This window comes from Ranitomeya imitator, chromosome 2, assembly GCF_032444005.1.
Source record: "Ranitomeya imitator isolate aRanImi1 chromosome 2, aRanImi1.pri, whole genome shotgun sequence".
Taxonomy (NCBI): Eukaryota; Metazoa; Chordata; class Amphibia; order Anura; family Dendrobatidae; genus Ranitomeya; species Ranitomeya imitator.
Window position 1 is genome coordinate 366,923,950 of NC_091283.1, and position 470,151 is coordinate 367,394,100.

The following is a 470,151-nucleotide window of genomic DNA, read 5'->3' on the forward strand; positions in this document are numbered from 1 at the left end:
ACATGGCGGATTATGCCTTGCGTATCCTCAAAAGGGACACACGCATTACAAAAATGATGAACGATGACGATTACTGGTTGGCCTGCCTCCTTGATCCTCGCTATAAAGGCAAATTGCAAAATATTATGCCACATGAGAACTTGGAACTAATATTAGCAACAAAACAATCAACTCTTGTTGACCGTTTGCTTCTGGCATTCCCTGCACACAGCGCCCGTGATCGTTCTCACACGAGCTCCAGGGGCCAGCAGACCAGAGGTGTTAGAGGGGCAGAAATCAGAAGTGGCGTTGGCCAGAGGGGTTTTCTGACCAGGTTGTGGAGTGATTTTTCTATGACCGCAGACAGGACAGGTACTGCAGCATCAATTCAAAGTGACAGGAGACAACATTTGTCCAGTATGATTACAAACTATTTTTCATCCCTTATCGACGTTCTCCCTCAACCGTCATTCCCATTTGATTACTGGGCATCCAAATTAGACACCTGGCCAGAATTGGCAGAATATGCATTGCAGGAGCTTGCTTGCCCGGCAGCTAGTGTCCTATCAGAAAGAGTATTCAGTGCTGCAGGTTCAATACTAACAGAAAAAAGGACTCGTCTGGCTACCCAAAATGTAGATGATCTAACCTTCATTAAAATGAACCACAACTGGATTTCAAAATCTTTTGCCCCACCCTGCCCGGCTGACACCTAGCTTTCCTATGAAAAGGTCTTGCCTGTGGACTATTCTGAATGACTTTTCCAATCTCGTAATTTTCTTCACCTGATTGTCCAGCATACGACATGTTTCCACCTCACGAAATGGCCAAACTCCCCACACGGGGCCGTGCTATCGCCACTTTGCGCTTGGACCCTTGAGAGTGCTGTTTGTCTGAAGAGGTGGGTGTGGCCGCTTTTGGTCGACGGCACTGCCACTGGGTCCCTCATAGTACAATAAAGTGTCTCTGGCGGTGGTGGTGCGCACCCAACGTCAGACACACCGTTGTAATATGAGGGGCCCTGTGCCTGTACCGCTGGCCACAAGACAGTTCCCCCCCCCAGCTCAAACAGTGCTCTACCACTAGCAAAATTATCTCTCACAGCTTCACCAATGTGTAGTCTAGGCGCTGACATCCTTCAATGCCTGGCACTGACAATACCATTGTTTTGACATTTTTGTTATGTTAGGCCTTCGAAGCCTGTCTGCGGTCCCTTCTTTCTACAACTACTACACTGACCAGGCCACTGCTGGCCGTGTTACCCTGGAACCAATTTAAAAGTGCCTACAGTCAGCCCAATTTTGTTATGTTAGGCCTTCGAAGACTGTCTGCCGTCACTCCTTCCACTAGACTTCCACTGACCATACACTGCTGCCCATGTACCCCTGGAACCAATTTAAAAGTGCCTACAGCCAGCCCAATTTTGTTATGTTAGGCCTTCGAAGCCTGTCTGCGGTCACTCCTTCCACTAGACTTCCACTGACCAGACCACTGCTGCCCGTGTACCCCTGCAACCAATTTAAAAGTGCCTACAGCCAGCCCAAGTTTGTTATGTTAGGCCTTTGAAGCCTGTCTGCGGTCACTCCTTCCACTAGACTTCCACTGACCAGACCACTGCTGCCCGTGTACCCCTGGAACCAATTTAAAAGTGCCTACAGCCTGCCCAAGTTTGTTATGTTAGGCCTTGGAAGCCTGTCTGCGGTCACTCCTTCCACTAGACTTCCACTGACCAGACCACTGCTGCCCGTGTACCCCTGGAACCAATTTAAAAGTGCCTACAGCCAGCCCAAGTTTGTTATGTTAGGCCTTGGAAGCCTGTCTGCGGTCACTCCTTCCACTAGACTTCCACTGACCAGACCACTGCTGCCCGTGTACCCCTGGAACCAATTTAAAAGTGCCTACAGCCAGCCCAAGTTTGTTATGTTAGGCCTTCGAAGCCTGTCTGCGGTCACTCCTTCCACTAGACTTCCACAGACCAGACCACTGCTGCCCGTGTACCCCTGGAACCAATTTAAAAGTGCCTACAGCCAGCCCAAGTTTGTTATGTTAGGCCTTCGAAGCCTGTCTGCGGTCACTCCTTCCACTAGACTTCCACAGACCAGACCACTGCTGCCCGTGTACCCCTGGAACCAATTTAAAAGTGCCTACAGCCAGCCCAAGTTTGTTATGTTAGGCCTTGGAAGCCTGTCTGCGGTCACTCCTTCCACTAGACTTCCACTGACCAGACCACTGCTGCCCGTGTACCCCTGGAACCAATTTAAAAGTGCCTACAGCCAGCCCAAGTTTGTTATGTTAGGCCTTGGAAGCCTGTCTGCGGTCACTCCTTCCACTAGACTTCCACTGACCAGACCACTGCTGCCCGTGTACCCCTGGAACCAATTTAAAAGTGCCTACAGCCAGCCCAAGTTTGTTATGTTAGGCCTTCGAAGCCTGTCTGCGGTCACTCCTTCCACTAGACTTCCACAGACCAGACCACTGCTGCCCGTGTACCCCTGGAACCAATTTAAAAGTGCCTACAGCCAGCCCAAGTTTGTTATGTTAGGCCTTGGAAGCCTGTCTGCGGTCACTCCTTCCACTAGACTTCCACTGACCAGACCACTGCTGCCCGTGTACCCCTGGAACCAATTTAAAAGTGCCTACAGCCAGCCCAAGTTTGTTATGTTAGGCCTTCGAAGCCTGTCTGCGGTCACTCCTTCCACTAGACTTCCACAGACCAGACCACTGCTGCCCGTGTACCCCTGGAACCAATTTAAAAGTGCCTACAGCCAGCCCAAGTTTGTTATGTTAGGCCTTCGAAGCCTGTCTGCGGTCACTCCTTCCACTAGACTTCCACAGACCAGACCACTGCTGCCCGTGTACCCCTGGAACCAATTTAAAAGTGCCTACAGCCAGCCCAAGTTTGTTATGTTAGGCCTTGGAAGCCTGTCTGCGGTCACTCCTTCCACTAGACTTCCACTGACCAGACCACTGCTGCCCGTGTACCCCTGGAACCAATTTAAAAGTGCCTACAGCCAGCCCAAGTTTGTTATGTTAGGCCTTGGAAGCCTGTCTGCGGTCACTCCTTCCACTAGACTTCCACTGACCAGACCACTGCTGCCCGTGTACCCCTGGAACCAATTTAAAAGTGCCTACAGCCAGCCCAAGTTTGTTATGTTAGGCCTTCGAAGCCTGTCTGCGGTCACTCCTTCCACTAGACTTCCACAGACCAGACCACTGCTGCCCGTGTACCCCTGGAACCAATTTAAAAGTGCCTACAGCCAGCCCAAGTTTGTTATGTTAGGCCTTGGAAGCCTGTCTGCGGTCACTCCTTCCACTAGACTTCCACTGACCAGACCACTGCTTCCCGTGTACCCCTGGAACCAATTTAAAAGTGCCTACAGCCAGCCCAAGTTTGTTATGTTAGGCCTTCGAAGCCTGTCTGCGGTCACTCCTTCCACTAGACTTCCACAGACCAGACCACTGCTGCCCGTGTACCCCTGGAACCAATTTAAAAGTGCCTACAGCCAGCCCAAGTTTGTTATGTTAGGCCTTGGAAGCCTGTCTGCGGTCACTCCTTCCACTAGACTTCCACTGACCAGACCACTGCTGCCCGTGTACCCCTGGAACCAATTTAAAAGTGCCTACAGCCAGCCCAAGTTTGTTATGTTAGGCCTTGGAAGCCTGTCTGCGGTCACTCCTTCCACTAGACTTCCACTGACCATACACTGCTGCCCATGTACCCCTGGAACAAATTTAAAAGTGCGTCCCGTTCTTTCAACTACAACTACACTGACCAGGCCACTGATGGCCGTGTTCCCCTGGAACCAATTTTAACTTGCCTACAGCCAGCCCTATGTTATTATGTTAGGCCTTCGAAGCCTGTCTGCGTCCCGTTCTTTCAACTACAACTACACTGACCAGGCCACTGATGGCCGTGTTCCCCTGGAACCAATTTTAACTTGCCTACAGCCAGCCCAATGTTAGGCCTTTGATGCCTGTCTGCCGTCACTCCTTCCACTAGGCCTCCACTGACCTGTCTATTGCTGCCCGTGTACCCCTTGAACCAACATCATTAAATATAAAAAAAATTAATTTGATTATAAAAAATAAGATCGTGTTGAGATCTCAAATGCAGACATTTTAACAATCAAAACAAACACACAACAAATATCTGGAACTGTACTACAAAGGTCCAACAGCTACAATTTCTTTCTCCTGCAAGAAGTTAACTGAAAGTTTTTTGGAGTTGTTAACACAGATATGGCATCCACCGAGTGTTGTCCTGTCGCGTCTCCTTTAAATTATTTCCAATAAGATGTTAAACTATTAATTTAATAAAATCAATAATTAAAAAAATAATTGAGTAAGTCAAAAGCACATTGCAAATAAACATTAATTACAAATCAAGAAGCATGGCGCGTCCGAGGGTGAGTAGATACCGAATAAGAATATAATCACCCTCGGACGCGCAATGCTTATTTAAAACAGCCTTCCTTCCTAAGAATCAGCCCTTCCGTGGTGTAGAGAGAGGTTGTGTTACACTCCAAGGTGTTCCCCAGGTTGCCTTTCCTGAGCTTCGATCTTCCGGCTCTCGTTTAGTAGCTGTTGGAAACTACGCTGCATTAGGCCTACTAATTGTGTATGGGTGAAACAGTGGCGCATCTGCGGTCCCTCCTTCCACTAGGCCTCCACTGACCTGTCTACTGCGGCCCGTGTACCCCTTGAACCAACCTAATAAAATATTTAAAAAATTAAATTGATTATAAAAAATAAGATCGTGTTGAGATCTCAAATGCAGACATTTTAACAATCAAAACAAACACACAACAAATATCTGGAACTGTACTACAAAGGTCCAACAGCTACAATTTCTTTCTCCTGCAAGAAGTTAACTGAAAGTTTTTTGGAGTTGTTAACACAGATATGGCATCCACCGAGTGTTGTCCTGTCGCGTCTCCTTTAAATTATTTCCAATAAGATGTTAAACTATTAATTTAATAAAATCAATAATTAAAAAAATAATTGAGTAAGTCAAAAGCACATTGCAAATAAACATTAATTACAAATCAAGAAGCATGGCGCGTCCGAGGGTGAGTAGATACCGAATAAGAATATAATCACCCTCGGACGCGCAATGCTTATTTACAACAGCCTTCCTTCCTAAGAATCAGCCCTTTCGTGGTGTAGAGAGAGGTTGTGTTACACTCCAAGGTGTTCCCCGGGTTGCCTTTCATGAGCTTCGATCTTCCGGCTCTCGTTTAGTAGTTGGTGGAAACTACGCTGCATTAGGCCTACAAATTTGGTATGGGGTGTAGAGACAGGTTGTGTTACACTCCAAGGTTTTCACCAGGTTGCCTTTCCTGAGCTTCGATCTTCATGCTCTCGTTTAGTAGTTGTAGAAAAGTACGCTGCATTAGGCCTACAAAATGGGTATGGGGTGGAGAGAGATGGTGTGTTACACTCCAAGGTGTTCCCCAGGTTGCCTTTCCTGAGCTTCGATCTTCATGCTCTCGTTTAGTAGGTGTCGGAAAGTAGGCTGCATTAGGCCTAAAAAATGGGGAATGGGGTGGAGAGAGATGGTGTGTTACACTCCAAGGTGTTCCCCAGGTTTCCTTGCCATTGCTTCGGCCTTCCGACTCTCGTTTAGTAGTTGTAGAAAAGTACACTGCATTAGGCCTAAAAAATGGGTATGGGGTGGAGAGAGATGGTGTGTTACACTCCAAGGTGTTCCCCAGGTTGCCTTTCCTGAGCTTCGATCTTCATGCTCTCGTTTAGTAGGTGTCGGAAAGTAGGCTGCATTAGGCCTACAAATTGGGTATGGGGTGGAGAGAGATGGTGTGTTACACTCCAAGGTGTTCCCCAGGTTGCCTTGCCATTGCTTCGGTCTTCCGACTCTCGTTTAGTAGTTGTAGAAAACTACACAGCATTAGGCCTACAAAATGGGTATGGGGTGGAGAGAGATGGTGTGTTACACTCCAAGGTGTTCTCCAGGTTTCCTCGCCATTGCTTCGATCTTCCGACTCTCGTTTAGTAGTTGTAGAAAACTACACAGCATTAGGCCTACAAAATGGGTATCGGGTGGAGAGAGATGGTGTGTTACACTCCAAGGTGTTCCCCAGGTTGCCTTGCCATTGCTTCGGTCTTCCGACTCTCGTTTAGTAGTTGTAGAAAACTACACAGCATTAGGCCTACAAAATGGGTATGGGGTGGAGAGAGATGGTGTGTTCCACTCCAAGGTGTTCTCCAGGTTGCCTTTCCTGAGCTTCTATCTTCAGGCTCTCGTTAAATTGTGGCTAAATGGAACAACTGCATTTGGCGTACTAGTTGGTTTGGGGCCTACTAACAGTGTCTGCCGCTCCTTGCTGTTCTCCTGGTTTCCTGTCCTGAAATTCCGTTTTCAGGCGCTCGTTAAGTAGTTGTTAATGTTAGACTGCATTTGGCCTACTAGTTGGGTTGGGGCCTACTATCGGTGTCTGCCACTCCTTGCTGTTCTCCTCCACTGAACAAAGCTGTGCCGCCTGTTTACTACGGTTGCCAATTTTGAACTGCATTTCGACTACTTACTGATTTGGGCCTACTCTCTGTGTCAGCCTCTCATTCCAGTTGTCCTCCACTGCAATGCCCCCTGGTTATTCCTGTGTTACCAATTTTGAACTGCATTTAGCCAACTTTATTCTTTGGGCCTATATCTGTGTTTCCTCCTCATCCTGCCCATTGCCCAGCCAGTGATAGATGAGTCTGCTGGTACATTGACCCATAACGCAACATTCCCCGTGCACGCTACACAACAACATTGTGACCCTGCTGAAAGTCAGGTTGCTCTTCCCGCATACCATACCACCTTACACGGGGACAAAGAGGAAGGTGCAGATGAAAGTGCAGGTTCCTTCATCAGGTGGGGGGAGGAATACTAGTTGGCGACGTCACTGGCACAGGGCCTCTCATAGTACGCAAAAGTGTTGCTGCCGGTGGGAGGCGCCCCCGCCGTGCAAACACACCGCTGTACTTTGAGGGGCCCTGTGCCAGTGCCAATGCCAACGAGTGGGCCCCCCCTGCTTGCTCAGGATCACAGCACTTGCAAAGTTGAAATACTTACCTCTCCCTGCTCCACTGCCGTGACGTGGTCCAGATTTCCTGGGCCCACTAATTACTTGAACCAGCCCTACCCACCACAACTTTAGCCAAATGACCCCCAATTTCAAATGCCTTCCAATTATTGTAAGGTAAATTACGCTTGACAAGCTTCATTAAGAAGAATGGATGGTTTTTACATTAAAATGGGCACTCTAGGTGTTTTCCTGGCCCCCACTCACTGCCGACTATGCTGCCCCATTGACTTGCATTGGGTTTCGTGTTTCGGTCGATCCCGACTTTACGTCATAATCGGCCGATTTCACTCGACCCGACTTTGGACATAGTCGGGTTTCGCAAAACCCGGCTCGACTCTAAAAAGGTCAAGGTCGCTCAACTCTAGTCATTATCATCAATTACCGGATCTACTACATGGCAGCACTATATTTCTGAATGTCCTTTTATTAACTTTAAGACGTTCGAATATTTAGAAGAAGCAGCAAATTTCCAAAATTCATTTTTTTTGGTGACCAGTTTGTTTCAAAAATGTATTTGGGAGGCCCAAATATTAGCCTGTATTGAATGCTGGTCTCCAATGTAAAAGCTAGTCAGTCTCGGGTGCACAGAGGAGCAGACAGGGTTCCCAGTGGTAACTTGATTGATTGTCGACAACTGCATGAGCAGCCTGGAAAATAAGTGTTATGGTGGTAACTACATCGAGGGGTGAGAACAAGCACCAGGTCCCTGGTGTAACACAGTGCTTTATTTCTCCGGTCAATCACTGTCCCCCGAATTACTCCTGACAGTGGGTTCACGTTCTTTGCTATGCTCCTATAGCAACCCTTATCTGTCCCCTCCCCAGCAAGGCAGGTGTGTAGAATAACAAAAACAATGGGAGACGGACAACAATAAATGAAAATAACAATAATACAAAATACACTCACCAAATAACACAGTGGAACACAGGGAATAACAAAAACAATGGGAGACGAACAACAATAATTGAAAATAACAATAATACAAAATACACTCACCAAATAACACAGTGGAACACAGGGAAGTTAAAAGGAGAAACCAAATAGGAGAGGATGAGGATGTGCACACAAACAAAACTCCAAGCACCAATCTCCTGAACAAATCTCCAACCACAAACTACACCTCCAACTCCAAACCAGGCAGTAAGAGCTAACATTGGAAATTCTTAAGTGCCAGAGGTGAGCATATATAGCAGAGGGGATTGGCGAACACTGAACAGCTGAGACAATCCAGGTAGGAAAGCTCCAGGAGCTTCAACTGAACAGATTAACCCACTGGCAGCAAGGAAAAATCCTGCTCTGTTTAATAAGATGACGTATTTCTAACCAGTGCAGACGTTCATGAAACTGGACACCATCATCTTCTGGCCCCTGTCTGTCGTGGTATCCCTGTGGTAATAATCTTCATCATCCCCCTTCCTTTTGCAACCACACAGAAAGGGAGGAGTGACATCAGACTCATGTGAGCTGCTCCTGCTTACACGTTAGGCAGTTGTAATGCAAGATAGCAGAACAATTGGTATTGATGGCAGATGTGATCAGTTGCTTACCCTAGTGCTTAAAAGTACTAAAAATATAACAATTTGACAAATTTTCTGCCATGAAAAGGAAAATGGTTTACATTTTCAATAGCTATTATATAATTTTTAATCATGTATTCCCTTTAACCCCTTAGTGACAGAGCCAATTTGGTACTTAATGACCGACCCAATTTTTGCAATTCTGACCACTGTCACTTTATGAGGTTATAACTCTGGAACGCTTCAACGGATCCCGCTGATTCTGAGACTGTTTTTTCGTGACATATTGTCCTTCATGTTAGTGGTAACATTTCTTCAATATTACTTGTGATTATTTATGAAAAAACGGAAATATGGCAAAAAAATTTAAAATTTTGCAATTTTCAAACTTTGTATTTTTATGCCCTTAAATCAGAGAGATATGTCACGAAACATAGTTAATAAATAACATTTCCCACATGTCTACTTTACATCAGCACAATTTTGGAAACAAAATTTTTTTTTGTTAGGGAGTTATAAGGGTTAAAAGTTGACCAGCAATTTCTCATTTTTACAACACCATTTTTTTTTAGGGACCACATCACATTTGAAGTCATTTTGAGGGGTCTATATGATAGAAAATAACGAAGTGTGACACCATTCTAAAAACTACACCCCTCAAGGTTCTCAAAATCAGATTCAAGAAGTTTATTAACCCTTTACGTGCTTCACAGGAACTGAAACAATGTGGAAGGAAAAAATGAACATTTAACTTTTTTTTTGCAAACATTTTAATTCAGAACCTTTTATTTTTATTTTCACATGTGTAAAACAGAAATGTAACCATAAATTTTGTTATGCAATTTCTCCTGAATACGCCAATACCCCATATGTGGGGGTAAACCACTTTTTGGGCGCACAGCAGAACTTGGAAGTGAAGGAGCGCCGTTTTACTTTTTCAATGTAAAATTGGCTGGAATTGAGATCAGACGCCATGTCGCGTTTGGAGAGCCCCTGATGTGCCTAAACAGTAGAAACCCCCCACAAGTGACCCCATTTTGGAAACTAGACCCCCGATGGAACTTATCTAGATGTGTGGTGAGAACTTTGAATGCCCAAGTGCTTCACAGAAGTTTATAATGCAGAGTTGTGAAAATAAAAATAAAAAATTTTTCCACAAAAAATATTTTTTAGCCCCCAAGTTTTTATTTTCACAAGGGTAACAGGAGAAATTGGACCGCAATAGTTGTAGTCCAATTTGTCCTGAGTATGCTGGTACCCCAAATGTGGGGGTAAACCACTGTTTGGGCGCACGGCAGAGCTCGGAAGGAAGGAGCGCCGTTTTGGAATGCAGACTTTGATAGAATGGTCTGCGGGCATTATGTTGTGTTTGCAGAGCCCCTGATGTACCTAAACAGTAGAAACCCTCCATAAGTGACCCCATTTTGGAAACTAGACCCCCCAAGGAACTAATCTAGATGTGTGGTGAGAACTTTGAATGCCCAAGTGCTTCACAGAAGTTAGAATGTAGAGTCGTGAAAATAAAAAATATTTTTTTCCACAAAAAAGATATTGTAGCCTCCAAGTTTTTATTTTCACAAGGGTAACAGGAGAAATTGGACCGCAATAGTTGTTGTCCAATTTATCCCGAGTACACTGATGTGCCATATGTGGGGATAAACCACTGTTTGGGCGCACGGCAGAGCTCGGAAGGGAAGGAGCGCCGTTTTGGAATGCAGACTTTGATAGAATGGTCTGTGGGCGTTATGTTGCGATTGCAGAGCCCCTGATGTACCTAAACAGTAGTAACCCCCCACAAGTGACCCCATTTTGGAAACTAGACCCCCCAAGGAACTTATCTAGATGTGTGGTGAGAACTTTGAATGCCCAAGTGCTTCACAGAAGTTTAGAATGCAGAGACTTGAAAATAAAAAATATTTTTTTTTTCTACAAAAAAGATATTGTAGCTCCCAAGTTTTTATTTTCACAAGGGTAACAGGACAAATTAGACGACTAAAGTTGTTGTGCAATTTCTCCTGAGTACGTCGATACCCAATATGTGGGGGTAAACCACTGTTTGGGCGCACCGCAGAGCTTGGAAGAGAAAGAGTGCCGTTTAACTTTTTCAATGTAGAATTGGCTGGAATTGAGATCGGACGCCATGTCGCGTTTGGAGAGCCCCTGATGTGCCTAAACAGTAGAAATTCCCCACAAGTGACCCCATTTTGGAAACTAGACCCCCCATGGAACTTATCTAGATGTGCGGTGAGAACTTTGCATTATAAACTTCTGTGAAGCACTTGGGCATTCAGAGTCGTGAAAATAAAAAATATTATTTTTTTCCACAAAAAAGATTTTTTAGCCCCCAAGTTTTTATTTTCACAAGGGTAACAAGAGAAATTGGACCCCAAACGTTGTTGTCCAATTTGTCCTGAGTATGCTGGTACCCCATATGTGGGGGTAAACCACTGTTTGGGCGCACGGCAGAGCTCAGAAGGCAGGGAGCACCATTTGACTTTTTGAGCGAAAAATTGGCTGTCGTGTTTGGAGACCCCCTGATGTACCTAAACAGTGGAAACCCCCCAATTCTAGCTCCAACCCTAACCCCAACACACCCCTAACCCTAATCCCAACCTGATCCATAATCCTAATCACTAACCCTAACCATAATCACAACCCTTACCCCAAAACAACCCTAATGTCAACCCTAACCATAACCCTAATCAAAACCCTAAATCCAACACACCCCTAATCCTAATCTCAACCCTAACCTCAAACCTAACCCTAATCCCAATACACCCCTAATCACAACCCTAACCTTAACCCTAATCCCAAACCTAACCCTAATTCCAAGCGTAACCCTAATGCCAACCCTAACCCTAATCCCAGCTCTAACCCTAACTTTAGCCCCAACCCTAGCCCTAACATTAGCCCTAACCCTAGCCCTAAGGCTACTTTCAGACTTGCGTCGTTTGGCATTCCGTCGCAATCCGTCGTTTTGGACAAGAAACGGATCCTGCAAATGTGCCTGCAGGATGCGTTTTTTGCCCATAGACTTGTATTGCCGACGGATCGTGACGGATGGCCACACGTCGCGTCCGTCGTGCACTGGATCAGTTGTGTTTTGGCGGACCGTCGGCACAAAAAAACGTTCAATGTACGTCGCATCCACCATTTCTGACCGCACATGCGTGGCCGTAACTCCGCCCCCTCCTCCCCAGGACATAGATTGGGCAGCGGATGCATTGAAAAACTACAGCTGCTGCCCACGTTGTGCACAATTTTCACAACGTGCGTCGGTATGTCGGGCCGACGCATTGCGACGGCCCCGTACCGACTTAAGTGTGAAAGAAGCCTAACCCTAAATTTAGCCCCAACCCTAACCCTAAATTTAGCCCCAACCCTAAATTTAGCCCCAACCCTAGCCCTAACCCTAGCCCTAATCCTAACCCTAATTTTAGTCCCAACTGCTGTTCTCCTGCCGGCCAGCAGATGGAGACAGATGGCGGGCGCACTGCGCATGCGCCCGCCATTTTCTTTTGCCGGCGGCCAGGAGGAGCAGCTAGAGGATCCAGGGACACAGGTGAGTATGATAGGGTCCCGGAATCCCCCTATTTCTCTGTCCTCTGATGTGCGATCACATCAGAGGACAGAGAATTACACTTTACTTTTTTTTTTTATTTTATTTTTTTTCGGTCGCCGGTAAACAGTTAATTACCGGCGATCGCAAAACAGGGATCGGTAAAACCGACCCCGATCATGCTCTTTGGGGTCTCGGCTACCCCCGGCAGCCGAGACCCCAAAGATTCTCGCGGGGCCGGCCGGCGGGAGCACTGCGCATGCGCCCGCCATTTTGAAGATGGCGGCGCCCATCGGGAGCCACGAGGAGCACCGGGGGAGACAGGTAAGTATTGGGGGGCTACCTGGGACCCCTTTTCTCTGTCCTCCGATGTGCGATCACATCGGAGGACAGAGAAATTAAAAAGAGATCGCTTTTTTTGTTTTGTTTTTGCGATCGCCGGTAAACGGTTAATTACCGGCGATCGCAAATGCGGGGTGGGTAAAAAAAACCCGAATCATGTTCTCTGGGGTCTCGGCTACCCCCGGCAGCCGAGACTCCGGAGAAAATCCGACTCTGGGGGGGCGCTATTTACTTTTTCCACAGCGCCGTTAATTAATGGCGCTCTGGTTTAAGTACCCTTAGCGGCCGCCGTTAAAAGGCGTATCGGCGGTCGCTAAAGGGTTAAACAACAGAATATAACTCCAAAGTAAATCATATTTCTATGGGACCATAACGTTTGTGCAGCAATATATGGGGCCATAACGTTTGTGCAGCACTGTATGGGGCCATAACGTTTGTGCAGCAATATATGGGGCCATAACGTTTGCGCGGCACTGTATGGGGCCATAACGTTTGTGCAGCACTGTATGTGGCCATAACGTTTGTGCAGCACTGTATGGGGCCATAACGTTTGTGCAGCACTATATGGGGCCATAACATTTGTGCAGCACTGTATGGGGCCATAACGTTTGTGCAGCACTGTATGGGCCAATAACGTTTGTGCAGCACTGTATGGGGCCATAAGGTTTGTGCAGCACTGTATGGGGCCATAACGTTTGTGCAGCACTGTATAGGGCCATAACGTTTGTGCAGCACCATATGGGGCAAGTGTCTATATGGGGCCATAACATTTATGCAGCAATATATAGGGCAAGTGTCTCTATGGGGCCATGACATTTGTGCAGCACTATATGGGGCCATAACGTTTGTGCCGCACTATATGGGGCAAGTGTCTGTATGGGGCCATAACGTTTGTGTAGCACTATATGGGGCAAGTGTCTGTATGGGGCCATGAATAACGTTTGTGCAGCACTATATGGGGCAAATATCTTTATGGAGCATCTTATGGGGCCATAATCAACATTTGTGCAGCATTATATTGGGCAAATGTGTCTATGGAGCATCTTATGGAGCCATTATTAACCTTTATGCAGGATTATATGGGGCATATTTTAATATGGAGCATCTTATGGGGCCATCATAAACTTTATGGAGCATTATATGGGGCTCCTGATTCAATATGGATATTCAAAAACACTTAACCTACTGATGTCTCAATTAATTTTACTTTTATTGGTATCTATTTTTACTTTTGACATTTACCGATAGCTGCTGCATTTCCCACCCTAGGCTTATACTCGAGTCATTAAGTTTTCCCAGTTTTTTGTGGCAAAATTAGGGGGGTCGGCTTATACTCGGGTCTGCTTATACTCGAGTATATACGGTGTGTGTATATATATATATATATATATATATATATATACATACATACACACATACATACATACATACACATTTCTGTTCAAAAGTTTAGGGTCAGCCAGACAATTTTGTGTTTTCCATGAAAACACAAACTTTTATCAAATGAGTTGCCAAATTAATTGAAAATCTAGTCAAGACATTGACAAGGTTCGAAAAGAAGATTTTTATTTGAAATAATAATTTTCTCCTTCAAACTTTGCTCAGCAAAGAATGCTCCCTTTGCAGCAATTCCAGCATTGCAGACCTTTGGCATTCTAGCAGTTAATTTGCTGATGTAATCTGGAGAAAGTTCACCCCATGCTTCCAGAAGACCCTCCCACAAGTTGGTTTGGCTTGATGGGCACTTTTTGCGTACCATACGTTCAAGCTACTTCCACAACAGCTCAATGGAGTTGAGATTTGGTGACTGCGCTGGCCACTCCATTACAGATAGAATACCAGCTGCTTGCTTCTTCCCTAAATACTTCTTGCATAATTTGGAGGTGTGCTTTGGGTCATTGTCCTGTTGTAGGATGAGATTGGCTCCGATCAAGCGCTGTCCACAGGGTATGGCATGGAGTTGCAAAATGGAGCGATAGCTTTCCTTATTCAAAATCCCTTTTACCTTGTACAAATCTCCCACTTTACAGGCAGTCCCACACGTCCAGATAATTCCGGTACCGGAAAAAATCGGTACCGGAATTATCCGTGTCCGTGTGCCCTTGCGTTTCTGTGGCACATCAGTGTGGCACACGTGCGGCTCACGTGTGCCGCCCGTGTGCCCACTGGGTACCACACGGAGCGTGCAGGAGACAGCGCTAAAGTTTAGCGCTGTCCCGTGATTCATATCCTCTGTGCAGCAGCGTTTGCTGCAGAGAAGATATGAATAAGCCATTTTTTTGTGGTTTTTCGTGTATAAAGTAAAGGTCCATGTCCCCACCCCCTGTGCGCCCCCCCCCCGCTGTTCTGAAAATACTCACCCAGCTTCCTCGTTGGCTGCCGCTGCTTCCTCTCCTGGCCGCACCTTCTACTGTATGCGGTCACGTGGGGCCGCTCATTTACAGTAATGAATATGCGGCTCCACACCTATGGGAGGTGGAGCCGCATATTCATGACTGTAATCGGCGGCCCCACGTGACCGCATACAGTAGAAGGTGCGGCCAGGAGAGGAAGCAGCGACAGCCAACGAGGGAGCTGGGTATTTTCAGAACAGCGGGGGAGCGCACAGGGGGTGGGAGGGCGGTGGGCACATAGATCTTTATTTTAAACACGATTATTCATATTTTCTCTACAGCAAACGCTGCTGCAGGGAAGATATGAATCGCGGCTTCAGCACCAGTGGGGGGACAGCGCTTAATGTAGCGCTGTCTCCTGCATGGCAAACAGACTGCACACGGACAACGTCCGTGTGCGGTACGTGTTTTACACGGACCCATTGACTTTAATGGGTCCGTGTAATCCGTGCGCTCCCACGAACACTGACATGTCTCCGTGTTTGGCACACGGAGACACGGTCCGCAAAAAATCAATGACATCTGCACAGATGCATTGATTTTTATGTGTCTACGTGTGTCAGTGGCTCCGGTACGTGAGGAAACTGTCACCTCACGTGTGAAACCGGCCTACCAGCACAAAAGCAACCTCAGACCATCACATTACCTCCACCATGCTTGACAGATGGTGTCAGACACTCTTCCAGCATCTTTTCAGTTGTTCTGCGTCTCACAAATGTTCTTCTGTCTGATCCAAACACCTCAAACTTGGATTCGTCTGGCCATAACACTTTTTTCCAATCTTCCTCTGTCCAATGTCTGTGTTCTTTTGCCCATATTAATCTTTTCCTTTTATTAGCCAGTTTCAGATATGACTTTTTCTTTGCCACTCTGCCCTGAAGGCCAGCATCCCGGACTCACCTCTTCACTGTAGACGTTGACACTGGCGTTTTGTATGTACTATTTGATGAAGCTGCCAGTTGAGAACCTGTGAGGCATCGATTTTTTCAAACTACAGACTCTAATGTACTTGTCTTGTTGCTCAGTTGTGCAGTGGGCCTCCCACTTCTCTTTCTACTCTGGCTAGAGCCTGTTTGTGCGCTCCTCTGAAGTGAGTAGTACACACCGTTGTAGAAAATCCTTCAGTTTCTTGCCAATTTCTCGCATGGAATAGCCTTCATTTCTAAGAACAAGAATAGACTGTCGAGGTTCACATGAAAGTTATTTTTTTCTGGCCATTTTGAGAGTTTAATGGAACCAACAAATATAATGCCTGAGATTATCAACTAGCTCAAAGGAAGGTCAGGTTTATAGCTTCTCTAATCAGCCAAACTGCTTTCAGCTGTGCTAACATAATTGCACAAATTATGTGCAAATACGGGCCAAATATCTGTTGTGAATTCTGCTCTTGGGCTCCCTCCGGTGGTTATGAGTGGAAGTGCTGCTGTCTTTGGATCGCAGCATTTATCAGGTGTGTCCACTTGTTGCAATTTGGACTGGGCTATTTAGTCTTGCTTGATTCTTTAGTCAGTGCCAGTTGTCCATTGTTTTTGAAGGATTCACATCCCTACCTGGTCTCTCCTGTTTTGCTGTTCATTTCAGCAAAGATAAGTTTTGGCTTTGTTTTGCTGTCCACATGCTGTGGACCTTATAGTTAGTGCACTTTCATGTTTTGTCTTGTCCAGCTTGGTCTGTGTAAGGATTTTTTCAGCCAAGCTGTATCTCTGGAGATGCAGATATACACTGTTATGATGCGGTGGTCTAGGAGCAACATGGAACGAGCTCTGAAGGAAGTGGTAACTGTACTGACCGCAGTCCCTAAGCTCAACACAACACTAGAAGTAGCCGTGGAATGCTCCTAACTCTCCCTAGGCATCTCGTCACAGCCTAAGAGCTAACTACCCCTAAAGACAGAAGCAGGAAAACTATCTTGCCTCAGAGAAAATCCCCAAAGGATAGATTAGCCCCCCACAAATAATGACTGTGAGTGGAGAGGAAAAAGACATACACAGAATGAAACCAGGATGAGCACAGGAGGCCAGTCTAGCTTGATAGATAGGACAGGATGGAATACTGTGCGGTCAGTATAAAACACTACAAAAATCCACGCAGAGTTTACAAAAAAATCTCCACACCTGACTAAAGGTGTGGAGGGTAAATCTGCTTCCCAGAGCTTCCAGCAAGACAGAATTAATTCATACTGATAACGCTGGACAAACATAGAAAGCACTGAACGGATAAGTCCACAATCTGTGAACAGAAAAGCGCAAGCAAAAACTTAGCTTTGATGAACTGGTCAGGATAACAGGGAAATCCAAAGAGATGTGAATCCAACCAGGAACCATTTACAAGTGGCACTGGCTGAAGGAACAGCCAGGCCTAAATAGCCCAGCAGAAGAGACGATAAGTGGAGGCAGCTGATGACAGCTAACTCCAAGGAGCAGCCATATCACTTGAAACCACAAGAGGGAGCCCAAGAGAACTCACAAAAGTGCCACTTACAACCACCGGAGGGAGCCCAAGAGCGGAATTCACAACAATACCCTCCATGTCTTTAGTCAGATGTGGAGATTTTGTATTTTCTGTGGTGGATATTTTCTAGTGTTTTAATACTGACCGCATAGTACTCTGTCCTATTCTTTCTTTTTAGCTGAATGGCCTCCTTTGCTAAATCCTGATTTCAGTCTGCGTATGTCATTTCCCTCTCCTCTCACAGTCAATATTTGTGGGGGCTGTCTATCCTTTGGGGATTTTCTCTGAGGCAAGATAGTTTTCCCGTTTCGATCTTTAGGGGAAGTTAGTCCTTAGGCTGTGTCGAGGTGTCTAGGGAGTGTTAGGTACATCCCACGGCTACTTCTAGTTGCGGTGCTAAGTTCAGGGTCTGCGGTCAGTACAGGTTCCACCTTCTCCAGAGTACATCTCATACTGCTCCTAGGCCACCAGTTCATAACAAATATCCATATGGAGCATCTTATGGGGCCATAATCAGCATTTGTGCAGCATTATATGGGGCATATTTTAATGTGGAGCATCTTATGGGGCCCATCATAAACTGTATGGAGCATTATATGGGGCGTATTTTGTATGGAGCATCTTATGGGGCCCATCATGATCTGTATGGAGCATTATATGGGGCTCCTGATTCAACATGGATATTCAAAAACACTTAGGGTATGTACACACGATGCAGATTTAGTGCAGTTCTGCAGCGTTTTTTTCTGCAGCAGAAACGCTGCAGAACTGCACTGTGATTTACAGTACAATATAAATCAATGTGAAAAAAAAGCTGTGCAGATGGTGCAGAAAAATCTGCGCAGAAAGGCTGCAGATTTCAAAGAAGTGCATGTCACTTCTTTTGTGCAGTTCTGCAGCGTTTCTGCACCCCTCCATTAATAGAAATCTGCAGTGGTAAAATCTGCACAAAAACTGCACAAAATCCGCATCAATTCCGCACAAAAAAACGCATAAAAAACGCACCTGTGAATTCTGCCAGGAGATGCAGATTTAGTGCAGCAAATTCTGCACCACATTTCCTACGTGTGCACATAGCCTTAACCTACTGATGTCTCAATTAATTTTACTTTTATTGGTATCTATTTTCATTTTTGACATTAACCGGTAGCTGCTGCATTTTCCACCCTAGGCTTATACTCGAATCAATAAGTTTTCCCAGTTTTTTGTTGCAAAATTAGGGGGGTCGGCTTATACTCGAGCATATACGATAGATAGATAGATAGATATATATATACAGTTAGGGCCAGAAATATTTGGACAGTGACACAAGTTTTCTTATTTTAGCTGTTTACAAAAACATGTTCAGAAATAAAATTATATATGTAATATGGGCTGAAAGTGCACACTCCCAGCTGCAATATGATAGTTTCCACATCCAAATCGGAGAAAGGGTTTAGGAATCATAGCTCTGTAATGCATAGCGTCCTCTTTTTCAAGGGACCAAAAGTAATTGGACAATGGACTCTAAGGGCTGCAATTAACTCTGAAGGCGTCTCCCTCGTTAACCTGTAATCAATGAAGTAGTTAAAAGGTCAGGGGTGGATTCCAGGTGTGTGGTTTTGCATTTGGAAGCTGTTGCTGTGAGCAGACAACATGCCGTCAAAGGAACTCTCAATTGAGGTGAAGCAGAACATCCTGAGGCTGAAAAAAAAGAAAAAATCCATCAGAGAGATAGCAGACATGCTTGGAGTAGCAAAATCAACAGTTGGGTACATTCTGAGAAAAAAGGAATTGACTGGTGAGCTTGGGAACTCAAAAAGGCCTGGGCGTCCACGGATGACAACAGTGGTGGATGATCGCCGCATACTTAATTTGGTGAAGAAGAACCCGTTCACAACATCAACTGAAGTCCAGAACACTCTCAGTGAAGTAGGTGTATCTGTCTCTAAGTCAACAGTAAAGAGAAAACTCCATGACAGTAAATACAAAGGGTTCACATCTAGATGCAAACCATTCATCAATACCAAAAATAGACAGGCCAGAGTTAAATTTGCAGAAAAACACCTCAAGAAGCCAGCTCAGTTCTGGAAAAGTATTCTATGGACAGATGAGACAAAGATCAACCTGTACCAGAATGATGGGAAGAAAAAAGTTTGGAGAAGAAAGGGAACGGCACATGATCCAAGGCACACCACATCCTCTGTAAAACATGGTGGAGGCAACGTGATGGCATGGGCATGCATGGCTTTCAATGGCACTGGGTCACTTGTGTTTATTGATGACATAAGAGCAGACAAGAGTAGCCGGATGAATTCTGAAGTATACCGGGATATACTTTCAGCCCAGATTCAGCCAAATGCTGCAAAGTTGATTGGACGGCGCTTCATAGTACAGATGGACAATGACCCCAAGCATACAGCCAAGGCTACCCAGGAGTTCATGAGTGCCAAAAAGTGGAACATTCTGCAATGGCCAAGTCAATCTCCAGATCTAAACCCAATTGAGCATGCATTTCACTTGCTCAAAGCCAGACTTAAGACGGAAAGACCCACAAACAAGCAAGACCTGAAGGCTGCGGCTGTAAAGGCCTGGCAAAGCATTAAGAAGGAGGAAACCCAGCGTTTGGTGATGTCCATGGGTTCCAGACTTAAGGCAGTGATTGCCTCCAAAGGATTTGCAACAAAATATTGAAAATAAAAATATTTTGTTTGGGTTATGTTTATTTGTCCAATTACTTTTGATCTCCTAAAATGTGGAGTGTTTGTAAAGAAATGTGTACAATTCCTACATTTTCTATCAGATATTTTTGTTCAACCCTTCAAATTAAACGTTACAATCTGCACTTGAATTCTGTTGTAGAGGTTTCATTTCAAATCCAATGTGGTGGCATGCAGAGCCCAACTCGCGAAAATTGTGTCACTGTCCAAATATTTCTGGCCCTAACTGTATATTACAGACCAAAAGTTTGGACACACCTCATTAAAGATTTTTCTGTATTTTCATGACTATGGAAATTGTACATTCACACTGAAGGCATCAAAACTATGAATTAACACATGTGGAATTAGATACTTAACAAAAAAGTGTGAAACAACTGAAAATATGTCTTATATTCCAGGTTCTTCAAAGTAGCCACCTTTTGCTTTGATGACTGCTTTGCACACTCTTGGCATTCTCTTGATGAGCTTCAAGAGGTAGTCACCGGGAATGGTTTTCACTTCACAGGTGTGCCCTGTTAGGTTTAATAAGTGGGATTTCTTGCCTTTTAAATGGGGTTTGGACATTTGGTCTGTACTGTATATATATATATATATATATATATATATATATATATATACTAGATTGTGGCCCGATTCTAACGCATCGGGTATTCTAGAACATGCATGTCCCCGTAGTATATGGACAATGATGATTCCAGAATTCGCGGCAGACTGTGCCCATCGCTGATTGGTCAAGGCAACCTTTATGACATCATCGTCGCCATGGCAACCATTATGACATCTACGTCGATACTGTGCCCGTTGCTGATTGGTCGAGGCCTTGCGGCCTCGACCAATCAGACGCGGGATGTCTACGTCCTTTATGACATCATCGTCGCTGTGCCCGTCGCTGATTGGTCGAGGCCTGGCGGCCTCGACCAGTCAGAGACGCAGGATTTCTACGTCGATACTGTGCCCATCGCTGAATCAGAGACGCGGGATTTCCAGGACAGACAGACGGAAAAACCCTTTGACAATTATATATATATATATATATATATATATATATATATATATATATATATAATATATATATACACATATATACAGTCACGGCCAAAAGTATTAACACCCCTGCAATTCTGTCTGATAATACTCAGTTTCTTCCTGAAAATGATTGCAATCACTAATTCTTTGGTATTATTATCTTCATTTAATTTGTCTTAAATGAAAAAACACAAAAGAGAATGAAGCAAAAAGCAAAACTTTGATCATTTCACACAAAACTCCAAAAATGGGCCAGACAAAAGTATTGGCACCCTCAGCCTAATACTTGGTTGCACAACCTTTAGCCAAAATAACTGCGACCAACCGCTTCTGGTAACCATCAATGAGTTTTTTTTACAATGCTCTGCTGGAATTTTAGACCATTCTTCTTTGGCAAACTGCTCCAGGTCCCTGATATTTGAAGGGTGCCTTCTCCAAACTGCCATTTTTAGATCTCTCCACAGGTGTTTTATGGGATTCAGGTCTGAACCTATTGCTGGCCACCTTGGAAGTCTCCAGTGCTTTCTCTCAAACCATTTTCTAGTGCTTTTTGAAGTGTGTTTTGGGTCATTGTCCTGCTGGAAGACCCATGACCTCTGAAGGAGACCCAGCTTTCTCACACTGGGCCCTACATTATGCTGCAAAATTTGTTGATAGTCTTCAGACTTCATAATGCCATGCACACGGTCAAGCAGTCCTGTGCCAGAGGCAGCAAAGCAACCCCAAAACATCTGGGAACCTCCGCCATGTTTGACTGTAGGGACCGTGTTCTTTTCTTTGAATGCCTCTTTTTTTCTCCTGTAAACTCTATGTTGATGCCTTTGCCCAAAAAGCTCTACTTTTGTCTCATCTGACCAGAGAACATTCTTCCAAAACGTTTTAGGCTTTTTCAGGTTAGTTTTGGCAAACTCCAGCCTGGCTTTTTTATGTCTCGGGGTAAGAAGTGGGGTCTTTCTGGGTCTCCTACCATACAGTCCCTTTTCATTCAGACGCCAACGGATAGTACGGGTTGACACTGTTGTACCCTCGGACTGCAGGGCAGCTTGAACTTGTTTGGATGTTAGTCGAGGTTCTTTATCCAACATCCGCACAATCTTGCGTTGAAATCTCTTGTCAATTTTTCTTTTCCATCCAAATCTAGGGAGGTTAGCCACAGTGCCCTGGGCTTTAAACTTCTTGATGACACTGCGCACGGTAGACACAGGAACATTCAGGTCTTTGGAGATGGACTTGTAGCCTTGAGAGTGCTCATGCTTCCTCACAATTTGGTTTCTCAGGTCCTCAGACAGTTCTTTGGTCTTCTTTCTTTTCTCCATGCTCAATGTGGTACACACAAGGACACAGGACAGAGGTTGAGTCAACTTTAATCCATGTCAACTGGCTGCAAGTGTGATTTAGTTATTGCCAACACCTGTTAGGTGCCCCAGGTAAGTTACAGGTGCTGTTAATTACACAAATTAGGGAAGCATCACATGATTTTTCGAACGGTGCCAATACTTTTGTTCACCCCTTTTTTATGTTTTGTGTGGAATCTAAAAAACTATCTAAAAAACTAATTAAAGCTGCCAAAAAGGAAACAGAGAAGCACATTGCTAAGGAGAGTAAAACTAATCCCAAACGGTTCTTCAACTATATCAATAGTAAAAGAATAAAAACTGAAAATGTAGGCCCCTTAAAAAATAGTGAGGAAAGAATGGTTGTAGATGACGAGGAAAAAGCTAACATATTAAACACCTTCTTCTCCATGGTATTCACGGTGGAAAATGAAATGCTAGGTGAAATCCCAAGAAACAATGAAAACCCTATATTAAGGGTCACCAATCTAACCCAAGAAGAGGTGCGAAACCGGCTAAATAAGATTAAAATAGATAAATCTCCGGGTCCGGATGGCATACACCCACGAGTACTAAGAGAACTAAGTAATGTAATAGATAAACCATTATTTCTTATTTTTAGTGACTCTATAGCGACAGGGTCTGTTCCGCAGGACTGGCGCATAGCAAATGTGGTGCCAATATTCAAAAAGGGCTCTAAAAGTGAACCTGGAAATTATAGGCCAGTAAGTCTAACCTCTATTGTTGGTAAAATATTTGAAGGGTTTCTGAGGGATGTTATTCTGGATTATCTCAATGAGAATAACTGTTTAACTCCATATCAGCATGGGTTTATGAGAAATCGCTCCTGTCAAACCAATCTAATCAGTTTTTATGAAGAGGTAAGCTATAGACTGGACCACGGTGAGTCATTGGACGTGGTATATCTCGATTTTTCCAAAGCGTTTGATACCGTGCCGCACAAGAGGTTGGTACACAAAATGAGAATGCTTGGTCTGGGGGAAAATGTGTGTAAATGGGTTAGTAACTGGCTTAGTGATAGAAAGCAGAGGGTGGTTATAAATGGTATAGTCTCTAACTGGGTCGCTGTGACCAGTGGGGTACCGCAGGGGTCAGTATTGGGACCTGTTCTCTTCAACATATTCATTAATGATCTGGTAGAAGGTTTACACAGTAAAATATCGATATTTGCAGATGATACAAAACTACGTAAAGCAGTTAATACAAGAGAAGATAGTATTCTGCTACAGATGGATCTGGATAAGTTGGAAACTTGGGCTGAAAGGTGGCAGATGAGGTTTAACAATGATAAATGTAAGGTTATACACATGGGAAGAGGGAATCAATATCACCATTACACACTGAACGGGAAACCACTGGGTAAATCTGACAGGGAGAAGGACTTGGGGATCCTAGTTAATGATAAACTTACCTGGAGCAGCCAGTGCCAGGCAGCAGCTGCCAAGGCAAACAGGATCATGGGGTGCATTAAAAGAGGTCTGGATACACATGATGAGAGCATTATACTGCCTCTGTACAAATCCCTAGTTAGACCGCACATGGAGTACTGTGTCCAGTTTTGGGCACCGGTGCTCAGGAAGGATATAATGGAACTAGAGAGAGTACAAAGGAGGGCAACAAAATTAATAAAGGGGATGGGAGAACTACAATACCCAGATAGATTAGCGAAATTAGGATTATTTAGTCTAGAAAAAAGACGACTGAGGGGCGATCTAATAACCATGTATAAGTATATAAGGGGACAATACAAATATCTCGCTGAGGATCTGTTTATACCAAGGAAGGTTACGGGCACAAGGGGGCATTCTTTGCGTCTGGAGGAGAGAAGGTTTTTCCACCAACATAGAAGAGGATTCTTTACTGTTAGGGCAGTGAGAATCTGGAATTGCTTGCCTGAGGAGGTGGTGATGGCGAACTCAGTCGAGGGGTTCAAGAGAGGCCTGGATGTCTTCCTGGAGCAGAACAATATTGTATCATACAATTATTAGGTTCTGTAGAAGGACGTAGATCTGGGTATTTATTATGATGGAATATAGGCTGAACTGGATGGACAAATGTCTTTTTTCGGCCTTACTAACTATGTTACTATGTTACTATATCCAATTTGGCTTTAGGACAATTCTTTTTGTATTTTTTTCATTTAATACAAATTAAATGAAGATAATAATACCAAAGAATTTGTGATTGCAATCATTTTCAGGAAGAAACTGAGTATTATCTGAAAGAATTGCAGGGGTGTTAATACTTCTGGCCATGACTGTATATATATAATAAATAATAATAATAATCTTTATTTTTATATAGCGCTAACATATTCCGCAGCGCTTTACAATTTTGCACACATTATTTTCACTGTCCCCGAAGGGGCTCACAATCTAGAATCCCTATCAGTATGTCTTTGGATATATATATATATATATATATATATATATAGATTGTGAGCCCCATCGGGGACAGTGATGATAATATGTGCAAACTGTAAAGCGCTGCGGAATATGTTAGCGCTATATAAAAATAAAGATTATTATTATTTTATATATATATATATATATCAAAAGAAACGATCAGCACCTCCTAATGTAAACACGTGCAACTGCATAATATACACAAAAGAACACAGCAGCACATGTGCATGAATCTAGGCCACCTGAACCCACAGAAAAACATTAAAACATTCAACATTAATTACATTTCTGAAAATTGTCAAAAAAAAATTACTTACAGTAATAAATGAAAACTGAAGGTTCGTAGTGAGCAAATTGGCCAATTCATGTAAGTCCATCAACCATGGCAAGGTGACCTCCCTCCGATGGGTCCCTGCTCTACAGAATAAGCCTCTTCTGGGCCACCAGCCTACAATTTTGGACAAACATTTCACTACCGGGCTAAGCCTACAATTTATGGGCAAAGTAGAGCTGATAACTGCACCTGCAATGCCAATGGGAGGGGTGCAAGATCAGACTGGAGGCAGCCAGCATCCAGTAATTATATAACCAAAAAAATAAAAAAAAATAAGCACCACCTAATGTGAACACGTGCAAGCTGTGAAAATTGCATAATATAGACAAAAAAGAACACAGCAGCACATGTGCATGAATCTAGGCCATGTGAAAACACAGAAAAACATTAAAAACATTCAATTTAGATTTAATTTCTCAAAATTTATTTGCCAGCTGATTTTCCCATGCTCAAGAGTTTGTCTGAGTTCAAACTATAGGATTAGTAATGGATAGGTGTCTTATCGACAATTCTCCATTACTAAGCCAAAAGTGACATCGTCCCCTTATTACCCCATATGCCACCACTACAGGGCAGTGGGAAGAGAGTGGCTAAGTGCCAGAATTGCTGCATCTTATAGATGCTCCTTTTCTGCGGTGGGTGGAGGCAGATGTTTTTAGCTGGGGGGAGCAATAACCATGGTCCATTTCTAGGCTATCAGTATCTGCCCTCAGTCACTGGCTTTCCCTCTTTGGCACAGAAAATTGCGCGGGAGCCCACGCCAGTTTTTTTCCGTGAAAACATTCTTTTATTAAATACATACAGGTCCCAAATTTTACACACACATAGCACTAACAGTATTAGACACTGACATATATAAATCTAATTGTTCTGCTATGGTTTACTGTATGTAAACCATGTCTCCTATCCTGTCAGCTTCCGCAATAATTTTGTAGAAGCCGAGACATGAATTATCGGCTATTCTGCTATCTCTCTATAAAATATATATATATATATATATATATATATATATATATATAATGACACACGTGTCACTGACATATACATATATACACATCCTATGTGTATATATACACTTGATACTTGGTTGCACACCCTTTGGCACTGATGACAGCCTCCAAATGTTTTTTGTAGTCATCTATGGACTTCTTGCACTTGTCAGCTGGTATTTTCTCTCACTCATCCTTTGCAGTTTGTTCAAGCTCTTGAATTTTAGTTATTTTTCCCAATAACAGATTTCAGTCCACCTCAAAGATTTTCAATGGGATTGAGGTCAAGTCTCATTGCTGGTCATTTTAAAACAGTCCATTTTTTCTTTTTCAACCATTTCTATGCAATTTTCAATGTGTAATTTGGGTCATTGTCTTGCTTGATGACCCATGATCTTCAACTCAAACCAAGTTTTCTTACACTTGGTAGGACATTTCACCCTAAAATCTTTTGATAATTCTCTGGTTTCATGATTCCTGTGATATGGTCAAGGTCTCCAGTACCAGATGCAGCAAAGAAGCATCACAGCATTTTGGATCCTCCATCATGCTTAACTGTTGGTAGGGTGTTCTTTTCCTTATAAGCTTCATTGCATCATCTGCAAACAAACTGTTGATTTGCATTGCCAAAAAGCTATTTTTGCTTAATCTCTCCACAGAACACTTTCCTGGAAAAATTGTGGTTTGTCAAGGTACTCTTTGGCAAAGATCAGTCATTCCTTTTTATGTCTTTTCTTCAGCAATGGTTCTTCCTTGGGCTTTGCCCATAAAGCTCTGCTTGGTTTAGTATGCAGTATGTCCAAAGACATACTGAAAGGGAATTTAGATTGTGAGCCCCATCGGGGACAGTGATGATAAGGTGTGCAAAAAAAATGTAAAGCGCTGCGGAATATGTTAGCGCTATATAAAAATAAAATAAAAGATATGATACTTGTTGAAACCATGACCCCAGACTGTTCCAGTTTGGCCTTCGAATATTTGAGGTGGTTTTTTTCCCATCATTCTTCGAAGACATCTCTTGTCAATTTTCCTCTTGCCCCCCATGTCCAGGGAGATTCCATGCTTGGCAAACTTCCTAATAAAATTGCTCACTGTTGAAACTAGGATACCAAGGTCTTTGGAGATGGCCTTATACTCTTTTGGAAGTCTTGTTTGCTAATAATATCAGTTCTGATGTCCTCAGACAGGTCTTTTGTCTTCAACATTGTGACAAGAAACAGAGCCTACCATGTGGATTTTTAAAACACTGAAGTCATCATTCATTGGCTAATTTATGTCACATGGTCACCGACAATTAATCACAGGTGATTCTCATTTGTGATTTACCACAGGCGAGTCAAAATGTCTTTCCATACTAACTTAGTTTAATCAGATTTTATTGGTTATACATAACAAAACTTAGCATAAAATTTTTTTTTTTTAAATTTCATTTGGGCAACCCAGGGCCTTATTGCATACAATAACCAGAGAATTATAATACTGCTCTTGTACATCCAAGTTGATCACAGATGCATTTAAGAATTTATACACTATACTATTTTCTCCGTATTGTTAAAGATATATCAAGTAGAGAGAAAAAAAGAAAAAGACAAACAAATGAGAAACCACAACATTGGTGAATATTGCTGGCTAAGAAGGATATATAAATTCTATTAGATTTAAAAGTAGGAAGAGGGAGGAAAAAAGAGATCATACAAGAGATAAGACAAACAAAGGGAGGACAGGATGGAGATGAGTAAGGAGGGGTGGAAATTTTTAGTCCATATTTTCCCTATTCGGAAGGATAAATCGCTTCCATACTAATTTAATGTAAAGGGTGACAATACCAGTGTCACATCAAGCTTTAGGTTTTTCTATTTTTCCCTCCCATTGTTTTTTGTTTTAATTATTGTATATTATTTGCTCTTTTAGGTTTAAATACGAGTGCTCTATACAAAAAAACTTTCACTTGATTCATTTTTTCAGGAGATATTTCACATTATTTACTGAAAGAGGACCTGTCAGCAGAATTTTGCTAAGTAAACTACAGGCATTGTCAGGGTGGCGCTGTTACAGTGACTAACATGATACATAGGGTGAAGAAACCCATGTGGTGGTTCTTGTGTAATCAGTGTTAGTTTTCAGTTAATGATATGCTCGTTGTTCAGGGTGGGACTGTAGGATAAGTCTCTTCTTCCTGCTCTAAGCCAGAGAAACCAAGTAAAGACCTGCCCACAGGCCCAAAGCACAAACATGTTCCTGCTCACAGAGACAGAGAGACTGTGCTTCAGAGCGGCGTGTGGGCAGGTCTTTCCTTGGTTTCAATGCCTTAGAGCAGGAAAATGAGACTTCCTACTGTCCCTCCCCGAACAACAAGCATATCATTAACTGAAAACTTCTAACGTTGATTACACAAGAAACACAAAGAGGATTTCTTCACGCTAGGTATCATTTTAGTCAGTGTAACAGCACCAACCTAACAATGCCTTTAGTTTACTTAGCAGAATCCTGCTGACAGGTTCACTTTAAACCTCATGGGCGCCAATAACAATGAGCATGACTGTATCTGTAAAACATTTCACACATTCTGAACATGAATATGGCTTCTCTGTGTGAGTTCTTTGGTATATAACAAGACTTGATTTTGCTTCAAAACATTTCCCACATTCTGGACATGAAAATGATTTATTGTCTGTGTGAGCTCTCTGATGTGTAGCAAAATGTGATTAAGTTGCAAAACATTTCCCACATTCTAAACAGGATTATGGTTTCTTCTCTGTGTGAGTTTTCTGGTGTTTAACAAGATATGAATTCTGTGCAAAATATTTCCCGCATGCCGTACAGAAACATGGTTTTTACCCTGTGTGAATTCTCTTGTGTATAACAAGACTTGATTTTTCTGCAAAACATTTTCCACATTCTGGGCATGAAAAAGGCTTCTCCCCTGTGTGAATTTTCTGGTGTTTAACAAGATGTGATTTCATTGCAAAACATTTCCCACATTCTAAACATGAATATGGTTTTTCCCCGGTGTGAATTCTAAGGTGTGGCACAAGATCAGATTTCTTTATAAAACATTTCCCACACTCTCCACATGAAAAAGGTTTCTCCCCTGTGTGAGTTCTCTGGTGTCTAACAAAATATGATTGATCTGCAAAACATTTACCACATTCTAAACATGAAAATGGCTTCTCCCCTGTGTGAATTCTTTGATGTTTAGCGAGATGTGATTTACTTACAAAACATTTCCCACATTCTGAACATGAAGCAAGCTTTTCCTTTATATGAAGTTTCTCATGTATATTAAGATGTGATTTCTGGTTAAAATATTTCCCACACTCTAAACATGAATATGGCTTCTCCCCTGTGTGAGTTCTCCGATGTATAGCAAGATATGATTTGTCTGCAAAACATTTCCCACATTCTAAACAAGAAAAAGGCTTCTCCCCTGTGTGAGTTCTTTGATGTTTAACGAGACGTGTTTTATCTACAAAACATTTCCCACATTCTGAACATGAAGCAAGCTTATCCTTTGAATGAATTTTCTTATGTGTATTAAGATTTGATTTATGGTTAAAATATTTCCCACACTCTGAACAAGAAAATCTTTTTTTCTCTACATGATTTTTTTGCTGCTTAACAACATTCATCATTTTCAGATAAAAATATTTTCCACATTCTGAAGATGGAAATGGTTTCCTTACTGCCAGATCAATTTGATTTTTAATGACCTTTTTGTGACTTTTATTTTTCCTAGTAGTCTGTGATGGATCAGAGAATATATCTTTGCTGTGAAGAGATGATGGTATATCTGGAATAATGGCATTAATTTCACTTGTATCTTGTATGATATCAAGGTCATCTGATTTTAAAACTGAGTATGTCAGATGTCCGTCTGGTCTTCTGGTAAAATCATCTGCTAAAAAATAAAATCTATTATTTTTGAATAAAATATTCTTAAAATATATATTTTTACATATGTATATAACATGTTGATTGAATTTGTGACATAACTAGCAATTTCTATTATTCACTAAGAATAATACAGTTCACAATGTAAAAGTAGACCTCAGTTTAGAGCAAGAACCAGTAGAGAATGATGTTCGACTCTTTGGTTATGCTCCATCCCAAATATTAGAATAAGCCACAAAAAATGCAAAATAGCTCAAAAATGATATCAATCAAAGCTTCTATTCATCTCACTATAAACAAACTCCTACTTAGGTTTATCATCTTAACTCTTTCGTGCCCGGTCCTCTTTTTTGCCTTCATCACCGAGCCAATTTTTACAATTCTGAACACTGTCACTTTATGAGGTCATAACTCTGGAACGCTTCAACCGATCTCAGTGATTCTGAGAATGTTTTCTCGGGACATATTGTACTTCATGTTAGAGGTAACATTTTTCGATATGACTTGCGTTTATTTGTGAAAAAAATGGAAATTTGGTGAAAATGTTGCAATTTTAAAACTTTTAATATTTATGCCCTTAAATCAGAGAGTCATATCATAAAAAGTAGTTAATAAATAACATTTCCCTCATGCCTACTTTACATCAGCACAATTTTGGAACCAAATTTTTTTTAATTAGGACGTTATAAGGGTTAAAAGTTGACCAGCGATTTTTCATTTTTTTCAACAAATTTTACAAAACCACTTTTTGTTTAGTGACCACCTCACATTTGAATTGACTTTGAGGGGTCTATATGAAAGAAAATAACCCAAAATGACACCATTCTAAAAACTGCATCCCTGAAGGTGCTCAAAACCACATGCAAGAAGCTTATTAACCCTTCAAGGTGCTTTACAGGAATAAATGGAATGTTGAAGGAAAAAATAAACTATTACTTTTCTTTTACAAAAATTTTCCTTTAGACCTAATTTTTCTTAGTTTCGCAAGGGTAACAGGAGAAATTGGACTATACATTTTGTTTTGCAATTACTTCTGAGCATGCCGATACCCCATATGTGGGAGAAATCTACTGTTTGGGTGCACAGCAGGGCTCGGAAGGGAAGGAGCGTCATTTGACTTTTTGAATGTAAGATATGCTGGAATAATTAGCGGTTGCCATGTCACATTTGGAGAGCCCCTGATGTGCCTAAACAGTGGAAACGCCCAAAAAGTGACACCATTCTGCAAACTAGACTTCTTAGTGAACTAAATATTGAGCCGTCAAAATAAAACATTTTTTACCACAAAAATGCTATTTTAGCCCACACTTTTTTACTTTCACAAGGGTAGCAAGAAAAAATGGACCCCAAAGTTTGTTGTGCAATTGCTCCTGAGTATGCCAATACCCAGTATGTGGTGGAAAACTACTCTCTGGGAGCATGGCAGGGCATGAAATGGAAGACGCGCCATAATTCAGGGCAGGTTTTGCTGCATTGGTTTGAGGGAGCCATGCCACATTGGCAGAGCCCCTGAGGTGCTAGAACAGCAGAAACCCTCGTTTGTGACCCCATTTTACAAACTACACCTCAATGAGTTTATCTAGGGGTGCAGTGATCATATTGACATCACAAGTGTGTCACAGAATTTGATACCACTTGTAAGGTGTCGAGTTCCCGCCGCTGCACAGGAGGAATCTCGAACCATGTCCGCTGCGGTCTCCCATTCTCCTCCAGCCGCAGTGGAACCTGCTGAGCAGACGTCGATCCCAGCGTCTGGCTCAAGCTGATACTGTGCTCTTGGGTACTGCTGCCTTTCCAGGCTCTGCCTTTGTAGCCAGCACCGATCAGGCGCTTCAGGGACCAAGTCCTGCTTTTCCCACACTGAGCATGCCCACAAGACGACCTCCCATTGGAGGTTGGGGGTCACGTGCTCAGGTCCTGTTGCGGCTCCTATTGGACCATCAGGAAGGTCCCGGAGTGCTACTACTATAAAAGGTTTGCATGGCCGCTCGGCCATGCGCTAGTGTAAACTGTTTAACTTTTGTGTGTGGATGAATGCCTGTCTATGGATGAAAGCTCCGAATCATTCCCATCCCTAGTGTTGTTGCCTGCTCGCGAATGGTAGAGCTACCTAGCGCCTGGCAGTGCTATCCTGCACATTAGCACAAGATACTGTTTCTGGTTAGCGACCGCCAGAGCGGCACCGTGCGCAGATAGTGCGCTTTCTTGGCCTTTGTTTGGGTGGTTAGTGGTGTCCGCCAGAGCGGCGCTGCACGCACTCCTGTGCGGATAATATTTAGTTTAAGTTAATTCCCTGGCACCACAGTAGTGGTGTTGAGCACAAGTGATCTAGAGGAACTCTTACCAAGAGTCTTGGGACAGAGTTCTGTGTCGCCTTGCTTGCGCTTTTTGTGCGGTATTACGGCCCTGTGACACAGCAGGGTTCGCTTCCTTCATACCGGATGAAGCTAACCCATGTGTGTACTCACATTATACCGCCATATAGTCCATCATTACCAAACAGCAGGTGTCTTAGCTGTACGGTGGACCCCGGACTGCGAACGCACCATATATCATTTCTAATTATTATTTGGTGCGTTCCGCCAGTCCTAACACCATTGGGCAGTGAAGAAAAAAATAATTACATTTTTACCACAACAAAATTGTTTTAGACCCAGATTTTACATTTTCACACTGGGAAATGGGTAAAAGTGGTGCCAAAATGTGTTACACAATTTCTTCTGAACTTGGCAATACCCCATATGTGGCGGTACAGTACTGCTTAGCCACACAGCAAGGCTCTAAAGGGACAGAGCGCTATTTGACTCTTGGAGAACAAATTATTATAGAATAGTTTCCAGACTATATAAAGAGCCCCTAAATGCCATAAAAGCAGAATCCCCCCTCAAGTGACCCCAGTTTGGAAATTATACCCCTTAGGAATTTATCTACAGGTGTAGTGATGATTTTGACTCCATGTGTGTTTTCCAGAAACAGGCAGCAGTGGATGTTGCGGAGGGAAAAATGCAAACTGCCATTGTAGTGACCAGTACACTGTAGTGACCAATACATTATGCCCAGCCCGTGCTTCTGGATACATGCACCCATAAATTAGTCAGGCTCTCATCACTATAGAATTTCCAAATATGTACCGTATTTTTCGCTTTGTAAGATGCTCCGGATTATAAGACGCACCCCAAATTTTGAGGAGAAAAATAGGAAAAAACTTGTTTTTAATAAATTGGTGGGGCGTCTTATAATCCATGCGTCTTATTACTTACCAGGGGTTGTGGCTGCGGTGGATCAGGGTCCCAGAGTCGTTGCTGGAGGCAGGAGTGGAGCATTGCTGCAGGCTGGGATGAGGGGGTCTGCAGGGGGGCTTCTGTGCTGCAGGGGGCTCCTGTGCTGCAGGTTGGGATGATGGAGTCAGCAGGGGGGCTTCGGTGCTGCAGAAGGCTCCTGTGCTGCAGGCTGGGATGAGGGGGTCTGCAGGGGGCTCCTGTGCTGCAGGCTGGGATGAAGGGTTCTGCAGGGGGGCTCCGGTGCCGCAGGGCTGTCTCCGATGCTGCGGGGGGCTCTGGCGACATTTTGTGAAAGATCAGAGGCCCCCGGCACTTCTTCCATGCGTTCCTGTATGACTGACTCCGGGAAAATGGCCGCTGGAATCTCAGGAGATGAGATCTTCCATTCGTTCCTGTATGACTGACTCCGGGAAAATGGCCACCGGAATCTCGAGAGATGAGATCTCAGCGCTGAAATCTCATCTCCCGAGATTCCGGCGGCCATTTTCCCGGAGTCAGTCATACAGGAACGCATGGAAGAAGTGCCGGGGGGCTCTGGCGACATTTTGTGAAAGACCAGAGCCCCCCGGCACTGGAGCCTCCAGCATCACCCTGGGCAGCAGCGGTGGCGGGCGGCGGCGGGCCGCAGCGGCGGCGGACACCCCCTCATCCCAGCCTGTAAGTGGTATATCCGCTTTGTAAGACGCACCCCCATTTCCCCCCCAAATTTGGGGGAAATAAAGTGCGTCTTACAAAGCGGAAAATACGGTATATTATATATGTGGTTTAGGTACACTGTGGGGCTCAGAAGGGAGGGGGGCATTTGAATTTCGGAGCACAAAATTTATTTTAGGGGGTGAGAAGCCATAACGCTTTTCCAAAGCCTTTGTACTACCAGTAATGTGGAAGCCCCCTATATTTCCGTTAACAGATGACGGACCAGAGTGAGGACTTGCTTTTTTTTGTGGATTTAGTGGAAGCTTTTATTGGGAACATTTTACATAACGTTTGGGATCACATTTATCCACGGCTCTACGCTGGGCACTTACTTTGGGGTTTCTATCTAAATCTCTGAGTGACGTGACAGATAAAACCCCAATCCATTCACTATAATGAGGGAGCAGAGTTTCTCTGGACTCCGTCTGGCCTCTGTTCAGTGGTGTCCTTCAGCTGTGCACAAAACTGGCTGACTGCGCTTTTATGTATGACTAAAAAGATGGACACCACCGGATCACAGGTCTTATGGCGTTCACAGTGCCTCCATCTGCCTCATTATGGGGAATCTTCCGCCGAGGGTTCCGTCTGAATCACGTATTTCAGAGATTTACACGGAAAACCGGTACAAGCACTCAGCACAGAGCGCGATCTTTGGGAGGCAGAATGAAAAAAAATCAACAGCATGTGAAGAATTGGTTTTATTTATTTTTTACACCGATTGTCATGCAGTATAAGTGATTAGGCGACTTTATTCTTCCGGTCGGTGCGATTACCGCGATACCAGATTTATATCGGATTTTTATGTTTAGCTGCTGTAACACACTAAAAGACGCTTTTTATTGCAAAAAGCATCACCATATTTTGAGAGCTATACACTTTTCATATTTTGGCCGACAGAGTCATATGATGGCTTGTTTTTTGCAGGACAAGATGACGTTTTCAGAGGTTCCATTTTTATTTTGATATGACTTTTTGATCGTGTATTATCCTACTTTTTGTTTGGCGGCAGGATGAAAAAGCAAGAGTTTTTGCTCTTTTTTTTATCTTAATTTTTTTATATATGTATTTATTGGTTTAATATTTTTTCTTTTTTTAATTTATTTTGTGATTTTTTTTAAAAATAGTTTTAAAACTTTTTTTTTTTTAAACTTTTGTTTACTTAGTCCCTGTATGGGAAATCAATTTTTACTTGTCTGATCACAGGTCTCTTACAATGCAATACACGTGTACTGCATTGCAAGAGACCTGTAAGTTTTCCACGTTTTACACAGGCAGATCGCTTGTTAGACTCAGCTGCAGGCTGAGCCTTAGAAGCCACCGTAGCTGGAAGTCATCACGTGACTTCCAGCTGCTATGGCAACGCGGAATCCCCCGTGATGATGTGATCAGATCTCATCACGGGGGGCGTCAGAGAGGTGAGTATAGCAGGGGGCTCCCTATGCGCGCTATCTTCTAAATGCTGCGATCACGGCATTTAGAAGATAGCAAAGGGTTAACATCATTGGGACCTGATCTAATCAGGTCCTGATGATGTCACCTGACAGAGCAACGGTTCTGCACAAGAATCGCAGCGCTTGCATTACCCTGAGGCCTGATCGCTGCTAGACCACCCACCATTCATAAACGTGGGCGCTACACAAAGCCCTGCAAGCGCTGACATGTATGTACAGTCGGCGATTATGAAGCGGTTAATAATATGGCTTCCTTAAACCAATCAAGCACAAGCTGTGCTCATAAAGCAGAAAATTCCTCCTGACAGTTTCTAGAGGAGAACATTTTTAATGTGTACTTCCTCATTAGCAGAGAGGCGCTATAACAAAGGTGAAGATACCGAGGCAGATGGGATGTCTCCACTCAACCAGAAACATTACATGGCTGAAATGGAAATGCAATATTGATAATAATCTGATATCAACACCATCCAAGGATATATCTGTGTGATACATCAAGGGACATAATCACTTCTGTGGGATCAAGGACCATTATTTTCAGCCTTGAGAAACCACCCAAATACGATATCAATTTGATTTGTGGATATATCATAGTCGTATATGCGGAAAGTATGCTTGGAAAACATGGCTCTTAAGTTTTCCCACAAGAATTTTCTTATAGGATAATATAACAAATTTAGAATTGGATCTTTGCTCACATGTTCCATGCATGAAAATAGCCAACTCTCACCTGACCAGGACGAGAGGTGAAGAATTAGACCCTTTGTAATATCTCCTCCAAAAGACCTCAGTAGTACCCAAGCGAGAAGTGATCTGTAAATCTGACCTACTTTCTGCTGTGATTTCCCTTGCAAAGAATCTAATGTTTTCCATCAAAACGGTAAGTGGTGGCATTAAGAAGTTTGGCGTGGATGAGTGAACTGGTTATTGGGTGAGCTCAGTTCATTGTAAGCCTATTGCGGTAGGGGAGTGGACAAGTGAGTGTGAAACGGCGTCGTCCTTTACAATTACATCTGAGCCATGTGTGCAGTGAGTGGGTGGTGTTTATGACACTGTAGTAAGAACAGCCCATTTTATTTACAGTGTTTGTTTCTCCAGAAGCACAAGCTGGGCAATATGTATTGGACACTATAATGAAATATGTTCAATTTTCAATGTGCAACAGTCACTGCATCTAATTTTTGGAAAACACCTATGGAGTCAAAATAATCACTACTCCTATAGGTAAATACCCTGAGAGCTAGAATTTCCAAAACAGGAACACTTTATGGGTTTTCTACTGTTCTGTTTTCCTGCCGTTCTGACACCTTAGGTGATCTGCAATTAGTATCTGCAAATTATTCCAGCAATATCTGTGTCCCAATCGCTAAATGTCACTCCTTTTCTTTTGAGCCCTGTCATGTGCCCAAACAGTAGTGTACAACCAAATGTAGGGTACATTGGCGCTTTGTATTCCGCGAAGCACCTACAGGGTTAAAACACTTCCTAAATATGATAATTGATATTATGGGGAGTGCATTTTTCTTTTAAATATACAGTATCGGTCAAAAAGTTATACACACAAAATATGGGTTGAACCTTAGGTTTCTTAACCCCTTTACCCCCGAGGGTGGTTTGCATGTTAATGACTGGGCCAATTTTCACAATTCTGACCACTGTCCCTTTATGTGGTAGTAACTCTAGAACGCGTCCATGGATCCTGGTGATTCTGAGTCTGTTTTCTCGTGACATATTGTACTTCATATTAGAGGTAAAATTTCTTTGATATGCCTTGCGTTTATTTGTGAAAAAAATTGAAATTTGGAAAACATTTTTGAAAAGTTTGCAATTTTCCAACTTTAAATTTTCATGCCCTTAAATCACAGAGATATGTCACACAAAATACTTAATAAGTAACATTTCTCACATGTCTACTTTACATCAGCACAATTTTGGAACCAAAATTTTTTTGTTAGGAAGTTATAAGGGTTAAAAGTTAAACAGCGATTTCTCATTTTTACACCATGTTTTTAGGGACCACATCACATTTGAAGTCACTTTGAGGGGGTCTACATGAGAGAAAATACCCAAGTGTGACACCATTCTAAAAACTGCACCCCTCAAGGTGCTCAAAACCACATTTTAAAAAGTTTATTTACCCTTCAGGTGCTTCACAGGAATTTTTTGAATGTTTAAAAAACAAAAGTATGCCGCTACCCTATATGTGGGAGTAAACCACTGTTTGGGCGCATGGCAGAGCTCAGAAGTGAAGGAGTGCCATTTTACTTTTCAATGAAAAATTGGCTGGAATTGAGATCGGACACCATGTCGCGTTTGGAGAGTCCCTGATGTGCCTAAACAGTAAAAACCCTCCCTACCAATGACACCATTTTGGAAACTAGACCCCCTAAGAAATTATCTAGATGTGCGGTGAACACTTTGAACCCCCAAGTGCTTCACAGAAGTTTATAACGTAGAGCCGTAAGAATAAAATAAAAAATTTCACAAAATGCATCTTTTCACCCCAAAATTTTTATTTTCCCAAGGGTAACAGGAGAAATTGGACATCAAAAGTTGTTGTGCAATTTGTCCTGAGTATGCTAGTATGTTTTGCAGGTGCCATGACCCACTGGGAGAGCCCATGAGGTGCCAAAATAGCAGAACCCCCCATAACTGACCCCATTTTATGAACTACACCTCTCCATGAATTCATCTAGTGCTGCAGTGATCATATTGACACCATGGGTGTGTCACTGAATTTTATACCATTGGGCAGTGAGGACAAAATAACTACATTTTTACCACCAAAGTTTAGTTTTAGCCATAGATTTTACATTTTCACACAAGAAGTAGGTAAAAATGGCAACAAAATTTGTCCCACAATTTCTACTGAACGTAGCAATACCCCATATGTGGCTGTACAGTGTTACTTAGCCATGCAGAGAGACGCGGGAAGAACCCAACTGAGCATCTCTGGAGAGACCTGAAAATGGCTGTCCACCAACATTCACATCCAACCAGACGGAACTGGTGAGGATCTGCAAATCCAGGTGTGAATTACTTGTTGCATCATTACCAAGAAGACGCATGGCTGTACTAGCTCAAAAGGGTGCTTCTACTCAATACTGAGCAAGGGGTCTGAATACTTATGACCATGTGATATTTAAGTTTTTCTTTTTTAATACATTTGCAAAAATTACTACATTTCTTTGTTTTTTTTTCAGTCAAGATGGGGTGCAGAGTGTTCATTAAAAAGAACAAAATGAACTTTTTGGAATTTTCCAATTGGCTGCAATGAAACAAAGAGTGAAAAATTTAAAGGGTTCTGAATACTTTCCATACCCACCGTATAATGCTGCATACAGATTGGGCCCCATATAATGCTCCATACAAATGGGCCCCATATAATGCTCCATACATAAAAAATAAATACTTACCACTCTTCTTTCCCCATTGGCTGCAGATCTGGTCTCCTTATCTCCAGGATCTTGAGCCTATTCTGGCTCTCTGCACTGCTCAGTGCAGAAGACGTGCTGTAGTGATCACGCTGAGAAGTAATAATCAGGAGACATGCAAGAGACGGGACCTGCGGCCAGCAGGTGATTAGGAGAGCTATCTATTTCAAACAGGTTAAAGTACGTGGGCCCCATAGCATTCTGGTTTACCCAACGGCTAGTGGGCTCCCTGCTTTCTCAGGGCCCCAGTACTTGCCCGTGTGTGCAGGGTATTGATGCCGGGCCTGCGTAGGAGCCAATATTGTCTGTCAGTTGAGTTTCATGACTACATCTTAGCCATTTTGACATAGTCCAAAGCGAAAATGTCAAACTGCAATCAAACATCATACCTAGCTATCCTTTAGAAAGAGAAGATGTAGTGTGAGTTCTACACAAATAAGTAAAGAAAGTTTTGGGTAGAGGAGCAAGTAGTGGTCTAGTGGCAGAATTGTGACCACACAACTGTAATATGGCCGTGTAAGGAGGTAGAGCAGACCGCGGGTACCTGCAGGGTCCGGAACTACAAAGGCTGCATACTGTGATCCCGGGGGGGAAGCCTTAGTGTGGGCGGACCTTCCCCTGCTGTCTGGGGGGAAGCCTGAGCAAGGAGGACCTTCCTGGGAAAGGAGAAGGGCAGAGAGCCAGAAAAGGGCACGCAGGTGCAGAGGCATAAAATTAGTAGTGCGCGAAACGGAGTAGTCTGGTGCCGGCAGAGAGGAGTGTGGGGAGCAGCGCAGTGAGGAGTGTGCAGATCGACACGCAGAGCAGTGAGCAGCGCACTCTGCTTCCCCCATCCGAGTGTACACCGGTGTGGCAAAGGGCCATATAGAAGGAGCCCCGTAGCATGCAGAGCGGAGCCATGCAGAGCCGAGCCATATACCCCCAGACGAGCCGTGCAGACCGAGCGGAGCTGAGCCAGCTGTGCAGAGAGATAAGTGCCTGCCCTGAGAGCACCAGCAGCGTACAAGCCAGTGCCTGTCGTCGCCCGCTGCCAACTGCGGGCACCAGGGAGAGAGAGACGAGCGGTGAGAGTCCGGTCTCCGTGTCGTGAGTACTACACATGTACCCCATAAGAGTGACCGGGGACAGTACAGACCTTCGCACCCTGACTGGGCCATTAAACACCTACCGAGCCACGCTGGGCTTATACAAGACCATGACCGGTATTACCGTGGATGTCAGGAGAGTAGTACAGGAGATACGACTGGCTTAGACAGTAACGTGGCCCATAATCTTGGAGGCATCTATAGTATATGGACTAGGGGCAGTGGAAGGTACCGGAGACCGACCACTGTCATCAGAAGACGGGGAATTGTTGTTTGCTGAACTCCATTAATAAAGGACACTGCGCTCGCCGTTGCCGGCGCTATAGATTACACAGCAGGAGCTGCAGTGTTTGGACTTCCTGTAACCCGTGTTCCCATATTGTCGGTATTTGTACTGTTGTACTTCAGTTTTGCCACTTACACCATTTAACTCTTTACCTCCCTGCGTGGAGTGTTTCCCCTGTAAATAAACCTGTTAACGCTTGCTCTGCTTCCCGTCCGTCACTGCATACCGCATTCCTGCTTGACATCTTACAGCCGGACTATATCACCGATAAAACAGCCACATCAAGTGACTGAGAAGAATCTCTGACTTCTCTACATTTAGTGGTTACTACTCACCTGGGTAGTCATTTGTAGGAATCTCCTCTTCACGTCGTTCATCGCCCCTCACATATGTCTCTGTAGTATTAATATGGGTCAGATCTTCACCCTGAAACAAATATTGTACAAGTCACAGACAGATGGAGAAGTCACATCTATGATCAGCTCTAATCCTGCCATCTTCACCGTTCTTATTACACAAGTATAAAACATATAATACTGGTGGATAAAACAAGGCTGAGCACAAGACCTTCACAGCCGTCTACACATCATAGGGGAGATCTCATGACACCTTCTCTCCATCTACCTGATGATCCTCAGGAACATTGGGATTTTCTTGTTTACAGTCCTGTGGGAGAAGAGGACGGGGACATCTCTCTGGTGTTGTCCTCTTACTGGATAGTACTGGAGGAAACACATATAGGGACTGAATTCATTCTTTACATACAGATCATTATAGGCCGTGTGTATTTAGTCTTGTCTATTACCTGGTGATGTGAGGGGCCAGGGAACCTCCATCATGGTGTCCTTGTACAGATCTTTGTGTGCGTCTAAATACTCCCACTCCTCCATGGAGAAATAGACGGCGACATCCTGACACCGTATAGGAACCTGAAACATACAATGATACCATCATCACCCCGAACCCTTCATAGCATTACTGTATAATGTCCCAGCATTCCCAGCAGTGTCACCTCTCCAGTCAGCAGCTCAGTCATCTTGTAGGCGAGTTCTAGGATCTCCTGGTCTTCGATGTCCTCATATATCAAGGGGTAACGAGGAGGCCTTGTGATTGGTCTCTGGGGTCTTCCCCATCCCTCAGACACAGGGGTCTGACAGCGCTCACTAGAGGTCTTCTTCACTAATGTGTATTCCTGGTTATGGAGAGACACATTACTAAATCTCTCCAGTTCTGTCCATCTGTTATTCCCATAGATAAGAATGATGTAATGTGATGTCATCAGAATCTCTCACCTCTCCAGTAAGCCGGAAGAGGATCTCTATGGTGAGGTGTAATATCTTCTCCACCATCTTGTCCCTGTCCCTATTCATCCTTGATGGGTCAATGAGGAAAATTCTCTTATTTAGAAAATCTCCACCGAGAGGATCTGATATTGTAGGGACCTGAAAGAGAAGATGATGACGATGTAATATAATAAAGGATCCTGTGTACATACAACTACTGGAGATAAGAAGGGAAAATATGAGGAGATAGAACTATTGGGATGATCTCTTAAGGTGAGTTCTTAGTGATTGCTTGCATACATAGAAGACATTGGACACAGGGTCAGATGTGCACTCCTCTCTGGGCAAGAGCTGCCACAGAACTGAACTTTATTAGTATAAACAAAAGAGCATGGTACAATGTTAGGCCCCTTAAAAAATAGTGAGGAAAGAATGGTTGTAGATGACGAGGAAAAAGCTAACATATTAAACACCTTCTTCTCCACGGTATTCACGGTGGAAAATGAAATGCTAGGTGAAATCCCAAGAAACAATGAAAACCCTATATTAAGGGTCACCAATCTAACCCAAGAAGAGGTGCGAAACCGGCTAAATAAGATTAAAATAGATAAATCTCCGGGTCCGCATGGCATACACCCACGAGTACCAAGAGAACTAAGTAATGTAATAGATAAACCATTATTTCTTATTTTTAGGGACTCTATAGCGATGGGGTCTGTTCCGCAGGACTGGCGCATAGCAAATGTGGTGCCAATATTCAAAAAGGGCTCTAAAATTGAACCTGGAAATTATAGGCCAGTAAGTCTAACCTCTATTGTTGGTAAAATATTTGAAGGGTTTCTGAAGGATGTTATTCTGGATTATCTCAATGAGAATAACTGTTTAACTCCATATCAGCATGGGTTTATGAGAAATCGCTCCTGTCAAACCAATCTAATCAGTTTTTATGAAGAGGTAAGCTATAGGCTGGACCATGGTGAGTCATTGGACGTGGTATATCTCGATTTTTCCAAAGCGTTTGATACCGTGCCGCACAAGAGGTTAGTACACAAAATGAGAATGCTTGGTTTGGGGGAAAATGTGTGTAAATGGGTTAGTAACTGGCTTAGTGATAGAAAGCAGAGGGTGGTTATAAATGGTATAGTCTCTAACTGGGTCGCTGTGACCAGTGGGGTACCGCAGGGTTCGGTATTGGGACCTGTTCTCTTCAAAATATTCATTAATGATCTGGTAGAAGGTTTACACAGTAAAATATCGATATTTGCAGATGATACAAAACTATGTAAAGCAGTTAATACAAGAGAAGATAGTATTCTGCTACAGATGGATCTGGATAAGTTGGAAACTTGGGCTGAAAGGTGGCAGATGAGGTTTAACAATGATAAATGTAAGGTTATACACATGGGAAGAAGGAATCAATATCACCATTACACACTGAACGGGAAACCACTGGGTAAATCTGACAGGGAGAAGGACTTGGGGATCCTAGTTAATGATAAACTTACCTGGAGCAGCCAGTGCCAGGCAGCAGCTGCCAAGGCAAACAGGATCATGGGGTGCATTAAAAGAGGTCTGGATACACATGATGAGAGCATTATACTGCCTCTGTACAAATCCCTAGTTAGACCGCACATGGAGTACTGTGTCCAGTTTTGGGCACCGGTGCTCAGGAAGGATATAATGGAACTAGAGAGAGTACAAAGGAGGGCAACAAAATTAATAAAGGGGATGGGAGAACTACAATACCCAGATAGATTAGCGAAATTGGGATTATTTAGTCTAGAAAAAAGACGACTGAGGGGCGATCTAATAACCATGTATAAGTATATAAGGGGACAATACAAATATCTCGCTGAGGATCTGTTTATACCAAGGAAGGTGACGGGCACAAGGGGGCATTCTTTGCGTCTGGAGGAGAGAAGGTTTTTCCACCAACATAGAAGAGGATTCTTTACTGTTAGGGCAGTGAGAATCTGAAATTGCTTGCCTGAGGAGGTAGTGATGGCGAACTCAGTCGAGGGGTTCAAGAGAGGCCTGGATGTCTTCCTGGAGCAGAACAATATTGTATCATACAATTATTAGGTTCTGTAGAAGGACGTAGATCTGGGGATTTATTATGATGGAATATAGGCTGAACTGGATGGACAAATGTCTTTTTTCGGCCTTACTATGTTACTATGGTACAATCTCTGCTTCCTGTCAATTGCTGCCTATCATCCTGCAACATTCCCTTTAATGGTACAATCTCTGCTTCCTGTCAACTGCTGCCCATCACCCTGTAACAATTCCTTTAATTTGCCTGCTGAATGTTTGCTAAATTCATTTGTTGTATTGTATTACATACTTACTGCTGCACATCCATGCTGGGGTCACAGGAGATATCGTGTGCAAGGTGTTACAGCATATGGTTGCAGCCAGGCTCAGTGCCTTTGATTATGTAACCTCCCCCTGGGTGTTGGCCAATTACTGATTTATCCCCCATCAGGTCCCACAAACCCTCTCACCTGATCCTTTTCTCAGCCCTATAAATTTAGCAGCATCTTAAGGGGTGCACGCGTGTGGAGTCAGGCACGCACATCCCTGCAGCAAAGCATCACGCAGCTAAGCATAGAGACGCTGCAGTTATTTCAACTGCAGTTAGTCATGGCAGGAGTCAGAACCCCACTCTATGTATCTCTTTTGGGTATGTCTGCTGAGTTAGCACTTCTTAATACTTGGACCTAGCTTTTCTATTAACCCATCTTACTCCATCATGTTTACATATGCCCTTACAGTGTTTGCTCCACTAATGCTCTCTCTCCTTCACTATCCACAAACCCTAGCACACTCTAACCAAATAATCATCTCCACTGCACACCCCACCTGTCCTCCTCTACTGACCTGCTCCTCAACCTCAAATCTGTCCTAATAAAACCTAAAACAAGTTGCCCACTCTTCTTCTCCCAACTGCTCTACCTTTCTCTGCTTCTCCTCACTGCTGGCGACATATCTCCCAACCCTGGACCCCCACAGCTCATACCTCCCTTGACTACCCCCTCCTATTGCTCCATATCTAATATGAACTACCGCAATCTTTCCAATATAAAACCTGTGCCCCTGACGCCCACCCCCCCTGCTCCCTCTCTCTGAAGCACTCTGGAATTCCTGCTCAATCTGCAATAAGCTTCATGTGATTCATGACCTTTTTCTCTCTCGCAATCTTGCCTTCCTTGGCCTCACAGAAACATGGCTAACACCCTCTGACACAACCACCCCGCTGCGCTGTTACGGCCACTTCCACTTCACTCACACCCCTTGTCCCGGCAACAGACATGGTGGAGGAGTGGGTCTTCTCCTTTCTGCTAACTGCACCTTTAACCCAATCCCACCTCTACCCTCCCTTATCCTCCCCTCTTTTGAAGTCCACTCTGTCTGCATCTACTCTCTCTCCAACCTCCAAGTGGCCATCGCCTTTATTGACCAATTCTCCACCTGGCTTCTTCACTTTCTCTCTGCTGACATTCCCACCATCATCATGGGTGACTTCAAAATCCCCACTGATACTCCTCAGTCAACAGCCTCCAAACTTCTGTCCCTTACTTCATCTTTTGGACTTAATCAGTGGTCCTCCGCAGCCACGGACACACACTGACATACTCTAGACCTGGTCTTAATCTGTCTCTGCTCTCTATCTAACTTCACCACCTCCACTCTCTCTCTATCCGACCACCATCTGCTCACTTTCTTATCCCTGTCCTCCTCACCGGTCACCCATGTCCAGCAACATGCGCACCACCGCAGAAACCTTGCACACCTAGACTCCCACACGCTCTCGGACTCTATCCTACCCCTGGCATCCATATCCTCACTCCATGACACAGATAGTGCCACTGCTTTCTACAATGCTACTCTCAAATCAGCTATTCACACGGTCGCCCCGCTCGTTCACGGCAGGGTGTGACGTATCAATAGACAACCCTGGCACAATAACACCACTAAAAAGCTCCGGCAACTGTCCAGGGTTGCAGAGTGGCATTGGAAGAAAACACATTCGCAAGACGGCTTTACTGCATTCAAACAGGCAACACTCAATTTTAAATCTGCTCTCACCTCTGCTAAACAGGCCTACTTCACAACCCTCGTATCCTCTCTATCCTACAACCCCAAAGTTATTCAAAACCTTTAACTCCCTCCTCTGCCCCCTCACCTCTGCTGAGGACTTTGCCACACACTTTAAAAATAAGATCGACCAAACAAGGCAAGTCTTCATTGTTCAACCACCACAACCCCTTTGTATACCAGACCAATGCCCAAACCCCATAACCTCCCTCTCCAAGATCACTGAAGGGGGGCTTAATTGTCTCCTCTCCGAATCGCACCTCACCACCTGTGCGCTTGACCCCATCCCATCCCATCTCCTCCCCAACCTTACCACCAAACTTATCCCATCCCTAACCCCCCTCTTCAACCTATCACTAGCTTCTGGCACCTTCTCTTCTGCTTTCAAACATACCACAATCACACCTATCCTTAAAAAGCCAACCCTCAATCCAACAGCTATGTCCAGCTATCGCCCAATATCGCTGCTCCCATTCGCTTCCAAACTCCTGGAGCAGCACGTCCATGCTGAACTTTCCTCCCAACTCTCATCTAACTTGCTCTTTGACAATCTACAATCTGGTTTCCGCCCCCATCACTCAACTGAGACAGCCCTGACCAAAATCACTAATGACCTACTTACAGCCAAAGCTAACTGACAATATTCTGTACACCTCCTTCTAGACCTGTCCTCTGCTTTTGACACAGTTGACCACTGCCTCCTACTACAGATCCTCTCCTCCTTTTGTATCAAAGACCTCACCTTATCCTGGATCTCCTCATACCTTTCCAACCGCACATTCAGCGTCTCCCACTCCCACACTACCTCCTCATCCCACCCTCTCTATTGGAGTCCCCCAAGGCTCTGTTTTAGAACCCCTACTCTTCTCAATTTACACACTTGGCCTGGGACAACTCATAAAGTCCCATGGATTCCAGTACCACCTTTATGTTGATGACACTCAGATCTACCTTTCTAGCTCAGACCTCACCTCTATGCTGCCCAGAATCCTCCTTCTCCTCTCGTTTCCTCAAACTCAATGTGGAGAAATCTGAACTCATCATCTTTCCTCCATCTCATAGATCTTCCATACCTGACCTACCTATCACAATTAACGACATCATGCTTTCCCCCGTACCGGAAGTCCGCTGCCTCGGAGTAAACCTTGACTCTGCCCTGTCCTTCAAACCGCACATCCAAGCTCTTTCCACCTCCTGTCACTTCCAGCTCAAAAATATCTCCAGAATCCATCCTTTCCTCAACCGTCAATCTACTAAAATGCTAGTGCATGCCCTCATCATCTCCTGCCTTGACTACTGCAACATCCTTTTCTGTGGCCTCCCTGCTAACACCCTGGCACCTCTCTAGTCCATCCTTAACTCTGCTGCCCGACGAATTCATCCCTCTCCTCGCTACTCCTCCACTTCCCCCCTCTGCAAATCTCTTCACTGACTCCCATTCCCTCAGCGTATCCAGTTCAAATTACTTTTACTGACCTACAAAGCCATGCATAACCTGTCTCCTCCATATATCTCTGAACAAATCACTCGATATCTTCCCTCACGTAATCTCCGGTCCTCCCAAGACCTCCTTCTCTCCTCCACACTTATCCGCTCCTCTCCCAACCGCCTCCAAGACTTCTTCCGAATATCCCCCATCCTCTGGAATTCTTTGCCCCAACACATCTGTCTACCAACCACATTCGGATCCTTCAGACGAGACCTGAAAACCACCGGCGCCGCTATAATGAGGCAAGTTGAGCACTTCGCCTCAAGCGGCATCCAGTCCCTCAAAACAGGGGGCGGCAGCGCGGCACCACCCCCTGCAGTCAGATGTGCCGCAGGGGGTGCTCTCCTGCGGGGTGGGGGGTGCTGTCCTGCAGGGGGGGCAAGGCAGTTCTGAACGGCCAGGTTGTTATAATATAGATGGTATGCCTCTATCACGTGATCTGCCGTCCGATCAGCTGTTTCCGGGTCACAGGTCACTTCCTTTTCCCATCATGGCCGCCTCCATGTGCGTCGTGTTCTCCTTTTGTGCGGAGCCGGAGGGCAGTGGGGATCCGCTACATCAACAGTGGCAAGGTACCGGGGACCGGAGGGGGGAGCCAGGGGGACCGGGGGGCTCCTACGATGCACACGCTCCATACGTCACCACCTGGCTACCCCACACTGGCGCAGGACATATACGTGTGGTCTGTATATATATATATATATATATATATATAATGAGAAGCACCGCCACCAGTTTACTGGGAATCGGGCATAGCCTGTACTTGGTGTTATCAGGAGCCCTCCTGCGGATATCGGGTGCTCTCATAGAAAAAAAACAATGTATCCATCCATGTGAAAGAAAAAATGTGGCAGCATTCACCAATCCTTGAGGTAATGTGGTTCCTTTATTCAATCATGATAAAAAAGCTTTTCACGGCTCGGGGGTGTGCATGATGGACAAGAGTGTGCAGGTGCCGACGACGGCCATTTCGCTCTGAGTGTAGCGCTTTTCCGGGTCAATGCTGTACATTGAATAAAGGAACCACATTACCTCAAGGATTAGTGAGTGCTGCCGCATGTTTTCTTTCACATGGATATACTGTAATTCTATATATATATATATATATATATATATGTATATATATATATATATATATATACAGGTCCTTCTCAAAAAATTAGCATATAGTGTTAAATTTCATTATTTACCATAATGTAATGATTACAATTAAACTTTCATATATTATAGATTCATTATCCACCAACTGAAATTTGTCAGGTCTTTTATTGTTTTAATACTGATGATTTTGGCATACAACTCCTGATAACCCAAAAAACCTGTCTCAATAAATTAGCATATTTCACCCATCCAATCAAATAAAAGTGTTTTTTAATATCAAACAAAAAAACCAACAAATAATAATGTTCAGTTATGCACTCAATACTTGGTCGGGAATCCTTTGGCAGAAATGACTGCTTCAATGCGGCGTGGCATGGAGGCAATCAGCCTGTGACACTGCTGAGATGTTATGGAGGCCCAGGATGCTTCAATAGCGGCCTTAAGCTCATCCAGAGTGTTGGGTCTTGCGTCTCTCAACTTTCTCTTCACAATATCCCACAGATTCTCTATGGGGTTCAGGTCAGGAGAGTTGGCAGGCCAATTGAGCACAGTAATACCATGGTCAGTAAACCAGTGGTTTTGGCACTGTGAGCAGGTGCCAGGTCGTGCTGAAAAATGAAATCTTCATCTCCATAAAGCATTTCAGCCGATGGAAGCATGAAGTGCTCCAAAATCTCCTGATAGCTAGCTGCATTGACCCTGCCCTTGATGAAACACAGTGGACCAACACCAGCAGCTGACATGGCACCCCACACCATCACTGACTGTGGGTACTTGGCACTGGACTTCAGGCATTTTGGCATTTCCTTCTCCCCAGTCTTCCTCCAGACTCTGGCACCTTGATTTCCGAATGACATGCAAAATTTGCTTTCATCAGAAAAAAGTACTTGAGACCACTTAGCAACAGTCCAGTGCTGCTTCTCTGTAGCCCAGGTCAGGCGCCTCTGCTGCTGTTTATGGTTCAAAAGTGGCTTTACCTGGGGAATGCGGCACCTGTAGCCCATTTCCTGCACACGCCTGTGCACGGTGGCTCTGGATGTTTCCACACCAGACTCAGTCCACTGCTTCCTCAGGTTCCCCAAGGTCTGGAATCGGTCCTTCTCCACAATCTTCCTCAGGGTCCGGTCTCCTCTTCTCGTTGTACAGCGTTTTCTGCCACATTGTTTCCTTCCAAAAGACTTACCATTGAGGTGCCTTGATACAGCACTCTGGGAACAGCCTATTTGTTGAGAAATTTCTTTCTGGGTCTTACCCTCTTGCTTGAGGGTGTCAATGATGGCCTTCTTGACATCTGTCAGGTCGCTAGTCTTACCCATGATGGGGGTTTTGAGTAATGAACCAGGCAGGGAGTTTATAAAAGCCTCAGGTATCTTTTGCATGTGTTTAGAGTTAATTAGTTGATTCAGAAGATTAGGGTAATAGGTCGTTTAGAGAACCTTTTCTTGATATGCTAATTTATTGAGACAGGTTTTTTGGGTTATCAGGAGTTGTATGCCAAAATCATCAGTATTAAAACAATAAAAGACCTGACAAATTTCAGTTGGTGGATAATGAATCTATAATATATGAAAGTTTAATTGTAATCATTACATTATGGTAAATAATGAAATTTAACACTATATGCTAATTTTTTGAGAAGGACCTGTGTATATATATACACAGGTCCTTCTCAGCAGGGTTGTGTCAGTCGGTGCTAGGTCTATTCCTCATATGGTCTTCAGTGGATCCACCTCACATTCCAAGGATTCCAGGGCTCCTTCAAGGATGTAGACGCCATCTTGCCACACCACATATACTACTAGCTTATGGAAGGTTAATCATTGATTTCATTAGCCATTCTCTCCTTCACAGAACATGGAAATGTTGTATGACTTTGTCTGAACATATCCTATGTCCCAACATCCCATTACAGTCATAGATAACTGATGTCAGACATAGTGACCTAACCGCTGAGACATTACATAAGAGACTCAAAGGTGCACAGGAACAATACAGCACTGAAGGGGTTACTGCCCCCCTGCCCAGTAATGGGGAATCTCCAGCACCTACCTCCACCTGCAGAGCCGCACACCACATATATGGTAGAGGCGAAATCCAAGTCGGCTAAGGGACCTCTGCTGACGTCGTGCCCATGTGACCGGAAGGGGCGGCGCTTCTTCCTCCATAGAGCAGACAGAGCAGACATGAGGAAGCTGTGGATGTCATGGCGGGATTTCGTGCAGGATTTGGATTTTGAGTGTTTTGTGCAGGATTTGCCTCTTCCTCCATAGAGCAGAGCAGACAGGAGGGAGCTGTGGATGTTATGGCGGGATTTTGTACAAGATTTGGAGTGTTTTGGGTCGTTCTCCATAGTCACAGATCAGGTAAGTGGGAGTCTGCCTGGGGAGAAAAAGGTGATGTTGCTTGCATGGGGCTGCATGTGCATGCTGGACGGGGGTCTGCCTGGGGAGAAAGGGGTGATGCTTGCATGGGGCTGCATGTGCATGCTGAACGGGGGTCTGCCTGAAGAGAAGGGGGTGATGCTTGCGTGGGGCTGCATGTGCACGCTGGAGGGGGGGATCTGCCTGGGGAGAAGGGGTGGCGATGCTTGCATGGGGCTGCATGTGAATGCTGGAGGGGGCTTGCATGGGGCTGAATTTGCATGCTGGAGGGGGTCTGTCTAAGGAGGAGGGGGTGATGTTTGCATGGGGCTGCATGTGCATGCTGGACGGGGGGTCTGCCTGGGGAGAAAGGGGTGATGTTGCATGGGGCTGCATGTGCGTGGGACTGCATGTGCATGCTGGACGGGGGTCTGCCTGGGGAGAAGGGGGTGATGCTTGCGTGGGGCTGCATGTGCGTGGGACTGCATGTGTATGCTGGACGGGGGTCTGCCTGGGGAGAAGGGGGTAATGTTGCTTGCATGGTGCTGCATGTGTATAGTGGAGGGGGGGGTCTGCCTGGAGAGAAGGGGGTGATACTTGCATGGGGCTGCATGTGCACGCTGGAGGGGGGTCTGCCTGGGGAGAAGGGGTGGTGATGCTTGCATGGGGCTGCATGTGTATAGTGGAGGGGGGCTCTGCCTGGAGAGAAGGGGGTGATACTTGCATGGGGCTGCATGTGCACGCTGGAGCGGGGTCTGCCTGGGGAGAAGGGGTCGTGATGCTTGCATGGGGCTGCATGTGCATGCTGGAGGGGGCTTGCATGGGGCTGCATGCACATGCTGGAGGGGGCTTGCATGGGGCTGCATGTGCATGCTGGAGGGGGTCTGTCTGGGGAGGAGGGGGTGATGTTTGCATGGGGCTGCTGGAAGGGGGGGGTCTGCCAGGGGAGATGGTGCTTGCATGGGACTGCGTGCTGGGGGCGCTACCTAGGGAAGGTGGTGACATTGCTTGCGTGGGACTGCGTGCTGGGGGTCTGGGGAGAAGGGGGTAATGTTGCTTGCATGGTGCTGCATGTGTATAGTGGAGGGGGGGGTCTGCCTGGAGAGAAGGGGGTGATACTTGCATGGGGCTGCATGTGCACGCTGGAGGGGGGTCTGCCTGGGGAGAAGGGGTGGTGATGCTTGCATGGGGCTGCATGTGTATAGTGGAGGGGGGCTCTGCCTGGAGAGAAGGGGGTGATACTTGCATGGGGCTGCATGTGCACGCTGGAGCGGGGTCTGCCTGGGGAGAAGGGGTCGTGATGCTTGCATGGGGCTGCATGTGCATGCTGGAGGGGGCTTGCATGGGGCTGCATGCACATGCTGGAGGGGGCTTGCATGGGGCTGCATGTGCATGCTGGAGGGGGTCTGTCTGGGGAGGAGGGGGTGATGTTTGCATGGGGCTGCTGGAAGGGGGGGGTCTGCCAGGGGAGATGGTGCTTGCGTGGGACTGCGTGCTGGGGGCGCTACCTAGGGAAGGTGGTGACATTGCTTGCGTGGGACTGCATGCTGGGGGTCTGCCTGGGGAAGGGGGTGATGCTTGCGTGGGACTGCATGCTGGGGGTCTGCCTGGGGAAGGGGGTGATGCTTGCGTGAGACTGCGTGCTGGGGGTCTCTGGGGAAGAGAGGCTGTGTGCTGGAGTCTCTGTTGGGAAGGGGGTCATGTTGCATGCGTGGGGGATCTGTTTGCAGGGGGGTCTACCTGCAGAGTGGGGCTGATGTTATTTGCATGGGTCTGCATGGTGTGGGGGGCTGTTGTCACGTACTGTGCAGGTCAGTGTGTGATGTCACTTGCGGTGGGGTGTGTGTAGGGAAGAATAGTGTGAGCGGGCGAACAGGGGAGGGGATGAATGATGATGGAGATCTGAGGGATTGATATTACTTAACATGAGAATCTCTGCCTGATGGTGAGTCGGTCCTGTTGTGTGTTTTGTTTTTTACATAAAACTTTCTTATTAATATTATTGGGCGCACATGACGTCAGGTTGATGACTGACCTATGACCTCTGGGAGCAAAACTGCGTGATAATGTCTCCAGATCCCGGGCTTTATTCTCTCCTCGCACGCTATTCTGTTCAGTATTAGCCTGGTGGCCACTGGTGTCAGCCACTACTTGAGTTTTCTACATGATTTTTTCTGTTTTATTCTAGGTATTGTGGCTTTTCCCCATCCTGTGTCCCTCAGAGCAGTGACCTCCCTGCAGATGTCATTTCATCACTGGACTTCTCTTCACCAAGTGGAATGCTTGTGCCTCACAATCCATGTGAGGACCCAAAGTGATGACACTGTGGGTGTCTGATAATGTCGGGTCCCTCCGCCTCCCCGGCCCCGTCGGGTCCCTCCGCCTCCCCGGCCCCGTCGGGTCCCTCCGCCTCCCCGGCCCCGTCGGGTCCCTCCGCCTCCCCGGCCCCGTCGGGTCCCTCCGCCTCCCCGGCCCCGTCGGGTCCCTCCGCCTCCCCGGCCCCGTCGGGTCCCTCCGCCTCCCCGGCCCCGTCGGGTCCCTCCGCCTCCCCGGCCCCGTCGGGTCCCTCCGCCTCCCCGGCCCCGTCGGGTCCCTCCGCCTCCCCGGCCCCGTCGGGTCCCTCCGCCTCCCCGGCCCCGTCGGGTCCCTCCGCCTCCCCGGCCCCGTCGGGTCCCTCCGCCTCCCCGGCCCCGTCGGGTCCCTCCGCCTCCCCGGCCCCGTCGGGTCCCTCCGCCTCCCCGGCCCCGTCGGGTCCCTCCGCCTCCCCGGCCCCGTCGGGTCCCTCCGCCTCCCCGGCCCCGTCGGGTCCCTCCGCCTCCCCGGCCCCGTCGGGTCCCTCCGCCTCCCCGGCCCCGTCGGGTCCCTCCGCCTCCCCGGCCCCGTCGGGTCCCTCCGCCTCCCCGGCCCCGTCGGGTCCCTCCGCCTCCCCGGCCCCGTCGGGTCCCTCCGCCTCCCCGGCCCCGTCGGGTCCCTCCGCCTCCCCGGCCCCGTCGGGTCCCTCCGCCTCCCCGGCCCCGTCGGGTCCCTCCGCCTCCCCGGCCCCGTCGGGTCCCTCCGCCTCCCCGGCCCCGTCGGGTCCCTCCGCCTCCCCGGCCCCGTCGGGTCCCTCCGCCTCCCCGGCCCCGTCGGGTCCCTCCGCCTCCCCGGCCCCGTCGGGTCCCTCCGCCTCCCCGGCCTCCGTCGGGTCCCTCGGCCTCCCCGGCCACGTCGGGTCCCAATTTTTACAGCTAAAGCACAGGGGCTTTTGGTACAAAATGTGTTTTGCTTTTTTGTCATTAATCTGTCTTTAATGTTTAATTTATTGTTTTGATTTCTTAATCTCTTTATTATTCATTTGTATGTATGCATATATTTATATATCTCTTCTTTATTTCTAACTATTTGACTTGTAATAAACTTGTTTGACAGCTATGAGTTGAGTTTTCATTTCTATAATTCTTAAGCGCTGGGTGGTATTAGTGGAGGGTAACGCAGTTGGATCTGTATCAGGCTGAGTTACACATTGCAGGTTATTGGGGAAACGATCTGTAGGGACGTCCTCACCAGTAGACCAGACCCGCACTTCCATGTAGCCCATACAGCCGGACTAGCTGTATGGTTTTTTTTTTTTGTTTTTTTTTAAGTCCATAATTGTTTTTTCTTTAAAATACATAAGCTGGTTTTCTATGAGGGTTTCACTGCTGCTGGTACTGATGGGACTGGCTGTGACATTTTCCAGAGGAATAATGTATCTCTGGAATGTTAGGCAATATTCACATTTTAATTTTTTTGTACTAATGGTTTACAAAATTCTGACGACCTGTGACACAGCTGGAATGAATATGTCGAATGTATTTGTCTTGCTCTATCAATTAAGGAATGTTTCCCTTAGACCTCCTGGAGACTTCACAACCCTGGATCAGACCTAAATCACAGGACAATAAAACCTCACCCTCCTCATCTATGAACTGCTGCAATATTTCTGGCCACAACTGTTTCCCCCTCCCATATTGATAGTTCTGCATCACTTGTCTTATTTATGGCCAGTTCTGTATAATATGTCACTCTTCACATTTTATCTCGCTTTTGTTAGCATAAAAATCTGATGAGGGCAATCCTGTAAATGTCGGCTGCCCTCGGAGCAATGTTCTTCTATCAGGCCGGGCAGATCTGTATTCAGCTGCAATGTGACTGAGATCAGATGGGTGTGAGCAGAAAACATAGGATGCCGTACGGCCCATCAGTGCGACATTTATAAAGATACAATTCTGTAATATGGAAAACTGGAAATGGTCCTGTAAGATTAATAAAAACTGGGCTAATACACCAATGAGAAGTGGGAACAAATCGTGGATCCGTTCTGGATGAGAGTGGGAGCGCTTTCTGTATCCACTGCTGTAAGCCTCCTCCTATACTAAGCCTGATAGAGACCGGAGGAGACTCCCAAGACGCTGGCTGCAATCATTGTTACACTTCTCCTTTAAAAGGGTATCAACCACTAATGATTCTCAAATTTAAAAAAAATTTTTTTTTTTTTAATAGAAAAATTTAGACAATTACTATATACTGTTTATTTACCACCCTTGTGCAGCATGCTGTAATAACCTGATGCATGCTGCCAGTAATGAAGCATGGTTCAGAGTGCCCTAATTCAGCCTCTTCTCTACTGGGAATTATTGTTGGGGGAGTGACATGAGGAGAGCATCAAATGAAGGTTGTGGTGGAGGTGACATAGTTGATCTGGCCCGTTACGTGTCTACATGAAACACGTTCCTCTGGTGCATGCAGTCCACGGGATGTTGTGCACCATATCCTAGGCATGAGCACCGCTGGATGGATTGTGAGGCAAGAACATGTGCAGACGGTGTTTGGATGGCTGAGAGCGCCTCTAGTTCCTTCCAATGGGTCCACTGCTGAAAGCGCAGTTTTCACCTGAGGACCGTGGGCATCTTTCTACCACCTCACCCCCTTGCAAATCGGCCAAGCAGTATCAGCCCAAAGTCATGAAGCAGTCTCTTCTGATTTTTTTTTTTTTTTAACATTTTCTTAACCTGAGCACCACCTGCATCTGAGTTCTAAGTACGAGCTGCAGTAGAGTAGACACCTTAAAAAACATGACAGATGTGAGCTTTCCTCCTGCTCCCTCTTCTGCTGCGGTCTTGACCTCTTCATCCAGCTCACGAACAACAGCCTACCCGCAAAGACAGGATGTGACAGCACCACCACCAGCAGTGTCACCAAGCATCTCCACCCTGTCCCATGGAAGTGTTCATCTCTCCATCACCCAAACCCCATAAAGAGGAAATACCCCACTACCCGCCCACAGGCCCTGGTCCTGAATAACAGCATTTACCAATTCCTGGCCTTTGAAACACTGCCATTCCAGCTGATGGAGAAAAACCATTTAAAAAAAAGATGGTGGTGGCTGTTGTGAAGTACGTGGCTCTCATCCACCACTAATGTTTCAAGTTGGCCATCCCTGCCCAGCACACACATGTTGCAACCAAAATCAGGTGTGCACTGTGCAACGCCATCAGTGGCACGGTCCAGATAACTACCGATACGTGGACCAGTAAGTATTGGCAGGGACGTTACATCTCCCTATCTGCACACTGGGTAAATGTGGCAGCTGGGACAGAGGAGGAAGGCGTCCAAGCGCATGTCCTACATCTATTGTTGGACATTGCTCTGCCCATGTGGCTTACTCCATCACCTAGCAGTAAGACTAGCACCTGCAACTTCAACACAGCCAGGGGGGAAAGACAGTAGGCTGTTCTCAAACTCATCATTTTGGGGGACAAGTTCTATACTGCGCAAGAGCTGTGGACAAGGAATAAACGAGACTGATGAGTGGTTGGTGCCGCTGGACCTAAATCCAGACCTGGTGGTGTGCAATAACGGGCGGAATCTGGTAACAGCTCTAGGCCTAGCTGGTTTGACCACATCCCTTGCCTGGCACACGTGTCAAGTTTGGTGGTGCAAATCTTTCTTAAAAATTACCATATGTGAGAGGTCGTCTGTGCACGATTATGGCGTTCACACCCTGCAGCTGCTCGACGGTCTGCGCTGCAGCTTCACTTCTACCTTCTCGATCAGCGCCTCATATGTGACATCAACAAGGTGGAACTCAAAAGGTGAATACGCTGTAGAGGCTGTGCGAGCAGAAGCAATACTGGAGTTTCAGCTGCAGCACGCACGGGCGAGTAGCTCTGTGGAACAACACTTCACCATGTCGTGAACACAACAGGGTGGCACTCAAAGTAGCTCACGGGCATCACTGGAGCATGGCAGGGAGGACATAGACCATACACCTCCCACAGAGGACAGTTTGTCTTTGCCTCTGGGCAGCCTGGCATGAATTATTATTATTTATATAGCATAATTAATTCCATGGTGCTGTACATGAGAAAGGGGTTACATACAGGGTTATAGATATCATTTACAGTGAACAAATTTACAATGACAGACGGGTACAGAGGGGAGAGGACCCTGTCCTTGCGGATTTATGTTCTATGGGATAATGGGGAAGAGACAGAAGGTCGGGGGTGCAGCAGCTCTGGTGGTGGGGAGGCGGCAGAATGGTTATTGCAGGCTGTAGGCTTTCCTGAAGAGATGGGTTTTCAGGTTCTGTCTGAAGGATCCGAGGGTGGTGGCACTGGTGGCTAATCAGACGTGTTGAGGTGTTGAATTCCAGAGGATGGGGGATATTGGGGAGAAATCTTGGAGACGGTTGTGTGAGGAATGAATAAGTGTGGAGGAGAGTAGGAGGTCTTGGGAGGATCGAAGATTACGTGAGGGAAGATATTGGGAGAATAGTTCAGAGATATAGGGAGGGGACAGGTTGTGGATGGCTTTGTAGGTGAGTGTTAGTAGTTTGAATTGGATTCGTTGGGGAATTGGGAGCCAGTGGAGGGATTTGCAGAGGGGAGGAGAGAGGTGGATTAGCCGGGCAGCAGAGTTGAGGACAGACTGGAGTGGTGCAAGAGAGTTAGCAGGGAGGCCACAGAGGAGGGTGTTGCAGTAGTCGAGGCGAGAGATGATGAGGGCATGCACAAGCGTTTTAGTAGATTGAGGGCAGAGGAAGGGACGGATTCTGGCAATATGTTTGAGTTGGAGGCGACAGGAGGTGGCAAGAGTTTGAACATGCGGTTTGATGGACAGGGCAGAGTCGAGAGTTAGGCCGGCGTCACACTAGCGAGTTTTACGGATGTATGAGAGGTGTAGAAAATACGGATTGCACACGGTACAATGATTCTCTATGGCCCAGCTCCTATCTGCCGTATTTTATAGATCCGTATTATACGGTCTTTTACGGCCGTAGAAAATCGCAGCATGCTGCGTTTGTCAGCGTATTGCGCAAAAAAAAAAACGCCAATGAAAGTCTATGGGGGCGAGAAAAATACGGATTACACACGGACCAACAGTGTGACTTGCGAGAAATACGCAGCGGTGTTCTATAGAAAAGCCGGCAATTCAGTGCGGTGTACAGTTAAATCTCACTGACAGGTTAGAATAGAATAGCTAAAATAAATGTCTATACATAGTATAGGGATATATATATATATATATATGTCAGTGAGACACACACACACATATATATATATATATTAATATTCCATGCAGCGCTAGATAGCAGAAAAGCCGGTAATTCAATTGCCGGATTTTCCTATCTCCTTCCCCAACCCGACATGATATGAGACATGGTTACATACAGTAAACCATCTCATATCTCTTCTTTTATTACATATTCCTCTTTAGTAATGTAAGAAGTGTCTTGGTGTAAAATTTGGGGGCTCTATCTATTAAATTAAAGGGTAAAATCGCGGAAAACATTGTCGTGGGCTCCCACGCAATTTTCTCCGCCAGAGTGGGAAAGCCAGTGACTGAGGGCAGATATTAATAGCCTGGAGAGGGACCATGGTTATTGCCACTCCCCCCCCCCCCTTCAAGCTTAAAACATCTGCCCCCAGCCACCCCAGAAAAGGCACATCTGGAAGATGCGCCTATTCTGGCATGTAGCCTCTCTCTTCCCACTCCCGTGTAGCGGTGGGATATGGAGTAATGAAGGGTTAATGTCACCTTGCTATTGTAAGGTGACATTAAGCCAGATTAATAATGGAGAGGCTTCAATTATGACACCTATCCATTATTAATCCAATTGTATGAAATGGTTAATAAAACACACACATTATTGCAAAGAATTTTAATGAAATAAAGACACAGGTTGTTTTAGTATTTTATTATACTCTTAATCCACCTGAAGACACTTGTCACCTGAAACAAAGTTAAACAAAACAAACAACAATATTCCATACCTTCCGTCGTTCAGTTTTGTCCCACGCTTTAAATCCATCTGAAGGGGTTAAATCATTTTACACCCAGTAGCTCTGCTAATGCAGCTGTGCTCGTGGCTGTAAAAACCCGGGGAATTAATGGAATGTAGGGGAATGACCTGTAGTTACCTCAAGTCGCGGTGATGCGCCCTCTGCTGGATGTCCTCATATGAACTCGAGCCTGGGAACTTTTCAGAATATTTTCCCATCCGCGAGGCAGCGGATTTCAGGTGTGGGAGAGAGCGTGATGCCGCTTACCATAATAGATAGATCAGGTAGGGGGGATACGCGAGATGGAGGAAAGATGATGAGTTCGGTATTGTCTACATTGAGTTTTAGGAAGCGAGAGGTGAAGAAGGAGGATATGGTTGATAGACGCTTCTGCTGGTTGTCCTCATATGATCTCGAGCATGGGAACTTTTCAGAATATTTTCCCAGCCTCGAGGTCTTATGAGGACAACCAGCAGAGGGCGCATCACCGCGAATGGAGAAACTACAGGTCATTGACCTACTTTCCATTCATTCGCTGGGGTTTTACAGGCAGGAGCACAGCTGCATTATAGCAGAGCTCCTGCCTGTAAAATATTTTAACCCCTTCAGATGGATTTACATCGTGGGACGTGACAGATCATCAGAAGGTATGAGATATTGTTTTTTTTATTTTTCCTTTGTTACAGAGCGAGGGTCTTCAGGTGGATTACCAGGATAATAAAATATTCCAACAACCTGTGTTTGTATTTCATTAAAAGACTTTGTAATAATGTGTGTGTGTGTGTGTTTTTTTTAACCATTTCATACAATTGGATTAATAATGGATAGGTGTCATAATTGAAGCCTCTCCATTATTAATCTGGCTTAATGTCACCTTACAATAGCAAGGTGACATTAACCCTTCATTACCCCATATCCCACTGCTACACGGGAGTGGGAAGAGAGTGGCCAAGTGCCAGAATAGGCGCATCTTCCAGATGTGCCTTTTCTGGGGGCAGATGTTTTTAGCCAGGGGGGCCAATACCCATGGACCCTCTCCAGGCTATTAATATCTGCCCTCAGTCACTGGCTTTACTACTCTGGCGGAGAAAATTGCACGGGAGCCCACGCCAATTTTTTCCGCCATTTAACCCTTTAATTTAATAGCTAGAGCGCCCAAATTTTGCACATACACACTACTAGCATTAGTAGTGTGGAATATGCAAAAAAATGGGGATATGCGATGGTTTACTGTATGTAAACCATGTCTCATATCATGTCGGGTTTAGGAAGGAGATAGCTTTAAAGCCGGTAATTCAATTGCCGGCTTTTGCTATCTCGCGCTGGATGAAATATTAATATATATACATATATGTGTCTACTGACATATATATATATATATACATATACTAGCTATTGAACCCGTTCTACGCCCGGGTGGCGAGCATTTATATTGGTATATGGTCTCCATCCTGGTATGTGCTGCTCCATCCTGCGCCCCCATCCTGTCATGTGCTGCTCCCATCCTGCGTCTCCATCCTGTCATGTGCTGCTCCATCCTGCGTCCCCATCCTGTCATGCGCTGCTCCATCCTGCGCCCCCATTCTGACATGGGCTGCTCCCATCCTGCCACACTCAGCTCTGCTACATCTGCCACACTCAGCTCTGCTACATCTGCCACATTCTACTCTGCTACGTTTGCCACACTCTGCTCTGCTACATCTGCCACACCCTGCCTGCTACATCTGCCACACTCTGCTCTGACCCGCTCGGCCCGCTGCCTCTGACCCGCTCGGCCCCGCTGCCTCTGACCCGCTCGGCCCTGCTGCCTCTGACCCGCTCGGCGCCGAGTGCTGGGGGGCCTGAGCAGGCGGGGACACCGGCGCGCTGTGGGGGTCAGGTGCCGGTATCGCCGCCAGCTCAGGCCCCCCAGCACTTACTATATTCACCTGTCCTCCGTTCCACCGCTGCGTGCCGCCATCTTCCCGGTCCTCTGGCTGTGACTGTTCAGTCAGAGGGTGGCACCGGCGCGCATTAAGCGCGTCATCGCGCCCTCTGAACTGAAGGTCACAGGCCGAGGACCAGGAAGATGGCGGCGTGCAGCGGTGGAACGGGACAGGTGAATATAGCCGATAATCACCCTCCTGGCGGTCCCTGACTCTCCGGTGGAGATCGCGGGGTGCGTTCAGTGTTAACGCATACCGCGATCTCCCGGGAGCGTCACTCTGTGAGGCCCAGACTGCGCCGGCGCTTGCGCAGTCTATAAAGGCTTCGGACAGAGTGACGCTCCCAGCGTTATATTATAGATATCTATATATATAATTGCCTAAGGGTTTTTCCGTCTGTCTGTCTGTCCTAGAAATCCCGCGTCTCTGATTGGTCAAGGCCGCCAGGCCTCGACCAATCATCAACGGGCACAGCGACGATGATGTCATAATGGTTGCCATGGCGACGATGATGTCATGAAGGTTGCCTCGACCAATCAGCGACGGGCACAGTCTGCCGCGAATTCTGGAATCAACATTGTCCATATACTACGGGGGCATGCATATTCTAGAATACCCGATGCGTTAGAATCGGGCCACAATCTAGTATATATATACAGTGGGGCAAAAAAGTATTTAGTCAGTCAGCAATAGTGCAAGTTCCACCACTTAAAAAGATGAGAGGCGTCTGTAATTTACATCATAAGTAGACCTCAACTATGGGAGACAAACTGGGGAAAAAAAATCCAGAAAATCACATTGTCTGTTTTTTTTATCATTTTTTTTGCATATTATGGTGGAAAATAAGTATTTGGTCAGAAACAAACAATCAAGATTTCTGGCTCTCACAGACCTGTAACTTCTTCTTTAAGAGTCTCTTCTTTCCTCCACTCATTACCTGTACTAATGGCACCTGTTTAAACTTGTTATCAGTATAAAAAAACACCTGTGCACACCCTCAAACAGTCTGACTCCAAACTCCACTATGGTGAAGACCAAAGAGCTGTCAAAGGACACCAGAAACAAAATTGTAGCCCTGCACCAGGCTGGGAAGACTGAATCTGCAATAGCCAACCAGCTTGGAGTGAAGAAATCAACAGTGGGAGCAATAATTATAAAATGGAAGACATACAAGACCACTGATAATCTCCTTCGATCTGGGGCTCCACGCAAAATCCCACCCCGTGGGGTCAGAATGATCACAAGAACGGTGAGCAAAAATCCCAGAACTACGCGGGGGGACCTAGTGAATGAACTGCAGAGAGCTGGGACCAATGTAACAAGGCCTACCATAAGTAACACACTACGCCACTATGGACTCAGATCCTGCAGTGCCAGACGTGTCCCACTGCTTAAGCCAGTACATGTCCGGGCCCGTCTGAAGTTTGCTAGAGAGCATTTGGATAATCCAGAGGAGTTTTGGGAGAATGTCCTATGGTCTGATGAAACCAAACTGGAACTGTTTAGTAGAAACACAACTTGTTGTGTTTGGAGGAAAAAGAATACTGAGTTGCATCCATCAAACACCATACCTACTGTAAAGCATGGTGGTGGAAACATCATGCTTTGGGGCTGTTTCTCTGCAAAGGGGCCAGGACGACTGATCCGGGTACATGAAAGAATGAATGGGGCCATGTATCGTGAGATTTTGAGTGCAAACCTCCTTCCATCAGCAAGGGCATTGAAGATGAAACGTGGCTGGGTCTTTCAACATGACAATGATCCAAAGCACACCGCCAGGGCAACGAAGGAGTGGCTTCGTAAGAAGCATTTCAAGGTCCTGGAGTGGCCTAGCCAGTCACCAGATCTCAACCCTATAGAAAACCTTTGGAGGGAGTTGTAAGTCCGTGTTGCCAAGCGAAAAGCCAAAAACATCACTGCTCTAGAGGAGATCTGCATGGAGGAATGGGCCAACATACCAACAACAGTGTGTGGCAACCTTGTGAAGACTTACAGAAAACGTTTGACCTCTGTCATTGCCAACAAAGGATATATTACAAAGTATTGAGATGAAATTTTGTTTCTGACCAAATACTTATTTTCCACCATAATATGCAAATAAAATGTTAAAAAAACAGACAATGTGATTTTCTGGATTTTTTTTTCTCAGTTTGTCTCCCATAGTTGAGGTCTACCTATGATGTAAATTACAGACGCCTCTCATCTTTTTAAGTGGTGAAACTTGCACTATTGCTGACTGACTAAATACTTTTTTGCCCCACTGTATATATATATATATATATATATATATATATATATATATAGACAGTATATATGTTGTTACGATTTTTTGAGCACATAGATCCATTGTATGTCCATATGTCGGTTTTGCAAGCCTGCGAGAAAATCTTGCAGTACGGATGCCATACGGATTACATACGGAGGATGCCATGCGCAAAATACGCTGACACATCCTGCCTACGGAGGAGATACGGACCACTATTTTGGGGACTTTTCTGCGTATTACGGCCGTAAATTACGGACCGTATTGTCTTACGCCGAGTGTGACGCCGGCCTAAGGGTGGCATGGAAGCCACCACCTGTGAAGTCACTGGAGATTACAGTTTGCGGTTATCACAGAACCCTCTGAGCTGTCAACTGTCACTTGAGGTGAACTCAAGGAGCACAGTGACCGGCAATACGCATAACCTGGCGGAAACATTGTAGTAGGTTGGATTGCCGGACTGCCCCATGCGTGACACAGGGGCACTACAGTACGGAAGTCTGACAGTGAACCAGTGGAATCATTACAGTGCATCAGATGGTGAATCACTGTTGGACTGCGTTGCCCACTAGAATTTGTTACATACAGCAAGCTAAATCTAAGTGGGCAGAAGGACCTGGTGTTTTAGCTTACTAAGGCTAGGGTCACATTGCGTTAGGGCAGTCCGTTTAGCGCATAGCGCTATGGACTGCGCTAACGCAACGTCCCAAAAGGGATCGCATTAGCCGATCCCGCTAGCGCAGATCCCCGATCTGCGCTAGCGAGGAACGGACCGCGAACGCTGCAAGCAGTGTTCGCGGTCCGTCACTCAAATCGCTAGCGCACGCCCAATATACAATACAACATAACGCAATGTGACCCTAGCCTAAGTCTGGTATTAAACCACTTCAAGGGACCTGGTCCTTTATCCCACTTGGATTTAGCTTTCTCACAGTGAGCAGGCTAAATTCAAGTTGGCAGAAGGACCTGGTCTTTTAGCCTGCTAGATCTAGTAGATCATCTTTCGTCGCAATGCGTCGGGCCGACGTACCGACGGACGTTGTGAAAGTTTTGCACGACGTGGGCAGCGGATGCAGTTTTTTGACGCATCCGCTGACCATTCTGCAGTCTGGGGAGGAGGGGGCGGAGTTTCGGCCTCGCATGCGCGGTCGAAAATGGCGGACGCGACGTACAAAAACACGTTACATTGAACATTTTTTTGTGACGACGGTCCGCCAAAACACGACGGATCCGTAGCATGACGGACGCGACGTGTGGTAAAAAAACGCATCCTGCGAGCACATTTGCAGGATCCGTTTTTGCCCAAAATGACGGATTGCGACGGATTGCAAGAAAAGGAAGTGTGAAAGAGGCCTTAGCCAAATGGGATTTAGCTTTCTCACAGAGAGCAGGCTAAATCCAAGTTGGCAGAAGGATCTGGTCCTTTAGCTTGCTAGGTCTAGTATTAAAACACTCACAGGGACCTGGTCCTTTAGCCAACTGGGATTTAGTTTTCTCACAGAGACCAGGATAAATCCAAGTTGAAAGAAGGACCTGGTCCTTTAACCTACTAGATCTAGTATTAAAACACTCACAGGGACCTGGTCCTTTAGCCGACCGGGATTTAGCTTTCTCACAGAGAGCAGGCTAAATTCAAGCTGGCAGAAGGACCTGGTCCTTTAGCCTGCTAGATCTATTATTAAAACACTCACAGGGACCTGGTCCTTTAGCCGACCGGGATTTAGCTTTCTCACAGAGGGCAGGCTAAATCCAAGTTGGCAGAAGGACCTGGTCCATTTGGTCAATAATTATAGTATTAACCCCTTCACAACGCATGATGCAGTTACATCATATATCATAGAAATATGAGAAAAAAATATATTGCTTTTGCTCAATTAAAAAAATACACAAATTTGGAATTTAAGTGTTCAGAAAGGTCTGACCAATCAAAATGTAAAATAATCTGATCAGTAAACGGCATAACGAGAAAAAAACTCGAAACACCATAATGACTTTTTTTGGGTCGCCGCAACATTGCAATAAAATGAAATAAGAGGTGATCAAAACATGGTATCCGCGCCAAAATGGCATCAATAAGAACGTCCCGCCAAAATAAAAAAAAATTCCCATGTGCGATGTGGATGGAAAAATAAATAAGTTATGGGAAGGAAATTTTTTTTCTAATAAAAGGAAATTCACCCGAGGGTTAAAACACTCCTAGGTGCATGCATGTAAAAAAAATTGTGGTTGTGTGATCTACAAAAATGATCACCAGTAAATAAAACGGGACGCAGATGAGATTGGCGCAGAATATTGTACACACTGGGATTAAGGGGAAAATTCTTGCGTATAATTGTCGCATATAAATAAATGTGTGATCAGATGCCATATTTAGTCTGCGGCTCAATATTACTGCAAAAAAAATCACATGACAGGATTCATATATATCTATATACAATAAGGGTCCTTCTGTCTACTGGGATTTAGCATTCTTATATAGAGCAGGCTAAAACCAAGTCACTAAAGGACCTGGTCCCTCTGCCGACTTGGAAATAGCCGACTCTATGTGAGAAAGCTAAATCCCAGTGCACAGAGGGACCTGGTCCTTTAGCCGACCGTGATTTAGCTTTCTCACAGAGAGCCGGCTAAATCCAAGTCGGCAGAAGGACCTGGTCCATTTGGCCAATAGTTATACAATTGACCCCTTCACAACGCATGATGTAGTTACGTCATATATCATAAAAATATATAAAAAAATATCACTTTTGCTCCATTTAAAAAAAAAAAAAAAATTGGAAATTGGGACTTGTCGTGTTCAGAAAGGTCTGACCAATCAAAATGTAAAATAATCTGATCAGTAAACGGCATAACGAGAAAAAAACTCGAAACACCATAATGACTTTTTTTTGGTCGCCGCAACATTGCAATAAAATGAAATAAGAGGTGATCAAAACATGGTATCCGCGCCAAAATGGCATCAATAAGAACGTCCCGCCAAAATAAAAAAAAATCCCAAAGGCGATGTGGATGGAAAAATAAGTTATGGGCAGGAAAAAAAAAATATTAAAAAAATGAAAATCGCCGGAGAGTTAAATCACTCCTGTGGTTGTGTGATCTACAAATTACGTCATATATCATAAAAATATAAGAAAAAAAAATATCGCTTTTGCTCCATTAAAAAAAAAAAATTGGGAATTGATGTGTTCAGAAAGGTCTGACCAATGAAAATATAAAATAATCTGATTGGTAAACGGCATAACGAGAAGTAAACTCGAAACGCCATAATTACGTTTTTTTTGTCGCTGCAACATTGCAATAAAATGAAATAAGAGGTGATCAAAACATGGTATCCGCGCCAAAATGGTATCAATAATAACGTCCCGCCAAAATAAAAAAAAAAATCCCAAAGGCGATGTGGATGGAAAAATAAGTTATGGGAAGGAAAAAAAATGTTAAAAAACGGAAAATCGCCCGAGGGTTAAAACACTCCTAGGTGCATGCATGGAAAAAAATCTGTGGTTGTGTAATCTACAAAAATGATCACGAGAAAATAAAACGGGACGCGGATGAGATTGGCGCAGAATATTGTACACACTGGGATTAAGGGGAAAATTCTTGCGTATAATCGTCACATATAAATAAATGTGTGATCACGATCAGATGTCATATTTAGTCTGCGGCTCAAAAAAATGACATGACAGGATCCATATATATCTATATACAATAAGGGTCCTTCTGTCTACTTGGATTCAGCATTCTTACAGTGGGGCAAAAAAGTATTTAGTCAGTCAGCAATAGTGCAAGTTCCACCACTTAAAAAGATGAGAGGCGTCTGTAATTTACATCATAGGTAGACCTCAACTATGGGAGACAAACTGAGAAAAAAAAATCCAGAAAATCACATTGTCTGTTTTTTTAACGTTTTATTTGCATATTATGGTGGAAAATAAGTATTTGGTCAGAAACAAAATTTCATCTCAATACTTTGTAATATATCTTTTGTTGGCAATGACAGAGGTCAAACGTTATCTGTAAGTCTTCACAAGGTTGCCACACACTGTGTTGGTATGTTGGCCCATTCCTCCATGCAGATCTCCTCTAGAGCAGTGATGTTTTTGGCTTTTCGCTTGGCAACACGGACTTTCAACTCCCTCCAAAGGTTTTCTATAGGGTTGAGATCTGGAGACTGGCTAGGCCACTCCAGGACCTTGAAATGCTTCTTACAAAGCCACTCCTTCGTTGCCCTGGCGGTGTGCTTTGGATCATTGTCATGTTGAAAGACACAGCCACTTTTCATCTTCAATGCCCTTGCTGATGGAAGGAGGTTTGCACTCAAAATCTCACGATACATGGCCCCATTCATTCTTTCATGTACCCGGATCAGTCATCCTGGCCCCTTTGCAGAGAAACAGCCCCAAAGCATGATGTTTCCACCACCATGCTTTACAGTAGGTATGGTGTTTGATGGATGCAACTCAGTATTCTTTTTCCTCCAAACACGACAAGTTGTGTTTCTACCAAACAGTTCCAGTTTGGTTTCATCAGACCATAGGACATTCTCCCAAAACTCCTCCGGATCATCCAAATGCTCTCTAGCAAACTTCAGACGGGCCCGGACATGTACTGGCTTAAGCAGTGGGACATGTCTGGCACTGCAGGATCTGAGACCATGGTGGCGTAGTGTGTTACTTATGGTAGGCCTTGTTACATTGGTCCCAGCTCTCTGCAGTTCATTCACTAGGTCCCCCCGCGTGGTTCTGGGATTTTTGCTCACCGTTCTTGTGATCATTCTGACCCCACGGGGTGGGATTTTGCGTGGAGCCCCAGATTGAGGGAGATTATCAGTGGTCTTGTATGTCTTCCATTTTCTAATTATTGCTCCCACTGTTGATTTCTTCACTCCAAGCTGGTTGGCTATTGCAGATTCAGTCTTCCCAGCCTGGTGCAGGGCTACAATTTTGTTTCTGGTGTCCTTTGACAGCTCTTTGGTCTTCACCATAGTGGAGTTTGGAGTCAGACTGTTTGAGGGTGTGCACAGGTGTCTTTTTATACTGATAACAAGTTTAAACAGGTGCCATTACTACAGGTAATGAGTGGAGGAAAGAGGAGACTCTTAAAGAAGAAGTTACAGGTCTGTGAGAGCCAGAAATCTTGATTGTTTGTTTCTGACCAAATACTTATTTTCCACCATAATATGCAAATAAAATGTTAAAAAAACAGACAATGTGATTTTCTGGATTTTTTTTTCTCAGTTTGTCTCCCATAGTTGAGGTCTACCTATGATGTAAATTACAGACGCCTCTCATCTTTTTAAGTGGTGGAACTTGCACTATTGTTGACTGACTAAATACTTTTTTGCCCCACTGTATATAGAGCAGGATAAATCCAAGTCGGCTAAAGGACCTGGTCCCTCTGCTGACAAGGAAATAGCCGACTCTATGTGAGAAAGCGAAATCCCAGTGCACAGAAGGACCTGGTCCCTTAGCCGACTGGGATTTAGCTTTCTCTATACTGAGCCGGCTAAATCCAAGTCGGCAGAGGGACCAGGTCCTTTAGCCGACTTGGATTTAGCCACAAACCCCACATATATGGCTGCTCTGTGCGCACAGGACCTGTGATGAGGTCACAGGAGGGGAGGAGTCAGGGGTCACATAATCAGGGGCCTCAGTGTATGCAGGACTCTGCTGTGCTGGTTGTCATGGTGCTGGATGAGGGGAAGTTTATGTGTGGGGATGTAGGGGAGCCATGTATATGAGGTGTACGGAGCGGAGCTTTGTGTGTACCAGGTGTAGGGAGCAGAGCCACGTGTACGAGCTGCACAGAGTAGAGCCGCATGTGTACGAGGTGTACAGACCAGAGCTGTGTGTGTACGAGGTGTACAGACCAGAGCTGTGTGTGTACGAGGTGTATGGAGGAGCCACGAGCGTACGAGATGTGCGGAGCCATGTGTGTACGAGGTGTGCGGAGCAGAGCCGTGCTTGTACGAGGTTTATGGAGCAGAGCCGTGTGTGTACGAGGTGTACGGAGTGGAGTCGTGTGTACAGAGCAGAGCCATGTGTGCATGAGGTGTACGAAGCGGAGCTGTGTGTACAAGGTGTACTAGGCAGAGTCATGTTTGTACGCAGCAGAGCTGTGTGTGTATGAGGTGTACGAAGTGGAGCTGTGTGTACAAGGTGTACTAGGCAGAGTCATGTTTGTGCGCAGCAGAGCTGTGTGTGTATGAGGTGTACGAAGTGGAGCTGTGTGTACAAGGTGTACTAGGCAGAGTCATGTGTGTACGCAGCAGAGCTGTGTGTGTATGAGGTGTACGGAACAGAGCCCCGTGTACGGTAGTGTACAGAGCAGAGCAATATGTGTTGTAGGGATTTACTCGCTGTTAGGCAGCTGGCAGCATTCACACAGACGCTCCATGTGTGTGCCATGACAGTGACTCAGCCATGACACATGCAGCTGCGGAGCCAATCAGACGGAGCGCTCCATGTATCCGGGTTCCCTCTGCAGCTTAATCGGTCAGCGCTGTAGCTTGCCGAATAAGCAGGGACCCTATCAAATTCGCTCAACTCTAGCAATGTGTGATTTTCTCTGATTTGAATACAGACTACACAACTGAGGTCATTATCATCAATTACCCGACCTCTACTACATGGCAGTAGAGTTGAGCGACCTTGACCTTTTTAGAGTCGAGCCGGGTTTCGCGAAACCCGACTATCTCAAAAGTCGGGTCGAGTGAAATCGGCCGATTATGACGTAAAGTCGGGATCGACCGAAACACGAAACCCAATGCAAGTCAATGGGGCAGCATAGTCGGCAGTGAGTGGGGGCCAGGAAAACACCTAGAGTGCCCATTTTAATGTCAAAACCATCCATTCTTCTTAATGAAGCTTGTCAAGCGTAATTTACCTTATAATAATTGGAAGGCATTTGAAATTGGGGGTCATTTGGCTAAAGTTGTGGTGGGTAGGGCTGGTTCAAGTAATTAGTGGGCCCAGGAAATCTGGACCACGTCACGGCAGTGGAGCAGGGAGAGGTAAGTATTTTAACTTTGCAAGTGCTGTGAACCTGAGCAAGCAGGGGGGGCCCACTCGTTGGCATTGGCACTGGCACAGGGCCCCTCAAAGTACAGCGGTGTGTTTGCACGGCGGGGGCGCCTCCCACCGGCAGCAACACTTTTGCGTACTATGAGAGGCCCTGTGCCAGTGACGTCGCCAACTAGTATTCCTCCCCCCACCTGATGAAGGAACCTGCACTTTCATCTGCACCTTCCTCTTTGTCCCCGTGTAAGGTGGTATGGTATGCGGGAAGAGCAACCTGACTTTCAGCAGGGTCACAATGTTGTTGTGTAGCGTGCACGGGGAATGTTGCGTTATGGGTCAATGTACCAGCAGACTCATCTATCACTGGCTGGGCAATGGGCAGGATGAGGAGGAAACACAGATATAGGCCCAAATAATAAAGTGGGCTAAATGCAGTTCAAAATTGGTAACACAGGAATAACCAGGGGGCATTGCAGTGGAGGACAACTGGAATGAGAGGCTGACACAGAGAGTAGGCCCAAATCAGTAAGTAGTCGAAATGCAGTTCAAAATTGGCAACCGTAGTAAACAGGCGGCACAGCTTTGTTCAGTGGAGGAGAACAGCAAGGAGTGGCAGACACCGATAATAGGCCCCAACCCAACTAGTAGGCCAAATGCAGTCTAACATTAACAACTACTTAACGAGCGCCTGAAAACGGAATTTCAGGACAGGAAACCAGGAGAACAGCAAGGAGCGGCAGACACTGTTAGTAGGCCCCAAACCAACTAGTACGCCAAATGCAGTTGTTCCATTTAACCACAATTTAACGAGAGCCTGAAGATAGAAGCTCAGGAAAGGCAACCTGGAGAACACCTTGGAGTGGAACACACCATCTCTCTCCACCCCATACCCATTTTGTAGGCCTAATGCTGTGTAGTTTTCTACAACTACTAAACGAGAGTCGGAAGACCGAAGCAATGGCAAGGCAACCTGGGGAACACCTTGGAGTGTAACACACCATCTCTCTCCACCCGATACACATTTTGTAGGCCTAATGCAGTGTAGTTTTCTACAACTACTAAACGAGAGTCGGAAGATCGAAGCAATGGCGAGGAAACCTGGAGAACACCTTGGAGTGTAACACACCATCTCTCTCCACCCCATACCCATTTTGTAGGCCTAATGCTGTGTAGTTTTCTACAACTACTAAACGAGAGTCGGAAGACCGAAGCAATGGTAAGGCAACCTGGGGAACACCTTGGAGTGTAACACACCATCTCTCTCCACCCGATACCCATTTTGTAGGCCTAATGCAGTGTAGTTTTCTACAACTACTAAACGAGAGTCGGAAGACCGAAGCAATGGCAAGGCAACCTGGGGAACACCTTGGAGTGTAACACACCATCTCTCTCCACCCGATACCCATTTTGTAGGCCTAATGCAGTGTAGTTTTCTACAACTACTAAACGAGAGTCGGAAGATCGAAGCAATGGCGAGGAAACCTGGAGAACACCTTGGAGTGTAACACACCATCTCTCTCCACCCCATACCCATTTTGCAGGCCTAATGCTGTGTAGTTTTCTACAACTACTAAACGAGAGTCGGAAGACCGAAGCAATGGCAAGGCAACCTGGGGAACACCTTGGAGTGTAACACACCATCTCTCTCCACCCCATACCCATTTTGTAGGCCTAATGCAGTGTAGTTTTCTACAACTACTAAACGAGAGTCGGAAGACCGAAGCAATGGCAAGGCAACCTGGGGAACACCTTGGAGTGTAACACACCATCTCTCTCCACCCGATACCCATTTTGTAGGCCTAATGCAGTGTAGTTTTCTACAACTACTAAACGAGAGTCGGAAGACCGAAGCAATGGCAAGGCAACCTGGGGAACACCTTGGAGTGTAACACACCATCTCTCTCCACCCGATACCCATTTTGTAGGCCTAATGCAGTGTAGTTTTCTACAACTACTAAACGAGAGTCGGAAGATCGAAGCAATGGCGAGGAAACCTGGAGAACACCTTGGAGTGTAACACACCATCTCTCTCCACCCCATACCCATTTTGTAGGCCTAATGCTGTGTAGTTTTCTACAACTACTAAACGAGAGTCGGAAGACCGAAGCAATGGCAAGGCAACCTGGGGAACACCTTGGAGTGTAACACACCATCTCTCTCCACCCGATACCCATTTTGTAGGCCTAATGCAGTGTAGTTTTCTACAACTACTAAACGAGAGTCGGAAGATTGAAGCAATGGCGAGGAAACCTGGAGAACACCTTGGAGTGTAACACACCATCTCTCTCCACCCCATACCCATTTTGTAGGCCTAATGCTGTGTAGTTTTCTACAACTACTAAACGAGAGTCGGAAGACCGAAGCAATGGCAAGGCAACCTGGGGAACACCTTGGAGTGTAACACACCATCTCTCTCCACCCCATACCCATTTTGTAGGCCTAATGCTGTGTAGTTTTCTACAACTACTAAACGAGAGTCGGAAGACCGAAGCAATGGCAAGGCAACCTGGGGAACACTTTGGAGTGTAACACACCATCTCTCTCCACCCGATACCCATTTTGTAGGCCTAATGCAGTGTAGTTTTCTACAACTACTAAACGAGAGTCGGAAGATCGAAGCAATGGCGAGGAAACCTGGAGAACACCTTGGAGTGTAACACACCATCTCTCTCCACCCCATACCCATTTTGTAGGCCTAATGCTGTGTAGTTTTCTACAACTACTAAACGAGAGTCGGAAGACCGAAGCAATGGCAAGGCAACCTGGGGAACACCTTGGAGTGTAACACACCATCTCTCTCCACCCGATACCCATTTTGTAGGCCTAATGCAGTGTAGTTTTCTACAACTACTAAACGAGAGTCGGAAGACCGAAGCAATGGCAAGGCAACCTGGGGAACACCTTGGAGTGTAACACACCATCTCTCTCCACCCGATACCCATTTTGTAGGCCTAATGCAGTGTAGTTTTCTACAACTACTAAACGAGAGTCGGAAGATCGAAGCAATGGTGAGGAAACCTGGAGAACACCTTGGAGTGTAACACACCATCTCTCTCCACCCCATACCCATTTTGTAGGCCTAATGCAGCCTACTTTCCGACAACTACTAAACGAGAGCATGAAGATCGAAGCTCAGGAAAGGCAACCTGGGGAACACCTTGGAGTGTAACACACCCTCTCTCTACACCACGGAAGGGCTGATTCTTAGGAAGGAAGGCTGTCGGAAAGAAGCAGGGTGCGTCCGAGGGTGATTATATTCTTATTAGGTATATACTCACCCTCGGACGCGCCCTGCTTCTTTATTTGTAATGAATGTTTATTTGCAATGTGGTTTTGACTTACTCTATTTTTTTGGTAAATAATGATTTTATTATTTTCATTGTTTTGCATCTTCTTGGCAATAATATAAAGAAGACGCGACAGGACAACACTTGGTGGATGCCATATCTGTGTTTTAAATTGAAAAAAACTTTCAGTTAACTACTTGCAGGAGAAAGTTATTGTAGCTGGTGGCCATTTTTAGTACTGTACCAGATTTTTGTTGTATGTGTTTGTTTTTAATGTTAAAATGTCTGCATTTGATATCTCTCCAGTATTTTCTTTTTTATAAGCAAAATACTTATTTTTATATTTTCTGATGTTGGTTCAAGGGGTACACGGGCAGCAGTAGACAGGTCAGTGGAGGCCTAATGGAAGGAGGGACCGCAGACAGGCTTCGAAGCCCTAACATAATAAATTGGGCTGGCTGTAGGCAATTTAAAATTGGTTCCAGGGGAACCCGGGCAGCAGTAGACAGGTCAGTGGAGGCCTAGTGGAAGGAGGGACCGCAGACAGGCTTCGAAGCCCTAACATAATAAATTGGGCTGGCTGTAGGCAATTTAAAATTGGTTCCAGGGGAACACGGGCAGCAGTAGACAGGTCAGTGGAGGCCTAGTGGAAGGAGGGACCGCAGACAGGCTTCGAAGCCCTAACATAATAAATTGGGCTGGCTGTAGGCAATTTAAAATTGGTTCCAGGGGAACCCGGGCAGCAGTAGACAGGTCAGTGGAGGCCTAGTGGAAGGAGTGACCGCAGACAGGCTTCGAAGACCTAACATAAGAAAAATGTCAATACAATGGTATTGACAGTGCCAGGCATTGAAGGATGTCAGCGCATAGACTAAACATTGGTGGAGCTGAGAGAGAAAATTTTGCAAGTGGTAGAGCACTGTTTGACCTGGGGGGGGGGACTGTCTTGTGGCCGGCGGTACAGGCCCATGGCCCCTCATATTACAACGGTGTGTCTGACGCTGGGTGCGCACCACCACCGCCAGACACTTTATTGTACTATGAGGGACCTAGTGGCAGTGCCGTCGACCAAAAGCGGGCACACCCACCTCTTCAGACAAACAGTACTCTCACGGGTGCTGGCGCCAAGTGGCGATACCACGGCCCCGTGTGGGGACTTTGGCCATTTAGGGAGGTGTTAACATGTCGGATGCTGGACAATCAGGTGCTGCAAATTACGAGATTGGAAAAGTCGTTCAGAATAGTCCACAGGCAAGACCTTTACATAGGAAAGCTAGGTGTCAGCCGGGCAAGGTGGGGCAAAAGATTTCGAAATCCAGTTGTGGTTCATTTTAATGAAGGTTAGATCATCTACATTTTGGGTAGCCAGACGAGTCCTTTTTTCTGTTAGTATTGAACCTGCAGCACTGAATACTCTTTCTGATAGGACACTAGCTGCCGGGCAAGCAAGCTCCTGCAATGCATATTCTGCCAATTCTGGCCAGGTGTCTAATTTTGATGCCCAGTAATCAAATGGGAATGACGGTTGAGGGAGAACGTCGATAAGGGATGAAAAATAGTTAGTAACCATACTGGACAAATGTTGTCTCCTGTCACTTTGAATTGATGCTGCAGTACCTGTCCTGTCTGCGGTCATAGCAAAATCACTCCACAACCTGGTCAGAAAACCCCTCTGGCCAACGACACTTCTGATTTCTGCCCCTCTAACACCTCTGGTCTGCTGGCCCCTGCAGCTCGTGTTAGAACGATCACGGGCGCTGTGTGCAGGGAATGCCAGAAGCAAACGGTCAACAAGAGTTGATTGTTTGGTTGCTAATATTAGTTCCAAGTTCTCATGTGGCATTATATTTTGCAATTTGCCTTTATAGCGAGGATCAAGGAGGCAGGCCAACCAGTAATCGTCATCGTTCATCATTTTTGTTATGCGTGTGTCCCTTTTGAGGATACGTAAGGCATAATCCGCCATGTGGGCCAAAGTTCCAGTTCTCAAATCTGTGGTTGTGCTTGGTTGAGGGGCAGTTTCAGGCAAATCCACGTCACTTGTGTCCCTCCAAAAACCAGAACCCGGCCTTGCCGCGCCAACAATTTCCACTGGCCCCGGAATAGCTTCCTCATTAAAAATATAATCATCCCCATCATCCTCCTCGTCCTCCGCCTCCTCTTCGCCCGCTACCTCGTCCTGTACACTGCCCTGGCCAGACAATGGCTGACTGTCATCAAGGCTTTCCTCTTCCTCAGCTGCAGACGCCTGATCCTTTATGTGCGTCAAACTTTGCATCAGCAGACGCATTAGGGGGATGCTCATGCTTATTATGGCGTTGTCTGCACTAACCAGCCGTGTGCATTCCTCAAAACACTGAAGGACTTGACACATGTCTTGAATCTTCGACCACTGCACACCTGACAACTCCATGTCTGCCATCCTACTGCCTGCCCGTGTATGTGTATCCTCCCACAAAAACATAACAGCCCGCCTCTGTTCACACAGTCTCTGAAGCATGTGCAGTGTTGAGTTCCACCTTGTTGCAACGTCTATGATTAGGCGATGCTGGGGAAGGTTCAAAGAACGCTGATAGGTCTGCATACGGCTGATATGTGAGCAAAGTCCACGCACTTTGAGGAGCAGGTCGGATAACCCCGGATAACTTTTCAGGAAGCACTGCACCACCAGGTTTAAGGTGTGAGCCAGGCAAGGAATGTGTTTCAGTTGGGAAATGGAGATGGCAGCCATGAAATTCCTTCCGTTATCACTCACTACCTTGCCTGCCTCAAGATCTACAGTGCCCAGCCACGACTGCGTTTCTTTCTGCAAGAACTCGGACAGAACTTCAGCGGTGTGTCTGTTGTCGCCCAAACACTTCATAGCCAATACAGCCTGCTGACGTTTGCCAGTAGCTGCCCCATAATGGGAGACCTGGTGTGCAACAGTGGCAGCTGCGGATGGAGTGGTTGTGCGACTGCGGTCTGTGGACGAGGTCTCGCTTCTGCAGGAGGATGAGGAGGAGGAGGAGGGGGTGCGAATGGCTACAGCCAACTGTTTCCTAGACCGTGGGCTAGGCAGAACTGTCCCAAACTTGCTGTCCCCTGTGGACCCTGCATCCACCACATTTACCCAGTGTGCCGTGATGGACACGTAACGTCCCTGGCCATGCCTACTGGTCCATGCATCTGTTGTCAGGTGTACCTTTGTGCTCACAGATTGCCTGAGTGCATGGACGATGCGCTCTTTAACATGCTGGTGGAGGGCTGGGATGGCTTTTCTGGAAAAAAAGTGTCGACTGGGTAGCTCGTAGCGTGGTACAGCGTAGTCCATCAGGGCTTTGAAAGCTTCGCTTTCAACTAACCGGTAGGGCATCATCTCTAACGAGATTAGTCTAGCTATGTGGGCGTTCAAACCCTGTGTACGCGGATGCGAGGCTAAGTACTTCCTTTTTCTAACCATAGTCTCATGTAGGGTGAGCTGGACTGGAGAGCTGGAGATCGTGGAACTAGCGGGGGTGCCGGTGGACATGGCAGACTGAGAGACGGTGGGAGATGGTATTGTTGCCGCCGGTGCCCTAGATGCAGTGTTTCCTACTACGAAACTGGTGATTCCCTGACCCTGACTTCTTTGGCCTGGCAAAGAAACCTGCACAGATACTGCAGGTGGTGCAGAAAATGGTGGCCCTACACTGCCAGAAGGGATGTTGCGTTGATGACTAGCTTCATTGGCCGAGGGTGCTACAACCTTAAGGGACGTTTGGTAGTTAGTCCAAGCTTGCAAATGCATGGTGGTTAAATGTCTATGCATGCAACTTGTATTGAGACTTTTCAGATTCTGCCCTCTGCTTAAGGTAGTTGAACATTTTTGACAGATGACTTTGCGCTGATCAATTGGATGTTGTTTAAAAAAATGCCAGACTGCACTCTTTCTAGCATCGGATACCTTTTCAGGCATTGCAGACTGAGCTTTAACCGGATGGCCACGCTGTCCTCCAACAGGTTTTGACTTTGCCACGCGTTTTGGGCAAGATACGGGCCCGGCAGATGGAACCTGTTGCGATGTTGATGCCTGCTGCGGCCCCTCCTCCTCAGCTTCAGAACTGCTGCCGCCTGCACCCTGTTCCCCCAATGGCTGCCAATCGGGGTCAAGAACTGGGTCATCTATTACCTCTTCTTGTAGCTCGTGTGCAACTTCGTCTGTGTCACCTTGTCGGTCGGTGGTATAGCGTTCGTGATGGGGCAACATAGTCTCATCAGGGTCTGATTCTTGATCAGCACCCTGCGAGGGCAATGTTGTGGTCTGAGTCAAAGGACCAGCATAGTAGTCTGGCTGTGGCTGTGCATCAGTGCACTCCATGTCAGATTCAACTTGTAATGGGCATGGACTGTTAACTGCTTCACTTTCTAAGCCAGGGACGGTATGTGTAAAGAGCTCCATGGAGTAACCCGTTGTGTCGCCTGCTGCATTCTTCTCTGTTGTTGTTTTTGCTGAAGAGGACAAGGAAGCGACTTGTCCCTGACCGTGAACATCCACTAACGACGCGCTGCTTTTACTTTTACCAGTTTCACGAGAGGAGGCAAAAGAGCTAGAGGCTGAGTCAGCAAGATAAGCCAAAACTTGCTCTTGCTGCTCCGGCTTTAAAAGCGGTTTTCCTACTCCCAGAAAAGGGAGCGTTCGAGGCCTTGTGTAGCCAGACGACGAACCTGGCTCCACAGCTCCAGACTTAGGTGCAATATTTTTTTTCCCACGACCACCTGATGCTCCACCACTACCACTACCCTCATTACCAGCTGACAATGAACGCCCCCGGCCACGACCTCTTCCACCAGACTTCCTCATTGTTTTAAAAACGTTACCAAGCTAACGGTATTTGTTGCAGTCACACAACTTACACGGTGAGCTATAACTTCAGTATGATTTAGCTACCCCTTTACAGGTGGGTGAGACCACAACGAAAATCAGGCACAATGTTACACACTCTGTTGTTGGTGGCAACAAATCAGAGAGATGCCACACACGCAGGACTGTCACTGAAGCGCAAATGTAAATATTAATCTCCCACTGATTTGTGGTTTTTTTTTAAAAAAGGAGACTTTAGAAAAAAAAAAAAAAAATGATTTTTTAAGGAAGAATTTATAAACCAAATAAAATGAAATGATTTTTTCAGGGAGAATTTAGAAAACAAATAAAACATAAAATAGCCTTTCTAGGGCCCAGTGAGTGAGAGAGGACGCACACAGGAGTCAGGAGTGGCACACAAGCCCAGAGGCCAATATTTATCTCCCACTGATTGATTAAGTGATTTTTTCAGGTAGATTTTGGAACCCAAATCAAGCAAAAAAATTAATAGGCTTTCTATGGCCCACAATTGGAGAGCGAGAGATGGCACACCCAGGAGTCAAGACTGGCACACAAGCAGAAAGGGCAATATTAATCTCCCACTGATTTGTTTTTTTTTGTTTTTTTTCAGGGAGACTTTAGAAAAAAAAATACAAAAAAAATGATTTTTTTTCAGGAATAATTTAGAAACCAAATAAAATAAAATGATTTTTTCAGGGAGAATTTAGAAAACAAATAAAACAAAAAATAGGCTTTCTAGGGCCCACTGAGTGAGAGAGGACGCACACAGGAGTCAGGAGTGGCACACAAGCCCAGAGGCCAATATTTATCTCCCACTGATTGATTTATTGATTTTTTCAGGTAGAATTTAGAACCCAAATCAACCAAAAAAATAAATAGGCTTTCTATGGCCCACTATTTGTGAGAGAGATGGCACGCTCAGGACTGGCACACAAGCCCAGAGGCCAATATTAATCTCCCACTTTTTTTTTTTTTTCCAGGGAAAATTTATAAACCCAATAAAAAAAATAATAAATAGGCTTTCTATGGCCCACTATCTGAGAGAGAGAGAGATGGCACGCTTAGGACAGCCACACAAGCCCAAAGGCCAATATTAATCTCCCACTGATTGATTTATTGATTTTTTCAGGTAGATTTTGGAACCCAAATCAAGCAAAAAAATAAATAGGCTTTCTATGGCCCACTGAGAGATGGCACACACAGGAGTAAGGAGTGGCACACAAGCCCTGAGGCCAATATTTTTCTCCCACTGATTGATGTAGTGATTTTTTCAGGTAGATTTTAGAACCCAAACCAAGTAAAAAAATAAATAGGCTTTCTATGGCCCACTGAGTGAGAGATGACACAGACAGGGATGGCACTCTAGCAGAAATGCCAATCTTAATCTCCCACAAAAAAAAAAAAGGAACTGTCCTTCAATTACTATCTCCCTGCAGTAATCTCAGCCAGGTATGGCAGGCAGCAATAAGGAGTGGACTGATGCACAAATTAAATAAAAAGTGTGGACAAACAAACAAGATAGCTGTGCAGAAAGGAAGGAACAAGAGGATTTGTGCTTTGAAAAAAGCAGTTGGTTTGCACAGCGGCGTACACACAGCAATGCAGCTATCAGGGAGCCTTCTAGGGCAGCCCAATGAGCTACAGCGCTGAGGGGAAAAAAAAAAAAAATGTAGCTTCCACTGTCCCTGCACACCGAAGGTGGTGTTGGGCAGTGGAAATCGCTACAGCACAAGCGGTTTGGTGGTTAATGGACCCTGCCTAACGCTATCCCTGCTTCAGACGAAGCGGCAGCAACCTCTCCCTAGGCTCAGATCAGCAGCAGTAACATGGCGGTCGGCGGGAACGCCCCTTTATAGCCCCTGTGACGCCGCGGACAGCAAGCCAATCACTGCAATGCCCTTCTCTAAGATGGTGGGGACCAGGACCTATGTCATCACGCTGCCCACACTCTGCGTTTACCTTCATTGGCTGAGAAATGGTGCTTTTCGCGTCATTGAAACGCGACTTTGGCGCGAAAGTCGCGTACCGCATGGCCGACCCCGCACAGGGGTCGGATCGGGTTTCATGAAACCCGACTTTGTCAAAAGTCGGCGACTTTTGAAAATGTTCGACCCGTTTCGCTCAACCCTACATGGCAGCACTATATTTCTGAATGTCCTTTTATTAATTTTAAGACATTAGGATATTTATAAGAAGCATCAAATTTCCAAAATTCATTTTTTTTGGTGACCAGTTTGCTTCAAAAATGTATTTGGGAGGCCCAAATATTAGCCTGTATTGAATGCTGGTCTCCAATGTAAAAGCGAGTTAGTCTCGTGTGCACTGAGGAGCAGACAGGGTTCCCAGTGGTAACTTGATTGATTGTCGACAACTGCATGGGCAGCCTGGCAAATAAGTGTTATGGTGGTAACTACATCGAGGGGTAAGAACAAGCACCAGGTCCCTGTTGTAACACAGTGCTTTGGTACTGTGCACACTGACCAGGTTCCTAGAACTAAGGGTTCTCCAGTCTATCCGTGTCCCCCGGACTACTCCTGACGGTGGAGATGGCTGGTTCACATGCTTTGCGAAGCTCCTATATCAATCCTTATCTGTCACCTCCCCATCCAGGGAGGTGGAAAGACAAAGTGTGTAGAATAACACAAACAAGGGGAGACGGACAAGGATAAATGAAAATGGTTATTAGATCTACCGGTAATTCCGGTTTCCAGGAGTCCATCCTGACAGCACCCTGGAAGACGTCCCCTCCTTGCAGGGACAGGAAAAACACACGAGAGGTTAAAAGCTCCCACTCCGCCCCCTTTCCTTCAGTGTTTTGACAAGTACCACCCACGGATAGATGCAAATAGAATTTTTTATTAACCACATCATATTATAGCATATGAAAATAGTATACATGGGGGGGAAAGTAACGGTGCTGTCAGGATGGACTCCTGGAAACCGAATTACCGGTAGGTCTAATAACCATTTTCCAGGATGTCCCCCTGACAGCACCCTGGAGAATACCAGATAAAACTCCTTTAGGGTGGGACAACTGCTTGGAGAACTTTTCTCCCAAATGACGTTTGCTGGGTTGCTAACACATCAAGTTTGTAATGTTTACAGAATGTGTTCACTCTGGCCCAAGTTGCGGCCTTACATATTTGCTCTAAAGACGCGCCCGCTCATTCAGCCCATGATGCTGAGATAGCCCTAGTAGAATGAGCTTTTATTCCTGCTGGACAATCTACCCCTTCTGATGAATAGGCTTTAGAAATTACCGTTGTGATCCATCTAGCTATAGAAGCTTTTTTACCATTATTTTTTCCCCCTAACAGGATAAATAGGTTAGGGTCCCTTCTCCAGGAATTAGTGGCCTCTAAATAGTCTAACACTGCTTTCCTGACATCAAGGGAGTGTAATGATTGGTCTTTTGCATTCGAGGGGTTTTCGGAGAAAGAAGGTAAAATTATTTCCTGGTTTCGGTTTTGTATTGAAGCTATTTTAGGGATAAACGATGGGTCTAATTTTAAAATTATGTGATCATCGCAAACCTAAAGATAGGGATCCCTAATAGATAGAGCCTGAAATTCTTCCACTCTTTTAGCTGTCGTAATTGCTACTAGAAATGCTGTTTTCCATGTACGAACTGAGATAGGCATGTTTTCCTCTAGGGCAACTACCCGGATATTAACTGGGAAACAGAAACCTGTGAAACCCATAAAGGCAACAGGTTTCTGCTAATAACCAAGAAAAATTATCTTTCACAATTGGTGCAGAATCCAACCAGAGGAGCAGCACTTTTAGACCTAATACTATCTAATAGACCTGACAGAATAACAAATCTGCAGGTGGTCGGGCATCTAGGAAATAGCGACCACAATATTGTACAGTTTCACCTGTCTTTCACTAGGGGGACTTGTCAGGGAGTCACAAAAACACTGAACTTTAGGAAGGCAAAGTTTGACCAGCTTAGAGATGCCCTTAATCTGGTAGACTGGGACAATATCCTCAGAACTAATAATACAGATAATAAATGGGAAATGTTTAAGAACATCCTAAATAGGCAGTGTAAGCGGTTTATACCTTGTGGGAATAAAAGGACTAGAAATAGGAAAAACCCAATGTGGCTAAACAAAGAAGTAAGACAGGCAATTAACAGTAAAAAGAAAGCATTTGCACTACTAAAGCAGGATGGCACCATTGAAGCTCTAAAAAACTATAGGGAGAAAAATACTTTATCTAAAAAACTAATTAAAGCTGCCAAAAAGGAAACAGAGAAGCACATTGCTAAGGAGAGTAAAACTAATCCCAAACTGTTCTTCAACTATATCAATAGTAAAAGAATAAAAACTGAAAATGTAGGCCCCTTAAAAAATAGTGAGGAAAGAATGGTTGTAGATGACGAGGAAAAAGCTAACATATTAAACACCTTCTTCTCCACGGTATTCACGGTGGAAAATGAAATGCTAGGTGAAATCCCAAGAAACAATGAAAACCCTATATTAAGGGTCACCAATCTAACCCAAGAAGAGGTGCGAAACCGGCTAAATAAGATTAAAATAGATAAATCTCCGGGTCCGGATGGCATACACCCACGAGTACTAAGAGAACTAAGTAATGTAATAGATAAACCATTATTTCTTATTTTTAGGGACTCTATAGCGACAGGGTCTGTTCCGCAGGATTGGCGCATAGCAAATGTGGTGCCAATATTCAAAAAGGGCTCTAAAAGTGAACCTGGAAATTATAGGCCAGTAAGTCTAACCTCTATTGTTGGTAAAATATTTGAAGGGTTTCTGAGGGATGTTATTCTGGATTATCTCAATGAGAATAACTGTTTAACTCCATATCAGCATGGGTTTATGAGAAATCGCTCCTGTCAAACCAATCTAATCAGTTTTTATGAAGAGGTAAGCTATAGGCTGGACCACGGTGAGTCATTGGACGTGGTATATCTCGATTTTTCCAAAGCGTTTGATACCGTGCCGCACAAGAGGTTGGTACACAAAATGAGAATGCTTGGTCTAGGGGAAATTGTGTGTAAATGGGTTAGTAACTGGCTTAGTGATAGAAAGCAGAGGGTGGTTATAAATGGTATAGTCTCTAACTGGGTCGCTGTGACCAGTGGGGTACCGCAGGGGTCAGTATTGGGACCTGTTCTCTTCAACATATTCATTAATGATCTGGTAGAAGGTTTACACAGTAAAATATCGATATTTGCAGATGATACAAAACTATGTAAAGCAGTTAATACAAGAGAAGATAGTATTCTGCTACAGATGGATCTGGATAAGTTGGAAACTTGGGCTGAAAGGTGGCAGATGAGGTTTAACAATGATAAATGTAAGGTTATACACATGGGAAGAAGGAATCAATGTCACCATTACACACTGAATGGGAAACCACTGGGTAAATCTGACAGGGAGAAGGACTTGGGGATCCTAGTTAATGATAAACTTACCTGGAGCAGCCAGTGCCAGGCAGCAGCTGCCAAGGCAAACAGGATCATGGGGTGCATTAAAAGAGGTCTGGATACACATGATGAGAGCATTATACTGCCTCTGTACAAATCCCTAGTTAGACCGCACATGGAGTACTGTGTCCAGTTTTGGGCACCGGTGCTTAGGAAGGATATAATGGAACTAGAGAGAGTACAAAGGAGGGCAACAAAATTAATAAGGGGGATGGGAGAACTACAATACCCAGATAGATTAGCGAAATTAGGATTATTTAGTCTAGAAAAAAGACGACTGAGGGGCGATCTAATAACCATGTATAAGTATATAAGGGGACAATACAAATATCTCGCTGAGGATCTGTTTATACCAAGGAAGGTGACGGGCACAAGGGGGCATTCTTTGCGTCTGGAGGAGAGAAGGTTTTTCCACCAACATAGAAGAGGATTCTTTACTGTTAGGGCAGTGAGAATCTGGAATTGCTTGCCTGAGGAGGTGGTGATGGCGAACTCAGTCGAGGGGTTCAAGAGAGGCCTGGATGTCTTCCTGGAGCAGAACAATATTGTATCATACAATTAGGTTCTGTAGAAGGACGTAGATCTGGGGATTTATTATGATGGAATATAGGCTGAACTGGATGGACAAATGTCTTTTTTCGGCCTTACTAACTATGTTACTATGTAAAAGGACTCTTTACATAGAGTCCTGAGGACTAAATTTAAGTCCCAAGAGGGAACTAACTGCCTAAAGGTGGGACACAATCTCTGGATGGCTTTAAAAAACCTAATTATCCATGGGTGTGAAGCTAAAGGATAATCTGAGAAAGTGCTGAGGGCCGAAATCTGCACCTTAAGGGTACTAGGCCTAAAGGCCCCGTCACACATAGCGACGCTGCAGCGATACCGACAACGATCCGGATCGCTGCAGCGTCGCTGTTTAATCGCTGGAGAGCTGTCACACAGACAGCTCTCCAGCGACCAACGATCCCGAGGTCCCCGGTAACCAGGGTAAACATCGGGTAACTAAGCGCAGGGCCGCGCTTAGTAACCCGATGTTTATCCTGGTTACCATCGTTAAAGTAAAAAATAACAAACGCTACATACTTACCTACCGCTGTCTGTCCTCGGCGCTCTGCTTCTCTGGTCTGGCTGTGAGCACAGCGGCTGGAAAGCAGAGCGGTGACGTCACCGCTCTGCTTTCCGGCTGCCCGGCGCTCACAGCCAGACCAGAGAAGCAGAGCGCCGGGGACAGACAGCGGTAGGTAAGTATGTAGCGTTTGTTATTTTTTACTTTAAAGATGGTAACCAGGGTAAACATCGGGTTACTAAGCGCGGCCCTGCGCTTAGTTACCCGATGTTTACCCTGGTTACCAGCGAAGACATCGCTGAATCGGCGTCACACACGCCGATTCAGCGATGTCAGCGGGACCTCAACGATCAAAAAATGGCCCAGGCCATTCCGACACGACCAGCGATCTCACAGCAGGGGCCTGATCACTGGTACGTGTCACACATAGCGAGATCGCTACTGAGATCGCTGTTGCGTCACAAAACTTGTGACTCAGCAGCGATCTCGCTAGCGATCTCGCTATGTGTGACGGGGCCTTAAGACCCATGTTGAATCCAGATTGCATAAAATCCAGAACTCTGGGAATGTCCGGGGTCTCTGGCAACACGGTAGACCCGCCACCTTGCATACGGAATTTCTTCCAGATCTTGTAGTAGATTGCCGAAGTTACCGGTTTCCTACTCGCTTGGATAGTTGAAATGACTTCATCTGATAAACCCCGAGCTTTCAAAATGTCCCTTTCAGGATCCAATACCATATGCAAATTAGAGGGTGCACTCCAGCTATATATCAGTATAAGACAAGGGTGCAGAGCCTAGTCCAATAACTACTATGACCAAGAAAAAGACAGAAAGAATGGACTAAAATAGGCTCGCACAACCCCAAAATATAGAAAGATAATAATGAACACGTTTATTAAACACCACAACATGAATATAAAAACACTTAAAATCACAACCCTGCCACTTCCCCTGACGAAGCCGCTGCGGCGGCGATACGCGTGGGGTCCTGTTCTCACACCCCCTCCTTTTTTGACACTTGCCGGCTACGTGAGATATGCGAGCTATTTACAGCTTAGCAGCTTTTTACTCCCAGCTTTATCACCTCAGACGCAGCTGAGTATTTCCGGCGTGATGCCGTTTGTTTTTCTCTTATGGGAGTTTTGTTCCTTTATTTAGGTCTCCTTTCCACACGTACAGCGGGTATTCTCTGGACCTGTGGACTATTTATGCAGGTCTAGTTGGGGTCATTCATTTACCAGCAGGAAATGCAGGGACCTAACATAATTATATGTATGCATTCTATTGGTCTCTGGCGGTGACCCTCATGATCATCAGCTCGCTGTACTGTATATAATTATATGCCCGGTTATGAGTGTTATTTCATATATATATATATCTTCTATGGACATTCTATTGTTATGGGGGTGTTTTGTACACATTTGTTGTGATTTTAAGTGTTTTTATATTCATGTTGTGGTGTTTAATAAACGTGTTCATTATTATCTTTCTATATTTTGGGGTTGTGCGAGTCTATTTTAGTCCATTCTTTCTGTCTTTTTCCTTTCAGGATCCATGCTGAAAGGTGTAACCTTTCCGGGTTTTGGTGGAAGACAGGACCCTGAAAAATGATGTCCTTCCATAGAGGGAGTTTGATTGGGTTCTCTGTTGTCATGGACCCCAGCAATGGAAACCAGCTTCTTTTTGGCCAGAATGGCACAATCATCAGAACTGTTGCTTGGTCTTCCTGAATTTTCCTGATCACCACCGGAATGAGTGCCAATGGGGGAAACGCATAGGAGAGTGGTTCGTCCCAAGTCTGGCTTAAGGCATAGACTGCTTCTGGCATGTCTGAAGGGTTGAGAGAATAGAATCTGGGCACCTTTGAATTTTTTCTTGTGGCAAATAAATCTATCTTGGGAGTTCCCCAACGGTGGCATAATAGTTGGAAAACTTCTTGGTTTAGTTCCCACTCTGTCGGACAGACCTTTCTCCTGCTTAGGTAGTCGGCCAGGATATTCTGGGACCCTTCTAGATGCACTGCTGTAATTGAAAGAACTGTGTTCTCTGCCCAGGCAAATATCTTTTGCGCTAGATCTTGAATTGCTTTGTGCTTGGGACCTCCCTGGTGTCTCAGGAATGACACTGCTATCATGTTGTCAGTTAGAGTCTTCACATGCTTGTTCTTTAGCCGAGAATGGTTTCGTCTTAGGGTCTCCCAAACTGCGAAAAGTTCTCTGACATTTGAAGACTTGTGGCTTATGTCCTTGGGCCACCTGCCTGAAAAAAACGTCCTTCCAGGTGTGCTCCCCATTCCCACTGACTGGCGTCTGTGGTGATTACCACACAAGGAGTCAGAATCCATGGAACACCTGTGCTTAGGTTGCTGGGTTGTGTCCACCACCGCAATGATCTTCTCACTGTTGATAGTTGAATTTGTCTGTCTAGAGACATCTGGCAACGATCCCTGACCGAGAGGATCTGTCTTTGTAACGGTCTTGAGTGGGCCTGGGCCCACCTGACAGGTGATACAGGCTGCGATCAGCTTTGTGAATATTCTTGGGGCTGAGGCCAAACCGAACGGGATGCATTGAAACTGGAGGTAGCAGGTCTGATCCGATAAACTTACCGAGAACCTCAGAAGTTCCTGAGAGGTTGGATGGATTGGAACCTAATAATACGCACTCTTCAGATCAAGAGTGCACATTACTGAATTTTTGTCTATGAGATAGTTGGTTGATTTTATGGATTCCATCTTGAACCTTTTGTATTTAACCCATGCGTTTAATGGTTTTAGGTTTATTATGGTGCGACTTTCCCCTGATGGTTTCGGGATTGAGAATAGGGAAGAGTAGTGACCCCTGCCTATTTCTGATTCGGGAACCCAAGCTATGACCTGGGAGCTAAAAAGTTCCTGAAGGTCTGAGAACATTGGAGAATCAGCTGCCACAGTTGTCGGTGAGATATACCTTTGGGGCGCGGAAGATATAAGCTCTATTTTGTAGCCCTTGGATATTATATTTAGGAAAAATTTGTTTTGTGTGATCTGACTCCAGTTGCTCAGAAAAAACCTCCTATACCTATAGCGTCATTGCCTTCTAGGTCTAGAGCTTGATCCGAAAAGGGAATTTCTTCCACTTCTGTTCTGGGAATAGGAAGCTTTATAGGTCCCTCTGTTGGATCTCCACTGTTCTCTACAATCAGGTTGTTTACGAGGTGGCGGCCTTCTCCGAAAAGGCTGAATTTTCTTAGGTTTATCCTCTGGAAATCCCTTTTTATTATCTGACGCGAACTCCAAGATGTCATCTAATGCCTGTCCAAATACCCTGGATTCTGCAAAGGGAATGGCACACAATTTATTTTTAGAGGCATTATCTCCCGACCAGGATTTAAGCCATATAGCTCTATGGGTTGCATTAGATAAAGAACTATTTCTAGCCGCAAATCTCACAGATTCGGCTGAAGTATCCGCCATGAAGGCTGTAGCAGATTTTATAATGGGAAGGGAAGAAATTATTTCAGCCCATGGGGTTTTATTAACTAAATGTTCTTCTAGTTGCCCCATCCATATGAACATGGACCTTGCTACCGAAGTTACCGCAATATTAGCCCGTATCAGGGCTGCTGACGTTTCCCAAGCACGACACAGGAAAATTTCCGCCTTGCGGTCCATGGCATCCCTGAGGTTTGATGAATCTTCAAAAGGAATAGAAGTCTTTTTTGTAACTTTAGCCACAGGTACGTCGACTTTAGGGATTTCTTCCCATGTCTTGATATCATCTGGGTCAAATGGTAGACGGCCCTTAAATTCCCGGGACATCACTAGTCTACGCTCTGCTTCTTTCCATTCTTGCAATATCATTAGCCGGATATGTTCGCTTACAGGGAATACCGTATGTTTCTGAGATGTTAGACCTCCAAACATCAGAACCTGTCTGGATTTTGGACGCGGCTCTTCCTTCATAATAATAATAATCTTTATTTTTATATAGCACTATGATATTCCGCAGCGCTTTACAGTTTGCACACATTATCATCGCTGTCCCCAATGGGGCTCACAATCTAAATTCCCTATCAGTATGTCTTTCGAATGTGGAAGGAAACCAGAGAACCTGGAGGAAACCCACACAAACACAGATAGAACATACAAACTCTTTGCAGATGTCCAGGGTGGGGCTTGAACCCAGGACTCCAGCACTGCAAGACTGCAGTGCTATCCACTGAGCCACCGTGCTTCATCTGCATAGTATTTCTCACCGCCTGCAAAAGGTCTTCCGTGTCTTCCACTGGGAAGAAATATTTCCTTCCTTGATCCTGTTCTTCTAATGGAAGTTCTCCTTCTTCCTGGTCTGAACTCTTGGAATCTGATTCTTCATTTGACGATATATCAATGTCTTTCTGCTCTGGGTCCCATCTAGGTCTCTTGGGGCTCGGACCTGGACTGGGATGGTGCTGTTGTGATATGGTAGCCAAGGAGGCTTGTACTTCCTCCTGGATTAAACTCCTCATCTCCGACAGTAACGTTGGTTGTTCTTCTCTTACAACCATGGAAATACAGGAGCTGCAGAGTGCTTTTTTGAATGCCTCTGGAAGCTTTACATGGCACATGGAGCAACGGCTAGATTTCACCGAGGCCTTGCCTGGCTTTTTTGCCATTGGGAGGAGTGTTTGTGGGATATCCTTATCCTAATAATACAAGGATAGGGACTGGGCTTAGTGTCTACATGTGAGTTCAGGTGTATTTGTGCTATGCGCACTTACCCTGGCATCCTCGCTTCTGACTTCAATATCCTCCTTTGTCTCAGGCATTCTGACACCTGTACAAGACTCCCTTTGCACCAAAACAGCGACAACGATTGTTTGACCGCGAGTCCTGCACATGTGGACTCCAGGCAGCCTGAACGCAAACTAAATCAAATTGCCGCCTGCTGCCCTCCATGCTGTGAACGCCGGCCGGGATACACCGCTGACGTCACCGGAAATGACATTGGCTATTTTCCCCCACTTACTTCCGCATTCCACGATGTGGAATGCACGCTGTGTCTCGTCACAGGAAGTGACGCTCGGCTCTGTTACCGCCGACTCCTCTGTGCTCCTGTATGGACTGGAGCTGGATCCCGGAGCCTCTTCTCCTCCGATATGGTGCAGAGCCGAGAGCCTCCCACCGGGAGGAAGCGGCTCTACCCAGGAGCCCGTCCGCTCGACTGGTCTCTGGGGCAGAGGGACTCCCCACCGGGAAGTTTCTGCCCTGGGCCGTTAGACAGGAGGAAGGATATTGGACCAGCCGCCTGAGCCCTCCGGTAAGCCTTCGCATGCTGAGCTGATATCTCGTGTGTCCCTCCATGCAGGGACAGGAAAAACACTGAAGGAAAGGGGGCAGAGTGGGACCCTTTAACCTCTCGAGTGTTTTTCCTGTCCCTGCAAGGAGGAGGGGACATCCTTCAGGGTGCTGTCAGGGGGACGTCCTGCAAAATAATAATACAAAATACACTCATCAAATAACACAGTGGAGCATAGGGAAGTTAAAGTAAGGAGAAAACAAATAGGAGAGGATGAGGATGTGCACACAAACAAAACTCCAAGCAACAATCTCCTGAACAAATCTCCAACCACAAACTACACCTCCAACTCCAAACCAGGCAGTAAGAGCTAACATTGGAAATTCTTAAGTGCCAGAGGCGAGCATACAGTATATAGCAGAGGGGATTGGTGAACACTGAACAGCTGAGACAATCCAGGTAGGAAAGCTACAGGAGTTGCAACTGAACAGATTAACTCACTGCCAGCAAGGAAAAAACCTGCTCTGATTAATAAGATGACGTACTTCTAACTAGTGCAGAAGTTCGTGAAACTGGACACCATGATCTTTTCTGGTCCCTCTCTGTTGCGGTATCCATGTGGTAGTAATAAGGGCTGTGGAGTCGTGGATTTGGAGTTTGAGCACATTTTGGTGGAGTTGAAGTCGGTATAAAATGGATAGACTCCGACTCCTAAAATATATAATAAATTGGGTACAGTAGTTCAATGCAGTTTGTGAGGAATATTTTTATCATAAGAATTTGGGAAAGTTATGAAATGTCCTATAAATGTTTGTCCTATTCCTGATCTAAAGGTACCTTCACACAGAGCAACTTTCCAACGATCACGACCAGCGATACGACCTGGCCGTGATCGTTGGTAAGTCGTTGTGTGGTCGCTGGAGAGCTGTCACACAGACAGCTCTCCAGCGACCAACGATGCCGAAGTCCCCGGGTAACCAGGGTAAACATCGGGTTACTAAGCGCAGGGCCGCGCTTAGTAACCCGATGTTTACCCTGGTTACCATTGTAAATGTAAAAAAAAAAAAAAAACAGTACATACTCACATTCCAGTGTCTGTCACGTCCCCGCCGTCAGCTTCCCTGCACTCACTGTGTCAGTGCCGGCCGTAAAGCACAGCACAGCGGTGACGGCCGGCGCTCACAGTCAGTGCGAGAAGCTGACGGCGGGGGACCTGACAGACACCGGAATGTGAGTATGTACTGGTTTTTTTTTACTTTTAACCAGGGTAAACATCGGGTTACTAAGCGCGGCCCTGCGCTTAGTAACCCGATGTTTACCCTGGTTACAAGTGAACACATCGCTGGATCGGCGTCACACACGCCGATCCACCGATGACAGCAGGTGATCCAGCGATGAAATAAAGTTCTGGCCTTCTAGCTCCGACCAGCGATGTCACAGCAGGATCCTGATCGCTGCTGCGTGTCAAACACAACGAGATCGCTATCCATGATGCTGCAACTTCACGGATCGCTATCGTTCTCGTTCAAAAGTTGCTCAGTGTGAGTGTACCTTAAGGTCTAGACTTTTAGCTGAGATGAATCTGGGCTGCACTTTATGTACATGATAAGTAGTGAAGCTCCTCCTCTACAGATAAGAGGAAAAAATAAACCCCTAGGGAAGGAATTCCTGCCTTCATCTCAGAACTTCTGGAGTGAACAGGAAAGCAGGATTAATGCAAGTACTTCTTAAAGCATATCTAAACTTTCAATAAACTGCATAAATCAATAGTATTTGTTGTCTATGTATTCTTGATGTTTTAGTATGCTTTTCCTCTTAGCTCATGTTTGGAGTAATTAGCTGCTCTGAAGACATATATACAGTATACATAGAATATAAGGGGAAAAACTCAAATTCAGAAATACAGTAACAGGATCGATGAGGACATATATATTTGTTTGTGTCCTGAAATATGATTCAGCACAAACATGCTCCCTCCCTCCTCCCCTCTTCATAGACTGTGAAGAAATATGTCAAGCATTTAGTGAGTTGTACCCGGAGACAAGCCTGACATTGAAAGTTCAGCATAAAGTTGTCTAACATATTTTACAAACTTTATACTTATCTGTCCTATTGATCTATGCAAAGATTGTTTTGCACTGTATGATTGCACTGTATAATGGCTCCTTCAACTTACTATATCCTGTATAATGGCTCCAGCAGCCCGATATATACTGTATAATGGCCCCCACACCGCCTTGTACACTATATTATGGCCCTCATAGCTCCCTATATACTGTTTGATGGCCCCAGAGCCCCTTGTACACTACATTATGGCACCTACCCCCTATAGTATGATGGATCCACTGACCCTTATATGTAGCATAATGACCCCTATAGCCCCACACCACTTATATATCATATAGTCTCATCAGTACGATTCTGACGATACCAAACTTGTACAATTTTTAAAAAAATATTTTTGATGTGAAATTAAAAATTGGAAATTTTTAAGATATAAAACATATGTATACAATTTTTATTATTATTGTATTACCATTTCCTAAGACCCTTAACGTTTTTATTTTTCAGTCGATGGATTCCATATTTTTGGTGGAGCAAAATGACATTTTGATCACTCCTTACTGTATTTCCAAAACCCTTTTATTTACATTCACAATATTTACCTTTCAGGTTAGTTGAGGCACCACTCCAGCAATTTTTTTTCTTTGAGCGCTGGAGTGGTGCTACTCAGGGCCGGCTCCATGTTTTTGAGGGCCCCGGGCGAAAGAGTCTCAGTGGGCCCCCCCTTTAACACATACCCCGATTTATGATGCACAGATACGGCAGAGAAATATAGGTATAGTACAATGCCAGATTTCACTTCTTACATGAGTGACAGCTATTGTAAATTCTGCAGTGTATATATACAGGACAGGAGGAGTGGTACTGTGCAGTGTATATATACAGGAGGAAAGGTGCTGTGCAGTATATATACAGGAGAGGTGCTGTGCAGTGTATACATACAGGAGGAAAGGTGCTGTGCAGTGTATATATAGGACAGGAGGAAAGGTGCAGTGTATATATACAGGAGAGGTGCTGTGCAGTGTATATATACAGGAGGAAAGGTGCTGTGCAGTGTGTATATATATAGGATGAGCGGTACTGTGCAGTGTATATGCACAGGGGGAGAGGTGCTGTGCAGTGAATATATACAGGAGAGGTGCTGTGCAGTGTCTTGAGCAGGGCATTGTTGTATCAGAAAATCTTTTCTGTTTTGAGTTTTTCTATGAAACAAAGACTTTTCTACATAAACAACGTTGTTTGGTTTTGCAGCCCCAACAGATCTGTGCTACAAAGTAACAGGCGGCTCGGGCATTAATGAGGGACCTGATGCTGAATCCTTTCCACAAACCCTAATGACCCAATTAGTGCCCCACCATTAGAAGCTCATTAAACGCCTCCCTGTCCCGAGCAGTCATGTACAGTATGGGGGGATCCTGCAGCCCACCCCCTGACTGCTCCATACCATACACTGCCCTCTGTCGCGCTCACTATTATCCTGTGCATTTCTCCATCATCGTTACCCCATGTTACACTTGTCACCCCCCACTTCAGAGTAGCAGGGCAGCCAATGTCACCCCCTCCCGGACCCTAATGGCAGCAGGAAATGTCTGCTCCTCTATTGGGCTGGAACCTGATTTAATCAAGGAATAATGTGGATTTGTTGCCGGTGGCTGCAGGGGAAGGGTTAAGTGATGCCATGTCATTGGTGGGAGCAGTGGCAGCTGCTGGGACCTGGACAGAAACAACCAATGTTGCTGTGACTGCACAGTGTGATGTGGAGGAGAGAAGCTGAGACTCCGGAGCAGAAATCACCCACATGCCAGCACTGGGCAGAGTCCCTCCAGTCACCAGCCTGGGGCCACGGGGCCACGGGGCCCCAACGTACAGCCCACAGCTCAGTTTTATCCATGGCAGCAGCTCCCCTTCCTCCTGGTATCTGGTTAACCCCATTTATGCCGGTCGGATTGTTATCTTTAAGGTTCAGCAATAACCTTCATACAGATGGGAAGGGGTTAAGCTTCTTCCTACCCCACTGGTGCAGGTTTGGTGCAACATGCATGTATTCTGGGGTTCTGGGTGAGCTGGGCGGCTGCAGGTTGCAGGCTGCACCCCACCCGCTGCTCCTCCAGACATCACCCACATTTTTAGGCAGCGGAGACAGACAGCAGCAGACTGAGCCACAAGTCCAACTGCAACCACTGCTGGATACCTTTGCACTCACTCAGGCACTGGTAGGAGCTCCTCCAGAATCCGCCAGATAAACATCAGCACTGCAGCCAGCCAGGGGGAGAGCAGAGCAGGGAAGTGCTCTCTCCGCCCACAAACAATGTCACACTGGCTGCCTTCTCTTAACACCTATGTGCCTGCCTGGCTGCACTGACTACTGAGTGAGAAGATGCTTGTGTCAGAGCTGGCACATAGGGGTTAAGAGAACGCAGCCAGCAGTGACTTTGTGGGCGGAGAGAGCATGTTCTCCTGCTCTGCTCTCCCAGCTGTATCTATGACAGCATGAGTGGGCCCCTGCTATGATTAGGTAATTGAGAACCACAATGGACCTTGAAGTTCAGAGCACACAAAGTGACCTGACAATAACCAAAAGACATAGGACGAGCTCTGAGACGTGGGAACTCTGCTGACCGCAATCCCTAATCCTATCCAACCACACTAGAGGTAGCCGTGGATTGCGCCTAACGCTCCCTATGCAACTCGGCACAGCCTGAGAAACTAGCTAGGCCTAAGATAGAAAAATAAGCCTACCTTGCCTCAGAGAAATACCCCAAAGGAAAAGGCAGCCCCCCACATATAATGACTGTGAGTAGAGATGAAAATACAAACGCAGAGATGAAATAGATTTAGCAAAGTGAGGCCCAACTTACTGAACAGACCGAAGATAGGAAAGATAACTTTGCGGTCAACACAAAACCCTACAAACAACCACGCAGAGGGGCAAAAAGACCCTCCGCACCGACTAACGGTACGGAGGTGCTCCCTCTGCGTCCCAGAGCTTCCAGCAAGCAAGAAAAACCAATATAGCAAGCTGGACAGAAAAAATAGCAAACAAAAATAACACAAGCAAAACTTAGCTTATGCAGAGCAGACAGGCCACAGGAACGATCCAGGAGGAAGCAAGACCAATACTAGAACATTGACTGGAGGCCAGGAGCAAAGCACTAGGTGGAGTTAAATAGAGCAGCACCTAACGACTTCACCACATCACCTGAGGAAGGAAACTCAGAAGCCGCAGTACCACTTGTGACCACAGGAGGGAGCTCTGCCACAGAATTCACAACAGGCCCCCCTCTCTCCCCAGGGCCCGGGCATTTGCCCAGGTGCGCCGGGTGCTGACGCCAGCTCTGGTGCTACTAATGCAAGTTCCCTGCCTCTAGTCTTATACTTACCAGCCGCCATCTTCAGCTCTTCCCGATGCAGCTCCTATCCACTATCTTGTGACTGTGACTTCTGACTGGCCAGAAGTCTGAGGTGACCGTCACAAGGGCTCAATGTAAGTCTACGGGAGTCTCGTTCTGGCTTTGTTCTGCCTCTCGTAGGCTTACAATAAGTAGTGACCTCCGGATCGGCCATCAAACACTGCAGCGATCCGGCAGCTCACAAACTGCTGGAGACCGACCGGAGAGGCACTGGAAACAGATGATAGCAGCAGCTGGTAAGTATTAGGCCACGGTAACACGTTCAGTATTTGGTCAGTATTTTACCTCAGTATAATAGAAACACGTCACCACTTTTGTATTTATCACCCACTCCTGGTTTTGACTTTTATGGAAATGACGTTATCGCAGATGTGGATTTTTATCCATTTTTAATATCTTTACTTTAAATAGGAAAATTAAATAAGGATTTTAATTTCTATTTTTTTTAACTTTTTACTGTATTTATTAGCCCCCTTAGGTGACCTGAACCTGCGTTTACCAACCCTCGTGCTATGTACTGTAATACCTCAGTACTGCCCGATAGAGCAGAAGTCTTCCTTGAGGCCCAGACACAGCTGAGTTTCAACAGAGCTGTGTGATGGCAGTCTTCAACCGACTCCACGCTGTCATAGCAAATCATTAGAGCCCTGCGAGCACGTCGCAGGGTGGCTGATGGGCGCACAATGTTAAAGGGGGTTGTCCAGTCTTTTTGCTAATACTCTGCAGTCACTTTATGTGACTGCGACTTCTGAATCATTTTATCACATGCATCACGTGTGAGGATTCCCCGATGTTGACGATAAGAGTGGGTGGTCATGTGACCACAAATATGTGATTTCCACACTTCCGGCTATATTCAGACTAGACATGCGTGCCCTCGCTCAATACATGTCTAGATGGAATGTGGCCGGAAGTATAGAAATCACTTACTTATGGTCACATGATCGCCCACTCTTACCGTCAACAGTGGAGAATCTTCACAGCATGTGTGATCGCTGTGAGGTTTCAGAAGTCTATAGACACAGCGTGACTGCAGACCTTTACCATAAGCCCAAACAACATCTACAACTGGACTGAGCCTGCACTATAGTGATGCACTATAATGTGGGCTCAGCTTGTGAGCCCGCTCCGTGCACCCGCTCCCGACTTGCACCGTACATGTATGACAAATGACAGGAAGGGGTTAAAATGATCATGATGCTTGATAACAGATGTGAGTGGGCTCTGCTATTGGGTGGAATAAATTAGGGTTTTTATTGGTAACATTTTGGGGTACATAATATTTTTCGATCGCTTCCAGTATAAGAATGGGATAATAGTCTTGTGTTCTACGCTGAGCACTTACCTTGGAGTTTCTGTGTAAATCCCACCAAAATCCGATTCAGACAAAACCCCCAAGGGAACCATCCACCATGAGGCAGATGGAGACACTTCGTACTCCGTTTGGCTTCTGCTCAGGTGGTATCCATCTTTTTAGGCATGCATAGATCTGTAGTTATCCACACTTGTGCACTGAAAAGACGCCAAAAATAACGGGACACCACTGGAACAGAGACCAGGCGGAGTACAAAGTGACCAAAATCAATGGTATGACCTCAAAACAATCCACTACCAGGGAAAGAGGCATACATAGATAACCACTTACAAAGAAGCATTTGTTTTAAACATTTTTACAATGTTTTAATTAATTTTAAAATCATCAAAATTTATAATCACAAACCTAATAAGACAACACAAAGATGCCTCGTGTGAGGGAATGCACGTTAGATGAACCCTGCGTTATAGAAATAATGTTAAGATATTAAATTTGCACGGATCAAATTGGGAGATTCCTCTATTAAAACTTAGATTGCGTATAAAATATGTATGACCCCAGACTTGTTATGCTATACACTACCAGGCGTTCTAAGGGCAACCGTATAGAAAAGAGTGCATCAGTTTATCGTAAGTATATGCTTAGCAGCCAAAAAAAAGCGCAAGTGCATCAGTCTATAGTAAGCATATGCTTAGTAGCCAAAAAAGCGCAAGTGCATAAGTTTATATGAAGTATATGCCTAGCGGCCGAAAAAGTAGAGTAAATATATACTTAGCAGTTTATAGTAAATATATATATATATATACATATATATATATATATATATATATATATATATATATATATAGATTATAATGGATTTAGGAACAGGGGGAGGTGGAGAAGGATGTTATTATCGATTATTATGTCTAAGGCTATATTCACACTTAGCGGTTTTTACCGCGGAACCGCCGCGATTTTGATGCTGCGGGTCCGCAGCAGTTTCCATAGCGTTTACAGTAACATGTAAACCCTATGGAAACCGCAAACCGCTGTGCACATGCTGCGGGAAAAACCGCGCGGGAACGCAGCGGTTTACAACCCGCAGCATGTCACTTCTTTGTGCAGAATCGCTGCGATTCTGCACCCATAGGAATACATTGAACCGCTTACTTCCCGCATGGGGCTGTGCCCACGTTGCGGGAAGTAAGCGGATAATGTGCGGGTGGTACCCGGGGTGGAGGAGAGGAGACTCTCCTCCAGGCCCTGGGAACCATATTTGGGGTTAAAAAATAAAAAATCTGGTTATACTCACCCTCTGATGTCCGGAGCTCCTGGGCGCTGCACGCGGCCGTCCGGTCAGAGTTGCTGTGCGACCAGGACCTGCGGTGACGTCGCGGTCACATGACCGTGACGTCACGAAGGGTCCTTCTCCCACAGCATCTTAGGAACCGGACCGCCGGGTGCAGCGCCCAGGAGATCCGGACATCAGAGGGTGAGTATAACCAATTTTTATTATTTTTAACATTACTATTGATGCTGCATATTGCTGCATATGCAGCATCAATAGTATAGGCGGAAACCCGCAGCGGAAAACGCGGAACAAACCGCGATAAATCTGCAGGGAGAACCGCAGTTGTTTTGCCATGCAGATTTATCAAATCCGCTGCGGGAGAACCCGCAGGGACCCGACGCAAGGTGTGAACATAGCCTAACAGAGTTCCCTTAGTATAAAGTGTACTCACTTATCATGTATAGCACAGTCCCTTAGTAGTGCAAGCTCTTATTATGCATAGCACCACCCCTCAGTATATAGTGTACTCACTTTTTATGTATTACAGTCCCTTAGTATATAGTTTACTCACTTATCTACACTCCCTGACAAAAGTTATATCGCTTATCCATGTTATGTAAATAAAAGCTTATAACCTGACGTTAAATTCATCCATTGATTGTATAAATTATCCTTTTGAAAGCTGAAACCCTCCGAAATGTGGTTTAGGTTAAGAAAATAAATTGGCATCAGTGCAAAAATATTGTTCAGTTAATGGACACAGAATGGTCAGTATTTGGCAAGACAAAAGCTTTGTCGCCTGGTCATATAATGCACCCAATCCTAGTTTACATCCTCACCCATGCTCAGTAAATGATCGGTTAATTAGTGTGTGTGTGTGTGTATAAAAAGAAACCCAGCACCCCAGACCTACACATGAACTGCAACTTGAGCTTTGACAACATGACAAAAATCCACCCTGTGACCAAAACCTGGATTATCAAGAGGCTGAAGACCAGATCCACTGCAGAGGTGGCTGGCACCTTTAATGTGTCTCAGCGTCAAGTTCAAAGAATTAAAAAAAATTTAAAGAGACTGGAGATGTGTTTGACAAGCTGTTGTGAATTCTGTTGTTAAGCTCCCTCCTGTGGTCATGAATGGTACTTCGGCTGGTTCTGTCCATGGGCTTCCTCTGGTGGTTGTGAGTGGGGCTGCGGCTTCTGAGGTTCCTTCCACAGGTGACGAGGTTAATTCGTTAGCTGGCTGCTCTATTTAACTCCACCTAGATCATTGCTCCATGCCACCTGTCGATGTTCCAGTATTGGTCTAGTTCGCTCCTGGATCGTTCTTGTGACCTGTCTTCCCAGCAGAAGCTAAGTTCCTGCTTGTTTTTCTCTGTTTGCTATATTTTCTGTCCAGCTTGCTATTTTGATTTTTGTCTTGCTTGCTGGAAGCTCTGGGACGCAGAGGGAGCGCCTCCGCACCGTGAGTCGGTGTGGAGGGTCTTTTTGCGCCCTCTGCGTGGTCTTTTTGTAGTTTTTTGTGCTGACCGCAAAGTTGCCTTTCCTATCCTCTGTCTGTTCAGGAAGTCGGGCCTCACTTTGCTAAATCTATTTCATCTCTGTGTTTGTAATTTTCATCTTAACTCACAGTCATTATATGTGGGGGGCTGCCTGTTCCTTTGGGGAATTTCTCTGAGGCAAGGTAGGCTTTATTTTTCTATCTTTAGGGCTAGCTAGTTCCTTAGGCTGTGACGAGTTGCATAGGGAGCGTTAGGAGCAATCCACGGCTATTTCTAGTGTGTGTGATCGGATTAGGGATTGCGGTCAGCAGAGTTCCCACGTCTCAGAGCTTGTCCTGTATTATTAGTAACTATCAGGTCATTCCGTGTGCTCTTAACCACCAGGTCCATTATTGTCCTCACCACCAGGTCATAACAGCAAGCCCAGTACCGGCAACCCCACAAGACAACTGCTCAGGAGGAACGTTTGTTGGTTAGAAAATCCAAAGCGAGCCCCTGTTCCACTGCAGCAGAGCTACAACTGGTCTGGCCACCTCAAGTCCCTGTGTCAACTAGAACAGTTTGTATGATTCTGTCTCGAAATGTCCTCAATGGTCGCATCAGTGCCCAGAAGCCAGCACTAAACAAAAGGCAAATAAAAAACCATGTGGCATTTGCAAAGTCCCACAGCCTGCTAAAAAGATGGAGGCTGGAAAAGTGGCAGAAGGTGGATTTCTCTGATGAATCTTCAGTAGAATTACACCACAGCCACCGCAAATACTGCAGGAGACCTACTGGAGCCTGTATGGATCCAAAATACACCCAGAAAACAGTTAAATTTGGAGGTGGAAAGATCATGGTCTGGGGTTACATTCAGTATGGGGGTGTGCAAAACGTTTGCAAGGTGGAAGGCAATATCAATAGCCTAAAATATCAAGAAGTATTAGCTACCTCTTATGTTCCAAATCATAAAAGGGGTCAAATTCTGCAGCAGGATGGTGCTCTATCTCATACATCCATCTCTACAGCAAAGTTCCTCCAGACAAAAAAGATCAAGGTGCTCAAGGACTGGCCAGCCCAGTCACCAGACATGAACATCATTGAGCATGTTTGGGGTAGGATGAAAGAGGAAGCTTGGAAGACAAAACCAAAGAATCTAGATGAACTCTGGGAGGCATGTAAGACTGCATTCTTTGTTATTCCTGATGACTTCATTAATAAATAAATGTATGAATCATTGTTGAACCGCATGGATGCAGTCCTTCAAGCTCATGGAAGTCAAATAAAATATTAAACATGACTCTAATAGCACCACAACCTCATTCACCAATGTTATGCAACATATATTTGTATTTTAATTTAATTATTTGTTTGAATATAACATTACATTCTGTGGGCGACAAAACTTTTGTCTTGCCAAAATCTGACCATTCTGTGTCCATTAACTGATCAATATTTCTGCATTGATGCCAATTTATGTTCTTAACCTAAACCACATTTTGGAGGGTTACTAAATACTCTCATGCTGGAAACTAGCTACAAAGTGTTGACCTGCTGGTATCTGACCCCAGCTAGACTGGCTAAGGCAGTGGCCAACTACTCCCCAAATTGCTTTAGAGCAGTGTTCCCCAACTCCAGTCCTCAAGAGCCACCAACAGGTCGTGTTTTTAGGATTTCCTTAGTATTGCACAGGTGATAATTGCATCACCTGGACAGGCAAGAATTCAATCACCTGTGCAAAACTAAGGAAATCCTGAAAACATGACCTGTTGGTGGCTCTTGAGGACCGGAGTTGGAGAACACTGCTTTAGAGGATGCAACTCCAGTGGAGACATGTTCCACATATGGTGGCTATGCCCGATTGTTAGAAGACTTTGGATTAGACTTTACTATTTAGTTTCCTCCATCACAAATATAAATCTTTAACCCCTTCATGACCCAGCCTATTTTGACCTTAAAGACCTTGCCGTTTTTTGCAATTCTGACCGGTGTCCCTTTATGAGGTAATAACTCAGGAACGCTTCAACGGATCCTAGCGGTTCTGAGATTGTTTTTTCGTGACATATTGGGCTTCATGTTAGTGGTAAATTTAGGTCAATAAATTCTGCGTTTATTTGTGATAAAAACGGAAATTTGGCGAAAATTTTGAAAATTTCGCAATTTTCACATTTTGAATTTTTATTCTGTTAAACCAGAGAGATATGTGACACAAAATAGTTAATAAATAACATTTCCCACATGTTTACTTTACATCAGCACAATTTTGGAAACAAAATTTTTTTTTGTTAGGAAGTTATAAGGGTTAAAATTTGACCAGCGATTTGTCATTTTTACAACGAAATATACAAAACCATTTTTTTTAGGGACCACCTCACATTTGAAGTCAGTTTGAGGTATCTATATGGCTGAAAATACCCAAAAGTGACACCATTCTAAAAACTGCACCCCTCAAGGTACTCAAAACCACATTCAAGAAGTTTATTAACCCTTCAGGTGCTTCACAGCAGCAGAAGCAACATGGAAGGAAAAAATGAACATTTAACTTTTTAGTCACAAAAATTATCTTTTAGCAACAATTTTTTTATTTTCCCAATGGTAAAAGGAGAAACTGAACCACGAAAGTTGTTGTCCAATTTGTCCTGAGTACGCTGATACCTCATATGTGGGGGTAAACCACTGTTTGGGCGCACGGCAGGGCTTGGAAGGGAAGGAGCGCCATTTGACTTTTTGAATCAAAAATTGGCTCCACTCTTTAGCGGACACCATGTTACGTTTGGAGAGCCCCCGTGTGCCTAAAAATTGGAGCTCCCCCACAAGTGACCCCATTTTGGAAACTAGACGCCCCAAGGAACTTATCTAGATGCATAGTGAGCACTTTGAACCCCCAGGTGCTTCACAAATTGATCCGTAAAAATGAAAAAGTACTTTTTTTTCACAAAAAAATTCTTTTAGCCTCAATTTTTTCATTTTCACATGGGCAACAGGATAAAATGGATCCTAAAATGTGTTGGGCAATTTCTCCTGAGTACACCAATACCTCACATGTGGGGGTAAACCACTGTTTGGGCACATGGTAAGGCTCGGAAGGGAAGGAGCGCCATTTGACTTTTTGAATGAAAAATTAGCTCCAATTGTTAGCGGACACCATGTCGCGTTTGGAGAGCCCCTGTGTGCCTAAACATTGGAGCTCCCCCACAAGTGACCCCATTTTGGAAACTAGACCCCCCAAGGAACTTATCTAGATGCATATTGAGCACTTTAAACCCCCAGGTGCTTCACAGAAGTTTATAACGCAGAGCCATGAAAATAAAAAATAATTTTTCTTTCCTCAAAAATGATTTTTTAGCCTGGAATTTCCTATTTTGCCAAGGATAATGGGAGAAATTGGACCCCAAATATTGTTGTCCAGTTTGTCCTGAGTACGCTGATACCCCATATGTGGGGGTAAACCACTGTTTGGGCGCACGGCAGGGCTCGGAAGGGATGGCACGCCATTTGGCTTTTTAAATGGAAAATTAGCTCCAATCATTAGCGGACACCATGTCACGTTTGGAGAGCCCCTGTGTGCTTAAACATTGGAGATCCCCCAGAAATGACACCATTTTGGAAACTAGACCCCCAAAGGAACTAATCTAGATGTGTGGTGAGGACTTTGAACCCCCAAGTGCTTCACAGAAGTTTATAACGCAGAGCCATGAAAATAAAAAAAAAAATTATTTTCTCAAAAATGATCTTTTAGCCTGCAATTTTTTATTTTCCCAAGGGTAACAGGAGAAATTTGACCCCAAAAGTTGTTGTCCAGTTTCTCCTGAGTACGCTGATACCCCATATGTGGGGGTAAACCACTGTTTGGGCACATGCCGGGGCTCGGAAGTGAAGTAGTGACGTTTTGAAATGCAGACTTTGATGGAATGCTCTGTGGGCGTCACGTTGCGTTTGCAGAGCCCCTGATGTGGCTTAACAGTAGAAACCCCCCACAAGTGACCCCATTTTGGAAACTAGACCCCCAAAGGAACTTATCTGGATGTGTGGTGAGCACTTTGAACCCCCAAGTGCTTCATAGAAGTTTATAATGCAGAGCCGTGAAAATAATAAATACGCTTTCTTTCCTCAAAAATAATTATTTAGCCCAGAATTTTTTATTTTCCCAAGGGTTACAGAAGAAATTGGACCCCAAAAGTTGTTGTCCAGTTTCTCCTGAGTACGCTGATACCCCATATGTGGGGGTAAACTACTGTTTGGGCACATGCCGGGGCTTGGAATTGAAGTAGTGACGTTTTGAAATGCAGACTTTGATGGAATGCTCTGCGGGCGTCACGTTGCGTTTGCAGAGCCCCTGATGTGCCTAAACAGTAGAAACCCCCCACAAGTGACCCCATTTTGGAAACTAGACCCCGAAAGGAACTTATCTAGATGTGTGGTGAGCACTTTGAACCCCCAAGTGCTTCATAGAAGTTTATAATGCAGAGCCGTGAAAATAATAAATACGTTTTCTTTCCTCAAAAATAATTATTTAGCCCAGAATTTTTTATTTTCCTAAGGGTTACAGGAGAAATTGGACCCCAAAAGTTGTTGTCCAGTTTCTCCTGAGTACGCTGATACCCCATGAGTGGGGGTAAACCACTGTTTGGGCACACGTCGGGGCTCAGAAGGGAAATAGTGACTTTTGAAATGCAGACTTTGATGGAATGGTCTGCGGGTGTCACGTTGCGTTTGCAGAGCCCCTGGTGTGCCTGAACAGTAGAAACCCCCACAAGTGACCCCATTTTTGAAACTAGACCCCCCAAGGAACTTATCTAGATATGTGGTGAGCACTTTGAACCCCCAAGTGCTTCACAGACGTTTACAACGCAGAGCCGTGAAAATAAAAAATAATTTTTCTTTCCTCAAAAATTATGTTTTAGCAAGCATTTTTTTAGATTCACAAGGGTAACAGGAGAAATTGGACCCCAGTAATTGTTGCGCAGTTTGTCCTGAGTACACTGATACCCCATATATGTGGGGGTAAACCACTGTTTGGGCACACGTCAGGGCTCGGAAGTGAGGGAGCACCATTTGACTTTTTGAATACGAGATTGGCTGGAATCAATGGTGGCGCCATGTTGCGTTTGGAGACCCCTGATGTGCCTAAACAGTGGTAACCCCTCAATTCTACCTCCAACACTAACCCCAACACACCCCTAACTCTAATCCCAACTGTAGCCATAACCCTAATCACAACCCTAACCGCAACACACCCCTAACCACAACCCTAACCCCAACACACCCCTAACCCTAACCACAACCCTATTTCCAACCCTAACCCTAAGGCTATGTGCCCACGTTGCGGATTCGTGTGAGATATTTCCGCACCATTTTTGAAAAATCCACGGGTAAAAGGCACTGCGTTTTACCTGCGGATTTTCCACGGATTTCCAGTGTTTTTTGTGCGGATTTCACCTGCGGATTCCTATTGAGGAACAGGTGTAAAACGCTGCGGAATCCGCACAAAGAATTGACATGCTGCGGAAAATACAATGCAGCGTTTCCGCGCGGTATTTTCCGCACCATGGGCACAGCGGATTTGGTTTTTCATATGTTTACATGGTACTGTAAACCTGATGGAACACTGCTGCGGATCCGCAGCCAAATCCGCACCGTGTGCACATGGCCTAATTCTAAAGGTATGTGCACACGCTGCGGAAAACGCTGCGGATCCGCAGCAGTTTCCCATGAGTTTACAGTTCAATGTAAACCTACGGGAAACAAAAATCGCTGTACACATGCTGCGGAAAAACTGCACGGAAACGCAGCGGTTTACATTCCGCAGCATGTCACTTCTTTGTGCGGATTCCGCAGCGGTTTTACAACTGCTCCAATAGAAAATCGCAGTTGTAAAACCGCAGTGAAATGCGCAGAAAAAAACGCGGTAAATCCGCCATAAATCCGCAGCGGTTTAGCACTGCGGATTTATCAAATCCGCAGCGGAAAAATCCGCAGAGGAACAGAATACGTGTGCACATACCGAAACCCTAACCCTAGCCCTAACCCTACCCCTACCCCTAACCCTACCCCTAGCCCTAACCCTAACCCTAGCCCTAACCCTACCCCTACCCCTAACCCTATTCTAACATTAGTGGAAAAAAAAAATTTCTTTATTTTTTTATTGTCCCTACCTGTGGGGGTGACAAAGGGGGGGGGGGTCATTTATTATTTTTTTTATTTTGATCACTGAGATATAATCTATCTCAGTGATCAAAATGCACTTTGGAACGAATCTGCCGGCCGGCAGATTCGGCGGGCGCACTGCGCATGCGCCCGCCATTTTGGAAGATGGCGGCGCCCAGGGAGAAGACGGACGGGACCCCGGCTGGATCGGTAAGTATGATGAGGTGGGGGGGACCACGGGTGGGGGGGATAGGAGCACGGGGGGGGGGAATCGGAGCGCGGGAGGGGTGGAACGGAGAACGGGGGGCGTGGAACGGAGCACGGGGGGGCTGGAACGGAGCACGGGGGGGTGGAACGGAGCACCGGGGGGGGGGGGTGGATCGGAGTGCAGGGGGGGTGATCGGAGCACGGGGGGGTGATTGGAGCACAGGGGGAGCGAACAAGAGCACGGGGGGGGGAGCGGAGCACTGGACGGAGGGGAGCCGGAGCAGTGTACCGGCCAGATCGGGGGGCTGGGGGGGCGATCGGTGGGGTGGGGGCACATTAGTATTTCCAGCCATGGCCGATGATATTTCAGCATCGGCCATGGCTGGATTGTAATATTTCACCCGTTATAATAGGTGAAATATTACAAATCGCTCTGATTGGCAGTTTCACTTTCAACAGCCAATCAGAGCGATCGTAGCCACGAGGGGGTGAAGCCACCCCCCCTGGGCTAAACTACCACTCCCCCTGTCCCTGCAGATCGGGTGAAATGGGAGTTAACCCTTTCACCCGGCCTGCAGGGACGCGATCTTTCCATGACGCCACATAGGCGTCATGGGTCGGAATGGCACCGACTTTCATGACGCCTACGTGGCGTCATGGGTCGGGAAGGGGTTAAAAAAATCCCTGGGAGGCCTTACTCAATAAACGCATTCCTAACATTCCCAAACACACTCAAGCTGTTATCTCATTCATATTCTTAGCAACCAAAGAAACCATAGCTTCGGCATGGAAAAAGACAAACCTAGATTTTTCCGCAGTTAAATCACGCCTCTCTTGGTATATGATTAACGAGAAACTATCGGCCAATCTTACAGACAAAGTTGGTAAATTTGAGAAAATATGGCTCCCCTGGGCGGAATATACCAATCACACTCCCTTCGCCACACCCACACTTTACCTAACTAACCCTGAAGCATCTGATTCAGAATGACTCTTCATAGTAACTGAATGCAGCATGCTTTCACCCTCGGGCTCTTTGTGTCGTTAATTCAAATGATTGCATGTTATCTGTTTACATGCATTATTTTATAATTACCGTATATTTACAGCTCTGTATTGATGTTTTCTTTATTATCACTCCATATGTAAATTTACATAACCAGCAGACGGGCACCAAGCTGTGCCTGCCCGATAAATCAGATGCCACCCTGCGCAGATCACAGTCTCCTCGTGTCTCATCCTCCTGAACTCTGCGCTCCTGTGACTACTGCCCTGTCATGTCCTGAGCCGCCACTAGAGGCCGCTGTGATTACTGAGACAGACAGACGATGCTGAAGTTGGTTTCTTATTCGTTCAGTTTCTTATTCGGGCTGAAGTTGGTTTCTTATCCAGCAGTTTCTTATTCGGCTATTTTTTATTTTCTGTTTTTTTCAGGTTTTGGTATAAAAATAAACCATTCTGAGTATATAATAATATGCGGTCATGTGTCCTTTTGTGAATACACTTAAAAACAGTTACAAAATTTAGAAGGCTGGCACAAAAATGGGCATCAAAGTGGGCACTGAGGTATGGTATTGAAGGGGTTAAATGCCTTTGTGCCACTGATTTAACACCTGATTTACATATCTACTGATGCCCCACATGAAATGCATGTCACTCCAGCCTGGCACAAATGGGTTCTGGGCATCAAAACTGGCATCAAAGTGGGCAGAGAACCAATTTTCACACATGCGAATAAGTAACAGCTATTTTTAAGGGGTTAAATGCCTTTGTGCCACTAATCTAACACCTGATTTACATACCTACTGATGCCCCACATGAAATCCATGTCACTCCAGCCTGGCACAAATGGTTTCTGGGCATCAGAACTGGCATCAAAGTGGGCAAATCACCCATTTTCACAGATTTGAATAAGTAACAGCTATTTTTAAGGGGTTAAATGCCTTTGTGCCACTGATATAACACCTGATTTACATACCTACTGATGCCCCACATGAAATCCATGTCACTCCAGCCTGGCACAAATGGGTTCTGGGCATCAGAACTGGCATCAAAGTGGGCAAATTGCACATTTTCACAGATTTGAATAAGTAACAGCTATTTTTAAGGGGTTAAATGCCTTTGTGCACTGATCTAACACCTGATTTACATACCTACTGATGCCCCACATGAAATCCATATCACTCCAGCCTGGCACAAATGGGTTCTGGGCATCAGAACTGGCATCAAAGTGGGCAAATCACCCATTTTCACAGATTTGAATAAGTAACAGCTATTTTTAAGGGGTTAAATGCCTTTGTGCCACTAATCTAACACCTGATTAACATACCTAATGATGCCCTACATGAAATGCATGTCAATACAGCCTGGCACAAATGGGTTCTGGGCATCAAAACTGGCATCAAAGTACTCAAATCACCCATTTTCACAGATTTGAAAAAGTAACAGCTATTTTTAAGGGGTTAAATAGCTTTGTGCCACTAATCTAACACCTGATTTACATACCTACTGATGCCCCACATGAAATCCATGTCACTGCAGCCTGGCACAAATGGGTTCTGGGCATCAGAACTGGCATCAAATTGGGCAAATCGTACATTTTCACAGATTTGAATAAGTAACAGCTATTTTTAAGGGGTTAAATGCCTTTGTGCCACTGATCTAACACCTGATTTACATACCTACTGATGCCCCACATGAAATCCATGTCACTCCAGCCTGGCACAAATGGGTTCTGGGCATCAGAACTGGCATCAAAGTGGGCAAATCGTACATTTTCACAGATTTGAATAAGTAACAGCAATTTTTAAGGGGTTAAATGCCTTTGTGCCACTAATCTAACACCTGATTTACATACCTATTGATGCCCCACATCAAAGTCAAATCACTTCAGCCTGGCACAAATGGGTTCTGGGCATCAAAACTGGCATCAAAGTACTCAAATCACCAATTTTCATAGATTTGAATAAGTAACAGCTATTTTTGAGGGGTTAAATGCCTTTGTGCCACTGATATAACACCTGATTTACATACCTACTGATGCCCCACATGAAATCCATGTCACTGCAGCCTGGCACAAATGGGTTCTGGGCATCAAAACTGGCATCAAAGGGGGCAAATCGTACATTTTCACAGATTTGAATAAGTAACAGCTATTTTAAGGGCTTAAATAGCTTTGTGCCACTGATCTAACACCTGATTTACATACCTACTGATGCCCCACATGAAATCCATGTCACTCCAGCCTGGCACAAATGGGTTCTGGGCATCAGAACTGGCATCAAAGTGGGCAAATCACCCATTTTCACAGATTTGAATAAGTAACAGCTATTTTTAAGGGGTTAAATAGCTTTGTGCCACTGATCTAACACCTGATTTACATACCTATTGATGCCCCACATCAAAGTCAAATCACTTCAGCCTGGCACAAATGGGTTCTGGGCATCAAAACTGGCATCAAAGTACTCAAATCACCAATTTTCATAGATTTGAATAAGTAACAGCTATTTTTGAGGGGTTAAATGCCTTTGTGCCACTGATATAACACCTGATTTACATACCTACTGATGCCCCACATGAAATCCATGTCACTGCAGCCTGGCACAAATGGGTTCTGGGCATCAAAACTGGCATCAAAGGGGGCAAATCGTACATTTTCACAGATTTGAATAAGTAACAGCTATTTTAAGGGCTTAAATAGCTTTGTGCCACTGATCTAACACCTGATTTACATACCTACTGATGCCCCACATGAAATCCATGTCACTCCAGCCTGGCACAAATGGGTTCTGGGCATCAGAACTGGCATCAAAGTGGGCAAATCACCCATTTTCACAGATTTGAATAAGTAACAGCTATTTTTAAGGGGTTAAATAGCTTTGTGCCACTGATCTAACACCTGATTTACATACCTACTGATGCCCCACATGAAATCCATGTCACTCCAGCCTGGCACAAATGGGTTCTGGGCATCAGAACTGGCATCAAAGTGGGCAAATCGCCTATTTTCACAGATTTGAATAAGTAACAGCTATTTTTAAGGGGTTAAATGCCTTTGTGCCACTGATCTAACACCTGATTTACATACCTATTGATGCCCCACATGAAATCCATGTCACTGGAGCCTGGCACAAATGGGTTCTGGGCATCAGAACTGGCATCAAAGGGGGCAAATCGCCCATTTTCACAGATTTGAATAAGTAACAGCTATTTTTAAGGGGTTAAATGCCTTTGTGCCACTAATTTAACACCTGATTTACATACCTACTGATGCCCCTCATTAAATGCATGTCAATCCAGCCTGGCACAAATGGGGTTTGGGCATGAAAACTGGCATCAAAGTACTCAAATCACCCATTTTCATAGATTTCAATAAGTAACAGCTATTTTTGAATGGTTAAATGCCTTTGTGCCACTGATCTAACACCTGATTTACATACCTATTGATGCCCCACATGAAATCCATGTCACTCGAGCCTGGCACAAATGGGTTCTGGGCATCAGAACTGGCATCAAAGTGGGCAAATCGCACATTTTCACAGATTTGAATAAGTAACTGATGTTTTTAAGGGGTTAAATGCTTTTGGGCCACTGACAAGACACATAAAATACACAGATATTGATGTCCTGCATCAAACCCAGGTCCTTTCAGCCTGGCAGAAATGGGTTCTGGGCACCAGAACTGGCATCAAAGTGGGCAAACAGCCCATTTTCACAGATTTGAATAAGTAACTGATGTTTTTAAGGGGTTAAATGCCTTTGGGCCACTGATATGACACTTACAATACACATAAAGTGATGCCCTGCATCAAACCCAGGTCCAATCAGCCTGGCCCAAATGGGTTCTGGGCACCAGACCTGGCATCAAACTGGGCAAACAGCCCATTTTCACAGATTTGAATAAGTAACTGATGTTTTTAAGAGGTTAAATGCCTTTGGGCCACTGATACAACACGTAAAATTCACAGACAGTGATACCCTGCATCAAACCCAGGTCCCTTCAGCCTGGCCCAAATGGGTTCTGGGCACCAGAACTGCCATCAAAGTGGGCAAACAGCCCATTGTCACAGATTTGAATAAGTAACTGATGTTTTTATGGGGTTAAATGCCTTTGGGCCACTGATATGACACTTACAATACACAGAAAGTGATGCCCTGCATCAAACCCAGGTCCCTTTAGCCTGGCCCAAATGGGTTCTGGGCACCAGAACTGGCATCAAAGTGGGCAAACAGCCAATTTTCACAGATTTGAATAAGTAACTGATGTTTTTAAGGGGTTAAATGCCTTTGGGCCACTGATACGACACTTAAAATACACAGATAGTGATGCCCTGCATCAAACCCAGGTCCTTTCAGCCTGGCCCAAATGAGTTCTGGGCACCAGAACTGTCATCAAAGTGGGCAAACAGCCCATTTTCACAGATTTGAATAAGTAACTGATATTTTTAAGGGGGTTAAATGCCTTTGAGCCACTGATACCACAGTGCATATGTCAGGAAACAGGAAGAAGTCCTGATTACTTCAATTACACATACAGCGCTCTGAGCTGCAATTTCCTCTGCCTGCCCACACAAGGCTGGAATTCTAAGCCACTCTTTCTCCCTCCCCCCGCTATACAGCCGTAATGTACGACGAGCCTGCCAGCGTCATTGAAGAATTTATATGGCCCTGTGCTGCTGTCACGATGATGCCAAAAAATGTCTTATTGTGAGTGTAGTTTCAGAAGGACATGGCTAACTACACACACACACTCACAATGCAGCTGCGACCCCTTTCTCTTCCCCCCACCCCTCAGCTTCACTCCTACCCGAAACAAAGCCTATGATAGAGACTGGGCAACCTGATACTAATGGTGGGCAGGGTGTGGCTTTAAACTGCAGGTGACCAATCCGGCAAAGCCACCCGTTGTCCCTCCCCTCTCACTCAGGAATGCCTTTGTCTGAGACCTTGGAATAAGGTAAAGAACTGTCCGATCAGTGCATATCATTAACCAGCCCTTTAGTGATGTCACAAGCTCAGAAGTATAAGTCACTATACTCTTAGACCAGCGTTCAGTCTTGGTCGGGAAGCGATCTAACACAGCTTGGCAAAGCTGTTCCATGCATCTGGATGTATTTATCCTCCTAAGGCTCCTTTCACACTAGCGTAGTTTTGGAGAAAAAAACGCATTCTGCAAAGTTGTCTGCAGGATGCGTTTTTTCCCCATAAACTAACATTACCGACGTATTGCCACACGTCGCAACCGTCGTGCGACGGTTGTGCCGTGTTGTGGCGGATCGCCGGCACAAAAAAACGTTCAAAGTAACTTTTTTTGTGCGTTGTGTCTGCCATTTTCGGCCGCGCATTCGTGGCCGAAGCCACGCCCCTCCTCGCAGCAACTCACAATGGGGCAGCGGATGCGTGGAAAAAATGCATCCGCTGCCCCCGTTGTGCGGCGCTTCCACAGCATGCGTCGGTACCTGGGCCCGATGCTCTGCGACGGGCCGAGCCCGACGCTAATGTGAAAGTAGCCTAAGCCACAGGCCAGCCAAGATGATACCATGACATAACCTGTAAGTTCTCTTTTCAACGTTAATCCTTTTTTATTTTGTAATCTGTAATGTACCGTATTTTCCGGTGTATAAGACGAATTTTTAACCCCTGCAAAGCATCTCAAAAGTCGGGGGTCATCTTATATGCCGGGTACGGGATGTGCAGGGAGCGGTCCTGTATGGTTCCCAGGATCTAAAGGAGAGTAGACTCTCCTTCAGGCCCTGGGATCCATATTCATGTAAAAAAAAAGAATAAAAATAAAAAATATGGGATATACTTACCCTCTGACGGCCCGCGGCTCTCAGCGGCGCAAGAGGCTGCCTCCGTTCCTAAGGATGCATTGAACGAAGGACCTTTGATGACGTCGCGGTCGCGTGACCGGTCGGGTGACCGTGACGTCACCGAAGGTCCTTCGATCAATGCATCCTTAGGATTGGAGGCCGGCCCTTGCACCGATGAGAGCCGCGGGCCGTCGATGGGTAAGTGTATCCCATATTTTTTATTTTTATTCTTTTTTTTTAACATGAATATGGATCCCAGGGCCTGAAGGAGAGTCTCCTCTCCTTTAGATCCTGGGAACCATACAGGACCGATCCCTGCACATGCCGGACCCGGCATAGAAGACGACCCCCGACTTTTGAGATGCTTTGCAGGGGTTAAAAAGTCGTCTTATACGCCGGAAAATACGGTACATTACAGATTACAAAATAAAAAAAGATTAACGTTGAAAAGAGAACTTACAGGTTATGTCATGGTATCATCTTGGCTGGCACTGTGGCTTAGGCTACTTTCACATTAGCGTCGGGCTCGGCCCGTCGCAGAGCGTCGGGCCCAGGTACCGACGCATGCTGTGGAAGCGCCGCACAACGGGGGCAGCGGATGCATTTTTTCCACGCATCCGCTGCCCCATTGTGAGTTGCGGCGAGGAGGGGCGTGGCTTTGGCCACGAATGCGCGGCCGAAAATGGCGGACACAACGCACAAAAAAAGTTACTTTGAACGTTTTTTTGTGCCGGCGATCCGCCACAACACGGCACAACCGTCGCACGACGGTTGCGACGTGTGGCAATACGTCGGTAATGTTAGTTTATGGGGAAAAAACGCATCCTGCAGACAACTTTGCAGAATGCGTTTTTTCTCCAAAACGACGCTAGTGTGAAAGGAGCCTTAGGAGGATAAATACATCCAGATGCATGGAACAGCTTTGCCAAGCTGTGTTAGATCGCTTCCCGACCAAGACTGATGGCTGGTCTAAGAGTATAGTGACTTATACTTCTGAGCTTGTGACATCACTAAAGGGCTGGTTAATGATATGCACTGATCGGACAGTTCTTTACCTTATTCCAAGGTCTCAGACAAAGGCATTCCTGAGTGAGAGGGGAGGGACAACGGGTGGCTTTGCCGGATTGGTCACCTGCAGTTTAAAGCCACACCCTGCCCACCATTAGTATCAGGTTGCCCAGTCTCTATCATAGGCTTTGTTTCGGGTAGGAGTGAAGCTGAGGGGTGGGGGGAAGAGAAAGGGGTCGCAGCTGCATTGTGAGTGTGTGTGTGTAGTTAGCCATGTCCTTCTGAAACTACACTCACAATAAGACATTTTTTGGCATCATCGTGACAGCAGCACAGGGCCATATAAATTCTTCAATGACGCTGGCAGGCTCATCGTACATTACGGCTGTATAGCGGGGGGAGGGAGAAAGAGTGGCTTAGAATTCCAGCCTTGTGTGGGCAGGCAGAGGAAATTGCAGCTCAGAGCGCTGTATGTGTAATTGAAGTAATCAGGACTTCTTCCTGTTTCCTGACATATGCACTGTGGTATCAGTGGCTCAAAGGCATTTAACCCCCTTAAAAATATCAGTTACTTATTCAAATCTGTGAAAATGGGCTGTTTGCCCACTTTGATGACAGTTCTGGTGCCCAGAACTCATTTGGGCCAGGCTGAAAGGACCTGGGTTTGATGCAGGGCATCACTATCTGTGTATTTTAAGTGTCGTATCAGTGGCCCAAAGGCATTTAACCCCTTAAAAACATCAGTTACTTATTCAAATCTGTGAAAATTGGCTGTTTGCCCACTTTGATGCCAGTTCTGGTGCCCAGAACCCATTTGGGCCAGGCTAAAGGGATCTGGGTTTGATGCAGGGCATCACTTTCTGTTTATTGTAAGTGTCATATCAGTGGCCCAAAGGCATTTAACCCCTTAAAAACATCAGTTACTTATTCAAATCTGTGGAAATGGGCTGTTTGCCCACTTTGATGCCAGTTCTGGTGCCCAGAACCCATTTGGGCCAGGCTGAAGGGACCTGGGTTTGATGCAGGGCATCACTGTCTATGTATTTTAAGTGTCGTATCAGTGGCCCAAAGGCATTTAACCCCTTAAAAACATCAGTTACTTATTCAAATCTGTGAAAATGGGCTGTTTGCCCACTTTGATGCCAGGTCTGGTGCCCAGAACCCATTTGGGCCAGGCTGATTGGACCTGGGTTTGATGCAGGGCATCACTTTATGTGTATTGTAAGTGTCATATCAGTGGCCCAAAGGCATTTAACCCCTTAAAAACATCAGTTACTTATTCAAATCTGTGAAAATGAGCTGTTTGCCCACTTTGATGACAGTTCTGGTGCCCAGAACCCATTTGGGCCAGGCTGATTGGACCTGGGTTTGATGCAGGGCATCACTTTATGTGTATTGTAAGTGTCATATCAGTGGCCCAAAGGCATTTAACCCCTTAAAAACATCAGTTACTTATTCAAATCTGTGAAAATGGGCTGTTTGCCCACTTTGATGCCAGTTCTGGTGCCCAGAACCCATTTCTGCCAGGTTGAAAGGACCTGGGTTTGATGCAGGACATCAATATCTGTTTATTTTATGTGTCTTATCAGTGGCCCAAAAGCATTTAACCCCTTAAAAACATCAGTTACTTATTCAAATCTGTGAAAATGTGCGATTTGCCCACTTTGATGCCAGTTCTGATGCCCAGAACCCATTTGTGCCAGGCTCGAGTGACATGGATTTCATGTGGGGCATCAATAGGTATGTAAATCAGGTGTTATATCAGTGGCACAAAGGCATTTAACCATTCAAAAATAGCTGTTACTTATTCAAATCTATGAAAATGGGCGATTTGCCCCCTTTGATGCCAGTTTTGATGCCCAGAACCCATTTGTGCCAGGCTGGAGTGACATGGATTTCATGTGGGGCATCAGTAGGTATGTAAATCAGGTGTTAAATCAGTGGCACAAAGGCATTTAACCCCTTAAAAATAGCTGTTACTTATTCAAATCTGTGAAAATGGGCGATTTGCCCCCTTTGATGCCAGTTTTGATGCCCAGAACCCATTTGTGCCAGGCTGGAGTGACATGGATTTCATGTGGGGCATCAGTAGGTATGTAAATCAGGTGTTAGATCAGTGGCACAAAGCTATTTAACCCCTTAAAAATAGCTGTTACTTATTCAAATCTGTGAAAATGGGTGATTTGCCCACTTTGATGCCAGTTCTGATGCCCAGAACCCATTTGTGCCAGGCTGGAGTGACATGGATTTCATGTGGGGCATCAGTAGGTATGTAAATCAGGTGTTATATCAGTGGCACAAAGGCATTTAACCCCTCAAAAATAGCTGTTACTTATTCAAATCTATGAAAATTGGTGATTTGAGTACTTTGATGCCAGTTTTGATGCCCAGAACCCATTTGTGCCAGGCTGAAGTGATTTGACTTTGATGTGGGGCATCACTAGGTATGTAAATCAGGTGTTAGATTAGTGGCACAAAGGCATTTAACCCCTTAAAAATAGCTGTTACTTATTCAAATCTGTGAAAATGTACGATTTGCCCACTTTGATGCCAGTTCTGATGCCCAGAACCCATTTGTGCCAGGCTCCAGTGACATGGATTTCATGTGGGGCATCAGTAGGTATGTAAATCAGGTGTTAGATCAGTGGCACAAAGCTATTTAACCCCTTAAAAATAGCTGTTACTTATTCAAATCTGTGAAAATGGGTGATTTGCCCACTTTGATGCCAGTTCTGATGCCCAGAACCCATTTGTGCCAGGCTGGAGTGACATGGATTTCATGTGGGGCATCAGTAGGTATGTAAATCAGGTGTTATATCAGTGGCACAAAGGCATTTAACCCCTCAAAAATAGCTGTTACTTATTCAAATCTATGAAAATTGGCGATTTGCCCACTTTGATGCCAGTTTTGATGTCCAGAACCCATTTGTGCCAGGCTGCAGTGACATGCATTTCATGTGGGGCATCAGTAGGTATGTAAATCAGGTGTTAGATTAGTGGCACAAAGCTATTTAACCCCTTAAAAATAGCTGTTACTTTTTCAAATCTGTGAAAATGGGTGATTTGAGTACTTTGATGCCAGTTTTGATGCCCAGAACCCATTTGTGCCAGGCTGGAGTGACATGCATTTCATGTGGGGCATCAGTAGATATGTAAATCAGGTGTTAGATCAGTGGCACAAAGGCATTTAACCCCTTCAATACCATACCTCAGTGCCCACTTTGATGCCCATTTTTGTGCCAGCCTTCTAAATTTTGTATCTGTGTTTAAGTGTATTCACAAAAGGACACATGACCGCATATTATTATATACTCAGAATGGTTTATTTTTATACCAAAACCTGAAAAAAACAGAAAATAAAAAATAGCCGAATAAGAAACTGCTGAATAAGAAACCAACTTCAGCCCGAATAAGAAACTGAACGAATAAGAAACCAACTTCAGCATCGTGACAGACAGGAGGATGCAATGTATGCAGTCTCCTCCTATCTGCAGCTCTTTTCCCACAGCAAAGGAAAGCAGCGGTCAATGCACACGCAGAGTTACAGGCAGGAGCGACGCACCTGCCTCCACCTGCAGAGCCCCACGCCACATATATGGCTGTTCTGTGCGCACAGGACCTGTGATGAGGTCACAGGAGGGGAGGAGTCAGGGGTCACATGATCAGGGGCCTCAGTGTATGCAGGACTCTGCTGTGCTGGTTGTCATGGTGCTGGATGAGGGGAAGATTATGTGTGTGGTCAGGAGGGGTTTACAGTGTGGATGTAGCAGAGCCGCATGTGTACAAGGTGTACGGAGCGGAGCCGTGTGTACGAGGTGTACGGAGCAGAGCCGTGTGTGTACGAGATGTACAGAGTTTGGCAGCGTGTGTACAAGCTGTACGGAGCGGAGCCCGCATCAAGCCGGGACATGTCAGCTGTTTTGAACAGCTGACATGTGCCCGCAATAGTGACGGGTGACATCGCGATTCACCCGCTGCTATTAACCAGTTAAATGCCGCTGTCAAACACTGACAGTGGCATTTAACCAGCGCTTCCAGCCACGCAGCTGAAAACGCTCGCATCGCCGACCCCCGTCACATGATCGGGGCTCAGCGATGCGTCAGACCTCTATGGTTACTGATGCCAGCCTGCTGTGAGTGCCAGCCTGTAATTAAGCTACAGTCATGGCCAAAAGTATTGACACCCCTGCAATTTTGTCAGATAATACCCAGTTTCTTCCTGAAAATGATTGCAATCACAAATTCTTTGGTATTATTATCTTCATTTAATTTGTCTTAAATGAAAAAACACAAAAGAGAATGAAGCAAAAAGCAAAACTTTGATCATTTCACACACAACTCCAAAAATGGACCAGACAAAAGTATTGGCACCCTCAGCCTAATACTTGGTTGCACAACCTTTAGCCAAAATAACTGCGACCAACCGCTTCCGGTAACCGTCAATGAGTTTCTTACAATGCTCTGCTGGAATTTTAGACCATTCTTCTTTGGCAAACTGCTCCAGGTCCCTGATATTTGAAGGGTGCCTTCTCCAAACTGCCATTTTTAGATCTCTCCACAGGTGTTCTATGGGATTCAGGTCTGGACTCATTGCTGGCCACCTTAGAAGTCTCCAGTGCTTTCTCTCAAACCATTTTCTAGTGCTTTTTGAAGTGTTTTTTGGGTCATTGTCCTGCTGGAAGACCCATGACCTCTGAGGGAGAGCCAGCTTTCTCACACTGGGCCCTACATATGCTGCAAAATTTGTTGGTAGTCTTCAGACTTCATAATGCACACGGTCAAGCAGTCCAGTGCCAGAGGCAGCAAAGCAACCCCAAATCATCAGGGAACCTCCACCATGTTTGACTGTAGGGACTGTGTTCTTTTCTTTGAATGTCTCTTTTTTCTCCTGTAAACTCTATGTTGATGTCTTTGCCCAAAAAGCTCTACTTTTGTCTCATCTGACCAGAGAACATTCCTCCAAAACGTTTTAGGCTTTTTCAGGTAAGTTTTGGCAAACTCCAGCCTGGCTTTTTATGTCTCGGGGTAAGAAGTGGGGTCTTCCTGGGCCTCCTACCATACAGTCCCTTTTCATTCAGATGCCAACGGATAGTACGGGTTGACACTGTTGTACCCTTGGACTGCAGGGCAGCTTGAACTTGTTTGGATGTTAGTCGAGGTTCTTTATCCAACATCCACACAATCTTGCGTTGAAATCTGTCAATTTTTCTTTTCCGTCCACATCTAGGGGGGTTAGCCACAGTGCCATGGGCTTTAAACTTCTTGATGACACTGCGCACGGTAGACACAGGAACATTCAGGTCTTTGGAGATGAACTTGTAGCCTTGAGATTGCTCATGCTTCCTCACAATTTGGTTTCTCAAGTCAGACAGTTCTTTGGTCTTCTTTTTCTCCATGCTCAATGTGGTGCACACAAGGACACAGGACAGCGGTTGAGTCAACTTTAATCCATGTCAACTGGCTGCAAGTGTGATTTAGTTATTGCCAACACCTGTTAGGTGCCACAGGTAAGTTACAGGTGCTGTTAATTTCACAAATTAGAGAAGCATCACATGATTTTTCGAACAGTGCCAATACTTTTGTCCACCCCCTTTTTTATGTTTGGTGTGGAATTATATCCAATTTGGCTTTAGGACAATTCTTTTTGTGTTTTTTTCATTTAAGACAAATTAAATGAAGATAATAATACCAAATAATTTGTGTTTGCAATCATTTTGAGGAAGAAACTGAGTATTATCTGACAGAATTGCAGGGGTGTCAATACTTTTGGCCATGACTGTACATAGCCGATCAGGCTATACCCGCTTCTAGCCTCCCATGGAGGCTATTGAAGCATGGCAAAAGTAAAAAAAAATGTTTTAAAAAATATGAAAAAAAAAATAAAAAAAAATAAAAGTTTAAATTGCCCCCCCTTTCGCCCCATCCAAAATAAAACAATAAAAAATAAATCAAACCTACACATATTTGGTATCACCGCATTCAAAATTGCCCGATCTGTCAATAAAAAAAAGAATTAACTTGATCGCTAAACAGCATAGCGAGAAAAAAATTTGAAACGCTAGAATTACTTTTTTGGGTTGCCACGGCATTGCATTAAAATGCAATAACGGCCGATCAAAAGAACGTTTCTGCACAAAAGTGGTATCATTAAAAACGGCAGCTTGGCGCGCAAAAAATAAGCCCTCACCCAACCCGAGATCCCGAAAAATGGAGACGCTACTGGTATCGGAAAATGGCGCAATTTTTTTTCCAGCAAAGTTTGGAATTTTCTTTTCACCACTTGGATAAAAAATAACCTAGACATGTTTGGTGTCTATGAACTTGTAATGTCCTGGAGAATCATAATGGCAGGTTAGTTTTAGCATTTAGTGAACCTAGCAAAAAAGCCAAACAAAAAACAAGTGTGGGATTGCACTTTTTTTTGTAATTTCACCACACTTGGAATTTTTTTCCCGTTTTCTACTACAATACATGGTAAAACCAATCGTTCAAAAGTACAACTCGTCCCGCAAAAAACAAGCCCTCACATGGCCATATTGACGGAAAAATAAAAAAAAAGTTATGACTCTGGGAAAAAGGGGAGCGAAAAATGAAAACGCAAAAACGAAAAAGGGCTGCGGCGTGAAGGGGTTAAACTGAGCCACAATTGAAACCCTCTTCATATTTTCTCAGCTTAAATTCCCAAAACTACCCTACATTTCTGCTGCTGTACAATGGTACACGAGACTGTCAAGAGACTTATATAGGTCAGTCCTTAACCCCTTTACCCCCAAGGGTGGTTTGCACGTCAAAGACCGGGCCAATTTTTACAATTCTGACCACTGTCCCTTTATGAGGTTATAACTCTGGTACGCTTCAACGGATCCTGGTGATTCTGACATTGTTTTCTCGTGACATATTGTACTTCATGATAGTGGTAAAATTTCTTTGATAATACCTGTGTTTATTTGAAAAAAAACAGAAATTTGGCAAAAATTTTGAAAATTTCGCAATTTTCCAACTTTGAATTTTTATGCAATTAAATCACAGAGATACGTCACACAAAATACTTAATAAGTAACATTTCCCACATGTCTACTTTACATCAGCACAATTTTGTAACCAAAATTTTTTTTTGTTAGGGAGTTATAAGGGTTAAAAGTTGACCAGCAATTTCTCATTTTTACAACACCATTTTTTTTTTAGGGACCACATCTCATTTGAAGTCATTTTGAGGGGTCTATATGATAGAAAATACCAAAGTGTGACACCATTCTAAAAACTGCACCCCTCAAGGTGCTCAAAACCACATTCAAGAAGTTTATTAACCCTTCAGGTGTTTCACAGGAATTTTTGGAATGTTTAAATAAAAATGAACATTTAACTTTTTTTCACAAAAAATTTACTTCAGCTCCAATTTGTTTTATTTTACGAAGGGTAACAGGAGAAAATGGACCCCAAAAGTTGTTGTACAATTTGTCCTGAGTACGCCGATACCCCATATTTGGGGGTAAACCACTGTTTGGGGGCATGACAGAGCTCGGAAGCGAAGGAGGGCAATTTGACTTTTCAATGCAAAATTGACAGGAATTGAGATGGGACGCCATGTTGCGTTTGGAGAGCCACTGATGTGCCTAAATATTGAAACCCCCCACAAGTGACACCATTTTGGAAAGTAGACCCCCTAAGGAACTTATCTAGAGGTGTGGTGAGCACTTTGACTCACCAAGTGCTTCACAGAAGTTTATACTGCAGAACCGTAAAAATAAAAAATCATATTTTTTCACAAAAATTATCTTTTCGCCCCAATTTTTTATTTTCCAAAGGGTAAGAGAAGAAATTGGACCCCAAAATTTGTTGTACAATTTCTCCTGAGTACGCTGATACCCCATATGTGGTGGTAAACCACTGTTTGGGCGCATGGGAGAGCTCGGAAGGGAAGGAGCGCCGTTTGACTTTTCAATGCAAAATTGACAGAAATTGAGATGGGACGCCATGTTGCGTTTGGAGAGCCACTGATGTGCCTAAACATTGAAACTCCCCACAAGTGACACCATTTTGGAAAGTAGACCCCCTAAGGAACTTATCTGGATGTGTGGTGAGCACTTTGACCCACCAAGGGCTTCACAGAAGTTTATAATGCATAGCCATAAAAATAAAACAAAATTTTATTTCCACAAAAATTATATTTTAGCCCCCAGTTTTGTATTTTTCCAAGGGTAACAGGAGAAATTGGACCCTAAATGTTGTCCAATTTGTCCTGAGTATGCTGATACCCGATATGTGGGGGGGAACCACCGTTTGAGTGCATGGGAGGGCTCGGAAGGGAAGGAGCATCATTTGGAATGCAGACTTAGATGGATTTGTCTGCAGGTGTCACATTGCGTTTGCAGAGCCCCTAATGTACCTAAACAGTAGAAACCCCCCACAAGTGACCCCATATTGGAAACTAGACCCCTCAAGGAACTTATCTAGATGTGTTGTGAGAACTTTGAACCCCCAAGTGTTTCAGTACAGTTTATAACGCAGAGCCGTGAAAATAAAAAATCCTTTTTTTCCCACAAAAATTATTTTTTAGCCCCCAGTTTTGTATTTTCCCAAGGGTAACAGGAGAAATTGGACCCCAAAATTTGTTGTCCAATTTGTCCTGAGTACGCTGATACCCCATATGTTGGGGTAAACCCCTGTTTGGGCACACGGGAGAGCTCGGAAGGGAAGGAGCACTGTTTTACTTTTTCAACGCAGAATTGGCTGGAATTGAGATCGGACGCCATGTCGTGTTTGGAGAGCCCCTGATGTGCCTAAACAGTGGAAACCCCCCCAATTATAACTGAAACTCTAATCCAAACACACCCCTAACCCTAATCCCAATGGTAACCCTAACAACACCTCTAACCCAGACACACCCCTAACCCTAATCCCAACCGTAAATGTAATCCAAACCCTAACCCTAACTTTAACCCCAACCCTAACCCTAACTTTAGCCCCAACCCTAACTGTAGCCATAAACCTAACCCTAGTCCTAACCCTAGCCCTAACCCTAGCCTTAACCCTAGCCCTAACCCTAGCCCTAACCCTAGCCCTAATGGGAAAATGGAAATAAATACATTTTTTTTATTTTTCCCTAACTAAAGGGGTGATGAAGGGGGTTTGATTTTCTTTTATAGCGGGTTTTTTAGCGGATTTTTATGATTGGCAGCCGTCACACACTGAAAGACGCTTTTTATTGCAAAAAATATTTTTTGCGTTACCACATTTTGAGAGCTATAATTTTTCCATATTTGAGTCCACAGAGTCATGTGAGGTCTTGTTTTTTGCGGGACGAGTTGACGTTTTTATTGGTAACATTTTCGGGCACGTGACATTTTTTGATCGCTTTTTATTCCGATTTTTGTGAGGCAGAATGACAGAAAACCAGCTATTCATGAATTTCTTTTGGGGGAGGCGTTTATACCTTTCTGCGTTTGGTAAAATGGATAAAGCAGTTTTATTCTTCGGGTCAGTACGATTACAGTGATACCTCATTTATATTATTTTTTTTTGTTTTGGCGCTTTTATACGATAAAAACTATTTTATAGAAAAAATAATTATTTTGGCATCGCTTTATTCTGAGGACTATAACTTTTTTTGGTGATCATGCTGTACGGCGGCTTGTTTTTTGCGGGACAAAATGACGTTTTCAGCGGTACCATGGTTATTTATATCTGTCTTTTTGATCGCGTGTTATTCCACTTTTTGTTCGGCGGTATGATAATAAAGCGCTGTTTTTTGCCTTGTTTTTTTCTTACGGTGTTTACTGAAGGGGTTAACTAGTGGGCCAGTTTTATAGGTTGGGTCGTTACGGACGCGGCGATACTAAATATGTGTACTTTTATTGTTTTATTTTTATTTAGATAAAGAAAGGTATTTATGGGAATAATATATATATTTTTTTTCATTATTTATGATTTTTTTTTTTTTACACATTTGGAAATTTTTTTTTAACTTTTATACTTTGTCCCGGGGGGGATATCACAGATCGGTGATCTGACAGTTTGCACAGCACTCTGTCAGATCACCGATCTGACTTAGAGCAGTGCAGGCTTCACATTGCCTGCTCTGAGCAGGCTCTGTGAAGCCACCTCCCTCCCTGCAGGACCCGGATGCCGTGGCCATCTTGGATCTGGGGCCTGCAGCGAAGAAGGAGGGAGGGCGCTGCTGCGGGGGTCTCAGGGAAGCCCGCAGGGTGCCCCCTCCCTGCGGATGCTTCCCTATACCGCCGGCACACCGTGATCATGTTTGATCGTGGTGTGCCGGGGGTTAATGTGACACCGCGATCGGCCACGCTCCCCCCGTGAGCCGATCGCTATGACATACTATCCCGTCGAGGGTCAGATAGGCCCAGGGCACCTCGACGGGATAGTACGTCTAAGGTCAGAGAGGGGTTAATTTAATGGTCTAATAATATATGACATGCAGAGCCCTTTGCCCAGGAGCACAGAGCCCCTGCCCGAGCACAGAGCACCGCACCAGCCTGGGATGGGATTTCCTAGAGGCCACCGCACTAGCCTGGACCAAAGTACGACCCCTGTGACCACTCCTCCACCTGTGCCAATCCCTTCACTGGTAAGCTGAATTCGGACTGTAAGGCCGGAGTCACACACAGCGAGATACGGCCGAGTCTCGCAGGTTAAAACCAAGCTCTGGCGCCAGCACTTGGGAGCGGAGCGTGCGGCTCCATGTATTGCTGTGCGGCCGCACGCTCCACTCCGGAGTGCTGGTGCCAGAGCTTGGTTTTAACCTGCGAGACTCAGCCGTATCTCGCTGTGTGTGATCCCGGCCTAAGACGGACCCCCATTTGACACATTATTTTTTTTTCCCTATTTTCCTTCTGAAAATTTGGGGTGCGTCTTATGGTCCAGTGCGTCTTATAGTCCTAAAAAATACGGTATATTTTATTGTGTTTGTTTTCTAGCGTTGTTTGAAAAAGACCTAAACTGGTCGAAACGTCACAACATATTCGCTATATTTTTCACCTCACTTTGTGTTTTTCCATGGTGTTTTTTCTGCAATTACTAAATTTTCAACAAATAAATTGGAGTGCGGCTGATTTAACTTTTATCTAGTGCATTCGGTTCAGCCAGCACCACATCCTTACTTGTAGCTGTGTGCACATCCTTCTCCAATAATTGTCTCTGGAACAGATGGGAGACATGCAGCTACAGGGACTAGAATACTTTATTCGAGCATGCCAAAGACACACGAGCATGGAGAATAATACCTCATCTGACCACGTTCGCTCATCACTATTCCTGATCTAAGGATCTCAGCTTCTGGTTGAGATGAATCTGTCCTGCACTTTATCTACATGCTCAGTAGTGAGGCAGTGCTGTGGAATCGGAGTCAGGGAAATTGAGGAGTCTGAGTCAGAGGTTTGTCTTACGGACTCCACAGCTCTGACTCAGTCCGTGTCAGGCTGCCGTCACACTAGCAGTATTTGGTCAGTATTTGTAAGCCAAAACCAGGAGTGGGTGATAAATGCAGAAGTGGTGACGTGTTTCTATTATACTTTTCTTCTGATTGTTCCACTCCGGGTTTTGGCTTACAAATACTGATGTACAATACTGACCAAATACTGCTAGTGTGACGGCAGCCTTATAAAACGGTCATCTGAGCAGCCTATTGAATCACATTGGTTAGTGTGTGGTCTGATTTTTACATGTTTGTATTATGCCCTCATCTGATCAAACCCTTTCATTGACTCTTCATCACATTTCCAGCACTATTTGCCCCTCACTACAGGCACAATTACCCCGTGCCGCCTTTTCTAGACATTTTGATGTGTGGAATGTAACATGTGATTTTCTCTGCTTGGAAGACACATAGACCACACAATTGAGATGATTATCACCAGTGACCAGTCATAGACCTTTTGGCGGCACCAGATTTTAAAATGTCCTTTTCTATTTTTTAAGACGTTATATTGATCCTAAGTTTAGCAGTAAATTTGTAAAATTTCTATGTGGCGGCCATTATACAGTGTGGAGGGCTATGTGGGGGCCATTACACAGTGTGGAGAATTATGTGGGGGCCATTATACAGTACAGTGTGGGGACCATTATGCAGTGTGGAGGGCTATGTGGGGGCATTATACAGTGTGGAGGGCTATGTGGGGACCATTATACAGTGTGGAGGACTATGTGGGGACCATTATACAGTGTGGAGGATTATGTTAGGGCCTTTATACGGTGTGGAGGGCTATGTGGGGGCCGTTATACAGTATGAAGGGTTATGTGGGGACAATTATATAGTGTGGAGCACTATGTGGGGACCATTATACAATGTAGAGGTTTGTGTCAGGTGCATCATACTGTGTGTGGGGAGGCCACAGTTGAGGAATCATACTTTGCCGTGTGGGTACTGTAGGGTCATAATACTGTGCGGTGCGTATAGAGCTTACTATGTAAGAATTCACTGTGTGGGTATCATGCTGAATTTGGGGGGCTCTCTAGATGGCATAGTTTATGGGACAAGGAAAGGGGTTTCTATATATATGTGAGACAAATTACTCTGTAAGGATGCAAAGTTATGAGACATGCTCTTCTGTGCCCCACCAATTTTTTTTTCCTTTTTTGAAGGGGGAAAGCCCAATTAGAACTTTTTCTATGGGGCCCCATGATTTCTATGTACTCCCATGGTGCCAGAATACCCTTTTAACACTTCAGATATTTCATTGGTGTGGAGATCTGCTTGTACCTAAGTTTATCATGGTAATCACCCAATATGTCAGCCGCCACCGAAAGGATGTGATTACTTTCAGGAAGCTTTTTCAGTATTACCCTATAATTTCTGATCAACTGTTCTTTGCCCACCTCACCTCTGCTATGTTCTGTCTGACTCTATATGTTGCTTGTCCACAAAGCTGGTCCAATAAGTGTACTGCCACTCTGTTATGTGCTCTTTGGCTGGCTGAATTGCTTCATAAACACCAATTATGTCATCGAGACCCAATATTGAACTCCTTAATGCGCCATGAGATATTATTGTGTCATGTAACATGTTTGGGTGTTTGGAGCAGATTTAGGAGTGGTATTTAAAATTATTGGTACATACCGGACATTTATTTGGGGGCCTTTTGGACAAAACTGGCATCTAGAAGATGTTGGTTACATCAGACGATTGCAGGTTTCTCGTGATATAACAATGTCCACGAATATCGCTGGAGTGATTTCCATCTTAGAGAATTTCTGGTTACTACATCCTAACCAAGTGCTAAAAGCTGATACAAGTAAAACAGGCAAAAAACAGAACTGAGCTATTCAATATAAAGAACCACGATCAAACTTTCATTTAGTATTGTTGAAAGCTCAGATGGTCTTAAACTAAGTTATTAGAACCCAGTCCCCTCAACTACAGTTGGTAAAATAAGTATTTAAGACACTGTCTATTATGCAAGTGTTAACACCTACAAAGAAAGAGGTCTGTAATTTTTATCATAGGTACACATCAACTGTGGGAGACAGAATGAAAAACAACAGAAAATCACATTGTATGATTTTTACATAATTTATTTGGATTTTATTGCATCATATAAGTATGTGATACAATAGGAAAACAGAACTTAATATTTGGCACAGAAACCTTTGTTTAGAATTAGAGGTCAGACATTTCCTGTAGTTCTTGACCAAGGTTGTGCAAAGGATTTTAGTTCACTTCACCATACAGATCTTCTCCAGATCTTTCAGGTTTCGGGGCAGTCGCTGAGCAACTTTGAGCTTCTGCTCCTTCCAAAGATTTTCTATTGGGTTGAGGTATGGAGACTGGCTAGGCCACTCCAGGACCTTGGAAATTGAAATACTTCTTACAGTCACTCCTTAGTTGCCCTGGCTGTGTGTTTTGGGTTGCGGTCATGCTGGAAGACCCAGCCACGACCCATCTTCAATGCTTTTACTGAGGGAGGGGGGTTGTTGGCCATAATCTCGTGATACATGACCCCTTCCATCCTCCCTTCAATACGGTGCAATTGGATCGCCCCCCCCTCCTCCCCGTGCAGGGCAATGGGGTACTCGGAACCGGGCCCTTCGGTTCTCGTCAGGGATGTCACGGTGGCTGACTCGGTCTGTGGCCCTAGGGGAACGTCCGTTGTAAATTGGGGAAAGGTCTTTCAAGGGATAGTGTTCGTGACGCCACCTGTTGTATTCGGTCAGGGTGACTGACGCTGCTTAGGGGTCCGCTGGGATGATGTTATGGCAGCTAGATGGGATACCTTCCCACAGGTGAAGTGTATCCCCAGGGCTTGCCAGAGTGTAGATGATGGTGTGAGGCGCAGTGAATAACGAGGACACAAGGTTGCAGTCTTTTTAACTTTACTGAAGGCTTCAGCGTCCACAGTCCAGAGCAAAGACCACAGGACAGGCAGAGTCCGGCCGGTCTGAAGGCAATTCCAGAGTCCCCCTTATCCAGGTGGAAATCAGTAGCCTTCCTCTAGCGCCTGAGTGTTGTAGTTCCTCCCTGCTGACCTCTCGGTGAGGTCCTCACAACTATTGTAGATGTAATGTCTCTTTCTCTCTGTCCCCCGGATGGATAGGACAAACCCATATAACTGATGACCTGAGGCTTTTTACAGGGACCCTACGACGCCCCAGCCCCCACAAGTTGCCATCGTGCCTCCTGGGTATAAGGTCGGGCAGCCAACGTGGAATCAACTGTCCTGCCAGTCTCTGAAGTATAGCATAGAGATGCTTACTCCCTCGGTGTTCTGGCTACTGGCTTCTGCGCTTCAGAAGGAAGAGGCCTGCTCCTGGCTGGTCTCCCTTTGATATTCCTCTCCTTTGCTATGACTTCATTTCTCACTCACTACAAGACAATTCCCTTCAGATGTCTCTTTCTTTGGATGCTGCCGCACGTGAGGCAGGCGCAGCTCCGTGAACCCTCATTCTCCGCAGACCTCAGTCTGCATCTGGCTCCCTCTCACTCCAGCCAGCTTCAGCTTCAGTCTGCATCTCCCTTGTTCTGCCTAACTTTCTGTCCAGACCCCCAGTTTTACCTAACTGTGAGGAGTGCCCTAATAGATAGAAGCATGGCTCCCCCTGGTGGCCTGGAGTGTGAAGTGTGTTGTGTGGTTAGTGATACCTGGTAAGGTGATCTCCTTTATTGCCTTCAGACGTAACATCACTCCCAGTGGTGGAAGAACGACATTACTGCAACGACCAGGACTCTGGGGCGCTGCACAATCGTCCTGTCCCCTTTGCAGAAATGCACCCCCATAGTATGAGGTTTCCCCCACCATGCTTCATGGTTTAGACAGTGCTCTTGGAGTTGTACTCTTCCTTTAAACACAGCGAATGGAATTGATACCAAAAAGTTCTATTTTGGTCTCATCTGACCTCGTCATCATCCCCCATGCCTCTTATGAATAATCCAGATGGTCATTGGTGAACTTGAAACGGGCCTGGGCATGTGATGGCAAGAGCAGGGGGATCTTCTGTGTAATGCCGAATTTTATTCCATGACGGCGTAGTGTAGTGTGGTGCTAACGGTAGTATTTGAGACCGTGGTCCCAGCTCTCTTCAGGTCATTGACCAGGTCCTCCCGTGTACTTCTGGGCTTATTCCTGACCTTTCTCAGAAAGATCTTGCCCCGCAAGGCAATATCTTGCATGGATCTCCAGCCCGAGAAATTAACAGTCATCTTGTGTTTCTTCCATTTTCTAACAATTGTGGCAAACAGTTGTTGCCTTCTCAGCAAGCTGCTTGCCTTTTGTCCTATAGCCCATCCCAGCCTTTTGCAGGTCTATAATTTTGTCCCCGGTGTCCTAAAACAGCTCTTCAGTCTTGGCCATGCTGAAGAGGTTGGAGTGTGATTGTGTGTATGGACAGGTGTCTTTTATACAGATATCGAGTTCAAACAGGTGCAATTAATACAGGTAATGAGTGCAGAGTAGGAGGCTTCTTAAAGAAAAACTAACAAGTCTGTGAGAGCCAGAATTCTTGCTGGTTCGTAGGTGATCCAATACTTATTTCATGCAATAAAATGCAATTTAATTATTTAAACATCATACAATCTGATTTTGTTTTTGTTTTTTGTTTTGTTTTTTTTATATTCTGTATCTAAAAGTTGAAATGTACCTACGATAAAAATTACAGACCTCTCCATTCTCTGTAGGAGTAGTGGGAAAACTTGTAAAATTGGCAGCGTATCAAATATGTCATGCCGCTGCAGCCGCCGCCTCTCCCCACTACAGCTCGCCGGGTGCGCGCGTGCGTCGTATTCAGCTCTGCGCGTGCGCACATCTGATTTCTCTGTTGGCACTCTTTCCTGTCCTCTCTGTCATCCTGGAGGACTGTAACCCGGAAGTAGCTCCCACGCTGCTATATAAACTGCTTCATGCTGCTTCTCTGTGCCTGATGTTCATTTGTGTTTACAAGTGCTTCTGGTCGCCTGTGGTCTCTGTGCGTTCCTAGCTCTCTGATCTTGGGTCTCCTCCTCTCTCTGCAGTGCCTGCCTGTTTCCTGTGTTCCTGCAGTGTTCCTTCAGTTCCTTTTCCTCTGCGGTACCTGCCCGGCTCCTATATCCTTTCCTTGCTCCTGTCAGCCTCAGTGTCTCCATATTGTCCTGCCAGTCTCCGTATCTCCGTAGCGCTCCCATCTTCTCCCTTGTCTCAGTAGTTCCTTTCTGTTCCCTCTGTCCCTTTTTGCCTACAGTGTACCCGTCTATCTCAGTCGATCCTCCAGCTTCCGTGGCGATAGTCCCTCACGGGCCTGCCCCTAACTCTCCCTGTATAGGGGGCGGTCCACCTGGTCAGCTCGTCCGAGAGGGGTTCCTCGTCACGGTCCAGTGGGTCCACTCTCCCTTTTCCCTGTTTGAATCGACACGCTCAAATAGGACTGCACTCAGGTGACATCCGAGTGCAGCCAGATTCTTACAGCATCACAAAATATTTCTTTTCCCCACTAGATAAAGGGTAAATTGTAGTCTGTCACAACTATACATTATCCTTTGGTAATATATGACCCCTCTGTTTTTCAACAAGGTCGGCACGTATTCAGAGGCCAAAGATCTGATTTGCTTAGTGCTGGATTATAAATACTTTTTTGGAGTATTGATCTAAAAATGGTGGAAGACACCAATATTTTTTTATGAGGGCATGAAGAATAGACACACATGGTAAAACTGCTGTAAGACATTTATTGTTTCTTGCGCCTAAATTGATAACATTTAGATGGATTCAGACGAACCCTCCTACAAAATGCAATTAACAAAGTCATTACTACAGAACTAAGAGAGTGATTTCTTCTAAAAGAAACACAAGAACTAAAAATGAGAGAATCAGGGCTCTGTGGCTGGATACATCGGACCTGGCATCCAGAGTGTAGGAACGAGATGAGATACAAAAGAGGGAGAATTTGAAATTCTGAATATCTTTGTCTATTTTATGGCTTTACGGCTGGGAGTTTGGTAATTTATGAATTAGCAGGTTTCGATAAAATCATTGACTCGTCAAGTTCTTATATTGTGACTGAAAATTTGTGAAACAAAGACTTGGGATAAAACCCATTTCCGAAAAAACACACATTTTTTAATATGATTTGGTGGAATATGAATTGCAGTAAGTACAAGGAATACTAGATTTCATTCCAGTATGGGGGAACAGTACTTTTTAAAGCAATTTTGTGGAGAGAAATCTGTCAGATTATGTTGGGGGATATGTATCACATTTTATGGTTAAGCTTCAAAGGGAAAATGTTTGAGTGTCAGTTTATTGAGACAATTGAGTAGGTATTTAAAATTAAAGTCTCCATAGACCCAATATGTGTTTTGCTGTATACACCATGTTCCAAATTATTATGCAAATGAAATTTTTCTCGGATTTTCCTAAATGTTCGGTGCAAATGACAGTCAGTCTAATAAAAGTCATCACCCGTTAGATTATACATCGAATATTATTGAAGAAACCTCCCAATGATAACAATATAATCTCCAAAATGAATAAAAACTCAAAATGCACTGTTCCAAATTATTAGGCACAGTAGAATTTCTAAACATTTGATATGTTTTAAAGAACTGAAAATGCTCATTTGTGGAATTTGCAGCATTAGGAGGTCACATTCACTGAACAAAAAGGCTATTTAATTCCAAAACATCCTAACATTCCATGTTAAATATTAACATAGGACCCCTTTGATATCACCTTCACAATTCTTGAATCCATTGAACGTGTGAGTTTTTGGAGAGTTTCTACTTGTATTTCTTTGCATGAAGTCAGAATAGCCTCCCAGAGCTGCTGTTTTGATGTGAACTGCCTCCCACCCTCATAGATCTTTTGCTTGATGATACTCCAAAGGTTCTCTATAGGGTTGAGGTCAGGGGAAGATGGTGGCCACACCATGAGTTTATCTCCTTTTATGCCCATAGTAGCCAATGACTCAGAGGTATTCTTTGCATCATGAGATGATGCATTGTCATGCGTGAAGATGATTTTGCTCCTGAAGGCACGTTTCTGCTTTTCATACCATAGAAGAAAGTTGTCAGTCAGAAACTCTATATACTTTGCAGAGGTCATTTTCACACCTTCAGGAACCTTAAAGGGCCCTACCAGCGGTTTCCCCATGATTCCGGCCCAAAACATGACTCCAACTCCTTGCTGACGTCGCAGCTTTGTTGAGACATGGTGGCCATCCACTACTCCATCCATCTGGACCATCCACGGTTGCTCGACACTCATCAGTAAACTGTTACGGAACTGCAAAACAGAACTAGGATAGAAGGGGGAAAACTGACCCTGCACTGAGACTAGGCTGATACCCTACGATGGAGTGGGCGACCCATTCCTTGCAAATAGACCCACCAACTATCCTAGGTTAATCTCAGCAAAGACCTATAGATAGGGGGAAGGAGGTCCCTGAAAGATCTAAGGACTGGGTATAAAAAACAGGTCACCTCCTAATAGAAAACAGAGACGGCTGCAGAATCCAACTGAAAACAGAAACTAAAGATAGCAGAACCAGAGATCCCAGAACTGCACAATATCAAACACAGAAAGCTATCAAAGCACCTAGCCAGAACTCTAGCAGATTAAAACTCTTGTCCAGCAAGGAATGGGAGGCAGGTGTTGGGTAAGGCGGGTGCCTGACCTAAGGCAACCCAGCACCAGGGAAAAAGATCAGCAGCCAGAAAACCACAACAAGATGGCGGATGGTCAATAACAAAACAGATTCTAACAGTACTTCCCCTTTTACGAGGATCCTCTGGATCCTCTTGGCCGAGCCTTATTCGGAAATCTCCTGTGAAAAGCCTTAATCAGTCTTGAGGCTGAGACGTCCTCAGCTTTCACCCAGGAACTATCCTCGGTACTGAAACCCTTCCAGGACACGAGATAGTGCAACCTTCCTTCCTCTGTGCCACCTGGAATCTAAAATGTCCTCAAGTTCATATGAGGACAACCAGCAGAGGGCGCCTCTTATGAACTCGAGCCTGGGAGCTTTCTAGGAAAGTTCCCACGATCTAGGAACAACCAGCAGAGGGCGCCTCACCGCAAATGCAGGTAAATATAGGTCATTGACCTACTTTACCTTCATTCCCCGGGGTTTTGCAGCCACGAACAACGTTGCATTAGCAAAGCTCGTGGCTGCAAAATATTTTAACCCCTTCAGATGGATTTACATCGTTGGACTTTACAGATCTGCGGAAGGTAAGGGTATTGTTGGTTTATTATGTTATTTTTGTTACAGAACGAGGGTCTTCAGTGATTGGATTGGGCGTTGAATAAAATATTACAACAACCTTTGTTTTTATTTCATTAAAAGAATTTTTAATAATGTGTTTGTGTATTTTTTTAACCCTTTACTAGTATTGGATTAATAATGGATAGGTGTCATAATTGACGCCTCTCCATTATTAATTTGGCTTAATGTTACCTTACAATAGCAAGGTGACATTAACCCTTCATTACCCCATATCCCATCGCTACACGGGAATGGGAAGAGAGTGGCCAAGTTCCAGAATAGGCGCATCTTCCAGATGTGCCTTTTCTGGGGTGGCTGGGGGCAGGTGTTTTTAGCCAGGGGGGGGGCCAATAACCATGGACCCTCTCCAGGCTATTAATATCTGCCCTCAGTCACTGGCTTTACTACTCTGGCGGAGAAAATTGCGCAGGAGCCCACGCCAATTTTTTCCGCCATTTAACCCTTTAATTTAGTAGATAGAACGGCCAAATTTTGCATATACACACTACTAACATTAGTAGTGTGGAATATGCAAAAAAAATGGTGATATGAGATGGTTTACTGTATGTAAACCAGGTCTCATATCATGTCGGGTTTAGGAAGGAGATAGCAAAAGTCGGTAATTGAATTACCGGCTTTAAAGCTATCTAGCGGTGGAAGAAATATTAATATATATATATATATATATATATATGTGTGTGTCTCACTGACATATATATATATAAATATATATATATATATATATATACAGTACCTATTCTATGTGTACACATTTATTCTACCTATTCTTCTGTAAGCTGTCAGTGTGATTTTACTGTACACAGCAATGAATTACCGACTTTTCTCTCTAACACCGCTGCGTATTTCTCGCAAGTCACACTGCTGGTCCGTGTGTGATCCGTATTTTTCAGGCTTCCATAGACTTTCTTTGGCGTATTTCTTGCGCAGTACGGTGACAAACGCAGCATGCTGTGATTTTCTACGGCCGTAGAAAGCCGTATAATACGGATCAGTAAAATACGGCAGATAGGAGCAGGGGCATAGAGAATAATTGTGCCGTTTGTTTTGCGAGTTTTACGGACGTATTTTCTGCGCTCATACGTCTGTAAAACTCGCAAGTGTGACGGCGGCCTTAGAGTCTACAACCTTCAAGTAAGCGACAGCGGCAATAGCTTCAGTGGAGGCATCAGCGAATACATGAATCTCCTTCCTTTGACTTGTAGTTAGGGATGCCGGAGTGTAACAACGTGGTATGTGGATCTTATCCAAGGCGCAAAGAGATTCTCTCCATGACTTCCACTTTAGTTGTTTGTCTGCAGGGAGTGCTATATCCCAGTCCTTAATGTACTCTGAGAGTTGTCTCAGCAGGAGCTTGCCTTGTATAGTCAGGGGTGCAACAAACCCAAGTGGATCATATAGACTGTTCACCACAGACAGAACCCCACGCTTAGTAAATGGTTTTTCTGCACCACTAACCTGAAAGCTGAAGGAGTCATTTAGCAAGTTCCACCTCAGGCCTAGACTTCTCTGTACTGGTGGATTGTCTGAGCCTAGGTTCAAGTCCCTAAATTCTGTGGCATGATCATTAGGGTGAAAGGCCTTCATGACAACAGCACTATTGGAGGCAATTTTATGCAATCTTAAATGAGCTTTAGAAAGCATACCTTGTGTCCGTTGGAGCAGATCTATGGCTTCCTCCACTGTAGGAAGGGATTTAAGACCGTCGTCCAGGTAGAAGTCCTTTTCAACGAACTGTTGGGCATCCTTCCCGAACTCCGCAGCACCATCGGAGGCGGTCCTACGTAGGCCGTATGTAGCGACTGCAGGAGAAGGACTGTTTCTGAAAACGTGCACCTTCATGCGGTATTCGATCATTTCCTTGTTGGCGTCGTTGTCTCGGTGCCATAGAAAACGGAGATAATTTCTGTGATCTTGTTGCACGATGAAACAATGGAATATTTGTTCGATGTCGGCGGTAATGGCGACCGGTTCCTTTCTGAATCTCATGAGCATTCCCACCAGGTTGTTAGTCAGGTTCGGACCAGTGAGGAGAACGTCATTCAGAGATACGCCATCATGTTTGGCGCTTGAATCGAACACCACTCTGATTTGTTTCGGCTTTCTTGGATGATACACTCCAAAGGAAGGGAGATACCAGCATTCTTCATCAGCTTGCAATGGTGGAGCTGGCTCTGCATGATCATTGCGAAATATCTTGTCCATAAAGGCTATGAAATGTTCCTTCATTTCAGGCTTGTTCCTTAATGTTCTCTGCAGTGAGATGAATCTAGATAAGGCCTGCTCTCTGTTGTTAGGAAGCCTGGTCCTTGAAGCCTTGAAGGGTAAGGGAGCAACCCAGCGGTCCGATTCATTTTTGAAGAATCCACTGTCCATAATTTTAAGAAACTCCTTGTCTTCTATGGATAAGGTGACTTTGTTGTCATCTTTTGTTGTGTGAAACACTGTTCTCCCTAAGTCATCACCGTAGGGAGTGGGAATGATGTCAGGCTCCTGGATGCAAACAGAGAACCTCTCTTTCACTTCGTAGTGATGAAGGCATGGCTTAAAGTGAGTTGCGTGACCATTTTGGAGCACATACGTTTTACAGGCGTTGACTTCGGATGCCTTGTGACTCCTATCCAGACATACATCGCCCACGATTACCCAGCCTAGGTCGAGTCTTTGGGCGTATGGAGCATCATCTGGGCCGTTGCATTGTTGGCGTACCTTGTGGACCTTCAGAATGTCCCTTCCGAGTAGGATTAGAATATCAGCATTCATGTCCAGAGGAGGAATTTCATTAGTCAGGTGCCTCAAGTGGCGATGATGAAGTGCGGCTTCCGGAGTGGGAATCTCCTCCCTGTTATCAGGTATCTGGTCACATTCAATTAGGGTTGGCAAGGGTATATGCACGTTTCCCTTGATTGAAGAGACTATGTACCCAGAGGCTCTCCTGCCAGAAGTCTCAATACGACCAGAGCAGGTGTTGAGGGTGTATAGAGTCGTTTGTCCCTTTATGTTGAAGATCTCAAAGAATTTGGGCCTTGCTAGAGATCGGTTACTTTGCTCATCTATTATGGCATACATTTTGGAGGCCTTGTCGGGTTGTCCTTCTGGATAGACCTTAATCAGACATACCTTGGCACAGCATTTAGGATCAGTCCCTTCTCCACATACCTCAGTACATGAGTAGGAAACAGCGGTTGCAGTTGGGTCGGGGACCTGTGGCTCCCCGCCATGCTTTTGAGCAGGATTAGATGCTGCAGAAGGTTGTGAGTTGTGTGGAGCTGGCGTGGGATGCATGGCTGTGACGTGTTTATCACTGCTGCTTTCAGTGCACTTAATGGCGGCCTTACAGTCCTTAGCGAGGTGGTCTGAGGAGGTGCAACACTTATAACATATCCCAAGCTCCTTGAGGGTATCTTTACGCTCCTGCAAATTCCTTGCTCTGAATCCACGGCATTCTTTAAGTGGGTGAGGCCTTTTGTGGATAGGGCACATACGGTTACTGTCCATGACTTTAGGAGCAACATTATTTGTCTTAGTGAAGGCAGGTGTAGTAAGTGGAACGTCAGTCTTTCTCACAGATACGGTGTTCCTTGAATCTCTACGTTTGGCAATGTTATCATACCTTGTAGATGATGATGATGCTGGTGGAGTAGGCTCAGTGAAGTCAAAGCTGGGATCATTCTTCTTCCGAGCTTGGTCACTGATGAACCTGGAAAAATATGAAAAGGGGGGAAAGGACACACCATGCTGCTTTTTATACCGTGAGCCGTGGTCTGCCCATTTATCCTGCATGCCGTGTGGCAACTTGGACACTATTGGATTAACGCCATGAGCAGTATCTAGGTAGCTCAGTCCTGAGAGACGTGGGTCTAATTTTGCCAATTCTATTTCCTTTAGCAGGTCGCTCAGATCTTGAAGTTTTCTATTGTCCTTGTTAGTTATCTTTGGGAAGTTTTGCAGTCTTTTAAATAAGGCACATTCTATAGCTTCTGAGCTGCCATAGGTTTGTTCCAGTCTCTCCCAGGCTGCAATAAGACCTGTATCTGAATAGTCCACATGAACTGCCCTTATTGTCTTTATGCGCTCTGCTGATTCAGGGCCTAACCAGTTAACAAGCAAATCCAGTTGTTCCTTGCCGGTGAGATTAAGGTCTTGGATCACTGCTTGAAAGGTGGATTTCCAGGCTCTATAATTCTCAGCACGATCATCAAACTTTGAGAGACTAATGTTTATTAACTCCCGGCGAATCATGTATCTGGCAAAGTCAGACATGTCCGATCATTGTTGCAGGATGAACTTGTGGTATCCGTAGGGAATGTAAGTTCTCTGGCTTATATGACTGCGACAAATCAGGACGAAATGATGCGGCATAAGGGTTAAACTGCGGTTTAGTCTCTATAGGGTCCGCTGGCTGTGGCCTAAATTGTGAGTTAGTGCTGGAAGTTACCTTGTTGGCAGTAGGTGGCGACATTTCTTGACTTGCGGGCGCATCCATGTTAGAAACTGGAGGTGGTGCTGGTGCAGATGTTAGATGTCTTAGCACGTAGTCAGAGGTGCGATCAGCTGAGTCCTCCATTTCTTCTGGAATAAGACAGTCCGAGTTGTCTTCTTGTCCCAATGCTTGTTCAAGGACCTTCAGTTTAGCAAGGGCTGTTGCTTCTTCCCTTTCTGCTTGGAGTATTTTTAATTTCCTTTGAGCTTCCATCTCATTTCTTTGAGCTTCCACTTTGTTTCTTTGAGCTTCCACTTCCACTTCAGCCTCCCTTTTAGCAAAGGAGCTTTTTACTCTAGCTTCCTCTGCAGCTGCACGGATCTCCAGTAGCTTGTCGGACAATGTTGACTTCCTGGAGTGAGATGATCTGGAAGACTGAGCTGTGATTTTGGTCGATGTTGTGCGATGTGACCTAACCTCTTGGAGGTGAGCGATGCGGAGTTCTGCTTTATCCTGGGCATCTCGTACTAATGAGGTCTTTTCTTGGAGAAGAGTTTCCCTTTCAGTTACTTCTGCTGGGGCATCTTCCATGTCACAGTTACTCAGGAATGTGATGTACTTTGCAGTCTCTGGTAGCGATCATAGGCGGCAGATAAACTCTTCAATGTGGCGGTTAAACCTGTAGCGTCACTGTGATAACGTGGAAGAGCTGCTAAATAGTGATCAACTCTGCCCCATAAATGTTCTAGGTTATCATGGAACTCGTCTCTAGTAGTCTCATAGTTCTCTCTGGCCTTTTGTGTCGGCTTGGTTACACGTTTGGGTCGTACGTCCTGCTCTGCAGTAAGTGTGGACCCTGCTCCTGCAGCATCTATGGTGTCGGGAACCTGATGTGCTTCACTTGCAGATGGGTCCATGGTGCCCTTTGTGGACATGTTTTAGCTAAGATGGCGGACGGTTAAGACTTGCTAGCAGACAATGCATATGCACGCAGACACTGTAGACTTAGGTCTCTTGTTACTATTCTGCCACCGATATAACGTGGATGAGATGTGTCTGAGGGATGTGATCACAAATCGCTATATAAACAATGGCGGACAGCGTTACTCACTAACTGTGCTCCTAGTCTCTATCAGCCGCGCGTGGTGATCGAGAAGGATGATGCAGTGATACATTCAACAGGTTTTATTTACAGTACCTTGGTGAGAGTGAGGACTGTAGGTTAGAGCTGTTACAGAATCACCAGATAGAGATAATAGAAGCTTCAGGTTAGAGGTAACAAGAGAATCCTTTCTCCAGCTCTGCAGCACATGTGTATTCCAAGATGGCACGGAGTACAAAACAGGAAAAGAAGGAAAAAGATAGGAGGAGCTAAAGACAGAATGGTGTTGTGGGAAATACCCTGACAAATATTACAGTGAATACAGCAACGGCCAGTAGATGGCAGCAAAGCACAACAAATACAACAAATGATAGAACCAGGCATATTAGCACTACATAAATGTCCATATATGACTGAACGTCTATCAGAATAAACTGAGCAGCACAAAGATATATGAAAAACTGAATTAATTCTCCAGGACGAGGGGATGTCCGCTGCCGAGTTGACAACCTGAACCACTCTGAAGGGTCCAACAAACAGGCACCAGTTTTTAAGAAGGGATCTTCAAACGCATATTCCTAGAGGACAACCAGACCATGTCCCAAACTGCAAACAACGCCTCCCTTCTTTTCTTGTCAAAATATTTCTTTGACCTCCCATTTGCCTCCTTCAGATTATGGTGTACATTGGTTCAAACCCTGTCCAAATTTCCAGAAAAACTCTCCTCCTCAGGCACCGCTGCCCCATTCTTTGAAAATGGAACGAAAGATGGATGCCTTTCTGTACAGCAAAAAAAAGGAGAACACCCAGCCAAGGAAGACGTATGATTATTAAGAGCAACCTCAGCTAGTGGTAGATATTCCGACCACATCTCCTGATTGTCTGCTACAAAATATCTCAAAAACTGCTCGACGTCCTGGTTCATCCTTTCGGTCTGTCTAATGGACTCTGGATGATAATCTGATGAAAATGACAAATGAACCTTTAATCTGTCACAAAAAGCACGCCAAAAGCGAGCCACAAACTGTGGTCCTCTAGCGGAAACAATATCCGTGGGAACCCAATGGAGCCTGACAATCTCTTTCACAAACGCCTTAGCTAGAGTCTTGGCGCAGCGTAATTTATTGAACGGGACCAGATGACATCTTACTAAACCGGTCAACAACAACCAACCCAGATGACAGAAAAACCCTGAGAGACCAGCAGATTGGTGATAAAATCCATAGCAAGATTTGACCATGGCAAACTAGGAACCTCCAAACGGCACAGCAACTCTGCAGCCGGGGCATGTGAGGCCTTCGACCTAGCGCACACAGTAAACTGATGCACCCACTTGATGATTTCTCTTTGCCACCCTGGCCACCAGAAACTTCGACCGATCGACTTTCTAGTTTCCGAAATCCCTGGATGAGCAGCCAACCGAGACTCATGACATTCAGCAAAGCTCTCCGCAAGGTTCTAGGCACAAATACTTTACCATACGGAGTGTTAGTTGGTCTAGCATTCTGGGCCTCTAGGATGCTACTCTCCAACTCAGAACCCAATGCTGCCACCACCACCCCTTTCTGTAAAATACAATCCTCCTTCTCAGTATTAACTGCTGGAAGGAAACTACGAGACAAAGCATCCGCTTTAACATTCTTTATCCCAGGTATATATGTTACGGAGAAATGAAACCGGGCAAAAAACAGTGCCCACCTAGCTTGACAGGCATTCAAATGTTTAACAGCATCCAGATATTTCAGATTGTTATGATCAGTAAAAACCTGTAGCGGATGTCTAGCCCCCTCCAAAAAATGTCGCCAATGCTCAAACGCGAGTTAAATGGCCAGCAACTCTCTGTTCCCAACATCATAGTCTCCGAAAAATTTTTAGAAAAGAAAACACAGGGATGCACCCCATCCTCTCCCTCCTGGGACATAACTGCCCCCACCCCTACTGAAGAGGCATCAACCTCTACCAGAAATGGTTGGGTCTCATCTGTCTGGATCAAAACAGGAGCAGAGCAGCTAAATCTCTCCTTGAGATGCTCAAAAGCCTTAACAGCCTCAGAGGACCATTGAACAGTATTAGAACCCTTCTTGGTGAGATCAGTTATAGGTTTAGCGATCGCAGAAAAATTCTTTATGAATTTTCTGCAATAATTAGCAAACCCTAAAAATCTCTGAAACGACTTCAAACATTCAGGCCTAGGCCACTCCAATACTGCCTGAACCTTCACCGGGTCCATCTCAAACCCATCACTGGAGACAAGGTACCCCAAAAAACTAATTTTCCGTACTGCAAACACACACTTCTCCAATTTAGCATAGAGTTTTCGCTCAAAATCTGTAGAACTTCGAGGACTCTCTGCCAATGCGACTCCAGATCGTATGAGATCAAAATATCATCCAAATAAACAATAACACTCCTACTGATCAACGACCTCAGAATGTCATTAATGAAATTAAAAAAAAAAAACGCAAGCACATTAGTAAGGCCAAAAGGCATCACCAGACACTCAAAATGACCTTTTGGGGTATTAAAGGCTGTCTTCCATTCATCGCCCTCCTTCACCCACAGAAAATTATATGCCCCACGAAGGTCAATCTTAGAGAACCACTTCGCTCCGGGTAGTTGGTTAAACAAATCCGGAATCAGCGGCAACGAGTAAGGATTGCGCACAGCGATCTTATTAATCTCCTGAAAATCCAGACACGGCCTAAGGCCCCAATCCTTCTTTTTGACAAAAAATAATCCTACAGCCACAGGGCACTTAGAGGGTCTTATATGACCTACAGCTAAACCAGTCTGTAGGTATTTCTTTAAGGCCTCCCTCTTGGGAATCGTCAGATTAAATAAACGACTCTTAGGAAGTGTGGCACCTGGGACGAACTTAATAGCGCAGTTGTAATCTCTATGAGGTGGTAGAGCTTGCGACTCAACCTCCGTAAATACCCTCCAGAAATCCTGAATGGCTTCAGGTAGCTCCTTCTTCACAACAGCAGCAATGTGAACATTACAACAATTACCATAACACCCCTGACCCCAGGACCTTATAGTACTAGACGACCAGTCCAGCAAAGGATTGTGCATTTTTAACCCAGGATGACTGGGCAAGGTAATTTAGCAAGAACAAACAAGTCTATTCACTCCTGATGTTCCATATTCACAGTAAGTGGGAACCCGGTAACCTTTCGAGAAATACACCAATGTTCCAGAGGAGTGTTATCACGTACAACAAGAATAGGAGATGGCAATGGTTTAGAATCAAACTTATATTTGTCTAGGAATTGTTGATCAAATTAAGTGCAGAACCACAATCCACCATTACCTGAAAATCAGTGGAATGACCATGATATGTGGTATTACCAGAAAAAAAAAACTCCTGCGGATCATAAAAACGCAATACAAACTGGAGTGTTACTCCTACTGACCTTTTTCTCTTTCCTTATGCGAACCTCACATTGCTTAATAAAATGGTCAGCCTTACCACAATACAAGCATAGCCCTTCAGAAAACCTCTTCTCCCTCTCCTTGGAACGAGAGGACATCGCCCCATGTTGCATCGGTTCCCCGCTGTCGACGGGGCTATCCTGAGAGGCTGGGTTCAGCATTATATGAACCTTCTCTTCATTCTGTCTGCCTCTCAATCTTCTATCCACACGGATAGCTAACTGCACAGCAGTTTCCAAAGTATCAGATGCAGGATATGCAATGAGCAAATCTTTAACTCCATCACTCAAACCAGCTAAAAACTGACTCTTGAGCGCTGGGTCATTCCACCTGACCGTTGTGGACCATCGTCTGAACTGGGTGCAATACTGCCTCAGCTGATGTGACCCGATCAGGATCATCATATAACAACCCCGATGCAGAAAAAAAAATGCTTCTACTGATGTCAAACAAGGATCATCAGGATGTAATGAAAATGCCCAGATTTGGGGTTCATTTCGCAGTAAAGACATAATAATCCCCACACACTGTAATTCACTCCCTGAGGATCTGGGTCTAAGCCGAAAATATAGTAAACATGCATTTTTAAATGTAAAAAATTCCTGCCGTTTACCAGAAAAAAACTCAGGTAATCCTACCTTAGGTTCTTCAGAGCATACTCCAGCGTAATTACTCACCCGCTGTTGCAGATCGGCTACTTCAAAAGTTAACCTTTGCAAGCGTTGAGCAAGTTCTTGGATGCTGCACAAATTGAAGGAATCCGGGAGAGAATTTATTTTCTTTTTTTTTGTATGGCTGGACAAACTGTTACGGAACTGCAACACAGAACTAGGATAGAAGGGGGAAAACTGACCCTGCACTGAGACTAGGCTGATACCCTACGATGGAGTGGGCAACCCATTCCTTGCAAATAGACCCAACGACGATCCTAGGTTAATCTCAGCGAAGACCTATAGATAGGGGGAAGCAGGTCCCTGAAAGATCTAAGGACTGGGTATAAAAAAACAGGTCACCTCCTAATAGAAAACATAGAGACGGCTGCAGAAACCAAATGAAAACAGAAACTAAAGATAGCAGAACCAGAGATCCCAGAACTGCACAATATCAAACACAGAAAGCTATCAAAGCACCTAGCCAGAACTCTAGCAGATTAACACTGTTGTCCAGCAAGGAATGGGAGACAGGTGCTGGGTAATAAAGGGTGATACAATCACCTGACCTAAGGCAACCCAGCATCACGGGAAAAAAGACCAGCAGCCAGAAAACAACAAGATGGTGGATGGTCAAAAACAAAACAGATTCTAACACAAACAAGACATTTTGAAAATTAGTCTTCATGTATATCTGGGTCCACTGCAACCGTTTCTGCTTGTGAACACTGTCTAAGGGTGGCCGAATAGTAGGTTTATGTACCACAGCAAGCCTTTGAAGGATTCTACACCTTGAGGTTCGAGGGACTCCAGAGGCACCAGCAGCTTCAAATAACTGTTTGCTGCTTTGTAATGGTATTTTGGCAGCTGCTCTCTTAATCCAATGAATTTGTCTGGCAGAAACCTTCCTCATTATGCCTTTATCTGCATGAACTCTGTCTATGCTCTGTTTCAGTCACAAATCTCTTCACAGTACGATTATCACTCTTAAGTTTTCGTGAAATATCTAATGTTTTCATACCTTGTCCAAGGCATTGCACTATTTATGGCTTTTCAGCAGCAGAGAGATCCTTTTTATTTCCCATAGTGCTTGAAATCTGTGGCCTGCTTAATAATGTGGAACATCATTTTTAAATAGTTTTCCTTTAATTAGAATCACCTGGAAATCTAATTATCACATGTGTTTAAGATTGATTTCAGTGATCCATTGAGCCCTGAGACAATACCATCCATGAGTTTATTTGAAAACAAAACAATTAAATCTTTATGACACTTAAATCCAATTTATATAATAATTTGGAACATGCTGTAGAGAAGAAAATCTGTTCCAGTGGTGGTGAAAATACTACTATATTTATCATAGAAATTTGCAATCTGAACATGTTTGTAAGTCCCAGCCTACAGTGAAAAGGCAAAGTTCTGGTGGTGGAAAGAAGACAACCAGACAGCGAGCAACAAGCAGTGGGATGGTCTGAATATTAGTTCGCTTTTAACTATAGTCATCTCACCTGATCGCTGCCTGCCCTTCGGTTCTCTTCTTTCCACTGACGTTTGCCACATCTCCAGTATCTTCACTATAGGTCAGGACTTCCAGCTGAATCCATGCTTTGGAGGCCAATATGCGTTATAAGGTTACCGACCATGTCTTGACATCACAACCTTACAACTCGCAGTGACCTCTGAGGCTTGGACATGGCCTAAAGTCGTGGAAAATAGTGAAAAGGCTGTATATGCAGAACGCATTGGCAGAAAAAGGACCGGATGACAGTCAGTGGAGTGGTTAGAGAGGTGAGTGATTGAGTGAGTATTTGTTGTTTTTATTTACATCTTCTATAACTATGAGTCATACGTAAGTTGGATGTTCGTAACTTGAATACTGCCTGTATTTGGTTTCTTTCAGAGTGAAGTTTTTTTATTATTGTCAATAAAATTTGATTTTGAAATAAAACATTCCTTAATATCTAGATGTGGTAATGTCTTTCCCTCTATGTGAGATATTTGATGGTTAAGAAAACATAACTGCTGGGTAAAAACTTTCCCACATTCCGAACATAAATATGTTTTTTCCCCTGAGTGGCTACTCTGATGTCCAACAAGACTTGACTTCTGTGCAAAACATTTTCCACATTCTGAACATGAATATGGCTTTTCCCCTGTGTGAATTCTCTGATGTCCAACAAGACTTGATTTCTGTGTAAAACATTTCCCACATTCTGAACATGAATATGGCTTTTCCCCCGAGTGGCTACTCTGATGTACAACAAGACTTGATTTCTGTGTAAAACATTTCCCACATTCTGAACATGAATATGGCTTTTCTCCTGTGTGGCTACTCTGATGTCCAACAAGACTTGATTTCTGTGTAAAACATTTCCCACATTCTGAACATGAATATGGCTTTTCACCCGTGTGAATTCTCTGATGGAGAACTAAATATGATTTCTGTTTAAAAAATTTCCCACATTCTGAACATGAATATGGCTTTTCTCCAGTGTGAATTTTCTGATGTGTAAGAAGATGTGATTTCTCTTTAAAACATTTCCCACATTCTGAACATGAAAAAGGCTTCTCCCCCGAGTGAGTTCTCTGGTGTCTAGCAAGATGTGATTTCTGGTTAAAATATTTACCACATTCTGAACATGAAAATTGCATATTCCCTGTGTGAATTCTCTGGTGTACAACTAAATATGATTTCTGGTTAAAACATTTACCACATTCTAAACATAAATATGGCTTCTCTCCTGTGTGAATTCTCTGGTGTGTAAGAAGATGTGATTTCTCTGAGAAACATTTCCCACATTCCAAACATGAATATGACTTCTCTCCTGTGTGAATTCTCTGATGTCTAATGAGCTTTGATTTATCAGAAAAACATTTCCCACATTCTGAACACGAAAATGGCTTCTCCCCTGTGTGAGTTCTCTGGTGTCTAGCAAGACGCGATTTCTGGCTAAAATATTTACCACATTCTGAGCAAGAATATAGCTTCCTTGTGTGAATTATCTGATGTGCCATAAGATATGATTCATCTCCAAAACATTCCCCACATTCTGAACATGAATATGACTTTTCACCGGTGTGAATTCGCTTATGTTTAATGAGATCTGATTTATGGTTAAAGAATTTCCCAAACTCTGAACACGAAAATATTTTGTCCTCTGTGTGACTTATTGGATGTGTAATAAAAGATGTTTTATGGGAAAAACATTTTGTATATTCTGTACATGAACATGGCATGTTTGTAGTAAGAGCATTTGGATTTTCAAATCCAATTTTTTTACTTTCATCTTTCTTAATAGTCTGCAATAAATCAAAAGATAGGACATGTTTAAAAGGATCAAATGATAAACCTTCAGTTGTATCTTGTATGAGATCAATGCCATCTAATTTAGTAATTGAAGATATCAGTTGTTCCTGTGATCTCCACATACAGTCATCTGCCAAGAGTAAAAACAAGTATTACTTTTTAATAAAATAACTTTTTCATTATATTTTTACAACATTGGTATATTAAATGCACGTTATGTAGCAAAAACACTTTCTCATCTCGAAAAAATAAACCACCGCACAGGTCTATCATCGGTCCATAGAAAATGGCTATGGAAAAGCGACATGTCTTCCATAAATCAGTCGTTAAAAATCCACACTCCAAAAGCCAAATGATCTCTTCTCAAAACTTCGCTTCCGAATGTAGCTGCTTTCTTATAAAATTAAAGATAAGTAAGGATTTGAAACTTGTTATCTTGTGTGTACTACCTGTGATTAGTTGTATTCCACACCGCTAATATTTCTATTGGTCATTTAGTATTACTGATGATTGGTTTATAAATTCTGCATCGGCTGCTTTCTTATGATTATGCTGAACGTTTTAATATGCTTCTCGAAACTATAAAAACTAAAACACATCCCAAATAAATCAGGGTAAGTTTGTATCACACATTGTGTGTCTCACATCTTCTTCTCTAGTGAGTTGCATCTATTTAGAAATCATCTGGCAGATAGGGAGAATTTGTAACTTCACTGCAATTACTGTATTTTTAGAACTATTAGGCTAGTTTCACACTAGCGTTTAGCCGGGCTGCAGAGGGATGCGGACTTCCTCAGTGAAGCCCCGCACACTGCCGCACCTCTTCATTCAGCTCCGCCTACGGCTGCATGTGGCGTGCGCACCCTATCTTTAACATTGGGTACGCAGGCCATGCCGCTGTATGCAGATGCCGCCGCGTGCGTCGTTTTGACGGTGCAGCATCTGCACGAAATTGCAACTTGTTGCGTTCGGCACAGGTCATCTCACCATCAAAATGACGCATGCGGCGGCATCCGCATACAGCGGCATGGCCTGCGTACCCAATGTTAAAGATTTGGTGCGCACACTGCATGCAGCCATAGGTGGAGCTGAATGAAGAGGCGCACCAGTGTGAAACTAGCCTTAGACACACATTCCCACCCCCAAAATTGGGGGAAAATGGGGGTGCGTCTTATAGTCAGAATATACCATACTTTAAATTAGGGTGGTGGCAGCAGGAGTCGGGTGATTCTTCTTGTGGTACAACGCTGCAGGGTGATGATCTCACTCCCTTCCCAGTGCGACATGCTTGGCGGTGCGGGGGGCTCTGGCGACATTTGGAAAACCCGGAGCACACGCACTTCCATTGCCTCGATGCTGTGGCCTCCGGGAAAATGGCAGCCAGAGGTGGCACATGCACAGATTGAGACCTCAGCAATGAGATCTCCTCTCCTGAGATCTCAATCTGCGCATGCCCCACCTCCGGGAAAATGGCTGCCGTATGCGCCTCCTCCGGCGGCCATTTCCCAAAGGCCACAGCATCGAGGCAATGGAAATGCGCAGGCTCCGGGCTTTCACAAAATTTCACCAGAGCCCCCAGCACCACCAAGCACTGCCGAACCTGCCGCATTGGGATGGGATTTCATGGAGACCACTGCATCGCAGGAATTGATGTGCCGGGGCTCCGGGCTTTCACAAAATGTTGGCGAAGCCCCTGCACCACAGATCACCGATGAACCTGCTGCAACAGTCAGGGTCATATCTGTTGTGAATTCTGTGGTCGAGCTCCCTCCTGTGGTCACAAGTGGTACTTCGGCTGATTCTGTCTATGGGCTTCCGTTGGTGGATGTGAGTGGTACTGCGGCTTCTGAGTTTCCTTCCTCAGGTGATGAGGTTAAGTCGTTAGGTGCTGCTCTATTTAACTCCACCTAGTGCTTTGATCCTGGCCTCCAATCAATGTTCTAGTATTGGTCTTGCTTCCTCCTGGATCGTTCCTGTGGCCTGTCTGCTCTGCATAAGCTAAGTTCTGCTTGTGTTACTTTTGTTTGCTATATTTTCTGTCCAGCTTGCTATATTGGTTTTTCTTGCTTGCTGGAAGCTCTGAGACGCAGAGGGAGCACCTCCGTACCGTTAGTCGGTGCGGAGGGTCTTTTTGCCCCTCTGCGTGGTTGTTTGTAGGTTTTTGTGTTGACCGCAAAGCTATCTTTCCTATTCTCGGTCTATTCAGTAAGTCGGGCCTCACTTTGCTAAATCTATTTCATCTCTGTGTTTGTATTTTCATCTTACTCACAGTCATTATATGTGGGGGGCTGCCTTTTCCTTTGGGGAATTTCTCTGAGGCAAGGTAGGCTTATTTTTCTATCTTCAGGGCTAGCTAGTTTCTCAGGCTGTGCCGAGTTGCATAGGGAGCGTTAGGCGCAATCCACGGCTACCTCTAGTGTGGTGTGTTAGGATTAGGGATTGCGGTCAGCAGAGTTCCCACGTCTCAGAGCTCGTCCTATGTTTTTTGGCTATTGTCAGGTCACTTTGTGTGCTCTGAACTTCAAGGTCCATTGCGGTTCTAAATTACCTATTCATAACAGTACTGGAGGCCTAAAGTACTATGCTTCTCAATAGAGGGAAAAAAGAAGTTCTGAGACAATTTTTTTTTCTTTGCACTGTGTTTTGCCTTTTTTTTCCCCTAGACATTTGGGTGGTTCAGGACACAGGTGTAGTGATGGACATTAAAGGTCTGTCTTCATGTGTGGATCATCTCACTGCAAAAGTACAAGGTATTCAAGACTTTGTGGCTCAGAATTCTATGTTAGAACCAAGAATTCCTATTCCTGATTTGTTTTCTGGAGATAGAGCTAAATTTCTGAGTTCCAAAAATAATTGCAAACTGTTTCTGGCGTTGAAACCTCGCTCCTCTGGTGACCCAGTTCAACAAGTTAAGATCATTATTTCTTTATTACGTGGCGACCCTCAAGACTGGGCATTTTCCCTTGCGCCAGGAGATCCTGCATTATGTAATATTGAAGACACAAAAGAGAATAGTAAAACCAAAAGCACTTGCGGATTACTGCAACATTTTTTCAAACTGAGTGTTTTTGGTTTTACTATTCTCTTTTGTGTCTTCAGGTTTCTTGGTGGTGTGTGAACATGATCATACAGACTTGTTCACTGTGCAAGTAGCCCATGTGTTCCTGTTTCCATAATTGTTCTCTTGTGTCTACAAGACTGGGGAGTTCCACCACTCCTCTTGGACTATCTGCACAATAGCTGTTCTACCCTGTATGCACACATGGATTTTTCCTCTCTGAACCCTGTTCACACAGGTTATATACAGATGATCAGGTTTTTAAATACATCAGATAGGGATTGCATACATTAGTTAGGACTGCTCTGATAAGGGTATACCGTGAAGATTGGTAGAGCAGCTTAGTATACATTTTTTGCAAAAAACGTATCAACCAAATACCCTGTTTTTTACATCTTTTACTAGCACTTGCGGATTACTGCAACATTTTTTCAAACTGAGTGTTTTTGGTTTTACTATTCTCTTTTGTGTCTTCAGGTTTCTTGGTGGTGTGTGAACATGATCATACAGACTTGTTCACTGTGCAAGTAGCCCATGTGTTCCTGTTTCCATAATTGTTCTCTTGTGTCTACAAGACTGGGGAGTTCCACCACTCCTCTTGGACTATCTGCACAATAGCTGTTCTACCCTGTATGCACACATGGATTTTTCCTCTCTGAACCCTGTTCACACAGGTTATATACAGATGATCAGGTTTTTAAATACATCAGATAGGGATTGCATACATTAGTTAGGACTGCTCTGATAAGGGTATACCGTGAAGATTGGTAGAGCAGCTTAGTATACATTTTTTGCAAAAAACGTATCAACCAAATACCCTGTTTTTTACATCTTTTACTAGCACTTGCGGATTACTGCAACATTTTTTCAAACTGAGTGTTTTTGGTTTTACTATTCTCTTTTGTGTCTTCAGGTTTCTTGGTGGTGTGTGAACATGATCATACAGACTTGTTCACTGTGCAAGTAGCCCATGTGTTCCTGTTTCCATTATGTAATATTGATGCGTTTTTTCTGGCGCTCGGATTACTGTACGATGAACCTAATTCAGTGGATCAGGCAGAGAAAAATTTGCTGGCTCTGTGTCAGGGTCAGGATGAGATAGAGATTTATTGTCAGAAGTTTAGAAAGTGGTCTGTGCTCACTCAATGGAATGAATGTGCGCTGGCAGCTATTTTCAGAAAGGGTCTCTCTGAAGCCCTTAAGGATGTCATGGAGGGATTTCCTATGCCTGCTGGTCTGAAAGAGTCTATGTCTTTGGCCATTCAGATCGGTCAACGCTTGCGTGAGCGTAAATCTGTGCACCATTTGGCGGTATTATCTGAGCATAAACCTGAGCCTATGCAGTGCGATAGGACTTTGACCAGAGCTGAAAGGCAAGAACACAGACGTCAGAATGGGCTGTGTTTCTACTGTGGTGATTCCACTCGTGCTATCTCCGATTGTCCTAAGCGCACTAAGCGGTTCGCTAAGTCTGCCACCATTGGTACCGTACAGTCGAAATTTCTTTTGTCCGTTACTTTGATCTGCTCTTTGTCTTCCTATTCTGTCATGGCATTTGTGGATTCAGGCGCTGCCCTGAATTTGATGGACTTGGAGTTTGCTAGGCGCTGTGGGTTTGTCTTGGAGCCCTTGCAGTGTCTTATTCCATTGAGAGGAATTGATGCTACGCCTTTGGCCAAGAATAAGCCTCAGTATTGGACCCAGCTGACCATGTGCATGGCTCCTGCGCACCAGGAGGATATTCGCTTTCTGGTGTTGCAAAATCTGCATGATGTGGTCGTGTTGGGGTTGCCATGGCTACAAGTCCATAACCCAGTATTAGATTGGAAATCAATGTCTGTGTCCAGCTGGGGTTGTCAGGGGGTACATGGTGATGTTCCATTTCTGTCTATCTCATCATCCACCCCTTCTGAGGTCCCAGAGTTCTTGTCTGATTACCGGGATGTATTCGATGAGCCCAAGTCCAATGCCCTACCTCCGCATAGGGATTGTGATTGTGCTATCGAGTTGATTCCTGGTAGTAAGTTTCCTAAGGGTCGACTGTTTAATTTATCTGTACCTGAGCACGCCGCTATGCGGAGTTACGTAAAAGAATCCTTGGAGAAGGGTCATATTCGCCCGTCGTCATCGCCATTGGGAGCAGGGTTCTTTTTTGTGGCCAAGAAGGATGGTTCGCTGAGACCTTGTCTTGATTACCGCCTTCTAAATAAAATCACGGTCAAATTTCAGTACCCCTTGCCGCTGCTATCTGATTTGTTTGCTCGGATTAAGGGGGCTAGTTGGTTCACCAAGATAGATCTTCGTGGTGCGTATAATCTTGTGCGTATTAAACAGGGCGATGAATGGAAAACTGCATTTAATACGCCCGAGGGCCATTTTGAGTACCTGGTTATGCCATTCGGACTTGCCAATGCTCCATCAGTATTTCAGTCCTTTATGCATGACATCTTCCGAGAGTACCTGGATAAATTCCTGATTGTATACTTGGATGATATTTTGGTCTTCTCGGATGATTGGGAGTCTCATGTGAAGCAGGTCAGAATGGTGTTCCAGGTCCTGCGTGCTAATTCTTTGTTTGTGAAGGGATCAAAGTGTCTCTTTGGTGTTCAGAAAGTTTCATTTTTGGGGTTCATTTTTTCCCCTTCTACTATCGAGATGGACCCTGTTAAGGTCCAGTCCATTTATGATTGGACTCAGCCGACATCTCTGAAGAGTCTGCAAAAGTTCCTTGGCTTTGCTAATTTTTATCGTCGCTTCATCTGTAATTTTTCTAGTATTGCTAAACCATTGACCGATTTGACCAAGAAGGGTGCTGATGTGGTCAATTGGTCTTCTGCTGCTTTGGAAGCTTTTCAAGAGTTGAAGCGTCGTTCTTCTTCTGCCCCTGTGTTGTGTCAACCAGATGTTTCGCTTCCGTTCCAGGTCGAGGTTGATGCTTCTGAAATTGGAGCGGGGGCTGTTTTGTCGCAAAGAGGTTCTGATTGCTCGGTGATGAAGCCATGCGCCTTCTTTTCCAGGAAGTTTTCGCCTGCTGAGCGAAATTACGATGTTGGCAATCGAGAGTTGCTGGCCATGAAGTGGGCATTCGAGGAGTGGCGTCATTGGCTTGAAGGAGCTAAGCATCGCGTGGTGGTCTTGACTGATCACAAGAACTTGACTTATATCGAGTCTGCCAAACGGTTGAATCCTAGACAGGCTCGTTGGTCGCTGTTTTTCTCCCGTTTTGACTTTGTGGTTTCGTACCTTCCGGGCTCTAAAAATGTGAAGGCGGATGCCCTGTCTAGGAGTTTTGTGCCCGATTCTCCGGGTTTGCCTGAGCCGGCGGGTATTCTCAAAGAGGGAGTAATTGTGTCTGCCATTTCCCCTGATTTGCGGCGGGTGCTGCAAAAATTTCAGGCTAATACACCTGACCGTTGCCCAGCGGAGAAACTGTTTGTCCCTGATAGGTGGACGAATAAAGTTATCTCTGAGGTTCATTGTTCGGTGTTGGCTGGTCATCCTGGAATCTTTGGTACCAGAGAGTTAGTGGCTAGATCCTTTTGGTGGCCATCTCTGTCGCGGGATGTGCGTTCTTTTGTGCAGTCCTGTGGGATTTGTGCTTGGGCTAAGCCCTGCTGTTCTCGTGCCAGTGGGTTGCTTTTGCCCTTGCCAGTCCCGAAGAGGCCTTGGACACATATCTCTATGGATTTTATTTCGGATCTCCCCGTCTCTCAAAAAATGTCGGTCATTTGGGTAGTTTGTGATCGCTTCTCTAAGATGATCCATTTGGTACCCTTGTCTAAATTACCTTCCTCCTCTGATTTGGTGCCATTGTTCTTCCAGCATGTGGTTCATTTACATGGCATTCCAGAGAACATCGTTTCTGACAGAGGTTCCCAGTTTGTTTCGAGGTTTTGGCGAGCCTTTTGTGCTAGGATGGGCATTGATTTGTCTTTTTCCTCGGCTTTCCATCCTCAGACAAATGGCCAGACTGAACGAACCAATCAGACCTTGGAAACATATCTGAGATGTTTTGTTTCTGCTGATCAGGATGATTGGGTGTCCTTTTTGCCGTTGGCTGAGTTCGCCCTTAATAATCGGGCCAGCTCGGCTACCTTGGTTTCGCTGTTTTTCTGCAATTCTGGGTTCCATCCTCGTTTCTCTTCAGGGCAGGTTGAGTCTTCGGACTGTCCTGGTGTGGATACTGTGGTGGACAGGTTGCAGCGGATTTGGACTCATGTAGTGGACAATTTGACCTTGTCCCAGGAGAAGGCTCAACGTTTCGCTAATCGCAGACGCTGTGTGGGTCCCCGACTTCGTGTTGGGGATTTGGTTTGGTTGTCATCTCGTTATATTCCTATGAAGGTTTCCTCTCCTAAGTTTAAGCCTCGTTTCATTGGTCCGTATAGGATTTCTGAGGTTCTTAATCCTGTATCTTTTCGTTTGACCCTTCCAGATTCTTTTTCCATCCATAACGTATTCCATAGGTCATTGTTGCGGAGATACGTGGCACCTATGGTTCCATCTGTTGATCCTCCTGCCCCGGTTTTGGTGGAGGGGGAGTTGGAGTATATAGTGGAGAAGATTTTGGATTCTCGTGTTTCGAGACGGAAACTCCAGTATCTGGTTAAGTGGAAGGGTTATGGTCAGGAAGATAATTCCTGGGTCTTTGCCTCTGATGTCCATGCTGCCGATCTTGTTCGTGCCTTTCATATGGCTCATCTTGGTCGGCCTGGGAGCTCTGGTGAGGGTTCGGTGACCCCTCCTCAAGGGGGGGTACTGTTGTGAATTCTGTGGTCGAGCTCTCTCCTGTGGTCACAAGTGGTACTTCGGCTGATTCTGTCTATGGGCTTCCGTTGGTGGATGTGAGTGGTACTGCGGCTTCTGAGTTTCCTTCCTCAGGTGATGAGGTTAAGTCGTTAGGTGCTGCTCTATTTAACTCCACCTAGTGCTTTGATCCTGGCCTCCAGTCAATGTTCTAGTATTGGTCTTGCTTCCTCCTGGATCGTTCCTGTGGCCTGTCTGCTCAGCATAAGCTAAGTTCTGCTTGTGTTACTTTTGTTTGCTATATTTTCTGTCCAGCTTGCTATATTGGTTTTTCTTGCTTGCTGGAAGCTCTGAGACGCAGAGGGAGCACCTCCGTACCGTTAGTCGGTGCGGAGGGTCTTTTTGCCCCTCTGCGTGGTTGTTTGTAGGTTTTTGTGTTGACCGCAAAGCTATCTTTCCTATTCTCGGTCTATTCAGTAAGTCGGGCCTCACTTTGCTAAATCTATTTCATCTCTGTGTTTGTATTTTCATCTTACTCACAGTCATTATATGTGGGGGGCTGCCTTTTCCTTTGGGGAATTTCTGAGGCAAGGTAGGCTTATTTTTCTATCTTCAGGACTAGCTACTTTCTCAGGCTGTGCCGAGTTGCATAGGGAGCGTTAGGCGCAATCCACGGCTACCTCTAGTGTGGTGTGTTAGGATTAGGGATTGCGGTCAGCAGAGTTCCCACGTCTCAGAGCTCGTCCTATGTTTTTTGGTTATTGTCAGGTCACTTTGTGTGCTCTGAACTTCAAGGTCCATTGCGGTTCTGAATTACCTATTCATAACGCATATCATCGCCGGACCACCAAACACTCCCTGTGACTCCGCTCCACCAGCACTGCTGATCGCCCCAGGGTAAGCTGAATTCAGGACTGTAAGACGGACCCCCCATTTGACGCATTAACTTTTTATGGTCCAGTGCGTCTTATAGTCCGAAGAATACGGAAATTAGTGTTTCATCTTCTTTATTTTTCATTTTTTTTAAATACTTTATTTTGCACTATGTCAGGACAAAACAATCTCATGTAACCAAAAAAACAAGATAATAAACAATATATATTTTTAATTACCTTGTCCAGAGAAAAAAAAACATCTAAAGTGTTTCCTATCTCTTGTCTACAAACCATCCACCTTATAAAATACAGGACCTTTACTTTTAAATCAGATTTTTTCATAATCCCTAACTCCATATACATATGCAGTTAGTGATTACGACTCACCTGGGTAGTCATCCTTAGGAATCTCCTCTTTACACCGCTCATCACCCCTCAAATATGTCTCTGTAGTATTAATATGGGTCAGATCTTTACCCTGAAAGAAATACAGTGAAAGTCACAGACAGATGGAGAAATCACATCTGTGATCAGCTCTAATCCTGCCATCTCCAACATTGTCATTACACAATTATAAAACATATAATACTGGTGGATAAAACAAGACTGAGCACAAGACCTTTAAAGTCTTTACACATCATAGGGGAGATCTCATGAAACCTTCCCTCATCTACCTGATCATCCTGAGGAACATCAGTATTTTCAGGTTTACAGTCCTGAGGAAGAAGAGGATGGGGACATCTCTCTGGTGTTGTCCTCTTACTGGAAAGAACTGGAGGAAACATATACATCAACTGAATTCATTCTTTACATACAGATAATAATAGGCCATGTGTATTTATTTCTGTCTAATACCTGGTGATGTGGGGGGCTGGAGAACATCCATCATGACGTTCTTGTACAGATCTTTGTGTCCTTCTAAATATTCCCACTCCTCCATGGAGAAATAGATGGTGACATCCTGACATCTTACAGGAACCTGACACATACAATCAAACCGTTATCTCTCGACCCCTTCATAGTTTTACTGTATAATGTACCAGCACTCCCAGCAGTGTCACCTCTCCAGTCAGCAGCTCAATCATCTTGTAGGTGAGTTCTAGGATCTTCTGGTCATTGATGTCCTCATGCATCAAGGGGTGAGAAGGAGGCCCTGTGATTTGGCTCAGGGTCCTTCCCCATACCTGACAGTGCTCACTAGAGGTCTTCTTCACTACTGTGTAATCCTGGTTATGGAAAGACAAATTAACTACAGACATTTCCAGAATCCTCACCTCTCCAGTTCTGTCCATCTCTTATTCCCATAGATAAGAATGATGTAATGTGACATCATCAGAATCTCTCACCTCTCCAGTAAGTCGGAAAAGAATCTCTAGGGTGATGTGTAATATCCTCTCCACCATCTTGTCCTTTTCCCTATCCATCCTTGACGTGTCAATCATTCTCTTATATTGAAGATCTCCAGTGAGAGGATCTGATACTGCAGGGATCAGAATGGGGAGAAGATGAGGATGTAACATCATAAAGAGCCCATGTAAGAATTCTCCAGAGCTGTTACTGACTTCACATGATTACTACATACTTTTATTCACATACAGAGAGTTATCACATATTAGGTCCAATCCAACACAAAAAATAGAGAATAAATTTAAAAGAAAAATCTGAAACTTTACTAAATATTTTACAAAAATATGAGTTATAAAGTGCAGGGAACATACATAGAGATCAGGACAGCAGAATTGGGAACGTCAGTAACAGATAATGATAAAACAATAATATTTCTTGATAGTTACAACATGGCGACGATAATGATTACTATACAGTCATTTCAAAACGTTTTGACAATGACGCAAATATTGATTTACGCAAACTTTGCTGCTTCTGCTTTATAGTGGCAATTTGCGTTAACTCTTATGAAAAGTGATCTGATGAATTGCAAAAATACTGCAAAGTCATTCATGCCATGAAAATTAAAGAAGTTGTCCACTACTTGGACCACTACTAGTCATAAATCACGCTTGGCCTCGATAAAAAAAAAAAGCTTATACTCACCTCCCATTGCCGGAGCCGTTCCCACTGTGTCGGTACTTGCTCTCCCCAGGCCTCTTGTGCAGTTGTTGTGAAATGTGACCCTGGTGCCAAGTCAGCGCTGGTGTCACTGTCCCAGCCTTCAAACGAATTGAACATGAAGAGGAAGTCCGGGCTGCAGCTGATCTCTGACTTCCTCTTCTTGTTCAAATTATCTGACGGCGAGAACAGTGACGCCAGCGCTGATTGGGCGCCAGGGACACATGTCATAACAACCACACGAAAGCTAGTGCCAACTCCGCGGGAAAGGTACCGCACAAGAGGGGAGTATAAGCTTTTTATATATTATCAGGACTAAGCGTGGGGTATGAGAAGGCATTGTCCTAGTAGTGAACAACAACTTTAAAGGCATTTTCCGCTACTAGGACAATCCCTTCTCTCTCTGAATGTTTGCCCTCTTTAAAATAAAAATGTTGCATAGTTTGCTAGCAGAAGAAACTTGTGAGAGTAGATTATATGGGGTAATTCAAAATTATCTACACAGAACATGAGGTACATGAAACGGCTTCTTAATACAGCATAAAAGGAAGTCTGAAGGACATTTTTTTACCAGAGAAAAAGTGAAACCAAAGTACAACAAATATATGCATTACATTTAACTAAGCATATAACAGTAACAACATCGCCATATACTGTCAGTAAAGTGTAAACTCCTCCTGCACACAAATAAGCCTGTATCTGTTGCATATCTGCCAACAAAATACACACCTATACTCAATTCCCGTGCCAGCACTGTTCGAGTGGTATCAGCATTCACTCTCCCCGGGGGTCATTTGAGGTATATGTAGGACTTTGGTTCTAAGAAAATCCTTACTGAGAGCTGAAAGATCCAAGAAGACACTGTAGACAATCCTTCATTTATCCAGGAACTGAGATTTATTAGAGAAGCACACCATGCAAATTATCTGGACTTTGCAAAAGGCATTTGATAGTGTACCTCATAACAGCCTTATACTGAAGCCCCAGAAGCAGGGACTGGGGGAAAGTATATGCAAATTAGTAAGGAATTGGCTAATTGACGCACATGAAGTATACAGGAACAGAGCAGAGCAGAGCATGCACTGGAAGCGTACAAGGACAGAGCAGAGCATGCACTGGAAGCATACAGGGACAGAGAAAAGTACAAGGAAAGAATAGCGGTGAAGGTACCGGGGTGAAGAGTACCCTATGAGGTACTTTGTGCCTTGGAGTCAGTACAACCCGGCATCATAAAGAAGTCAGGAGTGCAACCTAAGCGGCCTAGAGCGCATGTGCGGGTAGCGGGATCCCCAGCGTGGCTGAGGACCAGGAAGAACAGGCGGAATGCGGAAAGGGTCCCGAGAAGCAAGGCGAGTATCACCGGAAGCAGTAACAGTAGCAGTTACACTATGGAGTACTATAGGTAGTACAGTTGTGGCCAAAAGTGTTGACACCCCTACAATTCTGTCAGATAATACTCAGTTTCTTCCTGAAAATGATTGCAAACACAAATTCTTTGTTATTATTATCTTCATTTAATTTGTCTTAAATGAAAAAACACTAAAAGAATTGTCCTAAAGCCAAATTGGATATAATTCCACACAAAACATAAAAAAGGGGGTGAACAAAAGTATTGACACTGTTTGAAAAATCATGTGATGCTTCTCTAATTTGTGTAACTAACAGCACCTGTAACTTACCTGTGGCACCTAACAGATGTTGGCAATAATAAAATCACACTTGCAGCCAGTTGACATGGATTAAAAGTTGACTCAACCTGTGTCCTTGTGTGTACCACATTGAGCATGGAGAAAAGAAAGAAGACCAAAGAACTGTCTGAGGACCTGAGAAACCAAATTGTGAGGAAGCATGAGCAATCTCAAGGCTACAAGTCCATCTCCAAAGACCTGAATGTTCCTGTGTCTACCGTGCGCTGTGTCATCAAGAAGTTTAAAGCCCATGGCACTGTGACTAACCTCCCTAGATGTGGACAGAAAAGAAAAATTGACAAGAGATTTCAACGCAAGATTGTGCGGATGTTGGATAAAGAACCTCGACTAACATCCAAACAAGTTCAAGCTGCCCTGCAGTCCGAGGGTACAACAGTGTCAACCCGTACTATCCGTCGGCGTCTGAATGAAAAGGGACTGTATGGTAGGAGACCCAGGAAGACCCCACTTCTTACCCTGAGACATAAAAAAGCCAGGCTGGAGTTTGCCAAAACTTACCTGAAAAAGCCTAAAACGTTTTGGAAGAATGTTCTCTGGTCAGATGAGACAAAAGTAGAGCTTTTTGGGCAAAGGCATCAACATAGAGTTTACAGGAGAGAAAAAAGGCATTCAAAGAAAAGAACACGGTCCCTACAGTCAAACAAGGCAGAGGTTACCTGATGTTTTGGGGTAGCTTGACTGCTTGACTGTGTGCATGGCATAATGAAGTCTGAAGACTACCAACAAATTTTGCAGCATAATATAGGGCCCAGTGAGAGAAAGCTGGGTCTCCCTCAAAGGTCACGGGTCTTCCAGCAGTACACTGACCCAAAACACACTACAAAAAGCACTAGAAAATGGTTTGAGAGAAAGCACTGGAGACTTCTAAGGTGGCCAGCAATGAGTCCAGACAGGAATCCCATAGAACACCTGGAGAAGGCACCCTTCAAATATCAGGGACCTGGAGCAGTTTGCCAAAGAAGAATGGTCTAAAATTCCATCAGAGCATTGTAAGAAACTCATTGATGGTTACCGGAAGCGGTTGGTCGCAGTTATTTTGGCTAAAGGTTGTGCAACCAAGTATTAGGCTGAGGGTGCCAATACTTTTGTCTGGCCCATTTTTGGAGTTTTGTGTGAAATGATCAATGTTTTGCTTTTTGCTTCATTCTCTTTTGTTTGTTTTTTTCATTTAAAACAAATTAAATGAAGATAATAATAACAAAGAATTTGTGTTTGCAATCATTATCAGGAAGAAACTGAGTATTATCTTACAGAATTGCTGGGGTGTCAATACTTTTGGCCACAACTGTATGGTGTAATATATGGATGATTATAGGAGTGCAGTATACTATATGGAGGACTATGAGCAGTGCAGTATACTATATGGAGGATTATGGGAGTGACGTATAATACAGTGGGGCAAAAAAGTATTTAGTCAGTCAGCAATAGTGCAAGTTCCACCACTTAAAAAGATGAGAGGCGTCTGTAATTTACATCATACGCAGACCTCAACTATGGGAGACAAACTGAGAAAAAAAATCCAGAAAATCACATTGTCTGTTTTTTTAACATTTTATTTGCATATTATGGTGGAAAATAAGTATTTGGTCAGAAACAAAATTTCATCTCAATACTTTGTAATATATCCTTTGTTGGCAATGACAAACGAGGTCAAACGTTTTCTGTAAGTCTTCACAAGGTTGCCACACACTGTTGTTGGTATGTTGGCCCATTCCTCCATGCAGATCTCCTCTAGAGCAGTGATGTTTTTGGCTTTTCGCTTGGCAACACGGACTTTCAACTCCCTCCAAAGGTTTTCTATAGGGTTGAGATCTGGAGACTGGCTAGGCCACTCCAGGACCTTGAAATGCTTCTTACGAAGCCACTCCTTCGTTGCCCTGGCGGTGTGCTTTGGATCATTGTCATGTTGAAAGACCCAGCCACGTTTCATCTTCAATGCCCTTGCTGATGGAAGGAGGTTTGCTGTTGTGAATTCTGTTGTCGAACTCCCTCCTGTGGTCGTGAATGGTACTTCGGCGAGTTCTGTCCATGGACTCCCTCTGGTGGCTGTGAGTGGAGCTGCTGCTTCTGAGGTTCCTTCCACAGGTGACGTGATTTATCCTTTGGTTGGCTGCTCTATTTAACTCCACTCAGATCGTTACTCCATGCCAGCTGTCAATGTTCCTGCATTTGTTCAGTTCGCTCTTGGATCTTTCTGGTTACCTGTCTACTCCAGCAGAAGCTAAGTTCCTGCCAGTTATTATTTGTTCATTGTTGCCTTGTCCAGCTGGATATCATGATTTTGCCTTACTAGCTGGAAGCTCTGGGATGCAGAGTGGCATCTCCGCACCGTTAGTCGGTGCGGAGGTCTTTTTGCACACTCTGCGTGGTCTTTTTGTAGGTTTTTGTGCTGACCGCAAAGATACCTTTCCTATTCTCTGTCTGTTTAGTAAGTCTGGCCTCCCTTTGCTGAAACCTGTTTCATTTCTGCGTTTGTGACTTTCATCTTTACTCACAGTCAATATATGCGGGGGGCTGCCTTTTCCTTTGGGGAATTTCTCTGAGGCAAGGTAGGCTTTATTTTCTATCTCTAGGGCTAGCTAGATCTTAGGCTGTGAAGAGGCATCTAGGGAGAGTCAGGAACGCTCCACGGCTATTTCTAGTTGTTGTGATAGGATTAGGGGTTGCGGTCAGCAGAGCTCCCACATCCCAGAGCTTGTCCTGTGTGAGTTTAACCATCAGGTCGTGCCGGGTGCTCCTAACCACCAGGTCCATAACAGTACATGGCCCCATTCATTCTTTCATGTACCCGGATCAGTCGTCCTGGCCCCTTTGCAGAGAAACAGCCCCAAAGCGTGATGTTTCCACCACCATGCTTTACAGTAGGTATGGTGTTTGATGGATGCAACTCAGTATTCTTTTTCCTCCAAACACGACAAGTTGTGTTTCTACCAAACAGTTCCAGTTTGGTTTCATCAGACCATAGGACATTCTCTCAAAACTCCTCTGGATCATCCAAATGCTCTCTAGCAAACTTCAGACGGGCCCGGCCATGTACTGGCTTAAGCAGTGGGACACGTCTGGCACTGCAGGATCTGAGTCCATGGTGGCGTAGTGTGTTACTTATGGTAGGCCTTGTTACATTGGTCCCAGCTCTCTGCAGTTCATTCACTAGGTCCCCCGGCGTGGTTCTGGGATTTTTGCTCACCGTTCTTGTGATCATTCTGACCCCACGGGGTGGGATTTTGCGTGGAGCCCCAGATCGAGGGAGATTATCAGTGGTCTTGTATGTCTTCAATTTTCTAATTATTGCTCCCACTGTTGATTTCTTCACTCCAAGCTGGTTGGCTATTGCAGATTCAGTCTTCCCAGCCTGGTGCAGGGCTACAATTTTGTTTCTGGTGTCCTTTGACAGCTCTTTGGTCTTCACAATAGTGGAGTTTGGAGTCAGCCTGTTTGAGGGTGTGCACAGGTGTCTTTTTATACTGATAACAAGTTTAAACAGGTGCCATTACTACAGGTAATGAGTGGAGGAAAGAGGAGACTTTTAAAGAAGAAGTTACAGGTCTGTGAGAGCCAGAAATCTTGATTGTTTGTTTCTGACCAAATACTTATTTTCCACCATAATATGCAAATAAAATGTTAAAAAAACAGACAATGTGATTTTCTGGATTTTTTTTTTCTCAGTTTGTCTCCCATAGTTGAGGTCTACCTATGATGTAAATTACAGACGCCTCTCATCTTTTTAAGTGGTGGAACTTGCACTATTGCTGACTGACTAAATACTTTTTTGCCCCACTGTATATGAAGGACTATGGGGAGTGCAGTATACCTTATGGAGGACTATGAGCAGTGCATTATACTATATGGAAGACTATGAGCAGTGTAGCATACTATATGGAGGACTATGGGTAGTGCAGTATACTATATGGAGGATTATGGGAGTGAAGTATACTATATGGAGGACTATGGGGAGTGCAGTATACTATGTAGTGTCTCGATCCCGGTTGCAGACTTACTGTTGGAATCTACACACAGAGATACAGAGATCTAGAGGTGGAAGCGGAGAGCAACAGTGAGCTTACCGGTCTAAGTGAAGGACCTGGAGCACATGACCCTTGGGGGAGTGGCCAGGGGTGGAGCCTGTGCGCCGGGTAGCCACGGGGTATTAGCGATACTGGAGAGAAGTCAGAGTAACCCGTAGTCAAACCAAGAAGTCAAGAAGGTGCTGACGGGTGAGACGAAAAGGGAAGTCAGGACGTAGCCAAAAGTCAGAAAGCTGGAGATAGCAGTGAGGTAAAAGCAGGGGCAGGTAGGTGCGGTATCCGTATAATCAAGCAAAAAGGTCAGAGCCAGATGAGCCAGGATCTATAAGATCACACGACCAAGTACAAAACCAGAAAACAGACCAGATCATACACAAGAGGCAATCAACACTACAGAAAGCAAGCACACCAGGGGGTCAGACACACAGACAGAAAGGGAATGTATAACTGACAAGGTATCCCAGACAGGGGCGGGTATATACATCCTTCCCAAGTCCAAAAAGAGGCTGCACAAAATTAACCCTGAGAGGACAGGGAAGAAACCCTGTCCATAACCATGACATATAAAAGACTATGGGGAGTGCAGTATACTATATGGGCGACTATGGGGAGTGCAGTATACTATATGGAGGACTATGGGGAGTGCAGTATGCTATATGGAGGACTATGGGGAGTGCAGAATACTATATGGGCGACTATGGGGAGTGCAGTATACTATATGGAGGACTATGGGGAGTGCAGTATGCTATATGGAGGACTATGTGGAGTGCAGTATACTATATGTAGGACTATGGATAATGCAGTATACTATATGGAGGACTATGCAGAGTGCATTATACTGAATCAAATTCTATGTGGGGGCTATTATAATATTTGGAGGATTATGTAGGAGTCTTTGTACTTTATGCAAGCAAATATACAGTGTGAAGGTGTGTGTGTGTGGTCCATCATACTGTGTGGGAGGCCATTACACAGTGTGGAGAGGTGTAGGGCCATCATACTGTATGTAGGCCCATTATATTGCATCTAGGGCTGTGTGGGGTCACAGTTGGGAGATCATACTGTGTTCAGGTCACCATATTTTTCTGGGGGAGTTGAGGGGTGGTCATCATACTGTGCGTGTGAATGGTCCTGTGGAAGAATTTACTGTGGAGGGTATCTTACAGTGTTTGTGGGTCACTTTTTTTACATAAAACTTTGAGTGCAATAAAAGGGGAATCTTGGGCTCCATAGATGGAAAATTAGAGGGAACACAGTAGGCAAAGTAATAGCTATAACACAAAGCAGCAACAAATCATCATTGAGGGATTAGCCGGATAAGGAGTTTGTTCAGGTTGGAAATAGATGGGGACGATGCCTGAAATGTGAAACTTCATATGCAGTTTTGTTATAATCTCTGCAATTGAGTGGCTGCAAGAAATTGTGATATTGGTCTGGGCCAAATGGAAAAGACGATAAAAGTGCACAACTCCACCAGAAAGAATGTCATCTGAAAGTCACCATCAATAACTGTGCTGTAATCTCTTGTATGTTCTGTATGGCTAGTATCTACCATTATATGTTCATCATATGGTGGTAATATCAGTGTTGATCTTTGTATAGAGATTTTTTTTAGCAACAGCACATTAATCTGCTGAGGTTCAACATCCACCATTAGGGTGCGCCAACATAGATATAATCAGGGTTACCTGTTTAGGGGCCCACTCAGAAGTTTTATCTCCACTTGAACCAAACCCCGATTTATGCTTCTACTAATACAAGTTTATGCAACCCCTTCGGACATATAGGTGATCAAGAGGAAGTAAAAACTGCGGCTAGCCGCTCTCCTCTTGATTACTTATAAATAATAACCTCATGTGAGTCCCCGGGGGAGTGAATGGTGATACCACTCGAATAGTGCTGGCACGGGAATTGAGTATAGGTGTGTCTTTTGTTGGTAGATATGCAACAGATAGACTTATTTGTGCGCAAGAGGAGTTTACACTTTTCTGACAGTAGATGGCGATGTTGTTACTATTATATGCTTAGTTGAATGTAATGCATATACTTGTTTTACTTTGGTTTCACTTTCTCTGGTAAAAGGTCATTCAGACTTACTGTTATGCTGTATTAAGAAGCCGATGCATGTACCTCATGTTCTGTGTAGATTATTTTGAATTACCCCATATAATCTACTCTCACAAATTCTCTCACAAATTTCTTCTGTTACCAAACTATGCAACAGGTTATAGGCCCAGCATAGAAGACAAAAAGGACTTGGTGAATGCAAAAGAATACTTCAGAGCAATTCTCTCCAAACAAGTAAGACAAATAAGTTAAAGAAGAAAAGCAGTTCAGAGCTGAGACTCACAGTAGCTAAGCTGAAAAATGAGAACTATCAGTTATGGAAGTTCAAAGTGGAGATGTTATTGTCTAATTTATGGGAAGGTAATCACTACAGACAGACCCAATGATAATCAGACATGGGATAAGAAAAACAGACAAGCAAGAGCTACTATCAGCTTATTAGTGGAGGATGATCAGTTAATCCACATAAGGAATGAGAATACAGCAAAGGGAATGTGGGAAGCATTGAGAAAGCTACATGAAAGATCCAGCATAAATTACAAACTATCCCTGCTAAGAAAACTTTACAAGATGAGATTAAGTGCAAGGAAAAACATGCAGGAGCATATAAACTCCATTATGGAGGTGGTAACACAGCTGAGATCAGTTCGGTGAAGGAAGACATTAAGGAAAGCCATATAGCAGCATTATTGTGCAGTTTACCAGATTCATACACTGCTTTGATACACTAGAGACAAGACCAGACATTACACTAGATTTTGTAAAGACCAGACTTATACATGAATATCACAGAAGGAAAGCGCAAACAAACAATTCTACTGAAAGGGATAGTGAAAATGCTCTTAAAGCGACAGACAAGAAGCCCCATAATACAGACAAGAGAATATTTCAGATGTAAGAAATAGGGACATTTAAAGAAAGACTATACTATATGGAAAGCAGAACAACAGAAATTAAACCAAAAGGAGAATAAACAGAAAGTAAAAAGCATAATTTCTAACCCACATGCAGATCAGTGAAATGGTACATTTTAAGTAACTGATAAAGAGTCATTGTCAGGCTTGTTTATTGACTCAGGAGCAACAAGTCACTTGACTAGTGATAAAAGATTCTTTACTGAACTTGAAAATAAGAAGGAAGCAATCTATTTTGCAAATGGGAGTAAAATAACCGCAGAAGGTAGTGGACAAGGAATGTTAATCTGTCCTGATAGGTTTGGGCATAATTAAAAATTACTAGTAAAGGATGTGTTATATGTTCGAGGACTAGAAGGAGGATTGTTATCCGTAAAGCGTCTGACAGCCAAAGGACTTACTGTAAAATTCAAAGATGATAATTGTACAATCCTAGCGGGAGATAAGGTAATAATTATTGTCAAAGCAGGTGAACAATTACAGTGGGGCAAAAAAGTATTTAGTCAGTCAGCAATAGTGCAAGTTCCACCACTTAAAAAGATGAGAGGCGTCTGTAATTTACATCATAGGTAGACCTCAACTATGGGAGACAAACTGAGAAAAAAAAATCCAGAAAATCACATTGTCTGTTTTTTTAACATTTTATTTGCATATTATGGTGGAAAATAAGTATTTGGTCAGAAACAAAATTTCATCTCAATACTCTGTAATATATCCTTTGTTGGCAATGACAGAGGTCAAACGTTTTCTGTAAGTCTTCACAAGGTTGCCACACACTGTTGTTGGTATGTTGGCCCATTCCTCCATGCAGATCTCCTCTAGAGCAGTGATGTTTTTGGCTTTTTGCTTGGCAACACGGACTTTCAACTCCCTCCAAAGGTTTTCTATAGGGTTGAGATCTGGAGACTGGCTAGGCCACTCCAGGACCTTGAAATGCTTCTTACGAAGCCACTCCTTCGTTGCCCTGGCGGTGTGCTTTGGATCATTGTCATGTTGAAAGACCCAGCCACGTTTCATCTTCAATGCCCTTGCTGATGGAAGGAGGTTTGCACTCAAAATCTCACGATACATGGCCCCATTCATTCTTTCATGTACCCGGATCAGTCGTCCTGGCCCCTTTGCAGAGAAACAGCCCCAAAGCATGATGTTTCCACCACCATGCTTTACAGTAGGTATGGTGTTTGATGGATGCAACTCAGTATTCTTTTTCCTCCAAACACGACAAGTTGTGTTTCTACCAAACAGTTCCAGTTTGGTTTCATCAGACCATAGGACATTCTCCCAAAACTCCTCTGGATCATCCAAATGCTCTCTAGCAAACTTCAGATGGGCCCGGACATGTACTGGCTTAAGCAGTGGGACACGTCTGGCACTGCAGGATCTGAGTCCATGGTGGCGTAGTGTGTTACTTATGGTAGGCCTTGTTACATTGGTCCCAGCTCTCTGCAGTTCATTCACTAGGTCCCCCCGCATGGTTCTTGGATTTTTGCTCACCGTTCTTGTGATCATTCTGACCCCACGGGGTGGGATTTTGCCTGGAGCCCCAGATCGAGGGAGATTATCAGTTGTCTTGTATGTCTTCCATTTTCTAATTATTGCTCCCACTGTTGATTTCTTCACTCCAAGCTGGTTGGCTATTGCAGATTCAGTCTTCCCAGCCTGGTGCAGGGTTACAATTTTGTTTCTGGTGTCCTTTGACAGCTCTTTGGTCTTCACCATAGTGGAGTTTGGAGTCAGACTGTTTGAGGGTGTGCACAGGTGTCTTTTTATACTGATAACAAGTTTAAACAGGTGCCATTACTACAGGTAATGAGTGGAGGAAAGAGGAGACTCTTAAAGAAGAAGTTACAGGTCTGTGAGAGCCAGAAATCTTGATTGTTTGTTTCTGATCAAATACTTATTTTCCACCATAATATGCAAATAAAATGATAAAAAAACAGACAGTGATTTTCTGGATTTTTTTTTCTCAGTTTGTCTCCCATAGTTGAGGTCTACCTATGATGTAAATTACAGACGCCTCATCTTTTTAAGTGGTGGAACTTGCACTATTGCTGACTGACTAAATACTTTTTTGCCCCACTGTATATCATCTAGACACATTAAAGGAACAGATGAAGTTATGTACACATGATCACTAGAATTGTATTCACATGTGGCATAGACGTCTAGGACACAGACATCCTGAGAGTATAATGGCATTACAAAAGAAGAATTTGACAAAAGACCTATTGATAGCTGATTGCTCAATAACCGTAAAATGTGAATGTTGTATAAAATCTAAAGCTACAAGAGTATATATACCTAAAGAGAGTGAGACAAAAAGCACAAGACCACTTGACTTGGTACACACTGAGGTATGTAGATCCATGAAAATGACCACATCAGGAGGTCATAGATATATGGTGACCTCCATAGATGACTACTCAAGATACACAGTCACGTACTTGATAAAGGACAAAAGTGAAGTTTTTGAACATTTAGAAGACTATGTGACAAAGTCAAATAACAGGTTTCAGAGGAAACCAATCATCATCAGAAGTGATAATGGAGGTGAATTTACAGGACACCAAATAGAAAACTACTTAAGACAGAATAGAATAGAGGAATAGAACATCAAAAGACTGTTCCATACACACCTGAACAAAACGGGGTAGCAGAAAGAAAAAACAGAACTCTGACTGAAATGAGAAGATGTATACTAATAGACTCCAAACCACCAGATAAATACTGGGGTGAAGCAGCAATGACAGATACTTATCTGCAAAACAGGCTTTTTTCAAGAAAACTGAAAAAAAAAAACCATATGAAATGTGACAAGGAAAGAAACCAAGTGTGAATCAAGAGTTTTTGGTTGCAAAGTTTTTGTGTTTATTCTGAAGAAAAACGCTCCAAACTTCAAAACAGAGCCATTGAAGGAATATTTGTCGGATATAGTGACAATTGCAAAGGATACAGAATCCTCGATCCCAAGACAGACAGAATCACAGTGAGTAACAATGTAACATTCACTGAAGATCTAAATGATGACATAATTACCGTATATACTCGAGTATAAGCCGAGATTTTCAGCCCAAATTTTTGGGCTGAAAGTGCCCCTCTCGGCTTATACTCGAGTCAATGTGGGTGGCAGGGTCGGCGGGTGAGGGGGTGAGGGCGCTGAGGCATACTTACCTAGTCCCAGCGATCCTCGCGCTGTCCCTGCCGTCCCACGGGCTTCTGTGCTGCAGCTTCTTCCCCTCTTCAGCGGTCACGTGGGACCGCTCATTAGAGATATGAATAAGCGGCTCCACCTCCCATAGGGGCGGAGCCACCTATTCATTCCTCTAATCAGCGGTGCCGGTGACCGCTGACAGGAAGAGCTGCGGCACCGAAGACCAGGCAGAGGGACAGCGCGAGGATCGCCAGGACTAGGTAAGTATAGCATATTCACCTGTCCTCGTTCCAGCCGCCGGGCGCCCCTCCATCTTCCCGGCCGGCGCCTCCATCTTCCCGGCGTCTGCGCTCTGACTGTTCAGGCAGAGGGCGCGATGACGCATACAGTGTGCGCGGCGCCCTCTGCCTGATCAGTCAGAGCAGAGACGCCGGGAAGATGGAGGCGCCGGAACGAGACGCCGGGAGCTGCAATCAAGGGAGGTGAGTATGTGGTTTTTTTTTTTATTGCAGCAGCGGCGGCAGAGATTTCTATGGGGCACAATGAACGGTGCAGAGCACCGTATATGGCACAGCAATGGGGCACAATGAACGGTGCAAAGCACCGTATATGGCACAGCAATGGGGCACAATGAACGGTGCAGAGCACCGTATATGGCACAGCAATGGGGCACAATGAACGGTGCAGAGCACCGTATATGGCACAGCAATGGGGCACAATGAACGGTGCAGAGCACCGTATATGGCACAGCAATGGGGCACAATGAACGGTGCAGAGCACCGTATATGGCACAGCAATGGGGCACAATGAACGGTGCAGAGCACCGTATATGGGCACAGATATGGGGCACAATGAACGGTGCAGAGCACCGTATATGGCACAGCAATGGGGCACAATGAACGGTGCAGAGCACCGTATATGGGCACAGCAATGGGGCACAATGAACGGTGCAGAGCACTGTATATGGCACAGCAATGGGGCACAATGAACGGTGCAGAGCACCGTATATGGCACAGCAATGGGGCACAATGAACGGTGCAGAGCACCGTATATGGCACAGCAATGGGGCACAATGAACGGTGCAGAGCACTGTATATGGCACAGCAATGGGGCACAATGAACGGTGCAGAGCACCGTATATGGCACAGCAATGGGGCACAATGAACGGTGCAGAGCACCGTATATGGCACAGCTATGGGGCACAATGAACGGTGCAGAGCACTATATGGGGCACAGCTATGGGGAAATAATGAACGGTGCAGAGCACTATATGGCACAGCTATGGGGAAATAATGATCTATTTTTATTTTTGAAATTCACCGGTAAATGCTGCATTTCCACCCTAGGCTTATACTCGAGTCAATAAGTTTTCCCAGTTTTTTGTGGCAAAATTAGGGGGGTCGGCTTATACTCGGGTCGGCTTATACTCGAGTATATACGGTACATCACTGGAAATTAAAAATGAGAGAAACTACAGTGATATAACTGCAGAAACATCTGATGAGAAAGAAGTGGAAATCAATGAAAATCCAAAAAATTAAAGTCAAGAGATTCATCTCCATACAGACACAGAACCAAGACCCTTAATAATAGAAAAAAAGCGAAGACCACCTCAACGATTTTCATACAAGTAGAAAATAACATTTATGAACCTACATCTTGGGAGGACATATCTCAACTTTCAGAAGAAGAGGCCAACAAATGGATAAATGCTGGAGAAACAGAAATAAAATCCATGCATGATTCAAAGATATGGACACTGACAGAACTACCAAAAGAAAAAAAGGCTATATGATGTAAATAGGTATTTAAAGTAAAATACCAAGCAGACGGCACAGCTGATCGATACAGAGCAAGACTCGTAGCTAAAGGCTATTCTCAGAAATATGGAGAAGACTATGATGAGACATTTGCTCCTGTTGTCACACACCACAATCAGAACTTTGTTTGCAGTTGCAGAAACGAAACAAATGCAGTTGAAGCATCTGGATGTAAAGGCATCATTTCTGATTGGAGACTTAACAGAAGACATTTACATGGAACAACCCCCAGGATTCAAGGATAAAAGTAAACCAAACCTGGTTTGTAAGCTTCGGAAAAGTATATATGGTTTAAAACAAGCCGCTAAAGCATGGAATGATAAAATCACAGAAGCACTCATAAATGAACATTTTCAAAGAAGTAAAGCGGATCCTTGTCTAAATACAAAGAGACTGGCAGACAGATGGATCTATGTGCTGATATATGTGGAAGATATTTTAGTTTTGAAACAAAGGGATGAAGCGGAGATAGTGAAAACTTTGGATCAACACTTTGAGATCTGGGAAATGTGAAACAGTACCTAGGAATACAGATAGAAAGAGAAGACGGGAGTTTCCTTCTTTTAATCAAAATCACATGATTTAAGACATAATACATATGTTTTTATACTGTGCAGAAGAGCCATCCGAGAAGTAGTAGACCTTGCTCAAACTTGGTAGGATGTCAGTGTTTATCACTGAAATCTATTTTTTTGGGAACAAATTAACAGCTATTGAATCATTTAGTAAGAACTCAGATATCATAACTACACTTTTGTACTTTAATTCTCCACACTCATTGTAATAGATCGCAAAAGGGTGCATAGTGGCTTGTTCATTGTTCCAGTGAAATGACTGAGCTTCATTCTGAGCAACAAAGGAATAGTTCTCTGAAAAGAATGCTTTCTTTGAGGTGATTGTAGTAGTCCGACTGTTGGCGAGCTATAAACGAGTGTTTCGTAAGGACAATCAGCTGTTCACAAAAACATTCTATAAAATGTTCTGCACTTTTAATAACAGTGTCAAAAGTACATCTGTCAACAGATATCCACTGTTTATAAATTATATTATCTACCATAGCCTATTCAAAATAATTTTATATTTTTTCTTTGAGAACCAATACTGAAGGACATTTTTTTGCAAATATTGAGGAAACAACTACAACTCTTATCTGGACACAATATTTGAGACAGACATACTTTGTAATCACCAAGGTTGGACTCCCCAATCTGATTATCTTTCAGCTTACCCCTTCAACCATGAGGTTAGTGTTCTGGTTGGTGTGTTGTACATATGCATACTGAGTGTGTACCACTACCACCAGCCAGGACACAATTCTTCGGTCGCAGTTCAGCAAATTTTAAAAATCCTATTTTGGCAGAAGTGGAATTTTTTCTTTAAAAAGTTCATAGGTTTCTTTCAAATTGGTAAGAAGCAGCCTCTTCTGGACATGGGTTTTCTTACCATTCACTTTCATAGACACACAATCTTTCTTGCCAGGCATAATTTAGCTCACTTCATCACTATTGTAAAAGTCTTTCACTTTACCCACTATAGCTTCATCTAATGTTTTGCCTGGTTTAGGATTAGGACTAGACATGAAACCTTTTTGTTCAACTAGAAATTTGTTTTTTTCTAGCCATGCTATTGGTAACGTTAAACTCATTTTCTATTCTTCTGCATGTCCAACTCTTTGGTAGTGTAGTCAGTATCATAAACTGTTCACTTCTGCTAAGGGTGGATTTAAATGTATCTTCAAGCTGCAGAATCATCTCTGAGTCAGTGTGATTTTTCCTTCACCTTCTACTGTTTCACCTACCAGCTCAAGGGTCACATTTTTTGCAACTTTTTCTATTTTTTGGCAATAACCTGGATAATGGATTCTTTTTTTGCAATGGGCGATTCTTTGATTTTAGAAAGTGATTTATTCAAATACTCTGTTGTTAAATCAGTATGTATAAAATACTCTGTGCTGGAAGTTACAGTTAAATTTTCTGCCTGCAGAGTATTTTTCTCTTTTGCAAGTTGCTTTCTACAGCTATTACAAATTTTCATGCCTGCATTGATTGATGGATTTATATGAAACATCCAATCTTGTACTGGCCTAAGATTTTTCTTGTTGTGTGTCCAGTTTTTTCAAAAGGCTTGCAACAGCATATCCTAGATATCACTGAATGAAATATTCCAGTTGTAAATCTTTATTCATTACATTATATTTTATATAAATATACACTGCTCAAAAAAATAAAGGGAACACTTAAACAACAGTAACTCCAAGTAAATCAAACTTCTGTGAAATCAAACTGTCCACTTAGGAAGCAACACTGTTTGACAATCAATTTCACATGTTGTGCAAATGGAATAGTCAACAGATGGAAATTATTGCCAATTATCAAGACACCCTCAATAAAGGAGTGGTTCTGCAGGTGGGGACCACAGACCACATCTCAGTACCAATGCTTTCTGGCTGATGTTTTGGTCACTTTTGAATGTTGGTTGTGCTTTCACACTGCTGGTAGCATGACGTGGACTCTACAACCCACACAAGTGGCTCAAATAGTGCAGCTCATCCAGGATGGCACATCAAAGCGAGCTGTGGCAGGAAGGTTTGCTGTGTCTGTCAGCGTAGTGTCCAGAGGCTGGAGGCTCTACCAGGAGACAGGCCAGTAAACCAGGAGACGTGGAGGGGGCCGTAGGAGGGCAACAACCCAGCAGCAGGACCGCTACCTCAGCTTTTGTGCAAGGAGGAACAGGAGGAGCACTGCCAGAGCCCTGCAAAATGATCTCTAGCAGGCCTTAAATGTGCATGTGTCTGCACAAGCGGTTAGAAACCGACTCCATGAGGATGGTCTGAGTGCCCGATGTCCACAGATGGGGGTTGGGCTCACAGACCAACACCGTGCAGGAGGCTTGGCATTTGCCACAGAACACCAGGATTGGCAACTTCGCCACTGGCGCCCTGTGCTCTTCACAGATGAAAGCAGGTTCACACTGAGCACATGTGACAGACGTGACAGTCTGGAGACACCGTGGAGAGTGATCTGCTGCCTGAAACATCCTTCAGCATGACCAGTTTGGCAGTGGGTCAGTAATGGTATGGCATATCTTTGGAGGGCCGTATAGCCCTCCATGTGCTCACCAGAGGTAGCCTGACTGCCATTAGGTAACAAGATGAGATCCTCAGACCCCTTGTGAGACCATATGATGATGCGGTTGACCCTGGGTTCCTCCTAATGCAGAATAATGCCAGACCTCATGTGGCTGGAGTGTGTCAGCAGTTCCTGCAAGATGAAGGCATTGAAGCTATGGACTGGCCCGCCCGTTCCCCAGACCTGAATCTGATTGAGCACATCTGGGACATTATGTCTCGCACCATCCACCAACGTCACGTTGCACCACAAACTGTCCAGGAGTTGGCGGATACTTTAGTCTAGGTCTGGGAGGAGATCCCTCAGGAGACCATCCGCCGCCTCATCAGGAGCATGCCCAGGCATTGTAGTGGGATTATACAGGCATGGGGAGGCCACACACACTACTGAGCATCATTCCCTTGTCTTGAGGCATTTCTACTGAAGTTGGATCAGCCTGTAACTTCATTTTCCACTTTGATTTTGAGCATCATTCCAACGCCAGACCTCCATAGGATATTAGTTGTGATTTACATTGATCATTTTTAGGTTTTAACATATTCCACTATGTAATGAATAAAGATTTACAACTGGAATATTTCATTCAGTGATAACTAGGAAGCGGGATTTTAGTGTTCCTTTTATTTTTTTGAGCAGTGTACACCTAGAGTTTTTTTCTTCTTCACATTTTGCATTCTCTGACACACTATTACCAAATAAAATCTCAAAAGAATTAAAAATATAGAGGTAAAAATCATTGGTTCACTTGACATGGAATTACCCTAATGCACTCCCTCATAGTCCTCAAAATAATATAATGCACTCGCTCATAGTCCTCCATATAGTATAATGTACTCCCCCATAGCCCTCTATATAGTATAATGCACTCCACATAGTTCGCCATATAGTATAATGCACCCTAAAGTCCTCCATATAGCATAATACCCCCATAGTCCTCCATACAGTATAACGCACCCCCATAGTCATCCATATAGTATTCTGGCCACAATGCTCACCTCTCTTTCTCATTTCTCCAGTCTCTGCAGCAAGCATTCTTCTGAAGCACCACACATATCAGCATAACGGACGCCATGTAGTGACATCACACCAGCTGTGCGAAGACATCAGACGCCGAGGGAGAATGATGGAGGAAGAAGTGTCAGCTGATGCTCCCTCTTTCATCATTGCTTTCAACTGTATCGGGATTCAGGAGGCCAATACAGTTGAACTTCCAATGACAGGCGGTGAATGGGCCCAATGCTGGCACCGGGCCCCCGCGGCTCATGGACATCATAGCGCCTGTGTGGCCTGTGGCTGAGCAGGGAGATTGTGTCTCCCTGCTGTGTGGCAGATTTTAACTGTATCAGTGGACTGCGCCTACCAATAGAGTTAAAAGTAGCGTAGCTGTGGCTGGGCCCTTGACAATGTGTATTTGGTGCGTTTTTTACGGTAGCCAAAATCAGAAGTGGAACAATCGGAGAAAAAGTACAATAGAAACACGTTACCACTTCTGTATTTATCACCCATTCCTGGTTATGGCTTGTAAATACTGAGGTAAAATACTGACCAAATACTGACCGTGTGACCATGGCCTAAAAGAGCGAAAACACTGAAGCAGCAAAATGTGACAATCAAAATTTTGTCAGACTGAAAAGTTTTGGCCTCAACTGTACAGTAACAGGGAGACATCAAGAGGGAAATAACCCAAGATAAACTGATATAGAGACACAGGCAGGAACATGTTCTGTCTCCTGGAATGTGACTACAGCACTGAGGGGGTTCCTGTACATACACACATGGCAGAGCTGGGGGCGCTATCTCCAGGAATGGAAGGGTTACTGCCCCCTGCCCCCGCCCAGTAATGGGGAATCTCCAGCACCTACCTCCACCTGCAGAGCCACACCACATATATGGCTGTTCTGTGTGCACAGGACCTGTGATGAGGTCACAGGAGGGGAGGAGTCAGGGGTCACATGATGAGGGGCCTCAGTGTATGCAGGACTCTGCTGTGCTGGTTGTCATGGTGCTGGATGAGGGGAAGTTTATGTGTGGGGTCAGGAGGGGTTTACAGGGTGGATGTAGCAGAGCCGTGTGTGTACGAGGTGTACGGAGCAGAGCCACGTGTGTACGAGGTGTACGGAGCGGAGCCGTGTGTGTACGAGGTGTATGGAGCAGAGCCGCGTGTGTACAAGGTGTACAGAGGGAGGCCATGCATATACAAGGTGTATGGAGCGGAACCGCGTGTGTATGAGGTGTGCGGAGCAGAGCTGTGTGTGTACAATGTGTGTGGAGCGAAGTCATGTGAATGTTGTATGCAGGGTGCAGCCATGGGTGTGTACGACGACATGTATGCAATGGAATGTGTGCGACGAGTAATGAATGGAGCTGCGTGTGTACGAAGTGTATGGAGCGGAGCCGTTTACTGTCCTGTGCCTTTCTTGAAGGTTTAAGGCCTGTGATTAAACAGTCACTAATAGTGTCCCGCCCGCAGTATCGGACTATGTCCCCAGCCATTATACTCCAAGTAGCCAAGGGTGTGGAAGCAACCAATGCCCTGAATATTAAGGTGAAATCCCAGTCTAGAGCCCCTCTTACGTATGATCAGACCCAACAAGGGGGCCAGACCAGGCAAGGATGGAGAAACGTCACATGTTGGACTTGTGAAAAGCTTGAACACAAAGTGAACCTGTTGGCTACCTCCTAGACCCAGAGCAGAGCATGATAACCCCCCTCACCCTTCTCCAGCAGGGGAGTCAGGGTATCACTAGGTAAATTTGCAAACCAGAGTCAGAACCTGTGTGTAATGTCCCTCAGTAATTTTGGTCCCGCACCCATTATCCCTATTTCAATTGCCGGCAGTGATCCTTTGCCTTTTCTCATTGACACTGGTGAAGCCAAAACAGTAGTACGCAGATTTAGATGCTGTCTATCCAAGCAGTCTCTTCCTTGTGTTGGGGTAGAAAAAAAAACCACACCCCACTGACATGCCCCATTGCAGTTTCCAACCCAATCAGTCCACCCTGAACAGACTCCTAGTCAGTGACACCGCTCCTGTGAATCTTCTTGGTGCTGACCTGCTGCAGAAGATTCGTGCCAACATACAGTATCTGGAGGATGGTACTGTGCGACTCTCTGGTACCCTAAACAATGAGGAGGATTACCTGTTGGCTGCCTGTGATTATAACTCTTGGCCCATGTTTGTCACAGTATGCTCCGAGGAGGAGACTGAACAGTTTCTGTTTGCTAAACCAAAATACCTCTGGTCCAATGGGCCAGCAGATGTAGGCTGCTTGTCTGTGCCCTGATTTAGAGTTAATCTAAAGCCTGGAGTCCCTTTGCCAAGGAAGCCACAGTGCCCAATTAGCATGGCACAGGCAGATGCAAAATCCAAGACAGTGAAGGAGTTTTTAAATAAAGGGGTTATTGTTGAAATTACCTTACCAAGCAATACCTCACTGATCCCAGTCAAGAAAAAGGTAGAGAAAGGTAAGCCTGCCCAATGCCACATGGTCCATGACTTGCGGGCTATTAATAAGTCCACTGTCCTCCCTGCACCCATTGTGTCTAACCCGCTGTGAGGACACAGCATTGTATCTTAACTAACCTGATGTCTATTTTCATGTGTTTCCTTCTGGCTGGTCAAGAAAACAGACTTATGTTTGGGATAATCAATATTTGGACCAACCGGTCAACCTGAGCCCCATGAATACATTTGTGGGGGCCATGAATGACACCCACTGGTTTCCCGGCTCCATGGAGATGTTCAGAGAAGCCAGGATATGACTCTCCAGTCAACTGTCCTTGTTCCTTAATGGACTGTCAACTTCCTAAGCTTGTTGCTACCTCCTCTCTGTGCATGCCCTGGAAGCTCTGAAGTCAGAGCTGCTCTTATCCCGGGGAATCAGTAACAGGGTGAGACTCTGTAATTGTGCACCATCTTGGTTATTTTGTTGGGACTGTTTTACTTGTTATTTGCCTGTTTTGGGATTTAATAAAGTATTGCCACCCTGTTTTACCCTCACCCTGTGTTGTCTAAGTAGCATTACGCCCACTGTGAAAGGAGAACGGGCGTTCTGTGGGATGATCCCCCATGTCCCCACATTGTGCTGGCAGTGGTGGGATACTACTCAGCCCGGCGGAACCAGGGGAGCTTCATGGGGACTGGTGTTCTCAAACACAGTCCAGGGCTCCACAACCAGGGAGGTATACAGATCGACCCAGCAGACCACTGATGAGGCATGCACAGCAGGTTTAGGACACCACTATGTCCAATCCCAATAACTCTGCATTGGGAAAAGGACTAGAGTGGATGTATAACCACAACAAAAAACGGCATAAACAGGATCTGTGCCAGCTTAGACGGATTGAATAGGAATTAATCCAGGATCTATGGGATGTGGAAGATGCCATGTGTGGACACAATGAATACGAGTCATTTCTCAACAATTACGTCTAGAGTTTATTCGCAAGGAAGACATAGAATATGCTCTGAGTAAACTGGATGATACAAAGTTTTGTTCTCATGAAGATGAGACCTCTTACATTCGGGTCTGTGCTTAAAGACATGCTGTGGACTGTCACCGATAAGTAGAAAAGGCTGATCAGAATCCTATCACTGGCTAATTAATATCGGGGAGCAATGTGAGGACACAGCATTGTATATTTACAAGACAGGAGCCAAGACATAATGGCTCCATCACGAGGGACACAGATTTGGCATCCTACAGTACGTCAGCTTAGAGGACCAGGGCTCCAGCTGAAAGAATACAGATCTGCTCCTTTGACCATCCCTGAACCATGGATACATTTGAGCAAGTCAGGATTTGGACCCATTGGTCACCTGAGCCCCATGAATACATTTGGGAAAGCTAGGAATGGGACCCACCGGTCATCTGGCTCCATGGAGATGTTTGGAGAAGCCAGATTGTGACACTCCAGTCAACTGGCCTTGTGCCTCAATGGACTGTCAGCTTCCTAAGTTTGTCTTTACCACCGTTCTGTGTGTGCCACAGTTGGGAAGCTCTGAAGTCACAGCTGCTCTTATCCCGGCTAGTCAGCGGAAGGGTAATTTTGCACCATCTTGGGTATTTTGCTGCGACTGTTCTACATGTTAGTTGCCTGTTTTGTGGTTCAGTAACGTATTGCCACACTGTTTTGCCCTCTCCTTGTGTTAGCTGAGGAGTATTACGCCCATGGTAAAAGGAGAGCAGGCATTTGGTAGGTTGATCCCTGGTTCATGCGGTTTTGGTTAGAAGACTAGGTCTCCACAACTACATTTAACTTCCCAAGATGCAAACCTATGAGTATGTACTTGCATGTATCGACCTCTTTTCAGGATGGACAGAAGCGAATCCCGTGTGTAAAGTCACTGCCATGGCTACAGCAAAGAAACTGATCTCAGAAGTCGTTTGAAGATGCGGGGTGCCCGAGACCATAGAGAGTGACAGAGGCACCCACTTTACCAGAGAAGTAATGCAGGAAATAATGTCCGCCCTAGGAGTGGAGCAGTCCTTTCATACTCTGTACCATCCACAAATTAGCGGTAGAGTAGAGTGGTTGAATGGGACCCTGAAGAGGAAAAACCAAGAAAGTCATAGCTGAAACAGCAGACAATTAAAAGAATACTTTTCCCCTTGCACTCTTCTCAGTCAGGTATACTCCCAACAAAAAGACAGGCTTCAGCCCAGATGAGGTGATTTTTGGGTCAGACATCAAATGTAACAAAAAATAGCTCCAGCTCTTACTATTGTTATTTAGATTAGCCCCTAGCCTAAGATTGTATTTTTCATAGCAGATCCAGCATGATAAGCTGTCTTCTTATTTTATTGCACTTACAAAATGCTAGTCTGACATATACTCTCGAGTTAACTCTTCTCTTCCAGATCCAGATTCTGTGGAAGGGAGTCATCCCCTGCAGCCTGGTAGTGGTCAAAAGATACATCAGGAGAACTCTTGAGCCTCAATTTGACGGACCCTTCAAAGTTCTGCTAACAAGACATCTGTAAAGCTCGAAGGAAAGCCCAACTTTATCCAGACCTCACACTGCAATAAGACAGCTGAGCCCAAGAAAGCCAACAAATGATGTGACGCACACTCTGCACCTTATCTTTTTTGTCTTGACAAACGGGGGCTCATAGAGGGCTATGTGACGCGCCCACAGGGCAGTGGGATACTCAGTACCGGGTCCAGTCACAAAGGGGGATGTCATGGTGGCTGCAACCCGGTCTGTGGCCCTGGGCATCAACGTTAAAGGGGATTAAATGTTAAAAGTTTGTCGTGATGCCACCTGTGAGGTTCGGTCAATAGGGGGACCGACGCTGCATTAGAGGGGTCCCTTGGGGGATGTTGCGGCAGCCCAGATGTTACACTTCCCACGAGTGAAGCGGGGTCCCCAGGGGTCCTATGGGGTGTGGCGTAGATGGTATGGCTGGTGAATAAATCAGAGGAAACAGGTTGTAAGTCTTTACCTGGTTTACTTGTGGGTGACAGGCCACAGTCCAGGGCACCGGCAACAGGTGAATAGAAGTCCGAGTAGTCCAGAGACAAGTGGAATCCCCTTGGCAGGTCAGGTAGGAGCCTTCCACTATGCACTTCTGTCTCTGAGGTCCCTGCTGCCACTAAGTGTCCTAAGCAAAGTCCTTATTTGTTCTCCTGTCCAGGGACAGGTACCTGTATGGCAGGCAGCTTGAGCTGTGCCTACTGGGGTCCTTTCATGGTGACTCCAGGCTCCAAGGTGCTGCTGTGCCACAGGTAAATATGGGCAAAGTCCATGTAATTCAATGCCCTCCGGTTCTGCTCTATGTATTATAGTCCACAAAAGCCTCGGGCTCCCGGTACCCGGCTACTGCGCTCTGACTCCCTGGAGGCATTCCTGTCATGATCCGGTGACCTTGGAGCAGCATGAAAACTTTCACTGGAGTAGGTGGTAACTATACTGACCGCAAATCCTGATCTTAACATCGCAACTAGAAGTAGCCGTGGGGTGTACCTGACAAGCCCTAGACACCTAGTCACAGCCGGAGGACTAAATACCCCTGAAGATGGAAATAGGAATACTACCTTGCCTCAGAGCAGAACCCCAAAGGATAGGCAGCCCCCACAAATATTGGCTGTGAGTAGGAGAGGAAAGACACACACAGTCAGAAAACAGGATTAGCACAAGAGGCCACTCTAGCTAAAATAGGAAAGGATAGGACAGAGTTCTGTGCGGTCAGTATTAAAACCCTTCCAAAAATATCCACAGCAGATTATATAAAAATTCCTCCATCTAAAGACGTGGAACGTATATCTGCAACTCCAGAGACTACTAAACTCAGAGCAGGAATACAATCAAAAAACAAGCACACAGCTTGTGTGCCATAGAAAAAGAAACAGACACTTATCTTTGCTGAATTGGCAGCTAAGCAGGAGAAGCCAGACAGAGATCAAACACTTCCCAAGAAACATTGACAACTGGAAAGGACTAATGAGTCCTGCAAACCTAAATACCCCAGTCAGAACTGCAATCAGCAGATACACCTGTCCAGGACTGCAACCCAGAGACAACTGCATTACCACCTACAACCACCGGAGGGAGCCCAAAAGCCGAATTCACAGCACATTCCTAGTCCCCTCCTGGAGTCCTGTATCTCCACTGTGCTCCGTCCCTGTCTGTCCTCGCACACTGTCTGTACTAACTGAACTCACTCTGCGTCCAAACCAGGATCTTTATCCAGGGAAGCTGCCCTAAAACAGGGTTTTGAGCTCCCCCTCCTGGCCTGGATTTGGAAGGTGTTGTGTGGGTGATAACCCACCAAAGGGAATCTCGCTTGTGTTCAGACATAGCACTACCCTCCCCGAGATGAAGGCAGCACTATTGTGGTACCCAAACTCCTGGGGTGCCACATTCCCCACCCCCATTAAATCCAGTACTCCTGGACAGGGAAAAGAAACATAAACAACACGTTAACAAAGACATTTTTGTAAATACATTAGAAATACATCAAAACAGGTTAAACTTTTCATCCCTTACAAGAGGCACGGTTCTTGAACGTTGCAATCAATTTCTAAAAGTATATCTGGCCTTATACCAGGGTGTCCATGTTCATAAGTTTAAAAAGTACATCGGGTTTTGTCTTGGTCCGTAGAAACAAAGAAGGCTCTACCCACACCGGCAAGTGGGCAGAACCAGGGTGCACCTTGAGGGTGCCAAACGATTTGCAATAAAAGTTTTTGGGTAATCACTGTCCATTACCTCAATGTCCATTTTTAATCTGTAACAGAATACATGCAAACATTTTAAACAGGTAACACCAATTATTGACAGTCCCTATAACGGGCTGGGATTTGACCCTTGGTGCTACGAGTAGACCTACGTACCTTCCTGGTCTACCATGTCTGTTGTAGTGTACCCACTAGTGGATGTACTATGTGTAGACCTGCATTGTGTAGGAATACTAGGAAATTGTCTGCGAGTTCTCAGATTCAGGTCTGACAGTTTCACCAATAGCAGAGGGTGGATTTTCTGGCTCCACTGCTGGGGTGACATTGGCTGCTTGAACCTGCTGGTGTAGAGTCTCTTCTGGTTCAGGATGGTTCTGAGTCACTTCTTGTATTTCCAGCTGGGGAAAAGTTAAGACAGGTATCACTATGGTCTGATGTATTCGAGTCCAAGACTGGGTAAAATCTCAGAACAGTGTGAATTTTCTTTTCTTCTTCTTCCTGGGTCTGTTTCTCTGTTCCTCAGTTTATCAGGGCATACTTTGAGATGGTCTCTGGATACTGCAGTCAAAGTTTCTCCTCCATCTTTACTGATAAGGCAGACTTTCGTGTTGTCAAAGTTTGAAGGTAGGATAGTATACGGTTCTGCTTCCCACTGGTCGTAAAGTTTGTGCAATCTCCTTTTACGTTTGAGCACTTGTTCACCTGGTGACAAGGGAATTACAGGGGCATGTTGGTTATAGTCTCTCTCTTGCTTTTGTCTCGCTTGTGATAGACTTCTCTCTACCCATTCTTGTACTTGACGGTATTTTTCTTGTCTCTCAGTATCCCATTCTGTATCTGGTGAGGTCTTTTCTGGGGTTAGGACTCCCATGTCTACATCAACTGGTAGTTTACTAGATCTTCATCTCATCAGGTATGCTGGAGTACAGTTGGTGCAATTCACTGTGGTTGTACAATGTGGAATGTGGTTGTACAAGTCTACCAAGTATGGTAACATCTCTGGCTATAAGTTCCTTTCATGTAAAGGCAAGGTCTTTAACAGATTGATTACCACCTGGTTCATCTTTTCACACATTCTGTTGGCTTGCGGGTGGTACAGTTTGGTTCTAATCTAATCTGGTTCTAATCTTTTTGCATCCGTACAGGTTGCAGAATTCTTGAAATACTTCTGCTTCAGAGGCTGGTCCTTGATCAGTGAGTACTTTTTCAGGATATCCATGTAGTCTACAGAAGTGCTGTTGGAAGGCTCTGGCTGCTGTTTTTGCTGTCTGATCCTTGACAGGTACAACTACCAGGAATCTGGAGTAGTGATCCACAATAGTCAAAGCGTAGCCATAACATGACCAGTTTGGAGTTAGCTTCACATGGTCTAAGGCCACCAGTTCAAGTGGCTGTTTGGTGACTATGGGCTGTAGGGGAGCCCTCTGGTTGTCACGGTCCTTTCTGCACAGGTTACAAGGGCCACACTCTCAGCACCACTTTTCGATGGCTTTTCTCATGCCAATCCAGTAAAATCTTCCACCTAACAGGATCTCCAACTTCTTCCATCCGAAGTGTCCTGCTCCATCATGGTATGATTCCAGGACCATTGGCGCATCTTGTCTTGGGACCACTATCTGCCAGACTAACTCATGAGTGCATGGATTGATATTTCTTCAGCTCAGATTACCATCGTAGATAAATAGTTTGCCTTTCTCCTTCCACAGTTGTTGCGTCTCCTGCGGATCATTTGGACCAGGGTGTGAATCTGCCTGCATCAGCAGCTCTTTCACCAGACGGACTGCGGGGTCACTGTCCTTAGTTTCTGCCCATCCATGGTGGGGCAACAGGTTCAGCGTGGCTTCTTGTTTCTTTCTGTGCCTGTTTCTCACATAATGTGAGTACTGAGTCGCTCCAGGGCGATGGAAAGCTGGCAGCTCCACTTCCTCAAGCTCCTCTGAATCCTCTCCTACATCTGGTAGGTTGGGCATTCTGGATAACGCATCAGTGTTGGCATTCTTGTGCCCTGCACGGTACTTGATAGTGAAGTCATAATTAGACAACCGGGCCATCCATCGCTGCTCCAGAGCACCTAACTTTGCCGTCTCCAGGTGAGCCAGCGGATTGTTATCAGTATAGACTGTAAATTTTGCTGAGGCCAGGTAGTGCTTGAACCTTTCTGTCACTGCCCAGACGATGGCGAGGAACTCCAGCTTAAAGGAACTATAATTTTCAGGGTTCCTTTCTGTGGGGCGCAGCTTCCAGCTGGCGTACGCAGTTACCCTCTCTTTGCCTTTCTGTACCTGGGACAGTACTGCTCCCAATCCCACGTTGCTGGCTTCCGTTTACAGCACAAATGGTTGGTCATATTCTGGGTAAGCCAGTACCTCATCTCCCATGAGAGCAAACTTCAAGAGGGTGAAGGATCCTTCCAGCCTGTCGTTCCAGTCAAACGGGGTATTCTTACCCTTGTTTTTCTTAGATTGGCCCACTAACAGGTCTTGTAGTGGAGCGGCTACCTTGGTGAAGTCTTTAATAAATCTTCTGTAATAGCCTACCAACCCGAGGAACTGTAGGACTTCATGGAGGTTACTGGGTTTTGGCCAGTTCTTGATCATGGTGACCTTGTCATGGTCTGGGGCCACTCCTTCAGAGCTCACCACATGGCCCGGGTACTGTACTTCAGATTTCAAAAGGTGACATTTAGATGGTTTTACTTTCAAGCCAAAGTTGGACAGGGCTTCAAACACCTCGGCCAGGTGCTTCAGGTGATCTTCATACGTCTTGGAGAAGACAATGACGTTGTCCAGGTACAACAAGACAGTTTTGAAGTTCTTGTGCCCGAGACAGCACTCCATCATTCTCTGAAATGTCCCTGGGGCGTTGCACAGTCCAAACGGCATGTAATTAAATTCAGCGAGACCCGTTGGTGTTGTGAAGGCCGTCTTCTCCTTGTCTGCCTCTGCTACGGGAACCTGCCAGTACCCACTGGTGAGATCCAAGGTAGAAAAGTAATTAGCAGATTTTAACGCAGCCAATGACTCTTCTATTCTAGGCAACGGGTATGCATCCTTGTGTGTAATGCGGTTTATCTGCCTATAATCTACACACATTCTCATGGTGCCATCTTTCTTCCTGGCAAGGACTAATGGAGCTGCCCGGGAGCTACAACTATCTTTGATTACCCCAGCCTCCTTCATCTCTCGCAACATACTTTTGGCACACTGGTAATGAGCTGGAGGTACAGGCCGGTACCTCTCTGATAGGTGGATGACTTCCCGTGGGGATGTGAAGTTGTACCCCTTTTACCTGCCCAAAGTCTAGTGGGTGTTTACTGAATACCCATTCATACTTATGGACCACCCGGAAAGCCCCTTGTTGATGGTGTGAAGGTGTAGCATCAGTGCCCATGGGTAGTTTCTAACACCAATCTTCCATTTGACCTGCAGAGCCATTGTCCTCCACCTGGTTGGACAGGACCAAGGGTTCTGTCACCTGTATCACATTGTTATCAACAGTAAACCGTTTGGCAATCATGGCATATCTGGTTAAGTGAACCTCCTTCTCCCCACAGTTGAGAACACGTACTGGTACCCTCCCCTTGCGGACTTCAACCACCCCTCTGGCTGTCAGGATTGTAGGCCTACTATCCGAATACACAGGTTGTACCAGGGCCTGGTAATCTTTACCCCTGATACCTATTGCTACCCGATACTATATCAACATTTCACTCCTGGGGGGTATTGCAATGGGGATTGGATCACTCACTGTGACTCTGCCAATTTCCACCAGATAGTTCTACCTGTTGTCTTTGTACAAAATAGCAAAATCTGTACTTAGGTTATATTGAACAGATAAACCCACTAAATAATAATTATAAATACAGCACAAGTGGAAATAAAACATAACTTTTACTAAATATAAATAAAAGTCAAAACAAAGTCACCCAAAAGTGATATAAAACACATGGGGTGAGGTCTCAACTATGAAACCCACAAAACCCCCTACTAGGATTCAAAAACACTCCGCCTGCAGAGGCACTTGCGGAGGAAAGGCAGACCAACGTATGGTTCAAACATTAGCTGCCAGAAACAAATAGATATGAGTCACAGAGCAATACTCCATACAGTTGGTTGCATGGGAAAAAAATTATCACAAAATGGCAAAACATGGCACCTATAACACGGTGTCACCAATAAAATAAGAAATGGAAAACGGAACGATCTCACCGATTCCAAGATGCATGAGCAGGAGTACCAGAAAACCTCTGGTCAGGGAATACTCCGGAGTTTGATGAGAAGAGACGACAATGCCCTGTCATTCCCTATGGGGCTATCAATAACCTATCCCCAGAACTCCTGCCCTTACAAGGGCAGTCCACAGCTACCCCTGTATCAACATGCCCTGCACTCTCCCTGTGGTCAGTCCCGACGCGTTTCCTCCAAGCCAATCATCAGGGGACCTGCTTGTTTAGAGAGATTAGTGCCTACGTGCTCAAGAAGGGAGACATTGGTTTCTGCCACCCCCTATGCTATCCTGCAGAGAGATGTCTTTGTACCAGGGCTTTGATTTCCTTCTGCGGGACTCTCTGTTCACTGGAACCAGCAGTTTCTGCCACCTATTGTAACAAGACAATAACCTCTGCCAGACAATTTTCAATAACATTAGTACCAATGGTCATCATAGGGTTACATTCACTTCGATCAATATCAACAATCACTATCCCTTGGGCTTTTAATTCTACCCGCCCCACTTTAATGGTGACCTCTTTGTATCCCACCTGTGGCAAAGGCTGACCATTACTGGCTACTATCGTTAGGTCACTATCTGGACCATGGGTAATGTCTGTATCGGCCCAATAATGCTGATAAAGGATGTAAGGTATGGTTGGAACCTGTGAACCAGTGTCCAACAAAGCGTTCATCGGGATGCCCTTGATCACAATGGGGAGAACTGGCCGTCCTCAGACATATTTGGCTCGCCAGTTGTGTGGGCCTGGTCATCCTATTCATGGGGGTTGGCCCTCTGCCCCAGGGGGTCGCTTGTTTAAATGACAGTACCTTACAATGTGTCCTGCCTGGTTGCAGCAGCGGCAGATGGGTCGTCCATCCAGGTGATAGTGATCGTTGTCTCTCCCTCTGGTTGGCGTGATCCTCTACTGTCGTCGCCAGGTGACGTCTTCCGGTCTGGAAGCCAGCTTGATCTTCTCCTTAGGGGATTCCCGTAGAGATGGTATGGTATGGGCTAAGATAGCAACACTCTTGGTCAGCCCCTGCACCTGAAGGCATAGTCCTGTAGAAGAATCTTCGTCTAGGACCTGTGCATCAGCTTCAATGGGGACCTGAGGATATGATGCCACCTCCTGGTGGTACGTTAGGGCTGGACGCTTAAGAGGCACTGCACAGCTGGGTGGAGATTCGTGTAGCACCCAAGTGGCTCTGTCCTTAAATTGCGCAAAGTCCAGGTCAGGGTTTTGCAAGGCCAGGATGCGTAACTGAGTCCTGTGGGTGCTAGACAGGAGCCCCTCAATGAACTGCTCTTTTAAGAGTTTATCTTCATCCTCTACACTGTTAGGATCCACTTGATTAACAGCCTGGAGTGCCTCCTGCAAATTAATGGCATAGTCCCGTATACTGTCCTGTGCTTTTTACTTACACCCGAAGAACTTCATTTTTATCTCTGCAGCAGTGCGGGTGTCAAAGGTAATTTTTAGCTTAGCAAAGATCTGCTGCACAGTCCTTTTATCAACATCTGGCCAGGATTTTACCTCTCTCAGGGCCGCACCAATCAGCTGACCAGTCAAAATGTTAATTTTCTGATGCTCTGTCAAAGGATAAACTTCAAAAAGGCTGCAGAGCCTTTCTTTAAAGTCATTTAAAGTATGTGACTCTCCGGAATACTATTGGGGGGCCATGCTGCTCCAGGTATATACGGCATGGAGAGGGGCATGATGGGCACCGTAGCTGTGGCGGTATCCGGCTGGCTTACTTGAGCTGAGGGCTCTGTGGGGCCTGATAGCGGTCCGGGGCCTGCGGCTGCTTCCACCGCGGGGCCTGGGGGCATCACTGGGCCAATTCCCCTCCCGAGTCAGACATGGCTCTTCCCCCTCGCTAACCTGGTAGAGGCCGGTTCTCCTCTCCGGGGTCTTCAGCGGTTCCTCCGATGCGCCACTCGGCACTTTGCAGCTTCTTCACTTCTGGCTCCGCTGTACGGCGTCTTCACTTCCGGTGTTCCTCTCAGCAGCGCAGCACCCGTTTCTCTCTTCGAGCCCTTTCCGACTGGCTTTGCCCATGAAGGTACGTCTCCTCTTTCCCCTCACGCTCCACAGCAATGGCGGTTTTGGCGGCAAGCTGTCACAGTCACTGGCACACAGTACCTGGTGATGCCAGGGCACGAAATCCTGTTTGTGATGCCAAAGGTTGACACGCCCACAGGGCATTGGGATACTCGGTACCGGGTCCGGTCGCAAAGGGGGATGTCACGGTGGCTGCAACCCGGTCCGTGGCCCTGGGCATCAACGTTAAAGGGGATTAAATGTTCAAAGTTTGTCGTGACGCCACCTGTGGGGTTCGGTCAATAGGGGGACTGACGCTGCATTATAGTGGTCCTCTGGGGGATGTTGCGGCAGCCCAGATGTTACACTTCCCATAGGTAAAGCAGGGTCCCCAGGGGTCCTATGGGGTGTGGCGTAGATGGTATAGCCGGTGAATGAATGAGAGGAAACAGGTTGTAAGTCTTTACCTGGTTTACTTGTGGGTGACAGGCCAAAGTCCAGGGCACCGGCAACAGGTGAATAGAAGATTATTAAAATAAAGATTATTAAGTCCGGGTAGTCCAGAGACAAGTGGAATCCCCTTGGCAGGTCAAGTAGGAGCCTTCCACTATGCGCTTCTGTCTCTGATGTCCCTGCTGCCACTAAGTGTCCTAAGCAAATTCCATATTCGTTCTCCTGTCCAGGGACAGGTACCTGTATGGCAGGCAGCTTGAGCTGTGCCTTCTGGGGTCCTTTCACGGTGACTCCAGGCTTCAAGGTGCTGCTGTGCCACAGGTAAATATGGGCAAAGTCCATGTAATTCAATGCCCTCCGGTTCTGCTCTATGTATTATAGTCCACAAAAGCCTCGAGCTCCCGATACCCGGCTACTGTGCTCTGACTCCCTGGAGGCATTCCTGGTCCCCTCCTGGAGTCCTGTATCTCCACTGTGCTCCGTCCCTGTCTGTCCTCACACACAAACTGTCTGTACTAACTGAACTCACCCCGCCTCCAAACCAGGATCTTTATCCAGGGAAGCTGCCCTAAAACAGGGTTTTGCGCTCCCTCTCCTGGCCTCGATTTGGAAGGTGTGTGTGTGATAACCTACCAAAGGAAATCTCACTTGACTCCAGACATTGCACTACCCCCCTGCCCTTTCCCCCCCCCCCCCCCCCCCAAGAGGAAAGCAGCAATAGTGTGGTACCTGAACTCCTGGGGTGCCACACTATGTCCCCAGAGAGAAGGAATGGGAAGCTAGTTAAAACTTTCTGGTTTAATAGCCCAGACCCTGTAGTCAATTATACGTTTGACCTGTGTAACATGTTCTCTTGCCCTGCAGTGGAGTGGCAGCATGGGGACATCTATAGACTCACCCAAAAGTATACGTGTCACATCCACTAATAATGGCTATGGGCCGGATTGTGAGTTCTGGAATATGGTGAGGTGGAACACTGGGGAAGACTGGTATTACAATCCTTCGATAGTCCAAGAAAAGACAGACAGCAAGGTTAGAAGCCTGCTTACTAGAATGACTCTGTTACAACCAGAATAAGTGTCCAAACATACAGTAGGGTCCAGTCTTACTTGTAAGTTTGGCAACTGTCTTCCCCTATACTTGAAGATCTAGAACCCCTCTCAAAGATGCTGGGCTTTATGTGATGGGCATAGATATCCCTGGGGCACTGACTTAGTAGGTCATTTTGATATGAAAGATATCAGAGACCGACCTGTTCTAAATAAATCGAGACCCCACAACCTAATATTTCCAAAGACATATTCCAAGTGCCCCTAACCTATGAGGAGTGGAGACGGGATACTTTGAGACCAATTATTGGTTAGAATGGGTAAGATACTCTTCACTCGCCATGAACAAGAGTGATTGTATAGTCTGTGCCCTAGCTACGCCCTATCCAGGCACGGTGCTCTTCACTATAAGCAACCAGACAAACCCCATTGCCTTCTTCTGCCTAATTCAGCTATTTTCTGTTACAGAAAGAGAAAATACCTCAGAGTGTACTCTTCTCCGGCAGTTGTATTCCCCCATGAAGCCTAAACAAATTGTAAAGGCCAATGGAGTTAGCCTCTATTCCGTTAATTACATGTGTTTCCAGAGTTTAGCAGGTACTGTTGACCTAAAGCACTTAGGTTGCTCATACTGCAGTCTCACTGCCACCACAAACTTGGTACGAGGCCATGCCCTCCTGAATCAGACAGTAGCTAGGGCTGATTTGTGGTGGACGTGGTGATTTTCATCAAATACTGCCAGTGGGATGAAAGGGTACATGTGCTTTTGCTAAATTCCTGATACCATTCCAGATTGTGACTCCAAATACAGACAAGCTCCACAAACATGTAACGGAAAACCAAAGACACAAGCGTGACACAAGCATTCCTACTTCTTTTGACCCTCACGTATACATGGATGCTATTGGATCCCCAAGAGGAGTACTAGACAAGTTCAAAGCCAGAGATCAAGTAGCAGCGGGATTTGAATCTCTATTCCCCATTGTTACAGCGAATATAATGTGGACTGCATAAATTATATCTTCTATAAGCAACATAGATTTGTTAATTTTAGTAGGGATTCAATTCGGGGGGATAACTGAACAGTTGGCTGCCATCTCGACCTTGACCTTTCAGAATGGACTTGTCCTTCACATAATTCTGGCAGAAAGAGGAGGGATCTGTAAGATGATTTGGGCATCATGCCGTACTTTTTTTTCCCAATAATACTGCTCTGGATGGCAGCATAAGTAAAGCCCTGAGAGGAATTGATACACTAACAAATTAGCTGAAAACTCAGGTATTAGTAACCCCCTAAGTAAGTGGTTTGAAAACATATTTGGTAAATGGGGATCCTTTCTTAGTAACATAGCATGTTCTTTGGTGATAGTTCTGGTAGTCATTGCAGTACTTGGTTGCTGCATCGTACCCTGTGTTTGGGGCATTGTTTCAAAAGCTATAGACAAGACCACAGACACTAGACCTGTTGCTGGATTGCACCCTGTGATAATACAAGATAGCGAGTACTATGACCAACTGTTGGATGCTAACTCTGACAAGCCCATGAATGTGGCACCTGAATAGACAGAGGGAGAGGAAGGGGTCCTGGAGCCTGAAGTGCTGCAGCTCCTGGAAGAAAACACTACAGTGAGCACATTGCAGAGAATGTGCAGGAAAGCAGAGCACAGGAGAGGAATATCAGAGGGAGACCAGCCAGGAGCAGGCTGCTTCCTTCTGAGGTGCAGAATCCGGTAGCCAGAATACCGAGGGAGTAAGGATCTCTATGCTGGCAGGACAGTTAATTGCACATTGCTGATCCGCACTTATACCCAGGAGGCACGGTGGCAACTTGTGGGGGCTGGGGGGTGCTAGACTCCCTGTAAAAAGTCTCAGGCCACTAGTCATACGGGTTGTTCCTATCCATCTGGGGGACAGAGAGAAAGACATAACATCTAGAACACCAACAACAGTTGTGAGGACCTTATCAGAGGCTCAGCAGTAAGGTACTACAACATCCAGGCGCTAGAGGAAGGCTACCGATTTCCACCTAGATAAGGGGACTCTGGATTTGCCTTCAGACTGGCCGGACTCTGCCAGCCCTGTGATCCGGCGCTCTGGACTGTGGATGCTGAATCCTTCAGTAAAGGTAAAGAGACTGCAACCTTGTGTCCTCATTCTTCACTGCGCCTCCCGTCATCCACCATCTACACTCTGGGAAGCCCTGGGGACATACTTCACCTGTGGGAATGTATACCAACCAGCTGCCATAACATCACCCCAGCGTCATGAACATTTCCCCTTTAAAGACCTTTCCCTATTTACAACGGACATCCCTAGGGCCACGGACCGGGTCAGCCACCGTGACATCCCCCTTGAGAACCGAAGGGCCCGGCTCCGAGTACCCCACTGCCCTTGGGGGCGATCCATTTGCGAGGAGTCAATAAAATAGGATGCCTAGAGAATCCAGTCCAGATGTGAGCTCGAGCACCATGACACGGGGTTGAGAAAAGGGAAGGCTAAAACTGCCAGAGGAGAAGGAAGTGGCAAGACACTGGAAATAGGACAGGGGCATCTGAAAGTATTCTAGGAAAGTGTGTGGGAATTGCTTGACCAGGGATGCCAGATTTTTAGAAACTTCTCATGTGTACGAGTTTCCCAGCTAGTCAGTTCCTCCATCCTGTGAATATCCTGTACTTTAATGATCCAGTCATTCAAGGTTGGGGAGACGATTGTCTCCAATGTAACAATATAAAGTGTTTTGCTGCAGCCAACAAGAGAGGGAGCAAGTCATGTTTCTTAGGCTTATACGCTTTTGAGGGGAGTGAAAGCAATATTTCTTGGGGTGTTTAATCTCGCTTAACTAGGCGTAAACAGCGGAGATAGTTGTTTATATCTGACCAATATTTTGAGATAATTGGGCACTGGCAGAAAATATGAGCAAGGGAACCCACCGAGTTTGAGCACCTCCAACAGAGGGGTGAATCAATCAAGCCTAGGTGGAACAATCATTCCGGGGTTCTATACCATCGTGAGAGAATGATAAAAGCATTTTCCTACAGTAAGATGCATCTTGAATGCCCATGTGAGTTGTTCGGGACTTGTTTTGTTTCCTGAGAAGATAGGAAAAAATTCAGTTCCGTTTCCCACGAGGATGGATAAAGTGGTTTAAGTTGGGTAGGGGGAGTGACAAGGTTTATGTACATTTTAGAGACAAGTTTGGGAAGTGAGGATCTAAGCCTGACTAGAAATTCCAGCCATAGCCAATTAGGGTCAAGTTTTAGTTCAGTCCTGAATTTTATCATAACATATCAAACATGGTGTTTTTGGAGAAAGTCGCAGGGATGTTTTTTGCTTTCACTCGGCCAAGCTTCAGTGTTGGGGATCTGATTAGAGAGAAGACGAGAGATGGGTAGGTTAGGTAGGGAGTCAGAGACCAAAGGCATCTTTATAGTAAGGTTCTATTAGCCACGGGATATTTTTTAATGGGATGTTGCCAAGAAATAGACAATGAGGAAACTTATTTGGTATAAAGGAGCGTCTGATGGCTAATGTATTAAAGGTTATTGCATCATTTGAGAGGGAGGGGGGGCAAAAGAGGACCAGAGATAAATCTCTGCATTTTTCCCTATCAGGTTAATCTCTAGGCTAGAGTCTTTATTATTCGTGTTAATTTTGACCAAATTTAAACAGCGGGCAAGATGAATTGTGTGATAGTATACTTTAACCTCTTTCTGCCATCAGACGTACTATTCCGTCCATGTGACCTGGGCCCTAATTCCCATGGGTAGAATAGTACGTCTAAAGGTACCGTCTCACTAAGCGACGCTGCAGCAATACCGACAACGATGTCGATCGCTGCAGCGTCGCTGTTTGGTCTCTGGAGAGCTGTCACACAGACAGCACTCCAGCGACCAACGATTCGAAGTCCCCGGGTAACCAGGGTAAATATCGGGTTACTAAGCGCAGGGCCGCGCTTAGTAACCCGATGTTTACCCTGGTTACCGTTGTACCGCACCGACTGAGCGCCGGCCGTAAAGTACAGCGGTGACGCCACCGCTGTGCAGTACTTTACAGCTGGCCGGCGCTCACCAGTCAGTGCGGGAAGCTGAAGGCGAGGGACATGACCAGACACCGGAATGTAAGTATGTAGTGTTTTTTTTTTTTACATTTACAACGGTAACCAGGGTAAACATCGGGTTACTAAGCGCGGCCCTGCACTTAGTAACCCGATATTTACCCTGGTTACCAGTGAATACATCACTGAAACGGCATCATACACGCCGATTCAGCGATGTCAGCGGGAGATCCAGCGACAAAATAAAGTGCTGGACTTTCCCCAGCGACCAACAATCTCCTAGCAGGGGCCTGATTGTTGGTTGCTGTCACACATAACGATTTCGTTAACGATATCGTTGCTACGTCACAAAAATCAACGATATCGTTAACGATATCGTTATGTGTGACGGTACCTTAAGCGATTCTCACAGCTATCACAGTGCACTAAGTGTCAGGAGCAGTCACGGACCGCTCCCAGAACTTTAACCCCTGGAACACTGCGATCAAACATGATCACAGCATTCCGAAGCTGGAACAGGGCCTTTGGATTGGAGACCCCGCTGCATGACGCAGGGTCCCGATCGCTGCCATGGAGACTCGATGTGGTCACAACGATATCCGGATTTCCATTGCTGAGATACTTCTGGTTATGCACAGTGATGACCAGGAAGTCTCTAAGTCAGTGCACAACTCCGTGCAGCGCTGACAGCTTCTATAGCATGCAGATCTGCATGCTATAGGAGCGATCAGCCTGCACAAAATGAGTGTCCCATAGTGGGACAAAGTGTAAAAATAAGAATTGAATAAACAAAATGTATTCAATAATTGTAAAAATATTTTTTTTTAAATAATAAAAAAAACAATATTTATTAAATATTTAAATAAAAAAATCTACACAATAAAAGTACACATATTTGGTATTCCCGCGTCTGAAACAACCCGACCTATAATAAACTGTCCCACTAGTTAACCCCTTTAGTTAATACCATAAAACAAAAAAAAAGGCAAAAAAAACAATGCTTTATCATCATACCGCCGAATAAAATGTGGAATAACACGCGATCAAAAAGACGAATATAAATAATCGTGGCACCGCTGAAAACGTCATCTTGTCCTGTAAAAAACAAGCCTACATACAGCATCACAAGCGAAAAAATAAAAAAGTTTTAGCTCTCAAAATAAAGCGATGCAAAAATATTTTTTTTATAAAATAGTTTTTATTGTATAAAATCGCCAAAACATAAAAAAGATATAAATGAGGTATCGCTGTAATCGTACTAACCCGAAGAATAAAACTGCGTTATCAATTTTACCACACGAGGAACGGTATAAATGCCTCCCCCCCCCCCCCCCCAAGGAATTCATGAATTGCTGTTTTTTGTTCATTCAGCCTCCCAAAAATCGGAATAAAAAGCGATCAAAAAATGTCATGTGCCCGAAAATGGTACCAACTTGTCCGGCAAAAACAAGACCTCACATGACTCTGTGGAACAAAATATGGAAAAATTATAGCTCTCAAAATGGAGTGATGCAAAAACTATTTTTTGCAATTTAAAAGCGTCTTTTAGTGTGTGATAGCTGCCAACATTAAAACCCGCTATAAATAATAAATCAAATCCCCCTTTAGTTTTTTTTAGGGAAAAATAATAAAATAAAAAAAGTATTTATTTCTATTTTTCCATTAGGGTTAGGGCTCAAGTTAGGATTACGGTTACCGTTGTGATTAGGGTTAGGGTTGGGATTAGGGTTAGGGGTAGATTTGTGGTTAGGGTTATATTTAGGGTTAGAATTGGGGGGTTTCCACTGTTTAGGCACATCAGGGGCTCTCCAAACGCATCGTGACGCCCGCAGACCTTTCCATCAAAGTCTGCATTCCAAAACATCACTACTTCCCTTCCGAGCCCTAACGTGTGCCCATACTGTAGTTTTCTCCTGCATATGGGGTATCAGCGTACTCAGGACAAATTGGACAATAACTTTTGGGGTCCAATTTCTCCTGTTACCCTTGGGAAAATAAAAAAATTGGATCTGATGGAATATTTTTGTGAAAAAAAAGTTAAGTTTTTTTTTTTATTATTCCTGTGAAACACCAGAAGGGTTAATAAAACTTCTAGAATGTGGTTTTGCGCACCTTGAGGGGTGCAGTTTTTAGAATGGTGTCACTTTTGGGTATTTTCTATCATATAGACCCCTCAAAGTGACTTCAATTGTGATGTGGTCCCTAAACAAAACAAAAAATGGTGTTGTAAAAATGAGAAATCGTTGGTCAACTTTTAACCCTTATAACTCCCTAAAAAAATGTTTTGGTTCCAAAATTGTGGTGATGTAAAGAAGACTTGTGGAAAATGTTATTTATTAAGTATTTTGTGCGACATATCTCTCTGATTTAAGGGCATAAAAATTAAAAGTTTGAAAATTGCAAAATGTAAAAACTTTTTTTGCCATATTTCCATTTTTTTTTATAAATAAACAGAAGTAATATCGAAGAAATTTTACAACTAACATGTAACATGGCCAGGTCATTAACGTGCAATCCACCCTCGGGGGTAAAGGGGTTAAAGTCAGGCAAACAGAGTCCACCGGCACCTGTCGGTAAGGAAAGAACTTTAAAAGGAAGTTTACCTCTTTTTGCTTTCCAAATGAAATTTGTGACCTGTTGGTTTGCGGCAAGAAAAAAAAAAGAATATGGGAGAGGTATGGGGACCATATTCATGACTTAGAAAATTTTTGGAAGAATATAGGATTTAATGACATTGGTCCTTCCTATCCAGGATAGGTACAGAAGATCGTATGATTTAAGTAAAGTTTGTAGCTTATCCAACAGAGGAAAAAAATTATGTTTATAAAGGGAGGAGGGGTCTGCCGTTAGATACCGTAGATCCCAAGATATTTTAATTTCTCACAAGGCCATTTTAAAGGGGTTTCTTGTTTGAGTGTTGAGACCACAGTGTCAATTGCAGAGATGTTCAAAACTTCCGACTTGCTCATATTTATTTTGAAATTAGAAACAGTTCCAAATTCGAGCAGACCTAAAAGTTTTGGAAAAGCTGCTTTGGGGTTCGAAATCAAAAGCAGGAGGTCATCAGCAAAGGCCGCTGTCTTAATTTCAAAATGACCAACAACTAAAGCTTTGATGTTTGCATCTTGCCTAATAATCTGTATCAGGGTTTCCATTACCAACACAAAAAGGGAAGGGGAAAGAGGACAGCCCTGCCTGGTGCCATTCCTAATCACCTTAGCAGTTGGAGTCATATAGGGAGTCATGATGGCATCTATGAAAGTGGGCAAGAAGGGAAATTTTTGTAGGGTACATACCATGTAGTACCAACTGACTCAGTCAATAGCCTTCTCGGCGTCATATTGCACGACTTGTTAAAGAGTTGATTGTGACTACAGGTGGCGCTATAGAGTTTAAGTCCTCTTTTTCTCAGAAGAGGCAATTTGCATGTTGATAAGATGGTCAGGGGTATCCCCGAACACCTTGCATAAGAAATTGTGTGAAGAATTTTGGTGAAATTATCTTTGCCTTCTCATTCCTTAACGAAACCAAATTGATCGGGGTGGATTAACCTTTCCAAGACACCATTAATTCTAGAGGCCGGAATCTTTGCCCACAGTTTTATGTCGGTGTTAAGTAAAGAGGTAGGTCGATAGTTACCGCAAAGGCTGTCGTCTTTCCCCTCCTTAGGGATAATGGCAATGTAAGCTACTAAAGCCTGATGGGGTGGGGTGTTTCCTTCAAGGAAGAAATTAAAAAGGGTAACTAACGAAGAAGGATTTCCGAAAATGTTTTTTAATAGCCCACCGGGAATCCATCCGGGCCTGGTGTTTTGTTACTTGGGATGGTTTGTAAGGTGTATTTAATTTCTTGAAGTGCGATTTTAGAGAGAAGTGCCACCTGTTCATGGGGAAGGATCTTCGGGAGGGGAGAGAGGGGTTAAAAATGTTTCTATCCTCTCAGCTGCCACTGAACAATCTTTCATGGAATCTGGCAGTTCTAGATTGTAAAGGCATTCATAGTATTGTCTGAAGGCTTCAGCAATCTCACCAGACTCTTTCTGGATTTTAAGTATTTGGGAGGTAAGCTTACTGCTTTTGTTCCCATGTATGTAGAATCGATGTCTACAGTGCATAAATAATTTCGCTGATCTCAAGTTGAGTAAAGGTACCTTCACACATAACAATTTCGTTAACGATATCGTTGCAACATCACGCTTTTTGTGACATAGCAACGATCCCGCTAACGATCTCGTTATGTGTGACCGCGACCAACGATCAGGCCCCTGCTGGGAGATCGTTGGTCGCTGGGGAATGATCAGGACCTTTTTTTGGTCTCTGATCACCCGCTGTCATCGCTGGATCGGCATCACACACTGGTTCACTGGTAACCAGGGTAAATATCGGGTTACTAAGCGCAGGGCCCTGCACTGACTGTCAGCGTCTGCCGTAAAGCAGAGCACAGCGGTGACGTCAGTGCGGGAAGCTGACGCCGGAGGACGTGACAGACATCGGAATGTGAGTATGTACTGTTTTTTTTGTTTTGTTTTTTAACTTTTACAATGGTAACCAGGGTAAATATCGTGTTACTAAGCGCGGCCCTGCGCTTAGTAGCCCGATATTTACCCTGGTTACCCGGGGACTTCGGCATAGTTGAAGACAGTTTCAACGATCACGAAGTCTTTCCCCTGATCGTTGGTCGCTGGAGAGAGCTGTCTGTGTGACAGCTCCCCAGCGACCACACAACGACTTACCAACGATCACGGCCAGGTCGTATCGCTGGTCGTGATCGTTGGTAAGTCGTTTAGTGTAACGGTATCTTAAGTCTAAGTTTGTTGCGAAGAGAGGCAAGATCTCAATGAGATTTCAGTGACCTGGTTTTTTTTGTGAGTCTGTTCTGCCATACTGATTTGATGAAGAAGCGACAATCTCTTTTTCCCTTTGTTTCTTAGTGTAAGAGCTGATGGAAATGAGCTCTCCCCTAAGTACTGCCTTATGTGCTTCCCAAATGTTAGGTGTAAGCTGACCCTCTGTAATATTCTCTTCAAAGAACCGTGAGATGGTGATTTTTAAACCCTCGATATTCTTTTGGGTCTTCTAATAGTGATGCGTTTAAGGTACCGTCACACTAAGCGACGCTGCAGCGATACCGACAATGATCCGGATCGCTGCAGCGTCGTTGTTTGGTCGCTGGAGAGCTGTCACACAGACCGCTCTCCAGAGACCAACGATGTCGGTAACCAGGGTAAACATCGGGTAACTAAGCGCAGGGCCGCGCTTAGTAACCCGATGTTTACCCTGGTTACCATCCTAAAAGTAATAAAAAACAAACACTACATACTTACCTACAGCCGTCTGTCCTCCAGCGCTGTGCTCTGCTCTCCTCCTGTACTGGCTGTGAGCACAGCGGCCGGAAAGCAGAGCGGTGACGTCACCGCTCTGCTTTCCGGCTGACCGACGCTCACAGCCAGAGCAGGAGGAGTGCAGAGCACAGCGCTGGAGGACAGACGGCTGTAGGTAAGTATGTAGTGTTTGTTTTTTTTACTTTAACGATGGTAACCAGGGTAAACATCGGGTTACTAAGCGCGGCCCTGCTCTTAGTTACCCGATGTTTACCCTGGTTACCAGTGAAGACATCGCTGAATCGGTGTCACACACGCCGATTCAGCGATGTCTGCGGGGAGTCCAGCGACCAAATAAAGTTCTGGACTTTCTTCCCCGACCAGCGACAGCACAGCAGGGGCCTGATCGCTGCTGCCTGTCACACTGGACGATATCGCTAGCGAGGACGCTGCAACGTCACGGATCGCTAGCGATATCGTCTAGTGTGATGGTACCTTAAGTCTCCAGCTCATAGCGGGGCGGGGTAGGGTGGTAATAACAATGTCGATAAAAACAGGAGCATGGTCCGAGATTGTAATTGATCCTTTACTAGAGGCTCTAATTAAATGTAAAGCTTGCGAATTAACTAGAAAATGGTCTATTCGGTAGTAAGAGGCATGGGGGGGAGAGAAGAAAGTGTAATCCTTCATGGTAGGATGGAGAGTACGCCACGGGTCTGTCAAGTGTAGGGAATTCAACTTATTCAAGAGTTTTCATCTTAGTCTCAGAGATGGACGAGGAGCCGCTAGAAGAGTCTATATCAGGTTGGAGTGTTAGATTGAAGTCACCTCCCACAACCAACAACCCTTCCTTAAAGAGGTGTAGCGCATCGAGTGTTTTTGTAATCCATTGCAACTGATGAGTGTTAGGAGCGTATCTTCCCTCTTGGTCGCTAACTATCTTTGAGTGAAAATGGGAGGCCATTTCTGAGTGCCACACTAACTCCCTTATAGGTAGATGGACTGCAGCTATTAAACCAAATGAGAAAGGAGGAAAAAGACATATTGGGTACCCTGCAAAGTTTAAAGTGGGTTTCTTGAATAAAAGCTATTTGTGTTTTTTGCTTTTTTAAAAGCGTAAGAATTTGGTTCCGCTTTGAGGGGGAATTAATTCCCTTGACATTAAAAGATGCCACAGTGATCAAGCCCAGACTCACCCGATTAGTCATATCTGAAATGCCCAGCATAATCTCCTGTCTCATCAGTGTACCTGAAAAAAAAAGGGAAATGGGTAAACAACCAACTATTTACAAAACAAGAACTCACCCATCGCAGGGGGGAGGGGATTTGCAGCCCAAAACATACACGAGGTAGTCCAAGTTGTGAACTAAAAGCAGGTAATAAAGAATAATAACCACAAATCTGTAAAAGAAATTAGTCCGAAGACGAGGTAGACAGAACTCAGTGAAACAAGTCGCGTTAGACCCATTACCGGGAGGGGCCTCCAAAAAAAACTCTCTGTGATAGCAGCCTCTCTTATGCCCTGGGATAATCTCTAAAAAGTGAATAGAAGTGAAACTTCATAAATTTAACTAGGAGGGCACTGCAGGAAGGGAAGAGCGGGGAACAGAGAATGGTAAGTTACCAAGAGGACCACAGAAAAATGCCAAAACTCCCGATGTTCAGGGGGCCCTCTCACCATGGGAAAACACTAAAAAAAAGTAGAACAGAGCATTACATGAGTTCATGATGGATGCTTCTTGGGATCTTGCTTCTTGTCTTTAGGAGAAGTATGTTTCTTCTTTAGAGACCATTCTTGTGGTTTCATTAGCGGAGGTAGACTTCAGCTCGTATCGAACGGCAGCCAGGAAGGTAGATCAATTGGCGAAACGCCTAGTGTCTCCCAAGCATTGCTAAGATCATCCGGAATGCTCACTAAGTTTTGTCGGCCTACTACATTGACTGCGAGGCCGAACTGGTACAACCATTTGTAGGCCAGGCCCTGGAAAAGTTGAAGTTGAGAGTTGTCTTACAAGATTTTATCTTGTTCTCTGGCACTTGCTAGAATGTTGGCCGTGGCAACATAGCTGAGGAGACCGCAGATAACATCTCTGGGGGGTTCATCGAGTTTTGGTTAAGGTTTGAGGGCACAATGCACCCTTTTGATGGTAATTGAGGCAGCTCTTTCTTGACCAAGAAGATTAGAGAAAATCTCCCTGGTGACTTTCTACGAATTTGTGCCTAAAGGACTCAGGGATGCCTCTCAATCGAATATTTTTCCTCGTACTCCTGTTTTCCTGGTCCTCTGCTGCCAGCAGGGCTACATTGAGATGGTGCTGCTGTTGGAATACTTGATCATGGAGGCAAGTTATAGCATCAACTGATTCAGTGTTTGCAGACTTCAACTTTTTATCCCAGGTGTTGTGGATCCGAGCGCATTCCGGATAGCTCTTCAAGAAGGGGCTTCATATTCTGGGCCACTCATTTTTTCACGAAGGCTCTGGAAATTGGCGCTGAATCTTCTAGTGCGGAGTCACTGTCAGAGTCATCTCCGCTGGGGTCAGACTTATCTACGTTGTCCAGGGAGTTCGGTTTCTTAGAAGCTCGCCTTGAGGGGGTTTGAGAAGAGTCTGATTTTTTCCTTATATATTTGTCAAGGTCTCCATGGGTATTTCGTTTCTGTTCATCTACTGAATTCTTAGTCACTTGTTTTTCACATTCTTTTTGTGACTTGACCATGGTGAGGCTTATTTTAGCGTGGTAGGCTATGATCACAACTTGGACATATGGAGGAGTGTTTATCTACACATTGTATTGGAGTTAGTGCAATTGCATGGAATGGCCACTAGATGTCGTTCTTGTAGCAGCAAATTGATTTGTTTGAATTTATAGAACAATTAGTGGCAGTTTTCAGAAAAAACGAAATGCGGAAATGCTGTCAAAATAATAGGTAGGAGCAGATAGTATATTTATTGACCAGGCCTCCAAGGATAGGAGCTGTGCGAGGAGAGGAAGTTCAAGGCAATTGTGCCCACAACAGTTCAGGGAGGGAGAGAGAGATCACAAGATGGCACTTGCCACGTGGATGCACTGGTGAGGGGGGGGGGGGGTACTTTGCCCCACACTGTGTACCAGGAACAGGGGGTCACTGGCCCCTCCAATTCTCCTCACCTATACCTCAGTCAGTAATGGGATAGGGGCTGGATTCGCGGGACAGAAAAGCGCAGCCGCGAATAGTCACCTACAGGTGAGAGAGCAGCGGGACCACAGCGGCAGCGTCCGGGAAGGATCTCATCGCACACCAGGCCTCCGTGCGCCCATGTGGTGAGTCAGAGATTTGAGTCTCATCGAAGCCAGGGAAAGCTTTGCTAATTGCTGTCCAGGTGGGGGTTTGCTGCTATATTTTGCTGCCGTGGTGGCCTTTTTCTGGGAAGTTTTGTAGCCTGGGACTGGGAGCAGGATCACCATGCGTCCATCTTCTTTGCTTTCCAGGCCACGCCCCATTAACTAACTTTAAAATGGCGTAGGGTCCCCCTTACTTTTACCGTCCAGCCGAAAAGCAGCCAGTTGGGGTCTAGTGTTATTATTCTGAGAAGGGATCAATATCCATGAGGCGTCCCAAGCTATAAATATCAGCTCACAGCAGTCTGTATAGGGTTTACTGGTTAGTAAACAGGGGACTCCCACCCAAAAAAAAAAAAACAACAACAACGTGGGGTCTCCCCTATTTTTAATAAATAGCAAAGGTTAAACAGACAGCTGTGGGCTCATCTTAATGGGCTGAGAAAGGACCCCCACCCAGACTAATAACATCAGCCCTCAGCTGCCCCATAAATGTCACATCCATTAGGTGCACCAATTCTGGCACTTACTTCAGCCCTTCCTCACTTGTCGGGGTGCATTGGCAAGTGGGGTAATGGTTTTGGGTTATGTCTGCTGACATCAAGCTCACATGTTTATTTTCTTTTGGGTGGATTGGAACACCACAAAAAAGGTAAAAAAAAAAAATGGCAAATTGGGACATAAACTCACATAAAACCCCAAAAATGGGCCTGGCAAAATTGTTGGCACCTTCAACTTAAAGGGAACCTGTCACCTGAATTTGGTGGGACCGGTTTTCGGTCATATGGGCGGAGTTTTCAGATGTTTGATTCACCCTTTCCTTACCCTCTGGCTGCATGCTGGCCGCAATATTGGATTGAAGTTCATTCTCTGTCCTCCGTAGTACACGCCTGCGTCAGTCCCGCCAAATTCAGGTGACAGGTTCCCTTTAATAGTTGGTTGCACACCCTTTGGAATAAATAACTGCAATCAATCGCTTCCTATAACCATCAACAAAGCTTCTTACACATCTCAACTTGAATTTTTGACTACTCTTTTGAAAATTGTTCCAGGTTTCTCTTATTTGAAGGGTGCCTTCTCCCAACAAATATTTAAAGATCTCTCCACTCTGGGATTTAGATCCGGACTTATTGCTAGCCACTTCAGAACTCTCCAGCGCTTTGTTTCCATCTATTTTTGGGTGCCTTATGAAGTATGTTTGGGTTCATTGTCCTGCTGGAAGACCCATGACCTACAACGCAAACCCAGGTTTCTGACACTGGGCACTACATTATGACCCAAAATATTTTGGCAATCTTCAGATTTCATAATGCCTTGCAAAACAATCTGAAAACATATTTGAACCTCCACCATATTTGTCTGTAGGTATAGTGTTCTTTTCTTTGTGGGCTTCATTAAGTTTTCAGTAAACAATAGAATGATATGCGTTACCTAAAAGCTCTATCTTGGTCTCATCTATCCACGAGACGCTTTCCCAGAAGGATTTCGACTTACTCTTGGACATTTTAGCAAACTGCAGTCTAGCTATTTTATGTTTTTGTTTTTGCAGTGGCGCCCTCCTGGGTCTCCTGCTATAGCATTTTATGTCATTCTAATATTGATGGATACTTTGCGCTGACACTGATTATCTACCATCCGGACTATCCTGCTTTGCAGCCTTTCATCAATTTTTCTCTGCCGTTTTAGTGCAGGTATATTAACTATTATGCCATTGGTTGTAAATTTCTTGATTATGTTTCACACCATGGACAAAGGAACATCAAGATCTCTAGAGATGAACTTGAGAACCAAAATTGTTTAAGAATATCAACAATCTCAAGGTTACAAGTCCTCAGACAGTTCTGTTCTCCATGTTTAGTGTATCACACAGCCACACAATGCAAAGATTGAGTCAACTTCTACCATTTTTATCTGGCTTCAGGTGTGATTGTCATAATGCCCACACCTGTTACTTGGCATTTTCTGGGGGATGCGGGGCCCTGTCTCATTGTACCATGTCATTGCTAAATTGCTTTGGAAAGTTTTCTGGGCTGACAAAAATTGGCACAAATCAGTTCTATACCAATTTAACTACTAGAACAGAGATCCCCAACCTGTGTTTCAGGAGCTACATGTGGCTCACAGGCCCATGTTTGGCTCACGGATGCCTGCCAGCTTTGGCACATTAGCACCAGGTATAGGATACATTTACGAAGAGAAAGTCTCCAGATCATGACTTTTGTTTGTCGCCAGATTTGAATGCACATATTCTGGGTGTTTGGGTAATAGGATAATTACTGGTTAGGATTAGAGATGGGCAAACCAGAAGAGTAACAAGCGGTCTGCTTAACAAAGCTAGTTGTCAAAAATTGGGAGGACCCCATGTAGTTATTTAAAATTTTTAATTAAAAAAAAAACAAAAAAAAAAAAACAAACAGATTCGGGACCCGTCTATTTTTGATAATCAACCTTGCTAATCCTGACAGCTGAGGGTTGCAGCCCCCAGCTGTCAGTTTTTCCTGTCGGTTATCAAAAATACAGGGGAACCCATGCAGTTATTTTTTATTTATTTATTTATAGCGCAGGAGGTAGTCCCTGACGCTGTCATTTGACAGCATGGGAACCGCGACTGACTGATCAGCTGTAAGTATTTTACAGCCGATCATAAGCAGTGTTTGCCACGCCGTAATGTAATTACGTAATAACGTAATTCAAGTGACAGGGTTTGGTTGAACAGTAAAAAAAAAAAGTTTGGGTTCGGGTACCAGAACAGTACCCGGACCCAAATCTTTTTTTGTTTTACTGTTAGGCTGAATCCGCCAGACCTGAACATCCAGGGGTCCACCTTTCTCTAATTTGGATGACCAGTTAGAAGTTTGCTTGAAGCAATAGTGTGGATGGAGTATTTGATGCAAGAATATCGAATGGAGGCAAGGTGGGAACTCCTAGATGTAACTGTACTGCCCATTAGGCGAATGGAACAAGGCCCCACTTTGATTTCTGCGGGAAAACTTTGGCTATCATTTTACTGGTGATCCTACCAAATACATACAATGATACTAAATATCTCAGGCTTGGAGCCAGTAGATTCCCATTAGACATTTAGGACTTGAATCTTTTTCCAAAACCATTAAAGGGAACCTGTCACCCCCCCCACCCCCCAGGCGTTTGTAACTAAAAGAGCCACCTTGTGCTGCACTAATGCTGCATTCTGACAAGGTGGCTCTTTTAGTTCGGGTCCCTGGCACTGCTGCAATAATCGCTTTTGAAATTTGTATCGTCCCGGGGGCAGGTCTTTCCCCCCTAATCCAGACGCCTCACAGCCATCACTCTGGGCCTCTGCACGCCGGGCGCCACCTCCTCTTCCTTCAGTAGCATCCCTGGCGCCTGCGCTGTAAGTTCGAAGGGCAGCGCTACTGCGCATGCCCCCCAAAAAAATAACAGCGCAGGTGTCTGGGATGCTAATGAAGGAAGAGGAGGCGGTTCCCGGAGGCCATGAGTGATGGCTGTGAGGTGTCTGGATTAGCGGGGAAAGACCTGCCCTCCTGGCGATTTCACGGTATGAGGGACAACTTTCAAAAACGATTATTGCAGCAGTGCCAGGGACCCGAACTAAAGAGCCACCTTGTAAGAATGCAGCATTAGGGCTGCACAAGGTGGCTCTTTTAGTTACAAACGCCTGGGGGGGGGAGGGGTGACAGGTTCCCTTTAAACAAAAAAACTCAGTGTGTGGAAAAAATTATTTTCATCTGTAGTGGAAAGGCTGCATTTGATAATAAATGTTCCTAATGCCACAGTTACTGCACACAGAACAAAATGCATATGAACACGTATTTCAGAGATCTCAGAGGTCACCTAAGACTAAAACTAGAAGTGCTACAAAGGGCTAAGGATTATGCAGTACTGGTGCTTCCAATCCGCTGAAGCTGCTGATCTTATACACGTGTTGCGGGATAATAAATTATTTTTTGGAGTGAAGTTATTACAACTGTATAATCATAATCAGCAGGTTGGGTCAGGGACTCCGAGGTTTCTTTTATTAGGGTATATTGAACTGACACTGGAAACACACGGTAAAACCACAGTAGGACGTTTATTGTTTCTTGCACATAAATTGATAACATTTAGAGGGATTCAGATGAACCCTCCTTACAAAATGTGATGAACAAAGTCATTACTACAGGACTGTATGAGAAAGGGATTTATTCTAAGAAACACCAGAGCCAAAAATGAGAGAATCTTGGCCCCGTGGCTGGATACTCTGGTCCTGGCCCCCAGCGTGTTAGGGCCAGAGGAGCTCTTTGACCCTGGAGCTTCTCTACTCTGTATAATGAGACTCTGATCTTGTTCACGTAAAAAAGCATTTCAGTAAAATAGGAGCTGAAACCTAAGATAGAAACAAAATGAGCAAATACCCTGCAGTACCTAAATAACAATAGTGCATGAAAATAATATAGGTTACTAAGTTAACATTGTTTTTGATCAAAAAATTGTAAAGGCCGTCCCACCATGTCAAGGTGACCCTACTCGGGACAGTCCTAACCTCTGGTATTAAAACCTTAACACATGTCAAATGGCGTAAATGTGAATAAGGGCAGAGCAGGACCAAGACCCTGACTAGTGGACACCCAGTCATGGGAGGCTATATAAACACAATGTCAAACTGAAAGAAAAGGGAGCGCAAAAACCTAAAACAAAACCAAAAGAAATGAACTGGAATATAAGTTGGTCCTGCTCGGCCCTTATTCACATTTTCATCATTTGACAAATGGTAAGGTTTTAATACTAGAGGTTAGGACCAACCCGAATAGGGTCACTTTGACAAGGAGGGATGCCTTTACAATTTCATTTTTTTAATCAAAGCAATGTTAACTAAGTACCCTATGCTACTTTCATGCACTAATGCTATTTATTTACTGTAGGGTATTTGCTCATTTTGCTTCTCTCTTAGTTTTTTTCTATTTAGTGATCAGCGTGAACATGCGCCTACATGTTACATGCATACATATCAACTTCTGCCCCAGTTCATTTTTTTTTAAATAGAAGATTGTGAAATACAAAGACCTTATCTGAGCTATAGGTCACAGACCTATAAAGATAGCGCTATTCTTCTGTAATATAGGTGATGCTGCTGTAGCCTTAATATTTCTGTACACGAGATCTCTACAAAGACAATCTTAGCCCATCATTCCAGAAAGGGAGAAGGTAGGGGAGACTAATTAAAAATATCTGATTAAAAAATAAAATGATTTTTCTTCCCTCAATTTTGTAACTGCTCTCAAATAGCCCAATTTAGATATCTTTAAGAAAAAAAAAATTAAAAATCACAAGAAAATTTGTTCAAGAAACTTTGTTGGAGAGGTTAATAGATGAAGATGCTCCATCTCCAGAAGTCTATGACAAGAATTAGGATTAGGAATTCGGAATTTGTCTATTTCATGGTTTCGCAACTGGGTAATTGAAAACTTATGAAATGGTCAGGTTTTGATGACTTTGGTGACTCATCAAGTTCCTTGCCTTCCAACAAATATTGTTTTCGGTTAAAAGTCATTTCTGAAAATCCAAGTCTTTCGGTTTCTAAAATTTTAAAAACTTTTCCTTGGGAGACTTTGAATTTTGAGTTGCAAAAGGTTCATATAAAATATTAAAATTGCTGGAGAAGCAAAATTGAAGGAGGAGGACAGTGGATGAGTTAGGAGGTCATATTCATGTTTGAGAAAAACCATTGGCTAAGGCTTAAATTGTTAAATTAGACCTTAAAGAAGGAATCAGGAATACATTTTTGGAAAAATAAACAAATGGTTATAGTTTTGTTAGTAAAATAGTTATATCTAGGTTATATAGTACAGGGTAGGCCATATATATGGATACACCTAAATAAAATGGGAATGGTTGGTGATATCAACTTCCTGTTTGTGGCACATTAGTATATGGGAGGGTGAACATTTTTCAAAATAGGTGGTGACCATGGTGGACAATTTGAAGTCGGCCATTTTGGATCCAGCCTTATTTTATTCAATGGGAAGAGGGTCATGTGACATCAAACTTATTGAGAATATCACAAGAAAAAACAATAATGTGCTTGGTTTTAACGTAACTTTATTCTTTCATGAGTTATTTACAAGTTTATGACCACTTATAAATGTGTTCAAAGTGCTGCCCATTGTGTTGCATTGTCAATGCAACCCTCTTCTCCCACTCTTGACACACTGATAGCAACACAGCAGAAGAAATGCTAGCACAGGCTTCCAGTATCCCTTGTTTCAGATGCTGCACATCTCCTATCTTCATAGCATAGACAATTGCCTTCAGATGACCCAAAGATAAAATTCTAAGGGGGTCAGATTGGGAGACCTTGGTGGCCATTGAACTGGCCCACGACGACCAATCCACTTTCCAGGAAACTATTCATGTAAGAATGCTCAGACGTGACACCCATAATGTCGTAGTGCACTTCCTTATGGCTGTCAGATCCGAGCATTCCTGCATGAACAGTTTCCTGGAAAGTGGATTGGTTGTCATGGGCCAGTTCAATGGCCATGAAGGTCTCTCAATCTGACCCCCTTAGAATTTTATCTTTGGGGTCATCTGAAGGCAATTGTCTATGCTGTGAAGATATGAGATGTGCAGCATCTGAAACAACGGATATTGGAAGCCTGTGCTAGAATTTCTTCTGCTGTGTTGCCATCACTGTGTCAAGAGTGGGAGAAGAGGGTTACATTGACAATCCAACACAATGGGCAGCACTTTGAACACATTTTATAAGTGGTCATAAACTTGTAAATAAATCATGAAAGAATAAAGTTACATTAAAACCAAGCACATTATTGTTTTTCTTGTGATATTCTCAATAAGTTTGATGTCACATGACCCTCTTCCCATTGGAAAAATAAGGTTGGATCCAAAATGGCCGACTTCAAAATTGCCACGATGGTCACCACCTATTTTGAAAAGTGTTCACCCTCCCATTTACTAATGTGCCACAAACAGGAAGTTGATATCACCAACCATTCCCATTTTATTTAGGTGTATCCATATAAATGGCCCACCCTGTACAATAATTATATCACAGGATGGGCAGACCTCTGCTCCAGCAAGCGATAAATGGGAGAAAGAAGTAGAACCAATAAATGAAGAACAGTTGTCTAGAATACTTGGACATGTACGTTTGCTTTCTATTTGAAAAATCCATAGTATAGTACCGTATTTTGTAATTGTTCATTACATATAGGATTTATTTGATTCCAGAGGGATTGTCAAAGATGGATACCAAAAGGGACCCTCAGTGTCCTAAGTAAATTGGGGGACACTTATATGATATGATTATGCTTTACATTGCAAGTTTGTGTGGTCACGTTACGGATACAATTTAGGTGTTTAACATCAATGTCCCCATAGATCAAAGAATGTGTTTATGGGGGTATAGAGAAGAGAGTCCGTTCCCAATAGAGCAGATATAAAAACTACTATACTTAGCACGGAAAGGGATTTAAAAAAATGGATCCTACAAGATGTTCCTATAAAGAAGGAATGGATTGTGGCTATAAATAGTAATTAGCAATATAAGCTTATTTACTATATTAATATAGAAAAATGAAAGATTTGTTCAGACAGACATGGAGATTGTGGACTGAAAAACTAATGAATGGCAGATCACAAATTGGGAGTTAGGAAGAAGAGGGAGGAGGAAATATTGGATATTTATTTTGGGGTCAGAGGGAGTTGCAATACTGTTGTCCATATAGTTAATAAGATACCGTATTTTTCAGACTATAAGACACACCAGACTAAGACGCCCACCAAGTTTCAGAGAGGAAAATAGGAAAAAATAAAAAAGATTTTTATTTTATAAGATGGGGTCCATCTTATAGTCAGAATTTAAAGGGATCTTATCTGGAGGGTGGCGGCGATGGAGCAGGGTCACAGGAGTCATGGTCCCTTCCTCAGGAAACAGCAGAGGCAGAAGTGGGGCTATGCTGCGGGTCCTGGGTGGCAGAAGAGGGTGACTCAGCAGTGACAATCTTGCGGGCCCAGTGTCGGCAGTGAGGCAGAGCGTGCAATGCTTTCCCGGCAGCTATTAACCTGAAACTGTGGGCCACCATTGGCATCGCATGCGCAGACTGGGATCTTGGCCCAGCTGAGATCTTAATTTGCGCAAACGCCGCCTCTGGCATCCATTTCCCTGCAGCCCATGGAACTCCTGTGATCCCGCTCCAACACCACCACAACTCCTGGTAAGCTACATTTGGACTATTAGACCCACCCCCCGTTCTTCACCCAACTTGGGGAAGTGGGGGGGACTTATAGTCTGAAAAATACAGTAAATATTTAACAATGTGAAATGTTCAACACACAAGGAATATTTATTTTTATTTGCTTTATAGATAACAAACGTCTATTAGGCTGCTTTCATATTTGCAGACAAGGGCCTGCCCACTGCTGCACCTCTTCCATTCAGCTCCGCCTACGTCGGCATGCGTCCTTCGTACCTCTCTTTAACATTGGGTATGTAGGCCATGCGGATGCCTCCGCATGCATCGTTTTGACGCTGCGCAGACAGCAACATGTTGCATTTTGTTGCGGTCAGCGCAGCATCAAAACTCAACCCAATGTTAAAGATAGGTACGCAGGACGCATGCCGATGTAAACGGAGCTGAATGGAAGAGGTGCGGCAGTGGGCGGGGCTTAACGGAGGAACTACGCAGCCCTCTGCAAAGCCCTCGTCCGCAAATGTGAAACTAGCCTTAGTAGCTGTATGTGTTAATTCTAATATGAGTTCTAAATTGTTTACGCTATTTTTCTTTTCATTCTTTTACTTTTTTGTCTTTAATTGGGATTGTCTATTAGGTGTTTTCTAGTTCAGTTTGGCAAAATACACGGTTTCTCTGTGTGAGTTTTTCCTTGATCAAAACACTTTTTTTTCTAATTCACTTCTTCTAGATAGGATAGTGGCTTCTCCTCAATGTGAGATTTTTCATGTTTAAGAATCTGTGTTTTATGGGTAAAGCATTTCTCACATTGTGAATATAAATATGTTTTTTACCTTGTGTGACTTCTCTGATGTCTTACCAGATTTGATTTCAGGTTAAAACATTTATCACATTTTGAACAAGAAAATGGCTTCTCCCCTGTATGAGTCGTCTGATGGCGGACTAAAATGGATTTCTGATTAAAACCTTTCCCACATTCTGAACATACATATGGGTTTTCCCCTGTGTGGATCATCTGATGTCTTAATAGATTTGATTTGTGATTAAAATGTTTCTTACAATTAGAGCAAGAAAATGGTTTTTCACCTGTGTGATTTCTCTGATGTGCAATTAAACATGATTTCCGATTAAAACATTTCCCACATTCTGAACATAAAAATGGCTTCTCCCCTGTGTGAGTTCTCTGATGTACAAGAAGATTTGATTTTTCTGCAAAACATTTTCCACAATCTGAACATGAAAATGGTTTCTCTCCTGTGTGAGTTCTCTGATGTCTAATGAGTTTTGCTTTACCTGGACAACATTTCCCACATTCTAAACATGAATATGGCTTCTCCCTTCCGTGAATTCTCTTATGTTTCACAAGCTCTGATTTCTGGTTAAAATATTTCCCACACTGTGAACAAGAAAATCTTTTTTCATCTGTGTGAATTTTTTTATGCAGAACAAGAGAGTTTTTAAAGCTTTTTCCATGTTTTGAACTTGAAAATTGCTTCTTTGCTTTAAAATCACTTCGATTTCTAACTCCCCTTTTGTGACTTTTCTTTTTCTTAACAGTCTGTGATGAATCAGAAGATAGGATCTGTTTACCAGGATCAGATGATAGATCTTTGCCGTGAAGAGACGATGAAATATCTGGAATAATGGCATTCACTTCAGTTATATCATGTGTGATCTCAAGGACATCTGATTTAGATATTGAAGATGTCACTTGTCTCTCTGATCTCCTTTTACGGTCATCTGCCAAAAGTAAAAAAAATATTTTTTAAATAAAATCACCATATACAATATATTTTTACAATATTTTTATATTAAATGTCCACAAAGATTGCATGTTATCTACCAAAAGCTTCTATTCATCCGCAAAAAGATGCCCTCACTCAGGTCCATCACACTGGTTGACAAAAGAAAAAAAAAAAAAGTTTCCTTCAGAAAAATTGAATTAACTGGATTTAACCCCTTCATGACCCAGCCTATTTTGACCTTAAAGACCTTGCCGTTTTTTGCAATTCTGACCAGTGTCCCTTTATGAGGTAATAACTCAGGAACGCTTCAACGGATCCTAGCGGTTCTGAGACTGTTTTTTCGTGACATATTGGGCTTCATGTTAGTGGTAAATTTAGGTCAATAAATTCTGCGTGTATTTGTGATAAAAACGGAAATTTGGCGAAAATTTTGAAAATTTCGCAATTTTCACATTTTTAATTTTTATTCTGTTAAACCAGAGAGATATGTGACACAAAATAGTTAATAAATAACATTTCCCACATGTTTACTTTACATCAGCACAATTTTGGAAACAAAATTTTTTTTTGTTAGGAAGTTATAAGGGTTAAAATTTGACCAGCGATTTGTCATTTTTACAACGAAATTTACAAAACCATTTTTTTTAGGGACCACCTCACATTTGAAGTCAGTTTGAGGGGTCTATATGGCTGAAAATACCCAAAAGTGACACCATTCTAAAAACTGCACCCCTCAAGGTACTCAAAACCACATTCAAGAAGTTTATTAACCCTTCAGGTGCTTCACAGCAGCAGAAGCAACATGGAAGGAAAAAATGAACATTTAACTTTTTAGTCACAAAAATTATCTTTTAGCAACAATTTTTTTATTTTCCCAATGGTAAAAGGAGAAACTGAACCACGAAAGTTGTTGTGCAATTTGTCCTGAGTACGCTGATACCTTATATGTGGGGGTAAACCACTGTTTGGGCGCACGGCAGGGCTTGGAAGGGAAGGAGCGCCATTTGACTTTTTGAATCAAAACTTGGCTCCACTCTTTAGCGGACACCATGTCACGTTTGGAGAGCCCCCGTGTGCCTAAAAATTGGAGCTCCCCCACAAGTGACCCCATTTTGGAAACTAGACGCCCCAAGGAACTTATCTAGATGCATAGTGAGCACTTTGAACCCCCAGGTGCTTCACAAATTAATCCGTAAAAATGAAAAAGTACTTTTTTTTCACAAAAAAATTCTTTTAGCCTCAATTTTTTCATTTTCACATGGGCAACAGGATAAAATGGATCCTAAAATGTGTTGGGCAATTTCTCCTGAGTACACCAATACCTCACATGTGGGGGTAAACCACTGTTTGGGCACATGGTAAGGCTCGGAAGGGAAGGAGCGCCATTTGACTTTTTGAATGAAAAATTATTTCCATCGTTACCGGACACCATGTCGCATTTGGAGAGCTCCTGTGTGCCTAAACATTGGCGCTCCCCCACAAGTGACCCCATTTTGGAAACTAGACCCCCCAAGGAACTTATTTAGATGCCTAGTGAGCACTTTAAACCCTCAGGTGCTTCACAAATTGATCTGTAAAAATGAAAAAGTACTTTTTTTCACAAAAAAATTTATTTTCGCCTCAATTTTTTCATTTTCACATGGGCAGTAGGGTAAAATGGATCATAAAATTTGTTGGGCAATTTCTCCCGAGTACGTCGATACCTCATATGTGGGGGTAAACCACTGTTTGGGCACTCGGCAGGGCTCGGAAGGGAAGGCGCGCCATTTGACTTTTTGAATGGAAAATTAGCTCCAATTGTTAGCGGACACCATGTCGCGTTTGGAGAGCCCCTGTGTGCCTAAACATTGGAGCTCCCCCACAAGTGACCCCATTTTGGAAACTAGACCCCCCAAGGAACTTATCTAGATGCATATTGAGCACTTTAAACCCCCAGGTGCTTCACAGAAGTTTATAACGCAGAGCCATGAAAATAAAAAATAATTTTTCTTTCCTCAAAAATGATTTTTTAGCCTGGAATTTCCTATTTTGCCAAGGATAATAGGAGAAATTGGACCCCAAATATTGTTGTCCTGTTTGTCCTGAGTACGCAGATACCCAATATGTGGGGGTAAACCACTGTTTGGGCGCACGGCAGGGCTCGGAAGGGATGGCACGCCATTTGGCTTTTTAAATGGAAAATTAGCTCCAATCATTAGCGGACACCATGTCACGTTTGGAGAGCCCCTGTGTGCCTAAACATTGGAGATCCCCCAGAAATGACACCATTTTGGAAACTAGACCCCCAAAGGAACTAATCTAGATGTGTGGTGAGGACTTTGAACCCCCAAGTGCTTCACAGAAGTTTATAACGCAGAGCCATGAAAAAAAAAAAAAAATTATTTTCTCAAAAATGATCTTTTAGCCTGCAATTTTTTATTTTCCCAAGGGTAACAGGAGAAATTTGACCCCAAAAGTTGTTGTCCAGTTTCTCCTGAGTACGATGATACCCCATATGTGGGGTTAAATCACTGTTTGGGCACATGCCGGGGCTCGGAAGTGAAGTAGTGACGTTTTGAAATGCAGACTTTGATGGAATGCTCTGTGGGCGTCACGTTGCGTTTGCAGAGCCCCTGATGTGGCTTAACAGTAGAAACCCCCCACAAGTGACCCCATTTTGGAAACTAGACCCCCAAAGGAACTTATCTAGATGTGTGGTGAGCACTTTGAACCCCCAAGTGCTTCATAGAAGTTTATAATGCAGAGCCGTGAAAATAATAAATACGTTTTCTTTCCTCAAAAATAATTATTTAGCCCAGAATTTTTTATTTTCCCAAGGGTTACAGAAGAAATTGGACCCCAAAAGTTGTTGTCCAGTTTCTCCTGAGTACACTGATACCCCATATGTGGGGGTAAACCACTGTTTGGGCACATGCCGAGGCTCGGAAGTGAAGTAGTGACGTTTTGAAATGCAGACTTTGATGGAATGCTCTGTGGGCGTCACGTTGCGTTTGCAGAGCCCCTGATGTGGCTTAACAGTAGAAACCCCCCACAAGTGACCGCATTTTGGAAACTAGACCCCGAAAGGAACTTATCTAGATGTGTGGTGAGCACTTTGAACCCCCAAGCGCTTCATAGAAGTTTATAATGCAGAGCCGTGAAAATAATAAATACGTTTTCTTTCCTCAAAAATAATTATTTAGCCCAGAATTTTTTAATTTTCCCAAGGGTAACAGGAGAAATTTGACCCCAATATTTGTTGTCCAGTTTCTCCTGAGTACACTGATACCCCATATGTGGGGGTAAACCACTGTTTGGGCACATGCCGAGGCTCGGAAGTGAAGTAGTGACGTTTTGAAATGCAGACTTTGATGGAATGCTCTGTGGGCGTCACGTTGCGTTTGCAGAGCCCCTGATGTGGCTTAACAGTAGAAACCCCCCACAAGTGACCCCATTTTGGAAACTAGACCCCCAAAGGAACTTATCTAGATATGTGGTGAGCACTTTGAACCCCCAAGTGCTTCACAGACGTTTACAACGCAGAGCCGTGAAAATAAAAAATAATTTTTCTTTCCTCAAAAACTATGTTTTAGCAAGCATTTTTTTTGATTCACAAGGGTAACAGGAGAAATTGGACCCCAGTAATTGTTGCGCAGTTTGTCCTGAGTATGATGGTACCCCATATGTGGGGGTAAACCACTGTTTGGGCACACGTCAGGGCTCGGAAGTGAGGGAGCACCATTTGACTTTTTGAATACGAGATTGGCTGGAATCAATGGTGGCGCCATGTTGCGTTTGGAGACCCCTGATGTGCCTAAACAGTGGTAACCCCTCAATTCTACCTCCAACACTAACCCCAACACACCCCTAACCCTAATCCCAACTGTAGCCATAACCCTAAACACAACCCTAACCGCAACACACCCCTAACCACAACCCTAACCCCAACACACCCCTAACCATAACCACAACCCTAATTCCAACCCTAACCCTAAGGCTATGTGCCCATGTTGCGGATTCGTGTGAGATATTTTCGCACCATTTTTGAAAAATCCGCGGGTAAAAGGCACTGCGTTTTACCTGCGGATTTTCCGCGGATTTCCAGTGTTTTTTGTGCGGATTTCACCTGCGGATTCCTATTGAGGAACAGGTGTAAAACGCTGCGGAATCCGCACAAAGAATTGACATGCTGCGGAAAATACAACGCAGCGTTTCCGCGCGGTATTTTCCGCACCATGGGCACAGCGGATTTGGTTTTTCATATGTTTACATGGTACTGTAAACCTGATTGAACACTGCTGCGGATCCGCAGCCAAATCCGCACCGTGTGCACATAGCCTAATTCTAAAGGTATGTGCACACGCTGCGGAAAACGCTGCGGATCCGCAGCAGTTTCCCATGAGTTTACAGTTCAATGTAAACCTACGGGAAACAAAAATCGCTGTGCCCATGCTGCGGAAAAACTGCACGGAAACGCAGCGGTTTACATTCCGCAGCATGTCACTTCTTTGTGCGGATTCCGCAGCGGTTTTACAACTGCTCAAATAGAAAATCGCAGTTGTAAAACCGCAGTGAAATGCGCAGAAAAACCGTCCATAAATCTGCAGCGGTTTAGCACTGCGGATTTATCAAATCCGCAGCGGAAAAATCCGCAGAGGACCAGAATACGTGTGCACATACCGAAACCATAACCCTAGCCCTAACCCTAACCCTAACCCTACCCCTAACCCTAGCCCTAACCCTAACCCTATTCTAACATTAGTGGAAAAAAAAAAATTTCTTTATTTTTTTATTGTCCCTACCTATGGGGGTGACAAAGGGGGGGGGGGTCATTTATTATTTTTTTTTATTTTGATCACTGAGATATAATCTATCTCAGTGATCAAAGCGCACTTTGGAACGAATCTGCCGGCCGATTCGGCGGGCGCACTGCGCATGCGCCCGCCATTTTGGAAGATGGCGGCGCCCAGGGAGAAGACGGACGGGACCCCGGCTGGATCGGTAAGTATGATGGGGTGGGGGGGACCACGGGGGGGGGATCGGAGCATGGGGGGGGGGAAATCGGAGTGCGGGAGGGGTGGAACGGAGCACGGGGGGCGTGGAACGGAGCACGGGGGGGCTGGAATGGAGCACGGGGGGTGGAACGGAGCACCGGGGGGGGTGGATCGGAGTGCAGGGGGGTGATTGGAGCACGGGGGGGTGATTGGAGCACGGGGGGAGCGGACAAGAGCACGGGGGGGAGTGGAGCACTGGACGGAGGGGAGCCGGAGCAGTGTACCGGCCAGATCGGAGGGCTGGGGGGGCGATCGGTGGGGTGGGGTGGGGACACATTAGTATTTCCAGCCATGGCCGATGATATTTCAGCATCGGCCATGGCTGGATTGTAATATTTCACCCGTTATAATAGGTGAAATATTACAAATCGCTCTGATTGGCAGTTTCACTTTCAACAGCCAATCAGAGCGATCGTAGCCACGAGGGGGTGAAGCCACCCCCCCTGGGCTAAACTACCACTCCCCCTGTCCCTGCAGATCGGGTGAAATGGGAGTTAACCCTTTCACCCGATCTGCAGGGACGCGATCTTTCCATGACGCCGCATAGGCGTCATGGGTCGGAATGGCACCGACTTTCATGACGCCTACGTGGCGTCATGGGTCGGGAAGGGGTTAAATATATTTTTGTGCTGAACTCTAATATGCTTTCAGATTTTTGCATCAGGTTGTTGTGACACACATTACTGTAGTCAACATTATATGAAATACAGTACTCGTGACATTTTTTTTTATGATTTATAGGAATATTTTGCTTCTGGGGTCTCTCTTCAAGGTCCAGCAATAGTCAGTCATCATGCTGGGGCTCCCCTCACCTTAGAACATCTGTTCCATTGTAGACATCTGCTGATGAAAACGTTCACTGTCTTAGTCACTGACTCCCCAAGATTACCTGGGAAGAAGTCCAGGTGGGAGTCGAAGAAATTAAATTTTAAAGAACATGCTGTGTCCAATAGCGTAGTATACTTTCACAAGATCACTCACTATATCAATGTTGTTTTAGCTTTATGATCTCCAGGAAAAGAAAGGGAGAACTTTTTGAAGGATTGCCAAGCTGCTTTTTTTCAATGGATTTAACAGTTCCTGAAACTATTCATCATCCATCACCGATCTTATTTGTGTCCCTGTAAAAATGCCTTAATTCAGTTTCGCATCACTAACTTTGCGAAATGCAGATTTCAACAGTATAAATGCAGCAGAAAGTTTTATTAAGTGCTTATAGGAATTTTGTCATCAATCCTAGTTGAATATACAGTGGAAGTAAATATACTTTTTCAGGATTCACTATATGTACATTTGACTTTTTTAAGGAACAAGAGATTCAGATTTAGCCCATTGTTTTCAAATGTAGTGACTAGAGATGTAAAGTTCATACTGAACACCTAGTGTCCGGTGGCGAATTCCGAACACAGACATCTCCTAGAAGCAGGGCCGGACTGGGACCAAAAAGCAGCCCTGGCACAAAAAAAATTAACCAGCCCACATACAATGAATTACATACACTTCATATATGATGTGCACCGCACACATGCTGGACAACACAAGCTCATTACATACATATCAAATAGTCACACAGACACACACATCATACATGTACACAGCACACATGCTGGACAACACAGGCCCGTTACATACACCTGATATAGTCACACAGACACACACATCATACATGTACACAGCACACATGCTGGACAACACAGGCTCGTTACATACACCTGATATAGTCACACAGACACACACACAAGTACTAGGCTAGGTTCACATTGCGTTAGTGGCAGTCCGCTAACGGAATCCGTTACATAGCGCCACTAACGCAATGTAACGGATCCGTTAGCGCATCCATTGACCGCAATGTATCTAACGCATCGCTAACGTATGCTATTTTTGGCATGCGTTAGCGATGTCCCGTTAATTTCTGACGGACCTCGAACGCTGCTTGCAGCGTTTTTGGGTCCGTTCTCGCTAGCGCAGATCGGGCATCTGCGCTAGCGGGATCGCTAAACGCAATCCCTTTTTGTACATTGCGTTAGCGCATTCTGTTAGCATATGCGCTAAACGGATTGCACTAACGCAATGTGAACCTAGCCTTAACACATGTATTACACACAAACACACAAGTATTACACACACGCAAACACTACAGATACCACACACACTACAGATACTGCACACACAAGTATTACACTACAGATACCGCACACACATTACACACGCACTACAGATGCCGCACACACATTACACACTCACACTACAGAGAACTCACACACATTACACACACTACAGATACCGCACACATATTAAACACACACACTACAGATACCGCACACACAAGCATTACACTACAGATACCGCACACATATTACACACACACTACAGAGAACTCACACACATTACACACACTACAGATACCACACACACAAGCATTACACTACAGATACCGCACACACATTACACACACACTACAGATACCGCACACACATTACACACACACTACAGATACCGCACACACATTACACACACACTACAGATACCGCACACACATTACACACACTACAGATACCGCACACGTATTAAACACACACACTACAGATACCGTACAGACAAGCATTACACTACAGATACCGCACACACATTACACACACACTACAGATACCGCACACATTACACACGCACTACAGACACCGCACACACAAGTATTACACTACAGATACCGCACACATATTACACACACACACTACAGACACCGCACACACAAGCATTACACTACAGATACCGCACACACATTACACACACACTACAGATACCGCACACACATTACACACACACTACAGATACCATACACTCATGTATCAAACACACACACGCATGCGCACGCACGCACACCTGTGGTGCAGAGCAGGCTGATGTCCATGTGCAGCTCTTCAGGTTCTCCTGCTCTCAGACAGCAGCAACAGCTCTGTCCTGGCACCTCCCCCCCCTCCCGGTCTCTCCTTCTCTGCCGGGAATGAAAGCAGATCAGAGCAGGAGATAATGTCATAGTAACATAGTAACATAGTAACATAGTTAGTAAGGCCAAAAAAAGACATTTGTCCATCCAGTTCAGCCTATATTCCATCATAATAAATCCCCAGATCTACGTCCTTCTACATAACCTAATAATTGTATGATACAATATTGTTCTGCTCCAGGAAGACATCCAGGCCTCTCTTGAACCCCTCAACTGAGTTCGCCATCACCACCTCCTCAGGCAAGCAATTCCAGATTCTCACTGCCCTAACAGTAAAGAATCCTCTTCTATGTTGGTGGAAAAACCTTCTCTCTTCCAGACGCAAAGAATGCCCCCTTGTGCCCGTCACCTTCCTTGGTATAAACAGATCCTCAGCGAGATATTTGTATTGTCCCCTTATATACTTATACATGGTTATTAGATCGCCCCTCAGTCGTCTTTTTTCTAGACTAAATAATCCTAATTTCGCTAATCTATCTGGGTATTGTAGTTCTCCCATCCCCTTTATTAATTTTGTTGCCCTCCTTTATACTCTCTCTAGTTCCATTATATCCTTCCTGAGCACCGGTGCCCAAAACTGGACACAGTACTCCATGTGCGGTCTAACTAGGGATTTGTACAGAGGCAGTATAATGCTCTCATCATGTGTATCCAGACCTCTTTTAATGCACCCCATGATCCTGTTTGCCTTGGCAGCTGCTGCCTGGCACTGGCTGCTCCAGGTAAGTTTATCATTAACTAGGATCCCCAAGTCCTTCTCCCTGTCAGATTTACCCAGTGGTTTCCCGTTCAGTGTGTAATGGTGATTTTGATTCCTTCTTCCCATGTGTATAACCTTACATTTATCATTGTTAAACCTCATCTGCCACCTTTCAGCCCAAGTTTCCAGCTTATCCAGATCCATCTGTAGCAGAATACTATCTTCCCTTGTATTAACTGCTTTACATAGTTTTGTATAATCTGCAAATATCAATATTTTACTGTGTAAACCTTCTACCAGATCATTAATGAATATGTTGAAGAGAACAGGTCCCAATACCGACCCCTGCGGTACCCCACTGGTCACAGCGACCCAGTTAGAGACTATACCATTTATAACCACCCTCTGCTCTCTATCACTAAGCCAGTTACTAACCCATTTACACACATTTTCCCCCAGACCAAGCATCCTCATTTTGTGTACCAACCTCGTGCGGCACGGTATCAAATGATTTGGAAAAATCGAGATATACCACGTCCAATGACTCACGGTGGTCCAGCCTATAGCTTACCTCTTCATAAAAACTGATTAGATTGGTTTGACAGGAGCGATTTCTCATAAACCCATGCTGATATGGAGTTAAACAGTTATTCTCATTGAGATAATCCAGAATAACATCCCTCAGAAACCCTTCAAATATTTTACCAACAATAGAGGTTACACTTACTGGCCTATAATTTCCAGGTTCACTTTTAGAGCCCTTTTTGAATATTGGCACCACATTTGCTATGCACCAGTCCTGCGGAACAGACCCCGTTGCTATAGAGTCCCTAAAAATAAGAAATAATGGTTCATCTATTACATTACTTAGTTCTCTTAGTACTCGTGGGTGTTTGTCATCCGGACCCGGAGATTTATTTATTTTAATCTTATTTAGCTGGTTTCGCACCTCTTCTAGGGTTAGATTGGTGACCCTTAATATAGGGTTTTCATTGTTCCTTGGGATTTCACCTAGCATTTCATTTTCCACCGTGAATACTGTGGAGAAGAAGGTGTTTAATATGTTAGCTTTTTCCTCGTCATCTACAACCATTCTTTCCTCACTATTTTTTAAGGGGCCTACATTTTCAGTTTTTATTCTTTTACTATTGATATAGTTGAAGAACAGTTTGGGATTAGTTTAACTCTCCTTAGCAATGTGCTTCTCTGTTTCCTTTTTGGCAGCTTTAATTAGTTTTTTAGATAAAGTATTTTTCTCCCTATAGTTTTTTAGAGCTTCAATGGTGCCATCCTGCTTTAGTAGTGCAAATGCTTTCTTTTTACTGGTAATTGCCTGTCTTACTTCTTTGTTTAGCCACATTGGGTTTTTCCTATTTCTAGTCCTTTTATTCCCACAAGGTATAAACCGCTTACAGTGCCTATTTAGGATGTTCTTAAACATTTTCCATTTATTATCTGTATTCTTATTTCTGAGGATATTGTCCCAGTCCACCAGATTAAGGGCATCTCTAAGCTGATCAAACTTTGCCTTCCTAAAGTTCAGTGTTTTTGTTACTCCCTGACAAGTCACTGTAGTGAAAGACAGGTGAAACTGTACAATATTGTGGTCGCTATTTCCTAGATGCCCGATCACCTGCAGATTTGTTATTCTGTCAGGTCTATTAGATAGTATTAGGTCTAAAAGTGCTGCTCCTCTGGTTGGATTCTGCACCAATTGTGAAAGATAATTTTTCTTGTCACCGCGGCCGCTCTGTGTGCTTCCAGTGAGAGCTAAGGAAGCAGTTTCACAGGCAGGTATTACCTTTCAGCTTGCGTGCTGCTGTTCTCTGCCACTGTTCTCTGACACTCACGCTGGCACTTGCCACTCAGCCAGCATGCGCCGATCGAGCGGCCCACTACAAGCACCGGCCCTTCTGGCATTTGCCCGAAGTGCCCGATGCTCAGTCCGGCCCCGCCTAGAAGTCACTGTTACAGTTTGAGAGAGCGCAAGAGAGGAATTTTCCAGCAACTGGAGGGTCATTATTGGTTTCAATAGGATTCAGGTTGAAGTTCAGTGTCACGGTTCACACTGTGCTGCCAACAATATGTCATGGATCTCGGGGAGGATACCTGTATCGTCCCCACCACTGACACCAATTTGTCACCAACCGGGGTTGTTTGGTTGCCCCTGGTTCCTTCTGAAGGGGATTTATCTATTTCCCACTTCTAGTTTGGAACTTGCAGCTCTCTGGCGCCCCCTTTGCCCTCAGGTCAGATTAGGTACTGCACCTAGGGTAATTAGTCACCAGAAAGGCTGCCTGCTATATACTGGCTATTGGGCACGCGGCAGCGAGGGCGATTTTATTACTCCCACACAGGCAGGAACAATAATTATCAATGCCACCATCGCTGCAAAGATTCCCAATTGCACAGAACAGAGTATGCGGCCATCAGCTCCGATTCCATAAGAGTTAACGGGTCCAGAGCCAACCCAAATCAGTAGCGTAATTCACTTCAGAGGAAGCGACAGTTCGTTTATAGAGCAGAGAGACAAGCTAGCAAATTATATATTTTACTCCATAAAAAAGGTAGGCAGTGTTTACAAAGTATAAAAGATATTATAAAGTAGACAAAATCATGTGTACATTACGAATTACAAATAAAATAGGATTAACATTGAAAAGAGAACACTTACAGGTCGTTATGTCATAGTATCATCTTGGCAATCCTGTGGCTTAGCAGGATAAATACATCCAGATGCATAGCACCCCTCTGTATCAGCAGCAGGACCCTGGACACAAGACGCTGCTGGAATCCTATCTCACTAATATATCTCACAGCCCAAAACCCAGGCACTTCCCCTGTGGTGACATCACTTAGAAGCTGAAACCTCCTCTTTACTTACAGCTATGGTAACTATTTTTATGCATAACTCGCTGTGTGAACCTCGCATAAGCAAGACACCATGCTCATGATGTTCCCCCAGTCAGGGGCATTCCTTTAAGTGTAAATACGGAGCAATTACCCAAACCGCTTACTGAGAAATCTGCAGTTTGCACTCGTTGCGTTTAGCTGCTCGCGCTTTCAGCAGGTGCTAGATCTACCGATAGACATCCGGAATATATAATTCTTATCTTTCTAGCCCAAATCAGTGCCGCGATATATATAACTTTAATCGAACAAAGAAATTCAGGGCTTTACACCAGTTCCAACTAGTACTAGATGGGAGGAGGGATGAGTAGTTTTCATTGTTTGATATTTGCAGGGTAGATCCATAAAACTTCAGTTATTCTAGTGTGGGTTTCGAGTTACACACATACAAGCAGGCAGAGAGAGAAGAGGAGGGGTCAGAATGGCCCGCAACATGTGTCTCAGTGCCATGTACCTTCTAGAACTAATCTCACATTATGACATTTTTACATTATCGTGACATTCAGGTACAGTAATGGTACCCGAACTTTGGACTAAAGTTTGGTAGGGTACCAGAACCCGAACTTCCACAGATTCGCTCATCCGTAGTAGTGATAGACTTCTCATCTCTACCATACCATTCACAATAACCCTTCAAATCTCCACAGATATTACAGTTATATTTTTAATTCTGGATTTTTTCAAACAGCAGTTTCATATTTTCATATGTCTCTTTCATATCAGCAGTATGTGTAACAGGTATTAAAGGGAGGCTAAAACCATTATGCAAAAGAGCGGCCTTCAAACTATCTTTTGATGAGTCTATGAACAATCGCCACATCTGCCCAGTGTTTATATCCGAGGGCCTCCATACCAGAACAAACATTAAAAACTACACCTTTTTCTCCAGAGAAAGTTTTTAAAATCACCGTCAGCTACGATACTTGCATATTTTCACTTCTTTACAGACTAGATTCCATCCTTTGAGCTTGGAACGTAGAAGCTCCGATTGTTGTTTAGACAAATCACAGATAAGGTCCTTCAGACCTTCTTGAGATTAGAAGTGAGGTTCTTAAGGTGCCTTCACACATAACGATATTGTTAACGATATCATTGCTTTTTGTGACGTAGCAACGATATCGTTAATGAAATCGTTATGTGTGACAGCGACCAACGATCAGGCCCCTGCTGGGAGATCGTTGGTCGCTGAATAAAGTCCAGAACTTTATTTCGTCGCTGGACTCCTGCTGACATCGCTAGATCGGCGTGTGTGACACCGATCCAGCGATGTCTTCACTGGTAACCAGGGTAAACATCGGGTAACTAAGCGCAGGGCCGCGCTTAGTAACCCGATGTTTACCCTGGTTACCATCCTAAAAGTAAAAAAAAACAAACAGTACATACTTACCTACCGCTGTCTGTCCCCGGCGCTGTGCTCTGCACTCCTCCTGTACTGGCTTGTTGTGAGCGTCGGTCAGCCGGAGAGCAGAGCGGTGATGTCACCGCTCTGCTTTCCGGCCGCTGTGCTCACAGCCAGTACAGGAGGAGTGCAGAGCACAGCGCCGGGGACAGACAGCGTTAGGTAAGTATGTAGTGTTTGTTTTTTTTTACTTTTAGGATGGTAACCAGGGTAAACATCGGGTTACTAAGCGCGGCCCTGCGCTTAGTTACCCGATGTTTACCCTGGTTACCGGCATCGTTGGTCGCTGGAGAGCGGTCTGTGTGACAGCTCTCCAGCGACCAAACAGCGACGCTGCAGCGATCCGGATCGTTGTCGGTATCGCTGCAGCGTCGCTTTATGTGAAGGGGCCTTTATGAACAACTTGCTTTTAAAGTAGCATCACTCCTCATATTGCTGTATGCTTCCTCTTCAGAATGAGTAAGGTCAGAGTCAAAGCTCTCACGGTCACAGGATATGGACATTTGGGTACGGGAAGCTCTTCCTATGTAAAACAGGCCTAATTGCAGATGGGAAATTGAGGTAATTAACAGTATTTTAGATGCGATTGCGATTCCTTTACTGTTTGTTAAGCAGAAATTGTGATCTGTTAAATGGTCCTTTGGTTCCTTCAAAACCATCAGAATGGCAAATGGCATATGATGTGAACTATTTTTCAAACCATTCAGAAACCTAACAGAAGGTAAACAGCATATATGTGGTGGCCAGTACCTTTCGAGATTACGAAATGTATACATGAAATGAAGCTCATAACACATTTTTTACACGAGGTGTAAAATGTCTTCTCAGATTCCTGAACATCTTTAAAGATTTAAAGACTTTCTTGCCATTGTTGAAAAATGTATATCAACTAATAGAATAAGAAGGGAGAAACAAGCAAAATACTTGATCAACAGAAGAACAAACACTTGTGCTAACAGACTCACTGCCATTTCGCTAATGGCTTTCTACTTATGAAAGGTGCAATATCTAAGAATGAATGAGCACATCTTAACAGAAATAATCTTTTTATTTTGCCTTTTCCCATAGCAGGAGACCTCATTCTTCTGATCACATACTGATTAGAACACTAAATCATCTCATAGCAAACCATAAAAAAAGAAGTAAAAACGGTAAAATTAAAAATAAAAGATGTGTTAAAAAACACAACTGTCCTTGCTAAAAAAAAATATAACATTTGAATTCAAAGGTGTGAAAGCTTACTTGAATCGTTATAAAATGAGACTTAAGAAGACTTAATAGCGGTCTACAAATATCTGAAGGGATGTCACAGTGTGACTAGTCTAGGTAGCTACATTCCCCTGCTTTCCATTCATTCCCCAGATTTTACAGTCTGGAGCACAGCTGCATTAGCAGGCTCCTGCTTGTAAAATTATTTAACCCCTTCAGATGGATTTACAGCGTGGGACAAGACTGAACGTAGGAAGGTATGGGATATTGTTGATTTTTTATTTTAACTTTGTTTCAGGTGACAAGGGTCTTCAATTGGATTGAGAGTATAATAAATTACTACAACACCCTGTGTCTTTATTTCAATAAAATACTTTTTTCCTAATTTGTGTGTGTTTTATTAACCATTTACTAAAGTTGGATTAATATGGAGAGGTGTCTCATCGACACCTCTCCATTATTAACCTGGCTTAATGTCACCTTACAAGGTGACATTAACCCTTTATTACCCCATATCCCACCACTACACGAGAGTGGGAAGAGAGTGGCCAAGTGCCGGAACAGGCGCATCTTACAGATGTGCCTTTTCTGGGGTGGCTGGGCAGATGTTTTTAGCTGGGGGGGGTCCTATAACCATGGTCCCTCTCCAGGCTATTAATATCTGCCCTCCGTCACTGGCTTTACCACTCTGGCGGAGAAAATTGCACAGGAGCCCACGCCAGTTTTTTCCGCGATTTAACCATTTTAACAGGTAGAGCCCCCAAAGTTTGCACATACACACTACTAACATTAGTAGTGAGGAATATGCAAAAAAAAGGGACATGAAAAGGTTTACTGTATGTAAACCATGTCTAATATGGCGGGTTTGGGAAGGAGATCACAAAAGCCGGCAATTGAATTACCGGCTTTTCTGCTATCTAGCGCTGTATGAAAAAAAAAAAAATATATATATATATATATTATAATTATTCTAACCTGTCAGTGTGATTTTACTGTACACTGCGCTGAATTACTGGCTTTTCTATAGAACACCGCTGCGTATTTCTCGCAAGTCACACTGTTGGTCCGTGTGTAATCTGTATTTTTCTTCTCGCCCCCATTGACTTTCATTGGTGGATTTTTTGCGTAATACGCTGACAAACGTAGCATGCTGCGATTTTCTACGGCCGTACAAGACCGTATAATACGGATGCGTAAAATACGGGAGATAGGAGCTGCCCCATAGAAAATCATTGGTCCGTGTGCAATGCGTATTTTCTGCGCCTCTCAAAACTCGCTAGTGTGACGCCGGCCTTAGGCCTACAATTTTAAAGCTTCTAACATCAAAACTAAATAAAATAACAGGATAATAAAAGCTTGAAAATTGAACATTTCTGATTTTTTTTAAATAAATGCAAGACATATCAACCTAAATGTTTCCATTAGCAAAGTATTATGTGTCACAAAAAAAGTGAAAACTCACTGATATGTTGAAACATTCCAGAGTTATTGCTACATAAATTGGATTTGAAAAATAGGGGTTAACTTTATCCTACCTGGCTAACAAATAATTAACAGAGGTAACCGACAGCAAATATAACCAGACGCTGCAGTATCATACTTTCAGGCAACCTATATTGTAGAAACGGTCTAAAAATGATCCCTTTTGAGGGGACAGATGCATTGCTATTATTTATAGACAGGTGATGCAGACAGAATAAGCTGTGGAGACATTTTCACACAGTTTGGTTCAACAAGTATTGCTGTTTGGAGATTATAAAAAGTGTTTCAACTTTGCTAAATGAACAAACAATAACTTTTTAATAGCTTGTCTGTCAAAATAGAGTTATGATTATACAGATTAATCCCTTACTTAACTTGGACGTACTAAGTTCAGGCGATTTTGCACGCACAGAGGCTGTGCATGCACAGTCGCTGCCGGGTGTTAGGCGATTCTGACATCTGACACCCGTAACTCCATTCAGGAGCGGTACGTGCACTGCTCCCGGCACTTTAGCTCTCTAAATACTGCAATTGCAGCATTTAGCAGGCATGCAGAGGTAAGGAGCCCCCTGTGCACTCCGATCAGCCCCGATCATTGCCATGGTGACTCGATGTCGTCATGATGACATCCGGGTCATCAGTCTAGAGCAGTGTTCTCCAACTCCGGCACTCAAGAGCCACCAACAGGTCATGTTTTCAGGATTTCCTTAAAACAACCCTAGACGAATTTGGTGACATTTGTAAAATGGGCTTAGTAAATAGAAAAGAGGGGGCACCGCCGAAACCTAGGGATCCAACCAGGTCTATATGATATGAATCATTACAAAAAAGAAGAAAAAGAAATAGACCATAAAGCGGGGATCACCGGAGGCAAGGATCAAGTAAAAAATACAATTTTTATTCAAGAATACAAACGGACAGAGAAAAACACATGGAGCACATTGGTCAACCATGTGACCTACACATAGTACACTTAGGCCCATAATGGAGCCATCCCCCTGTTAACCAACTCCCTAGTACCAACAGATGACAAAAAAGAAGTCCTTACTAATACAGAGTGTGATGTCTATGTGAACAGCACCTTATTATATCAGAAAAAAATATATAGATATATATATATGTATTAACTAGAGAACTAATGGCAAGTTCAGATACAATCATATGACTTAGCACATTCAGCATGTATCCAGAAACAATAATAGCTCGTATGGAGATCCACATTACTTATGTGCACCATAAGTCATATGCTTGCATCTGAACTTGTCATTAGTTCTCTTTAGTTAATACATATTATATATATATATATATATATATATATATATATTTTTTTTTTTTTTTTTTTCTGATATAAGGTGCTGTTCACATAGACATCACACTCGGTATTAGTAAGGACTTCTTTTTTGTCATCTGTTGTTACTGGGGAGTTGGTTTACAGGGGATGGCTCCATTATGGGCCTAAGTGTACTATGTGTAGGTCACATGGTTGACCAATGTTTTAAATGTTTTTAAAGTGCTCCATGTGTTTTTCTGTGTCCGTTTGTATTCTTGAATAAAAATTGTATTTTTTTACTTGATCCTTGCCTCCGGTGATCCCTGCTTTATGGTCTATTTCTTTTTCTTCTTTTTTGTAATTTGTAAAATGGGGTCACTTTTGAGGAGTTCTGCAGTTCTTGGACCTCAGGGGATCCCCCAGAGAGTCATGGCACCTGCAAACCATGACAGTAAAATCAGTACTATAATATGGCGCTCCTTCCCTTCTGAGTTTTGCACTGTGCCTGAAAAGTGTTTCCTGTTTACATGTAGGGTATTTGCGCACTTAGGAGAATTTTATTTTACAACAAACAGGGCCATTTTTTTTCTTATTAGCCATTAGAAAAATAAAAAATTTGGGGCCAAAACAACATTTTAGTGGTAAAAATGTAATTATTCCTTCTTCACCACCCAATAGTTTTAAATTCTGTGAGGCACATGTGGTGTCAAGATGATGAGTTTGGAAAAGGAGGTCACCACCCTTGGTCTCAACAGCCCATCCCGCGATCTCCAATTCTTCCCCGGTGACTGCGCAGTCTGGGTACTGAGGTTGTAGTCCCGGCTTGGCCTTCACTTAAGGCGCGGGTTCCTCCGGGGCGGTGGGTGTTTCCAGTCCATCTGCCTCCAGCTCTTGATGATGTCGTTCCATCTGTTGGCGATGCTCTGGCTCCTGATGATGGTGTTTTGGCTTCCGGTACAGTGGGTCTGGATCCCGATGAGGTTGTTCCATCTCCCAGTGACATTCTGGCTCCGGCACCAGCCGGTCCTGCTAATGTAGAAGCTCCGGAAAACGGTCAGTCCAGAACTCGTCCACTACTCCTTTCTGTCATCCGGGTCTGGCATTCTCTCTTCCTGCCGCCACTTTATCTCCACGCGACCTATGCCTCTGCAATGATGAGTACAAGAGTAGTACATTGCTGCCGGTGCCGTGTCTCGTAATGGCACCGTGCAGCATTATGCAGGGTTTTCTTCTGGGCCCTGCCCATTCCAAGGTGGGGTCAAGTCCGGCCACTACACCAATTTCCTAGCTATCTGTCATAGGGGGCGGGTGCCATGATTAGGTCACAGTCTTTGCCAGACAGTTTCTCGTGCCATTTCTCCATCAGGAATCCTTACGAAAGATGGGATTAGAGCTGTCGTCGTCTATTTGCTCGCTATACTCCGCCATTTGGTAAGCTGCCATTTTGGCCACCACAGTATCAGTCACATTCAAAGTTTTAGTCAAGTCCAGCATTTGAAGCACATCCACATTCTCTTCATACTTTCTTTCTATTTCAGCAATATCTTCCGCGGTGTTTCCCCGCGGCACGGTTACGGCATTCTGGCGACTACGCCAAGTGTGAGGGAGCACCATGGCCGTAGTCATGGCTGAGGCTAATGGCTCTTGTCTCCATACAAATGCTCACAAATCGAGTCCAGTCCAGCTTTAACTTCAAACATAAAACTGTATTGTTACTGTTCGCAGCAGATCGTTCTCAGTTACAGTTATAGCAGTGGGTTTCAAACATTCACATTTCTCACTTTCCCTGCTTCTTCTCTTTCGGCCTCAAGTACGTGCCCGGGTTGTACCACTTCTTGCGGTAACGCAGCGTTCTCCCTGTCCAAGCTCATTGTTCCCTCAGCCATTTCACACTGGATCTGAAGGCAACAGCCCATGCAACGAGCTGCCACATTATGGAGCCACCTGCATCTCCATACTGTCCTCGCCCTGATTTCATCTTCGGTTTCTTTACCGCTGCCAGTCCACTGCACTGCTATATTTCTAGCCGGTATTCCCTGGATGGCTGGGCACTGCACTTCAATGTTGCGCAGCTGCTGGGTAGCCTGGGCTCTGGTGCCCGACCAAGCGGCCTGGGTACCATAGCCCCAACTTCCTCTCCATAGGAAGCCTTTACTATCCTACCCCAAATAGGTCCTCCTAATATTACAACATGTTCCAAATTATTATGCAAATTACATTTTTCTCGGATTTTACTAAATGGTCGGTGCAAATGACAGTCAGTCTAATAAAAGTCATCACCCGTTAGAGTATACATCGAATTCTATTGAAGAAACCTCACAATGATAACAGTATAATCTCCAAAATGAAAAAAAAACACTCAAAATGCACAGTTCCAAATTATCAAGCACAGTAGAATTTCTAAACATTTGATATGTTTTGCATAAATAAAGTTTATTGAAACAAAGCACAGATAAGTACAATTAAGTAAGTCGGCAAATATCAAATGATAATTACAAACTAGTCGGGTGTTACATTATGACAGCTCCGTAAATCTCACAGGTTTATGTTTTCAAATGATATTATTGATTATGTTAATACTGTGATGTATTAATAATAAAATATTAATAAAGATATTTAGTAACACCTTTTTACGATTCATTGTGGTTAATCAAGAATCATAACAAGTTTAATCTGGATAAGAAAAGGACAAACAAAGAAAGTAAAGAGAAGGAAAAAAGAGGGAGTAGGAAAAGGGAGAGAGTGTGGAAAGAGTATGTGGTATACTTAGTAGAAAACATGACTGTCATATTGCTCCAACACCCGGATCACGGATTAACTTAGAAGTCCAAAAACAGGCAAACGTGTAGTTCTTCAGGTACCAGAAAGCCAAAGATCTAAATTGGGTGTCTCCCTAAAAGCAATCCAGGGAGCCCATGTATTGTATGTTTTATCAATGTTTCCTGAGGTCTGGCTTATCAATTGCTCCATTGTGTAAATATTGTTGTTGAGTTCCACCACAAACTCTGCTGGAAACTTTTCTTGTTTCCAAAATCTTGGGATTAAATTCCTAACAGCAGTAAGGAAGTGTCTAAGAATACCCCTCTTACACCTCGAAATCGACATGTCACACAGGGACAACAGTGCTAAACTCACTGAGGGTTGAATTTGTGTAATTGACAACTTATTGTGAAGTTCAAAGACAGCTAGCCACAAGTAATTTATTGGGGGGCATTCCCACCATACGTGCACATAAGAGCCTATCTCTTAAGCATCTCCAACACGTATCAGGGGTCATAGGAAACACCGCATGAACCATGGAGGGACATCTATACCACCTCGTCAGGATCTTGTAGCTCCTCTTCTGTGAAACGACCTGAACGTGAAGAGAATTTTTTCTCTGTCCTCAGGTGATAGTGACTTCCCCAGATCGATTTCCCATTTAGAAAAAAATGTTAGAGAACCCTGCAGTGGAGTCCTCCCCTCCTGAAAGATTTTATACAGCAGTGAGACAGTGTGGTTCAGGGTGGTTTGTTGAAATGCAAAGTGTTTCAAAGGGAGTTAACGGTCTACCAACATTAGTCTGTTTGAATATTGTGTGGATAAAGCTCTTTATTTGTTCATAAAAGAACAATGCGCCTGGAGGTGTCTCTTCCTCTGAGAAAATTTCTTGGAGAGACTTCATCCCCGATTCTTTTAGGTAATCATGAATAATTGGTCTAGAATCCCTCCTACTATTTGGATACATCTCCCCCAATCCTGCGGGAAAGGTAGGGTTGTCATAAATTTGAATCAATAGGCTCGGGAATGTTGTGATCTGAAGGTCCTTGCTTCTGCTTTTAATAAGAGATATCATATTTCGTGTGAGAAAGGGTAAGAAAGTACCTATCTCTACCCCCCTGCCAAGGGTCCAAAGAACTACCTGAGAATCACAGCCGTTAAGATCATTTTCCAGGTCAACCCATTTCTTGTCGTTTCTGCTATGGTAGAGGTCCAAGATACATGTTCCTATTGACGCATACCTATAGATCGCAAAGTCTGGGAGACCCAGACCACCTGTCAACTTAGATCTGCTCAGTAGCATGTACGAAGTATGTGCCGGCCATGAGACCAAATAAATCGAGTGATCATTTGTTTGAGGCGGAAGAAGAAGGAAGCTGGCAGGTGTAAGGGTATTGTTTGGAAGAAGTATAAGAGGCGTGGCAAATGGTCCATTTTAACTTCATTGACCCTGCCTAGCCAAGATAACTGGAGCCTATGCCACTTCTCCAGATCTGATTTGGCTTTCTGTAGAGCTGTTTTAAAATTTGCTTCAAACAATTGAGTTGTTTTACTTGTGATTTTAACACCTACGTAAGTGAGGGAATCGAAAAGCCATTTGAATGGGAAGGCCATCTTCAATTGGTCGACTAAGGGAAGTTGTATTGATATGTTTAGGATTTCTGATTTATGGGAATTCATTTTAAAATTACTTAAGAGACCAAATTAATGTAGTTCCGAAATAATGTTTGGCAGGCTCGTAGATGGGGATGTGATATATACAAGAATGTTGTCTGCTAACTTATTAGAGTTAGAGTGCTAACTTATGTTCTTCAGACAGTAATTGTATTCCTTTGATTGAGGGATTATTCCATAGTTCCATAGAGTAGACCCCCCTGTCTTGTACCGTTTCTGACCGGGAACATATTTGAGAGTGCACCATTAACCTTGACTTGGGAACTAGGAGAGGTATATAAGGCAGTGATCCTACGCAACATATTTTCCTTAAGGCCAATTCCTTCTAGGGTCTGAAAAATGAATTCCCAGTGAACCCGGTCAAACGCTTTTTCAGCATCGATCGACAGGATACATAAGGGATCCCCTTCCCTGCCCGCTCTGTCAATTAAGGAGATAGTTCAGATTGTGTTGTCTCTCGCCTCCTGCCCCGCGACAAAGCCTACCTGGTCTTGATTTATCAATTTTGGCAAGAGGGGACACAACCTATTTGCTAGCATTTTTTGCATAAATTTTAATATATATGTTTATCAGAGCTATCGGATGGTAATTGTTACATGTGGAGGGGTCTTTACCGGGTTTAGGGAGTACCATGATGTGAGCAGTAAGCCCCTGTGGAGGAAAGGAGCCTCCCAGGGAAACAAAGTTACATGCTTTCAGAAATATTGGACTTAATAGCGTATTAAATTTTTTGTAGAAGCCTGCCAAGAACCCATCAGGTCCTGGGCTCTTCCCCTGTTTTAAGGCATTGATAGTATCAGAGACCTCTTCCACTCAAAATTCCCTTTCAAGATCGGTTAATTTATCTTCAGATAATAAGGGTAGTTTGTTTTGTTGTAGGTAAAATTTAAGGAGTGATTGTAGTGGCGCATCTTTACAGTGCCCTGCTATATTGTGTAGGGATTTATAATAAATCGCTAAAACTAGAAAGGATGTCTCTAGTATTGAACACTTTTTTCCCCTTCTTTGTTTTTAATAAAAGGAATGCAGGTATTAGGGTTGCGTTGATTGAGAGCTCTGGCCAAGAGTTTAGCGCTTTTATTGCCAAGTTGGTAGAAGGGACTCCTAAGTCTCTCCCGAAGACATCTAGATTTTTAGTCTAGTATGACTAGCAGTCTCTGTCTAACTGTTGAAAGCTGTGCCAGTGTACTAGCCTCAAGATTTCGTTTTTGTTGGTTTTCTAGCTTATAAATTTGCTCTGTGAGATTAGTTATTTCCGCTATTCTATTTTTTTTCAGCCGAGCACCATGTGACATAAGTACACCTCTCACAGTGCACTTCAAAGCTTCCCATTTCAGAGTGGGAGACGTGGTGTCCTCCTCATGGTCCACCATGAAGTTCGATATTGTCTGATCAATCTCAGACTTGCATATGGGATCTTGTAGTAAATTTTCATTCAGGCGCCATGGGAAACCCAGTCTCAGGGCATTATGTAGTGAAATTGAAAAGTAAATAGGTGTATGGTCTGACCAAAGTATCGACCCCACGTCTGATTCCACTGGCAAGTCAAGTAACTTATGTGAGACGAAGAAGTAGTCTATTCTGCTATAAATGTTATGAGTTTTGGAGAAGAAGCTAAAGTCCTTAGTTACAGGATTGAGGACCCTCCAGACGTCTACCAATCTCAAACTATGCAATTGGGATCTTATTTTATTAATAGAAGATGGAGAGCATGAAGACTTACCAGAAGAGACGTCCACTACAGGGTTCATTGGGAAATTGACGTCGCCTCCAAGTATCACAGGAGAGGAACCAGCAAACTCCGAGATGCCTCTTACATTCTGCTCAAAATTTCTGTTGTCCTTGATTTGGAAAATACACATTAGCTATCACGAGTTTATGCGCTGCCCAAGTGATGAGCAGAAAAATATATCTACCATCTTTGTCTATTAGAGAATCCAGGATCTCAGGCATAAAAGATTTGTGAAAGGTTATTGAAACACCTTTGGATTTAGAATATGGATTTGGGCTAGGATACCATTTAGGATAATGTTCCGTGATGCAATGTGGCACTACTCCGGTTTTCAAATGTGTCTCTTGGAGCGCAACACAGAGACCAGCTGTTTGTGGCTATCGGATAGGACCTGTCTTTGTTTTTCAGGGATATTTAGCCCTTTTACATTAAAGGAGCAAAATTTAATTTCATACATTATCTAGAATTTTGATAGTATCTCTTAACATCATGTAACCGATCCATGCAACCACAAGACAGCCATGTGCGGTAAGGGGATGATAAGGTAAGATAGGAAAGAAGAGCAGAGCAAAGAGAGAGAAATGGAACACAAAGAACATAAAAAATAGTACATTGAAGCAAATGAGCCAAATCTGTTGTGGCATCAGTATAACTGAGGCAACTATTTGCCTAAACACCTTGTGATGAGGTAGGAAGCTGAGGAGAAGCAGCAGCCCCCCCACGTCCCTCATATTTGTCCCAATGACAAAGATTTATGGTCATATATTATCACAGCAGAATAGAATAGTAACCTTCATAATGGCGAGATTACCCACATGTATGTTAACAAAGAACAATAACCCGCCCAGGAGATCCAACCGATTAGCAAAAGGCAAACCTGGGACCTTCACAAATACAGCAGAACATCCAAGTGAATTGCAGTAGTAAACAGAGTCTAATTGACCTAGAGAAAAAGAAAAAAGAGCTTCATGAAAGGTATGGGCTAGTAGATTTATTTTCCAAAATTGATGCAGGAAGAGCACAATAATGACTGTATGTGCGATGGTGGTAAAGTACAGTAGCTTCGCCCCTTTTTCAGGAAAGATGAAGAAGAAGTCAGTAAGAGGGTGTGAAGGAAACCTGGCTCCTCCCATGTCACCAATCCGTGACGTCACTACACAGGCACAGCTCTCCGGCGCCCCCTTTGTCTCTCAGGTCAATAAGGGAACTGCACCTAGAGCAAATGGCCGCCGGGGAGCCTGCCCTGTTACCCGCCTGGGGCTATTCTAAGATTTGCAATCATAATAAAAGGATCAGCCCAAAGTTAATGATTTAATGCGTCATTTTGGAGAAAAAACGCATCCTGCAAATGTGCTTGCAGGATGCGTTTTTTTTTCCAAAAACTTGCATTAGCGACGCATTGCGATGTATGGCCACACGTCGCATCCGTCGTGCGACGGATGCGGTGTTTTGGCGCACCGTCGGCACAAAAAAAGTTACATGTAACGTTTTTTTGTGCGTCGAGTCCGCCATTTCCGACCGCGCATGTGCGGCCGGAACTCCGCCCCCTCCTCCCCGGACCTTACAATGGGGCAGCGGATGCACTGCAAAACTGCATCCGCTGCCCCGTTTTTCATTATTTTCGCAGTTTGCGTCAGTACGTCGGGCCGACGCATGGCGACGGCCCCGTACCGACGCTAGTGTGAAAGTAACCTTAGAGGTATAAAGCTGGAGGTCAATTTACCAGTTTGAAGGTCGCTTGTGGAAGCCGGGGGGCTCTGCGTTCAACAGACTTAGTTGCCGGGCAGCCCCCAAAAAGCACGTGCTTGCTCCCCTCTGGCTGGCATATACCCTCTTCCTTAGTTCATCGTCATCTTCTATTGAGTGTGTCACACTCTCCATGTGTCCTCAGCTCTTAAACCTTCCGTGTCCCTCCCCCCTGAACCTGGGTGGGCTAGCAATCTCCACCCCTCAGCTTCCCTGCAAGATCTGTATCCAATATCTAATATATGGAATAACTGCGCTCAGGATGATCGGATCAGTACACGGGCGGTACCAGCGCATGAGGTTTGTTCTGCCGGTCAAACAGGGATCAAACCTGGACCCATTTGGTTGCTGTGGGAGGCTGATCTCTATATCTCAGGTTCCAGAGCCCTCACTGACCCGGGAGTTGCACTGTCAAATGTGCAATTGCTTCAGGGCTACGAGGATATTTTTTATGAGCCTGTACCTCAGACGATGCATCCATAATTCATGATTTCATGTTGGACACGGTTTGGCTGGGATGACAATAGGCTCGTCCTCCTGTAGCCACCCGACATGCATGCTTTAATTGAGCCCCTAGGCACCTCCATGCCCCCTGCTGGCATGGCTTCCTCATTCAGCCTTGAAGTGCCATCTGCCTGCTACACTGGCCTGGTCCATTACCATATTAAAGGGTCTTCATTCAGGTATGGGAAAAGGTGGGGGCCAGGAGTGCTCATCCCTGCAGACCTGTGACCAGGGGAATTCTGATATAGAACAAAAATGGAGTCACGCCAATCTCTGCTAGTATGCCCCATATCCAAGATGGCGGCTGCTTCCTCATCACAGAGGGTTTTCTAAGAGCCCCAGATAAGTTCATGCCACGAGAGTGCTTCTTCTCAGAGGATTATATCTCCAAGATGGTGCTCTCCTCCCCATGGGCGGGAAAACGGCTGGGGCAGGGGACACAACGGTAAGTGCTCCGGGAGCCTCCTCACCCACTCTCACTAATCTCTCCCCGGTCACCTTCCACCTCACCGAAGCACAGACCAGGCACCACCAACATCCTCCCAATAAGAGCTCCGGCTGAGCGAGTCCGTAGTGCGCACTGCGCGGTAAGTATACAGGGTCCAAAGGCGGAAAGGCCTCTCTCACCGCTCCCCCACCAACCTCTCGGCTCAGTGAAGAGCCTGCAGTCATTTGTGTTGCCGTGCTACCTTCCGCACTCCGTTAGCCATTTAGCGGCCTGCTCGGTGTCTTCTGCGAGGTGCGTGGTATCCTCACTATGTCAGCTTGCACCTAAAGCGGCAGAATTTTAAGGCCGCCTGACGTCCGTGGATCCGGGGCGCCGACTCCACGTCTCAGTGAGTCCCTGGCCAAGGGTGCCCTTCACCTCAGGTGTATTGCTGAGGAGTATCGGGCTCTTAAAAAGCCGAATAAGGCCAGGGAATTGCCTAATTCTCCTCTTTTCTGGAGGAGCTCTCCACCATGCGTCCTTCTCCTCCAGATGCTGGGCACGCCCCCCCAACATTTGATATGTTTTAAAGAACTGAAAATGCTCATTTGTTGAATTTGCAGCATTAGGAGGTCACATTCACTGAACAAAAACGGTAATTAATCTTACCCGTAATTGTATTTCCTGGAATCCATCCTGACTGCACCATGAAGGACGTCCTTCTTATCCACAGTGGGACAGGAAACCACGAGAGTTTAAAAGGACCCTCCCCCTTCCACCCTTCAGTGATTTTCCAAAGTAACACCTCTAGAAGGATGCAAAAAGAATTTTATTTTGAACATAATTTTAATACAAATGTTACTTCACATAAGTATACCACATTTTTGTACTAGGGAGGGAACTAACCGTGCTGTCAGGATGGATTCCTGGAAATACAATTACCGGTAAGATTAATTACAGTTTTCCAGGTCACCACCTGACAGCACCATGGAGAAGTACCAAAGGAGACTTTTTGGTCCTAGGGTGGGACTACTGCCTGAAGCACCTTCCTGCCAAACGCTAGCTGAGAAGAGACTACATCTAGTTTGTAATGTTTAGAAAAGGTGCTAAACCTAGACCAAGATGCAGCTATGCAAATCTAATCTACCGAGGCCCCACCTTTTTCTGCCCATGAGGCGGAGATAGCCCTAGATGAATGAGCTTTAAGGCTATCTGGGGGATCCTTTCCCTGCGCCTGATAAGCTAGGCTAATAGTGGATCGAATCCATCTCGCAATGGTGGATTTTGATGCCTTCTTCCCCTTATTAGGACCCCCATAAAGGACAAAGAGATTACTATCCCATCTCCAGGCCCTAGTCATGTCCAAGTACTTAAGTACAGTTTCCCTGATGTCCAAGTTGTGGAAGAACATCTCTTTTTGGTTTCTAGGGAACTGGCAAAATGATGGGAGCACCACTTCTTAATTTATATTTGAAACCGAGACCACCTTAGGAAGGAAACCTGGATCAAGTCTTAAGACCAGCCTATCATCAAATACCTGTAGATAGGGGTTTTGGATGGACAGGGCCTGAAGTTCCCCCAGTCTTTTGGCTGATGTAATGGCCACTAAAAAACTGTTTTGAGGGAAAGATTAGCAATGTTTATATCTTTTCCTATATCAAATGGCTCCTTACATAATTCATTAAGGACTAGGTTAAGGTCCCAAGGTGGGACAGTCTTCCTGATTAGGGGTCTCAGCCTCAGAACTGCTCTAGAAAACCAAGCAATCCAAGGGTGGGCAGCAAGGGAAGAATCATAAAACACGCTGGGGGCTGCTATCTGGACCCTCAAAGTACTTAGTTTAAGCCCTTTCTTGAATCCCTGCTGCAAGAATTCTGGGTATGTTAGGGTGATCAACATCGATCGTTGTGTCTCCACAAAAACTGCAGAACCTTTTCCAAATTTTTAGATAGATTGCCGAAATCACCGACTTCCTACTTGCTTGCAGGATGGAAATGACTCCTTCCGATAGGCCTCTTGCCTTCAGGATCTGCCGTTCAGGATCCAAGCTGCTAACTGCAGATTCCCTATGTTTTGATGAAGAATCGGACCCTGGGAAAGCAAGTCCTTCCTTTCTGGAAGATGGTAAGGATTGTCTACTGACAGCTTCTTTAGCAGAGGGAACCAGCTCCTCTTGGGCCAGAAAAGGACCACCAAAATAACTCAAGCTTTGTCCTCGCATATTTTCCTGAGGACTCTTGGTATCAATGCCAGAGGGGGAAAGCATATAACAGACCCCTGCTCCATGACAGAGAGGGCATCTACCCCGGCCGGATCCTCTTGAGGGTTCAGTGAATAAAATGTTCCGACCTTCGCGTTCCGTCTGGTCCCGAATAGGTCCACCGTCGGGGTTCCCCAGCGTTGACATAAGTCATTGAAGACCTTGCTGTTTAGCTCCCACTCCGTAGGTGATAGCTTCTCTCTGCTCAGAAAATCCGCAATCTGGTTCTTTGAGCCTTCTAGGTGAACTGCCGAAATTGAAAGTACCGATTTTTCCGCCCATGCGAAAATTTGATCCACCAGATGCTGTAGTTTTGGATGTCTTGGACCCCACTGATGGTGAAGAAATGCTACCGTCGTCGTGTTATCCAATAGAATCTTTAGGTGTCTGTTTTCCAATAAGATTCGGGCTGAACACAAAACTTTCCATACCGCATGCAGCTCCCTGTGATTTGAGGAATTGTTGCTGTCTTCCAAATTCCATTGTCCCTGGTAGTATCTTCCGAGGACCTGGCCGCCCCAACCTTGTTGGCTTGCGTCCGTAGTTACAGTGACTGCTGGAGCCTGGATCCATGGGACACCGACCTGGAGGTTCCCTGGCACAGTCCACCAGCGTAGGGATTGTCTGACCCGATGGGATAGGCAGAATTTCTTGTCTAGTGAAGATTGTCTTCTGTCCCATGCTGTGAGAACCGCTCTTTGTAACTGACGGATGGAATGCAGGCGGTCATTAAACCCAGGATCTTGAATGATCCCTGAATGATACCCGACTTCTTGAAAACTGACGAATTCTTTTTATCAGGTCGGACAGCCTCTTGTCCGGAAGAAACGACTTTCTGACCTTCGAATCTAGTATGACACCTAGAAACTGTATCTTTGATTTTGGAGTCAGGTGTGACTTTGACCAGTTCAACACCCAGCCCAATTTCTGCAGTGTGGAGATCACCAACCGACAATCGATTTTGAGCTGCCCCACAGAGTCTGCTACCCACAGGAAATCATCCAGATAGGGTACTATGGTGAGGTCTCGTTTTCTTAGATAAGACACAATTTCTACGATGAGTTTTGTAAAAACTCTGGGTGCTGACGCCAGTCCAAATGGAAGGCAACGAAATCGGTAATGGAAAATTAACCCTTCCTTTTCTACCGCAAACCTCAGGTATTTATGGTGATCTGGAAAAACTGGTACGTGATAATATGCACTTTTTAAGTCCAAAGTACACATTACCACGTCCTTTCCCAATAGGGGAATTGTGGAGTGTATAGACTCCATTTTAAACCTTTTGTATTGTAGCCATTTGTTTAGGGGCTTGAGGTTTATTATGGTTTGGGATTCCCCTGAAGGTTTCTTTATAGAGAAGAGACCCGAGTAATGACCTCTTCCTATTTGGTGAGGAGGGACGGGAGACTGTATGTCTGACCACATTGGGGAGACCGAAGAGAGATGGGCGTTGGAAACAAAATATTTTTCGGGGGGAAGGGAGTCTAATTCTATCCTGTACCCCTGGGAGATAATCTGGAGGACCCAAAGACTTGTGGTAATCTTTTCCCACTCCCCTAGGTAGTCCAGCAACCACCCCCCTATCCTGGTGGCGTCATTTTCTCTGGAACTCTGACCTAGAGTTTGAGGGACCTGAATCCCTATTTCGGTTCCTATTTTCTCCCCCTTTCTGGTAGCTCCATCTCCCCTGTTTTCCCTTACCCCTATAGTCTGATCTCTGACCGTAATAGGGTCTGCGAAAGGGCTGGAATTTCTTCCGTTTTTCCTCTGGAAACCCCTTCTTTTCATCAGAAGCTTTCTCCAGAATATTGTCTAATATGGGGCCAAAGACCCTGCCCCCTGAAAAGGGAATGGAACAACTTATTTTTTGAATGAACGTCTCCCGACCAGCTCTTTAACCATATAGTCCTTCGGGCTGCGTTTGATAAGGATTGGCTTCTAGCTGTAAACCTAACCGATTCTGCAGTAGCATCTGCAAGAAAACCTGTTGCTAGTTTGAGTAGAGGGATAGCTTTTATAATAGAATCTCTAGCAGTTCTGGCTGACAACTGATCTTTTAAGTCATCTACCCACAAATGCATTGCCCTCGCCACAGATGTTGCCGCTTTGTTTGTGCAGATCACTGCAGCAGAGCTTTCCCATGCTCTTTTTAGGAGTCCATCCGCCTTTCTGCCCATAGGCTCCTTTAAGTTGGAGGAGTCCTCAAATGGTATGGCGGTTCTTTTAGACACCTTTGCAAGTGGGATGTCAATTTTAGGTATATCTTCCCAATGTTTGACCTCCTCATAGTCAGAGGGAAGACGAAGTCTAAAGTCTCTAGGAATGGATATCCTTTTTTCTGCCACTTCCCACTCTTCTAAAATCATTGATCGAATGTGGGCATTTACAGGGAAGACTTTCGATGTTTGCGAACGCAGCCCCCCCAAACATCTCATCCTGAACTGCTTGAATGGTTGAGGGTTCCTCAACCTGCATAGTCTGTCTGACCGCTCCCAGAAGCTCATCTATATCACTAGACGAGAACAAATATTTTTTCCCTTTTTGAGGAGGGTCCCTACTCAATTCCTCCTCTTCCATATCAGATTCAAAAGAGCTGTCCTCAGATGACAGATCCGACTCCCTATGTCTTTTCCTGGACCTGGGAGGATCCTGGGGGTCAGACTGGACAGAGTGGGGAAACGATAAGTTAGAAATCGAAGCCTGCACTTCTTCTCCAACAATGGCTCTCATGCTCGTCATCAGGGAAGCCTGTTCCTCTCCCACAATATGGTTAGTGCAAGACTCGCAGAGCGACTTCTGCCAAGAGTCCTTAAGTTTTACGGCACAAATAGGGCACTTCTTAGTCTGCTGGTCTTCTTACCCCCCGATGAGGGAAGCCCCTAAAATAAATAACAAAGATCGCTGATGGTATCTTTATTGGAGGCTATAGGGAGCATACACCTAAGTGGGAACTCACATGTGCCTGGGTGTCCTGCTGTGAGTCGGATTTTGCCTCCTCCATACTACTGCTGCTGCTGCTGCTGGCTAGGCTGGAAACCTAATGCGCCCCCCATAGCCCACACATACCTCTTTATCCTAGCTGTCGGTGCCACCTGTCCCGGAGCTCCTATCATTACCGAGCGTAGGGGTGAAGAGGATGCAGCCCCCTGCTGCCGGCCACGACCCGGAAGTGACACGCGCGGCAGCAGCGACTAGCCGCACTGAGCTCCACGGACCCCGGCATTCCCGGTCGGCGTCCTGAGATGCCTGCGCACACAATCTCACCGGATTCGCTTGCGAAGGGAGTGCCCTTGCAGGAGTGAAAAAAGGCAGGTACATCTGGGGTTTCATCCGGGGTCGAGAGCCCCCCTAGGGGGAAGCGACCCTTTTAACCAGGAGCAGCGCTACACTGGTGCTGCTGAGGGACCCTATTACCGGGTGTCAGCTACACAGAGTCCATGTAGTGGGAAGTAAGAGGCCGAGCCCCCCCGATCCTCACTCTCTGCACGGGACAGACGGAACTCTCGTCGTTCCCATCCACAGTGGGACAGGAAAAACACTGAAGGGTGGAAGGGGGAGGGTCCTTTTAAACTCTCGTGGTTTCCTGTCCCACTGTGGATAAGAAGGACGACCTCCATGGTGCTGTCAGGTGGTGACCTGGAAAAGCTATTTAACTCCAAAACATCCTAACAGGCCAAGTTACATGTTAATATAGAAACCTTCTTTGATATCACCTTCACAATTCTTGCATCCATTGAACGTGTGAGTTTTTTGGAGAGTTTCTGCTTGTATTTCTTTGCATGAAGTCAGAATAGCCTCCCAGAGCCGCTGTTTTGCTGTGAACTGCCTCCCACCCTCATAGATCATTTGCTTGATGATACTCCAATGATTCTCTATAGGGTTGAGGTCAGGGGAAGATGGTGGCCACACCATGAGTTTATTTCCTTTTATTCCCTTAGCAGCCAATGATTCAGAGGTATTCTTTGCAGCATGAGATTGTCATGCATGAAGATTATTTTGCTCCTGAAGGTACATTTCTGCTTTTTATTCCATGGAAGAAAGTTGTCAGTCAGAAACTCTATATACTTTCACACCTTCAGGAACCTTAAAGGGCCCTACCAGCTGTTTCCCCACGATTCTGGCCCAAAACATGACCCCTCCACCTCCTTGCTGATGTCGCAGCCTTGTTGGGACATGGTGGCCATCCACCAACCATCTACTACTCCATCCATCTGGACCATCCAGGGTTGCTCGGCACTCATCAGTAAACAAGACTGTTTGAAAATTAGTCTTTATGTATGTCTGGGCCCACTGTAACTGTTTCTGCTTGTGAACACTGTTTAGGGGTGGCCGAATAGTAGGTTTATGCACCACAGCAAGCCTGAATTAAGGAAGGAAGGATCCCACACCTTGAGATTTGAGGGACACCAGAGGAACAAGCAGCTTCAAATATGTTTGCTGCTTTGTAATGGTATTTTGGCAGCTGCTCTCTTAATCCAATGAATTTGTCTGGCAGAAACCTTCCTCATTATGCCTTTATCTGCATGAACTCTGTCTGTGATCTGTTTCAGTCACAAGTCTCTTCACAGTATGATGATCACTTTTAAGTTTTCATGAAATATCTAATTTTCATACCTTGTCCAAGGCATTGCACCATTTGATGCTTTTCGGCAGCAGAGAGATCCTTTTTCTTTCCCATGTTACTTGAAACCTTTTGCCTGCTTAATAATGTGGAACATCATTTTTCAGTAGTTTTCCTTTAATTAGAATCACCTGGAAAACTAATTATCACATATGTTTAAGATTGATTTCAGTGATCCATTGAGCCTTGAGACAATACCATCCATGAGTTTATTTGAAAAACAAAACAATTAAACCTTTATGACACTTAAATCCAATTTGCCTAATAATTTGGAACACAGTATAACTATTTACACCACTACTCATGGGCCTCATCTAGTGGACCGAAAAGAGTACTATGCTTTCCCTATTTAACATTAAAGTACGCACCTTAACAGCAGTGGATAACTAGTACTGTCCTTTAAAGGGGAAGGGATAGAGTGTGGAACCATTTTGGTACCCCCTTACAGATACAAAGAGGCAAAAAAAGTAGGTAGTTTTGCATATTAAATCTAAAATGTAATAAGTTTGTTCGTTGCTGCTCTAAACGTACCCACAAATTATGAAGATGGCAAGCATAGCTTGGTTGGGTTACCCTGTATGCAAGAAGAGGAGTCATCAGATGATCAGGAAAGTTGGATGGCATGTGTCCTAGTGTGTGACGAAGTGCAAGCTTCTCGCTGGCCTATCAAAATGGTGAGTGGTAGCAGTGAAAAGTCTGATGTGGTTGTGAGAATTGTTTGTGGGGTAAGGTTAGCTCACTGTCAGTCTATTGCGATAGGCGAGTGGACAAACGAGTGTAGAAAGTGCAGTTCACCTGTATGTAAGCATCTGAGGCAAGTGTGTCTCAAGCAGTGTAGGTGGGAGTGTTAGTGCATGATACATCATCCAAATAATATTCCATTATCTAGAGAGACAAAACAGTTGTATTGTACCATTTTGAATGTAAAGTAAAGACTTTTTAACTTGAAGTAAAAAAAAAAAATCATCCTTTTTGGGATTCCGCAACTGGTTTGTGAATCCCAAAATGATTAGGCAATAAAGTCTTTAGATGACCAGAAATTATCCCCTTTTTCTGTAGAGAAAACAATTACTCTGTTTTAAACATGAATCAGTAATGGCTTGTGGTCATCAAGCCTTTAAAAAAAAATATAGCCCTATTTTCATATTCTCAGTAGTTTCTTGAGGATATGAAAACAGGAGTATATTTTCCAGTATCAGTAGTACTGTCTGGCACTAGAATACACAGTGGGCAGCAAGGAGGCATGTGGCTGGCATGGCTGTGGTTCCAGTAGGAGCAGCGAAGTAGAGAGTCAAGGCAAAACAGACAAGAAGATGCTTGGCAGCCAAAGTAGCAGCAGTAATGTCTAGCATTGTGAAACACAGTGAGATAATTACATAGTAACATAGTTAGTAAGGCCGAAAAAAGACATTTGTCCATCCAGTTCAGCCTATATTCCATCATAATAAATACCCAGATCTACGTCCTTCTACAGAACCTAATAATTGTATGATACAATATTGTTCTGCTCCAGGAAGACATCCAGGCCTCTCTTGAACCCCTCGACTGAGTTCGCCATCACCACCTCCTCAGGCAAGCAATTCCAGATTCTCACTGCCCTAACAGTAAAGAATCCTCTTCTATGTTGGTGGAAAAACCTTCTCTCCTCCAGACGCAAAGAATGCCCCCTTGTGCCCGTCACCTTCCTTGGTATAAACAGATCCTCAGCAAGATATTTGTATTGTCCCCTTATATACTTATACATGGTTATTAGATCGCCCCTCAGTCGTCTTTTTTCTAGACTAAATAATCCTAATTTCGCTAATCTATCTGGGTATTGTAGTTCTCCCATCCCCTTTATTAATTTTGTTGCCCTCCTTTGTACTCTCTCTAGTTCCATTATATCCTTCCTGAGCACCGGTGCCCAAAACTGGACACAGTACTCCATGTGCGGTCTAACTAGGGATTTGTACAGAGGCAGTATAATGCTCTCATCATGTGTATCCAGACCTCTTTTAATGCACCCCATGATCCTGTTTGCCTTGGCAGCTGCTGCCTGGCACTGGCTGCTCCAGGTAAGTTTATCATTAACTAGGATCCCCAAGTCCTTCTCCCTGTCAGATTTACCCAGTGGTTTCCCGTTCAGTGTGTAATGGTGATATTGATTCCCTCTTCCCATGTGTATAACCTTACATTTATCATTGTTAAACCTCATCTGCCACCTTTCAGCCCAAGTTTCCAACTTATCCAGATCCATCTGTAGCAGAATACTATCTTCTCTTGTATTAACTGCTTTACATAGTTTTGTATCATCTGCAAATATCGATATTTTACTGTGTAAACCTTCTACCAGATCATTAATGAATATGTTGAAGAGAACAGGTCCCAATACTGACCCCTGCGGTACCCCACTGGTCACAGCGACCCAGTTAGAGACTATACCATTTATAACCACCCTCTGCTTTCTATCACTAAGCCAGTTACTAACCCATTTACACACATTTTCCCCCAGACCAAGCATTCTCATTTTGTGTACCAACCTCTTGTGCGGCACGGTATCAAACGCTTTGGAAAAATCGAGATATACCACGTCCAATGACTCACCGTGGTCCAGTCTATAGCTTACCTCTTCATAAAAACTGATTAGATTGGTTTGACAGGAGCGATTTCTCATAAACCCATGCTGATATGGAGTTAAACAGTTATTCTCATTGAGATAATCCAGAATAACATCCCTCAGAAACCCTTCAAATATTTTACCAACAATAGAGGTTAGACTTACTGGCCTATAATTTCCAGGTTCACTTTTAGAGCCCTTTTTGAATATTGGCACCACATTTGCTATGCGCCAGTCCTGCGGAACAGACCCTGTCGCTATAGAGTCACTAAAAATAAGAAATAATGGTTTATCTATTACATTACTTAGTTCTCTTAGTACTCGTGGGTGTATGCCATCCGGACCCGGAGATTTATCTATTTTAATCTTATTTTGTGTTTCGCACCTCTTCTTGGGTTAGATTGGTGACCCTTAATATAGGGTTTTCATTGTTTCTTGGGATTTCACCTAGCATTTCATTTTCCACCGTGAATACCGTGGAGAAGAAGGTGTTTAATATGTTAGCTTTTTCCTCGTCATCTACAACCATTCTTTCCTCACTATTTTTTTAAGGGGCCTACATTTTCAGTTTTTATTCTTTTACTATTGATATAGTTGAAGAACAGTTTGGGATTAGTTTTACTCTCCTTAGCAATGTGCTTCTCTGTTTCCTTTTTGGCAGCTTTAATTAGTTTTTTAGATAAAGTATTTTTCTCCCTATAGTTTTTTAGAGCTTCAATGGTGCCATCCTGCTTTAGTAGTGCAAATGCTTTCTTTTTACTGTTAATTGCCTGTCTTACTTCTTTGTTTAGCCACATTGGGTTTTTCCTATTTCTAGTCCTTTTATTCCCACAAGGTATAAACCGCTTACACTGCCTATTTAGGATGTTCTTAAACATTTCCCATTTATTATCTGTATTCTCATTTCTGAGGATATTGTCCCAGTCTACCAGATTAAGGGCATCTCTAAGCTGTTCAAACTTTGCCTTCCTAAAGTTCAATGTTTTTGTGACTCCCTGACAAGTCCCCCTAGTGAAAGACAGGTGAAACTGCACAATATTGTGGTCGCTATTTCCTAAATGCCCAACCACCTGCAGATTTGTTATTCTGTCAGGTCTATTAGATAGTATTAGGTCTAAAAGTGCTGCTCCTCTGGTTGGATTCTGCACCAGTTGTGAAAGATAATTTTTCTTGGTTATTAGCAGAAACCTGTTGCCTTTATGGGTTTCACAGGTTTCTGTTTCCCAGTTAATATCCGGGTAGTTAAAGTCCCCCATAACCAGGACCTCATTATGGGTTGCAGCTTCATCTATCTGCTTTAGAAGTAGACTTTCCATGCTTTCTGTTATATTTGGGGGTTTGTAACAGACCCCAATGAGAATTTTGTTACCATTTTTCCCTCCATGAATTTCAACCCATATGGACTCGACATCCTCATTCCCTTCGCTAATATCCTCCCTTAAAGTGGACTTTAGACAAGACTTTACATAGAGACAAACCCCTCCTCCTCTCCGAGGCTTTTGGGGCATTACCATTGTAATTAAATCATAATCAGCAGGTTTGGTTGGAGACACCAGTTTTCTAGTAGGACATGTAGAAGAACTGACACTGGACACACATGGTAAAACTGCAGTAGGTCATTTATTGTTTCTTGCACATAAATTGAGAACATTTTGATGGATTCAGATGAACCCTTCTATAAAACATGATAAAGTAATTGCTACCAGACTGTATGAGAAAGGGATTTATTCTAAAAAAAAAAAAAAAACACTGGAGCCAAAAATGAGAGAATCTGGGCTCCATGGCTGGATACGTTGGGCCTGGCCTTCAGCGTGTTAGTACGAGACAGGGTTTTGTCCCTGAAACTTCTCTACTCAGTATAATGAGACTCCGTGATCTTGTTCATATAAAGAACGTTTGAGTAAAATAGAAACTGCCTAAATATGAGGACCTTGTCTGATCTATATGTCATTGTATAAAGAACTATGGAGATTGTGCTAGTCTTCTGTATAAAATATGATGTTGCTGTAGCTCTAAAATTTCTGTAAAGGGCATCTCTTTATTGATAGTCTTACCCAAGCATTCTGGAAGGGAGATAAAAATGTCCCAAAAAAAACAAAAAGACAAAAAAAAACAAATGATTCTTCTTCTTTCCATCATTTTATATGTGCTCAATTTTTCAATGGCCCAATTTGGATGAAACAAAAAAAACAAACAAAAAAAAAAAAAAAAAATCACAGAAAATGAGTTCAATAACTGTCTGAACAGGTAAAAAGCAGAGACTGAAGACGCTTAATCTCCCAAAGGCTACAAAAGAAGGATGATTAGGAAATCTGAATTTCCATGTCCGTTTCAGGGTTTCACAAGTTCCATGCATTTCCATTTAGATTTATACCACCATGTGAGATTTTTGAGGTTTAAGAAGGTACGTTTTATGGGTTAAACCTCTCTCACATTCTTAACATGAATATGGCTTCTCCCCTGTGTGGCTCCTCTGATGTCTTACCAGATTATATTTCTGATTAAAACATTTCCCACATTGTGAACATGAAAAAGGTTTCTCCCCTGTGTGAGTTTTCTGATGTATAACTAACAAGCAATTCTGAATAAAACATTTCCCACATTCTGAACAGGAATATGGCTTCTCCCCTGTGTGGCTCCTCCGATGCCTTACCAGATTTGATTTCTGGGTAAAACATTTTTCACATTTAGAACATGAAAATGGTTTCACCCCTGTGTGAGTTCTCTGATGTGCAAAAAGATTTGAATACTCTGCATAACTTTTTCCACATTCTGAACAGGAATATGGCTTCTCCCCAGTGTGAGTTCTCTGATGTGCAAAAAGATTTGATTTCTCTGCAAAGCATTTTCCACATTCTGAACATGAAAATGGTTTTTCGCCTGTGTGAGTTCTCTGATGTCTAATAAGCTTTGATTTACTTACACAATATTTCCCACATTCTGAACATAAATACGTCTTTTCGCCAGGGTGATTTCTATCAGGTTTCAGAACATCGGATTCATTGTCAAAATATTTTCCAGACTCTGAACAAGAAAAGCTTTGCTCTTTTGAATGTAAAAATTGCTTATTTGCTTTAAGATCACTTCGATTTTTAACGCCCCTTTTGTGACATTTTTTTTTCTTAATAGTCTGTGATGAATCAGAAGATCGGACCCGTTTACCAGAATCAGATGGAAGATCTTTACTTTGAAGGGATGATGGTGTAATGGCATTCACTTCAGTTATATCTTGTGTGATATCAAGGTCATCTGCTTTAGAAATGTAAGATGTCAGTTGTCCCTCTGATCTCCTGTTACTGTCATCTGCCAAGAGTAAAGCCAGTTTTTTTTAAATTAAATAACCATAAAACTTATTTTTACAAAATCTCTATAATAAATGTCCATGAAAATTACAAGTTAGGTAGCAAAAATGTCTATTCATCCGCAAAAAGAAGCCCTCACTCAGATCTATTATATGTCAAAGAAAATCTAGGAAGTTTTCACATCAGTAGTTGGTCAAAGGCTTTTAAAGACCAACAACCAATCCAGCAAAATATGCACTCCCATAGCCACGTCCCCTAGTTTTTGATTAGCATTTCTGTAGAATCCCCATTATTTATGATGTGTGTGCCTCCAGAAGCACCATCTGCAGACTTTAGTTTGGGCACTAATATGGCATATTTGGAATATTCACTTAGCAACATCTAAAAGAGGAGTGGATCTTAAAGGGACACTGTCACCTGAATTTGGAGGGAACAATCTTCAGCCATGTAGGCGGGGTTTTGGGGTTTTTGATACACCCTTTCCTTACCCGCTGGCTGCAATATTGGATTGAAGTTCATTCTCTGTCCTCTGTAGTACATGCCTGCACAAGGCAAGGCAATCCAATATTGCAGCCAGCATGCAGCCAGCGGGTAAGGAAAGGGTGAATCAAAAACCCCAAAACCCCGCCTCCATGGCTGAAGATTGTTCCCTCCAAATTCAGGTGACAGTGTCCCTTTAAGAAATTTGAATTTGTCAGATTTGCAGAATATGTCAAATTTTGACTTAGTGGGAATAAATTAGCATGAATTGCATAATTAAAAAGCACTTTATAACCTAGAGCACAGAGTTTACCTTGGAGTCAATTGTACACCTTTTGAGCTCTGTAATACAAGCACTGCCTCTTTAAATATTCAAATGACTTCATTCTATCTGGCTAGGAAATAATATATGGGTGCAAAGGTAACCAACAGCGTATTTAACAAGACGCTACAGTATCAGAGAGCTTAGGAGACAAAAATTGCTTAACAGTCTAAAAATGATCCGGGGGGGGGCGAAGGGGGGGGTGTTTGGGGCGGATGCATGCAGCTATTATTTATATAGACAGGTGGTGCAAACAAAAGCATTTTCACACAGTTAGGTGGGCCAATTGTCCCTGTTTAAAGATTATAAAGAGTTTGAACTTTTCTAAATGAAGAAGTCATAGCTTTTTTCATAGGCAATCCAAACAATTTTGATGACAAAACAGGTTGTTCTGTCTCCACCATCCAATTTGTTCATACCTTTATTTATTTGTAGTGCTTTGGCTCCCTCTAGCGGTCAGAGTCATGTTGACAGTTCTATTTTTCTGTTTTTGTATTTTCCATGTCTGATTCTCCTCCCCTTTGCAATGCATTATGGTAGCTCAGCCTCCATTTCCCTCCATTTTCCTTTCACTTCCTCCAGTTTGCTTTCAAGGAAAGACGCTTGCACTTCATCCCCCTTGCGATTGCATTGCCGGTATGTCTTTATGCTTTCTGTAGATATTTCTGCTCTATATTAGCCTAGCTTAACCAGTTGTACTCCTAGTTCAGTTACTAGCTTTCTAAATGTTATGCATAATGTACATCATGTGTAGTATGTATTTGTTCTATACTACGCACTGATTGTATGTATATCATTGTTTACAGTTTCACCACATCAATATACCACTACGTTTAATAAAGCACAGACTCAACCACAGTCTCCTTATTGGACTCCGATATAGCGGTTTAGCTGACTGTATAGCTATGTGGGCCTGTCTCATTTAGTGAGGACAGAACACAGGTATACTGTACTGTTTTTAATGTGAACTAGTAATGGCTTCTCAACTTGAAGTAAAATAAACTATCCCTTTGCTTTGTTGGGGTTAGCTACTGGTTTACCAATCAGCAAATAATTAGACACTTAGAAAGTCAATCCAGCTGCCCAAAAATTATCCTCATATTTTTTGGAGACAACAGTGGCTCTGTTTTGAATTTGAAAAAGTTATGGCTTGTCGTCATCGACCTTTAAAAAGATTAGCCTTATTTTCAGGGTTGTTTCTTGAGGGTATAAAATCATGTGACCTTTTCCCAGCATCATCAGTACTCTAGTACTATAATACACAGTGGGCAGCAAGGTGGTTTGTGGGTAGCATGGCAGGGCAGTGGCTGCGACAAGAGCAACACAGTAAAGAGTTAAGATGGTGTGGGCAAGGAGAGGCTTGGCAATGTAAGGCAAGCAATGGCAGCAGGAAAGTCAAGCACTGTGAAACACAAAGGGTACCCAGGAGGTTTGAAGAGGTTTGGAAATACAGGGTCATCAAGAGCAACAGCAGTACTAACTATGGAAGACATGAAGGAGAGGGAATAGATGCCCAGCAGAGTGAGGTCCATCAGCAGAACAGTGTAGATGACAGTCAGGCAGACAGATGGTTTGCCCGATTTAATCATTGGCATCAGCCAACAGTGCATGATCCTGTGCAAAGGTATGCAGCGCCCCAGGGTCCTGGTCATTGCAGTAATGTCATTCTTCAACCAGGGGGAGTGATGTTACATCTGAAGGCAATAAAGGAGATCTATTTGTCAGGTAACATAATGAATGCAACATATTCACACTCCAGGCCAGAAGGGGGAGCTCTAAGCCTGTTTAAGGTGAACTCCCCTATAAAACATCCTGATCTGGAGGGAAAAGGGGTTCAGAGTTCAGTTCCTGTCAGGAGGACAGAGGGAGAGGACTGAGTCCTGGAGCCTGAAGTGCTGCAGTTCCTGGAAGAAAACACTAAAGTGAACAGATTGCAGAGAGTGTGCAGGAAAGCAGAGCACAGGCGAGGACTATCAAAGGGGGACAAGCCAAGAGTAGGCTGCTTCTTTCTGAAGCGCAGAGGCCGGTAGCCAGAACACCGAGAGAGCAAGGATCTCTATGCTTTACTTCAAAGACTGGCAGGACAGATAATTCCACGTTACCTATCCGCACCTATACCCAGGAGGCACGGTGGCAACTTGTGGGGGCTGGGGCGTGCTAGAGTCCCTGTAAAAAGCCTCAGGCCACCAGTCATATGGGTTATTCCTATCCATCTGGGGGACAGAGAGAAAGACATAACATCTAGAACACCAACATCAGTTGTGAGGATCTTACAGAGAAGCACAGCAGGAAGGGACTACAACACTCAGGCGCTAGAGGAAGGCTACTGATTTCCACCTGGATGAGGGGACTCTGGATTTGCCTTCAGACCGGCTGGACTCTGCCTGCCCCGTTATCTGGTGCTCCGGACTGTGGACGGTGAAGCCTTCAGTAAAGGCAAAGAGACTGCAACCTTGTGTCCTCGTTCTTCACTGCGCCTCACACCATCCACACACTGGGAAGCCCTGGAGACATACTTCACCTGTGGTAAGGTATACCATCTAGCTGCCATAACATCACCCCAGCGGACCCCTAAGCAGCGTCTGTCACCCTGACCGAATACCACAGGTGGCATCACGAACATTATCCCTTTAAAGACCTTTCCCTTCTTTTATCAACGGACCTCCCGAGGGCCACGGACCGGGCCAGCCACCGTGACATTCCCCTTTGAGAACTGAAGGGCCCGGTGCCAAGTATCTCCTAGCACTTGGGGGCGATCCAGATACATACTGAATTCATTTTGACAAATATTAACTTTTTCACACTTGTGGCAGATAACCTGGTCCACTTTTGTGGGACAAACAAAAGTGGCCATGCTTAATACCCTCTCTGACAAAGAACTGGAGGCTGGACAACATGACGGTATGTCCATAGCAAACTGGACCAGTTCTTGCAACTGGTCCAATTTGTTGATGCATAAATCCATGGGTTCGAGGTCCAGGGTATCTGCATGAGAAAGGATATATTCTAGGTATGACTGCACTTGACTGTTTGCTGATGTGCATCAATTTTTGCATCGACAGAAACTATTGGAATTGGTGCTGTTGCCGCCTTGGATAGTAGGAAAATTGTTAATTTAAAAAAAAACAAAAAAGCGTACAACAATTTGTCCCTTTCTGATAACTGTTCCCTTTATGACCTACCCTGAGCAGGGGATTAACACTTGGGGCATTGTTTACTCTGCAAGAAGAGAACAGTGGTCACCTGGTCATACATGCCATTGGTAACCGTCCACTGTGCAAAGACATTACCAAAACAAGGAACACAGATTTTCACGTTAATATGCCAATTCCATCACTCCAAAAATTTCTGAACAATTTTGGAAAAATATGAGAATTTAAAAAAAAAAAAAAAAAAATGTACTTATGACTTTCAAAGAATTTTAGTCAGATAAGTTGCAAAAATATGGGAGTACAATTTCCTTGTAATTGGATGACTGAATGCATGATTCTTGGGCACACAAGGGAGAAGTGATGATGCAATGGAGGTAGAGGAGGAAATGTATGGAAAGCTGTAGGTGAGGATGGGACAGATGACAATGACAAGACTACTTGCCGATGCACACTGGCAACCAAAAAGATAATCCCAAGATGAGGAAGGAGGACAGCTTGAGCCTTGCTCATCTTGTTGGTCAGTTTGCTTTTTCTACATGAGCAGCTGATGCAGTTTCATGTGTTGGTTGGAGGGATGTACGTAGCTTATTTTCCAACAGTACAGCCTGCATAATGCTCAAAATTTATCTTCCAAAAGATTTTACACACACAAAAAACTCGCACGTACAACTTGCCACCACTGTGTTGAGAAATTTCAGATGCTGTATAGTAGTGTTTGCCAAACTTCAACCCTTACGGTCCCCTCAACATATCCGTTTTCAAGATTTCCTTAGTATTGTACAGGTGATATAATTATCATCACAGCATCAGAAATTGCCACAGGGTCTTTCAGCTGTACAATACTAAGAAAATCCTGAAAACAATCTGTTGAGGATCATGAGGACTGGAGTTTTGGAAACACTACTGTATAGCCTTCTACATCAATAGCATAATGCGCAATACGTGCTCAAGAACCAACTTCAGGAAGACCGTATTTGGGGTAAAAGATGTTTTAGGTGCACGTTGATGGTGTTGTGTATCACCAATGCCAGCAACCACCTCCTCTGATGCCCTCAACTCCTCGTCACCCCTGCCTGGTTTCCAGATTTTGTCAAACACATCCCTAACATTTATAAAGCATTTTCTCCCGAATGCGGCAAAATTCAATATGTGCTCAGAAATTGTCTTTTGTCATCGAGCAAAAGAAGGCCCACGCACGAAAAGTCTCACCACCACAGCAAGATCTTGCAGGCTTTGTTAAGCCTGCTCCAACAACATGTATGGCATTATCCGCTCCGGAGCTGACAGCAAGAAAAGCAGATATGCCCCCAGAAGATGAGTTTTTTTTTTTTTTTTTAACTTAAGTTGCTTGTGCTGCGTATCGCTGATGCCAGCAACATTCTCCTCTAATTACCTCAATGCTTCATAAACCTTGTCTGGTTCCCAGGCAGGTTTTGATAAGCACAAAATAATCATCCAAGAATTAGTTGACAGGTGCCTCTGCGTGTGAAATGGCTATTGCTGCTTGCGTCAACCGCTGAATGGGGTTAGGGATGATTTTGTGAAAAGTCAGGAATTAGCCCAAAACTATACCGAATGACCTTGTCACTGACCTGAAGAGAGCTGGGACCACAGTCTCAAACATTACCATTAGTAACACACTACATCGTCATGGGTTCCCCTGCTCACATCAGGACATGTCCAGGTCCATCTGAATTTCACCAATGACCATCTGGAGGAGGCAGAAGGTCATGTGGCCAGATAAGATCAAAATAAAACTTTCTGGTATCAACTCCACTCGCCGTGTTTGGAGGAAGAAGGACGAATACAACCCAAAGAACACAATTCCAACCGTGAAGCATGTTGATGGAAACATCATATTTTGGGGGTGCTTTTTTTTTTTAGCAAAGGGGACAGGATGACTGCACTGTACTGAAGGAAGGATGGATGGATGGGGTCAGGTATCGCAAGATTTTGGCCAACAACCTCCTTCACTCAATAAGAGCATTGAAGATGGGTCGTGGCTGGGTCTTCCAGCATGACAATGACAAGAAACACACAGCCAGGGCAACTAAGAAGCGACACTAAGAAACATTTCAAGGTCCTTGAGTGGCCTAGCCAGTCTCCAGACCTGAACTAATAGAAAATCTTTGGAGGGAGCTGCAACTCAATGTTGCCCAGCGACAGTCCTGAAACATCTGGAGAAGATTTATATTTTGCCCCACTGTAGCAAAAAAAAAAAAAAAAATTTATATATTTATATATATATATATATATATATATATATATATATATATATATATATATATATATATATATATATATATATATATATATATATATATATACATACATATACACACACACTTTTTTCATTATATTTTGTCATAAAATAAAAAAAGTCTATTTTTAGTCCCTAAGGAGTCAAACATATTGCAGTATATAGCGATTATCATGGTCTCCTATTGACCTCAGCCTATCACTGAGCTTTACACGAAGACAGAAATGTCTGCTATAGGGGACTTCAGCAGAACCTCAACTGTCATATAACCCATCAATCCTCCACAACTGCATCACATGGGGCTAATGCAGTTGTACCTCAGCGATGATGTGGCAGTTAGAAGCAGGTGTGGACTATTTATTACAGTATCTGCTGCGTGTGGAGGAAACTCCGCTTCTGAACCCCCTTCCACACATGAGGACCCCTTACCAGGATGTGAATAACACATCCATTTGGAGGAAGTAGTTAAGCTTCATAATTATACAAACTTTAAAAAAAAGAAAAAAAAATGGTACATCTCAAAACCCAGGTATCACACTTTCATTAGCAAACAGAAACAAGCTTGAATTCAGAATTTGGATTTGGTTGCAAAATCTCCAGTGAGTGGTTACAACAGGTTTCTGTATATCACTTGAATCTTAGATTTCTATTCACAGACTATCACCCCCATTTTCAATCCTGTACATCAGCACTGGAGTAGTACATCACAATAACATTAAGCCTTTATCTGTTATGAAAGGCAATTCAGTACTACAATGGACATAGCGGTCAGAGCACATACAGTGATCTGACAATAACCCAAAATCATAGAACGAGCTCTGAGACGTGGGAACTCTGCAGACCGCAATCCCTAATCCTCTCCAAACAACACTAGAGGCAGCCGTGGATTGCGCCTAACTCTGCCTATGCAACTCGGCACAGCCTGAGAAACTAACTAGCCTGAAGATAGAAAATAAGCCTACCTTGCCTCAGAGAAATACCCCAAAGGAAAAGGCAGCCCCCCACATATAATGACTGTGAGTTAAGATGAAAAGACAAACGTAGAGATGAAATAGATTCAGCAAAGTGAGGCCCGACTTTCTTAACAGATCGAGGATAGAAAAGGTAACTTTGCGGTCTACACAAAACCCTAAAGAAAACCACGCAAAGGAGGCAAAAAGACCCTCCGTACCGAACTAACGGCACGGAGGTACACCCTTTGCGTCCCAGAGCTTCCAGCAACAAAATAGACAAGCTGGACAGAAAAAATAGCAAACAAATAGCAAAGAAGAACTTAGCTATGCAGAGCAGCAGGCCACAGGAATGATCCAGGGAAAAGCAAGTCCAACACTGGAACATTGACAGGAAGCCAGGATCAAAGCATTAGGTGGAGTTAAGTAGAGAAGCACCCAACGACCTCACCCGATCACCTGAGGGAGGAAACTCAGAAGCCGCAGTACCACTTCCCTCCACCAACAGAAGCTCACAGAGAGAATCAGCCGAAGTACCACTTGTGACCACAGGAGGGAGCTCTGCCACAGAATTCACAACATTTATCTATCCCTATCATGTGTGCTCTGAGCTCCTACACCGTACAGGTATAAGATGGTATTCCTTGGCCAGCCCCTATCTTTTATTTTGCCTGTGATAGCCTTGTGATTGGCTGAGTTACAACGTGTGATCGTATTGCTGCAGGGCATTATGGGGACGCCTGCGCTGCTGTGCATGATAACATTTAGCCTGCTCACTGAATGTGCAGCATGTGTGAAATGGCGCCAGTAATATATTTATATAACTGCCTTGTAATGTTTTCATTTCCTGTTCTGTCCAGACATCACCGTATCCCAGAATTCCAAGCGGAGAAAGTTCACCGACCGCCATATTGGAACACCCAAGTGATGGGTGTCGCAATATGGAAACTGCTGCCGGTACCAACATATTGCGCGGTACCACCAGCGGAACACCATCGCACCACACACACTCTATATACCGTACCCACCACACTCACACAGCCTCTTGCGCGGTACCACCGTTGCGAACATGCCACCGCCAGGATCAGCCGAATGATTCACTGACTGCCGCTATCTTTGAACAGGAGGAGTAGATGCGCAGTTTTAATGTGACCGCCGCTGTCTGCACAAAGATGGCGGTGGTATGATTCACTGAACCTGCGCAGTAAATCATTCGGCTGATCCCGGTGGCAGATGCACGACGTGTCTACAGGCAGAGGAAGCCGGTCACATTTAAGGGGTTTTCCCACGAACGAAAGTTAATTTTAAAAATTGTCTGTGTATGACCATGTACGGAACATACCACAGCTCCTGGGCAGGGGAGAAAGCAAAAGACAATACTGACATTATAGCAGGAGATCGCAGAGGATACATTTTGTGAGGTAAAATATTTTTTAAAAACAGTCAGTGAAATATTTTACCCCACACAATGATTCCACTGTGATCCCCTGCTGTAATGTCAGTATTATCTTTTGCTTCCTCCCCTGCCCAGGAGCTGTGGTATTTTCGGTACACCGTCAGGCACAGACAGTTTTTAAAATCAACTTTTGTTTGTGGGAAAACCCCTTTAAAAGCAAATATCAACGCCAACATGGCTCCTCATAAAAAGTTTGCAAATGAGAAAGAAAGGAAAGCAGCAAAAGCAAAACATCGAAGACAACACAGGGCAAATGAGACTCTCGAGCAACAGCATCGCTGGGACAAAAACAATGCATATAAGCGTAGAAGTCAAGCACATGAGTCCCCTGATGTAAAGGTCATTAGATTATCACAGGATGCCATTAGGAAACAATAGCGCTGCACGCCTGCCCCCATTGTGACTTTACTGTCCTCCCGATGCGTGTGTAATATATATATATATATATATATATATATATATATATATATATATATATATATATATATATATATATATATTTCTTGAGAATAATCTCAAAGATGGTTCAAGTTCACGTGGAACTGTGAATATCAATATTCTACTCAGAGGAAAAAATAAAATAAAAATATTCCCAATATCGCCTCTACGTGCTCTCTGCAAATGAGCTTTACTTTTAAACATGATTCTTTCATATTTCCTAACTCTTTACAAACACATTTAGTGGTTACTACTCAACAGGGTAGTCATCTGTAGGAATCTCCTCATTACACCGCTCATCACTCCTTACATATGTCTCTGTACTATTAATATGGGTCAGATCTTTACCCTGAAACAAATATTGTAAAAGTCACAGACAGATGGAGAAGTCACATCTATGATCAGCTCTAATCCTGCCATCTCCACCGTTCTCATTAGACAAGTATAAAACATATAGTACTGATTGATAAAACAGGACTGAGCACAAGACATTCACAGGCTTCTACACATCAAAGAGGAGATCTCACAGCCATCTACACCAGTAGTGTAGCTAGTGGGGGGGCAGTTGCTCTGGGCCCCATGCTCTTAGGGGCCCACCCTTAGCTACTGTTACGCATATTGGCATATGAAGCTTGCTGATACAGTTAGAGTCTCCCTTTACTGCTATTTGGTCACTATGGGGCCCGTGGGTGGGGGAGGGCGAGGCCTCCCGCCCATCATCACAAGATCAACTATATCTGCTAGATGCAGATACAGTTAATCCCGCGCTCATCATTCCCCCTCTGCGTCTGATGTCACTGATGCAGACACTGACAGAGGGCGCGATGACGTCAATATATGGCGTCTGCTGTGCGAAAGATATGTGGGTGCTCCGATCAGCGGGGAACGAGAATTAGAGGCAAGTATTGTATGTTTGTATGGGGCGTGCAATATGCTACATGGAGGTCTACGGGGAGTGCATTATACTACATGGAGGCTATTTACACACTACCTCCTCATCCTGCCCTCTCTCTATATTGGAGCCCCTCAAGGCTCTGTCCTAGAACCCCTACTATTCTCAATCTATACCCTTGGCCTGGGACAACTCAAAGTCCTATGGCTTCCAGTACCACCTATTTGCTGGGGACACTCCGATCTACCTCTCTGCTGTCTATAATCCCGGAGTGTCTATCAGCTATAGCCTCCTCCTCCTTTCGCGTCATCAAACTCAATGTGCACAAATCTGAACTCATCATCTTTCTTCCATCTCACAGATCATCCCTAGCTGATCTATCACAATAAATGACATCACACTTTTCTCTGTACCAGAAATGTCTGCCTCGACTCTGCCTTGTCCTTCAAACCACACATCCAAGTTCTTTCCACCTCATGTCGCCTCCAGCTCAAAAGTATTTCCAGATTTCCAGAATCAGTCCATTCCTCAATCCACAAAAATGCTTGTGCATGCCCTCATCATCTCCCCCTTCGACTACTGCAACATCATCCATGTGGTTTTCCTTCTAACATGCTCGCACCTCTCCAGTCAGTCCTTAAATCTGCTGCAAAACTAATTCATCTCGGTCCTCGCTATTCTTTTCTGCAGATCTCTTCACTGGCTCCCAATTGCTCATCGTATCCAGTTCAAACTACTAGTTCTGACCTGCAAACCCATCCATAATCTGTCTTCACTGTATATCTCCAAACTAATCTCCTGATATCTTTTCTCACGCAATCTCCAGTCCTCCCAAAACCTTCTTCTCTTCTCCACACTTATTTGTTTCTCACCAAATTGCCTCCAATACTTCATTTGAATATTCCCCATCCTCTGAAATTCTGCGCCTCAACATGTCTGACTATCAACCACATTCGGATCTCCTTCAGATGGAACTTGAAAACCCATCTCCCCAAGAAAGCTTACAGCCTGCAATGACTACCCCCGATGCCTCATCACCACTACCAGAGCTACTGCCTCACCAACACTGGAGCTGCTGCAACCCCCCCCAACCTACTGTCACATTCTACAGGATGATGGGGAAGGAAAGTCCACAAGTGCAGGGTCCTCTTCCCTCTGTACCTATCCATCACCCTTAGTTTGTTCACTGTAAGTGATATCTGTATTTTCTCCCACAGTGTGGGAGCTAATGTGGGGTCTTTGTACAGTGTGGAGGCTATCATACAGTGTTGAAGCCATCAAACAATTTAGGGGGCTACTAAGGGGTCAGTATACTGTGTGGGGGTACTATACAGTGAGGGGGCATTATACCATTTATAAGACAGCATCATACTGTGTAGAGGGATTCTGTTCAAGGGGGAGACTTGGGACATTATTAAATGTTAAGTGGGCCCTTATTGTTATAGGGGAACTCAGGTTGTGATCGTCTAAGACAGAGGTCTCAAACTGCATTCCTCAAGGGTCGCAAACAGGTCATGTTGTCAGGATTTTCTCGTATTGCAGAGGTGATGATTTAATCACCTGCACAGAATGATTCTAGCACCTTGTGCAATGCGAAGGAAATCTTGAAAACATGCATGGTCTGAGGCCCTAAAGAAATGCAGACCTCAGGTCTAAGAGGTACACAGAGGGAGCAAAATGTTAGTGCCCTAGAAAATAGTGTCTACATCTAGAGGGCACACAGTAGGTGCAGTAATAAGAACACATACTCCAATGCTGAGCCGCTGCTGATGGTATCAGTAGGATGAGGAGTTTGTGCAGGTTGGGAATAGATGGTGGCGGTTCTGATAATGTGAGAAGGCAAATGTGTTTATTGTAATTTCTGCAGCCTGGCTGCAGCCCAGTTATCTGCTGAAGTTCTCCTACATTCACTATTAGGATGTGCCACCATGGTTGTAAACAGGGTTACCTGGTTAGGGGCTCACTCGACATTTTTGCCCCCTGGACCCCCATCCCTAGCTATGCCTCTGGTATACATCATAGGTGAGATCTCATAACACCATCTCTCCATCTACCTGATGATCGTGAGGAACATTGGGATTTTCTTGTCTACAGTCCTCTGAAAGAAGAGGATGGGGACATCTCTCTGGTGTTGTCCTCTTACTCGATAGAACTGAAGGAAACACATAGAGGGACTGAATTCATGCTTCACACACACACACACACACACACATCTATATTTATAGGCCGTGTGTATTTAGTCCTGTCTATTACCTGGTGATGCGAGAGGCTGGGTAACCTCCACAATGACGTCCTTGTACAGATCTTTGTGTCCTTCTAAATACTCCCACTCCTCCATGGAGAAATAGATGGCAACATCCTGAGACCTTATAGGAACCTGACACATACAAGAACACAGTCATCCCCCAATCTTTTCATTGCATTACTGAATAATTTCCCAGCAGTGTCACCTCTCCAGTCAGCAGTTCAATCATCTTGTAGGCGAGTTCTAGGATCTTCTGGTCATTGATGTCCTCATGTATCAGGGGCTGAGGTGGAGGCCTCATGATTGGGTTCAGGGTTCTTCCCCATACCTCAGACACAGGGTCCTGACAGCGCTCACTAGAGGTCTTCACTACTGTGTAATCCTGTTTATTGAGAGACACATTAATAATCTCAATACAGACATTTCCAGAGCCCTCACCTCTCCAGGTCTGTCCATCTGTTATTCCCATAGATAAAAATGATGTAATCCAACGTCATCAGAATCTTTCACCTCTCCAGTAAGCCGGAAGAGGATCTCTAGGGTTAGTTGAGATATCCTCTTCGCCATCAGGTCCCTGTTCCTATCCATCCTTGACAGGTCAATCAGAAAAATTGTCTTTTATAGAAGATCTCCACTGAGATGATCTGATCTGATATTGTAGGGACCTGAATGGGGAGAAGATGATGATGTTACATTAAAAAGATCCCATGTAATAACACAATTACTGGAGATAAAGGGAAACATAAGGAGATATGTTTAGATGTTGTATTCTCATTGTATGGACTGTCATTCTAGGCCAGCGGTAGCGAACCTATGGCACGTGTGCCAGAGAGAACATGTAGAGCCCTCCTGCTGGGCACGTGCACAGCCACCACTCTCCACAGCCCGCTCGCCATCTCCTCATTACTAGCGCTGCAGCCACTCTCCTCTGCAAAAGTGCCCCCCCCCATGAGTCTGCGCGCGTGATGAGGGCGAGGTTGGTGGCACTAGTAATGAGGGGGATAGTGCGTGGGCTGAGGAGAGTGGTGGCGGCGCTAGTACTGAGGAGATGGCGCGTACAGTATGGAGCACTATGTGGGGTGCATAATGTATTATACTGTATGGAGCACTACATGGGGCCATTATACAGTATGGATCACTATGTGGGGCCATTATACAGTATGGATCACTATGTGGGGCCATTATACAGTACAGAGCATCATGCGGGGCCATTCTACTGTATGGAACACTATGTGGGGCGCATAATGCATTATACTGTATGGAGCAGGATATGGGGCTATTATACTGTATGGAGCACGATATGGGGCCATTGTACAGTATGGTGCACAATGTGGGGCCATTATACTGCATGGAGCACTATGTGGGGCCATTATATTGAATGGAGCACTATGAGGGCCTATTATACTGTATGGATCACTATACGGGGGTCTTTTATACTGTATGGATCACTATGTGGGGCCATTACTGTATGGAAGTCAATACAGTGCCCTGTGATACTGTACGGAGCACTATGTAGGGCCCATTACACTTTATACAATAATATGTGGGGCCCACTGTACTGTATGGAGGAGAACCTGAAGACCCACCTCTTCAGACAAGCCTACAACCTGCAGTAACCACCGATCGACCAAACCGCTGCATGACCAGCTCTACCCTCACCTACTGTATTCTCACCCATCCCTTGTAGATTGTGAGCCTTCGCGGGCAGGGTCCTCTCTCCTCCTGTACCAGTTATGACTTGTATTGTTTAAGATTATTGTACTTGTTTTTATTATGTATACCCCTCCTCACATGTAAAGCACCATGGAATAAATGGCGCCATAACAATAAATAATAATAATAATCCATTGTACTGTATGGAGGATTTTTTGTGCCTATCATACTGTATGAAGGCGACTAGCAATTTCTCATTTTTACAATATTTACAAAACCATTTTTTCTTTTAGGGACCACTTCACATTTAAATTGACTGTGGGGGCCAATATGACACAAAATATCCCAAAGTAACACCATTCTAAAAACTGCACCCCCCAAAGTACTCAAGACCACTTTTTTTGGCAAAAATGTTATTTTAGCTACAAAGTTTTTATTTTCACAAGGGTAACAGGAAAAAATGGACCCTAAAATTTGTTGTGAAATTTCTCCTGAGTATGCCGATACCCTATATGTGGCGGAAATCCACTGTTTTGGCACACGGCAGGGCTTGGAAGGGAAGGAGCACCATTTGAATTTTTGAAGGCATGTCACATTTGGAGAGCCACTGATATGCCTAAACAGTGGGAAAAAAAACACAAGTGACCCCATTTTGGAAACTACACCCCTCAAGGATTTTATCCAGTGGTACAGTGAGCATTTTGAACCCACAGGTACTACAGAATTTGATAACAGTAGGTAGTCATATTGAAAATTTTCATTTTTGCCTTTGATAGATTGTGAATGCTATGTCACATTTGAAGAGCACCTGACATGTGAAAACAGAAGAAACCTACCACAAATGACCCCATTTTGTAAACTAGACCCCTTAAAGGAATTCATCTAGGGGTGTAGTAAGTATTTTTGAGCCAATAGGTGCCTCTCAGAATTTCATGACATTGAGACGTGGAAATATGAGATTTTAGTGGTAAAAGTGTCATTTCTGTATTTGCTGCAAATTTGTCAGGTGCACAAGGGTTAATAGGTGAAACTGGAAACCACACGTTATTGCGCATTTTCTCCTGAACGCGGTGCTGCCCCATATGTTGTCAGAAATTACTGTTAGGCCACAAGTCATGGCTGAAAAGGAAAGAGAGCTAGTTGGCTTTTGGAGCACAGAGTTTGGTAGAATAGTTAGCGGGTGACATTTGAGGAGCCCCGAATGTGCCAGAACAGCAGGAACCCCCCCCCCCCCCCCCAATTACCTCATTGTAGAAACTGCACCTCTCAATGAATTCATCTACGGCAGCAAATACCATTTTGTAGCATCCATGCCATCCTTTATTCTGGAGAATGGCAACTCTGCCAGTCTACAAACCCATACATTGTGCCCCTCATACAGTTTAGAGCCCCATATATTGTAGTGCCTCCCCCATACATTGTGCCCAGCTTGTGCACCCGTAAATTAACAGCAGTCTCTCATTACAGTCTTACTGTGGTTTAGGCACAGTGAGGCTCAGGAGAAGGGAATTTGGAAGCGCAGAATTCACTGGATTTTATTTTAGGGATGGGAGCCGTGTTGCTTTTCCGGAGTCTTTGTTCAGTCATGTGGCAGCCCCCAAAGGAATCACCCTCAATGAGGCAGATGGAGACACTTCGTACTCGGTTTAGCATCTGCTCCGGTGGTCAACATCTTTTTAGGTAGGCACAGAACTGTGGTCGCCCACACTTGTGCTCGAAAAGATGCCTAAAATAATGGGACACTGCCGGAACTTAGACCAGTCCAAAGTGACCCCATCTGTCTCATAAGTGAGTGGTTCTGTCAGGGGTTTTGGCAGAATCGCGGTTTTGGAGAACTTATGTGGAAACCCCAATATAAGCGCTAAGGAGAGAGCACAGGATAAATGGGAGCGCAGCATTATTCCGATTTTTGGGAGGTAGAATAATCAAATAGACTGCAGTACAAGAATAGTTGTTTTTATTTTTGTGCTATTCATCATGCGGTATAAGTGATGAGGCGGATTTATTCTTCAGTTTGGTGCGATTACAGCGATACCAGATTTATATAGTTTTTTTACTACTATCATACAATAAAAATGCTTATTTAAAAAAAAAAAAAAAGTGGGTTTTTTGGTCGCCATATTATAAGAGCTGTAATTTTTTTTATTTTCCGGCAAACAGCTGTATGAGGGCTTATTTTTTGCGAGACGAGTTGCAGATTCTTTTGGTACCAGTTTTGGGAACATAATATTTGTTAATCGCTTTGTATTCAAATTTTTCAGACAAAGAATAAAAACCAGCAATTCAGTTAATGGTTTTTTTTTGTGCCATTAACCAAGCCGTAAAAGTGCTTAGACCGATTTGTTCGTTGGGTCGGGGCAATTATAGCGATACCAGATTTGCTATTTTTACACATTAAGAACTATATTTTAGCAATATGAATTTGAATCTTACTATTCTGAGAGCTGTAACGTTTTTTGCCAATATTAGTGTTTGTTTTTTGCAAAACGGTTTAGCGTTTTCATTTATATCATATTTTTTTTTACATATGACTTTTTGATCACTTTTTATTCGCTATTTTGTGAGTCACGATGATGAAAAAGCAACATTTTTGGCATGTTTTTTTTACGGCATTCGCCACATGGAATAAATAAAGTGCCAGTTTTATAGAGTGGGTCGTTATGGACGCGGCAACAACAATTTTGTGTTCATTATTTTTTTGTTATTATTGCTTTGTCAGAAAGACTGTTTTGAGTGGCAAAACAAATTTGTGTTTTGTGTGTGCATTTTTTGTGTTTTTCTTTTCCACTTAACACTTTTTCACTATGGGACATGTATAATTTTTTCTTTGATCAATGGTCTCATACAATGTTGTAGCCATGTACAACGGTACATGAGAGCAGTTATTGCTGGATCTCACAGGCCACCATACCCTGGGGTCATCACGTGACCTCAGCGTACCATGGTAACCATCAGGACACGTGATTGTCATTGCAGGGGGCCTGATTGTTATTAAGGGAGTCTTGTGACTCACTTAAATACCTTACTTGTGACAACTTAAACCGTTGTCACTATTGACAGTGGTATTTAAGCGGTTAATCGTCCTCGATCGGTCTCAAAACCGGTTGGGTCCCATACTGCAGGGTGTCAGCTGTACAACTGACATCTGTGTGAATCGCTATTCTTATTCCTCAGCGCCGTTAAAAAGCAGTGCTGAGGAATAAGTACCCTTAATGACCACTGTCAAAGGCGTATCGGCGGTCGTTAGGGGTTAAGCTCCCACAAAAAAACACCACGCCACCCGCACATGACTTCTGTCAAAACCAAACACCAGGAAGCATGAAAAACTACTGAAGCCCCATAGTGTTCTCACCCACTATGATACTCCCTTCCATATCCCACATTTCTCCACCTAGACAGCATGATCTCCCCCCCCCCACACACAGTATAATGGTCCACTACAATGCCAATCACACAGTATAAGTGGTTCCCCCCCACACAGTATGATGGTCCCTCCACACACTATGATAATTCCCCCACAGTAAGATGGTCCCCCCATAGCCACCTTCCTCACAGAGTATGATGGTCCAACAGAATGCCAACCACACAATTTAATGGCTCCTCCACAACTCACCTACACAGTATGATGGTCCTCCCACACACAATATAATAATCCCCACACAGTATGATGGTCCAGAAAGGCCGTACTGGGGGCCCACGGCACGTAAAGGGAGGCCGCCATGACGGGGTTACGTGGGACCTGGGGAGCTGGAGCAGTTAGAAGGGATACGGTGGTAAGGGGTTAACTGGGAACTTGAGGGGTGGCTTTAGGGGCATTTTTTGAAAATAAGGGGTGGAACTAGGGGACTGTGGGGAGGGGGCACATAAAAAGGGGCACGCTCCTCACGCAGGCATCCATTTTAGGTGCCTGCGTGACAAGTGAGGAATCTCTGTCACACTTACCAGAATGGACGTTGAAGCGATCCTCCAGCGTCTCCGGACGGCAGCCAGCTCCCAGGGGACAGATTGGCTGAATGCATCCGTTAACAGCCTTCTCCAGGGGACATCGGGAGCACCATCGCAGGCACCGCAGGACGGGCGCCGGCCGCGGAGGACTAGGCCTCCTGCGCGCCTAAGCCCGGACATCATCCCCAGGGCCCGGCGCCGAAATAGGAGCCCCTCTGCGGACCCTCCGGTAAGCAGCGCTGTTCCCTCCACCTCACAGCGCGGCGCCGGGAGGAATCCTCCAGTGCGGCGGGGCCTACAACGGGGGGTGGATCCTTCCTTCCCTCCTTCAGTGTCCGGGCGACGTGGGGCGGCAGGAGCAGGAGCCGGTACGGCGGCCGCCAGCATGCCCGCTGGCGCCGCTCAGCGTGGGAGGCAGCAACAGCCGAGGAGACGGGGGTCAGGTGCGGTGGCCCCTCAGTGCCGAGGATTATGCGGGCGCAGTCGGCTGGCCCTGGCATCAGCGTGCGGCCTTCTGCAGTGCACAGCTCTGGAGTCTTCAACGCAGCAGCGCCCTCTGCTGGTGGTGGCCTGGATATTGCAAGTTCTGCGCCCTCTGCTGGTGTTGGCCAGGATTTTCCTGCAGCTGCGCCCTCTGCTGGTGATGGCCGGGATTTTCCTGGATCTGCGTCCTCTGCTGGTGGTGGCGGAAATTTTCCGGATTCCGGCAGGCGACATTCCGTCGCTTCGGTACGCAGTGCCGGGGACGTATCCGTGGCAAGGAGCCGCACATCTTCCATCGGGCGGCAGGATGCTGGCTCGGCCTTTTCCCTTTCCGCAGCACCAGGGCAGTCGACGGCATCACCGAGTCGCCAGGACACGGATACGGCCGCCAGGAGTTCGGCGGGCAACATCGCGGATCAAGCCGGTCGGGATGCAGGACACCTTCGGCTGGGAGCTGGATCTTCGGCTGCTGGGCTCACAGCACCCAGGCAGCTAGGTGAGAACATTTTCCCTATCTTTAATTTGCCAGGCATAGTTTCCCCTGAAGCTAGGAATACTGACATTACTTCGGGAGTTGCTAGCGGGGGTATGGGTTTAATCCTTAGAGGTTTAGGGGAACTAGCGGGCTTGTGGGGGTCCGGTCTTAGCAGGGGGTCTTTGCCGTCAGCTGCTTGGTTGGGAAATACGGGGTCGTTTGAGGGGTCTAGACAGTTGTCTGAAGTTACGGGTACATCCAGCAGTGCGGGTCCTGCGGCAGACACGGGGAGCTCATCAAGGGAGAAGGACGGAACAGCACCAGGGCCTGGGTCAGGAATTGATGCACCAGGTGAGGGAGCTTTGCAGGATAAGGAAAAGGAGGATGTACCGCAACTAGACGATGCGGCTAGGGGGGAGGTCTATGTCTGCTTCGAGGGCCCGTTAGGGGCACATTTAAAACAAGAGGTTAGGGAAAAAATCTGGAAAGGGGAGTACATAGAAATATTTTCTCTTTTACCCCTAGAGAGATTTAATTTGGATAGACCTAGAAGGGAGGACTCTAAAAAAGAAGATGAGGAGAAACGGAGATATAGGCTGATTCCCAGATCATTTTCAAATTGGCTGCAAGCTTTCGCTATTATGGCTAGCGTAATCGGGGAGAAGGCCCCGGAAAATTGCTCGCCATTATTTTGTTACTTAGATGCCATAGGGGAGGCTTACAGGACCTATGGGGGACAGGATTGGTTACGCTATGACGAACAGTTTCGTCAGCGTAAGGCTTTTAGGCCAAGTATCAGGTGGGATCACAAGGACATAGCGTTGTGGATGAGAGTTATGGTCCCGTCCCGTTTAGGTCAGACTAGCCAGCCTTTTCACGGGGGCGCCGGGAGTTCAGGGCAGTCAGGACACTCGGCGGCTTTGCAGAAGGGACTGTGTTTCGCCTTCAATGATGGCATATGCAGATTCGGGAGCAAGTGTAAATATAGGCACGAGTGTTCAACCTGCGGGGGGGTGCATAGCGCTTCAAAATGTTTCAGGGGTAACAGGCAAAAAGTTGGAGATTCAGCTGACAAAAGGGGTGACTCCGGTGCAGTGGGTCGTGATGGAGGCCTTTCTAAGTAGATACCCTGATAGGTCAGCTGCAGTTTTATTGCGCGACGGTTTTAAGGAGGGTTTCAAAATCCCTTATGTTGAGCAGGATGTTAGTTTAAAAAGAAAAAATTTGAAATCGGCGTTACAATTCCCGGAGGTCGTGTCGGAGAAGTTGAATAAGGAAGTTGCTCTGGGAAGAATGGCAGGCCCGTTTGTCGCCCCTCCGATTGCAAATCTGAGGGTGTCACCTCTTGGCGTGGTCCCTAAGAAAGAACCTAATAAATTTAGGTTAATCCATCACCTGTCATTTCCGAAGGGATCTTCGGTTAATGATGGTATTGATCCCGAGTTGAGTTCGGTGTCGTACTTATCATTCGATTCAGTGATGGAGTGGGTTAGAGCATGTGGAAAGGGGGCTAAGCTGGCTAAGACCGACATCGAAGCGGCCTTTCGTTTGTTGCCAGTTCATCCTGACAGTTTGCATTTATTGGGTTGTTTTTGGGATGGCGGCTTCTTTGTTGATCGTTGTCTTCCCATGGGTTGCTCGATTTCATGTGCTTACTTTGAGGCCTTCAGCACGTTCCTAGAATGGGTGGTGAAAGATGTGTCTGGGATACGCTCATGTTCGCACTATCTGGATGACTTTCTGTTTATAGGGCCAGCGGAATCAGCAGATTGTTCGATTTTGTTGCATACAATGGAGAGTGTGACAAAAAACTTCGGGGTGCCTTTGGCGGAGGATAAAACAGTTGGTCCGGTGACAGTGTTGAGCTTCCTAGGCATTGAAATCGACACGGTAGCAATGGAATGTAGGCTACCTGCAGACAAGGTTACCGCGTTGCGCCAAGATGTGGTTAATACGATTGGTTTGAAGAAGATAAATTTGCGCAGTTTGCAATCGTTGTTAGGGAAACTGAACTTTGCATGTAGGATCATGCCGATGGGTCGAGCGTTCTGCCGCCGCCTATCCTTGGCAACAGTAGGGGTAAAGTCCCCTTTGCATTTCATCAGGATAAAGAAAGAGTTTCGGGACGATTTGAAGATGTGGGCGGATTTTCTGGACGAGTACAATGGCAGATCTCTGTGGATTCAGCCGGTGGCAGATGCTACCTCCTTGGGCATTTTGGTGCATGTCGTTGAAATGAGTGGCTTTGGTCTTTTCTTTCATGGTAGCTGGTCAGCAGCGGCTTGGCCGGAAGAATGGAAGGAGGAGGGGTCAACAAACAACCGGCTACTGTTGCATTTGTTCCCCAGGGTAGTTGCGTTGGCCCTGTGGGGTGACAAATTGAGGAATTTGAAGATTTCTTTTCATTGTGAGCATGTTGGAACGGTGACGGCGGTAAACTCGTTGTCAGCGGCTACGCCTGCAGTAGTGAAGGTCTTGCAGCACTTGGTTTTCCTGGGTCTTAAGTTTAACTTATGGATTGTATCTGAAGTTAGCTTGTCAGCGCCTGATCCAATAGTTGTTGCTCTTTCTCAATTTCAGTGGCAGCTTTTCCGGGATTTGGCACCACAGGCGGAGAGCGCGGGCCGGGATTGTCCAGTGGAGTTGTGGAACCTGCCGCGAGGGCCGTAACAGAGTTATTTACCAAATCGCTCGCGGATTCATCTTGGTCTCATTATAATCAGGCTTGGAGCTTGTGGGAATCCTGGATGTCAAGTATGGACCAGGATATGGAGGAGGAGTATGGTTTGTTGTTGTTCTTAGGTCATCATTGGGAGGCAGGTTGGTCTGTGACACGTTTGAATAAGTTTCTGGCGGGGCTAGCCTTCAACCTTAAATGGAGGGGGGGTAAGGATATAACGAAATCCTTCTTGGTTCGGCAAGTTGTTCGGGGTTGGAAGAAAGGCTGGAAGGCTTCGGACCGTCGCCGACCCGTATCTTATGAGGTGCTCTCAGCCATTGAGCGGAAGTTGCAAGAGGTGTGTTTTTCCGAATGGGAAGTGGTTCTGTTCTGTGCAGCCTTTTCTTTGGCCTTCTTTGGGGCATTTCGGTTAGGTGAGTTGGTTAGCCCGTCCGTTAGTAAAAAAGGTATTTTGTTAAGAGAAAACGTGGATGTCGAAGGGAATAAGGTGGTAGTGTTTATTAAGGCTTCCAAAACGGACGTGTATGGGAAAGGGTGCAAAGTGGTGTTGTTCAATGTTGAAGGATCCCCGGTGTGCCCGGTGGCATCCGTGAAGAAGTACATGGCAAAGGGCGGGGTGTTAGACGAGCCATTCTTGGTGCACGAAAATGGGTCTTTCTTGTCCCGTTTTCAGTTTATTTCTGTTTTTAGGAAATGTTTGGCGGCAGCGGGCTTACCTGCAACACAATATAGTGGTCACTCCTTCAGGATCGGGGCAGCGACTGAGGCCGCTAGGTGGGGCCTTGGTGAGGATGTGGTTCGGAGAATTGGGAGGTGGGAATCTTCAAGATTCCAGTCGTATGTTCGCCCAAACCTATTGTGAGTTAGAAGCTGTGTTAAGTTAATTGTTTGTTGCCTTTCTTTCTGTGTTGCAGGGCCTGATCCGATGCTCGTCTGGATCATGGGGCATTCGTATGTTGTATGGGCTGCGTTGCGTGCTGCGGTTCGTCCGGACGGTCGTCAGTTGGGTCTTTCTCGAGAGACAGTGACTTTACGATGGATCGGTAAAAGGGGGATGGTGTGGAAGGAATGGTTACCTGAATTTCATCGTTTTGTTAGACTGGATAGAGTGCCGGAGATCGTGGTGATACATTTAGGGGGGAATGATTTGGCTAAACGGTCTTGTAGGGAGCTGATTAAGGATATCAAATTCGATATCCTGAGGTTCTGGGTCATGTTTCCAAAAGTGTTGTTGGTGTGGTCCGACATCATTCCCCGTAAAAGATGGAGAGGTGCTAGATCACACGAGGGGGTGAACAGGGCCCGGATTAAAATAAACAGGGCCATATCTCGGTTTATGGTGAGGAATGGCGCGTTGGCCGTGAGACATGTGGACTTGGAATCGGGTCAAGGAGCTTACTGGAGAGCTGATGGCGTGCACCTGAACGCGGTGGGTAATGGTATGTGGTGTTTGGCTATCCGTAGTGGCATTGAATTAAGCTTGAAGGTGTGGAGGGACATGAATGGCTAAGGTGTCAGGCCATTCGTGTTCGTGGCGGGGGTGGAGGTCCTCGAAGTCGGTGGAAATGGTAAATCGTGGTTCAATGGGGTGGGGATCTTGAGAGGTCCTGGACACCCCATGAGAGAATTTAACAAGGCGCGGTACGGTTATTCCGCGTGAGGTGGATTTATGGACCCCTGGCATGGGGGTGGGTTCGGTGGACCAGGATTGGTTGTTATCTATCCCTGAGCTGGTGCTTTACGGCTGGGGGTAAGACTCATCCTGGGCTGAACATTGTGGAGTTTTTGGGATACTGAGTTTTTTATAACTTTGGGGCTTCGAGGACCGCCCCTCCTATTCTGGGTTGTCATAAAAGTTCTGTTATCTTTTATTTAATAAAATGGCTGCTGTGGCCAATTAAATCCAACATATGTCTCCGTCTGCTGTTTTGAGTACGTTAGAAGTTTATTCTTTAGATTGTTAAGAGATCTATTTAAGGGGGTTGGGGTAATTTTTTCCAGGTCACGGAACTCACGTATACCCTATGTCATACCACAGCCACCTTCCCCATATACAGGATGGTGGTCCAACCACAGTGCTTTCCACACAATATTAAAAGGTCTCCCATAGTGCCAACCACACAATGTAATGGTTCCCCCACAACCAACCCACACAGTATGATGGTCTACACACACACTATGATAATTCCCTACCAGCGTAAGGAGGAAGACCAGGCTGCAAGTGCCTGTATTGAGCCGGGTCCGGAACTGTTGAGGCTGCATCCCCTGTTTCCTGGGGGAAGGAATAGGGTACCAGACAGGCTCCATGACCCAGGAAGAGAGGGCATGTTTAGAGAGAGAACCCAGCCAGAAGCGGAGGTGGAAAGCGCACGAAGCTGCAGAGATGCCCCCACCATCAGTGTGCAAGCAGCAGGGCAGGCAGCGCGCTCCGCATTCGAAACGCCGGCGCTGTGACTGACTGCAGCAGACAGACCCGGTGGCCTAGAGATAGACTTGCCGGGAAGAGACAGCATGCAGCAGGGGGATGCGAGTGCTCTGGCCCTCAAGCATCAATATAGCGCAGGCCTGCTCTCGAGCTTCCCCGCCACCGCTGACAGAGACTGTGAAAAGAGACGTGCAGTGTGCCCATTGGTCACCACGGAGTGAGGTGTTGAATGTTGCGGGCTAGTGAGTACTGTGTACGTGCTGTCAGAGAAAGGTCAGGTGCAGGACTGCCATCTGCGCATCGATTCACCAGGGTATAGCTGCCAGGCCACGTCAGGCTCAGACAGTGCCCTGGTCCACGCTCCTCCGGCCTCATCAGTATATGGACTTGGGGCCCAGTGGAAGGTACCGGACACTAACCACTGCCGCCAGAAGAGAGACCAATGGTGAGAGACCACCATTACCAGCAGGAGCTTCTTGGACAAGCACCTCGCCAGCGGTTGTCAGCTCTGACTTTCCAGCAGCATCTACAGTCGGAGGCCCTTCTGACACGATAAGCGATTCACAAGAATTGCAGTTACCTGATTCATTGTTCCTTGAGGGTATGTGCACACGTTGAGGATTCGTGTGCGGATTTTTCCACGCAGATTCAGAAAAATCCGCAGGTAAAACACCCTGTGTTTTACTTGCGGATTTACCGCAGTTTTTGTGCGGATTTCACCTGCGTTTTTACACCTGCGGATTCCTGTTATTAAATGGGTGTAAAATGCTGCAGAATCCGCAGAAAGCATTGACATGCTGCAGAAAATAAACCCCAGCAAATTCGTGTGGAATTTTCCGCAGCATGTGCACAGCGGATTTGGTTTTCCATAGCTTTACATGATACTGTAAATCGCATGGAAAACAGCTGCAGATCCGCAGCCAAATCCGCAATGTGTGCACATACCCTAACTCTGCATATCCTTTACCATTGGACTCTTAGGCTATGTGCACATGTTCAGGATTTCTTGCAGAAATTTCCAGAGAAAAACAGGACATTTTCTGCAAGAAATACACATGCGTTTTTTGCGTGTTTTTGGTGCTTTTTTTTTGCGGATTTTTCCGGAGGTTCCCAATGCAATAATATAGTGGGAAATCCTCAAAATTAATGAACATGTTGCGTTTTTTACCGCGATGCGTTTTTTTTGTGGAAAAAAAACGCATCATGTGCACAAAGATTGCGGAATGCATTCTAACTGATGGGATGCATACTGTATGCGTTTTTTGTCACGTTTTTATAGCGAAAAAAACGCGGAAAATCTGCAGCGTGTGCACACAGCCTTATTCTCCCCATTTAACCCTGCACCTCCCTGCGTGGAGTATTCCCCTGGTAAGCAAAATTGTTAACCCTTGCTGTGCCTCCTGTCCGTCACTGCATCTCGCATCCTGCTTACACCATCACCGTATGATTGTCCCCACCATATCCACGTTCCTCACACACAGTATGATGGTCCAACCACATAATATAATGGCTCCCCCACAACCCACCCACACAGTATGATTCCCCTACAGCCACCCCACACACAGAATTATGGTACCCCCACAGCCCTAAACAGTATGATGGGCCACCAAAGCCCCTCATACCACAGCGTGCCCCCCATACAGTATGATTGCCCCAATCACAGTAACATGGTCCCCCACCTCCCATACACTGTGACGATATTTCCACAGGCCACAAGAAGGAAAAACTTGTACTCACCATATTCAGCTTCTAGTCCACCGCAGTGACAAAACAGAAGCAGCTTGCGTCCTGCATGAGTGACGGAGTGCAGAGCCGGTGGCTCCAAACTTTGCCACATCTGTCAACAGTGTCACAATCGATGTCACTCATGGCCAGAATTGCCTGATGTCCAGACCAGCACTGGCCCCAAGTGATCGTCTGAAAATCCCCTTTAACCCTTCCCGAACCAAACCCAAACTATATATAATGAGGCTGAGGCAGTTCGTCCCTTAGATGCTGCGGTCAATGGGGACGGTGTCATTTAGACGGTTATACAGGGCATCAGCATCCTGTTATCTCATCAAATAACGATGATTTGTCATGGCAGCCAGAAAAAAAATAAAAACAGTTTCAGCTCATGGAAAGCAACAACATAAATACTTTTACCACACCTGCCTACAACTTATGCACAATCCTGTATGAAAATTCTAAGGGTACCGTCACACTATACGATTTACCTACGATCACGACCAGCGATATGACCTGGCCGTGATCGTAGGTAAATCGTAGTGTGGTCGCTGGGGAGCTGTGTCACAGACAGCTCTCCAGCGACCAACGATGCCGAGGTCCCTGGGTAACCAGGGTAAACATCGGGTAACTAAGCGCAGGACCGCGCTTAGTTACCCGATGTTTACCCTGGTTACAAGCGTTAAACTAAAAAAAAACAAACAGCACATACTTACATTCTGGTGTCCGTCAGGTCCCTTGCAGTCTGGTTCCCGCACTCAGTGACTGCCGGCCGTAAAGTGAAAGTGAAAGCACAGCCGCTGTGCTCTGCTTTCACTTTACGGCCGGCAGTCACAGTGCGGGAAGCAGACGGCAAGGGACCTGACGGACACCAGAATGTAAGTATGTGCTGTTTGTTTTTTTTTAGTTTAACGCTTGTAACCAGGGTAAACATCGGGTAACTAAGCGCGGTCCTGCGCTTAGTTACCCGATGTTTACCCTGGTTACAAGCGAACGCATCGCTGGATCGCTAGATCAGTGTCACACACACCAATCTAGCGATGACAGCGGGAGATCCAGCGATGAAAGAAAGTTCTAAACGATCTGCTACGACGTACGATTCTCAGCAGGATCCCTGATCGCTGCTGCGTGTCAGACACAGCGATATCGTAACGATATCGCTGGAACGTCACGAATCGTACCGTCGTAGCGATCGAAATGTTATAGTGTGACGGTACCCTAAGGGTATGTGCACACGGTGCTGATTTTCTACCGATCCGCAGCGTTTTTTCCGCACAGATTCGCTGCAGATCCGCAAGCGATTTAGTACAATGTAAATCAATGCGAAAAAAATGCTGTGCTAATGGTGCGGAAAAATCCGCACAGAAAACGTGGCAGATTCCAAAAAGGGCCATTTCAATTATTTTTGCGGCTCTGCATCGTTTCTGCACCCATTCCATAATAGAAATCTGCAGGGGTAAAAATCGTATGAAATCTGCAGCAAATCTGCAAAAAAAAAAACAGCACAAAAATCTGCAAAAAAAAAATGCGGATTTCGACCTGCGTTTTCTGCCAAGAGATGCAGAATCTGCACAGAAAATTCCACAGTCTAATCCGCAACGTGGGCACATAGCCTAAAAACAAAGCTCTGTAATAAGTGACAATCGCTTCAGCCAGTAATGGGGAATCTCCACATACCTCCACCAGCAGAGCAGCACCTGAGAGGGATGAGTAGCTCTCCCCAACTAACAGCAGCACACAGGTGTCCTAAGGGCGGAGGCTGATCCCTAGAGGCTAAAGGACTTCTGATGATGTCATGCCCATGTGAGTGGGAGTTTCACAGAAAACCCCCCAAAATTCTTTAAAAAATCTCTTTATTAACCAATTACTTTAAAAACATAGTGCATACGAAACCATCACCAGATAATTGACACTTGAAAATAGAAAAAGAACCTAGGGAGGTGCCTATCCCTAATAGCCTATCACTTGTCAGTACCCTACCTGCCAGCGGAGGTTGACACCCTAGACCTGCGCAGTGGCACCCCAGCTCACCGTCGACTGTCCCTTCTGATCTGGTATTCCCTATATGGGAAGGGAGAAAAAAGTGTATATGTGTGGTCATAAAAGGTGGGAAAAAATGGATGGTGGATACTGTCCCTTGAACTCACCCTACCTATCAGCGGAGGTTGGCATCCTAGATCTGCGCAATGGCGCCCCTGCTCCTTGACGGCTGTCCCAGAAATGATTGCCCTATTAGAAAATTCGGAGCCCTTAATATTGTAGGGTACTGAAATGTGAGAGCGTAGTGAACCAGGGGGACAAAAAAAAAACTTCTGTGGCAGCCTCCCATTGGTTCTTCTGGGAAGGTCCTGTACTTGCTGCAGCTATAAAAGGTTTGCATGACCGCACGGCCATGCGCTAGTGTATATTTGAAATCGTGTGTGTGATGTGTGAAAGTCGCTCATTAATCATCCCCTCCCTTGTGTATGACTGCTCGTGTAAGGTGGACGTTTGCTATCTAGCGCCCGACAGAGCCATCAGTACTAAACACACGATACAGCGTCAATTGCTGTGACCGCCAGTGCGGCACCGTGCGCTATTAGAGCGCTTTCCTATCCCAAGTCTGGGTGGTTAGTGGCGTCCGCCAAAGTGGCACAGCACCCACTCTTGTGCATTTAAATTATATTTTCAGTTACTCTGACACCCCAGTTGTGGTGTCGAGTGCAAGTGGTCTGAACGTACTCTAATCCTGTGTCTTGGGATAGAGTCCTGAGACTCATTGCTTGTGCTCTTGGTGCGGTACCGTGGCCCTGTGACGCAACAGGGTTTGCTTCCTTCACACAGGGGTGAAGTTAACCTGTGTGTGTATCCACATTGTACCACCATATAGTCCGTCATTACTCAGCAGCAGGTTCCATTTCTGCACGGTGGAACCCGGGCTGCAAATGCACCTTATACCATCTCTCTTATAATTTGGTGCGTTCCGCTAGCCCTAACATTACACTAGCGCCAGGGTCTGGCTAGTAATGACAGACAAACAGCAATCCTTGCTGTACATCCAGCAGCTGGAGGGTAGGTTGGCGGTTCTCGAGTGCACAACCTCAGCTGTGGATGTAACCGCAGTTGTTGTCCAGGCTGCTAGCGTGGCTGCAGCAAACTTGTCCACTGTCACCCCTGTTCCGACTCTATCCTCTTGCTGCCAGAAAATTTTTCTGGTGATAGTAAGTCTTGTACGGGTTTCGTGAGTCAGTGCTCTATACATCTCGAGCTTCTGGCTGCTCGTTTCCCCACAGAGCGGGCTAAGGTGGGATTTATTGTGTCTCTCCTGTCGGACAGGGCGTTGGAGTGGGCGATCATGTGGTGCAGAGTGCTTCGTTGTTCCTTAGCACTCTGAAACAGGTCTTTTTAGGACCTCGTGTCACCCATGATACGGAGCTCCAACTGTTGGCATTGACTCAGGGCTCTTCCTTGATCAGCCATTTTGCCGTCCACTTTCACATCCTATCATCTGAGCTGGAGTGGTCAGATAAAGCCCTTATTCCGATATTTTGCTGGCTGACCCCGTGAAGGACGCTCTAGCCACTAGGGAGATTCCCGCCACACTGGAGGAGTTAATAGCAGTGTCCACTCGTATTGATCTCCGTTTTCACGAGCGGAGGTTAGAGCGAGCCCAGTGTAGGCAGAGGTTTTGGCTGGCTCCCACCTTCGCCAAACCTTTGAAATCTCCAGTCCAGGCCCCTGAGTCACATGAGGCCATGGAAGTGTCACAAGCGGGATCTAAGTCCCGGACCGCTCGTGCACTCCAGGTTTGTCATGTTTGCCAGCAGTCAGGACATCTTGCCACCAGATGTTCCCAGCAGTTGAGGAAACGTTAGAGTCTAGTGGTAGTAGGTGGAGGTACACTAGACACGGCAACATTTTCCTCCAAATTGTCCTTTAAGGGGACAATTACTATTGGCTCATTTACCCACTCAGTGGAACTCTGCGTGGATTCTGGGGCAGAGGGCAATTTTATGTCATCTGCCTTCGCCCAATGTCACGCAATTCCCCTGGTAATGTTAGCTCAACCAGTAACTGTACGAGTGGTAAATGGGTTGACACTGCCCTCACAGATAACACACCAGACCATCACTTTTTCTCTGTCCATGTCGCCATCTCATCATGAAATCATATCTCTGCTCGTCATTCCTGAGGGAATTGATGAGGTCCTGTTAGGGATACCTTGGCTACGGTACCACTCTCCTCATATCGAGTGGTCCTCAGGCAGAATTCTGGGATGGAGTGAATCTTGTGGGGGTAGGTGTCAGAGGGAATGTGTTCAGGTTGCTACTACTGAGGAACCCGCAGATCTATCCTTTCTCCCCAAGCATTATTGGCCCTATGCTGATGTGTTCTCCAAAAGGGCTGCGGAGACCCTTCCGCCTCACCGCACCTATGACTGTCCTATAGACCTCTTGCCTGGTGCTGAGCCTCCCTGGGATCGAGTCTATCCGTTATCTCTCCCGGAGACGGAGGCAATGTCACAGTACATCCAGGAAAATCTTTCAAGAGGATTCATTAGGAAGTCAGTGTCACCTGCAGGGGCTGGGTTCTTCTTCGTGCAGAAGAAGAACGGGGAACTACGTCCATGCATAGATTACAGGGGTCTTAATGCCATCACCGTTAAGAACAAGTATCCCCTGCCCCTGAAATCTGAGCTCTTTAATAGGCTTCGGAGAGCAAGGGTATTTACTAAACTAGATCTGTGGGGTGCTTACAACCTGATTCGCATCCGTGAGGGGGACGAATGGAAGACGGCTTTTAACACCAGAGATGGGCACTATGAATATCTGGTGATTCCCTTCGGGCTCTGTAATGACCCAGCCGTTTTCCAAGACTTTGTGAGCGACATCTTCCGGGATATGCTCTCCACCTCGGTCGTAGTCTATCTGGATGATATTCTCATCTACTCTCCAGATATTGACTCCCACCGGAGAGATGTTTGTAGAGTCTTCGACCTCTTAGGCCGGCGTCACTCTAGCGAGTTTTACGGACGTAAGAGCGCATAAAATACGTCCGTAAAACATGCCTAACAAACGGCCCAATTTTTCCCAATGGGTCAGGTCCTATCAGCCGTATATTACGCATCCGTATTATACGGCTTACTACGGGCGTAGAAAATCGCAGCATGCTGCGTTTGTCAGCGTATTGCGCAAAAAATACGCCAATGAAAGTCTATGGGGGCGCGCAAAATACGGAATGCATACGGACCATGCGTGTGACTTGCGAGAAATACGCTACACTCAGGCAGGTGTCAGGAATTGTCCAAAGGGCTCAATCAGGAAGCTGAGACATGCTAATTAGCTCAAAAAGCCAGACAGTGAACCCGGACGTCTGCTGCACGCCTCCACGGAGTGAGATCCACCATGTCTCACATAATCAATGTGGACATGCTGATTATTTTGGTCCAAGAAAGGCCAGTCATTTGGGATCAAAGAGATCCAAACTATGCCAACAGGGCCCAAAAAGAGGCAGCATGGAGGAGTGTGTGTGGGTCCCTATTCCCACATTATGAGCAGCAGCCACGTGAGGCACAGAGGCAAATAAGTAAGTACACTCATGTTTGTAATGTAATTTTCTTGTGAAACAGCAGTACCTTACTACTTTGAATTTTAAATCATTAATTTATTAATTAGTACAGAACTTAATTGAAAGCCCACCAGTACGTACATGGTGCTGTACATGATAAACGGATTACAATAATGGTTTGAACATTTGTCCCTTAACAATGTTTTTCTAATATTTTTATTTCTGGGATAGAGGGTAGCAGACTCTGTCCTTGTGGCCTTACATTAAAGTTTTCTTATTTTAACAAAGTTACTAATAAATGTATTCCACAAATGCATATTCGTATGCAACACTAAAATCTGTGTAGTCAATTACACCTTGTGTGACCACTGGGCATAATGGGCTAATATCTTGGTTTAATGTTTTTTGTTTCAGTGGGTGCTGTTACAACAAGATGGCGGAGTATTCGCGATCAGTACAGGAGGGAGAGGCAGCAGCGGGAAAAGAGTGGGGCAGATGCACCTCCTAAAAAAAAAAGTACATCTATTTTAATAGATTAACTTTCTTGAACCCCAGCATGGACCTCAGGACGTAAGTAGAAACCTCACAACACATTTTATACCTTTTTTTAAAAATTATCTTTCATATAAAACAATTTTGTACTCAAAATATTTTTACATTACAGAACACAGTCTAACCTCACTGACAGGGAGACAGGGTCAGATTCGGAGTTTGTCATTGACCCAGTTGGGGAAGGAGAAGAGGTGGCTGGACCATCTTCTGATCCCTTAGGCTCCATCCCTCCAGGATCCTCCTCATCTGCCCAGCCAGCTCCAGAAGCAGCATCACAAGAAGAAGAGGCACCACTGTCTACATCAGCAGCAGCAGCAGCACCACCTAGCCAGGATGAGCATGCAAACAGCAGCAGCCCTACTGTTGCCCTTGAGCGCTCACCACAGGCTGGATTGTTTTAACAGCGTGCTCGCCGCAGGAGAGAGCTCCTCCAAAGTAGGAGAAATATCGATGCTGGGGTGTTGAACTACCTGGCAAGGGTTCGTGAGGATGATGGTGAGGAGGGCTTTACAAGGAGCCTGGCACGGTATTTAAGGCCCATAGAGCGTGAGTTGAGGCTTCGTGTGAGAGGGTGCATTCAGATCCTTATTGATGCATGCACCCCCCCAAATAACCCATACCAGCTTATGGAGATGATTGAACAGTGGCAGATGTCACCACAAAATATCCTGCGGCCTCAAAGATTCCAACAGGTGCATGCTCAACAGGGATCTGAAACACCCCTCCACGTGAGCCGACACCTCAACCCCAACCCACACACAACCCACCATGGCAACCTCAGTACCATATGGCCGGATATCATCAACCATCCCAATATGGCCACTTGTCCAGACCCAGTGCTGGAGGCTGTTCCCAACCTGGCTTTGGACAACATGGCCATTTTGGTTTGGGGTATGATTCCAGGCCATATGTTCAGGAACATCATGGGTTTACTCAGAATCCATTTTTAAATTTGCCGACTGCCCATCATCATACCAGGCCTAATGTTCCTACAGCCAATACCACATCCTCACAGGGTGAAGGACAATTGGGCCTACAAAGGCCACCTGTTAAGGACCCTGACCTACAAACATCTCCACCACCAACCTATCAAGATTTGTGATTTTTTTTTTCCTTATCTTTATTTTTTAGAATTTTGTTTGTCAATTTTGCTAATTTTTTTTATAATATGATTTTGTAAATCTTGATGATGTTTGTGCTGACATAGCACTTTGTTAGGCTGTTGTTGTTTTCTGCTTATATTGGCAGTTAAAAATGTTGAGATACAAGAGGTTATCCAAAAAAGTTTAGTTGAAAATACTAACCACACAAAAAAAAAGGTTAAGTATAAACTACGTTTAAAAAAACAAAAATATGTCTGTCGAACAATCATTATTACATCACACACACATGCTAGGCTCATAACCATATGTAAATTAATTAAATACAACAGAAAGATTTGTTTGAGTTTTCAAAAAACATTTATAATTATTCAAAATTACACATGAAAAATTGCATATTCTTGCCAGGGAGTGGCACCTTGAGGAGACAAAAAATAATTGGTGAATACATCACGAACTTTTAGCCCAGAAAGGGGACGCCGCGGAGCAGGGACATATGGGGTAGGCCTAATCACATTGTCCATCAGGTGATCAACAATATTATCTGAGGAACAATCATGTATGCGGGTAAAATTGTGCAAAATAACACAGGCTTTTATTACTTCATTGATTGTAGCATCACTGAGCTGAATGGCAGACTGTAGAACACGCCATTTGGCAACAAGAATCCCAAAGGCACATTCCACCAGTCTACGCACCCTGGAAAGTCTCATATTAAAGACCCTACGCCGGTGGTCCAGGTTGCACCTGGGATAAGGCCTCATGACGTGCCTCGTCAGTTGGAAAGCCTCATCTCCAACCAAAACAAAAGGCACTGCTTCCGCATTGGAGCCTGGGAGTTGTTGTGGTGGGAGGTTTAACTGGTTGTCACGTAGCCGACGACCCATTATGGACGAATTGAAGACCCTAGAGAAGGGCTGCCACTAGAAATTTTGGGGCCCCATACTGGCAAAATTTTCAGGGCCCCCTTGAGACTCCGCCCAGGCTCCACCACAGCCCCGCCTCCAGGCTCCACCCCTCGAACTGTCCACAGTCCCACCGCTCTATCTTGGAAAATCTCCACGTCCTCACCAATCACACATTGACAGTTCCCATCACCAGATCACATACATAGCTGGCAGCTTTTGTTTTGGCCAAAAGATTTTTTAAGCCGCCACCATAACACGGTAGACACTTTTGGCCGGGCCCTACTCTGCTGTAACCTATTAAATATTTGTTAAAATATGCAATGCAATTTAGGTATATTTTTATTTATTTTTCAATTTTTAAAATGACCTATAATACTACATACAAGGAACAAATACCACAACACTATGACCAGATGACATATTACCACCACAGTGATCGAATAATATCACATACAAAGAACAAATACCGCTACACCATGACCAGACCGCATATTACCACCACAGTGATCAAATAATATCAAATACAAGGAACAAATACCACCACATCATGACCAGACCACATATTACCACCAATGACTGAATACTACAATACTGATCAGTAATAAAAAAAAAACCCACAATACTATCACCATCAGTGCCATTATACACAGGAGATCTGTAATTAGTATGCAGTGTCTGTGTAGAGGTAATACAGTGATCACCGGTGACATTATACACAGGAGCTCTGTATATAGTATACAGTGTATAGTGTCAGTGTATAGGTAACACTGACTCACCAGTGACATCTCTAGGTGAAGTCCTTCATCTTTCATCCAGCACAGACCGCCATCACTTCATCCAGCCAGGACTCGTCTCTGCAGGAAATAACACAGTTATCTCGAGTTCCGCTTGTAGAACACATTACTTAATTTCCCAGCCTCTACATTACACCACATGAAGAAGGCGACATAGTATCACTCTACACAGTAACAGGACCGCCCCCCATTTAAAACAGTATACTCAAAAAATAAAATAAATACATCACTGCAATAATAATATCCCTTAATTAGCCCCTATGGTAATATTCCCCATCCTGGCCCCCGTGTGTCTCATTCCAGGCTCCAGCCATATGTTTTCCCATCCTGCCCTCATGAGTATCCATTCTGCCCCATATGATCTCCCCATCCTGCCCCATCTGTCTCCATCGTATCCATCCTGCCCCATCTGTCTCCAATCCTGCCCCATCTGTTTCCAATCCTGCCCCATCTGTTTCCAATCCTGCCCCATCTGTGTCCAGCACTCTGCCCCATCTGTTTCCAATCCTGCCCCATCTGTTTCCAATCCTGCCCCATCTGTGTCCAGCACTCTGCCCCATCTGTTTCCAATCCTGCCCCATCTCTGGCCAGCACTCTGCCCCATCTCTGGCCAGCACTCTGCCCCATCTCTGGCCAGCACTCTGCCCCATCTCTGGCCAGCACTCTGCCCCATCTCTGGCCAGCACTCTGCCCCATCTCTGGCCAGCACTCTGGCCCATCTCTGTCCAGCACTCTGCCCCATCTCTGGCCAGCACTCTGCCCCATCTCTGGCCAGCACTCTGCCCCATCTCTGGCCAGCACTCTGCCCCATCTCTGGCCAGCACTCTGCCCCATCTCTGGCCAGCACTCTGCCCCATCTCTGGCCAGCACTCTGCCCAGCACTCTGCCCCATCTCTGGCCAGCACTCTGCCCCATCTCTGGCCAGCACCCTGCCCCATCTCTGTCCAGCATTTTGCCCCTGTGTCCAGCGTTCTTCCCTGGGCCCCCCGGATCGCCGCTCTCAAGAAAAAAAAAAAAGAAGTTCTTCTTATCTGGCCGTGCTCCTGCGGCGGGCGAAGTCTCTACGCAGCTGCAGCGTGCACTCGCCGGCGACTGACAATGATGTCAGACGCCGGCGACATGCACGCACGCTGCGGCTGACATCAGCTGCCAGCCTCAGATTGGCTGGCGGCTGTTAACTATTGATGTGCGGGCCCGCACGTCAATAGCTTTAAACAGCTGCAGCGTCGGCGCTAAGGGCCCGGTTAGCCTGCGGCTGCCGGTAGGGGCCCGGTGAGCAGATGAGACGGGACCCGATGCGGGCCCCCTCTGCCCACCGGGCCCCATACGCCAGTCACAGCCGTCATGCCCTGATGGCGGCCCTGCCCTAGAGTCTCCAGTTCGCCCATAGGCCCCAATGTATACAATTACAAACCTGTAGTTACTGTCAGCAACAGCTAACAGAACTACAGAGAAAAACTGCTTGTAATTGTAGAATTGGGAGCCAGAGTTCGGCGGCTTACGCACCCTGTTATGTTTCCCATCCACAGCTCCAATGCAGTTAGGGAAGTCACAAGTGTTCATGAATCCACTGGCGATTTTGAGCCAATCCTCCTGTTTGGGCTCAGGCATAACAAGTTCCTGAAGTATCTCCCATATTTGCAAACAGGTTGAACGAACAATGCCAGAAATTGTGGAACGCCCAATCAGAAATTCAAGGTGTAGTCCCGCATAGGACAAGCCTGTGGACAGGAAGCTGAAAGACAAATAAAGATAATATTCTTTTTAAAAAATGAGGAAAAAGAAAACATGATGAAGCACAAGTGCATAGTATATTTTCAAAGACATTATTTCAAATATAAAAAGTAAAATTTCCCTTGGTTACTTTACTCGAACAATAACCACAGTTTTGTTTGTGTGCTTGTGCCATAATGTCCACCTATACTTTAAAAAACCTGCTAGAACACAACACATAAAAAAAATATCATCAACATACAGTATGTGAGACTGTAGAATACATACCGTAAGGTTAGGAGAAGACGCTCCTCAGCAGATATGGCTTTTCGCATCCTTGTGTCCTGATATGTGATACCTGGACGTATGATCTCCAACAACATATCAAAGGTCATGATGGTCATGCGAGTATACAGATAGAACTTGTCAGGATGTGACCTCAAAGCTGTATAGAGCCTCTGAAAATGTCCTTTACTCAGGCGTTGGGTCAATAGAGGATGCACCCACAATCTTCGTCTCCTCCTTCGCGGATCAACATTCACCGGATATGGCTGCCCAAAGTGACGCGACAACAGCCAATGAAACAACACCCGCTGAGTTGTGCTTAAAGACACATGGTCAGACATGTTTGGAAGGTAAAACCAACACAGCCAAAATAAGCTCAAGCACAAATAGGGCAGATGGGAGGGTTCCACCTGTTGTCGAGGGCTTAAATAGTGTTGTTAATGCTGATTTAAATTATTTGCAGGCCAGAAAACCGTTAAATGTCCATTTTGGCATGTTGCGTTAAAAATACGCCATACGGATCACATACGGATTACACACGCAACAGTACATGCGCAAAATACGCGACCACACCTAGGCAACGCATTAACTACGGAACTAGATTTCAGGGACATTTTGGCGTATTACGCGCGTAGTACGGCCGTAAAATACGGACCGTATTGTCTTACGCCGAGTGTGACGACGGCCTTACGGGCAAATTCCCTCTTTGCAAAGTTGGAGAAATGTGTGTTTGAGCAGGAGTCCTTACCTTTCCTGGGCTATATCATCTCCGCCCAGGAATAGGCTATGGATTCTGCCAAACTACAGGCTGTGATGGACTGGCAGGAACCCCATTCTCTTAAAGCGGTGCAGGACTTTATGGGGTTCATTAATTACTATCGCCCGTTCATTCCACACTTCTCAACTTTGGTAGCTCCCTTGGTTGCCCTCACCAAAAAGGGAGCAAATCCCAAATTGTGGTCTGAGGAGGTCTCCAAAGCCTTTCACTCCATTAACCATTTCTGCCATTGGACGTACTATTCCGTCCATCTGGGGTGGGCCTTAATTCCCACGGACGGAATAGTACATCCAGCGCGATTGGCTGCGCTCACGGGGGGAGCGCGGCCGATCGCGGCCGGGTGTCAGCTGCCTATCGCAGCTGACATCCGGCACTATGTGCCAGGAGCGGTCACGGACCGCCCCCGGCACATTAACCCCCGGCACACCGCGATCAAATATGATCGCGGTGTGCTGGCGTTACAGGGAAGCATCGCGCCCTGCGGGCTTCCCTGAGACCCCCACAGCAACGCGATGTGATCACGTTGCTGCGAGGGTCTCTTACCTCCCATCCCTGCAGCAGGCCGGATCCAAAATGGCCGCGGCATCTGGGTCCTGCAGGGAGGGAGGTGGCTTGCCAAGTGCCTGCTCAGAGCAGGCGCTTGGTAAGCCTGCAGCGCTGCAAGTCAGATCAGCGATCTGTGATGTCTTCCCCCTGGGACAAAGTAAAAAAGTCAAAAAAATTTTTTCCACATGTGTAAAAAAAAAAATAAAAAAAAAAATTCCTAAATAATGAAAAAAAAAATATTATTCCCATAAATACATTTCTTTATCTAAATTTAAAAAAACAAACAATAAAAGTACACACATTTAGTATCGCCGCATCCGTAACGACCCAACCTATAAAACTGTCCCACTAGTTAACCCCTTCAATAAACACCGTAAGAAAAAAAAAACGAGGCAAAAAACGCTTTATTATCATAGCGCCGAACAAAAAGTGGAATAACACGCGATCAAAAAGACAGATATAAATATTCATGATACCGCTGAAATCGTCATCTTGTCCCGCAAAAAACGAGCTGCCATACAGCATCATCAGCAAAAAAATAAAAAAGTTATAGTCCTCAGAATAAAGCGATGCAAAAATAATTATTTTTTCTATAAAATAGTTTTATCGTATAAAAGCGCCAAAACATAAAAAAAATGATATCAATGAGGTATCGCTGTAAACATACTGACCCGAAGAATAAAACTGCTGTATCAATTTTACCAAACGCGGAACGGTATAAACGCCTCCCCCAAAATAAATTCATGAATAGCTGGTTTTTGATCATTCTGCCTCACAAAAATCGGAATAAAAAGCGATCAAAAAATGTCACATGCCCGAAAATGTTACCAATAAAAACGGCAACTCGTCCCGCAAAAAACAAGACCTCACATGACTCTATCTGACAAATATGGAAAAATTATAGCTCTTAAAATGTGGTAACGCAAAAAATATTTTTTGCAATAAAAAGCGTCTTTCATTGTGTGACGGTTGTCAATCATAAAAATCCGCTAAAAAACCCGCTATAAAAGTAAATCAAACCCCCCTTCATCACCCCCTTAGTTAGGGAAAAATTAAAAAATTAAAAAAATGTATTTATTTCCATTTTCCCATTAGGGTTAGGGTTAGGGCTAGGATTAGGGTTACGGTTGCGGCTAGGGTTAAGGGTACAGTTAGGGTTGGGGCTAAAGTTAGGGTTGGGGCTAAAGTTAGGGCTAGGGTTTGGATTGCATTTATGGTTGGGAATAGGGTTGGAATTAGGGTTAGGGGTGTGTCTGGGTTAGAGGTGTGGTTAGGGATTAGGGTTAGGGGTGTGTTTGAATTAGGGTTTCAGCTATAATTGGGGGTTTCCACTGTTTAGGCACATCAGGGGCTCTCCAAACGCAACATGGCGTCCGATCTCAATGCCAGCCAATTCTGCGTTGAAAAAGTAAAACAGTGCTCCTTCCCTTCCGAACTCTCCCGTGTGCCCAAACAGGGGTTTACCCCAACATATGGGGTATCAGCGTACTCAGGACAAATTGGACAACAACTTTTGGGGTCCAATTTCTCCTGTTACCCTTGGGAAAATACAAAACTGGGGGCTAAAAAATAATTTTTGTGGGAAAAAAAAGATTTTTTATTTTCACAGCTCTGCTTTATAAACTGTACTGAAACACATCTAGATAAGTTCAAAGTTCTCACAACACATCTAGATAAGTTCCTTGGGGGGTCTAGTTTACAGTATGGGGTCACTTGTGGGGGGTTTCTACTGTTTAGGTACATTAGGGGCTCTGCAAACGCAATGTGATGCCAGCAGACCATTCCATCTAAGTCTGCATTCCAAATGGCGCTCCTTCCCTTTCGAGCCCTCCCATGCGCCCAAACGGTGGTTCCCCCCACATATGGGGTATCAGCGTACTCAGGACAAATTGAACAACAACTTTTGGAGTCCAATTTCTCCTGTTACCCTTGGGAAAATACAAAACTGCGGGCTAAAAAAAATTGGGGGGGATTTTTTTATTTTATTTTCACGGCTCTGCGTTATAAACTGTAGTGAAACACTTGGGGGCTCAAAGTTCTCACAACACATCTAGATAAGTTCCTTGGGGGTTCTAGTTTCCAATATGGGGTCACTTGTGAGGGGTTTCTACTGTTTAGGTAATGTGACGCCTGCAGACCAATCCATCTAAGTCTGCATTCCAAATGATGCTCCTTCCCTTCCAAGCTCTGCCATGCGCTCAAACGGTGGTTCCCCCCCCCACATATGGGGTATAAGCGTACTCAGGACAAATTGAACAACTTTTGGAGTCCAATTTCTCCTGTTACCCTTGGGAAAATACAAAACTGGGGGCTAAAAAATAATTTTTGTGGGAAAAAAATTTTGTTTTATTTTTACGGCTCTGCATTATAAACTTCTGTGAAGCCCTTGGTGGGTCAAAGTGCTCACCACACGTCTAGATAAGTTCCTTAGGGGGTCTACTTTCCAAAATGATGTCACTTGTGGGGGGTTTCAATGTTTAGGCACATCAGTGGCTCTCCAAACGTAACATGACGTCCCATCTCAATTCCAGTCAATTTTGCACTGAAAAGTCAAATGGCGCTCCTTCGCTTCCGAGCTCTGTCATGCGCCCAAACAGTGGTTTACCCCCACATATGGGGTATCGGTGTACTCAGGACAAATTGTACAACAACTTTTGGGGTCCATTTTCTCCTGTTACCCTTGGTAAAATAAAACAAATTGGAGCTGAATTAAATTTTTTGTGAAAAAAAGTTAAATGTTCATTTTTGTTTAAACATTCCAAAAATTCCTGTGAAACACCTGAAGGGTTAATAAACTTCTTGAATGTGGTTTTGAGCACCTTGAGAGGTGCAGATTTTAGAATGGTGTCACACTTGGGTATTTTCTATCATATAGACCCCTCAAAATGACTTCAAATGAGATGTGGTCCCTAAAAAAAATGGTGTTGTAAAAATGGGAAATTGCTGGTCAACTTTTAACCCTTATAACTCCCTAACAAAAAAAATTTTGGTTCCAAAATTGTGCTGATGTAAAGTAGACATGTGGGAAATGTCACTTATTAAGTATTTTGTGTGACATATCTCTGTGATTTAATTGCATAAAAATTCAAATTTGGAAAATTGCAAACTTTTCAAATTTTTTGCCAAATTTCCGTTTTTTTTCACAAATAAACGCTGGTATTATCAAAGAAATTTTATGACTATCATGAAGTACAATATGTCTCGAGAAAACCATGTCAGAATCACTAGGATCCGTTGAAGCGTTCCAGAGTTATAACCTCATAAAGGGACAGTGGTCAGAATTGTAAAAATTGGCATGGTCATTAACCTGCAAACCACCCTTGGGAGTAAAGGGGTTAAGTCACACTTCGCTAGCGCTTATCCTACATCGCCCCGATGTAGATAAGCCATTTATAATGGAGGTGGATGCCTCATCCGTTGGTGCTGGAGCAGTCCTTTTCCAAAAGGAAGCATTCTTGCTTCTTCTTTTCCAAGACCTTCTCACCAGCGGAGAGGAATTATTCCATCAGGGACAGGGAGTTGCTAGCCATGAAGTTGGCCTTCTCAGAGTGGAGACATCTCTTGGAGGGGGCTCGTTTTCCCTTCCAAGTCTTCACAGACCATAAGAATTTGGTGTACTTGCAAACAGCCCAGCGGTTAAATTCTCGCAAGGCCAGATGGTCCTTGTTCTTCTCCCGGTTCGATTTCACCCTCCATTTTCTTTCCGGGGAGAAGAACATTCGTGCCGATGTTCTCTCTCATTCCGTCATATCATCTGAGGAGGAAGAAGAGGAGCCTCGGCTTATTGTCCCCACCGAGAGCCTTAGAACTGTGGCCCAGGTTTCGCTAGAGTCTGTGCTTCCGAGCAAGACTTTTGTACCATCCAGTCTGCGTCCGGAGGTTCTCTCTTGGGCTCACTTGTCCAGGGTGGGTGGACATTTTGGTACCAAAAGGACATCTGAACTACTGGCGAGGACATACTGGTGGCCGCATATGGCTCGTGATGTCGCAGACTATGTTCGGGCGTGTGTCTCCTGCGCCAAGAACAAGTCTCCTTGGCAACGGCCAGCTGGGTTGCTTTACCCCCTGCCGGTGGCGTACAGGCCCTGGGAGATGATCAGGATGGATTTTGTGGTGGACTTACCCAAGTCTCGCAGCTGCACCATTATTTGGGTGATCATCAACCATTTTTCCAAAATGGTGCACTTGGTGCCTCTTCCACAGCTGCCTTCTGCACGGGTTCTGGCAGCGTTGTTTATTAAACATATCTTTCGCCTACACGGTATGCCGGACAAAATTGTCAGTGTCCGGTGTCCCCAGTTTGCGTCTTGGTTCTGGAGAGAGCTTTGTCGTCTACTCAGCATTGAGTTGAATCTCTCTTCAGCATATCATCCCGAGACGAATGGCTTGGTAGAGAGGGCCAACCAGACCCTGGTCACATATCTGCAACATTTTGTGTCAGCTAGGCAGGATGACTGGGCATCCTTGCTACTGTGGATGGAATTTGCGCTAAACAACGCCGTAGCCGACTCCACTGGTCAGACCCCATTCCTCCTTAATTACAGCCAGCATCCGCGGGTTCCTGTGCCTTTGCCCGTGTCTTCCGCCAACTCCAGGGTGGCAGACTGGACTGTGGGGGCACGGGACATTTGGACTGCACTCAGGATGACATCTGGGCCTCCAAGGAGAGAATGAGGTCCTCCACCGATGCACATCGGTGCCCCGCTCCGACCTTTGCTCCTGGCGACTTGGTGTGGCTATCCGCCCGTAACATCAGGCTGCGAGTTGAGTCCACTAAGTTTGCACCTCGCTACTTGGGTCCCTTCAAGGTCCTCGAACAGGTTAACCCTGTGCTCTACCGTCTGGCCCTTCCTCCACGCCTAGGTATCACCGACACCTTTCATGTGTCCCTCTCGAAGCCCGTATACTTGTCCCGGTTTTTCAAGTCATCTGCCGGGACATCGGGTTCGTCTACGGATGATTACGAGGTGAACGCTATCTTGGGGGGTAAGGTGGTACGTGGTAAAAAATTTTGTTTGGTGGATTGGAAGGGTTATGGCCCAAAGGACAGGTCCTGGGAGCCTGCTGAGCACATTCGAGCTCCACAGCTCATTGCTGCCTTCGAGTGTAGTGAGGTCATGTTAGGTGTTGAGTTCCCACCTCTGCACATGGGGCATCTCGAACCATCTCTGCTGCAGTCTCCCATTCTTCTCCAGCCGCAGTGGAGTCTGCTCAGCAGAGAAGTCGGTCCCACTACTGCCCTTCCAGGCTCTGTCCTTGTAGCCAGCAATGTTCAGCAGCAATCAGGTCTTTCTGGGACTAAAAGTCCTGCTTTTCACATACTGAGCATGCCCTGGGTAAGATCTCTACTTGGAGAACAAGGGTCACATGCTTAGATACTGCAGCAAATCCCACTGGTCCTCTAGGAAGGTCCTGAAGGTGCTCAACTTCTGTGGCAGCCTCCCATTGGTCCTTCTGTGAAGGTCTTGTACTTGCTGCAGCTATAAAAGGTTTACATGACCGCACGGCCCTGCGCTAGTGTATACTTGAAATCGTGTGTGTTGATGTGTGAAAGTTGCTCATTAATCATCCCCTCCCTTGTGTATGACTGCTCGTGTAAGGTGGATGTTTGCTATCTAGCGCCCGACAGAACCATCAGTACTAAACACACGATACAGCGTCAATTGCTGTGACCGCCAGTGCGGCACCGTGCGCTATTAGAGTGCTTTCCTATCCCAAGTCCTGAGACGCCTTGCTTGTGCTCTTGGTGTGGTACCGTGGCCCTGTGATGCAACAGGGTTTGCTTCCTTCACACAGGGTGAAGTTAACCTGTGTGTGTATCCACATTGTACCCCCATATAGTCCGCCATTGCTCAGCAGCAGGTTCCATTTCTGCACGGTGGACTCAGGGCTGCGAATGCACCTTATACCATCTCTCTTATAATTTGGTGCGTTACGCTAGCCCTAACACCAGGGAAAGATGGGCGGAGAGAGGGGAAAAGAAGGAGCCTGGGGAAGGTGGGTGGAGAGAGAAAGAAGGATCCCAGGAAAGATTGGTAGAGAGAGGGAAAGAAGGAGCCTGGGAAAGATGGGTGGAGAGGAAATTAACCCCTTCATGACCCAACCTATTTTGACCTTAAAGGGAACCTGTCACCTGAATTTGGCGGGACCAGTTTTGGGTCATATGGGTGGAGTTTTTGGGTGTTTGATTCACCCTTTCCTTACCCGCTGGCTGAAATATTGGATTGAAGTTCATTCTCTGTCCTCCGTAGTACACGCCTGCGCAAGGCAAGATTGCCTTGCGCAGGCGTGTACTACGGAGGACATAGAATGAACTTCAATCCAATATTTCAGCCAGCATGCAGCCAGAGGGTAAGGAAAGGGTGAATCAAACACCTGAAAACTCCGCCCATATGACCCAAAACCAGTCCCGCCAAATTCAGTTGACAGGTTCCCTTCAAAGGGAACCTGTCACCTGAATTTGGCGGGACCTGTTTTCGGTCATATGGGCGGAATTTTCAGGTGTTTGATTCACCCTTTCCTTACCCGCTGGCTGCATGCTGGCCGCAATATTGGAATGAAGTTCATTCTCTGTCCTCCGTAGTACACGCTTGTGCAAGGCAATCTTGCCTTTAATGACCTGGCCATTTTTTGCAATTCTGACCAGTGTCCCTTTATGAGGTAATAACTCAGGAATGCTTCAACGGATATTAGCGGTTCTGAGTTTGTTTTTTCGTGACATATTGGGATTCATGATAGTGGTAAATTTAGGTCGATAATTTTTGCGTTTATTTGTGAAAAAATGGAAATTTGGCGAAAATTTAGCAATTTTCAAATTTTTATTTTTTATTCTGTTAAACCAGAGAGTTATGTGACACAAAATAGTTAATAAATAACATTGCCCACATGTCTACTTTACATCAGCACAAATTTGGAAACAATTTTTTTTTTGCTAGGAAGTTATAAGGCCGGCGTCACACTAGAGAATTTTACGGACGTATGAGAGGCGCAAAAACTACGCATTGCACACTGACCAATGATTCTCTATGGGGCAGCTCCTATTATTATTATTATTATTATTATTTATTATTATAGTCTGTCGTATATTTCTCTGCCGTATTTTACGGGCGTAAAAAATCGCAGCATGCTGCATTTGTCAGCGTATTGCGCAAAAATACCGCCAATGAAAGTCAATGGGGGTGAGAAAAATACGGATTACACACGGACCAACAGTGTGACTTGCGAGAAATACGCACCGGTGTTCTATAGAAAAGCCAGTTGTAAAATTATTTAAACCCTTCAGATGGATTTACAGCGTGGTACATGACTGTAACAGCGGAAAAGTATGGGATATTGTTGTTTTTTAATTTTTCCTTTTTTACAGAACGAGGGTCATCATTTGGATTGAGCGTTTAATAAACTATTACAACACCCTGTGTCTTTATTTCAATAAAATACTTTTTTCCTAATGTGTGTGTGTTTTATTAACCATTTACTACTATAGGATTAGTAATGGATAGGCGTCTTATTAACACCTCTCCATTATTAACCTAGCTTAATGTCACCTTACAAAAGCAAGGTGACATTAACCCTTTATTACCCCATATCCCACCACTACACGGGAGTGGGAAGAGAGAGGCTAATGGTACCGTCACATTAAGCGACGCTGCAGCGATATAGACAACGATGCCGATCGCTGCAGCGTCGCTGTTTAGTCATTGTGTGCTTGCTGGAGAGCTGTCACACAGACAGCTCTCCAGCGACCAACGATGCCGAAGTCCCCGGGTAACCAGGGTAAACATCGGGTTACTAAGCGCAGGGCCGCGCTTAGTAACCCGATGTTTACCCTGGTTAACATTGTAAATGTAAAAAAAAAAAAACACTACATACTTACATTCCGGTGTCTGTCGCGTCCCCCGACATCAGCTTCCCTGCACTGTGTAAGCGCCGGCCGTAAAGCAGAGCGGTGACGTCACCGCTGTGCTCTGCTTTACGGCTAGCCGGCGCTGACACAGTGCAGGGAAGCTGACGCCGGCGGACGCGACAGACACCGGAATGTAAGTATGTAGTGTTTTTTTTTTTACATTTACAATGGTAACCAGGGTAAATATCGGGTTACTAAGCGCGGCCCTGCGCTTAGTAACCCGATGTTTACCCTGGTTACAAGTGAACACATCGCTGGATCGGCGTCACACACACCGATTCAGCGATGTCAGCGGGTGATCCAGCGACGAAATAAAGTTCCAGACTTTCAGCTCCGACCAGCGATGTCACAGCAGGATCCTGATCGCTGCTGTGTGTCAAACACAACAATATCGCTATCCAGGACACTGCAACGTCACGGATCGCTATCGTTATCGTTCTAAAGTTGCTCAGTGTGACGGTACCTTAAAGGGACACTGTCACCTGAATTTGGAGGGAACAATCTTCAGCCATGGAGGCGGGGTTTTTGGGTGTTTGATTCACCCTTTCCTTACCCGCTGGCTGCATGCTGGCTGCAATATTGGATTGAAGTTCATTCTCTGTCCTCCGTAGTACATGCCTGCACTAGGTGCAATCTTGCCTTGCGCAGTCGTGTACTACAGAGGACAGAGAATGAACTTCAATCCAATATTGGAGCCAGCATGCAGCCAGCGGTTAAGGAAAGGGTGAATCAAACACCCAAAAACCCCGCCTCCATGGCTGAAGATTGTTCCCTCCAAATTCAGGTGACAGTGTCCCTTTAAGTGCCAGAATAAGCGCATCTTCCAGATGCGCCTTTTCTGGGGTGGCTGGGGGCAGATGTTTTTAGCCAGGGGGGCCAATAACCATGGACCCTCTCTAGGCTATTAATATCTGCCCTCAGCCACTGGCTTTCCCACTCTGGCGGAGAAAATTGCGCGGGAGCCCATGACAATTTTTTCCGTAATTTAACCCTTTATTTTAACAGTTAGAGCCCCCAAATTTTGCACACAGACACTTGGAACATTATTAGTGAGGAATATGTAAAAAAATAAGGGATATGAAATGGTTTACTGTATGTAAGCCATGTCTCATATCCTGTCGGGTTTGGGAAGGAGATAGCAAAAGCCAGCAATTGAATTACCGACTTATAAGCTATCTAGCGCTGTATTAAATATATATATATATATATATATATATATATAAATATATATGTGCCTCACTAATATATATATATATATATATATATATATATATATATATACTGTATATATGTTTTCATGAATATTTGAGCCCATGGATCCATTGTATGTCCGTTTTGCAAGCTGGCGAGAATATCTCTCTGTACGGATGCCAAGGGATTACATAAGGAGGTTTACATGCGCAAAATACGCTGCCTCACCCTGCCTACGGATGACATACGGATCACTATTTTGGGAACATTTCTGCGTATTACGCATGTAAAATACTGACCGTATTTCCCTACGCTGAGTGTGACACCGGCCTAAGGGTTAAAATTTGACCAGCGATTTCTCATTTTTACAACAAAATTTACAAAACCATTTTTTTAGGGACCACCTCACATTTGAAGTCAGTTTTAGGGGTCTATATGGCTGAAAATACCCAAAATTTACACCATTCTAAAAACTGCACCCCTCAAGGTGCTCAAAACCATATTCAAGAAGTTTATTAACCCTTCAGGTGCTTCACAGCAGCAGAAGCAACATGGAAGTAAAAATGAACATTTAACTTTTTAGTCACAAAAATGATATTTTAGCAACAATTTTTTTTATTTTCCCAAGGGTAAATGGAGAGACTGGACCCTGAAAGTTATTGTAGAATTTGTCCTGAGTACGCCGATACACCATATGTGTGGGGGGGGGGGGGGGGGCGCACGACAGGGCTCGGAAGGGAAGGAGCGCCATTTGACTTTTTGAATGAAAAATTGGCTCCCATCTTTAGCAGACACCATGTCGGGTTTGGAGAGAATCTGTGTGCCTAAAGATTGGAGCTCCCCCACAAGTGACCCCATTTTGGAAACTAGACCCCCCAAGGAACTTATCTAGATGCATAGTGGGCACTTTGAACCCTCAGGTGCTTCACAAATTGATCTGTAAAAATGAAAAAAGTACTTTTTTTCACAAAGCAATTCTTTTAGCCTCAATTTTTTCATTTTCACATGGTCAACAGGATAAAATGGATCCTAAAATGTGTTGGGCAATTTATTTTGAGCACACCAATACCTTACATGTGGGGTAAACCACTGTTTGGGCACACGGCAGGGCTCGGAAGGGAAGGAGCGCCATTTGACTTTTTGATTTAAAAATTAGCTCCAATCCTTAGCGGACACCATGTCGCGTTTGGAGAGCCCATGTGTGCCTAAATATTGGAGCTCCCCCACAAGTGACCCCATTTTGGAAACTAGACCTGCCAAGGAGCTAATCTAGATGTGCGGTGACCACTTTAAACCCCCAAGTGCTTCACAGAAGTTTATAACGCAGAACCGTGAAAATAAAAATTCATTTTTCTTTCCTCAAAAATTATATTTTAGCCCGCAATTTTTTATTTTCACAAGGGTAACAGGAGAAATTGGACCCCAAAAGTTGTTGTCCATTTTGTCCTGAGTACACTGATAACCCATATGTGGGGGGAACCACTGTTTGAGCCCACGTAGGGGCTCGGAAGGGAAGTAGTGACGTTTTGGAATGCAGACTTTGATGGAATGGTCTGGGGCGTCATGCTATGTTTGCAGAGTCCCTGATGTGCCTAAACAGTAGAAACCCCCCACAAGTGACCCCATTTTGGAAACAAGACCCCCAAGGAACTTATCTAGATGTGTGGTGAGGACTTTGAACCCCCAAGTGCTTCACAGAAGTTTATAACGCAGAGCCGTGAAAATAAAGAATAATTTTTCTTTCCTCAAAAATTATTTTTTAGAAAGCAATTTTTTATTTTCACAAGGGTAACAGGAGAAATTGGAACCTAATACTTGTTACCCAGTTGGTCCTGAGTACGCTGATACCCCATATGTGGGGGTAAACCACTGTTTGGGCACACATTTGGTCTCGGAAGGGAAGTAGTGACGTTTTGAAATGCAGACTTAGATGGATTGGTCTGCTGGCATCACGTTGCGTTTGCAGAGCCCCTGATGTGCCTAAACAGTAGAAACTCCCCACAAGTGACCCCATTTTGGAAACTAGACCCCCAAGGAACATATCTAGATGTATGGTGAGCACTTTGAACCCCCAAGTGCTTTACAGAATCTTATAACGCAGAGCCGTGAAAATAAAAAATCATTTTTCTCCCACAAAAATAATTTTTTAGCCCCCATTTTTTTATTTTCTCAAGGGTAACAGGAGAAATTAGACCCCCAAAGTTGTTGTGCAAATTTTCCTGAGTACGCTTATACCCCATATGTTTGGGTAAACCACTGTTTGGGCGCACGGAAGAGAGGGAGCACCATTTGAGTTTTTGAACGCAAGATTTGCTGGAATCAATGGTGGCGCCATGTCGCGTTTGGAGACCTCTGATGTGCCTAAACAGTGGAAACCCCTCAATTCTAACTCCAACACTAACCCCAACACACCCCTAACCATAATCCGAACTCTAGCCATAACCCTAATCACAACCCTAACCCCAACACACCCCTAACCCTAATCCCAACCCTAACCACAACCCTAACCCCAACACACCCCTAACCCCAATCCCAACCCTAACCATAACCCTAACCACAAGCCTAACCCCAACACACCCCTAACCCTTATCTTAACCCTATTTCCAACCACGTTGCGGATTCAAGTGAGGATTTTTCTGCTCCGTTTTTGAAAAATCTGCAGGTAACAGGCACTGTGTTTACTGCGGATTTCCAGTGTTTTTTTGTGCGGATTTCACCTGCGGATTCCTATTGAGGAACAGGTGTAAAACGCTGCGGAATCCGCACAAAGAATTGACATGCTGCGGAAAATACAATGCAGTGTTTCCTCGCGGTATATTCCGCACCATGGGCACAGTGGATTTGGTTTTCCATAGATTTATATGGTACTGTAAACGTGATGGAAAACTGCTACGAATCCGCAGCGGCCAATCTGCTGCGGATCCGCAGCCAAATCCACACCGTGTGCACATAGCCTAATTCTAACCCTAACCCTAATTGCAACCCTAACCCTAATTGCAACCCTAACCCTAATTGCAACTCTAACCTTTATTGCAACCCTAACCCTAACTGCAACCCTAACCCCTAGTTCTAACCCTAACCCTAGTGGAATAATAAAAGTAAATATATTTTCTTTTATTTTATTATTTGTCCCTTTATTTTGATCACTGTGATAGGTTTTATCACAGTGATGAAAATGTACCTGGAATGAATCTGCCGGCCGGAGTTTTGGAACATTTTGGAAGATGGCGGCGCCCATGCAGAAGACGGACGGACACCGGGAGGGGCACCGAAGGTCGGTAAGTATGGGGGGGTGGGATCAGAGCACGGGTGGAGTGGACAGGAGGATGGAGGGGAGCAGAGGACAGGATGGAGGATGGAGGGGAGGAGATCGGTGGCGGAGGCAGATCGTGGTCTCCAGCCATGGCCGATTATATTGCAGCATCGGCCATGGCTGGATATAGCGAACAGACTAGAAACAAGAGTGGACCCTCTGGACCGTGGGGAGCCCTACCCCTGGGCGAGCGGACCTAGGGTGGAACACGACCCCTATACAGGGACCGCAAGGAGCAGGCCCAGAGGTCACTTACCCACGGTGAAGATACCAAGAGGGACAGCTCCAGGAGGAAGGGTAGAGAAAAAGAGACGGAGCTGGAACACTGGCGGGTGGTCAGGGTAACAGTGGACTGGACTGGAGGACTGGAAGGCAGGAACAGAGAGAGGCTAAGGGAAACAAAAAACAAAAGGATAAGTAAACAACAAGAGCAGGGTAACCAGAGGTAACTAGATAGGTGACCAAGAGAAGGAACGGACGGAAGGCGTAAGCGAAGACACAAACGGAGGAGGTACGCTGCGGAGGGAACGGAAGGGACCGAACGCAATAGCAAAAGCTAAAACAATCAGGCACCAGGAAGCAGGAGAGCCTACCTCTTATAGTAGAGGCAAGAACAGGATTGGTTACCAGGAGACTGACCTAATGATCCCAGGAAGTGGTAATCGGGAAGGTGCGCCTGCGCCCCTTGGGAAAACCAGAGCGCCTGCGCAACGACAGCATACCCGCAGAGGGACCAGGCACTGGAAGTGCTGGAGGAGCACAGACACGCGCGCACCCGGAAGTGGATTGCCAAGGACGCGCTGCAGCAGAGGAGGAACTGGAGCTCACAGACCCAGGGAGAGAACGGGAGGAGAACGCAGGACCGGAAGCAGACCTCGGGGCAGAGCGGAGAGAGCGGCGGAACCCAGGCACAGCAGCGGAGGTGCGGCGATGCGGGGAAGCAGCATCGGTAACACTGGATTGTAATATTTCACCAATTTTCATGGGTGGAGAGAGGTAAAGAAGGAACTGGGGAAAGATGGGAAGAGAGTGGAAATGAAGGAATCCAGGAGAAAATGAGCTAGGGAAAGATGGGTGAAGAGACAGAAAGGAAGAAGGAGCCAGGGAAAGATGGGTGGAGAAAGGGAATGAGGATTTGGGAAAAGATAGGTGGAAGGGAAAAAAGAAGCCATGATAAGATAGGTGAAGAGAAGGAAAAAGGGCCCGGGGAAAGATGTGTGGAAAGAGTAAGATGGGTGGACGGAGGGGAATAAAGGAGTGAGGGAAAGATGGGTGGATAGAGAGAGAGAAAAAGAAGGAGCCGGGGTGCGATGGGTAGAGAGGGGAAAAAGGGAACCCAGGAAAAAAGAGCTAGGAAAAGATGAATGATGAGAGGAAAAGAAGGAGCTTGGGAAAGATGGGTGGAGAGAGGGAAAGAAGGAGCCAGGGAAAGATGGGTGGAGAGAGGGGAAAAAAGGAACCTGGGTGAGAATGAGCTAGGGAAAGATGGGCGGAGAGAGGGAAAATGTGTGGAAAGAGGGAAAGGAGCCTGGGAAAGATGAGTGTAGAGAGGGAAAGAAGGAGCCAGGGAAACATGGGTGGAGGGAAAGATGGGCGGAGAGAAGGGAAAAAAGGAACCCGGGTGAAAATGAGCTAGGGAAAGATGCGTGGAGAGAGGGAAAAAAGGGCCCGGGGAAAGATGCATGGAAAGAGTAACGTGGGTGGAAGGAGGGGAATGAAGAAATCAGGGAAAGATGGGTGGAAAGAGGGGGAAAGCAGGAGCTGGGGAAAGATGGGCGGAAAAAGGGAGAAAAAGAACCCAGGAAAAAAAGAGCTAGGGAAAGATGAATTGAGAGATGGAAAGAAGGAGCTTGGGAAAGATAATTAGAAAGTGGGGGAAAAAAAGAGGGAAAAATATGTGGAAAGAGGGAAAGAAGGAACAAGGGAAAGATGGGTGAAGAGAGGGAAGCAAAGAGCCAGGGAAAGATGTGTGGAGGGAGGGAAAGAAAGAACCAGAGAAAGGTTGGTGGAGTAAGGGAAAGAAGAGGCCAGGGAAAGATGGGTGGAGAGAGGGAAAGAAGGATCTAGGGAAAGATGGGTGAAGAGATGGATAAAAGGGCTTGGAGAAAGTTGGGTGCAATGACAGTAAGATGGGTGGAGGGAGGGGAATGAAGGAGTCAGAGAAAGATGGGTGGAGGGAGCAAAGGAGGGAGCATGGGAAAGATGGCCGGACAGAGGGAAAAGGAACTAAGAAAAGATGAGAGGAGAGAAGGATATAATGAGCCAGAGAAAGATGAGTGGAGAGAGGTAAAAAAGGATCTTGGAAGAGATGAGTGGAGTGAGAGAACAAAGGAGCTTGGAAGAAATGAGTGGAGAGAGAAAAAAGGAGATTGGGTAAGATTTTATTGTACGGCCCCAGAAGATGTTCACATCACCCACCAATCTCCCTATATCTCCATCTTGTGCCATTTTTTTCTCTAGGAGGGGGCGGTGTCTCTTTTTATCTTTTTTCAGCTATAGATATGTGACAGCGAGATTGAGAATGAGGAGGTGGAGGAGTGGTCCGAGTACAACAAGCTGCCGACGTTGATACTTCAGCTGCGGGAAAGCATGACAGGTGAGGGGTGCTGTGTGTGTGTCTCTGTACGCATATTGTGTGTGTGTGCGTGCATGCATAGCACTGCAGGGGAATGTGCAGAGAGGTAAATGGTGTGTGTGTAGGAGAGGAGAGGGAAATGATGGGGTGATGGAGAGGGCAATGATGGGGATATTGGGGAGGAGGAAATGATGGATGTGGTGGAAAGGGCAATGATGGGGGTGGTGGGGGAGGAGGAAATGATGGAGGTGGTGGAATGGGCAATGATGGGGGTGGGAGGAGAAGGCAATGATGGAGGTGGTGGAATGGGCAATGATGGTGGTGGGGGGGAGAATGCAATGATGGTGGTGGGGGAGGAGGAAATGATGGAGGTGGTAGAAAGGGCAATAGTGGAGGGGGGAGGAAATGATGGAGGTATTGGAATGGGCAAGGATGGTGGTGGTGGAAAGGACAATGATGATGGTGGAGGGGGGGAAATGATGGTGGTGGTAAAGGAAAGGACAATGATGGTGGTGGTGAAAAGGGCAATGATGGGGATGGTGGGGAGGAGGAAATGATGGATGTGGTGGAAAGGGCAATGATGGGGATGGTGGGGGAGGAGGAAATGATGGAGGTGGGGGAGGAGAAAATGATGGAGGTGGGGAGAAGGTAATGATGGTGGTAGTGGAAAAGACAATGATGGAAATGGTGGGGAAGGAGGCAATGATGGGGGTGGTGGAGGAGAAGGCTGTGATGGAGGTGGTGGAAAGGGCAATGATGGGGTGGTAGGTAAGAAAGCAATGATGAAGGTGTGGAAAGGGCAATGATTGGTTGGTAAGGGAAAGCAATGATGGAGGTGGTGGAAAGATCAATGATGGTGGTGGTGGAAAAGGGCAATAACGGGGATGGTGGGGGAGGAGGAAATGGTGGAGGTGGTCGAATGGGCAACGATTGGAGTGGTGGGGGAAAAGACAATGATGGGGTGGTGAGGGAGGATAAAATGATGGAGCTGGTGGAATGGGCAATGATATGGGGTGGTGGGGGAGAAAGCAATGATAGTGGTGGTGGAGAAGGCAATGATGGAGGTGGTGAAGAGGGCAATGAGGGGTGGGCTAGAGGACAATAATGGGATGTGGTAGGAGGAGGACAATGAGGGGTGTTGGGGATTAGAATGGGAGGAATGGGGACTTATAACAGACTTAGGAACAGGGGGAGGTGGAGGAAGACATTATTATGGCTTATTATGTCTAATACAGTCGCTTAGTATAGAGTGTACGTACTTATTATGTATAGCACAGTCCCTTAGTATATAATATATTCACTAATTCTGTATAGCACCATCCTTAGTTACACAGTTTCCTCTTTTATCATGTATAACACTGTCCCTTATTACGGACCATTCTCTCTAGTTATATATGGTGCTTTATTATATGGCTTCCTCTGCTGTTATGTACAGTGCTGTCTCTTCCATAGTGTATTTTTGTTATTTTGTTATTCACAGAGCCCTCTTTTATTACATAGTCCCCTCCTTTTTATATATTAAATGACTGCTGGTGGAGGAGTTGGTGACCTGACGACCAGTCCACCAGCTCCTCCATTAGAAAAGAAGCTTTCTCATTCTCAATCAGCCATCATTGCATTATACAGCTAACAAGAGAGGATGGTATGTAATAAAAAAAACAGGGCTCTATATAATCCATTATGTAAGTGACGGTACCATACACAACAAGAGAGGGCACTGTATTATAAGGGACGGCAATATACATAATAAATATATACACATGTATGTGTGTGTGGCTATATATATATATATATATATATATATATATTTATTTATTTATTTTTTCACCACAAAAGGAGGGGGCCTGACACATTTCTTGCACAGGGGCCCTAAGCTGTCAGTGTTCGCCCCTGCTGCTGTGTGTGTATATAGGGCTAGTGTGTGTATTTTCTGCTGTGTGTATACTGCTGTCTTTGTATAGGGCTAGTATGTGTGTGTATACTGCTGTGTGTGTATACAGGGCTAGTATGTGTGTGTATACTGCTGTGTGTGTATACTGCTGTGTGTGTATATAGGGCTAGTGTGTGTATTTTCTGCTGTGTGTATACTGCTGTCTGTGTAAGGGGCTAGTATGTGTGTGTATACTGCTGTGTATACACATATGTTATTATAGCTATTTAATATACAGTGTACATGCATGAGGGGGGCCCCCAAACGTATTTCCTGCACAGGGGCCCTGTTGTGAATTCTGTTGTCGGGCTCCCTCCTGTGGTCATGAATGGTACTTCGGCTGGTTCTGTCCATGGACTTTCTCTGGTGGCTGTGGGTGTTTCTGAGTTTCCTTCCACAGGTAACGAGGTTAATTCGTTAGCTGGCTGCTCTATTTAACTCCACTTGGATCTTTGCTCCATGCCACCTGTCAATGTTCCAGTATTGGTCTAGTTCACTCCTGGATCGTTCTTGTGACCTGTCTTCCCAGCAGAAGCTAAGTGACTGCTTGTTTTTCTCTGGTTTGCTATTTTTCTGTCCAGCTTGCTATTATTATTGTCGTCTTGCTTGCTGGAAGCTCTGGGACGCAGAGGGAGCGCCTCCGCACCGTGAGTCGGTGCGGAGGGTCTTTTTGCGCCCTCTGCGTGGTCTTTTTATAGGTTTTTGTGCTGACCGCAAAGCTACCTTTCCTATCCTCAGTCTGTTCAGTAAGTCGGGCCTCACTTTGCTAAATCTATTTCATCTCTGTGTTTGTATTTTCATCTTTACTCCCAGTCATTATATGTGGGGGGCTGCCTTTTCCTTTGGGAAATTTCTCTGAGGCAAGGTAGGCTTTATTTTTCTATCTTCAGGGCTAGCTAGTTCCTTAGGCTGTGCCGAGTTGCATAGGGAGCGTTAGGAGCAATCCACGGCTATTTCTAGTGTGCGTGATAGGATTAGGGATTGCGGTCAGCAGAGTTCCCACATCCCAGAGCTCGTCCTATATTCTCGGTAACTATCAGGTCATTCCGTGTGCTCTTAACCACTAGGTCCATTGTTGTCCTGACCACTAGGTCATAACAGTACTGGTGGCCCAAAGTACTAATGCATCTCAATAGAGGGATAAGAGAAGTTCTGAGACCATTTTTTTTCTTTGCAGTGTGTATTGTCTCTCTTTTCCCCTTTACCTCTGGGTGGTTCAGGACACAGGTGTAAACATGGACATTCAAGGTCTGTCCTCTTGGATGGATAATCTCACTACAAGGGTACAAAACATTCAAGATTTTGTGGTTCAGAATCCGATGTCAGAGCCTAGGATTCAAATTCCTGATTTGTTTTTTGGTGATAGATCTAAGTTCTTGAATTTCAAAAATAATTGTAAATTGTTTTTTGCCTTGAAACCTCGCTCCTCAGGTGACCCTGTTCAACAAGTAAAGATCATTATTTCTCTGTTACGTGGTGACCCTCAAGACTGGGCATTTTCCCTTGCGCCAGGAGATCCGGCATTGCGTGATGTTGATGCGTTTTTCTTGGCGCTTGGATTGCTTTATGACGAACCTAATTCAGTGGATCAGGCAGAGAAAATCTTGCTGGCTCTGTGTCAGGGTCAGGATGAAGCGGAGATATATTGTCAGAAGTTTAGAAAGTGGTCTGTGCTCACTCAGTGGAATGAATGTGCCCTGGCAGCAATCTTCAGAAAGGGTCTCTCTGAAGCCCTTAAGGATGTCATGGTGGGATTTCCCATGCCTGCTGGTCTGAATGAGTCTATGTCTTTGGCCATTCAGATCGATCGACGCTTGCGTGAGCGTAAAGCTGTGCACCATTTGGCGGTACTATCTGAGCATGGGCCTGAGCCTATGCAATGTGATAGGACTTTGACCAGGGCTGAACGACAAGAACACAGACGTCGGAATGGGCTATGGTTTTACTGTGGTGATTCCACTCATGCTATCTCCGATTGTCCTAAGCACACTAAGCGGTTCGCTAGGTCTGCCACCATTGGTACGGTACAGTCTAAATTTCTATTGTCTGTTACTCTGATTTGCTCTTTGTCGTCCTATTCTGTTATGGCATTTGTGGATTCAGGCGCTGCCCTGAATTTGATGGCCTTGGAGTATGCTAGGCGCTGTGGTTTTTTCTTGGAGCCCTTGCAGTATCCTATTCCATTGAGAGGAATTGATGCTACGCCTTTGGCCAAGAATAAGCCTCAGTACTGGACCCAATTGACCATGTGCATGGCTCCTGCACATCAGGAGGATATCCGCTTTCTGGTGTTGCATAATCTGCATGATGTGGTCGTTTTGGGGTTGCCATGGCTACAGGTTCATAATCCAGTATTGGACTGGAAATCTATGTCTGTGTCCAGCTGGGGTTGCCAGGGGGTACATGGTGATGTTCCATTTTTGTCTATTTTGTCTTCCACTCCTTCTGAAGTTCCAGAGTTTTTGTCGGATTACCGGGATGTATTTGATGAGCCCAAAGCCAGTGCCCTACCTCCTCATAGGGATTGCGATTGTGCAATTAATTTGATTCCTGGTAGTAAGTTTCCTAAGGGCCGATTGTTCAATTTATCTGTGCCAGAACACGCCCCTATGCGGAGTTATATAAAGGAATCTTTGGAGAAAGGCCATATTCGCCCGTCGTCATCACCGTTAGGAGCAGGGTTCTTTTTTGTGGCCAACAAGGATGGTTCTTTGAGACCTTGTATTGATTACCGCCTTCTTAATAAAATTACAGTCAAATTTCAGTATCCTTTGCCGTTGCTGTCTGATTTGTTTGCTCGTATTAAAGGGGCTAGTTGGTTCACCAAGATAGATCTTCGAGGGGCGTATAACCTTGTGCATATTAAACAAGGCGATGAATGGAAAACAGCATTTAATACGCCCGAGGGCCATTTTGAGTACCTGGTTATGCCATTCGGGCTTTCCAATGCTCCATCAGTATTTCAGTCCTTTATGCATGACATCTTCCGAGAGTACCTGGATAAATTCCTGATTGTGTATTTGGATGATATTTTGGTCTTTTCGGATGATTGGGAGTCTCATGTAAAGCAGGTCAGAATGGTGTTCCAGGTCCTTCGTGCGAATTCCTTGTTTGTGAAGGGGTCAAAGTGTCTCTTTGGAGTTCAGAAGGTTTCATTTTTGAGGTTCATTTTTTCCCCTTCTACTATCGAGATGGACCCTGTTAAAGTCCAGGCCATTTACGATTGGACTCAGCCGACATCTGTAAAGAGCCTGCAAAAGTTCCTGGGCTTTGCTAATTTTTATCGGCGCTTCATCGCTAATTTTTCTAGTGTTGCTAAACCGTTGACTGATTTGACCAAGAAGGGTGCTGATGTGGTCAATTGGTCTTCTGCAGCTGTAGAGGCTTTTCAGGAGTTGAAGCGTCGTTTTTCTTCTGCCCCTGTGTTGTGCCAGCCAGATGTTTCGCTCCCGTTTCAGGTTGAGGTTGATGCTTCTGAGATTGGAGCAGGGGCTGTTTTGTCGCAAAGAAGTTCTGATGGCTCGGTGATGAAGCCATGTGCTTTCTTTTCTAGAAAGTTTTCGCCTGCTGAGCGCAATTATGATGTTGGTAATCGAGAGTTGTTGGCCATGAAGTGGGCATTCGAGGAGTGGCGTCATTGGCTTGAAGGAGCCAAGCATCGCGTGGTGGTCTTGACAGATCACAAGAATTTGACTTATCTTGAGTCTGCCAAACGGTTGAATCCGAGACAGGCTCGATGGTCGTTATTTTTCTCCCGTTTTGATTTTGTGGTTTCGTACCTTCCGGGCTCTAAGAATGTGAAGGCTGATGCCCTGTCAAGGAGTTTTGTGCCTGAGTCTCCGGGTGTTCCTGAGCCGGCGGGTATTCTCAAAGAGGGGGTAATTTTGTCTGCCATCTCCCCTGATTTGCGGCGGGTGCTGCAAAAATTTCAGGCTGATAGACCTGACCGTTGCCCAGCGGAGAAACTGTTTGTCCCTGATAGATGGACTAGTAGAGTTATCTCTGAGATTCATTGTTCAGTGTTGGCTGGGCATCCTGGAATCTTTGGTACCAGAGATTTGGTGGCTAGATCCTTTTGGTGGCCGTCTTTGTCACGGGATGTGCGTTCTTTTGTGCAGTCCTGTGGGACTTGTGCTCGGGCTAAGCCCTGCTGTTCTCGTGCCAGTGGGTTGCTTTTGCCCTTGCCGGTCACGAAGAGGCCCTGGACGCATATTTCTATGGATTTTATTTCGGATCTCCCCGTCTCTCAAAAGATGTCGGTCATTTGGGTGGTTTGTGATCGCTTTTCTAAGATGGTCCATTTGGTACCTTTGTCTAAATTGCCTTCCTCCTCTGATTTGGTGCCATTATTTTTCCAGCATGTGGTTCGTTTACATGGTATCCCGGAGAACATCGTTTCTGACAGAGGTTCCCAGTTTGTTTCGAGGTTTTGGCGATCCTTTTGTGCTAGGATGGGCATTGATTTGTCTTTTTCCTCGGCTTTCCATCCTCAGACAAATGGCCAAACCGAACGAACTAATCAAACTTTGGAAACATATCTGAGATGCTTTGTTTCTGCTGATCAGGATGATTGGGTGTCCTTTTTGCCATTGGCTGAGTTCGCCCTTAATAATCGGGCCAGCTCGGCTACTCTGGTTTCGCCGTTTTTCTGCAATTCTGGTTTCCATCCTCGTTTCTCTTCAGGGCAGGTTGAGTGTTTGGACTGTCCTGGTGTAGATACTGTGGTGGATAGGTTGCAGCAGATTTGGACTCATGTGGTGGACAATTTGACATTGTCCAAGGAGAAGGCTCAACGTTTCGCTAACCGCCGGCGCTGTGTGGGTCCCCGACTTCGTGTTGGGGATTTGGTTTGGTTGTTGTCTCGTTATGTTCCTATGAAGGTTTCCTCTCCTAAGTTTAAGCCTCGTTTCATTGGTCCGTATAAGATTTCTGAGGTTATCAATCCTGTGTCATTTTGTTTGGCCCTTCCTGCTTCTTTTGCCATCCATAATGTGTTCCATAGGTCGTTGTTGCGGAGATACGTGGCGCCTGTGGTTCCATCCGTTGATCCTCCTGCCCCGGTGTTGGTTGAGGGGGAGTTGGAGTATGTGGTGGAGAAGATTTTGGATTCTCGTATTTCGAGACGGAAACTCCAGTACCTGGTCAAGTGGAAGGGTTATGGTCAGGAAGATAATTCCTGGGTTTTTGCCTCTGATGTTCATGCTGCCGATCTGGTTCGTGCCTTTCATTTGGCTCATCCTGGTCGGCCTGGGGGCTCTGGTGAGGGTTCGGTGACCCCTCCTCAAGGGGGGGGTACTGTTGTGAATTCTGTTGTCGGGCTCCCTCCTGTGGTCATGAATGGTACTTCGGCTGGTTCTGTCCATGGACTTTCTCTGGTGGCTGTGGGTGTTTCTGAGTTTCCTTCCACAGGTGACGAGGTTAATTCGTTAGCTGGCTGCTCTATTTAACTCCACTTGGATATTTGCTCCATGCCACCTGTCAATGTTCCAGTATTGGTCTAGTTCACTCCTGGATCGTTCTTGTGACCTGTCTTCCCAGCAGAAGCTAAGTGACTGCTTGTTTTTCTCTGGTTTGCTATTTTTCAGTCCAGCTTGCTATTTTGATTGTCGTCTTGCTTGCTGGAAGCTCTGGGACGCAGAGGGAGCGCCTCCGCACCGTGAGTCGGTGCGGAGGGTCTTTTTGCGCCCTCTGCGTGGTCTTTTTGTAGGTTTTTGTGCTGACCGCAAAGCTACCTTTTCTATCCTCAGTCTGTTCAGTAAGTCGGGCCTCACTTTGCTAAATCTATTTCATCTCTGTGTTTGTATTTTCATCTTTACTCACAGTCATTATATGTGGGGGGCTGCCTTTTCCTTTGGGAAATTTCTCTGAGGCAAGGTAGGCTTTATTTTTCTATCTTCAGGGCTAGCTAGTTCCTTAAGCTGTGCCGAGTTGCATAGGGAGCGTTAGGAGCAATCCACGGCTATTTCTAGTGTGCGTGATAGGATTAGGGATTGCGGTCAGCAGAGTTCCCACGTCCCAGAATTCGTCCTTATTATCAGTAACTATCAGGTCATTCCGTGTGCTCTTAACCACCAGGTCCATTATTGTCCTGACCACCAGGTCATAACAGGGCCCATTGCTGCTTGTGTCTGCCCCTGATGCACACGTCATATTCTAATGTGCGAGAGAGGGTGACGACACCTTCTGATGGTGCACAGCCTCAGCAGATATCATGCACACGTCATATTCTAATGTGCAAGAGAGGGTGACGACACCTCCTGATGGTGAACAGCCTCGGCCGGAGTCATGCACACGTCATATTCTAATGTGCGAGAGTCTGTGACGACACCTCCTGATGGTGAACAGCCTCGGCCAGAGTCATGCACACATCATATCCTCTTGTACGAGAGATGGTGACGACACCTCCTGATGGTGCACAGCCTCAGCAGATATCATGCACACTTCATATTCTAATGTGTGAGAGACGGTGACGACGCCTTCTGATGGTGCACAGCCTCAGCAGATATCATGCACATGTCATATTCTAATGTGCGAGAGAGGGTGACGACACCTCCTGATGGTGAACAGCCTCGGCCAGAGTCATGCACACATCATATCCTCTTGTACGAGAGATTGTGGCGACACCTCCTGATGGTGCAAAGCCTCAGCAGATATCATTCACACGTCATATTCTAATGTGCGAGAGACGGTGACGACACCTCCTGATGGTGAACAGCATCGGCCAGAGTCATGCACACATCATATTCTAATGTGCGAAAGACGGTGACGACACCTTCTGATGGTGAACAGCCTCGGCCGGAGTCATGCACACATCATATTCTAACGTGCGAGAGATGGTGGTGACACCTTCTGATGGTGAACAGCCTCAGCAGATATCATGCACACGTCATATTCTAATGTGTGAGAGAGGGTGACGACACCTCCTGATGGTGAACAGCCTCGGCCGGAGTCATGCACACGTTATATTCTAATGTGCGAGAGATGGTGATGACACCTCCTGATGGTGCACAGCCTCGGCCGGAGTCATGCACACATCATATCCTCTTGTACGAGAGATGGTAGCGACACCTTCCGATGGTGCACCGCCTCAGCAGATATCATGGACACGTCATATTCTAATGTGCGAGAGACGGTGACGACACCTCCTGATGGTGAACAGCCTCGGCCAGAGTCATGCACACGTCATATTCTAATGTGCGAGAGATGGTGATGACACCTCCTGATGGTGCACAGCCTCGGCCAGAGTCATGCACACATCATATCCTCTTGTACGAGAGATGATGGCGACACCTTCTGATGTGCACAGCCTCACCAGATATCATGCACACGTCATATTCTAATGTGCGAGAGACGGTGACGACACCTCCTGATGGTGAACAGACTTGGTCAGTATCATGCACACGTCATATTTTATTGTGCAAGAGACGGTGGCGACATCTCCTGATGTGCACATCCTCAGCCGCTATCATGCACACGTCATATTCTAATGTAGGAGAGACCGTGATGACACCTCCTGATGGTGCACAGCCTTGGCCAGTGTGTACAGGCGTAACTCCAATCAGTGTCATTCGTCTACTGATGTGACAGAATACTCCTTTTACTCGTTAGATCTTCATTGGAGTGGAAATTTGTTTGTAGCTGAAATTATCATGACAACCACCTGATATGTTGGTTTCCACTGAGAGGATGTGATTACTTTCAGTAGGCTTTTTCAGTAGTACTCAGCAGATTCTGCTCAGCTGTTGTGTTCACCTTGCCTCTGCCATGTTCTATCTGGCTCTCCGTGTTGCTTGACCACAGCAGCTGTTCTAGTCAAGTTTACCACTACCTCTGTTCCGTGCTTTGTGGTTGAATTGTTTCTTACATACCAGTTATGCCACTGAGGATTGATATTTAACCTCTTAATTGTCCATGACTTAATATTATGTGATGTAGCATGTCAGGGTATTTGAATCGGGCATAGGAGCAGAGGAAGTCAGAATGAAGCTGCCGTTGATTGGCTGCAGGGTTTTTGAACAATGTCCGCTGGCATCTTTGGAAAGGTGCCTGCAGCAGAAGTGAGTACAGGCTACCGTATTTTTCAGACTATAAGATGCACTTTTTTACCAAAAAATTTTGTGTGCATCTTATAGTCGGAATATACTTACAAATATTGTGGTGGCAGCAGGAGTCGGGCGATTCTGCGGTGGTCCCGGTCCGGCGCTGCAGGGCGATGATCACACTTCATTCCCAGGCTGGTGCGGCAGATTTGGCGGTGGTGCTCTGTGGTGCCGGGGGCTCCGCTGGCATTTTGTGAAAGCCCGGAGGACCCTGCACATCCATTTCTGCGATATTATGGCCTCCGGGAAAATGGTCGCCGGGGGCAGCGCATGTTAAGATTGAGATCTCGGCAAAAAGATCTCGTCCCGAGATTTCTTTTCTTGAGATCTCGGGACAAGATCTCATTGCCGAAATCTCAATCTGCTGCGATGCGGTAGCCTCTGGGAAAATGGCCGCAGTAAAGTTTTTCTTTATTAATAAATTTGCAAAAGTTACTACATTTCTGTTTTTTTTTTCATTCACGATAGATTGCAGAGTGTACATTAATGTGAAAAAAATGAACTTTTTTGAATTTACCAAGTGGCTGCAATGAAATAAAGAGTGAAAACTTTAAAGGGGTCTGAATACTTTCCATATCCACATTAAATCAAAGATCTTATCCAATAACCAACAACCTCCAGCCATGCAACAAAAGGCTAGCCAGGACTCAGTTTATATAGGAGATGGGAGTGGCTAACAGTCGTTTTTTGCCATCGGGATCCATTTTTTTTCTCATAGACTTGTATTAACGAAGGATCTATCTCTCTCCGGAACTGCTAGCCAGTTGCGGGCGAAAAAACGGATCCGTCGCATCAGTTTTTCACAATTCGCTGGGTTGAGCCTGATGGCAAAAAAACTGATGTGTGAAAGTAGCCTTATAGTCCGAAAAATACGGTAATCAACCTGATTGGTAGACGTGGTCACAAGAAGAAATAAAAACGCCAGAAATGTGTTTTTTTTTGGCTCCTACTCCTCCCTAAAATAAAATAAAGGCAGATCAAAATATCATGTATGCTCAAAAATGCTATCAATAAAAACATTGGCTCGTCAAGCAAAACATCAAGCTTTCATCTAGCTCAATCAATAAAAACACAGCAATTTTAGGCTATGTGCCCACGTTCCAGATTTTTAGCGTTTTTTAGCGTTTTTGGGCCAATTTCCGCTGCTAAAACGCTACATTAAGCATCCCATTATTTTAATGCATTATGCAATTTTTTGTGCCCATGATGCTTTTTTTCTGCAAAAAGAACGCATCGCGGAAAAAAACGCATTTGTATTTGGACCATTGGAGAAAAAACGCTAAAAATCCACAAAAAAACCCCCCAACAAATATGAGCAAAAACACGATAAAAACGCTAACAAGACACAAGCGGATTTCCTGCGAAGGGAGTCCGGATTTCTTCGGGAAAATTCTGCATACTTTCAGCTACGTGGGCACATAGCCTTACAGGTCTCGAAAAATGGCCAACACAAACACCTACTTTTTTTTTACAAATCTTTGAGGTTTTTTTTGTTTCCTTAAATAGTAATCTTTAACAAGTTTTGCATCACTTAATCGTACTAACTTGGAGAATCATGATTCAGAGTACCTCTTAGGCCGGGATCACACACAACGAGATACGACCGAGTCTCGCAGGTTAAAACCAAGCTCGGGCATCGGCACTCCAGAGCGGAGCGGGCGGCCGCATAGCAATACATGGAGCCGCACGCTCCCTTCTGGAGTGCCGGTGCCAGAGCTTGGTTTTAACCTGCGAGACTCGGCCATATCTCGCTGTAGTATGACTCCGGCCTTTATTTCCGGTACCAGAAGAAACGGTCCTGGAGCTATCTGTTTCCATGTGTCCGTGTGTGCACGTAGGCCATCCGTGTGTCATCCGTGTGCTCAGGCGCGGGCTGGGCCGGGTGGAAAAGGGGCATGTGTCCCCCGGGCCGGTCACCAAGCAGCTGATTCGGGCTGCTGGGCGCTGTGTTCTCTATGTCCTGGCAGCTGCCTCACAGTGGAGCTGCAGACACGCCCCCTTCTCCCTGTGTGCGCCGGCTCCAGAGGTACAGGAACACTGCTGCATGTAACTGCTGGAGATCTGCATGTGGATGGCCCAGACATCAGTGAGTACCTTCAGCTCTGTGTGCGGTGAGGGGGTGAACGCTGCTGCTCACCTCCCGATAAGTCCAGGGCCGGTCTCTATAGTATCAGTGGCCGCTCTGCTGATGCTCACAGATTTATTGCAGGAGTCTGAACTTTCACCCTGTCAGTGCCAGGTCATCGGCTCCAGGGTCACCAGACTGCAGGAAAGTTCAGCCTCCTGCAATAAATCTCCCTATACCGAGAGTGAGCACAGACTGTGTACAGAATCCAGCACTGGAGTGACCAAGCCTGAACCTGGTGACCAGACATCACATGCTATATACATGGCCCTGTATATATACAGTGCATGTATGTCCAGGGCCAGGTGCAGGATTGATCCATCCAGTGTATATAACATTGTATATCTGTGCCTATGGTATACCACTATCAGGGGCGTAACTACAGAGGTTGCAGCAGGGCCCGGAGTGTTAAGGGACCCCTAAGCACGCTGAGCTACAAAATGGGCCACCGGCCCTCTAAATCCTCTGCACAGGCCCTGGTGCGTGCTCTTTTGGTGAACGCGCTGACCAAGGCCGTGGCGGCCCACATGAGCACAGCCCTCATTTGTGCTTGCGTACACGGCTGCAGCTTTTGTCAGTGAAGGCAAACAGGAGAGCGCACGCACCAGGGCCTGTGCAAAGGTTTGAAAAGGCCGCCACCACACGCAGAGACACCTGAGCGCTCTCCTCACCAATCCCCGTCCGGCATCCGCCCCACGCCCTTAGCACCTCCGATGCCGGCTGGACAGTGGACCCTCCTCATCCTCCACTATCTCAGGTGAGAACCAAGATGAAACCTTTTGTAAGTATATGCAGCATTTGCAGTTTGACCTGTCTAATGTATATTGTATACTGTTGTATATACATTATATAGGTGAAACGTACATTATACAGGTGATACCACTGTGTGTAATATACTGCGACCGCTGTGTATAGCCCATATAGGTCAGCCGCAGTGTTTATGTGCGTGTGTGTATATATATATATATATATATATATATATATATATATACATACATACACAGACACACACACACACATTTGTACACACACAGCGTCTGGCCTTTATGGGCTATACATAGCGGTCGCAGTATATTACACACAGTGGTATCAGCTATATAATGTACATACCGCAGTCGCGGTTTCACCTATATAATGTATGTGTGAGTGAGTGTGTGTGTGTGTCTATGTATGTGTGTGTGTACGCGCGTGCATGTATGTATGTGTATGTATGTATATATATACTGTATGTGTGTGTGTGTGTCTATGTGTGTGTGTGCGTGCCTGTATGTATGTGTGTCTATGTATGTGTATGTGTGTGTCTGTGTGTGTGCATGCATGTATGTATGTGTGTCTATGTATGTGTATATATAGATATGTGTGTGAAATGTTGCCAGAATATGTGGGTAAATTAAACCCTGCACGTTTTTATATTGAACTATGGAGTGCTGCCTCGTTTTTGGATACATATATATATACACGTAATTGTTGGACTACAAGACGCTCCGGATTATAAGACGCACCCCAAATTTTGAGGAGAAAAATAAGAAAAAAATATTTTTTAATAAAATGGTGGTGCTTCTTATAATCCATGCGTCTTATTGCTTACTGGGTGCAGTGAAGGGGGGTCTCAGGGTCGTTGCTGGAGGAGGCAGGAGTGGGGTGATGCTGCAGGCCAGGATGAGGGGGGCACTGATGTGCGGTGTGATGGTGTGGGTGGTCTTGTGCTGGTGCATGTCTGGTGCTGCTGCTGGGTATCTCTGGATGCCTGGCGGTTGCTGGCCGGTGCTGCGGGTGTCTCCGGTGCCCAGCAGTGCTGCGTGGGTGTCCGGCGCTGCCATTTTGCGACAGGCCAGAGCCCCAGTAATTCCACGGTTCCCTGTGTGTGTGCGGTGGACTCCGAGAATATGGCCGAGAATATGGGCTAATAAAGAGTCCACTGCTTAAAGGGATTGTCTCCCACTAGGACAACCTCGTCTTAAACTAAATGTTCGGCCGCGATAAATTAATAAAACCTATACTCACCTGCCGTGCCAGCGCCGTTCCCACAGAGGCTGTGATGTGGTGTTATGACACGTGATGCCCGGAACCAATCAGTGCTGGTGTCACTGTCTTCGCCTTCAGACAAACTGAACATGAAGAGGACGTGCAGGGTGAGCTGCTTGATCCCGGACGTCCTCTTCATGTTCAGATTGTGCGAAGATTGAGACAGTGACACCAGCACTGATTGGTGCCGGGCATCACGTGTCACAACACCACATCACAGCCTCTGTGGGAACGGCGCTGGCACAGGAGGTGAGTATAGGCTTTATTAATTTATCGGGGCCGAACATTTAGGGGTTGTCCTAGTAGTGGACAAGCCCTTAAATATTTGGTGCTGCTCAGTTTTATATACTGTATATAGCCTGCGTGGTGTAAATCTTAGTATCTGTGTATGTACACCGCACAGTACCACTCCTCCTGTCCTGTATATATACACTGCACAGTGCCACTCCTCCTGTCCTGTATATATACACTGCACAGTACCACTCCTGCTGTATATATACACTGCACAGTACCACTTCTGTGTATATACACTGCACAGTACCACTCCTCCTGTCCTGTATATATACACTGCACAGTGCCACTCCTCCTGTCCTGTATATATACACTGCACAGTACCACTCCTGTCCTGTATATATACACTGCACAGTACCACTCCTCCTGTCCTGTATATATACACTGCACAGTACCACTCCTCCTGTCCTGTATATATACACTGCACAGTACCACTCCTGCTGTATATATACACTGCACAGTACCACTCCTCCTGTCCTGTATATATACACTGCACAGTACCACTCCTGCTGTATATATACACTGCACAGTACCACTTCTCCTGTATATATACACTGCACAGTACCACTCCTCCTGTCCTGTATATATACACTGCACAGTACCACTCCTGCTGTATATACTGCACAGTACCACTTCTCCTGTATATATACAATGCACAATACCGCTCCTCCTGTCCTGTATATATACAATGCACAATACCGCTCCTCCTGTCCTGTATATATACACTGCACAGTACCGCTCCTCCTGTCTTGTATATATACACTGCACAGTACCAATCCTCCTGTCCTGTATATATACACTGCACAGTACCGCTCCTCCTGTCCTGTATATATACACTGCACAGTACCACTCCTCCTGTATATATACACTGCACAGTACCACTTCTCCTGTCCTGTATATATACAATGCACAGTACGACTCCTCCTGTCCTGTATATATACAATGCACAGTACCACTTCTCCTGTCCTGTTCTCGGATAGGCGACATTGGTCTTTGGGAGGGTTAATATTGGTTTATTATTTTCAGGAATACTATGGGAAAATAAAATATATATATATATATACTGTATATTGGAAAACACATTTAAATGGATTATACCAAGTAATTCCCTTTCCCGAGAACTTTGTAGTTGCTGGGGTCCGAACGCTGGGACCCCCATGATCTTGAGAACCGGCGCTCTAAAGAAGCGATCAATCGTGCGCACTGCGACGGCATTCAAACATAGCTCTTCCAATAACACCTTTAAGAGGAGCGTTGAAGAACACAACACAGTATAGGAAAATCCACTGATCGGGTGTCGGGGAGTGTTATAGTCTGTGGGCTGGTGGGGTTTGTGTGGCATTGCTCCTTTTTTGTTCCAGTACGGCCCTGGACAGCTCTGCAGGGAGGCTGCCATACTTTGTACTGGTTTTATTCCCTGCACATAGTAGGGTAGCTGAAGGTTTCAGGTAGCAGTGTCATCGCCCTGTGTTGTTCTGTAGCCCACATTCCCACCCTGACTATATACAGTGGCAACTAAGGGGTAGACAGCAGTTCCTTATGAATAGTAGGGTCAGTGGGTAAATGTGTCTACCTGTTTTACAATGGTATGGCCCAAATGTTAGCTGAGGTAAAACATTGCCAGAAGCTAAGAGGCACTAACATGTCCATACACAGGCACTAATGCCCTCACACTTCTGCCAGTATGTACTGCTGTGTGTGTGGCAGTAGTTTTTCTAATAGCCTTATCACACCTGTCTACCATACTTCCTTGAGGCGGGATGGGAACTAAAGTTGATGTGTTCTAATATTGAGCTCCCATTTCCCAGCTCTGGAAATTCACCACTTACGGTTGGAGGATTGGCAGTGATTACATGGTTTAGAGGAGCACACTTCCATTTATAAGGGGTTGACCCCGTCAGGCTGGGTTTACAGGAGGGATACCCTCCGCGAGGCTGGAGGTTGTGGTGTGTATACAGAATGTAAACTTCACTCTTGTGAACCCAGCCTACAACTAATTATGTAATGGTGCATGTATTACTAATGCAGATGACGTTTGCGTGTGTCGCCATTTCTAATTCATCTATATATTTTGGCATGGGGGGACCCCATTTGACAGTTCGCAGCGGGGCCCATAACTTTTGCAGTTACGCCACTGCTCTGTAGTAAGCTCTGTTCTGCTCCCATATCTCTGGAGTAAGATCAGTTCTGCTCCCATATCTCTGGAGTAAGATCAATTCTGCTCCCATATCTCATAGTAAGCTCTGTTCTGCTCCCATATCTCTGTAGTAAGCTCTGTTCTGCTCCCATATGTCTGTAGTAAGATCAGTTCTGCTTCCATATCTCATAGTAAGCTCTGTTCTGCTCCCATATCTCTGTAGTAAGCTCTGTTCTGCTCCCATATCTCATAGTAAGCTCTGTTCTGCTCCCATATCTCTGTAGTAACCTCTGTTCTGCTCCCATATGTCTGTAGTAAGCTCCGTTCTGCTCCAATATCTCTGTAGTAAGCTCTGTTCTGCTCCCTTATCTCTGGAGTAAACTCGGTTCTGCTCCCATATCTCTGTAGTAAGCTCTGTTCTGCTCCCATATGTCTGTAGTAAGCTCTGTTCTGCTCCCACATCTTTGTAGTAAGCTCTGTTCTGCTCCCATATCTCTGTAGTAAGCTCTGTTCTGCTCCCATATGTCTGTAGTAAGCTCTGTTCTGCTCCCATATCTCTGTACTAAGCTCTGTTCTGCTTCCATATGTCTAGTAAGCTCCGTTCTGCTCCCATATGTCTGTAGTAAGCTCCGTTCTGCTCCCATATCTCTGTAGTAAGCTCTGTTCTGCTCCCATATGTCTGTAGTAAGCTCTGTTCTGCTCCCATATCTCTGTACTAAGCTCTGTTCTGCTTCCATATGTCTAGTAAGCTCCGTTCTGCTCCCATATGTCTGTAGTAAGCTCCGTTCTGCTCCCATATCTCTGTAGTAAGCTCCGTTCTGCTCCCATATGTCTGTAGTAAACTCCGTTCTGCTCCCATATCTCTGTAGTAAGCTCTGTTCTGCTCACTTATCTCTGGAGTAAGATCAGTTCTGCTCCCATATCTCATAGTAAGCTCCGTTCTGCTCCCATATGTCTGTAGTAAGCTCCATTCTGCTCCCATATCTCTGTAGTAAGCTCTGTTCTGCTCCCTTATCTCTGGAGTAAGATCAGTTCTGCTCCCATATCTCATAGTAAGCTCTGTTCTGCTCCCATATCTCTGTAGTAAGCTCTGTTCTGCTCCCATATCTCATAGTAAGCTCTGTTCTGCTCCCATATCTCTGTAGTAACCTCTGTTCTGCTCCCATATGTCTGTAGTAAGCTCCGTTCTGCTCCCATATCTCTGTAGTAAGCTCTGTTCTGCTCCCTTATCTCTGGAGTAAGATCAGTTCTGCTCCCATATCTCATAGTAAGCTCCGTTCTGCTCCCATATCTCTGTAGTAAGCTCTGTTCTGCTCCCATATGTCTGTAGTAAGCTCGGTTCTGCTCCCATATCTCTGTAGTAAGCTCTGTTCTGCTCCCATATCTCATAGTAAGCTCTGTTCTGCTCCCATATCTCATAGTAAGCTCTGTTCTGCTCCCATATCTCTGTAGTAAGCTCCGTTCTGCTCCCATATCTCTGTAGTAAGCTCTGTTCTGCTCCCATATGTCTGTAGTAAGCTCTGTTCTGCTCCCATATGTCTGTAGTAAGCTCCGTTCTGCTCCCATATCTCTGTAGTAAGCTCCGTTCTGCTCCCATATCTCTGTAGTAAGCTCTGTTCTGCTCCCTTATCTCTGGAGAAAGCTCAGTTCTGCTCCCATATCTATGCAGCAAGCTCAGTTCTGTTTCCATATCTCTGTACCAGCATGTTTTTAAAGCCTGTTATGTCTGCTGCTTTAATGCAATGGCCAGAGGTAAGCAAGAAAAAGGAGGGCCACCACAACTGAAGGGCCACTGCCTTGTGATTGCCCCCCAGGCTGAAAAGTGCCAGCCAGCCCCTGCGTGTGCTATCTGTGTATTGATAAAATTTGTTTCAATTTTAACCCTATGACTTTAAAAAAGCACAAGGACAGCACACGGACGGCATCCGTGTGCGGTACGTGTTTAAACGCACCCATTGACTTTAATGGGTCTGTGTGATCCGTGCCCTCCCACGAACACTGACATGTCTCCGTGTTTTGCACACAGACACACGGTCCAGGAAAATACACTTACATCTGCAGAGACACATTTATTTTAATGTGTCTACATGTGTCAGTGTCTCCGGTATGTTAGGAAACTGTCACCACACGTAGCGGAGCCACTGACCTGTGAAACTAGCCTAAGACAGAATGTATTCCTCAAAAAAAAAAACACACAAAAACCATGGCAGAATTGCATTTATTTACAATTTCAGAAAAACTTGGAAATTAGTTTCTCGTCTTTCAAAACATTGAATAGTAAAGTGAATGGTCTCATTTTACAACTTGTCTGGCCGAATAAAGCATAATACTTTTTTCCATATAGTGAATATACAACGACGTTATGTGGAATATTGCTTTTTATTTGCATTTTAGGTAACAGATGTCTTTTTATAACTACATATATTTTTTAAATTCTAAATTGCCTTTTTTTCTCATTTGTTTTTACCTTGTTATGTTTTCTTGTACAATTTGTCAATAAAATGCAGTTATATGAAAAAGTTTGGGCACCTCTATTAATCTTAAGCTTAATGTTTTATAAAAATTGTTTTTTTTGCAACAGCTATTTCAGTTTCATATATGTAATAACTGTTGGACACAGTAATGTTTCTGACTTGAAATGAGGTTTATTGTACTATCAGAAAAAGTGCAATCTGCATTCAAACAAAATTTGACAGGTGCATAAGTATGGGCACCCCACCAGAAAAGTGACATTAATATTTAGTAGATCCTCCTTAAATAAATAACAGCCTCTAGTCGCTTCCTGTAGCTTTTAATGAGTTCCTGGATCCTGGATGAAGGTATTTTTGACCATTCCTCTTTGCAAAACAATTCCAGTTCAGTTAAGTTTGATGGTCGCCGAGCATGGACAGCCCGCTTCAAATGATCCCACAGATGTTCAATGATATTCAGGTCTGGGGACTGGGATGGCCATTCTAGAAGAGTGTAATTGTTCCTCTGCATGAATGCCTGAGTAGATTTGGAGCGGTGTTTTGGATCATTGTCTTGCTGAAAGATCCATCCCCTGCGTAACTTCAACTTTGTCACTGATTCATGAACATTATTGTCAAGAATATGCTGATACTGAGAGGAATCCATGCGTCCCTCAACTTTTTTTTAATTTAAATAAATTTTTATTAAGAATAACAAGGCAATTAACATGTTACATTTACATTTTCAATATATAGTATTTCCCCCCTCCTCCCCCTTCAAACAGCTCCCTTCGATCCCAAAGCCCCCCACCCCCACCCCACAAAGCAGCTCATCTTGTTAATTACTACCATCATTAAAACAATAGAGTATCTAATCCCTCAACCATTCGTATAAGCCACACTTCACATTACTATCCCATAGCAATCCATGGAGACCACATTTTATTGAACGTTTCAGTTTTCCCTTTCTTCTTATAAATCCCTTTTTCTAGTGTCAGGCCCTGTTTCACATACTGGAGGAACTCTCCTCTTGACGGCGGCTCTTCCCTAATCCAGTTTCTAGCTATCACCTTCCTAGCCATATACAACAATCTGGCTATAGCTATCTTTAGGTGTTTATCCACTCCAATCTCATCCACGCATCCCAACAAACAGACAACTGGATCCCTTGGCACCGTGCATCCATACACACCTTCCATACGACTCAAAACTACCACCCAGAAGGCAGCCAACCTCGGACATGTCCACATCATATGGAAAATGTCTGCATCCGTAGACTTACACCTCGGACATTCAGAGTCATTACGCAATCCTGCCTTATATAGCACCATCGGAGACCTATAAACTCTGTGTATCACATAGAGCTGTGACAGTCTATACGGTTCACTCAGCGACAGTCTTGGGATCCATTCCAACACCGACTCCCAAGTCTCGTTATCTATTGGGCCCAAATCCCTTTCCCATTTAGCTCTTGCCATTATTGGAAACCCCAATAGAAAAGTGTGCAACAGATCCCTGTACAGAGTGGATATGACTCCTCCAGTCGTCCCATCATTGCACAGATACTCCAGTACTATATCCCTTTGAATCCTAATACCTCCGTTCCTACTCTGAGCTCCAAAGGCATGCCTCATCCGCAAATATTGATACTCCCCTGCAGACCCAAGACCAAATTCCGCCTGCAATTGGGAAAATGATTTCAGTTCACCTTGCTCAATTATTTGATACACATACTGAATCCTTTTGCCCAACCACTCTATCAGTACCCCCAATGCCTCAAATTCTTTCAGATTGTTATTATGCCATAGCGGCGAGTATCTAGTCAAGTCCGTGATCCCACGTATGTGCCTCAATCTACTCCACAGCTTGCGTATCAACAGCAAAGTCGGATATAGCTTCCCCAAACTCTCCAAGGATCCATCCTCCAAACATTGCACCACTGGCCTTCTTTTTATCACCGCCTCCATCAACCGCTGTACTGCCCCAGATGACCCCCCATGCGCCCAGCCCCTTAAATGCTGACTCTGGGCTGCAAGAAAGTACAACTCAGGGTTAGGCAATGCCAGACCCCCATCATCCTTGGGTCGCTGAAGTGTCTCCAGTTTGATACGCGGATGCTGCCTCCCCCAAATCAGATTCCTAAACAGAGAGTTGATCTGTCTAAATTTCCCACGTGGTATCCAAACCGGCGCATTGTGAAGAATATACAATATTTTCGGCATCAGAATCATTTTGATAAGACTTACTCCAATTTATCCTAAGTCCCGACACTGATCCGAATCGTTCAATAATCCCAATGGCTCCCTCCAAGGATGCAACCGGGTCAGCCAGAAACAACAAAATATCATCCGCATACAACGCCACCCTTTCTTCAATCACCCCATATTTAAACCCCGTCATCTCATCAGACTGTCGAAGCGTAGCGGCCAGTGGTTCCACCGCCAGAGCAAACAAAAGGGGGGAAAGCGGACACCCCTGTCTCGTCCCTCTAGCCAGTTGTATGGTCCGTGACAACTCCCCGTTTACCCTAACCCTGGCCATCGGCATCGAGTACATTAATTGAATCCATGATATGAACTGTGGTCCAAACCCCATTCTTCGCAACACCTGCCAGAGATACCCCCACTCCACACTATCGAACGCCTTGTGAGCGTCTAAAGATGCAATAACTCTCTGGCCACAGTTATCGGCTTTGAGTTGCAAGTTCATATACAGCCTTCGTAGATTAATCGCAGTTGACCTATCAGGCATAAAGCCAGACTGGTCTGAGTGTATCAGGCCAGAAATAACACTTGTCAACCTCATCGCCAACACCTTAGCCAGGAGTTTAACGTCGATAGTAAGCAAAGAAATTGGCCGATATGAATCCGGCTGTGTCGGGTCTTTCCCCTCCTTTGGAATCACCACTATTGTGGCCTCCCGCATAGATGCCGGTAGCCTTCCACCATTCGTAGCCTCTTCCAAGACCGCCTTCAATTTAGGGATCAACACTTCCCCCAAGCTTTTATAAATTTCGGCAGGAAATCCGTCTACGCCAGGCGCCTTCCCATTAGCCATCGACTGCAATGCCCGTCCCAGTTCCTCCTCCGTAATGGGAGCCTCCAAATCCTCCCTAGCTGTGTCACTCAGCCTCGGGAGCTCCAACTCCTCAAGGAACGCCACCGTGTCCTCCATTGACCCATCTACCCAAGAGGAGTATAAGTCTGCGTAAAAATCTGCAAAAGTCTCCAAAATCTCTGAAGTCTCAGAAACAGCAACACCACTCCCAGTCACCAAAGAGTGAACAAAGGAAGTATTTCTTTGGGCAGATGCCACCAGCGACAGCAAATGACCCACTGATTCACCCTCCTGGTAATAGGCCAAATTCATGAATTCCCTCTTCCTTTCAGCCTTACTCAGCAAGACCGCCTCTAGCTGGCTTTGAGCTGCCTTTAACCTCCTCCCAGCCTCCAAAGTACCCATTATTACCATCTCATCTTCAGCCACCCTCAGCCCATCTATCGCCAGCCTCTCTGCCTCTCTCGATTTCCGCTTACACCTGCTAATATCCCTAAACAACAGCCCTCTCAAGTACGCTTTAATGGTTTCCCACACAGTAAGCACATCTACGCTACCCTCATTTATCTTAAAAAATTCCACCAATTCCTTCTTAATCTTCTCCAAGTCTATACTGTGTAGCCAATTAGGGTGAATTTTCCACTCCCTTCTGCTCCCGTTCCGTGTCCCCACTGATCGAAATTCCACTTCAACTGGACTATGGTCTGAGAGAGCCCTAGGTAAATATCTCACGTCCCTTACCATCGTATCTAGTAATCGGTTACCCAGTGCCAGATCAATCCTAGACAGAGTACCATGAGCTGGTGAGTAGCATGAATACGCCCTTTCCCCGATATGCCTAACTCTCCATAAATCAACCATGCCCACTTCCCCGAAATAAGTCCCAAACGTAGTGGTATGTCCCGCCGTCCTATTCTGGGGGTTTTTGTTCTTATCCCAAAAGTCATCACATATATTATTAAGGTCGCCGATAATTAGTAATGGTAACGGTCCCCAGCGCTCTACCCTCTCCAGCACCTCTCTTATCTTCTTGCTTGAGTATGGGGGCGGAATATACATTGCCACTATACACATCAATACTCCATTCATTTTACATTTCACCACCACATACTGACCATTGACATCCTCTTTTACCATTACCTCCTCATACTGCACCCCCGCAGGTATTAACACAGACACACCCCTAGAATACGTCGAGAAAGTAGAATGATACGCCCTCTGTATCCAGCGCCTATTCAATATGTTCACCCTCTCCCGCACTAAATGTGTCTCCAGCAGGCATATCATTGAGACTTTCTGTTCTCGGACATACTGCAGACTTGCCGCCCGCCGTGTTTTATCCACCAGACCTCTCACATTCCAACTCAATATTTTAATACAATCTCCCATCATGTGGCTCATCTTTTCTTAAAGTATCCAATTTCCCAAGTATGAGCTGCCCCAACCCTCCCACCCCCCCTGCCCCCTCCCAACTTACCCCCCTAACCCCCCCAATATAACGCATTCTTCCTCTCATCAAGAGTGGGGCTCCACTGCCCACTGCGAACACTCTCCCTTACTTAACCCTCTCCATTCGCGTCCCGCTGCCATAGCAATCACAATTTCCCCCCCAACTTTCACTTTATTGTATCTTAACATTTCAACTTATATTAACATATAGAAAAAGTACCAAACCAGTTCACAGTACCCAGCATAACCCTCCTCCCCCGTACTTAGTAGTTGGTACTGTCCCCTCCGGCCATTCCTTCAATATGGCCCAGCAAAACCCCCAACAGTTGCTCAACTCTTTAACCATTGCTAACGAGCGCAGAACTCTCCTCCATCGACAGAGAAAACAAATCCCAACTGGATCTTGCCGAAATGTCAGTCGCCCATTCCCTTAAGTTTTTTCTCATGAGTATCAAGCCACTGGGTAGCGTCCTCCGGTGTCAAGAAAAAGTGGGTCTTATTAAAAGCCACCAGTCTCAGCTTGGCGGGAAACATCACTGAGTACTGCACTCCCAGCTCCCTCAGTCGCCGCTTGACTCCAGTAAACTTCATCCGCTGTTTCTGAACCGCAGCGGAATAATCCGGATAAATGGCGATTTTCTGACCTCCAGCCGTCAGGTCCTCCATCTCTCTAGCCTTTCTAAGGATAATGTCTCTGTCCCTGTAGTTCAGTATTTTAGCAAGCATGGTACGGGGATTTGCTCCTGGGGCAGGGGGCTGCGGCGGGACCCTATGAGCCCGTTCAACAGCAAAGACTTTTGTCAACACTGTGTTCCCAATCTTCTCCAGCAGCCAGTTCTCCACAAACTCAGTGGGATTTCTCCCCTCAGTCTTTTCAGGCAGCCCCACTACACGTATATTATTTCTTCTGGATCTATTTTCCAGATCCTCATTTTTGGCAGCGAGCTCGGCTATTGCTTGGGCGAACTTCTTTTCAGCTTTTTGTAGCTTAACTATGTGATCTTCTGCCGTGCTCACCCTCTCCTCCACCACTCCTATACGTTTGTCCATTTTCTGCAGAGCCGCATTAATCTGTGCCGTGTCCCCTTTAACTTCCTGCATCTGCTGGGCCAAGGAGTTCAGGGATTGCTGACATGAAGAGATCAGTGTGATAACATCTCTAAGAGTCGGCTCCTCTCCCTGTGATATGCCTCCAGGTCCCCCACTAGCCCCAGCCATGCTGCCTCTCTCCTTCCCCCTCTGTACCTCATGCTGCTCGGCTGTGCTTGCTTCCTCCTCCTCCTGGTCAGCTCCAGCTCCAGATCCTGGTTCTGCCTCCTCAGCAGCCTCCACTCTGGCATACTGCTGCAGCTTTGCGGCCACCTCCATGCGTCGCTGACATGCGGCGTTCTCCTTCTCGGCGTCCTCCCTAGCATCGGAGCCATCTTGGCTGGCTCCTGCATCGCTGGTGCCAGCGTCTTTCTGCCGCTTCCTGGTCATCGCTGCCGACTCCGGACCTGCTGCTCCGCACCGCTGCACTCTCCGGACCTTCAGCCAGCCGGATTTAGGTGAGTTTACCCGAAAATCGGGGTTAAAGCAGGATTTTTGTCCTTATGGCAGCAGGAGCACTCTTCCCTGCTTCCACTCACATGGCCAGCTAGGACACGCCCCCCGCGTCCCTCAACTTTAACAAGATTCCCGGTGCCGGCGTTGGCCACACAGCCCCAAAGCATGATGGAACCTTCATCAAATTTTACTGTTGGTAGCAAGTGTTTTTCTTGGAATGCTGTGTTTTTTGGCCGCCATGCATAACGCCTTTTTGTATGACCAAACAACTCAATCTTGGTTTCATCAGTCCACAGGACCTTCTTCCAAAAAGAAATTGGCTTCTCCAAATGTGCTTTTGCATACCTCAGCCGACTCTGTTTGTGGCATGCTTGCAGAAACGGCTTCTTTCGCATCACTCTCCCATGCAGCTTCTCCTTGTGCAAAGTGCGTTGTATAGTTGACCGATGCTCAGTGACACCATCTGCAGCAAGTTGATGCTGCAGCTCTCTGGAGGTGGTCTGAGGATTGTCCTTGACTGATCTCACCATTCTTCTTCTCTGCTTTTCTGATGTTTTTCTTGGCCTGCCACTTCTGGCCTTAACAAGAACTGTACCTGTGTTCTTCCATTTCCTTACTATGTTCCTCACAGTGGAAATTGACAGGTTAAACCTCTAAGACAGCTTTTTGTATCCTTCCCCTGAACAACTATGTTGAATAATCTTTGTTTTCAGATCATTAGACAGTTGTTTTGAGGAGCCCATGATGCCACTCTTCAGAGGAGATTCAAACAGGAGAACAACTTGCAAGTGGCCACTTTAAGTAGCTTTTCTCATGATTGCATACACCTGGTTATGAAGTTCAAAGCTCAATGAGGTTAGAAAACCAAAAAAAGTGCTTTAGTAAGTCAGTAAAAAGTAGGTAGGAGTATTTAAAACAAGAAAATGATAAAGGTGCCCATACTTATGCACCTGTCAAATTTTGTTTGAATGCAGATTGCACATTTTCTGTTAGTACAATAAACCTCATTTCAAGGCAGAAACATTACTGTGTCCAACAGTTATTACATATATGAAACTGAAATAGCTGTTGCAAAAAAAAAACAATTTTTATAAAACATTAAGCTTAAGATTAATAGGGGTGCCCAAACTTTTTCATATAACTGTATATAGTTTCTTCCCTTGTGAGTTGTTTTGATGGTTGACCATTTATTATTTAAGTAAAACGTTTCTCAATTTATTGTATTATAGGTATTACAATAATTTTTTCTGTGTGAATTGTTTTTTGCTTAAAAGGTTCTAAATAATAAGTGAAACATTTCTAACATTCTGAACATAAATGTGTCTTCTCCCCTGTGTGAATTCTCTGATGTTCAACAAGATGTGTTTTCTGTGTAAAACTTTTCCCACATTCTGAACATAAAAAAGGTTTCTCCCCTGTGTGAATTTTCTGGTGTCTAATAAGTCCTGACTTAACTTTAAAACATTTCCCACATTCTGAACATGAAAATGGCTTCTCTCCGCTGTGAGTTCTCTGATGTCCAACAAGATTTATTTTTTGTGTAAAACATTTCCCACATTCTGAACATGAAAATGGCTTCTCCCCAGTGTGAGTTCTCTCATGTGCAACTAAAAATGAATTATGAGTAAAACATTTCCCACAATCTAAACATGAATAAGGTTTATTTGGTTTATTCCCGGTGTGACCTCTCTGATGTATAATCAAGTTTGATTTGTTTGCAAAACATTTCCCACATTCTGAGCATGAAAAAGGCTTCTCCCCTGTGTGAGTTCTCTGATGCTTAACAAGATTTGATTTCTCTGGAAAACATTTCCCACATTCTGAACATGAAAATGGCTTCTCCCCAGTGTGACTTCTCTGATGCTTAACAAAATGTGATATGTCTGGAGAACGTTTCCCACATAATGAACATGAAAAAGGCTTATCCCCTGTGTGAATTCTCTGATGTTTAACAAGATTTATTTTTTGTGTAAAACATTTCCCACATTCTGAACATGAAAAAGGCTTCACTCCTGTGTGTATTTTCTGGTGTCTAATAAGATTTGATTTCTCATTAAAACATTTCCCACATTCTGAACATGAATATGGCATCTCCCTTGTGTGTATTCTCTGATGTACAACAAGATTTATTTTCTGTGTAAAACTTTTCCCACATTCTGAACATGAAAATGGCTTCTCACCTGTGTGAGTTCTCGAATGTAGAATTAAAAATGATTTATGAGTAAAACATTTTCCACATTCTGAACATAAGTATGGCTTCACCTCTCTGTGAGTTCTCTGGTGTGCAACAAGATGAGATTTCTCTGGAAAATACTTCCCACATTTTGAACATGAAAATGGATTCTCCTCGGTGTGACTTCTCTGATGTTTAACAAGATGTGATATGTCTGGAAAACATTTTCCACATTTTGTACATGAAAATGACTTCTCCCCTGTGTGAATTCTCTGATGTCTAACAAGATTTGATTTCTTGTTGAAAAATTTCCCACATTCTGAACATGGAAATGGCTTCTCCCCTGTGTGAGTTTTCTCATGGTTAACCAGGCTTGATTTGACTGTGAAACGTTTCTCACATTCTGAACATGAATATGGCTTATCCCCTGTGTGAATTTTCTGGTGTTTAATAAGATTTTGTTTATCTGCAAAACATTTTTCACATTCTGAACACCCAAATGGCTTCTCTCTTGTGTGAACTTTCTCATGTGTAACAAGCTGTGATTTCTGGTTAAAATATTTCCCGCACTCTGAACAAGAAAATCTTTCATCTTTTGTGTGAATTTTTTGACGTGCAACAAAAGATGTCTTGAGGGAATCATTTTCTCCATACTCACAATGTAAAAATGGCTTCTTTACTGTAAGAACACTTTGATATTTAATACCCATTTTGAGACATTTATTTTTCTTAAAAGTCTGTTTTGAATCAGAAGGTAGAACTTGTTTAATAGGACCAGAGGTTAGTTCGGTGCTGTGAATAAATGATGGTAAACCCGGAAAAGTGCCATACAATTCAGTTATATCTTTAGAGACATCAAGGTCATGTGATTTAAAAACTGCCGATGTGATCTCCTGTGATCTGGTATAATCATCTGCCAAGAATAAAAACAATTATTTTTTAATAAAATAATCCTAAAAATTATATTTTTACAACATCTCTATGTAAAATAGAAATGCAAAATGCTAATTTTTGCTGCAAAATTTAATAAGACAAAAACGGTTCACGTTATAACAGTAGACCTTAGCACAAACTACTAGGGCATGATATTTGGTTCTTTTTGATTATTCCAACTCCTAAACAGTGGACAAAAAAGCCTTTAAAAATAATATTTAGTCCAAACGGATACAACTCCCAAAAGACAATACAGCAAAATCCGCACTCTCAAAGCCAAATGTCTCTATCCTTTTAGGCCGTGAAGGGAAGAACACACTTAATTTACTATGTGTGAATCTCATAAAACACAAATTGAGCGTAATGTAATGGACACTAAAGAGGCATATTTGTAATCTTTGCTCTGCAACTCCATAGCATGCTAATTTATCAGAAGTGTCTTTAGAGTCAAAATCGTCACTACACCAATAAGTGAATTTCCTGAAGGGTAACATTTTCAAATATGGGGTCAATTTATGGGGTTTTCTACCAATTTGTTTTTCTGCAATTTTGGCACTTTACGTGTCTAGAAATGGTAGCCACAAATTATTCTAGAAAAACCTGTTTTCCATTATTTAAATGGCACTCCATCCCTTCTGAGCCCTGCCGCGTGCCCAGACAGCAGGGCACAACCATATATAGGGAACAGGCAGATTCAGGAGAAATTGTAGAATAAATTGTGGAACCCACTTCTTGTTTTATCCTTTGTGAAAATGAACATATTCACAACCTTCGACGTACCAATACATCAAAGCTTGTGTTCCTGCCTTTGATGTGGGCTCCAAAGCTTAATCAGCCAGAAAGTCAATGTAACCTGTTAAATCTCACTGTCAGTGATTGACAATGGGATTTAACATGTAATTTTTTTGTCCATACACTATGTTAAAATTAATGGTGTTATTCAAAAGTACAACTCGTCCCGAAATAAACAAGCCCTCATATGGTCATATTGATGGAAAAATATAAAAAGATTTAGCTCTTGGAAGAAGAAGAAGAAGAAAAGGATAAAGTAAAGCGCAAAAATGGAAATGGTTTTAAAAGGGGTTAAAACATTTTTGGGGTACATCAACATTTTAGTTAAAAAAAATTCTAATTATTGTATTATACTTTGTATTATTTCATGAAAAGAACTTAAACAGTTAAATTTCCTAGTTGTGTTTATTGTACTATCAGAAATTCAGTTTTCTAAAACAAAGTCATTTCATAACTGACTTCTTCCCTCAAAAAGTAGGATTTGTAAATTTCCAAGAACATATGGTGGATGCTTGCAAGTACTTTCCGTTTCAGGAAAGCATCCACTATGTATTTCCTTTAAGTAGAGGGCTTTTCGGTCTCTTTCGTCCCGCTACATTTAGCCCAACTTGGGTCTCTCCCTAAGGTGGCTAGCATGTGTGTATCGCAAGAACATATGAAAACTGGTTGCTTAACTAATTAAAGGAGGACATATCTGCTTAAGTGACAGCCCTTCACCCAGACAGTTTTCATCATCAATGATTTAGTAACTAAATGTGAAACATCTCTGGGTAATTAGGGTATATGATTTGGCAATCCAAACTGTCTAATATATTTTGCCAGATAGGTTACTTGTAGAATTTTTAGACATTTAGAGAGATTTTTTTAGCAAAGTGCAGAAAACTGGAGTTACACTTCTATGATGGAGAATTGGAGCTCCTATGAGTTATGACTAGAAAAGTAGAGAAAGTATTATTAGTTATTCATATTTCAGGAGAGATTGTTGAAATCCTTAGGATTGAAAACATGATGGAATTTATATCGTCGATTACAGCCATCAATGTTGCACAGCTTAGAGACATATCATGGCAGAGGAGTGACATTTTTTGAGTAGCTCATCGTGAACCTCCTTAAAGTTAGTTGGTTCTTTTCTCACAGAAACTGAAAAGTCAGGATAAAGGGAAATTCTGCTGTTACTGTATAGAAATTTACATTTGATCAAGGTTAAAAATGAAACTTAATTTACTTGTCTAATAAGAGGGCTTTTCATTTTCTGGTCTCTCAGATTTATCAATGGACGACTCACAGTACAGTATAGTGACAGAATGGAGACCACATGATTGTGATATGGATGGACAACACAACCAAAAATGCAGCCACAACCAGTGACTGAGAAGAATCTGTAACCTCTCTTCATTTATTGGTTACCACTCACCTGGGTAGTCATATGTAGGAATTTCTTCTTTACACCACTCATCACCCGTCAAGTATATCTCTGTAATATGGGTCAGATCTTTACCCTGAAACAAATATTGTAAAAGTCACAGACCGATGGAGAAGTCGCATCTATGATCAGCACTAATCCTGCCATCTCCTCCGTTCTTATCACACAAGTATAAAACATATAATACTGGTGGATAAACCAAGACTAAGCACAAGACCTTCACAGCCGTCTACACATCATAGGGGAGATCTCATGACACCTTCTCTCCATCTACCTGATGATCCTGAGGAACATCAGGATTTTCTTGTTTACAGTCCTGTGGAAGAAGAGGACGGGGACATCTGTCTGGTGTCGTCCTCTTACTGGATAGAGCTGGAGGAAACACATACATGGAATGAATTCATTCTTTACCTACAGATAATTATAGGCCGTGTGTATTTAGTCCTGGCTATTACCTGGTAATGTGAGGAGCTGGAGAACCTCCATCATGACATCCTTGTAAAGATCTGTATGTCCTTCTAAATACTCCAACTCATCGATGGCGAAATAAACGGCAACGTCCTGACACTTTATAGGAGCCTGACACATACAATGATATCGTCATTCCCCGATCTCTTCATAGCATTACTGTATAATGTCCCAACATTCCCAGCAGTGTTACCTCTCCAGTCAGCAGCTCAATCATCTTGTAGGTGAGTTCTAGGATCTTCTGGTCATTGATATCCTCATGTATCAGGGGGTGAGGTGGAGGTCCCGTGATTGGGTCCAGGGATTTTCCCCATCCCTCAGACACAGGGGCCTGACAGCGCTCACTAGAGGTCTTCACTACTGTGTAATCCTGGTTATGGAGAGACACAATAATAAATCTCACTACAGACATTTCCAGAGTCCTCACCTCTCCAGTTCTGTCCATCTATTATTCCCATAGATAAGAATGATGTAATGTGACATCATCAGAATCTCTCACCTCTCTAGTAATCCAGAAGAGGATCTCTAGGGTGAGGTATAATATCCTCTCCACCATCTTGTCCCTGTCCCTATCCATCCCTGATGGGCCAATCCGTAAAATTATATTATGTAGAAGATCTCCACTGAGATGATTCCAAATTGGAGAGACCTGAAAGTGGAGAAGATGAGCTAATGTAACATCATTAAGAATGCCAGATGTGGCGTGTAAATTTTGTATTTATCAATTGTCGTAAAATCCCTTTCTTCTCTTCCTGATATTTGCAGTTACTGGTCATGACAATGCAGCTGAAGTTTTCTCCCTGTCACATACTATTATATGATGCCATTGCACAAGTTGCTAAACTCCCTAGATGCTGTGATCAATAGTGACCGTCTCATCTGGGTTGTTGAATCTTGCATCAGCATCTTGCTATGAGATCACATGCGTCGATTGTTCCCATTGCAGTTGATAAAAAATAAAAATGTTCTTGTACTTGGAGACTGATGACATAAAAGTGAAATTTCTTTCCAAATAGTGAGATATTATTGTAGAAAGTTGTGCAACAAATATTCCCAATTCATAATTATTAGTGATGAGCGAACATGCCTGCCACCGCTCGATGCTTGATAGAGCATCAGAGTGCTTGGGCACGCTCGTTACTAGATCAAGTATCGCAGGTACTCAGCGCCATACTCGAGTCCCCGCCCCGCATGTTTGACGCCTGTTAAGCAACCAATGAACATGGGGGATTGTTCATCATACACAGTAATGCTGTAGCTATTTTGAATACTGGCATTACTGTGATTGACCGGACGCATCGTGTCATGGGGTCTTGTATAAGACCCAGTGACGCAATGCTCAACACACTGTGTTCAGTAAGCAGTTTAGTGACAGATGTTATAAGAGGGAAATCTATGATCAGCTCTAATCCTGCTATCTCCACCGTTCTCATTACACAAGTATAAAACATATAATACTGGTGGATAAAACAAGACCTTCACAGCCATCTACACATCATAAGAGAGATCTCATGACACCTTCTCTCCATCTACCTGATGATCCTGAGGAACATTGGGATATTTTTCTTTACAGTCCTGTGGAAGAAAAGGACCGGGACATCTCTCTGGTGTTGTCCTCTTACTGGATAGAACTGGAGGAAACACATACAGGGACTGAATTCATTCTGTACATACAGATACATGAGCCATGTGTATTTAGTCCTGTCTATTACCTGGTGATGTGAGGGGATGGAGAACCTCCATCATGACTTCTTGGTAGACATCTTTGTGTCTTTCTAAATACTCCCACTCCTCCATGGAGAAATAGACGGCGACATCCTGACACCTTATAGGAACCTGACAAATACAATAATACAGTCATGCCCCCAGATCACTTCATAGTGTTATTGTATAATGTCCCAGCAGTGTCACCTCCCCAGTCAGCAGCGCAATCATCTTGTAGGTGATTTCTAGGATCTTCTGGTCATTGATGTTCTCATGTATCAGGGGGTGAGGTGGAGGCCATATGATTGAGCTTAGGAATCTTCCCCATCCTTCAGATACAGGGTCCTGACAGCGCTCACTAGAGGTCTTCTTTACTACTGTGTAATCCTGGTTATGGAGAGACACATTAATAAATCTCCCTACGCACATTTCCAGAGTTCTCACCTCTCCAGTTCTGTCCATCTGTTATTCCCATAGATAAGAATTATGTAATGTGACATCATCAGAATCTCTCACCTCTCCAGTAAGCCGGAAGAGGATCTCTAGAGTGAGGTTTAATATCCTCTCCATCTTGTCCCTGTCCCTATCCATCCTTGATGGGTCAATCAGGAAAATGCTCGTATACAGAAGATCTCCACTGAGAGGATCCGATATTGTAGAGACCTGAATGGGAAGATGAGACGATGTAACATCATAAAGAATCCCAGATGTGACATGTACAGTTTGTATTTATCGAATGTTGGAAAATCCCTTCTCATCCTGATATTTGCCGTTTCTGTACATGACAATGCAGCGGCCGTTTGGTCACTGTCACATACTATTGCCAATTGAACATCCCAACACAGTTCCCTTAAAAATAGAACTGTTGTTAAATTCCCTCCGCATAAAAATATCTTTCATACTATGGCCTAAATAAGTCTTCTATGGTATACGGCCTCCACATTCTCTATCCTTATGAGCTACATCCACCACACTGTCCTCCTTACTGATCTTTAACCAGCCCACTATCTGCACTTATCAGCTATAACCACCCCACTGTCCCCTCTTATGAACCACCGCCTATACTATAGCCATGCACTTTCCATTCTTTTCCCTTACATTCTCTATATGTCTACAATGCACCTATATCTCTTCCTGCCATGCTAACCTCTCTTCATACTATACCCCCATTTCATGCTGCCCCTTCTCCATATTCATTCGGCGCTCCTTTCTTACGCTATGAACTCACCAAACTGTTCCCCTACATGGTATGATGGTCACCACAGTTGCCCATAAAGTATTATATCCACCACAGCCCTCCATATACAGTGAGGGAAATAATTATTTGATCCCTTGCTGATTTTGTAAGTTTGTCCAGTGACAAAGACATGAACAGTCTATAATTTTAAGGGTAGGTTAATTTTAACATTGAGAGATAGAATATCAAAATTAAAATCCAGAAAATCACATTGTATAAATTATATAAATTTATTTGCATTTTGAAGTGAGAAATAAGTATTTGATCCCTCTGGCAAACAAGACTTAATACTTGGTGGCAAAACCCTTGTCAGCAAGCACAGCAGTCAGATGTTTTTTGTTGTTGATGAGTTGTGCGCACATGTCAGGAGGGATTTTGGTTCATCTCTAAATCATTATGATTTTGTGGTTGTCACTTGGCAACTCAGCGCTTCAACACCGTTCATAAGTTTTCTATGGGATTACGGTCTGGAGACTGGCTATGTCACTCCATGACCTTAATGTGCTTCTTTTTGAGCCACTCTTTGTTGCCTTAGCTCTATGTCATTGTCTTGCTGGAAGACCCAGCCACAACCCATTTTTAATGTGCTGGTGGAGGGAAGGAGGTTGTCACTCAGGATTTTATGGTACATGGCTCCATCCATTCTCCCACTGATGCGGTGAAGTAGTCCTTTGCCCTTAGCAGAAAAACACACCCAAAACATAATGTTTACACCTCCATGCTTAACAGTGGGGATGGTGTTCTTTGGGTCATAGGCACCATTTCTCTTCCTTCAAATACGGCGAGTTGAGTTAATGCCAAAGAGCTCAATTTTTGTCTCATCTGGCAAAAGCACCTTCTCCCAATCACTCAGAGAATCACCCAGGTGTTCATTGGCAAACTTCAGATGGGCCTGCACATGTGCCTTCTTGAGCAGGGGGACCTTGTGGGCACTGCAGGATTTTAAACCTTTATGGCATAATGTGTTACCAATGGTTTTCTTGGTCACTGTGGTCCCAGCTGCCTTGAGATCATTAACAAGTTCTCCCCGTGTAGTTTTAGGCTGATCTCTCACCTTCCTCATGATCAAGGATACCCCACGAGATGAAATTTTGCATAGTGTCCCAAATCGATGATGATTGACAGTCATTTTGTATTTCTTCAATTTTCTTACTATTGCATCAACAGTTGTCTCCTTCTCACCCAGTGTCTTACTTATGGTTTTGCACCCCACTCCAGCTTTGTCTAGGTCTATGATCTTGTCCCTGACATCCTTATAAAGCTCTTTGGTCTGGCCCATGTTGTAGAGGTTAGAGTCTGACTGATTAATTGAGTCTGTGGACAGGAGTCTTTTATAAAGGTGATTATGTAAGACAGCTGACTTTATTGCAGGTAACGAGTTAATTAGGAGCGTGTAACTGGTCTGTAGGAGCCAGGACTATTAATGGTTGGTAGGGGATCAAATACTTATTTCTCACTGCAAAATGCAAATAAATATATATAATTTATACAATGTGATGTTCTGGATTTTATTTTTTTATATTTTATCTCTCAATGCTAAAATTAACCTACCCTTAAAATGATAGACTGTTCATGTATTTGTCAGTGGGCAAACCTACAAAATCAGCAAGGGCTCAAATACTTATTTTTCCCACTGTATAGTGTGATGACCACTACAGCATCTCATACAGTATTATAGTCCCCCCAGTCATTGACAGTGTAATCACCCCACAAACTGTTTTATACAGTATAAAACCTCACACAGCATGATTTCCACCACAGCCCCCCATAAACAATATGTCCCCAAAGCCAGACCCCAGTATAACATGTATCACATAGTGATAGGCCCCCTAGTATAATGTACCCCACATCCAGCCCCTCAGTATATTTACCCATAGTGTGATAGGCCCCCAGTATTATGTTTCACACAGCCAGTCTCCAGTATAATATATTCCCCATTGTGTGACAGGTCCCCAGTATAATATATACCCTATTGTATGATAGGCCCCAGTATAATACGTACCCCATAGCGTGATAAGCCCCCAGTATAATATGTACCCATAGTGTGATAGGCCCCCCAGTATAATATATACACCATAGTATGATAGGTCCCCAGTATAATATAAACCCCATAGTGTGCTAGGCCCCCAGTATAATATGTAGCCAATAGTGTGATAGCCCCAAGTATAATACGTACCCCATAGTGTGATAGGCCCCCAGTATAATATGTATCCATAGTGTCATAAGCACTCAGTATAATTTTCCTCACAGCAACCACCCAGTATAATGTTCCCCCACAGCCAACCCCTAGTAAAATATATCCCATAGTGCAGACCTGGGCAAAGTGCAGTCTGCAGGCCACATCCAGCCCTCTGGGTGTCTCAGTCCAGCCTGCGGACCGAGATAGCAGTGGGGCTGGAAATCAGAGGTCCACAGGCAGCACGGTGCCTGCCCGCTCGCTGTCTCCATCTGCGCTGCACCACTGTCTCCTTTGGTGGAGGATGGGCCTCCGGCCACTTCCTCCACCAATGAGCGTGTGAAACAGCTGATGCCATTCCGTCATTTCATGGCGTCAGCTGTGTTCTGTGGAGAGTCAGCGCACCGGAGGCAGGGAGAGAAACAGAGTGCCGGGGAACGGGACCAAGGTGAGTATGTGGTGGTCTTTTATTTTTTTTCATGTGGTTGGGATGTTTTGGTGGGCATGGGGAGCCTATGGTGCACATGGGGGGGTGACATGGTGCTGCACATGGGGGTGACATGGGGCTGCACATGGGGGGGTGACATGGGGCTGCACATGGGGGGTGACGTGGTACTGCACATGGGGGGTGTCATGGTGCTGCATATGGGGGAGACAGGGTGCTGCATATGGGGGGACATGCTGCACATGGGAAGGCTATGAGCACGACATGCAGTGTATATAGGGAGGCTGTGTGGGGCTCATGGAGTGTATATAGGGAGGCTGTGCGGGGCTCATGCAGTGTATATAGGGAGGCTGTGTGGGGCTCATGCAGTATATATAGGGAGGCTGTGTGGGGCTCATGCAGCATATATAGGGAGGCTGTGTGGGGCTCATGCAGTGTATATAGGGAGGCTGTGTGGGGCTCATGCAGTGTATATAAAGAGGCTGTGTGGGGCTCATGCCGCATATAAGGGGCTGTTGGGGAGCTCATACGATATATAGGGGATGTTAGCATATTTAATTCTGATCATATTAAGTGATACATTTAATAATAATAAAATTATCAATAATATAATAATTGTAATATATTGATATTACTATTGAGCAGAATTAATTTAGGCCTATTGGTTCAGCCCTCCACAACAGTCACGGTCTCTCATGTGCCCCCTCGGGAAAATTAATTGCCCACCTCTGCCATAGTGTGATAGACCCCCCAGTATAATATATCCCATACTGTGATAGGCCCCCAGTATAATGTCCCCCACGGCCAGCCCCATTATAATATGTACCCCAAAGTGATAGCCCCCCACTATAATATACCCCACAGCCATATCCCAGTACAATATGTACCCCTAGTGTGCTAGGCCCCAGAATAATTTCTCCCCACAGCACGCCCCTGTATAATATATAACACATAGTATGATAGGCCCCCAGTATAATGTTCCCCACAGCCAACCTCCAATATAATGTATACACCATAGTTTGATAGGCCCCCAATATAATATATACCCCATAGTGTGATAGGCCCCCATATAATATATCCCATAGTGTGTTAGGTACCCAGTATATGTACCTCATAGAAAGATAGGCCCCCAGTATACAATGTACCCCATAATGTGATAGACCCCCAGTATAATATGCAATCATAGTGTGATAGCCCCCCATCTATAATATAACGCTGTGAGCGTCACTCTGTCCGAAGCCTTTATAGACTGCGCAAGCGCAAGCGCCGGCGCAGTCTGGACCCCCCAGAGTGACGCTCCCAGGAGATCACGGTATGCGTAAACACTGAACGCACACCGCGATCTCCACCGGAGAAGCAGGGATGCACCAGGAGGGTAAGTATATTCACCTGTCCCCCGTTCCAGCGCTGCGTGCGTCTCCGTCTCCCGGGTCCTCTGCCTGTGACGTTCACAGTTCAGAGGGCGCGATGACGCGCTTAATGCGCGCCGCCCTCTGACTGAACAGTCACAGCCAGAGGACCCGGAACACGGAGCGGACGCAGCGCTGGATCAGGGCCAGGTGAATATAGCAAGTGTCGGGGGCCTGAGCGAGCGGCGACTCCGGCAGCTGACCCCCACAGCGTGCCGGTGTCCCCGCCTGCTCAGGCCCCCCAGCACTCGGCGCCCAGCGACGATAAGCGAGTATGGTATTTTTTTTTTATATATCGCAGCAGCATACGGGGCATATAATACTATGGAGCATCTTATGGGGCCATCAACCATAATGCAGCAGTGTACGGGGGCATATAATACCATGGAGCATCTTATGGGGGCCATCAACCATAATGGAGAAGTGTACGGGGGCATATCATACCATGGAGCATCTTATGGGGGCCATCAACCCTAATGGAGCAGTGTACGGGGGCATATAATACCATGGAGCATCTTATGGGGCCATCAACCATAATGGAGCAGTGTACGGGGGCATATAATACCATGGAGCATCTTATGGGGCCATCCACCATAATGGAGCAGTGTACGGGGGCGTATAATACCATGGAGCATCTTATGGGGCCATCAACCATAATGGAGCAGTGTACGGGGGCGTATAATACCATGGAGCATCTTACGGGGCCATCAACCATAATGGAGCAGTGTACGGGGGCATATAATACCATGGAGAATTTTATGGGGCCATAAACCTTTATGGAGCAGTGTACGGGGCATATACTATGGAGCACCTTATGGGGGCCATAAACCTATATGGAGCAGTGTACGGCGCATATACTATGGAGCATCTTATGGGGGCCATAAACCTTTATGGAGCAGTGTACGGGGCATATACTATGGAGCATCTTATGGGGGCAATAAACCTTTAGGCTAGGTTCAGAGTGCAATCCGTTTAACGCCTAGCGCTAATGCAATGTGTTTTAAAGGGGTCGCGTTAAACGTCCCCGCTCTCGCAGATCTCTGATCTGCGAGAGTGGGGAACGGACCGCGGGCGCGCCTCGGACGCTGCAAGGAGCGTCCGCGGCGTGCCACAAAACACTGGCACATCGCTAGCGCGTGCCGAAAATGGCACGCGCAAGTGATGTGCGTCCCCATTGCTGTTAATGGGCGCGCTAACGGACGCGTTGCACGGCGTTAATTTCGCCGTGCAACGCTGTCCGTTAGCGCGGTCCCATTAACGCAATGGGAACCTAGCCTTATGGAGCAGTGTACGGGGCATACACTATGGAGCATCTTATTGGGGCCATAAACCTTTATGGAGCAGTGTATGGGGCATATACTATGGAGCATCTTATGGGGGCCATAAATCTTTATGGAGCAGCGTATGGGGCATATGGATGGGAGCAGCAAATTACCGAACGGGGGCGCAGGATGGGAGCAGCACATGACAGAACGGGGGCGCAGGATGGGAGCAGCACATGACAGAATAGGGCAGCACATGACAGAACAGGGGTGCAGGATGGCAGCAGCACATGACAGAACGGGGGCGCAGGATGGGAGCAGCACATGACAGAACGAGGGCGCAGGATGGGAGCAACACATGACAGGATGGGGGCACAGGATGGGTGCAGCACATGTCAGAATGGAGGCGCAGGATGGGTGCAGCACATGTCAGAATGGAGGCGCAGGATGGGAGCAGCACATGTCAGAATGGGGGCACAGGATGGGGGCGCAGGATGGAGCAGCTCATGACAGGATGGGGACGCAGGATGGGGACGCAGGATGGAGCAGCACATGACAGGATAGGGGCGCAGGATGGAGCAGCACATGACAGGATGGGGGCGCAGGATGGAGCAGCACATGACAGGATGGGGACGCAGGATGGAGCAGCACATGACAGGATGGAGATCATATACCAATATAAATGCTCGCCACCCGGGCGTAGAACGGGTTCAATAGCTAGTCTAGTATAATATATACTCCATAGTATGATAGGCCCCAGTATAATATATAACCCATAGTTTGATAGGCCCCCAGTACAATATATACCCCATAGCGTGATAAGCCCCCAGTATAATATGTACAAATAGTGTGATAGGCCCCCAGTATACAGTCATGGCCAAAAGTATTGACACCCCTGCAATTCTGTCAGATAATACTCATTTTCTTCCTGAAAATGATTGCAAACACAAATTATTTGGTATTATCTTCATTTAATTTGTCTTAAATGAAAAAAACACAAAAAGAATTGTCCTAAAGCCAAATTGGATATAATTCCACACCAAACATAAAAAAGGGGGTGGACAAAAGTATTGGCACTGTTTGAAAAATCATTTGATGCTTCTCTAATTTGTGTAATTAACAGCACCTGTAACTTACCTGTGGCACCTAACAGGTGTTGGCAATAACTAAATCACACTTTCAGCCAGTTGACATGGATTAAAGTTGACTCAACCTCTGTCCTGTGTCCTTGTGTGTACCACATTGAGCATGGAGAAAAGAAAGAAGCCCAAAGAACTGTCTGAGGACTTGAGAAACCAAATTGTGAGGAAGCATGAGCAATCTCAAGGCTACAAGGCCATCTCCAAAGACCTGAATGTTCTTGTGTCTACCGTGCGCAGTGTCATCAAGAAGTTTAAAGCCCATGGCACTGTGGCTAACCTCCCTAGATGTGGACGGAAAAGAAAAATTGACAAGAGATTTCAATGCAAGATTGTGCGGATGTTGGATAAAGAACCTCGACTAACATCCAAACAAGTTCAAGCTGCTCTGCAGTCCGAGGGTACAACAGTGTCAACCCGTACTATCCGTCAGCGTCTGAATGAAAAGGGACTGTATGGTAGGAGACCCAGGAAGACCCCACTTCTTACCCCGAGACATAAAAAAAGCCAGGCTGTAGTTTGCCAAAACTTACCTGAAAAAGCCTAAAACATTTTGGAAGAATGTTCTCTGGTCAGATGAGACAAAAGTAGAGCTTTTTGGGCAAAGGCATCAACACGGAGTTTACAGGAGAAAAAAAGAGGCATTCAAAGAAAAGAACACGGTCCCTACAGCCAAACATGGCGGAGGTTCCCTGATGTTTTGGGGTTGCTTTGCTGCCTCTGGCACTGGACTGCTTGACCGTGTGCATGGCATATGAAGTCTGAAGACTACTAACAAATTTTGCAGCATAATGTAGGGTCCAGTGTGAGAAAGCTGGGTCTCCCTCAGAGGTCATGGATCTTCCAGCAAGACAATGACCCAAAACACACTTCAAAAAGCACTAGAAAATGGTTTGAGAGAAAGCACTGGAGACTTCTACGGTGGCCAGCAATGAGTCCAGACCTGAATCCCATAGAACACCTGTGGAGAGATCTAAAAATGGCAGTTTGGAGAAGGCACCCCTTGAGCAGTTTGCCAAAGAAGAATGGTCTAAAATTCCAGCAGAGCATTGTAAGAAACTCATTGATGGTTACCGGAAGCGGTTGGTCGCAGTTATTTTGGCTAAAGGTTGTGCAACCAAGTATTAGGCCGGCTTCACACTCAGCGTATGAAAATACGGTCCGTATATTACGGCCGTACTACGCTGAAATGTCCCGAAAATAGTGGTCCGTAGCTCCTCCGTAGGCAGGGTGTGTCAGCGTTTTTTGCGCAAGGCATCCTCCGTATGTAATCCGTATGGCATCCGTACTGCGTGGTTTTCTCGCAGGCTTGCAAAACCAACATACCGCTATAGAAATGATCCATGTGTCCCAAAAAGAAAAAAATATATATATATACTGTCTATATATATATATATATATATATATATATATATATATATATGTCAGTAGACACATATATGTATATATATTACTATTTTTTCCAGCGCTATACAGCTTGAAAGCCGGTAATTCAATTACCGGCTTTTCTTTCTCCTTCCTAAAACCCGACATGATTTGAGACATGGTTTACATACAGTAAACCATGTCTTCTCTCCATTTTTTTTGCAGATTCCACACTACTAATGTCAGTAGAGTGTATCTGCAAAATTTGGCCGTTCTAGCTCTTAAAATAAAGGGTTAAATGGCGGAAAAAATTGGCGTGGGCTCCCGCGCAATTTTCTCCGCCAGAGTAGTAAAGCCAGTGACTGAGGGCAGATATTAATAGCCTGGAGAGGGTCCACGGTTATTGGCCCCCCCCTGGCTAAAAATATCTGCCCCCAGCCACCCCAGAAAAGGCACATCTGGAAGATGCGCCTATTCTGGCACTTGGCCACTCTCTTCCCATTCCCGTGTAGCGGTGGGATATGGGGTAATGAAGGGTTAATGCCACCTTGCTATTGTAAGGTGACATTAAGCCTAATTAATAATGGAGAGGCGTCAATTATGACACCTATCCATTATTAATCCAATTGTAGTAAAGGGTTAAATAAAACACAAACACATTATTTAAAATTATTTTAATGAAATAAAAACAATGGTTGTTGGAGTATTTTATTCTACGGCCAATCCAGTCACTGAAGACCCTCGTTCTGTGAAAGAAAAAACATAATAAACCAACAATATACTTACCCTCCGCAGATCTGTAACGTCCAACGATGTAAATCCTTCTGAAGGGGTTAAAATATTTTGCAGCAAGGAGCTTTGCTAATGCATGCTGCTCCTCGCTGCAAAACCCCGGGGAATGAGTCTAAATATAGATCAATGAGCTATATTTAGCTTCATTTGCGGTGAGGCGCCCTCTGCTGGATGTTCATAGATCGTGGGAACTTTCCTAGAAAGCCTGGGAGCTTTATTAGGTTTATTATGTTTTTTCTTTCACAGAACGAGGGTCTTCAGTGACTGGATTGGGCGTAGAATAAAATACTCCAACAACCATTGTTTTTATTTCATTAAAATAATTTTAAATAATGTGTTTGTGTTTTATTTAACCCTTTACTACAATTGGATTAATAATGGATAGGTGTCATAATTGACGCCTCTCCATTATTAATTAGGCTTAATGTCACCTTACAATAGCAAGGTGGCATTAACCCTTCATTACCCCATATCCCACCGCTACACGGGAATGGGAAGAGAGTGGCCAAGTGCCAGAATAGGCGCATCTTCCAGATGTGCCTTTTCTGGGGTGGCTGGGGGCAGATATTTTTAGCCAGGGGGGGGCCAATAACCATGGACCCTCTCCAGGCTATTAATATCTGCCCTCAGTCACTGGCTTTACTACTCTGGTGGAGAAAATTGCGCGGGAGCCCACGCCAATTTTTTCCGCCATTTAACCCTTTATTTTAAGAGCTAGAACGGCCAAATTTTGCAGATACACACTACTGACATTAGTAGTGTGGAATCTGCAAAAAAATGGAGAGAAGACATGGTTTACTGTATGTAAACCATGTCTCAAATCATGTCGGGTTTTAGGAAGGAGAAAGAAAAAGCCGGTAATTGAATTACCGGCTTTCAAGCTGTATAGCGCTGGAATAAATATTAATATATATACATATATGTGTCTCACTGACATATATATATATATACCTATTCTATGTGTACACATTTATTCTACCTATTGGACTGTAAGCTGTCAGTGTGATTTTACTGTACACCGCACTGAATTACCGGCTTTTCTCTCTAACAGCGCTGCGTATTTCTCGCAAGTCACACTGCTTGTCCGTGTGTAATCCGTATTTTTCACGCTTCCATAGACTTTCATTGGCGTATTTCTTGCGCAGTACGGTGACAAACGCAGCATGCTGCGATTTTGTACGGCCGTAGAAAGCCGTATAATACTGATCAGTAAAATACGGCAGATAGGAGCAGAGGCATAGAGAATAATTGTGCCGTATTTTTTGCGAGTTTTACGTCCGTAAAACTCGCAAGTGTGAAGCCGGCCTTAGGCTGAGGATGCCAATACTTTTGTCTGGCCCATTTTTGGAGTTTTGTGTGAAATGATCAATGTTTTGCTTTTTGCTTCATTCTCTTTTGTGTTTTTTCATTTAAGACAAATTAAATGAAGATAATAATACCAAACAATTTGTGTTTGCAATCATTTTCAGGAAAAAATGAGTATTATCTGACAGAATTGCAGGGGTGTCAATACTTTTGGCCATGACTGTAATATATACCCCATAGTATGAATCATATAAAGAATGCCCTAACATTTAAAAATTACTTTATTGTTTAAAACCAAGACAAACTGCCGTGTTCAAAAGAAAACCAACACAAAAAAACCAACACAAAAGTGCTCAAAACAACAAAAAATCTAATGGGGAAAGACTAGATAGCCCTAGCTACGGCACCTATATATGCCCCTGCCTGACTGCGGAGGTTGGCACCCTAGGGGGGAACGTTGTGGCGCCCCCGCTCCACGATGGCTATCCCTATTGGCCCTGATAAGTCCTACCGCCGCTAGTGAGCACCTCTACCCACAAGCTAAAGGATCCTCTAACACTAAACAGAGGACTGCCTATGCTAAGGAAAAGCTCAGTCCCCAAAAAATAAAAACATTGTATGAACACATGGCGTGTATAGATTGGGGAAACAAACAGCACCGTCCTATAGGAGAACACTCATGTATCAGCCTCAGTGATCCAAGTATCACTTTGATAGGTATCCCCAAAGGTGGAGCAAGGGTCACAGATGGCCTATATATAACACATAGATGTATGCAGACCAATAAAATATTTAGTTTTGGTTAAATACATGTGTCATTATATGCAATGCAGGACAAATGTAGCTCATAGAGCACGTCATTGGTTTAAATCCCCTGCAAGAACCAATCTGGTCCTAATACCAAAAGAACACCTTGCATAAGTGCCAACATATATGGGATACATAGATAGATACTCATCTCCCGATATGTCAGCGGTGCTTCCCCATACGCCCTTGATATATAGCGCGCCTCTACGCGTTTCGCCCACACGGGCTCATCAGGAGGCCTGATGCAGAGATAATATGTGTCATATCTGATGGTAAGCAATCTGCCATAAGGCACATACCTGCTCTTATAATCCCCGCCATCTCCATCACAAAAGAGGCCCCTCCTCCTCATTTCCTTTAGCGTCCAGCGCCATAATCTGCGCATGTCCGCCCTGGACCGCATATGAAGCGCAAACAAAGCCTCAGGCTCCCCTGAACAGCGTCCCAAAATTGTCACTGCGCATATCCGCCCTGGACCGCACGCTACTCACAATAGTCCGCCCTCTAGTGACGTCGATCTATTGCCGCTTCCGGTCCCCTGCATACAGCGCCATGATCTGCGCATGTCCGCCATGGAACGCAAACAGAGCCAAAGGCTCCTCCAACGGTGTTGTCACTGTGCATGCCCGCCCTGGACCGCGCATCACTCACAGTGATCCGCCCTCTAATGACACCAATCCATGCCGAATAGAGGGCGCACCTAAAGGATATCACCTCTACTCATGATTACCCTAGCAACCGTATCCAGTGAGGAGCGGCCAAATAAGCCTGACATAACAGCCTGAGCATTCCCCCTTCATAATACTAGGTTACCTTAGTAACTATAAACATAGAGGAACGGCGGGCAATCACCCACCGTCCTAAGGCCCAGACAACCATATAAGGCATATGAAATATAGGAATGCTGCAGAGCGGGTGAAAAGGCACTGAATATACCCCTTGTCATATCGCCCCCTTCATGTTTTTAGGCATATAGGAACGCTGCCTGATCTTTGCAATAGCTGCGGCTCCCAGCATAAACACCGGATCCGATGAAAGACAGCTATATCATAAATCCCACAGCATTGTGTGAAGAATTTCCACACCCCACACCTATCTCATACTCTTTATAGGAATACATAGGCATGGTAGGCACATCATATCTGCGCATTCACTGGAAGCTGCTCGGTCTCCAGCTCTAACATGGAGCCAGCCCACCAAGCCATGCTTACTTACACATCACCGGCTTGTCAAAATGCCCATGTTCAATTATTGTTAAATCCCAGAGGCAGTGGCTAGGAGGCACACATATACCAGTGCCGGATATGCCGACAGATACAGGGCATAGCAGCCCAATTGCCCATTCACCTCCTCATCGGGAACCCACGGGATGAACAGAGTTGGGGGAGGGGTTTTGGGGGAGGGGTTTTCAAATAAAACAAAAAATATGAACAAAGTGAAAAAAAAAATTGAGAAAAAAAAAAAAGGGGGGGAACTATAGAAGCAAGTATACACAGGGATATATGCAGGGGCAATGCCCTCATTAATGTATCATGGAAATCCATGTGATTCCCTAAGCTAGAGGGAATCCATCAAGATCATGGTATGGCTCAAGCAACTTAAAAAGGACACAGACTTAGGATCTACTCACATTTCGATTGCACCCCACCTCTCAAACAGTTACAGAAAGCACATATATGATATCTGCTCATTGAGTCCCTTCGGTTCCAAAGACTCCAACCTAAAGATCCACTCACATTCTCGTTGGAGGATCATCCTGTTATGGTTGCCTCCCCTCGGATTCACCTTAACCACCTCTATGATCGTGAATCTCACATCTGTTGGATCCTCACTATGATAGGTGTGCATATGTTTGGCCAGTGGGGTGTCTCTTTTATTGCGGATACCCCATAGTATGATAAGCCTCTAGTAGAATATATACCCATAGTGTGATAGGCCTGTGTGATGTAGTCACCGGTGGAGCCTCTGCTTCTGTCTCAAGCGGCGCATATTTTAATTGCATTTGCGTCTGATGGATGCAAATACAATTGAATGTGGGGAAAGAGTGATACCCGGGGTGTAGGCAGAGAGAGGGGTGAGTGATGTCAGTAGCTGACTCTGCTCCACTGTGTCACTGTGCTGAATGCCTGCAGCTGGGGTAAGGTGTCTGGTGATCACAGGTATTCAGCAATGTCAGAAGGTATTTTCCCCTCAAAGTGTGCTTCCCTCAGGGAGGCAGTGCCATAGGAAGGTGCCTGTGCAGCGCCCCAGAGTCCTGGTCGTTGCAGTGATGTTGCTCTCCCACTAGGGGGAGTGATGTTACGTCTGATGGCACCAAAGGAGTTAAACCCTACCAGGTATCACAGCCACACACACATTTCACACTCTAGTCCACCAGGGGGAGCTAAGTGTTCTATCTACTAGGCCACTCCTCACATTAGGGTAAAACTGGTGGGTTGGTTAGGAAGTGAGGCAGAACGAGGAGAGAGGAGTTCCTGGCTGGAGACTAGCGAGAAAGGTCTCCAGGCCGAGCTGGCTGGAGCAAGGCCCAGTCAGATCCAGACTACGGTCTGAGGAGGAGGACAGAAGGCACAAGGAGCTGCGCCTGCACCTGATTGCGGCAGCCTCCTAAGAAAGGACAAGAAGGGAAACGTGTTGTAGTGAGTGAGAAACAAAGTCATAGCACAGGAGTAACAAATCAGTGGGAGACCAGCTAGAAGCAGGCTGCCTCCCACTGAGCGCAGATCCGGTGGCCGGAGCACCGAGGGAGTAATAGACTCTATGCTTTACTTCAGAGACTGGCAGGGCAGTCGGTTCCAAGCTGGCTGTCCAACCTAAGAGCCTAAGCAGACAAGGTGGCAACGTGGAGGAGGGGCGACACTAGGGTCCCTATAAAATAGCCTCAAGCCACCACCATCATACGGGCTTTGTCCTATCCATCTGGGGGACAGGAGAAGAGTAACAAGAGTGAGGACCCTATTAGGAGCTAATGCAAGTAGGGACCTACTACGTTACTGTGCGAAAAGGGAAGGCTACTGATTTCCACCTGGCTCAGGGGACTCTGGAATTGCCATCAGACCGGCCGGACTCCGCCGACCCTGTAACCTGGTACCCTAGACTGTGGATGCTGAAGCCTCCAGTAAAGGTAAAGAGACTGCACCCACTGTGTCCTCGTTATTCACCGCATCTCGCATCGCCCACCATCAACATCTACACTACTGGGAAGCCCTGGGGAAACACTTCACCTGTGGGAAGGTATTCCATCTAGCTGCCATAACATCACCCCAGTGGACCCCTAAGCAGCGTCGGTCACCCTGACCAAATACCACAGGTGGCGTCACGAACACTTGACAAACTTGCATCACCTTTAATTGGGCGCCCCTTAGCAGGGCCACGGACCTGGTCGGGCCACCGTGACATCCCCAGACAGAAGGGACCGAAGGACCCGGTACCGAGTACCCCATTGCCCTGCGCCTGGGGGTGATCCACCTACACTACCCATCCTGTTGTGGATTCTGTTTTTGGGCTCCCTCTGGTGGTTACAGATGGTACTGGGTGACTTGTGTTCTCTGCGGTCTCTGGTGTCCACCTGTTCTATCAGGATATGGGAGTTTCCTATTTAACCTGGCTTTCTTGTCATTTCCTCGCCGGCGATCAATGTAATCAGTGTGTCTTGTTACCTCTGCTTTCCGCTTCTGTAATCATCAGGACAAGCTACGTTTTTGATTTTCCTGTTCCACGTTTTGCTTTATTTTTGTTTTAGTCCAGCTTGCAGTTATGTGATTCCTTGTTGCTGGTTGCTCTAGTGGGCTGATATTACTCCTCATGTTCCATGAGTTGGCACATGAGTTCAGGTAATTTCAGGATGGTTTTTTGTAGGGTTTTTCACTGACCGCGCAGTTCACTTTTGTATCCTCTGCTATCTAGTTTTAGCGGGCCTCATTTTGCTGAATCTGTTTTCATTACTACGTATGTGCTTTCCTCTCATTTCACCGTCATTACATGTGGGGGGCTGCTATTTCTGTGGGGTGTTTCTCTGGAGGCAAGAGAGGTCTTTGTTTCTTCTAATAGGGGAAGCTAGTCCTTCGGCTGGCGCGAGACGTCTAGAATCATCGTAGGCACGTTCCCCGGCTACTGCTAGTGTTGTGAATTAGGTTCAGGATCGCGGTCAGCTCAGTTTCCATCACCCTAGAGCTTGTTCTGTTTTTTGTGTGCTTGTCCTTTTGTGATCCCCTGCCATTGGGATCATGACAGTATCGCCGGACAGAAAAGTGGTAATCGCATTGGCTGAAGTAGGAGGAAAAGTAGTCTGAGGAAGTTTTTTTTTTTTTTTTTTTCCTTCCCTCAGAGTTTGCTGCCTAGCCTTAATTGCAGCCTGGCTGCGTCTTACCTCCTCTTAATCCTTGAATGGCTCTGACCTCAGCTGTTTATCATGGACGTCCAGAGTTTGGCTTCCAGCCTGAATAATCTTGCTGCTAAGGTTCAAAATATACAAGATTTTGTTGTACATGCTGCTATGTCTGAACCTAGAATTCCTATCCCAGAGTTTTTTTCTGGAGATAGATCTAGTTTTCTGAATTTTAGGAACAATTGCAAGTTGTTTCTTTCTTTGAAATCTCGCTCCTCTGGAGACCCTGCTCAGCAAGTCAAAATTGTAATATCTTTCCTGCGGGGTGACCCTCAGAATTGGGCATTTGCATTGGCACCAGGGGATCCTGCGTTGCTCAATGTGGATGCGTTTTTTCTGGCATTGGGTTTGCTCTATGAGGAACCTAACCTAGAGATTCAGGCTGAAAAAGCTTTATTGGCTCTCTCTCAGGGGCAAGATGAAGCAGAAATATATTGTCAGAAATTTCGGAAATGGTCGGTGCTTACTCAGTGGAATGAGTGCGCTCTGGCTGCAAAATTCAGAGATGGCCTTTCTGAGGCCATTAAAGATGTTATGGTGGGGTTCCCGGCGCCTACAGGTCTGAATGAGTCTATGACTATGGCTATTCAGATTGATCGGCGTTTACGGGAGCGCAAACCTGTGCACCATTTGGCGGTGTCTTCTGAACAGGCACCTGAGACAATGCAATGTGATAGAATTCAGTCCAGAAGTGAACGGCAAAACTATAGGCGGAAAAATGGGTTGTGTTTTTATTGTGGTGATTCAGCTCATGTTATATCAGCATGCTCTAAACGCACAAAAAAGGTTGATAAGTCTGTTGCCATTAGTACTTTACAGTCTAAGTTCATTCTGTCTGTGACTCTGATTTGTTCATTATCAGCCATTTCCGTCGATGCCTATGTGGATTCAGGCGCTGCCCTGAGTCTTATGGATTGGTCATTTGCCAACCGCTGTGGGTTTAGTCTGGAGCCTCTGGAAGTCCCTATTCCTTTGAAAGGAATTGACTCTACACCTTTGGCTATGAATAAACCTCAGTACTGGACACACGTGACCATGCGTATGACTCCCGTTCATCAGGAGGTGATTCGCTTCCTGGTACTGTATAATTTACATGATGTCTTAGTGCTTGGTCTGCCATGGTTACAAACTCATAACCCAGTCTTGGACTGGAAAACGATGTCTGTGTTAAGCTGGGGATGTCAGGGGGTTCATGATGATGCACCTCCGATTTCTATCGCTTCATCTACTCCTTCTGAGGTTCCTGTATTTTTGTCTGATTATCGGGATGTTTTTGAGGAGCCTAAGCTCAATTCGCTTCCTCCTCACAGGGATTGCGATTGTGCTATAGATTTGATTCCTGGCAGTAAATTTCCTAAAGGTCGTTTGTTCAATCTGTCAGTGCCAGAGCATACTGCTATGCGGGATTATGTTAAGGAGTCCTTGGAAAAGGGACATATCCGTCCATCTTCATCTCCTTTGGGAGCAGGTTTTTTTTTCGTGGCCAAAAAAGATGGTTCCTTGAGGCCTTGTATAGATTACTGTCTTTTGAATAAGATTACGGTCAAATATCAGTATCCTTTGCCATTGTTGACTGATTTGTTCGCTCGCATTAAGGGGGCTAAATGGTTCACTAAGATTGATCTTCGGGGTGCGTATAATCTTGTGCGGATTAAGCAGGGTGATGAGTGGAAAACCGCATTTAATACGCCTGAGGGCCATTTTGAGTATTTGGTGATGCCTTTTGGACTTTCTAATGCTCCTTCTGTCTTCCAGTCCTTTATGCACGATATTTTCCGTGAATATCTGGATAAATTTATGATTGTGTATTTGGATGATGTTTTGGTTTTTTCTGATGACTGGGAGTCCCATGTTCAGCAGGTCAGGAAGGTGTTTCAGGTCCTGCGGGCCAATTCTTTGTTTGTAAAAGGTTCAAAGTGTCTCTTTGGAGTCCAGAAGATTTCTTTTTTGGGGTATATTTTTTCCCCTTCTACTATTGAGATGGATCCCGTCAAGGTTCAAGCTATTTGTGACTGGACGCAGCCTACATCTCTTAAGAGTCTACAGAAGTTCTTGGGCTTTGCTAATTTTTATCGTCGCTTCATAACAAATTTTTCTAGTGTTGTTAAGCCTTTGACGGATCTGACTAAGAAGGGTGCTGATGTTGCTGATTGGTCTCCTGCGGCTGTGAAGGCCTTTCAGGAACTTAAGCGCCGGTTTTCTTCTGCCCCTGTGTTGCGTCAGCCAGATGTTTCGCTTCCTTTTCAGGTTGAGGTTGATGCTTCTGAGATTGGAGCGGGGGCGGTTTTGTCACAGAGAAGCTCCGATTGCTCGGTGATGAAGCCATGTGCGTTCTTTTCTAGAAAGTTTTCGCCCACTGAGCGGAATTATGATGTTGGTAATCGGGAGCTTTTGGCCATGAAGTGGGCATTTGAGGAGTGGCGTCATTGGCTTGAGGGTGCTAGACATCGTGTGGTGGTCTTGACTGATCACAAAAATCTGATTTACCTTGAGTCTGCCAAGCGTCTGAATCGTAGACAGGCTCGTTGGTCACTGTTTTTCTCCCGTTTCGATTTTGTGGTTTCATATCTGCCAGGTTCAAAGAATGTGAAGGCGGATGCTCTTTCTAGGAGTTTTGTGCCTGATTCCCCTGGAAATTCTGAGCCCACTGGTATCCTTAGGGATGGGGTGATTTTGTCGGCTGTCTTCCCAGACTTGCGACGTGCTTTGCAGGAGTTTCAGGCGGATAAACCTGATCGTTGTCCGCCTGAAAGACTGTTTGTTCCAGATAATTGGACCAGTAGAGTCATCTCCGAGGTCCATTCTTCTGCGTTGGCAGGTCATCCTGGAATATTTGGTACTAGAGACTTGGTGGCCAGGTCTTTTTGGTGGCCTTCCTTGTCGAGGGATGTGCGTTCTTTTGTGCAGTCTTGTGAAGTTTGCGCTCGGGCTAAGCCTTGCTGTTCTCGGGCCAGTGGATTGTTGTCACCTTTGCCTATCCCGAAGAGGCCTTGGACGCACATTTCCATGGACTTTATTTCGGATCTCCCTGTCTCTCAAAAAATGTCCGTCATCTGGGTTGTGTGTGACCGCTTTTCTAAGATGGTTCATCTGGTCCCCTTGCCTAAGTTGCCTTCCTCCTCTGAGTTGGTCCCTCTGTTTTTTCAGAACGTGGTTCGTTTGCATGGGATTCCGGAGAACATTGTTTCTGACAGGGGATCCCAGTTTGTGTCTAGATTTTGGCGGACGTTCTGTGCTAAGATGGGCATTGATTTGTCCTTTTCGTCTGCATTCCATCCTCAGACGAATGGCCAGACGGAACGAACTAATCAGACCTTGGAAACTTATTTAAGGTGTTTTGTTTCTGCTGATCAAGATGACTGGGTTACCTTTTTTCCGCTTGCCGAATTTGCCCTTAATAATCGGGCTAGTTCTGCTACCTTGGTTTCTCCTTTCTTTTGTAATTCGGGGTTTCATCCTCGTTTTTCCTCTGGTCAGGTGGAGCCTTCTGATTGTCCTGGAGTGGACATGGTGGTGGATAGGTTGCATCAGATTTGGAGTCATGTGGTGGACAATTTGAAGTTGTCCCAGGAGAGGGCTCAGCAGTTTGCTAATCGCCGTCGCCGCGTGGGTCCTCGACTTCGTGTTGGGGACTTGGTGTGGTTGTCTTCTCGTTTTGTTCCTATGAAGGTCTCTTCTCCTAAGTTCAAGCCTCGGTTTATCGGTCCCTATAGGATCTTGGAAATTCTTAACCCGGTGTCGTTTCGTTTGGATCTCCCGGCATCGTTTGCTATTCATAATGTGTTCCATCGGTCGTTGTTGCGGAAGTATGAGGTACCTGTTGTTCCTTCGCTTGAGCCTCCTGCTCCGGTGCTGGTGGAGGGAGAATTGGAGTATGTTGTTGAGAAGATCTTGGATTCTCGTGTTTCCAGACGGAAACTTCAGTATTTGGTCAAGTGGAAGGGTTATGGTCAGGAGGATAATTCTTGGGTGGTTGCCTCTGATGTTCATGCTGCTGATTTGGTCCGTGCATTTCATAGGGCTCATCCTGGTCGCCCTGGTGGTTCTCGTGAGGGTTCGGTGACCCCTCCTCAAGGGGGGGTACTGTTGTGGATTCTGTTTTTGGGCTCCCTCTGGTGGTTACAGATGGTACTGGGTGACTTGTGTTCTCTGCGGTCTCTGGTGTCCACCTGTTCTATCAGGATATGGGAGTTTCCTATTTAACCTGGCTTTCTTGTCATTTCCTCGCCGGCGATCAATGTAATCAGTGTGTCTTGTTACCTCTGCTTTCCGCTTCTGTAATCATCAGGACAAGCTAAGTTTTTGATTTTCCTGTTCCACGTTTTGCTTTATTTTTGTTTTAGTCCAGCTTGCAGTTATGTGATTCCTTGTTGCTGGTTGCTCTAGTGGGCTGATATTACTCCTCATGTTCCATGAGTTGGCACATGAGTTCAGGTAATTTCAGGATGGTTTTTTGTAGGGTTTTTCGCTGACCGCGCAGTTCACTTTTGTATCCTCTGCTATCTAGTCTTAGCGGGCCTCATTTTGCTGAATCTGTTTTCATTACTACGTATGTGCTTTCCTCTCATTTCACCGTCATTACATGTGGGGGGCTGCTATTTCTGTGGGGTGTTTCTCTGGAGGCAAGAGAGGTCTTTGTTTCTTCTAATAGGGGAAGCTAGTCCTTCGGCTGGCGCGAGACGTCTAGAATCATCGTAGGCACGTTCCCCGGCTACTGCTAGTGTTGTGAATTAGGTTCAGGATCGCGGTCAGCTCAGTTTCCATCACCCTAGAGCTTGTTCTGTTTCTTGTGTGCTTGTCCATTTGTAATCCCCTGCCATTGGGATCATGACAGTATCGCCGGACAGAAAAGTGGTAATCGCATTGGCTGAAGTAGGAGGAAAAGTAGTCTGAGGAAGTTTTTTTTTTTTTTTCTTCCTTCCCTCAGAGTTTGCTGCCTAGCCTTAATTGCAGCCTGGCTGCGTCTTACCTCCTCTTAATCCTTGAATGGCTCTGACCTCAGCTGTTTATCATGGACGTCCAGAGTTTGGCTTCCAGCCTGAATAATCTTGCTGCTAAGGTTCAAAATATACAAGATTTTGTTGTACATGCTGCTATGTCTGAACCTAGAATTCCTATCCCAGAGTTTTTTTCTGGAGATAGATCTAGTTTTCTGAATTTTAGGAACAATTGCAAGTTGTTTCTTTCTTTGAAATCTCGCTCCTCTGGAGACCCTGCTCAGCAAGTCAAAATTGTAATATCTTTCCTGCGGGGTGACCCTCAGAATTGGGCATTTGCATTGGCACCAGGGGATCCTGCGTTGCTCAATGTGGATGCGTTTTTTCTGGCATTGGGTTTGCTCTATGAGGAACCTAACCTAGAGATTCAGGCTGAAAAAGCTTTATTGGCGCTCTCTCAGGGGCAAGATGAAGCAGAAATATATTGTCAGAAATTTCGGAAATGGTCGGTGCTTACTCAGTGGAATGAGTGCGCTCTGGCTGCAAAATTCAGAGATGGCCTTTCTGAGGCCATTAAAGATGTTATGGTGGGGTTCCCGGCGCCTACAGGTCTGAATGAGTCTATGACTATGGCTATTCAGATTGATCGGCGTTTACGGGAGCGCAAACCTGTGCACCATTTGGCGGTGTCTTCTGAACAGGCACCTGAGACAATGCAATGTGATAGAATTCAGTCCAGAAGTGAACGGCAAAACTATAGGCGGAAAAATGGGTTGTGTTTTTATTGTGGTGATTCAGCTCATGTTATATCAGCATGCTCTAAACGCACAAAAAAGGTTGATAAGTCTGTTGCCATTAGTACTTTACAGTCTAAGTTCATTCTGTCTGTGACTCTGATTTGTTCATTATCAGCCATTTCCGTCGATGCCTATGTGGATTCAGGCGCTGCCCTGAGTCTTATGGATTGGTCATTTGCCAACCGCTGTGGGTTTAGTCTGGAGCCTCTGGAAGTCCCTATTCCTTTGAAAGGAATTGACTCTACACCTTTGGCTATGAATAAACCTCAGTACTGGACACACGTGACCATGCGTATGACTCCCGTTCATCAGGAGGTGATTCGCTTCCTGGTACTGTATAATTTACATGATGTCTTAGTGCTTGGTCTGCCATGGTTACAAACTCATAACCCAGTCTTGGACTGGAAAACGATGTCTGTGTTAAGCTGGGGATGTCAGGGGGTTCATGATGATGCACCTCCGATTTCTATCGCTTCATCTACTCCTTCTGAGGTTCCTGTATTTTTGTCTGATTATCGGGATGTTTTTGAGGAGCCTAAGCTCAATTCGCTTCCTCCTCACAGGGATTGCGATTGTGCTATAGATTTGATTCCTGGCAGTAAATTTCCTAAAGGTCGTTTGTTCAATCTGTCAGTGCCAGAGCATACTGCTATGCGGGATTATGTTAAGGAGTCCTTGGAAAAGGGACATATCCGTCCATCTTCATCTCCTTTGGGAGCAGGTTTTTTTTTCGTGGCCAAAAAAGATGGTTCCTTGAGGCCTTGTATAGATTACTGTCTTTTGAATAAGATTACGGTCAAATATCAGTATCCTTTGCCATTGTTGACTGATTTGTTCGCTCGCATTAAGGGGGCTAAATGGTTCACTAAGATTGATCTTCGGGGTGCGTATAATCTTGTGCGGATTAAGCAGGGTGATGAGTGGAAAACCGCATTTAATACGCCTGAGGGCCATTTTGAGTATTTGGTGATGCCTTTTGGACTTTCTAATGCTCCTTCTGTCTTCCAGTCCTTTATGCACGATATTTTCCGTGAATATCTGGATAAATTTATGATTGTGTATTTGGATGATGTTTTGGTTTTTTCTGATGACTGGGAGTCCCATGTTCAGCAGGTCAGGAAGGTGTTTCAGGTCCTGCGGGCCAATTCTTTGTTTGTAAAAGGTTCAAAGTGTCTCTTTGGAGTCCAGAAGATTTCTTTTTTGGGGTATATTTTTTCCCCTTCTACTATTGAGATGGATCCCGTCAAGGTTCAAGCTATTTGTGACTGGACGCAGCCTACATCTCTTAAGAGTCTACAGAAGTTCTTGGGCTTTGCTAATTTTTATCGTCGCTTCATAACAAATTTTTCTAGTGTTGTTAAGCCTTTGACGGATCTGACTAAGAAGGGTGCTGATGTTGCTGATTGGTCTCCTGCGGCTGTGAAGGCCTTTCAGGAACTTAAGCGCCGGTTTTCTTCTGCCCCTGTGTTGCGTCAGCCAGATGTTTCGCTTCCTTTTCAGGTTGAGGTTGATGCTTCTGAGATTGGAGCGGGGGCGGTTTTGTCACAGAGAAGCTCCGATTGCTCGGTGATGAAGCCATGTGCGTTCTTTTCTAGAAAGTTTTCGCCCACTGAGCGGAATTATGATGTTGGTAATCGGGAGCTTTTGGCCATGAAGTGGGCATTTGAGGAGTGGCGTCATTGGCTTGAGGGTGCTAGACATCGTGTGGTGGTCTTGACTGATCACAAAAATCTGATTTACCTTGAGTCTGCCAAGCGTCTGAATCCTAGACAGGCTCGTTGGTCACTGTTTTTCTCCCGTTTCGATTTTGTGGTTTCATATCTGCCAGGTTCAAAGAATGTGAAGGCGGATGCTCTTTCTAGGAGTTTTGTGCCTGATTCCCCTGGAAATTCTGAGCCCACTGGTAGCCTTAGGGATGGGGTGATTTTGTCGGCTGTCTTCCCAGACTTGCGACGTGCTTTGCAGGAGTTTCAGGCGGATAAACCTGATCGTTGTCCGCCTGAAAGACTGTTTGTTCCAGATAATTGGACCAGTAGAGTCATCTCCGAGGTCCATTCTTCTGCGTTGGCAGGTCATCCTGGAATATTTGGTACTAGAGACTTGGTGGCCAGGTCTTTTTGGTGGCCTTCCTTGTCGAGGGATGTGCGTTCTTTTGTGCAGTCTTGTGAAGTTTGCGCTCGGGCTAAGCCTTGCTGTTCTCGGGCCAGTGGATTGTTGTCACCTTTGCCTATCCCGAAGAGGCCTTGGACGCACATTTCCATGGACTTTATTTCGGATCTCCCTGTCTCTCAAAAAATGTCCGTCATCTGGGTTGTGTGTGACCGCTTTTCTAAGATGGTTCATCTGGTCCCCTTGCCTAAGTTGCCTTCCTCCTCTGAGTTGGTCCCTCTGTTTTTTCAGAACGTGGTTCGTTTGCATGGGATTCCGGAGAACATTGTTTCTGACAGGGGATCCCAGTTTGTGTCTAGATTTTAGCGGACGTTCTGTGCGAAGATGGGCATTGATTTGTCCTTTTCGTCTGCATTCCATCCTCAGACGAATGGCCAGACGGAACGAACTAATCAGACCTTGGAAACTTATTTAAGGTGTTTTGTTTCTGCTGATCAAGATGACTGGGTTACCTTTTTTCCGCTTGCCGAATTTGCCCTTAATAATCGGGCTAGTTCTGCTACCTTGGTTTCTCCTTTCTTTTGTAATTCGGGGTTTCATCCTCGTTTTTCCTCTGGTCAGGTGGAGCCTTCTGATTGTCCTGGAGTGGACATGGTGGTGGATAGGTTGCATCAGATTTGGAGTCATGTGGTGGACAATTTGAAGTTGTCCCAGGAGAGGGCTCAGCAGTTTGCTAATCGCCGTCGCCGCGTGGGTCCTCGACTTCGTGTTGGGGACTTGGTGTGGTTGTCTTCTCGTTTTGTTCCTATGAAGGTCTCTTCTCCTAAGTTCAAGCCTCGGTTTATCGGTCCCTATAGGATCTTGGAAATTCTTAACCCTGTGTCGTTTCGTTTGGATCTCCCGGCATCGTTTGCTATTCATAATGTGTTCCATCGGTCGTTGTTGCGGAAGTATGAGGTACCTGTTGTTCCTTCGCTTGAGCCTCCTGCTCCGGTGCTGGTGGAGGGAGAATTGGAGTATGTTGTTGAGAAGATCTTGGATTCTCGTGTTTCCAGACGGAAACTTCAGTATTTGGTCAAGTGGAAGGGTTATGGTCAGGAGGATAATTCTTGGGTGGTTGCCTCTGATGTTCATGCTGCTGATTTGGTCCGTGCATTTCATAGGGCTCATCCTGGTCGCCCTGGTGGTTCTCGTGAGGGTTCGGTGACCCCTCCTCAAGGGGGGGTACTGTTGTGGATTCTGTTTTTGGGCTCCCTCTGGTGGTTACAGATGGTACTGGGTGACTTGTGTTCTCTGCGGTCTCTGGTGTCCACCTGTTCTATCAGGATATGGGAGTTTCCTATTTAACCTGGCTTTCTTGTCATTTCCTCGCCGGCGATCAATGTAATCAGTGTGTCTTGTTACCTCTGCTTTCCGCTTCTGTAATCATCAGGACAAGCTAAGTTTTTGATTTTCCTGTTCCACGTTTTGCTTTATTTTTGTTTTAGTCCAGCTTGCAGTTATGTGATTCCTTGTTGCTGGTTGCTCTAGTGGGCTGATATTACTCCTCATGTTCCATGAGTTGGCACATGAATTCAGGTAATTTCAGGATGGTTTTTTGTAGGGTTTTTCGCTGACCGCGCAGTTCACTTTTGTATCCTCTGCTATCTAGTTTTAGCGGGCCTCATTTTGCTGAATCTGTTTTCATTACTACGTATGTGCTTTCCTCTCATTTCACCGTCATTACATGTGGGGGGCTGCTATTTCTGTGGGGTGTTTCTCTGGAGGCAAGAGAGGTCTTTGTTTCTTCTAATAGGAGAAGCTAGTCCTTCGGCTGGCGCGAGACGTCTAGAATCATCGTAGGCACGTTCCCCGGCTACTGCTAGTGTTGTGAATTAGGTTCAGGATCGCGGTCAGCTCAGTTTCCATCACCCTAGAGCTTGTTCTGTTTTTTGTGTACTTGTCCTTTTGTGATCCCCTGCCATTGGGATCATGACACCATCCTTCATCTCGGCTCTGGTCGCAAGCCACATTCAGCTCCTACCCCACTCACAGTAATGACACCCAGAACTCCATTACTGGTATAATGACAGCAAAAGCTTTTCTACTGAAATAACACCATGGCAGTATGCCAAGTTCCAGGGTTTCCTATCTTACCCCTATTAAATCTGCTATTCTGTGCAGAGCTACACACAAGTCACCATCTATGGATGTCTTCATAATAGCTGTTTGCTATATCTGGTGCTAATGCACCAAGCTGGCACATAGCACACATCACACACCCACAAGCCACATGTGGTTCTCGGACTACAGGTTGGGGACCCATGCTCTAAAGATTTTGAGCAATGGCCACATGATGACCTTGTTGATATGATGGAGGAGAAAGAGGACAAGAAAAAGAACAAACCATGGACCGCATACACATTTTTGGGTGAGGAAAGAGGGCATGGGAATACACCAGAAAAAAGCAATAACTAACACTTAGCCTGGGAACTTGCCGCGTGTGGGTGCTCTGGGGAACTGTTGCCCGCCTTCTCCCTCTGGCCACCCCACTGCCTCTTCCTACCTTTGGCAATACTGCAAATCCATCCCCCTCTGCGTTTTTATCCTTGCTCTACATGGCATCATCCCAGGTTGGGTCAGTGACTTAATCGTCCATCACCTCATCACTTCCAACGTTGGTGCTCCTCACTTGTTGACTTAAGAACATCACCTGTTGGCAACTGTGTCTCATCATCATCTACCTCTTGATACACTAATTGCCGTTCTGCACCATCATCTTCCTTGGACCGTGGCTGTTTTCGCTGATCTAGTTCCAAGAGTAGTGTGCCTCACCCTATTGCAAAGTGGGACAGGAAGCTAGGTCTCGTGGATGAGAATGTTTGTTGTGCTCCCGCAGCAGGCAGGCCCTGTCTCCACCAGGAGGACGACTCTCCGTCACCTCTTCATCAGCCCATCCACACTGAACAGCCGGATGATGCTGGTGTGGCAGTACCCTATGTAGCGCAGGCAACCATCTCCAATTCCCCCTTCTCATTATCACAATCTGTGCTGAGAACATGAGATGAGGCTGCTCAATTTTACCCTGTATACGTTCTTCCTCCATCTCCACTTGGTCCACATGCAAAGCCTCCTCATTATTTGTGGGCAGCAAGCGTTTGAGTAGACACAGAAGTGAGATGGTTACACTAATTATGGCACCACTCACTATCTTTGTTGATTCCTCAAAGATTTGCAGAACGTCACAGATGTCAGGCTGACTCATTTACCAACGGGCAAGTTGTAGCTGGTATTCAACTACTGCCCTCTGCGGCACAAAACCTTGCCAACATGTGTACTGTGTAGTTTCAGCATGTAATTGCATTGCACACTAGTCAGGGAGCTAGCACTTGCAGCTGCAGCATTGCCGGACCGGCAGCAGCTACAGTGCCTACAAGTAGTATTCAACCCCCTGCAGATTTAGCAGGTTTACACATTTGGAATTAACTTGGCATTGTGACATTTGGACTGTAGATCAGCCTGGAAGTGTGAAATGCACTGCAGCAAAAAAGAATGTTATTTCTTTGTTTATTTTTTTTTTTAAATTGTGAAAAGTCTTTTCAGAGGGTCATTTATTATTCAACCCCTCAACCCACCAGAATTCTCTTTGGTTCCCCTAAAGTATTAAGAAGTAGTTCAGGCACAAAGAACAATGAGCTTCACATGTTTGGATTAATTATCTCTTTTTCCAGCCTTTTCTGACTATTTAAGACCCTCCCCAAACTTGTGAACAGCACTCATACATGGTCAACATGGGAAAGACAAAGGAGCATTCCAAGGCCATCAGAGACAAGATCGTGGAGGGTCACAAGGCTGGCAAGGGGTACAAAACCCTTTCCAAGGAGTTGGGCCTACCTGTCTCCACTGTTGGGAGCATCATCCGGAAGTGGAAGGCTTATGGAACTACTGTTAGCCTTCCACGGCCTGGACAGCCTTTGAAAGTTTCCTCCCGTGCCGAGGCCAGGCTTGTCCAAAGAGTCAAGGCTAACCCAAGGACAACAAGGAAGGAGCTCCGGGAAGATCTCATGGCAGTAGGGACATTGGTTTCAGTCAATACCATAAGTAACGTACTCCACCGCAATGGTCTCCGTTCCAGACGAGCCCGTAAGGTACCTTTACTTTCAAAGCGTCATGTCAAGGCTCGTCTACAGTTTGCTCATGATCACTTGGAGGACTCTGAGACTGACTGGTTCAAGGTTCTCTGGTCTGATGAGACCAAGATCGAGATCTTTGGTGCCAACCACACACGTGACGTTTGGAGACTGGATGGCACTGCATACGACCCCAAGAATACCATCCCTACAGTCAAGCATGGTGGTGACAGCATCATGCTGTGGGGCTGTTTCTCAGCCAAGGGGCCTGGCCATCTGGTCCGCATCCATGGGAAGATGGATAGCACGGCCTACCTGGAGATTTTGGCCAAGAACCTCCGCTCCTCCATCAAGGATCTTAAGATGGGTCGTCATTTCATCTTCCAACAAGACAACGACCCAAAGCACACAGCCAAGAAAACCAAGGCATGGTTCAAGAGGAACAAAATCAAGGTGTTGCAGTGGCCTAGTCAGTCTCCTGACCTTAACCCAATTGAAAACTTGTGGAAGGAGCTCAAGATTAAAGTCCACATGAGACACCCAAAGAACCTAGATAACTTGGAGAAGATCTGCATGGAGGAGTGGGGCAAGATAACTCCAGAGACCTGTGCCGGCCTGATCAGGTCTTATAAAAGACGATTATTAGCTGTAATTGCAAACAAAGGTTATTCCACAAAATATTAAACCTAGGGGTTGAATAATAATTGACCCACACTTTTATGTTTAAAATTTATAAAAATTTAACTGAGCAACAAAACTTTTTGGTTTGTAAGATTTATGCATCTGTTAATAAATCCTGCTCTTGTTTGAAGTTTGAAGGCTCTAACTTATTTGCATCTTATTAAACCTGCTAAATCTGCAGGGGGTTGAATACTACTTGTAGGCATTGTATAGCTGACTTGTGGAAATGGGTGCACATATAGCGTACCTTCAGAAGTAGCTAAAGCAAATTTGGGTAGGTTTTCAGAAACCAATGAACCACTAAGTTGAGCATGTGGGGGAGGCATGGTACGTGTGTGAGCTTGCCAAGCTTCAGAGCCGCCATCAGGTTATGACCATTATCGCACACGATCATACCTGGTTGTAGATTCAGCGGTGAAAGCCACAGATCTATCTGGTCTGTTTTACCATTCCAGCTTGCGACTTGCTCACAACCTTGAGAGGATAAACAAGAGGCCCTTGCTCAGAATCTTGAGACTGTTAACAGGTGGCCCCCGCTCAACAGCTTGAGAGGGTAAACAGGCAGCCCTCACTCAAAATTCTTAAAAGATCATCAGAGGGTCCTCGCTCATCATTTTTAGAGGGACACCATGCAACCAACCATCGCTCTCAATTTTTCAAGGGTGTTTATGATGTCCTCCTTCATAATTTCTACAATTCTCTTATATATGTGTATGCAGGGCTGCCATCAGGGCATTACGGCCGTGACTGGCGTATGGGGCCCGGTGGGCAGAGGGGGCCCCCATCTCATCTGCTCACCGGGCCCCTACCGGCAGCCGCAGGCTAACCAGGCCATTAGCGGCGCTGCAGCTGTTTAAAGCTATTGACGTGCGGGCGCGGGCCCGCACGTCAATAGTTAACAGCCGCCAGCCAATCTGAGGCTGGCAGCTGACGTCAGTCGCAGCGTGCGTGCATGTCGTTGGCCCAGTACAAAACCCTAACCATGACATACAAAGCCATCCACAACCTGTATCCTCCATACAGCAAAACGCTGGACATGGGCAAAACGCTGGAGACGGGCAAAACGCTGGACACGGGCAAAACGCTGGACACAGGAGCAGAACGCTGGACACAGGAGCAGAATGCTGGACACAGGAGCAGAACGCTCGACACAGGAGCAGAACGCTGGACACAGGAGCAGAACGCTGGACACGGGCAGAACGCTGGACACAGGGGCAGAACGCTGGACACAGGGGCAGAACGCTAGACACAGGGGCAGAACGCTGGACACGGGCAGAATGCTGGACACAGGGGCAGAATGTTGGACACAGGGGCAGAATGCTGGACAAAGGGGCAGAATGCAGGATACGGGCAGAAAGCTGGACACGGGCAGAATGCTGGACAGAGGGGCAGAATGCTGGACACAGGGGCAGAATGCTGGACACAGGGGCAGAATGCTGGACACAGGGGCAGAATGCTGGACACGGGGGCAGAACGCTGGACACAGGGGCAGAACGCTGGACACAGGGGCAAATTTCTGGACACAGGGGCAGATTGCTGGACACAGGGGCAGATTGCTGGACACAGGGCAGAATGGAGATACGGGGCATGATTGGAGACACAGGGGGCAGGATGAAAGACATGGCGGCATGACTGGAGACAGATGGGGCAGGATTGGAAACAGATGGGGCAGAATGGAGATACAGGGGGCTTGATTGCAGACATGAGGGCATGATTGGAGACACTGGGGGCAGGATTGGAGACAGATGGGGCAGGATTGGAGACAGATCGGGCAGGATGGATACGATGGAGACACATGGGGCAGGATGAGGAGATCATATGGGGCAGAATGGATACTCATGAGGGCAGGATGGGAGAACATATGGCTGACACCAGGAATGAGACACACGGGAGCTAGGATGGCGAATATTACCATAGGGGTCTAATTAAGGGATATTATTATTGCAGTGATGTATTTATTTTATTTTTTGAGTATACTGTTTTAAATGGGGGGGGTCCTGTTACTGTGTAGAGTGATACTATGTCACCTTCTTCATGTGGTGTAATGTAGAGGCTGGGAAAATTAAGTAATGTGTTCTGCAAGTGGAACTCGAGATAACTGTGTCATTTCCTGCAGAGACGAGTCCTGGCTGGATGAAGTGATGGCGATCTGTGCTGGATGAAAGATGAAGGACTTCACCTAGAGGCATCACTGGTGAGTCAGTGTTACCTATACACTGACACTATACACTGTATACTATACACAGAGGTCCTGTGTACAATGTCACCAGTGATCACTGTATTACCTATACATTATATACAGAGCTCCTGTGTATAATGTCACTGGTGATCACTGCATTACCTGTACACAGACACTGCATACTAAGTACAGATCTCCTGTGTATAATGGCACTTATGGTGATAGTATTGTGGGTTTTGTTTTTTTTTATTACTGATCAGTATTGTAGTATTCAGTCACTGTGTGGTGGTAATATGTGGTCTGGTCATGATGTTGTGGTATTTGTTCCTTGTATTTGATATTATTCGATCACTGTGGTGGTAATATGTCATCTGGTCATAGTGCTGTGGTATTTGTTCCTTGTATGTAGTATTATAGGTCATTTTAAAAATTGAAAAATAAATAAAAATATACCTAAATTGCATTGCATATTTTAACAAATATTTAATAGGTTACAGTAGAGTAGGGCCTGGCCAAAAGTGTCTACCTTGTCATTTTGGTGGCTTAAAAAATCTTAAAAAATCTTTTGGCCAAAACAAAAGCTGCCGGCTTGTAACAGACCCCAATGAGAATTTTTTTTTTTTTTCCCTCCATGTATTTCGACCCATATGGACTTGACATCCTCATTGCCTTTGCTAATATACCCCGTAAAGTGGACTTTAGACAAGACTTTACATAAAGACAAACCCCTCCTCATCTCTGATTTTTATGATCCTTTCTGAACAGACTGTAACCCTGTAAGTTAACTGCCCAGCCATAGTTTCAGAGTCCCTCTTTCATAAATTACACAGGATGTGTCTGACCATGTCACACACACCCCATGCCCAGATAAGGCAGTAAAATGACGGTGCAAAAGTGCTACGTGTGAATATAGCCTAAGAAGTGGAGGAGGCGTTTGTTTGTTTTTTGTCTTATATAGTCTGTGGAGAAAATCTAAACTACCGAAAGATTTCATCCATTATGAATTCATGCTTAAAACATACAACTCTGCCCTTCACCTCTCCAAACAACCCTCATCACCTCACTGTCCAATAACCCTAAACGTCTCTTTGACACTTTCCAGTCCCTGCTCAACCCAAGAGTGCAGGCCCCAACCACAGATCTCTGCGCTGACGATCTAGTCAATTACTTCAAAGAAAAATTTGACCACATCCAACAGGAAATTGTCTCCCAATCCCTTCATGCCATGCACTGTCCTCCCTCCCCCATTGCATCTCTCTCTGACTTTGAACCAGTTACAGAAGAAGTAATCAGGCTCCTTGCATCTTCTCGCCCGACCACTTGCACCAATGACCCCATTCCGACACATCTCCTACAGTCCCTCTCCCCGGCTGTCACCTATCATTTAACAAAAATATTCAACCTTTCTCTCTCTTCCGGTATCTTTCCCCCCTCATTTAAGCATGCCATCATACATCCACTACTTAAAAAACCATCCCTCGATCAAAACTGTGCCGCTAATTATAGACCTGTCTCTAATCTTCCCTTCATCTCTAAACTCCTCGAACGCCTGGTCCACTCCCATCTTACCCGCTATCTCTCAGATAACTATCTTCTCGACCCTCTTCAATCTGGTTTCTGCTCTTTACACTCTACTGAAACTGCCCTCACTAAAGTCTCTAATGATCTGCTAACAGATAAATCTATTGGTCACTACTCCATGCTAATTCTCTTGGATCTCTCCGCAGCATTTGATACTGTGGATCATCAGCTCCTCCTCACTATGCTCCGCTCCATCGGCCTCAAGGACACCGTTTTCTCCTGGTTCTCCTCCTATCTCTGTGATCGCTCCTTCACTGTATCTTTTGCAGGTTCCTCCTCTGCTCGCCTTCCCCTTACTGTTGGGGTTCCTCAAGGATCAGTCCTAGGCCCCCTCCTCTTCTCTTTGTATACTGCCCCTGTTGTACTTTTTAGAAAACACCAGTGATTGTCTTACCGCTGTCTCTAACATCATGTCCTCCCTCTATCTGAAACTAAACCTGTCAAAAACTGAACTCCTTGTGTTCTCTCCCTCTACTAACCTACCTTTGCCTGACATTGCCATCTCCGTGTGCGGTTCCACCATTACTCCCAAGCAACATGCCCGCTGCCTTGGGGACATACTTAATTGCGAGCTTTCCTTCACACCCATACATCATTGGCTTGCTCTTCTTACCTGCATCTCAAAAATGAATTCTAGAATTCGCCCTTTTCTTACTTTCGAATCTGCAAAAACTCTTACTGTTTCACTCATTCTCGTCTGGACTATTGTAACTCTCCTAAACGGCCTCCCTCTTACCAAACTCTCCCCCCTCCAATTTAACCTGAATGCTGCTGCCAGGATTATATTCCTCACCATCCTTTACACCGATGCCTCTACTCTGTGCCAGTCATTACACTGGTTACCCATCCACTCCAGAATCCAGTACAAAACTATTACCCTCATTCACAAAGCGCTCCATGGCTCACCACCACCCTACATCTCCTCCCTGGTCTCAGCCTACCACCCTACTCGTGCTCTCCATTCTGCTAATGACCTGAGGTTAGCATTCTCAATAATCAGAACCTCCCACTCCCGTCTCCAAGACTTTTCACATGCTTCGCCAATTCTTTGGAATGCACTACCCAGGTTAATACGATTAATCCCCAATCCCCACAGTTTTAAACGTGCCCTAAAAACTCATTTATTCAGACTGGCCTACCGCCTCAATGCATTAAGCTAATTATCCCTGTGTGGCCCATTCATATAAGTTAAACCAAAATCAGGTTCCTCGCATCATGTTCTCATACACTTTATGCAGTTAATAGCCCTCTGTGTCTGTACTATTACATACTTTGGCTGTTACCTGGTTCATGCAGCTTTACATGAACACTCGATCCTTACACTATGGCCGGTCCGCACAACAAATCAATTGTTAACATCCACCTCTCGTGTCTCCTCTTTTTCCTCATAGTTTGTAAGCTTGTGAGCAGGGCCCTCACTCCTCTTGGTATCTATTTTGAACTGTGATTTCTGTTATGCTGTAATGTCTATTGTCTGTGCAAGTCCCCTCTATAATGTAAAGCGCTGCGGAATATGTGGGCGCTATATAAATAAAATTATTATTATTATATACAAGTCATTACACAGGAAAGAATGTTTCCTTACATTTTTTCCTGTATAATCTATATTATCTTCGGTTCTGTATGTTTTATTATTAGTCCATAAAAGTGGCGTAATACTCTGATAATATTGTTCTCATCAGCGACCTGGGAGTCAGACATGCATCCAAGCATATTCCCCATGCTGTTCAATTTCAGCTATTTTCCTGCCTCCCCGTTAGGGTCTTGCAGAAAAATGGTCGAGTTTCCCATTGACTTCATTTTATGATTTTACACATTTTAGTGCTCACTCATCACTATTAATTGTACATTTAATATTTCAAAATAATAGAGGAGCGGCCATCTGTCTTCTGCTCACCAAAAACATTCGAGTGTTATCAGTGCATTATATAATATTAATATGCCCTGCGCCCAGTAATGGGGAATCTCCAGCACCTACCTCCACCTGCAGAGCCGCTGTTCTGTGCGCACAGGACCTGTGATGAGGTCACAGGAGGGGAGGAGTCAGGGGTCACATGATCAGGGGCCTCAGTGTATGCAGGACTGTGCTGTGCTGGTTGTCATGGTGCTGGATGAGGGGAAGTTTTTGTGTGTGGGGTCAGGAGGGGTTTACAGAGTGGATGTAGCAGAGCCGTGTGTATGAGGTGTACGGAGCGGAGCCGTGTGTGTACGAGGTGTATGGAGCGGAGCTGCATGTGTACAGTGCAGATCTGTAGGTGTGCGGAGCTGAACCGTGTGTGTGCGAAGTGTGCAAAGCCGTGTGTGTAAGGAGCGGAGCTGTGTGTATGGCCTGTACAGAGCAGAGCCATGTGTGCGACGTGTACAGAGCTTAGAGTGTGTGTGCAACGTGTACCAAGCGGAGCCGTGTGTGTATGATGTATACGGAGCGGAGTCTTGTGGGTACGTAGCAGAGCTGTGTGTGTATGAGGTGTACAGAGCGGATCCGGGTGAGTACATAGCAGAGCCATGTGGGTAAGTAGCGGAGTCGTGTGTGTAGGACGTGTATGGAACGGAGCGGATTTTACATATAGGATAAATTGATTTTTCAAGTTTTAAACATTTTCTGTCGAATATCTTCGATGCTAATATGACATATTATATATGGTTTTGTTCAGAATACAATTTTGCATTCTCTCCCTGTAATATTTTTAGCTTTTGAAGCAGTTTTACCTGAAATTATTGCAACAATATGGGAAATGAAAGCAGAACTAAACAATGTACAGCTTCAGATCCAAAATTAGCCAATCACAGATGAGGTTCTTGTGACCAATCATAACCTGGAAATGGCAGCCAATCACATTGCATTACATCACATCTGCTGCTTTGTTTTATCTGTTGGTCTATCTAGTGAATCATACTGTAGAGTTTTATGATGGGAGCCTTCAGATTTTTGTCAGCGGAGGATCGTGTGCGAGTTGTGGTGATACATGAAGAGGGTTATACTGTTTGCAGAAACATAAGCAGCTTGGAATTACCCAGATTTGGTCGGCCCAGAAAGTCAACTAAAAGGGAGGATAGAGTACTGATAAGAACATCCCTTGCCAATCGAAAGCTCACCTCTCCTCAGCTTCTGCGAGAATGGCAAGAAAAGTGCAATATTGAGGTAGCAACATCAACTGTTAGGAAGAGATGTTTGGAAGCAGGATTGAGAGGGTGCAAGGCCTGAAAGAAGCCATTGATGACAGCCATACAAAGGTGAAAACTGCGGGCATTGAAATATTTAAAATGGAGGAAGGAGGAGTGGGAAAAAGTGCTATTTAGTGATGGAAGCACTTTTTGCATTTTAGGAAATAATGGCAAGTCTTATGTGAGAAGGTTCCCACGTGAAGAGTACAAGCCAGAGTGTTTGAGCTTCTCTGTGAAACACCCGATGAAAGTAATGGTCTGGGGCTGTATGGCAGCCAATGGTGTTGGAAGGCTTCATATTGTGGAGGGTATGGTTAATGCAAAAAAATACATAGACAGCCTTAATAAGAAAATGCTGCCTTCTGCTCAACACTCTGAATTAAATAAAAAAATAATAAATCTTAAAAAGTAAAATTTAAGTCTGTGTGAACTTGCATTGGAAGTTAATGAACTTAGAAACCTGTTCACCATTCTACACACTGTACTGGTGTAGGTATGGTTATGCTGTAAAAAAAAAAATCAAAAATGCGCATACCATAACAATTTATACACTTGGGACATTCAAAAATGAGTATGGCATACAATGAGGTATTACAAACATATGTTCCACCAGTTTCAGATGTAGAGATGCAGAAGTATGAATCATATAGTTTTCTTCACGCCTATGCAGGACTTTTGAACACCATTGTATGTTATGAATGTGTTCACAAACTCACATTGGTAACAGTAGAAGGGAAGGACTTACAAAGAGAGACACTGTACCTGCACACAACTTGTCCCTGTACAGTGTATGAAATTCTCTAATCACACAACGAAAAAAAAATACCTCCTCGGACCTGGCTCACTAAAAGGCCATTAAGGGGTTTCTTGTACTTCCCAAGAACCAAAGAGGAGGCCGCAACACAAATCCTACAAAGGGAAAGGAGAATGTGCAGGGAGACACGAGAACCCAGGGTAAGAAACTAAACACATTTACACAGGATAGAAAGTGGAAATAAATAAACTACTGTAAGTGAAAAATCTCCCCGACCTCAATGATAAAAGAAAGGGAAGGGCTAGGATTCCCTAGCAACCAGGCAACCCCCACATGTACTTATGCTGGCTAACAGATGTAAATCATTCAGCTGCGGCGATGAAAACTAATTCTCCGAGCACTAAAAAATACTCGGAGGTCACCCGAGCGTGCTCGGGAAATCTCGAGTATCGAGTATATTCGCTCATCACTAGTGTCCACCTTTCTGAGTCATGTTCAAAAGCATTGTCGATTTTACTTTTATGCCCACCTCAGAAAGGTGGAGACTGCTGAAAATTAGAACAGCCGTAGATTAGCACAGCACTAGGAAATTAACGTGTTCCCACTAGGGAAGATGTCTAAGATGGTTAAAGATCTGGATTCTGTCTGTGGTCTGTATGCAGAGATTATGTGGAAACACAGAGTGATTAAAGTAAACAAAATCATTCAGAGGCGAATGACAAATGAATGGAAAAACCCTGATAAAGCTACCTTTCTGAATAATAAGTTTAGATCAATGCATATGAACAGAACAAAAGAACATGTGGGTGCTAAAGCTGTTTAATCATACCTACAGTACCCTGCGAGGATGGTTCCAATTTTTCAGATTGATGGATTGATATTGCACTATGCAGAAGTTATTTTACAACAAGGTTTATCTAATTCCAAATCCCCAAAACAAGTGGAAAACTATTATAGATCTCAGGTTTTTGAATAAGTTCATAATCAAAACAAGGTTTTGCATGGAATCAATAAAATCGATTCTACCTCTTCTAGAGCAAGGGTATTATCTAGCTACCATTGACCAAAGGAAGCATACCTACATATTCATATCCACACAAATCATCAAATATATTTTTGAATGGCGCTCTGGGTAGGAAGCAGGTTAGCTCATCTCCAGTTCACCTCACTTCCCTTCGGGATCCTCTCTGCTCCTCGAGTCTTTACAAAGGCTGTGGAAACGGTAATCACAGGAATCAGACAGAAAGGTATATGCATCTTCTCATACCTGGATGATTGGATTATAAAGGCCTCATCAGAAGTGGCCCTCTTTATTCATCTGTATTTGATAATCAGACATAACCAGACACTAAGTTGGATAATCCATTGGGATAATCTCATATCTCTATCCCAAGAGAGAATATTTATGGGGGTCGTTCTGGACACCACAAGCATGTCCCTGTCTCTTCCGTTACAAAGACTCGGGAGTACTCGCGTCAGCAGGTGAATTATTGAGACAACTCTGTCAAGTGTCCCTTCGACAGATGATGATGATGACATTTGAACTGATAGTAGCAGCTACTGAATCAATCTTATGGGCCAGATGGCATATGCACCCTTTACAGCTAGAGATACTTCAAAAATGGGACCGAGACTTGCATTCTTAGGACAAGTTGACATTCCATTCCGGAGACACATAATCTTCCCTGAGATGGTGGCTTCATTTCAAGAACAGCAGACCCTTTGCTTCCCTTGCACTCATTGCATCTTCAACAGTGTGGAGTGCCCACATGAATGGCAAGAGTGTGAGTGTGACATGGTCTCCGAGAGAGAAACACCTGTCGTCGACCACAGAGAGATGAGAGCAATTCAAAAATCTCTCACTTCTACCCAACCATCCAAAGGGAAGTTGTTAGAAACGGGTCCAACAATCAGAAGACAGTATTCTATATAAACTACCAGTGTGGCACAAGATCCATACCACTCCCACTGGAGGTGGCATTGCTCTGGGCAGAGACCAGATTGAAATGGTTGACAGCAGTACATATCAAGGGGAGCCGGAATGTCTTAGCAGACAGGCTAAGTCGTGATCTACCCCTTCCGGGGGAGTGGTCTTCTTTGGATAAGAGCATTTTCCATCATATTACAGAATTATGGTGGAATCCTCAGATTGACTTGATGGCTATCCAAGAGAAAACATTGTTAGATAGCTTTTGCTCTCTCTACAAGAGCAACAGACCTTGGGTGCTCTATCATCACCATGGAGGTTCTGGTTAGAGTTCGTGCAGAAGATCAAAAGTGAGCAGTCCTCATTGATAATTATTGGTTTATCAATGATTACACAGGTCTGCGACTAAAAAGCTGTTTGATTATTTTCATCTAATTTCCATATATTTTGGTGTGCTGAAAATGAAAAAAAAAAATTGAAAAAAATCCTGGACGTCAGGATTTGCCACAAAATGCTAAATTCTCTTCAAATTTAGTATATTTTTCTAAATTTTTGGTATTTTTATCTTAGGGTTTTAAAAGTCAAAATTACTATTAATTAATTCACATCAATGCATTAAAGATATACAATGCCAAAAAAATATAACTTTCAAAGAAAAGAACTTTCAGAGTGAGCTAATGAAACCAGCATCAACATGTTGCAAGCTGAATGAGCAGGCTCTGACATGCTCAGGCTTGATTCAATTGTTTTATCTTGATTCTCGCCTGTTCACACTTTTTCTTCTCATTTCGTGTTAGCTCGTAATATTCAACCGTGTTTCCCAAAATTAGCATTATGGCTCAGCGGAAGTGTATTAATTCGCCTGACAGTTTCTGTTACATTTGTGGTGAATATCCTCAAAAAGAAGGGTGGTTGGCATTTAAAGAGGTCGTAGAGAAATTTTTAGGCAATAACAAAGACCCTGACTACAAAAAAATTGTTGGACGAATGCTGAAAACATTTCAAGCTTTAGGTTCCCTGATGAGTTTGAAAGTGCATTTCCTCCATTCCCACCTTGACAACTTTCCTGAAAATTTGGGAGCTGTGAGTGAAGAGCAAGGTGAGCAATTCCACCAGGACATTAAAGAGATGGAAAGAAGATACTGGATCGCCCCGTGGGCCATGGGGTACTCGGTACCGGGTCCTTCGGTTCTCAGGGGGATGTCACAGTGGCTGACCCAGTCCGTGGCCTTCAGGACGTCCGTGTGAAAAGGGAAAGGTCTTTAAAGGGATATGTTTGTGACGCCACCTGTGGTATTCGGTCAGGGTGACCGACGTTGCTTTAAGGGGTCCGCTGGGGTGATGTTATGGCAGCTAGATGGTATACCTTCCCACAGGTGAAGTATGTCCCCAGGGCTTCCCAATGTATAGATGGTGGATGGTGTGAGGCACAGTGAAGAATGAGGACACAAGGTTGCAGTCTCTTTATCTTTTTACTGAAGGCTTCAGCATCCACAGTCCAGGGTACCCGACCACAGGGTAGGCAGAGTCCGGCCGGTTTGGAGGCAAATCCAGAGTCCTCTTATCCAGATAGAAATTAGTAGCCTTCCTCTAGTGCCGTGTGTTGTAGTACCTTACTGTTAAGCTTCTCATAAGGTCCTCACAACTGTTGAAGATGTTACAGATGTTATGTCTCTCTCTCTGTCCCCCAGATGGATAGGACAAACCAGTATAACCGGTGGCTTGAGGCTTTTTACAGGGACTCTATCATGCCCCTGCCTCTAAGTGGTGCCACCTTGCCTCCTGGGTATAGGGGCAGACAGGTAACGTGAAATTAGCTGTCCTGCCGGTCTCTGGAGCAAGACATAAAGGACTGTTGCTCCCTCGGTGTTCCGGCTACCGGGATCTTGCGCCTCAGAAGGAGGCAGCCTGTGCCGGGCAGAACTCCTCTGATATCCACTCCTTTGCTACAACTTCTTCACCCTCTCTACAATACAGTTCTCTCTCCGTGTCTCTTTCTGAAAGCTGCCGCACTCAGGGCAGGCGCAGTTCCGTGTCCTTCTGTCTCGGCCTCTGGCAGGATCCCACCCCTGTCAGGGACCAACTATGTGAGCAAAGCTCAGCCAGCAGCTAACTAACTTCCTCCCCAGGTCACCAGTTTTACCTAAGTGTGAGGAGTGCCCTAATAAATAGGAGCATAGCTCCCCCTGGTGGCCTGGAGTGCGAAATGTGTTGTATGTTTGTGATACCTGGATTCAGTTGTCTTTCTTTACCTCCAAACGTAATATCAATCCCCCTAGAGGAGAATGATATCACTGCAACGACCAGGACCCTGGGGCGCTGCACTACCAGGGAAGAACGGCCCCCCTAAGAAGCCTACGCGAAACGCATGTAGGGGCTGGCGTTTCCACATCCACACTATGACTACCATGGGTGAGGTTCAGTCCTATATATACCTTTATGATTGAATTGTTAGTAGAACAGTTATTGTCCACTACCATCACTTAGACTTTACAACTGAGCGAACTTGAACCTCTGGTCGGACTGTAACACATTAGTGTGGATGCCTGGATAATTTACCTGGATCCTTTGCTCATAGAGTGACCCTTAAGTGATTATGTGTGTTCTGTACTAAAAACCTTTATTGCTGTATTAACTATACTGTGTTATTTAATATATGTTACAACCTTTTTTTATCAAAAATACAGTTTTTGACTCCAATTGTCTAATTATATATACTACCAGGGAAGATGGAGCATTACAATGATGGTAGACTACTGTTGGATGCTTCAGAGAGACATTCCAGATTCTACTCACAAGCGTAAATGTACCAAGAGAAGCCTCACAGGGAAGAAGAATCAATTTTAGTGTGTGCTAGTGAGCTCATTGCAGTTAAAAAATGATTTTCATGAAACATTTGTAATAAAAAAATTAATTTTATGAGTCTATTTTCATTTATTTTGAGGTATTGTCTTATTTAACATAGTTACTTAAACTGTCAGAAAACGTGATGTCCTATGACAAAACAGAGGTCATTTTCAGATTCAGCACACTTAAAAACATAAAGATTACGTGGAATAACCAAAACGGCTCTTTTACAGACCTGTGTTATTGGCCCAAGAGAGCATGGTTCATACCTCTGACAGTTATGAGCAAGGGAATGTAGTGAATACTTCCTATCATCCCTCATCTGGTGACTCAAGAAGGCTGATGTTGTCCTCATCTGGACCACCTTCATCTTCTAGCTTGGATGTTGATAGCCTCATGTCATCTCAAAGGGGGCAATTGGCGGCTATAGACAATTGTTATGTTTGCTAATGACAGGTGTTATGAAGGCAATCCAGAAACACAGTGTGCTTAGCGATCAGAGCGCACACAGTGATCTGACAAATACCCAAAAATACAAGAACGAGCTCTGAGACGTGGAAACTCTGTAGACTGCACACCTGATCCTATCCTAAACACAACTAAAAGCGGCTGTGGATTGCGCCTAACAACTACCTAGGCAACTCGGCACAGCCTAAGAAACTAGCTAGCCTGAAGATAGAAAAATAGGCCTGACTTGCCCCAGAGAAATTCCCCAAAGGAAAAGGCAGCCCCCCACATATAATGACTGTGAGTAAGATGAAAAGACAAAACGTAGGGATGAAATAGATTCAGCAAAGTGGGGCCCGATATTCTAGGACAGAGCGAGGACAGTAAAGCGAACTTTGCAGTCTACAAAAAACCCTAAAGCAAAACCACGCAAAGGGGGCAAAAAAAACCCCACCGTGCCGAACTAACGGCACGGCGGTACACCCTTTGCGTCTCAGAGCTTCCAGCAAAACAAAAGACAAGCTGGACAGAAAAAAAGCAACAAAAAAGCAAAAAGCACTTAGCTATACAGAGCAGCAGGTCACAGGAACAATCAGGAGAAGCTCAGATCCAACACTGAAACATTGACAAGGAGCAAGGATAGCAGCATCAGGCGGAGTTAAGTAATGAAGCAGTTAACGAGCTCACCAGAACACCTGAGGGAGGAAGCTCAGAAGCTGCAGTACCACTTGTGACCACAGGAGTGAATTCAACCACAGAATTCACAACAGTACCCCCCCCTTGAGGAGGGGTCACCGAACCCTCACCAGAGCCCCCAGGCCGACCAGGATGAGCCGCATGAAAGGCACGAACAAGATCGGAAGCATGAACATCAGAGGCAAAAACCCAGGAATTATCTTCCTGAGCATAACCCTTCCATTTAACCAGATACTGGAGTTTCCGTCTAGAAACACGAGAATCCAAAATCTTCTCCACAATATACTCCAATTCCCCCTCCACCAAAACCGGGGCAGGAGGCTCAACAGATGGAACCATAGGTGCCACGTATCTCCGCAACAACGACCTATGGAATACATTATGTATGGAAAAGGAGTCTGGGAGGGTCAAACGAAAAGACACAGGATTGAGAACCTCAGAAATCCTATACGGACCAATAAAACGAGGTTTAAATTTAGGAGAGGAAACCTTCATAGGAATATGACGAGAAGATAACCAAACCAGATCCCCAACACGAAGTCGGGGACCCACACGGCGTCTGCGATTAGCGAAAAGTTGAGCTTTCTCCTGGGACAAGATCAAATTGTCCACTACCTGAGTCCAGATCTGCTGCAACCTATCCACCACAGAATCCACACCAGGACAGTCCGAAGACTCAACCTGTCCTGAAGAGAAACGAGGATGGAACCCAGAATTGCAAAAAAATGGAGAAACCAAGGTAGCCGAGCTGGCCCGATTATTAAGGGCGAACTCAGCCAACGGCAAAAAGGACACCCAATCATCCTGGTCTGCAGAAACAAAACATCTCAGATATGTTTCCAAGGTCTGATTGGTTCGTTCGGTCTGGCCATTAGTCTGAGGATGGAAAGCCGAGGAAAAGGATAGGTCAATGCCCATCCTACCACAAAAGGCTCGCCAAAACCTTGAAACAAACTGGGAACCTCTGTCAGAAACAATATTCTCAGGAATGCCATGCAACCGAACCACATGCTGAAAGAACAAAGGTACCAAATCAGAGGAGGAAGGCAATTTAGCCAAGGGCACCAGATGGACCATTTTAGAAAAGCGATCACAGACCACCCAAATGACTGACATCTTTTGAGAAACGGGAAGGTCAGAAATGAAATCCATCGAAATATGTGTCCAAGGCCTCTTTGGGACCGGCAAGGGCAAAAGCAACCCACTGGCACGAGAACAGCAGGGCTTAGCCCTAGCACAAATCCCACAGGACTGCACAAAAGTACGTACATCCCGTGACAGAGATGGCCACCAGAAGGATCTAGCCACTAACTCTCTGGTACCAAAGATTCCAGGATGACCAGCCAACACCGAACAATGAAGTTCAGAGATAAGTTTATTAGTCCACCTATCAGGGACGAACAGTTTCTCTGCTGGACAACGATCAGGTTTATTCGCCTGAAGTTTTTGCAGCACCCGCCGCAAATCAGGGGAGATGGCAGACACAATGACTCCTTCCTTGAGGATACCCGCTGGCTCAGATAAACCCGGAGAGTCGGGCACAAAACTCCTAGACAGAGCATCCGCCTTCACATTTTTAGAGCCCGGAAGGTACGAAATCACAAAGTCGAAGCGGGCAAAAAATAACGACCAACGGGCCTGTCTAGGATTCAAGCGCTTGGCAGACTCGAGATAAGTCAAGTTCTTATGATCAGTCAATACCACCACGCGATGCTTAGCTTCTTCAAGCCAATGACGCCACTCCTCGAATGCCCACTTCATGGCCAGCAACTCTCGATTGCCCACATCATAATTACGCTCAGCGGGCGAAAACTTCCTGGAAAAGAAAGCACATGGTTTCATCACTGAGCAATCAGAACCTCTCTGTGACAAAACCGCCCCTGCTCCAATCTCAGAAGCATCAACCTCGACTTGGAACGGAAGAGAAACATCTGGCTGACACAACACAGGGGCAGAACAAAAACGACGCTTCAACTCCTGAAAAGCTTCCACAGCAGCAGAAGACCAATTAACCAAATCAGCACCCTTCTTGGTCAAATCGGTCAATGGTTTGGCAATGCTAGAAAAATTACAGATGAAGCGACGATAAAAATTAGCAAAGCCCAGGAACTTTTGCAGACTTTTCAGAGATGTCGGCTGAATCCAATCCTGGATGGCTTGGACCTTAACTGGATCCATCTCGATAGTAGAAGGGGTAAAGATGAACCCCAAAAATGAAACTTTCTGCACACCGAAGAGACACTTTGATCCCTTCACAAACAAAGAGTTAACACGCAGGACCTGAAAAACCATTCTGACCTGCTTCACATGAGACTCCCAATCATCTGAGAAGATCAAAATGTCATCCAAGTAAACAATCAGGAATTTATCCAGATACTCACGGAAGATGTCATGCATAAAAGACTGAAACACAGATGGAGCATTGGCAAGTCCGAACGGCATCACTAGATACTCAAAATGACCCTCGGGCGTATTGAATGCAGTTTTCCATTCATCTCCTTGCCTGATTCTCACCAGATTATACGCACCACGAAGATCTATCTTAGTGAACCAACTAGCCCCCTTAATCCGAGCAAACAAGTCAGATAACAATGGCAAGGGATACTGAAATTTAACAGTGATCTTATTAAGAAAGCGGTAATCAATACACCGTCTCAGCGAACCATCCTTCTTGGCTACAAAGAAGAACCCTGCTCCCAGTGGTGATGACGATGGGCGAATATGTCCCTTCTCCAGGGATTCCTTCACATAACTGCGCATAGCGGCGTGTTCGGGCACGGATAAATTAAATAATCGACCTTTAGGGAATTTACTACCAGGAATCAAATTGATAGCACAATCACAATCCCTATGCGGAGGTAGAGCATCGGACTTGGGCTCTTCAAATACATCCTGATAATCAGACAAGAACTCTGGGACCTCAGAAGGGGTGGATGACGAAATCGACAAAAATGGAACATCACCATGTACCCCCTGACAACCCCAGCTGGATACCGACATGGAATTCCAATCCAATACTGGATTATGGGTTTGTAGCCATGGCAACCCCAACACGACCACATCATGCAGATTATGCAACACCAGAAAGCGAATAACTTCCTGATGTGCAGGAGCCATGCACATGGTCAGCTGGGCCCAGTATTGAGGTTTATTCTTGGCCAAAGGTGTAGCATCGATTCCTCTCAATGGAATAGGACACCGCAAAGGCTCCAAGAAAAACCCACAACGTTTAGCATAATCCAAATCCATCAGATTCAGGGCAGCGCCCGAATCCACAAACGCCATGACAGAAAACGACGACAAAGAGCATATCAAGGTAATGGACAGAAGGAATTTGGACTGTACAGTACCAATGACGGCAGACCTAGCGGACCGCTTAGTGCGCTTAGGACAATCAGAAATAGCATGAGTGGAATCACCACAGTAGAAACACAGACCATTCAGACGTCTGTATTCCTGCCGTTCAACTCTAGTCATAGTCCTATCGCACTGCATAGACTCAGGTTTAACCTCAGGCAGTACCGCCAAATGGTGCACAGATTTACGCTCGCGCAAGCGTCGACCGATCTGAATGGCCAAAGACAAAGACTCATTCAAACCAGCAGGCATAGGAAATCCCACCATGACATCCTTAAGAGCCTCAGAGAGACCCTTTCTGAACAAAGCTGCCAGCGCAGATTCATTCCACTGAGTGAGTACTGACCATTTCCTAAATTTCTGACAATATACTTCTATATCATCCTGACCCTGGCACAAAGCCAGCAAATTTTTCTCAGCCTGATCCACTGAATTAGGCTCATCGTACAGCAATCCGAGCGCCAGGAAAAAAGCATCGACACTACTCAATGCAGGGTCTCCTGGCGCAAGAGAAAATGCCCAGTCTTGAGGGTCGCCGCGCAAAAAAGAAATAATAATCAAAACCTGTTGAATAGGATTACCAGAAGAATGAGGTTTCAAGGCCAGAAATAGCTTACAATTATTTTTGAAACTTAGAAACTTAGTTCTATCTCCAAAAAACAAATCAGGAATAGGAATTCTTGGTTCTAACATAGATTTCTGATCAATAGTATCTTGAATTTTTTGTACATTTATAACGAGATTATCCATTGAAGAGCACAGACCCTGAATATCCATGTCCACACCTGTGTCCAGAATCACCCAAATGTCTAGGGGAAAAAAAAAAAGTGAACACAGAGCAGAAAAAAAAAAAAAATGATGTCAGAACTTTTTCTTTCCCTCTATTGAGAATCATTAGTTTGGGCTCCTTGTACTGTTGTGTTTGCTAATGACAGGTGTTATGAAGGCAATCCAGAAACACAGTGTGCTTAGCGATCAGAGCGCACACAGTGATCTGATAAATACCCAAAAATACAAGAACGAGCTCTGAGACGTGGAAACTCTGTAGACTGCACACCTGATCCTATCCTAAACACAACTAAAAGCGGCTGTGGATTGCGCCTAACAACTACCTAGGCAACTCGGCACAGCCTAAGAAACTAGCTAGCCTGAAGATAGAAAAATAGGCCTGACTTGCCCCAGAGAAATTCGCCAAAGGAAAAGGCAGCCCCCCACATATAATGACTGTGAGTAAGATGAAAAGACAAAACGTAGGGATGAAATAGATTCAGCAAAGTGGGGCCCGATATTCTAGGACAGAGCGAGGACAGTAAAGCGAACTTTGCAGTCTACAAAAAACCCTAAAGCAAAACCACGCAAAGGGGGCAAAAAAAAAACCACCGTGCCGAACTAACGGCACGGCGGTACACCCTTTGCGTCTCAGAGCTTCCAGCAAAACAAAAGACAAGCTGGACAGAAAAAAAGCAACAAAAAAGCAAAAAGCACTTAGCTATACAGAGCAGCAGGTCACAGGAACAATCAGGAGAAGCTCAGATCCAACACTGAAACATTGACAAGGAGCAAGGATAGCAGCATCAGGCGGAGTTAAGTAATGAAGCAGTTAACGAGCTCACCAGAACACCTGAGGGAGGAAGCTCAGAAGCTGCAGTACCACTTGTGACCACAGGAGTGAATTCAGCCACAGAATTCACAACAGACAATACTGTCCTCCATTCAAGAGGTGCAAGCATAAACAAGACCTATTTTAGAAGTAGAATTTTTTTTGGCTTGGTGTATTAAGAACCAAGTGTCATCTCATTCTTCTACCTTTCAGAACATCCTGAACTTCCTGCAAGAAGGTTTTGACAGAGGTCTCAAGCTTAATACTATCAAAGTCCAGATACCTGCCCTGTCAACAGTACTGGGGAAAAATTGTTCCAGGAATCACTTATCCAGAAGTTTATGAAAGCAGTCCAAAGAATTTGGTGTACTATCACAGATCCAGTTCCCAGATGGGACCTAGGACTTGTCTTTGAGCACCCCAGAATAGCTCCTTTTGAATCTCTGGGGAAGGCAGATATAAAGTAGCTATCCCTCAAGACCTTTCTTTGTGACAATTACATCTGCAAGGAGAGTGAGTGAAATTCAGGCTCAGGCTTCCAAAGAGTCTTATCTTATACTAGCTATTGAACCCGTTCTATTCCCGGGTGGCAAGCATTTATATTGGTATATGGTCTCCATCCTGGTATGTGTTGCATCAATCCTGCGCCCTAATCTTGTCATGTGCTGCTACCATTAGTGTTGAGCATTCCGATACTGCAAATATCGGGTATCGGCCGATATTCGCTGTATCGGAATTCCGATACCGAGTTCTGATATTTTTGTGATATCGGAAATCGGAATCGGAAGTTCCTATAAGTTTCCAGTCATCTTTGGCGTGTGCGGTGCATATGGTTCCCAGGGTCTGGAGGAGAGGAGACTCTCCTTCAGGCCCTGGGATCCATATTCATGTAAAAAATAAAGAATAAAAATAAAAAATATGGATATACTCACCCCTCCGACGAACCCTGGCTGTCACCGCTGCAAGCGTCTGTCTCCGTTCCTAAGAATGCAGAGAGTGAAGGACCTTCGATGATGTCGTGGTCAGGTGAGCGGTCAGGTGTCATACGCTGCTCCCATCTTGAGCCCCCATTCTGTCATGTACTGCTCCCATCCTACGCCCCAGTTCTGTCATGTGCTGCTCCCATCCTGCGCCCCCATTCTGACATGTGCTGCACCCATCCTGCGCCTCCATTCTGTCATTTGCTGTTCCCATCCTGCGCCCCCATCCTGTCATGTGCTGCTCCCATCCTGCACCCCCGTTCTGTCATGTGCTGCTTCCATCCTGCACCCCCGTTCTGTCATTTGCTGCTGCCATCCTGCACCCCGTTCTGTCATGTGCTGCCCTATTCTGTCATGTGCTGCTCCCATCCTGCGCCACAGTTCTGTAATGTGTTGCTCCCATCCTGCGCCACCATTCTGTAATTTGCTGCTCCCATCCATATGCCCCATACGCTGCTCCATAAAGGTTGATGGCCCCCATAAGATGCTCCATAGTATATGCCCCGTATGCTGCTCCATAAAGATTCATGGCCCCCATAAGATGCTCCATAGTATATGCCTCATATGCTGCTCCATTATGGTTGATGGCCCCCATAAGATGCTCCATAGTATATGCCCCGTATGCTGCTCCATAAAGGTTTATGGCCCCCATAAGATGCTCCATAGTATATGCCCCGTATGCTGCTCCATAAAGGTTTATGGCCCCCATAAGATGCTCCATAGTATATGCCCCGTATACTGCTCCATAAATGTTGATGGCCCCCATAAGATGCTCCATAGTATATGCCCCGTATACTGCTCCATAAATGTTGATGGCCCCTATAAGATGCTCCATAGTATTATATGCCCCGTTTGCTGCTGCGATATATAAAAAAAAAATACTCCCTATCGTTGCTGGGCGCCGAGTGCTGGGGGGCCTGAGCAAGAGGGGACACTGGGGTGCTGTGGGGGTCAGGTACCGGAGTCACCGGTAGCTCAGGCCCCCGACACTCGCTATAGTCACCTGTCCCGTTCCAGCGCTGCGCGCCACTCCCTTTTCTGGGTCCTCTGGCTGTGACTGTTCAGTCAGAGGGCGGCGCGCATTAAGCGCGTCATCGCGCCCTCTGAACTGAACGTCACAGGCAGAGGACCCGGAAGAGGGAGCGGCACGCAGCGCTGGAACGGGACAGGTGAATATAGCATACTCACCCTCCTGGCACATCCCTGCTTCTCCGTTGGAGATCGCGGTGTGCGTTCAGTGCTTATGCATACCGAGATCTCCTGGGCTGCATCACTCTGTGGGGGTCCAGACTGCGCCGGCGCTTGCGCTTGCGCAGTCTATAAAGGCTTCGGACAGAGTGACGCTCCCAGCGTTATATTATAGATTTCTACAGGATCGAGTCCTGTTAAGAGCACAACCTTCTTACATCCCTAAAGCGCATTCTCTTCTAATATAAACCAACAGATAGAGCTCCCTTTTTTTATCCAGATCCCTCTTCTGATGAAGAGACAATCCTGCATTCCCTAGATGTTGTCAGGGCTCTAAAGGCATATGTGAGTCACACAAAACAGTACAAGAAGTAAGAACATCTCTTCATTATATTCTCAAAGAAAAACAGGGGTCAGGAAGAATAAAAAATCTCCTTATTCAGATGGCTGAGGCAGACTATTACTATTTGCTATAAGCAAGCAGGCCATCAAACTCCTCAGATTATGAAAGCCCACTCAACTAGGGCCATGTCCATATCATGGGCAGAAAGAAACTGCATACCTATTGAGTAGATATGCAAGACAGCCCCTTGGAGATTGGGCCTAACCATTATGAAATATCATAAAATGGATATCCAAGGTTCTGGGGAGTCAGCCTTTGGCACAGAACTTCTACTGTCTGCAGTTAAGAGTACCCACGCAAAAGATGGTTAATTGCTATATCTCCGTTGGCACTGCTGATGTAGAATGACAAGGAAAGCTTAATTTCTTACCTTAAGTTCTCTTTCATTTAGTCTGAAGCAGCATTGCAAACTTTCCTTACCAATAAAGTTGTGTTTTTCCCTCAATTTTTCTGTGTCTGAATATATGTTACCACCTCTCGTGTCTCCCCTTTTCCTCATAGTTTGTAAGCTTGCGAGCAGGGCCCTCATTCCTCCTGGTATCTGTTTTGAACTGTATTTCTGTTATGCTGTAATGTCTATTGTCTGTACAAGTCCCCTCTATAATTTGTAAAGCGCTGCGGAATATGTTGGCGCTATATAAATAAAAATTATTAAATTATTATTATTATATGTGATAACAACACGAGGTAAGGTGAGGAACTAGTGGTTATACAGCTCTGGCAAAAATTAAGAGACCACCTCATCAAAACACTCTCATGGGCAGCCCAATCTCCAGACCTGAACCCCATTGAAAACCTCTGGAATGTAATCAAGAGGGTGATGGATAGTCACAAGCCATTAAACAAAAAAGAACTGCTTAAACTTTTGAGCCAGAAGCAGTGTAAAAGATTGCTGGAAAATATGCCAAGCTGCAAGAAAGCTGTGATTAAAAATCATGGTTATTCCACAAAATATTGATTTCTGAACTCTTCCTGAATTACTGAGTTAAAAATAAGTATTGTTGTTTCTAAATGATTATGAACTTGCCTTCTTTGCTTTATTTGAGGTCTGAAATGAACAATTTACATTTTACTCAAAAATATACCTATAAAGAGAAAAATCAGACAAACTGAACATTTTGCAGTGGTCCCAGAGCTGTATATAGATGTATGACAACTTAAACTAATTGCTATCATATGTCCTTTGTTCCAGGAAGATAACATCCCCACTGGTGCTGCTGCTTCGGACTAAAGGAAAGAGAATTTATTTTAAGAAATTACGCTATATCCCGACCCCAAGAAATGACTAATGGTACTGTCACATTAAGCGACGCTGCAGCGATCTAGACAACGATTCCGATCGCTGCAGCGTCGCTGTGTGGTCGCTGGAGAGCTGTCATACAGACAGCTCTCCAGCAACCAACTATGCGAAGTCCCCTGGTAACCAGGGTAAACATTGGGTTACTAAGCGCAGGGCCGCACTTAGTCACCTGATGTTTACCCTGGTTACCAGCATAAACGTAAAAAAAAAAAAACACTACATACTTACACACTAAGCGCCGGCCGGAAAGCAGAGCACAGCGGTGCTTTCCGGCCGCTGCGCTTACACAGTGCAGAGAAGCAGAGCGCCGGAGAGGACAGACACCGGAATGTAAGTATGTAGTGTTTATTTTTTTTACATTTATACTGGTAACCAGGGTAAACATCGGGTGACTAAGCGCGGCCCTGCGCTTAGTAACCCAATGTTTACCCTGGTTACCAGGGGACTTCGCATAGTTGGTTGCTGGAGAGCTGTTTACCCTTGTTACCAGTGAAGCCATTGCTGAATCAGCGTCACACACGCCGATTCAGCGATGTCTGCGGGAGACCCAGCGACGAAATAAAGTTCTGGACTTTCTGCGCCGACCAACGATGGCACAGCAGGATCCTGATCGCTGCTGCCTGTCAAACTGAACGATATCGCTAGCCAGGACGCTGCAACGTCACGGATCGCTAGCGATATCGTTCAGTGTGAAGGTACCTTTACATTCAAAGGCAGCACTTTGGCTATTTTCTTTCAGGTGAGTTTCCATTTCTTTCCTCAAGCTATTCTTATCTTCATTAAATTACTGCTTGTTTATCATCTGTCTGCATCTACTTTCTATAATAAGGAATACTATAGGAGAAAGCAGCGCAAATAGGGTCTTATCCGATGGATAGGAAATAGTGTAAAATCAGATTGCACTCACCTGATATATCTTTACACTAGCGCATGGAAACTCGTCAGAGTTGACAGCTGCTGCGGCTCCAGTGGTCAAACCGGTGACCAAGTCATGATATTGAACTGGAAAAAATTTGTGGATGATATCTGCGCTGCTGTTAAAAATCCGGTCATACAATTGTGGAATAAAGATGATGGTTTATTTACTCAACGCCTTTCAAAGTCACTAGAACTTCTTCAGGAGAAGCAACTCCTGAAGAAGAAGTCCCAGTGACTGTGAAACCCGTTGAGTAAATAAACCATCATCTTTATTCCAAAATTGTATCACTGGACTTTTAACAGCAGCACAGAAATCATCCACGAGTTTTCTCAAGTTCAATATGCATTTACTTTCTGGCATAGACCTGTGGATAACCATTTTTTTTGCTTTAAGCATAAGAAACTCTTCTCTGCTATGATGGTGCTGTTCACACTACAACTCTCCTGCGACAAACTGTAATGTTTTCTTCAAACAAGTATCCAGTTTCCCTGTTTCATCACTTCTTCCTGTGGTTTGTTTGCTAATTGTCTACATCTCTGCACCTGATCATCTGCCTCTTAATAGTATGGAATTCTTACATTAACTTTTCATTTGCTGTAAGTCCTGCACTGACTACACTTTTTCAGTTTGGGTTTATATCCATACTCTTGGCTCTGTGTCTTCTGGTGGTTCCTGCTTGGCTTGTCTATCCGCCATCCTGCACACCCTGCTGTCCTGGTTCTCTGTGATTCATGTGCCATCCGGCAAGCCTTTCCTGCTGTGCCATTGGTTTCGGTCCATGTTGCTCACAGCCTACAGCTTATAGAATGCACCTAAGCATGTAAGCCTGTAACACAGTCCAGAAAAAAACATTTGTTATGATATCACTCAGACCTATTTTTGTAAGCCCCTCCTTATACCTCAAACTAAGAACAACCAAGCAACACTCACAGAAATAGTCCTCATTTATGTATGTAGCACTCATAGCTGAAAAATATAAACAAGGGTATCATCAGCTCCATAGCATCAACATGACCTGATAAAGTACAGTGACTGGTTCAGAAGGTTCCTCTGTCTCTCTATAGATCCAGCAACAAAAAACCTGATGTGTATAACCCTGGGGCTGTTATCATTCAAGTAAAAGTGGAAAATAGGAGGAAAAAAAACAAATCTCTCTGCTGCCGAAAAGCTTCAAATAGTGCAATGCCTTGGATGAGGTATGAAAACATTAGATATTTCATGAAAAGTTAAGCCTTATCATAATTCTGTGAAGAGACTTGTGGCTGACATTGCGCACAGACAGGTTTGTGCAGATAAAGGCATAAAGAGAAAGGTTTCTGGCAGACAAATTAATCGGATTAAGAGTGCAGCTGCTAAAATACCATTACATAGCAGCAAACAGGTATTTCAGTCTGCTGGTGCCTCTGGAGTCCCACAAACCTTAAGGTTCAGTCACCACTAATCAGTGCTTACAAGCAGAAATGGTTGCAGTGGGCCCACACATACACGAAGACTACTTTTAAAACAGTTTTTTGACTCATGAGTACCAAGCAACCCTGGATCGTCTAGATGGATAGAGTAGTAAATGGTTAGTAGATGGCCACCAAGTCCCAGCAAGGCTATGATGCCAGCAAGGAGGTGATGGAGTCATGTTTTGAGCCATAATCTGTCACGATACCAGGGTATTAATGCTGCAGGGGAAACTGCACCCAGCAGCAATGGAGCTGGACCAGACACCGGTAACTAACATGAACACCAACGGGACCTTTCACATGAGACAGAGAGATCAGGTAAAGCAAAAGGACCTACGATCATGTGACAGAGTGGGAGGCGGTCAGGGGGAGGAGCCAGCTGCCGGAGAAACAGAGAAGGGACAAGCATAAAAGAATAGTGAAACAAACAGAGGTCTTAGCCAGGAGATTACAAGAAACTAACAGGGAGAGTCAAAGACTTGTCAGAAGCCAAGCCAGAAGTCAGTAATCCAGGTGTCACAATCTTTGTTTGGATCTGTGGCAGATCTGGTTTCCTTCAGATTAAAACGTTTTTTCCTTTCTGGTCATTGGGGGTTAATGCAGTTTTCTCCCCCCGGTGGCCGTTGGTGATATTGCATTGCATTGCTGCTCGGTCAGCTGATGTTTGTTACCACTCCCACCTCCCACCTTCCTTTAAAAGGTCACCTGGTGCATCAGCTGACTGTTGGTTATACAGGTCCTTTGGATACCAACCTTTCTGGAATTGCTGCTTGCTAAGTGCTTTGGTTCTGCAGCTGAATCCTCATTCCTGGTGCCTTACTCTGCTGCGTGGTGCATTGCAGCAGAGAAAGCTAAGTGTGCTGTTATTGTTTTCTTTGTCCCTTTGTTGTGTAACTCTCCTTGTGTTGTATTAGTGCAGCGGTGGGACCAGTGCTCTCACCTGCCAGTTCCCTACTTAGGGATTAGAGCAGGGCAAGTGAGGGACAAGGTATCCTGGTCGGCGACGGGTTGAAAGAACCCATATAGGGATGGTAGTAAGATCAGGGCACAGCCTCAGGTGAGTGCAGGAGGTGCCCATTCCCCGTTCCCTACCATCAGGGCCCACAGTTGTTAAAGTGTCCCCGGTGTACCCTTGTGTGTTCCGTCGTTTTGTGACCGACCCGTCAGGTCGTGTTACACCAGTACAGTCACTTCGTAACACCAGGAAAACGAATAAAGCACGTGACAGCAAGACACTAAGGAAGCCAGCACACACTTCAGAGGTCAAGCATACAGACTGCAGAAAAACTTATAGCTGACAAGGATACCAGGTTAGGAGGGACTATAAATAGCCCTCCCATCTTGAAAGAGATGCTAAGAACATTAACCCTGAGAGTACAGGACATTAACCTTGTCCTAACCATGACAAATTATGGGGAGAGGGTTGGTAGGCCCTTTTAGGGTCCCTGATGGTGTGAAAATTAGTTCAGCAAAGTATATAGTCTCTCACTGACCACTTTCTTCCATGGTACGAAAAGAAGAACCGTGCCATCCGTAGCACAATCATATTCATACTGACAAGGAGCGATCTCAATCTGTAAAGAATACCTCTGAGTCATTGGCTGCTATGGGCATAAAAGGAGATAAACTCATAGATTGACCACCATCCTCCCCTGACCTAAACCCTATTGAGAAACTTTGGGGTACAGTATGTGCGCACATTGCAGATTTGCTTTTGTAAAATTCTGCACGGATTCTGCCTCTCTTGGCAGAAAACGCAGTTGAAATTCCGCCCAGTTGTTAAGCATTTTTTATGCAGATTTTCTTGTGGATTTTTCATGCGGTTTTGTATGTGTTCTTGTAAGCTAAATAAAGATATATTATTTAACACAAAAAAAGAATTGTGATGTCAATTCAACGTTCAACCTCTTCAGCCAGATACCCTAATTAATATTAAACAAAGACACACATACAATTAAATAAAGAGAGACACACACACACACACAATTAAATAAAGAGAGATACACACACACACAACTAAATAAAGAGAAGCACACACACAATTAGAGACACACACAATTAAATAAAGAAACACACACAGTCACCAGCTTATGTAGGAGCATTAACATAATTACGGTAACCTACATATGCTGTAACAAAACTGAAACTGTTATTAAGCTACGTCCCCAAGGTCAGTAATCGGCAGCGCTTTGGACGCAGCACATGTACACTGTGTCCAAAGGGCTGCTGGACTTTGAATTTGAAAAACAAAACTGCATGGGTTCTCGCGTAATTTTCATAACCAGCAGTGGGAAAGCCGACGGCTGAGGGCTGATGTTAATATTCTGGGAAGGAGCCAATAGCCATAAAGGTACCCAGGCTACTAATATCAGCTCACAGATGTTTGCTTAGCCATTACTGGCTAGTTTACAGCACCCCCCAGACTAAAAACATCAGCTCTCAGCCACCCCAGAAATGGCACATCTTGTAGATGCACCAATTCTGGCACTTAGCCTCGCTTTTCCCACTTGCCCTGTAGCGGTAGCAAGTGGGGTAATATTTGTGGGGTTAATGTCACCTTTGTATTATCCGGTGACATCAAGCCCACGGATTAATAATGGAGAAGCGTCAATAAGACACCTATCCATTACTAATCCTATAGTTATATGGTAAAGATATGGCTAGAATAAAGTCCTTTAATTGAAATAATCACACAGACTCCTTTATTAATCTTAATTTACAATACTTACTGCATCGCCTAATCCACGAATCCCTCAGTCTCCTGCAACAAAAATAAAATAATAAACCAACACAAATACTCCCTGTCCACCATAGTCCATTTACTGAGTGTCCCACGGTGATCTCAGGTTTAGAACAGGCTCATCGGGAGGAGCTAATCGCTCCTGCAGTGCATCACTGAGAGCTCACTGGAGTTCATGCTCTCACTTATGGCACCACTGCATGAGAATTTTCTCACACAACGGTGCCGCAAGTGACAGCATGAACTCCGGTAAACTCTCACAGTGGTGCAGTGATGCACTTCGGGAGGATTAGCTCCTGTCAGTGTATCGGTGGAGGCTGGATAGAGCGGTCACATCTCCCGAAGTAACTGTTCTACACGTGAGATCGTCGTGGGACACTCGTCATTAAATGGAATACGGTGGACAGGGAGGATATGTTGGCTCGTTTTATTTTTGTTGCAGATGCATGTGACAGCAGACATACCCGGATGGGAGTAGTAGTCCCAACAGATGATGCCTGGCTACACACAGAGACACCCGCACACAGCCGCCCAGTCACACCTGCACATACACACACACCAGCACACACACACAGACACCCGCAGACAGACCCGCACATATTCTCCGCTCACACACTTTCCTATTTCCTTTCTGTAGCGTTTTTGGCACGCAAATCTGCAAACCTTTTTACACCTGCGGTTTAGCTGCGGATTTGACTGACTCAATGTAAGTCAATGCATGCAGAAATGCTGCAGATCTGCAGAACGAATTGACATGCTGCGGAACATAAAACACTGGGAATCAGTGCGGAATTTTCTGCAGCATGTGCACACCAATTCTGGATTCCCATTGATTAACATTGCTTCAGCTACCTTTTGCGGATTTGGTGCAATTCCGCCGGAAAAACTGCTGCAGATCCGCAACAAAATCCGCAACTTGTGCACATAGCCATAGGCTATGTGCGCACGTTGCGGTTTTGCTTGTGTAAAATTCTGCACAGTTTCTGCCTCTCTTCTCAGAAAACGCAGTTGAAAATCCACTAGTTTTTTATGCGGATATGATGCCGATTTTTATGCATCTTTGTAAATGCGTAAAGCTAAATAAAGACATATTATTTAAAAAAAAAAAAAGAATTGTGATGTAATTTCCTTGTTCAACCTCTTCAGCCAGATACCCATCATTAATATTAAATAAAGACACACACACACCAGCCTATGTAGAAGCATTAGGGGTATGTTCTCATGGTCAGTAGTCGGCTGCGCTTTGGACGCGGCATGTGTCTGCTCCGTCCAAAGCGTTGCCGGCTTTTGAACGCAGGTGATTCCGCATGTGTTCATTGAACTGTTCAGAATCACTGCATCCAATACATTGGATTGGTGACATTTATCTTGTGGAGACTGAGCATCTCTTCAAGATAAATAGACATGCTGCGGTCTGGAGAGAGGCGCCGCATGCTGTCTCCGCAGGGAAGCCGGAGGCATTCGTGCACGCATAGTGGAGATGGGATTTCTTGAAATCCCATCCACTATGCTGTAACATTTGGCCTCTGTTGGTTGGACGCTGCAGATGTACGCATCGTCCAATCCGCAGTGTTTACTGATCGTGGGAACATGCCCCTAAATTAACCTACATATGCTGTAAGAAAAAAGCAACTGCCAGAAATCTGCATGAAAGGTAATATCTTTAAAAAAAAAAAAAAAATTGGAGTGGCCTTCCGCATAATTTTAATAACCAGCTGTTAGGGCTGGCGGAACGCACCAAGTTAATTTGAGAGATGTTATTTGGTGCGTTCGCAGCCCGGGGTCCACCGTAGAGGAGAGGACCTGCTGCTGGCAAATGGCGGACCTATATGGCGGTAGAAACGCACTCTGTTACTTCACAGAGACGCTGTGCCAGATCTCACTCTGACCCTCGGTGGCTTTTAAGCCCGCGCCAGAGGACACCCCGAGTCAGCAGCTGAGACCTTGGCAACTAAGAAATGCGGAACCCTGTTGACTTCACAGGAGTATCCAGCAACTGCCGAGCTGAAGGCAGTGTGTGCAAAACAAACATACAATCTCCTCACCGGAGGAGCTGGTATTCTAGGGGCTTATTTCAGCCGGGGCCCTAAATCCATGCACACAATCTCCTCGCCGGAGGTGCCGGCATTCTAGGGGCTTATTTCAGCCGAGTCCCTGAACACACATAAATGTGACCACACTGGCGCATGCACATAACTGATTTAATATTAGCACATGACCGTGCAGTCATGAGAGCCTTAAATAGCTGCAGCAAGTACAGGACCTTCCAAGAAGGACCAATGAGAGGCTGCTACAGAGCCTGAGCACTTACAGGACCTTCCTAGAAGGACCAATGGATTTAGCTGCAGTATCTGAACATGTGACCCTCGATCTCCACTGAGAGATCTTACTCTGGGCATGCTCAGAACAAGAAAAGCAGGACCGCTGCCCAACACTGACTTCAATGGCAGAAGCAGGAAAAGCAGCAGTAACCCTTTGTACAGAGTCAGACTGAGCGAGACGCTGGGACTGATGACTCTGCTGAGCAGGCTCCACTGCGGCAGGAGAAGAATGGGAGACTGCAGTGGAGATGGCCCGAGATTCCCCCTGTGCAGAGGCAGGAACTCGACTCCTAACATTACCCCCCCTAGGGCCTCGCTACCCTCGAAGGCAGCAATGAGCTGCGGAACCCGAATGTGCTCAGCAGGCTCCAAGGACTTGTCCTCAGGACCATAACCCTTCCAGTCCACCAAATAAAATTTTTTGCCACGTACCACCTTGCACCCCAAAATAGCGTTCACCTCGTAATCGTCCGTAGACGAACCCGATGTCCCGGCAGATGACTCAGAAAACCGAGACATGTATACGGTCTTAAGGAGGGACACATGAAAGGTGTCGGTGATACCTAGGTGTGGAGGAAGGGCCAGACGGTAGACCACAGGGTTAACCTGTTCGAGGACCTTGAAGGGACCCAAGTAGCGAGGTGCAAACTTAGTGGACTCAACACGCAGCCTGATGTTACGGGCGGAGAGCCACACTAAGTCGCCAGGAGCAAAGGTCGGAGCAGGGCGCCGATGTGCATCGGTGTAGGACCTCATTCTCTCCTTGGAGGCCCAGACAGCATCCTGAGAGCGGTCCCAAATGTATCGTGCCTCCACTGCCCAGTCTGCCACCCTGGAGTCAGCAGAAGACACAGGCATAGGCACAGGAACCCGCGGATGCTGGCCGTAATTAAGGAGGAAAGGAGTCTGACCGGTGGAGTCGGCTACAGCGTTGTTAAGCGCAAACTCTGCCCATGGTAGCAAGGATGCCCAGTCATCCTGCCTGGCAGAAACAAAATGTCGTAAATATGTGACCAGGGTCTGATTGGCCCTCTCAACCAACCCATTCGTCTCGGGATGATATGCCGAGGAGAGATTCAACTCAATACTGAGTAGATGACAAAGCTCTCACCAGAACCGAGGCGCAAACTGGGGGCCCCGGTCACTGACAATTTTGTCTGGCATACCATGTAGGCAAAAGATATGCTTCATGAACAACGCTGCCAGAGCCCGTGCATAAAGTAGCCGTGGAAGAGGCACCAAGTGAACCATTTTGGAAAAATGGTCGGTGATCACCCAGATAATGGTGCAGCTACGAGACTTGGGTAAGCCCACCACAAAGTCCATCCCGACCATCTCCCAGGGCCTGTCCACCACCGGCAGGGGGTAAAGTGTTATGATCCGGTGACCTTGGAGCAGCATGAAAACTTTCACTGGAGTAGGTGGTCACTATACTGACCGCAATCCTGAACTTAATACCGCAACTAGAAGTAGCCGTGGAGTGTACCTAACAATCCTAGACACCTTGTCACAGCCGGAGGACTAAATACCCCTAAAGATGGAAATAGGAAAACTATCTTGCCTCAGAGCAGAACCCCAAAGGATAGACAGCTCCCCACAAATATTGGCGGTGAGTCGGAGAGGAAAAACATACACAGGCAGAAAAACAGGATTTAGCACACGAGACCACACTAGCTAAAATAGGACAGGATAGGACAGAGTTCTGTGCGGTCAGTATTAAAACCCTTCAAAAATATCCACAGCAGAATATACAAAAATTTCCTCCATCTAACTAAAGACGTAGGAGTATATATCTGCAACTCCAGCGAATCCTACATACAGAGCAGGAATACAATCAAAAACAAGCACACAGCAGTGTGCCACAGAAACACAAAACCAAACACTTATCTTTGCTGAATTTGGCAGCAAGCAGGAGAAGCCAGAAAGTGATCCGACACTTCACAAGGAACATTGTCAACTGGCAAGGGCTAATGAATCCTGCACACCTAAATATCCCAGTCAGAATTGCAATCAGCAGATACACCTGGCCAGGACTGCGACTCAGAGACAACTGCATTCCCACCTACAACCACTGGAGGGAACCGAAGAGCAGAATTCACAACAGTACCCCCCCTTGAGGAGCAGTCACCGAACCCTCACCAGGGCCCCCAGGATGATCAGGATGAGCCAGATGAAAGGCACGGACCAAATCAGCAGCATGGACATCAGAGGCAAAAACCCAAGAATTATCCTCCTGGCCATAACCCTTCCATTTGATCAGGTACTGAAGCTTCCGCCTCGAAAAACGGGAATCCAAAATCTTCTCAACAACATATTCCAACTCCCCATCAACCAACACACCGACGACGATTAGCAAAACGTTGAGCCTCCTCTTGAGACAACACCAACTTGTCCACCACATGAGCCCAAATCTGCTGCAACCTGTCCACCACAGAATCCACACCAGGACAGTCAGAAGGCTCAACCTGCCCAGAAGAAAAACAAGGATTAAAACCAAAATTACAAAAGAAACGCGAAACCAAGGTAGCAGAACTAGCCCGATTATTAAGGGCAAACTAGGCCAATGGCAAGAAGGCCACCCAATCATCCTGATCAGCAGACACAAAGCATCTCAAATAAGTCTCCAAGGCCTGATTAGTTCGCTCGATCTGGCCATTTGTCTGAGGATGAAATGCAGAAGAAAAAGACAAATCAATGCCCAGCCTAGCACAAAAGGCCCGCCAAAACCTAGAAACAAACTGGGAACCTCTGTCGGACACAATATTCTCCGGAATACCATGCAAACGAACCACATGCTGAAAGAACAACGGAACCAAATCTGAAGAGGAAGGCAATTTAGGCAAGGGCACCAAATGAACCATCTTAGAAAACCGGTCACAAACAACCCAGATAACAGACATCTTCTGGGAGACCGGAAGATCAGAAATAAAATCCATCGAAATATGCGTCCAGGGCCTCTCAGGGACTGGCAATGGCAAAAGCAACCCACTAGCACGGGAACAACAAGGCTTGGCCCGCGCACAAGTCACACAGGACTGCACAAAAGAACGCACATGACGCGACAATGAAGGCCACCAAAAGGACCTACCAACCAAATCTCTGGTACCAAAAATGCCAGGATGACCAGCCAACACGGAACAGTGAACCTCAGAAATCACTCTACTAGTCCATCTGTCAGGAACAAACAGTTTCCCCACAGGACAGCGGTCAGGCTTGTCAGCCTGAAATTCCTGAAGAACCAGTCGTAAATATGGGGAAATGGCAGAAAGGATCACCCCTTCTTTCAGAATACCGACCGGTTCTAAGACCTCAGGAGAATCAGGCAAAAAACTCCTAGAGAGGGCATCAGCCTTAATATTCTTAGAACCCGGAAGGTACGAGACCACGAAATCAAAACGGGAAAAAACAAGGACCATCGAGCCTGTTTAGGATTCAGCCGTTTAGCAGACTCGAGGTAAATCAAATTCTTATGATCGGTCAAGACCACAATACGGTGCTTAGCTCCCTCAAGCCAATGTCGCCACTCCTCAAACGCCCACTTCATAGCCAACAACTCCCGATTGCCGACATCATAATTGCGTTCAGCAGGCGAAAACTTACGGGAAAAGAAAGCACACGGTTTTATTAAGGAACCAACAGGATCCCTCTGAGACAAAACGGCCCCTGCCCCAATCTCAGAAGCGTCAACCTCAACCTGAAACGGAAGAGAAACATCCGGTTGGCGCAACCCCGGAGCAGAAGTAAATCGATGTTTAAGCTCCTGAAAGGCAGAGACAGCCACAGAGGACCAATTCGCCACATCAGCGCCTTTCTTCGTCAAATCGGTCAAGGGTTTAACCACGCTGGAAAAATTAGCAATGAAACAGCGATAAAAATTTGCAAAACCCAAAAATTTCTGAAGGCTCTTCACGGATGTGGGCTGAATCCAATCATGAATGGCCTGAACCTTAACCGGATCCATCTCTATAGACGAGGGAGAAAAAATAAAGCCCAAAAAATAAACCTTCTGCACCCCAAAGAGACACTTAGACCCTTTCACAAACAAAGCATTGTCACGAAGGATCTGAAATACCATCCTGACCTGTTGCACATGAGACTCCAAATCATCGAAAAAAATCAAAATATCGTCCAAATATACAATCAAGAATTTATCAAGATAAATCCGGAAGATATCATGCATGAAGGACTGAAAAACAGATGGAGCATTAGAGAGTCCGAATGGCATCACAAGGTATTCAAAATGGCCTTCGGGTATGTTAAATGCAGTTTTCCATTCATCACCCTGCTTAATACGAACAAGATTATATGCCCCTCGAAGGTCAATCTTTGTAAACCAACTAGCTCCCTTAATCCTAGCAAACAAATCGGAAAGCAAAGGTAAAGGGTATTGAAACTTGACCGTGATTTTATTCAAGAGGCGATAATCTATGCAGGGTCTCAAGGAACCATCTTTTTTAGCAACAGAAAAGAACCCCGCTCCCAACGGTGAAGAAGATGGTCGAATATGCCCTTTCTCCAAAGACTCCTTAATATACAGTGCCTACAAGTAGTATTCAACCCCCTGCAGATTTAGCAGGTTTAATAAGATGCAAATAAGTTAGAGCCTTTAAACTTCAAACAAGAGCAGGATTTATTAACAGATGCATAAATCTTACAAACCAAAAAGTTTTGTTGCTCAGTTAAATTTTTATAAATTTGAAACATAAAAGTGTGGGTCAATTATTATTCAACCCCTAGGTTTAATATTTTGTGGAATAACCTTTGTTTGCAATTACAGCTAATAATCGTCTTTTATAAGACCTGATCAGGCCGGCACAGGTCTCTGGAGTTATCTTGGCCCACTCCTCCATGCAGATCTTCGCCAAGTTATCTAGGTTCTTTGGGTGTCTCATGTGGACTTTAATCTTGAGCTCCTTCCACAAGTTTTCAATTGGGTTAAGGTCAGGAGACTGACTAGGCCACTGCAACACCTTGATTTGCCTCTTGAACCAGGCCTTGGTTTTCTTGGCTGTGTGCTTTGGGTCGTTGTCTTGTTGGAAGATGAAATGACGACCCATCTTAAGATCCTTGATGGAGGAGCGGAGGTTCTTGGCCAAAATCTCCAGGTAGGCCGTGCTATCCATCTTCCCATGGATGCGGACCAGATGGCCAGGCCCCTTGGCTGAGAAACAGCCCCACAGCATGATGCTGCCACCACCATGCTTGACTGTAGGGATGGTATTCTTGGGGTCGTATGCAGTGCCATCCAGTCTCCAAACGTCACGTGTGTGGTTGGCACCAAAGATCTCGATCTTGGTCTCATCAGACCAGAGAACCTTGAACCAGTCAGTCTCAGAGTCCTCCAAGTGATCATGAGCAAACTGTAGACGAGCCTTGACATGACGCTTTGAAAGTAAAGGTACCTTACGGGCTCGTCTGGAACGGAGACCATTGCGGTGGAGTACGTTACTTATGGTATTGACTGAAACCAATGTCCCCACTGCCATGTGATCTTCCCGGAGCTCCTTCCTTGTTGTCCTTGGGTTAGCCTTGACTCTTCGGACAAGCCTGGCCTCGGCACGGGAGGAAACTTTCAAAGGCTGTCCAGGCCGTGCAAGGCTAACAGTAGTTCCATAAGCCTTCCACTTCCGGATGATGCTCCCAACAGTGGAGACAGGTAGGCCCAACTCCTTGGAAAGGGTTTTGTACCCCTTGCCAGCCTTGTGACCCTCCACGATCTTGTCTCTGATGGCCTTGGAATGCTCCTTTGTCTTTCCCATGTTGACCATGTATGAGTGCTGTTCACAAGTTTGGGGAGGGTCTTAAATAGTCAGAAAAGGCTGGAAAAAGAGATAATTAATCCAAACATGTGAAGCTCATTGTTCTTTGTGCCTGAACTACTTCTTAATACTTTAGGAGAACCAAACAGAATTCTGGTGGGTTGAAGGGTTGAATAATAAATGACCCTCTGAAAAGACTTTTCACAATTTAAAATAAAAAATAAACAAAGAAATAACATTCTTTTTTGCTGCAGTGCATTTCACACTTCCAGGCTGATCTACAGCCAAATGTCACAATGCCAAGTTAATTCCAAATGTGTAAACCTGCTAAATCTGCAGGGGGTTGAATACTACTTGTAGGCACTGTAGCTCCGCATGGCGGTATGTTCAGGCACAGACAGGTTGAAAAGTCGACCCTTAGGAAACTTACAGCCTGGAATCAAGTCAATAGCACAATCGCAGTCCCTGTGCGGTGGAAGGAAACTGGACTTGGGCTCATCGAATACATCCTGAAAATCAGACAAAAACTCTGGAATTTCAGAAGAGGAAGAAGAGGAGATTGACATCAAAGAAACATCATTATGAACCCCCTGATAACCCCAACTAGTCACAGACATGGACTTCCAATCCAACACAGGATTATGTACCTGCAACCACGGAAAACCCAGCACGATAGCATCATGCAAGTTATGCAACACCAGAAATCGACAATCTTCCTGATGGGCTGGCGCCATGCGCATGGTCACCTGTGCCAAAACTGGGGCTTATTATTAGCCAAGGGTGTAGCATCAATGCCCCTTAAAGGAATAAGGTTCTGCAAAGGCTGCAAGGGAAAACCACAACGCTTGGAAAGCTCAAAGTCCATTAAATTCAAGGCGGCGCCTGAATCCACAAACGCCATGACAGAAAATGATGACAATGAGCAGATCACGGACACAAATAACAAAAATTTAGGTTGTACAGTACTGATGGTAATTGAACTGGCGATCCTCTTTGTCCGCTTAGGGCAGACAGAAATGACATGAGAAGCGTCGCCACAATAATAACACAACCTATTTTGACGTCTGAAACCTATCACACTGCATAGGCTCAGGAATTTGCTCTGAGGATAACGCCACAGCGCGCACAGTTCTGCGCTCCCACAAGCGCCAGTCAATCTGAATGGCCAGAGACATAGAATCACTCAGACCGGAAGGCGTGGGAAACACCACCATAACATCTTTAACGGATTCAGAAAGACCCTTTCTGAAAATTGCCGCCAAAGCATCATTATTCCATTTAGTCAACCATTTTCTGAATTTCTGACAATACAATTTTGCCGCCTCTTGACCCTGAGACAGGGCCAACAAGGTCTTCTCCGCTTGATCCACAGAATTAGGTTCATCATATAATAATCCCAAAGCCTGAAAAAAGGAGTCTACATTAAGCAAATCCGGATTCCCAGATTCCAGGGAAAACGCCCAATCCTGCGGGTCGCCACGCAGCATGGAAATGATGATTTTAACCTGCTGAGTGGAATCACCGGAGGATTGAGGTCTCAAAGCAAAAAACAGTTTACAGTTGTTTTTAAAACTCAAAAATTTGGACCTGTCACCAAAAAACAAATCAGGAGTAGGAATCTTCGGTTTTAAAACAGGAGTATGAACAATATAATCAGAAATACCCTGCACCCTAGCAGCAAGCTGGTCTACACGAGAAGCTAATTCCTGAACATTCATGCTTGTACAAGGCTCCTCAGCCACCCAGAGATTAAAAGGGAAGAGAACACAAAACAGACTGGAGAAAAAAAAATGGCTCAAGACCTTTCTTCCCTTCTTCTGAGATGCATTTAACTCATTATGGGCCAGTTGTACTGTTATGATCCGGTGACCTTGGAGCAGCATGAGAACTTTCACTGGAGTAGGTGATCACTATACTGACCGCAATCCTGAACTTAATACCGAAACTAGAAGTAGCCGTGGAGTGTACCTAACAATCCTAGACACCTCGTCACAGCCGGAGGACTAAATACCCCTAAAGATGGAAATAGGAATACTATCTTGCCTCAGAGCAGAACCCCAAAGGATAGACAGCCCCTCACAAATATTGGTGGTGAGTCGGAGAGGAAAAACATACACAGGCAGAAAAACAAGATTTAGCACACGAGGCCACACTAGCTAAAATAGGACAGGATAGGACAGAATTCTGTGCGGTCAGTATTAAAACCCTTCAAAAAATATCCACAGCAGAATATACAAAAACTTCCTCCATCTAACTAAAGACGTAGGAGCGTATATCTGCAACTCCAGCAAATCCTACATACAGAGCAGGAATACAATCAAAAACAAGCACACAGCAGTGTGCCACAGAAACACAAAACCAAACACTTATCTTTGTTGAATTTGGCAGCTAAGCAGGAGAAGCCAGAAAGTGATCCAACACTTCACAAGGAACATTGTCAACTGGCAAGGGCTAATGAATCCTGCACACCTAAATATCCCAGTCAGAATTGCAATCAGCAGATACACCTGGCCAGGACTGCGACTCAGAGACAACTGCATTCCCACCTACAACCACTGGAGGGAACCCAAGAGCAGAATTCACAACAGTAAAGCAACCCAGCTGGCCGTTGCCAAGGAGACTTGTTCTTGGTGCAAGATAGACATGCCCGAACATAGTCCGCGACGTCATGAGCCATATGTAGCCACCAGTATGTCCTCGCCAGGAACTCAGATGTCCTTTTGGAATCAAAATGTCCACCCATCCTGGACGAGTGAGCCCAAGAGAGAACCTCTGGACGCAAACTGGATGGTACAAAAGTCTTGCCCGGAGGCACAGACTCAAGCGAAACCGGGGCCACAGTTCCCAGGCTCTCGGTGGGGACAATAAGCCAAGGCTCCTCTTCAGATGATACAACGGAGCGAGAGAGAGCGTCAGCACGAATGTTCTTCTCCCCAGAAAGAAAATGGAGCGTGAAATGAAACCGGGAGAAGAACAAGGACCATCTGGCCTAGCAAGAATTTAACCGCTGGGCTGTCTGCAGGTACACCAAATTTTTGTGATCTGTGAAAACGAGCTCCCTCCAAGAGATGTCTCCACTCCGAGAAAGCCAACTTCATGGCTAGCAACTCCCTGTCCCCGATGGAATAATTCTTCTCTGCTGGTGAGAAGGTCTTAGAAAAGAAGAAGCACGGATGCTTCCGACCTTGAGCATCCTTTTGGAAAAGGACTGCTCCAGCACCAACAGATGAGGCATCCACCTCCATTATAAATGGCTTATCTACATAGGGGCGATGTAGGATTGGGGCACTAGCGAAGTGTGACTTAATGGAGTTAAAGGCCTTGGAGACCTCCTCAGACCACAATTTGGGATTTGCTCCCTTCTTGGTGAGGGCAATCAAGGAAGCTACCAAAGTTGAGAGGCGTGGAATGAACTGGTGATAGTAATTAATGAACCCCATAAAGCGCTGCACCGCTTTAAGAGAATGGGGTTCCTGCCCAGTCCATCTGTTAAATATTAATTATTACCATAATTGAATTATTCTCAATTCTGTACTGAGCACATTGCTTCTTGCTGACACTATCAAAAGCTTTTTCTGTGTGTGTAGCTCAGAGTATAAGTTAGCACCATATACAGGGAACATGTGGTCTGTGGGAAGCATATATGGACGTCTCTTAAGAGGGTGTGGGGGCTTTTTGTCACGTGGGGCGGTCACTTCCTTCCTACACATCATTCTCCATGGACAACAGATGAAGAAGCAACAGCTGATAGCGTAAGCCATGATGACCTTCAGAGTTCACACAGACAGACGTGTTATGAACTGGTGGTTCAGAAGCACAATGGACCTGGTGGTTAAGAGCACACAAAGTGACCTGATAGTTACTAATAACATAGGACGAGCTCTGAGACGTGGGAACTCTGCTGACCGCAATCCCTAATCCTATCACACCACACTAGAGGTAGCCGTGGAGCGCTCCTGACCAGACCTAGGCACCTCGGGCACAGCCTGAGAAACTAGCTAGCCCTGAAGATAGAAAAATAAGCCTACCTTGCCTCAGAGAAATTCCCCAAAGGAAAAGGCAGCCCCCCACATATAATGACTGTGAGTAAAGATGAAAATACAAACACAGAGATGAAATAGATTTTAGCAAAGTGAGGCCCGACTTACTGAATAGACCGAGGATCCTAAAGATAGCTTTGCGGTCAGCACAAAAACCTACAAACAACCACGCAGAGGGCGCAAAAAGACCCTCCGCACCGACTAACGGTACGGAGGTGCTCCCTCTGCGTCCCAGAGCTTCCAGCAAGCAAGAAAAACCAATATAGCAAGCTGGACAGAAAAAATAGCAAACAAAAGTAACACAAGCAGAACTTAGCTTATGCAGGGCAGACAGGCCACAAGACGATCCAGGAGAGAGCAAGACCAATACTGGAACATTGACTGGAGGCAAGGAACAAAGAACTAGGTGGAGTTAAATAGAGCAGCACCTAACGACTTAACCTTGTCACCTGAGGAAGGAAACTCAGAAGCCGCAGCCCCACTCACATCCACCAGAGGAAGCTCATAGACAGAACCAGCCGAAGTACCACTCATGACCACAGGAGGGAGCTCGACCACAGAATTCACAACAGTACCCCCCCCCTTGAGGAGGGGTCACCGAACCCTCACCTGAGCCCCCAGGCCGACCAGGATGAGCCAAATGAAAGGCACAAACCAGATCGGCAGCATGAACATCAGAGGCAAAGACCCAGGAATTATCTTCCTGACCATAACCCTTCCACTTAACCAGGTACTGGAGTTTCCATCTCGAAATACGAGAATCCAAAATCTTCTCGACTATATACTCCAACTCCCCCTCAACCAAAACCGGGGCAGGAGGATCAACGGAAGGAACCACAGGTGCCACGTATCTCCGCAACAATGACCTATGGAATACATTATGGATGGAAAAAGAAGCTGAAAGGGTCAAACGAAAAGACACAGGATTAAGAACCTCAGAAATCCTATACGGACCAATGAAACGAGGTTTAAACTTAGGAGAGGAAACTTTCATAGAAATATAACGAGATGACAACCAAACCAAATCCCCAACACGAAGTTGGGGACCCACACAGCGCCTGCGGTTAGCGAAACGTTGAGCCTTCTCCTGGGACAATGTCAAATTATCCACTACATGAGTCCAAATCAGCTGCAACCTATCCACCACAGTATCCACACCAGGACAGTCCGAAGACTCAACCTGCCCTGAAGAGAAACGAAGATGGAAACCAGAATTGCAGAAAAACGGCGAAACCAAAGTAGCCGAGCTGGCCCGATTATTAAGGGCGAACTCAGCCAAAGGCAAAAAGGAGACCCAATCATCCTGATCAGCAGAAACAAAACATCTCAGATATGTTTCCAAGGTCTGATTGGTTCGTTCAGTTTGGCCATTTGTCTGAGGATGGAAAGCCGAGGAAAAAGACAAATCAATGCCCATCCTAGCACAAAAGGCTCGCCAAAACCTCAAAACAAACTGGGAACCTCTGTCAGAAACGATGTTCTCCGGAATGCCATGTAAACGAACCACATGCTGGAAAAACAATGGCACCAAATCAGAGGAGGAAGGCAATTTAGACAAGGGTACCAAATGGACCATCTTAGAGAAGCGATCACAAACCACCCAAATGACTGACATCTTTTGAGAGACGGGGAGATCCGAAATAAAATCCATAGAGATATGTGTCCAGGGCCTCTTCGGGACTGGCAAGGGCAAAAGCAACCCACTGGCACGAGAACAGCAGGGCTTAGCCCGAGCACAAATCCCACAGGACTGCACAAACGAACGCACATCCCGCGACAGAGACAGCCACCAAAAGGATCTAGCCACCAAATCTCTGGTACCAAAGATTCCAGGATGACCAGCCAACACCGAACAATGAACCTGAGAGATAACTCTACTCGTCCATTTATCAGGGACAAACAGTTTCTCCGCTGGGCAATGGTCAGGTCTATTAGCCTGAAATTTTTGCAGCACCCGCCGCAAATCAGGGGAGATGGCACAAAAAATTACCCCCTCTTTGAGAATACCCGCCAGCTCAGGCAAACCCGGAGAGTCGGGCACAAAACTCCTAGACAGGGCATCTGCCTTCACATTCTTAGAGTCCGGAAGGTACGAAACCACAAAGTCAAAACGGGAGAAAAACAGCGACCAACGAGCCTGTCTAGGATTCAACCGTTTGGCAGACTCAAGATAAGTCAAGTTCTTGTGATCAGTCAAGACCACCACGCGATGCTTAGCTCCTTCAAGCCAATGACGCCACTCCTCGAATGCCCACTTCATGGCCAACAACTCTCGATTGCCAACATCATAATTACGCTCAGCAGGCGAAAACTTCCTGGAAAAGAAGGCACATGGTTTTATCACCGAGCCATCAGAACTTCTTTGTGAGAAAACAGCCCCTGCTCCAATCTCAGAAGCATCAACCTCGACCTGGAACGGGAGCGAAACATCTGGCTGGCACAACACAGGGGCAGAAGAAAAACGACGCTTCAACTCCTGAAAAGCTTCTACAGCAGCAGAAGACCAATTGACCACATCAGCACCCTTCTTGGTCAAATCAGTCAACGGTTTAGCAATACTAGAAAAATTATTGATGAAGCGACGATAAAAATTAGCAAAGCCCAGGAACTTTTGCAGACTCTTCAGAGATGTCGGCTGAGTCCAATCATAAATGGCCTGAACTTTAACAGGGTCCATCTCGATAGCAGAAGGGGAAAAAACGAAACCCAAAAATGAAACCTTCTGAACACCAAAGAGACACTTTGACCCCTTCACAAACAAAGAATTCGCACGCAGGACCTGGAACACCATTCTAACATGCTTCACGTGAGACTCCCAATCATCCGAAAAGACCAAAATATCATCCAAGTATACAATCAGGAATTTATCCAGGTACTCTCGGAAGATGTCATGCATAAAGGACTGAAATACTGATGGAGAATTGGAAAGCCCGAATGGCATAACCAGGTGCTCAAAATGGCCCTCGGGCGTATTAAATGCTGTTTTCCATTCATCGCCCTGTTTAATACGCACAAGATTATACGCACCACGAAGATCTATCTTGGTGAACCAACTAGCCCCCTTAATCAGAGCAAACAAATCAGACAGCAGCGGCAAGGGGTACTGAAATTTGACTGTGATTTTATTTAGAAGGCGGTAATCAATACAAGGTCTCAACGAACCATCCTTCTTGGCCACAAAAAAGAACCCTGCTCCCAATGGCGACGACGACGGGCGAATATGACCCTTCTCTAAGGATTCCTTTACGTAACTCCGCATAGCGGCGTGCTCAGGCACAGACAAATTAAACAGTCGACCCTTATGAAACTTACTACCAGGAATCAAATCGATAGCACAATCGCAATCCCTATGCGGAGGTAGGGCACTGGACTTGGGCTCATCAAATACATCCCGGTAATCCGACAAGAACTCTGGGACCTCAGAAGGGGTGGATGATGAAATAGACAGAACTGGAACATCACCATGTACCCCCTGACAACCCCAGCTGGACACAGACATAGATTTCCAGTCCAATACTGGGTTATGGACTTGTAGCCATGGCAACCCCAACACGACCACATCATGCAGACTATGCAACACCAAAAATATAATCCTCCTGATGCGCAGGAGCCATGCACATGGTCAGTTGGGTCCAGTACTGAGGCTTACTCTTGGCCAAAGGCGTAGCATCAATTCCTCTCAATGGAATAGGATACTGCAAGGGCTCCAAGAAAAACCCACAGCGCCTAGCAAAGTCCAAGTCCATCAAATTCAGGGCAGCGCCTGAATCCACAAATGCCATGACAGAATAGGATGACAAAGAGCAGATCAAAGTAACGAACAAAAGAAATTTCGACTGTACCGTACCAATGGTGGCAGACCTAGCGAACCGCTTAGTGCGCTTAGGACAATCGGAGATAGCATGAGTGGAATCACCACAATAAAAACACAGCCCATTCTGACGTCTGTGTTCTTGCCGTTCAGCTCTGGTCAAAGTCCTATCACATTGCATAGGCTCAGGTTTATGCTCAGATAATACCGCCAAATGGTGCACATTTTTACGCTCACGTAAGCGTCGATCGATCTGAATGGCCAAAGACATAGACTCATTCAGACCAGCAGGCATAGGAAATCCCACCATGACATCCTTAAGGGCTTCAGAGAGACCCTTTCTGAAAATTGCTGCCAGCACACATTCATTCCATTGAGTGAGCACAGACCACTTCCTAAACTTCTGACAATATATATCTACCTCATCCTGACCCTGACACAGAGCCAGCAAATTTTTCTCTGCCTGATCCACTGAATTAGGTTCATCATACAACAATCCGAGCGCCAGAAAAAACGCATCAACATCGCATAATGCAGGATCTCCTGGCGCAAGGGAAAATGCCCAGTCTTGAGGGTTGCCACGTAATAAAGAAATAATGATCTTAACTTTTTGAACTGGGTCACCAGAGGAGCGGGGCTTCAAAGCCAGAAACAGTTTACAATTATTTTTGAAATTCAGAAACTTAGCTCTATCTCCAGAAAATAAGTCAGGAATAGGAATTCTAGGTTCTAACATAGATTTCTGAACCACAATGTCTTGAATATTTTGTACTCTTGCAGCGAGATGATCCACACAAGAAAACAGACCTTTAATGTCCATCACTACACCTGTGTCCTGAACCACCCAAATGTCTAGGGGAAAAGAAAGACAAAACACAGTGCAGAGAAAAAAAAATGGTCTCAGAACTTCTCTTTTCCCTCTATTGAGAAGCATTAGTACTTTTGTCCTCCAGTACTGTTATGAACTGGTGGTTCAGAAACACAATGGACCTGGTGGTTAAGAGCACACAAAGTGACCTGATAGTTACTAATAACATAGGACGAGCTCTGAGACGTGGGAACGCTGCTGACCGCAATCCCTAATCCTATCACACCACACTAGAGGTAGCCGTGGAGCGCTCCTGACCAGACCTAGGCGCCTCGGGCACAGCCTGAGAAACTAGCTAGCCCTGAAGATAGAAAAATAAGCCTACCTTGCCTCAGAGAAATTCCCCAAAGGAAAAGGCAGCCCCCCACATATAATGACTGTGAGTAAAGATGAAAATACAAACACAGAGATGAAATAGATTTTAGCAAAGTGAGGCCCGACTTACTGAATAGACTGAGGATACTAAAGATAGCTTTGCGGTCAGCACAAAAACCTACAAACAACCACGCAGAGGGCGCAAAAAGACCCTCCGCACCGACTAACGGTACGGAGGTGCTCCCTCTGCGTCCCAGAGCTTCCAGCAAGCAAGAAAAACCAATATAGCAAGCTGGACAGAAAAAATAGCAAACAAAAGTAACACAAGCAGAACTTAGCTTATGCAGGGCAGACAAGCCACAAGACGATCCAGGAGAGAGCAAGACCAATACTGGAACATTGACTGGAGGCAAGGAACAAAGAACTAGGTGGAGTTAAATAGAGCAGCACCTAACGACTTAACCTCGTCACCTGAGGAAGGAAACTCAGAAGCCGCAGCCCCACTCACATCCATTAGAGGAAGCTCATAGACAGAACCAGCCGAAGTACCACTCATGACCACAGGAGGGAGCTCGACCACAGAATTCACAACACAGACGGTTTTACCATACAGGACCTTGGGAAAGATGAGTAACAAGACAAGCGCTGATATTTACACATGGACAATCTGTTTGTAACTATTTCATCTACTTTTATGTTTTCTGTAATTTGGTTTTTCTGTGGACAATTCAATAAACCACTATACTTTTCATCAGAATACCATGACATTTTTCTTTAAGAGTAAGCACCTGGTGAATAGTCCTGATTAAATATTTTTGCGAAATAACAATTTTTTAACATTGGCCAAGCCAGCCAGTTTTAATTTTTTGTGCTATTTTTTTGCGTGAATTTCCTTCAATCTTGCACACGGTGGAGGAGAGAAGAGCTCCGCTAGATGTTATGCAAGTTTTCAGAAATTTCACTTTAAAACTTCAAGTCACAAAGATCTCATACAAGAGCCTACGAATTACGGAGACTTTAACAGGTATCAGATGGATTGACAATCACTAGCATCGAAAGTGCTGAAGATAGACGTGCTGAAAATAGCCGTGCTGATGACCAGAGCCCAGCGTTGTGCAGCAAAGGGACTACAAGCTGAGACATTTTAAGGTAAGACAAATGGATTAATTCATATGCTAAATCAAGTCAGATAGAATTTGTAAGTTTATACAAATCTAGCTTAGAAATATTTTGGCTTTCTTTATTTGCAGAATGCAAAATGGCAAATTTAAAGTTAGATTCTAAGCTAATGTCTAGGAAAAAAGAAAAAGAGCAACTGAAAAATATATTACATATGGTTAATGTATTTCACGAGTTTGTTACAGAAAAGTCCAAAAAAGACAGCGTAGAAAGAATTTCTAAGGAAATTAATGATGTTCCCAAGATTGACTGTAATGATGAGAGTCAACCAGATGTGACACACGTGTCTGTGATGACCACCCAAGGTGACCTTGACTTTGTGACACATGATGAAAAACAAGATGGAGGAAGTGTAGGAGTCATGACAACTGACAAAGATGATCTACAAGGGACAGATGTACCATTGCCATTAAAAATAGAAGACGAGGCCCAACTCCAACCTAAATCTAGAAAAATCTTGCTAAAATTATGCAAAACCATTCCTGCATATGATGAGAAAATCCATGTGTGCAGAAATTCAGAGATATTTGAGAGTTTTGCTGATAAGTTTGATTTGACTAATGTGCAGAGAAATCAATTGTTTAAAATTTGGCTGCCAGTAACTTTTATCAGAAAATTCTCATTAAAAATGCAGGATGAGATCCATGAAGAAATGACTGATGTTGAAAGATTAAAAATTTTGATATTCTGTGGATTAAAAGAAAATTATCCAGATATTGATATTCTCCTAAAATTGAGGATTGGCCAGAAAGAATGTACATTTACATTTATGTCCATTTTTGAAAGGGTTTATAAATTGGTCTGTATGAATTTGAACAAACAATCAATGATAAATTGTTTTGTAAACAAATTTAAATTCTTAAATCCTGTATCTCGTGTTATTGCCTCACAAAAAGATTCTTTATATGAATGTGCGCAATCCCTTGATTTTTCTAGAAAACATGAGAATCTTGAAAGGAAAACAAATCACCCTAAGTTTTTTAAAACAGGCAGAATTCAATCTTATCAAAAGCCAAAATCAAAATCTCCAAAACTGACCCAAAACCAAATCTATGAAGTACGAAGAAAATTACATATTTGCTACAAACCCTATTAAAAGATTCAGGAGTCTATTAAAGAAGTTCCTCTGAAAGGGTTAAAAGCTGAAGGCTCAGATCTCTCTGTAAAGATGGCGGAAATTGACAGATGGAAGCAGGTGAGTATCTCAGGGGGTGCTCAGCTGAACACTCCATTATCACAGCTCTTCAAAGAGTCCATAGGGTTAAAAATGACCTTATTAAATAGAGCTTTCCAACAGATTATCGACAGAGAGTTAAATTTTGGGATAGGAATTGGCTAAAAATGTAATTATATTATATGATGAGTTATACAATGTATTATTTATTAATATGTAATTATTTTATTCAATATAATTCTGCAGTTACATATATTAATATAATATACAGTAAATACTGTAGCATATTTGTATAAGTAGAGATTATATTAACTGTATTTTTATATGTATAGTGAAACAATTAAAATTTACTCCAGTAATAATATTTAGAATTACATTAAATACATTTATTAAATATATACATATGTATAAAATATTTAAATTATTTTGTTTTTAAATAAATATGAAATTAACCTTTATCTTATTTTTCCTTAGAGTTTTCATTTCAAAACAGGAATTGGAAAAAACACCTCTTTCATGAATTTATGTCTTATTCACACAGGAAGTTATATTAACTGCATGATTTTTATATATTTAACATTTAAAATAAATAATATATAACTAACAACCTAAATTTGTGTTATTGTAAGTTTTTCTGTAACATTATGGTTTTTTTCCACTGCATGGTGCATGACATGTCACACCCCTGTTTCAATTTAGACTGTAAGAAGAAGCTTTAGGAATTTCCTCAGCCTTTACATTCAAGTGGATCTAGTTGCAGGCCCTGTCCTATCTATAGGTTAGAACATTCAACTCTGGTTTATTGTGAATGGGTCCTTTCTATAGGTTAAAACATAGCGTTACTGTTAGATAATATTTGGGGAATATTCAAAGGAATATTAGAAAATTTAATAGGTTACAATGCGCATTGATAATTAGGATACAATATTTTGGGCTAATATACATGTTTCTTATTCTTTGTATGTGAAATATGTAGTTTCAACGTCTATGTGTGTGTCACAGTCTGAGTGACAGATGATAGATGAGCGTATGAGCAGCTGCTAAGAGTGAACTTAATGTAAGAGTGACCATAGCGTGGTATGCACAGTTTGACAGAGGCCTCATGATTTATGGTATGTTGGGAAAAAGGAAAAAAAAAAAACCTTGTGTTTATAGAAAATAAGATTTAGTTAAATTATTAGAATATTAAGATATATTTAAATATTATTCACTCATATATATATATATTTCTATTTCTTTAGTAATTATTATTTAATTTAGTTAATAGTGAATAAGTGCAATCACACATCAATATGGTTTATCAAGAAAATCTACATTTAGAACATTTTTTCCTAATGATAATGTTATGATATTCAGTGTTTTTTTTAACCCCTTCATGACCCAGCCTATTTTGACCTTAAAGACCTTGCCGTTTTTTGCAATTCTGACCAGTGTCCCTTTATGAGGTAATAACTCAGGAACGCTTCAACGGATCCTAGCGGTTCTGAGATTGTTTTTTCGTGACATATTGGGCTTCATGTTAGTGGTAAATTTAGGTCAATAAATTCTGCGTTTATTTGTGATAAAAACGGAAATTTGGCGAAAATTTTGAAAATTTCGCAATTTTCACATTTTGAATTTTTATTCTGTTAAACCAGAGAGATATGTGACACAAAATAGTTAATAAATAACATTTCCCACATGTTTACTTTACATCAGCACAATTTTGGAAACAAAATTTTTTTTTGTGAGGAAGTTATAAGGGTTAAAATTTGACCAGCGATTTGTCATTTTTACAACGAAATTTACAAAACCATTTTTTTTAGGGACCACCTCACATTTGAAGTCAGTTTGAGGGGTCTATATGGCTGAAAATACCCAAAAGTGACACCATTCTAAAAACTGCACCCCTCAAGGTACTCAAAACCACATTCAAGAAGTTTATTAACCCTTCAGGTGCTTCACAGCAGCAGAAGCAACATGGAAGGAAAAAATGAACATTTAACTTTTTAGTCACAAAAATTATCTTTTAGCAACAATTTTTTTATTTTCCCAATGGTAAAAGGAGAAACTGAACCACGAAAGTTGTTGTCCAATTTGTCCTGAGTACGCTGATACCTCATATGTGGGGGTAAACCACTGTTTGGGCGCACGGCAGGGCTTCGAAGGGAAGGAGCGCCATTTGACTTTTTGAATCAAAAATTGGCTCCACTCTTTAGCGGACACCATGTCACGTTTGGAGAGCCCCCGTGTGCCTAAAAATTGGAGCTCCCCCACAAGTGACCCCATTTTGGAAACTAGACGCCCCAAGGAACTTATCTAGATGCATAGTGAGCACTTTGAACCCCCAGGTGCTTCACAAATTGATCCGTAAAAATGAAAAAGTACTTTTTTTTCACAAAAAAAATTCTTTTAGCCTCAATTTTTTCATTTTCACATGGGCAACAGGATAAAATGGATCCTAAAATGTGTTGGGCAATTTCTCCTGAGTACACCAATACCTCACATGTGGGGGTAAACCACTGTTTGGGCACATGGTAAGGCTCGGAAGGGAAGGAGCGCCATTTGACTTTTTGAATGAAAAATTATTTCCATCGTTAGCGGACACCATGTCGCGTTTGGATAGCTCCTGTGTGCCTAAACATTGGCGCTCCCCCACAAGTGACCCCATTTTGGAAACTAGACCCCCCAAGGAACTTATTTAGATGCCTAGTGAGCACTTTAAACCCTCAGGTGCTTCACAAATTGATCTGTAAAAATGAAAAAGTACTTTTTTTTCACAAAAAAATTTTTTTCGCCTCAATTTTTTCATTTTCACATGGGCAGTAGGATAAAATGGATCATAAAATTTGTTGGGCAATTTCTCCCGAGTACGTCGATACCTCATATGTGGGGGTAAACCACTGTTTGGGCACTCGGCAGGGCTCGGAAGGGAAGGCGCGCCATTTGACTTTTTGAATGGAAAATTAGCTCCAATTGTTAGCGGACACCATGTCGCGTTTGGAGAGCCCCTGTGTGCCTAAACATTGGAGCTCCCCCACAAGTGACCCCATTTTGGAAACTAGACCCCCCAAGGAACTTATCTAGATGCATATTGAGCACTTTAAACCCCCAGGTGCTTCACAGAAGTTTATAACGCAGAGCCATGAAAATAAAAATTTTTCTTTCCTCAAAAATGATTTTTAGCCTGGAATTTCCTATTTTGCCAAGGATAATAGGAGAAATTGGACCACAAATATTGTTGTCCAGCTTGTCCTGAGTACGCTGATACCCCATATGTGGGGGTAAACCACTGTTTGGGCGCACGGCAGGGCTCGGAAGGGATGGCACGCCATTTGGCTTTTTAAATGGAAAATTAGCTCCAATCATTAGCGGACACCATGTCACGTTTGGAGAGCCCCTGTGTGCCTAAACATTGGAGATCCCCCAGAAATGACACCATTTTGGAAACTAGACCCCCAAAGGAACTAATCTAGATGTGTGGTGAGGACTTTGAACCCCAAGTGCTTCACAGAAGTTTATAACGCAGAGCCATGAAAATAAAAAAAAAAAATTATTTTCTCAAAAATGATCTTTTAGCCTGCAATTTTTTATTTTCCCAAGGGTAACAGGAGAAATTTGACCCCAAAAGTTGTTGTCCAGTTTCTCCTGAGTACGCTGATACCCCATATGTGGGGGTAAATCACTGTTTGGGCACATGCCGGGGCTCGGAAGTGAAGTACTGACGTTTTGAAATGCAGACTTTGATGGAATGCTCTGTGGGCGTCACGTTGCGTTTGCAGAGCCCCTGATGTGGCTTAACAGTAGAAACCCCCCACAAGTGACCCCATTTTGGAAACTAGACCCCCAAATGAACTTATCTAGATGTGTGGTGAGCACTTTGAACCCCCAAGTGCTTCATAGAAGTTTATAATGCAGAGCCGTGAAAATAATAAATACGTTTTCTTTCCTCAAAAATAATTATTTAGCCCAGAATTTTTTATTTTCCCAAGGGTTACAGAAGAAATTGGACCCCAAAAGTTGTTGTCCAGTTTCTCCTGAGTACGCTGATACCCCATATGTGGGGGTAAACCACTGTTTGGGCACATGCCGAGGCTCGGAAGTGAAGTAGTGACGTTTTGAAATGCAGACTTTGATGGAATGCTCTGTGGGCGTCACGTTGCGTTTGCAGAGCCCCTGATGTGGCTTAACAGTAGAAACCCCCCACAAGTGACCCCATTTTGGAAACTAGACCCCGAAAGGAACTTATCTAGATGTGTGGTGAGCACTGTGAACCCCCAAGCGCTTCATAGAAGTTTATAATGCAGAGCCATGAAAATAATAAATACGTTTTCTTTCCTCAAAAATAATTATTTAGCCCAGAATTTTTTAATTTTCCCAAGGGTAACAGGAGAAATTTGACCCCAATATTTGTTGTCCACTTTCTCCTGAGTACGGTGATACCCCATATGTGGGGGTAAACTACTGTTTGGGCACATGCCGGGGCTTGGAATTGAAGTAGTGACGTTTTGAAATGCAGACTTTGATGGAATGCTCTGCGGGCGTCACGTTGCGTTTGCAGAGCCCCTGATGTGCCTAAACAGTAGAAACCCCCCACAAGTGACCCCATTTTGGAAACTAGACCCTGAAAGGAACATATCTAGATGTGTGGTGAGCACTTTGAACCCCCAAGTGCTTCATAGAAGTTTATAATGCAGAGCCGTGAAAATAATAAATACGTTTTCTTTCCTCAAAAATAATTATTTAGCCCAGAATTTTTTATTTTCCCAAGGGTTACAGGAGAAATTGGACCACAAGAGTTGTTGTCCAGTTTCTCCTGAGTACGCTGATACCCCATGAGTGGGGGTAAACCACTGTTTGGGCACACGTCGGGGCTCAGAAGGGAAGTAGTGACTTTTGAAATGCAGACTTTGATGGAATGGTCTGCGGGTGTCACGTTGCGTTTGCAGAGCCCCTGGTGTGCCTAAACAGTAGAAACCCCCACAAGTGACCCAATTTTAGAAACTAGACCCCCCAAGGAACTTATCTAGATATGTGGTGAGCACTTTGAACCCCCAAGTGCTTCACAGACGTTTACAACGCAGAGCCGTGAAAATAAAAAATCATTTTTCTTTCCTCAAAAATTATGTTTTAGCAAGCATTTTTTTAGATTCACAAGGGTAACAGGAGAAATTGGACCCCAGTAATTGTTGCGCAGTTTGTCCTGAGTATGCTGGTACCCCATATGTGGGGGTAAACCACTGTTTGGGCACACGTCAGGGCTCGGAAGTGAGGGAGCACCATTTGACTTTTTGAATACGAGATTGGCTGGAATCAATGGTGGCGCCATGTTGCGTTTGGAGACCCCTGATGTGCCTAAACAGTGGTAACTTCTCAATTCTAACTCCAACACTAACCCCCCCACACCCCTAACCCTAATCCCAACTGTAGCCATAACCCTAATCACAACCCTAACCACAACCCTAATTCCAACCCTAACCCTAAGGCTATGTGCCCACGTTGCGGATTCGTGTGAGATATTTCCGCACCATTTTTGAAAAATCCGCGGGTAAAAGGCACTGCGTTTTACCTGCGGATTTTCCGCGGATTTCCAGTGTTTTTTGTGCGGATTTCACTTGCGGATTCCTATTGAGGAACAGGTGTAAAACGCTGCGGAATCCGCACAAAGAATTGACATGCTGCGTAAAATACAACGCAGCGTTTCCGCGCGGTATTTTCCGCACCATGGGCACAGCGGATTTGGTTTTTGATATGTTTACATGGTACTGTAAACCTGATGGAACACTGCTGCGAATCCGCAGCGGCCAATCCGCAACCAAATCCGCACAGTGTGCACATAGCCTAATTCTAAAGGTATGTGCACACGCTGCGGAAAACGCTGCGGATCCGCAGCAGTTTCCCATGAGTTTACAGTTCAATGTAAACCTACGGGAAACAAAAATCGCTGTACACATGCTGCGGAAAAACTGCACAGAAACGCAGCGGTTTACATTCCGCAGCATGTCACTTCTTTGTGCGGATTCCGCAGCGGTTTTACAACTGCTCCAATAGAAAATCGCAGTTGTAAAACCGCAGTGAAATGCGCAGAAAAAAACGCGGTAAATCCGCCATAAATCCGCAGCGGTTTAGCACTGCGGATTTATCAAATCCGCAGCGGAAAAATCCGCAGAGGACCAGAATACGTGTGCACATACCGAAACCCTAACCCTAGCCCTAACCCTACCCCTAACCCTAACCCTACCCCTAACCCTACCCCTACCCCTAACCCTACCCCTAACCCTAACCCTACCCCTAACCCTATTCTAACATTAGTGGAAAAAAAAAATTTCTTTATTTTTTTATTGTCCCTACCTATGGGGGTGACAAAGGGGGGGGTCATTTATTATTTTTTTTATTTTGATCACTGAGATATAATCTATCTCAGTGATCAAAATGCACTTTGGAACGAATCTGCCGGCCGGCAGATTCGGCGGGCGCACTGCGCATGCGCCCGCAATTTTGGAAGATGGCGGCGCCCAGGGAGAAGACGGACGGGACCCCGGCTGGATCGGTAAGTATGATGGGGTGGGGGGGAATCACGGGGGGGGGGATCGGAGCACGAGGGGGGAATCGGAGCGCGGGAGGGGTGGAACGGAGCACGGGGGGTGTGGAACGGAGCACGGGGGGGCTGGAATGGAGCACGGGGGGGTGGAACGGAGCACCGGGGGGGGGTGGATCGGAGTGCAGGGTGGGTGATTGGAGCACGGGGGGGTGATTGGAGCATGGGGGGAGCGGACAAGAGCACGGGGGGGAGCGGAGCACTGGACGGAGGGGAGCCGGAGCAGTGTACCGGCCAGATCGGGGGGCTGGGGGGGCGATCGGTGGGGTGGGGTGGGGGCACATTAGTATTTCCAGCCATGGCCGATGATATTTCAGCATCGGCCATGGCTGGATTGTAATATTTCACCAGTTATAATAGGTGAAATATTACAAATCGCTCTGATTGGCAGTTTCACTTTCAACAGCCAATCAGAGCGATCGTAGCCACGAGGGGGTGAAGCCACCCCCCCTGGGCTAAACTACCACTCCCCCTGTCCCTGCAGATCGGGTGAAATGGGAGTTAACCCTTTCACCCGATCTGCAGGGACGCGATCTTTCCATGACGCCACATAGGCGTCATGGGTCGGATTGGCACCGACTTTCATGACGCCTACGTGGCGTCATGGGTCGGGAAGGGGTTAATAGTTACATAGATGAGTACACATCTTCAAACACATATATGTCATAAAGCTGGTATGACAGTTATAAACATAATTATTTTTCACTTGGGTTTTTACAAATTAATTTTTTCACAAAATAATATTTTTTTATATTAAGGAGGAAATGTGTTTTTGATCCTGATCACATCATCACATTTCATCAATACCTCTTCTTCATACATTTTAATAAAGAAAAATATTAATAAGGTATTATTGGGTACAATAACATTAAATATTATAAAAGTAATTTTTTTCCTCTAATGAAGGGTATTATATGCAAAGCTGCATAATTTCAATATTTTGGTAATCCAAGGTCATGACAACATTTAGATGATGAAAATATTAAGGGAATGTGTTACTGAGACAACCTCAGCATTTGTCATCAACATATAAAGGCCTTATTCTTATTTTTTATTCTCATTTTTATTTTTCATTTTTAATTTTTTCTTACTTCATTTTTATTCTTAATTTTTCAATTTTCACTTTTTCTTCAATTTTTATTCTTAATTTTTATTTTTTTTATCTCAAAAAGGAAAAAAAATCAATATTTCATAAAGTAATGTCTAATACAAGAATATTGCTTTATCAAATATAGTGATCATATGGTTTCATTATATAAGAAATGTTTCAATTCTTTCACTCATTCATTCATTCATATATATATATATATATATATATCATTATTTTGGTTCATGGCTACACATTTTTACATATTATTGGTTTTAATAATAATAAAGATGAAAAAATAAATAATATATATATATACTTGTTACATAAAAGGACACACTGACATCTATGGGTTAAAAAAGAAATTACACCCATGACATAAAAATGTCCTATCACATAAAGAATATGGTTAATAATATATTATCATTTATTAGTATTTTATTTTTCCAAATATAAATTCCATATTAATATAATTTAATAATTATATGGATATTATTGATTGCTATGGTATGCTGTGATATTATAAGTTAGGAAAATTACCAGATTTGGTATAGAATAGGGAATGAAGACTTCAATCAAGATACCGGAGTTATGTTAATAAAGACATTTCATATTTATAAATTCAATTGATTCTTAAAAGTTGCAAGAAGAAAAGCTGCTATCCAGAAGTTCCACAAGGTAACAATGCTATGATTTCTGAGTAATAATAGACTGTGTCAAATACAATACATGTCACCATTCACAACTACAGCATCCATCACTGACAAATATGAGTACAGTATCAAAGATGAACTGTGTTATTACGTTCCAGTGGTTTTCTATCACCTATAAGACTTCTATGAAAGCTGGTGAACAATCAGGTAATTGTCAGGACGCTACAACAACCCTGACATGCGTCCTGTGCACTAAGGACTGGTTATGGTGCTATATTTGGCAAGGAAGAGTCAATGTAACCCTTGCTGTGCTGACCAAAGACGTCACACCTGTTCCAAGACCAGTGTGGATGATATGAAAGGATTCCAGATGATTTCCAAGGCGAGCCAATGTAAGTCCAGGTCTCTAAAGGTGACACTGCACAGATATTAAAGCTACATTTCATCTATGAACTTTGTTTTCTTATCAACATTTGAATATATGGACTTTGATTGACACATGACACACAGTCTCTACATATCTACATGCTATCATCTATTGCAAAAGACTTATAATAAAGATTGTTTTAAAAGAACCAAGAAGACATCAATATGAAGATCAGATGACATCAGACCTGAGATGCTTCAAGTAGATATAAGGAAGTATAATTATATATTTTATATGAATATTAGTCACGGCTTACCATAACATGAATTTACATATCATTATATTTTTGAGAACATATAACAATATAATTATTTATATTATTATTTATTACATCATTTTGCTGAAGAGAAGAAGAAAATCTAATATGTTTAATTTGAGGGTTCCAATCAATGTCTGTCACCCTCAAAAGGGGGAATTGTTAAATATTAATTATTACCGTAATTGAATTATTCTCAATTCTGTACTGAGCACATTGCTTCTTGCTGACACTATCAAAAGCTATTTCTGTGTGTGTAGCTCAGAGTATAAGTTAGCACCATATACAGGGAACACGTGGTCTGTGGGAAGCATATATGGACGTCTCTTAGGAGGGTGTGGGGGCTTTTTGTCACGTGGGGCGGTCACCTCCTTCCTACACATCATTCTCCATGGACAAGAAATGAAGAAGCAACAGCTGATAGCATAAGCCATGATGACCTTCAGAGTTCACACAGACAGACGGTTTTACCATTCAAGACCTTGGGAAAGATGAGTAACAAGACAAGCGCTGATATTTACACATGGACAATCTGTTTGTAACTATTTCATCTACTTTTATGTTTTCTGCAATTTGGTTTTTCTGTGGACAATTCAATAAACCACTATACTTTTCATCAGAATACCATGACATTTTTCTTTAAGAGTAAGCACCTGGTGAATAGTCCTGATTAAATATTTTAGCGAAATAACCATTTTTTAACACCATCACAGCCTGTAGTTTGGCAGGATCCATAGCCAATCCCTGGGTGGAGATGATATAGCCTAGGAAAGGTAAGGACTCCTGCTCAAACATACACTTCTCCAACTTGGCATAGAGGGAGTTTGCCCGTAGGAGGTCAAAGACTTTGCAAACATCTCTCCGGTGGGAGTCAATAGCTGGAGAGTAGATGAGAATATCATCCAGATAGACTACGACCGAGGTGGAGAGCATATCCCAGAAGATGTCATTCACAAAGTCTTGGAAAATGGCTGGGGCATTACAGAGCCCGAAGGGCATCACCAGATATTCATAGTGCCCATCCCTGGTGTTAAAAGCCGTCTTCCATTCGTCCCCCTCACGGATGCGAATCATGTTGTAAGCACCCCGCAGATCTAATTTAGTAAATACTCTTGCTCCCCGAAGCCTATCAAAGAGCCTCGATATCAGGGGCAGGGGATACTTATTCTTAACGGTGATGGCGTTAAGACCCCTGTAATCTATGCATGGACGTAGTTCCCCACTCTTCTTCTGCACGAAGAACCCAGCCCCAGCAGGTGACACTGATTTCCTGATGAACCCTCTTGCCAGATTCTCTTGAATGTACTGAGACATTGCCTCCATCTCCGGGAGAGATAACGGATAGACTCGACCCCGGGGAGGCTCCGTACCAGGCAAGAGATCAATAGGACAGTCATAGGGGCAGTGAGGCTGAAGGGTCTCCGCCGCCTTTTTGGAGAGCGCGTCCGCATAGGGCCAATATTGCTTGGGGAGAGAGGATAGATCTGTGGGTACCTCAGTAGTAGCAACCTGAGCGCATTCCCTCTGACACCTACCCCCAAAAGATTCACCCCATCCCAGAATTCTGCCTGAGGACCACTCGATATGAGGAGAGTGGTACCGTAGCCTAGGTATCCCCAACAGGACCTCATCAATTTCCTCAGGAATGACGAGCAGAAATATTATCTTCTGATGGGATGACGACATGGACAGAGTAAAAGGGATGGTCTGGTGGGTTATCTGTGAGGGTAGTGTCAACCCATTCACCACGCGTACCGTTACTGGTTGAGCTAGTATTACCAGTGGTATTGCGTGACGTTGGGCGAAAGCAGAAGACATAAAATTGCCCTCCGCCCCAGAATCCACGCAGAGCTCTACCGAGTGGGTGAATGAGCCTATAGCAATTGTCCCCTTAAAGGACAATTTGGAGGCAAACGTCGCCGTGTCTAGTGTACCTCCACCTACTACCACTAGACGCTGACGTTTCCTCGACCGCTGGGAAAATCTGGTGACAAGATGTCCTGACTGCTGGCAAACATGACAGACCTTGAGTGCACAAGCGGTCCGGGACTTAGATCCCGCTCGTGACACTTCCATGGCCTCATGTGACTCAGGCACCAGGACCGGAGATTCCAGAGGTTTGGCGAAGGTGGGTGCCAGCTGAAACCTCTGCCTACACTGGGCTCGCTCTAACCTCCGCTCGTTAAAACGGAGGTCAATGCGAGTAGAGACAGCTGTTAACTCCTCCAGTATGGCAGGAATCTCCCTAGTGGCCAGAGCGTCCTTCACATGGTCAGCCAGCCCCCTCCAAAATATGGGGATAAGGGCTTTATCGACCACTCCAGCTCAGATGCTAGGGTACGGAAGTGGACGGCAAAATGGCTGACCAAGGAGAAACCCTGAGTCAATGACAGCAGTTGGCGCGCCGTGTCATGGGTGACTCGAGGTCCTAAAAAGAGCTGTTTCAGAGTGCTCAGGAACAGTGGAGCACTCTGCACCACATGATCGCCACGCTCCCACAGCGGCATAGCCCATTCCAGCGCCCTGTCCGACAAGAGAGACACAATAAATCCCACCTTTGACCGCTCTGTGGGAAAACATGCAGCCAGGAGCTCGAGGTATATTGAGCACTGACTCACGAAACCCCTACAAGATTTACTTTCTCCAGAAAATTTTTCTGGCAGTGGGAGGCAAGATAATGTCGGAACAGGGGTGGCAGTGGACAAGGTTGCTGCAGCCACACTAGCAGCTTGAACAGCAACTGCAGTTACATCCACAGCTGAGGTTGTGCGTTCGAGAGCCGCCAACCTACCCTCCAGCTGCTGGATGTACCGCAAGGACTGCCGTATGTCCACCATTTACTAGCCAGACCCTGGCGCTAGTCAGAGGCGTAGCTAGAGCTTTTGCCGCCCGGGGCTGTTCCCGAGCTTGGCGCCCTCCCCCCCCCCATCAGCAGGAATAAGACCTCAGATGTAGAACTTTAATTGTTTCGCCGGCGAATGTTACCATCACATGATCGGGACTGCAAAAAAAAAAACAAGTTCTGCTTACCTGACCGCGCTCCTGCTCTCTCCACGCAGCTGAAGCGTGCACTCGCCGGCGACTGACAATGATGTCAGACGCCGGCGACATGCACACTGGGGCTGACGTCAGCTGCCAGCCTCAGATTGGCTGGCGGCTGTTAACTATTGACGTGCGGGCGCGGGCCCGCACGTCAATAGCGTTAAACAGCTACAGCGCCGGCCGCGGCCCGGTGACCCACCCCCAGGTTTTTGAGGGCCCCGGGCAAAAGAGTCTCAGTGGGTCACCCTTTTAACACATACCACGATTCATGATGCCCAGATACGGCAGAGAAATCTAGGTATAGTACAATGCCAGATTTCACTTCTAACATGAGTGACAGCTATTGCAAATTCTACAGTGTATATATACAGGATAGGAGAGGTACTGTGCAGTGTATATATACAGGATAGGAGGAGAGGTACTGTGCAGTGTATAGATACAGGGGAGTGATGGTAGTGTGCAGTGTATATATACAGGGCAGTGGTACTGTGCAGTGTATATATACAGGGGAGAGGTACTGTGCAGTGTATATATACAGGGGAGTGATGGTACTGTGCAGTGTGTATATACAGGGGAGAGGTACTGTGCAGTGTATATATACAGGGGAGAGGTACTGTGCAGTGTATATATACAGGGGAGTGATGGTACTGTGCAGTGTATATATACAGGGGAGAGGTACTGTGCAGTGTATATATACAGGGGAGAGGTACTGTAACGCTAATTCCCATAGGGAAAAGATGATGTACAAGTCCACTATAAAAAGTATAAATCCTTTATTAGAAACTTTAAAATACACAAAGAGACAAAATCAGGTGTGTGGAAGTCACAAACTGAAAATAATACAATAACACCAGGGGCCCCACCCCCCACCAGTCAACCCACCACATATAAAGAACCAAATAGCATGCTGTAACCTATAAACGGCCAAAAATTGGTACATATATACCTCCGATCAGAGGCACATGGGCTAATAACATAGTAACATAGTAACATAGTTAGTAAGGCCGAAAAAAGACATATGTCCATCCAGTTCAGCCTATATTCCATCATAATAAATCCCCAGATCTACGTCCTTCTACAGAACCTAATAATTGTATGATACAATATTGTTCTGCTCCAGGAAGACATCCAGGCCTCTCTTGAACCCCTCGACTGAGTTCGCCATCACCACCTCCTCAGGCAAGCAATTCCAGATTCTCACTGCCCTAACAGTAAAGAATCCTCTTCTATGTTGGTGGAAAAACCTTCTCTCCTCCAGACGCAAAGAATGCCCCCTTGTGCCCGTCACCTTCCTTGGTAATAATGCATATCCCTCCCCGGGCACTCACCCCCCCTGGTTCTCCCATTATTATTTGCGTGATGTAAGTACTTGGTAACCATTTGTACTGTAGGCTAGGGTTATTGCATAGTTGCACATATTATTATATGGCGGATCAGTAGGACATGGGCATTAACCCTTAAGGTCTGGGCCTATTTAAAATAATAGTATTATTATAGTCACGTTATATATGGCTTTATTAATAGGTGGATATTTCCACATTACCTATTTGTGACTATTTATCCTGGTTTGGACATGTACGGGCCAACGCTGAAAAAATCCCGTTATAATTAGGAGGAGGGATATGCATTATTAGCCCATGTGCCTCTGATCGGAGGTACATATGTACCAATTTTTGGCCGTTTATAGGTTACAGCATGCTATTTGGTTCTTTATATGTGGTGGGTTGACTGGTGGGGGGTGGGGCCCCTGGTGTTATTGTATTATTTTCAGTTTGTGACTTCCACACACCTGTTTTTGTCTCTTTGTGTATTTTAAAGTTTCTAATAAAGGATTTATACTTTTTATAGTGGACTTGTACATCATCTTTTCTCTATGGGAATTTGCGTTGTAGCATATGGATGTGTCCGTAATATAGGGTCTCCACATGGGATATTTAAATTATAAAAATATTTCATATACATCTAATAATATCTTACTTTCCCTTAATATGTGGTATAGTTGTCTATTGGTGACTTAGGGGAGAGGTACTGTGCAGTATATATATATACAGGGGAGAGGTACTGTGCGGTGTATATATACAGGGGAGAGGTACTGTGCAGTGTATATATACAGGGCAGTGGTACTGTGCAGTGTATATATACAGGGGAGTGGTACTGTGCAGTGTATATATACAGGGCAGTGGTACAGTGCAGTGTATATATACAGGGCAGTGGTACTGTGCAGTGTGTATATACAGGGCAGTGTTACTGTGCAGTGTATATATACAGGGCAGTGGTACTGTGCAGTGTATATATACAGGGCAGTGGTACTGTGCAGTGTATATATACAGGGCAGTGGTACTGTGCAGTGTGTATATACAGGGCAGTGTTACTGTGCAGTGTATATATACAGGGCAGTGGTACTGTGCAGTGTATATATACAGGGCAGTGGTACTGTGCAGTGTATATATACAGGGCAGTGGTACTGTGCAGTGTATATATACAGGGCAGTGGTACTGTGCAGTGTATATATACAGGGCAGTGGTACTGTGCAGTTTATATATACAGGGCAGTGGTACTGTGCAGTGTATATATACAGGGCAGTGGTACTGTGCAGTGTATATATACAGGGCAGTGGTCCTGTGCAGTGTACATATACAGGGGAGAGGTACTGTGCGGTGTATATATACAGGGGAGAGGTACTGTGCAGTGTATATATACAGGGCAGTGGTACTGTGCGGTGTATATATAGAGGGGAGAGGTACTGTGCAGTGTATATATACAGGGCAGTGGTACTGTGCAGTGTATATATACAGGGGAGTGGTACTGTGCAGTGTATATATACAGGGCAGTGGTACAGTGCAGTGTATATATACAGGGCAGTGGTACTGTGCAGTGTGTATATACAGGGCAGTGTTACTGTGCAGTGTATATATACAGGGCAGTGGTACTGTGCAGTGTATATATACAGGGCAGTGGTACTGTGCAGTGTATATATACAGGGCAGTGGTACTGTGCAGTGTATATATACAGGGCAGTGGTACTGTGCAGTGTATATATACAGGGCAGTGGTACTGTGCAGTTTATATATACAGGGCAGTGGTACTGTGCAGTGTATATATACAGGGCAGTGGTACTGTGCAGTGTATATATACAGGGCAGTGGTCCTGTGCAGTGTATATATACAGGGCAGTGGTACTGTGCAGTGTATATATACAGGGCAGTGGTCCTGTGCAGTGTATATATACAGGGCAGTGGTACTGTGCAGTGTATATATACAGGGGAGTGATGGTACTGTGCAGTGTATATATTTCAGCAGCCGCCCAGGCCCCCAGCACCTGTCCTGTATATATATTATATATACTGTCATACAGGCTGTACAGATACAGTATATACATATACAGGACAGGTGCTGGGGGCCTGGGCGGCTGCTGAAGTATATAATATACAGTATATCAGCTGTGGCCGCCCCAGGTCACCCAGACTGTCAGAATACAAAGATACATCACACTCCTCCGGAATCTGCCTGTCCTGATAAGTTCAGCAGCCAGCGAGGGGCGGGTGGGAGAGCAGAGCAGGAGAACTCTCCGCCCACAAAACAATGTCACGCTGGCTGCGTTCTTAACCCCGATGTGCATGCACTGCCTGGCCCTGCACTGACTGAAAAGATGCTTGTGCCAGCACGGCTAGATGCCCGCCCCCGGCATTGTGCCGCCCGGGGCGGCTCTCCCCCCCCCCCCCGCACCCCCCTTCCTACGCCACTGGCGCTAGTATTATGTTAGGGCTGGTGGAACGCACCGAGTTAATTTGATAAATGTTATTTGGTGCGTTCACAGCCCGGGGTCCACCGTGCAAGAGAGGACCTGCTGCTGGCAAATGGCGGACCTATATGGTGGTAGAAACGCACTCTGTTACTTCACACAGTCAGACTGAGCGAGACGCTGGGACTGACGTCTCTGCTGAGCAGGCTCCACTGCGGCAGGAGAAGAATGGGAGACCGCAGCGGAGATGGCCCGAGATTCCCCCTGTGCAGAGGCGGGAACTTGACCCCTAACACCAGCATAAGGAAAGCCGACGGCTGAGGACAGATGTTCATATATTCTGGGAAGGAGCCAATACTGAATAATTTCTGAACTGGATGTACAAATGTCTTTTTTCGGTCTTGCTAACTATGTTACTATGTTAAATAGCTATAAAGGTTCCCAGGCTACTAATATCAGCTCACAGCTGTGTGCTTAGCCTCTACTGGCTAGTTTACAGGGGAACCCCAGAAAAAAATTGACATGGGGTTCCCTGTTATGACCTAGTGGTCAGGACAACAATGGATCTAGTGGTTAAGAGCACACGGAATGACCTGATAGTTACCGAGAATATAGGACGAGCTCTGGGACGTGGGAACTCTGCTGACCGCAATCCCTAATCCTATCACACACACTAGAAATAGCCGTGGAGCGCTCCTGACGCTCCCTATGCGCCTCGTCACAGCCTAAGGAACTAGCTAGCCCTGAAGATAGAAAAATAAGCCTACCTTGCCTCAGAGAAATTCCCCAAAGGAAAAGGCAGCCCCCCACATATAATGACTGTGAGTAAAGATTAAAATACAAACACAGAGATGAAATAGATTTAGCAAAGTGAGGCCCAACTTACTGAACAGACCGAGGATAGGAAAGGTAGCTTTGCGGTCAGCACAAAAACCTACAAAAAGACCACGCAGAGGGCGCAAAAAGACCCTCCGCACCGACTCACGGTGCGGAGGCGCTCCCTCTGCGTCCCAGAGCTTCCAGCAAGCAAGACAACAAAAAATAGCAAGCTGGACAGAAAAATAGCAAACCAGATAAAAACAAACAGGCACTTAGCTTCTGCTGCGAAGACAGGTCACAAGAACGATCCAGGAGTGAACAAGACCTATACTGGAACATTGACTGGTGGCATGGAGCAAAGATCTAAGTGGAGTTAAATAGAGCAGCAGCTAACGACTTAACCTCGTCACCTGTGGAAGGAAACTCAGAAACACCCACCAGAGAAATTCCATGGACAGAACCAGCCGAAGTACCATTCATGACCACAGGAGGGAGCCCGACAACAGAATTCACAACAGTTCCCCTATAAAATCGAACCAGCAACGGCTAGGCAGACAGCTGCGGGCTGATATTGATAGCCTGGGAAGGGGCCATGGATATTAGCACCCCCCAGGTTAAAACATCAGCTCTCAGCTGCTCCAGGAATGGTGCATCAAAAAAAATGGTGCATAAAACACAGTGGACGTACACCAGCAGATGACATAGCTCCCGAAACCATCATCGATTGTAGATACTTCACACTACTAGACCATGGAAATCAAGGTCCCAGAGTCTGAAGGAAGAGTGGAGAGACAGACAATCCATGCTGCTTGAGGTCTAGCGTGAAGGCTGCACAATCAGTGATAGTTTGGGGAGCTACGTATAAGTAGACGTGTCCACAGCCAATATGGTGCCAAGGTAGGTTCCCAAACCGTAGTGATATATTAAAAAGAACCTGGCACTCAACTTAATTACATGCAAGTGGTTTATTGAATCCCAGGCAGTAGTATGATAAAGTATGGTAAAACGCTTCGGTCACGTAAGACGACCTTCATCAGTTACTATGGGAATACATGATGTTACATAATTTTAGAACATATACAAAAGAAGCGAAATGTAACATCATGTATTCTCACAGTAACTGATGAAGGTCATCTTACGTGACCAAAACTTTTTACCGTACTTTATCATACTACTGCCTGGGATTGAATAAACCACTTGCATATAATTAAGTTGAGTGCCAGGTTCTTTTATATATATCACTACGGTTTGGGGAGCTATGTCATCTGCTGGTATACATGTAGGTACACTGTGTTTTATCAAGACCAAAGTCAGCACAGCCGTCTACCAGGAAATTTTAGAACAGTTCATGTTTCCCTCTGCCAACAAGCTTTATGGAAATGGAAATTTAATTCTCCAGCAGGACTTGGCCACACTGCCAAAAGGAGCCCCAACCAAGTATTGAGCGCATTTACTGAACATACATTTCAGTAGGCAAACATTTCAGATGTTAAAATCAGTTTTTCAAGCTGGTGTTATAAAGTATTCTAATTTACTAAGATAATGACTTTTGGGTTTTCATTGGCTGTAAGCCATAATCATCAATATTAACCGAAATAAACACTTGAAATACATCACTCTATTTGTAATGATTCTATCTAATATATGAGTTTCACTTTTTGTATTGAAGAACTGAAACAATCATTGGCAGGTTTGTCCAATAAAAAGTGATTATTTTTTAACACTTGATGATATCCATTTAGGAAAATCAGAGAAAAATAGCATTTGCATAATAATTTGCAAGGAACTGCAAAAGGGTGATAACAAATGACAAACAGTAGAAAGTTGTTAACAAATCTCTTAAAATCAAATTGTGAAGACACAGCATTGTATCTTAATTAACCAGATGACTATTTCTAGCAAGCCAGTAAGAATAAAATTATCTATATGTTGACTTTTGACTTTAAGGCCAGGGTCACAGTAGCGTTGAATACGGACGAGTGTTATGAGAGAAAACATCGCATAGCACTCAGACCATTGTTCCCAATCTATGGGGCAGCTTCCATCTCGCAAGTCTATGGGTGTGAGAAAAAAATCGGACACCACATGGACCATCAGTGTGATTTGTGAGAAATACGCACATATTTTCCTCATTTCAGCCCATTGAGCCATTAAATTCAAAGGTAAAAAGCAGTGAGAAATGTAAAGCCATACACATGTCATATTGAAGTCATACGGATACATAGGTGTGAGAAAACCGCATTGCAAATGGATCACACACGGATGACCATACAGAGAACACTTGTGCGACTCTCAGCAGGAAGACTCGGATAGATTTTCAATACGTTAAGTGTGACCCCGGCCTTAGTGTTAATCTTTGGTTGGTCTAGAAAACAGACTTTTATATGTGTAAGCCTGTAATATTGACTCGTAAGCTGATATTTGATATAACATGTTGTGCTCTTGATGACCAGTGATGTATACTGATATGCTAATTACGCATTGTGTAGGCCAGATAGTTTGTTGATTTCGAAAACAGAGGAGTAAAACTATGCAAATAGATTAAATAATCAAGTAATGCTGCTTGATCTCATCTCCATTTTTACCCTTTATGTAAATACTGAATGAAGGACACTTGCTAAGTATAAAAATAGGTCACATGCCTCTATGCAGAAACAGGGAGGGATAGAGACAGACAGAAATTCGGCCAAGATATCCATACATCCAAACGACCAGACACAGGCCAGCAGCCAATATACCATGGCACCATCACGAAGGACACGGATCTATCATCCTACAGGAAACAACCTAGGACCCCCTCGGCCCCTGTTGGGAGAATACAAATCTGCTCCATTGACCATTGCTGAACCATGGATAAGTTTGGAGAAAGCCAGGATTGGGACCCGCCGGTCACCTGGCTCCATGGAGATGTTTGAAGAAGCCAGGTTGTGACCCTCTGGTCACCTGGCCTTGTGCTTCAATGGACTGTCATCTTCCTAAGCTTGTTGTTACCTCCTTTCTGTGTGCGTTCCTCAGGTGAGGTAATCGACCCGGGAAGATGAAGCCAGGTTGTGACCCTCTGGTCAACTGGCCCTTGTATCTGAATGGTCTGTCATTTTCCTACACTTGTCATTACCTCCTCTATGTGTGCATGCCACAGATGGGGTAGTTGACCCTGGAAGCTGTGAAGTAACTGCTGCCATTTTCACAGTGAGTCAGCGGAAGGGTGAGACTCTGTAATGTACATCATCTTGGGATATTTTGCTGGGACTGTTCTACATGTTATCTGCCTGTTTTATGGTTCAATAAAGTATTGCCACACTGTTTTACCCTCACCCTGTGTTGTCTGAGTAGCGTTTTGCCCATGTTAAAGGTAGAGCTGGCATTCGGGGAGATTAACTATTGTCCATGCAGTTTCAGCTAGCGGACCTGGGCGCCCACTGACCCCCTAGTGTCTCCACACAAACATAATACTTATCATATTTTCCAGGCTATAAGATGCACTTTTTATCCTCCAAATTTGGGAGGAAAATGGGGTGCATCTTATAGTCCAAATGTAGCTTACCGGGGAGAGAGGATGGTGGTGGCAGTGGAACATTGTCACTGGAGGCAGGAGCAGGATTGCTACAGCAGGAATCCGGCGGCAGGAGTGTGGCGATGCTGCGGGCCTGGGGTGGGAGGAGGAGGAGTGGAGGCTTGCGGTGGGCTTCAGCAAAATGGCATTGGCTCATATTTATGGATACTGGGGTTGTTTAATAGTGTATTTACACAGGCAAACTGCACTTAATCATGCATGTTAAATGATCTATAATAGCTCGTTCATTGCACCTAGGTTGCCACATTTCTCGGTTGCGCGAAAGTACCGTTGACACAAAATGATGTGCTGCCGAAAAATATGATGTTTTGTGAAGCACAATAGGTCACCAAATGAATGGGTGATAGGGAATGAATAGGTGATAGGGAACCTGTTTATACTGGAAAATTACTGTGAAACTAGAGTAAAGGTACCGTCACACTTAGCGACGCTGCAGCGATACCGACAACGATCCGGATCGCTGCAGCGTCGCTGTTTGGTCGCTGGAGAGCTGTCACACAGACAGCTCTCCAGCGACCAACGATCCCGAGGTCCCCGGTAACCAGGGTAAACATCGGGTAACTAAGCGCAGGGCCGCGCTTAGTAACCCGATGTTTACCCTGATTACCATCCTAAAAGTAAAAAAAAACAAACACTACATACTTACCTACCGCTGTCTGTCCTCCAGCGCTGTGCTCTGCACTCCTCCTGTACTGGCTGTGAGCACAGCGGCTGGAAAGCAGAGCGGTGACGTCACCGCTCTGCTTTCCGGCTGACCGACGCTCACAGACAGTACAGGAGGAGTGCAGAGCACAGCGCTGGAGGACAGACAGCGGTAGGTAAGTATGTAGTGTTTGTTTTTTTTACTTTTAGGATGGTAACCAGGGTAAACATCGGGTTACTAAGCGCGGCCCTGCGCTTAGTTACCCGATGTTTACCCTGGTTACCAGTGAAGACATCGCTGAATCGGTGTCACACACGCCGATTCAGCGATGTCTGCGGGGAGTCCAGCGACCAAATAAAGTTCTGGACTTTCTTCCCCGACCAGCGACAGCACAGCAGGGGCCTGATCGCTGCTGCCTGTCACACTGGACGATATCGCTAGCGAGGACGCTGCAACGTCACGGATCGCTAGCGATATCGTCTAGTGTGACGGTACCTTAAATGGATCTTTACTAAAAAGGAATCCAATTCCTAATCCCAATGTGAAAAAAAACAATTAGTGCTCATATAAATCTTTGTAAATATATCTCAGTATTTACATTTTCAATGACATCTTTTATCAGAAATTTTCTCACAATCGAAATGCCATAAGTGCCCAAAAAATTAATAAAGTGTGCAAGCTGTATTATAGATCTGACACCTTACTGCTCCTCCTCCGTGCTGGTTTCCTTGCCCGTCTCTTTAGATGATGGTGATGCAGCAGTGACTTGGCCATCGGAAAAGGGGAATTGTGTTGGGATTGATAGATAATTTTGTACTGTTTATTATTGTGATGGGTCACCCACAGTAAGGAATATTTTCAATTAAAAGGTGGAAAACTCCCTTTAACCATAGATTCTGGGGTCAAGGGAGACCATGGTTTTAAGAGATGAAACAGATGTAGCCTCTCCTGTTATGTCTCTCTTAATTGTAAAAGTGATTCCAGGTCTCACTTGGTCCCCAATGTCTACATTATTTAAGTAATAATAATGGTTTTCATAAACAATTTGCACAATTTCAAGGATAATTTTTGTGACAAAAGTATCAGCATACTGTTCTCTAACTGATTTGTCATTTGTCCTACAATAGACTTTCATCCATGCCTTTATGGACCTTGCTTTGGGTACAGGCATACTGAAAAAAAAAAAAGAACAAAGCTCTCAACACAAAAATCCCGAACCAATGAGAACGTGACAGGGAATGATTATAGTATAAAAATCAATTTTTATTTATTTCATAGCAATAGTGACAAACATTTAATTTTTTTTTATAAAAATATATATGTAAATAGATATAGTCCAAAAAATGTGCACAAATCAAGCCGCAAATAGTAGGGCAAGCCAAATCCTCATAATATACCACAGGGTAAGATGGCCGTCTATCACGTATGCACACCAGGGGTAAATAAAAAATGTAAAAAATGTATATATATAAAAGCCAGTGTGTACCAGTGATATATAAATATATGCATCAATATCATAAAAAATGTCCAAAAAAGCTCACAAAAAATCATAAAAGATCATCGTGAAAATAAAACTGAGTGAAATGCTATGTGCGACAAATTAATCCTCACCAGAGGAACATATTGTGCAAAATGCAAGCAAAAAAAACCATGAGTACAAAGTGCTATGTGCAGATGCAATAGAGATGCCAGTTTACTTACAATAAGTCAGGGGAATATTCCCAGGCTGCCAGCGGCTAGGTAATGTGCACCCCGATGCGCGTTTCAGACACGCAGTCCTTCATCCTTCGGGATTTTTGTGTTGAGAGCTTTGTTCTCTTCTCTTTAGTGGTTTTCCACTATAACTGTGGCACATGTGGTGACCCATTGATTATATTGGAACTTTTATTTTGATCTTTTAATTTGTCTATTATCTAGGTGTCACTACTGTATCTTTTACTAATACTGAAAAAAAGAAAAGGGTCTTCCCCAAACAATTCTCACAATTGTATAAGTATGTCTTGGAAGCTACAATTGTCCAAAATGTCTAAGTATGCTGAAGCATTAACATTTCCCTTCCCTGGAACTAAGGGCCCAGTGCCAACCCTGAAAAACAACCCCTAGGCATCATCTCTCCTCCACCAAACTTTAATATTGGCACAATGCAGTTCGCTTGGAATTTTGCAAACCCAGATTCATCCATCAAACTACCGGGTATGATTCATAACTCCACTTTACATGTTTCCACTGCTCCAGACTCCAGTGGCATTGTGCTTTATAGCACTTAATCTAACACTTGACATTGTACTTGGTGATTTAAGGTTTGCATGCCACTGCTCAGTCATAAAACCCCATGCTTTAAGTCTCCTGGCACAAAATTTCCTAGCATTTGTGTTGATGTTAATGCCAGAAGAGGTTTGGAAGTCTACAGTTATTGACTTAGTAGAGCATCAGTGACATGTTCCATATGCACTATGCACCTAAGCGCTTGGTGGCCCTGCTGTGTAACTTTACATATTCTGCCACTTTCTGGCTGAGTTGCTGTGGCTCCTAAGTGCTTTCCATTTTTTGGAATCTATATGAGGAAGAAATGTCATGAACTGACTTGTTACAACAATGGTGTCTTAATAGATGACCACACTCAAATTCATTGAGCTCTGTAGAACAATCCATTCTGTCCCAAATCCCAGTGAAGGCATACTGCATTGCTTAATTTTGGCAATGCCACTGAGTTAAAAAAACTGAAATAAAAGATTAATAAATGTACCTCAATAATACAAAATGTATATAGCTTTTTTATTTGTTTTTTGTATAACATCTACTAATTGTATACATTTATTACTGTAATTCTAATTTAAAGGGGTTGACCTTTGCCTCAATCTCTGTTATTTCACTGCAGTGATGACATCATGTGGATAGCAAATGATTACTCTTAGGCTAGTGCCATCTACATCTGCAGAGCCGTTGAACTTAATGCTTGGCTGCATCTTTGTCAACGTGACACCACTAGCTAAACAAAAGAAACAAGGGCAGCAAGGGAAACACACTGCTGGACCCAAGGAGCGTAAGTTAGGCAAGTTTTTGATAACCGACTGAGTTTTTTGGCAAAAGTTTGGTGGAAGTAGAGAACCCCTTTAAGCTCTAAATTGCTCGATTTTTTCTATTGTGTGATTTGTCAGTAAAATATTTGGATTCTCTCTGTGTTAGTTTTCTTTCTGCTCAATGAAACATGATTTGCAAAACATTATTCACCTTTTGGGAGTGATAATCGCTCCTTCCTTGTGTGAGTTTTTTGATGTTTATGAAGATGTGATTTGAGGGTAAAACATTTACCACATTCTAGACATGAATATGGTTTCACCCCTGTGTGACATCTCTGATGTCTTACAAGATCGGATTTATGCGTAAAAGACTTCCCACATTCTGAACATGTAAATGGTTTCTCACCAGTGTGACTTCTCTGATGTATATTAAGAACTGACTTGTCCACAAAACATTTTCCACATTCTGTACACGAATATGGTTTTTCTCCTGTGTGACCTCTCAGATGTTTAAAAAGATGTGGCTTGTCTTCAAAACATTTCCCGCATTCCTGACATGAAAACTGCTTTTCCCCTCTATGTCTCTTCTCATGTCTAACAAGGTTTCGTTTATTTGTAAATGATTTTCCACATTCTGAGCATGGGAATGGCTTCTCCCCAGTGTGATTTCTCTGATGTGTAATAAGATTTGCTTTATCTACAAAACATTTTTCACATTCTGAACATGAATATGGTTTCTCACCTGTGTGAGTCCTCTCATGTCTAGCAAGATAAGATTTCTGATGAAATTTTTTTCCACACACTGAACATGAATATGGCTTCTCTCCTGTGTGAATTCTCTGATGCATAACCAATTTTGACTTATGTTTAAAACATTTTCCACAATCCAAACATGAAAATGGTTTCTCTTCATTTTGACCTCTTTGATGTTCATCAAGATCTGATTTCTGGTTAACATATTCTAAACTCGAAAATGGCTTCATTCCTGCTAGAGAACTTAGATTTTGAAGACCCATTTTGCGACATTCATTTTTCTCAATAGTCTGTGATGAATCAGAAGATAGAGTCTGTTTAAAATTATCAGCTGATAGATCTTTGGTGTGCAAAGATGATGGTATATCTGGAATGATGGCATCATCTTTATATGTATCTTGTGTGATATCAAGGTCCTCTATTTTAAACAATATCACATTTCCCTCCGATATCTCGCTACAGTCATCTGCCAAGAATAAAGTTAATTATTATTATTTAATACAAGCACATTAAAATTATTTTTTTATAGCATTTTTTATATAAAATATCTATATCAATTGAAAGACATGATGTAAAATTCAGTTAGTCACTAAGACAGTAGTGGCTAAACAGTTCACATTCTTCCAGTAAACATCAGAAAAAGGACTGGTAAGTAGAGATCGTGATATGAGGTCACCACCACGATCATTTGTCTGCAAGAGTTTTCAAATTCTGTGTTGAATCTGTCAATCTCACTGTGTCCACATTGGTAGTTGCCCAAAGGCTACGGAAAAGCAACAAGGATTGTAAAAACCAATTGATCTAAATCTGCCTTCCCACATCCACCTGCTGCTCCTACCCCATCACATCGTGCTGTAGGCGACATTGTCCATGAGGGTCCCTAGTTTTCAAACCCCAATTATCCATCCCCCTTCTAAAATGGACTGAAAAAATATATGTTAGATACACGTCCAAAAAGCCAACAACCGAAACAGACCACATTATTGCTATGGCATGTATGCATGTCATGTTTGACTACTAAACGGCTATTTTCAAATGAATACTTCTCATGCACCATTGGTAATTGTAACTTGGTATGAACCGCTCATCTGGTCCAGAAATAGCAAAAATATAAAAAAAAAGATCCAAAGCACCAGAGAAAGTTTGTATATGAAAAAACATAGCTTTTATTCCATCCTTAAAAATCACATAGCAACAATAAAACATGAGGTAGACAAGGCAACGTTTTGGCCATAAATGTGCTACAGATACAATAATAAAAATACAGCTAAACAATACATATTAAACAAATAAAACAATCACAAGAAAATATCTGGATTCTGAAAATTGTTTCTTTTAAACAATTATTCTCCCCTTCCCATCAATTATTCTCCCCTTCTATGAAGCTCCTATTCACAGAAGAGCCACAATGACAGCGACAAGGGCCTTTAGCAGACCCAGAGATTGACAACTGATCTCAGGCCACGTTTCAATTTTTGAAGACCAAAATGCAAAAGTGTCTAAACCTACCCTAAGGCATTGATATTGAGCTTGAGATAGTCCTGCATCATCCTCTCCAGTCGTTCACTATGTGTCAGACTTGTACTCTGTTCTGCTGGTGAAAGGGCTAGTCTAAAAAATGTGTGAAACGACTCACAGGAATTGCTTCTCCCACTTACAGTGCTGCTGCTGCTAATGTTTTGAGTTGATGACTTGACGTTCCACAGGATTGGAGGTCTAGAACTGCAATGCACACTGTGGGCCTTGCTGCTGTCTTGGGGAAAAACACTCTTAAGATTGTTTACAAGCGTGTTTCGATACTCCAGCATGCGCGCGTCCCTTTCCAGGGGGAAGCTTCTGGCTAAATTTATTCTTGTAAAGTGGATCTAACTCAGTGGCAACCCAGTAGTTAGCACTATTTATAATCCTAAAAATGCATCATGTTGCCGATAGTTCAAGGCGCTCATGTGTTGGGCGCTTCCATGAGGTCCAAGTCTATGATGTGTTGGTGGCAAGGTAACACTCAAGCTTGCTTCCTCGTCCCCTCCCACCAACTACTCACAACAGAGAGGAGATCATTATTCTCTTCATCTCCTGACTGTTGCGCGCCCATCACCTCTTCCTCTTCGTCCTCCTTTATTTCTGCCTTTGTTCCTGCACCTGCACTAAAGTTTGTCTTGTACCGCACTCGATTGCAGTAATCCACCCTTCCATGGCACCCGCCTGTGCGACGACAGTCCAGAACTTAGAGATATTGTTCCGAATCCTCCGCCACTTCCTCTGGGACCAACACCTACTCTCGCAGACTATTCAAAGTGTGTACCAGCATGTAGATGACCGGAATAGTGATGCTGATGACAGCATAGTTAGAACTAACCAACTTAGTAGCCATTTCAGAACTGTGCAAAAGGGTGCAGAGGTCCTTCATCTCTGCTCACTCCGCAAGCGTGATTTGCACTATGTTCATACTGCATTAGCCTCGGCTATACAAAATGACATACTGCACCAGGGCTTGTTGCTACTGCCATAATCGCTTTAAGATGTGCAGAGTGGAATTACACCCTGTTGGCACATCGCATATCAACCAGTTAACCGGTAGGCTAAAAGAACTCTGTAGAGATGCAAGTTGATGACCCATGGGGTGCGAACTGCGGAAGTGAGCACACAGCGACCGTGCTTTCTTCAGCAGCACATCCACACTGGGATAGTGACAGAGAAATTGCTGTACCACTAGGTTGAGGACGTGAGCCATGTAAGGCAAGTTGTAGGGCCGCCACCAGGTTTGCACTGTTAGTGCACACGGCCTTCCCTGGCTCCAGGTTCTGTGGAGACAGCCATTTCTCAAACTTTTTTGACTAGCACTTGCTTATTTACTGTGACTTTTTTACAACAGAGTATTTTTTTACCTCTCTGTGCGCTTTTGTGTCTTCAGGTTCTTTGGTGGTGTGAACAGGTTTCTACAGACTTGTTCACTATGCAGGTGGCCCATGTGTTTTTGGTTTTATAATTGTTCTCTTGTTTCTACAAGACTGGGGAGTTCACCACTCCTCTGTTGGTCATTTGCATTGTAGCTGTTCCATCTCGCATGTTCTACGTGGATATTTTCTCTCTGAGCCCTGTTCATACAGGTACTATACAGATGATCAGGTTTTTAAATACATCAGATAGGGATTATATACATTAGACAGGACTGCTCTATTATGGGTATACCTTGGCGATTGGTGGAAAAGCTTAACATACTTTTTTTGCAAAAAAACGTATTAACTAAATACCCTGTATTTTTTCATTTTTTGACTAGCACTTGCTTATTTACTGTGACTTTTTTACAACAGAGTATTTTTTGACCTCTCTGTGCGCTTTTGTGTCTTCTGCCTGGATAGCTGTCTACAGGTCTTGAGCTGTGTGACTGCAATTTCCAAGGCATATAAATTTAAAAACTGCCTTATTGCGGTGAGCAGCAGCAGCCTCACTAAGCTGTTACACTGACAAAATGGCCCCGAAGCCACATGTCTACTTTTTATATAGAGAGGGACAAGTGACTTCAGCAGCCAATGACAAAAGCCCTTGTGTCTGGATGTTGTGGATTGTTTCTGCGCCCTAATGTCACACCCAGTGAAGGGAGACTAAGTCGAACACGAAGGGATAAGGGAAAGGGAACCAAACACTAGGAAAGGGGGGAGTGGAGACCCTTAGAAAGATCTAACGTCACCCTCTCTGCCCTATCTTCTCTATATAGGTTCCACACTTATCGCCAAGCAGGATACCTAATCCCTGCCTGACCATGGCGATAAGTCTGTACTAGAAAAGACAGGATGAGCGCTATTCAATCCCCACTACTGCTAAAGACAGACAGGATACACAAACAAGGGGGAACACTTAGCTTGAGTAGACTCAGAGAGAAACACAGATGTCCTCCAGCAACACCAAGCAGGAAGATAGCCTACTGCAATACTCCAAGACGCAACAGGGAACTGGAAATAGAAATATCAACCGCAACTTCTAGCAGCAAGCTGGGGGTTATAAACATCAAGGTCCAGGTGTGTCAACTAGAGCTGGGGGAAGTTGCCATTGGTCCTAAAATCAGAGGAACTAGAAAGGTGTCTGCAAAGCCAACCGCTTAGATCTTCTGCAGTTAGATGCAGTGTGACTGTCTGCAGCCTCTGACACACCCGTGACATCTGATTAGCTGGCAGAATCTCCACACATTAAGTTAATTAAAAAAATTATACCAATCTACTGCTCCTCTAACATCTCCCCACCCCCTTCCCTCATCATACAGCACCACTATCCTCGCCAAAGTCCTAACAAAAGTATTAGTGGAAACTCAATCCTTTACTGAACTTTGGCTGATTTTTTAGGAAAATACTCATGAATCCGAATGTGCAACGTTCCTGCCGAATTTCAGATTGGCGAACGTTTTCCGAGCACGTTGGCTCATCCCTAATAATGACTAAAACAGTGGGGACAGTTTCAGGTGTAGAAGACAACAGTTGTCTAGTGGCAGCATGGTAACCACTTGTTTTGCGATATGTTGGATTTACACTTTTGCTAAAACAGCCATAGCCAGACCGCCAAGAGTGTTCTAGGACCCAATCCCAGTAGAGGGCAAGAAACCTACCAGGCTATTTAGCTATAGATTGGGCTCCAGTGACAGAATGGCAGCAGCCAACAACCTGGCCTCATGGTTGAAGAAAACAAAATATACAACTAAGATGCTAACATAGAATCAGACCGTAAATAATCATCACATAATTGTACTAGCCAGTGACTGCAAGGAATCGGCAACTTGGCATTTAGCGGTTACTACTCACCTGGGTAGTCATATGTAGGAATCTCCTCTTTACACCACTCATCACCCATAACAAATGTCTCTGTAGTATTAACATGGGTCAGATCTTTACCCTGAAACAAATACTGTAAAAGTCACAGACAGATGGAGAAGTCACATCTATGATCAGCTCTAATCCTGCCATCTCCACCGTTCTCATTACACAAGTATAAAACATATAATACTGGTGGATAAAACAAGACTGAGCACAAGACCTTCACAGCCATCTACACATCATAGAGGAGATCTCATGACACCTTCTCTCCATCTACCTGAGGATCCTGAGGAACATTGGGATTTTCTTGTTTATAGTCCTGTGGAAGAAGAGGACGGGGACATCTATCTGGTGTTGTCCTCTTACTGGATAGGTCTGTAGGAAACACATATAGGGACTGCATTCATTCTTTATATACAGATAAATGTAGGCCTTGTATATTTAGTCCTGTATTACCTGGTAATGTGAGGGGCTGGGGAACCTCCATCATGACGTCCTTGTATAGATCGTTGTGTGCTTCTAAATACTCCCACTCCTCCATGGACAAATAGATGGTGACATCCTGACACCTTATAGGAACCTGACACATACAATGATACCGTCATCCCCCGATCCCTTCATAGCATTACTGTATAAAGTCCCAGCATTCCCAGCAGTGTCACCTCTCCAGTCAGCAGCTCAATCATCTTGTAAGTGAGTTCTAGGATCTTCTGGTCATTGATGTCCTCATGTATCAGGCAGTGAGGTGGAGGACGTATGATTGAGCTCAGGGGTCTTCCCCATCCCTCAGACACAGGGTCCTGACAGCGCTCACTAGAGATCTTCTTCACTACTGTGTATTCCTGGTTATGAAGAGACACATTAATAAATCTGACTACAGACATTTCCAGAGTCCTCACCTCTCCAGTTCTGTCCATCTGTTATTCCCATAGACAAGAATGATGTAATATGACGTCATCAGAATCTCTCACCTCTCCAGTAAGCCGGAAGAGGATCTCTAGGGTGAGGTGTAATATCTTCTCCGCCATCTTGTCCCTGTCCATCCCTGTAGGGTCCATCAGGAAAATTCTCTTATATGGAAGATCTCCACTGAGAGGATCCGATGTTGTTGGGACCTGAATGAGAAGAAGATGATGATGTAACATCATAAAGTTCCCATGTAATAATGCAATTACTGGAGATAATAAGGGGAAACATATGAGGAGATAGAACATGTAGTTGTTGTATTCTCAACATGGGTCTTAAAATGTAGTGACATGAAACTTCAAAGGGGTTAATATCACTGAGCCCAGTAATGAGGAATCTCCAGCACCTACCTCCACCTGCAGAGCCGCACACCACATATATGGCTGTTCTGTGCGCACAGGACCTGTGATGAGGTCACAGTCATGTGATCAGTCACAAGAGGAGGGGTCAAGAAATTCCATAACAGTGTTCATGGAGTAGAGCTGCATGTGAATTGTACGAAGCAGAGCGGTGTATGATGTTTATGCACCAGGGATCATGTATGTTACCAACCTTTGAGGAGCAAATGAAAATTCTAACGACACCACGTTCCACATTATGTTGGGGCTGGAATCATGTGAAGAGAGCTGTTAGGCCCCTTTTGGGAACTCTGTTGGTGTGAAAATCACCTCAGCAAAGTATAGAGTTTCTGACTGACCGCTTTCTTCCATGGTACGAAAAGAGGAATAATGCCATCCGTAGCAAAATCATCTTCATGCATGACAATGCACCATCTTATACTGCAAAGAATACCTCTGAGTCATTGGCTGCTATGGGCATAGAAGGAGATAAACTCATGGTGTGGCCACCATCTTCCCCTGACCTCAACCCTATAGAGAACCTTTGGAGTATCATCAAGCAAAAGATCTATGAAGGTGGGAGGCAGTTCACATCAAAGCAGCAGCTCTGGGAGGCTATTCTGACTTCATGCAAAGAAATTCAAGCAGAATTTGAAGGTGTTTTAGTGACTTCTTCCTCTCATCTTATTGAGGCAGGAGAACCAATGCAAATTGGGGACTGCAGAGTGTCCAAGGAGGGAATTGAACTTGAAACACCTGCTTGTTTCTGTCTATACTGTGGTCGAACGGGTCATGTACAGAACAATATTGTATCATACAATTATTAGGTTCTGTAGAAGGACGTAGATCTGGGTATTTATTATGATGGAATACAGGCTGAACTGGATGGACAAATGTCTTTTTTCGGCCTTACTAACTATGTTACTATGTTACTATGTAATGATTCAGTGTTTCAGATACAATAATGAATTTCTTAAAAGTAAAGAGAAAAAAAAGTCATTATTATGTAAGGATACTGGTTCTAAAGGTTTGACGTTATCACTCATGCAGATTACTGGTTGTTTTTATACAAGTGGATTGCCCCCCCCCACCCCCGTAGTAAAGCAATGGGGTACTCGGCACCGGGTCCTGCGGTTCGGGGGATGTCACGGTGGCTGACCAGGTCTGTGGCCCTCAGGGGGGGGGCATCCAATAAAAGAGTTCATATATGGAATAGTGTTTGTGACGCCACCTGTGGTATTCGGTCAGAGTGACCGACGCTGCTTAAGGGTCCGCTGGGGTGATGTTATGGCAGCTAGATGGTATACCTTCCCACAGGTGAAGTATGTCCCCAGAGCTTCCCAGAGTGTAGATGGTGGATGGTGCAGGGCGCAATGAATAACGAGGACACAGGGTTGCAGTCTCTTTACCTTTTACTGAAGGCTTCAGCATCCACAGTCCAGGGTAGGGACCACAGGGTAGGCAGAGTCCGGCCGGTCTGAAGGCAATTCCAGAGTCTCCTTATCCAGGAGCCTTCCCCTAGCACACAGTAACGTAGTAGGTCCCTACTTGCATAAGCTACCATAAGGTCCTCACTCTTGTTACTCCTCTCTCTGTCCCCCAGGTGGTGCGGATAGGACAAAACCTGTATGACTGATGGCCTGAGGCTTGTTTATAGGGACCCTAGAGACGCCCCGACCCCCACAAGTTGCCACTGTGTAAATAAATAAAGGTATAAAGGTCGGACAGCCAACTTGGAATTAACTGCCCTGCCGGTCTCTGAAGTAACGGCATAGAGCTCTTTACTCCCTCGGTATTCTGGCCACCAGATCTGCACTTCAGATGGAGGCAGCCTGCTTCTAGCTGGTCTCCCACTGATGTTTCACTCCTGTTGCAATGACTTCTTTTCTCACTCACTACGGCACAATTCTTTTCGTGTCCTTTCTTAGGATGCTGCCGCATGGGTTGCAGGCGCAGCTCCGTGTCCTTCTTTCTCTTTTCCTCAGACTTCAGTCTGGATCTGACCAGGTATCACCCCAGCCAGCTCGACTGGGAGACCTTTCCTCGTCGGTCCCCAGCCAGGAGCTCTCCTCTCCTTTCCTCCTTCTCCTCTGACTCTGACTGTCTAACTTCCTAACCAACCCTCCAGTTTTACCCTATGTGAGGAGTGTGTTGTGAATTCTGTGGCTGAATTCACTCCTGTGGTCACAAGTGGTATTGCAGCCTCTGGGCTTCCTCCCTCAGGTGTTTTGGTGAGCTCGTTGGCTGCCTTGCTATTTAACTCCACCTGAGTCTGTCTTCCTTGCTCCTTGTCAATGTTCCAGTGTTGGATCTGAGCTACTGCATCTTTCCTGTGGCCTGCTGCTCTGCTAGATAAGTGTTACTTTGTTTTTGTTCCCGTTTTTTCTGTCCAGCTGTGCTATTCTCTTTTGCTGGAAGCTCTGAGACGCAAAGGGTGCACCGCCGTGCCGTTAGTTCGGCACGGTGGGTCTTTTTGCCCCCCTTTGCGTGGTTTTGCTTTAGGGTTTTTTGTAGACTGCATAGTTCTCTTTGCTATCCTCGCTCTGTCTAGAATATCAGGCCTCACTTTGCTGAATCTATTTCATTCCTACGTTTTGTCTTTTCATCTTGCTAACAGTCATTATATGTGGGGGGCTGCCTATTCCTTTGGGGTATTTCTCTGAGGCAAGTCAGGCTTGTATTTCTATCTTCAGGCTAGTCAGCTCCTCAGGCAGTGCCGAGTTGCATAGGTAGTGTTAGGCGCAATCCACTGCTGCTTTTAGTTGTGTTAGGATAGGTTCAGGTATTGCAGTCTGCAGAGATTCCACGTCTCAGAGCTTGTTCTATTGTTTTTGGGTTATTGCCATATCACTGTATGTGCGCTGATTACTGCACACTGTGTTGCCTGATAGCACAGCATAACAGGAGTGGCCTAATAGATAGAACCCTTAGCTCCCCCTGGTGGACTGGCATGTGAAGTGTGTGTGTGGCTGTGATACCTGGACAGCAGATCTCCTTCATTGCCTTCAGACATAACATCACTCCCCCTGGTAGAAGAATAACATTACTGCAAGAACCAGGACTCTGCACAAGTATCTTTGGTTACCAAATCTTGAGTCATAGTTACCTCTGCATTTGTTGACTCGGGTTCCGTCTTATATCTTAAGGCATGAGACTGATAAGGTACTACTTGGGGAAGAGGCCCATCAGAAATATTTTTATTATTAGTAGGAGGATGAATGACCAATAAATGCTTTGAGAACGCCCAAAACATAACACTGGAAATGAGACGTATTTTTGGTGTGTATGTACAACAAAGTGTACTAATTAAACAAGTGTACAAAAATCAACACAGTGTGACAGGCACACCTAGTGAAGCAGCCACAAACACAGATGACTTTGAGTCAAATTTTCAGGTCCTTGCAAATTCAAACATCTTGTAAGTTGATTAAATGGAAATGAAAAAAAAAAATACACGTTGCAATTTCACACATTTCTACTGAAGACTCCCAGAGTAGGCTAATGACTTGAGGCACAACCACGCTGTCTTCCGAATTATGCCCTCCACCAATCACATTACATGGTCTGGTGTAGCCAATCTTGGGGGCTATCACAACCAGTATAACGCATGAGGGTTGGTCATTGGCCAATCTGTGCCATTTTCAATTTTTTTTAGCATACGAATAGACAGAGCGTATAGCTCTTTCCACAAAGAGATAGAAAAAGGATGCTACAGTGCTGAAGCATCGAAAAAAGGAATGGTAGTCTCAGTTTGTGAACAATAATTTAAATGGTATAAGGATGTTCTGGACCTGCATAGTCACTCATTGTGACTGTGAATTAATTGATCTGTGATATACTGCACAAACAGCACCTGATAATGTTTTAAAAAAAAATTTCTTCACACATTAAAAGGAAGAAGAGTATTTTAATACTTATCTGTTCTAATTTTGCTGCTAAACTAAAATCCTGAAACCGTGGCACGTGTCACAAAAAGTTGCTTTCTAGATTGTGATAGAGGCAAGCCATAATTGTTTTTTTAGAGAGAAAAAAAATCTCGATAATCTAAAAAATTAAACACAACTGTTTATCGCCAGTAGTGTCTTTGTTGTAAAATATATATATATATATATATATATATATATATACACACACACAGTACAGACCAAAAGTTTGGACACACCTTCTCATTTAAAGATTTTTCATGGCTATGAAAATTGTAAATTCACACTGAAGGCATCAAAACTATGAACACATGTGGAATTATATACTTAACAAAAAAGTGTGAAACAACTGAAATTATGTCATATATTCTAGGTTCTTCAAAGTAGCCACCTTTTGCTTTGATGGCTACTTTGCACACTTTTGGCATTCTCTTGAGGAGCTTCAGGAGGTAGTCACCGGAAATGGTCTTCCAACAATCTTGAAGGAATTCCCAGAGATGCTTAGCACTTGTTGGCACTTTTGCCTTCATTCTGCGGTCCAGCTCACCCCAAACCATCTCGATTGGGTTCAGGTCTGGTGACTGTGGAGGCCAGGTCATCTGGCGTAGCACCCCATCACTCTCCCTCTTGGTCAAATAGCCCTTACACAGCCTGGAGGTGTGTTTGGGGTCATTGTCCTGTTGAAAAATAAATGATGGTCCAACTAAACGCAAAACGGATGGAATAGCATGCCACTGCAAGATGCTGTGGTAGACATGCTGGTTCAGTATGCCTTCAAATTTGAATAAATCCCCAACAGTATCACCAGCAAAGCACCCCCACACCATCACACCTCATCCTCCATGCTTCACGGTGGGAACCAGGCATGTAGAGTCCATCTGTTCAGCTTTTCTGCGTCACACAAAGACACAGTGGTTGGAAGCAAAGATTTCAAATTTGGACTCATCAGACCAAAGCACAGATTTCCACTGGTCTAACGTCCATTCCTTGTGTTCTTTAGCCCAAAAAAGTCTCTTCTGCTTGTTGCCTGTCCATAGCAGTGGTTTCCTAGCAGCTATTTTACCTTGAAGGCCTGCTGCACAAAGTCTCCTCTTAACAGATGTTGTAGAGATATGTCTGCTGCTAGAACTCTGTGTGACGTTAACCTGGTCTCTAATCTGAGCTGCTGTTAACCTGCGATTTCTGAGGCTAGTTACTCAGATAAACTTATCCTCAGAAGCAGAGGTGACCCTTGGTCTTCCTTTCCTGGGGTGGTCCTCATGTGAGCCAGTTTCTTTGTAGCGCTTGATGGTTTTTGCAACTGCACTTGGGGACACTTTCAAAGTTTTCCCAATTTTTTGAACTGACTGACCTTCATTTCTTAAAGTAATGATGGTCACTCGTTTTTTCTTTACTTAGCTGCTTTTTTCTTGCCATAATACAAATTCTAACAGTCTATTCAGGAGGACTATCAGCTGTGTATCCACCAGACTTCTGCTCAACACAACTGATGGTCCCAACCCCATTTATAAGGCAAGAAATCCCACTTATTAAACCTGACAGGGCACACCTGTGAAGTGAAAACCATTTCCGGTGACTACCTCTTGAAGCTCATCAAGAGAATGCCAAGCGTGTGCAAAGCAGTCATCAAAGCAAAAGGTGGCTACTTTGAAGAACCTAGAATATAAGACATATTTCACAACACAATATGATAACACTGGCGCTCGCCACTGGTGACACTAAGTGTGTGGGAGACCCTACAGAATCTCCTAGCTGCTGGTAACCTCAGAATGTGTGCCTATTCTGCGAAAACAAAGTGAGTATACTAAAAGCAGGAACCGCGCTAAGGAGATACAGATGATTAACCCCTACTGGGAGGGGTGCAGTAAATCTAAGTGCAGCAATAGAGTGCAACAACCCGAGCAATCCCCTATGAACAGTGTGTTTGAAATACCGCAGACTGTCCCCCTAGCAATAGCAGTAAATAAGCACTAAAATGAGGATGTCGAGTCCATATGGGTTGAAATTCATGGAGGGAAAAATGGTAACAAAATTCTCATTGGGGTCTGTTACAAACCCCCAAATATAACAGAAACCATGGAAAGTCTACTTCTAAAGCAGATAGATGAAGCTGCAACCCATAATGAGGTCCTGGTTATGGGGGACTTTAACTACCCGGATATTAACTGGGAAACAGAAACCTGTGAAACCCATAAAGGCAACAGGTTTCTGCTAATAACCAAGAAAAATTATCTTTCACAATTGGTGCAGAATCCAACCAGAGGAGCAGCACTTTTAGACCTAATACTATCTAATAGACCTGACAGAATAACAAATCTGCAGGTGGTTGGGCATTTAGGAAATAGCGACCACAATATTGTGCAGTTTCACCTGTCTTTCACTAGGGGGACTTGTCAGGGAGTCACAAAAACATTGAACTTTAGGAAGGCAAAGTTTGAACAGCTTAGAGATGCCCTTAATCTGGTAGACTGGGACAATATCCTCAGAAATGAGAATACAGATAATAAATGGGAAATGTTTAAGAACATCCTAAATAGGCAGTGTAAGCGGTTTATACCTTGTGGGAATAAAAGGACTAGAAATAGGAAAAACCCAATGTGGCTAAACAAAGAAGTAAGACAGGCAATTAACAGTAAAAAGAAAGCATTTGCACTACTAAAGCAGGATGGCACCATTGAAGCTCTAAAAAACTATAGGGAGAAAAATACTTTATCTAAAAAACTAATTAAAGCTGCCAAAAAGGAAACAGAGAAGCACATTGCTAAGGAGAGTAAAACTAATCCCAAACTGTTCTTCAACTATATCAATAGTAAAAGAATAAAAACTGAAAATGTAGGCCCCTTAAAAAATAGTGAGGAAAGAATGGTTGTAGATGACGAGGAAAAAGCTAACATATTAAACACCTTCTTCTCCACGGTATTCACAGTGGAAAATGAAATGCTAGGTGAAATCCCAAGAAACAATGAAAACCCTATATTAAGGGTCACCAATCTAACCCAAGAAGAGGTGCGAAACCGGCTAAATAAGATTAAAATAGATAAATCTCCGGGTCCGGATGGCATACACCCACGAGTACTAAGAGAACTAAGTAATGTAATAGATAAACCATTATTTCTTATTTTTAGTGACTCTATAGCGACAGGGTCTGTTCCGCAGGACTGGCGCATAGCAAATGTGGTGCCAATATTCAAAAAGGGCTCTAAAAGTGAACCTGGAAATTATAGGCCAGTAAGTCTAACCTCTATTGTTGGTAAAATATTTGAAGGGTTTCTGAGGGATGTTATTCTGGATTATCTCAATGAGAATAACTGTTTAACTCCATATCAGCATGGGTTTATGAGAAATCGCTCCTGTCAAACCAATCTAATCAGTTTTTATGAAGAGGTAAGCTATAGGCTGGACCACGGTGAGTCATTGGACGTGGTATATCTCGATTTTTCCAAAGCGTTTGATACCGTGCCGCACAAGAGGTTGGTACACAAAATGAGAATGATTGGTCTGGGGGAAAATGTGTGTAAATGGGTTAGTAACTGGCTTAGTGATAGAAAGCAGAGGGTGGTTATAAATGGTATAGTCTCTAACTGGGTCGCTGTGACCAGTGGGGTACCGCAGGGGTCAGTATTGGGACCTGTTCTCTTCAACATATTCATTAATGATCTGGTAGAAGGTTTACACAGTAAAATATCGATATTTGCAGATGATACAAAACTATGTAAAGCAGTTAATACAAGAGAAGATAGTATTCTGCTACAGATGGATCTGGATAAGTTGGAAACTTGGGCTGAAAGGTGGCAGATGAGGTTTAACAATGATAAATGTAAGGTTATACACATGGGAAGAGGGAATCAATATCACCATTACACACTGAACGGGAAACCACTGGGTAAATCTGACAGGGAGAAGGACTTGGGGATCCTAGTTAATGATAAACTTACCTGGAGCAGCCAGTGCCAGGCAGCAGCTGCCAAGGCAAACAGGATCATGGGGTGCATTAAAAGAGGTCTGGATACACATGATGAGAGCATTATACTGCCTCTGTACAAATCCCTAGTTAGACCGCACATGGAGTACTGTGTCCAGTTTTGGGCACCGGTGCTCAGGAAGGATATAATGGAACTAGAGAGAGTACAAAGGAGGGCAACAAAATTAATAAAGGGGATGGGAGAACTACAATACCCAGATAGATTAGCGAAATTAGGATTATTTAGTCTAGAAAAAAGACGACTGAGGGGCGATCTAATAACCATGTATAAGTATATAAGGGGACAATACAAATATCTCGCTGAGGATCTGTTTATACCAAGGAAGGTGACTGGCACAAGAGGGCATTCTTTGCGTCTGGAGGAGAGAAGGTTTTTCCACCAACATAGAAGAGGATTCTTTACTGTTAGGGCAGTGAGAATCTGGAATTGCTTGCCTGAGGAGGTGGTGATGGCGAACTCAGTCGAGGGGTTCAAGAGAGGCCTGGATGTCTTCCTGGAGCAGAACAATATTGTATCATACAATTATTAGGTTCTGTAGAAGGACGTAGATCTGGGTATTTATTATAATGGAATATAGGCTGAACTGGATGGACAAATGTCTTTTTTCGGCCTTACTAACTATGTTACTATGTTACTATGTTAAATTAGTGAAACCCCCGCTCCTACAATAGGAATAATATCCACAGGCTCAGCGGCCGTAAAGACAATATTATGGGGCGTGTCCGGATGCCGAGCTGAGCAGACGTGTGGTGAGGGAGCTCCTGCCATCTTCCAGCTATAAATAGCATAATATCACCCTGCATTACCGGGTTCCACAGTCAGTATGGGGCCCAGGAAACCTAGAAACACACAGCAACCAGCGGTGGACCAGCCAGCGCAGCGGACAGCTCTGGACACCTTCCTGGGCCTTGAACAGGTCCAGGGAGATACTCAGGCACCATCTTTACAGAGGCAGGTCGGTGAGGAGGGGGTTTCCCGGCGTGACACTCTGCATCAGGACAGCATTCAGGAGGCAGATGGCTGCGGGGAGGAGGAGGAGATCTCCCCCTCTACATCGGGGGAAGAGCCGTGCACAGAAGGAGCTGAACTTCATGGAGACCAGACCAGCACCGCTGCTGACAGCAGCCACGAGGTGAGGGGGAGGGGGGATGTGGGGCCCCCCTTCCTACACCCGTCTTATCAGCTCACACAAACAAACAGCTCCTCTTCACATCAGGAGGCCCATGGATGGAATATTACACAGGACACTGCCTATATCCAACCCCATCAGGGACACTACTCCTCTCATCATCCACATTCTTCAGTTAACTATCCTCCTAACTCACAGCCTGTTGGCAGCTTCAGGGGGCCTCCCCCTCCCTCCCAAGACTGGCAGTCTATTCTGGCATCCCTACCATCTAAAGAGGACTTTAAGATCCTTATCAGTGAGGTCAAAGACATATGCAGGGCAGAAATAGCCAATGTAAGACAAGATTTACAACACTTAAATGGGAGGATAGAAGCCCTGGAAGAGGAACACGACTCCACAAGAAAACACATGACAGAAATTCACCAGCTAGTGTCCTCACAACAAAAAGTGATGGAGGAAATGCAGTCCCACTTAGAGGATTTGGACAATAGAGGACGCAGATGCAACATTCGTGTGAGAGGAGTGCCTGAGGTAGAGGACTCTGAATCTCCTGATCTGATCCTGCAGGACATCTTTAATAACATTCTGGGTGCACCTTCAACCAATATAACTAAGTTGGACAGAGCACATAGGGCGCTACAGCCTAAGAACATGTCTACTCAACCCCGAGATATTATATGCTGTGTTCACGACTTTACTACTAAAGAATTGATCATGTCCAAAGCCAGGACCCGGAACCAGATCCCCTCATTTTGGGGAACAGAGGTTCAGCTCTTTCCAGATCTCTCCCGTATTACCCTGCAGAAGCAGAGACACCTCAGGCCCCTGTTGTTAATACTCCAGGAACACCAAATTAAATATAGATGGGGGTTCCCATTTGCCCTGACAGCCAGGAAGGATGGAAAGTCTGCGTCGCTGCGCACCCCTGCTGATGTGACATCCTTCTATACAACCCTAGAGATCCCAGCGGTTGACATTCCGCCATGGGTCCTGCATGTCCCTGGGGCTCCCCCTCCGCCGGTGTGGACCAAGATGGGGAGAGGAAGGCGCGGGGCGCGTGGGGGAGGTGGGGGGAGGGGTGGCTGCGCCCCGTCTTCCCCCTGTGCCCGTTGACTTGACTCTTAGTTTAGGCTTGTTTAGAACGGGCCGCGTACTCTCTTTTTCCCTAAGTCCCCCTTTCTGATTGGCCCCTCTGCTTTTTGGCCTACGACGCTGGAAATGGGACATCCAAACCCCGCCGAGGGATGGATACAGTGCTGCCCCTGTGTGTCTGGAGCCGCATCATTTACTGAAACAATTGAAGCAGGTCACCCGGGAAGGCGGGTGGCGGGGGCTCCACCAGGGCCACTTCGGTTGCTTCTCAGTTGCCTCTTTCTTCACGTTGGAGGGGCGGCTGGCTGGTGATGGACTGGCTCTCTCGGATTCGGAGACTTCCACCTATCCTAGGGCTTCCCTGGGATTGATATTGAGACCTACTATTTCTACCACTCTGGCCCTCCGAGCCAAGAGTGGGTTTCCTCAGGCGATCCCTCTCCGGATTAAACCCCGGGTATTGTTCTCAATTGTTCTTCTATGTTTTTTCACTTTTTGGATATGTAATTTACTAACTGAGTGTCTATGTCTTCCCTTTTCCCTGCTGTTTTTATCCTACCCAACCATCCAAATTTCGTTTTCACCCTCGGTTCGATCCTTGACAGCCTTCATCTGGTGGACCAGACGCGCTGAGATAACCTCTATGTTAACCTACACCTTCAAAGGTAACGGTCCCGACACCTGCACTACATTCCACTCAATACAACTAAGATGACACGTATTGTATCTATTAACGTGCGGGGTCTTAATTCTCCCCGCAAGAGGAAATTGCTGTTACAGGAGCTGCGCTCCACTAGGGCAGATGTGGCCTTTATCCAAGAGACCCACTTTGACTCTACAGGCTCATTTAAGTTTGCCGCCCACTTATTTCCCCAACAATACCTAGCAAGCACGAATTCTAAAAAAGGGGGGGTTGCAATCCTGATTGCAAAAAACTGCCCCATACAAGTCACTGGAAATCACTCTGACCCTAAGGGACGTTACGTGATCCTAGAGGCAAAGGTGGGGGGCTCTCCTCATATTCTCGCTAACATTTATGCCCCGAATGAGGGACAGATTCGCTTTTTGAGGGGGGTATTCTCACTAGTGGGGGGGCTTCCCCGCGCGGCAACGATAGTGGGTGGGGATTTCAATCTTCCATTCTCTGAAACATTTGACAGGCTCTCTCTCGGGGGGTTGCCGCCCTCTGACTCTGTAAAGAAGCTGTCTTTGGGCTTCCGGAGGATTATAAGATCTGAGGCTCTCTTTGACGCATGGAGGGTGGCACACCCTGGAGAGAGGGCCTTCACCTTCTTTTCGCACCCACACCGGACCCATACCAGGATCGATTACTTCTTTGTAAACTCTGCTATTCTTAAGAGGCTGGGGGGGGTGGAACTGGGCTCCATTACTTGGTCAGATCATGCTCCTGTGATCATGGAACTTGAGGGAACCCACTCACGACCTAGATTTGGCCACTGGCGCTTAAATGAATCTCTACTCAAGGACCCGGAAGTTAGGGCCTCACTGCATAAGCAACTGGAGGAATTCTTCCAGCTCAATACGGGCTCGGTCTCCTCCCTGGGAGTTCTGTGGGAAGCACATAAGGCGGTGATGAGGGGCCATTGTATTAGGGAGGGCGCCAGGGCCAAGAGATCCGCAGGGGTCCAGAGGGCACATTTGACTTCTCAATTAAAGCTTCATGAGAGGAAACTCGCTGAATCTCCCTCTCTGGCCGCTTTGAAAGAGGTGGTCAGACTAAGGGAAAAATTAAAAGATCTGGCGGTGGCGGGGGCGGAGAAGCTGCTAACTTTCCCTAGACAGAAATTCTATGAAAGGGGCAATAAGGCACATACCCTCCTGGCACGCCAGCTGAAGGAACGCTGCGTGGCTTCATGTCCTCAGGCCTTACGGGACGCTATAGGGGTGACGCACTATCACCCTGATGCCATAGCTGACATTTTTTATAATTTCTACAAAAAGCTGTACAATCTCGGTCCCCCATCGGCTGATGGTTCCCAGGGTTCAGGGGCTATTGGAGACTATCTTGCTACCTTAGATCTCCCCTCACTACCTAGTGAGGCGATTGAATCTTTAAATAGCGCAGTATCCCCCGAAGAGGTAGAGGAGGTTTTGGAGTCCCTACCCATGGGAAAATCACCTGGCCCTGATGGTCTGACGTATTTTTACTATAAGACATTCGCCAAAACACTTCTTCCTCACATGACCTCGGTATTAAACTCCTTCTTGCAAGGCGACCCAATCCCGTCCACAATGCTACATTCCCACCTCATCCTCCTTCCAAAGCCGCCTAGGGACCCCTTGGACTGTGCAAACTATAGGCCAATAGCCCTTTTGAATTCGGATTTGAAGGTGTTCACCAGGCTGCTGGCCTCCAGACTTAATAAATGGCTACCCTCGATTATTCATAAAGACCAAGTGGGCTTTATTCCATGCCGTCAGGGGGTGACAACACTAGGAGGGTTGTCGACTTGGTGGACATCTCGAACCGAAAGAAATTGCAAACATTAGTACTGAGCCTCGACGCCGAGAAGGCTTTCGATCGCCTCTCCTGGCCATTCCTTTTTAGTACGATGCGGGTCTTTGGCATTTCTGGGGGATTTTTGTCCGCGCTGAGATCCCTATATAACCACCCTACAGCGGCCATAAAACTTCCTCTCTGTACATCTAAACCATTCACTATATCGAATGGCACCAGGCAGGGGTGCCCTTTGTCGCCTCTTCTGTTTGCCCTTTGCATAGAGCCCCTGGCAGCGTCCATACGACGGGACCCCAATATCTCTGGGGTGATGGTTGGGAGTAAATCTTTTAAGATCGCACTATTTGCGGATGATGTTCTATTGACGCTTACTAATCTCCACGTGTCCCTTCCCAACCTCATGAGGGCTTTGAGGAGATACGGGGACCTATCTGGATATAAAATCAATTCCAGCAAAACGGAGGCTATGCCGCTGAACATCCCCCCTGAGGTATGGGACCATCTACGCCTGAATTTTAAATTCAGGTGGAAACAGGATGCTGTGAAATATTTGGGGGTGAATATTACGTCCTCATATGAGACCCTCTACAAACTAAATTTCCCCTCCCTCTTTAAAGAATCAAAAGCCCGCCTAACTAAATGGCAATCACTTCCTCTCTCATGGATGGGTCGGATAGCGGCGGTAAAAATGAGTCTTTTACCCAGATTGATCTACGCCTTTGAGACCCTCCCAGTTGGAGTTCCGGTCTCGGAATTGAAGTCCCTTCAGGCGGCTATTATTAGGTTCATATGGCAACAAAAGCGCCATAGAGTGGCTAAGGAGGTTCTCACAGCTCATAAGACCAGAGTAGGGCTTTCTGTGCCAAATATTCTTAAATACTACTGGGCTACACACCTGAGGAGAATCCCCTGCTGGACGTCCCTATGGGCCTACAGCAGGTGGAATGAAATAGAGAAATTATGGCTTGCCCCAATACACCCTAACTCTCTTTTATGGTCGCCAGCACAATGTAAGTCCTTTCCACCCCTTCTAGGCCCCATGCAGTCCACTCGTGACATTTGGAACACCTGCACACGGAGATTCGCCCTCATGTCACCTTGCTCCCCCCTGGTGTCCTTCATCTATCATCCACAGCTCCCAGGCAGTTTAGAATCTCCTATGGTTCACCCTTGGCTTAAAGCAGGCCTATTTAGATTTGCGGACATTATAGACGGGGAGACCATGGAGATTCACTCCTTTGATTATCTTAAGCAACATTTCTCGATTTCCAACAGGGAATTCTTTCAATACCTACAAATTAGAGATTTTGCTAACTCCCTATATGGTAAAGCGGGAGCTTCTATCCCCACGGATATCGAGAAAATTTGCAGGAGAGGTGTGAACACCAGGGGTCTGATTTCAGAAATTTACAACATTTTATCGGATCCACAGGATGGGTCTGGTGAATCTTTTCTACAGTGGGGCAAAAAAGTATTTAGTCAGTCAGCAATAGTGCAAATTCCACCACTTAAAAAGATGAGAGGCGTCTGTAATTTACATCATAGGTAGACCTCAACTATGGGAGACAAACTGAGAAAAAAAAATCCAGAAAATCACATGGTCTGTTTTTTTTATCATTTTATTTGCATATTATGGTGGAAAATAAGTATTTGGTCAGAAACAAACAATCAAGATTTCTGGCTTTCACAGACCTGTAACTTCTTCTTTAAGAGTCTCCTCTCTCCTCCACTCATTACCTGTAGTAATGGCACCTGTTTAAACTTGTTATCAGTATAAAAAGACACCTGTGCACACCCTCAAACAGTCTGACTCCAAACTCCACTATGGTGAAGACCAAAGAGCTGTCAAAGGACACCAGAAACAAAATTGTAGCCCTGCACCAGGCTGGGAAGACTGAATCTGGAATAGCCAACCAGCTTGGAGTGAAGAAATCAACAGTGGGAGCAATAATTAGAAAATGGAAGACATACAAGACCACTGATAATCTCCCTCGATCTGGGGCTCCACGCAAAATCCCACCCCGTGGGGTCAGAATGATCACAAGAACGGTGAGCAAAAATCCCAGAACCACGCGGGGGGACCTAGTGAATGAACTGTAGAGAGCTGGGACCAATGTAACAAGGCCTACCATAAGTAACACACTACGCCACAATGGACTCAGATCCTGCAGTGCCAGACGTGTCCCACTGCTTAAGCCAGTACATGTCCGGGCCCGTCTGAAGTTTGCTAGAGAGCATTTGGATGATCCAGAGGAGTTTTGGGAGAATGTCCTATGGTCTGATGAAACCAAACTGGAACTGTTTGGTAGAAACACAACTTGTCATGTTTGGAGGAAAAAGAATACTGAGTTGCATCCATCAAACACCATACCTACTGTAAAGCATGGTGGTGGAAACATCATGCTTTGGGGCTGTTTCTCTGCAAAGGGGCCAGGACGACTGATCCGGGTACATGAAAGAATGAATGGGGCCATGTATCGTGAGATTTTGAGTGCAAACCTCCTTCCATCAGCAAGGGCATTGAAGATGAAACGTGGCTGGGTCTTTCAACATGACAATGATCCAAAGCACACCGCCAGGGCAACGAAGGAGTGGCTTCGTAAGAAGCATTTCAAGGTCCTGGAGTGGCCTAGCCAGTCTCCAGATCTCAACCCTATAGAAAACCTTTGGAGGGAGTTGAAAGTCCGTGTTGCCAAGCAAAAAGCCAAAAACATCACAGCTCTAGAGGAGATCTGCATGGAGGAATGGGCCAACATACCAACAACAGTGTGTGGCAACCTTGTGAAGACTTACAGAAAACGTTTGACCTCTGTCATTGCCAACAAAGGATATATTACAAAGTATTGAGATGAAATTTTGTTTCTGACCAAATACTTATTTTCCACCATAATATGCAAATAAAATGATAAAAAAACAGACAATGTGATTTTCTGGATTTTTTTTTCTCAGTTTGTCTCCCATAGTTGAGGTCTACCTATGATGTAAATTACAGACGCCTCTCATCTTTTTAAGTGGTGGAACTTGTACTATTGCTGACTGACTAAATACTTTTTTGCTCCACTGTATATATGCGCAAGTGGGAGGCCGCCTTGGAGCGGCGTATTTCTCCCCGAGAGTGGTCTGTCATTTGGAGGAATGCCGCAAAATCATCAGTGTGTACTCTCTACAGAGAAAATATCTATAAGATACTAATGCACTGGTATCACACTCCAGAGTTTCTGCATGGACTGAATCCCTCTATCCCTCCCTCCTGTTGGAGATGTGGGGGAAGCACTGGGTCTCTTGTCCACATATTTTGGTCATGCCCAAAAATTGTGCCCTTTTGGGGTCAGGTTAAGTCCCTCATAGATAAGGTATTGCATGCAGACATAGAACTAAACCCGCTAGTGCTTCTCCTGGGTCACGGGGCGCCGGGTATGGGCAAACTTTCCAATAGATTATTGCAACATATCCTTACGGCGGCCAGATGCCTGATTGCGCGTCTTTGGAGACAGCCGAGTCCCCCTTCGCTTCAGATCCTCCTTGGACGGATCATGGATGTCAGAAGGATGGAACACCTTACAGCCTTACTAAATGACTCGGTGGTGCGCTTCCAGGCTATATGGTCCCCGTGGGATTATTATGCAGCGGGATCCGACCTGTAGTGCGACTGAGTTCGGATTTGATTAATCGATTTAACTGAGGTTTTTCCCTTTTTTTTTTTTTTTTTTCTTCCCCTCTCTCTTTCCTCCCTTCCCTCTACCCCTTATTGTCTTGTCTTTGTCATTTACGTCTTTGTAGAATTAAGGTCATTGATGGCCTTATATCGTCTATATTGTTTATATCGTTTACTGTTCATGCATTCTATACAGAAACTAAATGCTTGTAAGACCCTGTTTTGTTCTAAAATGTTTAATAAAATAAAAATGTTATGGTTAAAAAAAAAAGACAATATTATAATATGCCTCTTACCGTATGCTGGGTATGACAGGAAGCCCGTCTGTTCCTGGTGGATATCGGGGGGATGTTCGGTGCTAATGCGTGTAAACCGTGGCGGGTTTCACTTCTCACATTACAGCCATCACCATCTATTCCCAACCTGCACAAACCCCTCATCCTGACGATATCCCAATACTGAGCCGCTGCTGCCGTATGTGTCCCTATTACTGCCCCTGAAACTCCAATACTGAGCCGCTGCTGCCGTATGTGTCCATATTACTGTCCCTGATACCCCGATACTGAGCCACTGCTGCCGTATGTGTCCCTATTACTGCCCCTGATACCCCAATACTGAGCCGCTGCTGCCGTATGTGTCCCTATTACTGCCCCTGATACCCCAATACTGAGCCGCTGCTGCCGTATGTGTCCCTATTACTGCCCCTGATACCCCAATACTGAGCCGCTGCTGCCATATGTGTCCCTATTACTACACCTGATACCCCAATACTGAGCCGCTGCTGCCATATGTGTCCCTATTACTGCCCCTGATACCTCGATACTGAGCCGCTGCTGCCGTATGTGTCCCTATTACTGCCCCCGATACCCCAATACTGAGCCGCTGCTGCTGTATGTGTCCCTATTACTGCCCCCGATACCCCAATACTGAGCCGCTGCTGGTGTATGTGTCCCTATTACTGCACCCGATACCTCAATACTGAGCCGCTGCTGGTGTATGTGTCCCTATTACTCCACCCGATACCCCAATACTGAGCCGCTGCTGCCGTATGTGTCCCTATTACTCCACCCGATACCCCAATACTGAGCCGCTGCTGCCGTATGTGTCCCTATTACTCCACCTGATACCCTAATACTGAGCCGCTGCTGCCGTATGTGTCCCTATTACTGCCCCTGATACCCAAATACTGAGCCGCTGCTGCCGTATGTGTCCCTATTACTGCACCTGATATCCCAATACTGAGCCTCTGCTGCCATATGTGTCCCTATTACTGCACCTGATACCCCAATACTGAGCTGCTGCTGCCGTATGTGTCTCTATTACTGCCCCTGATACCCCAATACTGAGCCGCTGCTGCCGTATGTGTCCCTATTACTCCACCTGATACCCCAATACTGAGCCGCTGCTGCCGTATGTGTCCCTATTTCTGCCCCTGATACCCTAATACTGAGCCGCTGCTGCCGTATGTGTCCTTATTACTGCACCTGATACCCCAATACTGAGCCGCTGCTGCCATATGTGTCCCTATTACTGCACCTGATATCCCAATACTGAGCCTCTGCTGCCGTATGTGTCCCTATTACTGCACCTGATACCCCAATACTGAGCTGCTGCTGCCGTATGTGTCCCTATTACTGCACCTGAAACCCCAATACTGAGCTGCTGCTGCTGTATGTGTCCCTATTACTGCACCTGATACCCCAATACTGAGCTGCTGCTGCCGTATGTGTCCCTATTACTGCACCTGATACCCCAATACTGAGCTGCTGCTTCCGTATGTGTCCCTATTACTGCACCTGATACCACAATACTGAGCTGCTGCCGTATGTGTCCCTATTACTGCACCTGATATCCCAATACTGAGCCTCTGCTGCCATATGTGTCCCTATTACTGCACCTGATACCCCAATACTGAGCTGCTGCTGCCGTATGTGTCCCTATTACTGCACCTGAAACCCCAATACTGAGCTGCTGCTGCCGTATGTGTCCCTATTACTCCACCTGATACCCCAATACTGAGCCGCTGCTGCCGTATGTGTCCCTATTACTGCACCTGATACCCCAATACTGAGCCGCTGCTGCCGTATGTGTCCCTATTACTGCACCTGATTCCCCAATACTGAGCTGCTGCTGCCGTGTGTGTCCCTATTACTCCACCTGATACCCCAATACTGAGCCGCTGCTGCCGTATGTGTCCCTATTACTGCACCTGATACCCCAATACTGAGTCGCTGCTGCCGTATGTGTCTCTATTACTGCCCCTGATACCCCAATACTGAGCCGCTGCTGCCGTATGCGTCCCTATTACTGCACCTGCTGTGTGATCTTCTGTGCCCTCTAAATTCTAAAGCTCCCCTCTATAATATAGTAATGCTGGGTGCAAGTGCCCTAGAAAACAGAGCCCACATTTTGCCCCCTAGAAAGTAATATTGCCCTGTGTGCCCCTTTAATAGTTACAGTAACCTGAGTTCCCCTATGACAATAAGTGCCCACTTTACATTTAATAATGTCCCAAGTCTCCCCCCTGTACAGATCCCCTATACACAGTATGATGCTCTCTTATACACAGTATAATGCCCCTCACTGTATAGTACCACCCACACAGTATACTGACCCCTTAGTAGCCTCCAAACTGATGGCTCCAGCACTGTATGATTGCTCCTTCACTGTAATCCCCACACTGTACGATGGTCCCCTCACTGTAATCCCCACATTATACGATGGCCTCCATATAGTATAATGCACCAGATAGTCCTCAATATAGTATAATGCACTCCCCATAGGCAGACTCTATGGCACAAGGCAGCACCCAAAGGCAGACTCTGTAGTATAAGACAGCACCCTATAGGCAGACCATGTAGTATAAGGTAGCACACCATAGGCAGACCCTGTATTATAAGGCAGCACCCCATAGGCAGTCCCTGTAGTATAAGGCAGCACCCCATAGGCAGACCCTGAAGTAAAAGGCAGCACCCCATAGGCAGACCCTGTAGTAAAAGGCAGCACCCCATAGGCAGACCCTGCAGTATAAGGTAGCACCCCATAGGCAGACCCTGTAGTAAAAGGCAGCACCCCATAGGCAGACCCTGTAGAATAACGCAGCACCCGCATAGGCAGATCCTGTAGTATGAGGCAGCACCCCCATAGGCAGATCCTGTAGTATAAGGCAGCACCCCATAGGCAGATACTGCAGTATAAGGCAGCACCCACATAGGCAGACCCTGTAAGTATAAGACAGCACCCGCATAGGCAGATCTTGTAGTATAAGACAGTACCCCAATAGGCAGACAATGTAAGCATAAGACAGTACCCCCATAGGCAGACCCTGTAGCATAAGACAGTACCCCAATAGGCAGCCCCTGTAGTATAAGACAGTACCCCCATAGGCAGACCCTGTATGTATAAGACAGTACCCCCATAGGCAGACCCTGTACTATAAGACAGTACCCCTATAGGCAGACCCTGTAAGTATAAAACAGTACCCCCATAGGCAGATCCTATAGTATAAGGCAGCCCCATAAAAAAAAACAAAAAAATAAATACTCACCTCTCTTACTCCTTGCTCCAGCGGTGCTCCGAGGTCCCGCTCATCTTCTGACAGCGGGCGCTGGGTGGTGACGTCACCGCTCCTACTGGCAGTGTCGGCGTCGGTGACGTCAGACGCTGACAGGGGGGTGATGGGAGAGCTGTGCGCTCCTTCCCTCATCAATGCGGTCAGCTGTATCGGCTAAATGCCGATACAGCTGACCTTGCGGTGACAGGCGAGGGGCCCACTGCTGGCACCGCCCCCCCACCTGCTCAGGGCCCCATAGTGGCTGGGCGGCAGAGCAGTGAGACTGATTCTCCCTGCTCTGCCACAGAATGTAGCTGTATCGGCGAGCTGCGCGTGCCTATACAGTTACAGTAGCGTAGCTCCGGGTGGGCCCCCTCTGAGCTCCGGGCCCTGGGCACTTGCACCCTCTGCCCCCCCGGTAGCTATGCTACTGACTCAGCTGTTCAGTATTGGCCACTCCCCTTTGCTATATATGCTTGCTTCTGGCACTTAGGAATTGACAGTGCTCATTCTTGCTGCCTGGGTTGGAGTTGTAGTTCGGGAGTATAGGGTAGGGTTGAGTAGGTGTTTGGAGATTTATTCAGGAGATTGTTGCTTGGAGTTTTGTTTGTGAGCACATTCTCATTCTCTACTATTTGTTTTTTCCTTCCTTTTACTCCTCTGTGTTCCACTCTGTTGTTTGGCTAGTGTATTTTGTGTGATTGTTATTTTCTGTTATCCCTGTCCCTCTTTATTTGTTTGTCTAGTTATCGTTATCCAATACATTTCAGCTTCCCACCTCCCTGGATGGAGGAATGGACAGATTAGGGCTAATATAAGAGGACGGCAAGACATGTGAACAGCTGGATGTTGCTTAAACTTGCTTTCTGTGCATGCACCTACATAGCAATATAGTTTTTTAGGGTAAGTAACTTTTGTTTCTTCTCCATTTCAGGAGATGCTGAACAGTAAGTTGAAATCCTTATTGACTTTCAGGCTCCATATCCCACCATCTACTACAGCTTCGAATGTGAGACTACCATCATTTTATAGACAAGCATTTCTGCTATATCCTACATAAATTTGACTAGCAATTTTTTAGCATATGATTAGTTCTGCAAAAAAAAAGGGAAGCCAGATCTGAAATGTCCGCACTGGACCTGATCGGCCTTTACCTGCGCTTGCCTTTCCTGGCACCAAGGGAGTGATTCTGAAAATGCTCCAGGTACAGTTCGCATTTAATGTGGTCCTTTTTTTTTTTTTTTTTTTTATACATTCAGGAAGCCATAATGGCACAACGTAAATAAAATACGAAGATTAGGACTGCCCCATTATGAGATTGCCGTGAAGTGGCGGGGTAGCTCAAAGAATTGATCAATTGTTTGCTAAATGTCTCATATTTGAAATACAGTTAGAATTTATGTGCAATTGCACTTCAGTTATTGCGTTCTGACCATAAGCAGTGCTGGCTTCTTCCCTTTTTTTTTTTGCTATGATTAGTTCTGCAGATTGTTGTCATGTCATTATTGCAATGTTACTGTTTTGCTCCTAAAAATTTAAATGATCATTTTTATTTTGTTAGTATTTTATACATCTACCTTTGGCTTTCAACTCTGCCTGAATCCTCGGGGCATGCTCTTGATCAGATTCAAGCATGTCTCAACTGAAATCTGATCCTAGGTCTCTTCTGCACATTCCCCATGTTGGTTCATACTGGTCGACTCACTTGACTATGCATACAGCTTTTTCTTCAACTCTACCCACATGTGTTTGATTTGGTTGAGTTCTAGGGACTGTGGGGCCAATCCAGCATCTCTACTTCATTATCATTGAACCATTTCTTCCTCAATCATGACGTATGCTTCTCGTCGTTGTCTTGCTTGAACACTATGTCATTCTTTTCATACCCATAGTACTCGAGTGTACAATACGCATATATAGCTCAGCATTGAAACCACCATTCATCCTGGTTAAGTGTCCAACACTTTTGGCTGTGAAACAACCCCATATCATCAGGTTTTCTCCACCAAACTTGACAGTTCCTTGAATATCTCAATCCCTTAACCCCTTTTCCCTTCTTTCTTCCAGACCCATTTGAACCCATCAGAGCCTAGTCTATTGAATTGTCTTTTTGCTCCAAATCATTTCCAATTTTCTACTGTCCACTTTTCATACTTTTTTGCAAACTCAATCTGACGCTTCTGTTTATGATATAATATGACTCTTCACCTTTTTTTGGGGGTTACCATTCCAGACTTATGTAATGTGCATCACTCAGTACATGCATGGATGTCAGTAATCTCACTGTTGTGAAGCACACAAGCCACCTCCACTGCCAGATTTGTTGTGCCAGAACTGATAGACATTGCAATAAGCCAATATGTTGACTCCGATATTTTGCCTGGACATCCACCCCTTTGGTTTTGAGGGATGGACAGACTTCATTTTATATTTTTCCTACTGTCATAGCCCTCACATGATACAGTTTGGCAATTTTCTTGGCTTAGAGACCGCTAACGATGAGCTGGATTATGCTTTTTCTCTTTTCTTGGGAAATCTTCTTCATGGATGCTCCTTGATTTAAGCCAGTGAGCTTTCGCTTGGGAATCAGCACTGAACTATTAGAGAATGTGAGAATAGGATTTAGTTTGTAGTACAGAGGAAGCAAAAGAATTTTCAACCACCAGGAGCAACACAGTAACAATGCAAAGATAAGACAAGATACTGCACAACTAATCATATGCTAAATAGTTGCAAGTCAAATTTGAGTATGAGATAGCCAAGATGATTGTCTGTAAAAAGATTTTAGTCTCATGTTCAAAGCAGTAGTGAATGGTGAGATATGGAGCATGAAAGTCAAAAGTTAAAAACATTGTTACCCTTTTGCTCGTCATTGTACATACTATACAGAGGTATTGTTAAATGTAGGTTAGTGTCAGATTAAGGCTACAGGCTTCAGGCTGAATCTGGCGTCACGACAGAGAGACGATCCGGTGTAAATTGTGAAAAACTGATGAAACGGATCTGTTTTTCCGCCAGATCCAACTAGCGGAACCTGCAAAAAAAGGATCAGTTTCATCAGTTTTTCATCCATTTCATCTTTTTTTTTGTATCCGTTTTATGATGGATCCAGTTTTTAAAAGCGCCCATAGGAGGCTCCCAAATGTGATTGGCTACTGAAAACCTATAAATACAGTGTTCCTACAGCCCATCTTTGACAGGTTGTAGAGCAAGTGGCTGGCAAAGATGGAAGGCGTGATAGCCAACATTCTGAAGATTAATGTGGATTTAACTGTTGAGGCGAATCGTTTGAAAGCGATTTTTCTGGAGGAGCGAGAGAGACAGCGCATCATGCGTCTGTACCAACAACGTTTGTGGATCCACCCCATCACTGCACAGAGAATGACGTGAGGGGTGTATTTACTTTATACATGGAGCTACAAGGAAACCCCGATGTGATACATATTGCAGCTTCTCAGTTTCACCGGTGGAACGTCTGATGGTGACTCTTATGTAAGCCATTTTTATTGTATCTCCTTCTGTTAACCCCTTCGCGCCATGCGCCGTACTAGTACTGCGCTGCCGGCACTGCATTTGTGCCAGCAGCAGTACTAGTACGGCGCACCGATCACCGCGGTCTCGCGCTGAGCGCCGCGGTGATCGGGTGCGGGTGTCAGCTGTATATGACAGCTGACACCACGCAGCAATGCCCACGATCGGCGCTATTGCCGATCGCGGGCATTTAACCCCTCTGATGCCGCTGTCAGTAGTGACAGCGGCATAGAGGGGGATCGCGCAGGGACGGGGGCTCCCTGCGCTCTCCCACCGGAGCAACGCAATGAGATCGCGTTGCTCCGGTGACCCGGAAGAAGTCCCCGGATCCAAGATGGCCGCCGGACTCCTTCCGGGTCATGAAATGACCTGGCTAGCCGGCGCCTGCTGAGAGCAGGCGCCGGAAAGCCAGCTAAACTGCCTGTCAGATCGTTGATCTGACAGTGTGCTATGCACAGTGTCAGATCAACGATCTGATCTAATACAGAGATGTCCCACCCTGGGACAATGGTAGAAAGTTAAAAAAAAAAAATAGAATGTGTAAAAAAAAAAAAAAAAATCCCCAAATAAGAAAAAAAAAAACATTTCCCAATAAATCCATTTATTTATGTAAATTAAAAAAAAACAATAAATGTACACATATTTGGTATCGCCGCGTCCGTAACGACCCGCTCTATAAAACTATCCCACTAGTTAACCCCTTCAGTGAACACTGCAAAAAAATAAAAATAAAAAACAAGGCAAAAAACATTGCTTTATTATCATACAGGCGAACAAAAAGTGGAATAACACGCGATCAAAACGACGGATATAAATAACCAGGGTACCGCTGAAAACGTCATCTTGTCCCGCAAACAAAAAGCCGCCATACAGCATCATCAGCAAAAAAATAAAAAAGTTATAGCTCTCAGAATAATGCGATGCAAAAACAATTAGTTTTTTTATATAAAATAGTTTTTATTGTGTAAAAGCGCCAAAACATAAAAAAAATTACATAAATGAGGTATCGCTGTAATCGTACTGACCTGAAGAATAAAACTGCTTTATCCATTTTACCACACGTGGAACGGTATAAACGCCCCCCTAAAAGAAATTCAGGAATTGCTGGTTTTTGTTCATTCCGCCTCCCAAAAATCAGAATAAAATGCGATCAAAAAATGTCATCTGCCCGAAAATGTTACCAATAAGAACATCAACTCGTCCCGCAAAAAACAAGATCTCACATGACTCTGTGGGCAAAAATATGGATAAATTATAGCTCTCAAAATGTGGTGATGCAAAAACTATTTTTTGCAATAAAAAGCGTCTTTTAGTGTGTGACAGCTGCCAACCCTAAAAATCCGCCAAAAAAACGCTATAAAAGTAAATCAAACCCCCCTTCATCACCACCTTAGTTAGGGAAAAATAATAAAATGTAAAAAAATGTATTTATTTCCATTTTCCCATTAGGGTTAGGGCTAGGGTTAGGGCTAGGGTTAGGGCTAGGGTTAGGGTTAGGGCTAGGGTTAGGGTTGGGGTTAGGGTTTCAGTTATAATTGGGGGTTTCCACTGTTTAGGCACATCAGGGGCTCTCCAAATGCGACATGGCGTCCGATCTCAATTCCAGCCAATTCTGCTTTGAAAAAGTAAAACAGTGCTCCTTCCCTTCCGAGTTCTCCTGTGCACCCAAACAGTGGTTCCCCCCAACATATGGGGTATCAGCGATCTCAGGACAAGTTGGGCAACAACTTTTGGGGTCTAATTTGTCCTGTTACCCTTGGGAAAATAAAAACGTGGGGGCTAAAATATCATTTTCGTGGAAAAAAAATATTTTTTATTTTCACGGCTCTGCGTTATAAACTGTAGTGAAACACTTGTTGGTTCAAAGCTCTCACAACACATCTAGATAAGTTCCTTGGGGGGTCTAGTTTCCAATATGGGGCCATTTGTGGTGGGTTTCTACTGTTTAGGTACATCAGGGGCTCTGCAAATGCAACATGACACCTGCAGTCCATTCCATCTAAGTCTGCATTTCAAACGGTGCTCCTTCCCTTCCGAGCTCTGCCATGAACTCAAACGGTGGTCCCCCCCCACATGTGGGGTATCAGCGTACTCAGTACAAATTGGACAATAACATTTGTGGTCCAATTTCTCCTGTTACCCTTGGGAAAAAAAATTGCGGGCTAAAACATCATTTTGTGGAAAGAAAAAATGATTTTTTAATTTTCACAATGCTACATTCTAAACTTTAGTGAAACAATTGGGGGTTAAAAGTGCTCACCACACATCTAGATAAGTTCCTTAGGGGGTCTTCTTTCCAAAATGGGGTCATTTGTGGGGGGTTTCCACTGTTAAGGCACGTCAGGGGCTCTCCAAATGCGACATGACATCCGATCTCAATTCCAGCCAATTTTGCATTGAAAAGTCAAATGGCACTCCTTCCCTTCCGAGCTCTGCCATGCGCTCAAACAGGGGTTTATCCCCATATATGAAGTATCGGCGTACTCAGGACAAATTGCACAACAACTTTTGGGCTCCAATTTATCCTGTTACCCTTGGGAAAATAAAACATTTGGGGCAAAAAGATCATTTTTTGTGAAAATTAATATGAAAATTTTTTTTACGGCTCTACATTATAAACTTCTGTGAAGCATTTGGAGGTTCAAAGTGCTCACCACACATCTAGATTAGTTCCTTAGGGGGTCTACTTTCCAAAATGGTGTCACTTGTGGGGGTTTCCACTGTTTAGGCACATCAGGGGCTCTCCAATCGTGACATGGGCTCCGATCTCAATTCCAGCAAATCTTGCATTGAAAAGTCAAACGGCGCTCCTTTCCTTCCGAGCTCTGCCATGTGCCCAAACAGTGGTTTACCCCCACATATGGGGTATCGGCGTACTCAGGACAAATTGTACAATGGCTTTTGTGGTCCAATTTTTCCTGTTACCCTTGGTCAAATGAAACAAATTGGACCTGAAGTAAAAATTTTGTGAAAAATAAGTTAAATGTTCAATTTTTTTAAACATTCAAAAAATTCCTGTGAAGCACCTGAAGGGTTAATAAACTTTTTGAATGTGGTTTTGAGTACCTTGAGGGGTGCAGTTTTTAGAATGGTGTCACTTTTGGGCATTTTCTGTCATATAGACCCCTCAAAGTCACTTCAAGTGTGAGGTGGTCCGTAAAAAAATGGTTTTGCAAATTTTGTTGCAAAAATGAGAAATCGCTGGTCAACTTTTAACCCTTATAACTCCCTAACAAAAAAAAATTATGTTTCCAAAATTGTGCTGATGTAAAGCAGACATGTGGGAAATGTTGTTTATTAACTATATTATGTGATATAACTCTCTAATTTAAGGGCATAAAAACTAAGAGTTTGAAAATTGCTAAATTTTCATAATTTCCGACAAATTTTTGTTTTTTTCACAAATAAATGCAAGTCATATCAAAGAAGTTTTACCACTATCATGAAGTGTCACGGGAAAACAGTGTCAGAATCACCAGGATCCGTTGAAGCGTTTCAGAGTTATGACCTCATAAAATGACAGTGGTCAGAATTGTAAAAATTGGCCCTGTCACTTAGGTGAAAACAGGCTTTGGGGTGAAGGGGTTAAAGCACACTTATAACTGTAATGTTGTTGCTGTATTTTTTATTATTTGTATTGTATCTCCTAATGTTAAAGCTAAT

The 470,151-nt window shown here is 44.8% G+C and overlaps 4 protein-coding genes and 1 pseudogene across 7 annotated transcripts; all 5 read right to left on the reverse strand.

Moving 5' to 3' along the window:
• Window positions 1–26,058: 26,058 nt before the first annotated feature.
• LOC138663917 (zinc finger protein 25-like) lies at window positions 26,059–50,429 on the reverse strand. Of its 2 annotated transcripts, none has more exons than XM_069750290.1 (7): window positions 50,285–50,429; window positions 41,557–41,706; window positions 41,277–41,456; window positions 41,070–41,193; window positions 40,889–40,986; window positions 40,600–40,690; window positions 26,059–30,035 (listed from the first exon to the last, which is right to left on the reverse strand). In XM_069750290.1, the coding sequence occupies exons 1-7, from the start codon at window positions 50,309–50,311 to the stop codon at window positions 28,975–28,977; spliced, it is 1,731 nt and encodes a 576-aa protein (XP_069606391.1). In that variant the 5' UTR covers window positions 50,312–50,429; the 3' UTR covers window positions 26,059–28,974. The 2 variants fall into 2 exon arrangements, with proteins under 2 accessions (XP_069606391.1, XP_069606390.1); XM_069750289.1 differs by having other exon boundaries at window positions 26,059–30,038.
• A 93,832-nt stretch (window positions 50,430–144,261) lies between these two features.
• Window positions 144,262–443,203, reverse strand: LOC138663912 (zinc finger protein 665-like). 3 transcript variants are annotated; one of them, XM_069750282.1, is made up of 7 exons: window positions 443,156–443,203; window positions 156,373–156,506; window positions 156,088–156,252; window positions 155,882–156,005; window positions 155,701–155,798; window positions 155,414–155,504; window positions 144,262–146,477 (listed from the first exon to the last, which is right to left on the reverse strand). In XM_069750282.1, the coding sequence occupies exons 2-7, from the start codon at window positions 156,466–156,468 to the stop codon at window positions 144,937–144,939; spliced, it is 2,115 nt and encodes a 704-aa protein (XP_069606383.1). In that variant the 5' UTR covers window positions 156,469–156,506; window positions 443,156–443,203; the 3' UTR covers window positions 144,262–144,936. The 3 variants fall into 3 exon arrangements, with proteins under 3 accessions (XP_069606383.1, XP_069606382.1, XP_069606384.1); XM_069750281.1 differs by lacking the exon at window positions 443,156–443,203 and adding an exon at window positions 175,770–175,809; XM_069750283.1 differs by lacking the exon at window positions 443,156–443,203 and adding an exon at window positions 157,823–157,930.
• On the reverse strand, window positions 211,440–263,884 carry LOC138666589 (zinc finger protein 585A-like; annotated as a pseudogene).
• On the reverse strand, window positions 330,145–339,004 carry LOC138666590 (zinc finger protein 569-like). The gene is made up of 11 exons (XM_069754790.1): window positions 338,780–339,004; window positions 337,005–337,151; window positions 336,696–336,875; window positions 336,497–336,620; window positions 336,318–336,415; window positions 335,284–335,433; window positions 334,978–335,154; window positions 334,772–334,895; window positions 334,591–334,688; window positions 334,308–334,392; window positions 330,145–332,081 (listed from the first exon to the last, which is right to left on the reverse strand). The coding sequence occupies exons 1-11, from the start codon at window positions 339,002–339,004 to the stop codon at window positions 330,295–330,297; spliced, it is 3,195 nt and encodes a 1,064-aa protein (XP_069610891.1). The 3' UTR covers window positions 330,145–330,294.
• On the reverse strand, window positions 434,615–441,795 carry LOC138663926 (zinc finger protein 25-like). The gene has a single exon (XM_069750301.1). The coding sequence runs from the start codon at window positions 437,298–437,300 to the stop codon at window positions 436,488–436,490; it is 813 nt and encodes a 270-aa protein (XP_069606402.1). The 5' UTR covers window positions 437,301–441,795; the 3' UTR covers window positions 434,615–436,487.
• Window positions 443,204–470,151: the final 26,948 nt, after the last annotated feature.

What these genes read in the sequence shown, in the direction of transcription:
- LOC138663912 (XM_069750281.1), bottom strand. Translation starts at nt 175,794, where the DNA reads ATGTGGTGTGGCTCTGCAGGTGGAG. An exon ending in TTTTCCGACTTACTGGAGAG is followed by an intron (nt 156,253 to 156,372) that starts GTGAGAGATTCT and finishes TTCCATAACCAG; the next exon opens with GATTACACAGTAGTGAAGAA. An exon ending in TTGAGCTGCTGACTGGAGAG is followed by an intron (nt 156,006 to 156,087) that starts GTGACACTGCTG and finishes TGTATGTGTCAG; the next exon opens with GTTCCTGTAAGATGTCAGGA.
- LOC138666590 (XM_069754790.1), bottom strand. Translation starts at nt 339,004, where the DNA reads ATGGGCCAGACCAAAGAGCTTTATAAGGATGTCAGGGACAAGATCATA. An exon ending in TCTTCTGGATTACTAGAGAG is followed by an intron (nt 335,155 to 335,283) that starts GTGAGAGATTCT and finishes CTCCATAACCAG; the next exon opens with GATTACACAGTAGTGAAGAC. An exon ending in TCCTACATATGACTACCCAG is followed by an intron (nt 332,082 to 334,307) that starts GTGAGTGGTAAC and finishes TATTCTTGGCAG; the next exon opens with ATGATTATACCAGATCACAG.
- LOC138663917 (XM_069750289.1), bottom strand. Translation starts at nt 50,311, where the DNA reads ATGTGGTGTGCGGCTCTGCAGGTGGAG. An exon ending in GTGCGGCTCTGCAGGTGGAG is followed by an intron (nt 41,707 to 50,284) that starts GTAGGTGCTGGA and finishes CTTCTCTTTCAG; the next exon opens with GTCCCTACAATATCAGATCC. An exon ending in CTGAGCTGCTGACTGGAGAG is followed by an intron (nt 41,194 to 41,276) that starts GTGACACTGCTG and finishes TGTATGTTTCAG; the next exon opens with GTTCCTATACGGTGTCAGGA.
- LOC138663926 (XM_069750301.1), bottom strand. Translation starts at nt 437,300, where the DNA reads ATGGGTCTTCAAAATCTAAGTTCTCTAGCAGGAATGAAGCCATTTTCG.